General features: G+C 42.8%; 27 protein-coding genes, 1 long non-coding RNA gene and 1 pseudogene across 55 annotated transcripts in view; 15 read left to right on the top strand and 14 right to left on the bottom strand.

Moving 5' to 3' along the window:
• The first annotated feature begins 20,159 nt into the window (after positions 1-20,159).
• Positions 20,160-41,538, top strand: LOC106593515 (snake venom vascular endothelial growth factor toxin). Its single transcript, XM_014184890.3, has 7 exons — positions 20,160-20,759; positions 36,274-36,310; positions 38,076-38,272; positions 38,388-38,467; positions 38,607-38,636; positions 38,828-38,890; positions 39,018-41,538. Exons 1-7 carry the CDS (start codon positions 20,691-20,693, stop codon positions 39,037-39,039), a joined length of 498 nt encoding a protein of 165 aa, XP_014040365.2. The 5' UTR covers positions 20,160-20,690; the 3' UTR covers positions 39,040-41,538.
• A 25,800-nt stretch (positions 41,539-67,338) lies between these two features.
• Positions 67,339-86,238, bottom strand: LOC106593433 (protein NLRC3). Its single transcript, XM_014184801.3, has 11 exons — positions 85,846-86,238; positions 79,877-80,040; positions 79,620-79,736; positions 79,395-79,502; positions 73,672-73,756; positions 72,935-73,163; positions 69,293-71,105; positions 68,899-69,072; positions 68,592-68,765; positions 68,360-68,406; positions 67,339-68,205 (listed from the first exon to the last, which is right to left on the bottom strand). Exons 2-11 carry the CDS (start codon positions 80,005-80,007, stop codon positions 67,667-67,669), a joined length of 3,417 nt encoding a protein of 1,138 aa, XP_014040276.3. The 5' UTR covers positions 80,008-80,040; positions 85,846-86,238; the 3' UTR covers positions 67,339-67,666.
• A 1,205-nt stretch (positions 86,239-87,443) lies between these two features.
• Positions 87,444-123,376, top strand: LOC106593351 (osmosensitive cation channel TMEM63C). Its single transcript, XM_014184710.3, has 23 exons — positions 87,444-87,572; positions 102,744-103,004; positions 106,586-106,665; positions 110,088-110,175; positions 110,697-110,734; positions 112,516-112,658; positions 113,546-113,597; positions 113,712-113,820; positions 114,540-114,613; positions 114,711-114,791; positions 114,897-115,017; positions 115,232-115,365; positions 115,543-115,665; positions 116,486-116,639; positions 116,748-116,854; positions 117,443-117,529; positions 117,646-117,711; positions 117,828-117,990; positions 118,079-118,184; positions 118,676-118,843; positions 118,995-119,107; positions 119,571-119,660; positions 119,786-123,376. The coding sequence occupies exons 2-23, from the start codon at positions 102,792-102,794 to the stop codon at positions 119,975-119,977; spliced, it is 2,502 nt and encodes an 833-aa protein (XP_014040185.2). The 5' UTR covers positions 87,444-87,572; positions 102,744-102,791; the 3' UTR covers positions 119,978-123,376.
• A 3,478-nt stretch (positions 123,377-126,854) lies between these two features.
• Positions 126,855-131,225, bottom strand: LOC100380379 (neuroglobin). 3 transcript variants are annotated; one of them, XM_014170612.3, is made up of 5 exons: positions 130,934-131,225; positions 130,596-130,840; positions 129,935-130,043; positions 129,629-129,748; positions 126,855-129,472 (listed from the first exon to the last, which is right to left on the bottom strand). In XM_014170612.3, exons 2-5 carry the CDS (start codon positions 130,691-130,693, stop codon positions 129,320-129,322), a joined length of 480 nt encoding a protein of 159 aa, XP_014026087.1. In that variant the 5' UTR covers positions 130,694-130,840; positions 130,934-131,225; the 3' UTR covers positions 126,855-129,319.
• A 2,100-nt stretch (positions 131,226-133,325) lies between these two features.
• Positions 133,326-136,915, bottom strand: LOC123723797 (protein FAM161B). Of its 2 annotated transcripts, none has more exons than XM_082973285.1 (7): positions 136,766-136,915; positions 135,369-136,404; positions 134,722-135,247; positions 134,454-134,621; positions 134,265-134,364; positions 134,011-134,142; positions 133,326-133,741 (listed from the first exon to the last, which is right to left on the bottom strand). In XM_082973285.1, exons 2-3 carry the CDS (start codon positions 135,529-135,531, stop codon positions 134,934-134,936), a joined length of 477 nt encoding a protein of 158 aa, XP_082829411.1. In that variant the 5' UTR covers positions 135,532-136,404; positions 136,766-136,915; the 3' UTR covers positions 133,326-133,741; positions 134,011-134,142; positions 134,265-134,364; positions 134,454-134,621; positions 134,722-134,933. Both variants share the same exon structure in this region, with proteins under 2 accessions (XP_082829411.1, XP_082829413.1).
• On the top strand, positions 136,341-142,286 carry LOC106593202 (ubiquinone biosynthesis monooxygenase COQ6, mitochondrial). The gene is given in 6 exon segments (XM_045716193.2): positions 136,341-136,370; positions 137,484-137,544; positions 138,047-138,154; positions 138,157-138,180; positions 138,887-138,945; positions 140,711-142,286. Coding segments are annotated over 6 exon segments (462 nt in total). The 3' UTR covers positions 140,891-142,286.
• On the top strand, positions 142,285-146,885 carry LOC145858603 (ubiquinone biosynthesis monooxygenase COQ6, mitochondrial-like; annotated as a pseudogene).
• Position 146,886: 1 nt separating this feature from the next.
• LOC106592979 (ectonucleoside triphosphate diphosphohydrolase 5 (inactive)) lies at positions 146,887-159,765 on the bottom strand. The gene is made up of 13 exons (XM_014184360.3): positions 159,079-159,765; positions 158,579-158,658; positions 158,078-158,221; positions 157,619-157,694; positions 156,970-157,005; positions 153,190-153,278; positions 152,999-153,078; positions 151,319-151,380; positions 151,029-151,130; positions 150,104-150,247; positions 149,829-149,885; positions 148,739-148,854; positions 146,887-148,616 (listed from the first exon to the last, which is right to left on the bottom strand). Exons 1-13 carry the CDS (start codon positions 159,356-159,358, stop codon positions 148,533-148,535), a joined length of 1,350 nt encoding a protein of 449 aa, XP_014039835.1. The 5' UTR covers positions 159,359-159,765; the 3' UTR covers positions 146,887-148,532.
• A 5,062-nt stretch (positions 159,766-164,827) lies between these two features.
• Positions 164,828-175,003, top strand: LOC106592803 (basal body-orientation factor 1). 3 transcript variants are annotated; one of them, XM_014184267.3, is made up of 11 exons: positions 164,828-165,157; positions 165,296-165,548; positions 165,654-165,719; positions 169,617-169,760; positions 169,867-169,947; positions 170,159-170,229; positions 172,415-172,559; positions 173,161-173,654; positions 173,764-173,863; positions 174,681-174,749; positions 174,830-175,003. In XM_014184267.3, exons 1-10 carry the CDS (start codon positions 165,117-165,119, stop codon positions 174,741-174,743), a joined length of 1,458 nt encoding a protein of 485 aa, XP_014039742.1. In that variant the 5' UTR covers positions 164,828-165,116; the 3' UTR covers positions 174,744-174,749; positions 174,830-175,003. The 3 variants fall into 3 exon arrangements, with proteins under 3 accessions (XP_014039742.1, XP_014039696.1, XP_014039646.1); XM_014184221.3 differs by having other exon boundaries at positions 164,833-165,157; positions 173,764-173,868; positions 174,684-174,749; XM_014184171.3 differs by having other exon boundaries at positions 164,838-165,157; positions 173,764-173,868.
• An 88-nt stretch (positions 175,004-175,091) lies between these two features.
• Positions 175,092-188,118, bottom strand: LOC106592678 (aldehyde dehydrogenase 6 family, member A1). 2 transcript variants are annotated; one of them, XM_014184040.3, is made up of 12 exons: positions 187,950-188,118; positions 187,202-187,246; positions 186,987-187,061; positions 186,013-186,174; positions 182,450-182,528; positions 181,905-182,207; positions 181,578-181,699; positions 180,637-180,826; positions 179,999-180,180; positions 179,708-179,887; positions 176,050-176,148; positions 175,092-175,750 (listed from the first exon to the last, which is right to left on the bottom strand). In XM_014184040.3, exons 1-12 carry the CDS (start codon positions 187,986-187,988, stop codon positions 175,646-175,648), a joined length of 1,581 nt encoding a protein of 526 aa, XP_014039515.1. In that variant the 5' UTR covers positions 187,989-188,118; the 3' UTR covers positions 175,092-175,645. The 2 variants fall into 2 exon arrangements, with proteins under 2 accessions (XP_014039515.1, XP_014039574.1); XM_014184099.3 differs by having other exon boundaries at positions 187,202-187,243; positions 187,950-188,105.
• A 190-nt stretch (positions 188,119-188,308) lies between these two features.
• Positions 188,309-193,725, top strand: gstz1 (glutathione S-transferase zeta 1). Of its 2 annotated transcripts, XM_014184489.3 has the most exons (10): positions 188,311-188,619; positions 188,799-188,861; positions 188,944-188,995; positions 189,098-189,165; positions 189,271-189,351; positions 189,508-189,633; positions 189,884-189,959; positions 190,056-190,108; positions 193,300-193,349; positions 193,466-193,725. In XM_014184489.3, exons 2-10 carry the CDS (start codon positions 188,844-188,846, stop codon positions 193,590-193,592), a joined length of 651 nt encoding a protein of 216 aa, XP_014039964.1. In that variant the 5' UTR covers positions 188,311-188,619; positions 188,799-188,843; the 3' UTR covers positions 193,593-193,725. The 2 variants fall into 2 exon arrangements, with proteins under 2 accessions (XP_014039908.1, XP_014039964.1); XM_014184433.3 differs by lacking the exon at positions 188,799-188,861 and having other exon boundaries at positions 188,309-188,619.
• Positions 193,726-193,913: 188 nt separating this feature from the next.
• LOC106593296 (uncharacterized) lies at positions 193,914-195,549 on the bottom strand. Of its 2 annotated transcripts, none has more exons than XR_006769494.2 (4): positions 195,315-195,549; positions 195,164-195,221; positions 194,779-194,876; positions 193,914-194,674 (listed from the first exon to the last, which is right to left on the bottom strand). It is a non-coding gene; the product is annotated as an uncharacterized LOC106593296 (long non-coding RNA). The 2 variants fall into 2 exon arrangements; XR_001325841.3 differs by having other exon boundaries at positions 195,164-195,224; positions 195,315-195,547.
• Positions 195,550-206,402: 10,853 nt separating this feature from the next.
• On the bottom strand, positions 206,403-210,195 carry tmed8 (transmembrane p24 trafficking protein 8). Its single transcript, XM_014183957.3, has 6 exons — positions 210,031-210,195; positions 209,041-209,152; positions 208,707-208,806; positions 208,503-208,590; positions 207,971-208,264; positions 206,403-207,851 (listed from the first exon to the last, which is right to left on the bottom strand). Exons 2-6 carry the CDS (start codon positions 209,148-209,150, stop codon positions 207,634-207,636), a joined length of 810 nt encoding a protein of 269 aa, XP_014039432.1. The 5' UTR covers positions 209,151-209,152; positions 210,031-210,195; the 3' UTR covers positions 206,403-207,633.
• Positions 210,196-210,454: 259 nt separating this feature from the next.
• Positions 210,455-218,293, bottom strand: noxred1 (NADP-dependent oxidoreductase domain containing 1). The gene is made up of 7 exons (XM_014183830.3): positions 218,256-218,293; positions 217,970-218,134; positions 211,819-212,015; positions 211,545-211,725; positions 211,227-211,381; positions 210,916-211,114; positions 210,455-210,722 (listed from the first exon to the last, which is right to left on the bottom strand). Exons 2-7 carry the CDS (start codon positions 218,122-218,124, stop codon positions 210,506-210,508), a joined length of 1,104 nt encoding a protein of 367 aa, XP_014039305.1. The 5' UTR covers positions 218,125-218,134; positions 218,256-218,293; the 3' UTR covers positions 210,455-210,505.
• A 93-nt stretch (positions 218,294-218,386) lies between these two features.
• LOC106591759 (autophagy-related protein 2 homolog B) lies at positions 218,387-249,221 on the bottom strand. Of its 13 annotated transcripts, none has more exons than XM_045716172.2 (43): positions 249,126-249,221; positions 248,103-248,493; positions 247,832-247,994; positions 247,518-247,670; positions 247,320-247,422; positions 247,002-247,164; positions 246,737-246,916; positions 246,509-246,620; positions 245,738-245,887; positions 245,462-245,604; positions 245,242-245,353; positions 244,594-244,837; positions 242,166-242,328; positions 238,232-238,324; positions 237,797-237,985; positions 237,343-237,616; positions 237,135-237,243; positions 236,825-237,029; positions 232,829-232,971; positions 232,534-232,697; positions 232,130-232,305; positions 231,862-232,012; positions 229,708-229,907; positions 227,833-227,913; positions 227,585-227,691; positions 225,873-225,965; positions 225,716-225,786; positions 225,552-225,628; positions 225,267-225,458; positions 224,863-224,995; positions 224,557-224,762; positions 224,230-224,459; positions 223,927-224,044; positions 223,611-223,802; positions 223,241-223,342; positions 222,990-223,068; positions 222,636-222,855; positions 222,409-222,478; positions 222,078-222,160; positions 221,791-221,912; positions 220,380-220,534; positions 220,096-220,245; positions 218,387-219,954 (listed from the first exon to the last, which is right to left on the bottom strand). In XM_045716172.2, exons 2-43 carry the CDS (start codon positions 248,262-248,264, stop codon positions 219,724-219,726), a joined length of 6,264 nt encoding a protein of 2,087 aa, XP_045572128.2. In that variant the 5' UTR covers positions 248,265-248,493; positions 249,126-249,221; the 3' UTR covers positions 218,387-219,723. The 13 variants fall into 13 exon arrangements, 10 of the variants coding, with proteins under 10 accessions (XP_045572128.2, XP_045572135.2, XP_045572131.2 ...); XM_045716179.2 differs by having other exon boundaries at positions 220,395-220,534; XM_045716175.2 differs by having other exon boundaries at positions 224,563-224,762.
• Positions 249,222-249,291: 70 nt separating this feature from the next.
• Positions 249,292-252,978, top strand: gskip (gsk3b interacting protein). 3 transcript variants are annotated; one of them, XM_014183756.3, is made up of 3 exons: positions 249,292-249,441; positions 250,347-250,586; positions 250,701-252,978. In XM_014183756.3, exons 2-3 carry the CDS (start codon positions 250,350-250,352, stop codon positions 250,857-250,859), a joined length of 396 nt encoding a protein of 131 aa, XP_014039231.1. In that variant the 5' UTR covers positions 249,292-249,441; positions 250,347-250,349; the 3' UTR covers positions 250,860-252,978. The 3 variants fall into 3 exon arrangements, with proteins under 3 accessions (XP_014039231.1, XP_014039103.1, XP_014039167.1); XM_014183628.3 differs by having other exon boundaries at positions 249,298-249,656; XM_014183692.3 differs by lacking the exon at positions 249,292-249,441 and adding an exon at positions 249,474-249,656 and having other exon boundaries at positions 250,350-250,586.
• Positions 252,979-260,238: 7,260 nt separating this feature from the next.
• On the bottom strand, positions 260,239-262,679 carry npc2.1 (NPC intracellular cholesterol transporter 2, tandem duplicate 1). Its single transcript, NM_001140590.1, is given in 5 exon segments — positions 260,239-261,163; positions 261,373-261,545; positions 261,631-261,738; positions 261,922-262,021; positions 262,633-262,679. Coding segments are annotated over 4 exon segments (453 nt in total). The 5' UTR covers positions 262,007-262,021; positions 262,633-262,679; the 3' UTR covers positions 260,239-261,076.
• A 125-nt stretch (positions 262,680-262,804) lies between these two features.
• On the top strand, positions 262,805-264,866 carry LOC106591720 (iron-sulfur cluster assembly 2 homolog, mitochondrial). Its single transcript, XM_014182946.3, has 4 exons — positions 262,805-262,962; positions 263,528-263,702; positions 263,921-264,036; positions 264,249-264,866. Exons 1-4 carry the CDS (start codon positions 262,883-262,885, stop codon positions 264,421-264,423), a joined length of 546 nt encoding a protein of 181 aa, XP_014038421.1. The 5' UTR covers positions 262,805-262,882; the 3' UTR covers positions 264,424-264,866.
• A 386-nt stretch (positions 264,867-265,252) lies between these two features.
• LOC106591625 (echinoderm microtubule-associated protein-like 5) lies at positions 265,253-334,829 on the bottom strand. The gene is made up of 44 exons (XM_014182907.3): positions 334,330-334,829; positions 318,523-318,682; positions 312,052-312,150; positions 311,563-311,631; positions 292,436-292,621; positions 291,414-291,549; positions 290,576-290,777; positions 289,868-290,005; positions 289,399-289,655; positions 288,920-289,132; positions 288,638-288,805; positions 287,869-287,975; positions 287,608-287,726; positions 287,198-287,384; positions 285,386-285,491; positions 284,865-284,958; positions 281,542-281,642; positions 281,249-281,442; positions 280,856-280,967; positions 280,545-280,672; positions 279,643-279,784; positions 279,360-279,512; positions 278,623-278,754; positions 276,441-276,529; positions 275,888-276,064; positions 275,557-275,758; positions 275,253-275,379; positions 274,871-274,885; positions 274,368-274,376; positions 274,072-274,150; positions 273,579-273,708; positions 271,712-271,810; positions 271,241-271,261; positions 270,500-270,673; positions 270,161-270,369; positions 269,606-269,763; positions 269,303-269,417; positions 269,013-269,201; positions 268,672-268,844; positions 268,372-268,534; positions 268,141-268,244; positions 267,437-267,590; positions 266,789-266,889; positions 265,253-266,591 (listed from the first exon to the last, which is right to left on the bottom strand). Exons 1-44 carry the CDS (start codon positions 334,524-334,526, stop codon positions 266,555-266,557), a joined length of 5,925 nt encoding a protein of 1,974 aa, XP_014038382.1. The 5' UTR covers positions 334,527-334,829; the 3' UTR covers positions 265,253-266,554.
• Positions 334,830-337,535: 2,706 nt separating this feature from the next.
• On the top strand, positions 337,536-346,636 carry LOC106591546 (tetratricopeptide repeat protein 8). The gene is made up of 13 exons (XM_014182805.3): positions 337,536-337,776; positions 338,462-338,582; positions 338,801-338,864; positions 339,047-339,296; positions 339,433-339,477; positions 339,588-339,673; positions 339,778-339,865; positions 340,128-340,238; positions 340,485-340,624; positions 340,826-341,000; positions 341,196-341,318; positions 344,578-344,661; positions 344,789-346,636. Exons 1-13 carry the CDS (start codon positions 337,663-337,665, stop codon positions 344,903-344,905), a joined length of 1,518 nt encoding a protein of 505 aa, XP_014038280.1. The 5' UTR covers positions 337,536-337,662; the 3' UTR covers positions 344,906-346,636.
• Positions 346,637-350,339: 3,703 nt separating this feature from the next.
• nek9 (NIMA related kinase 9) lies at positions 350,340-361,449 on the top strand. The gene is made up of 23 exons (XM_014182743.3): positions 350,340-350,977; positions 351,672-351,849; positions 352,064-352,119; positions 352,274-352,344; positions 352,508-352,613; positions 353,365-353,496; positions 353,655-353,765; positions 353,970-354,034; positions 354,171-354,221; positions 354,312-354,504; positions 354,616-354,760; positions 354,949-355,149; positions 355,303-355,349; positions 355,531-355,692; positions 355,811-355,919; positions 356,116-356,277; positions 358,009-358,176; positions 358,269-358,328; positions 358,463-358,647; positions 358,748-358,909; positions 358,996-359,100; positions 359,282-359,335; positions 359,487-361,449. Exons 1-23 carry the CDS (start codon positions 350,795-350,797, stop codon positions 359,658-359,660), a joined length of 2,880 nt encoding a protein of 959 aa, XP_014038218.1. The 5' UTR covers positions 350,340-350,794; the 3' UTR covers positions 359,661-361,449.
• Positions 361,450-367,906: 6,457 nt separating this feature from the next.
• LOC106591465 (transmembrane emp24 domain-containing protein 10) lies at positions 367,907-370,967 on the bottom strand. The gene is made up of 5 exons (XM_014182702.3): positions 370,674-370,967; positions 370,096-370,216; positions 369,424-369,497; positions 368,645-368,771; positions 367,907-368,463 (listed from the first exon to the last, which is right to left on the bottom strand). Exons 1-5 carry the CDS (start codon positions 370,851-370,853, stop codon positions 368,342-368,344), a joined length of 624 nt encoding a protein of 207 aa, XP_014038177.1. The 5' UTR covers positions 370,854-370,967; the 3' UTR covers positions 367,907-368,341.
• Positions 370,968-385,344: 14,377 nt separating this feature from the next.
• On the top strand, positions 385,345-387,747 carry LOC106591288 (protein c-Fos). Its single transcript, XM_014182519.2, has 4 exons — positions 385,345-385,573; positions 386,262-386,489; positions 386,806-386,913; positions 387,022-387,747. The coding sequence occupies exons 1-4, from the start codon at positions 385,433-385,435 to the stop codon at positions 387,688-387,690; spliced, it is 1,146 nt and encodes a 381-aa protein (XP_014037994.1). The 5' UTR covers positions 385,345-385,432; the 3' UTR covers positions 387,691-387,747.
• A 1,737-nt stretch (positions 387,748-389,484) lies between these two features.
• Positions 389,485-397,178, top strand: LOC100286734 (activating transcription factor 3). Its single transcript, NM_001146674.1, is given in 4 exon segments — positions 389,485-389,659; positions 395,945-396,162; positions 396,501-396,605; positions 396,706-397,178. Coding segments are annotated over 4 exon segments (597 nt in total). The 5' UTR covers positions 389,485-389,571; the 3' UTR covers positions 396,892-397,178.
• Positions 397,179-407,346: 10,168 nt separating this feature from the next.
• flvcr2a (FLVCR choline and putative heme transporter 2a) lies at positions 407,347-458,359 on the top strand. 4 transcript variants are annotated; one of them, XM_014182463.3, is made up of 11 exons: positions 407,347-408,344; positions 423,058-423,199; positions 425,877-426,017; positions 442,086-442,153; positions 442,275-442,378; positions 444,743-444,853; positions 445,376-445,481; positions 445,611-445,722; positions 446,118-446,176; positions 447,215-447,327; positions 451,897-458,359. In XM_014182463.3, exons 1-10 carry the CDS (start codon positions 407,754-407,756, stop codon positions 447,287-447,289), a joined length of 1,509 nt encoding a protein of 502 aa, XP_014037938.1. In that variant the 5' UTR covers positions 407,347-407,753; the 3' UTR covers positions 447,290-447,327; positions 451,897-458,359. The 4 variants fall into 4 exon arrangements, with proteins under 4 accessions (XP_014037938.1, XP_014037869.1, XP_014037922.1 ...); XM_014182394.3 differs by having other exon boundaries at positions 446,118-446,182; XM_014182447.3 differs by lacking the exon at positions 447,215-447,327.
• A 189-nt stretch (positions 458,360-458,548) lies between these two features.
• erg28 (ergosterol biosynthesis 28 homolog) lies at positions 458,549-460,950 on the bottom strand. 2 transcript variants are annotated; one of them, XM_014182206.3, is made up of 5 exons: positions 460,749-460,950; positions 460,367-460,521; positions 460,029-460,119; positions 459,791-459,913; positions 458,549-459,585 (listed from the first exon to the last, which is right to left on the bottom strand). In XM_014182206.3, exons 2-5 carry the CDS (start codon positions 460,497-460,499, stop codon positions 459,471-459,473), a joined length of 462 nt encoding a protein of 153 aa, XP_014037681.1. In that variant the 5' UTR covers positions 460,500-460,521; positions 460,749-460,950; the 3' UTR covers positions 458,549-459,470. The 2 variants fall into 2 exon arrangements, with proteins under 2 accessions (XP_014037681.1, XP_014037734.1); XM_014182259.3 differs by having other exon boundaries at positions 459,795-459,913.
• A 491-nt stretch (positions 460,951-461,441) lies between these two features.
• ttll5 (tubulin tyrosine ligase-like family, member 5) lies at positions 461,442-550,188 on the top strand. Its single transcript, XM_082973153.1, has 33 exons — positions 461,442-461,571; positions 462,021-462,177; positions 464,225-464,331; positions 464,454-464,536; positions 466,747-466,853; positions 467,119-467,249; positions 467,375-467,457; positions 471,277-471,346; positions 471,452-471,536; positions 472,753-472,854; positions 473,112-473,203; positions 473,545-473,652; positions 484,416-484,497; positions 485,064-485,125; positions 488,961-489,052; positions 491,289-491,330; positions 492,354-492,455; positions 492,578-492,669; positions 493,264-493,326; positions 493,797-493,829; positions 496,392-496,540; positions 496,848-497,106; positions 498,298-498,415; positions 498,756-498,902; positions 499,621-499,715; positions 499,829-499,977; positions 500,289-500,888; positions 501,581-501,768; positions 509,075-509,226; positions 521,653-521,851; positions 526,735-526,955; positions 530,762-530,847; positions 547,172-550,188. The coding sequence occupies exons 2-33, from the start codon at positions 462,119-462,121 to the stop codon at positions 547,222-547,224; spliced, it is 4,011 nt and encodes a 1,336-aa protein (XP_082829279.1). The 5' UTR covers positions 461,442-461,571; positions 462,021-462,118; the 3' UTR covers positions 547,225-550,188.
• Positions 549,472-567,113, bottom strand: LOC106590795 (transforming growth factor beta-3 proprotein). Its single transcript, XM_014181986.2, has 7 exons — positions 566,295-567,113; positions 557,335-557,498; positions 555,675-555,804; positions 555,404-555,511; positions 552,076-552,244; positions 551,307-551,460; positions 549,472-550,594 (listed from the first exon to the last, which is right to left on the bottom strand). Exons 1-7 carry the CDS (start codon positions 566,638-566,640, stop codon positions 550,436-550,438), a joined length of 1,230 nt encoding a protein of 409 aa, XP_014037461.1. The 5' UTR covers positions 566,641-567,113; the 3' UTR covers positions 549,472-550,435.
• A 7,573-nt stretch (positions 567,114-574,686) lies between these two features.
• LOC106590872 (intraflagellar transport protein 43 homolog B-like) overlaps positions 574,687-576,716 on the top strand; it is a 19,162-nt gene continuing 17,132 nt past the window's right edge. The window contains exons 1-3 of one of the 2 annotated variants that reach the window (XM_014182132.3): positions 574,768-574,824; positions 575,653-575,701; positions 576,327-576,437. In XM_014182132.3, the coding sequence (XP_014037607.1) occupies positions 575,663-575,701; positions 576,327-576,437 (150 nt within the window). In that variant the 5' untranslated portion in view covers positions 574,768-574,824; positions 575,653-575,662. Of the gene's footprint in view, positions 574,825-575,652; positions 575,702-576,326; positions 576,438-576,716 lie in introns of both variants that reach the window. The other variant, XM_014182079.2, reaches the window with a different exon arrangement.

The following is a 576,716-nucleotide window of genomic DNA, read 5'->3' as shown; positions in this document are numbered from 1 at the left end:
TCAGATATAGAGTTGAAATGTATTCAATTTTGAGTTTGCATCCCAATATTACACTTTATATACATCACAGAAGACTGAAATATAACAAACTGTTTGACATACTGTAGAAACACTGGATTTTCTGCAGGTTTTTTGAAATGATGTTTATAAAAATATGAATAACATTCCACCCATGAGGCCATTAGGTCATTTGACAGCAAGAAAGGGCTACTGGCACACATACACAATCCATGTCTAAAATTGTCTCAAGGCTTAAAAATCCTTCTTTAACCTGTCTCCTCCCCTTCATCTACACTGATTGAAGTGGATTTAACAAGTGACATCAATAAGAAATCATAGCTTTCACCTGGATTCACCTGGTCAGTCTACGTCATGAAAAAAAACAGGTGCTCCTAATGTTTTGTACACTCAGTGTAAATGTTAAGGCACAATTTAGCTTGGCTTCAGTTTGTGTAAACACTGGTTCAGGGATGGATTTCACCTCACACTTGCTCAGGCCATATCCTACTTTCTTCTCTCTCTCTCTCTCTCTCACTCCCTCTCTCTCTCTCTCTCTCTCTCTCTCCCATCTCTCTCTCTCTCCATCTCTCTTGACGTCTCTCTCCCCGTCTCTCTCTCTCCTCTCAGTTTTCCGGTTGGAGACAGTCCATCTCCCATTTCAGCACCTCTCGCCCTAGAGTTTATGTCATCAATAAACACACAGAGTGTTACAGTAATGGAAGAATTAAGGACACCCCTTCCTTAGAGACGGGGTAAGAGGCCTCGTCTACATAGATTTTCATCATGATACTGTAAGCGCTTGACACATTCACTGATCACGTCCCAAGTCATCTGACCATTACCACTTATCTTGATGATGATCCTAATCTGTTATGTGAAAATTGGAATTTAGAACAGGGTAAGTTCATCCTGTTGTAACCACGAAGAGAGGGAAGCATGATTAGTCAACATGCCCTAGTTTCAGTGCACATGTGAGCACAGAAGTTAGAGGTATCAATCCACATATCATGATTTATATCTTTGATTTATGTCTTTGTATATCTTTGAAAATATAAATTTAAAGTAAACGATACTATGAACAATTTTAATCGTTACAAATATTACAAGCAGGGTTGGGTAGTAACGGATTACATGTAATGGGATTACGTAATCCAATCAACCCGGATTACTTAAAAAAAAAACATCTGATCAGATTACGGTTACATTCTTAAAAACAGCTGATTACATTTGGGATTACTTCATCTGATCTCAAAAGGGAATTTTGATAAAAAAGTTGTCATCATTGCTGTCATTTAACGCACCATCAAAACTTCTCTCAGAGATTATATTGTGAAGGTGGTAAATTACCTTTTAATGACGTCAGACCGAGGCTCTGCATCTGTCCTCGTGCTCCTAGATCTTAGTGCTGCTTTTGATACCATCGATCACCACATTCTTTTGGAGAGATTGGAAACCCAAATTGGTCTACATGGACAAGTTCTGGCCTGGTTTAGATCTTATCTGTCGGAAAGATATCAGTTTGTCTCTGTGAATGGTTTGTCCTCTGACAAATCAACTGTAAATTTTGGTGTTCCTCAAGGTTCCGTTTTAGGACCACTATTGTTTTCACTATATATTTTACCTCTTGGGGATGTCATTCGAAAACATAATGTTAAAATTCACTGCTATGCGGATGACACACAGCTGTACATTTCAATGAAACATGGTGAAGCCCCAAAATTGCCCTCGCTAGAAGCCTGTGTCTCAGACATAAGGAAGTGGATGGCTGCAAACGTTCTACTTTTAAACTCGGACAAAACAGAGATGCTTGTTCTAGGTCCCAAGAAACAAAGAGATCTTCTGTTGAATCTGACAATTAATGTGGATGGTTGTACAGTCGTCTGAAATAAAACTGTGAAGGACCTTGGCGTTACTTTGGACCCTGATCTCTCGTTTGAAGAACATATCAAGACTGTTTCAAGGACAGCTTTTTTCCATCTACGTAACATTGCAAAAATCAGAAACTTTCTGTCCAAAAATTACGCAGAAAAATTAATCCATGCCTTTGTTACTTCTAGGTTGGACTACTGCTATGCTCTACTTTCCGGCTACCCGGATAAAGCACTAAATAAACTTCAGTTAGTGCTAAATACGGCTGCTAGAATCCTGACTAGAACCAAAAAAAATGTGATCATATTACTCCAGTGCTAGCCTCCCTACACTGGCTTCCTGTTAAGGCAAGGGCTGATTTCAAGGTGTTACTGCTAACCTACAAAGCATTACATGGGCTTGCTCCTACCTATCTTTCCGATTTGGTCCTGCCGTACATACCTACACGTACGCTACGGTCACAAGACGCGGGCCTCCTAATTGTTCCTAGAATTTCTAAGCAAACAGCTGGAGGCAGGGCTTTCTCCTATAGAGCTCCATTTTTATGGAATAGTCTGCCTAACCATGTGAGAGACGCAGACTCAGTCTCAACCTTTAAGTCTTTACTGAAGACACATCTCTTCAGTAGGTCCTATGATTAAGTGTAGTCTGGCCCAGGGGTGTGAAGGTGAATGGAAAGGCTGGAGCAACGAACTGCCCTTGCTGTCTCTGCCTGGCCGGTTTCCCCTCTTTCCACTGGGATTCTCTGCCTCTACCCCTATTACAGGGGCTGAGTCACTGGCTTACTGGTGTTCTTCCATGCCGTCCCTGGGAGGGGTGCGTCACTTGAGTGGGTTGAGTCACTGACGTGGTCTTCCTGTCTGGGTTGGCGCCCCCCCCCTTGGGTTGTGCCGTGGCGGAGATCTTTGTGGGCTATACTCAGCCTTGTCCCGGGATGGTATGTTGGTGGTTGGAGATTTCCCTCCAGTGGTGTGGGGGCTGTGCTTTGGCAAAGTGGGTGGGGTTATATCCTACCTGTTTGGCCCTGTCCAGGGGTTTCATCGGATGGGGCCACAGTGTCTCCTGACCCCTCCTGTCTCAGCCTCCAGTATTTATGCTGCAGTAGTTTATGTGTCGGGGGGCTAGGGTCAGTCTGTCACATCTGGGGTATTTCTCTTGTCTTTTCCGGTGTCCTGTGTGAATTTAAATATGCTGTCTCTAATTCTCTCTTCCTCTCTTTCTTTCTTTCTCTCTCTCGGAGGACCTGAGCCCTAGGACCATGCCTCAGGACTACCTGGCTTGATGACTCCTTGCTGTCCCCAGTTCACCTGGCCGTGCTGCTGCTCCAGTTCCAACTGTTCTGCCTGCAGCTATGGAACCCTGACCTGTTCACCGGACGTGCTACCTGTCCCAGACCTGCTGTGCCAGACCTGCTGGAACCCTGACCTGTTCACCGGACGTGCTACCTGTCCCAGACCTGCTGTTTTCAACTCTCTAGAGACAGCAGGAGCGGTAGCGATACTCTCAAAGATCGGCTATGAAAAAGACAACTGACACTTACTCTTGTGTTACTGACTTGTTGCACCCTCGACAACTACTATGATTATTATTATTTGACCATGCTGGTCATTTATGAACATTTGAACATCTTGGCCATGTGCTGTTATAATCTCCACCCGGCACAGCCAGAAGATGACTGGCCACCCCTCATAGCCTGGTTCCTCTCTAGGTTTCTTCCTAGGTTTTTGGCCTTTCTAGGGAGTTTTTCCTAGCCACCGTGCTTCTACACCTGCATTGCTTGCTGTTTGGGGTTTTAGGCTGGGTTTCTGTACAGCACTTTGAGATATCAGCTGATGTAAGAAGGGCTATATAAATACATTTGATTTGATTTGATTCTGCTGATCGCCTATCAAGAGTGGATGCCTTCTTTTATGGATGAATGAATACAGTGGTTGCTCCACTAAAAGTTTTGCGATTATACTGCGGGATTTAGAGGTAATTTGTGGTTTAGTACTGTACCCTGCTTCACCACTCATTGCTCCAGACCAGCGCAAGGGGGAGTAAGAGCACTGATTATGCTTTTGGGTCCTATAATGTGTCTCTAAATGACAATGAATGGGTGACATAAACCTAAATAGAAACTGATAATTGTGCACGACTTCAGTATTACTTACTGAAACTGTTGTTACACTAAGGTTCTTATTATTTTATTTTGTTAGGATTATTTTGCTCTTTCTGTAGTACCGTAGCCCACTCCCGACCGCCTGAGTGGAGCAACGGTCTAAGACACTACATAGCAGTGCAATCTGCATTGTTACAGATGCTGGTTCAATACCCGTACTGGCCTCGACTAAGAGACCCATGAGATGACTGTAGGTTTTTGGTTTCTCTCCCTGTAAACACAGAAATAAATCATTCTAAATAACAAACTGGCTGTCATAAGATAGTTCTGCAGGAAGGGGTGAAGTCAGGCATAGGAGACTCAGGTACGTGAAACACGTAGTATTTTAATAAAGGGAAAAAACTGTCCAATATATCAAGCCGAAAAAGCAGGGAAAATTCCAATAAAGGAAGACTAACATAGTCTTCTAAAATAATTTGGGACGCAGCCCAGCAACCCTAACGCCTAAACGTTAAGATATAAAAATGACAGGAATAAATTCCCAACCTACAACAGCAGACACGAAACAATCCCGCACAACCCCAAACAAGAAACTGACAAACTAAATACCCTCCCACTAATTACAAACACAAAACAGGTGTGCACAAAACAGACATAACTAACAAACACATGAAACATGGATCGGTGGCAGCTAGTAGGCCGGCGACGACGACCGCCGAGTGCCGCCCGACCGGGGAGTGGCGCCACCTTCTGTGGACGTTGTGACACTGGCTTTATTTACAAATTAGTAACAATGTCACCCCATGTTCAAGAATGGCCTTATCTCGCACATTTTACGTTATTTGAAAACAAAATCATCTCCAAAATATTGAAATGTTTTAAAGAAAGCGATTATTATTATTAATTTTGAATTATATGAAAGCCCCTTGGATATTCTCACAGATATATTATTAACCCTGTTATTAGCAGGACAATATATATTGGTCATGTTGGTCATGGCTCCCGAGTGGTGCACAATGGGATTGCCTTGCAGTTCTTCAGCTGTATTCACTGAAAGCGCATGAGGTTCAAGGCACGAGGGCAGGGGGCACAGGATGGGCAGCAGAGCCGCGCTCAGAAAATGGACCTGGCCCATGGGGAAGGGAGGAGGAGGAAGAGGGAGGGTGAGTGGACCCCCACCCCGCCACACTGGGTAGTAAAGAGCAACACTTTAAGGGGCCTTTGCACTAATCATGGCGCTGACTAGGGAAACTTTCCCGCTGTTCTTAGTGCCAGTCTGCATGTTTAAGCTAAAACAATGTAACTAATAATGGCATCTTTATGCTTTCGTTAATAAAATAATGAGAAAAATACTCCTTCGAAATTCCGATGTTTATTTAGTTACAGCTCCATAACGAATTACTATGGGAATAAATATCACTAAATTACAGAAATATTGGAACTAAATTGTCTAATGAAGGTAAACAAATTGTTGCTTACTGGAAAATACTCTTTCAAACACACACGGTCACGTTGTACAGCGCCATTATGTCTATTAGCAGGTAGCTGGACAACAGACTTGCCTAGAAGGAGGGTAGGGGGAGAATTCTATCATCAAATGTATATCTTAGTTAGATTGGCTGTATCACAACCAGCTGTGATTGGTTGCAATTTCAGTTTAATCCACCAGAAAAGACAAAACAAATAATACAGCAAAAAGTATTATTATTATTATTATGTATCACATCAGACCGTGATTGGGAGTCCCATAGGGCGGTGCACAATTGGTCCTGCGTTTCTCTCCCTCTAAAAACAGAAATAAATGTTTTGGCCTTGACAAATATTATTTTGGCCTTTATTCAGATTACATTCACTCACTTTCATTTTTGTGAAAATGAAATAACCTCCAATATATCGTTGTATATTATCAAGTCATTTGGCGGCACCTACATAAAGCTGAGTGACTCACTCATTCATGGCTTTGGATCAAAATAAGTACCAACATTCTTTCTGATAGTCTTAAATAAATAAATGTTTTGGTTATCCTGACCTGGACACCATGTACAGTATTATAATAGCCCATTATGGGCTATTAGCAGTACAATACACCTTTACCAACACCTCTCTGTATTTTGATACTTCGTGGATAGGGCCTCCCTAGTGGTGCAGCTGTCTAAGTCAAAAATGGCAATACATACAATACTGTACCGTTGCTACAGATGCAGGTTCGATACCCCGTGCTGGTGTTGTGTGGAAAATCTCCCCCCTGCCAGAATTCTCCCTTCGTGTGAATGCGCACACATAATTCTTCATTGCTGCAACTTGCTTGCTAGTTGAGCTTTCTGCTTTTAACTCCGTTGTCAGTTTAGCCTACATTTCACTGATCTTAGTAGCAGAAAGCATTTTTTATTTGTGTTCTTCAAGGCAGCTGTCAATGATCAGGTTAGGCTGCGTTTATTTTTATTTTTATGGTGGTTTGATTGCGGGGGAGGCACTAGTAACGTCTGCAGTTTTTGGTTTGGCTACTTGTTTCAAGTGTATTAGCCTACAAATAAATATCTTTGCCAAAATTCGTCATCTTTCCCATGTCTTATTCGACTATTTGACTCTATTGACAAAATTAAGGAAATTAGAAGGGAGGGGGGGATTTCAGCAGGCAAGAAAATGGCCTTGCTGAAATCCCCCCTCCCCCCTTCTAATTTCCTTAATTTTGTCAATAGAGTCAAATACTTTCTGTGGCACACATCAGAGTCAAATACTTTCTATAGAACATACTTCCGTCAGGATAGGTAACCAAAATTAATAATGAATGTATGTGTGTTATATTAAACATAAAGGAGGGAGTAGAATGTAATTTTGGGGCTAGAGTCAAATACTTTCTTAACCAGCACGGCTACCACAGCATTCTGCAGCGATACGCCATCCCATCTGGTTTGGGCTTAGTGGGACTATCCTTTGTTTTTCAACAGGACAATGACCCAACACACCTCCAGGCTGTGTAAGGGCTATTTGACCAAGAAGGAGAGTGATGGAGTGCTGCATCAGATGACCTGGCCTCCACAATCCCCCATCCTCAACCAAATTGAGATGGTTTGGGATGAATTTCTATTGAACTCAAAAATATGAAAATTCTGGAACCCTATTTTGATAGTAAAATAATGACAACAATTTCCTAGTTGTCAAACCCAAAACTCATGAAAATCACTGGTTTAGGTTGCACATAAAAATATCTGGAAACATTTGTGCTTGAACATGATGTTTGAAAAAACATTTATTTCTTGAATGATGCCATTTTAGTAGTCTAGTACACTTTTTAATTAAACACTTTGAATGACTTTATAAGACAATGACGCTAAGCATGTTTTCTATTGCGTAAAACCACAGCAATTGTGGTGCAACCAAAACTTGGTCTTTATTCAGATTACAGCTGCTCACTTTCGGTTATTTGAAAACAAAATCATCTCCAAAATATCGTAATTTTTTAAATAAGCCTCAGAAAGTTGGTTGCAATTTCAGGTTAATCCACCTGAAAAGACAGAACAAATAATACAGCAAATATTGTGGTTAAACTCAAATATGCTAATTGATTCAAAAAACATATTTTTTGATGATTGTTTTTTTAAAAGGTATAATTTTCGTAAACAATTTCATAAATAGGACTTGTGGAGTTATGTCACACATGCAGCTAACACAGACATATGGAAATGTATGCTCTACCCAAAATTACAACTAACAAATTGCAGCATTACCACAAAATTGGAAGAGGCAAGTAGAAAGGGGAAAAAGTAAAGAACTTGTTTGTCGGCCCTGCATTAAAGACCATAAATGGTAAAAGAAAATTGTGATAAATAAAAACATATACCAATTTCAATTAAGAACCAATGCTAGTCATCCGGTTTGGAGCGAGCAGTCGCACTACGCTTCGCTCCACAGGTAATATTACACTTCACTACATTACAACGGCTTGATTTGTTTGATCTGAGCAATTCTTAGCTAGCTACATAGCCGTCTTTGTATCGAAGATAATTGTGTAGTTTAGAGTAGTTTAGAGTAATTAGAGTAATTATCGAGGCTAGCTATCTTCGTCCTCCTAACGTAGTCAACACTGCTAGCTGCTAGCTAGCTAGTCATCACTGCTAGCTAGCCAACTTCTACCGACTAGCAGCACTGTAGAAACTATTACATTACAACGTAACGACTTGATTAGTGTACTGTTAGTGTTAGTTAGCCAGCTACATAGTTGTCTTTGCTGTCTCTGTATCTAAGATAATTGTGTAGTTTGAGTAATTATCGAGGTGAGCTAGCCAGCCGCGACGCGACGCCAGACTTAGTCAACACACCTAGTCATCATTAACCCACTGCTAGCTAGCCAACCGTTACCGACTAGCAGCGCTGTAGATACTAATACTTTACAACGGAACGATTTGACTAGTGCAGTGTTAGCTAGCTAGCTACTTAGTTGTCTTTGTCATAGCTTGATAATTGTGTAGTTTAGTAATTATCGAGGTTAGCTAGCCAGCCATCGAGGTTAGCTAGCCAGCTATTTCCGTCCCCCGCGACGCCATTTTTCCTAACCCAGCCAACTATTACCGACGAGCAGCATTGTAGAAACTAAATACATTACAAGGAACGTCTTGATTAGTGTTATGTTAGCTAGCTAGCTACAAAGTTGCTTTGTATCATGACAAGGTGTAGTACTGAAACTATCGAGGTTACCTAGCCAGCTACACGTTCAAAGTCAACAACGCAGCCACTGCTAGCTAGCCTACTCCACCAGCCAGCAGTACTGTATCATTTTCGTCATTTTAGTCAATAAGATTTTTGCAACGTAAGCTTAACTTTCTGAACATTCGAGACGTGTAGTCCACTTGTCATTCCAATCTCCTTTGCATTAGCGTAGCCTCTTCTGTAGCTTGTCTACTATGTGTCTGTCTATCCCTGTTCTCTCCCCTCTGCACAGGCCATACAAACGCTCCACACCGCTTGGCCGCTGCCACTCTAACCTGGTGGTCCCAGCGCGCACGACCCACGTGGAGTTCCAGGTCTCCGGCAGCCTCTGGAACTGCCGGTCTGCGGCCAACAAGGCTGAGTTCATCTCAGCCTATGCTACCCTCCAGTCCCTAGACTTCCTGGCGCTGACGGAAACATGGATTACCACAGATAACACTGCTCTCCTACTGCTCTCTCCTCGTCTGCCCACGTGTTCTCGCATACCCCTAGAGCATCAAGCCAGCGGGGTGGTGGCACTGGAATCCTCATCTCTCCCAAGTGGACATTCTCTCTTTCTCCCCTGACCCATCTGTCTATCTCCTCATTTGAATTCCATGCTGTCACAGTTACCAGCCCTTTCAAGCTTAACATCCTTATCATTTATCGCCCTCCAGGTTCCCTTGGAGAGTTCATCAATGAGCTTGACGCCTTGATACGTTCCTTTCCTGAGGATGGCTCACCTCTCACAGTTCTGGGTGACTTTAACCTCCCCACGTCTACCTTTGACTCATTCCTCTCTGCCTCCTTCTTTCCACTCCTCTCCTCTTTTGACCTCACCCTCTCACCTTCCCCCCCCTACTCACAAGGCAGGCAATACACTTGACCTCATCTTTACTAGATGCTGTTCTTCCACTAATCTCATTGCAACTCCCCTCCAAGTCTCCGACCACTACCTTGTATCCTTTTCCCTCTCGCTCTCATCCAACACTTCTCACTCTGCCCCTACTCGGATGGTATTGCGCCGTCCCAACCTTCGCTCTCTCTCTCCCGCTACTCTCTCCTCTTCCATCCTATCATCTCTTCCCTCTGCTCAAACCTTCTCCAACCTATCTCCTGATTCTGCCTCCTCAACCCTCCTCTCCTCCCTCTCTGCATCCTTTATTTCCTCTGTTCCCTATCCTCCAGGCCGGCTCGGTCCTCCCCTCCTGCTCCGTGGCTCGACGACTCACTGCGAGCTCACAGAACAGGGCTCCGGGCAGCCGAGCGGAAATGGAGGAAAACTCGCCTCCCTGCGGACCTGGCATCCTTTCACTCCCTCCTCTCTACATTTTCCTCTTCTGTCTCTGCTGCTAAAGCCACTTTCTACCACTCTAAACTCCAAGCATCTGCCTCTAACCCTAGGAAACTCTTTGCTACCTTCTCCTCCCTCCTGAATCCTCCTCCACCTCCCCCCCCCTCCTCCCTCTCTGCGGATGACTTCGTCAATCATTTTGAAAAGAAAGTTGACGACATCCGATCCTCGTTTGCTAAGTCAAACGACACCGCTGGTCCTGCTCACACTGCCCTACCCTGTGCTTTGACCTCTTTCTCCCCTCTCTCTCCAGATGAAATCTCGCGTCTTGTGACGGCCGGCCGCCCAACAACCTGCCCACTTGACCCTATCCCCTCCTCTCTTCTCCAGACCATTTCCGGAGACCTTCTCCCTTACCTCACCTCGCTCATCAACTCATCCTTGACCGCTGGCTACGTCCCTTCCGTCTTCAAGAGAGCGAGAGTTGCACCCCTTCTGAAAAAACCTACACTCGATCCCTCCGATGTCAACAACTACAGACCAGTATCCCTTCTTTCTTTTCTCTCCAAAACTCTTGAATGTGCCGTCCTTGGCCAGCTCTCTTGCTATCTCTCTCAGAATTACCTTCTTGATCCTAATCAGTCAGGTTTCAAGACTGGGCATTCAACTGAGACTGCTCTTCTCTGTGGCACGGAGGCCCTCCGCACTGCTAAAGCTAACTCTCTCTCCTCTGCTCTCATCCTTCTAGACCTATCTGCTGCCTTTGATACTGTGAACCATCAGATCCTCCTCTCCACCCTCTCCGAGCTGGGCATCTCCGGCGCGGCCCACGCTTGGATTGCGTCCTACCTGACAGGTCGCTCCTACCAGGTGGCGTGGCGAGAATCTGTCTCCGCACCACGTGCTCTCACCACTGGTGTCCCCCAGGGCTCTGTTCTAGGCCCTCTCCTATTCTCGCTATACACCAAGTCACTTGGCTCTGTCATATCCTCACATGGTCTCTCATATCATTGCTATGCAGATGACACACAATTAATCTTCTCCTTTCCCCCTTCTGACAACCAGGTGGCGAATCGCATCTCTGCATGTCTGGCAGACATATCAGTGTGGATGACGGATCACCACCTCAAGCTGAACCTCGGCAAGACGGAGCTGCTCTTCCTCCCGGGGAAGGACTGCCCGTTCCATGATCTCGCCATCACGGTTGACAACTCCCTTGTGTCCTCCTCCCAGAGTGCTAAGAGCCTCGGCGTGACCCTGGACCACACCCTGTCGTTCTCCACTAACATCAAGGCGGTGACCCGATCCTGTAGGTTCATGCTCTACAACATTCGCAGAGTACGACCCTGCCTCACACAGGAAGCGGCACAGGTCCTAATCCAGGCACTTGTCATCTCCCGTCTGGATTACTGCAACTCGTTGTTGGCTGGGCTCCCTGCCTGTGCCATTAAACCCCTACAACTCATCCAGAACGCCGCAGCCCGTCTGGTGTTCAACCTTCCCAAGTTCTCTCACGTCACCCCGCTCCTCCGCTCTCTCCACTGGCTTCCAGTCGAAGCTCGCATCCGCTACAAGACCATGGTGCTTGCCTACGGAGCTGTGAGGGGAACGGCACCTCCGTACCTTCAGGCTCTGATCAGGCTCTACACCCAAACAAGGGCACTGCGTTCATCCACCTCTGGCCTGCTCGCCTCCCTACCTCTGAGGAAGCACAGTTCCCGCTCAGCCCAGTCAAAACTGTTCGCTGCTCTGGCACCCCAATGGTGGAACAAGCTCCCTCACGACGCCAGGACAGCGGAGTCAATCACCACCTTCCGGAGGCACCTGAAACCCCACCTCTTTAAGGAATACCTGGGATAGGATAAAGTAATCCTTCTAACCCCCCCTTAAAAGATTTAGATGCACTATTGTAAAGTAGTTGTTCCACTGGATATTATAAGGTGAATGCACCAATTTGTAAGTCGCTCTGGATAAGAGCGTCTGCTAAATGACTTAAATGTAAATGTAAATGTAACCAACAAATTGACAGATGTGCCATATAAAATGCAAAATAGTTGGGAAGAGATTTTCGATGTACTTATTCCATGGCACATGGTTTATGAATTGACACGCAAAACAACGCTGGATTCAAAACTTCTACATTTTTCAATTTCAATTATTAGACAAAATTCTTGCAACCAATAGAATGTTATATATCTGTGGGATACAATCTTCCCGGCTCTGCAGATTTTGCTGTGAGGAAGCAGAGTCATTAGATCATTTGTTTTGGTACTGTCGATATGTAGCTTGTTTTTGGTCACAAGTCCAGGAATGGCTGAAGAACTGCAACATTTACCTAGAACTAACGCTGCAGAGAGCAATACTGGTTGATTTGAAAAGTCATAGTCAATCAATCAATAATATAGTAATTATTTAGCAAAAATGTTTATCTTTAATTTAACAATCTGTAGAAGCTATGAGAATAGAAAGGTTCAGTACTTTTGTGAAGCACAGTTGAAAAAAATATGGTAAATAGAAATCCAAAATGGATGGTGTTAAGAGATAGATGGGAGGGATTGAATGGAGCTGAAGGGTGGGACAAATAACAACAATATAACCAATGCAAAATGTATATAGGTTCAGAAAAGTTGTGAAATAGCACAGTTATAAATATAAATCAAACTGTGTGGACATCAGAAATAGAGGAAGGACTGAAAACAAACAAAATATAACTATTGTAAAATAGATTGTGTCTGTAAAATGTGTATAATATGTATATACTGAAGGTAGATGCTTAAGTGTTATTGTTTATCAGTTTACGCCAATTGGTGGAGGGGTGGTAGGGTTTGCAGGAAAAGTAAAGGTATATTCAAAAAAAAAGTGTGAACAGCTGAAATTGGAAGTTTACATACACCTTAGCCAAATACATTTAAATTCAGTTTTTCACAATTCCTGACATTTAATCCTAGTAAAGATTCCATGTTTTAGGTCAGTTAGGATCACCACTTTATTTTAAGAATGTGAAATGTCAGAATAATAGTAGAGAGAATGATTTATTTCAGCTTTTATTTCTTTCAACACATTCCCAGTGGGTCAGAACATTACATACACTCAATTAGTATTTGGTAGCATTGCCTTTAAATCGTTTAACTTGGGTCAAATGTTTTGGGTTGCCTTCCACAAGCTTCTCACAATAAGTTGGGTGAATTTTGGCCCATTCCTCCTGACAGAGCTGGTGTAATTGAGTCAGGTTTGTAAGGCCTCCTTGCTCGCACACGCTTTTTCATTTCTGCCCACATATTTTCTAAAAGATTGAGGGGCCTGGTGATGGCCCCTCAGGGCCTGGTGATGGCCACTCCAATACCTTGACTTTGTTGTTCTTAAGCCATTTCGCCACAACTTTGGAAGTATGCTTGGGGTCATTGAAGACCCATTTGCGACCAAGCTTTAACTTCCTGACTGATGTCTTGAGATGTTGCTTCAATATATCCACATAATTTTCTACCTCATGATGCCATCTATTTTGTGAAGTGCACCAGTCCCTCCTGCAGCAAAGCACCCCCACAACATGATGCTGCCACCCCCGTGCTTCACGGTTGGGATGGTGTTCTTCGGGCTTGCAAGCCTCCCCCTTTCTCCTCCAAACATAACGATGGTCATTATGGCCAAACAGTTCTATTTTTGTTTCATCAGACCAGAGGGTCTTCTCCAAAAAGTACGATCTTTGACCCCATGTGCAGTTGCAAACCGTAGTCTGGCTTTTTTATGGCGGTTTTGGAGCAGTGGCTTCTTCCTTGCTGAGCGGTCTTTCAGGTTATGTCGATATAGGACTCGTTTTACTGTGGACATAGATACTTTTGTACCTGTTTCCTCCAGCATCTTCACAAGGTCCTTTGCTGTTGTTCTGGGATTGATGTGCACTTTTCGCACCAAAGTACGTTCATCTCTAGGAGACAGAACACTTCTCCTTCCTGAGCAGGTTTAAATTTAACCCCAGGGGAGGATAAACTAATTTGAGGTAAACCCAATTGCTGCCCAGGAAAAATAAACATCAGTGGTCTAGTGGGGCTGTGGTCTACTAAATCTAACTGCTCCTTGATTCCATGTTTTTTTTAAGTGTCTCTCACATTTAGAAATAAATCTAATCTCATAGACAATCAATCCAAATATAATCACCCGTACCAAAAGTTTACTCCCTCATATCTTTTTATTATATGTCAACACTTTCAAAAGCTACTGACGAAAAAACATACCTCCATTTAAGTTATAGAGCTCATATTCTATATTCCTCAGTACACCTGCTGTTGTACAAACAACACTGTATATACAGTTGAAGTCGGAAGTTTACATACACTTAGGTTGGAGTCATTAAAACTTGTTTTTCAACCTCTACACAAATATCTTCCTAACAAACTATAGTTTTGGCAAGTCGGTTAGGACATCTACTTTGTGCATGACACAAGTCATTTTTCCAACAATTGTTTACAGACAGATTTATTCACTTATAATTCACTGTATCACAATTCCAGTGGGTCAGAAGTTTACATATACTACGTTGACTGTGCCTTTAAACAGCTTGGAAAATTACAGAAAATTATGGCATGGCTTTAGAAGCTTCTGATAGGCTAATTGACATAATTTGAGTCAATTGGAGGTGTATTTGAAGGCCTACCTTCAAACTCAGTGCCTCTTTTCTTGACATCATGGGAAAATCAAAAGAAATCTGCCAAGACCTCAGAAAAAAAATTGTAGACCTCCACAAGTCTGGTTCATCCTTGGGAGCAATTTCCAAATGCCTGAAGGTAGCACGTTCATCTGTACAAACAATAGTACGCAAGTATAAACACCATGGGACCACGCAGCCGTCATACCGCTCAGGAAGGAGATGAGTTCTGTCTCCCAGAGATGAATGTACTTTCGTGCAAAAAGTGCAAATCAAATCAAATGTATTTGTCACATACACATGGTTAGCAGATGTTAATGTGAGTGTAGCGAAATGATTGTGCTTCTAGTTCCGACAATGCAGTAATAGCCAACGAGTAATCTAACCTAACAATTTCACAACAATTACCTTATACACACAAGTGTAAAGGAATGAATAAGAATATGTACATTAAAATATATGAATGAGTGATGGTAAAGAACGGCATAGGCAAGATGCAGTGGATGGTATAGAGTACAGTATATACATATGAGATGAGCAATGTAGGATATGTAAACATATAAAAGTGTCATTGTTTAAAGTGGCTAGTGATACATTACATCAAGATGGCAAGATGCAGTAGATGGTATAGAGTACAGTATATACATATGAGATGAGTAATGTAGGGTATGTAAACATATAAAAGTGTCATTGTTTAAAGTGGCTAGTGATTCATTACATCAAGATGGCAAGATGCAGTAGATGGTATAGAGTACAGTATATACATATCAGATTAGTAATGTAGGGTATGTAAACATTATATGAAGTGGCATTGTTTAAAGTGGCTAGTGATACATTTATTACATCAATTTTTCCATTATTAAAGTGGCTGGAGTTGAGTCAGTATGTTGGCAGCAGCCACTCAATGTTAGTGACGGCTGTTTAACAGTCTGATGGCCTTGAGATAGAAGCTGTATTTCAGTCTCTCGTTCCCCGCTTTGATGCACCTGTACTGACCTCGCCTTCTGGATGATAGCGGGGTGAACAGGCAGTGGCTCGGTGGTGGTTGTTGTCCTTGATGATCTTTTTGGCCTTCCTGTGACATTGGGTGGTGTAGGTGTCCTGGAGGGCAGGTAGTTTGCCCCCGGTGATGCGTTGTGCAGACCTCACTACCCTCTGAAGAGCCTTACGGTTATGGGCGGAGCAGTTGCCGTACCAGTCGGTGATACAGCCCGACATTGTTAATTCGACGTATCTGCATCTGTGTCTTACCTTGATTCCTGATAATTACATGGTTTGATAAGGATGTTAAACAGAAGAATGATGTTAAGAACATCTCATTTACTCAGCAGCGGCCCCTGCCGAGTCTGTCCTGGACATGTGTTACCTCTTAATGGAGTTTAGCATATCATCATGGCCGTGATGAGTTATAAGCTGCTTTTTGACTGTGGGAGACTAGGATTGCTTCCACAACTATTCACCACTGGCTCCTCATTTATAAACCTAACGACTTTTACCACTCGCATCAACACAATCCATGATAACTCACTCTTAATGCTGTTTTTCCTACTCTGGCTGACCAACCGCATGCTGCTTCCTTCCCCATGGCTGGCTGGTGCAGGTCATGAAACTATATCTTAGAAAAACACTTGGGATTCCCTCTGAAAGTGCCTCTGCTACGCTGCAGGTCCTCGTCAAGCTTAGCTTGAGAGAACAGCCTTGTGAGGAGAGAAGGGCCTGCTGGAGAGGAGAGGGCTATCTGAGGAAATGCTCATAGATGCTAGCAAGCACATATTGGACTATATGATTGTTGCCAGCCTCCCCCACCAGTAGTGGTAGTTCAGAAAATACATTTTCCCCTCTTGGCTTGTGTGGACTGTGGATGATTGGATCAGTGTTGTCCAAGTCAGAGCTAACAATCCTCATGTTAAAGTTGATCCCGGTTTTTATTTTTCTATTCGGATATAACAATAACACTGTATAACACCTTATGACTAAAATAACTTCCTACTGACTGTACAAGTGTTGTGCCGGACTTCCTTATGAAGGCAACAATGCTCAGACAGAACAGACCACGCATGAAAACAGGATGACACCTGACGACCTTGAAGACGTGACAATGTCGCTCTCTGCTGAGACAAAAGTGTGACAATGTGTGGCGCGGAAGTGTAAAGAGGATTTGACGTGGTTCAAATGAAAGAGCTAATTGTGATATAATGGTAATCACATTAAGCAACAATAAGCAGCTTTTTACTCAGGACTGGAGCATTTCCCTCCTGCCACTATTTATCATGGTTTACCAACAGTGTGTGGGGGACAAAATATGTCAAGAGTGTCTGGGCCAATTAATGACAGGATGATGGCGTCTGGTGATGGCATGATGTCACATCCTGTTGAGGTGCTGTTTGCCCGTTCAGGTAACTCAGGCCATACAAATATGATACAACTCTGAATCATCACAGTCTTGTGTAACCATTCCCCTGATTGTGCTTCTCTTTATAATTCATAATTTGTACTGAGGAACACATTTACCCAGAACTTCAGTGCACCATACTATAATATGGGATTCCTCAGCCTTTTGTTGTTGATGGGCCATATCATCAACAAAAGGCCACAATCTACCATAGAAGTTACTGTAATGACTTACCAATAATTGATCCCATATCTCAGGAACGGAGGAGCTCTCTGTACTCTTAATCAATCCCCTGAAATGGCAGTAGGGGTTTCTCTGGCTACCTCCCCCCTAAAGGGCCCACCGTGAAGAAACCAGATCTGCCCACAATGATGAATAGACATCATTAATGTTGTTCATCTGTTTACCTTTTTCTCTGCAATCTGGGAAAATGAGAGGTCACCAGCGAGAGGGAAATGTGCTTACTTTGGCACCCCAGTTCCTGCGAGCCACCCATTTGGTCCTCAGAACATCAATAGCCACTGTGGAGTGTGCTGGGGACTCATTTACTACACGTTGACCTGATGACCTTCCGCACTACTTTCTACTGGAGCACTCCTCACAACGGCCATTGTTTTGGCGTTTTGGTTAGGATTGTTTTGTATCCCAAATTCCTTCACAAAATAAACATGGACTTATTACATTGGCTTTCTGCTCTTAATGGTCTCCTAGATGATCTATCACTCATCCACACAGTATGGAGGAACCAGCTCATTTTCCACTCACTACTCCGCTTAAATGTCATGTGATGGAAAGGGTCATTGTGACAGTGTTCTTAATGAAGGAATAATGTAACATTAAGCCAAGGGCACTTACCAGTACTGGCACATATTAGGTAATGAGCAAAATAATTATAAAACGGTTTGGATGGTTATTGATTCAGTAAGATGTTTTAGGTCCATTGTGGCAGTTTTACAGGTTTATCACCGAAATCTAATATTTGAATGTTTATTACTTGAAATGTAAACTTGGCTTAATATATGTTTTGTCCTAACAGACAATCCTTGAATTCTATTAATTCTTTGAATAGTTTTTGCAAAAGAAACCCCAGTTCCATCTTACTTAAACGAAACATGTGATCAGAGCAGGAATTAGACTTCCTCTTTTCTAAACACATGGACAAGCGTCAGAATGTTTGACATGGGACTAGAGAGCACAAGGATAACATTGAACCTTCAGCACTATGTTTTGAGCAAAATCACTGCAGGACCCAGGATTGTTTCAGGGGACGACAGACAGTGTAAAGATTCATCTGCCTTTAGAGCCCAGTCACTCTCACCAGGTTTGCTTGTCCTGTTAGCATATATTTATACTGCAAACAGATTGAGGGAGCTAATTAGCTCTTATCAGACAGCGCACCTTTAAAAACAGACATAAATCACTGGACAGATGGTGAGGCAGCAGAGGCATAGCTCTGTACTGAGTGTCTGCGTCTGTCCTCTGAACAAACACAGTCCATGGCCACTGTTGTTGTAGTAGGGGATGACCACTGTTGGTTTTAGCCCTCCATTTTCACAAGTTTTTACTTATTTTTCTTTCCGTTTATGCAAAACTGTGAAAACACACAAAGTCTACAGTCATGGCTGAAGATGCTGATATGTGTCAGTGTGATTGCATTGAATGACTTTAGGACGTTGATGAGTTATATATTTGTTCCCATCCCTCCAAATCATCTACACGTTGTCTGGAATACACTTTATCAAATTTGTCACCAATGTGACATTCATGCTTCAGATTTTGAATGTATGAATAATAGAGAAGCACAAAGGATCTTTGAGTTAAAGTGTTCCATAATCGTGTTTTGGCTGAAGTGTACGTGTGATATAGGACACTGGGGATATATCCTGTCCAGTGTGCTGTTTGGGTAAAAAAGTGAGGATATATGGATGACTAGATATAAAGATGAATATTGCTATGAAGAAAGAATCTGACAGCCCAAACAGGAGTGGCTCGTGGTGGTCCTTAGGGTGGAAGGTATAGACATGATTATATACATCTGTGTTGTAATTCTATGGCATTCTTTGAGGAGGAGTTCTTTATCATCCATGTCCATTTGCACTGACCCATGGTCCGTTGAGCTGGGGTGGGTGTGTAGGTAGGTGGTGGTAGGGTGGGATTGCTGGGTCTCCTCAGAGTGTCTAAAATGTTTACAAACACCATCATCCTAAGTGTGGTCTGTACAATAGCGGAGGGCGGTGGAATCATTCAGCGCTGCTGGAGGAATGTGTGGAAGACAAGTGAAGAATCTTTGCATTCCTGTGCTACTGCAAACACAGGAGTCCCATACAGAAGATTAACTCTTTGTGTCAACAGTCAAGGAATCTCCGTCTCTCAGACCCAACTAAATATAAAAGGCCATCTCTCTTAAAGAGAAAATCTCCATGCATCCTGGATCCTGAACCCATGGAGAAGGGTATTAAATGTTCCTGTTAAAAGGGAATATAAATGTTTGCTTTGCTCCAATGACTCTGTACATCCTGAGTACTTTCAGTGACACTTTCTCAGCCAGAGGATGTCATGGTTGGAGACAAGAACCTTCTGTATCTCACAGAAGTACCAGGATTCTCATACCCAAGAGGCTGAAAATGGATCGACTGTGCAACATCAACAATAACATACTCTCAGCAAAGCTGCCTTGGTGGTGAACTATTTCTTTTTTTGTTGCATTGTGGGACTAATCAGTCTCACTGAAATCAGACTATGGAGTCGGTTGGGGTGGGGAGATTGGAGAGGATTTATAGTTTGACAGTGACTGCCAAAGAACATAGTGTCCTTTCTAATGAAAATGTCATCAGTGACACTCATTCTGTATGTTGGCAAATTTGTAATGTCTACATCCTAACAGCCTGACAATTAGGGACCATTTTAGTCTCCCTAAACAGTGACATATGGTTGAGAAGAGCCTGAACTGTCCAACAAATGTCAAAGGTTTCATACAATTATCAAGAAGCTGGGGCTATGAATGGAAAACTCTACCCCATAAGGAAACAGCATATACTGTACCTCCACGAGTTCTATTAAGTATTTCCAAGGAGGAGAGAAGGAGGAGTGTATCAAGGCTAAAGGGAGATGGAGGGAAACCAGAGGGGAGGGGATTTAAATGGGCAACATGTTGAGAGGCAGTGAGAGGCAATTAATAGCAAGTATGTCACTTTACCGAGGAAATGAACAGAGCAAGAAGACCATTCAGATTATCCAGGTTACAAAGTGTGACAGCTGGCTCCTCGTGCACTTTTTGAATGTATATATAATTACAACTTTTGGAAAGATATTTATAGATTTATGGACTTGCTGATTTGGTAGACACGTTCTTCTTAACATATATTTTGTTTTTGTAAGCTACTTTAAAAAGGAAAAAATATTACTGTATTTTTTTTGTGTCTATTTGTTTTTTGCATATTAAATTACACAAATGCATATCAACGTACTTTCTGAGAGCATTGTTCTGTAGCCTGATCAACTCGTCAGGTTACACTTATCCCGCATGACGATGCGCTCATTGCCTCACGATTGTTGAAGAAGGAACGAGCGAGAAGCGTCTCCTCTGCAATTTATTCTGTGGACTGGAGGGTTATTACCAGAATCTCCACGCCGCTTATCTGCACGTTGGTGGATTTCGCTTGCATTGTAAAACTTCATCATCTGGCCTTCTGACAAGAAACACGAAATGAAACCCTTTGCCTCGTTTGTCATCCAGATTGCGGTGACGCTCCAACTTCAGCTTTCACCTGCTCAGGTATGTTATGCTTCAATATGCTATACAGAACTCAGTACAAATGTTCTAATCATTTTCATTTTTATTCAAGATACGATTCATAGCCCAGGCTATCCAGTTTATTGCGATATACCAATACGGCATATGATTGGCCCATATATTTGAGGATAGGCCTAATAAATTATTATTTGTGTGATTATAATGACAATTATGATTATAGTTATTCATATTATTAATAGGCTAATATTAATAATATCTATATATGTTTTATTACACTGGTATTGACATATCAGATTAGCCTATCTATGAACTTTACGAACACTTCTTTCTAACAGGCTCAGCAGAAGCCTTTCAGACCACTATGTGTGATGGCTCATTGTGTCTTGATACTATGATCCCTTTTTGAACTCGTGCCATGCTGAAACAGTTGAGTCATGAGGTGGAACGTGACAAACTGCATCCCTCTCTGACTCAGACATGAGAGGTTTTCACAGGGTTTCCAGGCTAATTGAAAAACTTTATGAATGATATGCAGTAATGGATATCTTCAGCATGTTCATTGATTTCTTTATGAACTGTTCAGATGAAACTCTGCCTGTCTCTGACTACTCTCTCTGTCCCTCAGCCTAATTAATTTCATTTGCCAATTTCAGAGTTAGAAAAGAAAACCATTGTCTTCAAATGTCCACCTCCAGGAAGGCAGGGGAGGTATGAGTATCAGAGCCTGGTATTTCTGTTAGATGTTTAGAGACTTGGCAATGTCACTCTGGTCAAAATGGCAGGAAAGTGCAGTAACACGAAATTCACCTCTGCACTTTTCACCTCACCTGCTACAAGCTGTAATTGTCTCTCCATCTTTCCTCTCAGCTTGACAACTGGAGAATGCACAATAATGATTGTGTGTGCGTGTATTCGTGTGTGTCCTCTGTGACTATACAGTATACTTATTATCACAAAGCTCGTCTGTGTTTTCTGCCTTGGCGTTGCCAGACTTTAGCCTTAGTCCCAAAATGTATGGCAATACATTTTCCCAGAACTGATAGTGAGGCCCCATTCAAAGTCTTGTACCATGCTGCAATAACACTTGTAAGTGGACGTGCCACCGGACATTGGCATATGTGTTCCTGCATCAGAGAACCCATTCAGTCTCTCTCTTCCTCTTAAGGTGAGCAATTGCTGGCTCTGTCTAAACTGCAGCTAAGTCCCTGGCCTCTCATGTTTAATGCAGAGCAGGTCGCCTCCCAGGGCCCATTCACAACCATTGTCTCACTGTTCATAGACTGACTCTGCCTATTGGTCTGAATGGCATTGCAGTGGCTACCCTGTGCCAGCAGGCGTTGTGTGAATGAGGAGACTTGAGTTTCACTGCACTGAGACTCAGCTGTGCTTGAAGCATGGGGCGACCAGAGCTGCACGTCCCTCTGGGTTTTCCATGCAGAACAGAGCCCTGGGTCAGAACTCAGAGGGAGAGACTGGCTGGCTGGCTACTACAGGAACAGGAGTCAGTAGGAGAGTGGGAGTCTGGGAGGCCAGAAGAGAGGCAGAGGCAGGGGCAGCTGAGAGGCAGGGGCAGAGGAGAGGCAGAGGAAAGGCAGAGGAGAGGCAGTGGCATAGGAGAGGCAGGGGCAGAGGAGAGACAGGGGCAGAGGAGAGGCAGAGGAGAGGCAGGGGCACAGGCAGAGGAGAGGCAGGGACAGAGGAGAGGCAGAGGCAGGTGCACCGGAGAGACAGGGGAGAAGCAGAGGCAGGGGCAGTGGAGAGGCAGGGGCAGAGGAGAGGCAAGGGCAGGGGAAGAGGAGAAGCAGGGGCAGCGGAGAGGTAGAGGCAGGGGAAGCGGAGAGGCAGGGGCAGAGGCAAAGGCAGGGACCGCCACATCATAAATACTAATCCACATGGTCAGCTCATGGCCTGCTTAGTCAAAACATGAGGGGTGAGAAAATCCAGCTCTCACGTATCAGGTTAAGCTGGTGTCCGCATTTTGGAGACAGATGGGGAATGTAAACTACACAAGCATGAGATACATCATACAGTAAACGAAACCTTTAGAATAAACACTGAACAAATATATAAATGCAACATGTAAGGTGTTGGTCCCATGTTTCATGAGCTGAAATAAAAGATCCCAGAAATGTTCCATACGCACAAAAATATTATTTCTCTAAAATTTTGCGAACAAATTTGTTTACATCCCTGTTCGTGAGCATTTATACTTTGCCAAGATAATCCATCCACCTGTCAGATGTGGCATATCAAGAAGCTGATTAAACTACATGATCATTACACAGGTATACCTTGTTCTGGGGACAATAAAAGGACACTCTAAAAGGTGCAGTTTTGTCACACAGCACAATGCAACAGATATCTAAAGTTTTGAGGGAGTGTGGAATTGGCATGCTGACTGCAGAAATGTCCACCAGAGCTGTTGCCAGAGAATTGAATGTTAATTTCTCTACCATAAGCCGCCTCAAACAGCGTTTTAGAGAATTTGGCAGTACGTCCAACCGGCCTCACAACCGCAGACCACGTGTATGGTGTTGTGGGGGCGAGCAGTTTGCTGATATCAACGTAGTGAACAGAGTGCCCCATGGTGGCGGTGGAGTTATAGTGTGGGCAGGCATAAGCTCTGGACAACGAACACAATTGGATTTTATCTATGGCAATTTGAATGCAAAGAGATAGCGTGACGAGATCCTGAGGCCCATTGTCGTGCCATTCATCCGCCACCATCACCTCATGTTTCAGTATGATTCATTATGTTGCGTGTTGCGTTTATATTTTTGTTCAGTGTATACTTTATCTCACTTCTCAATGTCACCTTGCTATACTGTACTACATTAAAACAATGCTCTTCTGGGAGAGGGCCTGGATGGAATTCTGTTAAACTTCTGCCCTGCTAATGCTGAATACAGTCAATGCTGTTATAGGGGCTGCCGGGGAAATCCTGAGTGTTTATCCACAGTGATGTAGTGTTGGTCCAGTTTATGTTTCCAGATCACCGCAAAATTGTCAGATGAGTATAAAACCATCTTCCTGCAGTTATTCCAATATAAGGCATTTTACTTACCCTTTTAGGAGTCGCGATATGCTGCTTTGACATGCAGCAATAAATTATTTCCAGACGTCTCACACAGTAGCCAAAGTAGGATTATCAGCATTTTCTCCTTCTTCCCCATCCCACACACTTCATGATGAATTCATCATATGCAGCATTCCTAGGGAACTCCCTGCGTTAGCTCTGAGGATAACAATCAGATCATAATGTGTCTTTTTGCACGTCTTCATCTAACCAGAAACATTCAATCTTACTGAATGTGACGTGTCACTTGAGTACCATATCTGGATGGACTCTGGGTAATGGCCTATTTGAGCAAGCTTAAACAAGGTACCAAAACTTAAACAAAGTGTTTATGCTTTGGACACAGTATGCTGTTTGAGGTCATCCTCAATAGGGTTAGCTAGGATACACTGAGTGGAGAGAGTCATTCTGCTTATGTGAAGAGGAGGACTGGGATGTAGGTATCTACCCTGCTGGGCCCACAGTAAACCATTCTTCAGGCAGGCCAACCAGAATGGAAAAGCAAACATTAGCCATGTGGTTGGGGAGACCATTTATAAATGTCCCTCTCCTGCTCTGGCTCTTTCAGGCTGGAGTGTTTCTCCTCTCTGAAATATACACTCTTAATTGATGATGATGGTTTCTCGTCAGTGTCGTGGCTGCCACTGTTGACAAAGTTTTTTTTTATGACTCTCACTGTGACTCCTGTCCAATATGAGAGTTGAGGCTGACTGGGCCATGAAGAGAAGTGTTTACAAACCTGGGCCAATTACTCATCCTGCTCCTTTCGTATGAACAAAGGCGCATTAAAAAGGAACTTGTGCCGTGCTTGACTGTGTAACCGGTATGAAATGGCTAACTAGTTAGTAGTACTTGCTAGTAGCGTTCAATCGGTGACGTCACTCGATCTGAGAGCTTGTAGTCATTTTTTCCTTGCTCTGCTTTTGTGGAGTTATCATTAATGATGCTTCGTGGATGACCGTTGTTAATGTGTTCAGTGTGCCTGGTTTAATCCCAGGTTGGGGCAAGGACAGGGACAGAAGCCAACCTGTCACAAGTGCTGGTGTGAGTGAATGTGTGTCTGACTGTCTGTGCTTCTCTGTGTGTGCATATGTTTAAGTGTGTACTTTTGTCAGCGATCCATTTATTAGAGCCAGTCAGAGTTGTAGATGGGTTATCTCAATACAGTCAGGGTGGGTTTCCCTTTTGAACAGTGGTGGCCTGGCTGTCTCACTGTCTGATGATCATCCCGTCATCAACCCCCTCTTTCATAAGGTACACATTCCCCATGTTTGCTATCCACCAGTTGTGTTGCTCACATTCCATATATTTTCTGCTCTGTCTTTCCTGTTGTATGCATTATTAGCACTTACTGCCCTGGGCACAGAGATGGAGGGTACTGACGGTGGTGAGTGTAAAATAACAACAGCAGCGCTGTGTGTGTACCAGCACTGACATCCTGTCTGCACTAGCTGCATTCACACTAAGGACCAATGACTGCACTTCAATCGGCCTGCTGCCCTGACAGTAAGACAGTTTTCAACACCTACTAACAAAACCATGGGAATGGTCTCAATGATGTTGCTTTCCTTATAACAGATTCTCTATGAGGATGGTTGGATGTGGATGAGGAAGTAAGAATTTCACAACAGTGGTGGCTTTTTCATAATGTTCTCCTCTATAGTTGATTATCTGTGCATTAAAAGCCTCTATGATGAAGGAACGGGTGCAAGACTGTTCCACTGTCTCCATTCCAAGAAGAGGGTTTGTGTTAGATGATAATTTCCCTCCTTGTTTACCTCATTTGACTCTGTGAGAGAGTGCAATCCTCTGATTTGGGGGAAGATCTTTATCATAACATTTCACAGTTGATTCATTTCCCGAGCGTCCCTGAGCTGGAGCACAGAGGAAAGCATGGCCTCCAGTGCCCGGTGCTGTTAGTGTGAGTGAGTGAGTGAGTGAGTGAGTGAGTGAGTGAGTGAGTGAGTGAGTGAGTGAGTGAGTGAGTGAGTGAGTGAGTGAGTGAGTGAGTGAGTGAGTGAGTGAGTGAGTGAGTGAGTGAGTGAGTGAGTGAGTGAGTGAGTGAGTGAGTGAGTGAGTGAGTGAGTGAGTGAGTGAGTGAGTGAGTGAGTGAGTGAGTGAGTGAGTGAGAGTGAGGAGATTATTCTGTACAGGTGTCTCCTTTACATCAACACTCGGAGCAAAACAATATTTGAGTCTGACCATCTGTGTCACATACAGCCAATTACCCCGGCCGATACTGAAGAGATGCAGCTATTTATACACTGGCACTGTGGTAGCCGACACAGCCAGGCCACAAAGTAAACACCTGAGACTTCAGATGACACAGCAGACAACTGGTCACACTCTCTCTCTAGGATCACAAACTCAAAATCATGCACACAGGCATGCACATACACACACACACGCACGCAGATCAATTCCACCTTTCTCTAACTCCCTCCTCATGTGAGCTCATGTGATCCAGACTAAGTGAATGAGCATACCAGACTGTTTGGACATACAATGGCAGGGAGCTGCTGCCTGTCATGGCTGTTGTAGTTGCTACGTTGTTATAGTGACAAAGAGCCCCCTTTTACTCCTCTTTAGTTATAAATACCCATCCCAGGGGAGAAGTGCAATCACAATCAGGAAATATGGATTTCTCCTTCCTCCTACGGAGGGGGGTGGGGGGGAGCGGTGGCGCTCAGGGCAGCAGTCCACTCACCAGACTTTAATCTCCCATCTGGCTGTAATTTACTATGGTTTACACAGGGTGTACACCATTTACTGTAATAAGGACCACAATTACCGCTGGTCAGCCTTATCTGAAGATGTGTGTGTGTGTGTGTGTGTGTGTGTGTGTGTGTGTGTGTGTGTGTGTGTGTGTGTGTGTGTGTGTGTGTGTGTGTGTGTGTGTGTGTGTGTGTGTGTGTGTGTGTGTTCTAGCGTAAATATGGAATGTATGGGGGAAATGAGCTCTAAAACATCATTTAATACGTTTAAATAGGCCTTTACAGCATTTAACACATTTAAATAGGCATTTACAGATGTAGGATCTTAATGTTAGCCAGTTTGCTACAGTAAGAAAAACAATCCTGCAGCAACAGGAAATGTGAATTATATTATTATTATATAATTAATGGACAATTTTCTAGAGGTTGATACATTTTTCAAGGGAAAATGAAGTCTGAAATTTCAAAGTGGAAATTACAAACTTCAGAAGCCTCTTTAAACCTCAAATACTTTGCAAAACCTCCCTCCTGCAACAGGGTGATCAAATTAAGATCCTACCCTGTACCTATAGAGCTAATTTTCTTGTAGGTTGCACCCAGTAAACTACTGTACTACCAGTAGATTCCATTTTAAAGGTTTTGGTTTTCAGAGCAGTGTTTTTCCAGACAGTAATCCCACCCTTCATCAAATTAATACATCACAACCCATTAGCAAAACATACAGTAGGGTTTTAGGTTTCTCCCTACAGATGTTGGATCTTAATTTGAGCCCGTTTGCCACAGCAGAAAAATAATCCAGCAGCAACAGGAAATGTTAATTATGTGGATGTGCATCATTTTTGTATGGGTTGATACATTTTACGTTCAAGTCTGGAAAGAGGAAATTACAAACTTTAGAATACTTTTTCAATCTTGAATACACTACAAGTTTACATTTACATTTTAGTCATTTAGCAGACGCTCTTATCCAGAGCGACTTACAGTAGAGTGCATACATTTTGATTACATTTTTACTGGCCCCCCGTGGGAATCGAACCCACAACCCTGGCGTTGCAAGCGCCATGCTCTACCAACTGAGCTACAGTGGAAGTATGCATTTCCTGCTTTGCAGGAAAGATCTCATCAACAAAAGAGTGATCAAATTAACATCCTACATCTGTAACTGGATGTTTATGTTCCTAAAACACACCATAAACCAGCTGCTCTCCCCCTCCTCCCCCTCCTCCATTAATACTTTTCCATTATGACAAGCCCAAGAAGCACTACTCCTTAATGAGTTGATTTTTGGCTCTCCAGTTTTTTTAATGATCTTACAATGTTTATATTTCACCTGTATCCTAAAATGTATCCTGAATATGCTGCATATACTGCTGAGATATTTCCATGTGTGTTCAGTCGGTGTTGGTTTAGTGGGGTTTGGGGAATGCTCTCTGATCATGGAGTTATGATCTGACCATCCTAGAGCTCCAGCTGGACAGTGTCAGACCCACAGGGGGGCTGCTGTCATTGGGGCTATGTTCACCTAATATATACAAAACAGAGTGCTACTCTCCCTTTCAGCCAGTGGCGATGGATACGGCCTTACACCGACTCATTGATGAGCCTCGTAATTCATTTTATAGTCATGGATTTGTGGAATCCAATGTTTAAGAGGAAATGCTCATAAGGAAAAAATACCCGCTTAATAAGGGAATTAATACTCAAAAGTAAAAAAAATGGTTTATCTGTTTCTTGTTTTGCTAGTGTGGTCTCAAGTTTAGAGGCAGGCTCACCATTCAGCAGGAGACCTACAACATGACACAGTTCCAGGAGGGTAGTTTCTGAGCTCCACTGGACTGGGTCCTGAGGTGGGCGTGGGATGTTGGCTGGTTTTTCCCTAGCCCCCTAACCCCTACACTCACTGACCTGCAACACATCCAAGGCCTGTCAACCCACAATGGCATTGCCACAGATTCAGAGCAACTTCAATTGTGCCTGGCCTTTCCCCCTTCCCTGTCCCTTTCCTTGAAAAAGCTTAGGTGAAAGACATAGAAGGAATATGATCCCTTCTGTCCTGTGTCTTTTCTGCACTGTAATGAGACATACTATCACTGTGATATTTTGGGGCTGGTGTGTGTCTGTTGAATATCAACTGCCATTTTTGCTTTCACTCCCCTATCAAGACTGACATGGGTGAAGATGTCCTGATTGTCCCAAGCGGGCCTGTTACTATACTATCTCTTTCTAGTTTCTAAGTCTGGCTCTTCTGTCCTGTGATGTCTGGCCAGCTCACACTGTACTGTAGCAGTTTGACAGTCCAACAGGAGATGAGACAGACAGACAATGTAATCAAGTTCAGTGTAACCTCCACCATTACAATCACTCTCAGGGGAGGAAGAGGTCTTGTCTATTTGGACATGCTGCTATGCTATTAAGTCTTTGATGTGTGTTATGAACAGGAATGTGATTTGATTTGGCGAAACCGCTTGCAGGGCTCATAAGAGGTTATACACAGGGCTGTTCCTAAGCAATATTATCCCATTTCATGGGACTTTTCATCTTAAAATTTTTCAAATGTCATAGTTATTGCCACAGTCTCCCATTAACTCCTGGACCTCTCAGTGCAAGGAATCAAAATAAGTAGTGTTTGTCTGTAGTTCAGTCATTATGTACCAAGTTGTTGCGATTCATGTGGTTGTAATCATCAGTTCAGTCATTGCAATAAACTAACAGGGCATCTCCGCATCTCATCTGAGACTCACATCTAAAAGTCATTAATGACAATTTTTGTTTAGTCTCCATTTAATTTTATTTTTGCTCCTTAAACTTCCTCTCTGCCTCCCACATATGGCTTGGAGAGAGGAGGTTAACAATGACACGTCTCAGCTGTGTGGGAGTCAGGACAGAGAAGAGTTATGTAGTGTGTGGAGCATGCGCCACCAGCACAGGGCACGGAGCGTGCAGCCCAGGCAGGCCCTCATGTCTGACCCAGGGAGGGAGGGAACACACAGCAGCTAGAGTTGTTTCATAACGCAGGAGAGAGGGCGAATCAGATGCAGGAGAGAGAGTGAATCATTTCAAAGTATTTGTGTGTACTCTAAAGTTGGGTATCAGGCCTGTTCTGAACAATACCTAAGAGAAACCTTTCCGGACACATTACATTAGCAGTTACAGATACCCCTTACAGTGAAGTGCACCAGTGTCCTGTCAGAGGGAGCAGTTTAGTATAGAGTACAGTAGCACTTAGCACTTGATAAACGGATGTGAAGAGATTACCATGCAAACCTCTCCAGCAAATACAGGGCAAGGCATAGAAGGGCTGAGATGGGCTGGAGGAGCTTGAACCCTGCTACACCTTCAGCATGTAGTCAGACAGTGAGAATGGCCTTTCTCTGGGAGCCCTCTGGCCCAACACCAGCCCATTGACAGACAGACAGACCCCCTCCAGCATCCAGCCCATTGACCGACTCCATTGGCAAGTTTCCATCTGAGATTTACCCCAGTGTTTTACGCAAAATACTGACTTTTCTGTTTCCATCTACGTGTCTCACTGGGCCATGGCTCTGGCGGACTTGCTCACACTTGGGGCTAAAGCCAAGCCACTGTACTTTTCAGCTGTCATTTACATAACAATGGCTAACTGTGAACTTTAACATCTTCTAACAAAATAATTGTCTTGATGATGCAGAGATTGTTGATTCGGCTCGCCCCAAGTCTTTAGTGTCACACTCCTGTTGAAAACATAAAAACACTAGAGCTTACATTAACATAAAACACTGGCGACCCACTGGTGCTGGGTAAGTCTTAGGTGGAAGTGCAGCACATGAGTGCTGTATTAGGCCTACTGCTTCTAAAATCTCCATGGAATTGATATAGAATTCTCTTCTGATATCCCTATGGGACACAGGTCAGCTGTTCAATACCTATTACTACAGCACATAAAAATGTAGGCTATGGTCTTATTCTACGTGTCACATCTGCTCCTGCAACGCCCTCTACTGCTCATCCTGTGAGTCCTTGACCTGCCGCCACTACCCCTGTACTCTCTCCCTCTCCCTCTCCCTCTCCCTCTCCCTCTCTCTCTCTCCCTCTCTCTCTGTGTGTGTGTGTGATTGTGTGGGTGGAGACAGGTGTGCTGGAGTAAGAGCAGATCCCCACCAGCTGCAACCTGTTCCATAATCAAGACCTCTACAAATACTCAGCTCTGCCACTTCTATGCCGCCAGATCGTAATCTCTGCTCAGTCAGTCTGTGTTTCGAGCCGATTGTTACTATTCAGATCCTGTTATCCTGTTGTGCCTGTTTCCCTGCCTGGCGCTGTTTTCCTCTCTGCTACAGTTCTGCCCGCTCTGACTCTGGTCCCTGTCTCCTGTCCCACGTCTCGTCATCCTGCTACTCTGTCCTGGATTCCCCACTCTACTACTCCCTTGGATTCCCCCCGGACCTGCTTACCCTGTCTCAACCCCTCTCGCTCCAGCCTCAGCCTCTGAATCTAGTTTCCAGCAACCCACCTGAGCTTCCCCTGACCTGCACTCCATCTTCCCCGTGTTCCAATAAATACCTTGGTTACTTCATCCCCGTCTTCTCGTCTGAGTCTACTCTTGGGTTCTTCTGTTTCACTCCGCGTAACACTACGCCAAGGGGGTCAATTTATATGCCTCAGACAAGCTGTGGGAATGAGACATACAGTAGATATTTAGAAGCTGTGGTAATCCCAGAGTGAGAGAAGACTAAGAACAGTTTCCCAGTTTATACTAAGTAATTTTGCAATCAGACAAGGGCCAGTATTTTTTGAACCTGAATCATCTACCAAACTCTTCTCACATCCTCAGACACACACACACACACGAAGTAAGGAGTTGTTACGTAAGGATCCTCATGCAGCCCTGCTAATCTGCCAAACATTTGTGGGCAGCTTGCTCTCCTGCTCACAGCCACAGATGGTGCTGAGAGGCACTGGTGGACTTACCATAAGGCAGAAGATGCAATTGCATCAGGTCTCACATAATCACATTTTATTGGTCACATACACATACAGTGGGGCAAAAAAGTATTTAGTCAGCCACCAATTGTGCAAGTTCTCCCACTTAAAAAGATGAGAGAGGCCTGTAATTTTCATCATAGGTACACTTCAAGTATGACAGACAAAATTAGAAGAAAAAAAATCCAGAAAATCACATTGTAGGATTTTTAATGAATTTATTTGCAAATTATGGTGGAAAATAAGTATTTGGTGAATAACAAAAGTTTATCTCAATACTTTGTTATATACCCTTTGTTGGCAATGACACAGGTCAAAAGCTTTCTGTAAGTCTTCACAAGGTTTTCACACACTGTTGCTGGTATTTTGGCCTATTCCTCCATGCAGATCTCCTCTAGAGCAGTGATGTTTTGGGGCTGTCGCTGGGCAACACGGACTTTCAACTCCCTCCAAAGATTTTCTATGGGGTTGAGATCTGGAGACAGGCTAGGCCACTCCAGGACCTTGAAATGCTTCTTACGAAGCCACTCCTTCGTTGCCCGGGCGGTGTGTTTGGGATCATTGTCATGCTGAAAGACCCAGCCACGTTTCATCTTCAATGCCCTTGCTGATGGAAGGAGGTTTTCACTCAAAATCTCACGATACATGGCCCCATTCATTCTTTCCTTTACACGGATCAGTCATCCTGGACCCTTTGCAGAAAAACAGCCCCAAAGCATGATGTTTCCACCCCCATGCTTCACAGTAGGTATGGTGTTCTTTGGATGCAACTCAGCATTCTTTGTCCTCCAAACACGACGAGTTGAGTTTTTACCAAAAAGTTGTATTTTGGTTTCATCTGACCATATGACATTCTCCCAATCCTCTTCTGGATCACCTAAATGCTCTCTAGCAAACTTCAGATGGGCCTGGACATGTACTGGCTTAAGCAGGGGGACACGTCTGGCACTGCAGGATTTGAGTCCCTGGCGGCGTAGTGTGTTACTGATGGTAGGCTTTGTTACTTTGGTCCCAGCTCTCTGCAGGTCATTCACTAGGTCCCCCCGTGTGGTTCTGGGATTTTTGCTCACCGTTCTTGTGATCATTTTGACCCCACGGGGTAAGATCTTGTGTGGAGCCCCAGATCAAGGTAGATTATCAGTGGTCTTGTATGTCTTCCATTTCCTAATAATTGCTCCCACAGTTGATTTCTTCAAACCAAGCTGCTTACCTATTGCAGATTCAGTCTTCCCAGCCTGGTGCAGGTCTACAATTTTGTGTCTGGTGTCCTTTGACAGCTCTTTGGTCTTGGCCATAGTGGAGTTTGGAGTGTGACTGTTTGAGGTTGTGGACAGGTGTCTTTTATACTGATAACAAGTTCAAACAGGTGCCATTAATACAGGTAACGAGTGGAGGACAGAGGAGCCTCTTAAAGAAGAAGTTACAGGTCTGTGAGAGACAGAAATCTTGCTTGTTTGTAGGTGACCAAATACTTATTTTCCACCATAATTTGCAAATAAATTCATTAAAAATCCTACAATGTGAATTTCTGGATTTTATTTCTCATTTTGTCTGTCTTAGTTGACGTGTACCTATGATGAAAATTACAGGCCTCTCTCATCTTTGTAAGTGGGAGAACTTGCACAATTGGTGGCTGACTAAATACTTTTTTGCCCCACTGTATTTAGCAGATGATATTGCGGGTGTAGTAAAATGCTTGTGTTCCTAGCTCCAACAGTGCAGTAGTATCTCACAGTTCACAACAATACACACACATCTAAAAGTAAAAGAATGGGGCCTCATGAGCTGGGCGTACATAGCGTCCGAACGGTTTGTGCTACACACTAATATGATGACCCCTCTATGGAAAGATGAGACTCTCACAAACACGATGGTGCTCTATGACACTCGTGTCACGGGACTCGTCTGAAGGTAATCCAGTACCGTGCCAAATTTTTTGTGGAAGTGAATAGGGCGTTTCCATGTAAAAGTTAGACAGGTATTTCCACTTTTAAATTTCTTTCTGAGCTTTCTTATACTATATCTCTCAGATATAGAACACTTCTAGAGACCCCTCTTGAGGCCCCTGTGCCTGGGGCCTCCAAATCTCCAAGTATGCCCCTGCCAAGAGGCTGCCTTATTGTGTCCAGACTCAAGGCTTACCCCAGGCTCGGAAAATCCACAGCAAATCCTCCCAGCCCCACCACACACCAAAAGGCAAGCCAGTCCTGGGCCAAAAAGCCCTTGTGATGTGGTGGAGTGGAACCCCTCCCAAACCACATGAAAACCCAAGCAAAAGAAAGGCCCAAATCATATGCCAATTAACTCTGGGAAAGGATTTATAGAATGACCTCCGCATTTGGTGGACAGGGTATAAAGACATTAACTTCTATGTGCTAGGTGGGACGCTATCCAGTGAAATATCAGGGCGGCAAATTCAAAAACAACAAAATGTCATAATTCAACTTTCTCAAACATACAACTATTTTACACCATTTTAAAAATACACTTCTCCTTGATGTAACCACATTGTCTGATTTCAAAAAGGCTTTACAGCGAAAACAAAACATTAGATTATGTTAGGAGAGTACATAGACAAAAATAATCACACAGCCATTTTCCAAGCAAGGACATGTGTCAATAAAACCCAAAACACAGCTAAATGAAGCACTAACCTTTGACGATCTTCATCAGATGACACTCCTAGGACATTATGTTACACAATACATGTATGTTTTGTTCGATAAAGTTCATATTTATATCCAAAAACAGCATTTTACATTGGTGCGTGATGTTCAGAAAATGTATTCCCACCAAAACGTCCGGTGAATGTACACATCAATTTACAAAAATACTCATCATAAACGTTGACAAAATATATAACAATTATTTAAAGAATTATAGATAGACTACCCCTGGATGCAACCGCTGTGTCAGATTTTAAAATAGCTTTACGGAGAAAGCACATTTTTCAATATTCTGAGTACATAGCTCAGCCATCACGGTGAGCTATTCAGACACCCGCCAAGTTCAGGGCAACCTTAACTCAGTATTAGTATTAGAAATATTCTCTTACCTTTGCTGATCTTCGTCAGAATGCACTCCCAGGACTGCTACTTCCACAAGAAATGTTGTTTTTGTTTGAAATAATCCATATTTATGTACAAATACCTCAGTTTTGTTCGTGCGTACAGATCACATATCCAAAGGCATAACGCGCAAGCGCGGAATGAGAGACGAAAAGTCAAAAAGTTCCATTAGCGTACTTAGAAGCATGTCAAACGCTGTTTAAAATCAATCTTTATGGTATTTTTAACATAGAATTGCGATAATATTCCAACTGGACAATAGCATATTCATTCAAGAAGAAAAAGAAGAAACGGCGTGCTCGCATGACCGCGCATATCCAATCCCTTTGTTGCCAGGCAGACCACTCAATAACTGAGCTCCTATTATCTGCCCAGTGACAGGAGAATGCTCAAACCACTTTCTGAAGGCTTTAGACAGCCTTAGGAAGTGCAACGTCACCCCACAGACACTGTAGCTTCGATAGAGAATCAAAAGAAGAACTACAATTCTCAGACTTGTGTGCAGAATATCAGGAGATACTGGGAGAACTACCAGGTTTGAGGGTTTCTGTGCTCCCTGCTTGTGACTTTGTAATATCTCTTGTATCTCTGTAATGTCTCCTGATGTTGAGCAGAGATCCTGAACCCTCCACCTCTTCACCTACAGCTCAGGCCTGGCTGCCACAGGAAACTGAGAGGCACTTAGGAGGAAGTGTGCATGTCAGGCATCTGCTGTCACGATAACAGATGGATTATCATTATGAAAGCTGGACAGGCATTCCTTTTCCTTCACATTGTTTGGACATATTTGGCTGACGGCAGCAAACCCCTGACAGCTACTATCCTCACTATCTGACTTATTCTGGTCCACAGCAAGAAGGAAGGCATTTCTGTGATGATCAGTAGGTGTCAAAAACAGACCTCAATGCATTATTCCATCTGAGTGTGTGTCTTTGCTTGTGTGCTGTTTTTTTCCATTGTAGGCTATGGTAACTGTTGGACCAGCATTGTAACACACACAGTAGTTGGGTGGATACTCAGACAGTGTATCAAAAATAATTGTCATCGGGTACTCATCACAGAAACTCAAAACGGGTGTAGATGACAAATTGAGGAAGCATGTTGTTGGTCGCCTGTCTGTCCAGTGGTCCTGCTGGAGGATATTTGACCAAATGGAGATTTCTCTTCCTGAGCTCATAAGATGGAGTCACCCAGAGGTTTTGTGTTATTGCAGCTCTATGAGAAATGCATACTGTTTATCATTGGATGATGGGAAAAATGAAGACAGAGGGGGAAGCAGAGGGGGAAGCCGCCAATGGGAAAATAAATAGAGAGCTGAATCTTACACCACAGGAAACACGTTTTTAACTTGAACAGTTGGATGTGCTGTATAAGAGACTGGATCTGGTGCTTGCCAAACAGAGTTTCCCGTTGAAGGATTCATGAAAAAGCTGCTCCATCCCCGTCTCCTTGTATTTCCAATCTTAACCACTAGAGGACATAGCTGTATTACAGTAAAGTCAGGCCAATACATTGGGGTGTTACTGTATGAAACTCTTTCCAGAACTGTAACTATCAAAGACAAGCATAATGTTTATGTGTAGCTTCTGGCAGCGCAGTAGATCTTCCAAGTCCCTATATATTATCTGTGATGGCTGGAAAGTTTTATTTGTCAAATAAATTATAGTGTCCAGGTGCTTTTTTAAAACCCTTAAGTCGTTGTCTGTTTTGTTTTACAGATTACGCCCTCATCCAGCTCAAACAGCACAACTGGAGGTAAGAATTTTCTCTGCATTTCTACTACACAAATGAGATAATGGTGATCATATATTTCAAAGCAACATATATTTCATGATTGATGTGTGAGAGTCTTCTGCATTAAAGAGTAGCCTACAGGTGTTCCCGAATATCCATTTTTGGTTTACAGACATTGTATTCCTACAAGCTGTGGTTATTAGTTCTGGGATCCCCATACCACCGCTCCGTGTTGTTCTGTATGGCAAAAGAGACCTTAGGTAATCAAGGACACCCATCCATGCAGCTTGTCTAGCTGACAGACAGATGAAAGAGAAGCTGACGCTCACTATTTTTACAGCCCACATCCTCCTGCCCTAAACCATGGGGTGCTTTCCCCTTATCGTCTTCCCTTGCTGCATAGCCATTTAGTACAGTGAGAGATGTCAATGATGAAAGACACAAAGTACCACAGCACTCTCTGTAGCTTGTTTTCTCTCAAACCCCTGAATCAGAATCGATTCACCTATTAGCAGTGTAAATATAGGTATTGTTGAACGGCTTTAAGGAATGCACCTTGATTACGGTGGAGGAAGTCAGGTCACTTAATCAGCTCTGAGGGTTGAGAGTTCAGGGTTGAGGGGGTAAGTGAGGACAAGCAGCTAGGGTTTACCTAAGGTCACTGTGTTCCCCCAGCTGTCAGAAGAGGTAATGCAGGGGCTGATGAATGAGGTACCGGGGACACCCCTTTCACACGCTTCCTCACTCCCTCTCTCCCCACTATACTGTAAATCGTTGCACTTATAGTCTGTTAGGAGGATAGAGAAAAACAGCAGGAAAAAAGCAAGACAAGACACTGACAGAGAAGTGTGGGGAAGTTATGGTTAGACCAATGATGGGCCTTTAGAGCTGTATGATGCCGCCATAACCCTGTCTCTCTCCCCACCTCCTCACCACATCTCCTTCACCCCTCCCTGGCCTGTCTGCTTTTATAAACAGCTGTTGTGGTGCCGGGCTCCATGCGGTGACCCCAGGGTCAGCCAAATCCCAGAGGTGCCTGGGGGGCAGCTCAGCTCTTCTCCAGGCAGGTTCTGTTCATAGACATTTTTCCACCGTTTGTTTTCTCTTTCCTCTCTGTTTGTTCTGGCAGAGTTGGGCCCTGTTTTTCTTTCCTGACGATGCTATGGGGACACTTTCACACATATGCTCCCACAGGAAAGCTTGTATTACACAAACAATTTTTCTTAAAAATGATAACAGGATACACACCAGGCACATGACATTTTTTTTTTATGTTTCAGCAGCAATATTTGATGAGTGTCCTGAATCTATTTTAAACGATTTGCAGATGGCTCTGTTTTTGCCCTAGTGGTTGCAATAACGTAGACAGTGAGTAGAGTACATTACGGCCAAAAAAACTGTAAAGCAGACAGGGAAATATAAAGGAAGCTGAAAACACACACACATAACTCAGCCAGCTGGTGTGAAAACTCTGCTCGTTGAATTGCACAGTGTTATATGAGACCGGGCTAATGAGGCACACTGTAATTGTGCAAGTGTGCGTCTGTCCCGCCTGAAGAGTGTTGAAACTGGTAATCCCCTCTACGTGCAGGTTCAGCACCAGCCATCTCTTCTCTGGTCCAGATCCATCCGGCTGGGGAGCTGCCAGGAGGCAGGAGTGGATGTGGTTGGGGCATCCAGGACTCTGTACAATGGCTTTATGAGCTCATCACCTCTATTCATATGACCTGTGATGGACAGCTGTCTCACCATCTCTCCTCTGTCCTCTCTCTCTCCTCTCCCCCAGTGTTAACGTTCAAGGAGGTGTGGGGTCGTAGTTTCTGCCGGACCATAGAGAAGCTGGTGGAGGTGGTCCAGGAGTACCCCGGGGAGGTGGAGCACATCTATAGTCCCTCCTGTGTGCCCCTGGTGCGCTGCGCTGGTTGCTGTGGCGATGAGAATCTGGAGTGCCATCCTACTCAGACCTCTAATGTCACCATGCAGGTAATAGGGCTCGTCCCTTCTGAGGATGGCTGCCATGTTGTGAGATCATCAGTGTATTATATTTGCATGCCAGGACAAAACTTTTTTTTTTTCAACAATTTGTCTTAATTCTCAGCTGTTGAAAATCAAGCCAGGGGAACAGGGTCAAGAATACGTTGAGATGTCTTTTGTGGAGCACCAGACATGTGAATGTAGGTAAGAGACAAAAAGACTTCCTGCTTTGGTAATAATAATTTTGGTCATGTAAATCAGTTGCATTGTAATATGATCTTATGTGAAATGATATGACTGAGTTTTATATAATTAATCTGTGTTGTTCATATTTCATTCTCAGAATCAGGAAGGCTGTGGTGAAAAGTGAAAGGTGAGCATAGCAATTGTCATAATGTCCATTGTAAAGTTTGAGAGTGGGACAGAAATCTTGCTGTCTCTATAACAGTTGATACAAGCATTTCGCTACACTCGCAATAACACCTGCTAACCATGTGTATGTGACCAATAAAATTTGATTTGATGTGATTTAGTTGAGCTCATATTGCTGATGTCTTTCTGCAGCAGGAGACAAAGAGGAAGAGGAAGAAAAAGAAAGGAGAGACAGAGAGTGAAAGATTGTGACAGGTGAGTAATGATGTCTGGAAAATGAAGAAAAAAATCTGTCCATCGACCACACATTACCCCTTCTACTTCCATGTACATTAATAATGCCCAACATTTTAATGTGTCATCTATCTTGTTTGTGTCCAAGGTGTCAGCCCCCTCGCAGGTAACTGCAGTAGCAGCCCTACACCTGTTGCAACCGGCATCTCTATTTATTCTCTGCCCAGCGTTAACAGTATCAAGAGTCTTCTAAACACAATACTGTGTCTTTCTGCACCTAGAGACTCAATCAGCTGGGTTGTTATGGTGACTGACAGGCCCTCCAGCCTAGGGGAGTTTTTCTGACTTAAGTTCTACAGGAAGCACATGTTGTTGGGTGAAAAAAACACCTTGGTGACAACTGACCTGACAGATGTTTCTGTGAAGCGGTGCAATGGAGGACCAAACATTTTAAGGTTTTAGACTAACAATCATGATGGATATGATTGGCATTATTACATGATTATTATTGTTTAGTGTTGTTTTTTATTGCTGTGGTTGTTTTTGCTGGTGATCCCATTTAAAAATAATAGGTCTACTTATGAATAAATGTTCTATTCATGAAATTGCAATGTTGTTTTAATAAATCTTTAGGACTAACTGACTAACCAAATACTTGTGGTCCTCTCATGGCACGTAGGTTCCTAAGTAGACTAGCAACTCGTTTTCCCAACTGAATGAGTCATATTTAACTTTTTGTCTTGGGGTATAAATCTTTGTACAATCATACATGGACTATGGATTAGTACAGTTAGTGCAAGCCTTCAGGGTTGGGTAAATTACTTTCTCATTGTAATCTGTTACAGTTACTAGTTACTGGTCCAAATTTGTAATCAGTAACGTAACTTTTGGATTACCCAAACTCAGTAACGTAATCTGCGTCCCATTAAAAGGCATTAGAAGAAGACAAAAATGATCCATCAAACGCATTTGGTGTGTCATCATAGTGGTCTCTGACTTGTAGACAGACTCTCTAAGGAACAAACTTAAACTTCCACCTTGTTTCAATTTTGAATTGAATGTCATTGAGAAAACAGAAAGGTATAATTTACATATCCTTTCTGAATTTAAAGTAATCCAAGAAGTAATCATCTAGTTTTTCAAAAGTATCTGTAATCGGATTACAATATTTTTGCTGGTAGCTGATTACAAGTAAAAAAAAATGTAATTGGATTGTGTGTAATCAGTTACTCCCCAACCCTGCAAGCCTTAGGTGGAGACCAGGATGTACTGAGCGCTCAGTAGACACTGCAGCAGTAACAGGACTATACTAGTAGAATATCTCCCTCCAGTGGTTACAGAGGGAATTTTCAGAGTAATGTATTTACATAAAAGGCAAAGGTTTGTTTAGTATTAAGTCACAGGAGGCTGCTGAGGGGAGGACGGCTCATATGGCTGGAATGGAGTGAATGGAATGGTATCAAACACATGGAAAACGTGTTTGATGTGTCTGATACCATTCCATTTATTCCTTCCCAATTAAGGTGCCACCGACCGCCTGTGGATTAAGTATATAATGATATTATTGATATAATAGGTACATTTATATGTCTATGGTCTTTTTTTCCATATGACAATGTGTTGGTATGCCTCTGTGAGTTTGTACTTTTAGGGAATTAAATAGTGACATCATAAAAGGACTACGAAATCGACGTACATGTAAGGTTATGCAATATACTGTAACATACACATCGTATCATTCATCTTAGTGCTAAAAAACCTGGCACCAAGTCATTGACCATGTAGCATAATAATGAATAACTCCAAAGCAAGTAGACCTACCCTCCAGTATCAATGTAAGGAGCTGCGTTAGAACGAGCTGCGTTAAACCAACTTAAGCAACTTACTGGTTGCTGTGAAAAGGACCATATCAACTCTGTTAATATTTTAACCTGCTGATCAAGACCCTCAGACTAGGTGGGCTCCTTGTTTCTCTATTTCATTTATAGGCCTGTAACTTCTGCTGTCGTTGTTATTCCTTGACTTATGGCGTCATTGTGCCTTTCAGACTTGTTTGTCATTAAGAAATGCAGTATGTCAAAATACAATGGATGTTTCTGATTGTCTCACAACTGAACCAAAGAATAAAATGAGTTGCTGCTCTTGGGGTTTCAATGTTTTCTATTCCCCTCTCATCCTCTCACCTATCTATCAAATATTGCAAATCATTTTACAGTCTACACACTAATCCAGTACACTATCACATCGCCCTCCACTGTGGTAGGTCTGTCTTTAACATGACTTTCATTCTGGCCTTTTTGTGTATTGTTCGTTGAAATAAAGAAGTGGCACGTGTGTGGGTTGATGTGTACATGTGCAGGACTATGAATGACGTTGAACACTTGGGAGAGGACAATTGTTTCATCGTTTATGCTTGTTGTGTATTTTTTTAAACCACTTGAGGACTAAGATCTCAAATGTCATGAAATATGACCAAGAACAAATTTGCTCCGGAGAAGTGTACTGCACGCCTATCCTTTTTATCTCAAAATAAAATCTGTGATGTTGTAATCAATCATGAAAAAGAATATGCCCAAACATCTGAGTGAATATTATATATTGTAAATAGATATGGATATATTATAACTGTGAAGCGTGTGCAACAGTTAATAAAGAAATATATAATTGTCTTATGTGGCTAAAATATCATTTTTTGGGGTTGTTGTGATAAACCCTTTGTTGGGAGGGTGGAGCGTGTGCGTGCGTGTGTGTGTGCGTGTGTGCATGCGTGCGTGTGTTTGAGAGAGAGAGATGGAGATATAGAGAGATGTTGATCACAGCTCAATCTGTTTTGAATTATAGTACCAGTCAAAAGTTTAGACACCTACTCATTCAAGGGTTCTTGTTTATTTTGACTATTTTCTACATTGCTGAATAATAGTGAAGACATCAAAACTATAAAATAACACATATGGAGTCATGTAGTAACCAAAAAAGTATTAAACAAATCAAACTATATTTTATATTTGAGATTCTTCAAAGTAGCCACCCTTTGCAAAGTGTATTTGTATTTGTATTTATTAAGGATCCCCCCCATTGCCAAGGCAGCAGCTACTCTTCCTGGGGTCCAGCAACATTAAGACAGATATATACACAATTTGCAATATGACATGACGCTACATTTCATAACACTTTTCACAACACATTGTGTTCCCTCAGGCCACTACTTTACTACCACATATCTACAATACAAAAATCCATGTGTACAGGTGTGTAGAGTGCTTGTCTTATCATGTGTATGTGTGTCTGTGCCTGTGTGTGTCTCTTCATTTACATTTTAGTCATTTAGCAGACGCTCTTATCCAGAGCGACTTACAGTAGTGAGTGCATACATTTCATACATTTTTTTCCCGTACTGGTCCCCCGTGCAAATCGAACCCACAACAGTGGTGTTGCAAACACCATGCTCTACCAACTGAGCCACACAGGACCACAATTGAGCCACAATATCTTCACAGTCCCCACTGTTCTATAAGGTGTATTTTTATCAGTTTAAAAAAAATCTGATTCTACTACTTGCATCAGTTATCTGATGTGGAATAGAGTTCCTTGTAGCCATGGCTAAATGTAGTACTGTGCGCCTCCCATAGTCTGTTTTTGATTTGAGGACTGTGAAGAGACCTTTGGTGGCATGTCTTGTGGGGTATGCATGGGTGTCCGAGCTGTCTGCTAGTAGTTTAAACAGACACCTCGGTGCATTCAGCATGTTAACACTTCTTACAAAAACAAGTAGTGATAAAGTCCATCTCTCCTCCACTTTGAGCCACGAGAGACTTACATGCATATTATTCATGTTAAATGTACACGGTGAGCTAAGTCCCCTTTGTGGCACCTGACCACACGACTGAACAGTAGTCCAGGTGTGACAAAACTAGGGTCTGTAGGACCTGCCTTGTTGATAGTGTTGTTAAAAAGGCAGAGCTACGCTCCCCATTTTAGCTACTGTTGTGTCAACATGTTTTGACAATGACCTCAACTTGCTCAATTTCCACATTATTTATTGCAAGATTTAGTCGAGGATAAGGGTTTAGTGAATGATTTTTCCCAAATACAACGCTTTTAGTTTTTGAAATATTTAGGACTAACTTATTCCATGCCACCCATTCTGAAACTAACTGTAGCTCTTTGTTAAGTGTTGCAGTGATTTCACTCGCTGTAGTAGCTGACGGGTATAGTGTTGAGTCATCTGCATACACAGACACTCAAAGCCAGTGGCATGTTGTAAGTAAAGATTGAAAAAAGTAAGGGGCCTAGACAGCTGCCCTAGGGAATTCCTGATTCTACCTGGATTATGTTGGAAAGGCTTCCATTAAAGAACACCCTCTGTGTTCTGTTAGACAAGTAACTCTTTTCCACAATATAGCAGGGGGAGTAAAGTCCAACAAAACAGCTCCCACAATATGTTTTAAAATCAATTTCTCTCAGCCAATCATCAGTAATTTGTGTAAGTGTCGTGCTTGTTGAATGTCCTTCCATATAAGTGTGCTGAAAGTCTGTTGTCAATTTATTTACCATAAAATAGCATTGTATCTGGTCAAACACAATTTTCTCCAAAAGTTTACTAAGGGTTGGTAACAGGCTGATTGGTCAGCTATTTGAGCCAGTAAAGGGGGCGTTACTATTCTTGGGTAGCGGAATTACTTTTGCTTCCCTTTCTAGTAGGCTTAAATTGAAGATATGGCAAATAGGAGTGCAATATCGTCCGCTATTATCCACAGAAAAAAGCATTTAAGTAATTGGCAATATTAGTTGGTTTTGTGATGAATGAGCCATCTGATTCAATGAATGATGGAGCTGTTTGCCTTTTTGCCAAAAATTTAATTTAAGGTGCTCCAAAGCTTTTTACTATCATTCTTTATATCATTTATCTTTGCTTCATAGTATAGTTTATTCTTCCTTTTATTCAGTTTAGTCACATGATTTCTCAATTTGCAGTACGTTTGCCAATCGGTTGTGCAGCCAGACTTGTTTACCATTCCTTTTGCCTCATCCCTCTCAACTATACAATCTTTCAATTCCTCATCAATCCATGGGGATTTATCAGTTTTTACAGTCATTTTCTTAATGGGTGCATGCTTATTAGTAACTGGAATAAGCAATTTCATAAATGTCTCAAGTGCAGCGTCTGGTTGCTCCTCATTACACACCACAGATCAACAAATATTACTTACATCAACAACATAGGAATCACCACAAAACTTATTGTATGACCTCTTATAAACTATGTTAGACCCAGCCTTTGGAATTTTGGTTTTCCTAGATGTGGCTACTATATTGTGATCACTACATCAATGGATTTGGATACTGCTTTAAAGAAAATGTCTGCAGCATTAGTAAAGATGTGATCAATACATGTTGATGATTTAATTCCTGTGCTTGTTGTAACTACCCTGGTAGGTTGACTGATAACCTGAACCAGATTGCAGGCACTGGTTACAGTTTGAAGCTTTTTCTTGAGTGGGCAGCTTGTAACTGATAACTAACTTGCAACTAACTAGTAACTAAAGAAAATGTAACTTTATGGCAATGATAATCATTTTTGGGACCAAATTATAAAGATTGTCTAAGTACACCAGACATTAGAGTTGTGTATATTTTAAATTGTTTTAAATACATTAACCAATGAGAAGCGATTGGGAAGAACTCTTAGATTTCATTGGTGATCTTATTTAATCAGACAATATTTTAGCTAGCCTAGCATTATGTCCTCTTCAGTATTTGTCGGTCTACTAGAGCAGCGTTAGATTGTATATTACTCACTGTGATACTTCAGAGGGCTGTACATAAAGCTTTTGTATTATTATTATTATTATTATTATGTAGATCTAGTGAAATAAGGCTTCGTTGATGATGCTATTTATTTTTAACCTAACTTTGAATTTTGACAACATCAAGAACTGAATCGAGTAAAGTTAATCACATACATTTGAAGTCAGAAGTTTATATATACCTTAGCCAAATACATTTAAACTCAGTTTTTCACAATTCCTGACATTTAGTCCTAGTAAAAATGCCCTGTCTTAGGTCGGTTAGGATCACCACTTTATTTTAAGAATGTGAAATGTCAGAATAATAGCAGAGAGAATGATTTATTTCAGCTTTTATTTATTTCATCACAATTCCAGTGGGTCAGAAGTTTACCAACACTCAATTAGTATTTGGTAGCATTGCCTTTACATTGTTTAACTTCGGTCAAACATTTTGGGTAGCCTTCCACAAGCTTCCCACAATAAGTTGGGTGAATTTTGGCCCATTCCTCCTGACAGAGCTGAGGTTTGTAAGGCCTCCTTGCTCGCACACGCTTTTTCAGTTCTGCCCACACATTTTCTATAGGATTTAGGTCAGGGCCTGGTGATGGCCACTCCAATACTGTCACGTCCTGACCAGTATAAGGGTTAATTGTTATTGTAGTTTGGTCAGGACGTGGCAGAGGGTATTTGTTTTATGTGGTTCGGGGTGGTGGTTGATTTAGTAGGGCATTTGATTTATGTATTCCGGGGGTTTTGGGCACTGTGTTATGTTTATGTATTTCTATGTTTAGTCTAGTGAATCTGTTTCTATGTTTAGTTAATTGGGGTAGGGACTCTCAATTGAAGGCAGGTGTTGTCTATTTTCCTTTGATTGAGAGTCCTATATATTAGGGTGTGTTTGTAGTTGTGGGAGATTGTTTCTTGTTTAGTGTGTGTGAGCCTGACAAGACTGTTTTGTTGATCGTGAGTTCGTTGTGTTTATTATTTTGGTGTTCACTTTTGAGTTAAAATAAACTTCAAGATGAGCATCCACAATTCTGCTGCATTTTGGTCCTCCTTTCCCGATGACAACCGTGACAGAATCTCCCACCACAAACGGACCAAGCAGCAGAGGAAGGAGCAACAGGTGGACTGGAAGGAGCAGAGGGAATTTGAGTTGGAGAAATGGACATGGGAACAGGTTATGGCCGGAGAGGGCCCATGGAAAAAATGGAGCAAAGACCGGGAACGCTACCGAGGAACACGACTGGCGATTAAGCCAGAGAGGCAGCCCCAATACATTTTTTTGGGGGGGATATGGGTAGTTTGGCGGGGCAAGTTTGGAGCCCCAGGCCAAATCCCCGTACTTTTTCTGGGAAGCCAGTTAATGGACAGGTCTCGTGCTTCGGGGTAATGGGTTCTATGGCGAGGCCAAGTATTTAGGCCGGTACGTGTTATACCAGCGCCCCGCATTTACCAGGGGGTAGTGGGCATCCAGCCAGAAAAGGCGATGCCAGGTTTGAGCTCGAGACCGCCAGTAAGCCTCCACGGTCCAATATATCCTGTTCCCGCTCCACGCACTAGCCTGGAGGTGCGTGTTCCCAGTCTGGCACGTCCAGTACCAGCACCACGCACCAGGCTTCCAGTGCGTCAGCCCAGTCCGACTCGTCCTGTTCCCGCTCCCCGCACTAGCCTGGAGGTGTGTGTTCCCAGGCTGATAGCCCCAGTACCAGCACCACGCACCAGGCTTCCAGTGCGTCAGCCCAGTCTGACTCGTCCTGTTCCCGCTCCCCGCACTAGCCTGGAGGTGTGTGTTCCCAGGCTGATAGCCCCAGTACCAGCACCACGCACCAGGCTTCCAGTGCGTCGGCTCAGTCAGGAGTCGCCAGAGCTGCCCGTCAGTCAGGAGTCGCCGGAGCTGCCCGTCAGTCAGGAGTCGCCGGAGCTGCCCGTCAGTCAGGAGTCGCCGGAGCTGCCCGTCAGTCAGGAGTCGCCGGAGCTGCCCGTCAGTCAGGAGTCGCCGGAGCGGCCCGTCAGTCAGGAGTCGCCGGAGCGGCCCATCAGTCAGGAGTCGCCGGAGCGGCCCGTCAGTCAGGAGTCGCCGGAGCGGCCCGTCAGTCAGGAGTCGCCGGAGCGGCCCGTCAGTCAGGAGTCGCCGGAGCGGCCCGTCAGTCAGGAGTCGCCGGAGCGGCCCGTCAGTCAGGAGTCGCCGGAGCGGCCCGTCAGTCAGGAGTCGCCGGAGCGGCCCGTCTGCCAGGATCTGCCGGAGCGGCCCGCCACGCTGGCTCTGCCAGAGTGGCCCGTCTGCCCAGAGTCTGCCGATGACCCGAAACCAAGGGAGTCTAGCAGCAACCCTGAACTAAGTAAGCCTGACAATTTAAAACGAATTAAGATTAGCTGTATAACTAATAAGTCTGCCTATAGTGTGGAGTGGAGGAGGTCTACGTACGATCCGGAGCAAGGGGAGTCTGCCTACGGCCCGAGGCTGATCGGGTCGGTCTGCATTCTGGAGGACAGTAGGCTGGAGCCTGAACCACCACCTGCATAGGTGGGTTGGGGAGGGGGGGTGTAGCACTAGTGCCGTCGGTGACGGCAGCCACCCTCCCTTCCCTCCCTTTAGTTTAGGGGATTTTTTTATTTTATTTTTTTTTGGGGGGGGGGGGGGTTGTTTATTTAGGAGGTGCGTCCGGGGTCTGCACCTTTGGGGGGGGGGGGGGGTACTGTCACGTCCTGACCAGTATAAGGGTTAATTGTTATTGTAGTTTGGTCAGGACGTGGCAGGGGGGATTGTTTTATGTGGTTCGGGGTGGTGGTTGATTTAGTAGGGCATTTGATTTATGTATTCCGGGGGTTTTGGGCACTGTGTTATGTTTATGTATTTCTATGTTTAGTCTAGTGAATCTGTTTCTATGTTTAGTTAATTGGGGTAGGGACTCTCAATTGAAGGCAGGTGTTGTCTATTTGCCTTTGATTGAGAGTCCTATATATTAGGGTGTGTTTGTAGTTGTGGGAGATTGTTTCTTGTTTAGCGTGTGTGAGCCTGACAAGACTGTTTTGTTGATCGTGAGTTCGTTGTGTTTATTATTTTGGTGTTCACTTTTGAGTTAAAATAAACTTCAAGATGAGCATCCACAATTCTGCTGCATTTTGGTCCTCCTTTCCCGACGACAACCGTGACAAATACCTTGACTTTGTTGTCCTTAAGCCATTTTGCCACAACTTTGGAAGTATGCTTGGGGTCATTGTCCATTTGCGACCAAGCTTTAACTTCCTGACTGATGTCTTGAGATGTTGCTTCATTATATCTACATAATTTTCTACCTCATGATGCCATCTATTTTGTGAAGTGCATCAGTCCCTCCTGCAGCAAAGCACCCCCACAACATGATGCTGCCACCTCCGTGCTTCACGGTTGGGATGGTGTTCTTTGGCTTGCAAGCTTCCCCCTTTTTCCTCCAAACATAACAATGGTCATTATGGCCAAACAGTTCTAATTTTGTTTAATCAGATCAGAGGACATTCCTCCAAAAAGTACGATCTTTGTCCCCATGTGCAGTTGCAAACCGTAGTCTGGCTTTTTTATGGCGGTTTTGGAGCAGTGGCTTTTTCCTTGATAAGCGGCCTTTCAGGTTATGTTGATATAGGACTCGTTTTACTGTGGATATAGATACTTTTGCACCTGTTTCCTCCAGCATCTTCACAAGATCCTTTGCTGTTGTTCTGGGATTGATTTGCACTTTTCACAACAAAGTATGTTCATCTCTAGGAGACAGAACGCGTCTCCTTCCTGAGCGGTATGATGGCTGCGTGGTCCCATGGTGTTTATACTTGCGTACTATTGTTTGTACAGATGAACGTGGTACCTTCAGGCGTTTGGAAATTGCTCCCAAGGATGAACCAGACTTGTGGAGGTCTACAATTTTTTTCTGAGGTCTTGGCTGATTTCTTTTGATTTTCCCATGATGTCAAGCAAAGAGACACAGTTTGAAGGTAGGCCTTCAAATACATCCACAGGTACACCAAATGATGTCAATTAGCCTATCAGAAGCTTCTAAAGCCATGACATAATTTTCTGGAATTGTCCAAGCTGTTTAAAGGCAGTCAACATAGTGTGTGTAAACTTCTGACCCACTGGAATTGTGATACAGTGAATTGTAAGTGAATAAATCTGTCTGTAACAAATTGTTGGAAAAATAACTTGTGTCATACACAAAGTAGATGTCCTAACCGACTTGCCAAAACTATAGTTTGTTAACAAGAAATTTGTGGAGTGGATGAAAAACTAGTTTTAATGACTCCAACCTAAGTGTATGTAAATGTTCGACTTCAACTGTAGTTACAATGCACCTTCTATTAATTAAAGACATAAAATGTAGTTCTTGTTAAATGCAATAAATGATAGCTACTGAAGTACCGGCACCCATTCTTATGTTTAGTTTTTGAAATAACTGCTTGCATAATAGTTTGTACTATATATGACATGATATTTAATTGAACATTTGAGGTGAAAAACCCACCAATGGTCGCTGGCTAATTAATTTTTTCATACTGTTTTTCACTCAAATCTGACTGGAGCCAGATGGCTGATGAAAAGTAGCATTGTGTTGATTAGTATCTCTCTCTTAATAAAACTAGTCCTTCACATATTATGCTTAACACAGAGAAAGATATTTTGAATATTTGAAGTTTTTACCAGTCAGCTCATTTGTTATTTACTAGAATCAGACTCTTTGTGCGAAAGTGTCTTCAGCAAAAGCAGCATGCTTGTTTTGGTTGACTTTACTCTAATATGAATATAGGGGGAGGGGGATGCTATGCATTTAGGGCCTTTGTGCTTGATACAATCAAAGTAAAAAAAAGAAGATATTTTGAAATGCTATTAGAAACAGCTCCTTATTCTAAGATTATATGATTTTTCTTAATGCTTGAATGAAAGTTTCATGTATGATTTTCATTGTTTTTCTTTCTTTGTGTATTGGCCAATTATTTTATATTGCCTGTAAAATGCCAAATGTCAGTCATACATGTGTTGTCACGTCCTGACCATAGTAAGATGTTATTTTCTATGGTGGAGTAGGTCAGGGCGTGACGGGGTGTTTTGTGTTTTTCCATGTTTTGTATATCTATGTTTAGGTTCTAGTGTTTCTATTTCTATGTTGTTTTTTGGGATGATCTCCAATTAAAGGCAGCTGGTCCTCGTTGTCTCTAATTGGAGATCATGCTTAAGTAGGGTTTTTCTCCACCTGTGTTTGTGGGTAGTTGTTTTTTGTTTTGTATTCGTTACCTGACGGAACTGTTGGCTTTTCGTTTTGTTTCTTTTGTTCTAGTGTTTCATTGTTTAATAAATTCATCATGAGCATTCAACACGCTGCGCTTTGGTCCCCTCTCTATGACAGCCGTTACATGTGTATGTCCCTGGAATTACAAAATCCTGAAATGTAAATGCTCTTATGGGTTTGTCCAGAGTGATTAGTGAAATGTTACAGTAGCTCTCAGTATTTACTTGACTGTACATCTATTTACTAGAATGTAGCATTTGATATGGGCACAGATAATGAATTAATCAATGTTACAATGAGTCTCAAAGGTACAAGAACAACTTTGATTGGCTCTTTAGTAGTAATACAGTAACTAGCTTTGTGTTGTGTGTTTTTTACATCAACGATTTGGAAGTATTGATACGTTATCAAAATTGGTACGATAAAATATGGCAATTAGCAGTACAAAGTAAACTTAATTTTTGCTACATTAGCATTCAAGTTATAGCATTGGAGAACTGCACAGAGACATGCTGTTGTTTTACCCATCATTTGCTGAAGTGCACTTTTGCATTGACATGGTTGCTTAATACTCTAAAGGGTTTTGAAATTCATTTACACTCTGTTGGCGTAGTGTTTTTGTGAGCTGAGCCAGGAAAGACCACTGCCATATCAAACAATATTATTGGTATAACAGGAATAGAAAATTGACAATAGTTCTACAAAAGCAGGTTTTTTTTACTAAGAGAAATACTTTGGTCTAGTTCAAATGGAACTTAATACCAGAAATATTCATGACAGTTAGTGATGGGCTGTAAAATGTTACGTGTTGCTCAAAAAATGTGCAAACAAGGGTCCGTGTCAAGACTTCCGCCGAAGTCGGCTCCTGTCCTTGTTCGGGCGGCGTTCGGCGATCTCAGTCACTGGCTTTCTAGCCATTGCCGCTCTATTTTTCATATGTCCATTTGTTTTGTCTTGTTCCACACCTGGTTTTCATTCCCCAATCCATCTACATGTATTTAGTCCTCTGGTTCCCATCATGTCTTTGTGTTTAATTGCTCATTGTTAATGGTGTATGTACACGCGCGATACTTTTATAGTTTATGTTCCGTGGTTTTGGGCATTTATGTCATTTTTTGTGCCTATTTGTTGAACGGAATAAAAGTGTGCCTGTTTACTCTACTCATTCCCAGCATAAGGTGCTCGTCGATTCAGGCGCAGCTGGGAATTTTATCGACAGAGCGTTAGCCCTTAGTTTAGGGATCCCTATTATTCCTGTAGTTAGACCTTTCCTGGTTCACGCTCTGGATAGTCAACCATTAGGTTCCGGGCTAATCAGGGAAGCCACCATCTCCCTGACCTTGGAGACACAAAGGGTTCACGAGGAGAAAATCAGTCTCTTTCTCATTGACTGTCCTGCGTTTCCCGTGGTACTAGGCCTTCCCTGGTTAGCTCTTCATAACCTCACTATTTCCAGGCAACAGAGGGCTCTCACGGGGTGGTCGCGAGAGTGCTCGGGGAGGTGTGTAGGGGTTTCCGTTGGTGCTACCACGGTGGAAAGTCCAGACTAGGTCTCCACCGTGCGCATCCCCCCAGAATATGCCGATTTGGCTCTCGCCTTTTGTAAAAATTACCACCTCATCGACGGGGGATTGTGCGATAAATCTCCTGGCAGACGCTGCGCTTCCCAGGAGTCACGTGTATCCCCTGTCGCAAGCTGAGACGGTGGCTATGGAGACATATGTTTCTGAATCCCTGCGTCAGGGGTACATTCGGTCCTCCACTTCACCCGTGTGAAGAAGGATGGAGGTCTATGCCCGTGCATTGACTATAGAGGTCTCAATCAAATCACGGTGAGGTACATATACCCGCTACCTCTTATCGCCACGGCGATTGAGTCAATTCATGAGACACGCTTCTTCACGAAACTGGATCTCAGAAGAGCGTATAACCTGGTGCGTATCCAGGAGGGAGACGAGTGGAAGATAGTGTTTAGTACCACCTCAGGGCATTATGAGCACTTAGTCATGCAGTACGGGTTGATGAATGCTCCATCAGTTTTCCAATCCTTTGTAGACAAGATTTTCAGGGACCTGCACGGGCAGGGTGTAGTGGTGTATATCAATGACATTCTGATATACTCCGCTACACACACCGAGCATGTGTCCTTGGTACGCAGGGTACTTGGACGACTGTTGGAGCATGACCTGTATGTCAAGGCTGAGAAATGCCTGTTCTTTCAGCAGGCTGTCTCCTTCCTAGGGTATCGCATTTCCACATCAGGGGTGGAGATGGAGAGTGACCGCATTGCAGCCGTGTGTAATTGGCCAACTCCCACCACGGTAAAGGAGGTGCAGCGATTTTTAGGGTTTGCCAATTACTACCGGATATTTATCTGGGGTTTTGGCCAGGTGGCTGCTCCCATTACCTCACTGCTGAAGGGGGGTCCCATACGGTTGCAGTGGTCAGCTGAGGCGGACAGGGCTTTTGGGCAGCTAAGAGCTCTGTTTACTTTCGGCTCCCGTGCTGGCCCATCCGGATCCCTCTCTGGTGTTCATAGTGGAGGTGGATGCATCCGAGGCTGGGATTGGAGCCGTGATCTCACAGCGCTCGGGTACGCCACCAAAACTCCGCCCCTGTGCTTTCTTCTCGAAGAAGCTCAGCCCAGCGGAGTGTAACTATGATGTGGGGGACCGGGAGCTGTTGGCTGTGGTTAAAGCGTTGAAGGCGTGGAGACATTGGCTTGAGGGGGCTAAACACCCTTTCCTCATCTGGACTGACCACCGCAACCTGGAGTACATCCGGGCAGCGAGGAGACTGAATCCTCGTCAGGCAATCTGGGCAATGTTCTTTACCCGTTTTGTATTTACCCTGTCCTACAGACCAGGTTCCCAGAATACTATGGCAGACGCACTGTCCCGGCTGTATGACACAGAGGAGTGGCCCATGGATCAGACTTCCATACTCCCGGCCTCTTGCCTGATAGCATCGGTCATGTGGGAGTTGGACGCGGACATTGAGCAGGCATTGCGTACAGAACCCGCTCCCCTCAAGTGTCCGGTCGGGAGTATGTCCGTTCCGTCTGCTGTCCGTGACCAGTTGATCTATTGGGCCCACACGTCACCCTCCTCTGGTCATCCGGGGATCGGTCGGACGGTGTGCTGTCTGACTGGGAAGTACTGGTGGCCCACCTTGGCTAAGGACGTGAGGATCTATGTTTCCTCCTGCTCGGTGTGTGCCCAGAGTAAGACTCCGGGACACCTGCCCAGAGGTAAGCTACACACCTTACCCGTTCCACAACGACCTTTGTCACACCTGTCTGTCAATTTTTTTAACTGATCTACCTCTTTCACAGGGAAACACTATGATCCTGGTCGTTGTGGATTTTTTCTCTAAGTCCTGTCGTCTCCTCCCTCTACCCGGTGTTCCTACGGCCCTACGGACTGCGGAAGCCCTGTTTACTCACGTCTTCCGGCACTACGGTGTGCCTGAGGATATAGTGTCTGATCGGGGTCCCCAGTTCACGTCATGGAACGTCTGGGGGTCAAGATCAGCCTTACCTCGGGTTTTCACCCCGAGAGTAACGGGCAGGTTGAGCGAGTCAACCAGGATGTGGGCAGGTTTCTGCGGTCCTATTGCCAGGACCGGCCGGGGGAGTGGGCGACGTTCGTGCCCTGGGCCGAGATGGCACAGAACTCGTTTCACCATTCCTCCACTAACCTCTCACCCTTTCAGTGTGTATTGGGGTACCAGCTGGTTCTGGCACCGTGGCATCAGGGTCAGACCGAGGCTCCTGCGGTGGACGGCTGGTTCAGGCGCGCGGAGGAGACATGGGAGGCCACACGTGTACACCTCCAGCAAGCCGCGCTTTGCCAGAAAACCAGCACGGACCGTCACCGCAGTGAGACCCCGGTGTTCGCACCGGGGGACCGGGTCTGGCTCTCGACCCGAAACCTGCCCCTCCGCCTGCCCTGCCGGAAGCTGGGTCCGCGGTTTGTGGGGCCCTTCAAAGTCCTGAGGAGGGTGAACGAGGTATGTTATATATTACAGCTTCCCTCTGATTATCGTATCAACCCCTCGTTCCATGTGTCTCTCCTCAGGCCGGTGGTGGCTGGTCCGCTCCAGGAATCTGAGGTGCGGGAGGTCCCTCCGTCCCCTTTGGACATCAAGGGGGCCCCGGCGTACATCGTTCGTTCCATCCTGGATTCGAGGCGTTGGGCGGGTGTCCTTCAGTACCTCGTGGAGTGGGAGGGGTACTGTCCAGAGGCGAGGTGCTGGGTTCCGGTTGCGGATGTTTTGGATCCCGAACTGCTGCGGTAGTTTCATCATCGCCGCTGGAGCCGCGCGGGGGGGGGGGGGTTACTGTCAAAGGGGGGGGGGTACTGTCACGACTTCCGCTGAAGTCGGCTCCTCTCCTTGTTCTGGAGGCATTCGGCGATTGACGTCACCGGCTTTCTAGCCATTGCTGCTCTATTTTTCATATGTCCATTTGTTTTGTCTTGTTCCATACACACCTGGTTTTCATTCCCCAATCAATCTACATGTATTTAGTCCTCTGTTCCCCATCATGTCTTTGTGTGTAATTGTTCATTGTTAATGGTGTATGTTCACGCGCGATACTTTTATATTTTATGTTCTGTGGTTTTGGGCACTTATGTCATTTTTTGTGCCTATTTGTTGAACGGAATAAAAGTGCGCCTGTTTACTCTACTCTGCTCTCCTGCACCTGACTTCGCCTCCCTTACACAGCCTTAACAGTCCAGTTTTTATTGTAGGATCCACTCATGAACTAATCCTTACTGTGAATGGTTCATCATCGTTGGGGTCATTTGTAGGTATAGGACAATAATATACAGAATAGTTTGGCACGTCAGGATCAGCAACCTACATTTTTAGCCTGTTTCCTTTGCTGTAGAAAAAAAATTGTTTCTCCTTGTATGTGTAACTACAAATTGCCAACACATTTTCCCTGCTTTCAGAGTAACCTTATCAGCAACAAAAAACTTGATTTAAATTGATGTTTTTTCCCAACATATTTGTGAGTTACATTTGTAAAAGACGTCAATTCCGATTTCATTTCAAACTTCGTGTTGTACAGTAGAATGTTACATTTTAGTCATTGATTTCTGAAACAAGCTCATGACATGCAATACTTTGGTGTGGACACCTACCTGTCTCACTTAATGAGTGAAGATTTGAAATAAACATTATGGCAGCGTACACATTGTTGGATTACTTCTTGGAGCAAAAACATATTTATTCTAATAACGGAGCATTTTCTAAATTCCAACGTTCCACCTGCAACTAGCCATGGAAGTTTAGAGAACAGCGGTGGTTTCTCCTGTCTGATAAATAACAAAATAACAGTAAATGATCAAATAGCCTCACCAGTCTTACATTAAAATGTCTGTCAGTCTTGCCTTAGAATAATGAGGATAAACTTACTCTGCCCTTTTATTTAACCGTTATTTTACCAGGTAAGTTGACTGAGAACACAGCAACGACCTGGGGAATAGTTTCAGGGGAGAGGAGGGGGATGAATGAGCCAATTGTAAGCTGGGGATGATTAGGTGGCCGTGATGGTATGAGGGCCAGATTGGGAATTTAGCCAGGACATCAGGGTTAACACCCCTACTCTTACAATAAGTGCAATGGGATCTTTAATGACCTCAGAGAGTCAGGACACCCGTTTAACGTCCCATCCAAAAGACAGCACCCTACACAGGGCAGTCACTGCCCTGGGGCATTGGGATATTTTTTAGACCAGAGAAAAGAGTGCATCCTACTGACCCTCCAACACCACTTCCAGCAGCATCTGGTCTCCCATCCAGGGACTGACCAGGACCAACCCTGCTTAGCTTCAGAAGCAAGCCAGCAGTGGGATGCAGGGTGGTATGATGCTGGCATCCGCTGGTCAAGCAATGTCAAAAATGCTTTAAGTGACATGTCTGGTGCAGCCATCTTCATCTCTTCATATGAAGATAACACGTCTGTTGAGAAGACGGTGCAAAAGTTGATGGTGACAGGCTAGTAGCCACACCTTTGCAGGTATTTAATGCCTGTAGTACCGGTCTCCTTGCAGGTCTTGCAATGTAGCTCTGGCAATTCCAGATTTGAACGACCTAAAGAGAGGGGTCAGTAAAGATAATCAATTTAAATGTCAAACTTATTGGAATAGGACCAAAAAAATATATATACTGCATCCTTAGTATTACAATTGCAACAGATCTGCCAGGGTAAACCCTAAATGCCGGTTGTGGACACAGGCGAAAACGTTGCAGGATCTCAACAGACAGAATAGGAGCTAACTAAAAACATCAGAATACAGCTAATTCATTGCCATTTCCACTGTTCTCCAGGAATTGAGTAGCTTCTTTTGCTGATTTCAGTGTGATGTCTCTTTCCTTCCATTTGACCCGTAGTTGTGCAGGGTACACCAGAGAGAACAGGATTTGTTTTTCCCATAGCTTTTTCTTTATGGCTGCAACCTGGTCTCAGAGCATTTTGTATTATTCTGTACGCAATTCACAGACACTCCATTTAGTATATGTTACGTTCGTATGGTATGTATACATTTGTGGATGTCCATCACCCATTTTGTATGATATGTTATGAATTACAATTTGTATTATATGTTATGAATTTGCAAAACGTATGATATGTTATGAATTCTAGCTAGGTGGCAAAGTGGCTGGTTAGGGTTATGCCTTGATCACATCAATAGCATCAATGCATTTTGGTACACCAGAAGTACATTCATTCCAATGGACTGCTGCGTTTGCCTTGCAGCCTTGTGTTGCAGAGGCAGTTGCAGTGCGTTCTGTGTGGTACATACGTTTGGATTTATCGAACTTGTGCATCAAACTGTATGTATAGATGGCTTGACAGAAATGGTAGCAGAAGGTGAATGTTGAACTTTTGTTGCACACATATCCAGATGATGCTGCATACCATTTTGCGCAACTACACTGTCAGTGTGATCGAGGTGCAGGGGCGTACGTTGAACCTCCTCCAAGGATTAACTATTTTTTAAACTAATTTACTGCATTTCCAACACAAAAATTATAATCTTCAATGTAATTAGGAGAACAGCAAAAACAAGCAAAATCAGTGTTGCTGTACTTCATTCACCTCAGTCAATAGGGGACTTAACATTCTACAAACGTGTCATACAAGAATTAGCTGCCTGCTACACACTAGCTCAGCACCGGGATTAAAACTCTAGTTTAGTTTCATGTCAAGCCAAACAGCAGTTACCCAGCCAAAGCCATCTACTACAGCTATCTTTACCTCTGCAATGTGTTGAGGAAAAAAGTCCCGCTGGTCCCTGCAGCTGTGTCAATGAGCTCTCCACAGAGAGGAAGAGGCGAAGTGAGAGGTTTCACTCTCGCCAATATCTGTCCAAAATAAGCCCAATGCGTTTCTATGGGCTTATTTTGGACCTAATCTTGTCGCCTGCCTTCCCACCTTTGGGACATTGAATCCAATTGTTAGGGCGGAGACATGTGCATCTCGTCATTATATACAGATCTCTGCTCTCCATGAAGCCAGCCAGCCATACAAACAGCCTTTCCTCCCACTCCCATAGTGCTAAACTGTATTTGCCTAATAATCAGGATTGGAATGATTATAGAAGCCTATTTTAAATTGTTGTTGGTAAGCTAGCATACTCAATTAACGCCCCTGGTTAGGGTTTAAGGTTAGGGGAAGGGTTAGCTAAAAGGGTTAAGGTTGGGAGAAGGGTTAGCTAACATGCTATGTAGTTGTAAAGTAGCTAATTAGCTAAAATGCTGAAGTTGTCCATGATGAGATTCGAACTCGCAACCTTAGAGTTGCTAGATCTTCGTGTTTTGTTTTAAGTAACCATCTGTCTTATGTAACCATACCAAACTTAACATCTCATACTAATTTGAGTGTCCCGGATACATTTACTATGTTACGTCTAGTCTATGACACCAGGATGGTCTAAATGAATAACACTTTAATGACTATTGGCTATGCAGCCTAAATGACAACTCATTAATTGTTAGGCTATAGCCATGATCTATTTGTTTAAGTAACTAACTGACAAGGGAACAAGACAGCATGATGATTGCTATGATCTGGACAATTATTTTTGAATGCTCCCCAGCCAATAAGCAACAAAGACCTGAGTGGGTGAGAAGACTTTAAATGGCCCATATGTGGAAAAAGACTGGGAGAGATCAAATGTCACGCAGCGATTGTAAATAAAGAAGTGCCTGCTTTAGTCCTAGTTGGGCAATATATGTTGGACTTACTAATGAAATCATAAGTTGTATTATTATATATACCTTTTTTATTTATACATGATCCTTTTTCAAACCACACCTTACATAAAATAGGACATTTATGGTTGACTAAAGTGCATTTTAGTCTGGCCAGGACTATATATTTTTTTATTTGTATTGCATAGAGATATACTGTAGTCACTGACCAATCAATAACCTGCATGAATGACCACGGGTTGTGGATAATACTTAAGATATGACTCCATTAACAATGTCATTAACAACGTCAAATTATACCAACATCTGTTTTTCACAAGAATTTCACCTATCAGCAATATTCCTCAAGATCCAGAGGAGTATCAATTCTCATTGATAAAAAAAAAGTCCCATTTAAGTCTACAGAAATGACTAAAGACCCAATTTACATTTTATAATGGTAAAAGGAAACCTGGCACAAGAAAAAGTCACTTTAATGAATTGTCATTTCCCAATTGAAGATGACCCAGTCCATGAATTGCCTTATACTAAAACTATCTCAATGTAACAGGAATATTATATGGCGGGGTGATTTTAACTGTCTGCAGGGATTCAACTCTAGACAAGTCATCAACTAAACTATAACCTCTTCCTAACATGTCTAAGGTATTAAACCACAACATCCAAGAGCTGGGTCTATGTGAACTGTGGAGATAGAAACATCCAACTGAAATACAATACTCCTATTTATCTCACGTCCACAACTTATATTCAGAAATGTACTTTTTTATTGTAAACTTTTCTTTAATTGATCGTGTTTCTGAATGTAAATACCTTCCTAGAATAATTAAGGACCATAGCCCATTGTCCTTCATGTTTAAGCTTAAACCTCCTATGCCAATAGCAAAGACATGGCGATTCAACACTATGTTACTTGGAGATAAGGAGTTTACCTGATATCTCAACACATAGATAGACATGTTTTTGTAAATAAATGTAGACAATGAATTATACCCAACTGTTCTCTGGGAAGCTCTTAAAGTATATATGAGAGGTTGTATCATGTCTTACTCTTCACATAAGAAAAAGATCCATAAAGATTTTAAATACTAAAACAGAAATCTATGACTTAGAAAGAAAATACAGTTTAGATAGAAATGTTGACACTTTGAAGCTTGAATATAACACAAACTTTCGATCTGCAGAGATTGCTGCCATGAAATCCAAGAAACAATATGTTGAGCAAGGTGAAAGTGCAGGGAAAATGCTTGCTTGGCAAATTAAGAAAGAGGAACGTACCATCCATAGCATTCAAACCCCAGATGGTAGCATAACAATGGATCCTTGCACACATTATTAACTCAGTCTTAAAACATTTCATCATAAACTGTATCAATCCGAAAACAAAAGTTCATAGGAAGTTAGACATGTTCTTAATAATGCAATTCTACCAATTATAAGTGAACCAGAGAACATTTATATAGATAGAAACCTTACCCCAGGTGAAGTGTTAGAGGCCATCAATAATCTACAAAATGGGAAATCTCCTGGTAATGATGGATTCCCAGTGGAATTTTATAGATACCCAAATTACTAAAGCCTATGTTACTTATGCTCACAGCAGCCCTAGAGAAAAATGTACTTCCCCAGTTACTACGTTTGGCTATAATCCCCCAACTTAAAAACAAAGATAGGATCCATTGTCATGAGGATCCTTCCGCAAATTATCACATTTGAACGCCAAGAGTGTGCAAAGCTTTCATCAAGGCAAAGGGTGGCTACTTTGCAGAATCTCAAATACAAAATATATTTTGATTTGTTTAACACTTTTTTTGGTTACTACATGATTCCATGTGCTATTTCATAGTTTTGATGTCTTCACTATTATTCTACAATGTAGAAAATAGTAAATTAATAAAGAGGAACGTACCATCCAGTAGGTGTGTCCAAACTTTTGACTGGTACTGTATATATATAAAAGTGCCCCTTCAAATGAGTGGATTTGGCTAGTTCAGCCACACCGATTGCTGTCAGGTGTATAAAATCGAGCACACAGCCATGCAATCTCAATAGACAAACATTGGCAGTAGAATGGCCTTACTGAAGAGCTCACTGACATTCAACGTGGCACTATCATAGGATGCCACCTTTCCAGCAAGTCAGTTCGTCAAATTTCTGCCCAGCTAGAGCTGCCCCGGTCAGTGCTGTTATTGTGAAGTGGAAACGTCTAGGAGCAACAACGGCTCAGCCGCAAAGTGGTAGACCACACAAGCTCACAGAACAGGACCGCCGAGTGCTTAAGCGTGTAAAATGTGTCTATCCTCGGTTGCAACACACTACCGAGTTCCAAACTGCCTCTGGAAGCAACGTCAGCACAAGAACTGTTCGTTGGGAGCTTCATGAAGTGGGTTTCCATGGCCGAGCAGCCGCACACAAGTCTAAGATCACCAAGCGCAATGCCAAGCGTCGGCTGGAGGGGTGTAATGCTCGCAGCTATTGGACTCTGGAGGAGTGGAAACGCGTGGTAGACATCTGGCAGTCCGACAGACGAATCTGGGTTTGGCAGATGCCAGGAGAACGCTACCTGCCCCAATGCATAGTGCCAACTGTAAGGTTTGGTGGAGGAGGGATAATAGTCTGGGGCTGATTTTTATGGTTCGGGCTAGGACCCTTAGTTCCAGTGAAGGGAAATCTTAGCGCTACAACATTCAATGACATTCTAGACCTCTCAAACTAAACCCTGGACCTCAAAACATTTCTTCATTGTTCCCCTCTAGTCAGGGACTGATTTAGACCTGTGACACCAAGTGTGTGCAATTCATTATCAGGTAGAACAGAAAACCAGCAGGCTCCAGACCTCGTAGGGTAAGAGTTAAGTACCCCTGTTCTAGAAGATTCTGTCCTTTCAATTTCGTGGCAACAGTTTGGGGAAGGCCCTTTCCTGTTTCAGCATTACAATGCCCCAATGCACAAAGCGAGGTCCATACAGAAATGGTTTCTTGAGATTGGTGTGGAAGAACTTGACTGGCCTGCACAGAGCCCCGACCTCAATCCCATCGAACACCTTTGGGATGAATTGGAACGCCGACTGCGTGCCAGGCCTAATCGCGCAACATCAGTGCCTGACCTCACAAATGCTCTTGGTTGAATGGAAGCAAGTCCCCACAGCAATGTTTCAACATCTAGTGGAAAGCCTTCCCAGAAGAGTGGAGGCTGTTATAGCAGCAAGGGGGGACCAACTCCATATTAATGCCCATGATTTTGGAATGAGATATTTGACGAGCAGGTGTCCACATACTTTTGGTCATGTAGTGTATTTATTTTCTTTAGCCACATAACCCTTAGTATCCATAATTAGAATTTATGGCTTAATCTGGGGCATAGAGATTGGTGGAGATCAACATGCAATATCATTGTATGCAGATTACATTTTATTTTACCAGAACATTCTCTCTCATTTCTTTTACTACTGTTGGACACATATGGTGCTGTATCAGGACTCAACATGAATTGGGAGAAAACTGAAATCATGCCCATTTCTAATCATGACCGTGAGTTTTGTAATGATCTTAGAGGGCACTATGGTATTGAAGGCTGACCTGTAGTTGATGAACAGCATCCTCACATATGCATTTATTTTGTCCAGATAGGTGGGGGCAGTTATGGGATCAACATCATGCCAAATGTATTCTCGCAAATGTAAATCACCAATCCACAAATATAAATCACCAATCCACAAATGTAAATCACCAATCCACAAAGGTAAATCACTTTCCACAAAAGTAAATCACCAATCCACAAATGTAAATCACCAATCCACAAATGTAAATCACCAATCCACAAATATAAATCACCAATCCACAAATGCAATTCACTATCCACAAATGCAATTCACTATCCCCAAATGCAATTCACTATCCCCAAACAAACACCTTTTGATTTATATTTGTAAATGGAGGGCCTTAAGTAAAATGACTGCCATAAAGATTTGCACATACAGTAGGAGAGATATGTGCAAACATGACAGATATGGCAAACCTGCAACTCCATATTTGGAAGCGCTTAGGTCACCTGACTTTTGAAAGCGATTTCGATAAATCGCTGGCAGCCTCTCGTTCAGCCATGTTGATGCCTTCCTTTCAAGGCTGCAGAAATTATAGTATGGTAACCATAATAACCATAACCATAAATAAAAGGTTAAATTAAAAAATTACATGTTAACTATATGTATAACCATAGTATATCCAACGTAAATAATTGAAACCCTAGCCCTAAATGTCTAAGACTTCACTCTCTTTAATCAGATATCAAAAGTCAACTGGGTTAAAAACAACAGGGTTTGTGACCCAAAAGTCACAAACCCTGTTGGTGATAACATATTTTTATCTTACGTGGCTTGTTTTTCCATATAAAGCTGTACAATAGCCTATCTAAGGTACAACAAGTGGATTTGGTAATGTCAATAGATGAAAAAAATAGGATGCACAAGATAGTTTTGGATAAAAGCACCCTTCCTTGAAGACTTAAATCCCTCACTGACCATGAGGATATTTTTTTTTGACAGATTCAGTTACAGTGTTCAAATTAAGATAATTTACTGCCTTAAGATTTTTGCTGAACTTTACACTGAGGTAGGTTACAGTATATTTTTCAGAGATGTTACAATCTGCTGGATTGACAGCTCCTTTCAGAACAAACATCTCACATTTGGAAAGATTTAATACCAAACCTGAGAATTTGGAGAACTGTTTCACAATATCCAATGCTAATCTTGCTTGTGACACATTTAAAAAAAAAGTGAGGTGTCATCTACCAGTTGGGATATCTTGATCTCTCTGGAATGTAATGCCTTCAAATTGACTTTGATAAACTAATGAGCATAAGATTTAAGATACTAACAAAAATAAAAAAGGTGAGATTGGACAACCTTGTCATATTCCTTTGTAAATGTTAAACCTTGATGTTCCATGACAGTTTGATACAGCTATTGCCACCATTATGCAGAGTTCTAATAGCATCAACAACAAAAATGACCAAACTTCAAATGCTTAAGACAATCAAAGATAAAATTGTGACTTACAATATCAAATGCTTTCTGAAAATCCAAAAATAAGAAAACAGGGAAGTCATCCAACAGATCACAATACTCAACCAAGTCTAACACCAGTCTCAGATTATTAGATATATGTCGCCCTTTCATAAACCCTGATTGACATTCATCAATCAGATCATTCAAGCAAGACTTTAACCTTTTCGCAAAGATTGAGGCTATAATTTTGTAGTCGTTATTTAGGAGTGTGATAGCACACCAATTATCAATATTTAAGAGATCCTTGTGTGGTTTTGGTATAAGAGTAATAACCCCTTGCTTCAGAGAGGCAGGTAGTTCTCCCTTCTTTAAAGCCTTCTTAAAGGTTTCAAGTAAAAATTGTGCTATTTCTTCTGAGAAGGTTTTTTAAAATTCAGAGGTTATTCCATCACAAACTGGAGATTTGTTATTTGTTAATTGAGCAACCCCATATTGGATGTCCATAATGGATAAATCTTGACAACAAGACCGATTGAATTCTTCACTAACCGAATGAACGTTCTCTATAGAATCAAGGAGATCCTTAGAGTCACTCAAAGTGTTATCTAAGGAGTAAATATTCTCATAAACCTTAGTGGTAAAGTCTGATAACAACTCTCTATCCTCAGTCGTAACCCCGTTCATCTTAAGTTTCCAAAGTGTGTTGAGTTCTCCTCTCCTCTTTTCCAAATAAAAAAAGTGTCTACTTTTTGCCTTTTTCTAGCCTGGCATGTGTGCTCCCTCTCCGGCCTGCTTTCTGGATCTTATCCTTTTCCTTATAAAATGTATCTAGTTGATTCTGTAAATAATTACATTTTTAGCTTTTTCATTAAGATCAAGATGCTCAATCTCTGTGATATTCACATTTGTCTTAAGAGTTCAGCTACCTCACATCTCCTCCTTAAAGCAAGCCGTTTTTCGTAAGTAATACAGGCTGAGCGAATTTTAAATTTCAGCAGTTCCCAATATTTCCCATATTCTGCATTAGATGTAGCTAAATTCCAGTAAAAACAGAAATTAGATTCTTAATCACATTTAAATCATGCAATAACAATGAGTTATTTAATTTCCAATAACCACCAGAGTATTTATCATCATTACTGCACATTTTTACAGTCAGCCATATGACTTTATGATCGTCAGGTCTGCAGGCAGTATTTTTACCTCTACAGTGTTGGGCTCAAGACTAGAGGTTATCACCCACAAGTCAATTCTTGATTGTAGTGAATGATCTCTATTACTCCATATGTATTGTTTCTCTACAGGGGTTTTAACTCTCCATATGTCAATTACGTCCAGGCTTTGGCAGAAATTCATCAATTTGTTCACACCAATGTTAGGCCTATGGGGCAATCTATCAGTCTCATTATTATAAACCATATTAAAATCTCCACCAACTATAATCTGACTGGATGGATATTTTCTCAGAAGACATTTAAGAATTTCCTAAATTTCCTCTATCAGTAAGTTATTTGGAGGACTAGAGCAGTATCCATATACATTACACAACACAAATAATCTGTCCATGTGAGTGAAGTGGATTGGACTCCTGTTTGATTTGTGCTTATTTCACAGTTACTTTCATTCTATTACATTACTGTGCATACATTGCCATTTATCTATTTTGTGTAAATGTTGAACAAAGACTAACATTTTATTCTTATCGCTGTGATTAGGTCTTAAATTATAAACCAATTGCTATAGTTAGTGTGTGAATGTTTGTTGTACAAAGGATTGTGCTCCAACACTATCATAAATATGCCTTTGATTTCATCTCTTAAGTAAACCATTCTTTTTTTATGTTGTCTTTATAAGATGGACATATATACATTACGATTGTGCTCCAACAATATAAATACACCTTTGATTTCAGTAAAGTAAATCTCAACGATTTGAGAGAAACATGGTAATGTTTCACTGATTGCACATTAAGGAAGAAAGTTCCTACATGATAGTGCTCGCTTTGTTACCCAACTGATCTGGTGTCCTTTCTGTCATCCTGTGAACCCTGTTCATTGCTGCTCGCAGCTATATTTCGATTCATTATATTTCTGTGGTTACTATTATGACTGAGGCATCAGAACAAACACAGCGAAGTCAGAATCCTGAAAAGCTAGTTTTACTTACAGCAGAATATAGTGTACATGAGAACAGGACTTTACATGACAAAGACAGGACATAGAATGAAACAATACACACTTTATTGCCCGTAAAATAAATGATATTTAAGTACAATGTAAGATAAATTCATATGTATGCTGTTAGATACAGTATTTATTTTTCAAGTTGCAGACTGTATTGCCGACATACATCACATTACTTAGTACAGATGACATGCTTCAATGAATAACACACACAGTATGTAGACTACTTACATTAAAATAAACATTTACAGAGTATTGATTCTGAACATGAGAAAGAATAATAAATAGATACATGTATAACTTTTAAGTGGATCTCCCTGAAGACGTGGCTGTTACTCTGACTTGTAGGAACAGGAGGTTATTCTACATGGCACAGACACAGAGCCATGACGCCAGACCTAAACCCTGCATAGAGGGGCTCAGCGAATTGTACATCTCCATTTAAGCATTTAGCAGACGCTCTTATCCAGAGCGACTTACAGTTTGTGCATTCATCTTAAGGTAGTGTCGTGTCTTTGGCTATGCCGGATTAAGTGATATGACATGCTATTCTATAAAATCCTTTCTCTGTAATTAATATCACCTGATTCGCTAATCATGTAAATGTAATTAACTAGAAAGTCGGGACACCACGGAAGAATGTTTATAGAGCCGTTATCTTCCGAATAAACTCTTAAAGACTTTAATATTTTACATCGATAGCCGTCAATATTAATCCTCATTTTATTTTCAGTCTCATTATGAAAGTTGTAAATTCTTGGTTATCTTCACGAACCCTGGCTAACAAGTTCAATCAGCAATACAAAATTGTGTTTAATTATTTATTTACTAAATACCTAACTAATCACACAGAATTACATATACACAGAATACAAATGATGTCATGCAGAAAACGGCCCTGGTGGATGGAGCCGACATGGCGGCTTGTTGCACAAAGAAAGGGGATTGGGCTTGAATGAAAGAGCGGGAAGACTGAGGAACACAGAAACAGCTATGCTATCGTAAATACAGAATCTTATGCATTCTAAATTACCGCCCATTTGGAAAAGGAAAATGCAATAAATATTTACTCTGAGCTGCGCTTCGGTAGATTGGTCGTAGATAGTAGGCCGGGTTGGCCAAGAGAGATCTTCCTGTCCTCGGAAGAATGTCTCTGGTGGTAAATTGGATACGTTGTGGTATCTTCGTCTGTGTTAGACTGGATCCGCCGTCCATCCTTTCCTAGCCCACGTCTACAGCGGCCGCTGCTAACTCAACAGCTAGGAAGTATCACTTCTGTAGTGAATAAGTTCAAAGTTCATACCATTCACAACCAAAGCTCACACCGAGGTTGGCTTAGTTCTGTACTTGACATGTGTGTCCTTGTAACGCAGAGGCTGCAGACCTCACGTGGTGGAACTTCCGGTGACATTGTGTCATTGTCTTATATAGTGGCGAGGGGAGGAGGATGTGTTTCATCGTTTATGACCCGTCTCTTCACAGGGGCGGGCCACTGATCAAGCAGGGCACTTTCCTTATGAAAACCCAATTCTCTCAATTAGAAGCTAAAATTACATTTAATCTCCTAACAAACAATTTCAATATCAAACATTTCAATTGCATAACAATTCCATGTGACTCTGATAACTAGAGGGTGTATACTTTCCCAGGTACAGTTTATGTCATCCTGTCATCAGTCATAATGTCTCAGATGACAACCGAACTGACATCCATACTCATTAAGTTCCAAAGCATATTTCCAACTGGTTTTATTATCAAAATATGGTTCCTTTTCCCCATTTGTTTGATGTTCCCAGACTCTATATTTAATAAAGGCTATTCAACAGTCCTTCAGTAGGGTCAGAAAGAGAGGGGAAGGGAGAAAGGTATTTATGGGGGGGTCATAAACCTTACCCACAGGCCAACATCATGACAGTAGCTAAGACAACCACATATCACAGTCATAGTAAGTAAAACTTTTAAAAACAGCTATCAGCAAAGTCAGTGCTAGTAAGAAAAGACAAGTGTTTTATTTATTTTTTACCTTTATTTAACAGGGCAAGTCAGTTAAGAACAAATTCTTATTTTCAATGACTGCCTAGGAACAGTGCCTTGTTCGGGGCAGAACGACAGATTTTTACCTTGTTAGCTCGGGGATTCGAACTTGCAACCTTTCGGTTACTAGTCCAATGCTCTAACCACTAGGCTACGCTGCCGCCCCATGTGAGTGTTAGTGCAAGAAAGGCAAGGTAGATGTTTGTTTTTTATTTTCAAGGGGGAGGTGTGCTGGAGGCTTACTGGGCAGGGACTCTAAATATGGGCAGGGAGAGGACTCAGATGAATTGTAGGAACAGGCTATTCTATCTGGCACAGGGACACTGCGGAATCATGACACCAAAGCCGAATTCCTAGGTAGAGTGGCTCAATGAATGTGGTGTGGAATGTGTGCAGGTGGGTCAGTGTGTCAGAGGAGACACTATAGAAGGACAGAGTGCCGGCCGACCAGTCCAGATACACTCCTACTCTGTTGGTGCTGGAAGGAGGGATAGGAATGGTAGTGGGAGTCTTATCATGCCTGGTAGTGAAGTAGTTTTTATAACAACTGAGAGCCCAGGACTTGTCATTGTATCCAAGCCCACACTCATCACCCCGTCCTTGCCTGTCAAGTCCATGGTAAGCCACTCCTATGTGAGCCTCTAGGCCTCTCCATTCCACCTCCCAGTAACAGCGCCCAGTCAGACGCTCTCTGCACAGCACTTGTTTCCAGAACAGAAACCTCTCTGGGTGATAAGGATACGACTGCTCATCTTCAAGCCGTGTCACTTTCCTGTTCTTCTCAGATAGAGTCATGTCGTTGTGTGCTGTGTTGGGGTCCAGGGTCAACTCACAGGCATCTGATAGAGACACAAATACACATTTAACGTAAGACAACAGATTTGCACCTCAAATCTGAATAGGTAGAATAAAAACTGGATGAAGTAAGGTTAAGAGTTTTGTCCAAATTTCAAGACTTAAATATAGTCATTCTTCACTGCAACCAAGACTTACATTTCTTGAGTGCTGATTTCAAATAACACTCTTCATTATGTTCCACACTGTGACAAAACAGAACACCACCATATTTTAGGGTGTGAGACACCATTAGAATCATAGGGTATGTTTTGTCTATTCAAAAATACAAAAGATATCTTTCAATATCATACAATTGTTCACAGTAGTTGTGTCAAAAAAGTACATTCATCAACTTTAGTTCTACGATTAACATCAATTACATTTCTACCTGAGTTTCTTCAGTCTGCAGTTTGGATCCCCTCGTACAGCAGTGAGCAGTTTCACTCCAAAATCACCTGGGTGATTGTAGCTCAGGTCCAGCTCTTTCAGATGGGAGGGGTTTGTTCTCAGAGCTGAAGCCAATGACGAACAGCCTTCCTCTGTGACCACACAGAATGACAACCTGCAAAAAGACTGGTCTCGCTTAGAAATAGACCTATTGGTTCTGTGACATCCCAAGTATTATCCATACCATGTGAAAGGCTGCTACAGCTCAAGGTTATGTTCATTTATGCACAAATGGGAGAAGTACTGACCTCAGTTTCTCTAGTTTACAGTGTGGACTCTCCAGTCCAGCAGAGAGCAGCTTCACTCCAGAATCCTTCAGGTTGTTGTCTGTCAAGTCAAGCACTCTCAGCTGTGAAGAGGTTGAGCTGAGAAGTGAGGCTAATGGTTCACAGCATCGCTCTGTAAGATTGCATCCATTCAGCCTATACAATGGGAATATGAATACAACACAATATCACGCTTTGTACTACCCTACCTACTCCTCTTGAGATCAAATGTGGTATTCCACAGGGATCGATTATTGGACCTCTACTCTTCCTAGTTTACATTAAAATATCTGCCAAACAAAACTACTTTCTCAGATACCTTATGAAATCTGTTTCTATTTTCAAACAAAATATTGTTTCATATATGTATACTTACAGAGCTGTACTGGAGGCTTTGACCACTGGCAGCAGCCTAAGAAGACCTTCCTCTGATTTTGAGTATTTTTTCAGGTCAAACACCTCCAGCTCCTCTTCTGAAGTCAGTAACACAAAAACCAGAGCTGACCACTGTGCAGGTGAGAGTTCGGCTTCTGAGAGACTTCCTGAGCTAAGGTAGCTTTGGATCTCTTCCACTAGAGAATGGTCATTCAGTTCGTTCAGACAGTGGAACAGATTGATGCACCTCTCTGGAGAGAGATTTTGCCTGATCTTCTCCTTGATGTACTTGACTGTTTCCTCATTATTCTGTGAGCGGTTTCTTGTCTGTATCAATAGGTCTAGTAAGTGAGTGTGATTGGACTCCATTGAGAGGCCGAGAAGGAAGCGGAGGAACAGGTCCAGGTGTCCATTCTCACTCTGTAAGGCCTTGTCAACAGCACTCTTGTGGAGGATGGTTGCAGACGTGTCTTCAGACATCTGAAGTTTTCTGGTAGTGGTTTCAGGTTCTGCCATTAGATTTACATTGTCATTGTTGAATGTGACAAACACATACAGAGCAGCAAGAAATTCTTGGAGGCTGAGATGCACAAAGCAGTACACCTTCTCCTGGTACAGCCCACTCTCCTCTCTGAAGATCTGTGTGCACACTCCCGAGTACACTGAAGCTTCTGTGACATCGATGCTACACTCTCTCAGGTCTTCCTCATAGAAGATCAGATTGCCTTTCTCCAGCTGTTGAAAGGCTAGTTTCCCCAGTTTTAGAATCATCTCTGCATCTGCTTTCATCTGTGAATCCGTCTCAGCTTTCTCTGGTCCCTCTGGATATTTCTGTGTTTTACGCAGTATGTTGCAGATCAGGAAGTGGTTGTACATTTCAGTCAGAGTCTTGGGCATCTCTCCACTCTGTGCTTCTCCCAACAGTTTCTCTAGAACTGTGGCAGAGATCCAACTGAAGACTGGGATGTGGCACATGATGTAGAGGCTCCTTGATGTCTTCATGTGTGTGATGATTCTGCTGGCCAGGTTCTCATCACTGAATCTCTTCTTGAAGTACTCCTCCTTCTGTGGGTCATTGAACCCTCGTACCTCTGTCACCTGGTCAACATACTCAGGTGGGATCTGATTGGCAGCTGCAGGTCTGGAGGTTATCCAGAGGAGAGCAGAGGGAAGCAGATTGCCCTTGATTAGGTTTGTCAGCAGCACGTCCACTGAGGTTGATTCTGTGACATCACAACAGCCCTCATTGTTGTTGAAGTCTAGAGGAAGTCGACACTCATCCAGACCATCAAAGGCAAACAGAACCTTGCATTTGTCAAAGTTAGAGATTTCAGATTCCGCGGTTTCATTGAAAAAGTGATGAAGAAGTCCCATCAAGCTGTATTTCTTATCTTTCATCAAATTCAGCTCCCGAAAAGGTAGAGGAAAGATTAATTGGATATTGTGATTTGCTCTTCCTTCAGCCCAGTCCAGAATGAACTTTTGCACAGAGATCGTTTTCCCGATGCCAGCGACTCCCTTCGTCAACACAGTTCTGATAGGTTTGTCTTGTCCAGGTAAGGATTCAAAGATGTCGTTGCATTTGATTGCTTTTTCTTGTGCTGCTGGTCTCTTGGATGTTGTCTCAATCTGTCTCACCTCGTGTTCTTTATTGACCTCTCCACTTCCACCCTCTGTGATGTAGAGCTCTGTGTAGATCTTGTTGAGAAGAGTTGGGTTTCCTTGTTTAGCTATCCCCTCAAACACACATTCACATTTCCTCTTCAGATTGGATTTTAGTTTATTTTTACACACAGCAAGCTCACCTAGAAGACCTGAAAATGCAGACATCACTCATGTGTTACCTTAGTAAAGGGTTGAGAATCAAGTGGACATTTATGATAACCTATTCTCTTCATTGACAATAACATGTAAAAAGAAAATGGAGTATTAAAAGGGGAAGTTCACCCAAAAACACTTCTGGGCCCTTTACCCAAACATGGGTTAATTTAATAACCTCTTAAGGATCAGACACTTTTTTAAAATTTTCATCAGTTGGTTTATTTTTAACCATCAGCTGTAATCCTTAGGTTCTTTTCAGGAGGCGTGGCAGCTTTCAGATCATTATTTTTGGCCACCAGTTAAAGTAAATGTCATTCCTGTTCATCATGTTAAGTATATACACTGCAAATTTCTATTTTCTTTGAATATTTTTTGCACATTACATAAAATTCATAACCTGAATATTTCCATATCCCAACATACTTTTTAAGCTTTAATGAGGCTTACACAAGTTTATCAGTGTTCAACCTTAACATGGGATAACAATACAACAGAACAGATGAACTGGAATGACATCTACTCTCACGGGTGGTGAAAAATAACTATACGATCCATATCTCAATAACCCAGCATCAATAGCCAAGCAGTTAAAAAAATAAATATAATAATAATAAATGACCCAATGCCTGCAACCCAGCTGTTGGATCAACCAAACAACTCAGCATTTTTTTTGTGTGTGAACAGAACCCGGTTTCAACCAGTCCCAAAATAATCAATCAATCTTTTTACATTAAAAAACATACTTATTTGGCAATTCAATCCCGAGACACCAATCGTTGTTTATGCAACAATAAATACACATAGCTTTTAATGCATTTTAGGTCATTTCGGAAATGTACCATTTTGTTATAAAAACACAGAAAACTAAATACCAAAGCAATGGACCTGTGGTGGGGGGTAAGTTGAGCCAAAGGGGTATGTTGAGACTCCCTTGTTTCTACGAAACCATAAGCAAAAATGAATCATTTGACCAAATATTTAGGAAGATTTCATGGAGACTGTGATCATTTCAGTCTGTGAAGGAAGAAACCACATGGAAAAAGTGGTAAGCAAGTTAGGTGATTTTTTTTAAATCACCAAGTCAAATGAATTTATTGCGTTAGAGGTTTCATGATGCTTGCATCTAAACCAAAGTAGATCATTTTACGATCGTTATTACATCAGTTAGAGTATCTATAAGCTTTAATATGCAGTCTTCAACCTAACATGAAAGTGCATCGTTGTAGCTGTATGGGGCTAATATAGTCAAAATGTATGCCTTAGGGTAAGTTGAGCCAATGGCCATGCAATGTATTATCACTGGGATCTGAGGTAACAACAGGACCTGGCCTATGTTAAGTGTTTTTAAAAAAGTACCAAATGTTTGTGAGGTGTTAAACCTGTGTTAAAAGATGCTTAGAATTATTAAAAAGACAAAAAAGCAATTGTGTTTGGGAAATAAAGATACACATGGTTTAAAAAAGGTAGTGGTAATATTCCATTCAGTACAGAAATGTGTAGGAGCTTAACTTACCCTGTCCCGTGGATCTACTTACCCCATACCCAGAGAGATCACTTTTTTGGACAAGCTATGTTTTCAAAACTGTAATGTTTAAATGAATTCTGATTATTTCTAGGGATATACAAAATCCTGAAATATATGTAGATCTCTTTATTAGAAATAATACTATATTTCCCTCGACAGAGTGATGTTGAATAAATAAAAAAAAAGGCTCAACTCCACTCTCCCCTACTGACAAACAGCCAGGCAAGCGTTATAAATGGTCCAGAAGTATTTTGGGGTGAACTTCCCCTTTAAGGAATGAAGCCAGAATCCCCTTACTGTTCTCCAGTGTGTCAGCAAGCTCCTTCTGGTTAATTTTCCTCAGAATGTGCAGTGTGATCTTCAGCGCCCCCTCTCTGGGAATGCTCTCCTGCTCCACATCTTCAGCATCCACCAATTCCTTATCCTTCGTCTGACTCTCAAAGCATTCTGGGAGATCTGGACACAGAATCTTCTTGAACTTCTTCAGCTCCCGTTTTACCAAAGCAATGGCATTTTTTTCAACCAACTGAAATGGATCAAAGGGTGTGAAAACCAATACAGTATGTATATGAATACAAAGATAAAATACAAAATACTGAGGTTGGGAAAGTAAGGGAAAATGTAAGTAAGCATTTCACGGTAAGGTGTTGTTTTCGGCACATGTGACAAATAAAATTTGATCTGATATGTAACCAAAAATACATTATATGTTAATGAAATACTTTGGGATTTTGGCAATGAAGCCCTTTTATGTGTCTGCATCCAGTATGAAGGAAGTTAGAGGTAGCTTTGCGAGCCAATGCTAACTAGTATTAGCGCAATGACTGGAAGTCTAGGGTATCTACTAGCATGCTTGCAGTTACCACAGACTTCCAGCCATTGCGCTAACACTAGTTAGCAATTGCACAAACGTTAGTTAGCAACTTCCTTCAAACTGCATGCCGAGACATAAAAATGGTATCCACGAGTTCATCTGACTGGGGAAGTAGATTAAACACTGCCGAATAACACATGTGAGACATAAACCAGCCCACCCTGAATATGGAAGACAGGTCTGTTTGATGACTCGGGGCAGACTGACCACTGGGAACTTCTGACTCTGATCTCTCCTTTTGGTCTCTGTGGACAAAACATGAGATTTCACTTTACTACAACTGAAGGAAGGCCAGCTACAGGGGGTGGCACAGAGACGCCCCTGGCACTGCTCCGCCACCAATAGATGTACAAGGAGAAAAGCATTGAGCAGTGTTGGTTCCCTGGCTGATGACCATAGATGTCCAGAAGGAAATCACCCGCCCTGTACAAATCATTTTTTTGTGTTACATAAATAGTCCACCCACCAAAAAAGGCTACAGAAAAGGTGTTTTGTAGTCCAGGAAGCGAAACATGTCAACATCATTATGTAGATAATTTTATTAAGATGAAGAGTTCGATCTTCAACTTGTAAAAGTTGCACATTAATTCAAATGTACATATTTGAAATTGTTTTGGGTGATTTCCCATAGCAACCTTAATTAGCTTGCCATGTTACATCTTGGTTACAATTGTTACACATGTTCCGATGTCCATGCTTGCAGAAAGCAGCGCATGTACAATCTGTCCAATCCAAGATGGCGTAGCAGTGCAGACGTGGTTTGTCGTCCTCTCGTGTACTTTTTGTATATATTTCAATTTATTTTCAATCTCTTTTCCATTTTTAAATTAAATATACCTTCTGGTAACCCGCCTCACCCAATGTGACACGGATCCGCTAATTTTTAGACCTTATAGCCAGAACCTCCATCAGAAGCTAACCAGCTAATTAGCTACTAACTATTTAGTCATTGTTAGCCACTGCTAGCGGCCTTTACCTTCTGCACAGACATAATACTTGCCAGGCTGCCAGTATCGGACTGTTTTCTCCACAACAATGCAGGATTCCTGCCGTAAACCCTGGACCATTACTCCTGATCATTACAGCTAGCTAGCTGCCACCGAGTGACCCAGCCCCGAAGCTAGCCCTGAGCCAGGCCCTCCTCCCGGCCTACTCTGTGATCACTTGGCTACACAGCCGATGCCTCCCGGACTCTACCCCAACACGGCTAGAATCCACTACTCCACCGGAAACTTGCCGTAGGCTCTGGACCTTTGCATCGGATCATCGCTGTTAGCTAACTGCTACCAAGTGGCTATAGTGGCTAATTCCCCTGCCCCGAAGCTAGCACCAGTTAGCCGCGACCCAACTGCATCTCCCGGCTAGCAAACGAAATTACTACAACTACAATACCTCTTTTGTCATCTGTCCTGGACCCTTTGTCGACACGGCGCCCCGCCGTACCACCACGACTGGTCCGCCGACTTAACTCCATCCGCTGTGCCCTCAACCGGCCTTTGTCGGACGTCGGAGCAGACGCTTCTACTAACCCCGGCCTGCTAACTTTAAGCGCCGTGTCTCCCGCGTGCTAGCGTAGTAACGACTACCCCGCAGCTTCCCTATTCCATCTATTGCTGTTCACTGGACCCTATGATCACTTGGCTACATAGCTGATGCCTGCTGGACTGTTCATTAATCTCGGTACTCCATTTTGTTTATCTGTTGGCTCAGGCCTTGTGTGTAGTTAACCGACCCTCTCTGCCCATTCATCGCCATTTTACCTGTTGTTGTTGTTGTCTTAGCTGATTAGCTGTTGTTGTCTTAGCTAGCTCTCCCAATCAACACCTGTGATTGCTTTATACCTCGCTTTATGTCTCCCTCAAATGTCAATATGCCTTGTACACTTTAGTTTAGTTTACTGCGGAGCCCCTAGTCCCACTCAACATGCCTCAGATACCTCCTTTGTCCCACCTCCCACATGCGGTGACCTCACCCAGCATAACTAGCACGTCCAGAGATGCAACCTCTCTTATCATCAATCGGTGCCTGGGCTTACCTCCACTGTACCCGCACCCCACCATACCCGTCTGTACATTATGCCCTGAATCTATTCTACCATGCCCAGAAATCTGCTTCTTTGATTCTCTGTCCCCAACTCACTAGACGACCAGTTTTGATAGCCATTAGCCGTACCCTCATCCTACTCCTCCTCTGTTCCTCAGGTGATGTGGAGGTTAACCCAGGCCCTGCGTGTCCCCAGGCACTCTCATTTGTTGACTTCTGTAACCGAAAAAGCCTTGGTTTCATGCATGTTAACATCAGAAGCATCCTCCCCAAGTTTGTTTTAATCACTGCTTTAGCACACTCCACCAACCCTGATGTCCTTGCCGTGTCTGAATCCTGGCTTAGGAAGGCCACCAAAAATTCTGAGATTTCCATTCCCAACTACAACATTTTCCGTCAAGATAGAACTGACAAAGGGGGAGGAGTTGCAATCTACTCCAGAGATAGCCTGCAAAGTTCTGTCATACTTTCCAGGTCTATGCCCAAAGAGTTCGAGCTTCTAATTCTAAAAATGAATCTCTCCAGAAATAAGTCTCTCACTGTTGCCGCCTGTTATAGACCCCCCTCAGCTCCCAGCTGTGCCTTGGACCCTATGTGAATTGATTGCCCCCCATCTATCTTCAGAGTTCGTTCTGGTAGGTGACCTAAACTGGGATATGCTTAACACCCCGGCAGTCCTACAATCTAAGCTAGATGCCCTCAATCTCACACAAATTATCAAGGAACCCACCAGGTACAACCCTAAATCCATAAACATGGGCACCCTCATAGATATTATCCTGACCAACCTGCCCTCCAAATACACCTCTGCTGTGTTCAATCAGGATCTCAGCGATCACTGCCTCATTGCCTGCATCCGCTATGGGTCCGCGGTCAAACGACCACCCCTCATCACTGTCAAACGCTCCCTAAAACTCTTCTGCGAGCAGGCCTTTCTAATCGACCTGGCCCAGGTATCCTGGAAGGATATTGACCTCATCCCGTCAGTCGAGGATGCCTGGGCTTTCTTTAAAAGTAATTTCCTCACCATCTTAAATAAGCATGCCCCTTTCCAAAAATGTAGAACTAAGAACAGATATAGCCCTTGGTTTACTCCAGACCTGACTTCCCTCGACCAGCAGAAAAACGGACTGCACAAGCATCGAATAGTCCCCGCGATATGCAACTTTTCAGGGAAGTCAGCAACCAATACACGTAGTCAGTCAGGAAAGCAAAGGTTAGCTTTTCAAACAGAAATTTGCATCCTGTAGCTCTAACTCCAAAAATGTTTGGGACACTGTAAAGTCCATGGAGAATAAGAGCACCTCCTCCAAGCTGCCCGCTGCACTGAGGCTAGGTAACACTGTCACCACCGATAAATCCACGATAATCGAGAATTTCAATAAGCATTTCTCTACGGCTGGCCATGCTTTCCTCCTGGATACCCCAACCCCAGCCAACAGCCCCGCAACCCCTGCAGCTACTTGCCCAAGACTCCCCAGATTCTCCTTCACCAAAATCCAGATAGCAGATGTTTTGAAAGAGCTGCAAAACCTGGACCCGTTCAAATCAGCTGGCCTAGACAATCTGGACCCTCTCTTTCTAAAATTATCCGCCGCCATTGTTGCAACCCCTATAACCAGTCTGTTCAACCTCTCTTTCGTATCGTCTGAGATCTCTAAAGATTGGAAAGCTGCCGCGGTCATCCCCCTCTTCACAGGGGGTGACACTCTAGACCCAAACTGTTATAGACCTATATCCATCCTGCCCTGCCTTTCTAACATCTTCAAAAGCCAAGTTAATAAACAGATCACTGACCATTTCGAATCCCACCGTACCCTCTCCGCTGTGCAATCTGGTTTCCGAGCTGGTCACGGGTGCACCTCAGCCTCAAGGTCCTAAACGACATCATAAACACCAGCGATAAAAGACAGTACTGTGCAGCCATCTTCATCAACCTGGCCAAGGCTTTCGACTCTGTCAATCACCGTATTCTTATCGGCAGACTCAACAGCATTGGATTCTCAAATGACTGCCTCGGCTGGTTCACCAACTACTTCTCAGACAGAGTTCAGTGTGTCAACTCGGAGGGCCTGTTGTCCGGACCTCTGGCAGTCTATGGGGGTACCACAAGGTTCAATTCTCGGGCCGACTCTTTTCTCTGTATATATCAATGATGTCGCTCTTGCTGCGGGTGATTCCCTGATCCACCTCTACGCAGACGACACCATTCTGTATACATCTGGCCCTTCTTTATGTGTAAACTAACCTACAAACAATCTTCAATGCCATACAACACTCCTTCCGTGGCCTCCAACTGCTCTTAAACACTAGTAAAACCAAATGCATGCTTTTCAACTGCTCGCTGCCCACACCCGTCCGCCTGACTAGCATCACTACTCTGGACGGTTCTGACTTAGAATATGTGGACAACTACAAATACCTAGGTGTCTGGCTAGACTGCAAACTCTCCTTCCAGACTCATATTAAGCATCTCCAATCCAAAATTAAATCTAGAATCAGCTTCCTATTTCGCAACAAAGCCTCCTTCACTCACACCCGCCAAACATACCCTCATAAATCTGACTATCCTACCGATCCTCGACTTCGGCGATGTCATTTACAAAATAGCTTCCAACACTCTACTCAGCAAACTGGATGCAGTCTATCACAGTGCCATCCGTTTTGTCACCAAAGCCCCTTATACCACCCACCACTGCGATCTGTATGCTCTAGCCGGCTGGCCCTCGCTACATATTCGTCGCCAGACCAGCTGGCTCCAGGTCATCTATAAGTCTATGCTAGGTAAAGTTCCGCCTTATCTTAGCTCACTGGTCACGATAACAACATCCACCCGTAGCATGCGCTCCAGCAGGTATATTGCACTGGTCATCCCCAAAGCCAACACCTCATTTGGCCGCCTTTCCTTCCAGTTCTCTGCTGCCAATGACTGGAACGAATTGCAAAAATTGCTGAAGCTGGTGACTTATATTTCCCTCACTAACTTTAAACATCAGCTATCTGAGCAGCTAACCGATCGCTGCAGCTGTACATAGCCCATCTGTAAACAGCCCACTCAATCTACCTACCTCATCCCCATATTGTTTGCATTTACTTTTATGCTACTACAACAGTATTTCTACTTGCACATCATCATCTGCTCATCTATCCCTCCAGTGTTAATTTGCTAAATTGTAATTACTTCGCTACTATGGTCTATTTATTGCCTTACCTCACACCATTTGCACACACTGTATATAGACTTTTTTTTCTATTGTTTTATTGACTGTACGCTTGTTTATTCCATGTGTAACTCTGTGTTGTTGTTTGTGTCGCACTGCTTTGCTTTACCTTGGCCAGGTCGCAGTTGTAAATGAGAACTTGTTCTCAACTAGCTTACCTGGTTAATTAAAGGTGAAATAAAAAAAATTATTTAAAAAAATGTGACCGTAGGAATCCTGAAATAATACAAGATAAGAAGATGTTGAAACATGCTAAATAGATTTTTTCTCTGATGCCAATACAGCGCTTTATTTAGCTTGCCAGGACCTTGATTGTTTTGAGAGCTGGTCTAGCAAACGTTGTGCTGTCATTATACAAAAGTAGGCAAAAGCAATATGGCCCTTAAAGGCTAAATACAGTTGCAAAAACATATTATATTAACAAATAGTTCTGTGCACCAGTGTGAAACAAAAGTAACCAAGGTAAAACACGGGAAATTACCCAAGATGTGCAACTTTTACATGTTTTGAATCACATAGTGTTCATGTTAATAAAATTATCTACATAATGATGTTGACATTTTTCAGTTTACGCTTCCTGGACCACCGAACACCACAACAGGTCTCTCAGATCACTTACCGTTGTCTTATGGTGATGTCTCTGAACTCTATTGGATGCCCGATCGACTTGACACTCTGCATGGACACACAGCTGGGTGTAGAGGAGTCTGGTCTCTCCATCTGGATCCTGTTGAAAGTACACAGTAATCAGAGCTGTTAAAACGATGTTCAGAATAAGTACATTTTCTGCTCGTTTCACAACATGGTAATACGGAGAGGGTTGAGGAAATCATCAAACACAAACTTGTGATCAGTAGAAACATCTCTCCTCTGGAACTCTATTGGATGCCCCATTGACTTGTCACTCTTCAGGGACAGACAGCTGGGTACAGGTGAGACTGGTCTCTCCTTCTGGATTGGGCTTTAACACAACAGAGACAGATCTTCAGACAAGCTAGTTCAGCACACTCTGAACAGTACAGGCTAATTTAATTTCCATATTATCACTGCTGAGCTTTGAGATGGATACACAAGATAACACCATCTTTTTTTTAAACTCACCTTTCTGTTACATTGGTGGAGTCAAGTTCTCCACAGAGACTCATTTTAGAGGCAGTGCCCCCCTCCTCTCTGTCCCCAGAAAGACTCCTTTTAGTAGTGCCACTCTTCTCTTTCTCCCCAGAGAGACTCATTTTACAGGCAGTGCTACCCTGCTCTCTGTTTTACTGTGGAAGAAGAAAGGGAACAAGTAATATGAGATTCAGGGCAGCCTTGAAAATAAATCAAGAAAACAGTACAGCGTTTACATTGATAGTAAGCCATACCAGATGCAGTAAATAGCAGCAACGCCTATACATTCAGCTTCTTAGTAAATTGGGTCTGGACAGTCAAACACTTGTGCTGAGAGTGTTCTGACTCGGTGCATTAGAGTATGTTGGTGATAGAGGGGAGGTACGTGCCGTGACACTGGCTCCCTCTGCTAGGAGTACACGGGCTGGGCACCCCGACGCTGATGGCTCCAAGTAGAGGTAATTAGGGGAGTGTGAAGGCCACATAAAGGGACACCGTGGCACACCGCGAGGAAAAACAGAGAGACAGACACGGAGCAGACACTGATAAGAACGACCGAGCCAAACCTACGTTATTTTGTTGTTATGTTTATTTTGTTGCCTAGTCAAGTCGTGTTTTCTGACTAGAACCTCCCTGTCTATGTTAATCTTTACACGCTCAAACCAACACCCCACGGTTTACCACATATGGTGGAGAATGCAGGCATCTCAGTAGCTTTGGGTGCCGTGCGGTCGAGCGTACAGAGATTACCATGGAGGAACTGGTGGCTCAGTTTATCCTCAGCCAGCAGAAGCAACAGGCTCTCCAGGAGCAAGCACTCGAGGAACAGCACCAACAAAACCTCAGACTGGTAGCAGATGTAGCCCAGTTGAAGAACGGGATGGCTTAGGAGTCTAGCCCGAATCAGTTCCTGGTTAAGAGGACAGCGCAGAGGGAAGCATGGCCCGAGCCCAAGTGGGCCAGCCTTTTGGCACCCTATCTCTCCGGGAAGGCCCAGAAGGCCTACTTCGACTTGAACGCCGACCAGGCAACAAATGAGGAATTCAAATGTGAAATCCTGAGCCGTTATGGATTCAGCCTCGCACGCCATGCACAACTGGTCCACGACTGGGCCTTTGACTCCACCGTCTCCCCGCGCGCTCAGATGAGCGAACTGGTGCCCCTGACCAAGGGCTGGCTACGGACCGACGTAATGTCCCTCCCAATAATTGATAAGGTTGTCCTGTATCGATACCGTCGGGCCCTCCCATACGAGATGAAGGCGGAGAGCATGCAGAACCCCCAGAGTCTGGAGGAATTGCTGACAGTGGTGGAAACCCACCAGAACACCCAGGACCTGCTTAAAGGGGCCCAGGATGAGAGAGTGGACACGGGGAGGGGGAAGAAAAGCACAGAGAGAGGCGAGGGGCTGAAGGGGGCCCGGACGGAACCAGCCGAGGCTGTGAAGTGGGAGGGCGACCCGAACTGACGCCGACATCCGCTGCTGGACCTAGATCAGAGGCGCTGCTATGAGTGTGCCGTGCCGGGACACCTCGCGTGGAGCTTCCCCGGGCCGGGAGGAGTCCATGCCCTCTGCATCCCCCCAGCTCCGGGGTAACCCGAAAGGCAAGTTAAGTCACCTCCTGTTGGGCACACACAGACAGCCCCTCCGGTGGTTCCTGTACGAATCAATGGCGTCGATGCCAGCGCTCTGCTGGACTCTAGCAGCATGGTGACCCTGGCCCAACCGCAGTGGCTCACACAAGAGGGGAAAGACAAACCGGCGGACGAGGAGATGACAGTGTCCTGTGTACACGAAGAGGTACCCAGCTGTGCCAGTGCGGATAACTGCTCCAAGGGGGGAGTGCCAGATACGCGCAGGGGCTGTTCTTAATCTGCCCATGCCCATTCTCTGCGGTAGAGATTGCCCTCTCTTCCAGGCACTGTGGAGGCACGCGCATGAGGTGGGAAGGAGAGGAAAAAAGATGGTCGCCTGCACAATCCCCGACCTGCCGCAGGAGGTGTATACTGGGCCCGAGTCGGACCAGGAGGAGGGAGACAACCCCGTGCCGGGAAGTGAGCCATCGTCCGAGGAGGACCTCAGGCTCCCCTTTATGGAGTTGGAGGAACCACAAGGACTGCCCGACACAGGAATCCTCACGGGCCAGTTTGGGATGGCCCAGTTAGAAGACCCCAACCTCCAGAACACAAGGGGCCAGGTGATTGCGGTGGATGGCGTGCTATTACCTGGGTAAGTGAGTGGCGCTACCACCACTTCGCAATCAAGCATAATTTATTGTATCAGGTAGTAAAGCACAATGGAGAGATCAAAGACTTGTTACTCATACCCACCCAGTATGTTAGGACTGACTTGCAGCTCACCCTCACCAACCTGTTTGGGGCACAGCTGGGATGGAGAAAACCAGGGAGCGGATCAGAAATCAGTTCCACTAGCCCAGAGTCAAGCACGCCGTGGAGGACTACTGCCGTACCTGCCCGGAGTGCCAGATCACAGCTCCGAGGGCACATTATAGAAACCATTTGGTTCCCTTGCCCATTATAGGGGTGCTGTTTAAGCGGTTGGCGATGGATCTGGTGGGTCTGTTGGTGAAGACTGCGAGGGGACACCAATACATCCTGGTAGTCGTGGATTACGCCACTCGATATCCTGAAGCTATCCCGTTACGCACGGTGGAAGCGAAAGGTATCGCACGGGAGCTCTTCCATTTATGAGGGAGCACATGGCCCAGGCGCAACGTACCCAGGAGCACGTATACAACCGGGGGGCCCAACCACGAGAGTTCCACCTGGGTGTGAAGGTGTTGGTGCTGATCCCCACAATGGAGAGCAAATTCCTGGCAACGTTGCATGGGCCCTACGACATCGTCGAGCTGGTAGGTGACGTCAATTATAATGTCCGCCAACCGGGGCGCAGAAAACCCCTCCAGCTCTACCATGCGAACTTATTGTAGAAGTGGCATGCACAAGAAGTGCTGTGTGCAACGTGGACCCGGCCACAGCAGAGCCCGCCCTCTGTTGAAGTTGCCATGGGGGAAGACCCCAGCCCGCCCCAACGACAAGAGCTCCGAGAGTTGGTCCAGCAGAATATGGCCGTGTTCTCCAAGGTGCCGGGGCGCACGGATCTCATGGGACATCATATCCACACACGTTGGGGTCTGAATAAAAACCGAAGCCAGACTGCAACATTTTAGTAGCCTAGCTAGGTCTGTGGCATGTGTCTGTACACTTTCCCTCCGCTGCAGCGCAATTGAATTCACCGATGTGAGCACATCGCGCTGTAATTTCATAAAGTAAATGACTCAAACGTTAGCTCCTTTAGGCTTGCAGGCCTTGTTTGACAGGTGCGCTAGCGTATTAGCCACGTAAAGACTGACTTGTGATCATTGCCCTTGCTAGTTTGATTGTATTGACATTCCCAGCCTTAGTTACAGTCGTCTGTTTTTGTTCAAAATATTGAGTTATTTAATAACTCAATATTTTGAACAATGAAACGGTGCATCCAGAATGGGTGGAGGCAGCAAACAATGTACCAGGCCTGCTGTGATTTTTAACCTGATGGCAATGTTTTTTGGAGTACCAAGAAATGTATTGGTGAATTACATTAACCATGCATTGAACTGCTTCCATCTTTTCTGCCAATTTTGCCTTGCTGCATGTCATGGAATTTTTTGTCAAATATAACCTATTTTTAAACCTCTTAAAGTTGGTTTTGAAGCATAAACTGGGAATTTGATATGACTGATGATTGTTTCTTATCTGCAAAGTAGTTAAAACGCTGTCAGTTCCACTTTAAGAACTGGCTGCATAGAAATAGTGCACATAGAACATATCTACTGCTTCTTAGACTTGCTTTCAATGATAATGACAGATCTACAGTGGCGACCCGTCATTCAGGGTTTGAGACCCACATTCTTAGCAAAAAATAAATTAATAAAAAATGGGGGTGGGGTGGGGGGGCTTACCTGTTTTGCATGTTATTTTGGCATTAATACTGGTCACATATCAGTTAGCAAACAATGTAAAAATAACATATCATTGAGTTAATGAAGCCATACAAACATGGTATCTTTTTTGTTTTCTTGAGTAAGGCAGCTTGAAAATGCAGGTGTTTCAGCCTAGCTCAGTGCTTTCTGAGGTGGTGGGGCAAACCAGCAGAAAATATGGAGCGTTGCGTCGTGATTGGCTCAGTGTTCTGTCACTCATGGGGACTTTGTCACTGTCAAGTGTAAGAGGAGACATAAGGAATTTCTATCCCTTCGGATGCTGACATAGTTACATTAGAAGTGCCCAGCCAAAGGCTCAAGGTCATTGGCCACAGATAAAATGACGTCAAATGTACAGTAGCTTTGATTAGACTTATGTCAACATCATACTTTCACAATCTCAGCTAGCAGTCAGCATCATGAATCAAGTCGACAATCTACTGGCAAATCCTTTTTAATCCTTGTCACATGAAGAGAAATAATGAAGAGAATTGATACATAAAACGTATCGGTGCTCATCGGCCATTGGATATAAACATTACACAACAAGTTGGAAATCGCAAATTCAACAATGAGTTTGGAAGGAATCAGTGACAGTGGCTGTGTGGTCCCAAATCTGGGATTAAGGGTCTCTTTTCCAAGTTTAAAATGATAAACATTCAACATTGGCCATGCTGTCAATGAAGCATGATTTGTGCCGCGCTCAAAACAACTGTTAACTCGGAACTGCGAAACTTGATTTCAGTGAGTTCAAGACAACTGGGAAGTAAGGAATAAACGTTTTGAACGGTCATCCAACTCGGAATTGTAAATCCGGCCTCCAGAGAATGCCAGACTTGGATGACCTATTTTGCCCACGAAGGACCGCTGTTCCACCTTCCTGTTCAAGTGAGCACAGCACAAGAGGAGTCCAAAAATGTATTGTATGCTGCTGCATAATTTATGTAATATACCAGGGAGATATGTATACTGTAGCTAAGAAAGTAATACTAAGTGTATGTTGTGTAGTAAGATGTTAGTAGCCCATGTGCCTCACCCTAATAATTTGGTCTATTTACCCTTCTTAATTTCGCCTTCTGTTCTGACGTTCTACTGTAGCCTATAACCTGTTTTAGAGAAATGTAATCATTGAATATTGTAAGAGCTTTCATTGTCTGATTATATGCCCCCTTTATTTATCCTACGGTTCTGACTTGGTGTACAGGGAGAACACTGTAATTACGGCCCATGTTCGGAATTATGTCACTGTACATTTCAAAAGGGCTAAACAAATAGTTATTGACTAACGTTACATCCATCCTAGCTCGCTCATTAATGTCTTAATCGAAATTACGGATGCCTCTTATCCGCTAGTCGTCCCCTTATGCCATAGTTTGTACATCTCAATTGTCATTAGAAACCACATTTGTTTAGGCAAGTCAACCATATCAGCTGTGTTTTTTTTTTAAAGGCAGTAAATGAGGCTGAATGAACCGTTTCGCTGCCAGACAAGGCTCCACTTATAGCCAGGTGTTGCAGTGCTAAGATGTTGGGACAGCTTTATGTAGGCCCTAACAGTTTGTGGGCACCGTTTGTCACCGTTATAGTGCAATTAATGTGTTGTGTAGTGGCTTTGCTGGCATGCATCCCACTATTATTTTACATGCTAAAATCGCAACTGCAGATGTATAACTCCCATTTCTATGTGAATTTGGTCATTGTCCAAAACGTTCTTGCAGCTTTAAGACAATTGAAGACCAAGTGATATTTGCTGTTATTTTCGAAATTGACATCTACAAAATGACTTCGACAAGTCTATATTAGCCATATCTATAACTCAAAAGAGAAGTCGTTTTACAATCGGAGTTATTTGTATCTCTTCTTATGTCAAACACTGAAGGTAAATTATCTGTCCATATAAACCCCACACCCCTAGAGTGCAATTCTGCAGCAACAAACATTGACGGTTTTAATATTAAAATGTATTTTAAAGCCTACCTTTCATCGATCTAATGCGTGTTCGAGTGAAGTTTCACTTTCCAGATGAATGTGTTTCTATGGGCGCACGTCATCAAACATAGGCGCTAGTGGAATGTAAAAGAAAATAAATTGTCAGAGGCTGCGGACACACATTTTTTCTCGAGGCCAGCGGAAGATCATGAGTCTACGCCCCTTCGTCAGCGATTGGTCAACTGTAGGAATTCTTCAATAAAGTGTTTATCGTTCAACGAGAGACGACTCGTTTTCGACGACTCGTTAGAAATACTGTACCAAACATCATAGTTTGATTTAAAATTGCGCGACTAAGATCTCCTAGCCAAAAACGTCAAAATGAATAACAGATGTCTTGAGTTATCTTAGATTAATGCTGACTATTTGAGGAAGCGTATACTGGCTACGGCTTCTCAAAATGGACAAACAGAACTGAAGCATGCTGACGTCGTTAGGCTATGCTACTATATTCGGTTATGTTATGTAGAATACTAATATTATGATTGTACCAGTAAAATTAAATTGCGTTCGTTCTAGCTTGTGGTGTGGATAATTTTGATGTTCATGACAAAACGTAATGTTGTTAATGTAGTAATGGCTATATATATGCAGTGGTAGAGCCAGGGTGAACTTTTCCTTTCTATCTATCCATAGTCACTTTACAAATGACCTCGACTAACCTGTACCCCCGCACATTGACTCGACACATTGACCCTGTATATAGCCTCGCTGTTGTTATGTACTTTTCTTGTTACTTTTTGATTTTATAAAAAAAAATAATACTTGAGTTTATTTAGTAAATATTTTCTTAACTCTATTTATTGAACTGCATTGTTGGTTAAGGGCTTGTAAGTAAGCATTTCACGGTAAGGTCTACTACACCTGTTGTATTCGGGGCATGTGACAAATACAATTTGATTTTATTTAGTTTGACAAAAATTGTATCCCATCTAGCCATGGGCATCTTCTCTAGGCTACACATCGTTTTTTGTCTGCACAAGTCGCAAAGCGCATGTTTGTCAAAATTATTATCCAACAGGTGGCGATGATGCTTCTTCAAACTCCCTGGGTGTGGCAGTGGTCTAAGCATTAACAGATGCATCTACTTGTAAAACTTCAACTTTCCAAACAAACATACATTGTAGCTTTAGCTTACAATGATAGGCTACACGAATATGATATTGCTCCATATTAATTAAAACCGACTTCTTAATCGCAGCTCAATGTCATATATCAAATAAAACATGTGTAGGCTAATAGACCCGCCATTGCACAATTTCATATTAAGTGTGAAAAAAGTGAACTGTCCTAGCCGATCCAGATCAGATCATAGCCTATAACGGGGCGGCATGTAGCCTAGTGGTTAAACCGAAAGTTTGCTAGATCGAATCCCCGCGCTGACAAGGTAAGAATCTGTCGTTAACCCACTGTTCCTACTGTAAATAAGAATGTGTTCTTAACTGACTTGCCTAATTAAATAAAGGATAAATAAAAAATAATAATACTCAATATAGAAATGCAGTCAAAACAATAACATATGGTCAATGATCTATGCTAAACCACGTTTGTTCCCTTATCTTGGACTGGTGTATAATTTACAGGCGGCCCGTTAGCCAACCCCTGAGCAGGTGGGAGTTCCTGCTCTTGTTTATTGGAACTGATGCAAAATGAGTAGCAGCAATGCAGCATCCATCCATCCCGACTGGACGCTAGCGATAAGGAGCATTTGAGAGGTAAGCAACATATTCATTGGGCGTTTAAGTCAATTTTTGCTTTTGTGCAATCTAATTCTATTTGGCGAGCGGTGGCTGGTTTTGGTTAAGTTATACAGCTTTAAAAAAGTGGGCGGATATACTGTTTTGATTGTAGCCTGAGAGTAGCCTACAGCAGTGAACAGCTAATAAAACCAACGGAATCACAGGGAAAATCGAAAACCCTGTCTCCTCATGCATGCCAGGATAATCCACATTTCCCTAAAAGGTTTGATGTGCAGCATTGGAGAATTGATGAAGACATCAATCAATATGTAGGCTATCGGTTCATTTGAAGAACTTGTTGTAGTCTCTCGGTCTGTTAGGAAACAACTCTTTTTTTTTTTTCTTTCATAAAGGACCTATTTAGTTATGATGCGTGTCTGTAGATCAGGATAATGTAATATTGTGCAGGATTCAGTCGGTTAGTGCGACACTGAAGGTACATTGCAGAGATTTACACCACTGACAGACACACCCCTCACTATATCGTCGCCGGCATTGTGTTGATTAGTGCCCATGCACAGCCTGTTACTCTCGGCTCACTTTGAATACATTTAGGTTGAAGGCTATAACCTAATTAAATAAAACCAGTAACGGTTACATCAGCTTCTTCTTCTAAGATGTCTGATAAATGTGGTTTAGATTAGATTGCCATATCAGTGTGTTACTGCAATCACCAGTGGGATGTAAACTCAAACATTACCCATCCCCAAAGCAACATGCTAATTGCTACTCCACCTTAAATTGTTTTTATGCTTGCAGTTACACACGAGGCATTGAGAAGCCATTATTGGCCCCTTTCTTAATTTACTGTTATTTTTATTTAACCAGGCAAGTCGGTTAAGAACAAATTGTTTACAATGACAGCCTAGGAACAACTGCCTTGTTCAGGGGCAGAACAACAGATTTCAACCTTGTCAGCTCAGGGATTCGATCTAGCAACCGTTCAGGTACTGGCCCAATGCGCTAACCACTAGGCTACCTGCCACCCCCTGCATTCGGAAAGTATTCTAACCCCTTGACTTTTTCCACATTTTGTTACGTTACAGCCTTATTCTAAAATGGATTTAAAAATAAATCCTCAATCTACACACAATGCCCCATAATGACAAAGCAAAAACAGGTTTTTAGAAATGTTTGCAGATGTAATAAAAACAGATACTTTATTTACATAAGTATTCAGACCCTTTGCTATGAGACTTGAAATTGAGCTCAGGTGCATTCTGTTTCCATTGACCATCCTTGAGATGTTTCTACAACTTGATTGGAGTCCACCTGTGGTAAATTCAATTGATTGGACATAATTTGGAAAGGCACACACGTGTCTATAAGGTCCCACAGTTGACAGTGCACGTCAGAGCAGAAACCAAGCCATGAGGTTGAAGGAATAGAGCTCCAAGAAATGGTTGTGTCGAGGCACAGATCTGGGGGAAGGGTACCAAAAAATGTTTGCAGCATTGAATGTCCCCAAGAACACAGTGGCCTCCATCATTCTTAAATGAAAGAAGTTTGGAACCACATAGGCTCTCAGAGAGGTGACCAAGAACCCGATGGTCACTCTAACAGAGCTCTAGAGTTCCTCTGTGGAGACAGACATTTCTGCAGCACTCCACCAATCAGGCAATTATAGTAGAGTGGCCAGACGAAAACCCATCCTCAGTTAAAGGCACATGACAGCCCGCTTGGAGTTTGCCAAAAGGCACCTAAAGGACTCTGACCATGAGAAACCAGGATCGAACACTTTGGCCTGAATGCCAAGCGTCACGTCTGGAGGAAACCTGGCACCATCCCTACGGTGAAGCATGATGGTGGCAGCATCAGAGACTGCGAGACTAGTCAGGATCGAGGGAAAGATGAACGGAGATAAGTACAGAGATCCTTGATGACAACCTGCTCCAGAGCACTCAGTACCTCAGACTGGGACCAAGGTTCACCTTCCAACAGGACAACGACCCTAAGCACACAGCCAAGACAACGCAGGAGTGGCTTCGGGACAAGTCCTTGAGTGGCCCAGCCAGAGCCCAGACTTGAACCCAAACAAACATCTCTGGAGAGACCTGAAAATAGCTGTGCAGCAATGCTCCCCATCCAACGTGACAACTTGAGAGGATCTGCAGAGAAGAATGGGAGAAACTCCCCAAATACAGGTGTGCCAGGCTTGTAGTGTCATACCCAAGGAAGACTCGAGGCTGTAATCGCTGCCAAAAGTGCTTCAACAAAGTACTGAGTAAAGGGTCTGAATACTTATGTAAATGTGATATTTCAGTTTATTTGTAATCAATTAGCAAGAACTTATAAAAAGCTGTTTTTGTTTTGTCATTGGAGTATTTTTGGGTATTGTGTATGTGGGGTATTGTGTGTAGCTTGATTGGGAGGGGGGGGGGGGGCAATTTTAGAATAAGGCTGTAACTTTCAAAATGTGGAAAAAGTGAAGCAGTCTGAATACTTTCCGAATGCACTGTATATAGGCCCATATATAGAGAGAAACAGGGTGTACTAGAATGCATCAAATGTGAGATGCTGAGATGTAAACTCAGAAAAAAAATAAACGTCCTCTCACTGTCAATTGGGTTTATTTTCAGTGAACTTAACATGTGTAAATATTTGTATGAATATAAGATTCAACAACTGAGACATGAACTGAACAAGTTCCACAGACATGTGACTAACATAAATGGAATAATGTGTCCCTGAACAAAGGGGGGGTCAAAATCAAAAGTAACAGTCATTATCTGGTGTGGCCACCAGCTGCGTTAAGTACTGCAGTGCTTCCCCTCATGGACTGCATCAGATTTGCCAGTTCTTGCTGTGAGATGTTACCCCACTCTTCCACCAAGGCACCTGCAAGTTCCCGGACATTTCTGGGGGGAATGGCACTCACCCTCCGATCCAACAGGTACCAGACGTGCTCAATGGGATTGAGATCGACTCTTCGCTGGCCATGGCAGAACACTGACATTCCTGTCTTACAGGAAATCACGCACAGAACAAGCAGTATGGCTGGTGGCATTGTCATACTGGAGGGTCATGTCAGGATGAGCCTGCAGGAAGGGTACCACATGAGGGAGGAGGATGTCTTCCCTGTAACACACAGTGTTGAGATTGCCTGCAATGACAACAAGCTCAGTCCAATGACACACCGCCCCAGACCGTGATGGACCCTCCACCTCCAAATCGATCCCGCTCCAGAGTACAGGCCTTGGTGTAACGCTCATTCCTTCGACGATAAACGCGAATCTGACATCACCCCTGGTGAGACAAACCCGCGAGTCGTCAGTGAAGAGCACTTTTGCCAGTCCTGTCTGGTCCAGCGACGGTGTGGTGTTCGGATGTACCGATCCTGCGCAGGTGTTACACGTGGTCTGCCACTGCGAGGACGATGAGATGTCCGTCTTGTCTCCCTGTAGTGCTGTCTTAGGCGTCTCACAGAATGGACATTGCAATTTATTGCCCTGGCCAAATCTGCAGTCCTCATGCCTCCTTGCAGCATGCCTAAGGCATGTTCACGCAGATGAGCAGGGACCCTGGGCATCCTTTATTTTGGTGTTTTTCAGAGTCAGTAAAAAGGCTTCTTTAGTGTCCTAAGTTTTCATAACTGTGACCTTAATTGCCTACCGTCTGTAAGATGTTTGTGTCTTAAAGACCTTTCCACAGGTCCGTGTTCATTAATTGTTTATGGCTCATTGAACAAGCATGGGAAACAGTGTTTAAACCCTTTACAATGAAGATCTGTGAAGTTCTTATCTTTGAAAGACAGGGTCCTGAAAAAGGGACGTTTTTTTTGTTGTTGTTGTGTTTATTACTGTGACTCGTCTCTTCCAGTCATATTTTGAAAGCACGCAAACCGTCCCCCATTACCTATTTTAATCTGTGGAAATCAAATATTTTTCAAACATCGTGTGATATTGCTGCTTTTAGATTGTGAAACGTCCACCTCTGCTCCCATTTTTTTTATTTAAAAAAATTAAAAAATATTTTTTGTATCGCCGTTAGGGTTGCAAAGGGTCGAAACTTTCCAGGAAAATTCCCCGAATTGTTCCAGAGATTTTCCATGGGAAGTTAAGCCTGGAAATTTTGCTTAAATTCATCAAAAAAGTTAGCTTATAACAGTGAAACCTTTTTGTGGGATACACATAAGGCAATTCTAGGTCTTGTGGCATATTTTGGTTTAACTATCCCCAATTCAATGGAATTGCAACCCTCTGCATGCGCAGTGCATTCTTCCATCATATTTACAGCTGATTCTCAAGATCTTGCACACTGAGATGCTATTGAGCCCACACTACTACACTCTGAGCCAAGGACTACATGCTTTCTGGTAAGTTTTGATTATTTTACTGGGTGGGGTGAATATATTTTATATGACATGCATTATTTTTGTTAACTAGTAAATAGTAGCCTACAGCAAAGAGTTTAAATCATTTCTAACTTGTTAACAATTTCTGCTAGTTAGATTTTGCTACCTTGTGGGATTTAGCTTGCTTGAGCCTGCTAACTGAGGAGTGTTAATTCAACTGTTTCCATACATGTTTAATTTTAAAACATTTATCTTACAAAGGAATTGTTTAATCTAACTGCTTAACTATTTATCTGTACATGGAATTGTATTTGTTATTTTTTGTACACTTTTTTTTCTAATCTTTTACAGGAAAATGCCACGGCCGCTATCTGATGTGTGGAGACATTTCACTGCAGCTAATGTAGAAGGAAAAGCTGTGTACATTTGCAAATACTGTGCCAAATCATATGTGAAGAATGCAACAAAGATGCAGAATCATCTGGTGAAGTGCATAAAGTTCCCTCAGCGCTCACAATAAGCAACCTCTGACAAAAGTCCCTCTACTTCTATTCGAGGTGAACATGATGAATCAAACACCTTATCAATAGCAACAGCTCATTGTCCTCCTGGAATCAGAAGTTTTTTTGACTCAATGGAGGAACGTAGTCAGAGAAATGCTGATGAATGTCTTGCTCGAGCTGTGTATGCAACTGGTTCACCTCTGATGCTCACAGGCAATGTGTATTGGAAGAGATTTCTGAATGTTCTTCGCCCAGCATACACCCCTCCAACCAGACATGCTTTATCTACTAATTTGCTGGATGCAGAGTTCAACAGAGTTCAAGTGAAAGTCAAGCAAATCATAGAGATAGCCGACTGTATTGCAATCATCTCTGATGGGTGGTCGAATGTTCGTGGGCAAGGAATAATTAACTACATCTCTACCCCTCAACCAGTGTTCTACAAGAGCACAGACACAAGAGAAAACAGACACACTGGTCTCTACATTGCAGATGAGCTGAAGGCAGTCATCAATGACCTTAGACCACAGAAGGTATTTGCACTGGTGACAGACAGTGCTGCAAACATGAAGTCTGCTTGATGTAAAGTGGAGGAGTCCTACCCTGACATCACACCCGCTGGCTGTGCTGCTCATGCATTGAATCTGCTCCTCAAGGACATGGCACTGAAAACAATGGATACACTCTACAAGAGAGCCATGGAAATGGTTAGGTATGTGAAGGGTCATCAAGTTATAGCAGCAATCTACCTCACCAAGCAAAGTGAGAAGAACAAGAGCGCCACATTGAAGCTGCCCAGCAACACCTGTTGGGGTGGTGTTGTCATCATGTTTGACAGTCTCCTGGAGGGGAGGGAGTCTCTCCAAGAAATGGCCATATCACAGTCTGCCGATATGGACAGTCCCATCAAGAGGATCCTCCTGGATGATGTATTTTGGGAGAGAGTGATAAGCAGCCTGAAACCTATAGCAGTAGCCATTGCACGGATTGAGGGAGACAGTGCCATCCTATCTGATGTTCAGACTCTGCTTGCAGATGTAAGAGAAGAAATCCGTACTGCCCTGCCCACTTCACTGTTGCTCCAGGCAGAGGAAACTGCAGTTCTGAAATACATAAAAAAGCGTGAAGACTTCTGCTTGAAGCCTATACACGCCGCAGCGTACATGTTTGACCCCAAGTATGCTGGCAAGAGCATCCTGTCTGGTGCAGAGATCAACAAGACCTATGGTGTCATCACTACCGTGTCTCACCACCTTGGCCTGGATGAGGGTAAGGTTCTTGGCAGTCTGGCGAAGTACACTTCCAAGCAAGGGCTTTGGGATGGAGATGCAATATGGCAGTCGTGCCAACATATCTCATCAGCCATCTGGTGGAAGGGACTTTGTGGATCTGAGGTTCTTTCCCCTGTTGCCTCAATCATCCTCCAAATCCCACCAACATCAGCTACCTTAGAGCGCAACTGGTCCTTGTTTGGGAACACACACATACACCAAAGCACGCAACAGGCTGACCAATACAAGGGTTGAAAAATTGGTGGCCATCCGGGCAAATTTGAGGCTTTTTGAGCCTGACAACGAGCCATCCTCAACAAGGTTGGAAAGTGACAGTGAAGATGAGGCCTTAGCATCTGATATTCAAGAGGTGGACATTGAGGAGGAGGTCCAGGGAGAAGACATGGAAGCCTGAGAGGAAGACAACCAAAGCTTTAGTTTCTAGACTATCATGTATGTTGGAAACATTTCTGGGAGATGCGATGGGTCATTGGGATCATTCAATATTCCCATTTGTTGTTCGAGTCAACTCATTTAATTAAAGTTCAATTTGTAACTAAAAAAATTATTATATTGGAAGGAAGGATTTAATAATTTGCAATTATGTCTACTTATAAGGTAAAAGGTTTATGTTTCCATCTCCATATATGGTATATATATCAAATGAAAAAAAAAATCTACATTTAAGTGGTATTAATATTAATTTGCATATTCCTGTTAATTCCCATGGAAAGTTTCCACCTCTGAATATTCCCCAAAATGTGCAACCCTAATTACCATATAGCTTCCCTGTAACGTTTCATGCTATTCAATAGGAATGCACAATATATCGGTGAGCATATTGGAATCGGCTGATATTAGCTAAAAATGCCAAGATCGGCATCGGCCCGATGTCTAGTTTAACGGCGATGTCAAAACTGACGTGCATACCTAATGTAAGTAGATGACGTAATGACGCCATGAATAATACAGTGCTACACAGAATAAAAGCAGAAAAATACTAAGTGCACACTTCCAACAACTTAACAAGTTCAAGTCGAGCAGTCATTTGAAAGAGTAAGAAAATTCCAGCGAGAAAACTCAAAGGCAAAATCCATTAACGCCGAGATAATGGAATTCATTGCCCTTGACAATCAACCTTCCTCTGTTGTGGATGATGTTGGTTTTCGCCAACTGGTCAAGCCCCGGTACACACTATTTTTCAGATGTTGCCCTACTTGATTTACACAGTATTGTTGAAACGTACATCTATGAGCTACTTGCTATGGGTGTCACTGCTATTAGCTTCACGACTGACATTTGGACCAGCAATGTCAGCCCCATGAGCATGCTGAGTCTGACTGCAGTGGGTCGACGAGGATTTCGTACTGAGGAAAGCCGTATTGCATGCTCATGAATGTGCTAGTTCTCATACCGCTGCTGCCATTTTAATGGCATTTGAGAACATGTTTGAAACATGAACACACTCCTAGTGCCATTCGAACAATTGACTCGAGAGATAAGCTAATCAACTGCTTCTGCAGCAGACGTGAACAGACGCTGGGCCAATTGTGCGCTACCTTATGGGACTCCCAATCACGGCCAGATGTGATACAGCCTGGATTCAAACCAGGGACTGTAGTGATGCCTCTTGCACTGGGATGCAGTGCCTTAGACCACTGTGTGTTAACTATTTAACTGTACTAGAATGCGTAAAATGTTTAATATCGGTTTTGTTTTTTGGCAAGGAAAATATTGGGTATCGGCCGAAAAAGTAATATCGGTGCATCCATACTATTCATTGTGGGTCCTCAGGGAGTCCTTCCAACTCACAGTTAGCATGATTACTGACAGAGGGGAGGTACAAACACCTATAGTATAAGCCTACAAACCAGAAATGTGTTTTTCTCGTAAATCCCCTATTTTTACTCAAACTTCCTCTCACATCAAATATATCCCTTTTCCTCATAGACATGTACCAACAGTGTCATGTATCTACCTCACATTTGCCTTTAGAATGATACTTATATTACCCTCTCACAGGTGCCATGACTCCCTACTGCCCAGGGTTATGCTGTCTGTATTGGACTGACCCCTCTGCCTCAGACTGGTTTAGGCCTCATATTGGGGCCTGGTCTAGTTCTGAACTGTGGGACTCGGAGAGAAGCCTGTGATTTGTGGGTTTTACTCAGTGCCTCTAATTGGCTTCATCCATGTAATTCATCTGTCTGCCTGTTTACATGGGTGATATGTGAGTTGTGTTGATTAAAAACATTAATGAGATTGTTTGCCAGTGCCCTTTTTTAAATATGTCATTTGTTTGATCATAATCTCTTGATGTCTGGCAGATTTGATTTAGACATCACTGACTAGGAACAGAACTCTCAACAGAAATGTGTTATGAGGTTCTATCGCCACTGTTTCTTATTCCAATCTAAGACAGTATATCTAGATGTTTATATAAGTAGCCTCTAGTTTTTATAGTAGCGTGAATGATCTTCCTTTGTAGCCTACAAAATGAGAGCTACTTAAACTGCCAGCCTGGCCATAATTATCAATGGCATAGTCTATACAGCAGGCTGGGTATACACACAGTGACAGTGCTCCTTAGGGAGCCTACTGAGCATGTTCAGTGCAAACAGGAAACAGGTGTTCAGTTTGAGCAAGGCCAGTGTGTGCAGTCATCACCCCAGTCACGTTATGGATCACCCAGCCTTCAGTAAGAGGCTGCCTTGGCCAGAAAAGTCAGTTCAGCAGCCATTCTGAGTGTGTGTGCATTTGTGTATGAGAGAACGAGTGAGAAGGTAGTAAATAAGGAGAAAGCCCCCCTCCACCCCCACTTTAGAACAGGCGGAACAGCAGATTGTATCCCATTCGCCTCCTCCAGGCTGGGACTCTTAAGGACTCCCCGTCTTCCCCCTGTCTCTATGGACAGATGGACGTTCCTTAGTAGCCTGTGGTCTGCAGACAACCAGAACTGCTCAGGCCTAAACCAACTGTGATACAGACATAACTAGCTTTATAACAGCTTTTTGCCTTTTCCAATAGAACCTACAGTATTAGTCTTATGGCTTTAAATTAAATTGCATAACTAATGACCATTAACATAATGGGAGCTATTAGGGCTAGATTCAGTCTTTATCACTAGCTGTGTGATGCTGGTCATGGTATATCACATCCTTCTGTTATCAGAGCTCTGCTGCTCCATTGCTTTGATATGGCAAATTCACTCATCTCAATTCTTTAATTTGAGAGGATTATCGGAGGGCTTTACTCTGACCTGTGAAAAGGGAGCGATGTCAGAAACCACCCCCAGAAGTCTTGGTGTGTGCTTCAAAATTACTCTTTCATTTCAATTAGGGGGCTTCGGAACATTTCTGTAGCCTGTGGGGAGGATGGGAGTGGTGAGTCCTATGGTCTGACGGCATGCCCTGCTTTCATGTCAGCAGGGTGTCACTGGCTGGTTGATAGTTCAATGGACTAGAAATACAGTGAATTGAGAGGGGCTTTTTAAGAGTGGCTATTTGAAGGGCTTTTTTTACATGATAGAAAATGCTGAGGCAATTTATCAGAATCGTAAATTTGAGGTTTATAACCAAATTCTGAACATTCCTCATCTTTCTCTTTTTGTTAATTCTAGTGTATTCATGGCACCAAAGACTCATCCCATTTTGACTTCACCTCAGTGATTGTAGCTTATCGACCATGAGAATGGGAGGTGTGTGTATATGTATGTGTGTGTGTGTATATATATATATATATATATATCTCGATCGATCTCTTTTCCCAGCTGTAGTCTTTTCCATGAAAAGGAAACAACTCCCCCCAACACAAACAGTGGCAGGGCGAGACGGCACAGCATCTCTGGACCTGCTATTGTTTTATTTATGCTAATTGCAAGCCCTCGGAGAGGGTCCTTTTATCCCAGAGTGACAGACAGCTGTCGAGGTGACGAAGGTGGTTGAGTCAATTTGAGTTCACACATTCTTTGTTTAATTTCTCTGCCATGACAGGACTCTCTTCCCCTGGTGACATCTGCTCGCTGAAGCAGGTCTGACAGAAGGTTTTACTGTCCATGAATCCTTGTCTCTTTATTTAGATTTTTTTACCTGCATTTAATACGGTAGGCAATGTCAGATACTGCATGGAGTCAGGTGAGGAGAATTAGTTTATTCTTTGGCGCAGTATGTCTTTGATCTGCCGCCAAAATGTTTCAGCACTGTTGTTACCCATGGGCTGACCCTTTGCAACATGTACAGCATTTGTCATTGTCATCACTGTCATGTGCAGCTATATTTTTGTTTATCTCTTTAGAAGTGAGATATGCCTGTTCATAACTCCCACTGTATATCAGAGCCTTACTTATAAGAGGAATATTGATTGAGCACACCTCAGAAGCGTTGGCTGCTTTGTGAGAATTCTTCAACATCACTCTCTGCTCCTTGTTATACTTCATTTAATGATTGAATCAGATTGATGGCATGCCTACTAATAATTCGATATTAAACTGATTATTGCAGAAGGCCGAGTGTGGCATTAGTCATGTAAACACCTTACTCTTTTTTTTTTTTTTTTTTTTTTTTTTTTTAGCAATGTTTCCATTTATTAGGACATATGAACAGCTTAATCGGTATTCCAGTTGTGTATTTGATCTGCGCATGTGCCAGCACCGGATAGCGCAAGCTTCCCTCTCATGTGCGACTGAAAGTATTCGTCTTATAAATAGTTTCCAACCACAATCAAATAGCATCTCAAAAATAACATGGTCACTGTGGTAGAACGTTTATTTTGATTGGCAAATTTCTGCATTTATCAAAAGTCCCATCAGTAGACAAGATTATTAGGGAAATTGTACTTCTTACAAAGCATGTAAACGTTTTAAACAAACTATTATATTAACCTAAATATTCGCATCATTGTGTGTATGTAACCATTAGTGTGTTCCTCTCATGCACTGGCAGAAACATTGATCAGAAAACCAGCCATGATTACACCCACTCCAACTGAAAATTGCTTTCAATCAGTATCCTGAGGTACAAACATGGACTAGGCCTACCTCAGTTGGCCTTTGTAACATAATGTGCTGTTTGCTGGCTTGATTGTGTTTCACAATAACCTATTGAAGGGGTACTCTAATTGGGATGACACAGCTGTGGGTCAGAGATGCAGATAATGGTTTTCAGAGAATGATTTGACTGACCTGGTTGTGAATAATGGGTAGAAGCAGACCCATTGAACTGTTTGCATTGCAGGTTTAGTGTTACCCAGATTGACCTTTTCATGGTTTGTTTGTATAAAGTATTTTTCTGAGCATCATGGCAGCAAAACCTCAGTCGAGCGAGCGTGCGTATGCACGCGCATGCACGCGCATGCACGCACACACACATCCACTTCTGCTGTTTTTCTGGTGCATTGAGCAGATTAGCCGGTCTGAGCTAGCATTGCTCTTCATTAAATTGCCTCCTCGCCTGAAACTGAAGTTTCAGGATCAGCTCTTTGCCCATCCACTGTTTGATGATCTGGCCAGTGGAGCCTCTGTTCCTAGTACTGCCTGCCAGCCAGTCATGGGAGAGAGGCACTTTAAGAGCCAGAGCCAAAATCCAGATTGTAATCTGCTGCATTGGCTCATTGTTCTTATTCAGGAATGAGGATCAGAGGAACGATCAGAACACCCAAGGCTCTAATATTCCCACAGCAGGCAACAGAATCGGAAGGACTTTTAGGAAAATGTTTGTACATTTTTACTTGATTGCCTTTTTTTTAAAGTGAGTGTGTGGGTGTTTGTTTGTTTGTGAGGAAACGTGTGTGTGTGTGTGTGTGTGTGTGTGTGTGCATACGTGAGTGAGTGTGTGTGTGAGAGAGAAATAGAGAGACTTTGAGGGGTGGGGTGTAGTACTGTACAAAACAGTGTAGCGTATTCTGCTGAGTCGCATTGCTTGAGACCGAAGTTGGTTGTAGTGCCCCATGACCTGACACAGTGGGTAACCCACAGCATCCTGCCCTGCAGTGTGGAGCTTCTGTACAGTACAGTAGAGGAGTCACACTTCACATCAGGAGCAGGATCCAGACCTCTGATGACTCAGGGGCGGGGGGGGCATGGGTGCTATAGCTAGCAAGAAGTGGCTATGGGGGAAGGGGAGGAACGTCTCAGTGAGCCGATGCAGATCTTCCTGAACTACAGCATGTTACGCTCTTATTTGTTGGAGAGTGAGTAACTCGACCTTAGATTGTCGGGCTGTTTCCCTGTGTATTGTATATCTCGCCCTGTGCATGGGCGTTCAGATTTGTGGTCTACACTTGCTCACCAAGTGATGCAGTCACATTGCTGTCTTTTTAGTGAATGCTTATTGGTTATATTTAATTTCTGTAATATTCACCAGCCTCTCTATCCTTATCATTTCATCTATAACTAGTATGATAGAGCATCACCATTATACACTAAAGTAATAGAAAATATCATTTTAATACATGTCATGCAAGTCTCTCTTGTGCTTTTGGTTACTGATAGGTTGGGCCACAGTGGGGCTTTTGTGTGTTATTCCATCATCTTGTTTGTGTTTGCATAAACAGCAGTGTTCATTGTTGGATAGCCCTTTCTGATATCACATTACTGTGTCTCTGGTAGTATTGCTTGTTGGAAGAGAGCTTTTGCTTCAAGTCTGTAGTAAGCTTATTTTTTACTGTGCACGGCTGTACTGTAGTTAAGTGGTTAGGACTCTTATTGGAAGTGAACACTCATTTAACAGCCTTCCCTGTAGCTCAGTTGGTAGAGCATGGTGTTTGCAACGCCAGGGTTGTGGGTTCGATTCCCACGGGGGGCCAGCAAAAAAATTTATGAAATGTATGCATTCACTACTGTAAGTCGCTCTGGATAAGAGCGTCTGCTAAATGACTAAAATGTAAAATGTAACAGATAATGAATATGGCATGCTGGGACAGTGAGGAGGGCAAACTCGATCACTAGTGTACAAACGCATCTCCTCAGAGACACCGTGTTGGGTCTGATTTGGTCCTGTATCCATGGGAACTTCCCTCCCAGTGTTGTCCTCAGCGAAACCCAGATGCTCTGGGCGGAAGGCAGATGCTGCACAATGTTCTGAAACCAGTCTCTTCACAGATAGCTCTCTACATGAGTGCGCCCAGTGTGAAGTATATGCCTAGTGGTTTTATAGCTTTTAATGTAATTTTCAAATCTCATCAATCTCTGATTTCTGCATCTGCTAGCAGTTCATCAGCTCGCCCGCTGACGCTTGCAGGAAATATCTGCTTGTTGCTCCAGCTCTCCATCTGCACAGCGAGCGCCCCATGGTGTACTCTGACATCACATACTGTAAAGTGCCCTAGATTCACAGGAAGTGATGTCATTGACGCAGTCAAATCACATAAGTGTAGTCCATTAATGTTTGGATGCCTAATAGCGTTTTCTTGCTCTGTCTGCAGTTTTGGCTGCCTTTTTACTGCAGCAAATAACTGACTCAAGGGCTGAGGAACCTTAAAATGAAAGCATAACCTTGTTAAAAATGTCTCCTACTCATGTCTAAGTATGAGTTTGCAGTACAGCAAGGTTCAGATGGGGCTCAGATGATGATGATATTGACTTTACTGTGGCCATTTGTAGAGTGAAAAGTATATAGAAATACTGTAGAGCTAAGAGATGGTCTTGTATTGATTGGTCAGAGAGCTTGGGAGTGTACGTAGCTGCAGTTGGCTTGCTCAGACCCTGACCGAGGCCACAGCAGCGTGAGTGATGTGCTTATCCGTGTTCTCATCCATACCCAGGGAAATCCACAGATGCCGTCAATAAACTCTACCTCAGCAAGCTGCTCATGGATCAGTTGAGTACACAGTGAAAAGCCTCTAAGCTACGTAGTATCATGAATTGCTTCATTTTTACAATACCAGTTTAGTGTACATCACCTCATGTATTGGAAGCAGTGTTGTGGTGCATACTCTAATCAATATTTTTTTGCTCCTGTGGTCAAACGGTTCATCTCCTGATTTGTGGTTCTTTAACACGTCTTTCTGCTGAGAATGAAGCTGTATCTGTAGGCTACCCCACTCGATTGTTCACAGCAGCCAGGCTATGTGACCTGTCCACTTCCTGTCTGTCTGTGGGCCAGTGAAGATTGACGGCCGCTCGTTATCTCCACATGGCGCTCCAGTCCACTGCTGCTCTGCGTTCACACGGCTTTATAGAGGCCATGCATGGCTTTTTAATAGACCTTCATGACTTCGTCATACTCAGCTCATGGTGAAAGCCACACGCTTGTGATACTAGGACTGGCATCACTCTGCCATGGCCTGCTGACAAGACCAGGGAATATCATTACAGCTTGATAACCACTCGGTGGGTGTTTCACCATTCATAAATGCCATGATTGACTGTTGATGGGGTGAAAAATAGCGTAGGCACACGTTAAACCTATCCTAGTTTTTAAGATCAACTATAACCAGAATGTTTGATTTACGGCTTAGTTTTCTCTGAGAGAGGAACAATAATGAGCTTCGGTATGATGACAGCCTACGGCGTTTTGACAGGTTGTCTGTTTTTATCACTGGGAAGATACTTCAGATGATGGCTGTGCTGTTTAGTAAGACATCCAGCCTATTGGATATGCACACTTACTGCAATATCCCCAAGGATAGAAATTACTCTACACAGGGTGTTGGGTTACAGTTTCAGGAGTCACTTCTTGTTTAATATGTGTAGGGGGGGGGGGGGGGGGCTCTGGAATCAGACTAACAAATAGGCCTTTTTATTGGGGTGAATGGAAAGGACAAACTACTATGGCGACAAGCGACATGAAGGAAGCACATGCCAAACATTATCTCATTGGATTGATGGAAGCTATTAGTTTTCACCGGGTCCTTGTGACCTCCAGATAAAATGTGTTGTGTGTAGGCACACAGACCAAGGTCAATGCCATGTCACGTGGGCCTGAAGGCATTGGAGGGATCCTCTTTGTGCAGTATTTTTATTAGTTGTATGTACAGGATACACATGGTGTTCACCGTCCAACTAAAAGCTTATTTGTTGTTTCCTTCTTTAAAATTGCATACCTTTTCAATACTAATCACTTTACTGTTTCTCTCTTCTCAGTTGTGGTTGTATGACTTCAGCCCCTGAGACATAGGCCGAGGCTCACTCATGGCGGACTCTAAGCTGTTTGTGACGGGGGCGCCTCCTCTGGATGAGAGGGATATGGAGCTGGATGTGCTGGGCTTCCTGGACTCTCTAGGGGAGGACAACATCACTGCAGCAGAGAGGTGCTACCGCTCCCATTCCCGCAGCAGTGTCCTGCAAGGCCTGCCCTTTGGAGGGGTGCCCACGGTCCTCGCCATTAATGTTGTCATGTGGATGGTATGTTGCTGACACAGAAATATATATATATATATATTTTACACACACACACACACAGGGATACATGTATGTTCGCGCACGCACACTACAGTGCTACGACAATCTCAACCTTTAATTTTTATCTCTGATGCCATGATAGTAAACATTGTTTAGTATCACGTTTTAGTACACTTTCTTATCCTTCCCAAATAGAGGAAGTTGTATGATATGAAAAGAAAGCCAAAAAAAGCTAAGCCTCTATCTTGACAACTCCACTTACTCTACCTACAAGCCTTCACATTCATATGCACATGATGCATAGACTTTACTCGTTCTCCTCTCTCTAGCACAGTATGTCGCCATGCTCATACTGCTTATAAATATGCAGAAGGATTACCCTCCCCACTCCAGGATAGTAATAGATATAAAATGAGTGAATGGACACCACCTCTGTTCCACTGTCAGTTCTTGTCAAACTAGATTTCCTCTCTGTTTATCAGTCTGTCTAGCAGTCCTGTTTAATTGACTCACTGTGATTGTTCCCTGGTTGTCAGGACAACACAGAAGGTTAATAGCAGTGTCTTAACGACGGGTCCAAATGAAGTCAACTTGATTACCCCCATGTGACGGCAGCATGCCTCTGCACCAATCAGAACTTCACACAGAATAATAATCTGTGGGGCATCAGCAGAACATGGACACCCACGCAGGAACAAGAAATAGAAGACAGTAGAGAGAGGCGGCGAGAAACAAAGGGATATCATCTATGCAGAGAGCTTGCGAATTGCATTTGGCTATGAAAGTAAAAGCAGAATTTATTATTAATCTCATCACAGCTTCGTCCAATACCTTGTTAAACATTGTCCTGATTACCCATGTATGGCTTTAGACCATTAGGAAATGTATTATTCAACCTCTTTAATGAGAGAGCTTGCTTTTCTTTTAACATTATACTCATCCTTACCCAGTACCCAATATCTCATCTAAGCAGCAGATGATTTACAGTGCATTCAGAAAGTATTCAGACCTCTTGACTTTTTTCCCACATTTTGTTACGTTAAATAAAGCCTAATTTTAAAATGTATTAAAATCTACACACAATACCCCATAATGACAAAGCAAAAATAGTTTTTTAGAAATGTACCACAACCCAGAAAGGTTTCCTCCAGACGTGTTCAATCTTGGTTTCATCAGACCATATCATTTTTTTACCGGTTTTTGCTTTGTCATTATGGGGTATTGTGTGTAGATTGATGAGGGGGGAAATAACAACAATTTAATCGATTTTAAAATAAGGCTGTGACCTACAGTGTAACAAAATGTGGATAAGGTCAACGGGTCTGAATACGCTATTCATTTTATAGATCTATTCCACAGGATATTGTGTAAAATGAGAGATCATGTTTTTTCCATACAGTGTATTATGTGCTCTCCAACACATTCTCTCTCTCCTTCGTAATGATTCCCTGGTTCTCTCTTCCTGTGTGTTTTGAGCGCAGGGCACAGGGGTCTATTCACAGTTGTCATGCTATTGACCAGTGGGCCCAGATGTTTTTGTTCCAGGCCCAAACCTTTATTTAAATGTTTTGTCTGATATGAAAAGAAAATGTTTTACTGACACATTTTAATGACAGAAATAAACAATACAATGTGCTGCGCTAGTCGGTAGCAGGCACTGCAAGAAGCCTCTGTAGTGACGTAGCTACTGACTGGTTGGCTAGCTGAGACCGAAGAGACGAGAGCGTTTTTCTAACTGAAGTATATCTTCTGACAGTGACACAGTGCCCTCCTGTGGACTGAAGCAGAACTTTACTACAACATATTTAACCCTGTTTAAAATTAGCAATGTTGAGGTGGTAGAACTGGCTAAATGAAGTGAATCATAGAGGTCTTATAACCTATTCCATTCTACAGGTAAACATGCATGGCTCATGTCTGTTATTTCCAAATAGGCTATGTAACTATTTGTAAAAAAAAAAAAAAAAAAATCTTATTAAATTGAAATTATTTAATTGAGCATTTATTTTTGTTACTATTTTATTCACTTAGCTACTTACTTTTTCAAGTGTTGCATTGTTGAGAGGTTAACCTGCAAGTAAGCATTTCATTGCACTGAGTATTTCATGTGTATATGAAAAATAAACAAACTTGAACTTTGAAGGGATGGGGGAGGGCAGCCAGAAAGAGGAGAAAAGATGGCCATTTTAGTGTTTTAGATTGTAAGTGAACAGAATATTGAAAATACATAGGCCCTTAAGTTATGTGACCTCAAATGTTGTGTCATTTGAAAACCTCACACTAGCTGGTAGAACTGACGAGGTCTTATAACTTATCCATTCTACAGGTACATTTTTGGGGGGGCTTATGTTTCTTTGTATTCATATAGCCTAGGTGCTATGTTGCTTCTTCTCTGTCGTGTTCAGAGTTGTGTTATGCGCACACTTGAATTTGTCTTTACAGTTGAGATGCCCTGGTCATGTCAGTATACAGTAACTTTAAAGAGCAACTGGCCCTAAAAAATCAACTTCTCCTTTAGAAAACAGCATGTGGCTTCGATATGAGTCAGGATAATTTTGGTCATGAAATCAGTCTCATCCAAAACAGTTTTGTGAGACTTGTGGTCATGACTGCATCACAACGTAAATTAAGGTTGGTTTTGTTTCAATCCTGCCCACAGCTGGCAGCACACAAGTAATCATCAAACTTAAAGGTGTGCAACATGAACATATTGTCTCATTTACATTTGTAAGTTATTGACCATCTCTAACTAGCCCTGGAGATAGGCTTTCCAAAGTCAGTCAGGTCGCACGCAAGCCGGCTGAAGCGATCAGGCGAAATAATTTGTCTAACTCTTCCCACCTGCGAACACACGAGACACCCACATCAAGCCACACCCCGAAACTTACTCACGTTTGAATTCAGACGTGACCGCCAACATTTCTTAATGAGTCAAATCTAAAACGAGGCCAAAGTGCATTTGCCCTTTCAAACTAGACACACCAGACAAGACACAGAGACAACAACAGAAGAATAGGTGATGGAGAAAAACCCCAGACGACACAGACCGCACAGAGACCTATATTTGAAGTTGTCGAGTACTTTTTGACAATACACTATAGATATGTGTTCCAGAGTACAGAGACCCACAATAGCAGCTAATTGAGCACCTGCAGTGTCTGCTGTGAGAAGGTGCAAGTTACCTGAAAAATATCTAATCTTTCAATGATCTAATCTCTCAATGTTCATCTCAAAGTGCACCAAATTCATGCATTTTGCTGTTGAACTTCCATTCTGTCTTTGCGCTAAGCTCCCAATGTCTTCAAATCGTAGAAACGCCCCTGCTATTGACTACACTAGCCTTAGTATACATGCTGACCTCTCCTTGGTAGTTTCCAAGACAACCAACCACATACAACTCTTAGGAAAATAGATCGTTATTGCTGCTGAATATTATTTGTGCATTCCTCATGAGATTTATTTCCATCTGCAAATCCATGATGTACATGCAAGTCAAAATATATTTTTTGTTTTAAGACTTAAAAGAGATGGGTGAGTGTTCTGAGGAGCTCCTTATGTCCTATAACTCATTCTTTATATTGCAGTTTCTTTTGCTGATCTTCTCCTGTTTGAGGAAGGCTGCGTGGGACTATGGCCGTCTGGCTTTATTGATGGAGAATGACAGGTACAGTAAAGCCTTTGCTCTCATCCTCCATTCATACTCAGTATGTTATAAGTCTGGTATATGAGTTGAGGCAACACTCAAGATCTCCATACCAGACCTATAATATACTGAATATATTGAAAGCATAATTCATGACCACTTGACACTGCTCCTTGACATTAGCTCCACCTCCTGAGAAGGCATGGTACTGCTCAGGCATTCTCATACTAATGATAACCATATCTGCAAATAGTCATATGTAGGAAAACCAAAGTTCCAAAGGCTGGGCCTAATATAGTATATAGGAGGTCATACAATAAGTTTTGTAGTGATTCATATGTTGATGATGTAAAGAATATTTGCTGGTCTGAAGTGTGTAATGAGGAGCAACCAGACGCTGCACTTGATGCATTTATGAAACAACTTATTCCAGTTACTAATAAGCATGAAGCATGCACCCATTAAGAAAATGTCTGTAAAAACTGATAAATCCCTTTGGATTGATGAGGAATTGAAAAATTGTATGGTTGAGAGGTATGAGGCAAAAGGTATGGCAATTAAATCTGGCAGCCCAACTGATTGGCAAACGTACTGCAAATTAAGAAATCATGTGACTAAACTAAAAAGAAAATATACTATGAAACAAAGATAAATTATATAAAGAATGATAGTAAAAAGCTTTGGAGCACCTTAAAGGACATTTTAGGACATTTTTGGCTCCTTCATTCATTGAATCAGATAGCTAATTCATCACAAAGCCCACTGATATTGGCAAGATTAGCAAATTTAGGGATGACATGCCAGCAACAAACGCTGACACTACACATCCAAGTATATCGGACCAAATTATGAAAAACAATAATTGTACTTTTGAATTCCGCAAGGTCAGTGTGGAAGAGGTGAAAGAATTGTTGTCTTTCAACAATGACAAGCCACTGGGGTCTGACAATCTGGAAGTGAAAATGACTAAGGATAATAGCAGACGATATTGCCACTCCTATTTGCCATGTCTTCAATTTAAGCGTATTAGAGTGCGTGTGCCCTCAGGCATGGAGAGAAGCGAAAGTCATTCCGCTACCCAAGAATAGTGAATTCCCCTTTACTGGCTCAAATAGCCGACCAATCAGCCTCTTACCAACCCTTAGTAAACTTCTGGTGATACAATGATTGTGGGGGCTGTCTTGTTAGACTTCAGTGCAGCTTTTGACATTATCGATCATCGTCTGCTGCTGGAAAAATGTATGTGTTATGGTTTTACACCCCCTGCTATAATGTGGATAAAGAGTTACTTGTCTAACAACTGAGGGTGTTCTTTAATGGAAGCCTCTCAAATATAATCCAGTTAGAATCAGGAATTCCCCAGGGTAGCTGTTTAGGCCCCTTGCTTTAATTTTTTTTTTTTTACTAACGACATGCCACTGACTTTGAGTAAAGCCAGAGTGTCTATGTATGCGGACGACTCAACACTATACACATCAGCTACTACAGCGACTGAAATGACTGCAACACTCAACAAAGAGCTGCTATTAGTTTCAGAATGGGTGGCAAGGAATAAGTTGGCTCTAAATATTTCTAAAAGCATTGTATTTGGAACAAAACACTCACTAAACCCTAAACCTCAACTAAATCTTGTAATAAATAATGTGGAAATTAAACAAGTTGAGATGACTAAACTGCTTGGAGTAACCCTAGATTGTAAACTGTCATGGTCAAAACATTATTGATGCAGTAGTAGCTAAGATGGGGAGAAGTCTGTCTATAATAAAGCGATGCTCTGCCTTCTTAACAACACTATCAACAAGGCAGGTCCTACAGGCCCTAGTTTTGTCGCACCTTGACTACTGTTCAGTCGTGTGGTCAGGTGCCACAAAGGACAGGAAAATTGCCCAAAAAAATGCTAATTGCAATTGGCTCAGAACAGGGCAGCACGGCCCTTGGATGTACACAGAGAGCTAATATTAATAATATGCATGTCAATCTCTCCTGGCTGGAAATGGAGGAGAGATTGACTTCATCACTACTTTTATTTATGAGAGGTATTGACATGTTGAATGCACCGAGCTGTCTGTCTAAACTACTGGCACACAGTTCGGACACCCATGCATACCCCACAAGACATGCCTCAAGTCCAGAACAAACTACGGGAGGCACACAGTACTACATAGAGCCATGACTACATGGAACTCTATTCCACATCAGGTAACTAACGCAAGCAGTAAAATTAGATTTAAAAAACAGATAAACACCTTATGGAACAGCGGGGACTGTGAAGCAACACAAACATTGGCACCGACACCTGCATACATACGATAACATGCGCACTATACATACACATGGATTAAGTACTGTAGATATGTGGTATTGGTGAAGTAGGGGCCTGAGGACAAACGGTGTGTGAAATCTATGCATGTATTGTAATGTTTTTAAAATTGTATAAACTGCCTCAATTTTTCTGGACCCCAGGAAGAGTAGCTGCTGCTGGGGATCCATAGTAAATACTCACAAAATACTTTGTTTTCCCTGGCTTTCTTGCTTTGAATGAGCCATTACAGTATTGCATTGCTTTACTATAATTCGTTTTTAATCACTTTTTACACACATCACAATCTGAGTATCTCTATTTTTGTTCCACGATCTCCAATGTTGATACCATAATATTCATAAAGCATTCATGGCACAGGCAGACACACAGTAGCTCTGTAGGAGGATTCTGATTTTTAGAACCTTTTTTGGTTTGAGGTCCAGTCAGTAGTCTGTGTGGGTTTGCAGATTGAGGCTCTGCAACAGCTTACTTCTGCCTGACCTGGAGCCACTCTAGTGAGCGTGGGGTTGATTAGTTCTGCCTGACCAGCAGCGGCTCTCTGCCACCCCCGAGTCAGCGACATCTGCCGAGCGGGCTGCCGTCGCTCTAATTCAATTATGCCGCTTAAAGTGTCACGCTGTAGAGCTGTCAGCGACATCGCCACGAGAGAAACATCACCAAACTTAATCATCACAATGCTTCATTGGATTCCAGGAACACTGTCTATCTCCTTTATTTACCCTCCTATCATTGATATGATCTCAGCTGTGCTGGAGAACCCTCTGTTTCAATTTGACTTGAGTTCTAAGAGGAGTACAGGGGCCTGCATGGAAAAGCTATTAGAACCAGCCAACATTATTAGCACTCATGCTGTCTGCAGGCTCTGTGCCCACCTGTCTATGGGAAGGAAAGGATATTAACTTCCCACAGTCACTCAACGCTGTCCATGTGACTGTCTAGAAATCATCCTTCCAAGATTGTGTTTAATGGCTGTAGTCTCATATTGCGCTGACTTGTTGCAGTACAGTATCTTCCCTCATGGGATGGCAATCTACATGATAAGCTTCCTTCCCTCCTATTCTGTAGGAAGGAACACATTGTCCATCAATATGATAATCCTGGTATTTCTTCTGTTTCTCAGCCTCACGTCCCTGTTCTACGGAGAGCAGAGTGAGAAGGAGAAGTCCCCGTCAGAGTCCAGCCCGTCAGACTCCGAGACCAAGGACTTGGTGAGTCCAACTGTTATTATGGATCCAACTCCAGACCGTAGGATAGGTCTAGGGGTATAACTTATGAAGGGTGACCTTTTTGAGTGTGAATAAAAGTGGGGCACACCATTTTCTGACACTGACCAAAGCACTTGTCCTAAATTGAGTTGATAAAATGTCCAACTGCACAAACAAAAACAAAATAAGAAAAGGCGGACTGTTCAGACAATGACTTCATAGACACCTGCGTGACTGGTTAGGGTCACCACCACCATCGATGTGACACACCATGTTTATGATGGCGTAGGACTGACTCAGACATGAGGTCTTCTCCAAGAGTTTGACAGCAGTAAAGTCGTTTATGCCTCAGACTAGACCTATTAAAGCCCCATTACCCTCTCAGCTCGTAGGCCTTAATGTTATGCAAATGACAGATGCGTGGCAAGCCAGGCATACTGTGCAATGCCTACCACAGAGTCTGTCATCAATTTGTATTTAATAAGCGATCCACTGAATGTTTTATGTCTTTGCTCCATCTCTAGGGCTTCTGCTCTTGGCTTACGACAATCTATCATATGAAGTAAGTGTAAAACTCTTGACCCTTTAACACTCAACCCCATCCTCGCTTCTATCATGTTTTATTGCTCTTCAATGTTGATGTAATCCCAAAACGCAAACTCGTGTTATATCTCATTAAGCAGCAAAAACAAACGAGTGTGTGCTCATGGGATCATTTGTGCCATGATTTACCATAGAGTATTTGCACTTGCTCGAGTCTGACTCACTTTCACTCAACAAATTTAGGCCCGTAAAACAGTGACTTCCTCTGTGTCCATGGTTTCCAGAGTATTATGGTGGAGTTTGGGTGCATCTGGGTGCTGTTTTTAGTCCTTGTGTTAGTAGCTGACTGTATACCTCACCCTGGGATCCCTGGAAAAGTGCTAACCCACCCTGATAGCTCTATGTGTGGCCTGGCCTGCCTCCCTGCCGTGGGACCAGCAGGCACCTCCTGTTTTTTCAGAGACAAGTGGGTTTTCAGACCCTCCTGCTTGGGCTCCCCTTAGCCACCACAGGTTTGGCAGGAATGGAGTGGCATAGTTACACTGAGGCATGAGGAGCAGGCCCCACAATATCACTACCGTGGAGAACCGATGAGACTGAATCTGTCTCGGCACGGAAGACGATTCGACCCTTCCCTCCACAATCCCACACTCTTAAGAAAAAAAAGGTGCTATCTAGAACCTAAAAGGGTTCTTCGGCTGTCCCTGTAGGATAACCTTTTGAAGAACCCTTTTGGGTTTCAGGTATAACCAAAAAGGGTTATCTTATGGGGACAGCCGACGAACCCTTTTGGAACCCTTTTTTCAAAGTGTGTTTTTTACATTTATTTTTAATTTCACCTTTATTTAACCAGGTAGGCCAGTTGAGAACAAGTTCTCATTTACAACTGCGACCTGGCCAAGATAAAGCAAAGCAGTGCGACACAAACAACAACACAGAGTTACACATGGAATAAACAAACCTACAGTCAATAACAGAATAGAAAAAATCTATATACAGTTTGTGCAACTGAGGTAAGATTAGGGAGGTAAGGCAATAAATAGGCCGTAGTGGCGAAGTAATTACAATTTAGCAATTAAACACTGGAGTGATAGATGTGCAGAAGATGAATGTGCAAGTAGAGATACTGGGGTGCAAAGGAGCAAAAAATAACTATGGGGATGAGGTAGTTGGATGGGCTATTTACAGATGGACTATGTACAGGTGCAGTGATCTGTGAGCTGCTCTGACCGCTGATGCTTAAAGTTAGTGAGGGAGATATAAGTCTCCAGCTTCAGTGATTTTTGAAATTCGTTCCAGTCATTGGCAGCAGAGAACTAGAAGGAAAGGCGGCCAAAGGAGGAATAGGCTTTGGGGATGACCAGTGCAATATACCTGCTGGAGCGCGTGCTAGGGGTGGGTGCTGCTATGGTAACCAGTGAGCTGAGATAAGGCAGGGCTTTACCTAGCAAAGACTTATAGATGACCTGGAGCCAGTGGGTTTGGCGACGAATATGAAGCGAGGGCCAGCCAACGACAGCATCCAATTTGCTGAGTGTTGGAGACGATTTTGTAAATGACATCGTCGAAGTCAAGGATTGTTAAGATAGTCAGTCAGTTTGACGGGGGTATGTTTGGCAGCAAGTACATGCTGTCCCCTGTAGTCCCCTTCTCAACAACACACTGCTTCTTCCTAACTCTGGGTTTAGTCTCTTTAGGATGAGTTTAAATCCCAGCCTGCTGATTCTGCCACCCTGGGAAGATCCTCTCTCTCCCTCCCTACCCAGTTTTGGATCATCTCTCTCTGTGTTGTCTCTCTAGGGATGATGAGATCAGGAGTAAATGTGGCATCGACGCTACGACCTACCTGTCCTTCCAGCGCCACATCATCCTGCTCATGACCGTGGTCTGCCTGCTGTCTTTGGCCATCATCCTGCCTGTCAACTTTTCCGGGAACCTCCTAGGTAATTTAGAGGGAGGCCTTGGCCCGTGTTGGGAGGCCCAGGGATATCCTAAACGGCAGGGGAGGTAGAGGGGCACCTCGCAAGGAGAGACCAGGCCACACATGCATATGCAAACACACAGATGCACGCGTGTACACACACACACACACACACACGTGGGTGGGCTTGCACTCACACACACACACACATATATACACCACAGTTATAAACACAAACTGACGAAGTCTGCCCAGGGATATCTGAAACGTAGGCCACACAGTCAAACGCGCGCGCACACACACACACACACCACAGATACAAACACAGACAGACATTGTCTGCAATTTGACTTACTGCTCAATTGAGTTACATTAGTGGTATTTAACTTAGGCCTTCCCCAAGCAGAAGAGTATGAATATGAAAACTTTAATTTCCTCCCGACATGCACTTTGGTGTCAGCAGTTGTTAGCTGTAATGGATAGTAGAATAAATGACAGTTGGCAGTTAAATGTTGAGTAAGCTCCCATATAGAATGTAAAGCAAACACGTTTGGGGGGACCAGGGTTCTCCATAGCCACTTTATTACTGTTGGCTGTCATCTATATGGACCATTGTGTCACCCCCGTCGTTAAATTAACCAACACCCTTATATCGGTCACCATAGAAACAGTAAATAAATGGAGCGAAACTAAAATAGAGGGTGGAGACGTGACTAATCTCGCAATTCTGTCTTAAACTTTTCACTGAGTTTTTACTAAATTGGATGAGACAATCCTCTGTTTGATCCTATTGCCATCTTAACCATATAAAGATGGGGGTATTCCTCTTAAAGTCCATTTAAAGTATGAAGTCTCTTTCTTTAAAAAAAATGACTTACACACAACTGTCATATGTTGTCTTTTCTGTAGGGGATAATCCTGAAAATTTTGGAAGAACGACTGTGGCTAATCTTCCTGCAAAGTAGGTCAAAGGGCTGGGTCTTCTCTTTTTGCCAACTTCAAGAAATGTTCATGAATATCTTGAGACCACCATGGTTTTTCAATAGTCATGTGAAATGCCTTTATCTTCTCTTAGGGACAGCTTCCTGTGGCTCCACAGTATCTTTGCTCTGCTCTACGTCATCATCACAGTGCTGTGTATGGCCCACCACTCCTCACGCCTGGAGTACAGAGAGGACGAGAAGGTGTGTGAGGGCTCCTCAAACCTGGCCAAATGCAGTGATTTAAAGTACTTAAGAAAAAATACTTTAAATTACTACTTAAGTAGTTTTTTGGGGTATCTATACTTTACTATTTATATTTTTGACAACTTTTACTTTGCTACATTCCTAAAGAAAATAATGTTATTTTTACTCCATATATTTTCCCTGACACCTAAAATGCTTAGCAGGACAGGAAAATGGTCCAATTCACTCACTTATCCAGAGAACATCCCTGGTCATCCCTACTGCCTCTGATCTGGTGGACTAAATAAACACACATGCTTCGTTTGTAAATTATGTCTTAGTGTTGGAGTGTGCCCCTGGCTATCTGTAACTAAAACAATCAAGAAAATCGTGCCATCTGGTTTGCTTAACATAAGGAATTTGAAATTATTTATACTTTTACTTCTGATACTTAAGTATATTTAAAACCAAATACCTTTTATACTTTTACTGAAGTAGTATTTTACTGGGTGACGTTCACTTTTACTTGAGTCATTTTCTATTAAGGTATCTTTACTTTTACTCAAGTATGACAATTGGGTACTTTTTCCACCACTGGCCAAATGTATATTGATTACTAGGCAACATGGTCAGGTTTCTGTCTCTGAAAACTGAAAGAGACACCTTTTGATGTGTGTAATGCATGGTTACCATCTTACTTTTATTATTGGCAAACTTATTGTTGTTTTTTTTGTCAGGTGGCCAGGACTCTCATGATCACCTGCATCCCCAGAGAGATCTCAGACCCAGGCCTCATCACCAAACACTTCCAGTAATCTTATGTTTACTTCGCACTTCTTTACGCACTCAAAATAATGCTGATAGTAATAAAGCTGGTTTAACTCTGTTCCCTCTTCCCTCCGCTCTAGTGAGGCATACCCCAGCTGTACTGTCACTGACGTCCGCTTCTGCTTCAATGTACACAAACTGATGATGCTGGACTCTGAGCGGTACAGTAACTATGACAATATAAAGAAATTAGTCAGTAATCCAATACAATCATTGTTTTGTTGTTTTTTACCTCTGTGCAGATTTGAGTTGTTGTGTTGTTTCAGACGGAAGGCGATGAAAGGAAGGCTGTATTTCGCCACTATGTCCCAGAAGGAGGGGAAGATCATGATTAAGACCCACCCCTGTGCTACCATCTTCTGCTGTGACGTGTGCGGCTTTGAGCAGGTACTTTTATTACAGAAATGTTAGTGAACCTTGGTCATAGTAATTATGTTGCATTGATTGCGTTTTGCCACTGGATGGCACTAAAAAACTACATTTGATTTGAGCGGCAATGTGTAGTTTCGTCTGTCTGAATAGAAATTCAATAAGGGACATGATTAGACTTGATGAATAATACTGGTATGTCGCTAATCTATATTTTCAACTATTTCTGCAGGTGGATGCAGAGCAGTACTACAGTGAGTTAGAGGAGAAACTGACTGATGAGTTTAATGCAGAGAAGCATCGCATCTCCCTCAAGAGGCTGGGCATCGCCTTCGTGACTTTTCGGGATGAGAGGATGACTGCTGTGTGAGTGAACTATGACCCCTGACCTCTGACAAATGAACGCACTGTTCTGCAGTCTCCCGCAGTGCATGCATGGCACACCAATATAATGATATGTTACAGGGTTTGATTGAATGTGTTCATGTGTGTGTCTCTGCCTGTTTTGTGTGATGACTTTGTGTGTTGTGTTTCTCCCTACAGTATTGTCAAGGACTACAGCCGGGTCCGTTGCCATCGGAGACCCAAGCAGTCTAGCATCACCACGGTAGTTCAGTCTCACAGGTGGGGTGTAGGCTACGCCCCAGCTCCAAGCGACATCATCTGGTGAGTGAGGAGGTTATCTGAAAGCACATCATGGCTAGAAATTCCCTCCCATTTGGTTATCTAACTGTACTTAGGCCGGAATTCAACCTGACGCATATTGACGAGCTGTGCCCTGCCACAGCCTTTTTAAAGCTGTTTGCAGAGGTTGTTAATCTGTTACTTTCTCTTACAAGAGATCTGTCTCTAGTAACTGCCAAGTGGCCGTTCCACTCAACCATTTAACCATCTTAATTAGATGGATTTTAGAATTGTATTTGTGTGGGTTATCTTAGATGGTGTGTTTTTATTTTTTACAATTAAATTGTTCATTGGTAGTTTAGTGTATTTGAGATCAGTTATAAAATGAAGGGTTTAGATGATAACCATCAGCCCCTCTGAGGTTACATGATGTGAGTGTTACATATGTATTGTGGGATTAGTCGATGAGGTTCCCCGCCACACGGTGCTCGCTGTTTGTGCTTCATGCCTCATTGGCTGTGTATATGGCAGTGTGTGTTTGTGTGGAGGGAGTAATACTGCTTCCTGGTGCAGGTAGACAATTGTGGGGCACCCGGTCATGGCCGGATGTGACACATTGCCTCTGCATGTCGCTCTGGGTAACCGACTGTTTCCCTTCTTTAAAAAGGAGTGTGATGTGTCCAACCTGTTATCCACTCCAGAGTAGTCAGTGCGCTGCAGCATACTCCCTCTCACGTTAGGGGTTGCTTTTGTTGTATTCATACTTTGTGGGTTTACACAGTAGTACAGATTAGTGGCGATATGACGTAAAGGCTTTTGGATAGATGAGTATCTGACTTCTTGTTTACTTCTCTGTCTCCAGGGAGAACCTGTCGGTGTGTGGCTCCCGCTGGTGGCTGCGCTTTGTCCTGCTCAACATCCTCCTCTTCCTCCTCCTCTTCTTCCTCACCACGCCCGCCATCATTGTCAACACCATGGACAAACTCAACGTCACCCGGCCTGTGGACAGCCTGAGGGTCAGAATTCATTTCAGAATTAGTGTTTGTGGTGCTGTACCAAAGCAAATAAACTCCAGAATGAACTATATTAAAATGAACTCATGATGTTTTGGTTTCTCCCCATAGAGCCCGATCATCACACAGTTCTTCCCTACCCTCCTGCTCTGGGCGTTCTCTGTCCTGTTACCCTTCATAGTCTACTACTCTGCCTTCTTCGAGTCTCACTGGACCAGGTAGAGTACTGGACTGCTGCAGGCCCCAGCAGACACTGTCTGACACTCAACCTATGGCCTAGTTCTGTCCCTGAAAACACCTTCTTCTTCAACAGCTCTCGCTCGCTCTCTCGCTCTCTCTCTCTCTCTCGCTCTCTCTCTCTCTCTCTCTCTAGCTCTCTCTCTCTGCACTACTTCTCTAGTCAGGTTGTCATAGTGATCTCTGTGGAGATAATGATATGCACAATGGTCACTATGCACTGAGGAGCAGAATAGCTCTGCATCCGGAGGAGACAACCTCACACAGCACCTATGCGCACCGTCTCTTTACATAACCGCCCCCACCACCCACCCATGTGTTGTGAAGGCGTGGTGTGTGAACGACTTAATGCAAATCAAATGTTTACAGTTATTGGTGTGAAAAGCTCTGCTCGTGGTAATGAGCCCACTATGAAGTCCCTTTACATTTGAAATAGAGTAATACAATATTTTAATGTTGCTTATTGAATGTGAGGGAGTGCAATTGTAACATATACTGCATGTTCCAAACATGTGTTTTGTAACTGCATGTCCTCTGTTGTAATGTGGTCCATGTTGTGGTGTCCTCAGATCCAGTGAGAACCAGATCACCATGCATAAGTGCTTTGTGCTGCTGGTGTTCATGGTGATCATCCTGCCCTCGCTGGGTCTCTCCAGGTATGGATATAGAAACATACATTTTATAGTTTCCTGCTATGATCATTACAGAGATTACACATGATCCAAGATCCTATACTTACACTCTAATGTACCTGTGGTTCTTTCATCTCTAGTCTGGACCTGTTCTTCAGGTGGCTGTTTGATGTCAATTTCCTGGAAGACAAGAATATAAAATTTGAGTATGTTTAATTGTTCTGCCCTCTAATGCCATGGTACCATGCTTAGCTGGCACTGAAATAACTGCCATATACAGCGAACACGCTCCTAGGCTTTGCTTCCTCTCCTCTGTGTGCAGGTGTGTGTTCCTGCCTGATAACGGAGCGTTCTTCGTGAACTACGTGATCACGTCCAGCCTGATCGGCACGGCCATGGAGCTGCTGCGTATCCCAGCTCTGATGGTGTATGCTCTGCGTCTCTGTTTGGCCAAGCCCGGGGCCGAGCGCATCCACGTCAAACGGGTGACAGGAGCAGCATTTGACTGTATTATTTGTGTGAATTATTGATGTAACTTTTCTTTTCAAGTGTGTGTTTTGTCGGTCTCTCCAGAGCCAGGCCTATGAGTTCCAGTTTGGTCTGCAGTACGCCTGGACCATGTGCATCTATGCTGTTAGCATGACCTACAGTATCACCTGTCCCATCATCATGCCCTTTGGTGAGTGTGTGTTTGTGCGTGCCTCCTCCTCCCTGTGTGTGTGTGTCCGCTCAGTGTGGAGTGGAAGCCTCTCTCCTGCTACTGTAACGTTGGTCACCTCTGCTGCCAGCCTGGTGCAGACTGTGTGAAGTGAATGTGCTGTAGTCCCAGACACTCAGACACAGCGAGCTGGGAGCCAGACGCCCACTTTACTCCTGTCTCTGCCCAGAGCCGCAACAATCCTTTATTTACTACTACTCTCCAGGCCTTGACGCATGCCTTCCACATTGTATCAGTCCTGGGCTCAACTGCATGCTGTCTTTAACCTGTGATTCACACTGTAGCCCAGAGTTGGGGTCAGTTCCATCTAAATTCCAGTAAATTCCGAAGTCAACTGACAGGAATGGGAGTTGAATTGACCTCAACTATGCTTTAGACGGAAGTTAACAATATTATAATAGGTGATTGGCTGCATGTCCTCATCAGTCAGCTCTGTAATGTCTGTCTCTCAGGGCTGCTCTACCTGATCCTGAAACACATGGTGGACCGCTACAACATCTACTATGCCTACGTGCCCACCAAGCTCAACCAGCGCATCCACACTGCAGCCATCAGCCAGGTCATCGTGGCGCCCATCCTCTGCATGTTCTGGCTCCTGTTCTTCTCTGTGCTCAGACTGGGTGCGTACTTCCTGGCTCCTGTTACCGTAGTCTATCAAACGGGCCAATACATGTGGGCTAGCTGTTAATCAGATATAGCTTAGTGGCTGCTAGAGTGGTCATATGGTGGTGAAGTCTTGATTGTGGTTCTTCTCTTTCCATTGTGCTCCAGGCCCAGTGCATCCCATCACCCTCTTCACCTTTGTGTCCCTGCTCTCCTGCCTTGCTTTCTCCCTCCTTGGCCTATGCCTTAGGAAACAGCCTGACAAGTCATCAAGCTACCAGGTCAGCTACAGTATTAACAATGGGACATAGTGGTGTTTTTTAATTTTAATTTTACCTTTATTTAACTAGGCAAGTCAGTTAAGAACAAATTCTTATTTACAATGACGGCCAAACCCAGACAACGCTGGGCCAATTGTGCGCCGCCCTATGGGACTCCCAATCACGGCCGGTTGTGAGACAGCCAGGAATCTAACCAGGGTCTGTAGTGACGCCTCTAGGCTTGCAGAGCCTTAATAGCTTTTTTACGATAAACTCTAATGTCATTGATTAGGCCTAAGTGCTTCAACCATAGGCAATGTCTTTATGGGAAGTGGTGTTTAAGCATCTGCTGTGGCTGTGCTGGTGAGATTGAATCCCTATCATTTTTTAAGTGAGAGATTATTCTTGACCCCTCCTGGACTTCTGGTGGGTATGGAGCACAGGCCCTCAAAGGCTAAATGACTTCTGTGCGATTGTGTTTCAGATGTCTGACCAGGTGTCTGCTGACCAGCCAGCAGAAGGAGTCTTCGCTAATGCAGAGAGAAGCTCCACCCCCTCCACCACCCCATCTAATGTAGCTGCCTCCCTTCAATCACACCACTCTCTCAATTCCTCACAGAGTTGTACAATATTCTCATAACATCTGTATGGGTAAAATCTCAGTTGTAGTCATTAGTAACTTGTCTCTGTGTCCCTCAGCTGTTTGTGGCATCTGTGTTGCTGGAGCTGGAGCTAGGCCTGACCCCAATGCCCTCCCCAGCCCACCAGGGCTACGGGACCATGGCCAGCTCCCAGGACCGGGAGGAGGAGGAGGAGGACCAGGTTGAAACCGTTGAGACAGAGCCCCCAGACCCCTACTACGCCATGGACAGCCCAGTGTGTAACCAGTGACCCCCCCCCCCCCACCTCCATGCCTACGCCTGTGATATAAGGGAGCGAAAGATGCCACAATGCTGCATATTTACCTTTTAACCTCAGAATCACATCCAACTGCCTCAGCCCCTCTGACTGGACCATGTTTGTGAGACCATTTGGATTGTGTCTTTGGAGGTTCTTTGGAACCCAAGGCTGAAATAATTTCTTCCTCAGCCCTGTGGCGGGGATGTGGAGAAAGGATGCAAGTGGCCTTCTCTCCCTTGGTGTACAGAAGTCAAAGTGACCACACCACAACATCTCTCAAAGCTGTCATCATAAATGAACCATACGGAGGATACTTCAAACAAAAGTGCTGTCGTTTTCTGACTTACTGCTTCATAGTTTTCTCCCTTTCTCCCCTCTATAATTTGCGTGGAATGAATAACTAGCGAGGAAGAACACTGGGACAGGAGTAGGGATGAATTTCATCAACTCAGTGGGTTTTAACCGACTGACCCTACTAGACAGAGTGGTTTTGGCTCTGGTGTGGTAGAGCTCCGTGAGGCAGAGGGTTAGGGTTGCGGGTTGTAATCAAGCCATCTGCAGTGAGAGAACAGGACAGACGGATGGAGGGCAGAGTGGATCTCAGAGCTCTAACACTCCCTATGGAGGAGACGGCACAAGGAACCCAATGGGACCTGACACTATTGTATTTTTTTGTCAAGGTTGTTATTTTTGCTATTCTGTAGTTGCCCGTTTGTATGTGATATTATTGTGCTGAAGGGCGAGGGGCAGGCTGTTTGTTTAATAACAATGTATTTATGGTGCCATCCCTTTATTGTTTATAAATATTACTGTGAAAAAGGTGTCTTCTTGTTGGACAAGTCCAGGTAGTCAACCATTTCAAAACATGATCTCCAATTTACTTTGGTTTTATGATTTGCATAAATGTCCGGCAGCAAAAAAATTGTCAAGAAAAAATACTAATCGTAGTCTATTGCATCATGGTTTCAGTAGTCCAAAGCAGTCCTCTCCACTGCCTGTTGACAATGCTTTAGAAGAGAAAGGATGTGTCTGTTTACTGAGTATAACAAACTCAACAGCTTTCTCTAATGCTGCATAAGACTCAGCTGACACAGTCTTACAGTAACCTTTGCTAGTGTTGTATTGCGCGTGTTTTGCTGCTCAAAGGAGAGGTTTCCTTGCCAAACTGAATGTAAACTGATTGTGGTTAGTAATCGTGCTCTCTTGCTGTGCCTTGAAGAAAATCACCCTTTCGTCTAGCAATCCAGCATGGCCTGAAATATGCTGCATGGACTGAACTAAAGACCAGGGAAAAGATGAAGACAGACTTAAATGAACAAACACACACAGAGTAGTGTATGACCATAGTTCTATCAAACGCCACCCATAACCAGCTATTATCTTACTCCCATCATTTGTGTGAGCAGCCATCTTCCTATGAATAGTTCCCTCAACCAATAAATAAGCAGGGTTTAAATAAGTATTATGCAAAATACTTCTTTTCTGTGTAATTTGAGTATTTTCAAATAATGTGGCCAAAGTCAGCTTCTATTTAAAGTATTTTCAAATAATTTCCTATGAATTGCTTTTTATTTGAAACTATTAAACATTTAAAATTAAAATAATACCCCTAGGACCAGGTTCTGGTAAAATATTTGTATTTGAAAATACAATTGTCTGTATTTGAGTATTTTCAAATACTTTACAAATGTCTTTCCAAAATACATTCTAATATTCAACTGCTAACATCTAAATACCTACTTCAAAGTGCATTTGAAAGTAATTTAAATACCCAGATCTGACAAGCAGTGTGCTCTAACAGTCCACTGAGCTAATGATGTTGACTCGTTATGTGCTGACTGGATTTGCTAGTCTCAGATGTCTTTAGAATATTGTTTTCCCCCCCAATGGAATCATTTGGATTGTGGCTTAAGGTGTCTTGTTGTGGGTGTCACTCTCTCTGTCTGCAGTTTCTAACTGCTGTATTCTGTGATCATATAGCCAAGCTCTTTGTAGATGAATTTGAAACGTGTTTCTCTGGTGTCTTGGCCCTTCCTACAATGTTATTATGTTAGTTATGTTTGTCATCATGCAGATATTGTGGTTCCTGGTTTTTCCTGAACCCAAAGAAAGCTACAGAATATATAGAATAGTACTCCAAAATTAGAACTGTAAAATTGTTCGCTTAAGAAATGTCACCCAAAGATTCAGGTCCAGTGTACTTTTTACTGCATCCCTGGGAAGGTTGTCATTTTATAGTCAGTGAAGTATATTCTTGATATACCCTGATGTCTTTATTTTGTATAATTTTTGTTGTTATTATAAATAGTGTTTGTTAGAAGTGGTTTTGTGAAACGGACAGAATATTATAGGATACATCTAGTGTGTCTTATAAAAATATAAGTTATTTGTTTAATTTCAGGGGGAAATAGAATTGTTTTATGAACAAATGTCCAGCATAAAAACAGAAACGGATCATCCCAAAACGAGTCACTATGTTATGTTCACAGTGTAGGCCTACGCTACCATCTGAGATGTTAACTGTGGAGAGCAACACAGTAAAATCAGTTTGAACAGCACATCAGAGAAACCCTAAACAAAAAAAAGTGCTTCAGCTCACCAAATGTGTACTCTGGATTTCAGCTTTACCGTGTCGTTTCACCGGCCATGAAGTTCATATATAGGCGCTACTTGGTCAATCCGACGTCTGCATTGGCCGTGCAGCATTTACAGCAGTACGGCCTCTTCAGAAGTCAGGGCATTCATACTTCTTGCGCTTCGTGGAGCAGCGCAGAGCTGTTGTCAAGGAAGTGAGTTTGTGTTTATACAGGACCTCCCGCCCCCACCTACCGTCAAACAATCATGTAAATGCGGAGCTATATGGAGCTCTCCATTGCTACAAAATTTGAGAGGCTACAGCGATGCAGTACAGAGCTCAATTTGGCCTCTTCATTCCTCCGTAGGCTCTGCAATTGCGTCACATCATCCATACGGTGTCTGCTACCACATTTTCAGATCAAGCATAAATTGTCTCTTCCTATTAAAACATGTTAATCAATCATTTTTTTAATGGTGGTCACAACGGTTGAGTAAACATCAAAAAGAAAGCTTGGTTCTTTATGTTCCGATAACAATGAGTGGGGGGAATGTACTTGTAAAACTCACTGAGATTTGATTCCAAATTAGCTGTGTTGTACCTCTTTTTGTCATTTGTGCTCATACATCAAATGCTCTTCACATGGGTGCCCTGGCTCTATTTTGGGCATACAGTGGTTTTCCACTTAGGCCAAGCTCTTATTTTCATCCTTTAGAGGAAACTGGCGTGTCCTTACTGAAGTACTACTTATAGATTTCTTTGAATCATTTACTTTTGCAGGGAAATAAAGTAAAACAAACATTCTGTCATCTTGATGTAAATGTGTGGCTTGTTTTTCTTTTTGACCTGAGGTTGAGGAACAGTGGGAGAGTGTGTAGCGCTGTCCTCTGACCGGACAGGCCTGAGCTGTTCTGTGTCAAATGTCTTTGAAGTGCTGTGAGTGCAATTCAAGTTGAATCCATGGCCGCTAGTGCCTCACATCTTGTGTTACAGGGAACAGGCTCCCTTTTCTCCTCTGTCTCCTGTGGTCTGTAGGGAAGGGGATAGAGTCACAAGTTCAGCAGAAGGCGCGGCGCTTCCGGTCAAGGAAAAAGCCAAGGCGGTCCTGCTGAGAGTTGACCAGGCTTTTATAGTGTTTTTTTTTTATATATGGTGTGGTTTCTCATGCTGGCCATGAGAAAATGTAGCCTACAATTGACAGAGGCTCGTTGTCCAAACATGTTTGGATATTCAGCAATGAGTGCAAGTTTCTCACACAGGGTCCAAGAGAGAAGGTTAATCTATAGTACATTGGTTAATTTGCCATCATTTAGAAACATTTTCATAAATGGGTATTGTTCTCAAACTATTGTCCTCAAATGTTCTGATTTGTAATAATTTATGTGCCATACTAAACATTTTTGCATCAAAAATTATATTTTACACTTCCTTTTCAAAATCCCCAGTTTTGTCAAAAGGCATTTTAATGGTCAGCCTGTTGGTGCTGAATCAAGGTTGTGTGGGGAATTAGTTTCTGTGCTGATCAGGTTTGTTCACAATGACCATGAATTTGCCTGGCAGCACTATGTTCCATTGTTAATAGGAAAGACTGCGCCCCGGTCAGAGCTGCAGAGACAGGGTTAATGCATGCAGGTGCTCACCTCCCTGATGACCCACTGTTTGGAGAAGTGCTTCTGCATACAAACTAGCCCTGGGACAAGCCTGTGTGCATACTGGAGACCTCATTGGTCCTGTAAGCTTCATGTGGGGATTGTAGGTCGAATAGGGGCAACTCATTGAATGAGGCTGCCTGTCGCCAGAGCAGGGTAGAGGAGAAAGCTGAGTCTCCAATACCACTGAATAACATTGCCCTTAGTGCTGTTTAGGACAAATGTGCATCAGCATCCCTAAAATCTACGCTTGGTGCGTTTATCAATGATAATTCATTTACAGAGACTTTAATAGGGGGAAGATAAACCTATTATTCTGATAAGTTTCTGTGTGGGATAAATCACTGCCATTATGACCCTCATCGAGAGAGGGAGAGATGTATAAAACGCCTGACATTTTCCCCTGTCACCACAGGCAACTGCTTGGAGCACGCTTCTTAGTGAAAGGTGAATTCCTTTGGGTGTGTGGCACAGAGCTTTTCCCCTCATCTCAGATGCTCAGAATAGAATGTCTCTACCTCCTGCAGCCCACCATATTGTCATTTCCCCCACGGCTTATGCTGCCTCCTTATTTCCACATGCAAATTCCGCTTAATCAGTTGCTGCTGTTTTCTATTTACATATCTTTAGTTAAAAATTATGTAAAGAAAATATAAGCTGTGCTTTGTTTTTCACCCCCAGATTGCATAAGTTTACAGTAGACTTGTAGATGCAGGCTATAGTTGTGAGTGTACTCAGACAGATGATCAGTGTGTTCCAGGCCAGGCAGGGCTTTGAAGGCCAGAGAGGGGGGACAGTGCTTGCTCTCAGATCTTGGAGGAGATCGATGTGAGATCCAGTGTGGAGCTGTGAAGGTCTTGGCAGGCAGCGTGTCACAGAAGGTGGAGCTCATTAGAGGAACGTTGTCCTGATGAAATGCCACTGTCTCCATCTCCCAGAAGAGGTGTCAAGACCTGTTATCTAATGCAGGAGAACAGTGCCATTAGAGGGTGGCTTCATCTGAGTGTTACCATGGCTTCATACTTCAGTTAGAATATAACCTTTCTAATGTTTAGACTGCAAGTCAGTCAAGAGAGATCCTACCTTACTGGAACAATGTTCTGTATCCCTGCCTGTACTTTTTAGTGGAGCAATCTGTACCAACAGAGAGAAACATAAGCGCTCTAGCCATTTGAGACACCTCAAGTTAACTGGGAAGTTGGTTGTAAACTCTAAGCTTTCAACTGAAAATATTCACCTGTTTATGACATGTTAACAACACTGTAATACAACTGTCATGAAACAGCAGACAGAAGTGCTTTTCCTCTGGTTGCTAAGGTAAGTGTTGCCGTGCAGCAGTGGTGGAGCCATCAGTGCTCAGCTGCCTCCAGGCTGGATGATCTTAGAGTGCTAACCTGATTAGCCCCAGTCTACTAGCCCCCTCCATCTCTCTACAGCCCCCTTCTCCTCTGTATCATATATCAGCCGCCCGCCAGCCAGCACCACTTGAGGAGAGTGTCTGTCTTCCTTCCACTTTGGACCAACAGTTTCCATGACAACATCCAATCCCCCTTCATTCCAAAACACATTGCGTGGCTGTTGTCTTTTCTGTCTGCTTTTCTCCCTCAAAGTCTCAGGACTGATCCTCCAGCAGCTGTCAGGTATGGTACTGTACAATGTCCTCAAGTGGCCTCATGGGACAACTGTTGATCACTCTGGTGTACAGATACTTACCTCAATTATTCTGTATCCACCCATCTCTTGTGTATACTTTACTATGGCAAGTGGCCAAACCGTCTCTATACCCCTACATATGCCACTGGGTTGTACAGATGCTGCCTCACAAGACCTTTATACCTATAGTGGAGGTGAATGCGCCATAGCAATCCTCAGCACAGCAGATCAGCTCCATGTTATGTGATGAATCATGTGTTAAACTAAATGTTTTTCTCAGCTCAATCCCCTGAATTTACACCCCAGCCTAAGTGTTACTCCCTTTGAGTCACAGTAGGACAGGCAGTGACTAGCATCAATCAACCAAAACCTCAGACAGAGAAGATGGAGAGCGCTGCAGAGAGACAGATTTGGGACATGTCAGTTACTGCTTTATCACCAGAGCAGACAGCCAGCTCATTGATGTGACTTTTACAATAATGCAAGCAAATTGAATATGCGAATGCTTTGTGGGATAAATTAAAATGGAGTTCGGGCAATCTGATACAGTACATAACAACTTAGTCCCCATCTCACTGTCTCTCATCTCTCTCCCGTTGCCGCACGCGCGCACACACACACACACACACAAAGCTTCTCTTAATACTTAAAAAAATGTATACGTCTGCATTTTAAGGGCAAGAAAGCACATTAGCCATGTAGCGGCTAAGAGTTCTTGGAACCCTGGAGATGTGATGTATGTGACATTTGCATGATTAAGTGGGATGATATTCACTCTGCTCTCTGGTTTTCAGATGAAGTCCCTCTCATCTCTATAGCCACAGGGAAGGGGCCAGCCAGAACACTGATGTTACATAATCCCAAGGAATAGCCAACCAGAGCGAGAGAAATTGTGCATAGTGTGATTGATTACAGACCCTGAACTCAGCATTACTACCATCGCACTGACAAACAAACCAACATAGTGGAAGAAAAACAATAAACATTGTCGTCTTTTTTCAGTAGCATGTCCACAAAAGATCACCTTTATTTACTATTAATTGAGTAAGCACACAACACATTACATAAGTATAGGATGGGGTCCATTTTACGAGCTGTTTGGTTGAGGGAGTATGTATTTGCATTAAGTGTCACGTGTTTTTGGTTAAAGGATAGTTGAAATCATTGCTGTTCACAGCTGAGTTGATGAGGTAGACATTGAGACACTCATAAACAGAATATCATGTTATTTAAATGTACCAATGCAATTCACACATACACACAAAACAGGCCTACTCTCAAATTGTTGAAATAGAGACAATACACATAGCAATCTGCCTAGTGCCATGTATAGACATATTAGAAAATGTGTTAAACTCATAGGTCTAGTTTCCTAGATTCAGATTAAGCTTTTTCTTGAACTAAAAAGCACGTTCAATGTAGATTCTCTATTGATAATGCTTTTTGATTCAGGGGAAGGGTTAATCTGGTAAGGGAAACTCATAATGCTAGTTGGAAAGTGGGAGAGAGAAACAAATCTGAATTAGTAGTGCTGCCATGGCCTGAAAATAAACCTCACAGGTGATTGAACGGAAAGATAAAGTGAGATCTCCTTTAGAAATGGTTGTGTATTTAATGCCAACAGACATCCTTTTAGGGATCGGATCACACATTGATAATATGGCAATTATACCGATTGAGGAGAAATGTCTCTCTTACATTTATCATGACTTAAGGATAAAAGCTCACTCATCAAGACTTAAAATGCTTAAGAGCCTTGTCCTGCAAATTAAAAGGAAAATACATGGATTTTACATAAATGTTGTGGTTAACGTAACAGTTTGAAAAAACTGTGTTCGCAATGGCATATAGTCATTCACATACGTAAAACACGTAAATACAAAAATACATTGTATAAAAGTAATCTCAGACTGAAGCAATATTCACCACATATCAGCAGATTAGATATACTGTAGTGTAGTGTTATTATCAAATACTTGGTGTATTATAGCTAACTTGGCATTGTGACTTTCAATGTACAGGAAGATAACGACTGATACACACTGTATAGAAACATATAGGTAAATGTGTTCATAGCAGCAAAAAGGACGTACACATCTCTAACTATCATCTCTAACTATCATTGCTTACTATTTCAGGTAGGATGTAGTGAAACTTGTTTATCAATAAATGCTTTAAGGTTGTCCACAGAAAGATACTCCAAGCTCCAAAAGCACTTAACATTGCAGTACTATGAGCTTAATAGGGAAGAAAAAAATGTATGAATAAATCCTGGCTTTGTCAATTACCTACTGGGTCCAAAAAGCCAAAATAGACTACTACTATATTTCTGGCCTGTTTACAACTTATGATAGCAGTATTTACAATATATAGATACAGTATGTGGTTCAACACCACTTTACATTTACAATTAGTGAAAACTGAATGAGCTTAAACTAAGTCAAGCCCAAAGACCCTCAAGCAGATAATCTACTGTTGAGTTCCATTACATCAATTAGCTAGAACTCAAGAGAGGAGAATAACCATTTATTTTAGAATAAGTAACAGTCAGTTGAAGCCTATTGAAATATTATGGTAATACACATATGGCAACGTGAACTGTACAACCTCTACTGTCAGAGGAGAGGAGAGTGCCACATACACATTTCAGACAAAGGTGCACATGGACACCCTAACAGTCATAGAGATCACATAGAAAAGCTTTAGAATACATGAACAGTTCTTGTCATTTTCTACTGAGCATCATCAAAAGTAATGTGTTTGTTAATAATACCAAGGACTTTAAGAATCAAGTTCACCTCTAAGGATTGTTACACTCCAGGTCATGGACACACACAAAGAAAGGAGAGCATTAGTATGTGCCATTATCAGGTCCCTAGCCTAACTCAAAGATATAACGATAGAATCATGACAATCACTCTAAACAATAATCTTGGACGTACTGTACTTTTGTGATCAATGTTTCTATATCACTGGTTTGATTTGGGAGAGAGCCCATATCGTAGCTGCCCATTCCAGCCAAGTAATACAGCCAATATAGCCAGTGTTTGACAATTGTGTGACTCTAAGATACATCACAAAAACCACCACAATCATTGTAATTATTTGAGTAGATATATCAATGCATTATTTACAAAGCAATTTCAGTTATTACCTTAATTTAACCCTATGCTTCCTCTAATTTGAGGAACTCAAACTGCAGACCAAAGATGGTTGACCCATAACATCCCCACAACGTTATAGCAGCACTCTCTGGCAGCTACAACATCCACAGCAAAAACAGTTAACTCTGAACACCAGGTGATCCGACCATTATTTGTTGTGTCAAGTGTGATAACGCCATTCGTTCACCATATACAGCAATCAAACCTTTATGCTGTGAGTTATACAACCTTACTCCATAGCAACCATGAGGGTGATTAGACAGCAACTGGTAGCAGACCCCAAGTGTATGTTTCAGTCAGTCTTGTGTTCTCCGTTCTTGGCCCATCCTCTGCTCATGGCCGCCACTACGATGGTGTACATGTTGAGCCAGGCCTGACGCAGAGGGGCTGTGTACCCCTGACCCAGACTGCACTGCAACATGTAGAGAAGGGACTCCCCCACCACCTGCAACATACACACACATGCATGCAAATATTATCAATATTGGCATAGATTGATAAATTGTTGCAAGTTTTGTTTCTTAAAAGTTGTATAGTGTACAGTACACACAGTATGACAGTAATGTATTACAGTGAGTGATCAGAGTGACAGTAGTCTTACAGCGAAGGACTGGGTGTTAACCCCGACTGCCTGGTGCTTCTTGCCCAGGTTGAGCAGAAAATCCTCCAAGGTATGGAGGTTGTCCAGGTGACTGACTGCTGCATCGATCACCAACATTACCTGGACACACAAGCACACACACACAAACACGCACAAGAATGTACGCACATACACACACACACACAAAACAAAGAAACGTGAACATACACCAACATGCAGCAAGAAGTTAGACATTTCCGTGGATTTGTTTCCATGAATTAGCCATTTAACTGTCAGTTTTAACAGTGATGGTCAGTGCAGAGTTACCTTTGTGACATGGTCCAGGAACTCAGGGCTGGAGAGGCAGTCTTGTGTGGTGCCACAGTTTGTGTTGTAGTGAAAGAGGTTGAGGAGTGCAGGCTCTAGTTCAAACAGTCTGCACAGACACAAAACACAATGCAGTACTGTAGGTGCAGATACTGTAGATACACGTAGTCGTAAGTCACACAATAGTTATGATTTTAATGTCTGGTGTAAGGAAATAGGACTGTCGGCGACAGTTCTTCTCTAGCGTCTGTTTTAGTAGCAGCAGTTCCAAAATAAAGACTATTGCAGCCAGTCGCCAAGCAACAAGTCAAGCCTCCAGTCCCGGTATAGGGAGTGTACGATGCAGTATCTGTGTTGGTTAAGTGTATTTCTCTCTCCAAGTACTGTTTACTATGGCGACTACATTATTTACACTATATTTGCACTATGCCGGCATATTTTCAGTGTATACAACTGCAAATTGTAGTGAATGGTTAGGTTTCAGTAAACTTTCTTACAAAACAAAATGCTGCAGATATTAACAAACACTCTGTTTTGGTACACATACAGTAAAGACTGATATACGAATCACCATGAAATCTTCATGGAGGAACACATGCAACTTCTCCTAACTCCTCCATTCCTAACTGCTCAAATAAAAAGCTTTAGCTCAGAACTATACCTGGAGAACATGATGACTCCGTGTGGAACTTTGTTCTTGCCAAGACTCTCCCAGCTGACTCGGATCAGCTCCTTCTCTTTCTCTGTCAGCTTCTCCATGCCCAGGGTCGCTCAATGTGAGGACTAGTTCTCGTTGCAGGAATACGCCAACCTCTTTGCCGGATCAGAGGAAAAGCCTCTGGTCTGGGCAACCCATTACACTGTTGTAGACTCGGCTTGGGAAACCTCTGACGACCCACCTGGAAACTAAGTGTAAGTACAAGAGGGAAGACATAACAGGAAAACCAAAACAATAGAAAGAGGAACTTATGATCGTTGTATGTGCAAATCCCAGCATACCTTGGTTGTGAGACTCTTTTCTCCTCACACGCTACCTGTCTGTGCCAGGCTGTGGAGTCTGTGTGTGTGTGTGTGTGTGTGTGTGTGTGTGTGTATTTGTGTGTGTGTGTGCAGAGCTGCTTTGGCAGGCACCCTTGTGCACTTACTTGCTCTCTTGCTCACGGTGCATTCAGAGAGAGACAAGTCATCCGCCGCTCTTATCTGTCACACTGACTGCTGTCTCTGTCCCTCCCCCTTTCTCTCTCCCGCTATGCTCTCTCTCCAGCGATGTGGATTTGTTCACCCCACTAAAGAAGGAAAGATTTCTCTCTTTTTATCCGTTGAGTATGTGATGAGCTACAGCTCCTCCTGCAGGTGAACCAAGGGCTGTCAATAACATCAACCTCCCCACAAATAAACAAACACATATAGGGCGCACCTTGACTTGAACTGTCACCTCCAGAGGAGGCTGGTGAGAGGAGCTATAGGAGAACAGGCTCATTGTAGTGGGATGGAATGGAGTTAAACATGTGGTTTCCATATGTTTGATGTGATTGATACCATTACATTCATTCCATTCCAGCCATCACAATGAGCACATCCTCCTATAGCTCCTCCCACTGGTCATCTCATATAAGGTTAGAGGGCAATGAACTAATGCGGGATAAGTAAACAGTTAATCATAAGCATGATTTTGCGTAATGGGAAATGTCAGACCCCAATTGGGGGCCAAAATGAACATTTTAGAGTTGCTCTTTAACCTTGCTATGAATCTTTCTACCATCAGATAGTTTTATGCCCAAAAACTACACTGAATGAAACTCTGTAGTGCTTCAACCACAGACACTTAATCTGGAGCACTTGAATAATGAAATGTGTGGGAATTTTTATATTGTAGCTGAAGTAATAACAGACTTGAGGGCTCCACCTTTGCAAAAGTATATGGTTATTGTTTAACTGCTTGGAGAGGCGTCTTCTCAGACACTCAGATGACCAAGTCTGGTGGCCAAACTTACAGCATGTCATTACTCCACATAAGAGATGGGTTTTTTCTCAGCCATGCTATTGCCTGTTTTATTGGAATGCTTGCTCAACCGTTTCATTACATAGGTTTTTGCCCACACCTTTAAAGTCGGGATGTAATTAAACAGCCTTGCCCTACTATTCTCTGGGCCAGAGAGGTGATAGTGTTGTATTCCATATGATCTTACGCTGTTAGCCATGGCATTCTCTGTGTTTATAGTAACTTCTGTATGGAATACCCAAGATGGTACAAAGCAGTCTCCTGCTGGACCACTGGGGGGTGTAAAGAGGGGAAACATGGTTTCCATGACAACCTCACTGGAGCCCTTGAACCTCTGTCATGTGATGTTTGAGCTCTCTTGGAGGTGACTGTATCTGTCATTCAAGCATCTCCAAACGATGTGAACCTTACAGCTGGTTTGATTGATGGGATTTCAGGCCTACTGTACAGTGTAAAATACCATTTAAGGTCACTCAATGACTTCCATAGCCATCTTTATCCGAATACAGCCAAACATTTGAGGTGGGACTTCACATCACGGTTCTGTGATGGTACCCTCCAAATGACCATATAAGCTGGTCTCCATGGAGACAACAAGGTATGGCTCTGGAATGGGTCCTTGCTATCCGGGATCCTTGGGACGTCACTACCCCATTGAAGTTGAAATGTAAAATGGTTATGGTAAGGGTTAAGGTTAGGGTAGGGGTTAAGGTTTTGGTTAGGGTTAGGGTAGGGTTGTCCCTAGGATTCCGGATAGCTGTTAGCCTTTGGAATGGTGGTCGACTGCCAGCTACAGTGTGTCTGTCTGCTGTCAGCTTCTTTGAGTGTGTTTCATCAGCCAACTTAAAAATTATATCCAGTAATGTACACACATATTCAGATGTTTCCATCTGGTTAGCAAAATCCCATAAATACTTTGCTGTAACCTGCTTCAGCTCACAGTGGAGGCCAGTATTAAACCCCATTTGATGTGGAAATGGGCAGAGAGCAGTGCACTGACATGCCTTTTGTGATGGCCGATGAATGGCTAGACCTATTTACTTAACTGGTACTGTGGCTGTTGAAATAGCCAGAGACCTTAACCAAAGCATCAGAGAAATGTCAATTTATGACATTTCCTGTCCTTATAGGACCTGTCCATTGGCAAAATATTTATGGCCTTGCATGACAGATTTAATATCGTACTATAATATCCCTTAGATCACTGTCAGCACTTTGATTTACCAGTGAGGGATGACATACTAACTACACCAGGACCATTCAGAATCTGTTGTATTATACTGTAGGCCTATGTTTTGTTTTTAAACTCTTTTTTCCATCTGGTTACTAAGTATCTGTTCTCCTTTGTAATGCCACGCGTATCCCGGCAAAATTGTATAAAACCAAATAAGCCTTTGATAGTCAGTTTTAATAAGGATGAAATATTATGCAGCCATACATTTAATATTCCATAATACCCTGCCATTGTAAAATTCAAAATGACTTATAAATACATAGTTACATAAACCTTTATTCATTTTCTCACATTTGCTCCAGTTAATATCAATTTGAAAGCTCCAGAGGCCACATGTCCCTGTTTAGAAAGGTCATAATCCATAACAAACATGTCAGACAGTCAAAGACTGGGTCAACATAGTTAAATTAGACTAGAATTACTTTAGAACATAGTGCTCTTTGAAACAAAATGGCTATATGGAGTTCCATGCCGGGTCGACCTTTTTGATCATACATTTATTTCCACTCTGGTTTTCACGCTCTCTTCCTCTACCTCTTCAATTTTCTCCCAGACGTCTATGTTTCCATCCCTAAATCAGACATGTCGGGTTAGAAAAGGTCTATATTGTAATTACATCAACGTTTTGCTTGGCTGCAGTATTTGTCATCTCTTCACTAAATACTTTATGACAGTCTCCCTGTATTATGTAATGCAACATTGTATAAATGACCAAACCACATGGCGTCCTTGGAGTTCCAGCTGCAGTGGTATTCCTAGTGGTATTACATATTGTATGAATACAACTAACAGTTAGTGGGTAGACACTCTACTACACACCCTTGTTGTCATTGTAGGTACCTTTTCTCCATGTTACTCTCAATACTTCGGTCATCACAATCGTCATCAGATTTGAAGATCGGTGTCGTTTCAAACTCTCATTCAAACCAGCTTCCCTCTGCATAGTCGCTCTGCGTCAGCCTTGGCGTTTTTCTAGAGCAATTACATCAAAAGCAATGGAATAGAAAAGGGGCAGTTAACAGTTCAAAGGCTCTTCTCAAGTGTTTGCAATTCCATAAATGTAGTTTCCAGGTCATTGCAAGCCCATAGTTTACCTGTGACACCTGTTCAAACAGGTAAGGATGGTCAGTGACTCTGGTCTTCATATCCTGTAGCTCCTTCTTATACTCTTTCATCCTTTGTTGCTCAGACTCCCTACAAGTACAGAGCCACAGACACATTAGGTAAATAAATACAGTACAACTCTTTAATCAGTCTGTTCTTTTCAGTTTTCATCTACTCACCGGTGCTGTTTCAGCTTCTCATGGTACACCTCTTTCAGGCTGCTGTGAGGGTCCATGACCTTGGCACGGAGAGCCACTGTCTTCTTCATGGCCTGAGACCTCATCCTGTGTTTCCTCATCAGCTCTGCACTCTCCTGCTACGTGCTCTCCCTCTGCTCCACAGACCTTCTGATGGACCATAGGACAGAGAGAGTAATCCTCATCTTTACTGTGATCTGTGCGAATGAAAGAGACACATCTGATAGTGAAGTTCACAGTTCCCGCTTACCTAATTGCCATACAGCGTTTCCTTGCTGCATCTGTAATGTAGGTGGGAAGCATATCTGTAGACAGCGATGTTAAACCGCCAAAGGAATTGCTTCTCTTCAAAAAGGCACTGACTGTGGATTCCTGAGAACAAAAATAACACGAGGAAACAGACCAAAGCCAAAGTAACAAAGATATAATTTCTATACTGAACTAAGTTATATTTGCAGAGTGCTACAGTAAGCTCACTTGTTCTTTTTCAGAGCTGCTCCTGCTTGTTCTTGAGGGCAGGGTTGACGTCCGCAGGTGGAAGGGCTGACACTTGGTCACATCTTTCCTCTGGGCCCTCCTCAAGTCTTCCCTGTGGAAAGCCTTGTGCAGCCTATCAAAGTCAGGGATCTGGGAGGTGGTCTGATCCAGGAAGGCCAGGACCTCCTTCTTAGTATGCTGGGAGCTGTGTATGAGGTGTGAGGTGTGAGGTGCTGTGGACTTCCTCAAGTTCTCCTGGGCCCTCGGCTGGATGCATATCGTCCTGCGCAGCTCCTCCTCTACAGAGCATGCAGAATTCAGTGAGAAAAAAAATAGATTTAGAGAGGATAATAATACATTTATAACACCATTTCCTGTACCTTAGCAACATCTCAAGAGATATTTTTTTAGGCAACGCACCTTTCAAATGCTCAGAGACTGCAGGGTCTTTGATTGCTTTAGGTATTGGTTTCCTGACATTGGTGGCCTTGGGTTTTTGAGTCTGTGCCACCATGCTTATCATTTCCATCAGCTTCTCTCTCTTCTTCTCATCTCTCTCCAGGAAGCTGAAGGGCTTCTGCATGGAGAGCAGGAAGTCCTTCCTCTGTTCATGGCCTTCCTTCCTCTCAGTGGCGGTTCTAGACCATTTCAACTGGGGGGGCCAAGCTGGGGCCAGTTGTACTGTTAGAGGGGCAAGTTACATTAGACGTTATTGTTGTCATATCATTTTCTTCACTGCATTGCAGGCATTAGCAGGCAAAAGACCATGTTCATGATCATCATCGTTGCCACTGTCTAATAACGGATGTAAAAAAAGAACGATAGCAAACATTTGTTATGTAAAAATTATTTCATACTCCACATTTAGGGGGGCCACAAGGGGGTCCAAAATTGTTGCCCCCCCCCCCAGAACCGCTAGTGCTTCCTCTCCCTCTGTCGCACCTGCATCATCTCATCATAGAGGTGCAAAAACACATGGACAAGCACAGGAACAGCACGGAACTTCCTCGGACACTCCGCCTCCTCTTTCTCCTCTTTATTTAGTTGGTGCTGCTCTGTTTCTGTTGATCTTGATGCTGAAGTTGCTGTGATCCTCTCTGTGTAACAGTTGTGACGGATGCCCAGGCTGCAGAGGATGTGATAGACCTCTCCGATTGTCTGACCTGTTGGGAGGTCCTGGAGTACTAGACCACCTGTCGACGCCTGCTGACAGCATAGAGTTCTGCTGGACCCTTCTTTCCAGGCCCTGTCTCTGTCTCCTCTCTGTCTCCTCTCTGTCTCCTCTCTGTCTCCTGCATCTGCTGCTTGTGGGCCTCCTTCATTGCTTGCAGCTGGTGTTGGAGCAGCACCTCTGATCTCAGGCCATCCTCCATGAAAGCCTGATGGTCTACCATGTTCCTCTGCTCCTGCATCCTAGCAGCAGTGTGTCCTCCTGAACCCAACACTCACCAGACAGCTATAGAAAGAAGAAAAAGGAATACATTTTGATTGTATTCCAAAAACACCTCTTCAAGAAACACCTCTCACAGTGAGAAAAACACAGCTATTTTTATTTTCCACAGAACTGACAAATATCAGGAAAAGTTATCTAAACTCCAGCAGCACACGATGTGAGCTTGCGCAAGGGTTGCCCTAGCAACCAAACTGCTTCTCCTAACATTAGCAGAGAGGTATTCTTATGTCTTTGGTGTTAACATAGTACATGCTAAATTGCTGTTTTAGGGCAGAAAAATAGTATTGTTTCACAATGCATAACTACAATCAATTATGAGATGAAAATATAGTGGAATGTTGAAAAATAGATATTAGAAAATAACCTGATGCTCGTGCACGATAGAACTACCGCAGACTTATTCCAGCGCAACATTCTTATCCCCCTCTTCCTGCTTCACAATAAAGACAGTCATATATCGACGTCATACATCCACACACACTGTTACAATGTTATACATTTAGAATTACTGGATAATGTTCAGCAAAACCAATATTTGACTCCACCCCCTGCAGCCCTCTAACGTTTGATTGGCTGAAGTAAAAGCTCGAGGTATCATGTTCATACATTTTAGGAACACATTTTTAATTCAAGCGGCGTGTTAACTGTATCTCTTGTACATTGTCCTTCTGAATTTGGTTTTGAATTATTTGTTAATATAAATAGCACCAAAAATAACTTGTGAATAAAACTAGTGCGGTTCCTTGTTGTGATTGGTTAAGCAGTACAGGGAGTACCTGCCTCTGTTACATATGTATAAATATACAACATGGCTGGATTATAGAATGGCCAACGCTGCGATTAGGACATATGCAAGGCGAGTTTAGTCCTGATTAAAAACATCCCAACAATACAGTTGGAGGTGTTTTAGGGTTCGACGAGTCCCACGTTACGTTGTTTTAAAGATGCATAGTCTCACTAAAGCAACGCTGGTTTTAAATGGAATTGGGCAGCGGTGTGTTGCTGTGAATCGTTTTTCAGGAGCAAGAATCATTTGCAGGGGACTCGCGTGTGCAGCAGAACATGGGGAACATGAAAATTAGCTTTATGATGTCATTATATCTGGAGGAGGAATGGTTGGGACCACTATGGCTTGGTCTTTAGGTGAGTCGAGGTGATCTCCTGAAGCTGCCAAGAGAGACAGCTCAATCTGCCCCTATAGTTGCCCCGTCTAAACTTCTTTCTATAGCCACAACATCATAAACCCCGCCCATGTCTATAATTTATCTACATAAAATACCATTTTAAACTAAATCTTATTTTGTGGCTGTGTAATCTTATTTTGTGGCTGTGTAATCTGATTTTGTGGCTGTGTAATCTGATTTTGTGGCTATAGAATTTAGTGGAAACCCCTCTAAAGGAGGAGCCATCATTTTGCTGCTGATTTACAGCATACCGTATTTGTCTTAGTTCTATGTTGCTTAAGTAAGGTATAATTAAAACAAACATATAGAGGAACTTTTTTATTTCTTGTTCTCTTTAAAACCAAGATGTAGGCTATAACAATGCTTCACTGCTCTGAACATCATATCATTAGATAGTCTGTCTGTTTATCATTTTGGACGCAGCATCAATCAGTTTCATAGATCCTCATTATTTTTGACAGGCACGGATCCAAACTTGGAGGGGAAGAAGATTCTGCTGCTTGAGGCAGGCAACAAAAAAGTGATGGACAAGGTCCCAGATGCCTATAGTAGCAGAGTCAGCTCCATCAGCCTGGCTCTGCCACCCTCCTCAGTGGTACACAACCATATTACCAAACACTATTATCATGTTCCCTGAGAAAGTCATCTCTCTAATGGCATTAGCAGCTCTGTTTTCCATTGACAGCTAATAGCATCACAAAAATGGAGGAAACCTCTCTGCCAGCAGATACACATGGCTACAATAGTATGAGGTTCATAAAGAACAGTAGGAGTGAATAGTTGTTTATATCCAGTTTGGTAGTCAATATTATTGTCAGGGTTGGTTTATCCAGTTAATATGGACAGTATATCTTATCCAATGACAACAGAGCTCTTGTTTAGGTTGCCAGCCTGCTGTCTGATTAAGCCTATTTGTGGTGTGGCTCAGTAGAAAAGGTTGTCAGGAGGTCGGTTAGGAATCAGACCCATTCTGTCTAGTCGCACATGCTTAGCAGGGATCATATCTGGCCTCTAGTCTACATCAGTCATTGATGGGATCCTCTAAACTATTATTCATGTCTCCTTGGGTTTTACTTGACACACTGATGATGAACTGCATGTCAATAAGGAAGTGAAAGTAGTGATTCGGATACCCATTGCTATGTCATGCCCAGTTAAATTGACTTTGCCCACTTCATATCTCATTTGATCAAATTCCTTTAACAAGTCATTATGGGGCTTGTATGCCTCATACATAACATTCCTACATTTTATAGATGAGCATCTTGTATTATATAAAATAGTGTGTGTGTGCCTTTCAGGTGTTGGAGCATGGGATCACATTATGAACATGAGATGTAAGCGCTATCAGAAGATGCAGGTCAGTTTTTGGAAACTCCACTCTACCACAAGCTCTAAAGGTATTTTTTGTCTTTGAAAAACCCTTTTATGTAGATCGTTAGAGTTACACCACTATATACTTACTTTCCTTCTCCTTGCATCAGTAACTTGTTTGGCTATAGAGTTTCAGGAAACTGTCATCTCCACTGCCATTTACCTCCACTCAATCATATACTTTGCTGAACGTGCTGTACAATGCCATTTTCCTCAGGAATGTAGTTGTTCACAACAAAAAGGCAAACGCAATAGTGGTTTAAAACACGCATTTCCTTCATTCCTCTGCCTAATTTATACATCCTCATAGGCCATGCAAATGCAAGGGTGCCCGCAAACCCAAAAGACAGGAGGAGGTACATTTTAAAAAGATGACCAAAACTCCCTGGCTTGGTGAAAGGTTTGGCTTTTCTTCTGGCCTCAGTGGCAGAGTGTTTATTTATTAGGAACACAGTTAATAGGAAGAATAAATCTATTTGGCAGTTTTGACTAGGCATTCATTCTCTGTGTCTACTAATTATAAAGATTCATGTGACAAACAGGAGGCAGGAGATGAAAGATGATGGGATGTATGGATGTCAGCAGCAAAGTGACCCTGTTTTACAGCTGTGGGCGCAGGCTGAGTCCCTTCTGTAAGATGTGGTCAGTTTGTATCAAAGACCAAACCACAGGGTTTCACTCATGGCCAAGGATGTCATCATAAAATGCCATATGGTGATTGTGGTGATATACCTCTCCCATAATACCTTAACTGCTCTGCTCCTTTTTCTGCTTGTTTGTTTGCTGATGCATATTACAAGGATAGAGGAGCAGTGCGTTGAGGTCAACCTAAAAAAAGATCCTCACTATCCCAAAAAGTTAACTACTGCCTTAAAAAGGACATATAACCTGAAATAAGGTTTTGAGCAAGGAAAGGTTTCCCTATGAGTCATTAGTAAGCCATTTCCAATGGTCTCTCCCTTGTCTGAGTGTTAGGATGGAAAGATAAACAGGTTTTAAAGCTCCCGTTTGGGGATTTCTCCTAGCAAAGAGGACAATAAGTACATGGCAACAAATGTCTTATCAACAGAAGTATTATTTTTCTCCAACTTAAAAACTACTTGCGGTTTGGTTTCATTAAATCTTTCAAGCAGCCAACCACTTGTCACAAGTTGCAAACCCACCACCATTAGTGGTTTTCTGTAGAGTAAAACCCACTACTTTATGTTGGAAAAAAGTAGTTTAGCTGTGTTACTTCTGAAAGATGAGGTCTGTCACCTTGGTAGCAAGCTATCGGTCCTACATAAGCATAATCACTTTTCTGCGTTGCATGAACCGTTTCAGAAACCGTCTCAGACAGTCTCAAACTTGATATGAGCCACAATTATGTGTTCTGTTCTGACTCTCAACTGTTTTGGGATACATGAACAAATATTTACTTGCTCAGTAATGTTAACTAATGTGTTACTGTAGCCTACTTATTTGTTGGGGCAAAAATATTGCCATAAATCGACATCACTAATGGCCTTTCATCGTGCTTCAGTAAACTTCCATAGAACCAAGTCAACCATAGAACCAGAAGGGTGTTGGTGACCTTCCTAGAACTTAGTTTGGTACTTGAAGTAGTGGCTGCCAAGTTCTGGCTGCAGATGAACAACTTTGATGTGTTCAGTTCAATGAGGCTGTGCTTCTTTGGCCGGCTAAATATAGGGAAAGGGGGTGCATTTAAAGATAGAGTTGTAGACCACAGGGATAATTGGTCTCTCATTTAGGTTTGGGATGCCTGCTCAGATGCCCTGATTACATTCGATAAGGAGAACCTGCAGGACGAGATGGCATACATTGTGGAGAACGACATCATTGTGGCAGTCCTAACTAAACAGCTGGATAATCTCTCTGGTAAGAAAAGCAGCTTCATGTACAGTCCAGTTGCATTGATGATTTTCACATGAATCCCTCTCTATGCACCAGCAGTGATGTGACTCTCTCCTTAGAGGACCTCTTGATTCCATTGACATCCTGTTAATGAGCACTGGGTCTGGCAGCTCATGTAATGTCACCACATTTGTTCCATCCTGTCTCTGTGTTTTATTTATTTGTACTTTCCCCAGTGTCTGTTTTTAAAGACCAGTGCAGCTCTTGGACACATCCAGGTTTTTCCTGCTATTTCAATCAAGTGCCATATTCCCTGTGTGCCAGTTAAAGCACTCCATAGACCCAGTGCCATGGGAAGACACGTGCAGTGGTCCAGTGACCTATTTAATATTGACATGTGCTTCCACACCATGAGTGCTGATGTTGTATTGTTGCTGAAATTAGACAGACTTTTTTGAGGTTCACAAATGAAACTTGAGCACTGCCGTGTGATCGACTGTAAAACTACATATTTATAAACAGCCTTTTTAACATTTTGCACTAAACAGATTTTCCTTACGTGCATCATGTTGGTCCTCTACTTTCTTTTTTCTTCCTTTGTTCATGATGTTTCTCTGCTTCTGAGGAAGTACATGAAAAGCATGCACTGAGCCAGCTGGTTTTGTAGTAACTCTGCTCTCCAATCACTGCAAGCCAATATTTGTCACTCGTGTTCAGGACTAGTAGTCAATCTGCGGATGGGAACCTCTTCAAGTGGGCAAAGCCAAGCGTAATTCCAGATCCTTTCTTGTTCGGGATGACTGGCTACTGATATTCCAAGAAAGTGGGAGTTTTTAGTGCAACCCCAACATGCTGGCAGCAAGTGGAAAGTGTGGCATGGTCTGCTTGTAGATAAACACTATTAGTCAATCCTATGCGGCAAGCCAAGACCATTTAGAAGATTGTCAATGTGAGCTTCGGCAACTGGTCCCTGCCAGAGAGGGAAACCAGTGGTGTTTTACGAGGTGGTTTGTAGATCCTCCACTGCTTTAGTCACTTACAGCCAAACCTTACTCTCTTTTTTTTCCTTTTTGGAGGAAACAAGTAGCAAAGCCTTAATTAGTGTGACCAATGCTGGTCCCTTTCTTGTTTAGTGAAAATAGGGGTACCCATTTGACCTAAAACAATTCTCTGTGGCGAACCCAGGCTCTGCTTTTGACCAGCTTTTTCTCAGTGTTTTGTCTGTCAGATCAGGTGAAGATCCAGTACAAAACCAAGGTGGTGATGTAGACTTGGCCCAAGTCCCACCAGGTAGCTGAATCCATCCCCTGGGTTCAGGTCACCCTGGCCAATGGACAGACGTTTCAAACCAAACTACTGGGCCGTCCAACAGCTGAGTAGTAACTCTTTTGTTTTATGGATGTTGTGAATGTTATTGTTTTTTAGCATTTGACCATGATTCTCTAGGCTATAACCACTGTGATTGGCTGTTTTTCAGATTGGAGCAGATGGGCCAAATTCGATGGTGAGGCAGGAGGCGGGGATACCCACGATCAAGTGGAATTACGACCAATCAGCTGTTGTGGCTGTCCTGCATCTGTCCGAAGTCAGATGTACATCTTACAACCTGTCAATTTCACCAACACACCTTGTATTACCATATAATAACACCTAGAAGGGATACTCATTATTTTCATGTTTTACAGTATATACCCTTCTTATACAGCCAACAGAGAACAATGTTGCGTGGCAGAGGTTCCTTCCAACAGGACCCATAGCAATGTTACCGGTAAGTGTGTATGTTCAAAATGCAAATGAGCTTTTTGCTGTTCCTACGTTTTATTTGACATCCCCCCTTCTCTCCTTTGGCTGTAGTTGTCGGGACACAGAGAGCTCTTTGGTGTAGTCGACCAGCCACCGCCGTGCTGAGGAGCTACTGCAGCTAGATGAGGAGAGCTTTGTGGACACCATCAACTCTGCCTTTTGTGAGTCAGGCCTGACCCTACCAAATCAGCTAATGACAATGAGGAACAAGTACCAAAATACAGCAGAGAAAGAAATGGATATCTGATACATCCATATGTGATATGAAATAACATTTATGAATGGACATGCTCTTGTTAAAATACCAACAAAAGCACACTGTAAGTGCACCAATGAACCAGTTAGCCAATACCAATGGTTGCACTTGTCACTGTTCTGTCTACACTACATCATACATGTAGACAATGCCAACGTTGCCGTCCTAAAGTTGCTTTCCCAAGCCGGCTATTTTTACTGGTCCTGCCATTGGGGTCACCACGGTTCAGTCATGCTTGCTTTCAGGCCTGGTTCGCTAATTAAACCTGTGGTCTGCCAGTGTTGGTCATTGCTGCATGGAATGGTTTTCAAACTAAGCTAATTCAACAGCACGGCCTGACCAGCTTCTTCTTTTAATTAGCAAGGCTCCTGTAATGCCGCCAAACCATTTTGTTAGAAAGGAAAAGTACACCACTCTGCATTTCTGCACTAGTTTGCATCTTTGTTAACTTCTTCTCTCTAATTGTCTACCACACCCCTCTCTATCTTTTCTGTGCCGCCCCCTTCTTTGTCGGTCTATTCCTCTACCCTCTGTTTCTGCTTCTGTCTTTCTCTGTCTCTTCCTTTCTGCCTTGATCTCTCCCTCCGTCTCTCTCTCCCTCTCTCTTCCTCTCTCCCTTTGTGTCTTCCTGTCTCTCTCTGTCTCTTCCTCTCTGTCTCCCTCTATCTGTGTCGTCTCTGTCTGCCAGTGGCGTGGCCCGGATCGGCCCAAAAAGCCGGGTCATGTTCCACCTGGGCATGGGCCACGCATCAGAGTACATCAGGCACAGGGTGGCCCTCATTGGGTAAGTCAACACTCATCCCGGTGGGACACTGAGTTATAGAACTTCACATCGGTTTGCCTTGGAAAACCGTGACTTGTATTTCACTTGGCATTTCGTAAATAGAAGGTTTATATGCCCTTATTTACATAAGTATTCACACCCCTTTGCTATGAGCTCCAAATTGGAGTCAGGTGCATTCGATTTCCTTTGATCATCATTGAGATGTCGCTACTACTTGATTGGGTTCTTGGTCACCTGTCCGTGTATTTTCTTTCTAAGGAACTACCCAGACTCTGCCTAGAGCTGGTTTTCAGACCAAACTGATCAACCAGACAAGAAAGACCTTGGTCAGGTAGGTGACCAAGAACCCAATGAACACTGACCAAACTACAGAGTTCCTTAGCTGAGATGGGAGAGCCTGCCAGAAGGACAATATCTACAGCACTTCACCAATCTGGGCTTTAAGGGAGAGAGCCAGACGGAAGCCACTCTTGAAAAAAAGAGCACATGACAGCATGCCTGGAGTTTGCAAAAAGGCACATGAAAGACAGAGCACAAGGCAAAAGATTCTCTGGTCTGATGAGAATTTGTACTATTTGTCTGGAGAAAACCAGGCAGTTCATCCCCCAACTAACACCTTTCCTACCGTGAAACATGGTGGTGGCAGCATCATGCTATAGGGATGCTTTTCAGTGGCAGGGACTGGGAGACTGGTTAGGATAGAGGGAACAATGAATGGAGCCAAATACAAGCAAGTCCTTGATGAGAACCTGCATGAGAGTGCAAACAACAGACTGGGGGTGAAGACTTACATTCCAACAGGACAATGACCCCAAGCATACAGCCAATGCAACGCTGGAATGGCTTCTGAACAAGAATGTGAAAGTCCTTGAGTGGCCCAGCCAAAGCTCAGACTTGAATCCCATTGAAAATCTGTGGAAAGACTTGAAGATTGCTGTTCACCGCCGCTCCCCATTTAACTTAACAGAACTTGAGAAAATCAGCAAGAAAGAATGGGAGAAAAATCCCCAAATCCAGAACTGCAAAGTTGATACAGACATACCCAAGACGACTCAAAGATGTAATCACCGCCAAAGGTGCTTCTACAAAGTATTGACTCAGGGGTGTGAATACTTAAGTAAATGAGATATTTATGCATTTCATTCTCAATACATTTGCAAAAAAATGTAAATACATGTTTTCGCTTTGTCATTATGGGGTATTGTGTGTAGATGGGTGATGGAAAAAAATATTAATTTAATCCATTTTGAATTCAGGCTGTAACAAAATGTGGAATAAGTCAAGGGATATGAATACTTTGTTTTATGAAACAAATTTTCTATCATAAATATTCCAATAGATTGTGAAACTGTGATACAGAATGATGCTTGGAAGCTCCCAAAATCATCAACACACAGAGAAAGAAAGACATGCAGGTATAGCGATGTTCATGTAATAACAGAGCATAATATATAACTTTATTAATTTACACTTTTACATTCCATTCACAAAGTCACAGTGGCATATCATCTTTGGAGTCCCGTCAAACTGCCACTGCAGGACCAGTGTACGTGTCACTCGCTTGCAAACGCCATGTTCTGCTCCTGGAGAGAAAAAGAACGAGATCAACAGATCAAATCTAAAACATCCATTTCCATCCATCCATACTTATCCATCTGCGTATAGCACTAGCAAGTGTTACTAAATCCAATGACTAGCATCTTTCCTGTCTGCATAAAAAGTGGCACAACAAACCTCTGTATGCGATATCTGTAAACTGGGAAACTAAACATTTAATATGGAAAAATGTCAAGCATAACTTTGGGTCTCCAGGGGGGAAATGCCTTTACAACCAGTTACGGTTGCTTTGGTCTGAATCACTTAGTATGAAATAAAGCCAGTTCACATGAGCGGTCTGTAATAAAAGGGGTGTGAAAACACAAGTCAATACCGCCGTAACGCAGCCCCGGGGCCAGCCTTGCACCCCACCCACACACTTTCGGGTAACGCTAAATTTGGGGCTAAACTTAGCTGCCGTAGTAGTAGGTTCTCGACCATGGAAATTATAGGCAGTGCTGGAGTAAAAAGCCATGTAATCAGAAGAGGGTGGGGTGGGGTCATGGGCAAAGCCAAGGTGGGGATTACTGCTGAGAGATGACCCAACCTTGGGTTTTCAAGAAGAAATCAATTCTACTTGAACAAGTGTTGTGTGATCGAAGAGTTGGGGGTTCACTTTAGTAAAGAGAGAGACGGCATACTTTTATGGCTGGTAGTGTGTTGGTGGCTTGTAGACCGAAGGTGCATAAGAGAACCACATGGGCAGCGTTAGTTGAGTAGAGTTGTTTCATCAGGTCGATGGCGGCCATCATGGGCAAGTTGGGTCGCTGCCGTTCCGCCTCATATTCCAACAGATGCTGCATGGCCCCTGCACAACACAACACAGAGTTGTGCAAAACAACAGGGGTTACATATCATGGAGCAAAGACTTTCATATTCTGGACCTGTGAACATTTTATTTCAATTTTTGTTGCATTCAGTCAAAACATTGGAGCTATTCTGACTTCAAAATAAAACAAATAAAAGATTCACATAACAGGATTTCCATTTCTATGAAAGCGATGTACATACAGTCCTTGCCAGAATGGGAGGGGAAAAAAATGAATAAACTTCAGGAAAGCCGGTTCTTTTTATAATCAAGAGCAGCAAGCGTCCTAGCCTGGATTATGGGAAAAAGCTTATGAAAACCACTGGCTATGTCTGCTGTGTTTTGTGTCCATTTAGTATAGTCACTAACCCAGATCCTTCCCGTTAAAGTCCGCCTGGCTCAGGACCTGAGTGAGACAGGCCACATCCCCAAAGCCCAGGTTGGCTCCTTGGCCAGCTAGGTGGATGCGGTGTGCTGCATCCCTGCAAAGAAAACTAAAGACCCCCCGTCATGTAAACCTAGTCACTACATCTACGGGGTAGGACCAGAGCAAGCATTCCCTTCAAATAGACAGAAATACCAATAATTGAGCACAGGAATTAACCAACTATTTATTTAGATGCAGTCGACAATGATTTTTATATGACCCTTTTTATACCTTTACAAAATTAGATATTTCTGTATTTAATTTTCAATAAATTTGCTAACATTTCTAAAAATAAGTCTTCATGTTTCAGCCTTTCGTGTGTAGATAGGTAAGATTATTATTTTTATTTATTTTTATTCAGGCTATAACAACATGTGGAATAATTCAAGGTATGAATACTTTCTTAAGGCACTGTACCTGTACACCAAGTACACTTTTAATATTGTATTGAAACATACATGTATAATGTATACATGCATTTTACTTGCACCAGGTTTTCATAAAAAGTGATTTACATGATCAGTTATCAAGCAGTTCACCTTAAAACTTTGTGAACATTATGCAGCAGAAATAAAGTTTTCTTTTGCAAAGTCAAAGCAGTTACAGTCTGGAAAGTATTTAACTTATACAGGTTTACTTTGTAGTATTATATACAGCAGTAGTTATTGTACACATTTGCTACTGAACATAGCGGCTATTGTTGAATAGGCTAATGCATTGCACGAAGAGCAGTTATACAGCGAAGTTCATTTTGTACAAATTGCACCAGAATTCAAAATAATCAGGATCTGAGATTTAAATATTTGTACAGTTCACAAGAAAATAACAAACCGTATTAATAAGCAGTATGTGTGCCTTGCACCTAGAGCTATATCCGCACAACTGAAAGATTTATGGGTTTAATGTCTTTGATATACCTGACATGCTTCTTAGGCTGTATGTATCAGTCTATGGGTGATATAGTACTAGAGGGATATTGAAATGATGACTGATTGCTGAATACAGCAACAAGCCAAAGCCACATTTTAATTTGGAGAGGGTCATGTAGTCTTGTCACGGTTGATCGAACAATGACCATTTAGTGCTCCACTGTAGACAACACAAATAATGCAGACTTTACCAACAGTCAGAAAAACAAAACACTCACTTTTCTGATTCAATTCAACTGGCTATTCTACACAAGGCCACATCTACTAAGGCTGCACTTTCAAAACATAGGCATCAACGTCATACATACAATAGTATTCATATATCAAATGCAAGACATACTCAGTGAGAACACTACCGTCTCATCCTCTGTGCTTTACTTGCCCCCTGAGTTGTGGCAAATTGGTCACCTCCTTTAACATTGATGAATATGTACAACTCTGTAGACAACATCCAAGCAACAGTTCTCAGCTACAGCATCGACAGTTAAAGTGTTATGTGCAAAGTATGAGGGGAAACTTTTCTATTTACTTAACTTCAATGATATATTGCTTAAGTCTTGTGAGGGAAAATATCTTGTTCACCTGTCCTACAGTATGATGTACTGGAAATATATTTCCAGATAGAATGAGTTGCAGGCATTCAGAGCTATGACTGAAGGTTGCATTCCTGAAACTTATTTTTTCTCTCCAAATATTCCTCTGTACTTTACAGTGCACTCCAGGACCACAGTAAGCACCAAAGTTCTCTAAATACCTGACTAGTTGCAGTGCTTCTAACTACTCTACATGCTCAAAGGTAGCCAAATAAGACTGCATTTCAGGTCAGACACCCCGAAGGAAGCGTATATATAAACGCTTGCTTTACAAAAATATAGTCAACTCACTAATTATGGATGAAACATACAGTAGAAATAGCTGTCCTTCATTATAAAAAATATAGTGATTTCTTTGTCAACAGTTCTTGGATTATTTGCAGGAGGGTGCTGGGAATGGAGGGGAGGGGTTGGCTGGAGAAGCTTGGCAGTGCTGCTGAGCAGGTGGGAGGGATGGGCGGGGGGGTGCCCCCATTAACAGGCTGTCCCTCTCAGTGCCTGCAGGCAGGTAGAATAGCTGCCCTTAGTGGATGTTGAGGTTGTTGAAGTGATCGAATGTGGCTCCCAAGGCCCAACTTGTCTCAACATTGTTCACCTTCTTGGCGAGCTGTGGATCAGAACAAGAAAAAAAACATACAAAATAAACCATCATGTTAAGTTTTGACCTATTAACCTCTTGGTGCCTGTCCCCTCCCTGTGTGCCCAGTGACCTGTTCCTGACTGTCTCACCTGCAGCACTGTGTTGTCCTTGAAGCCAAAGCCCTCCTTCAACAGGCATGTGATATATGTCATATCCATGCAGAGGAAGGGGCTGATGGGACGGTACTTGGTCATCTTGTTGCACACTTAAACAAAAACAAGACGGCACTACATTAACAACAACTCACATACCACTGACAGAAAGCTGAGAGCACGGGTGGGCGTATTTAGAGATATCTTGTGTCATGTTCAAAGTGGGGTCAAGCAGCAGACAACCATTAACCTGTATGCCACATTATAGAAAGCTGGTCATCTTGTTTTGTTTATTTAGTTTGTTTAGCTGACTGAGCAAGGGGGTGTGAGAAGAGTCAAGGGTCTACACATGTTGGTGAATCTGGGGGTGGGAGGCTGAGCCAAACAGACTAGCTGTACACAGCGTGTCTCTCTCAATCTCAGCCCCCGAGTCGGGTTGGGTGTTGTGTGGCTGTCAGGTACAAGAGACAGAGCTCAGAGCTGCCCGGGTCAACTGCCTGCCAACCTGTCCAATGCCAGACGTGTTCATCGAGACCATGTGAAAGTGTTCTCACAATGCAAATAGACTTTACATAACACACCAACTCACTTCTGCTAGCTGTAAATCTAGCACAACACGGGCATTTATTTTGCCACATACTCTAATGGATTAACCAAGGCTATATGTCCATCTAACGTGTGAGGACACTTTTCACATCACATTACAGTCAATTATGTGTAAATGTCTTAAGTAAATGTCCAAGTGTATATAGAATATTAATGTATTTGTGTATGCTCCAAGAATAGTTAAGAATCAGACATTTCATCTAATGGTCCTTGGTTATATTGGAAATGGCAGAAAAATGTGCCAATGTTAGGTTAGCTGTGTCAAGATGAAGTTTGGCCACAAACAAGGTTGAATATTTGTGTGAGTTCAAACAGCGTGTATTTTTGCAGGCAAACTTTGTGGGGTAAGGAACTGATATTTTGTGAGGCCTTGTGAGATTGTTGGAGTCTAAAATAAACACCAACATTTCTTGATTGTACACTGTGTACTGTATCAATATAGTCAACATGTGTCTAAGAGAAAAGCCTAGGACTCTCTCACCTTCTTTGGCTCTCTTCTTGAAGTCCCTGACTTCTACCATACCACCCCGACTGCCATCTGGAAAACAAAAACAAGACTAGCCTACTTTTAGTGATCTGCTACAACAGTTGTCATTTCAATTTTCTAAGCATAATCATGAAAAATGCAGTAAATGTATTTGAGTAGAAAACAATTAAACCATTTATTTTTAATTAAACACTTCATATCATTGAGATTTTACTGGATGCAGACTGAATGTTGATTTTGCAGCTGTCTTGCTCTGTGTGTCTTCTCACCAATGAGGCCTGACTCTACAGCTCTGTCGAAGTAGTAGGAGAAGGCGTAGAAGATGCTGCTGCCCTTTATCTCGTACGGCTGGTGCACGATGCCTTTCACCACCCTCATCACCTCATAGTAGCACAGCTTGTACCCTGCATAGCCTGAAGAGAGATCACATCATTAGTATCTAACACAAGCTGTACTCAATCTTCAAGGTAGGTATCATATTTAGATTACAGAGTTATGTCAGCTTTATGACAACAAAACACCCAATTCAATTGTTAACAATTCAAAATCAGCACCAACAATAAAATATTTATTTTCAAATGAGAGTGAAATAACTGAGTTCGCTGCATGCTTGTGGTGGAATGCACTGGGAGACCCTGGAGCCTCTTTATGATGTCAAAATGGGGTTGAGGCTATGGGCTCTCAAGAGCGCGACACTCGAAAAACCTTAAAAGTACACTCACAGCACCCTGGGATTGGTTGGTTACAACCAGGGAAACCAAGTGCTGACAAGAGTAGCACTTAGCATAGGCCTGTTGGGTGATCTATTTTTACCACATAACTGTGAGCGGTCAACATCAAGCCTTTCGTTACACAGAGAAATAACATCTCTGGGACTAACCCAGTATCTTTTGGCTACATGACTGTGGTATGGGAGTGTTGCATTATTTGCGGAGTTAACTGACAATTTTCCTCTCATTTAAATACAAGGTTTGCTGTATTATAACTGTTGAAAGTCTGAGTGCAGAGAGAAAGAATGACAAAACATGCATTTTGCACCACAGTGCAGCTGGCTCCAGTGGAAAAATGTTCCCAACTCTTACTCAACTAAACTCTTACATTGAGCTATCTGAGACAGAATAATTGATTTCTAGATTAGAGGATTATTTTTTTTAAATGATGTTATCGAAATGGTATGTTTTATTTTGCGCTTACCATCAGGAATTCCGCTAACTTTGTAAGTGATTCCACCAAAAGTCCAGTCCTCTCTGAACTTCTTGGGTAGACAGGAGCTTGTGAAAACTTTCCACTCCAGACCTGAAAGAATAAACCAGATTGGTTATAGGATTGTCCCCCCGAGGATGACATTTAAATAGTGTGTCTGATTTATAGAAATCTTAAGTGTGTCTTGCAGCATTATACAAATCTATTCATCTGTCATGAACAGATGAATGACTTTGCAGTTAAGCTTGCATATCTAAGTAAATATGCCCATTTTAAATTACCATCAGCTCCCAAAGCCCCAAGAGTTGCCAATCGAGCAGCTACAAGTCCATTTCCAAGGTAGCTGAATGAGGAAAGAAATTCAGAATACATTCATGACAATCAGGGGCGGAAATCCCGGGGGGGACACGACCCCCCCACCCTGGGAAAAATATGATTTGTCCCGCCCAATACATCACTGAAACATAACTATGTAATTTAAATAATATTAATAATACGCAATGAAAGCAATTGTGCTGATTATAGACACTTAATAGCTCGTTTTTAAGTTTCAAAAGATTGCGACCCCCCCACCCTTTGCCTCACAATGGTTTGATCCACTGCCAGTTCCTTAGCTTGCGAGGTAACGAACGTAACTGACGTGAGGTTAATCCAGTCAATCGCGCACACACACTAGCTGAATATGCAGAGCTAGCGCGCAAATATTAACTATTAAGCTAGCTAGTACCTATTCCATTTATGTGGCGTCGTCAAAGATGGAATCTTTGCTATCGTCAATTTATTCCAAGATCAGCATGCATGTAAGTTAGTGCTTCAAAGTCCCTGTGATAAGGTTAGCGATAAACTGAACAGAACTACACTCTCTTCTACCATTGTTTTAAATATATTTAATGGTCTCGTTGCAAAAGCTAAATTGTCGCAAGGGAACTTTTATTTATATATTTTATTTCACCTTTATTTAACCCGGGTAGCAAAGATTATAGCAAACACCACTGAATTGGTGCTCGCTAGCTTTGCAAATTCAGCTATTGTTAGAAGCCAGCCAATATGAAACAAACGATTAAAATTGCAAAAGGTTGCAGCATATGTTGTGTAAATGGTGAACTCATACAGCTGTCAACTCTTGTCACTGCAATCCGTTTCACATTTGCTAGCTACCTTTTAGATCGAAGCCCATATAGAATGATAGAAGATAAGATGATAGAAGCCCATCTCCTACTGTAAATAACCTACATACTGTGTGTGTGTAGCCAACCAGGTAGAAAAATGGCAGAAAAATGGCAGAAAAAAGACGGACATCAGAGTATTTTTCAGTAGACCAAAACGCAAAGTAAGAACCCTAGTAGCCTAATATCTCAAAGACTAGTTGATAAAATGTTCATAAGAAAGAAATGAAATTCTAATGGGAATGTTTCACAATGATGTCATTAGGCAGAGCAGGCAACAGATGGCACACAGACAGCAGAGTTGGGGACAGATATGCAGGGCCGGACTGGCAGAGACAGGGAGTCTCAGGTAAGTTTGTTGAGTCTTTGTTTGGCAACATTATGAAAGGTTCTAAAAATGTTTTACTTGTAAAATAGGAACATAATTGGAAAATGCCATGGATACCCCCACAACTTAAACTGGTGACTGAACTAAGATTTGTTAAAGGCAATGGTATTGCTGTTGTGATTAGTTGTGTAGTTTTGGGTACCGGTAGTTAGGAGTACGGCAAACACCTTATTTCTTTGGTTCCTCAATATACATTTACCATATTAAACGTAGGCTATGTGTTACAGCACTACTTTTGGTGTCCCCCTCAAGAATTGCTCTTGAGAAAATGTAATGTAATTGTCCCCTCCAAAGTTGATATCAGATTTTCGCCCCTGATGACAATGCCAAAGTAATGTGAGTATACTGTTTTGCATTGTATGCCATGACATATAAAGTAACTGCTGTACCAATGGTTGATTACTCACCTGTGAGTGTAGAGCTGTAGAGTGTTATTGAACATGTTGATGTTGGCAATGTAACTGGCTGGGGCGGTGAACACTGTTTTCTATGGGAACAGAGAGAGGTGTTCAGTAATATGTCATTAAATAGCAATAGTTATTAGCAATAGCAATCTTTGCAAAACGTCACTAACAGTGGAGTTCAGTTGAACATTTACCTTTGATTTTGGAAGGAAAGTGATCTGGGTAGATCCTCCACCCAAGTCCAGGATACCCACTGTCTTCCTGGTCTTGGCATACAAGTGCCCTAAAGCAAACAGACGGAAAGTCAAACACACAGAATTGGAAATAGAAAACTATAGACAGGATGCTATCCATCATCAACATTATAAACAGAAAGTAGAACATACACATACTGTACATTGACCACATACTGCATTTAGCATTCATTCATATTCTAACCACCCGCCTGAGACAAAGACTGGCATTCTAACAGATGTACAGGGCCTTCAGAGTATTCAGACCCCTTCACTTTTTCCACATTTTGTTACATTACAACCGTATTCCAAAATGGACTAAATCGTTTTTTTCTACATCAATCTACACACAATACCCCATATTGACAATGCAAATGTATTAAAAATAAAAAAACTGAAATATCACATTTACATAAGTATTCAGACCTTTTACTCAGTACTTTGTTGAAGCACCTTTTTAAGCAGCGATTACAGCCTTGAGTCTTCAAATCAAATGTTATTGGTCACATACACATGGTTAGCAGATGTTTTTTGCGAGTGTAGCGAAATGCTTGTGCTTCTAGTTCCAACAGTGCAGCAATATCTAACAAGTAATCTAACAATTCCACAACAACTACCTAATACACACAAATCTAAGTAAAGGAATGGAATAAGAATATATACATTTTAATATATGGATGAGCAGTGACCGAGCGGCATAGGCAAGTTGCAATAGATGGTATAAAATACAGTGTATATATATATATATATGATCGTGGACTTATTCCTGAAGTCCACGATCATCTCCTTTGTTTTGTTGACGTTGCGTTAGAGGTTGTTTTCCTGACACCACACTCCGAGTGCCCTCACCTCCTCCCTATAGGCTGTCTCGTCATTGTTGGTAATCAAGCCTACTACTGTTGGGTCGTCTGCAAATTTGATGATTGAGTTGGAGGCGTGCATGGCCACGCAATCATGGGTGAACATGGAGTACAGGAGGGGGCTGAGCATGCACCCTTGTGGGGCACCAGTGCTGAGATTCAGCAAAGTGGAGGTGTTGTTTCCTACCTTCACCACCTGGGGGCGGCCCGTCAGGAAGTCTAGGACCCAATTGCACAGGGCGGGGTTGAGACCCAGGGCCTCAAGCTTAATGATGAGCTTGGAGGGTACTATGGTGTTGAATGCTGAACTGTAGGCAATGAACAGCATGCTTACGTAGGTATTCCTCTCGTCCAGATAGGATAGGGCAGTGTGATGGCGACCTATTGGGGCAGTACACAAATTGAAGTGGGGTGACAGGGTGACAGGTAAGGTGGAGGTGATATGATCCTTCACTAGTCTCTCAAAGCACTTCATGATGACAGAAGTGAGTGCTACGGGGCGATAGTCATTCAGTTCAATTACCTTTGCCTTCTTGGGTACAGGAACAATGCTGGCCATCTTGAAGCATGTGGGGACAGCAGACTGGGATAGGGGGAGATTGAATATGTCCGTAAAGACACCCGCCAGCTTGTCTGCGCATGCTCTAAGGATGCGGCTAGGGATGCCGTCTGGGCTGGCAGCCTTGCGAGGGTTAACACGTTTAAATGGCTTACTCACGTCGGCCACGGAGAAGGTGAGCCCACAGTCCTTGGTAGCGGGCCACGTCGGTAGTACTGTATTATCCTCAAAGTGGGCAAAGAAGGTGTTTAGTTTGTCTAGAAGCAAGACGTCAGTGTCCGTGACGTGGCTGATTTTCTTTTTGTAGTCTGATTGTCTGTTGACCCTGCCACATACGTCTCGTGTCTGAGCCATTGAATTGCGACTCCACTTTGTCCCAGTATTGACATTTCGCTTGTTTGATTGCCATGCGGAGGGAATAACTACACAGTTTGTATTCAGCCATATTGGTCCGCGCTTTCAGTTTTGCGTGAATGCCGCCATCTTTCCACAGTTTCTGGTTAGGGTAGGTTTTAATAGTCACAGTGGGTACAACATCTCCTATGCACTTCCTTATAAACTCACTCCCTGAATCAGCGTGAATAGTCCTTATCACGGGTACATCCTGTTTGAGTTTCTGCCTATAGGAAGGGGGAAGCAAAATGGAGTCGTGGTCAGATTTGCCGAAAGGAGGGCGGGGGAGGGCTGTGTATGCATTGCGGAAGTTAGAGTAGCAGTCTTCTTGAGTATGACGCTACAAACTTGGCATACCTGTATTTGGGGATTTTCTCTCATTCTTCTCTGCAGATGCTCTCAAGCTCTTGTCAGGTTGGATGGGGAGCGTCACTGCACAGCTATTTTCAGGTCTCTCCAGAGATGTTCAATCAGGTTCAAGTCCGGGCTCTGGCTGGGCTACTCAAGGACATTCAGAGACTTGTCCCGAAACCACTCCTGTGTTGTCTTGGCTGTGTGCTTAGGGTGGTTGCCCTGTTGGAAGGTGAACTTTCACCCCCAGTCTGAGAACAGGTTTTCATCAAGGATCTCTCTGTACTCTGTACTGATGCTCCCTTCATCTTTCTCTTGATCCTGACTAGTCTCCCACTCCCTGCAGCTGAAAAACATCCAAACAACATGATGCTGCCACCACCATGCTTCACCGTAGGGATGGGGCCAGGTTTCCTCCAGACGTGACGCTTGGCATTCAGGCCAAAGAGTTCAATCTTGGTTTCATCAGACCAGATAATCTTGTTTCTCATGGTCTGAGAGTCCTTTAGGTGCCTTTTGGCAAACTTCAAGCAGGCTGTCATGTGCCTTTTACTGAGGAGTGGCTTCCGTCTGGCCACTCTACTATAAATACCTGATTGGTGGAGTGCTGCAGAGATGGTTGTCCTTCTGGAAAGTTATCCGATCTCCACAGAGGAACTCTGGAGCTCTGTCAGAGTGACCATCGGGTTTTTGGTCACCTCCGTGACCAAGGCCCTTCTCCCCCGACTGCTCAGTTAGGCCGGGCGACCAGCTCTAGGACGAGTCCTGGTAGTTCCAAACCTCTACCACTTAAAAATGATTGAGGCCACTGTGTTCTTGGGGACCTTAAATGCTGCAGACATTTTTTGGTACCCTGCCCCAGATCTGTGCCTCAACACAACCCTGTTTCAGAGCTCTGCAGACAATTCCTTTGACCTCATGGCTTTGTTTTTGCCCTGACATTCACTGTCAACTGTGGGACCAGACAGGTGCGTGCTTTTCCAAATCATGTCTAATTAATTGAATTTACCACAGGTGGACTCCAATCAAGTTGTAGAAACATCTCAAGGATGATCAATGGAAACAGGAAGCACCTGAGCTCAATTTCGAGTAACATAGCAAAGGGTCTGAATACTTATGTAAATAAGGTACTTCTGTTTTTTATTTTCAATACATTTGCAAGCAAGTCTAAAAACCTGTTTTTGCTTTGTCACGGTGAGGTATTGTGTAGATTGATGGGGAAATATATGTATTTAAACCATTTTAGAATAAGGTTGTAACGTAACAAAATGTGAAAAAATGGAGGGGATCTGAATACTTTCTGAATGCACTATAGGTCTGTGGCCACCGAGACGAAGAAGAAGGCTATTGTTTGGGCCATAGGATAGGTTTGAAAAGAAATCTCCTCTTATTACTGCGTAAAAATTGAGGGAATTTTACATCCCATCGTGACCAGATGGTGGCCAACATGACTCAATACAAGACAGTCAGACAAAGACAGGAGTCTTTCACTGCCCGGCAACTGTGTACAGTGTAAACCTCAGAAATGACCCCCCTGACCATTAACACCACCTTAGCAAAACATGAGCAATGCCTTACCTGTCAAAAAGTTCACCGTTACCCAGGCCAGGACTCCTACGAGAGAGAGTCGATGGAGAGTGTAAACATTCACTTGAACAAAATCATGTGCAATTGTTGCCTTTGTAGTCTTGTAGTTGGAAGTTACCATACATATTGCCATTTGAACACATGCATGGAGGACAGACTGAACTGTCAGTTCAGAGATTGGAGTTTTTTTTATATAATTTAGCAGCTGTGTTACATTAGTAATATTTGTCTGACATGGATAGACCAACCCAGGTAATTACTACTGTCTCAGATCTCATGTTATGGCTCTCATAAAGTGAGTCTAATGAATTGCACATCTGATGAAACAGGAGTTAGTGTGGGTATCTTAATGAGTGATGTGGAGGATCACTTAATATTGGGCGTGGGAAGGGAACTCAGACAAGATTATTTAGTTGCTCTATGAGGTAGCAATAGAGCTCTTATAAAAACATGTTATGAGGGCAGAGTTGGTATATACTAACTACCTTGTTTGACAATACTGCAGTGTTTTGCTAATCTAACCAATGTCTGCAATTAAATGATTGAATGAGTTTCACTCTTTACCAACATAACCAAAATACCACAATAGCGTAAAATAAAATTAGAGAGATGTTGGTGACATACCAACAAAATGGCATACCTTCATTTGTTCCATTCATTATGGAGACACTGTTGTTTGGTACAAAGAATGGGGACTCGCCAAAGACTTCCCGAACCTACATAGACAATTTATGATGACAGTGCATATTAACAAAGAACATCCTGAATAAAGACAATAAGAACAAAACATGAAGCTAAAATACCATTATATCTCTTATATCTAGACTCAGGAATCATTCTGAGGCACATTTGTCTGAGAATGACGGAATTTAAAAACCACAAGCATAGCTAGAGTATCCACATTAATTTAATAATTCAATTTAATAATTCAAATGACATATTCCACTACATTTTGCAGTGATGGCCACCAAAAAGTCGGAAGACTTTCCCCCGTTCTTTCAAGGACACTTGTAAGCACTTAGCGGTTTCTCGTCCCTATCCTTGGAAGGACGCGTCATCCCTGTGCCAAACTGTCTGAGGGGAGAGAAAACGTGCATACCTCATCCAGCAGAGCGTTAGCCTTCTCCTCGGGTAGGAGGCGGAGCCCGGCTGTGGCTTTCAGGACCACCGGGGTCTGCTTCCACTCATGCTCTGGCACCGTCTTCTTGGCCACCTTCAGCAGCGCTCTGATCGTGTTCCCACCCTGAATGGGATAACAGGCATTAACAGATGAGCATGGTCGCCACTGGAACACTCTCAGCATATCCGTGACCAAACTAGGCTGATATGGATATTTCAACAGTGAATGAAGTATATAACGGCATTAACATATTCAGTTGATTAAAGGGTTGATATGTTTTTCCACATATGCTGTTCACATCATCAGGTTTGTAAAATGTAGATCCCAAGAAAGTAAAGATCAGACGTAGTGATAGCATCAGCAGAATCAGTTCATGTAATTATATGGTCTACATCACATTGCAGACTGTAATGTGGACTGTGGACAAACCTCCTAATTCCCCCAATCCCTAAATGAGAAAATGATAGACATGATACATACCTCTTCAGGCTTATCTTTATATGCAGACAGACCAGGCTTCACTGCATGATACATCTCATTGTCCAGAACTGGCAGCTCAACTAAAAAGAGAAACAGTGGATGCATTCAAATGTCAAACAAGATATGAACGTGAAATAACAGAACTCGGTTGCATTTATGTCTGCTTTTAAATTAGCTTTGATGCCTCAATCACTCCATTACTTTACAATCGCTGATGTTTAGACAGAGTAAATACAAAAACAACAAATTCCCTTCTAGAGTCCATTGGAGGTCTGTTTTTAGGGATTTCAGTCACACTAACTACAACTCAGCTGCCTCTGGGTTCCGTTTTGTCCATGCTTGCTCTCTCCCCATGCTGACGGCACATGCTTGTGTTTACACCACTGAGCGAATGACCCAACAGCAAACAGACTCTCTGGGAGACCGCTGATTGTAACGCCCTATTGGCTCCTGAGGTAGAGTGAATGAGATACACAGAAAGAGAGAGAGAAAACACTCACCAGGGTCTTTCTGAATAAACTTGTAGATGTGGATCCGGGTGCCTGTGCTCCCAGCATCGAACATGATCCCATAGAAAGTGCGGCTGTTGACAGGTTGGGAGACCTCAGGCAAGACTTCAGGCACAACTTCAGGCAGGAGGTTTTCGGGCAGGAGGTTTTCCATGTTAGCAGAGTGTTCGTGGTGGACTGTCTGGCGGTGATAGTAGGTTGCCTCCGCTTGGAAGTTCCAAGCCAGAACCCACATGCACATTACTGTAAGGATTAGCATCTGAAGAGGCATTGTTTAAAACCCGAAGAAACACTGATGTTTTTGTAAAAGCTAAGCAAAACACGCTACAGTGCCTTTTTAGTCTTCTTCAGAGGAGCAGCACAAAATGCAGTGGCAGCAGCTTGCAGAGGTGATGAGAGGGAGGCAACCGGAGAGGCAGAGGCAGAGTGGGTAGCAATGCACACTCAGGACTGTCTGGTCATCTGTTTACAGTATATAAAGACATAAGGGCTTGGTGTGGGGCCACACCATCACAGGCCATCCACCAATCCTGTTGCGTTACATCTCAATTCCTTCAAGAGTCCCCCCTTCTGAAAGAGCTGGATACTGAATACCTGCTTATCAGAAGATTTTATTCCTAAACTGGGTAACACTAAACCATTTTTTTCTTAATCTTTAGTGTGCAAACTGGAGCCAAAAATCCCCCTAAAAGAAGAAAGAGGATATATCAAGACATCAAAACGACTGGCTTGCAGAAACTTGCAGCAATGTTCTTAAAATACATTTTATTGGTCTATTTAATTAAGACTTACATGCAAACTTGCCGATTACAAAAAATCCTTCCCTGTATCTTGACTTTTACATGCACACTTCAGTTACTTAAATTTGCCTGAATTTGCTTAATTAGCATGATGTCAGAAATAAGTTATTTTAGAGTAGATTACTTATTTTAAACTCATGTTGCTTGCACTCATTAGTATTTTGAAACAAAACTTTATAACTAAATAAAATATAATAGTTATTTCATAACTGATTAAAATGTTTGTTTTTCTAGTCTTAGTTATAAAAAGGGGTATAAAGAAAAGTAGATATAGTATAATATACTTTGGGACTTTATGGTGAGGATATAAAATGGCATTAAAATCATTAAAATTAGAAAACCCCAAATGCTTCAGCAGAATTTTGAAATTCAGACAGAAAATATTAGTCATTGCGGGGTAGAGGAGTTGCAAGATGGATTGTGCATTACCACCTGACAGCCAAAGTTGCGACAGGGAAGATCATTTTCTCTGGGTATGCACAAGTCATTTTTTGTGTGTATTACATTCCGAACCTATCATGACATGTGTGAAAATTACCACATTAAAACATATGCTGCAGCCCTTTAAACCCCAACCAACCTTTCACAAGAGATGTGCAGATGCAACTTGCACTCCAACTTGCATAAATGCTGAAAGAATGTAAGCAATAATCTCACTCCTACTCATCCCTGTGCTAACCACAAGGTTTCCTAGGAAAGAAATGTAAAGCTTCACAGGAGAGACCATGAAAAGCATGAGTGGCTGCTCTCAGTTTTAGGAATGTGGTTGCCTGGTTGGCAGGCGTCTTTAACCAGTCTATCAGCAAAAGTATTCTAATGTACTGTAATGTTCAAAGTTTCCAGGTGGGAGAGAGGCAATAACGATGTGCTACTGTAGCTCAGCAAAGAGGCCCTTCTATCTCAGAGACCTCATATGAACTGAGCTTTGCACCAGAGTGAGATTTCCTTCACTCAGTCCCCACGAGAAGCTGCAGCAACAGTGAACAAAGACTGGGCTGAAACATGTAGAATTTGTATATTTCTAGATGCAGGCTTGCTGAACTGGTCTCACCCAACTCTGCTTCTGCTACTAATGAAACTGGTTCACCACCCAGTCAAACAGAGGGTGAGTGAAGCATAAACTGTGGAGGCATGTGTCAGCTAGCTCAGCTGGCAGGGTGAAATTGAGCGGGAATGGAGGCGGCCAGTGGTCCTGCAGCAGGACTTGAGGAGGGCAGATAGGAGGTCCACGGAGAGGACATTCCAATCCCGGGACACTCCGCTGTGCAATGCACTGTTCCAACATTGTAATTTGGACTAAAAATATTGCACTTTTCTCCTTCCTTTTTTTCTAAATACTGTGGGTTCTTTTTTCCAATCCTGTGGCTCACCAATATGGTCCGTTCCCCCTATCAAAGCATGCATGTGCTGGACCTCTCATTAACTTTGTGTCAATTTAAGAATATTCTGATCTGGCATGCCATGACAACATTGTAATGCTTTATGAGCCAATTTAACAGGTTGCTGGCTGCTCACACTCAAAAACACAAGATGTCATATTAGAGTTACTTACTCTAGTCCTTACGAAAGCCACGCGTGTCTGCTGTCCCCCCATGCTGCTATCTCCAAAGTCCTTTATGGGAAGACGTATCTTGCCCTGACAAAGACAAAAGTATTCTACTTTATAATTAAGTTTGGCATTCAGACATACAGTAACCTACAGTAAGTACTACTATAGAAAATTATGTACAGTATTTTGATCATTTGCAGTGTTTTGATGGATCTGACACTTGGGAGCTTACTACTTGTACTTATCACACACTATGTTTACAGCATGAGTCAAAACATACGCCATACCTTCATGATCCAATTACAATGATTTCAGAGGACAGCCATGGTCTGACAAGTTCTAACCAATGGAGGTCAAATAACTAATGTGAGCTGAGCTGCAAAAAGCGAAACTAGAACTGTTCAGTGGTTGTGGTTGAAAACCATGATAATAATTATATTTTGTTTCATTGACATCTGTTTATTTTTTGTTGTTGTTGAAATAGTTGAGAAAAACAGTAACTTGTAAAGCAAGGTAATTGGTAAATAATATAACAATCTATATGAGAAGTTTTGTTAGCCTATAGGGCTTTAGGGAGGGAGGCATAGACCTACAGAAATGAGGCGGCACTATGACACAGCACATACTAGTCAAAGGTCCAATAAGAAATCCTCAGTGGTGGCCTATCTTAAATACAACTTTTGATGTTTTGTTGCAACTTCCACAAATGCTTTAAAGCATGAGAGGTGACCCGGGCTTTGTAATCCAAGCCTTGCAATCTATTATTAATATACCGCAATGTTACCCTCAGGAATTTCATGTTTGTGGGTGTCCTACCCCAAAACTCTATTGAAGAGACCTAAACCTTGTCATTACAATTCCAATGATAATGACAGCTTCGAAATGCTCAGGGTTATTTCAGTTCTCTACTCCCTGTCATAGCAATTAGCTTTAAATTTAGTCCCCAAACTCTGCGCATGATGCCAGTGCAAAAAGATATATTCTTAAATTTACAGTAACTACACCCTGAGATTTTATGATTTACTTTTTTGTTCAATGTTTGGTTAAATATTGTTCCTTGGGCACCCTCCAGTTTCTCCAGAAAGCAGAATTTGGAAGCCAGTTCAGCAATGTGGGCTTTGGATTCAAATGACTAACTTTACATTGTTTATTTCAGTTGGTTGAGGTTCTCAAAATCTGCATAGTCAACTGCAATTTGTTGAATTTTTGTGGATTCTCTGCAATTTATGTAATCCAACAAAACAGCTGTGTGATCCTGATGGCTGTGTAACCTGTCAGAGGTCCAAGGTTCTTCCCAGGACACACAGAACAAAATTCCTCTAAGAAGGGGTGCAAATGTCATTCCATACCAGGGGGTGCACCTCATTCCACATAGACATATGAACAGATCCTTGTGTCATTCGGAAAGTATTCAAACCCCTTGACTTTTTCCACATTTTGTGGAATACCCCATAATGACAAAGCAAAAACAGGTTTAGAAAATGTTGCACATGTATACAAATAAAAAAAACTGAAATATCACATTTACATAAGTATTCAGACATTTTACTCACTACTTTATTGAAGCATCTTTGGAAGCAATTACAGTCTTCTTGGATATGATGCTACAAGCTTGGCACACCTGTATTTGGGGAGTTTCTCCCATTCTTCTCTGCAGATCCTCTCAAGCTCTGTCAGGTTGGATGGGGAGAGTCACTGCACAGCTATTTTCAGGTCTCTTCAGAGATGTTCGATCGGGTTCAAGTCCGGGCTCTGGCTTGGCCACTCAAGGACATTCAGAGACTTGCCCCGAAGCCACTCCTGCATTGTCTTGGCTGTGTGCTTGGTCGTTGTCCTATTGGAAGGTGAACTTTCGCCCCAGTCAAGGTCCTGAGCGCTATGGAGCAGGTTTTCATTAAGGATCTCTCTGTAATTTGCTCCGTTCATCTTTCCCTCGATCCTGACTTGTCTCCCAGTTCCTGCCGCTGAAAAACATCCCAACAGCATGATGCTGCCACCACCATGCTTCACCATAGGGATGGAGCCAGGTTTCCTCCAGACGTGACGCCTGGCATTCAGGCCAAAGAGTTCAATCTTGGTTTCATCAGACCAGAGAATCTTGTTTCTCATGGTTTGAGTCCTTTAGGTGCATTTTGGCAAACTCCTAGCGGGCTATCATTTGCCTTTTACTGAGGAGTGGCTTCCATCTAGCCACTCTACTATAAAGGCCTGATTGGTGGTGTGCTGCAGAGATGGTTGTCCTTCTGGAAGATTCTTCCATCTCCACAGAGGAACTCTGGAGCTCTGTCAGCATTACCATCGGGTTCTTGGTCACCTCCCTGTGCTAATTAACTATCTGCTTCTCCAAACATCTGTGTGTAAATGGAAGACAGATGCCACAAAAATACAGTTGGCTCCAACTGTGTTTAAACCAGTTAAAACAGTGTGTATTTTACATTTGTGAAATTACTTTGATGTGATATGAAATTAGAGGAATTTATGTTTCTAGATCCATAGCGCAATTGAGAATCAATTCGCGATTAGATGGAGAATTTGGCTGTTTTGGCTTCCACAACCAATTCGCCTTTAAACGGAACAAGGCCCTTGGACTATAAGGAGTATCGGTAGGCTCCCTTTTGTTAGTCCATTGTAGAGCTCGCCAGTTTGTAGTCCTGAAAAACAGAAATTAGTTACCTCGGGTTGGTTCAGCCATTCCTATGCAGAAAATGAATAGGGAAAGATAGGGCTTTGGGATAAACACCAAAAATAAGGTCCGAGGTTAACACAGGTTTAGGAGATCTTACACGTTCTATGTTCTATGAGATAACATCAGTCAGTTAACATGACCTTTGTGAATTATGAAGCCTTCAGGTGATTTAGGCTATGTGCGGCAGGTAGCCTAGTGGTTAGAGCGTTGGACCAAAAGGTTCCAAGATCGAATCCCGGAGCTGACAAGGTAAAAATCTGTCGTTCTGCCCCTGAACAAGGCAGTTAAAACCCACTGTTCCGTCATTGAAAATAAGAATTTGTTCTTAACCGGCTAGCCTAGTTAAATAAATGTGCGTTTTCTGATTACATACATGCTTCAAAATTCACAAAAGGTTATGTTAGCTGATAAAGATTATCGCATAGAACAAAAGCATTAGAGCTCCTATCCCTGTGTTTACCACATTACTTCTTTTCAGCATTTATCAAAAAACCTTAAACATTAATAGTGCTCTCTATAGATGGGTTGCCTGACAACGGTACGAAAAAAGCTTCCATGTGGTAGATGGTGCGTTCAAGACAACTGGGAACTCGGGAAAATACGAAGCCAAATCATGCCGTCAGTGATCTTAAAAACTATTTTTCCCAGTCGGAGCTCGTTTTCTTCCCGAGTTCCCAGTTGTCTTGAACGCACTGATTTCGGATATGTTTTAGTGTGATTGCATGCTCAGTCAGATTTAGCTAGAATAGTTGTGTATACTGTGCACATATGACATTACTTGTTTTTTGTTGTTGCATATAACATTACAGACCTGTTGCAGGTGATTGTGACGTAGGCTGTGAGCATGTCCACACACAGCCAGTGCCATATGACAGCGTTTCTATGGTAACAAAGTTGTAAACACGATTTCCCCAGTGCCTTGAAGTGAAGCTAACCTAGTTAGCCTATACGTATCCCATTCATTCTTAACAGTTAAATTGTAGTATTCTAAACAATGCCCAAGAAGAAAGGAAAAAATGGAAAGAAAAGTAAAGGGTAAGACAATTTTTTCTTTGCGTCGTTATCGCTTGAATTGGCTAACGTTAGCCATGTTAGCTACATGTAGCTAGTTTTACGCACTGTTTGTGTAGCTATCTAATTTACTACAATTCTTTGTCCAAATTGTATGTCTAGAAAAGGAAAGAAAGAAGGCAAACACGAGTCAAAAGTCGATAAAGAGTCTGACATTGAGAAGGCAAAGGCCAATGCTGCTCTTTGGGAAGCCAGGCTGGATGTCACCGAACACTCGCGCGTGGAGTACCGTGAAGCTACCCGCAGGTTGGCACGAGCCAATGAAGAGCTCACTAACCAGCAGTATCGTGCAGAGAAAGACACAGTTGACATAATTGCCTTCTTGAAGAGGAAAGATGCTGAGAAAGAAGAAAAGGTTAACTTTTATCCCCAGATATTTATAATACCCATAATTTATTTTCTTTGGGGGGTTTACTAACATTGTATCTTTTTATTATTATTATTATTTATTTTTTTACAGATTACAAGGCTAGAGGGACAACTTAAAAGTAAAAAAAAACAAGCCCTTGAAGAAAATGAACAACTGGTAAGTATTTAGTCTTTGTGAAGGAACAAACTTAGGTAGCCTTCCAAGTAAGTCTTCCATCATTTCAAAGAACAGGGAGTGACTAGACAGTTTACAAAAACAGGTCAGAAATGGACCAGGAACATTAGCATGTTTTAGTAAACATGCTGACATCCCTGCCCAGCATTGTAGTCTATCTAAATCATATTCGTTGTCCTGCAAGCCTCAAGGGTATACATTGTTTGTCTGATGTCATGTACAGCATCTAAAAAATGGTCTGTGTTGTGTCTGAACAACAGTGTTGTTTTTAATCAGGCAGTCCCTATGCTAATTTATAGAAAAAAGAAAACAAACTAAGAAACAAACCCCTACATTTCCAGCCATATAGTCTAAAATTATGGTATATGGTAATGCCATGCAGCTACAGAAAAAAGCGTAATTAAAATGTGCATGGTCTCGAACATACAAACTAGTTTTGATATACTGTAGCCTAAGTTATCCATCCCTCATGTGTCATATGGATTGTTTGTGGTGGTGTGCAACTTTATTTACGTGTTAATTTTGACAGTTGATCTCCACAGACAAAAATACATCACATTGATTGGAGTAAAGATCATAAAAATATCTGTTGCAATGGTTTAACAACAAGGAAATGTGCAGAAATGTGCCACTTTGGTTAACAGCTGTTTTCCATCTCCATTTCTTACTTCACTGTGGTAAAAATAGGACCCAATAAGCTTTTGAGAAATAAAAGAAGCTCGGTCTGGACCAACTAAAAAAATCCCTATTTTACATGGTACTGTCACATATGCCTATGTAGTACTAATTCTGGAAATAAATATTGTTGTGGTTGAGCTAAAGACGTGATTTCAAGACATGCTCCTCAACTCCCTTTGCTCATTGTGAAGTGATAAAATGGTTCATCTTGAAAATTGACTTAGCTAATGGAAACCATTGCATTAAAAGCACTCAAAGAACGTGAGCGCAGTGGCTTTTGTCTCAAAGTAGTCTGACATGTGACTCTGAATGTTGGAAAAAGCTAACAACTACACTGAGTGTACAAGACATTAAGGACACCTGCTATTTCCATGACAAGGACTGACCATGTGATTCCAGGTGAAATCTATGATCCCTTAATTATGTCACTTTTTAAATCCACTTCAATCAGTGTAGGTGAATGGGGTAGACAGCTTAAAGAAGGATTTTTGAGCCCTGAGACAATTGAAACATGGACTGTGTATGTGTGCCATTCGTAGGGTGATTTAAGTGCCTTTGAATGGGATTTTGTAGGAGGTGCCAGGCGCAACAGTTTGTGTCAAGGACTGCAATGCTGCTGGGTTTCTCATGCTCATCAGTTTCCCATGTGTATCAAGAGTAGTCCACCACCCAAAGGACATCCAGACAACTTGTCGCAACTGTGGGAAGGAAGCATTGGAGTCAACATGGACCAGCATCCATGTGGAATGCTTTCAACACCTTTTAGAGTCCATGCCCTGACGAATTGAAGCTGTTCTGAGGGCAACGTCAATATTAGGAAGGTGTTCTTAATGTTTTGTACACTCAGTGTATATCATCAAGAGTTTCACTGGATCAGTGCCATATTTTCATTGCAATTTAAACACTGCATTAGGCAAAGAAAAGACAGACGCATCCATAAGCAAAACTTATGCACAAATCTGGCCATTTGATGATGGAATGGGAGCTTTCTAAAGAAAGCTATTGATAATTTAATTTATCCCTGTCGTAATTTTATAGAATGGCATTTATAGAGTTATCTAAAGAATATCAATTAGGCATAACATTATAATCAAATGGTTGGTAACCTATAATTATGTCATTATATACATGATTGTGGGTGCATGTTTTGCTTGCCTTCAATAACTTGTGTACATAGCAGCAGTTACATAGCAGCACTTAAACTCTGATTTAAGCCTCTCTGACTGATCTGTTCCCGAAGTTGGGTTGGGTTGCAAAGGCCATACTTCATCTGAACTTTTTGATTTTCTTCCCAACTATTATAAGTGGTTGTTTTCCTCCTATTCCTGGAAGCTATGGTAATTTTTTTCAGAAAATCTGAATCGATTCTATTTCTGAAATGGCAAATGCCATGTTACGTACAAATATGAAGTGGATACACACTTAGATGGTGTACATTCTCAAAATGTTCATTGTATACGTAGCTAATAATATTGGTGTATACACTATTTACACCTGCTGTATAAAGTTACATTATTTTCTATGTCTCCAAAATCCAATATGTAACTACAGTTGAAGTCAGAAGTTTACATACACTTACGTTGGAGTCATTAAAACTTGTTTTTCAACCACTGCACAAATTTCTTGTTAACAAACTATAGTTTTGGCAAGTCGGTTAGGACATCTACTTTGTGCATGACATAATTTTTCCAACAATTACAGACAGATTATTTCACTCATAATTCACTATATCACAATTCCAGTGGGTCAGAAGTTTACATACACTAAGTTGAATGTGCTTTGAAACAGCTTGGAACATTCCCAAAAATGATGTCATGGCTTTAGAAGCTTCTGATAGGCTAATTGACATAATTTGAGTCAATTGGAGGTGTACCTGTGGATGTATTTCAAGGCCTACCTTCAAACTCAGTGCCTCTTTGCTTGACATCACGGGAAAATCAAAAGAAATCAGCCAAGACCTCAGAAAAAGAATTGTAGACCTCCACAAGTCTGGCTCATCCTTGGGAGCAATTTCCAAACACCTGAAGGTACCACGTTCATCTGTACAAACAATAGTACGCAAGTATAAACACCATGGGACCACGCAGCCGTCATACCGCTCAGGAAGGAGACGCGTTCTGTCTCCTAGAGATGAACGTACTTTTGTGTGAAAAGTGCAAATCAATCCCAGAACAACAGCAAAGGACCTTGTGAAGATGCTGGAGGAAACAGGTAGAAAAGTATCTATATCCACAGTAAAACGAGTCCTATATCGACATAACCTGAAAAGCCGCTCAGCAAGGAAGAAGCCACTGCTCCAAAACCGCCATAAAAAAAGCCAGACTGGTTTGCAACTGCACATGGGGACAAAGATTGTACTTTTTGGAGAAATGTCCTCTGGTCTGATGAAACAAAAATAGAACTGTTTGGCCATAATGACCATCATTATGTTTGGAGGAAAAAGGGGGAGGCTTGCAAGCCAAAGAACACCATCCCAACCGTGAAGCACGGGGGTGACAGCATCATGTTGTGGGGGTGCTTTGCTGCAGGAGGGACTGGTGCGCTTCCCAAAATAGATGGCTCATGAGGTAGGAAAGTTTTGTGGATATATTGAAGCAACATCTCAAGACATCAGTCAGGAAGTTAAAGCTTGGTCGCAAATGGGTCTTCCAAATGGACAATGACCCCAAGCATACTTCCAAAGTTATGTCAAAATGGCTTAAGGACAACAAAGTCAAGGTATTGGAGTGGCCATCACAAAGCCCTGACCTTAGTCCTATAGAAAATTTGTGGGCAGAACTGAAAAAGCATGTGCGAGCAAGTAGACCTACAAACCTGACTCAGTTACACCAGCTCTGTCATGGAGGAATGGGCCAAAATTCACCCAATTTATTGTGGGAAGCTTGTGGGAAGCTTGATGAAGGCTACCCGAAACGTTTGACCCAAGTTAAACAATTTAAAGGCAATGCTACCAAATACTAATTGAGTGTATGTAAACTTCTGACCCACTGGGAATGTGATGAAGGAAATAAAAGCTGAAATAAATCATTCTCTCTACTATTATTCTGACATTTCACATTCTTAAAATAAAGTGGTGATCCTAACTGACCTAAGACGGAATTTTTACTAGGATTAAATGTCAGGAATTGTGAAAAACGGAGTTTAACTGTATTTGGCGTATGTAAACTTCCGACTTCAACTGTATATGATTGGTTGTTGCAGGTTGCAGAATACACTCTTAAAATCAATGAGCTGGAGGAGAAGTTTGAGAAGAGATCCAATGAGTTCAGGATGATCCAGGGTGAACTGAAGACTATCAAGGAGTTTCGGAAAAAGAAAGCCCAGATGGAGCAGGAGCTCAATAGTGTGAGAACAACATAGGCAGAAATCTTGCTTGACACCCTGAAGTACCACTCGTGATTGTGTAGGAGTTCACAGTTCTATCAATGATCATCAACTCTCTACCCTCTAGATTAAAGAAAGCATGTACATTGCAGACAGAGAGCACAAGGAAAGCCTAGCTAGAATGGAGCACAAATTCTTCAGTGAAAAGGTATGATGATAGCTTCAAATTGACACATTATTTTGTACATGCACTTACAGTTCCAAGGAGGTGTTGCCAGTGCAAAATAAACTTGGGGAGAACTAGGATTGCGCTAATAAAAAAGCATTGGATTAAATGGGTAAAGATGTTCAGGTGTAAAAGGCCTAACTGAGCAATAGAGAGGTGGGAGAGAAACAGTGAGTACTGTGTTCCCTTGCAGGTTCGCCTAGAGAAAGAGGCCGAGCAGAGGATCGCCCAGCTGGCTGAGAGGGCCCACAATGAAGCCATAGTGTGAGTGTCTCTGCTGACCAATTACATGCTAATTTTATTCTTCAAACTGCACCTTCAGGTCAAGGAAAAAAAGAGGCAAAATCCATCATTTGTGAGGGAAAACAAGGTTATTATCTTGACCACACCAGTTTGTCTTCTTCAAGATAGTAGTGTATATCACCTAAGCCAATGATGACATCCCCAGCAGTTCCAGAATGCCTTGCAGGATGGGTGTTCTGGTTTGGAACAGAGTGTGGGGAAGACCTCTGTGCTATATAAACTCAGCAAAAAAAGAAACGTCCCTTTTTCAGAACCCTGTCTTTCAAAGATAATCATTGTAAAGGGTTTAAACACTGTTTTCCATGCTTGTTCAATGTACCATAAACAACTAATGAACATGCACCTGTGGAACGGTCGTTAAGACACTAACAGCTTACAGACGGTAGGCAATTAAGGTCACTGTTATGAAAACTTAGGACACTAAAGAAGCCTTTCTACTGACTCTGAAAAACACCAAAAGAAAGATGCCAAGGGTCCCTGCTCGTCTGCGTGAACAAGCCTTAAGCATGCTGCAATGAGGCATGAGGACTGCAATAAATTGCAATGTCCGTACAGTGAGACGTCTAAGACAGTGCTACAGGGAGACAGGACGGACAGCTGATCGTCCTCACAGTGGCACACCACATGTAAAAACACCTGCACAGGATCGGTACATCCGAACATCACACCTGCGGGACAGGTACAGGATGGCAACAACAACTGCCCGAGTTACACCAGGAATGCACAATCCCTCCATCAGTGCTCAGACTGTCCGCAATAGGCTGAGAGAGGCTGGACTGAGGGCTTGTAGGCCTGTTGTAAGGCAGGGCCTCACCAGACATCACCGGCAACAACATTGCCTATGGGAACAAACCCACCGTCGCTGGACCAGACAGGACTGGCAAAAAGTGCTCTTCACTGACGAGTCGCGGTTTTATCTCACCAGGGGTGATGGTCGGATTCGCGTTTATCGACGAAGGAATGAGCGTTACACTGAAGCCTGTACTCTGGAGCGGGATCGATTTGGAGGTGGAGGGTCTGTCATGGTCTGAGGCGGTGTGTCACAGCATCATCAGACTGAGCTTGTTGTCATTGCAGGCAATCTCAACGCTGTGCGTTACAGGGAAGACATCCTCCTCCCTCATTTGGTACACTTCCTACAGGCTCATCCTAACATGACCCTCCAGCATGACAATGCCACCAACCATACTGCTCGTTCTGTGCATGATTTCCTGCAAGACAGGAATGTCAGTGTTCTGCTATGGCCAGCGAAGAGCCCAGATCTCAATCCCATTGAGCACATCTGGGACCTGTTGGATCGGAGGGTGAGGGCTAGGGCCATTCCACCCAGAAATGTCCGGGAACTTGCAGGTGCCTTGGTGGAAGAGTGGGGTAACATCTCACAGCAAGAACTGGCAAATCTGGTGCAATCCATGAGGAGGAGATGCACTGCAGTACTTAATGCAGCTGGTGGCCACACCAGATACTGACTGTTACTTTTGATTTTGACCCCCCCTTTGTTCAGGGACACATTATTCCATTTCTGTTAGTCACATGTCTGTGGAACTTGTTGAGTTTATGTCTCAGTTGTTGAATCTTGTTATGTTCATACAAATATTTACACGTTAAGTTTGCTGAAAATAAACACAGTTGACAGTGAGAGGATGTTTCTTTTTTTGTTGAGTTTAGTTCTAAAGCCATATGAGGACAGACTAGGGATATACTTTGAATTCTGTGTTTTTTTGTGGTCTATAAACTCTTTTTAACATTGACACTGAATGTGGCATTTATCATCGATTACATTGCCAATTGTAGACCTAAATCTTGGCCATGTATAAAGTTGAAATGCACGTAACCTGTGTTTTCAGACAGAGCTGACATTGACCCAGTTTGTCTCAATTTGGTGACTAAGAGAGAGTGACTCAAAGGAAAATTAAAACCAGATCCTTCCCAGCATTATAAGCTTGGAATTTAATGTCACTTATAATTTTCTCTAGTCTACTACATCACCAGACCGCTCCCTATCCCGCCACCAAACCCAATGCACCACCTTTATGTTGTCTAAGTTACTTTAGACTGACAGATAACAGATGTGGAAGTGCCAGTTATACCTCAGTTTGGCACCTAACATGAAAAACTGTGCATTCCTTGTTTCCTAAACTAACAGTCAGTTGGATGATGCATCACGTTCAGTGTTCAAGGAGAACGTTCGTCTCAGCGAGGCTCTCAGCTGCCATATGAAGGAGGTAGATGACCTGAGGAAGATGACTGTGTCATTGGCTGAGGAAAACACCTCGCTGGCACTGCATAAGGTATACTGGTACCATGGCACGTCAAACAGAGCAGTGGGCATTTTCATGCACTGGCAGCGCCTGGACAAAAACAATAAATTGTATTTATTTATGTGGCAAATCTCCAGTGGACATACAGTATTTTAGATGGTATTTCCCCTGTTTTATTTATTTTTGATGACCCCATGTTTGTTTTGCTTGCGGCCCCTCTTTCCCCTCACCTCCACAGTACGAGCCAGTATCTCGTGGTTGGTAGGTGTGGTGAGTTTCCACTGGCTTCTGGGTTCCAAGTCATTGGCTTCCCCCCCAAGCATTTTTTGCACTGTTTCTCTAAGGCAAATAAATACAGTGTACCATAATCTCATCCCTGATTATGTTAGAGCAAGGATACTATGAAGTATTTCTTCCAATCATTCTTCCATTCGGCAATCATTCTTTCATTCTCAATCCTTCTTCCATTTGACAGTTAAGCCCCGCAAAACATAATCCATTTATCAACATGCCATTTAGTGGCTTTAATGAATTACATTACTTTGGAGAATGCCTTATGTATATTTTCATTATAATCTCAACCCAATTTTAAGACTAACCCCTCAATTCTTCCTATATTTTCCACCCTTAGGAGACCAGTGAGCTGATGATGAAGGAGAATGTGTCCCAGGTAAGGGCCCAGAATGAGGAGATAGCAGAGCTTAGGGGGAAGGTGGGGACCTTGGAGCAGGCCCTGGGGCTCATGGTGGGGGAGTTTGAGAGAGACAAGGTGGAGACGCAGAACCGAGCCCTGGTCAGCACCCAGGCCGGCCAGGTGGAGCTGGATAAGCTGCAGAAGCTGCTGGCCATGAGGGAGAAGGAGATGGGGCGAGTGAAGCGGCTGGCACGCAGCATCGTGGAGCAGCGCACAGAGCTGGAGTGCTTCTTTCAGGAGGCTTTGAGCCAGGTGAGGCAAAAGATCCAGGCTAGCCGGTTGCAGTACAGGCAGGAGGCCCTGGAGGCCTACCGCAGGAGGATGAGTGAGGCTCGGTCAGGCAAACAGGAGTACCCCCGCATCCGCACCTTCCACAAAACCCCTCACAGCACCAACAGTGTCTATACCGACCTGGAAGAGGCAGAGAAGTGGTAAGGCCTGCCTGCGGTCTTTACCACCACTTACCGTACATTTCCCCATTGCTATGGTAGAAACCGTTCCTACTTGGAAATCTATTTTTCCACTACACTTGTGTTTCAGGAACAATCTCCAGAGCAACAAGGTTGACATCTCTGAACTCACATGGGAGCAGAAGGAGAAAGTTCTTAGACTGCTGTTTGCCAAAATGAACGGACAGAAAGTAAGGTAACAGCTAGCTACTACATTGTGTGGGTCCTGTGTTGTCTGCCAGCAGACATGCTCATTGTTAGCTTCCCTATTATCTCATTTCTATTTCTACTGCGTTCTGTTTAGAATGATACCATCAAATTGGAATCATTAAACATGAAAACGAAACCCCTAGCACAATAAAGTGTTGAGAACAAAACACAGTGACACCATAAGAAGCATGAGCTGTGCTGCAGTCTGGGAGAGGGCCTTTATTTGTGACTCCTTTTTAATGTCTTAAACAGCTCTTTTCTCAGCAAAAGAGGATACCATAAAACATCAGTTAGGTTTAAACCAATTTTCTTTTCCGTCCAGCGGCTTAAAAAGAATGAAGAAAGAGTCTGGGCACAATAGTAAAAATAGGGCCGGCCACAGAGTCGTGTGCTTGAAAACAAACATCTGGCCACGCAGATTTGCCTTCAGCCTCTTGGCCCCACTTTACGCACACAAGGGGTTTATTTCGTTTTTGAACGCCTGTGGTCAGGGAACCACCGGTAACATGATTTTCAAGTTGAGGGCAGGGGATCTGAATGTATAAGGGGGTATTGGAGGGCAGAGATGTACATTCATGGCAATGTCAACATTACCCTGGCATCTAGCCTTGCAAACATACATCATTTGGCAACGTAGGATGAATTTACAGCAACCCAGTAGAGTATGAATCATGACCTGATGTAACCCTTACAGGGCCTTTCTGCAGTCAACAGCTAGAGAGAACAGGTGCCACAGTATGGTAAAACATGCCTTTTTAAAATGTACAGCATTTCAATGCAACTCTGCACCTTATTTAGCAGGAAACTGAGTCAACCTTTGGCGTTGTCTGCGTCCCCAGAGAGGAACCAGAACGACATTGATCCCGGGTAAGACACAAAAAGATTCCTGATTGTGATTTATCAGACCTTAATGATTTTTTTTTGTTACATAATGACATGTCTTGCAGAATTACAGAGGAGCCGTCCCATGTGACCTTCATCACCCAGGCGCCTGTGTCCAACCTGCCCTCGAACCCCAGCGCCCTGCCGGATATCCAGACCACATGACCTATCCCTGCAGTGTTAATCGGTCTGAGAAATGTGCTGGTCCAAATGAAGTGTCTCCAGAATTATGTGAAAAATGTTTCTATGGTATTTTCTCATTGTCATGAATTTAAAGCTTACTTGAACTTAGATAGACAGGGTACAAACAGGAGACAGAGACAGATGGACGATAAAGGGTTCAATTTAAACTGATGGCTTTTTATTCAAACGCAACCTGTTCAGGTCTAAATTAAGTACATGAATAACTGCACCACAGCAAGTGTGCATCTCAAATATTCAGATGCACTGAATGTATGATTAATAGTGGCATCACATTTGGCAGCAACACATTCATCAACATCATAATGGTGGTGAGGCAGTATATTTTGAACACAGATGTTGCATACATAGAAAATATATGTGAGTACTTTACACTGTTTTAACTGCTCCACAGTTATTTGCATTGTTTCCAAAATCGTAACATAGATACCCAGACACATAATTAGTAGAAACGTTCATATAACAAAGGAACTATCATTCAATGATGAAGCCAAACTATTGATCCACAGTGAGTGAATGAATCTTGAGATACCAGTGAAAAAACATCCTCTGGGACATTCACAGGCTTGTAAAATGACTATGGGTAATTATCAACTCATGGCGACAGGACTGCACAGTAGTTTTAAAATTTAGCTTCACAAAAGACATGGGGATGTGGGAACGTTCTTTCTCCAGACCCTTTAGCGTCCCATGGTTGGCATGGAAACTGCAGGAGTTTTCACGGTTGAGTCTTCGGCCTTCCATTGTGAAGTAACAGTTTTGATCTGTGTGTAAAACTGGATGCCCTTTAGAAAGCAGAGAAGACATCTATAATAGGATGCTCTGTAACTATGGCATCATGACCATATTACATAACATGAAATTAAGCTGAAAATCTGGACTCAAGACAATTGGCTTTGATCAGCCATCACTAGTTAAGAGGACTGAGTGTTTTACATTGTTAGTCAGCCACATAAACTCACTGTATAGAGGCCTCAACCTTCATGTGGACTTTACCCAGCAGTATAACCCCTTATTAGGACCAGTCATACTAACTACTGTATGTCTTCAAACACCTTGTTACCTTATGTCAACTGATACTCACTTGTTTGCCGTAGAAGTTGGTGTCTCCTCTGAAGGAGCCTCGTGAGCCAGTGAAGGAGAACATGGGCAGAGGAACAGGGATGGGAACATTCACCCCAATCTACAAAACACAAACTTCCATTACCGCATTGGAAACAAATACCCCTTCAGAGCAACTGAATGAGTAACTCTGGGAGAAGAAGGTGTACTAAATGCTAGTTCGAAGAACAAACAATGCATGAAAAATGAGTCACAACAAACCGAAAACCATTGCTTGTGTTCACAGTGTTGAAAGCATTGCATGCAAGAGGGACAGAAGAACTAAACAAAACATTTTGTTTTTGAGGCCACTTTTGTTTGTTTTTAAGTCCACTGGAAACTCATGGTTGGTTGAGAATGTTTGAAAATGCAGGAGTAATTTTGGACACGGGAGTCAAGCCTTTTGGCTGAGGGATGGAAAAAACAGCAAACACAGGGCATAGCGGAGGCACGCAGACAAGGTAAAGTATTCACACCCTCTTGACTTTATCCACATTTTGATGTGTTACAGCCTGAATTTAAAATGGATTAAACTGAGATATGTGTCACTGGCCTACACACAATACCCCATAATGTCAAAGAGGAAGGAAACAGCTTAGGGATTTCATCATGAGGCCAATGGTGACTTTAAAACAGTTACAGAGTTTAATGGCCGTGATAGGAGAAAACTGAGGAGGGATCAACAACAAAGTAGTTACTTCACAATAGCCTGTACAGAATAAAAAATATTCCAAAACTGAGGAGGGATCAACAACAAAGTAGTTACTTCACAATAGCCTGTACAGAATAAAAAATATTCCAAAACATGCTGTTTACAATGAGGCACTAGAGTAATACTGCAAAAATGTGGCAAATAAATTAACTTTATACAGTGGTAAGTATTTGATCCCCTGCTGATTTTGTACGTTTGCCCACTTACAAAGAAATGATCTGTCTATAATTTTAATAGTAGGTTTATTTGAACAGTGAGAGACAGAATAACAACAACAAAAAAACAGAAAAACGCATGTCAAAAATTTTATAAAATGATTTGCATTTTATTGAGGGAAATAAGTATTTGACCCCTCTGCAAAACATGACTTAGTACTTGGTGGCAAAACCCTTGTTGGCAATCACAGAGGTCAGACGTTTCTTGGAGTTGGCCACCAGGTTTGCACACATCTCAGGAGGGATTTTGTCCCACTCCTCTTTGCAGATCTTCTCCAAGTCATTAAGGTTTCGAGGCTGACGTTTGACAACTCGAAGCTTCAGCTCCCTCCACAGATTTTCTATGGGATTAAGGTCTGGAGACTGGCTAGGCCACTCCAGGACCTTAATGTGCTTCTTCTTGAGCCACTCCTTTGTTGCCTTGGTCGTGTGTTTTGGGTCATTATCATGCAGGAATACCCATCCACGACCCATTTTCAATGCCCTGGCTGAGGGAAGGAGGTTTTCACCCAAGATTTGACGGTACATGGCCCCGTCCATCGTCCCTTTGATGCGGTGAAGTTGTCCTGTCCCCTTAGCAGAAAAACACCTCCAGAGCATAATGTTTCCACCTCCATGTTTGACGGTGGAGATGGTGTTCTTGGGGTCATAGGCAGCATTCCTCCTCCTCCAAACACGGCGAGTTGAGTTGATGTCAAAGAGCTCCATTTTGGTCTCATCTGACCACAACACTTTCACCAGTTGTCCTCTGAGTCATTCAGATGTTCATTGGCAGACTTCAGACGGACCTGTATATGTATTCTTGAGCAGGGGGACCTTGCGGGCGCTGCAGGATTTCAGTCCTTCACGGCGTAATGTGTTACCAATTGTTTTCTTGGTGACTATGGTCCCAGCTGCCTTGAGATCATTGACAAGATCCTCCCGTGTAGTTCTGGGCTGATTCCTCACCGTTCTCATGATCATTGCAACTCCACGAGGTGAGATCTTGCATGGAGCCCCAGGCCGAGGGATATTGTCAGTTCTTTTGTGTTTCTTCCATTTGCGAATAATCGCACCAAATGTTGTCACCTTCTCACCAAGCTGCTTGGCGATGGTCTTGTAGCCCATTCCAGCCTTGTGTAGGTCTACAATCTTGTCCCTGACATCCTTGGAGAGCTCTTTGGTCTTGGCCATGGTGGAGAGTTTGGAATCTGATTGATTGATTGCTTCTGTGGACAGATGTCTTTTTTACAGGTAACAAGCTGCGGTTAGGAGCACTCCCTTTAAGAGTGTGCTCCTAATCTCAGCTCGTTACCTGAATAAAAGACACCTGGGAGCCAGAAATCTTTCTGATTGAGAGGGGGTCAAATACTTATTTCCCTCATTAAAATGCAAATCAATTTATAACATTTTTGACATGCGTTTTTCTGGATATTTTTGTTGTTATTCTGTCTCTCACTGTTCAAATAAACCTACCATTAAAATGATAGACTGATCCTTTCTTTGTCAGTGGGCAAACTTACAAAATCAGCAGGGGATCAAATACTTTTTCCCCCCACTGTAGGTCGTCATTGTAAATAAGAATTTGTTCTTAACTGACTTGCCTAGTTAAAAAAAGTTCAATAAAAAATAAAATAAATGTATGTCCTGAATACAAAACGTTATGTTAGGGGCAAATCCAACACATCACTGTGTACCACTCTTCATATTTTCAAGCATGGTGGCTGCATCATGTTATGGGTATGCTTGTCATCGGCAAGGACTAGGGAGTTTTTTAGGACACAAATAAATGGAACAGAGCATAGCACAGGCAGAAACCTAGAGGAAAACCTGGTTCAGTCTGCTTTCCAACAGACACTGGGAGACAAATGCACCTTTCAGCAGGACAATAACCTAAAATACAAGGTCAAATACACACTGGAGTTGCTTACTAAGATGACATTGAATGTTCCGGAGTGGCCTAGTTACAGTTTTGACCTAAATTGGCTTATAAATCTATGGCAAGACTTGAAAATGGCTGTCTATCAATGATCAACAACCAACTTGACAGAGCTTGAAGAATTTTTAAATAATGTGCAAATATTGTGCAATCCAGGTGTGCAAAGCTCTTAGAGACTTACCCAGAATTGCTGCCAAATGTGATTCTAACAAGTATTGACTCGGGGGTGTAAATACTTATGTAAATGAGATATTTCTGTATTTAATTTAATACATTTGCAAACATTTCTAAAAACATGTTTTCACATTGTCATTATGGGGTATTGTTTGTAAACAGGTGAATTTTAAAAACATTTTGAATTCAGGCTGTAACAACAAAATTTGGAATACTTCAATGGGTATGAAACTTTCTGAAGGCATTGTATTTAAGCTTTAAACATTTAACAGGTCCAAAGGAATCCCTTTTGCGTTTAATTTAAGATTTCCCCTACTGTAATCCTACTAGTAAAATGTATTTCTATGTCCCCCTGTTTTGATAAAAAAGGCACATATTTGCTATTTGCTATTTAAAGTCCACATGGGGCGGGGTGGTGAAGGGAAGAGGGGGTCAGAAGTGTTCGGTTTAGAGCAGAAGCAAATAAGGCTATACTTGCCATGGAAAATAATGGTTGTTGAGTGCATGTTTTAGAATAGAGCTGCAATGTCCTCCTTGTTTAAGGTATAGACATGGTAGAGGGTATGAATGCCTCCATTCTCCCAGGAAAAAGGGACACACACATTGGTCCACAGACACTCACCTGGCCTACATCCACCTTGTGAGTGTATTTGCGTGCTGTGGCTCCGTTGGTGGTGAAGATAGCTGTGCCGTTGCCATAAGGGTTATTGTTAACAAGGCTGATGGCGTCATCCAAGGATTCAGCCTCCAGTACAACCAGAACAGGCCCAAAGATCTCCTCAGTATAGCACTTCATCTGGGGCTAGGAGACAAAAAGGAAATTACATAATTTCAGGATATGGTCAGAAAATAAGATCAGCATACTTTTTGGAAGTACAACCAGAAGATTTGCCATTTGCATGAACACACTTACTGTGACATTGCCAATGATGGTGGGCCCCACAAAGTTGCCATTCTCATAGCCCTGGACTTTGACGTTCCTGCCGTCGAGCAGCAGCTGAGCTCCCTCGTCCACCCCACTTTGAATCAGTCTGTTGACCCTTTCCTTGGCCTGAGGGGAGATCAGGGGCCCCACGTCCACACCTGCCTGGTCCCCTGAGAGGGTTCCCGAAAAACAACCTGCATTGAGAATTCTCCCTCACAGCCACACACACAAACACACATGTACACACAAATACCCCTTCACCCGCAGACACACACAACTCAAAAGCCCAGCCATGGCGAGGGGCCCCCAAAGGCACTCCCTCTAAAATGGCTGTTTAGGTGTTTCCTGTGCAGCCACACAAATTAGTGTTTATGACTGCAAATAAGGGGAATCATTCATTCTTCTCCTCCCCATCAACTTCCCTTCTCAAAGACTTGATGCTGTGAGCTACTCTTAAGCTTTGGCCGTAAATGTTGCCGCAAATTTGCAGCATGAGTGACTCAACAAGCCCTCTCCCAGTTCAGCCCCATCTGTAGTTATGGTACAGCAAGAGGCGAGAGGTGTGGTTAGGGCTCGTGCGTGGCCTCAAGAGAGTGAGCAGAGGGCTGGGTGAGAGGTTGCGATACCTGCATTAACTCGCAGAGCTTTTGCACGTTCCACCAGTTCAGGCAGCCAGCTGCAGGCCTCGCCCACAAGGATGGCCGTGGAGAGGGCCATGCAGCGCTGCCCTGCTGCCCCGAAAGCTGCACCCACCAGCTGGTTCAGAGTGGTCTCCTTATTTGCATCAGGCATCACCACACCATGGTTCTTTGCTCCCTACAGCAGAGCATAAGGGTGGGAATCGTTTAGCCTTCTGTCCCTTGATCCGAATACCCATGATCTGAATACCAGGGAAAAGTGATCCAATTCACATTACGTCTCGATCAAGCTGACAACTTCATTTTGTTTTGGTACACCAAAGTACATTAATTTCCAATGGAACGCTGCATTGCAGAGGCAGTTGCAGTGAGTTCTGTGTGGTGCATACGTTGGATATATCCAACGTATGCATCAAATTGTATGCATAGACATGACAGAAATAATAGCAAAAGGTGAATGTTTTTTTGTTGCACACATATCCAGTTAAAATGTTGGATTACATAATGGAAAAAGTTTGACTGCAAAATGTATTACGCAAAATTGATGCAACGACGCTGTCGGTCTGATCGAGGCTTTACACCATGCCTTCAATGTAGTTGCATGCAAATTAGATCAGAGATGGTCTCGAAAGTTCATCCTCTTAAAGAACTTTAGTGAACAAACAATAAAAGTACAATATTGTAAGTGCTTTATATTACGTCAATGCACTTAATTTGTAGATCATTATTGTGGGTATGTGTCAAATAAGATAAATGACACATTTCCACTCAATATTTTCCACAAGTGTCTGGGCTCTCTGGATCTGAATCCCTGTTTCATCTGTACAGCTAATCAGCCAAGGTAGAAAAGAGAAGCAAAGAGGATAAAGTTCAACAATAGTTTTTAAGCCAACACCGCCACCCTCTGTTCATTAATGGCACAAACTCACCATGTTGGACTGTACTCTCTTGCCATTTTTAGATCCCCTCTCATAGATGTACTCTCCGGCTTGGTTAGAGCCCACAAAGCTGATCGCCTTGATGGCCGGATGATCACAGATGAAGTTGACAGCTGGGAAAGAGCAGGGCAGGGATTCATTTTGCATACGGCACTGACAGGCCAGCCATAATCTCGCCATTATCTCATCACACTGTAAATGAATGTGAATCATAGCATAGAGACACAATGATAATTCAATGACTCACATCACAGCACCAATGTCTCCAGATATAGCTTAGAGATCAGCAGGTGATGGGACATTTAGCTTTTATCTTACCGTCGTGCTGGCCATGGATGATGTTCAGGGTCCCGTCTGGCATCCCAGCATCCTGCAGCATCTTGGCCAACAGCATGGTGCAGGCTGGCACCCGCTCTGAGGGCTTCAGCAGGTAGGTGTTGCCACACACCATGCCCATGGGGAACATCCACAGAGGGATCATGGCGGGGAAGTTGAAGGGGGCGATGCCAGCACACACCCCGATGGGCAGGCGGTAGGTGTAGGTGTCCATGTCTTTTGTGATGGAGGGCAGAGTCTCCCCCAGCATCAGGGAGGTGATGCTGCATGTGTGCTCCACCACCTCTGGAGAGGAGACAGTAGGTGTCATTCAGGTACAGAGAACACTGGGTCAGTCACAGAATGTGTGTGACTATCCCTCATATGGAGACTGAGTCACATAAGACCAAAGAGCTCTTTATACTAGTGACCTAGACACTGAAATTATGCTCTGATTAACCATTTCCTTGGCTGCAACAAGTATTAACAGGCTAATAAAGCCTCTCTAAATATTGCCCTTTGGAAAAGCCAGTGCACGTGAGACTTACGCAATCCTCTGAACACATCCCCCTCTGCATCTGCCAGGGTCTTGCCCTGCTCCAGAGTAATGCTCCTGGCAAGCTCTTTCTGGAACACAAGACACACACACCATGAGCCAACACACACTTCAAATCAGTTTAATTTAAAATGAGTAACTCTAGCTAAGCAAAAGCTGCTGTAAACAAATAGTATTTTGTATTTATCGGTATTTGTATTTATTATGGATACCCATCCCCTACTCTTCCTGGGGTCCAGCAAAATTAAGGCAGTTATACAATTTTAAAAACATTACAATACATTCATAACAGATTTCACAATACACTAAGTGTGTGGCCTCAGTCCCCTACGCCACTACCACATATCTACAACACAAAATCCATGTGGATATATAGTGCGTATGTTATCGTGTGTGTGTATGCATGTGTCTGCGCCTATGTTTGTGTTGCTTAACAGTCCTCACTGTTAAATAAAGTGTTGTTTTATCTGTTATTTAAATCTGATTCCACTGCTTGCATCAGTTACCTGATGTGGAATAGAGTTCCGTGTAGTCATGGCTCTATGTAGTACTGTGCGCCTCCCATAGTCTGTTCTGGACTTGAGGACTGTGAAGAGATCTCTGGTGGCATGTCTTGTGGGGTATGCATGGGTGTCTGAGCTGTGTACTAGTCATTTAAACAGACAGCTCTGTGCTTTCAACATGTCAATACCTGTCACAAATACAAGTAGTGATGAAGTCAATCTCTCCTCCACTTTGAGCCAGGAGAGATTGACATGCATATTATTAATGTTTGCTCTCTGTGTACATCCAAGGGCCAGCCGTGCTGCCCTGTTCTGTGCCAATTGCAATTTTGTGGGACCTGACCACACAACTGAACAGTAGTCCAGTTGTGACAAAACTAGAGTCTGTAGGACCTGCCTTGTTGATAGTGTTGTTAAGGCAGAGAAGCGCTTTATTATGGACAGACTTCTCCCCATCTTAGCTACTTTTTTGTTGATGTACTTTTCACCCCTTTTTCTCCCCAATTGGTAGTTACAGTCTTGTCCCATCGCTGTAACTCCCGTACGGACCCGGGAGAGGCCATGCATCCTCCAAAACATGACCCTGCCAATCCGCACTGCTTCTTGACACACTACTTAACCCGGAAGCCAGCCACACCAATGTTTTAGAGAAAACACCGTACAGCTGGCAACCGAAGGCAGCGTGCATGCGCCCGGCCGTCACAAGGAGTCAATGGAGCGCAATGGGACAAGGACATCCCAGCTGGCCAAAACTTCCCCATGCATCCTCCGAAACACCACCCTGACAATTCGCACTGCTTCTTGACACACAACTTAACCCGGAAGCCAGCCACACCAATGTTTTAGAGAAAACACCGTACAGCTGGCAACTGAAGTCAGCGTGCATGCACCCGGCCGTCACAAGGAGTCAATGGAGTGCGATGGGACAAGGACGTCCCAGCCCGGCAAACCTTCCCCTTACCCGAACGATGCTGGGCCAATTGTGCGCTGCCTCATGGGTCTCCCGGACGCGGCAAGCTGCGACACAGCCCGGGATCAAACACGGATCTGTACTGACGCCTCTAGCACTGCGATGCAGTGCTTTAGACCGCTGCGCCACTCGGGAGGCCCCGTATCAATATGAGTTGACTATGACTGTTTACAATCCAGGGTTACTCCAAGCAGTTTAGTCACCTCAACTTGCTCAATTTTCACATTATTTATTACAAGATTTAGTTGATGTCTAGGGTTTAGTGAATGATTTGCTCAATTTCCACATTATTTATTACATGATTTAGTTAAGGTTTAGGGTTTAGTGAATGATTTGTCCCAAATATAATGCTTTTAGTTTTTGAAATATTTAGGACTAACTTATTCCTTGCCACCCATTCTGAAACTAACTGCAGCTCTTTGTTAAGTGTTGCAGTCATTTCAGTCGCTGTAGTAGATGACATGTATAGTGTTGAGTCATCCTTATATATAGACACACTGGCTTTACTTAAAGCCAGTGACATATCGTTTGTAAAGATTGAAAAAAGTTAAGGGCATAGACAGCTGCCCTGGGGAATTTCTGATTCTACCTGGATTATGTTGGAGAAGCTTCCATTAAAGAACATCCTCTGTGTTCTGTTAGACAGGTAACTCTTTATCCACAATATAGCAGGGGATGTAAAGCCATAACACATATGTTTTTCCAGCAGCAGACTATGATCGATAATGTCAAAAGCCACACTGAAGTCTAACAAAACAGGCCCCAATCTTTTCATTATCAATTTCCCTCAGCCTATCATCAGTCATTTGTGTAAGTGCTGTGCTTGTTGAATGTCCTTCCCTATAAGTATGCTGAAAGTCTGTTGTCAATTTGTTTGCTTTAAAATAGCATTGTATCTGGTCAAACACAATTCTTTCCTAAACTTTACTAAGGGTTGGTAAATGACTGATTGGTCGGCTATATGAGCCAGTAAAGGGGGCTTTACTATTCTTAGGTAGCGGAATGACTTTCGCTTCCCTCCAGACCTGAGGGCACACACTTTCTAGCAGGCTTAAATTGAAGATATGGCAAATAGGAGTGGCAATATCGTCCACTATTATCCTCAGTAATTTTCCATCCAAGTTGTCAGACCCCGGTGGCTTGTCATTGTTGATAGACAACAATAATGTTTTCACCTCTTCCACACTCACATTACGGAATTCAAAATGACAATGCCTTTCTTTCATAATTTGGTCAGATATACTTGGATGTGTAGTGACATCGTCTGTTGCTGGCATGTCATGCCTAAGATTGCTAATCTTGCCAATAAAAAAAATTATTAAAGTAGTTGGCAATATCAGTTGGTTTTGTGATGAATGAGCCATCTGATTCAATGAATGATGGAGCTGAGTTTGCCTTTATTTCCCAAAATTTCATTTAAGGTGCTCCAAAGCTTTTTACTATGATTCTTTATGTCATTTATCTTTGTTTCATAGTGTAGGTTTTTCTTATTTTTATTCAGTTTAGTCACATGATTGCTCAATTTGCAGTACGTTTGCTAATCGGTTGTGCAGCCAGACTTACTTGCCATTCCTTTTGCCTCATCGCTCTCAACCATACCATTTTTCAATTCCTTATCAATTCATGGGGATTTAACAGTTTTTACAGTCATTTTCTTAATGGGTGCATGCTTCATGCTTATTAGTAACTGGGATAAGCAATTTCATAAATGTATCACGTTCAAAGTCTGTTTGCACACCACAGACCAACAAATATTCTTTACAACATAGGAATAGTATGGAGGCATTGTGGTCTTTCTTCTTTCTTGTCACCTAAGGAACTAGTATCTATCATGCCTAAAAGTGTGCCATTGAGATTAGGGTTCATATTAATCAAATCCATGCTGAATTTGTATGGCACAAAATAATACAATTATAGGGCATACAGAGGCGGTCTTTGAACCCCAAAACATGACAGAAAAGCAATGTGCAACCAAAAGTGCATGACGTTAAACGTGCAACGGAGAATTATGAGATTTGACCTTTGCTTCTAGCGGTATTGTTCCATATGTACAACAAGTTCTTGTCCCTGCTACAGACTTACAATGTTGTCCTTGATAAGCTGCTGATAGCGCAGAAAGATCTGTTGGCGTGCCAAGATGGAGGTTTCAGACCAGGAGTGGTAGGACTGTGAGCAGGAGTCCACAGCAGCCAGCATCTCTTCCTGTGTAGCCTTGGGGACACGGGCTATCACCTCGTTGGTGGCCTGTAATAGTCAGAGGGAAGAACACATTAGTGGGTGAACTGTAACCTGATTATAAAAAACATTTTTGATTGGTATGAACTGTGCTCAGCTTGAGCAGATAACTTCAACACATTATGATCTGACACACTGACAAAACCATCAGATGGGGCCATTTCACCAAGAATATTGCAATTTCTTTGACTCTTGAGAGAGCATTAATCTCATTCTAAATCCCTATGATATGAGTAAACTGAAAGCAAAGGAAGGCCGAAGGAGCAAAGTGCCAGCTAACCGACCTTTGAACTTTCATGCAAAAGCATTCTTGAGAATTATAACAACTTGAGATAGATCTCAAGAAAACAGCACACAAATTTATTGCACACCTACAGTACCAGTCAAAAGTTCACAAACCTACTCATTCAAGGGTTTTTCTTTATTTTTACTATTTTCTACATTGTAGAATAACACATATGGAATCATGTAGTAATCAAGAAAGTGTTAAATCATGTAGTAATCAAGAAAGTGTTTTATTTGAGACTCTTCAAAGTATATGTATACTCATAAAAGTCTAGCTCTTTTTCTTTTACATAATAGTAATGGACCTTTAACCTATAACCTTGGCATTGCTGAAAATTTGGACAATTTTGTGCAGAAACCGGATAAACTGGTCAAAACTCAGGTAACTGATTAACCAGCTAAGTAGACCTTAATGTAGCAGTGCATGCCCATCCAAGGTGTTGTTTGTGCATTATTCTGTGCATCAACTAATAAAATACGATGGGTAATACAATTTAGCAGACTATATTTGAGCTCTTTAAGGCCTAGTTACTTACCGGATTGTGAATATCTAACCATTCTGAAGTCTTGGATTCAACGAACTTCCCATCAATAAACAACTTTGTGGTGGGCTGCGGGGAGACATTTTTAACATGTTCAATTTCTATAAGAAATACAGATGTGTGTGACAGTTAATCCTCTAGTGGTAATCTGTTTGTAGTCATATACAACCACCATAATTCAACTCTGTTATTAAACTGTTATTACTAACCACTGAGGAGGAGTAACACATGTGCCTGACCTGAAGAGGTACCTGCTGAGAGGAAGCAAGTGGTTAGCTGTAAAGAATAATTAATCCATGAGTTCATGCATTTATTGTGAATAGTATCATATCAAATGTCAGCTATATAGCATTAGAAGCAAAGGCCCACTACCTACTTCCAGGCCTTCTGTTAGGACGGAAGATTAATGTACAACTATGGCAATCCCAAATATCATTGAAGTGCAACTGGGCCATGAAGGTGTACCTGGGGATCAATTTTACAGTGATTGTTGTAGGGATTACTAAAAGCCCAAAATGTATCAATTAAACAATGTAGCTGGAGAGCACACATGGGAGTCTTAGAGCTGCACAAAGCTTGACAGGCAGCTGCATATGATAAGCACATACTTTTTCCCCATACAAAGAGCAGGAGTCTAAGAAGGAATGGTTCCTTAAACTTAGTGACCTGGAGAATAGTTGAGAACAAGACAAGAGCCAAGCCATATGGCATCTATTACTTTGTAAACAATGTGAAATATTTTGAACACAGGAGGTTGGTGGCACTTTAATTGGGTAGGTCAGGGTTGTGGTAATGGCTGGAACAGAATCGGTGGAATGGTATCAAATACATCAAACACATGGTTTCCATTCCGGCCATTATTATGAGCTGTCCTCCCCTCAGCAGCCTCCTGTGCTTTCGAAAGCTGTTAGTGTCTTCATTAACTCTTGGGTAAAGCATTATAACATTAGTTCTTACCCCTTTCTTCAACAGTGATCTCATTACAGTCGTTGCCATGATGAAAATGTGTTTATTGCTTGATTTATCCCAAAAGAATGTCCCAAACCCCCTTCCAGGACCGTGGCCAGGAGACGCACTTTAAACTTACTCCCTCACCTACATGGATTTAAAAGAAGGAAGGGTCTAGAAATATCTGGTCAGTTATTGGCTTAAAATAAGACCGCCCACAAAAATATACATCTTATTGGCTGAAACTACAACGGTATTAGCCAATCTCTATGTACAATTTAAGACAAACCGCCTTTATTAGAATACGCGATCTCAACGCAAGTATTTCATTGGATACAACGCGGATCAGTCTTTTTGACAACTCAACTGGTTCATTTACGTAATGTCTGTCACAGAGTTTATCACCAAATTGTATAATATAGCTACATTGTTACAATGAGTTGGCGCTACATTTATGAAACACGGTGGAATTTATAATACGCGTAATGCAGGAAACGATTGCCAGTTTGTATCATTGCGCATAGGCAAAATCGCATAACTGCCAGCCGTGATCGAAGAATCAGAGTGGATTCTGTGACATGTCATTGTCAAAGTAGTTTATTTGCACAACAGTAATAGTTTATTGTCTCTAGCCTACTTACAACCTGCAATGCGGCTCTCACTCGCATGCCTCACAAAGGTATGCCTATTCTACCAATTCTTGCTTGCAAGTAGACACGTGTGCGATACTAAAATGTGGAAATATTTGCAGAAAGATACTGGGAGAGTGCTTAGTCATAGACCAAAAAAAACAAGGAGGAGGGGTATTTGGGAAAGCATTCTATTGGCCGCTAGAAACTGAGATTTTTTTTTTATTAGCATTAGGAACTTGTAATCGTTGAACGCCAGATCTGTCTGAATACTATGGCAACTCAAACAAAGGTGAATCAATGAGCAAAGTTCAGTAAGATATGATAATATTGTATTGTTATCACGTGAACTGATTTATTTTTCTCCCCTTTAGCCCATTCTTCATGGATATTTCAGGAGTTCATGTTCTTGGAGGGTTCGAATTGGTAAGTTCCTATGTAGTCTTCTACGTCTCTCCCTACTTTACAGCATTAGAAAATTGTCTGACTTTGACCCTGGAAAGAAATAACCTACTTTGCTTCTTCCAGCTTTTGCTCTGAAAGGTATTGAATTTGACCAAGTCCCAGTCAATCTTATCAAAGATGGGGGTCAGCAGGTAACTTCCTCATACATCATGCTTTTTCATCAGGTAGAGGTAATTAACCTCTATAATGGTATATCAGATATAATGTCCTCACACTGTACCTATTGTATATTTCAGCTTACAGACCAATACAAGGCATTAAACCCTATGCAACAAGTGCCTGCTGTCCAAATTGATGGCATCACCCTGTCACAGTCGGTGAGTCCAATAATGTTATTGGTTTGTCACTGTTAACAGTTATGTACTTTTTGAGTTACTGATAAAAGTCAAAATTACCTCAAATCTACCTCCATATTCCCAAAATATAACATTGACTACTGACAGTAATGATAAGACCTATCCATTCACACTCAGCTGGCAGTGATCCAGTACATTGAGGAGACCAGACCAGGACCCAGGCTTCTCCCTGCAGACCCAAAGAAGCGTGCCCAGGTGCGCATGATCTCTGACCTCATCGCCTCCGGGATCCAGCCTGTGCAGGTGAGGGAATTACAGCACAAAGAATGTGGGTAAATGAGAGAAAAGAATGCAACAAATTGAAAGCACACCAGTCCACTGCAGATCTCTGACCTTGTTTGCAATACAAACTAGGTTTACTGTATGGAAGGAAAGAAAAATCAAATGGCAGAACCTCAGACATGCTGATATCATGGTTGAATGACCATTGCAACAATTATGATGGTGATGACTGTAGAGGTACTCAGTCATGTCTGATCATTTTGTATTTCAGAATTTGTACGTGCTACAGAAGATTGGAGCAGAGAAGTTGCAGTGGGCGCAGCATTTCATCCAAAGAGGTTTTGAAGGTGGCTAGAATAGCCTTACATTCAACATGCCACTATAGCTCATCTCCAGACAGCCATTACAGGCCTGACTCCATGTCACTGTCTGTTTCTCCTCAGCCTTGGAGCCCATTCTGAAAGAGACGGCTAGCAAGTACTGCGTAGGGGACGAGGTGAGGGGACACTCGTTCATCACATAAAAACACAGTGGCAGTGTTAAGCTAAGTTTCTCAAGTTAGGTTTTTTTATTTTCACACGCACAAGTAGAGTGAAATGCCTTTCTTGCTTGCTCATTCCCAACAATGCAGTAATCAATATCAGTAGTACAAAAAAATAGAACAAAAACACACGAGAAATAGAAATAAGAACACAAGAAAGTAAGCTATATACAGGGTCAGTGCCAATAACATATTTACAATGTGCAGGGATACTGGAGTGATATGGTTAGATTTGTATAGGAGTAAGGTGACAAGGCATCATGGATATGATAAACAAGAGTAGCAGCAGCATACAGTGCCTTCAGAAAGTATTCATACCCCCTTGACTTATTCCACATTTTGTTGTTACAGCCTGAATTCAAAATGGATTAAGTAGATATTTTTCTCACCCATGTACACACAATACCCAATAATGACAATTAAAATGTTTAGCCATTTTAGCAAATTTATTGAAAATTAAGTACAGAAATATCTAATTTACTTAACTCTTACATCTAGACGTTCCGCTAGCGGAACACCTGCTCCAATATCCAATGATAGGCGTGGCGCGAATTACAAATTCCTCAAAAATCCAAACACTTCCATTTTTCAAACATATGACTATTTTACACCATTCTAAAGACAAGACTCTCCTTTATCTAACCACACTGTCCGATTTCAAAAAGGCTTTACAGCGAAAGCAAAACATTAGATTATGTCAGCAGAGTACCCAGCCAGAAATAATCAGACACCCATTTTTCAAGCTAGCATATAATGTCACAAAAAACAAAACCACAGCTAAATGCAGCACTAACCTTTGATGATCTTCATCAGATGACACGCCTAGGACATTATGTTATACAATGCATACATGTTTTGTTCAATCAAGTTCCTATTTATATCAAAAAACTGCTTTTTACCTTAGCATGTGACGTTCAGAACTAGCATTCCCACCGAACACTTCCGGTGAATTTACTAAATTACTCACGATAAACTTTCACAAAAAACATAATTATTTTAAGAATTATAGATACAGAACTCCTTTATGCAATCGAGGTGTCCGATTTTAAAATAGCTTTTCGGTGAAAGCACATTTTGCAATATTCTGAGTAGATAGCACGCCATCACAGGCTAGCTATTTTGACACCCACCAAGTTTGACCCTCACCAAACTCAGATTTACTATAAGAAAAATTTGATTACCTTTGCTGTTCTTCGTCAGAATGCACTCCCAGGACTTCTACTTCAATAACAAATGTTGGTTTGGTTCAAACTAATCCATAGTTATATCCAAATAGCGGCATTTTGTTCGTACGTTCAAGACACTATCCGAGGGTGACGAAGGGTTACGCGCCCGACGCGTTTCGTGACAAAAAAATTCGAAATATTCCATTACAGTACTTCAAAGCATGTCAACCGCTGTTTAAAATCAATTTTTATGCTATTATTCTCGTAAAAAAGCGATAATATTCCGACCGGGAGTCGTTGTATTCGTTCAAAGACGAAATAATAAAAACATGGGGTCGCCTCGTGCACGCGCCTCCAGTCTCTGTTCTCTGATCGACCACTATCAAAATGCGCTAATGTTTTTCAGCCAGGGCCTGCAAAGCCACCATTCAGCTTTTTGCAGCCTTCTGAGAGCCTATGGGAGCCATAGGAAGTGTCACGTAACAGCAGAGATCCCCTGTTTTGGATAGAGATGATCAAGAAGGCCAAGAAATGGTCAGACAGGGTACTTCCTGTACAGAATCTTCTCAGGTTTTGGCCTGCCAAATGAGTTATGTTATACTCACAGACACCATTCAAACCGTTTTAGAAACTTTGGAGTGTTTTCTATCAAAAGCTAATAATTATATGCATATTCTAGTTTCTGGGCAGGAGTAATAATCAGATTAAATCGGGTACGTTTTTTATCCGGCCGTAAAAATACTGCCCCCTATCCATAACAGGTTAAGTCAATACATGTTATAATCACTTTTGTCAGCGTTTACAGCTGGGAGTCTTTCTGGTTAAGTCTAAGAGCTTTGCGAACCTGGATTGTACAATATTTGTACATTTTTTATTTTTATTCTTCAAGCTTTGTAAAGTTGGTTCTTGATCATTGCTAGATAGCCATTTTCAAGTCTTGCCGTAGATGTTCAAGCCAATTTAAGTCAAAACTGTAACTAGGCAACTCAGGAACATTCAATGTCATCTTAGTAAGCAACTCCAGTGTATATTTGGCCTTGTGTTTTAGGTTATTGTCCTGCTGAAAGGTGAATTTGTCTGTTGGAAAGCAGACTGAACCAGGTTTTCCTCAGGGATTTTGCCTGTGCTTAACTCTATTCTGTTTTTCTTATCCTAAAAAACTCCCTTGTCCTTGCCGGTGACAAGCATACCCATAACATGATGCAGCCAACACCATGGTTGAAATATGAATATGGGGTGTGTTGTTGTATTTGCCCCAAACATAACACTTTGTATTTAGTACATAAAGTTCATTAATTTGACTTTTTTTTGTTGCAGTTTTACTTTTAGTGCCTTATTGTAAACAGGATGCATGTTTTGGAATATTTTTATTCTGTACAGGCTTCCTTTTTACTTAGTATTGTGGAGTAACTAGAATGTTGTTGATCCATCCTCAGTTCTCCCATCACAGCCATTAAACTCTGTAACTGTTTTTAAAATCACCAATGGCCTCATGGTGAAATCCCTGAGCGGTTTTCTTCCTCTCCAGCAACTGAGTTAGGAAACACACCTGTGTCTGTGTAGTGACTGGGTGTATTGATACACCATCCAAAGTGTAATTAATAACTTCACCATGCTCAAAGGGATATTCATTGTTTACTGCTGAACTTATTTATGCTTGCCGTAACAAAGGGGTTGAATACTTATTGACTAGACATTTCATCTTTTAATGAATTTCTAAAAATGTCTAAAAACATAATTCCACTTTATATTATGGGGTATTGCGTGTAGGACAGTGACACAATCTCAATTTAATCCATTTTAAATTCAGACTAACTACAAAATGTGGAAAAAGTGAAGGGGTGTGAATACTTTCTGAAGGCACTGTATATGATGATTGAATGTGTGTAAAGTCAGTATGGATGTGTGACGTTGTTCTACAGTAGACCTCACTTTAAGTTGAGGAATTCTTGATTGAACTAAATAATGTTTACCTTTTAGATCTCCATGGCAGACATCTGTCTCGTCCCTCAAGTCTATAATGCTGAACGGTAAGGCACCCTCCATCATTCAGTTAGAACTGGAACAGAACAACACCACAGCATGAGACACATTTTACACTGAACATACAACCCAAATGAAGAGACTTTTTACATTTGCCAAACAGGTTCAAAGTGGACGTTGATCAGTTCCCAACTATCAAAAGGCTAAACCAAACCTTAATGAAGGTAGACGCTTTCAAAGTGAGTCATCCATCTTGCCAACCAGACACACCTGCTGAATTGTGTACATGAGAACCCCTCTGACATCTACAGGAGCCAGTAGTGCCATCATCATTGGATACTTCAATACAATTCTTTGATATGAATCATTTGGTTTCAATCTCGTGACTTGAAATAAGACTAAAATAAAGAATGTTTGGGTTAAGACCATGTATTACTTATATGATGAGAAGTTGAGTTTGAATATGTACATTGTAACCTCTGATACAGCACGTTCCCCCATCTTGACATATGCCCAACATGACACTGGAACATAGTGGATTTGTGAAGATAAATACAATAGAAAACATGAAAGTGCCCAATACCAGCCCACTGGTATACACATGAGGAAAGTGGAAGTGGAAATTTGTTTAATAATTGGTTTAGTAAAATAGCTGAAGTTCAACTAATATCATGCAGCAGTTAATTAACCCATGCTTAAAAAATGTAAATTAAATAGAAAGTTCTTTGCTTTCAACACACATTGGTGAGAAAATATCTAGAACACAGGAGAGATGTTTGTTAGATCTGGTGCCTATACCATTTCTCAGATGGGGAGAATGCCACTTGAACATCAATATAAAAAAGTTAACAACCCATAATGTAATGTCAGACACCTGACAACAGTGTGATTAAAAAGGCATAACTTGCACCATAACTGACAATCAACATCCCCCTCCAGGAAAATAGCAAATCAGGCTAGACTACAGCCTTCAGTGGCCACAATAAAACTGTTACTGAAGACTTAATTACATCCAAGCCTAATGTAACAGAGCCATTACACAGAAGAGCAAATACAAAGGACTCAACAGTCCCTGTATGAGTTCTGCCCATGATACATTCACTCATATCATTCAGAATTTGTAAGCCAGACACAGGGATAAAAAGTCACATTTTTCCCCCTTATTCCCCATAAGGCTGTTTTAGTTTCTCCTTAAGGTCCAGTCTCTTATCTCCAGGTTTCTCCACTATGCACTTCACTGTGTCATTGAAGAAGTTTGACAGTGTCTGGAAGGACAGAACCTCCCAGGTTGATCATGCTGTGTCCGGCACGAGGCTTGGCGCAGTGCAGAGGGGATACCACTGAACTCCACATACTGGTGTCTGAAAAGAACCTAAAACAGAGGATTTTTATTCAGAGAATTTGAAAATGAATGATGCTGGATTACCATTTTAACTTTCTTGAAAACAAGATAGGGCTGGTTGAGGGTGGACTCACCCACGTTGAAGATTTGGATGTCCTGCAAGACTCCAATAGCACTACAACCTCCACTGACCAGCATCCTGTTGCCTGATACTGGCAGTGATGCATGATATCTGATCACACAGACGAGATAGGGCAACGTTATCACAGTAAAAAGGCATTTCTACATCAATCCATACATCATTGTGTGGATTACAGTAATAAATATAAGATTAACAAATGGCATAGAATTAAATCAGTAATTTAAAAAAGAATGGTCACAATATTGGTCTGTGTGGCAATAGAAACATTGTTTTTCATCATAGTAAATACTTTTTGATGTCCTAGATATCCAAAAGATGAAAAATATCAGATAGGCATTGCGTTTACATATTACAAGGTTGAATAAATATGTTCTCACCCTCGAGGCAGTGATGGCATGATCTCATATTTCACAGCTGTGTACTCCATAAAGCCTTCTGCTAAAAATAAAGAAAGTTGCATTTGAAGATGAAGTTGTAACTAGCTTTGTGTAGCGTAATCCAAATCACCACTCTTTGTCACAGCCTTACCGAGATGCAAAATGTTGACGTTGTTCAGGTAGGTTGCAATCTTCCTGCCACCAAAAATGAGCAACCGGTTGGACAAAAAAGTGCTTAAGAGCCTGTTTTATGTAAACATAAAATGTGTTTGTTAAATAAACACTGTCGTCCTGTAACGATTAAATACATTAAGCAAAGTATTGTAATAGCACAATGCCTCTACAGAAATATAATCAAGGAACATTGACCCAGATCCCTCCACAATGGGTTGGTACCAGAGCTCAAACTCTGGGTAAAAATGTACGGAGCATTACTGTAGGCCTTGTCTCCAGGACAGCAGCTTGGATGGCACAGGACAATATGGCGCATTTTAATAAGATGGCACAGGACAAAATCTCTCCCAATTGTTTTTACACAAGTTATCAATATTAGTAAACAGTCGACTCCATTTTCCATAGGGAGTCCTCACAGCGGGTTTGGTCATACGGACCTCCAATGACAATGACCATCTCGGGATCACTCAGACACATGTTATGGCTCCAGCGCTTTGATGGACAAACTGAAAATAAAATATCCTTAATGTTTTATATACAACAGAATATCTGGCATTTGAAATAAATTGCTTACTTAATTGAGAATTCTGACCGGCTCTGCAATTTGTCTTCATCTTTCCAGTCTTCTCCACAACACTGTTCTCTCTAGATAGCTTTCTTTTATTGGGACTAGATGCTTAAGCAGTGTCCTTCTGAGGGGTAATAACAGCTTCAGGGGTCCATGCGAAGCGACCCCTTCCCAATCCCTATCCGTCTGGGGGTCTTATCCTTCAAATACCATGAAGATAAACACACAGGTGCAATTTATCTCTCCCCTACTTCACATGGCCGTGGGAAGATGTTTTGGGTGCTGTCGACAGTTGATTAGTATTTTTCTCGACACATACAGGAGTAATAAAGGCCTAGTGCACTAATTTGGTGTGATTGGTTTAATTGTATTATTTATTTGTTATATACAGTACCAGTCAAAAGATTGGACACCTACTTATTCACAGGTTTTTCTTTATTTTTACTATTTTCTACATTGTAGAATAACACATATGGAATCATGTAGTAACCAAAAAAGTGTTAAACAAATAAAAATAGATTTTATATTTTAGAATCTTCAAAGTAGCCACCCTTTGCCATGATGACAGCTTTGCATACTCTTGGAATTCTCTCAACCAGCTTCACCTGGAATGCTTTACCAACAGTCTTGAAGGAGTTCCCACATATGCTGAGCAAACCAGATAGGATGGTGTATCGCTGCAGAATGCTGTGGTAGACATGCTGGTTAAGTGTGCCTTGAATTCTAAATAAATCACAGACAGTGTCACCAGCAAAGCACCCCCACACCATCACACCTCTTCCTCCATGCATCACAGTGGGATCCACACATGTTGAGTTCATCCATTCACCTACTCTGTGTCTAACAAAGACACGGTGGATGGAACCAAAAATCTCCAACTTGGACTCATCAGACCAAAGGACAGATTTCCACCGGTCTAATGTAAATTGCTCGTGTTTCTTGGCCCAAGCAAGTCTCTTCTTATTTTTGGTGTCCTTTAGTAGTGATTTCTTTGCAACAATTCGACCATGAAGACCTGATTGATGCAGTCTCTGAACAGTTGATGTTGAGATGTGTCTGTTACTTGAACTCTATGAAGCATTTATTTGGGCTGCAATTTCTTCCCTTCCAGTGGTGGTCCTCATGAGAGCCTGTTTCATCATAGCGCTAGATGGTTTTTGTGACTGCACTTTCAAAGTTCTTGAAATTGTCCGGATTGACTGACCTTAATGTCTTAAAGTAATGATGGACTGTTGTTTCTCTTTGCTTATTTGAGCTGTTCTTGCCATGATATGGACTTGTTCTTTTACCAAATAGGCCTATCTTCTGTATACCACCCCTACCTTGTCACAACACAACTGATTGGCTCAAACACATTAAGAAGGAAAGAAATTCCACAAATTAACTTTTAAGAAGGCACACCTGTTTACTGAAATGAATTCCAGGTGACTACCTCATGAAGCTGGTTGAGAGAATGCCAAGAGTGTGCAAAGCTGTCATCAAGGCAAAGGGTGGCTACTTTGAAGAATCTCAAATATAAAATATATTTTGATTTGTTTAACACTTTTTTGGTTACTACATGATTCCATGTGTTATTTCAGAGTTTTGATGTCTTTACTATTATTCTACAATGTAGAAAATAGTAAAATAAAGAAAAACCCTGGAATGAGTAGGTGTGTCCAAACTTTTGACTGGTACTGTATATTAATTATATTTTAATTGTAATTTATCAGGGGGTGCTGCAGTAACCTCAGGTAAATAGATTGATTTCTGACTTGTCAGCTTTGAGCAAGGTTTAGCAAAATGCTGTCTCCTAGATGTGAGGAGTTGGGGGTTGTAATCTGCAAAGAATGAATCAAACATACACTTTAGTTTCCTGTTTTGTTTATTTACCATGCTGTCCCTAGGAGGGGTGCGTCACTTGAGTGGGTTGAGTCACTGACATGATCTTCCTGTCTGGGTTGGCGCCCCCCTCGGGTTCGTGCCGTGGTGGAGATCTTTGTGGGCTATACTCGGCCTTGTCTCAGGGTAGTAAGTTGGTGGTTTGAAGATATCCCTCTAGTGGTGTGGGGACTGTGCTTTGGCAAAGTGGGTGGGGTTATATCATGCCTGGTTGGCCCTGTCCGGGGGTATCGTCGGACGGGGCCAAAGTGTCTCCCGACCCCTCCTGTCTCAGCCTTCAGTATTATGCTGCAATAGTTTATGTGTCGGGGGGCTAGGGTCTATGTTTATGTGTTGGGGGGCTAGGGTCTATGTTTATGTGTCGGGGGGCTAGGGTCTATGTTTATGTGTTGGGGGGCTAGGGTCTATGTTTATGTGTTGGGGGCTAGGGTCTATGTTTATGTGTCGGGGGCTAGGGTCTATGTTTATGTGTTGGGGGCTAGGGTCTATGTTTATGTGTCGGGGGCTAGGGTCTATGTTTATGTGTTGGGGGCTAGGGTCTATGTTTATGTGTCGGGGTTCTAGGGTCTATGTTTGTGTTGGGGGGCAAGGGTTTATGTTTATGTGTCGGGGGGCTAGGGTCTATGTTTATGTGTCGGGAGGCTAGGGTTTATGTTTATGTGTCGGGGGGCTAGGGTTTATGTTTATGTGTTGGGGGCTAGGGTCTATGTTTATGTGTCGGGGGGCTAGGGTCAATCTGTTATATCTGTATTTCTCCTGTCTTATCCGGTGTCCTGTGTGAATTTAAGTATGCTCCCTCTGATTCTCTCTCTTTCTCTCTTTCTCTCTTCTCTCAGAGGACCTGAGCCCTAGGACCATGCCTCAGGACTACCTGACCTGATGACTCCTTGCTGTCCCCAGTCCACCTGGTCGTGCTGCTGCTCCAGTTTCAACTGTTCTGACTGCAGCTATGGAACTCTGACCTGTTCAACAGATGTGCTACCTTGTCCCGGACCTGTTGTTTTCGACTCTCTCTCTCTACCGCACCTGCTGTCTCTAACTCTGAATGATCGGCTATGAAAAGCCAACTGAAATATACTCCTGAGGTGCTGAACTGTTACACCCTCTACAACCACTGTGAGTAGTATTATTTGACCCTGCTGGCCATCTATGACAATTTGAACATCTTGGCCATGTTCTGTTATAATCTCCACCCGGCACAGCCAGAAGAGAACTGGCCACCCCTCAGAGCCTGGTTCCTCTCTAGGTTTCTTCCTAGGTTTCTGCCTTTCTAGGGAGTTTTTCCTAGCCACCGTGCTTCTACATCTGCATTGCTTACTGTTTGGGGTTTTAGGCTGGGTTTCTGTATAGCACTTTGTGACATCGGCTGATGTAAAAAGGGCTTTATAAATACATTTGATTGATTGATTGATTGATTGATTGATTGATTGATTGATTGATTGACAATATAGACCACTATATGGATAAATGCCTCAGAAAAACAAAAGTAGTGACAGGTCTAGATAAATCCATAGCAAACTAGTAGAAACCCCTGCCTTTGGAACCCCTGTAACTCACCCTCTGACTCCCAGAGGTGTTGAGTAGAGTATGGGAGAGATGGCTGTTGTGCTCGACTGGGCTGGAGTGTTTTCTTGGGACAAGCTGAGTATTGCTGATGAAACTGGCTTCATTCTTTTTGAGGAAAGAGTTGAATAACAATTGAAGATACTGGTACATTATGTAGGTACTGTTTTTATCATTACACATACCTGCCAAGAGGAATGGAGTATCTGTTCAGTGTTTAATTCATAATGTCACGGATGTCACAATAACTACACTGAACAAAAATATAAATGCAACATGTTTTATGAGCAGAAATAAAAGATCCCAGAAATGTTCCATATGCACAAAAAGCTTATTTCTCTCAAATGTTGTGCAAAAATGTGTTTACATCCCTGTTAGTGAGCATTTCTCCTTTGCCAAGATAATCCATCCAGCTGACAGGTGTGGCATTAAACAGCATCATCATTACAGGTGCACCTTGTGCTGGGGACAATAAAAGGCCACTCTAAAATGTGCAGTTTTGTCACACAACACAATGCCACAGATGTGTCAAGTTGAGGGACCATTCAATTGGAATGCTGACTACAGAATGTCCATCAGAGGTGTAGCCAGAGAATTTGGCCTGGTACAATTGGGACAATCTGCCGTTTTTTTGTGGATAAAAGATGGGATGCCGAACCTTTTTTGTCCTCTGGTCCTTTTGCGAGTCACCCCTTCAGTTTTTCAGGTAGCTATCAGGTTTTTGAATTGTTTTTTTGTGGGCATGCAGCAAACCCCCAATTTGAGCTAGCATTATTCCCAATCTTTATCCTTGCAGTTCACAGCAGAAATGTTTTGTCGGTGTCTTACCTAATATTAGACCTCTGAATTAATCCGAGGTCCTATATTGGGCTATCCCATCTGGACAAGAGGAATATCTATGTAAGAATGCTGTTTATTGACTATAGCCCAGCATTCAACACCATAGTACCCTCCAAGCTCATCATTAAGCTCGAAGCCCTGGGTCTGAACCCCACCCTGTGCAACTGGGTCCTGGACTTCCTGATGGGCTGCCCCCAGGTGGTGAAGGTAGGAAACATCACCCACTCCGCTGATCCTCAACACTGGGGCCCCACAAGGGTGTGTGCTCAGCCCCCTCCTGTACTCCCTGTTCACCCATGACTTCGTGGTCAAGCATGCCTCCAACTCAATCATCAAGTTTGCAGACAACACAACAGTAGTAGGCTTGATTACCAATGATGACAAGACAGCCTACAGGGAGGAGGTGAGGGCTCTGGGAGTGTGGTGCCTGCAAAACAACCTCTCACTCAACGTCAACAAAATAAAAGAGATGATCGTGGACTTCAGGAAACAGCAGAGGGTGCACCCCCCTATCTACATCGATGGGACCGCAGTGGAGAAGGTGGAAAGCTTCAAGTTCCTTGGCGTACACATCACTGACAAACTGAAATGGACCACCCACACAGACAGTGTGGTGAAGAAGGTGCAACAGAGCCTCTTCAACCTCAGGAGGCTAAAGACATTTGGCTTGTCACCTAAAACCCTCACAAACTTTTACAGATGCACAATTGAAAGCATCCTGTCGGGCTGTATCACCGCCTGGTACGGCATCTGCACCGCCCGCAACCGCAATGCTCTCCAGAGGGTAGTGCACAACGCATTACCAGGGGCAAACTACCCGCCCTCCAGGATACCTACAGCACCCGATGTCACAGGAAGGCCAAAAGGATCATCAAGGGCATCAACCACCCGAGCCACTGCCTGTTCACCCTGCTATCATCCAGAAGGCGAGGTCAATACAGGTGCATCAAAGCTGGGATCGATAGACTGAAAAACAGCTTCTATATCAAGGCCATCAGACTGTTAAATAACTAGTACACTAGAGGCTGCTGCCTATAGGCATAGACTAGAAATAACTGGCCACTTTAAGGAATGGAACACTAGTCACTTTAATAATGTTTGCATATCTTGCATTACTCATCTCATATGTATATACTGTATTCTATACTATTCTAAGGTATCTTAGTCACTTAACGTTTACATATCTGGCATTACTCATCTCATATTTATATACTGTTTTCTGTACTATTCTACGGTATCTCATTCACTTAATGTTTACATATCTTGCATTACTCATCTCATATGTATATACTGTATTCTATACTATTCTACTGTATCTTAGTCCGTTCCGCTCTGACATCGCTCATCCATATGTATATAGTCTTAATTCATTCGTACATAGATTTGTGAATATTGGGTATATGTTGTGTAATTTGTTAGATATTACTTGTTAGATATTACTGCATTGTCGGAGTTAGAAGCACAAGAACTTCGCCACACCCGCAATAACATCTGCTAATCACGTGTATGTGACCAATAAAATAACATTTGATTTGATTTTATTTGTATCTCTTGTAGCAGGTCCAATCGCCATTGCCACCTAGTGCATGTTCCATTGCCACTGCCAACAACTCACGGTATTCGGTCTTGGGGGAATGGACGTTCTTATCAAGCAAGACAACCATCTCAGATGATGTTCTGGTTAGCCAGGACGTGAAGCCACAGAGGATTGGTACTCTGTCTGCCCAAACAATGTACATTAGACCTACATTCATTCGAATTAATAACAATTGCAAAAATGCCCATATAGTGCCTTGCAAAAGTATTCATCCCCTTGGCATTTTTCCTATTTTGTTGTATTACAACCTGTATTTTTAATTTATTTTTATTTGGATTTCATATAATGGGCATACACAAAATAGTCCAAATTGGTGAAGTGAAATCGAAAAAATAACTTAATAAAAAACAGACAAGTGGTGCGTACATATGTATTCACCCCCTTAAATAAGATCTGGTGCAACCAATTACCTTCAGAAGTCACATAATCAGTTAAATAAAGTCCACCTGTGAGCAATGTAAGTGTCACATTATCTCAGTATATATACACCTGTTCTGAAAGGCCCCAGAGTCTGCAACACCACTAAGCAAGCGGCACCATGAAGACCAAGGAGCGCTCCAAACAGGTCAGGGACAAAGTTGTGGAGAAGTACAGATCAGGGTTGGGTTATAAAAAAATATCCGAAACTTTGAACATCCCACGGAGCACCATTAAATCCATTATTACATTTTTTAAAGAATATGGCACCACAACAAACCTGTCCATAGGACCACTTTAAGCCGTACACTCCACAGAGCGGTGCTTATGGAAGAGTGGCCAGAAAAAAGCCATTGCTTAAAGAAAAAAATAAGCAAACAAGTTTGGTGTTCGCCCAAAGGCAGAGACCCCCCAAACATATGGAAGAGGGTACTCTGATCAGATGAGACTAAAAAACATTTTGATCATCAAGGAAAATGCTATGTCTGGCGCAAACCCAACACCTCTCATCAGCCCGAGAACACCATCCCCACAATGAAGCATGGTGGTGGCAACATCATGCTGTGGCGATGTTTTTCATCGGCAGGGACTGGGAAACTGGTCAGAATTGAAGGAATGATGGATGGCGCTAAATACAGGGAAGTTCTTGAGGGAAACCTGTTTCAGTCTTCCAGACATTTGAGACTGGGACGGAGGTTCACCTTCCAGCAAGACAATGACCCTAAGCATACTGCTAAAGCAACACTCGAGTGGTTTAAGGGGAAACATTTAAATGTCTTGGAATGGCCTAGTCAAAGCCCAGACCTCAATCAAGCTCCATTTTTATGGAATGGTCTGCCTACCAATGTGAGAGACGCAGACTCAGTCTCAACCTTTAAGTCTTTACTGAAGACTTATCTCTTCAGTAGGTCCTATGATTAAGTATAGTCTGGCCCGGGAGTGTGAAGGTGAACGGAAAGGCTGGAGCAACGAACCGCCCTTGCTGTCTCTGCCTTGCCGGTTCCCCTCTTTCCACTGGGATTCTCTGCCTCTAACCCTTTTACAGGGGCTGAGTCACTGGCTTACTGGTGTTCTTCCATGCCGTCCATGGGAGGGGTGCGTCACTTGAGTGGGTTGAGTCACTGACGTGGTCTTCCTGTCTGAGTTGGCGCCCCCCCCTTGGGTTGTGCCATGGCGGAGATCGCTGTGGGCTATACTCGGCCTTGTCTTAGGACGGTAAGTTGGTGGTTGGAGACATCCCTCTAGTGGTGTGGGGGCTGTGCTTTGGCAAAGTGGGTGGGGTTATATCCTGCCTGTTTGGCCCTGTCCGGGGGTATCATCGGATGGGGCCACAGTGTCTTCTGATCCCTCCTGTCTCAGCCTCCAGTATTTATGCTGCAGTAGTTTATGTGTCGGGGGGGCTAGGGTCAGTCTGTTACATCTGGAGTATTTCTCTTGTCTTATCCGGTGTCCTGTGTGAATTTAAATATGCTCTCTCTAATTCTCTCTTCTCTCTTTCTGTCTTTCTCTCGGAGGACCTGAGCCCTAGGACCATGCCTCAGGACTACCTGGTATGATGACTCCTTGCTGTCCCCAGTCCACCTGGCCGTGCTGCTGCTCCAGTTTCAACTGTTCTGCCTGCGGCTATGGAACCCTGACCTGTTCACCGGACGTGCTTGTTGCACCCGCGACAACTACTATGATTATTATTATTTGACCATGCTGGTCATTTATGAACATTTTAACATCTTGACCATGTTCTGTTATAATATCCACCCTGCACAGCCAGAAGAGGACTGGCCACCCCTCATAGCCTGGTTCCTCTCTAGGTTTCTTCCTAGGTTTTTGGCTTTTCTAGGGAGTTTTTCCTAGGGAGTTTTTCCTAGCCACCGTGCTTCTTTCACATGCTTTGCTTGCTGTTTGGGGTTTTAGGCTGGGTTTCTGTACAGCACTTTGAGATATCAGCTGATGTACGAAGGGCTATATAAAAATAAATTTGATTTGATTTGAATCCAATTGAGAATCTGTGGTATGACTTAAAGATTGCTGTACACCAGCGGAACCCATCCAACTTGAAGGAGCTGTAGCAGTTTTAACTTGAAGGAGCTAGGGCAGTTTTGCCTTGAAGAATGGGTAAAAATCCCAGTGGCTAGATGTGCCAAGCTTATAGAGACATACCCCAAGAGACTTGCAGCTGTAATTGTTGCAAAAGGTGGCTCTACAAAGTATTGACTTTGGGGAGGGATGAATAGTTATGCATGCTCAAGTTCTCAGTTTTTTTGTCTTATTCCTTGTTTGTTTCACAATAAAACATATTTTGCATCTTCAAAGTGGTAGGCATGTTGTGTAAATCAAATGATACAAACCCCCCAAAAATCAATTTTAATTCCGGGTTGTAAGGCAACAAAATAGGAAAAATTCCAAGGGGGGTGAATACTTTTGCAAGCCACTGAATATAAGGTCTATATTGCCTGTTTTGAAGGTGCATTACTTGGGAGGGAGATTGGAATGCTGACCTTTTCCAAGAGGCAACAGAGAAATGGAGGAGAGGAGTGTATGGGAAGATTTTGCTCACTGTTTGTGAGGTATGGTCTCCAGCTTGTCATTCTATACATTTTCAATATATACTGAACAAAATAAAAGTAACATGCAACAATTTCAAAGATTTTACTGAGTCACAGTTCCTATGAGGAAAACAGAGAATTTAAATAAATTCATTAGGCCCTAATCTATGGATTTTGCATGACTGGGAATACAGATATGCATCCGTTGGTCACAGATACCTTTAAAAAAAATGGTCCTCACAATGGGCCTCAGGATCTCACCATGGTATTTCTGTGTATTCAAATTGCCTTTGATAAAATGCAATTGTGTTTATCTGTAGCTTATGCCTGCATGCTGACCATACCGCTCGCGTCGCAAAATAAATTTACACATAAATCATTGCACCCATACTGCTTGCGCGTTTCAATGAGGGTCTGGGTAGCCAGGTTCTAAAATAGAACTTGGGTCTATTTGTGACACATGATGTGCTGCAAGTCCTGCCTCTCCCATCTCCTCGTTGGTTTTGAAGAGCATATACCCATGTGGGTGATTGAAAGATGAACTGAGGTCCACACTCCACTCCAGTTGGCAGTGGTAATGCACCTTAACGTTAGTTGCCAACCTCCATATAAAGTCCAAAGAAGAAGCCTGAAGGTGAGGTTACTAGAAAGAAACTCAGTTTACACTTTTATCTGTGGATTAATTGTCAGAGTAGAGGACCTTGTGCATTTCAGGTAAAATAACAACCCAATGTTTATATCCCAGGACAAATTAGCTAGCAGCAGCAAGCTAGCTAGCAAAATTGCCATAAATGTTTAATGCTTTTCGACCTGTCCCCAAATGAATACAGTTGGTTCAGAGTTTGTTTTGATATTTCAACCTGCGTGTCCTGATCAAGTCTGGTGTGGGTGGACAAAATCAACATGCGCACGGTCTGGTCAGCATGTACACCGCTCGCGTCGCGTGCACGAGCGTTGCAAAATAAATGTACACATACATGTTATTCAATCATTGTACCCACACTGCTCGCACGCGTCAACGAGCATCTGCGTAGCCAGGCGCTAAAATAGAACTTTGTTCTATTTGTGATGCTCTCCCATCTCCTCGTTGGTTTTTAGGAGCGAGGTCCATACAGAAAGGGTTTGTCGAGATTGGTATGGAAGAACTTGACTGGCCTGCACAGAGCTATGACCTCAACCCAATCGAACACCTTTGGGATGAATTGGAACGCCGACTGCAAGCAAGGCCTAATCACCCAAAAATCAGTGCCCAACCTCACTAATGCTCTTGTGGCTGAATGGAAGCAAGTTCCCGCAGCAATGTTCCAACATCTAGTGGAAAGCCTTCACAGAAGAGTGGAGGTTGTTATAGCAGCAAAGGGGGGGGGGGGGGGGGGGGGGGGACCAACTCCATATTAATGCCGATATTTTTGGAATGAGATGTCCGAAGAGTGGCCACATACTTTTGGTCATGTAGTGTATATGCTTTCAGTTCAGAGGGTTATGTTGCACTTAGGTTAACACCAATGCTTTCACATAGAGCCAGCCATTACTCTAACAAGCATATGCACCGCAAAAGCTTTGATCAAGATATTAATTGGCTGAGACCAAGCTCTCTATACTTGGCTACTTCATAGTACCATGACACAAATGAGGCAGAGCTGTAGAAATGTAACATACCGTAACGCAAATGAGACTCTTTATTGTGAAAACTTTTCAGGAAAGCTTATAACAAACAGAAATACATACTGTATAGTACAAAGCTGAAACTTATTTTCAGTTGCCTTATATTTTAGCAGCACAATTCATGATCTTTGGAAACATGCACAACACAGACGGATGAGGTACAAACATTTTTGGGAAATTACGTGTGGGCGGCTATAACCAAATATAGAACATGATTAGGTGCATATAGAGCTACAGAACACAGAAACGACACACACTCAAAATGATTTTCTCTCTCTTCTTTACAGAGATTGGTGCATAACATTTTACTTTAAAAAGGGACAATCCAAGTCACACATACTAACAGATTCAAAATATTTCTGTATCTACAATAGTCTCATGTGATTGTCCACCAAGGTCAACCCATCGCCTGACAACTAAATAGGGATTTGGAAATGTAAATATTGAACCGAATTTAAGATAATAAAGAGCTTTTTGTGCTAGGGATGGCTTTTATTTGTCAATAAGACAGGCGGTGACCATTTGCTTTAGGATTGGACTGAGAAACATCCAATACACTTTCATCAACATAATTACTCATTCCAATCACAATATGGAGAAAAATAATGGAGTTGTTGTACGGGAATATTGTTTAAGATACTGCATTGGGATCATCATAGAATTCAAGTTGACGTTTCCAAAAAAATATTTGGCAAAATAATTGACATACATGAAGTACACACAAACATTATATGATATCAAACAATGTGAAGACACAAAAAGAAAATCTCCCAGTTCTATGGAGCACCTCTCCTGTTTAAGCTTTTGACCAAGCAAATCATCTTTCTATCAGTGTTCCCTGATTGCTGCCACCACTGAAATTGTGTCTGAATACAATCTATACTATATATAGAATTATATATCTTGAAAATATGGGCAATTTGCCTTAACTCACTGCACAGAACTTTTAAACACACCAAAACATGGCACAAACACAAAGCTTCGTAAAATCTTGCTCTATAAACACAGTAAAACACATGAAAAAAAAAATAAAGAATTCGCTCCATAATTCTCTGGTCCTCTCACATTTTAAATGGAGCCTCAGAGCGAGTAACACCAGCTGATTGTGATAAAAAATATATGCACCTATAATTAACCCTAAATTATTCTATGGAATCAAAAATAGATATCATAATTATTTGAAGCGAAGTCATACATTCATTTGAAATAGTGGACTGGATCCTCAGGCACTGTAATACACCCTGTAGTACAGAGTCTTATTTCGCCATAGTGAGTAGGAGTTATCAAACTTCAGAAGGTAAGTGCCCTCGCCTGGATACTCATGACTGCCACCTTGCACTGCCATGTGACTGTCCTGACGATACACAGGTAAGATTTCTCCTAGGTTGGAGTTGGCCAATGATTTGGACCCCTTCTCAACATCCCCTGTGTTGACAGGTCCTGCAGGAGACAACAAATAGTCTTCAAGACAACAACCTCAACTAGATGAATACCAGATCTGAGATCAGTTATCAAAGACATTCCAAGCTTTAATCAAACCAAAAGAGATGCTTACTGACCTTCTAGCTCATCTTCCTCATCTTCATCATCACTGGATTCGCTGATGTGGACCGTGATGGCCCGGCTGGTAACAGGGGTCCAGTCAAAGTAGATTCCAAAGCCTATGTCATAGCTATCTGTGGCAAACTCCCAGCACACCCGCTTTCCCTCAGGCACAGTGGGCACATGTACTGTCATAATGTCTCCTCTGTACACAGCCACCACACTGTCCTTCTCCAGTCGCAGCTTGGCCTTGAGCTCCTTCATTGCCATGGACGTCCATGTGGAAGGAGGCTTTAGTGGGGGCATTTGGACTAGAGCACAACCATAGACTATATGTGAGGACAACATGGGAACCAAAACCTGAGCAGAGTGTTCAAAATGTGTGTGATAGTGGAGTATCACACAATTAGAGATGCTTTGTCAAATGTACATTTTCAGCATGAGCATTATTTTATCAGTAAGTTGCGATACAAACATCAGACTCCAGAACATGGATGAAAGATATGAGTTATCTTAAGTGTCAGGAGTTGTGAAACACTAGTCTGTCACCTTTTCTCTCTCCAGGGTTTTGACTATTCCCACTTCGGCTGTTCTCCTCAACATCTCCCCCCATGGCCTGCTGCCCACCAGGAGCCTCCTGATTAACATGAAAACACACACATGCAACAAGTCTATAGGTGCTTGCAGTATATTCATTATTGCCAATTAATTTTATTGCCATATAAAAAAAAATTAGGCAGACATGATGTTTACCTCAGCTGGCTGGTTGGACCCCTCTGTGTCATTCCTTACATCCATATCAGGGTTGCTTATTGGGTGGTTGGAGTTATTTGAGAGATCTGTGCTCTGGAGCCTGTACACAGACAGATGACCATTCTAATCAAACTTTTAATCACAATTCAACATACAATGAAATTGTGCTTTGTGAGGCATACATTAAAAAAATAAACTGGCAATGCATTACAAATATTCAACATTTTTGTAATGTATTTAAATTGTATTTAGTTATATCACATGTTTTAGGAATGAAGTACAGTAGCTAAAAAGCTAAATATCAGAGTAGGTATATCAGCAACAGGTGAGTTACCTGTCTAGAGGATTGGTCTCCCAGTTTTTCGACGTTATCCCAGGGAAGGAGGAAACCGACAACGCTGTCAATCTGGATTGAAGCTCCGATGTAGCCTCTAATTTCTCCATCGCTAAAATGAATGCATAAACACTTTTCAGTCTCGCTCTAGGGGTGCATTCGTAAATTCACTCTGGCTATCTTCACTTTTCAGAGCACTCTCGTCTGTGTGCCAGAGCGCAGAATAACTGACGAATTTACGAATGCTCAACATCCGTTGAATATGTCCGGTGTCAGTAAACATTGGCAAAACATTTTTTTTAAATTTTTTTTTTATTACATAGAATTTAGGAACGCACCCTAAATCGCGTACTGTATTCCCTCCTCCCTATTGCACATACCCGTCTTCGGCACTAAAATGCAGGTTACCATCATATTAAAGGAGAATGTCTGGAAGGCATTCAGATCATGCATCAAAGAAAAACAAATACAGAAGGATTTTTTTTTTTTAAATGCTGTATAGCATTGGAAACCAAGACTGTTCTCTGGGCGTGTCTGCCGGTTTTGACCAGCAGAAGTGACTTTTCATAACAGGATAGGATAACATACACAGCAGGTTATGATAATTAGGTTAAGGTTAGGAAAAGCGTTAGCTAAAATTGTCCCCGACGCGACTCGGAACATATAGCTACAACCAGCTCTGCCCTGAGAACGGGTTCCACTAATACGATGCTGCCTAGCTAACGTCAAAATCCGACTGATGCGCGCGCGGTTACAAAGTTACATTGCTAGCTATCTTTTTGGTCACATAATTTCAACATTTGTAACCAATTTGGTTGCTAGTAGCAAACTGCGGAGCAATGACTGCACCCTGCTGAGCTGGACGTATGCTAGCTAGCTAGTATAGCTTTCGTGAAAATTGCTAGCTAGCTGGTCGGATGATCTTCTGACATTCTTTGACACATTGTCACTTGTCAACAAGTTGTAAATGAAAAAAAATAAAAAACCTACCTCAGATAATCATGTGATAATGATTTGTTGGATTCCTGCTTGGCTAGTTTCAAGTTTTTCTCCGGAAATGTAGCTAACGTTATCTGTCAACTCCGTTCAGACTGCGCAGAAAAATCCCCGTAGGAAAAATAACAGATTTTGGTACTTCCGTAATTTAACGAGTGTGGGCGGAATTTGACGATGTTAATCACGTGATTAACATCATGTGATTAACATCGCACCTAAGGCTACAGTAATATTACCGTGACTGACACGTCAAAATGTTCATTACTGAATGAACACTGAATAAAGCAGTGGCGAAATGATTGCCTGGTGTTGGTTGATGATGGATGGATGGATGGTCCCCATCCTTATTCCTATGCCCTGATGATAACCTGAGATTGTTATACATTTTGAAGGGTACATTAATTTCTCTGATAAAAAATATACTCAATCCCTTTATTTTATTCTGTTACAGTTTGAGAGTAAATCAACATCACACAAAATCAGATTTTTTACAATGACTTGGTGTTATGACAGACAGAGTTCCGTCTTTGGGTTTTCCAGTCTCTTTCTTTCCTTTCAGTGGATCCACCATTACTGAATTGTATAGAGCAGAGAGACAACCCTGCATACTGTTATTTCTTGATATGAAGCATGATAATGGTGTCTCCTTAGCCTGAACATCAACTAAATTAATCCAGGGGAAAGACCTTGACATGGGAGACAAATTAAAAAGTATGGTTAGTTAGCCTAATCATTCATTTGTGTTTTTTTTTTAAAGTATATGTTTGTCTTTCTATTCCTGTGTGTTTGAGTTTCAACACAGGTTACATTAAATATGCAAGTTAACTTTTCTCATAAGAAAAACCCTTTGTACAAAATGTGTGCAAAATGAAAACTCACTCATCTGGTGTCAGGGAAGATGCATAGGAGGAATTGACAAAATTATTCAGGATGAATGCCACAGTGCCTGGACCTTTTAACTGGAACAGCTCATTGATCAGCCCAAGAGCTTCAGTGGATCCCACATTTGCCGCGGTGCACATGTTCAAGAGACTGTACAACAACCCAAACAGCCACTTTGGATCCAGACAGAGGCCACCTAAATATGAAAATGTATCAGATATCCTATCTTGTATGTCTCAATATACCATCAGACATTTACATTTCATACAGTAAATATGCAGTAAGTGTTCACACCAATAATTATCTACCTCTCATGGCAAGAGGACAGGATGCATCTATAACTTTTGGGTCTTTCAAAGCCACGGTCACATGACCTCGGGAAAGCCACATGTTGACAGAGTCACAAGCCACAAACTCATACTGTGGTTTGAGAATGAAGCTGTGACCAAGGAGCTGTGCCAATCTTTAAAAAAACACAACATAATATAGAATCCAGCAGGTGTGGATGAAGTAATACAAAGATATGAGTTTTTGAGGACATTTTTTGGGGACAATGATTTGAACAGCAGGTAATATTTCTTGCCAATAACACAAGGGTTTTGGGGATTTTTAAAATGTGTTTTTACCTGTTTAAAGGTACGGCAGAGAGGAAGCTGTACACCAGGCAGTGCTTTGGTATGTGGGATTGGAGCTCTGCACACACCTTGGGTAGGTGAGAGGGAAGGCAACAGAGGAACAGCACATCTGCCCAGGCAACCAATCGCTGGTTGTCAAAGTAACACATGATACCCCTCTTCACAAATTCCTCTGTTATTTACAAAATGAAAATATATTACATTCACTACATTGTTATATTTGTAGTTCATGCCATTTGTTCCTTTCATTTTATTTTTCAATTACCTAGAGTTTCAGGCCTCCTTGAGGAAATGTTGATTTGTGACGGTTTTAGGCCATTCTTTTCAAGAAGCACTTGGACCAACTGTTTTCCAATGTGTCCCCCTCCAAGCACACCAACAGTCAGACCTTTTCCTTTTTTAGATACATTTGATGGCAGTAAAACCATATCTATATCTTCAATTTGTCTTGGTAGGCCAATGCTTTCTCAACAAAAAAGAAATTGTGTTTTACTGTTAGAATTTTTCATATATACAGTACCAGACAAAAGTTTGGACACACCTACTCATTCAAAGGTTTTTCTTCATTTTTACTATTTTCTACATTTAGAATAATAGTGAAGACATCAAAACTATGAAATTACACATATGGAATCAAGTAGTAACCAAAAAAGTGTTAAACTGATTTTTAGAAGTAGCCACCCTTTGTCTTGATGACAGCTTTACAAACTCTTCGCATTCTCTCAACCAGCTTCATGAGGAATGCTTTTCCAACAGTCTTGAAGGAATTCCCACATATGCTGAGCACTTGTTGGCTGCTTTTCCTTCACTCTGCGGTCCAACTCATCCCAAACCATCTCAATTGGGTTGAGGTCGGGTGATTGTGTATGCCAGCTCATCTGATGCAGCACTTCATCGCTCTCCTTCTTGGACAAATATCCCTTACATAGCCTGGGGGTGTGTTGGGTCATTATCCTGTTGAAAAACTAAAGATAGTCCCACTAAACGCAAAGCAGATGGGATGGCGTATTGCTGCAGAATTCTGTGGTAGCCATGCTGATTAAGTGTACCTTGAATTCTAAATAAATCACTGACAGTGTCACCAACAAAGCACCACCACAACATCACACCTCTTCCTCTATGCTTCATGGTGGGAACGACATATGTGGAGATCATCCGTTCACCTGCTCTGTCTCTCACGAAGACACAGCGGTTGGAATAAAAAATGTCCAATTTGGACTCATCAGAGCAAAGGACAGATTTCCACTGGTCTAATGTCCATTGCTTGGGTTTCTTGGCCCAAGCAAGTCTCTTCTTATTATTGGTGTCCTTTAGTAGTGATTTCTTTGCAGCAATTCGACCATGAAGGCCTGATTCACGCAGTCTCCTCTGAACAGTTGATGTTGAGGTGTGTCTATTACCTGAACTCTGTGAAGCATTTATTTGGGCTGCAATTTCTGAGGCTGGTAACTCTAATGAACTTATCCTCTGCAGTAGAGGTAACTCTGGGTCTTCCTTTCCTGTAGCGGTCTTCATGAGAGCCAGTTTCATCATTGCGCTTGATGGTTTTTGTGACTGCACTTGAAGAAACTTTAAAAGTTCTTGAAATTTTCCAGATTGACTGACCTTCATGTGTTAAAGTAATGATGGACTGTCATTTCGTTTTAATTATTTGAGGTTTTCTTGCCATAATATGGACTTGGTCTTTTACCAAATAGGGCTATCTTCTGTATACCACACATACCTTGTCACAATTCAACTGACTGGCTCAAAATACATTAAGGAAATAAATTCCACAAAATGAACTTTTAACAATGCACACTTGTTAATTGAAATGCATTCCAAGTGACTACCTCATGAAGCTGGTTGAGAATGCCAAGAGTGTGCAAAGCTGTCATCAAGGCAAAGGCTGGCTATTTGAAGAATCTCAAATATAAATATTTAGAATTGTTTAACACTTTTGCAGGTTTTCCTACTTACAAAGCATGTAGAGGTCTGTAATTTTTTATCATAGGTACACTTCAACTGTGAGAGACGGAATCTAAAACAAAAATCCAGAAAATCACATTGAATGATTTTTAAGTAATTAATTTGCATTGTATTGCATGACATAAGTATTTGATACATCAGAAAAGCAGAACTTAATATTTGGTACAGAAACCTTTGTTTGCAATTACAGAGATCATACGTTTCCTGTAGTTCTTGACCAGATTTGCACACACTGCAGCAGGGATTTTGGCCCACTCCTCCATACAGACCTTCTCCAGATCCTTCAGGTTTCGGGGCTGTCGCTGGGCAATACGGACTTTCAGCTCCCTCCAAAGATTTTCAACTGGGTTCAGGTCTGGAGACTGGCTAGGCCACTCCAGGACCTTGAGATGCTTCTTACGGAGCCACTCCTTAGTTGCCCTGGTTGTGTGTTTCGGGTTGTTGTCATGCTGGAAGACCCAGCCACGACCCATCTTCAATGCTCTTACTGAGGGAAGGAGGTTGTTGACCAAGATCTCGCGATACATGGCCCCATCCATCCTCCCCTCAATATGGTGCAGTCGTCCTATCCCCTTTGCAGAAAAGCATCCCCAAAGAATGATGATGTTTCCACCTCCATGCTTGACGGTTGGGATGGTAATTCTTGGGGTTGTACTCATCCTTCTTCTTCCTGAAAACACGGCGAGTGGAGTTTAGACCAAAAAGCTCTATTTTTGTCTCATCAGACCACATGACCTTCTCCCATTTCTCCTCTGGATCATCCAGATGGTCATTGGCAAACTTCAGACGGGCCTGGACATGCGCTGGCTTGAGCAGGGGGACCTTGCGTGCACTGCAGGATTTTAATCCATGACGGCATAGTGTGTTACTAATGGTTTTCTTTGAGACTGTGGTCCCAGCTCTCTTCAGGTCATTGACCAGGTCCTGCCGTGTAGTTCTGGGCTGATCCCTCACCTTCCTCATGATCATTGATGCCCCACGAGGTGCGATCTTGCATGGAGCCCCAGACCGAGGGTGATTGACCGTCATCTTGAACTTCTTCCATTTTCTAATAATTGCGCCAACAGTTGTTGCCTTCTCACCAAGCTGCTTGCCTATTGTCCTGTAGCCCATCCCAGCCTTGTGCAGGTCTACAATTTTATCCCTGATGTCCTTACACAGCTCTCTGGTCTTGGCCATTGTGGGGAGGTTGGCGTCTGTTTGATTGAGTGTGTGGACAGGTGTCTTTTATACAGGTAACGAGTTCAAACAGGTGCAGTTAATGCAGGTAATGAGTGGAGAACAGGAGGGCTTCTTAAAGAAAAACTAACAGGTCTGTGAGAGCCGGAATTCTTACTGGTTGGTAGGTGATCAAATACTTATGTCATGCAATAAAATACAAATTAATTACTTAAAAATCATACAATGTGATTTTCTGGATTTCTGTTTTAGATTCCGTCTCTCACAGTTGAAGTGTACCTATGATAAAAATTACAGACCTCTACATGCTTTGTAAGTAGTAAAACCTGAAAAATCGGCAGTGTATCAAATACTTGTTCTCCCCACTGTATATATACTGTTGAAGTCGGAAGTTTACATACACCTTAGCCAAATACATTTAAACTCAGTTTTTCACAATTCCTGACATTTAATCCATGTAAAAATGTCCTGTCTTAGGTCAGTTAGAATCACCACTTTATTTTAAGAATGTGAAATGTCAGAATAATAGTAGAGAGAATGATTTATTTCAGCTTTTATTTCTGTCATCACATTCCCAGTGGGTCAGAAGTTTACATACACTCATTTAATATTTGGTAGTATTGCCTTTAAATTGTTTAACTTGGGTCAAACATTTCGGGTAGCCTTCCACAACCTTCCCACAGTAAGTTGGATAAATGTTGGCATATTCCTCCTGACAGAGCTGGTGTAACTGAGTCAGGTTTGTAGGCCTCCTTGCTTGCACACACTTTTTCAGTTCTGCCCACACATTTTCTATAGGATTGAGGTCAGGGCTTTGTGATAGCCACTCCGATACCTTGACTTTGTTGTCCTTAAGCCATTTTGCCACAACTTTGAAAGTATGCTTGGGGTCATTGTCCATTTGGAAGACCCATTTGGGACCAAGCTTTAACTTCCTGACTGATGTCTTGAGATGTTGCTTCAATATATCCACATAATTTTCCACCCTCATGATGCCATCTATTTTGTGAAGTGCACCAGTCCCTCCTGCAGCAAAGCACCCCCAAAACATGATGCTGCCACCCCTGTGCTTCACGGTTGGGATGGTGTTCTTCGGCTAGCAAGCCTCCCCCTCTTTCCTCCAAACATAACGATGGTCATTATGGCCAAACAGTTCTATTTTTGTTTCATCAGACCAGAGGACATTTCTCCAAAATGTACAATTTTTGTCCCCATGTGCAGTTGCAAACCATAGCCTGGCTTTTTTATGGTGGTTTTGGAGCAGTGGCTTCTTCCTTGCTGAGCGGCCTTTCAGGTTATGTCGATATAGGACTCGTTTTACTGTTGATATAGATACTTTTATGCCTGTTTCCTCCAGCAGCTTCACAAGGTCCTTTGCTGTTGTTCTGGGATTGATTTGCACTTTTCACACCAAAGTATGTTCATCTCTAGGAGACAGAATGCATCTCCTTCCTGAGCGGTATGACGGCTGCGTGGTCCCATGGTGTTTATACTTGCGTACTATTGTTTGTACAGATGAACGTGGTACCTTCAGGCATTTGGAAATTGCTCCCAAGGATGAACCAGACTTGGTCTTGGCTGATTTCTTTTGATTTTCCCATGATGTCAAGCAAAGAGGCACTGAGTTTGAAGGTAGGCCTTGAAATACATCCACAGGTTCACCTCCAATTGACTCAGATGATGTCAATTAGCCTATCAGAAGCTTCTAAAGCCATGACATCATTTTCTGTAATTTTCCAAGCTGTTTAAAGGCACAGTCAACTTAATGTATGTAAACTTCTGACCCACTGGAATTGTGATACAGTGAATTATAAGTGATATAATCTGTCTGCAAACAATTGTTGGAAAAATGACTTGTGTCATGCACAAAGTAGATGTCCTAACCAACTTGCCAAAAATATAGTTTGTTAACAAGAAATTTGTGGAGTGGTAGAAAAACTAGTTTTAATGACTCCAACCTAAGTGTATGTAAACTTCCGACTTCAACTGTGTATATATATATATTTATATATATATATTATTATTATTTTTTAAGTAGGCCTAACAAAATGATTGCCTAGACATAGTGGTCGCCAACTTGTCGATCTTCAAGGCATTCATAGTCAATCGCCAAATATTTCTGTAGAAAAGCCAACGAACGATAAAGGCTTGCGCTCCTTTTTTTAAATCGTGCTGAGCTGTTGTGGTAGGTGCACTTGATTCAAAAGTCCTGCGCACCGGGTAGAAAAGTGTTCCCATGAAACAAACTCCACCTACCCGACAGACTAAATCGAGTGCACCTATGCACTGCCCAATCGGATAGCTCAAATCACAGTGGCCACAGAGCTTCCATGGCCCTGGCCACAGCGAAGTTTAATAGGCTACTAACCTACGTAAGATTGAATAACTTTTAAAACCATGACCACAGAGCGACTGTCAACGAATACAGCAAAGAGCTGCCGTTTTTATGAGTGAGTTCATATTCAGCACTGTCACTGTTTTTATTCAACACTATTACAAAACGCCATTCTCCGTACTTCCGCTCGGGCTGCAATGAATGAGTAGCCAAGTTTCTATAGCCCAGCGTTTTATTATTATTAGCAGCTCGTCGTGTCGATTTTAATATTAAGGAATATTTAACTTTCTCTGGTCATATGAACAACATGAATTTGTGCATGAGGCAGATGCGGTGTGACTCGAGTTTCACCATCAGGTGGAAGACGGTGTCCTCTCTCTCTGGTCAGTCTCACCGGAGGAAAGGAGAGAGCAGGGACGGTGAGAGGCGGTTGGGAAAAAAACGTTTTGAACGGTCATCCAACTCGGAATTCCAACTCGGACACCTTTCTAGAGCTCTGACTTTTCGACCTGAAGATCACTGACCTCGTGATTTGATGTCGTTGACTATCAGATGCAGGTACCATAAGTCCAGTAAAATTATAAAAGCTAATAATTTACATTCACGCTTCACAGTGCCTCACTGTGCTAAACTTATATATTTTGTTATCAAAGCTCGAGTTTTGAAATATAATATGGTCTGAATAACAATATTGGCAGGCCAATCATATAGCCAATATGCTGTGTTAATGTATTAGGCCTACTACCCAAACCTCATTCTTACAAAACTGTTTGTGTGAGGTTAATGTAAAAACAAAAATTAAAATCTGAGCAGTAGAGCTCAGTTTGCTTTTTGACTGCGAAGGTGATCTTGACTCAGACAAGGTTGGTGACCACTGGCCTAGAGTGTTGTACTGTATTGTGTGGGATATTGTGTTGTGAGTTTCCAAGCATACCTCAATGAATATGCAAGTTTGCATAAGAATGCTGCATGTACACATCCACATACAGTCAATCCAGTAGCGCGTGCACGAAGGAATATGAATTCTTTTTCATATTCACTTAATCCACACTCGAAGCCAAGGCTGTTAAGATTTACAGTGAAGTCCATCTGAAAAGTTCTGCAGAGTGGAGGATAAAATCAATGTTTCAGTGTTTACTTGACACATTGTATGACAGTGCAATGTTACAATATTGTATCATTATTTACATAAGAATGGTATGCGAGTGCAACAAACTTACCAACTCTGTCCCGTTTGTTGCTTCCCCACTGTTTCTATGGTAACCAACCTGTGGGTGTGTCCTATTTTTTTGCCTCCACTGATGACCATTATTATGAAGGGAATAACTTTGGCTTCTCAAGAGGCAAGATATTTCAGTGGACATTAAATAGTTTATTTCCCTTTTAAAGAATATATGATTTTAATACAACTTGTGAAGATCAACTGTACAATAAACAATATTATCTTATCACATACATTACAATTCCCATTACATTAACAGTTATTTACATTTTTGTATTGAACCGTTGTCCAAAACAACTCAGGGATGTAGAGCATATTTAAAGGCTGCATCACAATTATCATATCAGCCATCTCCAAAATAAGCATAGATGCCTACAAACAATATTGCAAACATGGGCATGATATTTAAGACTAAGTGGCAGACAGCACAAGACTAAGTAGCAGACAGCACAAAACTAAGTACCAGACAGCACAAGCGGATTTAGGGAAAAGTATAGTGACATTTAAGTGAAATGTGTAATCTAGATGGACACAGACTGCTTCTCAATTTCATATTTATAAAATGTCAATTTAAACATGACCACAAAAAAAAAATGCTACATAGACAATTGTACCACAAGACTGTAGCCTGCAATGCTCTTATAATGTATTTCAGAGTCACTAAACAGCCATAATCAGAAAAACATCTAGCACCCCCATTTTACTGGTCACAGTTACAACATCAGTTGTAATTGACAATGCTGATCTATACAACACACTACACAATGCTGAGAATGTCTTTTAGGATGCTGTCTGCAAGAAATGTTACATAGAATAGTTAGTTATAAAGCCCACACATATACATGGTACACAGCTTACAGCATCTCGTTGAGATATTAGTGTTATTTGACACAAATTAGGATAAGCGAATATTGAATATGACAAACTACAGACGTGCTGTACTCATCTCTTTCTGACACCACTCCTCATCTCTGTCCCATGTTAGGATATGATGCACTACTGTTACCATTATGGAAAGATTCTCAACATTCAAAACAAGCCAGTCCTATCCTATAGCAATCCTATAGCCAAGGTGATCAATTATGATCTACAGTATGGCACAGTGACCTCTGACTCTGCACACTAGCTGCTCTTCCAAGTCCCTCTGTCTAACATATGGTAGTACAACAGCATAATATTACCATGAAGGCACTGCAAGAGAAAATGTGATATAAAAGGTAACACAAGCTGATTCACACTAGTCCAACCGCCACAAGTCTAATTGTGTTTCATTTACACCGGTGCTGACTTTTCAGCGACACTCCATTTTACCTCAAAAAGTAATTACATCTGCAGAGCCAGATCCTTCCAGCTTGTAATACTCATCAGGCCTTGCAACAGTTGAGGGAGTGTTTTCTTTGAGGGAAAATACACTTCCCTCTGATTCTGAACAACCATCAGTTCAGTCATTGGAAAGCGGTCGGCCATCACTCCTCCCCTTGCCGCCATTTCTGGGATTCTTCCTGGCGTGCGTCTGGGTGAATCTGGTTCCTCATGCCCCCCAGCACGTTGGAGGTAGCCTCGGTGGCCATGATGAGAGGCTTGACCACAGATGGGGGGAGCTGTCGAACGACCCCACCCACTGCCCCGGTCATCCCACGCTGCTCGTGCTCACGCGTGGCCGTGTCATAGATGGTCAGAGCAGTGTCCGTGATTCCCTGTGGGGAATACGAATATTGAGCATGATTTATTACAGTCCTGACAGGTAACTTCATCCTGTATTCAATCTTGTAGTGTGTAACACTTTAAGCAGCACTACAAGCAGATGAGATGCAAAATGTTAGCATCATGGAAGTTACCTCTTTTACAACACTGTAAGCATTGGCTACACCTTCCCGGAGATCAACTGGCTGATGAGACAATCTGTAATGAGAGAACCGTTTTATTCTCTTTGTCTCCCTCTCATCGGATCCTGTAGATACCATGTCATAGGCCGTTTCTGCTGCTGCCTGAAGAGCACAAATCAAACAAATAGTTTTGCATTACATGGAGCCTGATAAACTTGTAACACAGAAGTTGAAAAGAGATGCAGGACAGTTACAACCTATATATGTATTTCTGGACTGGGGTGATTTTTCTTTACTTGGATAGTCCGCACCATGCGGTTGGTAAGTTCCAGAGCAGCCATAGCTGTGGAGGTTCCAAAGGAGGCAGTACCACGCTGCAATCCCCGTACAACCCGACCATCCTTCCGGTACTGCTCTATCGGGAGCCACACCAGGTCCCTAAATCCCTGGACTGAACACAAGGAGGAGGAAAAGGAAACGTGTTATTTGGTTAATGCAAAAAAGGCTGATTAGATCAGGATTTCTGATTTGACTTTGGTTTATTAAGACATCTACACATTAACATACTCTGATATACACTGAGTGTACAAAACATTCGACCAATGGTCGAAAATGGGTCATTGATGAAAGAGTACTAAGGAGACTGCCACGAATTGTGCAGAGCAACTGATGGACTACAGTTAGTCAACTGACAGGCCAGTACAAAATTGTTGCTTAAAGACCCATAAAAGAATGCACAACTCGTCATACCTTGACACGAATGGGGTATGGCAGCCGACGACCTTACAGAGTTCCACTTCTTTCAGCAAAAAACAAGAAACTGCAGTTGGAGTGGGCTAAGGAACGAAAACACTGGACACTGGAGAATGTGAAAAACATTGCCTGGTCTGATGAATCCTGGTTCCTGCTGGTTCACGCTGATGGGAGGACTAGGGTATGGAGAATGAGTACATGCATCCTTCATGCCACATGTGAACATTGCAGGCTGATGGTAATGGTGTGAGGTTTGTTTTCATGGCACACATTGGGCCCCGTGATAAAAGTGGAGCAACGTTTGAATGCCACGGGATATTTGAACATCATTGCCAATCAGGTGCATCCCTTCATGGCAGCAGTGTATCCACCTGCAAATTGATTTTATCAGAAGAATAATGCCCCATGCCACAAGGCTAGGATTGTCAAGGAATGGTTCCACAAACATGTCAGTGAATTCAGCTTACTGCAGTGGCCTTCCCAGTCACCAGATCTCAATCCAGTTGAGCTGTGGGATGAGACAGAACAAGCAAGTCGGAGTGGAGATCCGCTACCAGCCAACTTGACAACTGTGGGAAGCATTGGAGTCAACATGGGCCAGCATCCCTGTGGAACTCTTTCAACACCTTGTAGAGTCCATGTCCCAACAAATTGAGGCTGTTCTGAGGGCAAAAGGTGGTGCAACTCAATATCAGGAAGGTGTTCCTAATATTCTGTACACTCAGTGCATGTATAACAATAGTCTTTAGGTTGAACCAAAAGCTTAGACTCATTTCCATTGTGGACAAAATGACCTTAGTCATAATATATTGTGTGGTTCTGAGAGGCTTAGACAGAATCTTCTTACAAAAAAACAGTTAGTAGTTTCAGGAACAAGCAAAATACTGTCTGATTAATAGGTAAATACATTAGTGCTTCAACACCAGTTTATCAACTTACACATGTCCTACTTACCCAACTGTACCAGCGAGTGGATCGGTCCCACTCCACCCAACAGTCCTGGCAGCTGGTTCTTCTTGATGTCGTTCAGCCATTCATTTATTGCATAGGAAAATAGCTTATCCACTCCCAACAGTCTGGAAGAAAACCAAGAATGTTCTTATGGTTTCTGCATACTGTATTTTTTATACTAGACATAATAGATTGTGTGTCATCATTTAACATCAGGAATAACCCAATTAAGTGTTGGTACATCCTGTCATAACAAATCATACAAATATGAAGGTACTGATTAAACCTACCCTTGTCTGTAGCATAATCGCCTTAGTTTCAGCTCAGAGCAATTCAGCTGTGTCAACCCAATCACAATCCCAGCAAACGTTCCCTGAAACAGAGGAGCAGTGCAAGAAACATGTGCAAAATGTGCTACTGTGAGTAAGAAATGCTCCATTTATAAATAATGTGCTTCTGCATTTGAATACTGTCCATCATCAGCGCTTGTTAACCAAAATATTGCACAATATGTAGGCTGCACAACACAAGTTGTCAAGTCTGTCAACACTGGAATCCCTGATCACAAAACTGAATGTGTTTGTATACAGTATGTTTTTAGAGATTGTTAAAACAACATACTTGCTCCATTGAAACGTGTTTTCCATGGTAATCCAGACGAATAGGAACTTCAGAGGTAAACCAAAACTCTCTGAGGGAAATCAAACAAATATTTCATAATTTGCTAGCAAAGCTCAAACACTTCATTATTTGTGTGTAGAACACATATAGTAAGATGAAGATAAGTTATGCCTTAACCCAAATGACATCAGGTGCCTGTCCACCTCTACAGAGTAAGGGACACCTACCTGAAGAAGATGGGCTGGTCAGTGAAGGATGATGCAGTGGCAGCCTCAGCCTCCCCAGTGTCGCTGTTACTGGATAAGGTGAGGCCGTTGATGCTGCAGCTGGAGCGGCTCTGGGCAGGCACAGAGATGATGGGGCCAGGGTCCTGGCTCCCACCTCCATGCTTAGTGAAGCTGCAGGACACCTCTGGGGCAGATGGCTTCTTCATTGAAACACACAGGGCTGCAGACCAACAAATGCATCATTGAGGGTCAACATTTTGCTCGGAGACAAATCATGAAATAACCTATGCCTAAAATCTACTCAATAGGCTACATTGTTCATAATGTACAAGCCTCTAGCCAAGGATATTTTACCTTCTTGATCAGGTGGAGAAAATATTTCAACTTCAGCAGCAAGGTTGGAAAAGAAGTCTTTCAAGAAAAACAATGCATCCTACAAGAAAATAAAAAAGCCAGGGTAATTTCAACGGGATCAATAGTATAACTGAAAATGTGTTAAATGAGAGCATGTGAAAGCATTACATTTCCATGGCTTGACATTTTTGGAAACCTCAGAAGGAGGTATGATTAACTGGATAAAACCAGCACGTTTATCTCTGGCTCACCTGATCGATGTTGAGACGAAGGGGCATGAGTGAGACTCGCAGACAGCATTCCAGGGGTGCTTGACCTGTCTCTGCACACATGTGCAGAGCCCGAACTGTTAGCTGCAAGAAAACAAACAAACAAAAATGTAATATTTAGCAAACGTTTTTATCCAAAGTGACTTACAGTCACGCGGGCATACATTTTAAAGTATGAGTGGTTCTGGGATTAAAACCCACTATCCTGGCGTTGCTGGCACCATGCTCTACCAACTGAGCTACAGAGAACCACAAACAAACACATTCAGCATAAACATGCCTTAACCACTATCATGTCTTTAATGTGACCACAATCACATGGACATTACTGTACATGCACAATGTCTCTCACCATGTTGGAGTGGGCAGTGCGGGGCATCTCCTTGCTGGAGTAGAGGTACAGGAACTTGTTCATATGGGAGGAGGCCAGTCTGTCTCTGATCTCCAGGTCCTGGACGATGAACACCTGCCGGGACTTAGGCTGGTCCGCCGCCGACCCAGAGGCCATTGGGGCCTGGGGGTAGACTTCATGCTGGAACCTCACCTGGAAAAAGAGCAAGAGGTCCTCAACTCTAGCTTCATACTAAAGGATGCACTTATCATCCCATTTGGCATACATAGCCTACATGTTGTATTGTTACAGGAGAGGGCTTGTGAAGTCCTCTTACCTTGCTGAGCTGGATCTCCATCAGGACGTCAAGGTTCCTGCCCCGCCCTCCTCCGGCCCATCCTCCACCCCTGCTCTGTCTGACTGGGGTCTGGGAGGGGGAGCTGTGTGGGGTACACCTTCAACATAACCCAAACATTAACAGAGGACACTTGATCATCTTATGCACCTTTCACCATTACTCTACATCCTTTTCTTTCTTTATCCATCCTGTCATTTGACACAATCTCAGTTCAATCACATCTCCTAGTATTGTTGTTGTAATAAAGAACAGTTGAACAGTCCAAAGCACAAACACACTCACCCCCGACTTCTAGCAGGAGAGGAGGTGAATGTGGCGCTCCCAAAGTCCTTCCCTCCGTAGAGGTGCCAGATGACAGAGATCTCCCTGATGAGGTAGCGCACCTCTGGGACAGGGAAGTTCAGGGCTCCCCTGCTGGAGTCGCTGCTGTCCAGGGGCTGGCCAAAGTGGTTGTCTTTGATCTCAATGGAGTCTGGGATCAACTTATTCACCACTGGCTCCTCATCCCGATCCTGAGACAATAAACACACCCTTCACACCAATGCAATAGACAGACTAAATGTACTAGTTATCCAACATGCTGAGTAAATAACTGTATAAGATGCATACTCTTACGTCTGTTCTGGAGCCCGGGGTCTCTAGAATACAGAAGTCGTCGTTCTCTGAGGCCAGGTTAGGGGCAGCGGTGATGAGGGGGGAGCGGAGGGTGAGGTATGTGGGGCTCGGCTCCTGTGGCAGATTCCCACTCTCGTCTGGGAAAAGGAAGAGGTCAGAGCGAGGCAGGTCGAGGTCCTGATTCTGCTCCTCGTGTATTCCTGTAGCGGTTGAGGAGGGAGTGGGACCAGTTGAGTCAAGTCAAATTAACTTCTATGCATTAAGGGAATGTTATATAGTTGTGGTTGTATGTAGTCTCACCGTTGCGCTGCAGTGCCAGGATGTGCTGACTGTCTGCCTCCTCCATGGCCTCACTCATCAGGTCCTGCAGCATCTGCTGCTCAGCCTCAGGGAGAAGAGGAGCCTGGGAAGGGGGCCGGCTTGGAGCCTCCGGCTGGCCAGACATGAACAACATTTTAACTCAGCAGACAGCAGAGTCCATATCCTCACTACAGAATTTAGAATCACACTTGTATCTATCTACACAGTCCAGACTGTTCTACTCTCTCAGCAAAATAGTTTGATATACTGTAATTGTAATGGCTTTGTTGTGTTATAAATGTGCCTCACAATATACAGATAAACCAAATTCTCCACTGACCATTCACTGCTCATCACTCTCAAGGCAACAGTTTGATATAGTGTAATGGCTATGATAAATGTACCTGAGGGGTATAAAAGCTGACCTTTGCGCTCTGCTTGGAGCTGGTGCTCTTGGCCTCCGGCCCAGGAGGGGGCAGTAGGTCTCCATAGCTGGCCACGTACTGGATGAGGTTCATCAGAGCAGCACAGGAGTCTGAACACGTTCTGATGTGGATGACATCACTGGAACAGCGCAGCTCAAATCTGGGCTCAGTCTGTCAAAAGACAGTGAGAAGATTGGCTCAACGGTGCCGTCTTGTTGTTGGAAACAGGTTTCTCATAGATCAACAGAGTTTGTCAGCTCTTACCAATTCTCTGTCCACTCCAGGTTTGACCGCAGTGATCCTCAGCTCTAATGTTCCCATGTCTACCACCTGCACATAGTCTGGGCGATAACGCAAATGGGTTACTGGTCAGAGCGTCTAAAGGATCTTTGACATTCAAATTGAAAATGTAACAGAAATCAGCTCACCTCGCAATAGATTTACAGAGACGGCATTGCTCTTGTCAGAGAGGAACAAAGCTGCTTCATCCAAAATAATCCTAGAAACAACACAAAATACAGAAACATCCAGTGATACGCCCCTGCTGATTTTATTTCAATGACATGACCAGTGCTGCAACAGTACCTGAGAGAGGAGGATGAGTGGTCTAAGGACACACTGCTGGAGATGCTGAATGTCTCCACTACCATCAGAGACCTCAGTGGTAGATACAGGGGTCTGCAGAGGGAATACAGCATGTTAAAATACAAACACTGAATACACAGAAAATACAGATGAATTAGGTCATGAACATGACACAGTACATTCGGTAAGTATTTCAGACCCCTTGACTTTTTCCACATTGTTACATTACAGCCTTATTCTAAAAATAATAAAATTGTTTTCCGCCTCAATCTACACACAATACCCCATAACAACAAAGCAAAAACAGACTTGTTTTAAATATTAGCACATTTATTAGAAATAAAAAACTGAAATATGACAATCCCATAAGGATTCAGACCCTTTACTCAGTATTTTGTTGAAGCACCTTTGGCAGTGATTATTGCCGCGAGTCTTCTTGGGTATGACACTACAAGCTTGGCACACCTGTATTTGGGCAGTTTCTCCCATTCTTCTCTGCAGATCCTCTCAAGCTCTGTCAGGTTGGATGGGGAGCGTCGTTGCACAAATATTTTCAGGTCGTTCCAGAGATGTTTGATCAGGTTCAAGTCCGGGCTCTGGCTGGGCCACTCAAGGACATTCAGAGACTTGTCCCGAAGCCACTCCTGCGTTGTCTTGGTTGTGTGCGTAGGGTCGTTGTCCTGTTGGAAGGTGCTCTGGAGCAGGTTTTCATCAAGGATCTCTTTGTACTTTGCTCCATTCATCTTTCCCTTGATCCTGACTAGTGTCCCAGTCCCTAACGCTGACAAACATCCCCACAGCATGATGCTGCCACCACCATGCTTCACCGTAGGGATGGTGCCTGGTTTCCTCGAGACGTGACGCTTGGCACTCAGGCCAAAGAGTTCAATCTTGGTTTCATCAGACCAGAGAATCTTGTTCCTCAGGGTCTGAGAGTCCTTTAGGTGACTTTTGGCAAACTCAAGCAGGCTGTCATGTGCTTTTTACTGAAGAGAAAGGCCTGATTGGAAGAATGCTGCAGAGATGGTTGTCCTTATGGAAAGTTCTCCCATTTCCACAGAGGAACTCTGGAGCTCCGTCAGAATGACCATTGGGTTCTTGGTCACCTCCCTGACCAAGGCCCTTCTCCCCAGATTGCTCAGTTCAGTCCGGCGGCCAGCTCTAGGAAGAGTCTTGGTGGTTCCAAACTTCTCACATTTAAGAATGACGGAGGCCACTGTGTTGTTGGGGACATTCAATGCTGCAGAAATATTTTGCTACCCATCCCCAGATCTGTACCGACACAATCCTGTATTGGAACTCTACGGACAATACCTTCGACCTCGTGGCTTGGTTTTTGCTCTGACATGCACTGTCAACTGTGGGACCTTATATAGACAGGTGTGTGCCTTTCCAAACCATGTCCAATCAATTGAATTTACCACAGGTGGACTCCAATCAAGTTGTAGAAACATCTCAAGGATGATAAATGGAAACAGGATGCACCTGAGCTCATTTTGAGTGTTAAAGCAAAGTGTCTTAATACTTATATAAATAAAGTATTTCTGCTTTTTATTGTTAATATATTTACAACTTTTTTTACTTTCGCTTTGTCATTATGGGGTACTGTATGTAGATTGATGAGGAAAAAATATGGCTGTAACGTAACAAAACTAGGAAAAAGTCAAGGGTTCTGAATACTTTCCGAATTTACTGTAGTCAGTCAACAGCACCTGTAGTCTAGTGAGCAGCTCCACAGGTGGAGATGAAGGGTGGTGACTGAGGCAGGGGGGTTGTAACCCAACACAGGCTCATCAGACACATTCAGGAAGTCTACGATCTGTTACACACAACCAAGAAACACTGATCAGTCAGGAGTATGGTTCATCTGTTCCAAGGGATGCTTAAGATATGATTAAGATAAGTTGTGGCGTTGAACTGTACACAAACAACACCTTGGATTAACAGGTGCTGAGTTTACCTGGTCATACCAGCCCAGTTTGAGGGGAACCACTCGGTGCTGGAGTGTGGCCCCTTTCATTCCCACTGCAATCAGGAACTCCTGCAGAGGAAACCCAGACAGTGAGCAAATACAGTTGAAGTCGGAAGTTTACATACACTTAGGTTGGAGTCATTAAAACTAGTTTTTCTACCACTCCACAAATTTCTTGTTAACAAACTATAGTTTTGGCAAGTCGGTTAGGACATCTGCTTTGTGCATGACACAAGTAATTTTTCCAACAATTGTTTACAGACAGATTATTTCACTTATAATTCACTGTATCACAATTCCAGTGGGTCAGAAGTCGACATACAATAAGTTGACTGCACCTTTAAAGAGCTTGGAAAATTCCCGAAAATGATGTAATGGCTTTAGAAGCTTCTGATAGGCTAATTGACATAATTTGAGTCAATTGGAGGTGTACCTGTGGATGTATTTCAAGGCCTACCTTCAAACTCAGTGCCTCTTTGCTTGACATCACTGGAAAATCAAAAGAAATCAGCCAAGACCTCAGAAAAAAAAATTGTAGACCTACACAAGTCTGGTTCATCCTTGGGAGCAATTTCCAAATGCCTGAAGGTACCACGTTCATCTGTACAAACAATAGTACGCAAGTATAAACACCATGGTACCACGCAGCCATCATACCGCTCAGGAAGGAGACGTGTTCTGTCTCCTAGAGATGAACATACTTTGTTCCAAAAAGTGCAAATCAATCCCAGAACAACAGCAAAGGACCTTGTGAAGATGCTGGAGGAAACAGGTACAAAAGTATCTATATCCACAGTAAAACGAGTCCTATATGGACATAACCTGAAAGGCCGCTCAGCAAGGAAGAAGCCACTGCTCCAAAACCGCCATAAAAAAGCCAGACTACAGTTTGCAACTGCACATGGGGACAAAGATCGTACTTTTTGGAGAAATGTCCTCTGGTCTGATGAAACAAATATAGAACTGTTTGGCCATATTGACCATCGTTATGTTTGGAGGAAAAAGGGGGAGGCTTGCAAGCCGAAGAACACCATCCCAACCATGAAGCACGGGGTGGAAGCATCATGTTTGCTGCAGGAGGGACTGGTGCACTTCATAAAATAGATGGCATCATGAGGATGGAAAATTATGTGAATATATTGAAGCAACATCTCAAGACATCAGTCAGGAAGTTAAAGCTTGGCCGCAAATTGGTCTTCCAAATGGACAATGACCCCAGGCATACTTCCAAAGTTGTGGCAAAATGGCTTAAGGACAACAAAGTCAAGGTATTGGAGTGGCCATCACAAAGCCCCGACCTCAATCCTATAGAAAATTTGTTAGGCAGAACTGTAGAACTGAAAAAGCGTGTGCGAGCAAGGAGGCCTACAAACCTGACTCAGTTACACCAGCTCTGTCAGGAGGAATGGGCCAAAATTCACCCAACTTATTGTGGGAAGGTTGTGGAAGGCTTCACGAAACGTTTGACCCAAGTTAAACAATTTAAAGGCAATACTACCAAATACTAATTGAGTGTATGTAAACTTCTGACCCACTGGGAATGTGATGAAAGAATTAAAAGCTGAAATAAATCAATCAATCATTCTCTCTACTATTATTCTGACATTTCACATTCTTAAAATAAAGTGCTCATCCTAACTGACCTAAGACAGGAATTTTTACTAGGATTAAATGTCAGGAATTGTGAAAAACTGAGTATAAATGTATTTGGCTAAGGTGTATGTAAACTTCCGACATCAACTGCATCCCCGTGTCTGTTCAAAAACAACCTGGCTTTTCTTTCTCAAGCAACTGACTAGTGTTAGAAAACCTGGCACAAGTTATTGTACACTAATAGTAGAATTGTAAGCGGGTTGTACCTACCTTGACATTGCGCTCCATGTTCTGGGAGGAGATCTTAACGGCGACAGACAGCATGCTGTGGTCATCCAGGCTGATGCCCTCCGAGGGGGACGGCCTATCAGGAGCTGCCTCAGAGAGGTAGATGGCCGGCTCCAGCCAATGAGGACGCGTCCTGCAGGGCAGCTTGATGTCGGACACTGGGGTGTCTCCCTCCACCATACCTGGATATAAACCCACAACATGTAACATACACACAGTGGCATCACCATGAACAATGGCATATTTACTCATTTGGAGAGGGGATCTATGAAGTTCCACCTAAAATTTTGATAAAAACGTCAGTGTGACCTGGCATAGCCCTTCACTATCGTACCCGTATACAGGTTGAAAATGGCAGATTTGGACACTGATAAGCGCCTAAATTGGAACACAGTGGTTGTACAGTAACATGCTATACATGACGTCATATCTTACGGTCGGTCTCAGCTTCACGGCTCTGTATGGGGTTTTGACTGACAGCCGTTCTGAACTTGACACCTGCGCCTGACAAGAAGTTGCCCCAAATCCTTCCCGCTAATTGGGCAACGTTTGCAAATGATTTGTTGTCCGAGTGAGGGAAATTATGTAAATTACGAGGACTCTGTATTTTCAAAGATGAGATGTTGAGGATTATAATAAATAGTGCTTTGATGTCATACAAGCAAGCTAAACACTATAAGATCATATTTTATAATTTACCTAGACATGTTGGCAATAGAACAAGCTTTCAAATTATGCCCACTTTACCAGATTGCAATTTATAATGGACTGTTTTTTGGATTGCGTAAACAACAGTAATTGTGTAAAGGCAAGATGGAGGGCTGTGTTTAATATTATTATTTTTTTAAATAACTACAAGTGTGCTTGCTCTAGTTCCTTAACGGCACAGCTAGGAGACCTCAAAAAAAGCACCTTATAGTAGAAGACTAAACTTAGAGTGCATTGAAATTACTTAGGAACTGGGCACACTTGAGAACCAGTTAGACCTCTCACTCAAACCAATGTCATTTTTTTGTCTTATGTTGCACCTACCCCAAATTTTCCAGGAATATTCTGTCGTGGATGAATCAGAATTAGTTGGGTAACATAGATAATTAAGATGTTTTATTAGTATAATATGCTTATGTGAGATACTTGTCATTAGAAAGTGTCCTTTGGACTCTGGTGTCTTTCATTTGCACGTTTCCCTTAGCTGGGGCTCAGACACTTGGGGCCCAGAGAGGGGAGAGGTCAGACTTGTCTTCATATGTGAATGTCTCTTTACCTATTCTTAAACCATGTGAAGGGATGGTGTGATTAATGGGGAACCAATTATTTGTCTCCACAATGTCTGTGCGCCGGTCACCCCCCTCAGTGAGCTTGTCCAGGAGTGGGAACAAGAGGTGTTTTACTGAGGATGGGCCACTATGAGATAGCACTGACAAAGGAGATTTATGATGTATTTTGATATGAACGCCTAAAAAGCATTCCAGAGGACATGAGCTAATGGTTCGGTTCAATACCGTACCAGGGAGGGACAGTTCTAAGGGGACCAGATACTGGTCTATATAATGAACCCTGTTGACATAGCAGTTACTGCCTGCTGTGTTTTATGGATATCTGTCACACAAAACTTAACCTTTGTGACCCATTCTATGTATCTGTGGTTTGTCAATGTACGTTGAAGGGGGTGTATCTTTGCTATAAAATATCTCTGTAGCCATTGTGTAATCACCTTCCTGGTTCATTCGAGAGAGTGCATTATTGAAGGTCAAAGAGGCTTTTGCAAAAGTATCTTAAGTATTAAAGATGTAGTTAACTCGGACTGGTGTGTTTAACTCTCCTCATTTGGTAATGCAGAAATTAGCCACCACAATTCTTACCATGTTACTGAATGTATCCAGAGTATTTTCAGATTTTGTTATCAACCAACGCAGAGAAAAGTACAGTTTGTTTGATTCAGTCTTGTCAGGTGAGCTGTTGTGTCCTCAACTTCAGTCTAATAATTTTCCCATAATCTCCAAACTATTCCCTTTTAATTACTACCATGGTTATGCATATGCTTTCCATATTTCTCCTGTAAGCAACATTTACATTTAGCATGATCCATATAGGCCAATTTCCACACGTGTAAAGGGTTAATGTCTCCATTCTTACCTTGGTGATAGAGACAAATGTTACTGTTGTGGAAGCAGATGTAGTGCTGGTCTTTGTAGCCTTCATACTGTGTCACACTGAACAGGACACCATTCTTCACCTCCAACCAGAACTCTCCATGTTGGTTATTCAAAACTGTCCCATCCTGCTGCTGGAAAGAAAAACTAAGATTATTTTCTCATACCAGTTAGCTGGGTATTCTCTGAGGCTGTTTAAATGCAATGTAATTGAGAAATGACAGATCATTGTGACTGTAACTCAGTGTTACCTTTGCATTGGTCTGCAGGGACACTAGGCCAAGGTTGACAGTGAGGATTACAGAGAACAGGCTCTGGGAGGTCTTGCTCTGGGCCTTGGGCTTCTTCTTCCTGCGAGATCTGAAGCACTGCTCAGAGGCAGGGGAGTAGTAGTGCATGGTCTCCTCCTCCGATCCACTGTCCTCCTCTACAGGCACAAAGCACAGGACACCACAGCCATACGAGTAGGCAAGTTGTGGTTTGTTTGAAATGACAGAATAACATTTTACAATGAATATTAGTTATAGGTAAGTGCATCTATATAATACTATTGTACTGAAGAGTGTCCTGCAGACTTGCAGCAGCAGCATATGAAAACCATGAATGAGGTTGAGATGTAGCAGATGTTGGTTGTACTATGTGGAGACAGTCTCACCCTCAGGGCCAGTGGAGCAGAATGTGCTGAAGCTGTCTTTGGTGTAGTGTGCAGTGTTGATCAGCTGGCTGGCTACAGACAGCCCTACTCCATACGGAATGTTCTCCACTGTCTCCACAGGCAAGGGAGCGTTGGGCTCCCATAACAGCAGGTCATTGTTTATCCTGCCAGAAGGGGATGGGAGGGTGATTAGTGATATAATAAAATGAATACCATTCACTACAACATTGTAAAGATTTCATTTAGAACATCATCCCAGCCACTGCCAATCACTCATGTTCCCTGTGCACATTACCTATTGTGCAGTTTCTCATAAAAGGCCTTGTTGGGTAATGATAATTGCACATTTGGCAAGCACAGCTCTAGGATGAAGCGGGAATTGCTCATGGTTTTCTCTTGGAACTCTGTCATCTCAGCCACATCACCAGGAATGACCATCTGAGGAGAGGGGAAGAAATGTTGATCATTAATGTTGCCTTAATTGACCATCATTCCATCCTCCTGATTACAAGCAAAAACTAAAGCAGGAAGTACCAGTGACTCGCTCAATACAGAAGTGGTCAGATGACACGGATGCTACGCTACAGGACTGTTTTGCTAGCACAGACTGGAATATGTTCCGGGATTCATTCAATGGTACTCCCACACATTTACTCGGTATCGGTACCCCCTGTATACAGTTGAAGTCGGAGGTTTACATACACTTAGGTTGGAGTCATTAAAACTCGTTTTTCAACCACTCCACAAATTTCTTGTTAACAAACTATAGTTTTGGCAAGTCGGTTAGGACATCTACTTTGTGCATGACACAAGTCATTTTTCCAACAACTGTTTACAGACAGATTATTTCACTTATAATTCACTGTATCACAATTTCAGTGGGTCAGAAGTTTACATACACTAAGTTGACTGTGCCTTTAAACAGCTTGGAAAACTCCAGAAAATGTTATGGCTTTAGAAGCTTCTGATAGGCTAATTGACATAATTTGAGTCAATTGGAGGTGTACCTGTGTGTCATGACCTTGGCCTCTTTGAGTACAGGGAGGACAGTTGACCCCCTCCCCCCTTGCACCATCCCCCAACCTACCTTCCCCCACCCAGTCCCTGTGTGAAGGAGTGGTAACATTCCAGGAGAATCTCTTGCCACATGGCCCATAGAGAGACACAGGAAATTCTTCCAACTCACAGAATTGGGGAGCCAAGCGACATTTGTGTTCTGGAGAAGGTATGAAAGATTGGTGAAGAATCCAGCTACGAACTGGTCCGCTTGGTACAATTTTGTGATACTCAGAAGAGACAATATAGCCATATTACCATAAAACGGTTTATATAATAGCCTCAGCCTTGAGACTTGCATCCACATGGTTGTATAAAATGTATTAATAAGGATAAAGCTATTTGTAATACATTGAGATGCTATGTACTGATGTTAATGTGATAGAATTGTATTTCTGTACCAAGCTTAACTCAGTCATCGGCACGCCCCCAGGGACACAGACAGGACCAGGCGTCATGTGACATGTTCACTATAAAACTATACCCTGATCTACTTTCTTCAGACCCGGCCTCCACTCCATTGCGAGTTGGCCAATAGGTTTGACCATCCAAGTACTCTACTGAAAGTGAACTATACCACGTGGTTAACTTTTAGACTATCGATACCGACAGAATAAGAACAAGTCTTTGATATTAATTATTAGTCTGCAGCTAAGTAAATTATATCATTGAACGCGAAGACCAACGAAACATCCATTCTATGACGACATTAATGAATGTCGCTTTGAAAGATCCATTCTAACCGAGAGAGAGAGAGAGAGAGAGAGAGAGAGAGAGAGAGAGAGAGAGAGAGAGAGAGAGAGAGAGAACTCTCCAACAGAACGACGCTCCAACAAGGATCCCGACGACACACTGAGCGTAAATATATATTGATTGCAATTGTTCTCGAATGAGTGAGCGTTCATGTGCAAAGGATTAGCATATCAATTGTTAATATTAATGAACTCTGTAGGGTCTTCTCAGCTGCCCTTTATGACCCATTGTTCAACAAGACACCAGCCATGCCTGTTAGCCACTAGGGCACATTACTCTACCAATTCTTTGTGATGATAATTACTGTTTGTATACTTTCTGTGAATTACTTAGTTTAGTAAATAAATGATTTTAAGACAATTGATGTATGGATGACTCTTAGTAAAGGCTGGGTTCCTGCAGATACAACAATTTACGATGTTTGGAATGAGACTGGACGCGAGGTAAAATACACCATTTAAACCAGAAGATAAATCGGCCTATACTATAATAGAATATAATATATAATGTTATAATATAGGAAAGTTATATTAGGAAAATTATAACTTTGTAATCTGAATATTTTCCTTGGTGCCCCGATCTCCTAGTTAATTACAATTAAACGATTAATCAGTTTAATCGCGTGATAATAATTACAGGGAGTTAATTGATAAACATGTCTTCAGTTTAATGGTACCCCAAAGACACGACATGTGGATGTATTTCAAGGCTGGCCTTCAAACTCAGTGCCTCTTTGCTTGACATAATGGGAAAATCAAAAGAAATCAGCCAAGATCTCAGAAAAGAAAATGTAGACCTCCACAAGTCTGGTTCATTCAAGATGCTGGAAGAAAGAGGTACAAAAGTATCTATAGCCACAGTAAAACGAGTCCTATATTGACATAATCTGAAAGGCCGCTCAACAAGGAAGAAGCCACTGCTCCAAAACCGCCATAAAAAAGACAGACTACGGTTTGCAACTGCACATGGGGACAAAGATCGTACTTTTTGGAGAAATGTCCTCTGGTCTGATGAAACAAAAATAGAACTGTTTGGCCATATTGACCATCGTTATGTTTGGAGGAAAGAGGGGGAGGCTTGCAAGTTGAAGAACACCATCCCAACCAGGAAGCAGGGGGTGGCAGCATCATGTTGTGGGGGTGCTTTGCTGCAGGAGGGACTGGTGCACTTCACAAAATAGATGGCATCATGAGGATGGAAAATTATGTGGATATATTGACGCAACATCTCAAGACATCAGTCAGGAAGTTAAAGCTTGGTCACAAATGGGTCTTCCAAATGGACAATGACCCCAAGCATACTTCCAAAGTTGTGGAAAAATGGCTTAAGGACAACAAAGTCAAGGTATTGGAATGGCCATCACAAAGACCTGACCTCAATCCTATAGAAAGTTTGTCGGCAGAACTGAAAAAGCGTGTGCGAGCAAGTAGGCCTACAAACCTGACTCAGTTACACCAGCTCTGTCAGGAGGAATGGGCCAAAATGCACCCAACTTATTGTGGGAAGGTTGTGGAAGGCTTCACGAAACGTTTGACCCAAGTTAAACAATTTAAAGACAATGCTACCAAATATTAATTGAGTATATGTACATTTCTGACCCACTGGGAATGTGATGAAAGAAATAAAAGCTGAAATAAATCATTCTCTCTACTATTATTCTGACATTTCACATTCTTAAAATAAAGTGGTGATCCTAACTGACCTAAGACTGGGATTTTTACTAGGATTAAATGTCAGGAATTGTGAAAAACTGAGTTCATCTATACACCTTTTCACGTTTTTCACAATTCCTGACATTTTTTTTCTCTGAGGTCTTGGCTGATTTCTTTTGATTTTCCCATGATGTCAAGCAAAGAGGCACTGAGTTTGAAGGTAGGCCTTGAAATCTTAAAATACATCCACAGGTACACCTCCAATTGACGTTAATTAGCCTATCAGAAGCTTCTAATGCAATGACATAATTTTCGGGAATTTTCCAAGCTGTTTAGAAGCACAGTCAACTTAGTGTATGTAAACTTCTGACCCACTGGAATTGTGATACAGCGAATTATAAGTGAAATAATCTGTCTGTAAACAATTGTTGGAAAAATGACTTGTGTCATGCACAAAGTAGATGTCCTAACTGACTTGCCAAAACTATAGTTTGTTAACAAGAAATTTGTGGACTGGTTGAAAAACAAGTTAATGACTCCAACCTAAGTGTATGTAAACTTCCGACTTCAACTGTATATCCTCATTATTGTTATTTTATTGTGTTACAATATATATTTTTTTACTTTAGTTTATTTAGTAAATATTTTCTTTACTCCATTTTCTTAAAACTGCATTGTTGGTTACGGGCCTGTAAGTAAGCCTTTCACGGTAAGGTCTACACCGGATTTATTCAGCGCATGTGACAAATTTGATTTGAATTGTCAGTCCTAGCTAAATGTTGATCAATAATTATGTTAAAATTAGTGTTTCAATAATGACGTGTTCCTACCTCCTCATTCTCATACATGACCCGGCGTGAGGAAAAGGGGGAGGGTTCAGCCTTCCCAAAGTCACAGACATCCTTCAGTGAGTGGGCTCCCCCTCCCACCTCCTCTTCCTCACCTGGGGATTGGTCTTCAGCCCCCTCGTCCTCCTCAGCAGTCACATGCTCCAGGATGGAGTGGACAGCGGTGGGGTTGACTTTCAGCACCACTCTGGAGTGGCAGGGGAGGGTTAGTAAGGAGTTTAACAACATCTAAGGAATAAAATGTAGGTATGACATGAAGCAGTACAGTACTACATGGACAGATGTACAGTACCTGGGCCAGTCAAACTTCCCACTGTCAGAGATGGTCATGTTTCCATCCATAGTGTGGGAGACCCTGAGGAACCTGCCTGCAGGCTGGTCCTCCTTTTCCTGAAACTTCCCTGTGAAAATGGATGAAAAATGTGTACATGAATGATGTGTATCAAAAATGGTTCTGGTTTTGAGGCTACTCTGTCCTTTAGCAGCTGGATGACACATACCGACTAGCTCCCTGAAGGTGAGCTCCATCTTGGTCTGCTCAGGGGAGCTTCCCCCTGTGAACTCTGTCTTCACCTCCAGGTCCTCCAGCTCCAGGTACAGAACCTCCTTCTGCAGGGACTTCTTAAACCAGGGGCCCCTCTCCTGGTCCGAGCGCAGGTCTGGGATAGGGAAGCGCACCACCAGGCTCAACACAGGGGCGTTGACTGTTATCGACAAGGGGGTGTTGGCCGGAGTACGGCTGTCATCAAGGAAGACCTCTGTAAAGGCCTTGTGCTGTGGGGTGGAAGCAGAAACCAGTATTTGATGTGATGTTTTTTTTCATATTTACTGCAACAACAGTCAGCTCCTTCACACACAAGTTTACAAAAATCTTTACAATGTAGAAATGATGATATGACTGCTAAAAAGCACTAAAAGAGCCTTGAGACAAAGTAGTGTGAAGACAGTCCTCACCAAGCTGATGTGTTTATTATAGGAGGTGTACATATGAGAAGCCATCATCTCCGTGGTGACCAGTTTCTGTGGCTGCAGCAGAGAGTTGAGGCGGTCCACGATGCTGATATCCACTTCAGAGCGGACCGCCCCCAACTCCACCTGAAAGTCAGCCTTCCTGGGTATGGTACTCAGACGCACCTGTCCACCCTGGACATAGGAGTGTAAGGGAGTACTGTATCAGGCACTGTACAGAATTAGTTACATACATTGTGGGCCGAATCCTAACTTGAGATGTAATTTCAATTCCCACACAAATCTCCCTTTGACATTAATACATAAGTGATGCAAAATTAAGTTTCAGTTACTTGAGGGTCGCAAATTGGGTTGCGGAACTGGGAATCCAATCACAGTGCATTCATTTCAGCTTCTAATCTCACTAAGATGTGCTCTTACCTGCGGCCCTCTGCGTTCAGACAGTTTGTAGTGCAGGTGGAGGCAGGTGGCAGATGGTGCCTCAGCGGTGACAGGGGTGTCAAATGTCAGGAGCTGAGGTAGGACAGACAGAGCGAACATAAATGCATCTCTATAAGCACTGTGGGAGAAAAACTCATGACTCTGATTCCATTTCCATTATTAGCAGCATTTAGGCTGTCCACTTTGAAGAGCTGAGACAGAATGGCTATATAAGGAATGGAACATATAGGACCAGGGCCTGCTACCATTATAACCTATACAGCTGTCAGATGTGGGCGTTAACAAGCAAGAACTGAGATGGAGAGATAATGGTGAAGAACAAGGGAAGCTATTTTCATATAGCGGGAGGGGACTCTATACGTTAAGCAAAGACAGAATCCTATTAAGATAGGACTCTGTAATATGAGAATTTAGTCTTTTTCATGGAAGGGCTCGGCTCTGTTGCGTGTGTAATAGGGTCCTTCCATGGAAGGGCTCGACTTTGCTACTCTGTATTAAAGTCTATACTGAATTCAAAAGTTCTTGTAAGAGTGTTATATTTTTGAAGCAATATCCCACGACAGCACATGTATGCCTAGATCCCAAAATTGATTTGAACATCAGTTACGATATCAAATCCAATCAAATTGTATGTCACATGCTCTGAATACAACAGTGAAATGCTTACTTACAAGCCCTTAACCAACAACACAGTTTTAAGAAAATACCAACAACAAACAAAGTAAGAGATAAGAATAACTAATTATTAAAGAGCAGGAGTAAATAACAATAGCGGGGCTATATACAGGGTGTAACGGTACAGAGTCAATGTGTGGGGGCACCGGTGCCAAGGTAATATGTACATGTGGGTAGAGTTATTAAAGTGACTATGCATAGATAATAGCAGAGAGTAGCAGCAGCGTTCTGGGGGGGGGGCAAGGCAAATAGTCTGGGTAGCCATTTGATTAGCTGTTCAGGAGTCTTATGGCTTGGGGGTAGAAGCTATTTAGGAGCCTCTTACACCTAGACTTGGCGCTCCGGTACCGCTTGCCGTGCGGTAGCAGAAACAAGTCTATGACTAGGGTGGCAGGAGTCTTTGACAATTTTTAGGGCCTTCCCCTGACACCTCCTGGTATAGAGGTCCTGGATGACAGGAAGCTTGGCCCCGGTGATGTACTGGGCCGAACGCACTACCCTCTGTAGTGCTTTGCGGTCAGAGGCCGAGCAGTTGCCATACCAGGCAGTGATGCAACCCATCAGGATGCTCTCGATGGTTCAGCTGTAAAACCTTCTGAGAATCTGAGGACCTATGCCAAATCTTTTCAGTCTCCTGAGGCGGAATAGATATTTTGTTGTACCCTCTTCACGACTGTCTTGGTGTGCTTGGACCATGTCAGTTTGTTGGTGATGTGGACACCAAGGAACTTGAAACTCTCAATCTGCTCCACTGCAGCCCCGAGAATGGGGGTGTGCTCGGTCCTCCTTTTCCTATAGTCCACGATCATCTTCTTTGTCTTGATCACGTTGAGGGAGAGGTTGTTGTCCTTGCACCACATGGTCAGGTCTCTGACCTCCTCCCTATAGGCTGTCTCATCGTTGTCGGTGATCAGGCCTACCACTGTTGTGTCATCAGCAAACTTAATGATGGTGTTGGAGTCGTGCCTGGCCGTGCAGTCATGAGTGAACAGGGAGTACAGGAGGGGACTGAGCACGCACCCCTGAGGGGCCCCCGTGTTGAGGATCAGCGTGGCGGATGTGTTGTTACCTACCCTTACCACCTGGGGGCAGCCCGTCAGGAAGTCCAAGATCCAGTTGCAGAGGGAGGTGTTTATTCCCAGGGTCCATAGCTTAGTGATGAGCTTTGAGGGCACTATGATGTTGAATGCTGAGCTGTAGTCAATGAATAGCCTTCTCCTCTTGTCCAGGTGTGAAAGGGCAGTGTGGAGTGCAATAGAGATTGCATTATCTGTGGATCTGTTGATGCGGTATGCAAATTGGAGTGGGTCTAGGGTTTCTGGGATAATGGTGATGATGTGAGCCATGACCAGCCTTTCAAAGCATTTCATGGCTACAGACGTGAGTTCTACGGGTCGGTAGTCATTTAGGCAGGTTACCTTAGTGTTCTTGGGCACAGGGACTATGGTGGTCTGCTTGAAACATGTTGGTATTACAGACTCGGACAGGGAGAGGTTGAAAATGTCAGTGAATACACTTGCCAGTTGGTCAGCACATGCTCGGAGTACACGTCCAAGTAATTATTCTGGCCCTGCGGCCTTCTGAATGTTGACCTGTTTAAAGGTCTTACTCACATCGGCTGCGGAGAGAGCGATCACAGTGGTCTGGAACAGCTGATGCTCTCATGCATGTTTCAGCGTTACTTGCCTCAAAGCGTGCATAGAAGTAGTTTTGCTCATCTGGTAGGCTCATGTCCCTGGGCAGCTCTCGGCTGTGCTTCCCTTTGTAGTCTGTAATAGTTTGCAGGCCCTGCCACATCCAACGAGCGTTGGAGCCGGTGTAGTACGATTCGATATTAGTCCTGTATTGACGCTTTGCCCGTTTGATGGTTCGTCAGAAGGCATAGCGGGATTGCTTATAAGCTTCCGGGTTAGAGTCCCGCTCCTTGAAAGCGGGACTCTAGCTCAGTGCCAATGTTGCCTGGTTGGGGTATGTACGTACAGTCACTGCGGGGGTGACGTCCTCGATGCACTTATTGATAAAACCAGTGACTGATGTGGTGTACTCCTTAATGCCATCGGAAGAATCCCAGAACATATTCCAGTCTGTGCTAGCAAAACAGTCCTGTAGTTTAGAATCTGCTTCATCTGACCACTTTTTTATAGACTGAGTCACTGGTGCTTCCTGCTTTACATTTTGGCTTGTAAGCAGGAATCAGGAGGATAGAATTATGGTCAGATTTGCTAAATGGAGGGCAAAGGAGAGCTTTGTATGCATCTTTGTGTGTGGAGTAAAGGTGGTCTAGCTAGATTTTTTCCCCCCTCTGGTTGCACATTTAACATGCTGATAGAAATGAGGTAAAACGGATTAAAGTTTCCCTGCATTAACGTCCCCGGCCACTAGGAGCGCCGCCTCTGGATGAGCGTTTTCCTGTTTGCTTATGGCGGTATACAGCTCATTGAGTGCGGTTTTAGTGCCAGCATCGGTCTGTGGTGGTATGTAGACAGCTACGAAAAATACAGAAATTCTCTAGCTAGATAGAGTATCTCATGATAAGCTGTAGACCACACTACCTCAGGCGAGCAAAACCTTGAGACTTCCTTAGATATCGTACACCAGCTGTTGTTTACAGAAATGCATAGGCCCCCGCCCCGTGTCTTACCAGAGGCTGCTGTTCTATCCTGCCGATAGAGTGTATAACCCGCCAGCTGTATGTTCTTAATGTCGTTGTTCAGCCACGACTCAGTGAATCATAAGATATTACAGTTTTTAATGTCCCGTTGGTAGGATATACGTACTTTCAGTTCATCCCATTTATTTTCCAGCGATTGAACGTTATCTAGCAGGACGGAAGGCATGGGCAGATTAGTCACTCGTCGCCTGATCCTCACAAGGCACCCTGATCTCTTTCCATGAAAACTGTGTTTCCTTCTCTAGCGAATAACGGGAATCTGGGCCTGGTCGGGTGTCTGAATTATATCCCTCCCGTCCGACTCATTGAAGAAAAACTCTTCGTCCAGTTTGAGATGAGCAATCGCAGTTCTGATGTCCAGAAGCTATTTTCGGTCATAAGAGATGGTAGCAGCAACATCATGTACAAAACAATTTACGAACAACGCAAAAAAAGAACAGCATGGTTAGCTAAGAGCCGATAAGACGGCAGCCTTCCCACCCAGGGCCATCATGGTCATGTGTTGTAATCGGAGTGCTTGGACACTCTGTGGATGTGAATGGGTGTTGTTGGTGCGGAGGCCTTTACCTCTGTGTACTGGACTCCTCTCGGAGACGCACCGCTTTGAGACTCAGAGGGGAAGAGACACTCCAGCAGCTCCATATGACGGAGAGACATGTCTGTGCTGAAGGTGCGCAGGCTGGAGCTCTGACAGTGCTCATAGGTCACCTTCATCCCCTGAGCCACACACCTGGAGAGATAGAGGACACATATGAGATCGAGAGCATCTTGACTGGTTGCATCACCGCCTGGTAGGGCAACTGCTTGGCCTCCGACCGCAAGGCACTACAGAGGGTAGTGCGAACGGCCCAGTACATCACTGGGGCCAAGCTTCTTGCCATCCAGGACCTCTATACCAGGCAGTGACAGGGGAAGGCCCCCCTTCAAAGACTCCAACCACCCTAGTCATAGACTGTTCTCTCTGCTACTGCACGGCAAGCAGTACCGGAGTAACAAGTCTAGATCAAAGAGGCTTCTAAACAGCTTCTACCCCCAAGCCATAAGACTCCTGAACATCTAGTCAAATGGCTACCCAGACTATTTGCATTGCCCCCACCCCCTCTTTACACCACTGCTACTCTCTGTTGTCATCTATGCATAGTCACTTTAATAACTCTACCTACATGTACACACTACCTCAAATAACCGGTGCCCCCGCACATTGACTCTGTATCGGTACCCCCCCCCCCCCCCCCCCCCCCGTATATAGTCTCGCTATTGTTACAGTGCCATGCGAAAGTATTCGGCCCCCTTGAACTTTGACCGTTTGCCACATTTCAGGCTTCAAACATAAAGATATAAAACTGTATTTTTTTGTGAAGAATCAACAACAAGTGGGACACAATTATGAAGTGGAACGAAATTTATTGGATATTTCAATTTTTTTTAACAAATAAAAAAGTGAAAAATTGGCCGTGCAAAATTATTCAGCCCCTTTACTTTCAGTGCAGCAAACTCTCTCCAGAAGTTCAGTGAGGATCTCTGAATGATCCAATGTTGACCTAAATGACTAATGATGATAAATAGAATCCACCTGTGTGTAATCAAGTCTCCGTATAAATGCACCTGCTCTGTGATAGTCTCAGAGGTCCGTTTAAAGCGCAGAGAGCATCATGAAGAACAAGGAACACACCAGGCAGGTCCGAGATACTGTAAGCGATAATATTGAAATGGAAGGAGTATCAGACCACTGCAAATCTACGAAGACCCGGCCGTCCCTCTAAACTTTCAGCTCATTCAAGGAGAAGACTGATCAGAGATGCAGCCATGATCACTCTGGATGAACTGCAGAGATCTACAGCTGAGGTGGGAGACTCTGTCCATAGGACAACAATCAGTCGTATACTGCACAAATCTGGCCTTTATGGAAGAGTGGCAAGAAGAAAGCCATTTCTTAAAGATATCCATAAAAAGTGTCGTTTAAAGTTTGCCACTAGCCACCTGGGAGACACACCAAACATGTGGAAGAAGGTGCTCTGGTCAGATGAAACCAAAATCGAACTTTTTGGCAACAATGCAAAACGTTATGTTTGGCGTAAAAGCAACACAGCTCATCACCCTGAACACACCACTGTCAAACATGGTGGTGGCAGCATCATGGTTTGGGCCTGCTTTTCTTCAGCAGGGGCAGGGAAGATGGTTAAAATTGATGGGAAGATGGATGGAGCCAAATACAGGACCATTCTGGAAGAAAACCTGATGGAGTCTGCAAAAGACCTGAGACTGGGACGGAGATTTGTCTTCCAACAAGACAATGATCCAAAACATAAAGCAAAATCTACAATGGAATGGTTCACAAATAAACATATCCAGGTGTTAGAATGGCCAAGTCAAAGTCCAGACCTGAATCCAATCGAGAATCTGTGGAAAGAACTGAAAACTGCTGTTCACAAACGCTCTCCATCCAACCTCACTGAGCTCGAGCTGTTTTGCAAGGAGGAATGGGCAAAAATTTCAGTCTCTCGATGTGCAAAACTGATAGAGACATACCCCAAGCGACTTACAGCTGTAATCGCAGCAAAAGGTGGCGCTACAAAGTATTAACAATTTTTCAGCTTTTTATTTGTTAAAAAAGTTTGAAATATCCAATAAATTTCGTTCCACTTCATGATTGTGTCCCACTTGTTGTTGATTCTTCACAAAAAAATTACAGTTTTATATCTTTATGTTTGAAGCCTGAAATGTGGCAAAAGGTCGAAAAGTTCAAGGGGGCCGAATACTTTCGCAAGGCACTGTATTTCACTGCTGCTCTTTAATTACTTGTTACTTTTTTTAAACTGCATTGTTGGTTAGGGGCTCGTAAGTAAGCATTTCACTAAGGTCTACACCTGTTGTATTCAGCGCACGTGACTAATAACATTTGATTTGACATATGCAAAATGGAGTTGAGTCAGTCAAGTTACTAAGGAGGTAAAGGAGATTCAAAAATATTAACAGACAATGTCAATAAGATCACCTGAGGTGGTCGTAGGGGCAGGCTTCATCAAAAGCTGCCCTAAACTGGATGAATCCATCTGCGGGGAGCTGGTGAGAGCAGACCATCCTAAAGAAGTCAGCAGCCATGGGGGCCAGGGGGCTGGGGGCAGCATCCGGCAGGGGCAGGGGGTCAATGTGGAGAACACACACAGCTAGGTTCCCCAGTGTCAGCCTGAAGACCAGCTCTGGCCTGGACTCATCACTGTGGGCTTTGGTTGGGTGGGCTGACACACAGGACAAAATGTGTGAATTAATGACTTGTAAACATAAACACTACCATGACATTTCTGTTTTCTCCGGTGTCAAACAATGTTAGATTAAGAAGTTACTGTCTTAAGAACTGAATAGGAATACTGACTCAAACAGCTTTCTTCCTTTAAAAAATAATGTTTATCCATCTGCTGAATTTATTCTAAATGGTAGTGAGTGAGAGTGCATGATGCTGGTTCTTAGGCTACGTTCACACAGGCAGCCCAATTCTGATCTTTTTTCCACCGATTTTTCTTTTGACCAATCACATCAGATCTTTTCACATCAGCTCTTTTTCAGAGCTGATCTGATTGGTCAAAACACCAATTAGCGAGGAAAAAATATCACAATTGGGCTGCCTGTGTGAATGCAGTATTACAGGTCTGTCTCAGCAGTTTGTGTTGGAGTTGTGAGTCCCGTGTCAGGAATGGGCTTTCCTGGGACTGCTTCTCCCTCTGTCTGGGCACATCCAGGTAATCGTCCCAGAGGATCTTAGAGGACAAAAGAACAAAGAAATGTACTATGTTACAATCCCCATACCGTTAGGTTAAGCTGCTAAACAATACAATGGACAATAAATACTGTATATTGAGGCATACCGTGGTATTGCCAGTAGACTCTCCTAGGGAGGGGGAGTAGTTACTGTTGAGTGACAGATCCACAGTGGGCGGTTCCCCCAGGGGAGGGAGGGATGACAGGCTATGAGACATGTCCATGTCAGCCATGGAGAAGAAGACATCCTCTGTGCCAACAACAAAGAAGCTAGATCAAACAATTGTTAATGATATCAAGATATGGGCCTACAAAAACAAAAAGCTCAATCCAAATCACCAGGTTATTAAATATAGTAGGTGCGGGTAACAGTTCATCCGAACCTCGGCTGGACACAGTTCTGGTGGTCTGGCTCACGAAGAGGTCAGGGTCGGACTCCTTCTTCAGGCAGCGGTTTAGCTCCATATGGAGCCGATACTCATCCTCATGCTGCATGGGACGGTTCCTCTTGTCCTTCCCCCACTCCGGCCCAGCTTCGCACACAAAAGCAGAGGATTTTAGTGTTTCACTCACCAACGTCTGACACAGCTCCTTTTAAGAAGCCTCTCCTTCCAGTTCTCTTTTCAGTTCTCTGCTGCCAATGACTGGAACGAACCACAAAAATCTCTGAAACTGGAAACACTTATCTCCCTCACTAGCTTTAAGCACCAGCTGTCAGAGCAGCTCACAGATCACTGCACCTGTACATAGCCCATCTATAAATAGCCCCAACAACTACCGCTTCCCCTACTGTATTTATTTATTTTGCTCCTTTGCACCCCAGTATTTCAACTTTGCACACTCATCTACCATTCCAGTGTTTTAATTGCGATATTGTATTTACCTCGTCACCATGGCCTATTTATTGCCTTTACCTCCCTTATCTCACCTCATTTGCTGACATTGTATATAGACTTATTTTTCTACTGTATTTTTGACTGTATGTTTGTTTTACTCCATGTGTAACTCTGTGTTGTTATATGTGTCGAACTGCTTTGCTTTATCTTGGCCAGGTCGTAGTTGTAAATGAGAACTTGTTCTCAACTTGCCTACCTGGTTAAATAAAGTTGAAATGTAAAATTAAAAAATATATATATATATATATATTCAATTACCATAATTAAACCAACCTGAGCCTGAAAAAACTCCAAACATGTCCAAGAGTAGGTGAACGTGCCGTGGAGATAGCAGCACGATCATTGTGCTAATCTGTCCATCAACATCCAACTGAAAAACAAAAATACTGTTGTAAAGACCAAGACAATAGACATTTTGTGCATTTCAGCGTGTCCAAGTTTCACAGTTGCTGTGCCATTTCAATCATGTGAGAATGCTGTACCAACCTTTGCTCCAGGCATGGTTTGATTCTGTTTCAGGACAAGGGACAGTTCAATTCTGCCGCTAAGGTGACCAATCTGCATGGGTTCAAAGAGTGTTGCTGAGGAAACAGGCTCTGTGAACTGGGGGTGTGGCTCACAGATGATTCTAGGGTTCCAGCTGGGGGATAGCTTGGCCTCTGTCTCCTGGGGGGGTGCAAAAAGGGGGTGCATTAGTATATGTTCTCTATACTTACAAAGTACACAGAGGATTATTTTAATGTAGACTCACTGTTGGGGTGGGTGAGGACTTGAAGCCGGCTCTGGCCGCCTCTGAGAACTCGTCCCAGAAGACGGTGACTCCCTCCAGCTGCAAGTTTTTATGTGCAAATGTGGTGGGTTGGTGCACATTTACGCTGGAGCTCTCCTCACCAGTCTCATCACAGTAAACAATCCTGAACAACACAACACAGATAAGGATGTAAGAGCTCATGTAGAGTGTAAATGTATCGAAAATGCTAAATAAAATCAGAAATACCTAAGTTAAAGGTATTGGGCACTACTTGAAGATAAATGTGCAAGTAGTTCCCTACTTGTAACCTCAACTTACTTGTTGATGCGCAACTCAAGAGCGATTCCTGTTTTGGAATTTTCCGTAAAATGTTCGATTCTGAGAACAGTGTCCAAAAAAGTCACCTTGACCCTTCTCAGAACTAAAGAAATGACAAAGAAGACATTGTTATCAATCCTCTGATGCTTGGAAAGAAAGCCCACTCAAGTGTTGTTGTATGGTAATGATCTACCACACCCGTCTCTATGGTCTCTGCAAACTTCTCCAATCCCTCCAATGGCTGGAAGCTCTCCCCCAAGTCATCTGTTAGTCTCTGGCTCAGACACTCTTTGGCAAGCTGCATGCTACTCGTCATGAAGCTGGACCAATACATGGGTTCCATACCTGAGGCTAGAGGCACACAAGGGTCAACATTGTCAACATGGTTTATTTATCTGTAGTTGATGTGGAATCGCTAGCTAGTTAGATGTGTGTGCACTAGTAGCAGCCATAATGCAATGATGATGATGAAGAGACAAACAGAGATGGAGGTGATTGAGGTGTCCCCTCACCCATACGTGGTATGGGTCTGAACACCATCTCCAACCCCTTGACCTCCAGGGCACAGTTCTCCTGCAGCAGGGACGCCCATGGTACGGTCAGAGAGATGGTCTGGATGAAGCCCTCTATTACCTCGAAGGGGGCATCCACTGACTCAAGGATCTCATTTAAAGACTGAGGGGGGAGAAAAAGCTCTCAGGCAAAGGTACACTGTCAGTATGTATGTCAATACAAATCCCATTATTAATATTTGCTTAGCTACATTACAAAGGTTGAACTTACCCACTTGTCCAACGGCACTTGTGCCAGTGATCCAGTGCCTTGATAGAGGTCTAAGCTAAGCTGATCTAAGCTCAGCTTCTCTTGTAGGAAATTGCCCAAATACCGATGCAAAAGGTATCTGCATGCCCGCTTCTTTAAAGATTCAGAAAATGGCCAAGGCATGTTGGTCTGATAATTGTGGTGGCTTCCAAATGGCTGTTGAATTCAGTATTCAACAAATATGTTGTATGGAGAAAAAGGATGTTGGATAACTATATATTTATCTTCAAATAATTTAGCATTGGTAGTATCAGACTTGTCATTCTGATGACTTCCAAAAGACAGGAAAACATCCTTTACACCCAGGGAGAAGGAGATCTGTAGTAATAATTTCAACTTCAGTTTGCCGTACCTGCCAATGAGATGGAACATAACATTGAAACTCTCAACTATACATTTGATCACCACATTAGATGACAAGTTACTCAGTACCAGTACCATGTACAGAAGCAATATTATTGTCACTCCCAGGAGGAGAGGTAGACAGCATTACTGTTAGTAGCTGCATGTTATTTACACCACCCTCACCCTTAATTCTAAGCTTCGGGCTAAAATCTAAACCGAATGGGTGGCATTATCAGCTAGCTTGCCAAAACTGACTCTGGCATCACGTCATTACTTACTAACGCCGGGTGTCTGCTCATTTGATAATCCTGTCCATAACGCTAACTGAAAAAATCCGACATCTAGGGTTCTTTTAATGGTTTGACAATACTGCTAGCCCCAAAATAATCTTACAGTTTGATATCAAGGATGTAGTTAGTACGACAAGTTTGGAGGGTATGTCGATGGCTATCAAATTAAATCCCCACAGCATCGACTTGTTGTTTCTCGTCTGGGATTGTTTATTAGTTAGCACCGAGCTAGCATGAACCTCTTTAACGTCTTGAATATAGCTCAACTGACATGGTAAGGCAGTATGTTACATGTCATATAATGGGTTCTATATAGCAATTTAATCACAGAATAGCTTTCATTTCTCACCTTCTGTATGAATTGTTTACAAACAGTTTCATGACTCCGCACCGTTGACGCTTTCCACGTTCCGCTCTACGTAAAAATACAGGCGGAAGTACACATTCAAACTCCACCCCCTTTCTGCGTAAATCAACTAAAAGTGTTTACTGCGCATATGCTTTTAGCAAAGCCTTTTCATGCACAAGCCATTCCACTTTAACTTTTTCGCATGACTTCTGAATAATTGCAATGTTGAAAGAGAAGGTATTATCACAATGTTTAACTACGGTGGTGTTAAAACAGAACAACTGGCATTGATCAGAAGATTTTGATATCTGAAATTGTGAGTCGTTATTGATTTTCCTGTTTGTGACAATCTTGATTATTATTATTTTAAATTATTTGGTTATTGATATTGTTAATTAATAATTTACAAAGTACGCTTTGGCAATATCTACATTGTTACGTCATGCTGATAAAGCAATAGAAATCAAAATCTTCATGAACAAAAATCTTTGTTGATCACCCGGAAGTACAGTAAAAACAACCACGGAGGAGGTGAGTAACGCAGCTAGAAAAACTAATTTGACAAAAAGGACAATATTTCCTGATACTGTTGAAGTTTACATATATTCATGATTATATCATTGTAAAAACAATTCCTACTATAAAGAGAACCCATAGCCACGGATATTGGCTGCTATTGGCCGTAAGCTAGCTAGCAAGCTAACATGGTGATGATGGTGGACTGTCTTGTCACTGAATGATAAGTGGTAAACAGTAATAACTATGTTATTGGATACTAGCGCTAGTCATACTCTAACTCGTCACAATAGTTTTCACATTATTAATTAATTAATTAATTCAAAACCATCACAACACACCAGCCTTTAAAGCCCTACTAATATTTGTTAGCCATCACAGACTGGGCCCAGCCACCAAAAAAAGTAAACCCTTGAGCTAACGTTAGGTGGATTCCATGATGGTGGAACTTGCTTGTGTCATCTACCTCCTTGGATATAGTGCGAGGAACGTTCATTTAAAGCTTTACATCTTAGTTTACAATGTATCCGATGACCACAAAAACACATGTATTATTGTATGGTAAAACACTTGTAGTTAAAACAGTTGTACTTAGCTAGGATAAATAAAGGTGGGAAAAAAAGGATTTAGCTACTATACTTCATTTTCTGATTGTACCTTTAACCTCACAATTGTGTCTGGTGTTTTTGTGTGTGTCTGGTGAAGAAGATGGAGATAGACTACCAACCAGAGGACTCACCTGTCTCCTTATTCGATGAAGACTGTATTGATCACGTGAAGGACATGAGGTTGGAAGCAGAGGCAGTGGTCAACGATGTGTTATTCGCCGTGGCCAAAATGTATGTGTCCTCAAATTTGGACAGTGCTTTGGCTGTGGCCTACATAAACGTGGAAACAAGAGAGGGCAATCGCTATTGCCTTGAGCTCAATGAAGCTGGACTAAGGGTGAGGGATATCAACAGTATTTAATTTGTGCCATTATTTAATTTGTGATGTTCAGCTGTTATTCTATGTAGGCCTACTGGTATATGATTGACCACTCTCTATTTTACCTTACAGGTGGTTGGCTACGCCTTTGACCAGGTGGATGAGAGCTTGAGCACCCAATACTTTGAGACTATTTATTCACTGCTGGATACCCTCAGCCCAGGCTACAGAGAAGCCTTTGGGAATGCCCTGCTACAGCGATTGGAGAGGCTGCAGCAAAATGGACAATGAAAGACAAAATGGAGCTAATGATGTGGAAGTAAAACAAGGGTTGTAGGGACATCAATTGTACTATGTGAATACAAACATAGCAACCTTTCTCATCAGGTTATTGACCAGACATCTAGCTACTACTACAGAACTAATGTACTACTAAAAGGCTCTGTAAGGTCAATCCGACGTCTGCAGTGACCATACTGCATTTATTGCGATACGGCCTCTGCAGAAGTCAGGGCATTTATACTTCTTGCGCTTAGCGGAGTAAAGCAGAGCTGTTATGAAGGAAGTGAGTTTGTGTATACACAGTACCTCCCGCCCCCACCTACCATCAACCAATTATGTCAATGTGGAGCTATACGGAGCCCTCCGCATTGGGTTTCATATTCATGTTATTCACAACAATGATTTAGACCTGCTGTGTCAGTCTGTGACCAGGATTATCTTCTGTCATCATTCACATTCAGGTTTCGTGGCCTTTGTAAAGAACTGTCTGTCAAGTTTGACAATATGTCGCAGTGTTTAACCCCCCCCCCCCCCCCGGAACTCTCACACTTCATTAACCCTGCTTTACCTCTACATAGGTAGATTATAATTTAACTATGTTACTTAAGGGCCTCCTGAGTGGCGCAAATGTCTAAGGCACTTCATCACAGTGCTAGAGGCGTCACTATAGACCCGGGTTCGATCCCAGGCTGTGACGCAGCCGGCCAGGCACATGCACGCTGACTTCCATCGCCAGTTGTACGGTGCGGCTGGCTTCCAGGTTAAGCGAGCAGTCCGGCTTGGCAGGTTCGTGTTTTGGAGGATGCATGCTCTCGGCCTTTGCCTCTCCTGAGTCCTCATGGGAGTTGCAGCGATGGGACAAGACTGTAACTACCAATTGGATATCACAAAATTGGGGAGAAAAAGTACCTAAAATATATTCAAATTCAAAATGTATGTTACTTAATGAAGTTGTCCTCTGCCATCCACTGAAATAAGTATATTTGGCCTTCTATGTACATCAGCGAGTGCATGTCTCATTGAAACAGCCAAAGAGAGAGAAGATGTGGGGATTGTTTTCAAAATCCATCAACTCTGATGTTATGACTCATAAACTGCCTTAACGATTGACCACGGTATGCTCTTTGGCAAAATAATGTAAAGTACAAAAATGTACATAACCCATGTCTTAGTTACTGAAGTGTTCATTGTTGTCATGGTAGTTAAACATTTATTGTTTGGCACTTTTCATTTAACACTCCTGAGTTTTGAATAACATTGAGAAGGGTCAAATATTATTCAAAACAGTCAAGTGGCCATTATTAGAAGGATTTTAAGGTCTGCTTTTGTTATTTGGGCAAATATAATTTATGCATTTCAAACAAGGAAATGCATTTTCATTTACTATTCACATTATTTTTATGAATACTAAATACAGATGTTGGTATTGACCTGATAGTTTGAGAAGAGGTCAGATGAGGGAGACATTTTTATGAAAAATATGTGAGCTACAGTTTCGTGTGGTTGAATTGAGGACTTCCTGGTGTCTGTCATATTATAGTATATTCTCATTTATGTTTCTCTGTTAAGTACCCCAAGCTATCATACTTTTTAGGCAAACAATTAAAGCACCTGAAGATGAGTTGAAGAGGATGTATCATTGATAAACAAACTGCTTTTAGTTCCTCAGTAAAAAGCACAGAAGATATGAGCGTTTACTACTGATTCCACAACTGAGAGTCAACAGTATTTTAATTCATTCAGATTTTGTGAAGACGCTTGATGATGTTGGCTTCAAGTCCTATCAGTTTTACAGTTCTGGTAATTTTCCACAGTTATTGTAATTTGTGTTGAGAATTTAGTTGTGTGTGAAATAAATGATTGTCCACTGTAGTGTCATTTAAATTGACTTAGTATCAAATCAGTTTACCCTGTAAAGGTAATTAGAATTTTTACTGTCATTGTTTGATGCTTACATTTGTGCAGACCAACAAAAGCTAGTTAAATACGTTTAATTTCCTTGTAATCTGCAATTTTGTTGCACTTATTGCTTTTGAAATGAGTGGTGTGTGTGCATCGGTTTTACCAAGGTGAATGAGTAAACCCTGTTATCCCATGTAATAAATTCTTAGGATCTTGAAAATGCTGAGGCATGTGTTATGTTCTTTTATTTGGTTATGGGCTTTGAAAGTTCAACAGCACACAACAGCATTTTATTTTGAGACATCTGCTTGTCCTTAATGTTAATCAGATGCGAAGGCAAATTACCAAAAAGGTAAAACTATAATACTACAAAATGTACGATTAAATAAAGACTATAAGATGTAACTATTAAGACATCTTGATTTTAATATCTAACCATTGCTGTTTGACAGTACAGAAGAATAAAAAATCCCCTCCCAAATTACTGAGTTACAACATATTTAGCAGTCAAAAGGAAATACAGTACATGCCAAATAGCTTTTCAGACCACACAGCAGCCTGTAAAAAATAAGCAAATATCTAGAAAGTTGCACTGCAATGTAAATAAAGTCTAGGAATTGATTGTTCACAGGAACATTAACAGACTCATTCTGATCAATCATTGACACTATTTGGCAGATGACTGAGTAGAATTTAGCAATACTTGGGTCATTCCATCAAATCAGTACCTTTTGGGTAGCGTAACTTGGTCAATATTTTTTATTTTATTTCACCTAATTTTAACATTCTGTCATGAAGAGCACATGTTCAACTTAATAAAACAAGTTTTTCCCCATCTCAAAAGGTTAAATAAAGTATATGACTATAGTAAGTACCTAATAAGTGTCAAATAAATTAACAGGGTTGACGATTTCATCTTAAATCAGCCATAAATCCGGTTGTAACGGGGAATGGAAGCTTGTGTGCAACAGGGAGGAAATTGTCAAAGACTCCAGCCACCCAAGTCATAGACTGTTCTCTCTGCTACTGCACGGTAAGCTGTATCGGAGTGCCAAAGACTGAAGAGCTCCTTAACAGCTTCTACCCCCAAGCCATAAGACTGCTGATCAGTTCTCAAATGGCTACCCAGACTATTTACATTGACCCCCTTATCTTATTCTAATCTATTCTTATTTTTTTGCACTGACTCTCTTGCACAAGCTCCATGTACACTCACTGGACTCTAACCACATACTCACACATACTACACTGACACTCCAACAACACACACACAGACACAAAACACGCACACACACACACACACACACACACACATATATTGACGCCACACACACATACATTCACATTCCTTCACATATGTTGCTGCTACTCTCTGTTTATTATCTATGCATAGTCAATTTTCCCCTACCTACATGTACACATTAACTCGACTAACCTGTACCCCAGCACATTGAGTCGGTAGCAGTACCCCTTGTGTATAGCCTCGTTATTTTGATCTTATTGTGTTACTATCTTTCCTTTAGTTTATTTAGCAACATTTTGAATCTTTTTCTCTTTTTTTACTCTGCATTGTTGGTTAAGGGCTCGTAAAGTAAGCATTTCATGTTAAGGTCTACTACACCTGTTTTTATTGGGCACATGTAATACAATTTGATTTGATACATTTGAATGCAAGCTTCACAAGAAAAGTAATTGTTAAAACATTTCTAGCCTGTCTATCTATGGGCAACAGGGTTGATGTGTTATGCCCGACCTGCTCTGTTTTCCACCACAAAACACCAGAAAAATGTCCAGAAAGAGTAGAACCAGCTCTGGTTTTGCGCACACTCGGGCTTGTGCGGTGGAGGAGATCTTCGTGGGCTATACTCAGCCATGTCTCAGGGTAGTAAGTTGGTGGTCTGTTGATATCCCTCTAGTGGTGTGGGGGCTGTGCTTTGGCAAAGTGGGTGGGGTTATATCCTGCCTGGTTAGCCCTGTCCAGGGGTATTGTCGGACAGGGCCAAAGTGTCCCCCGACCCACCCCTGTCTCAGTCTCCAGTATCTATGCTGCAATAGTCTATGTGCTGGGGGCTAGGGTCAGTCTGTCCTATCTGGTGTAATTGTCCTGTCTTATCTTGTTTCCTGTGTGAATTTAAGTATATACGGCAACAAAAATTGGCAAAGAAATTAATACTGAATACAAAGCTTTATGTTTGGGACAAATCGAACAACACATCACTGAGTACCACTTCATATTTTCAAGCATGGTGGTGGCTGCATCATGTTATGGGTATGCTATCGGCAAGGACTAGGGTATATTATTTTTCTTAAATAAAAAAATGAATACAGCTAAGCACAGGCAGGCAAAATCCTAGAAGAAAACCTGCTTCAGTGTTCTTTCCAACAGACACTGAGAGAGGAATTCACCTTTCAGCAGGACAATAATCTAAAACACAAGGCCAAATCTACACAAGTTGCATCAAGACGGCATTGAATGTTCGAGTGGCCTAGTTAGTTTTAACTTGAAAATGGCTTTCTAGCAATAATCAACAACCAACCAGACAGAGCTTGAAGAATTTTTATAATAACTAGATGGTAATTTTCCATGAACAAAAATTGGTGGGACTTGCTTCAACTCTACAAGTATTTTTGTAGTAGTGGAAGCCAAGCACTTAAATATAGTCAAAGTTCAATTTAGTAAAATAATTGGTCTGATTACTTTGATAGACTACACTATCAATCTTATTACTTTGGATTATGGGGTAGTTAGATCACATATTTCATCACAAATAACTACACTCAGACTAGCCTACTACACTTTTATACACTCTCCTAGTAGAATACCACAGTATATGCAAACTGTAATAATAGAGTACAGAAGACAAGGAGGCGTTGTTGAAGTACAGTATATGTAAACTGTAATAAGTGTACAAAAAGCTAGCGTTGTTTAAAATAAATTAAAATCTTTAATTGTATCCCGAGGGGGGAAGGTAGTGATTGGTAGTAGTTATTACTATTCTGATTTCAGATTTGAATATCAGAGAAGTAGACCAAGGTGCCATGCCCTTTATGTTATCTACGATGCGTTGTTGGGAAAAGTCACATGTGACAAAAGTCACAATGTTTACTCATTATCTCATGCTTAGAATGTGCTCCCCCATTGTTATAATTAGAACGTTCTGAAAAGTTCCATGGTGGGAAGTTAGCTAAATGAGTTGATGTGGTTACAAAAACTGCTATACCTTGTTATTGGTAGTAGATATCTGTTCTTATTACCAGATTTGAAAAGCAGAGAAGTAGACCAAGATGTCATACCCTCTAGCTGTTTGTCTAACTTGTCTAACTCAAAATCTGAGACCCTAAGCTGCAAATATAGAAAACGTGCTGTAGCCTACCTTCAGAGATGGTGTAATTATTTTTGGACAGGGGGTAGAGGATTTTTCTTTCCTAATTTAAATATGTTTTTGCTTGTAATTTTCTAAACGTTTATAGGCTATTTGTTAGTCATCTTGTCTATTATTAGACACACGCAGACTCTATTCTGTCATTATATGTTGCCCTAGAAGACTAAATAAACCCTTACTCACCAGAATGTCAAATTATAGTTGACATCGTTAAAGTTCTCTGTCATATCTGCTTCTTTCCCGGAGCAAAGACGTTTAGAGACCAGGGAGAAAATGCAATAACAACCAAAACTGGGAATGATTTTCTGTGCAGTCTGAACTGTCTGAACTGTTGAAAGAAAATGTGAAAATGACCCAACATGTTTCGGGTAAGATTTCAGTTCAGCTTGGTTGCGCAGATAATGTGGTTGAAATACTATAATCTTTTATGATAAAGATAGCACCTCTAGTCCCTAACTGAGCATTCGTATTCTCTCAAGGAAAAAAATAAATCATATTTCTCCACTCCTGTTCTCTCAGCCTGGTCTCAGACTAGACATAACATTGTAAACATAAATTCGGGACACTCAAATTAGAATGATATGTTACCTTTGGTATGGTTACATTAGACAGAAGGTTACTTGAGGTGAACGTCTAGCAACCTTAAGGTTGCGTGTTTGAATCTCATCATCTCCAGCATTTTAGAATCTCATCAACTTTAGCAACTACTTACTACCTTTTAGCGACTTTGCATGTTAGCCAGTGGCGACCCATCATTCAGGGCAGGTGGGGCTGAGCCCCGCCTGTTTTGAGCACCACCTGTTTAGCTAAAAAATATATATCAATATTTGTTGTTGTTTTTGTTGCCTGTATTGCATGTTATTTTGGCATTAATACGTGTCACATATCAGTTTGCATACAATGTAAAAATATATAAATAATGTAGTTAATAAAACACGGTCTGTTTTTTGCTTTCTTGAGTAAGGCAGCTCCAAAATGCAGGTGTTTCAGCCAAGCTCAGTGCTTTCTGTGGTGGTGGGGCAGCCAGCAGAAAACATGGAGCGTAGAGGTTGGTAATGTTCTCTAGTTGCACTGTGATTGGCTCAGTGTTCTGTCACTCATGGGGACACTGCGTCACCGCAACATCTACGGGGAGAGCTCGAAAATTCAAGCCCCTTGGGTACTGCCATAGAGTTACAGTACATTAGAAGTGCCCATCCAAGAAGACTCAAGGTCATTGCCACAGATATAATGACGTCAAATCACGTTATATCTACCGTAGCTTTGATTGGACTGATCATGTCAACATCATACTTTCAAAATATTAGCTAGCAAGCTAGACAAGTAGTCATCATCATGAATCACATCGACAATCTACTGGCAAATCCTTTTCAAGCCTTGTCATATGAGGAGAAGTTATAGATAAAAATCTATCGGTGCTCATCGGTCATTGGGCATAAACATTACACAACAAGTTGGATATTGCAAATTCAACAATGAGTGGTTTGGAAGGAATCAGTGGCTAACTGCAAGCCTTGCAAAGGCACTCACTAGCCTACTATTCAGTGGAGTGGGTGTGTGGTCCAAGTCTGGGTTTAAGGGTCTCTTTTCCAAGCTTAAAAGGATAAACATTCAACACCAAGAGCCAGAGAAGGTTGAATACATTGGCCATGCTGTCAATCCAGCATGCCTTCTGCCGCATTCAAAACAGTGAGTTCAAGACAACTGAGAACTTGGGAAAAAAAGAGGGTCTCTTTCTAGAGCTCTGACCTGAAAATCACTGACGTCATGATTCAACATTGTTTATTTCAGTGTTCCCAGTTGTCTTGAAAGCACCATAAATCCAGAGAATGCCACATTTTGATTACAAAGTTTGATGACAAAATTTGCCCACAAGGACCGTCGCGCCACCTTCCTGTTCAAGTGAGCACAGAATAACAAGGTGAGTCCAAAAATGTCTTGTATGCTGCTGTATAAATTATGTAATATGCCAGGGAAATATGTACATTGTAGCTAAGAAAGTAATAGTAAGGGTATGTTGTGTAGTAAGCTGTTAGTAGCCCATGTGCCTCACCCTAATAATTTGGTCCCTTTCCCCCTCATAACTTAGCCTACTGTTCTGACTTGTTGGTGCACAAGTAGCGTATAGCCTGTTTTAGGGAAATGTAATCATCGAATATTGTAAGCGCTTTCATTGTCTGCTTATATCCCCTTTTATTTATCCTATGGTTCTGACTTTGTGTACAGGGAGAATACTGTAAGAATGGCCAATTTTTTTAAATTCTGTTGCTGTACAGCAAAAGTGCTGAACAAATAGTTATATTGACTATGTCCATCCTATCTCGCTCATTAATGTCTTAATTGAAATTACGGATTGCCTCTTATCTGCTCGTCATTCGCTTACATGCTGATGACACCGCTTGCATCACGTGCGCTCGCGTTGCAAAATAAATGTACACATACATGTTATTCCATTGTTGCACCCACACTGCTTGTGCGCATCTGCGTAGTCAGACGCTAAAATAGAACTTGATTCTATTTGTGACACTTGACGCACTGCAAGTCCTGCCTCTCCCATCTCCTCATTGGTTTTTAGGAGCATATATGATTGAAAGATTAACTGAGGTCCACACTCCAGTCCAGTTGGTTGTGGTAATGCACCTTAAAGTTGGTTGCCAATCATCATATAAAGTCTAAAGAAGAAGAAGCCTGGAGGAGAGATTACTAGAAACAAACTCAGTTTACCGTTTTATCTGTGGATTAATTGTCAGAGTAGAGGACCTTGTGCATTTCAGGTAAAATAACAACCCAATATTTATATCCCAGGACAAATTAGCTAGCAATCCGTAATTTCAAGCTAACGAGCTAAATTGCCATAAATGTTTAATGCTTTTCGCCTGTCTCCAAATTAATATAATTGGTTCAGAGTTTGTTTTGATATTTCAACCTGCGTGTCCTGGTCACGTCTGGTGTGGGTGGACAAAATCAACTTGCGCTTGATGGCGCGTGCGGTCTGGTCAGCATGTTATGCCATAGTTTGTACTTCTCAATTTTCAGTAGAAACCCCATTTGTTTAAGCAAGTCAGCCATATCAGCTATGCTTTTTTAAAAGGCAGTAAATGAGTCTGAATTAACTGTTTCGCTGCCAGACAAGGCTCCGCCAGGTGTAGCAGTGGTAGGGATTCACTCTATGATTCTGAAAAGAAAGCCCTGCTGTTAGGACAGCTTTATGTAGGCCCTAACAGTTTGTGGGCACCGTTTGTCACCGTTATAGTGCAACTAATGTATCGTTTAGTGTTGTGTAGTGGGTTTGCTGGCATGCATCTAAAAATGTTTTGGGGAGTTTGCTCCACCAAGACTGGCATGCTAAAATCGCCACTGATGTTAGCTAACCCTTCCCCTAATCATAACCCTTTTAGCTAACCATTCCCTTAACCTTAATCCTTTAACCTAACCTTAACACTAGCTAATGTTATCATTAGCCAACTAGCCACCTTTCGCAACAACAAATTGGAATACTTAACATTTTGTATGTATTTCAATTAACATGTTGTATGAAATGTATGAAATGTATGCATTCACTACTGTAAGTCGCTCTGGATAAGAGCGTCTGCTAAATGACTAAAATGTAAATGTAAATGTAAATGAAATGGATGATGGACATCCACCAATTAATACATACCATACGAAATATAAAATGTAGTGTATCAGATTTACGTACAGGATAATCTGAAATGCGCTGAGATCAGGTTGGTTCCCCAGTCAAAATTTACATTTGGTGTATCATTTTACAGCAAGAAATGCTTAATTCAAAATGTGGAAAAAGTCAAAAGGGGTGTGAATACTTTCTGAAAGCACTGTATACACACACACACACCCACTGCTGCTTCTGTGCTTTATTTTTTACTCTTATTATCTATCCTGATGCCTAGTCAGTTTACCCTGCCTTTATGTAAATATCTACCTCAAATATCTTGTACTCCCTGTATATAGCTTAATTATGGTGTATTTTATTCCTCGTGTTACTATTTAACTCTGCATCGCTGGGAAAGGCTTGTAAGCAGGCATTTCTACACCTGTTGTAGTCGGTGCATGTGACAAATAAAATGTTCAATGTTTCTTTTGAAAACATTTTTTAAAGGAATAGTTTCACAATATTAAAAATGAGAGTTCAGTTCAAGTATGATGAATCACAAATCACATTAAATAATCATCTTCAGAAATTACTTTGTCAAAGCAACAAAATAGCAAGAGCTTTACAATGATGGTGAAAACTTGGAGAAATGTTGGGTTTAAGTGGGTTAAAATCTTCCTAAAAGTCACAGATGGTACACAGAGGGACATGACAAATGCTGAATTGTCACTTTAGCAACTCTTTATTCATATTAAAAATCAGATTTATTGAATTTTCAATTTAGTTTATTTTAAAAAGGGCACTTCATTTATAACAGGCTTTCACAAATCAACATTGGTGCACAATTTCTACTTAAAATATATAAAGGGATGCAAAAGGTAGGCAGGTAGCCTAGTGGTTAGAGAGTTGGGTTGCTAGTTTGAATCCCTTAGCTGACAAGGTGAAAAAAACTCAGGAGGAGTTTGGATATGCAAAAAACACATTTCCAATTCACACATGCGTATAATACACACGTGTACATGTATGGAATTGGAAAAATATAAGCACCCACAGTTATTAGGTACTCATTTGGTGGAATGACCCACTTATGCAGTTATGAGTAAACAGTTGGCCACAACATTTCAAAATGCCTGTATGAGAAGTTAAGTTTTAAAACGACTGAAAAAGCTACAGTATACATTTAAAACCTACAGAATCAATACTTAAAATCAGAATTCTTAAATTATAGAATAATTCATGAAATGTGTATGTGGGTTATTCTCAGTTTAAGCAGTTCACATTAGAATCCCTTTTTTTAAATTCCCTTCAGCTGGTACTGCAGACAAATCTCAGCTTACGATCTGGACTGGGAACTTTATGCAGAACAAGTCTTTGCCAGTGTCATCTCTCAGCTCCCATTCAACAACCAGCTTGATCTAGAAATTAAGACAAATTGAGATTTTGTCCAGTATTGGGAGACATTGGATCAGTAATGCACACAAATGCTTCCCTTTTAAATCGACATCTTTGAGGCTATCTTTTTATACTTTAGGGTCACATTGAGGAAATGAAAAGAGGAACATCTTGTTTTCAGCATTCTCAAGAGCATTAAAATGGTGTGTTCAATTATTTCAGGCATACTTACAGAGGGGTACTCAGACTTCACTGGAAGCTGAGTCACATAGTGATAGCTCTGTGCCTTCTGAATGGGGCACTCAATCCCAGACTTGCAGCCGTCTTCAATGGGGATGGGGAATGGAATGGGAACGCCAGCGATCACACCGTGGACAATTGCTTTACTCGTCTGGCTCTCAACCGCTAAAAAAAAAAGAGGCACAGGAGGGATTAACAAAAATGGCACATTTACTTTCAATGAACAAACATCTGTTGATGATATACTTACCACTGTTGAATGTCACATTGACAGCATAGGCCTGTCCTTTATGGAGCTCACATGGTTGTTTAGGACAAGGTTGGATGTCAACAATCACCACCTTACCAACATCAGAGCCTGGAGAGAACAGAAGACAGATTCCATTGTCACTCATTCTAGTAATGAAACCAAGCCAAAGATTCACACATTATAAAATCTGTAATTTTGGTACACTACCCTTGTAACTAATAGGTTATACATCATCACCTGACAAGATGACCAATTTTTTATCAAAGCGCCAACACCTCAATCAAAACTTACCACAATCTACAAATTTCACAGGTTCTGCACAGGTGAGAGCAATAAGGGAGAACAGAACAATGATGGAAGCAGCGTGAAAATCCATAACTGCAATCTGGCCCTGAAAGATGTTAGAGAAAGATTCTTACAGCTGCGGTTTCAAAAACTTCAATGACTACAAGTTAGGAAAGCACAGAGACCAGAGCTATATATAGCCATACAGACTGTCTCAACAAGCAAATTCAGTGAGCAAAAGTATTCTCAGTTCATTCAATCATATGACTCGTGTGACTAGTACTAGATGTCTACTTAGCTAGCTAACTCCTCCCAGGAAAAACAGCCCGGATTAGTACATTGTGTAGTCCAGAGGGATATACTACAAAGCAGGATTAATGAGTTAACCAATTTACTTTGATAAACAACCAGAAATAACTATTCATTTTCTGGTATATTAAGAAAGCAACGTTTAGATATGCGTTTTTGGTTGTTGAGTCAATTAGAGCGTGCCCATTTTTATGCTCATCTTCCTAAAAAAGAAAGTTATTTCAGAATATTTTGGCAAAATTAGTTGGCTAAATCATTGATCTTGCTTTTTAGTGTTGTTGTGATGTCTACAGTAACAAATAAACATTCACTAGCTAACTACCTTTCCATCTTCGTATGGTGAATATACACCGATCTAATATTTAGTGATAAATATATATTAGGCGAACAAAACTTTTAGATACAGACCTCTCTTCTATGCTTCAGGTGCGAGCTCACAGACACTCCTTACTTCCTTGTCACGAGAAAATGACGTGTATTTACAGTGGCGGAATATTCAAGATCCGCTGACTGGCATGGAAAGTAACGAATCAGATGTTTTATATATTTCAAAAGTAGGCGATTCTTATGACGTTATAAGACACACGATTTTCCTAACCAATCGTTTTGCGTCTCTTGATCTGACACCGCAGTTTCCATTGGGGGCGGCTTTTGTAGAATGTTATGGAAGATGTTATTCGTACTACGACGAGGAGCAATGTTGAGTGCAACAAAGACAATGTCATGGACCCTTACTAGGTATACAATGGGTATTGGAATATAAAGTAATTGCTTAAGAAGGCATATAAACAACTTAATTGTATCGACAAGACCACTGTCTTCATATTGCAAAGAAGAACAGCGTAGCTAGCTAACGTTAACGATTAGCTTTACATTGGCTATCACTGTGGGGTCAAGCTTAGCTTACGTCAGCTAGTTGAATATAATTTTGATTTCTGTTTTTAATAAATTATGTCATATTATCTAATCAGACAAATTTGTTGGACTTAAGTCAACACTGTATGTATATTGCTCTAACGTTAGTTACAATTGGGTCTATTCAGCTGCCATGGATCGCTGAGCCTTTACATGACCCATTCCTTCTACCAAAGTAGTAGTAGCCAATAACGTTACCTGTCAGTGTGAAGTTAGGCCTTTATAAATCAATATTGTAGGCATAGAGTTGCATTACTTTGTTATTAGCTGGTTAACATTAACTAGTTGATTCGTTTTTATTTAAATGAAGAAATTGTAAGTGTGAAAGTGATGTGAATGCCTTGAGGCTCTTTGGTGTTGTGTTTTGACAAGGCTTTTTTTCTTTCAGGGCCTCATTTCCCCTTTTCACCAATGGGGTCCAACCAATATTGCTGAGATGTCCCCAAAGGTCTCAACCCCTCTACACAAGTCTCTCACGCTTGAGCAGCAAATCAGCCCAGGAGAAAACAGCAGAGTCCAGTCCAGTTGAAGAGAAAGTATACCTCAGTGCATCATGTGTTAAGGTTAGGGTAATTATTCACACACAAAATTATAATATTGTACTCTATAAACAGTATAATGTAACTTATTTAAATCCATCCCCATATGTGTGGGCTATAAAGCTCTAGTGTCTTTCTCTCAGCATTCACTTCCTCAACAGTGGTGGATGATCAAGGGATACTTGGATACTCCACATGTCAAGTACTGACCTAATTACCCTTTTCTCTGTCTGTGTCTTCAGAGGCTAAGAGAGATCATGGATAAGGGACAGTACCTGAGAATACAGGTGGAAGGGGGAGGCTGCTCTGGGTTCCAGTACAAGTTTATCATTGACAGTACCAGGAACGAGGAGGACAGGTAGTTGTCATTGATTAATCTGTCGCTCTGTTGTCATTCAAGAGTGAACTCATTATTGATGAACTGAATGAATGGCATGCAGCAGTAACACAATTATTTGTAGTAACACAATCATTGTTATCTGATCATATCTGTTTATCTCTTTGTCCTCGATCCCTTCCAACACCCTTTTTTTATCCATTCTAAACTCTTTCTCTCCCTCTCTCTCTCAGCGTGTTTGAGCAGGGAGGGGTAGGGGTCATTGTGGACGAAGACAGCCTGGAGTTTGTGAAAGGCTCTACACTGGACTATACTCAGGAGCTGATTCGCTCCTCCTTCCAGATGCTGAAAAACCCTCAGGCAGACCATGGCTGCTCCTGCGGAACCTCCTTCTCAGTCAAGTTATGAGACTGTGGGTCTGAGACTTGCAGCTTTCAACCCCTCCATCCCTCACTAAGTCATAATGTAGGCATTTTATTTGAAATTATATATTCAGAAACCGTGTGTTCACAGGTGCATAAGTTATTCCACAATTCACAGATGATCCTCATAACAACTCTGCAACTGACAACATTTAAAGAATGCTGTAGCCTATTTTTTGGGAAAGTATGCTTGGTTACAAATTTAACAAAGTGGATGAGAATCAGACGTGCTTGGATGTATTTACAAATTGATGCATTGGTTTTCAGCGTTCTGTTTCACTACGATATTAAAAACGATGTTATATTGATTATATATTTATACTGAATGAAGATTATGCTTTGGAGTAGTTTGAATGTAAAAGAGTGCATCCCATAAAGAATGTAGGTCATGTCTCTATGAATAAAAGTGTCAAAATGACAGCAAATGTATTTGTCTTGGAATCAAATTAATACAGTTCAAAATTTAGGTCATGATGTATTTACCAAGTAAATTGGGAGCTTTCTGATTACATCATAATGATGAAAGAGCAGCTACTGTGGGAAGTGTGGCCAGTCACAGATAGTTGGTACCTATCATAAGGCATTACCATTTCAAAATAGTTTTGGAACATCAAAATGTTAGTGAATGATTAGTGAATTTCTCATTCTTAATAGGTGTGTCCAGTGTAGACGGGCTATCATGTCAACATAGTTTGATTATCAAGCTCATTAAACACTCAAATTCACAGAGCTTAGATCGCTGGCTGTATGCAAATAGGATTGATATAGGTTGTTGACTGAGTTAGTACCCCATGAGTGATAAAGAACTTATGTTGTCAATCTTTTTTATTTTTTATTAAAATTTCATTTAAGAAACATTTCACAAAAAAATATACAAAACAATATCTTTACAAATTATATTTACATTGATGTAATGTAAATCAAAATATGCTGTAAACACATTTAATCAATTTAACAGAATTATCATAAAACGAGGGAAAACATTTTGCATGTTTCATATTTTCTATTTACCTAGTTACATTCCAGTTGAACAATATCATATCTGGTTACGAGAAACATAAACCTATATCCTTGTAAAAATAGCCACTCCCTTTTAAACGTATATCAATATGTATGCTCTTAATAATGTTACGCCATAGCAGCACACTGAAAAGTGATCAAAAGGAGAAATGCAACAGTGCATTGAAACATTTTCAGCTTTTTTCCTTTGTTTTTTTTTGAGGAATTTGGTTGGACAGGGAATCAGGGATTGTCTTTTGATAAGCCATGCATTCCCATTACACACATACACAAAACCTCAAACAAGTATACACACACATTGTATGTTACGGAGGGTTACTGCACAAGCTAAAATATCACTACATTTGAATCAATATGGTCACACACTGCTAGGGGTTTGAGGTTCAACCAGTGGACAACACGTTCACATACACAAACCATCAGGGTAACACAGTGACCAGGTCGGGTATACAGTGCATAGTATGCTTTGGCATGCTGACATCCAGAACATAACTGCGGATGTTACATTCATGAGGAAGGCCACAGGAGTTTAAATCATTTGTAAAAAATTATTAAGAAAACAAAAACTTGTATTAGTCAAAAGAAAAAACAATGGAATTATATAAAACAAACATCAAACCACTCCAAACCTCATCAGTCACTCAGAAGGAGATTAAGGCTAAATTAGTTCGCTACAAGTTTTAAAAATGGCATTTTCATCAGTCACACTAACTCCTGCCAACTGGCAAAACTGCCATTTAGAACATTGACACAAACACTCATACTAAAAATAATCACCATCAAAATCATGTGCAGATGATATGAAAGGAAGTTTTACAACTGTGATGTGATGTTTTGGAGGGATATTTTGCAACGGTAGTGGTATGACGTCTTCCACCTCGTGGACGAACAATCGGGGCTTATGCTGTAGTGTAGATGAGGCTCACGCTGATGCCCCGAGTGTTGAGGCAGTGAGTCATGTTTACTAGCTGTGTAGTTATCCCACAGCGGAGTGGAGCGGGTTCTTCTCTCTGAATAGGCATGCTGGGAAAAGCCCATGCAGACCCCTGGACTGGACACAGTGGTGGATGGATGATGTGTCACTCCAGGTGTGCCTCTCAGTGAGGGGCATGGACGCACCTCCAGACAAATAGGCTGCAGAGGACACAGAAAAGGGAGAGGAAAGACATTTATTAACAGTCAGCGGTGTAACACTAAGGCATTTCATACAATATTCAAATGTTTATTTAATTGTCAATTGCTACAATGAACTTAAAACACCACTAATGACAATGTTGTAAAATTGAGACAGTTTCAGAGGAATACTGTACTAATAGAAACTGGAGTTCTACCTTCTATCGTCCCCACCAGCACTAATGACGAAGCGATCCCCACTTGTGAAGCGAATATTAGTCAAGTGGGCTGAGTGGCCCAGAAAGCGTTTGTGTTTGGCCTGCAGAGAACAATAAGTGTGTTATTAAAATGAAAATGAATATGTAGGCTACCCCAAAATAACTGTAGCTGAGCATAATTTAGACAGATAATAGATGCATAGGTTAGGTGGAACTGTAGTTACAGTATATCATCATGGTCAATAACATACACACCAACATTACAGAGACACATGAATGGTACACATGAAACCACAAACATAAGCCTGAATCACATTAGTGAAAGTTCACCAATATAATAAATATCTCCATTCATGTCAATGCTGAATGCTACTATAAGTCAAAATGAATATGTAGGCTATTGTACAATATGATACAATTCGTGAGTCATATTTAACATGCTATAATCAATCCAACAAGTATTAGCAGTTATAAACAATTAACAGTATTTCATTTTTGTAAGTATTGTTAATAAATAGAGCTCACTATTCTATGGCAGCAATGTATGAATTTATAGTTATCTTGGATTGATGAGGTACAATTATCAAACAGAATTCAATATTCACACAGAGACACAGATCAGCATCATAGAACACAGATTATACTTACAAACTTTTCTGGACATGGAAAGTCAAACAGCTTTACCATTCCAAAGTCATCGCCTGTGACGATGTTCAGGCCAGAGTGGGAAACACAGGCACAGGTGACGTCTGCTTTGTCAGTGTTACGGGACCAGATCCCCACAACCTCATCCCCCAGGACACTTGCCAGACAGTGAGACATCACATGTTAGTTAGACAGGAAGTAACTCCAATGATCATGTGGTGCTTTGACTTGGTGTAACCTAGGGGTTCCCCAATTTTTGTTGAGTTCAGGCAATAATTTTGTATGATCTTCTGTGTAGAAAAGAACATCATAATTAATTACGTTATTTCCCCCCAGTCTGATTTAGTGTCTGGTCAGCTTCACTCTGTTCTAATTAGTCCTGCGCGGCTTGTAGGCATTGAGAGGGACACATGCGTGTTCCTGAGAGTCATATCTTTCCGTGATGGGGTAATAATATTTTGTAGCTTAAACCGTTCAAAACATAGAGCTACATTTGTAGGAAGAAAAGAGAAACTGCTTTGTTTACTGACGTAACCCTGGTTCTAAGAACCAAGTGCGATTTTTAAAATGTAATTTCAGAGTTTCTCTTGTGACCCCATTTTCAAATCAGGCGACCCCACTAACCCCTGTGTCCCCAGTATTGATTTCATATGGCCCTGTCAGTAGTGAGATTACTATGGAGAACCCAACATAAAACACACACTCACCTTGTCCATGTGGCCCAGGTTATCCTGTCTATGACTGACTGCTCTGTGACATGCTTTCCAGATGGCACCTCGTACACCAGCCGCTTGTAAGCACCAGTCGATATCTGTTGGAGTAATAGTAAATAATAGTCAAATAATACAATAAAACATGATTATTGTGAGTCTTGATTTCATATTGGAGAGTTAATATGCATTTACACAATCATAGATACACAGATCTCGTGCCTCTACCTGAACATAGCAGCTGTCTGCAGAGAAGTCCATCTGCATGACAAAGCTGGGGATGTCCCTGCAGCAGTTAATGCGGTTGAGTTGTGGTCCAAGCGTCAGGTCGTAGAAGTCAACCGCACTCTCACTGGAGCCCACTGCCAAGTAGCGTGAATCTGGACTGAACCTGAGGAAGAAACAGGTTCAGTTCAAAATGTGTCCTCTGAGACTTATTACAACAAAGATAAGAACACTCAGTACACTCATGATGGATGAGTTTCCCCCATAAAAGGCTCTGGGTGATTTTGATAGGGATTCCCCCACCTGATATCTTGGATGGGAGAGCGGCGATCCCTCTTCTTGCCCCAGATCTTGAGTGAGGTGACCAGCAGGATAATGAACTCTCCATTCTTCATGCCAATGGCCACCATGTCCCCCTCGGGGCTGTAGGCCACCGTACGAGCTGGGTGTCCCAGGTTCACCTTGTTTAGCATCTTCTGTTACCCCCAAAAAGATTCAACATAGAGAAAGTCAACACACAAGGTTCTTCTAGTGCCTCACATACAGCACATTAGCAGTAAGAAAGATTCCATCAAATTCAGTTAGCTCTTTATAAACTGAGACTAGCTGGCTGGCTAACAAGTCATAGTAAAGGGGCTCCTGACCTTCTCTGGGATGTCCCACAGCCTCACAGTGCCATCCTCTGCAGCAGAAAGGAACACGTCCCGTGTGGGATGGGTGCCAACACCCCAGATCGGACCATCCATGTGGCCGTTCACCAGGATGTTGCACGCTGCATTCTTTTCCCCCACCTCAATGATCTCAGCATTCCGGGTTCCTACCAGAATTTTACCCTAGAACAGCAACAAGGGAAATGTGGATGAGGAATACAAATATAGACTTGCATGGCTCGTTACCCTATTCTTTATACCCACTGGATGGTGGAATGTCCCACCTTTCCTCTGCATACGGAGCGCACACAGTCTATGATCTGTCCCGTCTCCAGGCGAAAGGCTCTGCAGCGCTTCAGCTCCTGGTCCCACAGCTTCAGAGCACCTCCTTCCTTTGACCTGTAGGGGTCACCAAACACAACACTGTTGCAGTATACTGAAATCTGAGTTTCCATTCAAGTTTCATACTCTCAGTCCTAAATATGTTTATGTAGAAAACTTTGATTAATTAATCCAAGTCGGTTCATTGATTTCACACGACAAACAGCAGTGGTAGCTGGTACAGTGAGGAGAGGAGCAATACTTACGGTCTTTCCTTGCCTCCCGTAACGATGAGGCCATCTCTTAGTGTGGTGTACATGGTGAATACAGGCCCTGTGTGGGCTTTAGCCACTACTCTCACTAGAATGTGCTCCTTCCACACACACACATCCCCACTAATGGTACCTGTAAATGTCAAGTTATTCTGAAACAAAAAAAACAAACCTGCACTAATCTAGTGACCTCAAAGAGCAGAGGAGCATAGCACAGACAATCAAGCAGTATAAGAATCAATTAAATTGCATCGTTAACCCTATTCAATAGGCTTTATACATATAATTACAACATGTATCATATCTGTACACTGTTGTCATACCATTGAAATTAAAGGTAGATTATATTTAAAAAAGTTTTCAACATTAATTCAAGTTAACATTCATAAGATAATACATAAAATAAAGTATAAGTACATCTTAACAATAAGTACAATGTCAAATACATTCTAAGTATACATGTTCCATAGGGAAACTGCAAATGTAGTAACTGGACTGTCCGATTGGGTATCATATGGCAATAACATAGAGAGTGGGGAATGGACTTACAGCTCCAAATGCTACAGAGAGCATGGTCTGCATGCGGGCGTCCTCTATGGAACTCATCACACCCTTCTTGCACAGCAGAGCCCGGCCCGCGAGTGTCCAGAACCTCACATGTTTTATCCCAACAGAAACAAACTGGGTGTCCGAGTCCGGACGGAACTCTGCCACAAAGATCCGTTGAGTGTGTCCCGACCGGCTGGCCACTTTGGCACCTTGAAAATAATGGTGCATTGATAGGTCCCCTACAGAGCTTCTATCTCCCTGTACTCATTGCAGCTGGGCACTAACAGGTGCACCGTGATAAGGTGAATAGCCTGTAATGAGTTGGTGTGAGGTGTTTACCTTCTTGCCACCTCCAGATGGTGATGGTGTGTTCTGGGTCCAGACCCACAGAGAGCAGCAGCTTCCCAGTGGCACTGAAGCTGACCGAGCATACGCCCCGGGAGTGGAAACAGCGCAGCACAGACAGCGTCTGCTTGTTCATGGCATCCCACACGTGGATGGAGGGCGACGTGGCTGAGGGAGGGAACAACAGCAGTGTAGATTCAAGCTTCATGTATGCTGGATGAAAAGAGGCCAGAAACTTTAGGTCCCAACTAAATCCACAAATGATGAAATTCAATGACTGTGACTTCTTTTAAATATGAGGTTTTTACATTTGCCGGACCATACGACATGTTATAATGGATACTGAATATCAATGGTACATCCATATAAAAAAACTTGTCTTGAATAGAGTACCAATGTAAGTGTGGGTCAAACAAGAGCTACAGGGCTACAAGCAACTGAAGCAATCAAGCAAGTTTGTGTGAGGTGCACACCTGCCCTTCCCATCTAACCCACTAGGTCACAGTCTATCAATATAACACACTGTGGATGTAGTAGAAGGTACCTGGAAAGCTGTCAATCAATATTATCTATGAAGAAGAGAAAGCTATTCTCAATCTACCATAAGAAAAACATAATCAAGGAACGTTTCAAAATGTTATATTTCTTTCCACTAGTGCACCGAAACACTCTGTCAGAACAACATCCTCTGCTGTCTGGGACAAACCAAAACTATTGAAATGGCGAAGTTCTTACCTGACATATCACCAGTATCACCTGTATGCAACAAATGTAAAGATGAATTAAATAATAGGAAGATCAATGGCACAAGTAAAACTCTAAAACACTATTTTCCGCAGTCCAAGTGTTAATAAGAATATTGTCAGAATACTGTATTGTAGTAGTTTTCCTCATAAAGAGCTAACATGTGCATGGGAACTGTACAAGGACCTCCCACATGCAGCTTTCGATTCTCTCTTTAGAGACTGTTTACATAGCACGTGTTTTTGGTAGGTTTCTGTGGTTTGCAAGGCACACAGCAAGCATGCATGATAATTACTCTTTTATTCAACTGTGTGGAGTTTGCGATTATGCAGGTAAGTTGCATCAGAGCACAGATAAGGGGTGTGGGGGGGGGGGGGGGGGGGGGTACAGTAATTCCCCAGTAGAATACACAGTTACAGCACATAGGGAAGAAAACATGAGGTCAACCTCTCACAAACATACCTACTTGGCCAGTTGCTACCACGTTGGGGAATTTGGGGTGTTGATTGATAGTCAGGCACAGAATGTCATCACTATGTTCTATATAGAAGCTTTGGCAGGCTGCAAGAAAACACATACACACGCACGGCACGCGCAACCACGTGCACACGCCATGCGCACACACACACAAATATGTAAATTGACATCCCTCGTAAGAACAGTAAAGGACAATCAACATATTTAGGATTTCAAAGAACAGCATTAAGGCTCATTCAACAATACTGTAAAACCCTCTTCAGATGAACACAACTCGGCTCATCCCTTCTGTCATGACGTTGCCCTCTTTGGGTACAGCGAGCACAGTTGACCCCCCTCCCTCTGCACCAGCCCTTTTCTATGCACCATCCCCCGACCTCTATACTCCTGACACCAGGCTCTGTAAGAAGAGGTCGTAAATTCCTATGAGGAGATTCTCTCCTCATGGCCACAGTATAGAGACAGTGAGTTTTCATAGACCACACAAAGGAATTCTTCTACCTCACAGAACTTGACAACCGAACAATATTCAGGTTCTGGAGAAGGTATAAAAGATCAGTGAAGAATCCAGCTATGAACTGGTCCGTTTGGTACAATTTTGTGAAACTCATGAGAGACAATACGGCCACATTACCATAATCATGTTTATAGAAGAGTCTCAGGTATGAGACTTACATCGAAATGGTTGTATAAAATGAATGAATAAGGATGGAACTGTTTGTGAAATTGTGTAATGTGATTTTGGACTGTTTAATGAAGAAGGAAACTCCAATTCCCTTTGGAGTCTTAACTAAATCAGAGGACCGCCCATGAGCACAGTTATGGTCTGGCGTCATGGGACAGGCCCTTTTCTGCTCTTCCGAATAAAACCCCCACCTAGGTTTTCTATCACCAGACCGAGCTTACCTCAATTACGAGATGGCTAAAGGTTGGAGACCAGCTTACCTTGATAACGAGAGGGCCAAGGTTTGAGAGAAGACCATGCATTTCTCTTGATGAACTTTTAACCATACCACGTGGTTAAACTCTTAGACTATCGATACCGACAGAATAAGAACAAGTCTTTGATATTAATTACTAGTCTGCAGCTCGGAATTCGGAATCATTTAACGCGAAGACCGACAACCGCCGAAACAACTGTCCTATAACGACATTAATGAATGTCACTCTGAACTACCCATTCTAACCACGACAGAGAGAGAGAGAGAGAGGGCGGACAGACTCTCCAACAGAAACAAACTTTTCAACAGAGATCCCGACGACACACTGAGCGTAAATATATATATTGATTGCAATTGTTCCCGAATGAATGAGTGTTCATGTGCAAAGGATTAGTATTTCAATTGTTATAATTATCAACTCTGTAGTGCCTTCTCAGCTGACCCACACTCCCCTTTTGTCTAACAAGCCGCCATGCCGGTTTAGCCCACTAGGGCACATTCCTCTGATTTCCTTGTAACCATATCTACTGTTTGTTATGCATTTCTGTGAATTACTTAGTTAGTAAATAAATGATTTTAAGACAATTGATGTATGGATGACTCATAGTGAAGACTGGGTTCGTGCAGATAACCAACAATTTACGACGTTTGGAATGAGACTGACGTGAGGTAAATAAGTCATTAATTCGAAGACTAATTGATCAGATATTAAAATATCTGAAAGTTATATTAGGAAAATTATAACTTTGTAATCTGAATATTTTCCTTGGCGCCCCGACTTCCTAGTTAATTACAGTTACATGATTAATCAGGTTAATCGCGTAATAATAATTACAGAGTTATTTGATAAATATGTCTTCAGTTTTAATGATGCCAAAGACACAACACTTCTCTACTCCAACCCCTCCCACCTGTGGTTAAGTTGAGGACGATGCCGACAGAAGCTGTGTGGTAGATGATATCCGTCCCCTCATTCAGGTAGTGAACGTTGTTGCGGCAGTCATTGCCCCGGTAACCAAAAACCAGATCCAGCACCAGGTCCTGCGTAAAAGTAATGAAAGGGTCAGGATCAAAATCATCTCTATGACAACTGAGGGAGATGAGACCAATTTATTTTTGAAGGTACAGCAGGGACATCAGGAGCATGTGCTTCCTCAAGATGTGATTATGGTTAAATTAGGGTCCCTGAAGAGGATGTCTGGAGTGGACAAAGCAGAACACAGTTCTTGACTCTAAATTATTGCATTACCAAAACAATGACCAACCCATTTGCTGCATGACAAATACTAATGCAAAAATTGAATTTGATGAGATATGTGGGTTAATATAGGTTGCATCGATAGCTAACATCCATAAAATATTATTTGGATGGGTGTGTTTGTCCTAAGGTAACACCAGTCTCACCTCAATGGGCCGCTTCTTCTTGCCCACATTGTTGGTCTGCAGCTTCTCAGGCTGTGGCAGCGCCCTGCTAACAGGAGGTCTGAAACAGACAGCTAGAATAATAGGAGCTACTGTGTACGACCCCATCGACCCCTCAATCTTTCTCAAGTCAAAGATCCAAAATACAAGTCAAGACTTTTATGAATCATGTACTTGGAGAAGACGTTTCTTGAGCTATAAGTGCTCAATAAGTGAAATGTGGGTCTGAAATATTCAATCAGAAGAACTTAATATGGAACATAGGGGATGTGTCTTACCTTGACCCTCTTCCATGGCAGCAATAAAAAGGAAAAATGAAACATTAGAACAGGGGTTCTGACAGCACAGCGTTCACAGCTGCCCCACCGACACAGAAGCATAGCACAACACTGACAAGGCAGCCACTGAGGACATAAAATACACCCCATTCAGCACCACGGAGTATCTATAACAAACAGCACCTTTAGCATCTCCATGATAGTCACTAACCGGCACCCACAGATGCTGCATGGGTTGTCAAACCATAGTGTGAAGCAGACATACTTACTTTTATAAACTCTTACACACAGTTCACCAAACAGAAAAACATTTCCAAAACCCAAGTAAAGACGTTCTGTACGGCTTATTTGGACCATAGTTTCTGTAAAATACCCTATATTAACATGCTTTATCAATTGAGATTTGAGATATTTGATATTGAGATATCTCAGGGTTTATATTGTGCCTAGCAAGAGGTACATTTCCCTAAAGTAATGTGGATATCTTGTGTAAAGTCTCTTACCTGATTACCCCCTGCCTTCAAGTAGAATGAAAGAGGAGAGCAGGACAGACAGAGACAGGGGGACAGCCATTGAAGAGAGAAGAAGAGAGAGGTGAGGTTATCCTCTAAGGGACAGTATGAATTCACGTAAAGGCAAAAAAAGAAACGTGATTGAGGAAATCTGGATTTACACAAATTGGGTTGGTGGACCCTTTGGTGTCACTTTGACATATTATGAGATTCCAATTGGATTTGCTTTCACTACACCTCGTTTCAGTTTAAACTGATTGTCTTAAATATTTTGTGTCCATCATGTGCCCAATAAAGAAAGCCTCAAATGAAAAATACATGAAAAATAGATTTGAACACTTGGGTGTCTCTCCAGAGTCCTGTGTTCTGTTACCTCTCATCCACAGATGGCTCCTTCAGCTGCAAGTGGGGTTTGACTCCAGTCATGGGTCGCACGTTGGTGGATAAGGCCTTGATGGTGTAGTTCATCTCATTCTCCCTCGTCACATCACTGTCATAACCTGGCCAATGACAGAAAAGATTAAGATACTAGATCAGAACACATGCTGCCTTTTGCACCATCTATGAGAGGCTAAACATAATAAATATTAGAGGGAGGATATCTATATCAGTAGAAATGGACTATATGATGACTTCAGACGGAGACCCAGGTTTGGTTTGGGGTGTGTATTTCTCACCCCCATCATCCTCGCTCTCGATGTCCGACTCCTCACTGTCACAATGTCTGGCTTCCCGGTGCCCCTCGGCCTCGTGGGTCCAGATCATGAGGCATGTGTCACCCCCACCAACCGTCACCAGGAGACCATCGTCATGCGTCCACCGCACGTTAGTCACATGGGTGCTATGGGCCACATAACGCTTGAACTTTGCATACTTTCCCTGTGGGCAGAAGTAACATTAAGTTAAAATAACATTGTTTTAACATTAGCATTAACATAACAGTGTAAATGTAATACATTCTAGTAAGGGCAATGAGAAGACATAAATACATCATTATAAGTGTCTTACCTTGACAGGATACCTGAATAGCTTGACGTATCCCAGATCATCCCCCGTTGCTAGCACATTTCTGTTGTTGCTAAGGCAGGCAGTGGTCACCTCGGTAATCTCACTGACCACAGGCCAGATCCCCTCACAGGACGTCCCTAGAACACAGGTCCATGTGCTCCAGTCTATCTTTTCTACCTGAAGGAGAGGATCAGGAGAGAGGAGAGGAAGGAGGGTGGTGAGGTGGACAACAGTGGTTCCTATGAGATTTGACACAGCACCAGCCTGACAGCATCTATGATATCTAACCCCTATCTCTTTAATGACCCCCCCCCCCCCCCCGCCTCAAAAGATGTCTGAACGTCACACAGTATAAGAGGCCTTAAAAACACTATCCCATTTCCACTGCCAGAATTAGAATGATGCTGGAGAAAAATGGGCTGTGTTAATGCTTGAGTGCCCTTACCACGCTGTCCTGTAACATCTCGGGGGAAAAAGTAGGCCAGCCCCACTATAGCCACGACAACGCCATGGGCCATGGCAGGCAGCAGTGTATGTGATGTGCTGTGCTTACCTCTGTAGCAGGAATGGTCTGCTTCTTTCCCCGTGGAGCTTCGAAAAATAACTGTTCTTTAGCACCAGTGTTCACTTGCAGTAGTTTTCCTGTGAATGTGAGAACACAGTTAAGACTGAATCTGATATCAAATTAAACCCTTTTGTGGTTTATAGTAGGGTCGTTCCACAAAATGAGTGCCTTTTGCGTCCCTTTGATATTTTAAGTAGAAATTGTGCACAAATATAACATTTTAAAAGCCTGTTATATTAAATTAATTGCACTCATGAAAAATTCAATCAATCACATTTTTTATATGAATAAAGGCTTGCTAAAGTGCCAAAATTATGCATTTTGACTTGTCCCTCTGTCATCCCTGTGTCACTTCTAGGAAGATTTCAACCCACTTAATCCAAAAACGTCTCCAAGTTTTCACCATCATTGTAAAGCCCTCGTTATTTTGTTTTCTTAAAATTATGATTAATTTCATGTTATTAGGAATTCATTTACATCTGTCTCTCATTTTAAGATCAACCCTTTTACTTGAACTGAACTCTCATTTTAATATGGTGAAACTATTCATTTAAAAAAATGTTTTTCAAAAGAAACATTTCCGGACTATTAAGCACACCTGAATATAAGCCTCACCCACTGAATTTTTTTTATTTTTATTTTGAACATAAATAAGCCGCAGGTGCCTACCGGTACATTGAAACAAATGAACTTTACACAGGCTTTAACGAAACACGGCTTGTAACAAAAATAAATAGGCTTTAACGAAACACGGCTTGTAACAAAAATAAATACGCTTTAACGAAACACGGCTTGTAACAAAAAATAAAAAATTAGCAGTAAACTTTAGTTGTCTTTTTGCACTGAGTCAATTCCTCACGCTGCTGTTTCCAACGTCTTATCGACTCATTAAGACCAAGCTCCCATGCAGCAGCTCTATTTCCTTTTCCAACAGCCAGATCAATCGCCTTCAACTTGAAAGCTGCATCATATGCATTTCTCCGTGTCTTTGCCATGATGAGGGTGACAAAATGACTACCGTAATCAGAATGATGGGAAGTTTGAGAGCGCTCGATTTAATCTAAACAGTAAACTAAAAAGTTGTTTGACCTTAACCCGTTTTGCAATTTCATTGGTCTAATGAAAGCTTCATGCCGCCAAAAAACTGAGCACATCACAGAATGTGTTTTTTTTGGAAAAAAAAAATTGAAAGCGGGAAAAATCCATATATTAGCCGCGTCATTGTTTAAGCCGCGAGGTTCAAAGCCTGGGAAAAAAGTAGCGGCTTATAGTCCAGAATTTACGGTAATAGTCAAATCATAATGTAAAAGCAGGTGAACTGGTCCTATTCTTTTTGACCATTATCTAGCCACTGGGCACAGACTTCAGTTCAACATCTAGTTTTGATTTACATTTGGTTGAGTTGTCAACTAACTTGAATTCAACATGAGATCAACAAAAAATGTAATGTCACCATGTCATTGGATTAAGGTTAAAAGTAGGGTAAAAAAAATAAATGAAATGTCCTTAAGGCTTTTCCCAAATCCAATCAGTTTTCCACATAGATTCAATGTCATTTTGCCCACTGGGTGGTGTTTTGTGCTAGAAAACTTAGCGGATCGAGCGTTGCACTTCAACTCTGTTACCCATAGATAGAAAGGCTAGAAATATTTTAGCAATTACATTTTTGGGGTGAAGCTTGCATTCAATTGCCGCTCCCTGTTGCACACAAAAAGCTTCCATTCCCCCTCTCAAGAGGGGATTTATATCTGATTTAAGATTAAATCATCAACCCTCTTACGGTCAACCCCATTACTTTATTTGGCACTTGATAGACACTTATATAGTCATTTTTTTATTTAACCTCTTCAGATGGTAAAACTAGATTTTTATGAGGTTGAACATGTGCTCTTTATGACAGAAAGTTCAAATGAGGTGAAATCAAACGTTTTTACACTTCTCAAAAGGCACTGAATTGGTGGAACAACCCAGTAGCATTATCATTCAGTTATCATACTTGGAATAACAAAAATTACTATTCCTTTACCTAGAGGTTTAAAATGGATTCCCACACATTGTGAATGAGCCAACAATAAGAATAGCCTGAAATACAATGGCATTGGTCCAGGTCAACTGTCAACTGCAAAGGTCACTGCCACAATCAGTGTAGTTGTTAGACCAACATGTTTACCTCTCTTGTCCCAGTCCAGATGGGTGATGTAGTTGAGGGACCCCTTACACACCCCCACCCTCTTGCTGCTCATCACATTATAGATGTCCACAAAGCTGTCACCCGACGCCACCGCCAGGTACTTCCCTGCACCTGTGTAAACACAGCAGCCATCTTTCAAAAGGGTTGTTACAAGTCTGTCAGGCCTTCTGGTCAGCAGCCAAGATAACAACACAAATAAAATAAACTCTGACAACAAACAGTACTCCATATCTACAGTATGTATACGGTCGTCACAATTCTTTCGAATAATAAAACTACTATCTGCCAACACATTGAACAGTGTATAAGAGTGCAGACGTCTATATTGTATAGAGAAGCAATTAGAAGCACTATCAGTGATGTGTTGGGAAACTGGATCCTTTGCATTGTAGATTAAGGTTAACTGGCCATGAGATAGAGAGTTTAGTTTCTAGCTCTCACTTTATCCTCCCCCACGACTCTCTTCCCACTCAGACAGACTGTGTCTCTCCCTGCCTGGCCTTGTTACATACATCAATGTATTTGGGTCAAGCCTGCAGCAATACCTCTTCTCCTCACAGCAGGGGGAAAATATGAATACCTGGCCATATCTCATATATTTTTTCTCTTTCTTTTTAAGACAAAGTCATTTTTTACACTTTGTCTTTCTTTCTGCAGGAAAGAATATGTGGAGGGAATTTGTAGGGATGAGGGAGGGATGGAGGGCAACGTCTGACCTGGTGAGAAGCGTATGTCTGAGATGATGTCCTTGCGGTGGTGGAAAGACACTAGGTCCTCCAGGGTGTCTGCGTTGACGATGAGGAAGCTTCCGTCGTTCAGGCCCACCGCCAGGGCCTTGCCCTCAGGGGAGAAGCAGCAACAACGCCCCCCTATGGAGGAGGTCAGTTAGTATCTCAGAGAGCAATGCACCTAATGACTATAAGAATGCACCACAGAAAGGAAAAAAGGAAGTGAATGAATGTAGCATAGACCTTTCTATTTGAGGGTTGAGTGACTCACCTTTCTTGAGCTTGCGTACAGCCAGCATACAGTGGCTGGGGGACAGGTCCCATATGCGCAGGGTTTTGTCATCGCTGACAGTGGCACAGAGAGGGAGATGGGGATGAGTGGCCAGACCACATACCTCACCCTCCATGTGACCCTGTGGACCCATCAAATAGACAATACCATTCACTCAGTGCAGCTCAATTCAATCTAATCAAGGTATGACAGAGAGGGGTTAGGAACCACATTTTATATCTTCAAGCATAACATATTTGATACACTTAGTAAAATAAATACATGGACTACATGCCTAGCATTTTGCGAACAGGCATCCACATATTTGTTCTGAGAATTCTTAAGTGCACAATGAAAATCAATGGAGAAGCCTCTCAGAGCTCATTCCATATGTTTCTGTTGCTCGGCTTCACCCATAAGAAATTGCTCATTTGCTCAAGATCATTTCACAAGAAAATCAATAACATTAGCTCTGGATTTCCTATGGGTCAAATGAGGCCTGGGGAGATAGTAGAAGCACTTGTCTTTGCAAAATGAATTGACAAATTAAAAAGACTGCAGGGCTCATTCATCAGTATTATAAACAGTTTCTGCAACGTTATTCCAGGTACTGTACAGTATTACACCGTTCTACAATGGTTTCCAAAGTGAAGAGACAGTTCCCCTACTGCCAATCTCTCAGTACAACCTTCAACCCAAAATAATGTACCCCCAGCTGACCCCTTCATTACTGACACCTCATTGGCTCCCACCTAACCAAGCTACAAAAACCAGGCTGCCACATCCCCGCCGTCCTGAGTTAAGCACAGCTGGTGCCTGTCGTGTGTGCTGTTCATTGTGACATTTGTGACAGACTGTTGACTTTATAATTACACTGTATGTAACTCTGTGTAACCGCTCACCTGGACCAGCAAGGTGATGGGTCCACTCTTATCCACCTCCAGAATCTCTCCGTTCTTTGTCCCCACCAGTATATAACCATGACCAAGTGATATGGCACGTATAGAAGGGTTGTCCTCCAACAGCAACCCTATAGAGTGAATTATAGGATAAGGACTTTAATTTAACCAGGGGCAGAGGAAGCAATCTTCATTAAAGCTAAATGGATTGAGTGTTTAAATGGATTTCCACTGAATGATTCCTTTGGCGTTGGAACTATGAGCCCAGTATGTAATGTGATTGGCTTTACAGCAGTGGTAGGGTGACCTTTTACCTTTGGAGCCTGGAGCGAGGACTGCTCTCTTGATGGCGTACGTCTTGAGGCATCTCTCAAAGGTGTCATCCCACAGAGCCACTATGCCGTCCTTCCCTCCTGTCACAAATCCCTACAGAGTGGGACATAAACGAGAGAACAGGAGATAGATTAGAATATCTCTTCTTTAATCACTCACACAGCATCATTGTATAAAACTGACATCTGAAATAATACAATCCTACTCTATTCACTGACAATACTACACCATCAGAATAGTAATGGCACAAACAGAGAGCAAAACAGCGAGAGGGGAAGAAAGAAAGAGAGACACAGAGACAGAGAGAGAGGTGTCATCTCTATTTGACATTTCAAATGGCCAACGTGTTAACCCCTTCCTTTCCCTTCCAGTACCTTCTCCAGGGCGTGCATACTGAAGACTGGGCCATCATGGGCTTTGACTGTCTTTACCAGGAACATGTCTCTCCAGATACAGATGTCTCCTGTGCACGTCCCAGAGAACACCATCTCCTCTGTCCAGCCATACACAGCACACATCATTGTCTCGGTCTTCCCCATATTGCCCTTACGCCCGATCAGACCACCACCTGAAAGAGAGGTTGTGTCATTAACTCACATGACAACACATCACATCATTCTTTGAGACATTGCTGAGTCAACTCTTGTTTAACTTTGGGGTCTCTTACCTGCTTTATGCCAGAACTTCATATGCTTTACCCCTGCTGTGATGAGCTTGTCTGAACAGTATGGATTCATTTTTATGACAAAAATCTTATCCTTGCTTCCCCTAAAAAATGATTGCAAACATTGCATTAATTCCATTGCACAAAGATACATGGATCTGAAATAGAAGTGGAATAAACTTAGAAGACAGTTAGTGTACAGGGAATCATATTACACCCAATGCGCCTGCAGTTTGGCTGCCTCCCTCCCATGTGAACAATAAGGATCAGTGGCCTTTCCTGTCTGATCCAATGGAGCGTAGTGCGCACTGGGCTGGGTCCCTAATCACTGGCCTTTGTGCTGCTGCATCACTACATGGCACTCACTGAGGCCAGAGCTGTACTGATACCTACTTCATCTCTCTATCCCTTTCAAGCTTTCTCACTCTCCTTCTCTCACTTCCATCCCTCTCCCCCCCTCTCCCACTATTTTCCCTCCCCGTCTCCCATCGTTTTCCTCCCCCGCTCATCTTTCTTCCTCCCCCGTTCATCTCCATCTTTCTCTCCTGCCCCCTCTACTCTATCTCTCTGCCTCACCATGCTCCTCTCCCAGCTGAGGACTAGGCAGTGCAGTGCACAAGGCAGGCTCTGTCAGGCCCCATTTCCCTCTGCCCGCCTCACTGCACTGTCCACCAGGGCCTGCAAAGGAGATTAGTGCAGCTCCAAGCTGTCTCTGAGCTGCCACGGGAGCACAGTACACAACAGCTACAGCACACAGGCAGGAGATGAGCAAGCCTCCACTGCTCTAACTAGCTTGATGGAATTCCAAAGGACTATTTTACCGCTATGAATATTAAGTGCAAAGCCATAGAGAAATAAGACCAGCATTGGGAGAAATCGGAGTGTCCATATAGATGCTAGACAACCATATTTGAATTCCTGGATATTTGATATTTGCTAGTTTGAATTGCCATTCGATTTTACATCATTTTATTTTTTTAAATGGTCACTTTTAATTTGACATTATACTCACAGTGAATGTAGCCTAAACCCAGGTTGAGATGGATGGACCAGAGTTCTGCACCAGACATACACTTTAATCATTCAGCTGTGAGTTGGCAGGGCCAAGTGTTCTCTATTAAGAAAGGAACAGCTTTAAGAGTCTGCAGGGTGGTTCCCCTCCCTCCTCTCTTCACGAGAACCCAGGACAGTGCAACTATATCAATGTTGCTCTCATATATAAATGTCCACATTTAAAGTGGAGGTGCTCAAGCTGTCTAGGGAATTAAAGGGAAGGTTTAGATCAGGAGCAATGAAGTACTTCTTGTTATTCTCTTGGCTCCAGAGCTTGTACAATGGCCAAGGGATGGTTGTGATGCTGGACATTGCATGACTGAACATGTATCTTTGGGAATCAGTGTGGGGGTGGATAACTGATTTATCCTGCAGGAACTACTGACCGGATGATAGCTTGTGGACAAAGACCTCACATTTACATGAATAATACCAAACTAAATCTGGACAAAAACTAGTATTATGAGGTCAATCTACAGTAACAGTCAAAAGTTTGGACACACCAACTCATTCAAGGGTTTTTCTTTATTTTTACTATTTTCTACATTGTAGAATAATAGTGAAGACATCAAAACTATGAAATAACACATGTGGAATCACTTAGTAATCAAAAAAGTTTAAACAAATCAAAATATATTTTATATTTGAGATTCTTCAAACTAGCCACCCTTTGCCTTGACGACAGCTTTGGACACTCTTGGCATTCTCTCAACCAGCTTCATGAGGTTGTCACCTGGAATGCATTTCAATTAACAGGTGTGCCTTCTTAAAAGTTAATTTGTGGAATTTCTTTCCTTCTTAATGCATTTAAGCCAATCAGTTGTGTTGTGACAATGTAGGGGTGGTATACAGAAGATAACCCTATTTGGTAAAAGACCAAGTCCATATTATGGCAAGAACAGCTCAAATAAGCAAAGAGAAACGCCAGTCCATTATTACTTTAAGACATGAAGGTCAGTCGATCTGGAAAATTACAAGAACTTTGAACGTTTCTTCAAGTGCAGTCGCACAAATCATCGAGCGCAATGATGAAACTGGCTCTCATGAGGACCGCCACAGGAATGGAAGACCCAGAGTTACCTCTGCTGCAGAGGATTACTTCATTAGAGTTACCAGCCTCAGAAATTACAGCCCAAATAAATGCTTCACAGAGTTCAAGTAACAGACACATCTCAACATCAACTGTTCAGAAGAGACTGCATGAATCAGGCCTTCATGGTTGAATTGCTGCAAAGAAACCACTACTAAAGGACACCAATAAGAAGAAGAGACTTGCTTGGGCCAAGAAACCCGAGCAATGGACATTAGACCGGTGGAAATCTGTCCTTTGGTCTAATGAGTCCAAATTTTAGATTTTTGGTTCCAACCGTCATGTCTTTGTGAGATGCAGAGCAGGTGAACGAATCATCTCCACATGTGTGGTTCCCACCGTGAAGCATGGAGGAGGAGGTGTGATGGTGTGTGGGTGCTTTGCTGGTGACACTGTCAGTGATTTATTTTGAATTCAAGGCACACTTAACCAGCATTGCTACCACAGCATTCTGCAGCAATACGCCATCCCATCTGGTTTACACTCAGTGAGACTATCATTTGTTTTCAACAGGACAATGACCCACCATACCTCCAGGCTGTGTAACGGATATTTGACCAAGAAGGAGAGTGATGCAGTGCTGCATCAGATGACCTGGCCTCCACAATCACCCGACCTCAACCCAATTGAGATGGTTTGGGATGAGTTGGACCGCAGAGTGAAAGAAAAGCAGCCAACAAGTGCTCAGCATATCTGGGAACTCCTTCAAGACTGTTGTTAAAGCATTCCAGGTGAAGCTCGTTGAGAGAATGCCAAGAGTGTGCAAAGCTGTCATCAAGGCAAAGGGTGGCTACTTTGAATAATCTAAAATCTAAAATATATTTTGATTTGGTTAACACTTTGTTACTTACCTCATGATTCCATATGTGTTATTTCATAATGTTGATGTATTCACTATTATTCTACAATGTAGAAAATAGTAAAAATAAAGAAAAACCCTTGAATGAATGGGTGTGTCCAAACGTTTGACTGGTACTGTATTTATATCATGAGGTAACTCACTGAGAAAACAGAAACATTTTCTAATCTTGTTTTTCATCAGTAAGTGGAGCGTTCCTGAAGTATGCCAACCCTTAGGACTTATCTTGACCTTTGATGTCTCTAATCTGCCTATTGAGGAGACACCTGCTGAGATCTGAATGGATCATCTGAGATGCCATAACAGCTACTGTACTGTACTAACCTGATGGCTGAGAGCTTCTCCCCCTTCCTCCAGTCCCAAAGGACAATGCTGTGGTTGTCATCCAACCCGACCGAGGCCAGTCTCTTGCCATCCGCTGAGGAAGAACAACAAAACACAACCTCATTCAATTCAAAATTCACACAGAGAGCCTCTCTATTTACTCTTGTTTTGTGAGGAACAGTAAACTAGCCTGGTATAGGTTTGATCCATGGCAGGTAATGGCAGCTACGCCTCTGTCTGTGGCCAATTATCAGGAGAGAGATGAGAGCCTTTGCCTTGATGCTGCCAGCCTGCCACAGTACACAGACTATCTCCATAAAAGGGTTGTTCAGCACGATGCTTCTAAATTGGAACACATTTCAACTCGCCCATTTCCTGTGTGAAGGAAGAGTTATTTTTCTCCATGGCTGACCGAGAATGTCAGGCTAGGTTAAAGCAATAATGAGTTGTTGTTGTGTTCAATGTGTTACATTATCTGGAGAGTGTATGGAAAGCATCTGTAAACAACCCTGGGGTACTACCTGAGAAGTCTAGGGCACACACTCCCAGCTGGTGGAATCCTTTCAACACAGACATGGGTTTCAGCATCTCTGTGTCCCATATATGGATGGAAGAGTCTCGCCCCACCTGGACAGACAGAAGAAACAATTAGCTTCCACTCATCCACAGCAACGTCCACACCCACACAGGGCAATGCAACAGTTCCAGCACAGTGTTAGCAGTAGGACATTATCTTGAGTTCCTTTGCACCAAAAGCATATACAAAAGACGCTCCAGCTTCCAAAGGCATCCTTAGAGGTCAGCCTCTATACCCTTAGGGCCTAGCTACTCTATCCCAGTCTCTGAATATATATAACAAAATGTAATCTACCCCCTAAAAGAGGAAAAATGTATGTATGTATGTATGTATATATATATATATATATATATATATATATATATATATATTATAACAAAATGTAATCTACCCCCTAAAAGAGGAAAAATGTATGTATATATATATATATGTATGTATATATATATATATATATATATATATATATATATATATATATATATATATATATATATATATATATACATACATACATACATACATATATATACATACATACATACATACATACATACATACATACATACATACATTTTTCCTCTTTTAGGGGGTAGATTACATTTTGTTATAATATATATATATATATATATATATATATATATATATATATATATATATACATACATACATACATACATACATACATACATACATACATACATTTTTCCTCTTTTAGGGGGTAGATTACATTTTGTTATAATATATATATATGTATGTATGTATGTATGTATGTATGTATGTATGTATGTATGTATGTATGTATGTATGTATGTATGTATGTATGTATATATATATATATATATATATACACACACACACACACACACACACACACACACACACACACACACTACCTTTAAAAAGTTTGGGGTCAAATTGATCAGAAATACAGTTTAGACATTGTTAATGTTGTAAATGACTATTGTAGCTGAAAACGGCTGATTTTTAATGGAATATCTACATAGACGTACAGAGGCCCATTATCAGCAACCATGACTCTTGTGTTCCAATGGCACGTTATTTTAGCTAATCCAAGTTTATCATTTTAAAAGGCTAATTGATCATTAGAAAACCCTTTTGTAATTATGTTAGCAAAGCTGAAAACTGTTGTTCTGATTAAAGAAGCAATAAAACTGGCCTTCTTTAGACTAGTTGAGAAACTGGAGCATCAGCATTTGTGGGCTTGATTACAGGCTCAAAATGTCCAGAAACAAATAACTTTCTTCTGAAAGTCGTCAGTCTATTCTTGTTCTGAGAAATGAAGGCTATTCCATGCAAGAAATTGCCAAGAAACTGAAGATCTCGTACAACGCTGTGTACTACTCCCCTCACAGAACAGCGCAAACTGTCTCTAACCAGAATAGAAAAAGGAGTGGGAGGCCCCGGTGCACAACTGACCAAGAGAACAAGTACATTCGAGTGTCTAGTTTGAAAAACAGACGCCTCACAAGTCCTCAACTGGCAGCTTCATTAAATAGTACCCGCAAAACCCCAGTCTCAACATCAACAGTGAAGAGGCGAATCCGGGATGCTGGCCTTCTAGGCAGCTACAATAGTATTTTTCAACATGAACAATGTCTACACTGTATTTCTGATCAATTTCATGTTATTTTAATTGACAAAAAATGTGCTTTTCTTTAAAAAACAAGGACATTTCTAAGTGACCCCAAGCTTTTAACGGTAGTGTATATATTTCATTGTTAGCAGTGCTACCTACCTGGCCTGTTGCTACGTAGTCCTTGAGGGGGTGTATGGCCAGGCACAGGATGTCATCGTCATGGCCCATGTAGAAGCGCTGGGTGTTCTGCTGTCGGTTGTACACCACCCCCACAGCTGCCACGTGGTACACTATCTCCCCTGTCTGGGTGTAGAACAGGTTGCTCCTGCAGTCGAAGCCTCTGTAGCTGGAGCACAACAACACAGGAAACAATGAGGAAGAACACAGTGTTCACATTTTGGACCTTTTGGCTGTGGGGTTTTATTGGTAGAAAAGATGGTTAGATAAAGACTATACAGATTTTGAAATATTGTGTGTGCTTTTCCGGTTTGCTTAGTGTTTTGCACAGGTTGTGATTTGTTTGTGTTATGTTTGGTGGTGGTATGTGGTGCTGCCTGAGGTCTCCTAACCCGTGGATGAAGTGTAGCTTCACCCCGCTCCCTGGTGTTCTCTCTCTTTTCTTCATGGCCATCGCACGGTGCTTCTCCTTGGACTGCTCTTTGAGCTGAGGTAGATCTTCTTTGTAAACCTGGACATGGAAATACAATATAAAGCATTTAACTCTCTGACATCTGTTAAGGTTTTTACTCAATCTAATATCGGTTGTTTTTCATATGTAACGTTCATAATGTGTCATTTTCAAAGAGGAGAGCAGGTGTTGTGTCGCTAACCTGCCGCCGATATGTGAGCTGTGTCTCCTGCTCGATCTCTGAGTCCATCTCAGGCACGTCTGACTGGTCCGAGTCCGACTCCTCACTGTTGGAGTCGCCCAACGTCTCTGCAGGAGAGAAGAAGACGACTTCATCAGATCTATTCTACCATCCAGATGCTCCCACAACAGTCTGTTTAATAAGGTTAAACACACTAATCCAGAACTAGTAGACAACCAGTATTGAGTCCCATTTCAGCCAAGACTAAGATCACAAATGGGTGAAGATGACAGCTCATATTCATCAAGCAAGCCTTTGAAAAGTCTTAAGTGGTGGACTGCTTGCCCCGTTCCACAGCCCTATTACTCAGACTGATGCAGTGAAACTCGGTTGGCCGTGCCAAGACCAGGCAGTGAGTACCCCTGGCACCGCTAGGCTTTGACTTGCTGGGTCCATTAGGAAAATGAAATGGAATGGCAGTTAGTATGTGGTTTAATTTCACAAAGCGCAGCACAGCCCTGTCTGACCATTTAGTTGAGAAACATGACTTACAAATGAGGACAAGGTTGTAGGAGCTGAATACAAACACAAAAGTGCTCTTCCAGCTAGTATCACTTCAAATGTATATTTGTGGATCTATGACCTTGTGTAGAAAGCTTTTAGCTGGGATAAGGAACATCATTCAAGGGGAAGGGTCACAGAGTCTACCAGATTTGTCTGCACATCAGAGTCATATTCACATTGGGGTAGAATAGAATGAGGCAGTCATCGAAATGGGACAGTCATGTACCTTGAGGTGCTATGTGAAGAGCTTCTTTCGACTTTCTGTCTGAGACAAACTTCCACTGGAACACTGAGTGGTCAGCTCCACCAATAGTTATCACCCACTGGTAGTCATGTGACCACCTGGCATTGGTTATATGGGCAGAGTGACCTAAATACTTTTTAAACTTTGCCCCTGGGATAGAGAGAAGAGTAGTTTTTGGTTAATTTGTAAATGCATAAACATCACATCAACGAATAAATTGACAACATCACATCAACGAACAAAGGAACCAATGGAAATCCTTACCTTTTCTTACACACGGGTACCGTAAAAGCTTCACTAATCCATAATCATCTGCTGTTACTAAAACTTGATTATTAAAGTTGGCGTCAACAGAGTTGATGTCATTGATCTCTGAGTATTTGGGCCATATTCCGTTGACCTCGGGGCCCAACACACACGTCCACGAGGACCACTGCACCAGCTTCAACTCTTCCCTGTTGGTGACCTCTTTACCGCCTGAGTAGAAAGACAATAATAACTCCATCATGTGCAACTAAAACATCAAATGAGCAGCACATTAGTCATCATGACATCTTGTCTCATGGCCATACGTCACTGTTGTCACAACAAAGCATAAAGTACATGACACACATAGCAGCAAAATATAATTCATATCAGTGAGGTAATGATACAAGAGAAATCCTAACTTCCTTCCCATAGACAGCAAGACTCTTCACAGTGTCATTTATCTACATGCCGAGACGTCTCATTGACAGACTTACTTGGCATCCTGTAGAAGAGCCTCTTTCCGTTGCCGTCATTGGTCTGCAGATACTTGCTGTCTGTGGACCAGTCCATGTGTGTGATGAAGCTAGTGGAGCCAATGCACTCTCCCACCTTCTTGTACCTCTGCACCACGCTGTAGATGTCCACAGAGTTATCATTGGAGCCCACGGCCAGGTGAGCTCCGTCAGGAGAGTACTTCAGCTCATGGATGGCCTCCTTCCTGTCCTTGATGTGGACCACCTCTGTCATGTCTCTGTGGAGCGGGAGAGCGTTATTAGAAAGGTCATTCAATACATTCTTTAAATAACCCTCCTTGAATTAAATTGAATATCCATGCATTCACTAACTGGCATATTGTTAATGAGTAATGAAATTGCAAACAAAAAAGGAAGTTAACATGAAGTTCATATACCAAGCTAATCAGAAAGAACTAGAAGTGCCCTTTGACCTCTGCCCTGTACTCACCTGACCCGTAGGACAGTAAAGGAGCCGTCCTTCATGCCCAGCGCCAGGTGAATGCCGTCTGTGCTCACAGCTGCACAGCGAATAGGCTCCTCCATATTACAGCGAGCTATCAGCGCATGATCTATAAGGCTCCATATTCTACAGAGGGGGAGACAGAGACAGAGGGAGACACAGAGGGAGAGACAGAGGGAGAGACAGAGACACAGAGGGAGAGACAGAGGGAGAGACAGAGGGAGAGACAGAGGGAGAGAGGGAGAGAGAGACAGAGGGAGAGACAGAGGGAGAGACAGAGGGAGAGACAGAGGGAGAGAGGGAGAGAGAGACAGAGGGAGAGACAAAGGGAGAGACAAAGACAGAGGGAGAGACAGAGGGTGAGACAGAGACAGAGGGAGAGATAGAGGGAGAAACTGAGACAGAGGGAGAGGGATAGACAAAGGGATAGACAAAGGGAGAGACAGAGGGAGAGACAGAGACAGAGGGAGAGACAGAGGGTGAGACAGAGGGATAGACAACTTTGTTAGCAGTCACGTGGGTCCAATTCCCTCATGAACCACATAAGTACCTGAAGTGAATGCGTGTACCTATATGTAAACATTGCTTTGGATATACCAGATCATTTCAGTGGCTGCATTTGTGTAAGGGACACTGTGGATATAATAAGCATAGACTAGTCCTGGGGTATGACAGTGGTTGTGCTTGGTCACCCACCTGACAGAGCGGTCATCACTGCCGGTCATGGCCAGGGGCTTGGTGGGGTGCACAGCCAGCGCCCACAGCTCCCCCTCACAGTGACCCTGCATGATGAGGAAGGGCTTGGTGCGATCGTGGACCACCACCTCAAATATCTCACTGTCCTGGGTGCCCACCAAGATATGATCCCCCCGCCAACACACGCTGCGCACTGACAACCCTGTCAACACACACATGCATGCACAAACAGTTAAATGGATAACAACATGTAGACAGACACCCACACACAGAATAGCTGTAACAAACAGAACAAGACATAGAAGGAATACAAGAGGATTACACAATATGGTGGTTGTTATGGAGACAGTATAGTTTGCTGTCTCTTTGGTAAGTAAATGTAAGAAGGAATGAAGGTATACATATATTCATACATGTATACATATTAACATACGTACATACAGTAAATATGTAGGCAACACTTTGGGCTGAAAAACCAACAAGGGGAATGGAACAATATAATACAGGGACTTCTATGCACATAAGGACAGGGGTAGGACTCTGATTGTCCAGTGCCCTGCACACTGTTACCCACCTCTGCTATTTTCACCTCTAGCTACTGTTAGGCCCAAGACCACAAATCAAACAAAAGAAAGAAGAAAGGAAACATCTATTAGTGACCTAGAATACATCCTCTAGATGTAATAGAAAAGAGTCTAGTGGTATACAAAAGGCCTGTACTAAAGAACAACATGAGAAGAACACCCTGGTTCATTTATCCATTCAGTGCACATTCACATCCTGTGGACTGGCTCTGTGTGGGAAAAGAAGATGAGAAGAGGGGGGAGTTGTATGTCACCTTTATATCCCTGGTCTGTTTCCCTGAGATCGATGACAGTAATTGGTTTGAAGTTGAGATCCCATAGCCGGACGCAGCCGTCCCGGCCCCCGGTGGCAAAGCCCTCCTCACAGGCATTCATGCTGAAAATCCCTGACTGGAGGAAATGACAGTCTGTCAGTGGGGATGTGCACAATAAATGAGCAAGACAGACTTGTGGTACAGCAACTAGCAACAGCTCTGCTGCAGCAGACACATGTCTAACAAGGCTTTCACAATTATACCGTTGCTGCTGCGTGAAGAGATAACACAACGGTGCATTACATAAAGCGTTTGAACCATTGTTTTTTTTCTTCTCATATCTTTTTTATTGGCAGGCTCCGGGAGCCGCCTGCTGTGGAACACAGTGATTGGTGGGAAGGATTCCTGTGGTTGAGCCAGCCAGAAGTCTCTTTGGAGTTCAAAGCACAGACATGGACCACAGTAGAGTCCCCTCCCCCACCCGTCCAACCCTGCATTCAGCTGTTGAGCTCACAGATATAATTTAATCCCCAGTAGTAAACTGCTGATCCTTTCCACTGAGCAAAATAAAAGAGAGCCACAGGGGCTACATGGCACACCGTCACCTTGCTAAACATGTCCTCTTGTATGTTTTCATCAATCGAAATAAACAAAGCTCTATGGATGGAGGAGTTGTTCAGTCGCAGGTCTGTGAGTTGAACATGGATGATGACCTGTTAAATCATCCACTGGATGGATCTAACGATAGCACTAAGGTGGGTGTAGGCAGGCAGGCAGTGTGACTGAGTGAGTTTTGTGTCTGAATGTGAAAGCAGGTCTGTTGCAGATGCGTGGGGGCTGGCTGTAGGGGAATGAAAACCAGCCTGAGCATGAGCCGCAGAGCATGACATCTCTTGATCTGAGAGAGCCTGCTGCCTAGCATTCCCTAAGCTACAGCCCACTACTGACGCATAAACAAGAGACGCCACCAGGAAGTGTGGCAGAACTAAGGCTGGTTGGAACCAGCTACCACACACACTTACCCCGTGGGCTCCTTGAACTGTCCGGATCAGGTTGATGCCCTTCCAGACGTAGATGTCCCCGTTCAAGGCACCTGAATATGTGACCTCGTCTCTGGCACAGGCCAGACAGAGGATGGTTTGGAGATCTCCCGTTTTGCCAAAAACTCCTCGCTTAGGGGTCAGGGCGTTGCCGCATAAGCTCCAAAACTGAACCCAGAAACATACATGGGAAACAGGAGAGAATAATGAGTTTAATGTGGTGGTTAATAAATAAATCAACCAACACATCAGTCACTGAGAGTCTTACATTAATAATATCATTCAATACTAGATATGTTGGATTCACATCTCCATCTCAACAAAAAATACAAGTTAAAGCAGTGGTCACTTCCACTCAAGCTACAACCAGCACTGCAGCTGTAATGAATGAGTACAGCAAAGTGTTTCCATAAGCTTGTGTTGTTATTATTAGCGGCTTGTGTATTTTTCAATATCAGGGAATATTTCAATTTCTCTGGTCCCAGGAGTAACAACATGAATTGGTGCATGAGGCAGAAATAATGCAGTGCGACTTAAGTTTCGCCATCAACTGGAAGACTGTGTCCCCTTTTCTCAGCGGAGGGAGGGAGAGAGGAGGGACAGTGAGTTGGGTGAGAGGCAGCCTCATCACTGCTCTCTCCCTCCCCTCAGGCTGACCATCAGATGCAGGCCAGTAAAAAAAATAGGCAAATTATTACTCAGCTGTGCCTCACAAGTAATACATCAAATGATCTATACTGAACAAAACTATAAACGCAATAAGCAACAATTTCAAATATTTTTACTGAGTTACAGTTCATAAAAGGAAATCAGTCATTTGAAATGAATAAATTAGTCCCTAATCTATGGATTTCACATGACTGGGAATACATATATGCATCTGTTGGTCACAGATACAGTACCTTTAAAAAAAAGGTAGAGGCACGGATCAGAAAACCAGTCAGTATCTGGTGTGACCAACATTTGCCTAATGCAGTGCGTCTCATCTCCTTCACATAGAGTTGATCAGGCTGTTGATTGTGGCCTGTGGAATGTTGTCCCACTCCTCTTTAAAAGCTGTACAAATTTGCTGTCTATTGGGAACTGGAACACTCTGTCGTACACGTTGATCCAGAGCATCCCAAACAAGCTCAATGGGTGACATGTCTAGTGAGCATGCAGGCCATGGAAGAACTGGGACATTTTCAGCTTCCAGGAATTGTGTACAGATCCTTGCGACATGGGGCTGTGCATTATCATGCTGAAACATGATAATGGCGGATGAATGGCACGACAATGGTCCTCAGGATCTCATCACTGCATCTCTGTGCATTCAAATTGCCATCGATAAAGTGCAGTTGTGTTTGTTGTCCGTAGCTTATGCCTGCCCATACCATAACCCCACCACCACCATGGGGCACTCTGTACACATCAGCAAATCGTTCGTCCACAGAGTGGTGTGCAGTCCAAATAACTGCACACCACAGGTAATGTCCTACAAGTGGCTAATACACCTAGAACTGAGACTCGCATGACATCGCTACGAGAAACAGGATGAACCGCACGTGGTCTGTGGTTGTGAGGCCAGTTGGACGTACTGACAAATTCTCTAAAACGACGTTGGCGATGGCTTATGGTAGAGAAATTAACATTAAATTCTCTGGCAACAGATTTGGTGAACATTCTTGCAGTCTGCAAGCCAATCGCACGCTCCCTCAAAACTTGAGACATCTATGACATTGTGTTGTGTGCCAAAATTGCACATTTTAGAGTGGCATTTTATTGTCCCCAGCACAAGCTGCTCAAGGTGGATCTTTGTAATGATCATGCTGTTTAATCGGCTTCTTGATATGACATACCTGTCAGGTGGACGGATTATCTTGGCTAAGGAGAAATGCTCACTAACAGGGATGTAAACACATTTGTGCACAATATTTTAGAGAAATAAGATTCTTGTAAGTACAAAACTTGCAGGGATCTTTTATTTCAGCTTATGAAACATGGGACAGTGCACAGTGGCATTGCCATGCTGAAGCAGGAAAGGGCCTTCCCCAAACTGTTCCCACAAAGTTGGAAGCACAGAATCGCCTCGAATGTCATTATATGCTGTAGCCTTAAGATTTCCGTTCACTAAGGTGCCTAGCCCAAACCATGAAAAACAGCCCCAGAACATTATTTGTCCTCCATCAAACTTTACAGTTGGCACTATGCATTCGGGCAGGTAGCGTTCTTCTGGCATCAGCGAAACCCAGATTTGTCCGTCGGACTGCCAGATGGTGAAGTGTGATTCATCACTCCAGAGAACGCTGCTCGAAAGTCCAATGGCGGTGAGCTTTACACCACTTCAGCCGACGCTTGGCATTGCACATTGTGATCTTAGGCATGCATGCGGCTGCTCGGCCATGGAAATCCATTTCATGAAGTTCCCAACGAACAGTTATTGTACTGACTTTGCTTCCAGAGGCAGTTTGGAACTCAGTAGTGAGTGTTGCAAAAGAGGACAGACAATTTTTACGCGCTATGTGCTTCAGCACTCGGCGGTGCCGTTCTGTGAGCTTGTGTGGCCTACCACTTCACGGCTGAGCCGTTGTTGCTCCTAGACATTTCAACTTCACAATAACAGCACTTACAGTTGACCGAGGCAGTTCTGGCAGGGCAGAAATTTGACGAACTGACTTGTTGGAAAGGTGGCATCCTATGACGGTGCCACGTTAAAAGTCACAGAGCTTTTCAGTACAGGCCATTCTACTGCCAATGTTTGTCTATGGAGATTGCATAGCTGTGTGCTCAATTTTATACCCCTGTTAGCAACGGGTGTGGATGAAATAGGCAAATCCACTAATTTGAAGGAGTGTCCACATGCTTTGTAGCATGCATAGTTTGTCACAGGTCTGTGGAGATCTTCACAATTGCTGTAATAATCTGTGCAGAATCTCGAACGGCATTGGTCTCTTGTACCATATCCTGTTAATGTAATCTCAACTGCAATCCAGGTAATTTGGTTCTGCTAATAGATGAAGAAAAGTGATAACACTTTCTGTTGTATAAATAAACATAATATCTGACATTGTATTCCCATTTGAATGTTGCTGTGCTTTTAAATGTTTGAAAGCAAAGTGACAGACATTTGGGTGACAACTAAACCAAAAACCAAACATTGTTTTTCCATTGGAATTTGGTTGTGCTTTTAGATGGTTCAAAGCATACTGATAACCCACTGGAAATTCAACTAACTTTTGGCTGTCTTTTTAAGTGGGTGAATATAGGTTGTAAACTCATTGATCAAATAGTCAATTATCCATGTGTCATGACGTTGGCCTCTTTTGGTACAGGGAGGACAGTTGACCCCCTCCCTGTTGCACCCCCCCCCCCCCTACCTTCCCCCCAATCCACCCTGTGTGTAAAGGGTCGTAAAAACTCTAAAATTCCAGGAGAGTCTCTGGCCACATGGCCCATAGAGAGACACAGGAAATTCTTCCAACTTATAGAATTGGAGAGCCAAGCGACATTTTGTGTTCTGGAGAAGGTATGGAAGATTGGTGAGGAATCCAGCTACGAACTGATCCGCTTGGTACAATTTTGTGATACTCAGAAGAGACAATATAGCCATATTACCATAAAACTGTTTATATAATAGACTCAGCTTAAGACTTGCATCATATGGGTGTATGGAATGTATTAATAAGGATAAAGCTTTGTAAGACATTGAGATTCTATTGTACTGATGTAATGTGATAGAATTGTATTTCTGTAACCAAATCTAACTCAGTCATAGGCACGCCCCCAGGGACCCATACAGGACCAGGCGTCATTTGACAAGCTGTTCTATGGGCACTATAAAACACCCCCTGATTTACATTTCTACAGACCAGGCCTACACTCCGTTGGCTAATAGGTTTTACCTTCCAATTCCTCTACTGAAAGTGAACCATACCACGTGGTTAACTTTTAGACTATTGATACTGACAGAATAAGAACAAGTCTTTGATATTAATTATTAGTCTGCAGCTAAGTAAATTATATCATTGAACGCGAAGACCAACGAAACAACCATTCGATGACGACATTAATGAATGTCGCTTTGAAAGATCCATTCTAACCGAGAGAGAGACTCTCCATCAGAACTACTCTCCAACAAGAATCAGAACGACACACTGAGCGTAAATATATATTGATTGCAATTGTTCCCGAATGAGTGAGCCTTCAATTGTCAATTGTTAATATTAATGAACTCTGTGTGCCACAGCTGACCTTTTATGATCCATTGTTCAACAGGCCGACCTGCCTGTTTAGCCCACAAGGGCACATTCCTCTACCAATCCTCTGTGACGATAGTTGCTGTTTGTATGTTTTTCTGTTAATTACTTAGTGTAGTAAATAAATGATTTTAAGACAATTGATGTATGGATGATTTTAGTAAAGACTGGGTTCGTGCAGATACAACAATTTACGACGTTTGGAATGAGACTGGACTAGAGGTAAAATACACCATTGAAACTAGAAGATAATCGGCCTATACTATAATAGAATATAATATTATAGTACAGGAAAGTTATATTAGGAAAATTATAGCTTTGTAATCTGAATATTCTCCTTGGTGCCCCGATCTCCTAGTTAATTACAATTAAACGATTAATCAGTTTAATCGCGTGATAATAATTACAGGGAGCTAATTGATAAACATATCTTCCGTTTAATGGTACCCCAAAGACACGACAGATGTTGAAATTACGTAGAGTTCCTGCATATAACATCTCAATTGTAACACCCCCCCACCACACACACACAGATACATCTCCGTACACAAGCTAAAATCTAAATCCTTCACCATTTCCACAGTCGTGAACCCATGCTGGAGGTCAGAGCTGTAGTCAGCTGATCAGCATGCAGACACACACCCTGCCTCTGGACAGATATCACCATCATCACAAAGTCTCCACCACCGCCGGTCACTATCAAGCCCCACAATGGTTTATGAACAAGGTCATTGGGATGCATGGGCACATTCCAGACTGTGGACAACGTCCATAAACCAGAGAGCCGTTCTGTCTGCATGACGATAAGATCACAGAAGAGATGAGTGTGTGCCGTGTTTCCCATGTCAAGACACTGGCACCACTGGCACCACTGGCACCGGTGGCACGTAACAGAGCACACCGAGAGATTAATGTTTTCATTTCTTGCCTATGGAGGATGTCTCCCTTGGCAATATTTATTCCTCTAGCTTTAGCTAGAGCCTGGATCTCTGTTAAATTGGAAAACGCCTACAGGTGTAATCATACTGCACTATACAGTTGAAGTCGGAAATTTACATACACCATAGCCAAATAAATTTAAACTCAGTTTTTCACAATTCCTGACATTTAATCCTAGTAAAAAAATTCCCTGTTTTATGTCAGTTAGGATCACCACTTTATTTTAAGAATGTGAAATGTCAGAATAATAGTAGAGAGAAGGATTTATTTCAGCTTCTATTTCTTTCATCACATTCCCAGTGGGTCAGAAGTTTACATACACTCAATTAGTATTTGGTAGCATTGCCTTTAAACTGTTTAACTTGGATCAAACTTTTCGGGTAGCCTTCCACAAGCTTCCCACAATAAGTTGGGTGAATTTTGGCCCATTCCTCCTGACAGGGCTGGTGAACTGAGTCAGGTTTGTAGGCCTCTTTGCTCGCACATGTTTTTTCAGTTCTGCCCACACATTTTCTATAGGCTTGAGGTCAGGGCTTTGTGATGGCCTCTCCTTGACTTTTTTGTCCTTGCAATTTTGACACAACTTTGGAAGTATGCTTGGGGTCATTGTTCATTTGGAAGACCCATTTGAGACCAAGCTTTAACGTCCTGACTGATGTCTTGAGATGTTGCTTCAATATATCCACATAATTTTCCTTCCTTATGATGCCAGCTATTTTGGGAAGTGCACCAGTCCCTCCTGCAGCAAAGCACCCCCACAACATGATGCTGCCACCCCGAGCTTCACGGTTGGGATGGTGTTCTTCGGCTTGCAAGCATCCCCCTTTTTCCTCCAAACATAACGATGGTCATTATGGCCAAACAGGTCTAGTTTTGTTTCATCAGACCAGAGGACATTTCTCCAAAAAGTATGATCTTTGTCCCCATGTGCAGTTGCAAACCGTTGTCTGGCTTTTTTTATGGCGGTTTTGGAGCAGTGGCTTCTTCCTTGCTGAGCGGCCTTTCAGGTTATGTCGATATAGGACTCGTTTTACTATGGATATATATACTTTAGTACCTGTTTCCTCCAGCATCTTCACAATGTCCTTTGCTGTTGTTCTGGGATTGATGTGCACTTTTCGCATCAAAGTATGTTCATCTCTAGGAGACAGAACGTGTCTCCTTCCTGAGCGGTATGACGGCTGTGTGGTCCCATGGTGTTTATACTTGTGTACTATTGTTTGTACAGATGAACGTGGTACCTTCAGGCATTTGGAAATTGCTCCCAAGGATGAACAATTTTTTTCCTGAGGTCTTGGCTGATTTCTTTTGATTTTCCCATTTTGTCAAGCAAAGAGGCACTGAGTTTGAAGGTAGGCCTTGAAATACATCCACAGGTACACCTTCAATTGACTCAAATGATGTCCATTAGCCTATCAGAAGCTTCTAAATCCATGACATAATTTTCTGGAACTTTCCAAGCTGTTAAAAGGCACAGTCAACTTAGTGTATGTAAACTTCTGAACAACTGGAATCGTGATACAGTGAATTATAAGTGAAATAATCTGTCTGTAAACAATTGTTGGAAAAATGACTTGTGTCATGCACAAAGTAGATGTCCTAACCGACTTGCCAAAACTATAGTTTGTTAACAAGAACTTTGTGGAGTGGTTGAAAAAAGAATTTTAATGTCTCCAACCTAAGTGTATGTAAACTTCTGACTTCAACTGACCTCATTTAAGATTTTTTCTTTATTTTTAATATTTTCTACATTGTTGAATAATAGTGAAGACATCAAAACTATGAAATAACACATATGGAAACATCTGACTTCAACTGTTCATGCAGGTTTTAAGTAAAGTGTTATCCAAAATCCAAACAACTTTTGAGTCTGTAGATAGTAGAAATATCTCAACAGTGAGGGCACTGAGTATAGCATAGTGTGTCCGTCGTATCAGAGAGCTGTACGTCTGCAGAGGTAAGATAGGAGCCAAGGATGGGCTCCAATATCAAACCAGTCAGCACAGTGCTTTGGTGCTACAAGGGCCAGTGTGTTAACAGGAGGGATCGATTATCACAAGCCAGCATCATCTCAGCCTGTGTTGGAGCCAGGCAGTGGGGATGGATGCGGCATGACTGGGTGCCTTCGGTGCTGGGTCTGATAAGACAGGGAGACGCGGTATCCAGCTAATCCCCGAAATGCTCTGAATTACTACTGAGAGGAGACGAGAGGCTGGAGGGTTTATGATGAGGCCAGAGGGAGAGAGAGGAAGTGAGAGAGAAAGAGAGGGTGTGTGTGTGTGTGTGTGTGTGTGCGTGTGTGTGTGTGTGTGCGTGTGTGTGTGTGTGTATATGAGAGAGAGTGACAGAGAGCTGTAGTGACAGTTCAGTGGAACACTTAAATTCTGCTATAGAATAATAAGTAAAACCACTGTCTTTTAAAGTAGAGAGAGCAGCAAGACCAGCCGATGCTCCCCAGCCAAGACTTGAGTTGAGTCACATACAAGACGAAGGTAAAATAAAGACTCACCAAGCTGTCCCTTCACTTTCTAATCTGTTCCACTCATTCAACTTATTCAGCTAAAAAAATGCAATTCATTTGCTGCGTTTTTTATTAGTCATGGTCAGAAATTGCTTAGGGCATCATGTCTTGTTTGCTATTTGAAGAATTAGAAACATTTGGTCTTAAAAGAAAAACGCCTCTGGCAGGGGAAATGTTTATTTCCTCTGTTCCTTGGTGAATGTGATTTGAAGCAATGCTAAACAGGTGGGAATTATTAAAGTAAGGCTGCTAATGCCACTAAAGACCATGGCAGAGCTGTCTGATTGAATAGAACAGAGGGCCAAAGTGTGTCCAGAGGAAAGAGTGGAAGCGGAAGCTCTACCACACTATGTGCCTAGCCATGGATCTGCAGAATGTCAGTCAATCAGTAACATGTACCACAGCACTTCCCTGCACCACTACTCAAGGGAAAACCTTGTAATGTGAACAACGTGGAAAGGGTGTAATTCATCATCCAGGCAGGCAGGCACCAACTCCCCCTCCTCACCGCACCATTCCCCCTCTCTGCCTGCCACTCATAACCACCACAGTGACTCTCAATGTCATGGCACTGACGGCTTCACTGAGCATTATGGAAATTAATGACTTATTCTCAATTTTACAGCAATGACTGAATCTCAGTGTAAAGATACTTGCTGACGGACTGGTGCCAGGGTACTATCAGAGGAGGCTTTGAAAGCATCCCTGTTTGCATGCCTCTCGTCTGCCTGTCTAAATCCTCCAAATATAAAGTTCTCCGTAAAAGCTCAGCACAGAATGTGTGTGTGAATGTGCTTGAGTCTATAAGAATGTGTGTATGTGTGCCACCTATATGACCTGATGTGTCTATCCAGCTAACACATTTGGTTCCTTGGAAGTTGTGGAAACATACGTGTTTGGTTTCCCATTGGTTCTGGGAACAAATCCATACATTTCTGACATGTAAAACAGAACGTTTTTTAAACATTCTGTGGATGGAATTGAACATTTAGTCTGTTTTGGGAATGTTCATTTTTAGTTGCAGGGAGGTTCTGAGAATGTTTTACTATGGTTCCCTGAAATTTTTCCTGGGAGGTTTAATTAACGTTCTGAGAAAGGAAATTGTAGGTTATTTTGAGTTTTTTTAATAACTTCCTTAAAACTTTCACTGAAAGGGCCCCCTGAGTGGCACAGCGGTCTAAGGCACTGCATCGCAGTGCTAGCTGTGCCACTAGAGATTCTGAGTTCGAGTCCAGGCTCTGTCGCAGCCGTCCATGACCGGGAAACCCATGGGGCGGCACACAATTGGCCCAGCATCGTCCGGGTTAGAGGAGGTTTTGGTCGACAGGGATGTCCTTGTCCCATCGCGCACTTGCGACTCCTGTGGCGGGCCGGGCGCAGTGTACACTGACACGGTCGCCAGGTGTACGGTGTTTCCTCCAACACATTGGTGCAGCTGGCTTCCGGGTTAAGTGGGCATTGTGTCAAGAAGCAGTGTGGCTTGGTTGGGTTGTGTTTCGGAGGACGCATGGCTCTCGACCTTCGCCTCTCCCAAGTCCGTACGGGAGTTGCAGCTATGAGACAAGACTGTAACTACCAATTAGATACCATGAAATTGGGGAGAAAAAAATTAAATAAAAAACTTACACTGAATGTTTCAATAAGACTTTTATTAACACTGCTAGCTTAGTTTGGGTTAACTGTTTTGAATTATAACCACCGATAGGACACATGGAAATTCATTTGCTAAGGCATTAATCATACAAACAATGTGGCACGATGTCAATGAGATTTGACCCTATGATCTTCTGTTCTTTGTTCATGGAATTAGTCTACTGCACCACCAGGATGGAGCTAGCTTGCCCTGTTTAAAAAAAACTCATACAAAGCTGTTTATATTAGTCTATTCAAACAGACCCCATTTCAATGGAAACAAGCACTCATTAAGATCAGGTGTGGCCAATTAGTGGACGTGGCAAACACACCTGATCACACTTAACAAGATAGACGATAAGAGAGTTTTGTTGATTCTGAGAACGGAATGTATATGTTTTCAATAACATTCTTAGAACGTTCTTTGAACGTTAGTAATGTTTTGTCTTTTTTATGGAAAGTTTTCTTAATGTTCTGAAAACATGACTTTAAATAGAACCACGAGGAAACCTGGTGGAAATATTATGCTGAAGTATTGAAATTCCCACAGGAGGATGTTAAATGTTCTCTGAGCTATTTGAGAACATTCACAATGCCAAGCCTGTTGGAGAACATTCCTAGAACATGAACAAAAACACAATTAAATGTAACCATGTTTGAACTTTTAGGAAACGTTCTGTTAATGTAATGAAATACCCAACAAAAACTATGTTCTTTTGTCAAATTCCTTAAATGTGCTGAGAATTTTCCAAAGCCAAGCAACTATCCTGCACCATTCCCAGAAAGTTGTGGACAACCACGACCTCACCAAGCTCTAAGAAACATATGGTTTTCAGAATGTTATGTGTTAGCTGGGTATCACCTAATGGTGATAGACATACGTGAAGGAGCTGCTTAATCAGCTATAGAGGCAAACTAATCATCTATCAACCAGACGTGTGCGTGTCTGCAAGTCCCAGGCACAGGGCTGCCAAGCAAGATCACAGTCAAAGCCAAATCAAATGACCTACTGATCGCAAAATGATTTTAGCTAATGGTGGATCCTCTTGCTTTCCTCTTGTTTTTTTGTGTTGAGGTGGGAGCGGCAGACGTAGTCCCAGAAACTATGTTTTCCTGGGACTGTAGTGAGGGGATTATTGGGGCTAAATCTCCTGGATGCATTGAGTGCTATAATCGCTGAGTGAGCACAGGGCTGCAGAGCAGATGTCACACGGTCCGCAGGGTAAAGGCTTGGGAATTATGTGGGATGATTGCTGGATTGCCTTGGCATCAGGAGATAGAGCGGGAGACAGACAAAGAGAGAGACTTAGAGAGAGAGGATTTCTTTGCTGCATAGGGGTTCTGTGCGCAGGGTTGTGGGAGAGGGGTATATTATCATCAGGGATGGGGGTGGGAGCACCTTCACAATACAGATAAGGTAGACAAATGCATATTCCAATGATAAACACACAATCACACACAGAAGCACACCCAATTAAATGGAAAAGATATCATGAAAGCAGAAGTTCCCTGTAATATGATACTTATCTAAAGACAACAATTTGGTCTAAATTCCGTTTGGGGAATAAACATCCTCTGTGGTATAGTGTTTAATTACCATTTAAGTGGAACACCATGAATCTAATACAGAGCACCAAGGCTTTGCAGAGATATGGGTGCTTTTTTTATATAAGATCTCCTTGATGACAAAAGTAGAAAAATAAGTATTCTTTAAACAGGATTGAGTGCAGCAGGAACACTAACCACGTTTTCATTGACAGTTTTTATGAGAGTAAAGATATATCGTCAATTTGTTTTTATCACGACAGGTGTAATGGAAACAGGAAATTTCAGTACAATTTTATAAATCTCGACCAATCATTTGTTCCTTCAACATGGTGGGATCTTTTAGTGCTGGTAAAATTAATAATGCAAGAAATGGCGGTGGAAACATTGTCGTGACTTTACTTTCATTAATCTGATGACTGTTATTTATCGAATCAACTAACTATGTTTAATTGTTACCCTTTTAAATTAATAATGTAACAATTAACTCATTAGGAATTTGGGGCACCACGAGTGCGGTTGTTTAAAGAGTTACCATCTCACGAATTAAACACTAAAAGGTCTTTACCTATTACATCCATAAAACAGTCAACGTATTAATCATAGCCTCTTATCATATCATCATTCTGAACAGTCTTAACCTCCTATATCCACAAAAAAAACAGCCTTACTCATGATTCAGTACTACAGAAATTGGTTTAATTATTGATTTATTAGCTAACTAAATGATAACACAGGATAAACATACACACTTAATACATTAGGAAAAGGTCCCTAGCGGACTGAAACAACATAGGGAGGCTTGTTACAAAGAAGACGAAGAGGGAAGGAGAGAGAGAAAGAGACACTTATTGTTGATACATTTTAGGAACTACTCTCACAGTAATTATATACTTTGCACATGAACCTCCACCCGTTTGGAGTAAGAAATCATGAATGTATTTACGCATGAATGCCTTCGTTCGCCGATTTTTCTCTGTCGGAACCAGGCCATCTTAGGAAGGGTGTTGGGCCTTTTCGCGGGACGCTTGTGAGGCTCTGATTGTCCCAAAAGGGGTCCCCCCCACCCTCCCTGGTTTAAATGTGAATGTATTTATTTGCCAATCCTTTTATGCACTCTGGTCGAAAGGGATGGTTCCGTCAGGCTGACACGCTCTCTGACCTAACTCAGAGCGCGGCTACTTACTATGCACAATTTATAAGAGATAAATTATCTCATGGCTCCTAAAATCACATTCCAATCTTAACAGAATTACTTTCATAATTTGTATATTCATATACAATACTTCGTACAGGTAGTGTATATACTTTTCAAGTTACAGTGTTTCCCTTATAACACTTTTAATGCCATCACAAAATAACAACCCATATGAAAGCATTATTCTTTAGCTCACCTCTGACCCTTCCCCACATTCTCTGTTAGGAATATTTTTCCAGTATTCGCTTTAGAACGTGTTAAGAGTTTCGGCGGAAAAAGTCTCTGGAGATAAAGCAACATTGCTGTGTTAATTTGGAGAGGGTTGTTCTCTGAATCTCCTCTCCTTTAATTTATGACAGGGTGTGAGCTGTCAACCCCCACCAGCTCCGTCCTCCCCTCCCCTCTATGGGTGAGAGATGGTCTGGTTACTGTCATCCATTGTCAAGCTGATCTGACCCATTCGGATCCTCACAGGACAGTCATGAGAACGCCTTTATGCGCAAATGTCAATATAATAACCATCATATCAAAGTAAAATTGGAGTCACACGATGATATGGTGTGTGGTCCTCCCACTACTACTCAGAAAACCATGCAGTTTATTAGGCTATATGAAATAAGTTATGATGAACTTCACAGGGTGCTGAAAGTGCACGGTGATAAGCTTGATGCTCCATTCCAATAAATATCGAGGGTCTTATTCTGGTGACCGATGTTTAACTACCGTTTGACCTTATCATGTAAACTAGCCTACCCGCACAGACTATACCCACACTGTATCTACCAGCTGTTGGCTAGAACGCACGTGCCAAGTCTAGAGTATGCACATTTGCTATTTAACGCAACAACCTTTGTGACAAAACTATCGGTAGAGTTGAAAATGAGAAGGAAAAACTTTGAACATTACATTTTTATTCGGAACATGAAAACTTAAGCAAAAAGCTACATTTTGTGTTCACTACATCATCACGCACTGATTTTTATCCACAACAAGTCTGTTTGGTGGAAACACACCACTAGTGGGAAAATGCACATATTATCTTTATGCAGATTTTTTTATATTCACATGAAAATCTCGCCAGTTGGATGGAAACCTAGTTACTGAAAGGGTATGTCCATACAGCGGAGTATAAGAGACACTGCTGAATTCTCCTTTAAAAATACAAACATTTTCCTCCTCTGCTGTCACAGAATATGTCGTACTCGTTGCTGAAAATGTCATACTGGATAGAGAAGGACCAAGGCACAGCGGGATTGTGGATACTCATTTTCTTTTAATGGTAAAAGGCAAAGCATCCACCGGAAAACAAAACAATAAATGATACTCACAACATGGACAGTCTTACAGGCTATGCAAACGCAGTGCAAGAACAATTCCCCACAACCCCAAAGACAAACACACACACCTATATAGGACTTCCAATCAAAGGCAACTATACACACCTGCCTTCAATTGGAAGTCCCAATCACCAACACAACATTAAACAAACAAACCACCTGCCACATCCTGACCAAGACTATGCAATACGCCCTCTGCTGGTCAGGACGTGACAGTACCCCCCCCCCCTCAAGGTGCAGACTCCGGGATGCACCTAAAAAAGAAAAACACAAGAAAATCCCCAATACCCCAACAAAACCAACAAACAATAACCCCTAAACAAAAAGGGAGGGAAGGGAGGGTGGCTGCCGTCACCGACGGCACTGTGCTACACCCCCCCTCCCCAACCCACCTATATCTGGAGGTGGCTCCGGTTCTGGCAGCTCCGGGCAGTCTGGCCACTCTGGCAGCTCCGGGCAGTCTGGCCACTCTGGCAGCTCCGGGCAGTCTGGCCACTCTGGCGGCTCCAGGCAGTCTGGCCACTCTGGCGGCTTCTGACTAGCGGGCGGCTCTGGCGGCTCCTGACTAGCGGGCGGCTCTGGCGGCTCCTGACTAGCGGGCGGCTCTGGCGGCTCCTGACTAGCGGGCGGCTCTGGCGGCTCCTGACTAGCGGGCGGCTCTGGCGGCTCCTGACTAGCGGGCGGCTCTGGCGGCTCCTGACTAGCGGGCGGCTCTGGCGGCTCCTGACTAGCGGGCGGCTCTGGCGGCTCCTGACTAGCGGGCGGCTCTGGCGGCGTACGACTGGCGGGCAGCTCTGGTGACTGTTGACTGGCGGGCAGCTCTGGTGACTGTTGACTGGCGGGCAAGCTCTGGTGACTGTTGACTGGCGGGCAGCTCTTGCCCCGTCAAACAACCCTTGTGCCCCCCCCTAAAAAAATCTTGGGGGTGCCTCTCGGTCTCCCTTACCCGTCGTGTTCCCCAGTCCTCGCCAGACTTCTTCCGCTGCTTGGTCCTGGTTTGGTGGGTAATTCTGTCACAGAATATGTCGTACTCGTTGCTGAAAATGTCATACTGGATAGAGAAGGACCAAGGCGCAGCGGGATTGTGGATACTCATTTTCTTTTAATGGTAAAAGGCAAAGCATCCACCGGAAAACAAAACAATAAATGATACTCACAACATGGACAGTCTTACAGGCTATGCAAACGCAGTGCAAGAACAATTCCCCACAACCCCAAAGACAAACACACACACCTATATAGGACTTCCAATCAAAGGCAACTATACACACCTGCCTTCAATTGGAAGTCCCAATCACCAACACAACATTAAACAAACAAACCACCTGCCACATCCTGACCAAGACTAGGCAATACGCCCTCTGCTGGTCAGGACGTGACATCTGCAAACAACATCCAGGACATCAATATCTGGAGGTGTGGTAGGAAGGCCCGGAAAATCGTTGAAGACTCCAACCACCCAAGCCACAGACTATTCTTTCTGCTTCCGTACGGCAAGCGGTACCGGTGCATCATGTCTGGCACCAACAGTCTCTTGAACAGATTCTATTCCCAAGCAATAAGACTCATAAATAGCTAACGACATAGCTACACGGACTGAGTTAACCTTGTATCCTCATTGACCTTTTTTGTCTCTATGCACACTCACATGGCCCTAGTAGGCCCCACACACACACACACTCACTCACTTCATCCATAATCTTCTCACTCACACATAACATGCACATACATTTATACTGACTCTACACACCCACTCACTTACAAGCTTACTCTGTTTATCTTATATCCTGATGTCTAGTCATCTTACCCCTATAAATATCTACCTCCATCACTCCAGTAAAAAAAAGAATTTACATACAGTACCAGTCAAAAGTTTGGACACACCTACAGTTGAAGTCAGAAGTTTACATACAACTTAGCCAAATACATCTAGTTTTTCACAATTCCTGACATTTAATCCTAGTAAAAAAATCTCTGGTTTAGGTCAGTTAGGATCACCACTTTATTTTAAGAATGTGAAATGTGTCACGGCTGTCGAAAGGATCGGACCAAAGTGCAGCGTGGTTGTAGTTCCACATATTATTTATTCCGTGAAATGTTGCGATACACAAATAACTTGAATAACAAAAACAACAAACCGTGACGCAGAGAGAAATCACCCACCAAAAAAAGGTGGGACAAACATCAGCTTAAATATGACCTCCAATTAGAGACAACGACAAACAGCTGCCTCTAATTGGAGATCATACCAAACAAAACCAACAGAGATATACAAAACTAGAAACTGAACATAGAAATACAAAACATAGACAAACACCCCCTGTCACGCCTTGACCTACTCTACCATAGAAAATAACAACTTACTATGGTCAGGACGTGACAAAATGTCAGAATAATAGTAGAGAGATTGATGTATTTCAGCTTCTATTTCTTTCATCACATTCCCAGTGGGTCAGATGTTTACATACACTCAATTAGTATTTGGTAGCATTGCCTTTAAATTGTTTAACTTGGGTCAAACATTTCGGGTAGCCTTCCACAACCTTCCCACAATAAGTTGGGTGAATTTTGGCCCATTCCTCCTGATAGAGCTGGTGTAACTGAGTCAGGTTTGTAGGCCTCCTTGCACGTACATGCTTTTTCAGTTCTGCCCACACATTTTCTATAGGATTGAGGTCAGGGCTTTGTGATGGCCACTCCAATACCTTGACTTTGTTGTACTTAAGCCATTTTGACACAACTTTAGAAGTATGCTTGGGGTCATTGTCCATTTGGAAGACCCATTTGCGACCAAGCTTTAACTTTCTGACTGATGTCTTGAGATGGTGCTCCAATATATCCACAACATTTTCCATCCTCATGATGAAATCTATTTTATGAAGTGCACCAGTCCCTCCTGCAGCAAAGCACCCCCACAACATGATGCTGCCACCCCCGTGCTTCACGGTTGGGATGGTGTTCTTCGGCTTGCAAGGCTCCCACTTTTTCCTCCAAACATAACGATGGTCATTATGGCCAAACAGGTCTATTTTGTTTCATCAGACCAGAGGACATTTCTCCAAAAAGAACGATCTTTGGCCCCATGTGCAGTTGCAAACCGTAGTCTGGCTTTTTTATGGCGGTTTTGGAGCAGTGGCTTCTTCCTTGCTGAGCGGACTTTCAGGTTATATCGATATAGGACTCGTTTTACTGTGGATATAGATACTTTTGTACCTGTTTCCTCCAGCATCTTCACAATGTCCTTTGCTGTTGTTCTGGGATTGATGTGCACTTTTCACACCAAAGTATGTTCATCTCTAGGAGACAGAATGCGTCTCCTTCCTGAGCGGTATGATGGCTGCATGGTCCCATGGTGTTTATACTTGCGTACTATTGTTTGTACAGATGAACGTGGTACCTTCAGAAATTTCTCCCAAGGATGAACCAGACTTGTGGAGGTCTACAATTTTGTTTCTGAGGTCTTGGCTGATTTATTTTGATTTTCCCATGATGTCAAGCAAAGAGGCACTGAGTTTGAAGGTAGGCCTTGAAATACCTCCACAGGTACACCTCCAATTGACTCAAATTATGTCAATTAGCCTATCCTAAACTTCTAAAGCCATGACATCATTTTCTGGAATTTTCCAAGCTGTTTAAAGGCACAGTCAACTTAATGTATGTAAACTTCTGACCCACTGGAATTGTGATACAGTGAATTATAAGTGAAATAATCTCTCTGTAAACAATTGTTGGAAAAATTACTTGTGTCATGCACAAAGTAGATGCCCTAACCAACTTGCCAAAACTATAGTTTGTTAACAAGAAATTTGTGGAGTGGTTGAAAAAAAAGTTTGAATGTCTCCAACCTAAGTGTATGTAAACTTCTGACTTCAACTGTACTCATTTACGTTTTTTTCTTTATTTTTACTATTTTCTACATTGTTGAATAATAGTGAAGACATCAAAACTATGAAATAATACACATGGAATCATGTAGTAACCAGAAAAGTGTTAAACAAATTAAAAAATATTTTATATTTTAGATACTGCAAAGTAGTCACCCTTTGCCTCGATGGCACGTTTGCACACTCTTGGCATTCTCTCAACCAGCTTCATGAGGAACTATTTTCCAACAGTGTTGAAAGAGTTCCCAGATATGCTGAGTACTTATTGGTTGCTTTTCCTTCACTCTGCGGTTCAACTCCTCCCAAACAATTTCAATTGGGTTGAGGTTGGGTGATTGTGGAGGCCAGGTCATCTGATGCAGCACTCCATCACTCTCTTTCTTGGTCAAATATCCCTTACACAGCCTGAAGGTGTGTTAGGTCATTGTCCTGTTGAAAAACAAATGATAGTCCCACTAAGCGCAAACCAGATGGGATGGCGTATTGCTGCAGAATGCTGTGGTAGCCATGCTGGTTAAGTGTGCCTTGAATTCTAAATAAATCACTGACAGTGTCACCAGCAAATCACCCCCACAACATCACACCTCCTCCTCCATGCTTCACGTGGGAACCACACATGCAGAGATCATCCGTTCATGTACTCTGCGTCTCACAAAGACACAGCGTTTGGAACCAAAAATCTCAAATTTGGCTCATCAGACCAAAGCACAGATTTCCACCGATCTAATGTCCATTGCTCGTGTTTCTTGGCCCAAGCAAGTCTCTTCTTATTATTGGTGTCCTTTAGTAATGGTTTCTTTGCAGCAATTCCACCATGAAGGCATGATTCACACGGTCTCCTCTAAACAGTTGATGCTGAGATGTGTCTGTTCTTTGAACTCTGTGAGGCATTTATTTGGGCTGCAATTGCTGAGGCTGGTAACTCTAATGAAGTAACCCTCTGCAGCAGAGGTAACTCTGGGTCTTCCTTTCCTGTGGCGGTCCTCATGAGAGCCAGTTTCATCATAGCGCTTGTTGGTTTTTGCAACTGCATTTGAAGAAACTTTAAAAGTTATTGAAATTTTCCGCATTGACTGACCTTCATGTCTTAAAGTATTGATGGACTGTCATTTCTCTTTGCTTATTTGAGCTGTTTTTGCCATAATATGGACATGGTCTTTAACCAAATAGGGCTATCTTCTGTATACCACCCCTACTTTGTCACAACACAACTGATTGGCTCTAACACATTATGAATGAAAGAAATTCCACAAATTAACATTTCAGAAGGCGCACCTGTTAATTAAAATGCATTCCAGGCAACTACCTCATGAAGCTAGTTGAGCGAATGCCAAGAGTGTCCAAAGCTGTCATCAAGGCAAAGGGTAGCTACTTTGAAGAGTCTTAAATATAAAATAAAACTTTTTTGTTAACTACATGATTCCATATGTGTTATTTCATAGTTTTGATGTCTTCACCATTATTTTACAATGTAGAAAATAGTAAAAATAAAGAAAAACCCCTTAATGAGTAGCTGTGTCCAAACTTTTGACTGGTACTGCATATCTCTTGTAAGGCTTTGATATGATCACTGCGATAAAGCAAAAAAGGCCAAGAGGAAAGGAGCGCATTACCGTTAAGTTCTCTACAGAACTTTCTGAAACATTATGGTAATCAGACACAAGACATCATACCTTTTCAAAAGAAGAATAGTCTACGATGGACACCATATCTGTGCGTGCTAAACATCCAACATATTCTAGATTCTAACACACTTTGATAGCTTGAGGGCCTTCAGTAAGCTAGTTTTGTAAGGTATGAACTTGATTTAAACAGTACCTTGATATGTTTGACACCACAGCTAACAAGCTTGCTTGGCTGGTACAAGTCCCACGATATGTCAAATATCTGTGGAAAAGATCACATAGTAAGTTTAACTTTGTACAATTAAATGCATAACATACTGTGCAACAAATACTTTACAATATTTGAATGTCATCTTCAATTAGCATCATTGTACAAGATCTAACACAAACACTTCAGGTGCGTTAGTGTGTGTATGTATGTGTCTGTGCGTATTTTGGTTGAATAAAAAGACAGCTGCATACATTTAATCTTTTGAACATTTCATTTCATTAGCTTAGTGTCTCCTCAGCCATTGTCGGGAATGCTAATGATCAATCAGGCCTAACTTGTTTATGTGCGTCTCCTTTGGGCCCATGCTCCTTCCTGCTCCATCCTTGCGGCATTTCTAACTACAGTAATTGAGGAGATCGATCTGGGCTTGGTGCCTGAGACAGAGAGAGGAGGATGGTGTTGTATAGTTACCCTGTCAGTGTGGCCAGGAGCTGCTGCCAGCACCTTGCCCCTCCTCCAGTCCCACACACAGATTGTGTTTTTGGAGTCCAGACCCACTGAGACCAAACACTGCAAAGGAAAAAGCATTTTATGAAACAGAATGTATGGTACAGACCACAGCCTACTCTAAATAACACTATTTTACTTGACACTCATATGACTCATGACTACAATAAAAGAAAATATAACATTGGCTGTATACAGTAAAAGTTTCCATGCCTCTGGCTCTGGATGGGAGCCCATCTGTATGATTCTGCTGGAAGAGGCTCCTATAGCCCAGTGAGTAGGCAGCAGCAGCAGGAGAGGGGATGCTTATGGAAATCCAATCCATCTCTACTCTGCTGCACCTTGCACTGTTTGGTGGTGGGAGGAAACGTTGATCTGCCATTGAATCAACGTTTGGGCAAATCCACGTGAGGGGATGAGAAGTGTTTGAGAATACTTTATTTTAATGAAGGGTAAAGCTTCACCCCATGATGAAACATTGTGAAACTGTGGGTATTCATTCAGCAAAGAAGGGTGAGATTATCTGGATCAAAAAGTTTGCATGTGTCACACCCTAATCTATTTCACCTGTCTTGTGTTTGTCTCCACCCCCCACCAAGTGTCTCCTATTTTCACCATTATCCCGTGTATTTATACCTGCGCTTTGTGTCTGTCTGTCGCCAGTTTGTCTTGTTTTGTCAGGTCTTACCAGCGTGTTTCTTCATTTCTCTAGGTCTTGTTTTCTAGTCTTCCCGGTTACGACCTTTCTGCCTGCCCTGACCCTGAGCCTGCCTGACGTTCTGTCCTTTTTTTGACTCTGCCTTCGGACTACTGCATCTGGGTCATAACCTGAGTTGTGATGGTATGAACTGGCCATGACTAACCCAGCAGACACCGACTAGCTCCGCAACACTGTCTGCCTGCAAGGAGCCACCATTGGAAGACACGAGGAGCTACTTCAGAACCTTATGGAAGGACTCCATGCCTTGGCGGAACGCCATAACCAGGGTTTCAACTCATTACTGGAGCAATTCCGCGGACTATCTATCGGGCAGCAAGCCACAACGGAAACCTCCCGGATGCTCAGTGACCCTGCCTACCAGCGGTGCTTTTCCCCAGCCTACCCCAGCTTCCTGAAGAACCCTGCATACCACCTCCGAAGCGCTATGTTGGGGATCCTGGGACCTGCCGGGTGCATCTCTCCCAGCGCTCCCTCATCTTTGAGCTGCAGCCCTCTTAATTTCCTTCAGACCGTTCAAAGATAGAGTATCTCATAATGCTGATGTCTGGAAGGGCGCTCGCCTGGGCTATGGTGGTGTGGGAGCAACAATCCGCCATTTGCATTCGTCTGGAGGATTTCGTAGCGGAGGTGAGAAAGGTGTTCGATTCTCCGGTGTCTGGGATAGAGGCGGCTCGGAAGCTACTTCAACTACGTCAAGACTTCCGTAGTGTGGCAGACTACGCAGTAGACTTTTGCACGTTGGCAGCCAAGAGTGCCTGGAACCCGGAGTCCCTGGTCGACACCTTCCTTCATGTATTATCGGAGGAAATTAAAGACGAGCTCGCAGTTCTGGAGTTATGCATGGACCCCGACTCCCTCATAGCCTTGACCATGAGGATCGATGGGCGCCTACGGGAACACAGGAGGGAGAAGAGGTCTGTTCTCGGTCACACTCGCTTGTCCACGGTTTCTCCCTTGCCTCCGAACAATCCTGGAAGTCCTCGACTCCTGCATTCCTGAGAGAATCTGAAGTCACCTGTGTTTCCTCGGGAATCATTGGGGACTGGTGACTCGTCTCTTCCAGAGCCCATGCAGCTGGGCAGGGCTAGATTGTCTCCCAATGAACATTTACGCAGGCTGAGCTCCAACAGTTGCTTGTATTGTGGTATTACAACACATTATATATATATCCACCTGTCCAGTAAAAGACCAGGCTCATCAGTAGATACGAGTACGCTGGTGGACAATACTGGGAGTCTCCAAACTCCTATTACTCATACTTCATGCTATCCTGCTAAATCTCTCCGGGTGCACATTGACTCTGGGGCTGACGAGAGCTTCATGGACGCTACCCTGGTATCTGAGCTGGGTATCTCCACATAACCCCTCTCTATTCCCATGGACGCCAGAGCATTGGACGGACGCTCCATTGGCAGGGGCACTCACAGTACGGTTCCCATTAACCTGTGAGTGTCGGTCAATCACAGTGAGTCCATATAGTTTCTACTAATTGAATCTCCTCATGTTCCTGTGGTTTTGGGATTTTCATGGCTCCAGAGGCACAACCCCCTGATCGACTGGGCTACTAGTTCTATCCTGGGTTGGAGCCCGTTCTGCCACGCACATTGCCTTAAGGCAGCACAGCTTGCCCAGGGACGTCCTCCTGCAGGCTTGGGAAAAGCCTTGGATCGCTACGCTGTTCCCGCGGAGTACCAGGACCGGTTTTCAACAAGACTCGCGCCACATCACTTCAGCTGCATCGTCCCTATGATTGCGCCATTGATCTCCTCCTGGGCACCACACTGCCTCGGGGGCGGCTTTATTCCCTGTCTGGGAATAAGGCCATAGAGGACTACATTTGAGGACTCTCTGGCTGCAGGGAGCATTCGTCCTTCTGCCTCCCCAGCGGAGCAGGGTTCTTCATTGTGGAAAAAAAGGACTAAACCCTGTATCGACTACCGGGGCCTCAATGACATCACAGTAAAAAAATCAACCACTCCTCTCCTCAGCATTCGAGCCTCTCCAGGGGGTGAACATCTTTTCAAAGTTGGACCTTCGGAACGCCTACCACCTAGTTTGGACAGCCTTCAACACTACGTGAATCTGGTTATGTTGTTCGGACTGACCAACGCTCCCGCAGTGTTCGATACCCTGGTCAACGATGTGCTCCATGACATGTTAAACCGGTTGTGTTTGTCTACCTCGACAACATCCTTTTCTTTTCCTGTTCAGCTCAATAACATGTCCTCCACATCCAACAAGTCCTCCAGCACTTCCTGGGGGAACCAGCTGTTTGTCAAAGCAGAGAAATGTGAATTCCATTGCTCCATCATCTCCTTTTTGGGATACGTCATCGCTGCAGGGAACGTTCAGATGGATCCTGACAAAGGTGAGAGCGGTGGTAGATTGGCTGAGTCGTGATTGCATGAAGCAATTGACAAATGATTCAGAAGGGCTGTTTAAGCATTGTGGATACAGCAGGGATCTTACTTATGTTTGTTATCAAATAAATGGTTGGCCGCACAGCCCATGAGTAGTTTACGGCCCGCAAAATAGTTTACAAAGTTGATATATATTTTTTTTAAAGGTAGCTCCGGTAATATGAGTCCTAACTTTCTAATGGTTTGACCTGGAGGCAATCTTTTTGCATGGTGCAACGATGACACGATCACAAAGCTGTGCTCTCTTCAGAGGCTACTCCGCGATACAGCAAAGCATGTTCTAACAGGTGAGGTGCAAAGGGAAGTGAACACTAACGCGCTCTCCAGTGAAGAGGAAGTTCAGTAAATATTGTAGGACAGTGGAATGTTGATAAAACTGCTTCTTTATTGTTGACAGTAAAAATGCGTTATGGCCCTTATCAGGGGTTTACAGCTTGGTCTTGGTGGGGTAGCTCAAAGGGTTTATTGCTTGGTCTTGGTGGGTTAGCTCAAAGGGTTTACAGATTGACAAATGAAGGAGGCTTTTATACACTGAGTATACAAAAAAATTAGGAACACCTGCTCTTTCCATGACATCAAGTCAAATTGTATGTCACATACGCCAACAGACACCTTTCAGTGAAATGCTTACTTACAAGCCCTTAACCAACAATGCAGTTTTAAGAAAAATACATGTTAAGTACAAAATAGATAAGTATAAAATAATAAATAGTTAAAGAGCAGCAGTGAATTAACCGTAGCGGGCTATATACAGGGGGTACCGGTACAGAGTCAATGTGCGTGGGCACAGGTTAGTCGAGGTAATTGAGGTAATATGTACATGTAGGTAGAGTTAAAGTGACTATGCATAGATAATAACCAGAGAGTACGCAAATAGTCTGGGTAGCCATTTGATTAGCTGTTCAGGAGTCTCATGGCTTGGGGGTAGAAGCTGTTAAGAAGCCTTTTGGACCTAGACTTGGCGCTCTGGTACCGGCTGCCGTGCGGTAGCAGACAGAATAGTCTATGACTATGGTGGCTGGAGTCTTTTTGACAATTTTTAGAGCCTTCCCCTGACACCGCCTGGTATATAGGTCCTGGAGGGGCGTATATCTAGGATTAACCTAGACTGACCAGGTGAATCCTTTTGAAAGCTATGGTCCCTTATTGATGTCACTTGTTAAATCCACTTCAATCAGTGTAGATGAAGGGGAGAAGACAAGTTAAAGGCCATGTTCTGTTATAATCTCCACCCAGCACAGCCAGAAGAGGACTGGCCACCCCTCATAGCCTGGTTCCTCTCTAGGTTTCTTCCTAGTTTTTGGCCTTTCTAGGGAGTTTTTCCTAGCCACCGTGCTTCTACACCTGCATTACTTGCTGTTTGGGGGTTTAGGCTGGGTTTCTGTACAGCACTTTGAGATATCAGCTGATGTAAGAAGGGCTATATAAATACATTTGATTTGATTTTTAATCCTTGAGACATGGATTGTGTGTGTGTGCCATTCAGAGGGTGAAGGGGCAAGACAAAATATTTAAGTGCCTTTGAACAGGTATGGTAGTAGGTGCCAGGCGCACCGGTTTGAGTGTGTCAAGAACTGCAACGCTGATGGGGATTTCACTCGCAACAGTTTCCTGTGTGTATCAAGAATGGGCCACCACTCTAAGGACATCCAGCAAACTTGACACAACTGTGGAAAGCATTGGAGTCAACATGGTCCAGTATCCCTGTGGAACGCTTTCGACACCTTGTAGAATCCATAACCCGATGAATTGAGGCTGTTCTGAGTTCAAAAGGGGGTGCAACTGAATATTAGGTAGGTGGTGTCCCTAATGTTTTGTACACTCAGTGTATATTCCTACTGTGATTAATCACTGAACCCATAGAGACCATTTTGAAACAAATCCTTAAAATGTAAATGTGGAACTTTTTATTTGCATTGAATGACAAAAAAGTGCTTTTAACAATGTCAACTGTCCTCAGAAGTTTCTTCACTGTCATCTGGAAGTGGCAATTTTTATTTTTTTTAACCTTTATTTAACTAAGCAAGTCAGTAAAGAACAAATTCTTATTTACAATGACAGCCTACCCCAGCCAAACCCAGATGATGCTGGGCCAATTGTGTGCCGCTCTATGGGACTCCCAATCACAGCTGGATGTGATAAGGCCTGGAATCGAACCAGGGACTATAATGACACCTCTTGCACTGAGATGCAGTGCCTTAGACCGCTAAGCCACTTAGACCGCTGGAACATAACACAGTCCAGACAATGTTGACATGACCAGATCCGTAGAGAGGACAGAAAGAGATCAGGAGACTCAGTGAACACAGAGGCATTCAGAGCCAGACCCTGTTATAGTTTTAGACTGTCACATCCTATCTCAATCCCCAGACGACTCTAACCAACCAGGAAAATGCATGGGCTAATTTTCATGGTGTAGCTCTGTAAACAGTGGAGGTAGAACTGCTCTGAGGGGCCCTATGGGAGACTCAGAGGGGCTTACCAAGATAAAACTGAGTGCTTGATCCATGAAATATAGATTTTTGAATTTCCAGCAAATACTAGACAGCAAACGACTGTAAATAAACCCTGAAAAGTATTCCTCTGTGGAGAGTTGGCAACAAGCTAACATTTCAGTGGAAGGAGTATACATGAAGTTGTTATAACACCTATCAATAATGCCTAATGCAAATTATACTAGTTCCTCCTATACTGTAAGTAACTTATATGAAAACGCAACGGCCGAGGGGGTGGGGGTTGCAGAATGTTAAATATGGCATGAAGAGCTGAAATACATTAGCAATAGTTTGCACAGAGAAAACAACACCATAAGTAACTATACACTCTTCTACTGTAGTACATTGCTACTCCAGTCATCAAAGCTCTGGCCCCTGTACTGTTTGTGTTGCTCACCTTAACTACACAACGTGCTGCCAAACTCTGTGAGTCAGTGGATGAAAGAGATTCCAGCTGACTCTTAACGTTAAACCTCTCTCTCACACTCTCTCTGTCTCTGTATAGCCTTCCTGCTAAAACCACTGGAGTAATCACAGATGTGTCATTTAGAAACGCAACCCAGTGGGCGAGCCGAGCAGGAGCGCCACTGCCATGCCAGAGCAGAGGAGGCGCTAACAGTCATTGAGCTGATATATTCATTTCTTACTGAACTATTCATGTTAATCTAATCATCTGCAATTATCCTGAGTCTTTTCCCCTACATCTGTCACTTGATGTAGTACAATAATACGAAAATCCGTATTTTGTATGAGCACACAGCATGGATACGCATAAGGAAGTGTTGTCTCATAACTGTACCTGTCCATCGAGGTCGAAGGCCAGGCAGGCGATGCCGTGTGTGTGTGTGTCCTTGAGGATGGACACGGTCTGTACAGTGTAGGAATCCCACACACAGATGTAAGGCTCCTTGCCCACCTGTCCTGTGGCTACCAGCACACGCTCCGGATGCAGAGCTAAACTGTAAGGAGAGAGAGAGATAGTCAGAAAAATAAAGAGGCAGAGAGAGAGAGAGAAGGGGGAAGAGAGAGACAGAACCCAGAGAACCCAGCTGCAAATTCTAAAAGAGACCAGTGAGTCTATAGTCTATAGACCTAATGATCAGTGATTATCCCTTTCACGGCAAGCCTGGGTGTGGACAGAGCAGAGGAAGGCCCGCCGTTATCAGAGAGGGGAAGCTATTAGGCTGAGCTGCCATGTTGGATCTGTGACAGGCCAAGGCAGGAACATGGTGAATCAGAGGGGCAGCTTTACCCCCCGGAGGTGCAAGTGTTCTAATTAACCCCTTCATGCTCAGATACACTCACAATGTCATCCTTAATCTTTGGATGTTTTACACTCCAGGGCATGGCAGGAAATAGCCTACCCACTGCCCTATTTCAGGATTTATCATCCTCTGACCCCAGCCGTTTGCCCCTTCACCTGTAAGTCGCTCTGGATAAGAGTGTCTGCCAAATTACTAAAATGTAATACTCACCTGCCCAACTGCTCCTTACCTCTCCCTCCCCTTGCCCCTCTCTGCTCCCTCTACTTTCCCCCTCCATCAGGGCACGCTCCACATCTGAGCAACAGCCTGCCGTCTGATGTATGTAGCATCCCCCTGCCAGCAGCCGCCAGTCACGTTCCAGGCAGGGCTGAATGATTCACTGGGCAATTCTTCCCCTTGCCTTGTCCTGTTATATATTTCATGGTGCGACGTAGCTCCCTACATTATAATCAGGGCTCCTGTTTTGCCAACTGCACTCAACAACTTCTAATCCTGTATCTTTGTATTCAGATAGCAGGCCAGAGATCTACCGCACCAGCATGCTGCTGACTCCCGTCAGCTCAGAGGGGGGAGGCGCCAGGCAGTTCTCGGTTTCCTCGGGTTTCTCTGGGAAACCAGGCTTCTCTGTGTCAGGAGATTATTTTTCATATTTTATTGTGACACTCAATATGCATTTGAAATGGGCTCCCGTGACTATTCTGCTCGCTCTGTCACAGCTCTGGAAATCAGTGACGGTCGGTACCTTTTTTTCATGAGCCTGGCCTTATTTCTATTACAGCACATTGGATGACTGTCATTCATATTCCATTCACCCACTTCAATGTAACAGCGACAGGTTTAGGCTACTACATGATACTCAATTTTCCCTATACCTATCATGAGGTTGCTACATCCTAGCCTATGAATGAACGTTTACAATGTAGGTGCACACAGGTCGAGAGAAAATGTTGTGTGACACATTCAATACCCCCTTGCACACTCTTGCCTGCATCTAGCTGATCTAGGGTGTAATCATTAGTCCAACAGTTGCAAACGAGAGTTTCTATTGGATCCCGAGGAGCGCAGCAGTCTAAGCCACTGCATCTCAGTGCTAGAGGGATCATTTCAGACTCTGGTTCGATTCCAGGCTGTATCACAACCGGCCGTGATTGGGCGGCGCACAATTGGCCCAGCGTCATCTCGGTTAGGGTTTGGCCAGGGTAAGCCTTCATTGTAAATAAGAATTTGTTCTTAATAACTGATTTGCGTAGGTAAATAAAATAAAATAAAATAAATGTTTATCCCCGTTCCGTTTGCTTCCGTTTAAGACATTTTTTTCAACAGAATCGGCGGAATGAATAAACCCCTGATCAACCGTAAACACAGTTCACTTTCATATCAGCTACATTGTATTCCTTCTTGCATCTACGCACTCTCCTCCTCTCACCTTTTCCCTTCCCTTGTGAATTTCATTGCACAACACATCAGCTGTATGTGACCAGGCAAAAAACCTTTCCAAGCCAAACCATATCATAACCGCTACACACAGCCTACATCGTTGTCACCATATTAGCTACAGTAACTTTCTAGTCAACATTGCTAATAGAACTAACATGTTAGTAAACCTGCTACAACCATGCAGTAACGTTACAATTTACAGTCAGTAAGCAGTATAGCACTTACACCGACGGGCCCGTGGCAATAAATTATTAAAACCAAAAGCTTACCTTCACTTGGAAGAGTTCTAGTAGTGTTGTGTTGGATAGTCATAGCCAGATAGCTAAGATAGCATCCCTCTGTTTGAGCGGAGTAGGCTAAATTAGCTATCTGCATTTGCTAGCTAAGTAAGTGAAACTGAAAGTGAAGAAAAACTATTGTCTTTCTCTCCCTGAGTCAACTACTCACCACATTTTATGCACTGCAGTGCTAGCTAGCTGTAGCTTATGCTTTTAGTACTAGATTCGTTCTCTGATCCTTTGATTAGGTGGACAACATGTCAATTCATTCTGCAAGAGCTCTGATAGGTTGGAGGACGTCCTTCGGAAGCTGTCATAATTACTGTGTAAGTCTATGGAAGGGGGTGAGAACCATGAGCCTCCTAGGTTTTGTATTGAAGTCAATGTACCCAGAGGAGGACGGAAGCTAGCTGTCCTCCGGCTACACCATGGTACTACCGTAAAGAGTGATGTTGAGGCTACTGTAGACCTTCATTGCAAAACTGTGTGTTTAATCAATTATTTGGTGATGTGAATATATTTTGTATAGTTTTATCTAAAACGGATAACTGTTTTAGTGTTATTCCTCTATTCAGCCGTGGTGCTGTGTTAGTGATAGGCCAGCGATGGGCTTAGAGTCTTGAGGAACAGGGCAGTGTTTAATGTTTTTCTCACCCCTCACCCTCTCATCTCCCCTTCCTCCCCTCCCAATTCTGGGAACACAATCCAGCCTGGCATCACTTTTCAACTCCTCTTGTATGAATTACATAATCATATCCAAGCAGCTAGAAATAGTAGTCAGAGGAAGATAATATGATAGGTGCTCTTTGAGATACAGGAGAACAGCACATGAAAATGCTTTTGAAACTGTATGTGTGATGTAGTCATCAGATAAACAGCACACTGATATCAATACCATACATTCAGCAGCTTTATTCAGTACACAAATTAAACAAAGAGAAGGACATTGGATCCCAAAGCCTAGGACACAGAGGCATGGAGAGGCAGCCTTTAGTTATCATGCCCCCAGCCTCTGGAATAGCCTGCCAGAGAACTTCAGGGGGGCCGAAACTGTGGAGATATTTAAAAGAGATCTTAAAACATATTTTTAGCTTTGCTTTTCCTTTTAAGTTGTTCAGTTTGTGTCATTCTTTAGTTTATCTTGTTTGTTGTGTAGTAAATATTTCAGCTTTTATTTGAATTGTTTTTTATTAGATGTTTCCTGTAAAGCACATTGCGTTGCATTCCATGTCTGAAATGTGCTGTATAAATAAAGCTTGATTTGATTTGAATTAGCCTTTGTACATTGTACCTTACATTTCTGAATGCAAACATTGCACTTTGCATCGCTGATTACAAACTGTGCTCTGAATATTCCTGAATACTCAAGGTCAGGGACAGAAAAAAAACAATTGTGATTCAGAAATTCTACATTTCCTACAGGGAGGTTGCATTACTCTAGCCAAATAGCACTATGACTCACTGTCTTTCTACACAACAGACTCGGAGAACCTCAGCTGCAGGGACAGGGGACTTTCATTCTACATCTGAGGGTGGAGAAATGTCCTTATTAAGGAAATCCCAAGCAGAGGTCTGTGTTTTCCTCAGAGCAGCTGGAGAGTGTGTGGGGAGACGGGGGACCCAACACCAGTGAAGGCTGTCCCACACGGCCTTTTCATTACCAGTGACAGTGAGGGTTGAGACAGGTGCATTAATCTCTCCTCCTCCCAACTCTATCCACATAGCTGTGGACAGATGGGACAGGCCAAATTGCAACCCACCCTGTAAAGGCAGAGGTTAGCTGGGGCACACCACATCAATCAAGACTCAGCCCCTAGGGCTGTTCTACTAGTTTATAAAGATAGGGCATCTCTTGACTCATAGATTGTTTTATTCCTTAGTTCGATTTACAGTCAAACCTCTCAGAGTTTTCCTTCTCCTGTACTGACATAGTGTGACAAACAACTACAGACAGTACAATAGAAAAACTGATCCCAGTCCTTACGGCAAAATAACGTCACCGCTTCAATTGCATTTCTATCAACTAATGAGATAATGGACAGAGCTGGATGGTAGTGCAGCGCTGCAGTGCTCTGGGTTGACAAATGGCTGTTTGATGTTGCTGGCTTCCACTTGCCAAGACACTCTGAGTGGAGGAAGGCAGGCGGGCGTGTTGGGCTGGATAACTGCAGTCATTGAGGTGGGTGCTGGGTGCCACTGCTACACTGTTGGGATGGAGGAAGTGAATAGGGCATGTTGAGAGGAAGCAATGTAAACCCCAGGGATAGTGACAATGGTTTAGGGACTTGGTATGGATGATGGCCCATCATCATGGTGACATAGAGCTACGGCATGGGAGGAGTCAAAGATAATTCAGGGCCAGACAAGGGATCATTTATCTTAAGCGTTTGATCAGTGGAGGCTCGGCATTCATTAGGAAAAAGGGTTTCACTGAAGCACGGTGTGCATACTTGTGTGCGTGTGTTTTGTTTCGTTACACAGCAAGTCTGCTAATTGTATAAATCTTCATTCATTCCTCTCAAATAAGTATTGTTGCTTAGGGACAACTCAATTATCTTGACATGGCTAATAAATTAACAAATTATGCTGTCAAATCAGCAACTACATCAACCTATCTTTCTTGAATCCAGGCCCCTACATTAGTAGTTTACTTCAAGCAAATTCTATTTATCAAATAAAACATTTGTCTCTTGACTGATAAGAGTACAAAATGATTATTAAGGTATATTAAAACGGCAGATATGATGCTTCACAGCCACCCACACATGCACCACTAATCACGACTTGTTTAGTTTCCAAGTCAGGTTTGATCCACACTGAAGGAGCAGTCACCTTGCCTGCTCTTGTCCAGGATTATAAGGAAGTGGAGGATTAGCACATTTTTAAAAGTCAGTATTTATCTTCCTTGGCTTCTACAAAGCATGTTTAATCCGTCCACCAATAACACACCATGTACTGCACCTGTCTGTCTGTGGCGAGGCTGCTCTAAACTATAAATAAAAAAAAGAGGCAAAATTACGTATTTCCTGTTGATTGAGATCACAGCTTGTGGCACAAACGGCAAGACAACACCTCAAAACACAGTTTATCTTTTTCTACAGCTTGGTGTAGTTTGGGGAAGATGCTGGATCATGCTATTTTCTAAATAAACAGTCCAGCATTCTGGAGGATCTTATTTGGACTAGACAGATATGCTCTTTAGAGTGCACAATGGCATTGTCCCACCAACAGCCTCAGACCTGTCAATCCACACAAAGCACCTGAAAATAACACTCAACTTCAGAAGCTTTTCTCTTGTGCAGTCATGCATCAAAATCACATACTATGATGACAAGGATTTAATTATGTATGTATGCGCGTGTGTGCGTAGGGGAAGGGGGTTCAGGATGTGCTCGAAGAGGGATGCCGGTATGGGGGGGGTTGAAAATACTTGAGCTTTACAGCAGCACTAGCTAAGATAAGCAGCTTTGGATAATAAACAAATGGATGACTGTAGTACTAGCGTAGGCTTTGGGATTTTGAACAGGGGTGCACCAACCAGGATACAGAAATGGATAGCCAACCTGATGAGTGTGTGCTGGAAAACCAGTAAGAGAAAATGGCTTGTCCCCAGCTAATAGCATCACCGTAATAGGCTCAAGCACATACGCATGACTTCACCCACATCGTGTGTGTACCATATGTGCTGAAGCTGTAATGAACGCGAGGGGAGACAGAGAGATGGTTTCAAGCGCAGGGCGCAGCAGGTGATTGTTGAAAAGGACCACAGGAGGAGGCAGGTAGCTGGGTCCAGGGGCAGGCAGAAGGTCATACACAGGGGGTCCAAAAGGTCAACAGTACAGGCAGGGAAAAGGCTAGAAACGTAGTCCGGGAGATCAGGCAATAGGTAGATAACAGGAAATCCGATACGCTAAAGTACAGGCAGGGAATAGGCAAAAGGCACCATTAGTGAAGCAGGCAAAAACTATCATACACAGGAGGCGTAAATCACAGGAAACCATCGCTCTGAAAGCTGTGTGTCACAAAACAAACAATATCTCACAGTGATGGGGTGCAAAGAACTGAACTAAATAGTGTGTGATAATGACATACAGGTGTGTGAACAGGTGATTATAATTCAGGTGATTGGGATCTGGAGAGTGGGCTGCGTTCAGGGGATCTAGGTGTTTGAGTGTGAGCTGGAAAGTGGGCTGCGTTCAGGGGATCTAGGTGTTTGAGAGTGTGAGCTGGAAAGTGGGCTGCGTTCAGGGGATCTAGGTGTTTGAGAGTGTGAGTTGGAAAGTGGGCTGCGTTCAGGGGATCTAGGTGTTTGAGAGTGTGAGCTGGAGAGTGGGCTGCGTTCAGGGGATCTAGGTGTTTGAGAGTGTGAGTTGGAAAGTGGGCTGCGTTCAGGGGATCTAGGTGTTTGAGAGTGTGAGCTGGAGAGTGGGCTGCGTTCAGGGGATCTAGGTGTTTGAGAGTGTGAGTTGGAAAGTGGGCTGCGTTCAGGGGATCTAGGTGTTTGAGAGTGTGAGCTGGAAAGTGAGCTGCGTTCAGGGGATCTAGGTGTTTGAGAGTGTGAGTTGGAAAGTGGGCTGCGTTCAGGGGATCTAGGTGTTTGAGAGTGTGAGTTGGAAAGTGGGCTGCGTTCAGGGGATCTAGGTGTTTGAGAGTGTGAGTTGGAAAGTGGACTGCGTTCAGGGGATCTAGGTGTTTGAGAGTGTGAGCTGGAAAGTGGGCTGCGTTCAGGGGATCTAGGTGTTTGAGAGTGTGAGCTGGAAAGTGGGCTGCGTTCAGGGGATCTAGGTGTTTGAGAGTGTGAGCTGGAAAGTGGGCTGCGTTCAGGGGATCTAGGTGTTTGAGAGTGTGAGCTGGAAAGTGGGCTGCGTTCAGGGGATCTAGGTGTTTGAGAGTGTGAGCTGGAAAGTGGGCTGCGTTCAGGGGATCTAGGTGTTTGAGAGTGTGAGCAGGAGACTGGGCTGCGTTCAGGGGATCTAGGTGTTTGAGAGTGTGAGCTGGAAAGTGGGCTGCGTTCAGGGGATCTAGGTGTTTGAGAGTGTGAGTTGGAAGCAGACGTTACGGAACCTATGTGTTGTTTTATATACACACTGTATGCATAGCACACCCATCCTGATAAAGAATGACACATTACATTTGTACTGCACAACTACTTCTCTATAACCTCAACTATTACTGTGTGAGCATAATCACTTCAATCTCACCACATCCATCACAAGGACAACACATCTGAAGTCAGGGAGAAGTGTCAGACAGATGTGTCAGGCATTCCTGCTTTCAAGCTAACGCTTGCTCCAAAAAAGGCAGCAGCCTCACCCGAAGTTGAGAGTTGCAAGCTCCTGCTAATAAGATAATGGGTTCAAGAAGAGCTGAAATGCAGTAGATCCTATTGTTGGTGGAACAGAGAAATGAGGCAAGATGAGAGTGAGTAGCTAGTCATTGCTCAGAATGACTATAAATCCTACACATCCTCAGAAAGAGCCAAGTAGTACTGCAGCACCTTCTCATCAGAATAAAGAGCATCACGAATCCACACAGATTAACCCTTACACCCGTGCGAATTGGCCTATATGAATAGGGCTAAATTGAAAGGTTTCTTACAGAAGAAATGCATAACCACGGCAGCAATTAAAAGGGAAGAGTTTGGAGATTATGGGAAAATTATTAGACTAAAGGTGTGGACACAAGAGTTCAGCTGACACAAGACTGAATCCAAACATTTACTGTACTTTTCCCAGCATTTGTTGATAACGAAATCTTGAAAACACTCTGGATACATTCAGTAACATGATAAGAATATTCTTGGACATTTTGAGGTAGGTGTAACATAAGACAAAAAAATGACAAGGGTTTGAGTGAAACGTCTATCTCGTGTTTCCAAACTATGTCATTTCAATGCACTTTTTTTTGACTCAAAGAGTCTTCAAGTATAAGGTGCCGTTGAGCTCTCCTAGTTGTGCTGTTGAGGAACTAGAGCAAGCAAACTTGTATTTGTTTTGATTGGAACACAGCCCTGCATCCCTGCCTTTACACAATTACTGTTGTTGCTTACGCAATCCAAATACAGTCCATTATAAATCGCAATCTGGGTCAGGTAGGCATCATTTGAAAGGTTGTTCTATTGCCAATATGAATAGCTACATTACAAAATACGATCTTACAGTATTAGGCTTTCACAAGGCAATTCAGAGAAGCAGATGATAATTTTGGTGCTCATAGAATGGAGTTATGAGTGCATTCAGATGTGTGGTCCACAGAAAATGTTCCTCACAATACAACAAAGTAGGCTCATTCTGTTCAGGACAACCCTGGGTATAACGTCATGTCATCTTGTAACTGTACATCAAACATAGTGATCATAAACATTGACCCTGTATATGACATGAGTTTTATGACATGCGAAGTGCACATTTGGATTCAGGAGTGTTTGGCTTGCATGACATCAAATCGGCATTTATTATAATTATCAAAGTATCGTCTTTCAAAATACATCAAGCCCTCGTAATTTCCAGAATTTCCCTCACTCAGACAACAAAAAAAGCTGACCAATTGATGGTGGTAAGTTCAGAACGTCTGTCAGTCGAAACAGAGCTGTGAAGCGGAGACCCTGACCTCTGATGTCAGGTATAGCATGTTACTGTACAGCTACTGCGTTCTAATTTAGGAGCTTATCAGTGTCCAAATCTGCCAATTTCAACCCGTATAAGGGCAAGATTTCAACCCGTATAAGGGCAAGATTTCAACCCGTATAAGGGCACGAGCTACGGATAACATTAGAAATGAGTGCATACACATGGTAGATGGCCACACAGAGCACACATAAAGTATGAATGAAGAGGAAGGTAGAGAGAAAGAGAGAGGAAGAATGACAGCAAGACAGACAGACAGAGAGAGAGAGCGCAAGTAAGAGTGAGTGATGAAGTGGAGTGGGATAGTGAGAAAGGGGTAGAATAATGGAGAGAGGAGAGCTTGTCTCTGATAAATATTGTGTGGCTAACCGAGACACAATGCTTGCCCACCCCTCCCCCACCCTGCTCTATGCTAACATGTCACTCACAGCTGATGTAATCTAATCCTGCCAACACCGTGACACCGTTCCTTTACATTCCTCTCCTTCTCTCTGAAAGAGATCCTACTCTAGTGTGTTTAGTATTTCAGTGACTGCAACCGGTGCTCTGATGAACCCCAGAAAAATCCATTCCTGACTTGAAATTCCTCTCCATGCCTTGTGCTATAGTTCACCATCTTCAAGAATCACTTTAGGGTATTACACCACCAACCTGTCTTTATCTTTGAACACATCTGCTTGTAATTCAGTTTAGCGTGTGTGTGTCCATGGGAGATGTATTTAGGTATGATTCCCTAATAATTTATAGTTGAATAAACATATTAAACATTTTAAGTTTAGTGAATTTTTGCCTACGCTTTCTCAAGTTGGAGCTAAGTTTGAGCCAACAATTTTTTTTTTGCTCAGGTAACACTGAAAGGTGAAAAACTATACTGAAAAAATATATAAACCCAACATGCAACAATTTCAAAGATTTTACTGAGTTACAGTTCATGTAAGGAAATCAGTCAATTGAAATATATTCATTGGGCCCTTACCTATGGATTTCACATGACTGGGCAGGGGCACAGCCATGGGTGGGCTTGGGATGGCATAGGCCCAACTACTGGAGAGCCAGGCCCAGCCAATCAGAATGAGTTTTTCCCCACAAAGGGCTTTATTACAGACAGAAATACTTCTCAGTTTCATCAGCTGTCTGGGCGGCTGGGCCATGAAACATGGTATCAACACTTTACATGTGCGTTTATATTTTTGTTCAGTATAGCAAAAGTCTGTGGATCCAGCTAATTAGTCAAAATGTTTTGAAACAACTAGATTTTTCTTTACGGTCTAATTATGTTAGAGAAGGTATTCGCAAACTGGGGTAAGCATAATAAAAATGTGATTCACATTTTTTTTTAAATATTAAAGATATATATATATATTTGGTTGAAGTCGGAAGTTTACATACACCTTAGCCAAATACATTTAAACTCAGTTTTTCACAATTCCTGACATTTAATCCGAGGAAATATTCCCTCTCTTAGGTCAGTTAGGATCATCACTTTATTTTAAGAATGTGAAATGTCAGAATAATAGTAGAGAGAAGGATTTATTTCAGCTTTTATTTCTTTCATCACATTCCCAGTGGGTCAGAAGTTTACATACAGTCAATTAGTATTTGGTAGCATTGCCTTTAAATTGTTTAACTTGGGTCAAACATTTTGGATAGCCTTCCACAAGCTTCCCACAATAAGTTGGGTGTATTTTGGCCCATTCCTCCTGACAGAGCTGGTGTAACTGAGTCAGGTACGTAGGCCTCCTTGCTCCCTCATGCTTTTTCAGTTCTGCCCACAAATTTTCTATAGGATTGAGGTCAGGGCTTTGTGATGGCCACTCCAATACCTTGACTTTGTTGTACTTAAGCCAATTTGCCACAACTTTGGAAGTATGCTTGGTGTCATTGTCCATTTGGAAGACCCATTTGCAACCAAGCTTTAACTTCCTGACTGATATCCACATCATTTTCCATCCTCATGAAGCCATCTATTTTGTGAAGTGCACCAGTCCCTCCTGCAGCAAAGCACCCCCACAACATGATGATGCCAACCCCGTGCTTAATTCTTCCTGCTGCCGCAGATACGGCTGGGACAATGCTGGGGGAAAAGGCAAACAAAACTATACAGACAATCTCTTCATCAAACAACACTGTTTCACAATGCATCAGTGACATGGCAGAAGATGTTTTGAAACAATTACTGCTTCGCATACAAGCCAGTGAATTCTATGCATTACAGCTGGATGAGTCAACAGACGTGGCGGGCCTGGCACAGTTCCTGGTATATGTCCGTTACATTTATGGGGGACAACATGAGAGGATATTTTTAAAGTACTGGACAGCTTTGTGACATCAAATGGACTTTGGTGGTCAAGATGTGTTGGTATCTGTACTGATGGCGCAAAGGCCATGACAGGGAGACATAGTGGAGTGATAACGCGCGTGCAAGCAGTTGCTCCTGCTGCCAAGGGAATGCCTGACAGCTTGAAAGACGTTTTGGACACTACAGTGAAAATGGTTAACTTCGATAAAGCAAGGCCCCTGAACTGTCGTGTATTTTTTGCATTATGCAATGATATGGGCAGTGACCATGTAATGCTGGTTATCAAGGGGCAAAGTATTGGCACGTTTTTTTTAAATTGAGAGACGAGCTTCAAGTTTTCTTTACTGACCATCATTTTCACTTGTCTGACCGCTTCATTGATGACGACTTTCTCATACGACTGGCCTATCTGGGTGATGTTTTATCTCTCCTGAATGATCTGAACCTAGGATTACAGGGAATCTCCACAACTATATTCAATGTGTGGGACAAAATTGAGGCTATGATTAAGAAGTTGGAGCTCTTTTCTGTCTGCATTAACAAGGACAACACACAGGTCTTTCCATCATTGTATAATTTTGTTTTGTGCAAATTAACTCAAAGTTATGGACAATGTCAAATGTGATATAGCGAAGCACCTGAGTCAGATGGGTGCGCAATTACGCAGGTACTTTCCCGAAAATGGATGACACAAACAAATGCCCTGCCTCCAGTCCACTTACCGATATCTGAACAAGAGCGCCTCATCGAAATTGCAACAAGTGATTCTGTGAAAATTTTATTTAATCAGAAGCCACTGCCAGATTTCTGGATTGGGCTGCGCTCAGAGTTTCTTGCCTTGGCAAATCGCGCTGTTAAGACACTGATGCCCTTTGCAACCACGTACCTATCTGAGAGTGGATTCTCGGCCCTCACTAGCATGAGAACTAAATACAGGCACAGACTGTGTGTGGAAACTGATGTAAGACTGAGACTCTCTCCAATACAACCCAACACTGCAGAGTTATGTGCATCCTTTCAAGCACACCCTTCTCATTAACCTGTGGTTAGTTATTCACCATTTTTGATGACCAACTAAGGTTTTATATGTAAGATGGCTAAATAAAAAGCAAAATGATTGATTATTATATTATTTGTGCCCTGGTCCTATAAGAGCTCTTTGTCACTTCCCACGAGCCTGCTGGTTACAAAAACTAACACTCATTCTTATGTTTAATAAATGTATTGTATAGTGTCTATGTGGCAGGCTTACAATGATGGCAAAACATTTTGTTTGAAAGTGCGCTGACACTGGTGCTAGAGGGGGTACGCAGCTGGAGGTTGAATGTTTGAAGGGGTATGGGACTATAAAAAGTTTGAGAACCACTGCGTTAGAGGATAGATAACACTTACACTGGAGTGGATAGACAAGACGGTACCACAAAGTACTATGCTGGGTGCGACTCAGTGAGAGTGAACAGGGTCACAGTCAGTCCAATGAAATGGCCTGTCATTCATGTTTCAAAACATTAGCTAGCTCTCCTCAGTCAGTCAGTCAGACTGGGAAACCGGCAGACAGAGGACGCCACAAGGCAAGATAACATCAGGAGGGTGAGCAATTAATTCATCCAGCACACAAAACACTAACAAATCTAAACATACAGTAGTTACAACACAAACAAACAGAAGAACTGAATCAAGTCTGAATCTGTCTCAATTAAACACAGACTGACTTCAAGTAATGAAAGTTAGACTCCCTTCACTGTAGAGAGACCTGTCTCTCTTGTGGCTGTTTCTTCTGGAGAAAATGAAAACACAGCACAGTGAGGAAGGAGATGACTCCCAATGCTATTTGAGTAGTCTGCATCTTTACCACATGGCTTCGTGCAATGTTAGAGAGAGCCGCCCGCCAACAGCTGCAGTTCTGTCTTCTGTGTCTGCTCAACATTGCTTCCCCTGAGCCCTCACCTCTGAGGCAACCAAAACACAGTCATCTGCACACCCCACGACTGTATTAGCTCATCAAGCTAAAGTCTAAATATTAGCATGGCGAGCCAACACAAGTCTTCAGGTCTCAGACAAGGCCACTCATGGCATGAGCTTATTTCACTGAATTACCTCCAATACACATATGCTTCTGATATGTGATATGAGATGGCTCAACTCCTCTGTAGCTCAGTTGGTAGGGTATGGTGCTTGCAATTTCAGGATAGTGGGTCCAATTCCCGGGACCATCCATATGTAAAATGTATGCATGCATGACTGTAAGTAGCTTTGGATAAAAGTGTGTGCTAAATGGCTTATATTATATTATTATATTACTCCTCGCGGCATTTGAACTGAAGCACTTCACACAGAAGGCAAGGCAATGCAAGGTCTGACCAATGAATAATGGAGCAGCAGAACAGCTGACTAACGACACTACAGTATATAATCCTAGTCATCTCCAGGCCAACCCACACAATGACAACACAGCCACTGGAGCAGTGGACACAGGTCATTCAGTATACGGTCATTCATTGTATGGAGCAAGATGCTGCAGTTTTTCCCCTAGAAGTGAAAGAGGGTCATTCTAAAATTATAATAAAGAATCTTTCCTCAAGAGGTTGGCTGAGTTCCTCCTCGTTGACGTGACTGATTGGAACGATCATAGGGATGTGGGTCTCTGTGTCCATTCAAGTTAACCTGACTCACCATCAAAAATATCTATTTGCGAATCGCAGACTACAGACAACATTCCCTGAAAGACCTTCAAGTCCATCCATTCCCATTCATCCTGAGAGTTATGATGGGTCGCTGAGCAGTAATCATGGGTTTTAAGGGTGGAATAGTGAATGCAGAGTGGAGTTACTGTATTTCACGTTCCACTGTGACTAGCAAGAAATGCACTATATAAACAAAAGTATGTGGACACCCATTCAAATTAGTGGATTCAGCTATTTCAACCACACCCATTGCTGACAGGTGTATAACATCGAGCACACAGCCATGCAATCTCCATAGACAAACATTGATAGTAGAATGGCCTTACTGAAAAGCTCAGTGGCTTTCAACGTGGCACCGTCATAGGATGCAACCTTTCCCACTTGTCAGTTGGTCAAATTTCTGCCCTGCTAGAGCTGCCATGGTCAACTGTGTGCTGTTATTGTGAAGTGGAAACATCTAGGAGCAACAGCGGCTCGGCCGCAATGTGGTAGACCACACAAGCTTACAGAACAGGATCTCCGAGTGCATAAAAATTGTCTGTCCTTGGTCATAACACTCGCTACCAAGTTCCAAACTGCCTCTGGAAGCAACATCAGTACAACAACTGTTCGTAGGGAGCTTCATGAAATAGGTTTCCATGACCAAGCAGCCCAGACACAAGCCTAAGATCACCATGCGCAATGCCAAGCGCCGGCTGGAGTGGTGTAAAGCTCGTCACTATTGGACTCTTAAGCAGTGGAAACGCGTTCTCTGGAGTGATAAATCACGCTTCACCATCTGGCAGTCTGATGGACGAATCCGGGTTTGGCGAATGCCAGGAGAATGCTACCTGCCGGAATGCATAGTGCCAACTGTAAAGTTTGATGGAGGAGGAATAATGGTCTGGGGCTGTTTTTCATGGTTCAGACTAGGCCCCTTAGTTCCAGTGAAGGGAAATCTTAACGCTACAGCATTCAATGACATTCTAGACGATTCTGTGCTTCCGACTTTGTGGCAACAGTTTGGGGAAGACCCTTTCCTATTTTAGCACGACAATGCCGCCATGTAAGAATTTGTTCTTAACTGACTTGCCTAGTTAAATAAAGGTTTAAAAAAACAAAATGCAGAGGTCCATACAGAAATGGTTTGTCGAGATTGGTGTGGAAGAACTTGACTGGCCTGCTCTGAGCCCTGACCTCAACCCCATCGAACACCTTTGGGATGAAATGGAACGCCGCCTGCGAGCCAGGCCTAATCGTCCAACATCAGTGCCCGACCTCGCTAATGCTCTTGTGGCTGAATGGAAGCAAGTCCCCGCAGCAATGTTCCAACATCTAGTCGAAAGCCTTCCCAGAAGAGTGGAGGATGTTATAGCAGCAAAGGAGGAACCAACTCCATATTAATGCCCCTGATTTTTGAATGAGATGTTCGATGAACAGGTGTCCACATACAGCAAATAACTTACCTCAAATGCCATAAGTTATGTAAAATAAATCCAGTTTAGAATCATGAGATAAAATGTCTCACCTCCCCATAGGAGGACCCTTTGAAGAACCCATTTTGGTTCTACAGAGGGTTCTACATGGAACCCAAAAGAGTTCTACCTGGAACCAAAAAGGGTTCTCCTATGGGGACTGCCGCAGAACCCTTTTGGAACCCTTTTTTCTAAGAGTGTATTGTATCAGATATGATACAGTAACTGCATCTTTTCAAAACAAAATTATTACATCATTACTCCCACCCAAGCCTCTACTTTTAATGAAGTTGCTGTCCATCCAGTAGGTGCTGAAAGGCAGTTAGCTCACAAGTTGAGCTCAGTGTGATGTTTTCACAAACTACATCATTTTGACTCGTTGAAACTGTATAGTTATATATTACAACTCATAACCTCGATTCAATATAGACTTGTAGGCAAAGTATCTCCTCGCCAGAAATAGAAACTTGATCAGTTTGGTGTTTTTATTGGTGCCACCTCCTCGTGTTTTATTTTTGTATCTCGGCATATCTGAATGAATGAGTTTATGCAAGTGCGAGTACCTGATTATGTCATCGTTGTGGCCCAAGTAAAATTTTTGCTTGTGTTCCCGTGTGTTATACACTACTCCCACACCGGCGACAAAGTAGACAATTTCCTTGGCAGCTGTGTAGTACAGGTTGTTGCGGCACTGATGTCCCCGATACCCGTAAACCCATTCTAGTCGCAGGTGACAATTCGGAGCGGTCCTGTCAGCCATGTCCGTACTTCTTCTCTGTCTCGAGTATTTGATATTTCTTCATTCACCGAGAATGATTTCATTCAATCCCATATCTCTTAGTTCCACTGGAAATGCATTGTATCCGGTACAAGCGGTTATAGCCGGCATTTGTGTTCCATGTGCATAATAGTCTTACTAAATCTAGTTTTACTTTGAGATAATATGCTTATCTTTAATTCAAAATAGTTAACTATGCAGTTCTGTTCATAGTAAAAAGCAAATATCTACCTCTACTTCAGCCTTTGGCTAGTTGCCCCGCTCGACACAGGTCGAAGCTCTAGTCAAATCCATATAAGATGGAGTTTTCGCGTTTATTTACAAGCACCGCCCCAAAATGTGATCTACATTTGTGATAGATCAACTATCTGTCCAATCACATCCCGAAATATCTATTTATCGTTTGAAGGGATGTTCACGGACCAATGGCAATCATTAGAAAGGGACAAACGTCAGCCCCTAAAGAATGCACTTTAACCAATGGCTCTAACTCTGGCTAACCAATGGTGTGTTGACAATACCAGGATGCTTTTGACAGCTGTCAATCCAAGTAGGCGCCGTTTAATATTTTACCCTTTTGCACATTTCTTTAATATTCTAATAGTAGTTCCTCTATCCATACATAGGCTTTAACCAATAGAAAGAAGGTCTACATACGTGTTTAGGAGACTATAAATGATGTTGTTGTCATAAAAATTGAGATTTAAAAAATGAACTGTATTACATATTCACCAACTGCATGTTTTTGTTCCAGATAACACATGCGTTCAGGTATGTTACTTTTGCTTGCAATCCTCTCAGCTTCTACTTTTTATAAAGTCGCTGTCCACTCTGTGGGTGCTGAAGTGAAGGTCACAGAATGTAGTGCTCTCAGAGCATTTTGTATTATTCTGTGTAAATTCTGCCAAACAAATGTAATATATGTTACGTTTCGTATGGTGTGGATTAATATATGTTACGCTTCGTATGTTATGGATTCATTTCTAGGTGTCCATCGCCCATTTTGTATGATATGTTATGAATTACAATTCGTATTATATGTTGTGAATTTTCAAAACGTACCATATATTACGAATTCGCAAATGAATGATATGTTACGAATTCTATCTTGGTGGCTGCAAGTTCCCGGACATTTCTGTGGGGAATGGCCCTAGCCCTCTGATCCAACAGGTCCCAGACGTGCTCAATGGGATTGAGATCCAAGCTCTTCACTGGCCATGGCAGAACACTGACATTCCTGTCTTGCAGGAAATCATGCACAGAACGAGCATATGGCTGGTGGCATTGTCATGCTGGAGGGTCATGTCAGGATGAGCCTGCAGGAAGGGTACCACATGAGGGAGGAGAATGTCTTCCCTGTAACGCACAGCGTTGAGATTGCCTGCGAATCCGACCATCACCCCGGTGAGACAAACCCGTGACTCGTCAGTGAAGAGCACTTTTTGCCAGTCCTGTCTGGTCCAGCGACGGTGGGTTTGTGGCCATAGGTGACGTTGTTGCCAGTAATGTCTGGTGAGGACCTGCCTTACAACAGGCCTACAAGCCCTCAGTCCAGCCTCTCTCAGCCTATTGCGCACAGTCTGAGCACTGATGGAGGGATTGTGCATTCCTGGTGTAACTCGGGCAGTTATTGTTGCCATCCTGTACCTGTCCCGCATGTGTGATGTTCGGATGTACCGATCCTGTGCAGGTGTTGTTACACGTGGTCTACCACTGCGAGGACGATCAGCTGTCCGTCCTGTCTCCCTGTAGCGCTGTCTTAGGCGTCTCACAGTAAGGACATCGCAATTTATTGCCCTGGCCACATCTGCAGTCCTCATGCCTCCTTGCAGCATGCCTAAGGCACGTTCACGCAGATGAGCAGGGACCCTGGGTATCTTTCTTTTGGTGTTTATCAGAGTCAGTGGAAAGGTCTCTTTAGTGTCCTAAGTTTTCACAACTGTGACCTTCATTGCCTACTGTCTATAAGCTGTTAGGCCTCTGGCCTGCTGGCCCCCCCACCTCTGCGGAAGCACAGTTCCCGCTCAGCCCAGTCAAAACTGTTCGCTGCTCTGGCACCCCAATGGTGGAACAAGCTCCCTCACGACGCCAGGACAGCGGAGTCAATCACCACCTTCCGGAGACACCTGAAACCCCACCTCTTTAAGGAATACCTGGGATAGGATAAAGTAATCCTTCTAACCCCCCCCCCCCAAAAAAAAAATATATAGATGTACTATTGTAAAGTGGTTGTTCCACTGGATATCATAAGGTGAATGTACCAATTTGTAAGTCGCTCTGGATAAGAGCGTCTGCTAAATGACGTAAATGTAAATGTAAATGTTAACGACCGTTCCAGAGGTGCATGTTCATTAATTGTTTATGGTTCATTGAACAAGCATGGGAAACAGTGTTTAAACCCTTTACAATGAAGATCTGTGAAGTTATTTTGATTTTTACGAATTATCTTTGAAAGACAGGGTCGTGAAAAAGGGACGTTTCTTTTTTTGCTGAGTTTAGTTGCAAAGTAGCTAAAAAGTAGTAAATAGTTGAAAAGTTGCTAATTAGCTAAAATGCTAAAGTTGTCCATGATGAGATTTGAACTCACAACCTTCTGTTGTTATACGTCCAACCACCCATCCACCCGACCAACCACCCTGCCTTAAGTAACCATCTGTTTTATATAGCGATACCAACCGTAACATATCATAGTAGTTAAAGCATCCCAGATATACGTTTACTATGTTACATCTAGTCTATGAGACCAAGCTGAGTGCATACCCCTTGAAAACAAAGACAGGCAGTACACAAAAGTTATTGAGTAAACGCACTGATCTTGCTTCACTTCAAATAATAATATTTTTCTCACGGTAAATACCAAATAAATCAATGCAGCATTGGGTGAATGCGACGGGTGGGCAGAGTTCGCATTGTAGAATGGATGGAATGGTAATACAAATTGCAAACGCCCGCCCGGCGTGCCGAGGGGGCTCAATCAAGTGCACCTACAAGAGGACCTTCACTGTCCTACGTTGCGGTGAGTGACAGGACGCTTGCTGCTTAAGCAACAAGCTTAGCGCTGATAGCTAAACGTACCTACCTCTTAAATTATTTTAGCACCACTGACAAAGAAGACGAAATGGAGGTGCCGATGGATCCCTTGTTTCTTGCATGGAGCTACTTTAGAAGACGGAAGTTCCAACCATGTTCAGATATTTGTTCGAAGATATTAGAGGACAGTCCATACGACCAGGTTAGAAATAGCTAAACTAGTATTTTAGCTCTGCTAGCCAACTCCAGGCATGAATCCAATTTAGCTAATGGTAATAGCTATCAGTAGCATGCTTGCAAAGTATTCTTAGACATTTTCTGAATCATTGCCTATTCCTCATTACTGTATTGCCAGAGATACTCTGCCATTGCTTGCTAGCACATTGTTAGCTAGCTAGCTGTTGGTGGCATAAAAAACAATAACTTATTAGCTAGAGGGCTATCGTCATATCTGGCAAGTTTTTTAATGTGACCCACTTTCGATTTGCGCTATCACTATTTAATCTCACCTTTAGTTAATCTAGCTACTCTTAACTCCAATTGTCTTGAAATGTGCTTGCTATAGCCTAGCATAATTTTTGCATCAAATCTGTCTTCACCTCTTTTCTCATAATTTCACTCACTGCTGTCTTAAAAGGAACCTGACTCCTCATCACATATTTCTGAGGTAACCTCTTCCTGCTGTGCTCCTTTTATTCTGTGTCTCTTGACATGCTCCTTCTAAACCTGGCATGTTTCGAACATGTTGAAGTACAAATACAACGGGTAGAGAAATGTATTAAATATCACAGTAGCACATCGGTGTTGGAGTTCCCTACCTTGTAACATCAATATAAACATAATTTTCACATTGTAAAATCAAATCTACTACCTTTGATCTTGGGCAGGCTGCATGGAGTCTGAAGACCCGTGCTCTGACAGAGATGGTGTACATTGATGAGGTGGAGGTGGACCAGGAGGGGATCGCTGAGATGATGCTGGATGAAAGCTCCATTGCCCAGGTTGCTCGTAAGTCTGAACTCTAAACATTCCCAGAGGGACACGAGTTCTTCCTGGGCAGGAAAAACTCCTGAGCATGACTATAGTCATCTGCAGAACAGCCTACTGAGCCTACCAGCTCAGAAAATCAATATCAATAATATATTACTATTCTGAATCTGTTCTGGTAAAATCTCTCCAAAATGTTCTCAGCTCTTTGAGTGTCCTGTAATGAAGCTGTCTTTCAGGCCCTGGTACATCACTGAGGCGTCCTGAAACAAGTCATGGAGGTGGACCTACTCCAGCTATCAGGTATGTGACCTTTTATATTTACAACTATCTTGTATAAGTTAGGTAAGTATTCCAAGCATTTCCCCTACTGGAATTGTGTTATTACTGTAACAATATTTCTGACAATGAGTCGTGAGGAGCATTATGTACCCTGGAAAAGCATCAGGTTAGTTCTGAACTGAGCTTTTTTGTCCTGAATCTAGGCCCATGACCCAATCGGGACGTCCAATTACAGGGTTTGTGAGGCCCAGTACCCAGTCTGGCAGACCAGGGACAATGGAACAGGCCATTAAGACCCCACGCACGGCACACACTGCCCGCCCTGTCACTGGTGCATCTGGGAGATTTGTCCGGCTGGGAACAGCCTCCATGTTAACCAATCCTGAGGGGCCATTTATAAATTTGTCAAGACTCAACTTGGCTAAATATGCCCAGAAGCCCAATTTATCCAAGGTAAGACTGATGTAACTAATGTACTATAAGGAAATGAACAATGTCTCTTAAAACATACGTGTCGTAAATGTATTTATTGTGGTTATTCGCCTTCAATACGTGTTATGACTGCTCTGTTGTTTTTTTCTGCCCCCAGACCTTGTTTGAGTACATCTTCCATCATGAAAATGATGTAAAAAATGTGAGTTATAAATACAGATATACAGTATGGCTTTGGCTTTTCTTGCAGTTTTTGTTTGTAAGTTTCAGTCTAAAGCGATTTATACCTCCCCTGTCATGTTTTGTGAACAGGCTTTAGACCTGGCTGCTCTGGCCACTGAGAATGCTCAGTTCAAAGACTGGTGGTGGAAAGTCCAGCTGGGGAAGTGCTACTACAGGTCAATTTTTAGCTGATTACTTAGATCTCAAACAACTGTTAGTATACAATGCATACTATACTACCACTACAGTTCTACTACATTGTAACTGTTTGTATTAACAGACTTGGTTTACACCGGGAATCAGAAAAACAGTTCCGATCTGCTCTCAATCATCAGGAGGTGGTGGACACATACCTCTATCTGGCCAAGGTAACGACATACAACTTACAATGTCCCTAATACTCTTTTAACACTGTAAATACTGTGTAACTACACTGTATACAGTATAGATTAATCATCACACAAGGCTTCTCTGTAGCAGATAAATCCTGGTGGTGTGTCACTCAATGACGAATTGTTTCTATAAGTTCAACTAGGTTTATGTTTTTTTATATCAACCAAGTGACCTATTTGTCTTCATTACTACACAAATGGCAAAAATACTTATTGTTCTGTTATACCACTAAAACAGGTGTATCAGCGGCTTGATCAACCTATAACTGCACTGAACCTCTTCAAGCAAGGTCTGGACCACTTCCCTGGGGAGGTCACTCTCTTAACGGGAATTGCTCGCATTCATGAGGCACGTAACATAATTCCTTTGTTGTTTGTTTGTAAAGCGTTCTCTTGCTTAAAGAAACCACAGGTTGAAATCATCATGTCAAATGTGTAACCTGAAATGAGCAGCTGATTGCCTAGGAATTTAGAGCCTAATTGTTTTGCAGCTCTAGTAGCTATTGAATTACTCTACTGTAAAATGAGAGAACAGATGCAGGTTGATCAGGAGGTCCAAAATCAGTCTTTATAGTTATCTGTGTCTCTCTCACAGGAGATGAATAACATCACCTCAGCCACAGAGTACTACAAAGACGTGCTGAAGCAGGACAACACTCACGTTGAGGCTATCGCCTGCATAGGCAGCAATCACTTTTACACGGACCAGCCTGAGATCGCCTTGCGCTTTTACCGGTTAGTCACGCGCGCGCGCACACACACACACCACCCCCTTCAAATCCCTCATCTAACTTTGATTAGTATGTGTGTGCCTTAATGTGTGTGATTTAGTATGTGTGTGATTTAATAATTCTGACAATTTCAGTGGATACACATGCCTTGCATGGTTGCATTATTTCAGAGTTGTCTTTTCCCTCTAACCCTCCTTCCCTGTAGACGGCTGCTGCAGATGGGGGTATATAATTGCCAGCTGTACAACAACCTGGGATTGTGCTGCTTTTATGCCCAGCAGTATGATATGACCCTCTCCTCCTTCGAGAGGGCTCTGGCCCTGGTGGCCAATGATGAGGAGCAGGCTGACGTCTGGTACAACATTGGACACGTGGCCGTGGTGGGTTAGTGTTAACTTAGCACACACAGATGTTAGTTACTGCATCAAGTTACTCTACAGCACCCTCTTCTGTATGCCAACTGGTTTCTCTTGGACAGGATCCACATCTGGCTGAATACTTGAACAAATAGCATGCTATCACTTATTCTTTGCATTTCTGTTTATGCTACGTGCATCTTATGTTTCTCTCCACAGGGAATAGGAGACCTGACTCTGGCATACCAGTGTTTTAAACTGGCCTTGGCCTTCAACAACGACCATGCTGAGGCCTATAATAACCTGGCTGTGCTGGAGCTACGCAAGGGACACATTGAGCAGGTGAATGAACTGGGGTTTTTAGATCTTCAAATATATCATTTTGATCAAATGATAGTTCTGATAAGAGTATTGAGTATGAATCTGTTTTAAATGATATGCTTTCTTTCCAACTGGAAGAAACTTCTTCTAAATCAAATCAAAGTTTATTTGTCACGTGCGCCGAATACAACAGGTGTAGACCTTAGAGTGAAATGCTTACTTACAGGCTCTAACCAATAGTGCAAAAAAGGTGTTAGGTGAACAATGGGTAAGTAAAGAAATAAAACAACAGTAAAAAGACAGGCTATATACAGTAGCGAGGCTATAAAAGTAGCGAGGCTTCATACAGACACCGGTTAGTCAGACTGATTGAGGTAGTATGTACATGTAGATATGGTTAAAGTGACTATGCTTATATGATGAACAGAGAGTAGCAGTAGCGTAAAAGAGGGGTTGGCGGGTGGTGGGTGGCGGGTGGCGGGTGGCGGACACAATGCAGATAGCCCGGTTAGCCAATGTGCGGGAGCATTGGTTGGTCAGCCCAATTGAGGTAGTATGTACATGAATGTATAGTTAAAGTGACTATGCATATATGATAAACGGAGAGTAGCAGCAGTGTAAAAAGAGGGTTTGGGGGGGCACACAAATAGTCCGGGTAGCCATTTGATTACATGTTCAGGAGTCTTATGTCTTGGGGGTAAAAACTGTTGAGAAGCCTTTTTGTCCTAGACTTGGCACTCCGGTACCGCTTGCCATGCGGTAGTAGAGAGAACAGTCTATGACTGGGGTGGCTGGGGTCTTCGACAATTTTTAGGGCCTTCCTCTGACACCGCCTGGTGTAGAGGTCCTGGATGGCAGGCAGCTTAGCCCCAGTGATGTACTGGGCCGTACGCACTACCCTCTGTAGTGCCTTGCGGTCAGAGGCCGAGCAATTCCCGTACCAGGCCGTGATGCAACCAGTCAGGATGCTCTCGATGTTGCAGCTGTAGAACCTTTTGAGGATCTTAGGACCCATGCCAAATCTTTTTAGTTTCCTGAGGGGGAATAGGCTTTGTCGTGCCCTCTTCACAACTGTCTTGGTGTGTTTGGACCATTCTAGTTTGTTGTTGATGTGGACACCGAGGATCTTGAAGCTCTCAACCTGCTCCACTGCAGCCCTGTCGATGAGAATGGGGGCGTGCTCGGTCCTCCTTTTCCTATAGTCCACAATCATCTCCTTAGTCTTGGATAGGTTGTTATTCTGGCACCACACGGCCAGGTCTCTGACCTCCTCCCTATAGGCTGTCTCGTCGTTGTCTGTGATCAGGCCTACCACTGTTGTGTCGTCTGCAAACTTTATGATGGTGTTGGAGTCGTCCCTGGCCATGCAGTCATGGGTGAACAAGGAGTACAGGAGGGGACTGAGCACGCACCCCTGTGGAGCTCCAGTGTTGAGGATCAGCGTGGCAATGTGTTGCAACCTACCCTCACCACCTGGGGGCGGTCCATCAGGAAGTCCAGGATCCAGTTGCAGAGGGAGGTATTTAGTCCCAGGGTCCTTAGCTTAGTGATGAGCTTTGAGGGTACTATGGTGTTGAACACTGAGCTGTAGTCAATGAATAGCATTCTCACATAAGTGTTCCTTTTGTCCAGGTGGGAAAGGACAGTGTGGAGTGCAATAGAGATTGCATCATCCGTGGATCTGTTTGGGTGGTATACAAATTGGAGTGGGTCTAGGGTTTCTGGGATAATGGTGTTGATGTGAGCCATGACCAACCTTTCAAAGCACTTCACGGCTACGGACGTGAGTGCTACGGGTCTGTAGTCATTTAGGCAGGTTTCCTTTGTGTTCTTGGGCACAGGGACTATGGTGGTCTGCTTGAAACATGTTGGTATTACAGACTAAATCAGGGTCATGTTGAAAATGTCAGTGAAGACGCCTGCCAGTTGGTCAGCACCTTGAAAGCGGCAGCTCTACCCTTTAGCTCAGTGCGAATGTTGCCTGTAATCCATGGCTTCTGGTTGGGGTATGTACGTACAGTCACTGTGGGGACAACGTCCTCGATGCACATATTGATAAAGCCAGTGACTGATGTGGTGTACTCCTCAATGCCATCGGAAGAATCCCGGAACATGTTCCAGTCTGTGATAGCAAAACAGTCCTGTAGTTTAGCATCTGCTTTAATTTTTGCTTGTAAGCAGGAATCAGGAGGATAGAATTGTGGTCGGATTTACAAAATGGAGGGCGAGGGAGAGCTTTGTACGCGTCTCTGTGTGTGGGGTACAGGTGATCTAGATTTTTTTCCCTCTGGTTGCACATTTAACATGTTGATAGAAATTTGGTAGAACTGATTTAAGTTTCCCTGCATTAAAGTCTCCGGCCACTAGGAATGCCGCCTCTGGGTGAGTGGTTTCCTGTTTGCTTATTTCCTTATACAGCTGGCTGAGTGCGGTCTTAGTGCCAGCATCTGTCTGTGGTGGTAAATAAACAGCCACGAAAAGTATAGCTGAAAACTCTCTAGGCAATTAGTGTGGCCTGCAATTTATCACAATATACTCTACTTCAGGCGAGCAAAATCTAGAGTTCCTTAAATTTTGTGCACCAGCTGTTGTTTACAAATATGCACAGACCGCCCCCCCTCGTCTTACCGGAGTGTGCTGTTCTATCTTGCCGGTGCACCGTATATCCATGTCGTCATTCAGCCACGATTCCGTGAAACATAGGATATTACAGTTTTTGATGTCCCGTTGGTAGGATATTCGTGATCGTACCTCGTCTAATTTATTGTCCAATGATTGCACGTTGGCGAGTAGTATTGACGGTAACGGCAGCTTTCCCAGTCGCCTTCGCCGGGTCCTGACCAGGCATCCGGCTCTTTGTCCTCTGTACCTGTGTCGCTTCCTCTTGCAAATAATGGGGATGTCGGTCCTGTGGGGTGTTTGGAGAATGTCTTGTGCGTCGTCTTTGTTGTGGAAAAAATCTTTGTCTAATTCGAGGTGAGTGATCGCTGTCCTGATATCCAGAAGCAATTTTTTGCCGTAAGATACGGTGGCAGAAACATTATGTACAAAATAAGTTACAAATAACGTGAAAAAAACACATAGTAGCACAATTGGTTGGGCGCCCGTAAAACTGCTGCCATTTCTTCCGGCTTGCTCTTCTGAAGTATTTTCCACGGTGGTTCTTTTCCATATGATACAACACATTATTTAAAGTCTTTAGTGTACTGCTTATGATGTTTTTGGTATTGAGTCTAATTCAGGTTGTTTTTGTTTTGATGTCCTTTCTTTTTTTTCACAGTCCAAAGCTTTCCTCCAGACCGCTGCATCAATTGCCCCTCACATGTATGAGCCACACTTTAACTACTCCACTCTGTCAGACAAGGTAACCAGGCACTTCATCTGCACTTTTATTTCAATTTCAATAAAAACACATTGCCTGGTATAAAACACTGTTTTTAGTCATGAGTGATTATATGAATTGATATGCTGTTGTCTTTTGCTGTGTCCAGATTGGAGATCTGCAGAGTAGCTACACGGCAGCCCAGAGGTCAGAGGATGCCTTCCCTGAGCATGTAGATACCCAACAGATCCTGAAACACCTGCGCCAGCACTTTGCTGTGCTGTGACCTACTGACCGACACACCTGACTTGACAGTCCAAACTTCCTGTGTGATAATTGACTTAGTTGTCGTAGAGTGCTGCTATTGAACAACAGTGACTGGCCTCCTCATGTTCTGGTTAGACATCATCACAATCTACAGAAAAACATTCTTCTGTTAGATGATGGTATCCAGGCTAAATGATACAAAGGGCAATTTGGCTTGGGCAACTCACTGCACAGCAATTATTATTAAACAGTCATTTACAACTGCCTGGCCTAATGCAGGTCTTATTAGTTGTAATTGAAGTGTTTTATTTGCAGCCAAGATTGTTTCAACTGTTGGTTCACATACATGTGTAATAGTATTTAAGGTACTTTTAAGCACCGATAGTGAATGTACATAATAATGTATGAACATGGAAGAAACACATATTTACTATAGTACATATATTTATACTGCTATATTTTTTATAGTGTATTCAGATGTAAACCTGGGATGTATTTTGGTATTAACATTACTCTTGTCATCATTTGTAGTCTGTCTTGTTTGCAAGGAGTAAACTATAGAAAACATTTTTTTTTAAGATGCAGAACTAATTAAGTTGTGTTTAACTTTACAGTATGACAATTTCTTTTATCAGATAAAATGTTATGTAAAACGTAGTTACATTTGATTCCAATGCTTATTATTTTGAATGTATGTATTTACTTATTCAAATTATGGAAATTTTACTGTAATTTCTAAGCTTTCCTTTGATTTTATTTCACATATCCATTTCAATGGATGTGTACACAGCATCATTCCAGGACTTTATGGGATTTAATTTGGGATGGATGGCCGCACAGTCCTCCATTCCATAGTGGTCATTGGGCTGTTTCATGCCAGTACCTTTTAAACCAAATGAAATGTTACTTCCTCGACATTCTGGTCTTATCCGGAATGATAATGGTACAGTGGAAACATTAACCAAGTACCGCTTGACATGTTGGTCTACACAAATACATAGAAGATCATGCATGATTATACCTGTATCCAGTCCATTGACTTGTGCAGCTCTTACCCCTGAGTCAGCTCACTCCCTTTAACCCATGTCCAGGTGCCCTCTGTATCCTCTTCCTCCTTCAGTCCTATCCATAACCCTTTCATGTGCATGGGTTCGGCGTTAAACTGCACTTTGTGTATCATCTTACTTATGAATGCCTGAGCAAACAAACACAACAAGCCAGGAAAGAAGCTGAATGAATCATTGATAACTACGGCTTTAGGACAATCTTTCTCTTGTACGGTGCTCTCAAACCATTACAATGTAGAGGGGCCTACTCCATGGAGTGGGGTCCTTTACAGCGTTCTACAAAGACACATTGCATAAAACTTATGAAAATGATAGTTCTTCTTGTATGCTGACCTGGTATGTACAGTTGAAGTCGGAAGTTTACATACACCTTAGCCAACTACATTTAAACTCAGTTTTTCACAATTCCTGACACTTAATCCCAGAAAAATTCCCGTTCTAAGGTCAGTTAGAATCACAACTTTATTTTAAGAATATGAAATGTCAGAATAATAGTATAGAGAATTATTTATTTCTGCTTTTATTTCTTTCATCACATTCCCAGTGGGTCAGAAGTTTACATACACTCAATTAGTATTTGGTGCATTGCCTTTAAATTGTTTAACTTGGGTCAAATGTTTCGGGTAGCCTTCCACATGCTTCCCACAATAAATTGGGTGAATTTTGACCCATTCCTCCTGACAGAGCTGGTGTAACTGAGTCAGGTTTGCACGCACAAGTTTTATCGGTTCAGCCCACAAATTTTCTATAGGATTGAGGTCAGGTCTTTGTGATGGCCACTCCAATACCTTGACTTTGTTGTCCTTAAGCCATTTTGCCACAACTTCGGAACTATGCTTGGGGTCATTGCCTATTTGGAAGACCCATTTGCGACCAAGCTTTAACTTCCTGACTGATGTCTTGAGATGTTGCTTCAATATATCCACATAATTTTCCATCCACATGATTTTCCATCCTCATGATGCCATCTATTTTGTGATGTGCACCAGTCCCTCCTAGAGCAAAGCACCCCTACAACATGATGCTGCCACCCCCGTGCTTCACGGTTGGGATGGTGTTTTTCGGCTTGCAAGCGTCCTTTTTTCCTCCAAACATAACGATGGTCATTATGGCCAAACAGTTCTATTTTTGTTTCATCAGACCAGAGGACATTTCTCCAAAATGTATGATCTGAGGTGCTAAATAGAATAAGTACATTCAAGTTACCAGTCTCAGAAATCGGCAATTAACTGCAACCCAGATTGCACCTCACAGAGTTCAAGTAACAGACATATCTCAACATCAACTGTTCAGAGGAGACTGCGTGAATCATGCCTTCATGGTCGAATTGCTGCAAAGAAACTACTACTAAAGGACACAAATAATAAGAAGAGACTTGCTTGGGCCAAGAAACATGAGCAATGAACATTAGACCGGTGGAAATCTGTCCTTTGATCTGATTTTTGGTTCCAACCGCACTTAGTGGGACTATCATTTGTTTTTCAACAGGACAATGACCCAAAACACACCTCCAGGCTGTGTAAGGGCTATTTGACAAAGAAGGAGAGTGATGGAGTGCTGCATCAGATGACCTGGCCTCCACAATCACTTGACCTCAAACCAATTGAGGCAAAGGGTGGCTATGAAGAATCTAAAATATATTTTGATTTGTTTAACACTTTTTTGTTTACTACATGGTTCCATTTGTCAAGAAAATCCCTTGAATAAGTAGGTGTATCCAAACTGTTGACTGGTACTGTACTTAGAGAGAGAGATGCAGAAACAAGCTGTTGAACAAGGTTGGTTAAATTATGAATAATGCCAGTTTGGAACTGTACTCACTTCTACAATGCACAAAATATGACAATAAACGTCACGCTTCCAGATACAGCAACACTTCAACCCCCCACCCCTCAACCTCTCTCTCACGCTCACCTGGTCTTTCACCTCAGTTTTAAATGATGGCCCATGTCTTACCTTCTTCTCCCAGCTAGCTACCAGAACCAGGTGAGCTCCATGACTTAAACAGTCTTTTCTCGCCTCTCCCCAGCTTCTAGGCTCAATGGTGACAGAAATTGCAAAGTAGTAACACATTGAGTTTAGCAGATCCCATCTTGGCAAACATAGGCCAGAGCTTTCCTCTGTGAAGACAATGTTTGTTTACTAGTCAATAGATCAAATCCTAAGTAGGGTGTCTCACACAAAGTTATCTCACCAGGTGAAGATATTTGGGACTGCAGTTGTGTCTTCTCCTTGCGAAGGCTCTTAATCTGCTTCTGAAAGTTATCGTTGCTGGTTGTCTGTTGCTTGAATTCTATCTCTTGTTGGTGAAGGCTATTGAGCACTCTGTGTAACTTTCTCTGGGCCTACTCTTTAGAATGAATCACATTTTGTGCACTGGCAGCACCATTGAGGCCATCTCCATTTTGAAGTAGTCCATTTTCTTCTACTACTACTTTGGTGAGTTGGCAAATAAACTGAAAGGGTGCACACTGCCACCTAGATGATAGACATATTTCCCATTATAGTAATGTGTTGGAGGGGCTTTCAAGTGGATTTTTCCAGTCATATTTGGTAGATACTACCTTCCTACTTGGTTATGAACGCAGCATACATTTTGTGTAATGATGCATTCATAACTGAGTGGAAAGGTGGTATTTATCACATTCAGGGGTTAAAGTAGATTGAATTTCTTACCGGTACTGGACACCCAAGTGCCCGCACGCATTTTTTTTATACTACCAAAAATACAGGGTAGCCTACTCTGTTGACAACAAACAGATCAATAAAAACGATGTTGTCTGATCCATGTATAATTGGCCTACGAAAAGTGGAGACACAAATACAATATGAAGTCCATCACCTGGAAGAGGAAATTATTATTGTGGCATTGACCCAATGACAAAGTGAATATGCACATTCACCGGGGATATGGCCGACGTTCTCCGCTGGTGCCCATACTGTTCCCTCAATTAAATTAATAATTTTGAAAACTAAAAGACAGATTGGAATCTTTTCATTGTCATCTCTTAGTCTTTTTTTGTAAAATTTTAGCCATTTGCTTTCCAAACAGTTTTCCCGCGATTGTGTTTTTAATATTTTGCAATATGCCTTGCTGGGTCTCTTTGCTTTTCACTGACAGTCGCAACTAAACAATCATCTATTATTTGGTATTTGCAGCTATGCGATTTGTAAAAAATCCCGTTTTTTTTTGTTTATGAAGCTAATGATCCTCTGTGGCCAAATCATACTTTCTGGTGCAGTAGCCTATTTTTAAGGATTGTATTTATTTATCTATAGACAGGAGTAAGCCAGTTAGGCTATTATACTTTTGGCAATTTAATTACATTTACTTTAGGGAAAGCTTCCCTTAGCCTTATGGACACACCGCCTATGCCTTTTAATGTGGCATAAACACAACCAGTCATTATGTTTATATCTGATTGTCAAACAATCACTTAACAAATGCGCTCCTATAGGCCCCCCGCGCAAATTCGTCCACTCACAAAGTAATATCAGCATCCAAACCCCAACAGTGCACTGATGAATGGAAAGACACATCTGTTACAAAAGACCTACGTGTATTGTAATAACATTCTATGATTGTCATTAGGCCTACTCTTGTAGCCTGAATTGATGCATCCTCTGTTGTCCACGCACTCATCTCCGCCTTGTCCGCGAGCGTCTCAGCCAAATATCTCTGCCTTGTCAAAATATAAGTGTGCTCCTCAAACCACAACACAATTTGTTGCGTATACCACCACCTGGTTTCGAGTCAATTCGCACATTTTTAATGGGCCTGAAATGTCGTAATGTGAAATAATGGTGTAGCCTATAGATTTTTGGGCATGTTGTGATAGGCTCGATTTACCGTAACCGCGTACCCCCACTATTTATTTTGCTGGGACGCCATACAGGACCGTCCCGCCTTACTTTCACCCATTACCATATTATGAACGCAGCATAACTAACTTGAGTGTTTCCGGGTACTAGCCTATGTCAAAGAGAACATATCATATTGTCAAGAGAGTCAACTAACCGCTCTGACAATACAAATACATGTTCGCAAAGGCGGACGGCAGGCGGAAGGGGGTTAGCTCAAGCGTGAACATTCTAGCCAATGAGAGGGGAGATACGCACGTGAACGACAGAGACAACACCGATATAAAATATATTTTTATCAAAGTTACTGGATGGCACGTGCGTCCACTTATATCAGTACATTTGTAACAACCTAAACATTACGAAACGTATATTCGATCAAATAAGACTCTCGTAGTAAATTAGCAATTACATTTTTTTTAAATATAAATTCGACACTCTCATAGACTTCCATTCAAAAAATCCCGACTTGGTCTGCTTATCGCTGTATTCTTGTGCGGACAGATTTTGTGCGGAGTTGAGCCTCTCGATTCGCCTCTCCATCTTTGCCTATGCATGGACATGGAAAAGATGGACTCCTTATTGCGCTGTGGCACAGTCTAGTGTGCGGTACTGTCAGCTTCCTAAATGTAAAGTTAGTAAAGTGGGTAAACTGCAGATAGTAGACAACTTAGTAACGAGTATCAGATCAGGAGAGATGGTTATTGAAATACTGCGCATTAACGTTAACGTCCAAAGGTTTCGAAGGAGACTAGGCCAAAAGATTTCCTGGTAACTTGGTAACTGTAGCTAGCAAATCAACAACACTATTGCAACTCTGTTGCACGCTATATTGCTGCAGTTTAATATTCTGTGCAACAGCCTAGCCTATTCCTAGCTGGAATTCTACTCCCCCAAATTTGATTTTAAGGAAATATATTTTACGAGTTTGTTTACGAAATTAATTTGTAGATAGTTGACGAGCTTTACATATACTCAAAATGTCACTTGAAGACTACGAAAGGCATTACGCCTCGCTATATTCAGATTCTGGGAGTGAATCTGTCGCCAGTGGGCGATCAACGTCAGTATACAGCGGCGAGGAAGAAAAGTTACATTACATTCCGATCCGTATCCTTGGAAGAGGGGCATTTGGCGAAGCAACCTTATACAGACGAACAGAGGTAAGCAGGTCAAGATCTATTTCTACAATTCTTGGCGAGATCACAGGAATATGCTAGTGTATGTCACTGCCACACACACACAGTTTTGTTAAGACCAAGAAGGCCTGTTTATTAGTGATCTACAATAGCTTCCCCTGCATGCTGTGTGAATCTCTCACCAAACATGGCCAGTAGCCTCTGAGACAGTCTACTTTAGTTTTCATACCCCAGTGGGAAATGCTTGCATGAGAGCAAGATTTATTACATTTTCAAGCCATTTGACAAAACTCCTATTATCCCCATAACTTTGCACAACTAGAGCAATGTTTAAGTACAAAGCATGGTTTGTATTTATATGAAAACAGCAGGAAATCGACAACCTTTTGTAAAGGTTAAACCTTTTAGTTTACTTGCTGAAATAATAGTTTGTTTGATTAGAGCCTACATCATGTATAGTACATTATTAGGGATATACCCTGTTTTAGCATCTGTTATTATTATCTTATTATTATCCTATTACATTTTCTATTAGCAGTAGCACAATAGAAAAATAAAAGGAATACAGTTCATTTTGTTTAACTTTGAGGAGGCCATTGCAGTAAAGTTGTGCTGCCTGAGGTCTCTCAGAGCGCTGTTTGTTTTAGCCTTCACAGTGAAAGTCTTTCTGATCTCGTACTGACCGTTCTCTGTCTGTTCCCTGTCTATCGATCTACAGGATAACTCTCTGGTGGTGTGGAAGGAGGTGGACTTGAACTGCCTCTCAGATAAAGAGCGTAAGGATGTCACAAACGAGATCAGCATCCTCTCCATCCTACAGCACAACAACATCATAGCCTACTTCAACCATTTCATGGACAAGGACACTCTGCTCATTGAGCTTGAATACTGCAATGGTGAGATATGGCAGCATCTTATCACTTGGAGTTAGTGTATTTGTATGAAATACTTTTGGGATATTAAAGATGTATTATTAAGTGTCTTTATTCAACATAATACTTTGTGTGATAGGACAAGGATATTGATATTGGCTCAACTGAAATATGATTGCTCCAATTGTCTGGCATTTACAGTAACAATAGAAAAAAACAACTGTCTTTTCAATTTCAGGAGGAAATCTTTATGATAAAATCAACCAACAGAAGGGGAAACTCTTCACTGAGGAGGTATGAAAATGAAACCCAACATGTCGTAAGAATGTATTGTACCTAAGGACACATAATGGCTCTGACTTGGCCCTAGTTAGGAACAATGGTGAACATTTAACTCAATCTTTTCCCCACCAGTTTTTAATATCTTAAACATCTTAAATACTCCCAGGTTGTCATATGGTACCTGTACCAAGTCGCTTCTGCAGTGGCTCACATTCATAAGGCTGGTATCCTGCACCGGTAAATACCAGGGTTGGGTCCGGGCTTTACTCGTTTATTGTGCTACAATATGCTTTGATTATGTGTATTGTATGTAAGCTGTGTTGGTTATTAATACAACAGTCCTCATTGTTTGATCTGGTCACTATTTTATTTTCTGACCTATTTTATTCTTCTCCTGAAGGGATATCAAGACGCTGAATATCTTCCTAACTAAAACCAACCTTATTAAGTTGGGTGATTACGGGCTGGCTAAGAAGCTTGACTCACAGTTTGCCATGGCTGAGACTGTAAGTTACATTGAAGTATTAACCTGGAAAGCTGCGCTTTTCTGGTCTGTTTTACGTTGACCAAGCAGATCTCAGTTACATAGAGCTGCAGAAAACGAACTCACAGCCATTATAGTTACTACAGAGTGTATTACAGAGCTATTACAGAGTGTATGCTGATCAAATTCAGTTAACAGATTTGGTGGGCAGACTGAGCACTCAACCAAATCAAGTCCTGAGAGCAGTGTGGTTGTTCTGTCCCTTTGTGGGCATGGTCTACATGTCTCTCCCTGAGTGTACCGAAGCCTGCTGTATCTGTAGACAGCTTCATCCATGGACGTTCACTCTGCCACAGGGACATGACTTCTGTGTGATGGAGGCGGTCGTCAGAATTGGCAGCAGCGAGTGTGCATCTAATTGTCTGTTGTGACCTTGAGCAGTGCCATTATTTTCTGACGACGGCCCATATGGATAGCTGGAGCATGTGTCATAGAGTGTATTATGAGGCTGCGCATGTCTGCTGCTTTGACTATAAATAGCTTTCGTTACAATACCCTTTTAGAATCCATGGGAATGTGAAATATTTTGTCAGAACAATTGAATATGTTTTACTGTGCATATTTTTCATAGCCATAGTTTTGTCATTCTTTGATTAGGACTCACTCAAGCTATTTTTATTTGCAAGTGTTTTGTGCATATTCACATTTAATTTTGTGTAAGGTATAGATAACATCTAAGTTACTTTTTTGTGCATTTTCCTGTATAAATCTAGTGTGTAGGAACACCATACTACATGTCTCCTGAACTGTGTCAAGGCGTGAAGTACAACTTCAAATCAGACATCTGGGCTATGGGCTGTGTCATTTTTGAAGTCTTAACTCTGACCAGAACATTTGATGCTACGGTATGTGCCCTGCTTATCCTTTACCCCCATTGTCTGATACACATTTGCCTGCTATTATCATTTGTTCTAATGTTAAATACATGGCATTGACTGATTATGCTCTGTTGATGTCACTTTAATGCATTTCCGGTTGTCTGTTGCTGCTTGTGTCCATGTAGAATCCGCTGAACCTGTGTGTGAAGATAGTGCAGGGAAACTGGACCATGGAGGTCAACTCTGATGTGTATTCTTCGGCGCTGATCAAGCTGGTGTACGAATGCTTAGATCAGGTGAGGAACCCATCAGCAATGTGTACAGTATACTGTCATTTCAGTCTTTCATGGCTGTCATCGTCAGTGCGATAGAATTTAGCATCAGCCAAAGCATACACTGTATGTAGGGAATCAGTTGATGTAAGATATTACCACACATTTTCTACATGCAGAAAGATGTGTGATGGATGGTAATGTAATGTAAGATACATTGATTTGCAGGATCCAGAAAAGAGACCCACGGCCGAGGAGATTCTGGACCAGCCAATCATCTCCTGCCACAAGCAGTGAGTCTGGTGAACGGGGGAGAGAATGTGGTGGGACGCCTGAAAGATTGAGAAGATGGTGTGATTGTTCAAATAGGTGTAGAGACATCATCAAAACTGCTGTTTTCATTGTGTAAACAACCTCGTTTTGTTTCAGGGAGCTTGAGGACAGAGTTGCCTTGCTGAACTCAGCAATGAAAAAACCAAAGTATGTTGAACACATTCTCACCTAATCATGTAAATGTGGTATTTGTTAGATGATTTTGTTTAATGAAGTTATTTTGTGACTTGTCTATAGGTTGAGCACAGTGACTGAGAGCCCTGTTGCTGTAGTGACAACACGCTCTAGGGAGGTGTATTTCTGGGGAGGGGGAAAGTTCACACCCCAGAAACTGGATGCCTTTAAAGGAGGCAGTGGTGCCCAGCATGTTTGTGCAGGGGAGACCCACTTTGCTGTGGTTACCGTGGAGAAAGAGCTGTACACTTGGGCTGTGAGTACCATGCTGTTCCTTTAAGTCCAAGGCAGAAAATACATTACAAGAACTTTAAAGTTGTTTTTGTTGATGAAACATGTGATCTTTGATGTCCTGCTTCCATTTTAGAGTGTCCAAGGTGGGGCCAAGATGGTGGGCCAGCTGGGCCATGGAGACCAGGCCTCGTACCGGCAGCCACGCAAGGTGGAGAGGCTCCAGGGAAAGGCCATCCGTCAGGTCGCGTGTGGAGCAGATTTCACCGCCTGTGTCACTGGTGAGTTGTGTGTCTGTGTGGAGCACTACTTCTGTGGCAGTAGAATAGGATGTTTACAATGGGAGGGCTCTGTTGTTGTTGTTGTTTTACAACAGAGTCAAACAATTCAGACAGCAATTTGCAACCCTGTGCCATACAATACGATTTGGTCTTGTTTGAGGACATGCTGTTGATGTGTTTGGTTTCAGATGAGGACCAGATGTACATGTTTGGTTCTGACTACTACGGCTGTATTGGAGTGGAGAACGAGCAGGGCATGGAGGTGCTAGAGCCCGTGCTGTTGGACTTCTTTGAGGAGCGACCTGTCAGGCAGGTGTCCTGTGGGGACAACCATGTGGTTGTGCTGACCCACAGTGGAGATATCTACTCCTGGGGCTGTGGAGAGCATGGTATGTACCAGAGCGTTGATACTGAGCGACAAGGTAGTACTGCATGTCTACCACCATGCCTCTCTCAAGCTCCATATCCGTCCCCCCTTATCTTGGCCAGTAGATGGCGCTATGATGATGTGGAACATAATTCATTTCAGTTATTTTCCTCAGGGCGTCTTGGCCTGGACTGTGAGGATGACTTTAACTCACCCATGCAAGTAAGATCCTGCCCTTTCTTTTTCAGCAGAGAGCTTGAACACATATCCTGTAAATATGCTTATGGAGAAAGGGGCAATGACGTCTCAATTTTATTGTCGAGACAAATGAATGGAAATGTGTTTGAGTCCACCATTTAAATCAGTAGGCAGCATAATGTTGTGTATTGTCTGGCATTCACAGGTGGAGATCCCCAAAGGAGCCATTATCTCATCTGTGTCCTGTGGCCTTGACGGAACCTTTTTCCTGACAGAGTCTGGCAAAGTCCTGGCCTGTGGGAACAACGATCTGAACAAGCTGGGTCTGAACCTGGGAGTCTCTGGCCTCAAAAACCTTCCTGGAGAGGTACAGCACCACATTCCTCATCCCAAGATCCACTCACAGGCTCTTCTCATTCCTTTAAAATAAGGAATAACACCAGTAATGGTGGAGAATTTAAGTTTTCCTCCTCTTCCAATGTCAGGCCTACCAGGGGATACCATACACCACCACACTCACTCTGGTCAAGCAGCTGGCCAGGTATAAGATCCAAGTCATTTCAGCTGGGAAGACTCACACTGCTGCCATTGACGGTACAGCGACCAGACTCTCTCCTGTCTCTTTCTTTGAGCCCCCAATTATTATATATATTTTTTTACATTTTAGTCATTTAGCTGACGCTCTTATCCAGAGTGACTTACAGTTAGTGCATTCATCTTCAGATAGCTAGGTGGGAAGAAATTGATTTTTATATCAAAACATGGTTCTGACTGAACTCTGACATTGCAGAACGTGGGCGGCTGATGACCTTTGGGTGCAACAAGTACGGTCAGCTGGGTGTAAAGGACTTCAAGAAGCACCAGGGTGTCCAGCTGCTGTTGGGGTCTTTCGGGGGGAAGGTGGTCAGCAAAGTGTCTTGTGGAGATGGCTTCACCATCGCAGCCACGAAGGGTCAGAAACACAACTAAACTTGAACATTCTCTGTTGCAGCATGTTGTTGTCATATACTGTTCACTGTGTACAGTGCATTGACTTTTTCCACATTTTGTTACTTTACAGCCTTATTCTAAAATGGATCAAATAGTTTTTCCCCTCATCAATCTACACACAATACCCCATAATGACAAAGACATTTTAGCAAATGTATACAAATAATGTAAGTATTCAGACCCTTTACTCTGTACATTGTTGAAGTACCTTTGGCAGCGATTACAGCCTTGAGTCTTCTTGGGTATGACCCTACAAGTTTGGCACACCTGTATTTGGGGAGTTTCTCCCATTCTTCTTTGCATTCTTCTCTTCTCAAGCTCTGTCAGGTTGGCTGGGGAGCGTCGCTGCACAACTATTTTCAGGTCTCCAGAGATTTTGGATCGGGTTCAAGTCCGTGCTCTGGCTGGGCCACTCAAGGACATTGAGAGACATGTCCCGAAGCCACTCCTGCGTTGTCTTGGATGTGTGGTTAGGGTCGTTGTCCTGTTTGAAGGTGAACCTCCGTCCCAGTCTGAGGTTCTGAGCACTCTGGAGCAAGTTTTCATCAAGGATCTCTCTGTACTTTGCTCCGTTCATCTTTCCCTCGATCCTGATTAGTCTCCCAGTTCCTGCAGCTGAAAAACATCCAAACAGCATGATGTTGCCACCACCATGCTTCACCATAGGGATGGTGCCAGAGTTCCATTTAGGTTTCATCAGACCAGAGAATCTTTAGGTGCCTTTTGGCAAACTCCAAGCGGGCTGTCATGTGCCTTTTACTGAGGAGTGGCTTCCGTCTGGCCTCTCTACCATAAAGGCCTCATTGGTAGTGCTGCAGAGATGGTTGTCCTTCTGGAAGGTTCTCCCATCTCCACAGAGGAACTCTAGAGGTCTGTCGGAGTGACCATCGGATTCTTGGTCACCTCCCTGACCAAGGCCCTTCTCCCCCGATTGCTCAGTTTTGCCGGGCTGCCAGCTCTAGGAAGAGTCTTGGTTGTTCCAAACTTCTTCCTTTTAAGAATTATGGAGGCCACTGTGTTCTTGGGACCTTCAATGCTGCAGAATTATTTTGTACCCTTCTCAAGATCTGTGCCTCGACACAATCTTGTCTCGGAGCTCTGCGGACAATTCCTTCGACCTCATGTCTTGGTTTTCGCTCTGACATGCACTGTCAACTGTGGGACCTTATATAGACAGGTGTGTACATTTTCAACTCATGTCCAATCAATTAAATTTACCACAGATGGACTCCAATCAAGTTGTAGAAACATCACAAGGATGATCAATGGGAACAGGATGCACCTGAGCTCAATTTTCGAGTCTCATAGCAAAGGGTCTAAATACTTATGTAAATAAGGTATCTGTTTTTTAGTTTTTTTTAATACATTTGAAAAAATGTCTAAAAACCTGTTTTTGCTTTGTCATTTTGGGGTATTGTGTGTAGATTGATTTGGGAAAAAAATACTTTTATCCATTTTAGAATAAGGCTGTAACAAAATGTGGAAAAAGTCAAGTGGTCTGAATACTTTCCGAATGCACATCATTTTCTTGCTTTATTCTGTTAGCTGGGAGTCCTCTGACCGACATGAGTAGGACTCAAAATGATGGAGAATACTGGTAGCACCTCAGGAACAGGATTCCTGTTTCAGGTGCTGGAAGGATATTGGCAAATTATCTGTGGACCAATAGATTATTTCTCTCTGATCCTTTCAGACAATCAGATCTTTGCCTGGGGAAATGCAGGAAACGGACGCCTGGGAATGCCCGCTGACAAGGGCTTTGGATCGGAGGTTTGCCCTGCTTTACCACGACCCATTTTCGGCTCCCTCCACCATGTGCCAGACCTCTCCTGTCGCGGCTGGCACACCATTCTCATCATGGGTTAGCCACTAGCCACTTACTTCTGTTCTAACACCAGCTAACCATTTGTTGAAAATACTGTTGAGATTGATTGATTCTGTTCTCTGTTTCAGAAAAGGTTCTCAACTCTAAAACTATACGCTCAAACAGCAGTGGACTTTCAATTGGCTGTGGTAAGTAAGATGGCCATGGTCTCTCTGGTTACATTATCATTACATTCACAATCTTAACATGTACAAAGTTTGATACCAGTGTGGTAATGTACTGACCATGTGGTGTGTCCTGGTGTTTGTCGGTGCACACTAAGGGCTAGGCCAAGCCTCTACCACAACTGTGGATCTGGAGAGTGAGCCAGGCTCAGAGACAGGGCTGCGTGAAGGGGGCCTGGGGGGCACTAAGGAGGCCGACACAGACGAGCGACGCATCGAGACCTCCATGATGTCTTTAACCAACCAGACCGGCGACAGCTCCTGCCCCTTCTGGCTGCGCAAGGTTTGGAATCAAAACCACAAAGCATAGTGAAAGCCAAAACAGAGAGGGTTATGGCCACTGAATGTTGTTTATGTCCCTCCCTGTCCATCCTCCCTAACAGGAGCTACAGGATGCAGAGTTCATCCCGATGCCAGAGGATTTCAGAGGCTCCATGCCTGGCCCAGTGGCTCCTTCTTTCCCCGAGAGCATCACACTGCCTTACGAGGAGCTGCAGGAGCTGAAGGCTGCAGCCGCTGCTGCCGCCACTGAGAAAGAGCTCCCGGTAATGACCACCGCATGTCTGGATCCTCGATACTTGACTACATCCCCATGCCAATGCCTCAACCTAACCAAGTGTTGTTTCTTTAGACTGCTCGTATGGGCTGTGACAGGGTCAACGGGTTTGAGGAGGCAGGAGCCTGTAAGAAAGGGGAGGCGCCAACTTGCTGCAGAGGAAGCAGTGAGGTAGCACAGGTATGTGCAAGATAAGCCCTTACACACATTGTAACAGCACAAGACTGCACCAGACAGTAGTCTGTGAACATATCGCAACAACTACAGAGAAACACAGAACAAACACGAGCAGCTGCGATATGTTCACAGACTACTGTCTGGTGCAGTCTTGTGCTGTTACAGTTGCTATTTTCTTTTACAGTTGCGAGAGACAGTCAATCGTCAAGAGGCAACCATCCAGTTGTTACAGAAGCAGGTAAGCATTACTCACTACAGACTGTCTGTCTAGCACCTGTGAGCAAAGTTGTGTAGTAACACCGAGTCGAGTCCCTTTTCTGTAAAACCGCTCAACTCCATTGCTATGCAGACAGATACGTGTTATCAAGTGTTGTTCTCCATGATAACAGTTCAGTGATCAGCTCAAAGAGAACGAGAGACTCTGGACAGCAATCAACCGTCTGACCCTGCGAGAGGCAGGAACTGAAAATAACTGCAACCACCAATCCGGTCACAGGCCTGTGGAGGGACAGGGAGGAGCCTCCAATCATGACGGGGACAGATCTGATGGGGCAAATCCGTGAGAAAAAAATCCTGAATCTGTGCTATACTATGCAATGAGTGGTGGTGGCTCTGTGCAGTTAAGTCCATCCAAACAGGTCCTGTAGATGGAGTGGCTAGGCCATATTGAGAAGAGGAATATGTTAGCAAGCCAGTTCCATTGGTGAACGGCAGGGAGAAGTAGGTTTAAGAAATTACAAAAGGGATGAATAGTCTGAGAGTCAATTGTGTTCTCCTTAACTAGGAACAGCTAGCTGATTAATGGATGCCCACTGACCTCATCCACTTGCAAGAGAGGTCTCGCTTCTTTTCACATTGCGTTACATCATATTTCTTCGATATAATCCAATCTGCATGATAACGTTGTATAAATATACATGAGAGATACCCTGTATGAACACTTCCATGTTGTAAGCTATAATTAAGTGACGGTGACAGGAAAAGGCCTACAGAAACTGATCTGCAGTGATCTGGACACAGACAGATTGACATCTTGGCTTTATTCAACATTAAGCAACCAACTTCTTGCAGTGTTATGTAGGCTAATGTGAAATATGAGTAAATACTTTGGTAGTAATGATGATGTTGTCACTGACTGACTACTGTCAACTGAGGTCTAGGATTGCGTTTTGTCCCACATTTTAATTGATGATCACAAGTGGGCACAGCTTACTGTAGAGAGAAGATTGTTTTGGTGTTCTTCCATTGTTTTTGATATATATATATATCCTCCTGTTTTATCTTGCAGTTATTTCTTGTGGTTATTAAAACCAATGTGAATTTAAAGTACTGCTTTTTTGCTCATTCCTCTGGAAAGCCCTGAGCCCTATTTTTGATAACCTACCAATGTTCTTCATATGTGATGCTGTTCTAAACAAAATACTAAATACTAACTAAAAGGCATATCAAATAGAGCCTAAGAAAGCTATACCAGATATAGTATATTTTATATTACATTTACCAAAGATGTGTTTAGTTTTAACATTTAAGTATTTACAATGTTGTGTCTTTCATGAACAGCTTGCTATACTGTATCTGCAAAAATGGCATGTGAAATGTGAGGTTCACTTTTCAAACTACTGATTCATTATATACAATCACTTGTCTTTTTGTTGCCTTAAGATGATAACCTTGAATTTGTTTGAACTAGTATTTAAAGTGGAGGAAATGAACCATCAAATTGCAATCTTCCTTCTGTAATACTTAATGTCATGAGAACAGTTCAAGTCCAAGAATTTGAGAAAAGCTTGTTTTCGTAAACTTCATGGTAATACTGTGTTTTTTTCTATTACATTTTTTTCTGTTTTTGAGTATTCATTTAATCATTATTTTTACACTATTTGTGAAAAGTGTAATATTCAGATTTGGTGTATTTCTTTACTCTGGGTGGTGTGTGTGTACGTTTTTAAGTGTCCTTTACCAACGGCTTATAAGCTTGCAACTCTTTTGGTTAGTGTGCAGTTAATTGATACAGTACAACACTGGTGGAATTTTCTTTGTCCATGCAAGAGAAAAAGATGTCCCTATTCCCTAGTGCTTTTGCATACTCTTTAAACCAAAGATTGTGTTGTGATGAATTGTGCACAAAATATAAAAAAAATGTGCCTTTAGAATAGGATATGCATTTTATACATTTTGTTTGATGTTGATATTATGCCTATACTGTGTTTATTTTTGCAATCCATTTTTTCAATGGCTTATCTGACCCTATGCAATTGAGTGGGTGTAAGATGTTACAGTTGTCTGACTTTCCACCATTCACAGAGGAACCTTTGTTTTATGCTTCATGTAAAAATAAAACACACAAACCATTTTGGTCTAATGAATTCAATGTTGAACCGAACACTGCAGACAAAGCTAAAAAAAATGTTTTTATTAATTTAATTTGAACCCTTTTTGCATACTGTCATTAATTTTGTTAGGCAGTATCAGACACTGTATTTCTAGTATTTACAATTAGGCATGACATTTAAATCGTTACAAGTTTACTGTAGTTCCCCCCACTTTCAAAAGCAGTGTGAAAAAGAATGTATGCAAACTAAAAACATGGGGCGCAACTTGGGATGGGGGGGGAAATGTCTTCGTCCCCACATTCTGAAGTTGCATTTTTGTCCCCCCCAGTGTTAGCATTGGAATGTGATACAGGACCATGCGGACGCCTCTGAGCGGTCGGATAGGCTGTTTGGAGTGTTTGTCCGACTGGATAAACAAAATATACATATATATATATATATATATATATATTGCAGTTTTATATATATATATATATATATAATTATGCCCCCCCCCCACTTCTAAAACGAAAAGTTGCGCCCCTGCTAAAAACTACTCCAAAAGCCAAAATTCTTGATGTTCTTTCAAACAAACATGTTATTTTGCTCTATGAAAATGTATTTAGTTTTGCATGCTTTTTATAAACATCAAAAATATGAAGCATTGCAAATGATTTGGCTTTTGTTAGTGGCAGAGGGCGGTGAGTTGCTTTTGCCAGCTGCGGTGGCGGGAGGTGGAGGGTGGCTCTTGATGTTCTTCTGACACTTGGGGATATGTTGCTCTGCTGGACCTGGGGCAAACTGGCAAGCACAGTGAGGGCAGGTCAAGTGTTCATCATTGTCTTGGATAGGTGGTTGGCCCTGCACAGCACCTGTTGCATGAACATGGACATGGCACAGATTGCGAATTAATGCCTCATTTATGCCTCCAGTTGTTCTTCTTTAGCTGTAAATCAAGGCCAAAACCATATTTACCAGAGGTGCATGAATAAGAAATTAGAAAAATACCATTATTTCTTCAGTAAGATAAACACGTTTTGGGAAAACTCCAGATAGGTAGGCCGGTCGAATCTAGCTTTCTGGTCGGCTGGAACTACCTACCAAGCAGATAGCTAGGTCCAGCTGGCCGGTTAGACAGCTAGGTGCGTCTGGCTGGCCAGCCAGATACCTGGGTCCTAGCTATCTGGGGGGAATTTGGCCCCCATAAGAGTATAGTTGAAAATCCCTGTCATAGCCCTTCTAAGGATAGTCTTTCCACTCCCTATTTAATCTTACTCTTGTGATTGACTGGTTCAAACCAGGTTTGCTGCATGTCACAATAATGTGTTAACCCACTTAGCTAAAAACCTATAGGGATAACACCCTTGGGGGTGCGCCCCACAGTTTGGGAACCACTGATGTAAAGGACGGCATGGTGCTTGCCCGAGTAATGGTTTCCCTTGATTCAGCTCATATGGAGACTCGAACTCAGGACCTCTGCCTCGAAAACATGTGACGGCCCTCCTGAAGTGTTCCAACCCATGTGCTATTATAAAAGGCCTTCTTCAATTGCACAAGGAGCGACACTTCAGGCTGAGGAGTGAGTTTCACAGATCTCCATCTGCTACACTAATACAAGTCTTCCTGATCCAGCAAGGTTACTCATCAAAGGAGTGTGATTATGTGATCCATGCCTATGTGATGAGAACCTTTCCTGAGACCTGAATACATGTTTTAGTTTGTGTTACACATGGCCACGAGTGTGTGTCCATCCATGTGTGTGTGCGTTGACACGCAGGTTTAAATACCAAGTTCAAATGTAAACCGACTGTATAAATTTGGGGGCATGTCAAGCACACATGAAACATTCATGGGCATTTAGCTAGCTTGCTGTTGACTAGTTCGACCTGAGAGATAAACATTTGGTTGTTATTTTACTTTACACGTATATTATCCTTTTTTTTTAATGGATATTTGTATTTTTTGTATTTTGTGTGACCCGGTGTAACGACTGCCATGAGAGAGAGTGGACCAAAACGCAGCGGAGTTAGTGTTCATCATATTTAAACGGAACACTATACAAAACAAACAAGAAAACCGACAGCCAAACAGTCCTGTCAGGTGAAACACAATGACAGAAACAATTACCCACAAAACCCCAACGGAAAAACATGCACTTATGTGTGACTCCCAATCAACAACAACGAACTTCAGCTGTGCCTGACTGGGAGCCACACACGGCCCAAAACAAAGAAATACAAAAACATAGAAAAAGAACATAGAACGCCCACCCAATGTAACACCCTGGCCTAACCAAAATAAAGAACAACAAACCCCTCTCTATGGCCAGGGCGTTACACCCGGAGTCATACACAATTGTGTGTTTCTCTACAATGATTAATCCACAGATAAAATTGGAATCCTAGTTAGTTTTTAGTTCATCTTTGAAAAATCTCTATTTGTTTGTCTTTCAAGCACCCACGTTGGTTTGTATGCTTGTGAAAACCAATGAGCAGATGGGAGAGCCGGGACGTACAGCGCGTCAAATGTCTCAAATAGAACAAAGTTCTATTTCAGCATCCGGCAGCATTGACAAGCACAAGCAGTGTGGATAAAATTATATATATATGAATAAAATGTACACACATGTATTTTGCAATGCTTGTGCATACAACGCGGCCAGTTTGGTTTCCCTGTTAGATGTGTTCGTTTCAAGTCTGCAGCAAGGGTATTCATTATAAGGGTAACGTGACTGACTGGCATAAGACTTTGTTAGCCTGCTTAGCTAAAGCCTAGGTATTGGTCCTGTTACTTGGATGTGTCTCTTCAAGGAGGAGGTCAAATAAGCTAGTGGCAAGGCCTCCAATGTTTTGGAGATACCTCTACCTGAGGTAGAACAAAACACAACCATGTTTTTTCACACCTCTAATATCTCCCATTTATGAAACGGATGCTAGTGTAAAAATGGTTTACTGCAAAAGTGGTAGAATGTATAGATATTGTGAGACACCCCCTAAACTAAAAAATATCTGAATAATGCCTGGCTAAAGGGGGATGGGCCACATAAACTCATGTCACTAGAGCCAGACCCATTTGTTTTCTTGGGTCCATTACCGATTCGGATTTTTTGGGGGGACAAAACTTACAGATACCAAAATATCTGCTGATATACTGTCTTACAGCGGGGAAATGAAAAAGTGTAAATATTGGTTATCTGTTGAATTATCTTCCGATACCGATATAGCAGTAAAAGGCCAATATCAGCCGATAATACATACAGTTGAAGTCGGAAGTACATACACCTTAGCCAAATACATTTAAACTCAGTTTTTCACAATTCCTGACATTTAATCCTTGTAAAAATTCCCTGTCTTAGGTCAGTTAGGATCACCACTTTATTTTAAGAATGTGAAATGTCAGAATAATAGTAGACAGAATGATTTATTTCAGCTTTTATTTTTCATCACATTCCCAGTGGGTCAGAAGTTTACATGCACTCAATTAGTATTTGGTAGCATTGCCTTTAAATGTTTTAACATGGGTCAGACGTTTCGGGTAGCCTTCCACAACCTTTCCACAATAAGTTGGGGGAATTTTGGCCCATTCCTCCTGACAGAGCTGGTGTAACTGAGTCAGGTTTGTAGGCCTCCTTGCTCGCACATGCTTTTTCAGTTCTGCCCACAAATGTTCTATGGGATTGAGGTCAGGGCTTTGTGATGGCCACTCCAATACCTTGACTGTTTTGTCCTTAAGCCATTTTGCCACAACTTTGGAAGTATGCTTGGGGTCATTGTCCATTTGGAAGACCAATTTGCAACCAAGCTTTAACTTCCTGACTGATGTCAATATATCCACATCATTTTCCACCCTCATGATGCCATCTATTTTGTGAAGTGCATCAGTCCCTCCTGCAGCAAAGCACCCCACAACATGATGCTGCCACCCCCATGCTTCACGGTTGGGATGGTGTTATTTGGCTTGCAAGCCTCCCCCTTTTTCCTCCAAACATAACGATGGTCATTATGGCCAAACAGTTCTATTTTTGTTTCATCAGACCAGAGGACATTTCTCCAAAAATTACGACCTTTGTCCCCATGTGCAGTTGCAAACCGTAGTCTGGCTTTTTTATGGTGGTTTTGGAGCAGTGGCTTCTCCTTGCTGAGCGGCCTTTCAGGTTATGTCGATATAGGACTCGTTTTACTGTGGATATAGAGACTTTTGTACCTGTTTCCTCCAGCATCTTCACAAGGTCTTTTGCTGTTGTTCTGGGATTAATTTGCACTTTTCGCACCAAAGTATGTTCATCTCTTGGAGACAGAACGCGTCTCCTTCCTGAGCGGTATGATGGCTGCGTGGTCCCATGGTGTTTATACTTGCGTACTATTGTTTGTACAGATTAACGTAGTACCTTCATGCGTTTGGAAATTGCTCCCAAGGATGAACCAGACTTGTGGAGGTCTACCATTTTTTTCTGAGGTCTTGGCTGATTTCATTTGATTTTCCCATGATGTCAAGCAAAGAGGCACTGAGTTTGAAGGTAGGCCTTGAAATACGTCCACAGGTACACCTCCAGTTGACTCAAATTATGTCAATTATCCTCTCAGAAGCTTCTAAAGCCATGACATCATTTTCTGGAATTTTCCACAGGCACAGTCAACTTATTGTATGTCGACTTCTGACCCACTGGAATTGTGATACAGTGAATTATAAGTGAAATAATCTGTCTGTAAACAATTGTTGGAAAAATGACTTGTGTCATGCACAAGGTATATGTCCTAACCGACTTGCCAAAACTATAGATTGTTAACAAGAAATTTGTGGAGTGGTTGAAAAACAAGTTTTAATGACTCCAACCTAAGTGTATGTAAACTTCAACTGTATAAAACTTTGATCAACTTGTAATGATAGATTGTAAACTTGATACACATACAATGAATGCAATTTTTACCATATTGAAACGGAATATGTAAATATTGAATTTGAATGTCAAATCAAATTTAAATTGAATTTCAAAACTGAATGCTATACTCATTCAATTCAGTTTCAAATCATGAAATACAAGATCAATTAATGTATTCAATTATTCAATTTGTGCATTACAAATTCCAAAATATTTAATTCAATTTCAATATCCTAATACAAATGAAAAAGTATGGAATTTAAATACAATTTCTGTTGGCATGGAAATAGCTCCATTAATTTAGAGTGAGGGTCTATTTTGGCTCATTATTGGTGGTGTCACAGCTTCTCCTCTGTTGACAATGGATTATGGAATGTTCCTTCCTACAGGTTCTGCCAGCTGTTCTTCAGGGGGCCTGGATATGCAGTTCTCGCAGACAGGAGATCCCCAGGTACTGATGGAGAACGTGCCAATGTGTTTCACAGAGAAGGAGAGCAAGGAACTTTGCAATGGGAGGCAGTCCATCATCAAGCCCAAAGTAGAGGTGAGAAGTATACCACCTCTCGTAAGCAAAATTATTGTACCCTTCAATATTTCCTTAATTTAAATTATCAACTCATTCCTATTTATTTCCCACCTTAGTTTTTCTCCTCACGCAACTTCCCACCAGGAGTACCTTCAAGAGCAGATTGAGGTGAGCATGAATAGTCTGTACTCTTGCACTATCTTTAAAAGACAATGGTTTTCCTGTTGCCTTCTTTGAAAGAACAATCAATAGGAAGGATCAATATCGCCAAATAAGTTGTGTATGGATATGAGAGGTAATTCCTCTTGGTCGGTATGTGTTTTATTGATGTTTTTTTTTATTCCCTTCATCTCAGTTATTGCGTTCAACTGGCATGGAGGGACATGGCCTCTTAATGTACTTAAAGTCCTCGCCTCCTTTGCATGTCGTGGTGAGTGTCATTCCTCAATCTCATTTCAATTCATTTTTTATTCAGTAGTCATACTTTCTATAAGTTGCTCATTAGTTCCTTATGGTATAATTAGTGTCATGGTCAAGTATAATTGGTGTTAAGTCGCCAACAGTTGCAAGCAAATTCAGTGACAGCCTCCGTAAGCTCCATCTTCATTCCAGCTGTACTTCCAGTGTGCCCACGGCCACCCATCCATTGCCCAGATGGTAAATGTACATCACTTGAATGACCAAGAGGTACCGCAATAGACATACACTGAATAACAATTAGCTAAACTGTTTAATGATGCTGTCATTGCAGACTTATGTAAAACAGTACTTTGCTCCACTAAATATTCCTCTTAACAAAATACCAATGAGTCTTGCTCCACAATCAGAATTTGCTCTATGCCAAACTTAATTTTACTTGGAAACAATTTTTTCACAGGAACCACCCAAACCAAACTTAAGAAAACCGAAAAGAATGTACAAAGCATGGGAACTATATGTCTACACTGTCAAATAATCAAATAGTAATTTCAATATTATTTCTGCCAAGAGATTTCCCTCATTAAATGAGAAATGTATTGTCATCGCTGATATTTTCCTAATTTTTTTTAATGCCTTTATAGCTACAGAAAAATACAAAATAGACACCCAAAATGGGATCAAAGTGAAAACGTTTTTTAATAAAAAACAACCATGTACCTGACATACTGGGGAAATGTTATTTTCACATAACAATATCTGAATGTTTGAAGGGGAGTTTTTGTGCACTCACTAAACATGTTATGTTTATTTTCATACAGTATTAGTCATTTACTACAACAACAAAAATAGTAACAAGAATATTGCATGAGACAATATCAGACCAATATGTATCGAAGTACATTCGGTTGTATTTCTAATAAAAACAAATAGTGCCAGAGATGAGGTGCTGGTAAAAAAACTGAAGCTGAAAGACAAATTATTTTACATTTAAATTGTAAAGAGAGCCCCCTCCCCACCCCCCCAAAAAAACTGTTGTTTCACAAATTGTACAGCAAACACCATTTCCCAAAAGTCCTCAGCATGATGGTCCTTGTTTCATTGATGGGTTTACTCAATCAGCTTCTTCGCCTTGAAGAAACGCCGCAGGTAGAAGACCTGCCATGTTGCCAGCCCAATTAGACAGCACATAGAGAAGATACTGAAGTACAGGACACGCGTGTTGGTGGATTCTGCAATGTGAGGGAAAATATATTTAACTGAATAACAGGTGTGAGTTCATTTAAACCAAGGTTTTACTCCTTTCACAAGACCAGCCAAAGAAAGATTGTGAATCATATGAAACACTGAACATTTTCTGGTAGAGTGGAAACTTGGACCACAAGTTGGACTTTTCTTTCATACATCACTTACCATTTGTGTCCCTCATTTCCTCTTCACGCTTCTTCATGTAGGCAAAATCATTCACAATGGACTCCGATAAGTCCTCGAGGCGTCTTAGTTCAACTTCTAGGGGCTTCAGCTTCTCAACTTTTGCAATCTGAAAAGAGCACCATACATAATAAACCCATGATTATGCACTGGTTGGTTTGAGCCTTGAATGCTGATTTTTTTTATTTAACCTTTATTTAACCAGCTGATTGGCTGACAGTCGTGGTATATCAGACCCTATACAAAACATATTTACTGCTCTAATTACATTGGTAACCAATTTATAATAGCAATAAGGCACCTCTGGGTTTGTGGTATATGGCCAATCTACCACAGCTAAGGGCTGTATCCAGAATAGCCCTTAGCTGTGGTATATTGGCCATATACCACACCTCTTCGTGCTTTATTGCTTAATTAACCACTGGATAAACTTAATCACATTAATAGGGTTGGACATAGAATTAGTGTATGACATTTGCATTGTGGACTGGATAAAGATCTGTGTGAGCATGCAAGGATTTTCTGCAGCATGTTTAAGTCTTCATAATGCACAGCAGCTACAATGCTTTCAGAAGTTGACAGTTAAGAGAAAGTTAGTCTTTCTTAATTTCCAATACAAACAAGAAATGGAGAAAGCTTAGCCATCTTTTTCACATTGTTTGTATTTTCTAATATTGAGACCTCATGCTGACTCATGGCAAGCCACAACAAATCTGACCCAGATGGACCTGGAGAAAGGCGGATGGGCAGTTGGCACTTACCTCTTCGTAATTCTTTGCCTCCACACCATGCTTCATGTCTAAATTGACTAGCTGGTCTTGGACCCTTCCAGTACCTAGACCACAGAATGAAAATAGTTATTGTACAGGGACCAAACATTCCAGGAAATGCAACCTGCTCTCAGAGCATTTCATAATATGTATGTAAATTCCCCACAATTATTTTTGTATGATATGGTACGATTTACAAATCGTACCATATGCCACAAATTTGCTAAATGTATGTTATGAATTCCAATTTGTTGTTGCTAACGTTAGCTAGGTAACTAAGGCAAACGTTTGCTAGCTTGCTAACGATAGCTAGCTGGCTAAAATGAGTTGGGTTAAGGTTAGGTTAAAGGGTTAGCTAGTAGTTGCAAAGTAGCGAAAAAGTAGTTGCAAAAAGTAGTCTGCGTTATACGCCCTCTCATCCACCATCCCTTCCTCCTTTTGTTCTTGCTTTAAGTTGCCTTCTGTAACCATACCGAACACAGCACATCATACTAACTTCAGTGTTACGTCTAGTCTATGAGACCAGGCTGGGAAATGACTATTTCCCACCTCCAAATCTGGGCCAGTCTGCAAATTTTGTTTAATCATATATACTCCAAGCTTTTAACTTAAACAACCCAGGCCCATTGCTACATTAGACCACATCTGGTTAAAAACACTCACCTAGGGGGGATTTGCTTTCAAAGCAAACCTCAAACATATCATAGTCCTCTGTTGTAAAGGCAAACTTTCCCTTTGAAGCATCCTCCTTGGAGTACAAGGTGTGACCTGATGAATCTGTGATCTGAAATGGAAATAATTAAACATGTGGTAGGTACATTACACATGTTTGACCCATATAGACACATGCATGAATCAAAGTCAACTAGCTAACGCGTTTACATTTTTAAACATTAGGTACATCATGTTTAATACTTGCATCTAGATAGTGATGGCTATTGAAGTCCTTTGCAGTATTCAGTTAAACCAACCTGACAGCATTTTATTTTGCTAGCTAACTAACTACATTAGCCAGTGGCTGTTCTATACTGGTTAGCCGTACCGGTTAGCCGCTAGTAGCTACTTAACCCAGACCTGCCCAGTGAAAATCTAACTATTGGCATTGTTTGATACTAGCTAGGTGGTGTAAGTTACATATTCGAGGCTTCCATGTCAAAAAGTTACGCTAACACTGATTTGATTGCAATGATTTGATACAGTCTAGCTAACGTTAGCAAGCTAGCTAGCGTTCTACGTGTTACCTTGAGATTGGTTTTCGCATTTGGTTGGTCGCTAACTTCGTATTCGCCTGTAACCAGCACGTCTTTGTGGATCTCTTCCCGCAAACATTTTCTAAGATTAACCGGTAAATAGAACGTAATAGAAAAGGTCGAATCAAAAATTACAGAAACAAGTATTAGTAATACACAAAATCTAGACATGCTGTAGCTGGCTCTGTACGCTACAGTCAATCACCACCAAGCTAGCTCGATACTAAATGATACAAAAACGAAAAATAAATGAAGCTCAGTTCCGGGTTACGTCACGTGATCTCCTTCCCCGCAGCCCTTTTTTACAAGCGTAAAGTGCGCACCATCGTCAACATTATCAAAAAACCGTCATACTGTTGCTGCTTTCTATCCATTGTATTTTCAGTTACTTGACTTGCACCGTTTTCTAGTAATAACTACTAAATAAATGCAAATACTAATAATGTTATTTAATGGTTATTTACTGGTAGATCGAGCTGGGGGCGGCACCGGGCGCCTGCACAATTTTGGGGGGAATGGTGACATTTGCGCGATCGGTTTTATATCGCTCATTTGCACGTCACGTCAATGATATCATGTCACGGTGTGGGACTGTGGGTGAATTAACCTTTTCGGAGTGGGCGCCCTGATTCTAGTTTGTGAGCTAGGCAGGCTACTGCCTGGGAAGGTCTCCCACTCAGAAGTAAAAGATGGGGAGGGGATGCCCGAGGTAGGGGAGCGGGGGAAGTTATCAAATAGCGCACCTCTAACTTTGTACAGTACTAATGCAATTAGTAAAAGCAGTCACAATACGATATGCTACCGAATAAACCACAATGTATTCATAATACTGAGAATATATAGTTTCCTCCTGGCTACCCCAACCCTGGTCAACAGCTCCGCACCTCCGCAGCTAACTTCCAAGTCTCCCAGCTTCTCCACCCAAATCCAGATAGCAGATGTTCTGAAAGAGCTGCAAAACCTGGACCCGTACAAATCAGCTGGGCTATAGAATCTGGAACCTCTCTTTCTAAAATTATCCGCCGCCATTGTTGCACCCCTATTATTAGTCTGTTCAACCTCTCTTTCGTGTCGTCCGAGATTCCTAAAGATTGGAAAGCTGCAGCGGTCATCCCCCTCTTCAAAGGTTGGTGACACTCTAGACACAAACTGTTACAGACCTATATCCATCCTGCCCTGTCTTTCTAAGCCAAGTTAACAAACAGATCACTGACCATTTTGAATCTCACCGTACCTTCTCCGCTGTGCAATCCGGTTTCCGAGCTGGTCACGGGTGCACCTTAGCCACGCTCAAGGTACTAAACGATATCATAACCACCATCGATAAAAGACAGTACTGTGCAGCCGTCTTTATCGACCCGGCCAAGGTTTTCGACTCTGTCAATCACCGTATTCTTATCGGCAGACTCAACAACCTTGATTTCTCAAATGACTGCCTCGCCTGGTTCACCAACTACTTCTCAGATAAAGTTCAATGTGTCAAATCGGAGGGCCTGTTGTCCGGACCTCTGGCAGTCTCTATGGGGGTACCACAGGGTTCAATTCTCGGCCGACTCTTTTATCTGTTATATATCAATGATGTCGCTCTTGCTGCAGGTGATTCCTGGATCCATCTCTATGCAGACGACACCATTCTGTATACATCTGGCCCTTCTTTGGACACTGGGTTATCAAACCTCCAAACAATCTTCAATGACATACAACATTCCTTCCGTGGCCTCCAACTGCTCTTAAATGCTAGTAAATCTAAATGCATGCTCTTCAACCGATCGCTGCCCGCATCCGCCCGCCCGACTAGCATCACTACATTGGACGGTTCTGACATAGAATATGTGGACAACTACAAATACCTAGGTGTCTGGCTAGACTATAAACTCCCCTTCTAGACTCACATTAAGCATCTCCAATCCAAAAATAAATCTAGAATCGGCTTCCTATTTCGCAACAAAGCCTCCTTCACTCACGCTGCCAAACATACCCTCGTAAAACTGACCATCCTACCGATCCTCGACTTCGGCGATGTCATTTACAAAATAGCTTCCAACACTCTACTCAGCAAACTAGATGCAGTCTATTACAGTGCCATCCGTTTTGTCACCAAAGCCCCTTATACCGCCCACCACTGCGACCTGTATGCTCTAGTCAGCTGGCCCTCGCTACATATTCGTCGCCAGACTCACTGGCTCCAGGTCATCTATAAGTCTTTGCTAGGTAAAGCTCCGCCTTATCTCAGCTCACTGGTCACCATCACACCCACCCGCAGCACGCGCTCCAGCAGATATATCTCACTGGTCATCCCCAAAGCCAACACCTACTTTGGCCTCCTTTCCTTACAGTTCTCTGCTGCCAGTGACTGGAATGAATTGCAAAAAATCGCTGAAATTGCAGACTTATATCTCCCTCACTAACTTTAAGCATCAGCAATCTGAGCAGTTTACCGATCGCTGCAGCTGTACAGAGCCCATCTGTAAATAGCCCATCCAACTACCTACCTCATCCCCATATTGTTTTTATTTACTTTTTATTTTGCTCTTTTGCACACCAGTATTTCTACTTGCACATCATCATCTGCACATCTATCACTCCACTGTTAATTTGCTAAATTGTAATTACTTCGCTACTATGGCCTATTTATTGCCTTACCTCCCTAATCTTACTACATTTGCACACACTGTGTATATATTTTTCTATTGTGTTATTGACTATAAGTTTGTCTATCTTATGTGTAACTCTGTGTTGTTGTTGTTTTTGTCACACTGCTTTGCTTTATCTTAGCCAGGTCGCAGTTGTAAATGAGAACTTGTTCTCAACTGGCCTACCTGGTTAAATAAAGGTGAAATAAAAAAATAGCCTATGTTGCTTGTAATGCTATTACACATAGGGCGACAATATTCTGTTTTCTGTCAAACTAGCTTACATAACATTGGATATAATTTCACACAGTTTCATCATGATGATGTGTGTAGCCTGCAGCAAAAAGATTACAACCTAACTAGCACATTATTGATTTGGTGACATCATAAAAGTTTTCTTTGATTTTATTGACTAGGTCCTGAGCTCAGTAAGGTGATTTTCCAATGCTGTAGACTAACTTAAAAGACGTCTATATTATGCTGATATTTTGTATCTTTTGTGATATATTGAGTCTTTTGGGGTGTCTTTTGCCTTGAATTAGCCAAACAGGTTGTATGGTTCGTTTGGTTACTATTCTGAAAGTTTGATAAATTGTGCATAATGACAGGTATATTTAATTGTGCAGCAAATGTATTTAGGGTGTCAGACTCATGTACTGTATTTCAATACAAATTCAGGGGAACTTCTGAAATATTTTGGCGCACCCTCTGGCAATGGCCAGGATGAGGAGCCATGTACCTCCTCAGTCAAACAGACCTCTTCAGAAATTATCTCTGATCCTCAGGTTGAGAAGCCATCCACCTCCTCAGCCACACAGGTGTCTTCACAAATGTTGTCTGAGCCTGAGGATGAGGATGAAGACCCATTTGCTTCTTCAGGTGTGTTTGTGCGCACACGTGTGTGTGTGTGTGTGTGTGTGTGTGTGTGTGTGTGTGTGTGTGTGTGTGTGTGTGTGTGTGTGTGTGTGTGTGTGTGTGTGTGTGTGTGTATGGGTACACGCACATGTGTTCATGTGTGCATCCCTGCATAACATAAACAAAAAAACGAATTTTCCTTTTGAAAAGTTTTAAGTTTCCATATTGTAGGTAGCAATGATGACTTTATTATTACTGGGTATGTACAGTTGAAGTCGGAAGTTTACATACACCTTAGCCAAATACATTTAAACGTTTTTCACAATTCCTGACATTTAATCCTTGTAAAAATTCCCTGTCTTAGGTCAGTTAGGATCACCACTTTATTTTAAGAATGTGAAATGTCAGAATAATAGTAGACAGAATTATTTATTTCAGCTTTTATTTCTTTCATCACATTCCCATTGGGTCAGAAGTTTACATGCACTCAATTAGTATTTGGTAGCATTGCCTTTAAATTGTTTAATTTGGGTCAAACATTTCGGGTAGCCTTCCACAACCTTCCCACAATAAATTGGGTGAATTTTGTCCCATTCCTCCTGACAGAGCTGGTGTAACTGAGTCAGGTTTGAAGGCCTCCTTGCTCGCAAGCGCTTTTTCAGTTCTGCCCATACATTTTCTATAGGATTGAGGACAGGGATTTGTGATGGCCACTCCAATACCTTGACTTTGTTGTCCTTAAGCCATTTTGCCACAACTTTGTAAGTATGCTTGGGGTCATTGTCCATTTGGAAGACCCATTTGTGAACAAGCTTTAACTTCTTGACTGATGTCTTGAGATGTTACTTCAATATATCCACATCATTTTCCACCCTCATGATGCCATCTATTTTGTGAAGTGCACCAGTCCCTCCTGCAGCACAGCACCCCCACAACATGATGCTGCCACCCCTGTGCTTCACGGTTGGGATGGTGTTCTTCGGCTTGCAAGCCTGCCCCTTTTTCCTCCAAACATAACGATGGTCATTATGGCCAAACAGTTCTATTTTTGTTTCATCAGACCAGAGGACATTTCTCCAAAAATTACGATCTTTGTCCCCATTTGCTGTTGCAAACCATAGTCTGGCTTTTTTATGCCGTTTTTGGAGCAGTGGCTTCTTCCTTGCTGAGCGGCCTTTCAGGTTATGTCGATATAGGACTTGTTTTACTGTGGATATAGAAACCTTTGTGCCTGTTTCCTCCAGCATCTTCACAACGTCCTTTGCTGTTGTTCTGAGATTGATTTCCACTTTTCACACCAAAGTACGTTCATCTCTTGGAGACAGAACGCGTCTCCTTCCTGAGCAGTATGACGGCTGCGTGGTCCCATGGTGTTTATACTTGCGTACTATTGTTTGTACAGATGGACGTGGTACCTTCAGGCGCTTGGAAATTGCTCCCAAGGATGAACCAGACTTGTGGAGGTCTACAATTTTTTTTCTGAGGTCTTGGCTGATTTCTTTTGATTTTCCCATGATGACAAGCAAAGAGGCACTGAGTTTGAAGGTATGCTTTGAAATACATCCACAGGTACACCTCCAATTGACTCAAATTATGTCAATTAGCCTATCAGAAGCTTCTAAAGCCGACATCATTTTCTGAAATTTTCCAAGCTGTTTAAAGGCACAGTCAACTTAGTGGATGTACACTTCTGACCCACTGGAATTGTGATACAGGGAGTTATAAGTGAAATAATCTGTCTGTAAACAATTGTTGGAAAAAAAGACTTGTGTCATGCACAATGTAGATGTCCTAACCAACTTGCCAAAACTATAGTTTGTTAACAAGAAATTTGTGGAGTGGTTGAATAACGAGTTTTAATGACTCCAATCTTAGTGTATGTAAACTTCCGACTTCAAATGTACGTGGGACGTTCCACCAATATAAATGCTGTGAATAACGTGTGTAAACTAATGCCCATGTGCTCTCCATTAGAAATTCCTGTAACAGCATCCCCACCAAATCCTGCTGCTGAGGATGAACCACTGTCTTCAGACCCTGCTGACTGGCCTTCAGTTCTGACTAACAGAATTCAGACACAACTAGTTTTCAGAGAACCACGTAAGGTACCACCTAACTTTGTTTTCCCAAGGAATGAGAGTAATGGAAGAAGTTGCCACCACCAGTATTTCAGGATGACCTTGGTGAGTGGTGAAAAAATTCCTAGAACTTGGTTGGTGTATTCTGAAAGAAACAACAGCCTCTTCTGTTTCTGCTACAAAATATTTTCTAAGAATAAAATTAATTTAGAAAACTCAGGACTAACAGACTGGAAACATTTGCTGACTTCACACGACAGCAGTCCAGAACACCAAAACTGCATGACAACATGGAAAGAACTGGCAATGAGGATCTAAAAAGGGGAAACAATTGATAAGCACGAGATGGCACTTATGGAAACTGAGAGGATAAGATGGAGAGAGGTGTTGACACGTCTGACTGCTATTGTGCAGTCTCTGGCAATTAGAAATCTGGCGTTAAGGGGACACACAGAAACACTGTACTCTCCATCAAATGGAAATTTCCTGAAAGAGGTTGAACTGATGGCACAATTTGATCCAGTCATGAAAGCGCACCTTAACCGTGTACAAAAAGGGACCTCGAGACACACTACCAGCTACCTGGGCCACCAGATGCAGAATGAACTCATTGATTTGTTAAGCAGCAAGGTCATTTCAATAATGGTGAGTGACATCAAGCTGGCAAAATTCTTCTCTATCATTCTAGATTGCACCTCAGATGTCAGCCACACTGGACAGTTGTCAGTTGTGATTAGAATTGTGTCACTGAAGGAGAAGTCCCACATAAAGGAACCTTTTATGGGGTTTTTGGAGGCAGAGGAGTCCACGGGCCAACATTTAGCATCCCTGATTTTCAAAAGATTAGAGGAGCTAAAAATTCCTTTTGAGGACTGCAGAGGACAGTCTTATGATAATGGGGCCAACATGAGAGGCAAAAACAAAGGTGTCCAAGCCAGACTCATGGAAATGAATCCAAGAGCTATTTTTGTGCCATGTGGGGCTCACACATTGAACCTAGTTGTGGCTGATGCTGCTAAAAGTTCTGTCGATGCCACAGGTTACTTTGGCATCTTACACAAACTGTACACCTTGTTCTCAGCCGCCTCACAGCGATGGACCATCCTGAAAAAACATGTGGACATGACTTTGAAGATGTGGACTGAGACAAGCTGGGAGAAGCGATGAGCGAGGCACTGATTGAGGTGAAGGATCAAACCAAAGACCTTGTGATAAAGATTGAGGACCAGTCCTTGTCAGAGGAGGTGGGATCATACCGCTTCAGCATCTGTACAGTGGTGTGGTATGACATCCTGAGCCAGATCCAACATGTGAGCAAGCTGATGCAGTCTCCCAGTATGCATGTGGATGTTGCAGTCAGTCTTCTCAGAAAGACAGAGAGAGGTCTCAGCGACTACAGGGCAACAGGCTTTATGACTGCACAAACGTCAGCCAAGGATATTTGCAAGGGTATGAATGTAGAGGCCGTTCTACAATAAAAAAAGGCTGAGGTCTACAAGCGGCACTTTTCATACAAATAATTGAGTGATGCCCTGAAGAAGCTGGAGGTGCCATTTTTCAATGTCGTTGTTGATTCTGCAACCTCAGCCCTTCAGGAAAGATTTTCCACATTGGAAACTGTAGGACAGAAGTTTGGAATGCTGTCAACCTTCCAAAGTCTCTCAAATGAGGAGCTGACAGAACAATGTGAGGCCCTTAGTATGACACTGCACTATAAAGAACACTCAGACTTAGATGGCAGAGAGCTTGCACAGGAACTGAAGAACTTGGCTGACTTGCCATCGAAGACCATGACCCTGCTTGAGCTGCTGATATTTATACATGAAAGGGAGCTCTCAGAAATGTATCCATATTTGTGGACTGCTCTCAGACTTTGTCTTACTCTTCCAGTGACCGTAGCTGAAGCATTGTCACGACTTCCCCCGAAGTCGGTCCCTCTCCTTGTTTCGGGCAGCGTTCGGCGGTCGACGTCACCGGTCTTCTAGCCATTGCAGATCCACTTTTCATTTTCCTTTTGTTTGTCTTTGTTTTACACACCTGGTTTCAATTCCCCAATTACATGTTCATTATTTAACCCTCTGTTTTCCCCATGGTTTTTGTGCGTGTTTTTCGTTGTTTAGTGGTCGAGATTTCTGTGAGCTGGTGTGTTTCTCTGCACGGAATGATTTTGTTGTTTTATTCGAGTAAAGGAAGTTTTTTACTCAGTTTTGTGTCCTGCGCCTGACTCCGTCCTACCCGCTGCACACTGACACTTGACAAGCAGAGAGGAGCTTTTCAGTGCTGAAGCTCATCAAATCCTACCTGAGGTCCACCATGTCACAGGAAAACCTTAGTGGCCTTTCTGTCATCAGTATTAACCATGCAATTGTTGGACAGATTTCTTATGATGATGTAATTGATGACTGTGCATCAAGGAAGGCAAGAAAGGTCAGGGTTAAGATGGCAGTTGTGTAATTTAGTTTGTGTGTTTCTTGTTTGAAGTGCAAAAGTGTAATAATCAGGTTCTCTTCTTTATAAGTATGTTATTCTCTTTGTGTATTTGTGTGATATAGGATTTGTGCAGTTTAGTTTTATTTGTGTGTTTTTTGTTAGCAATAGGGTAAAAGTGTAATAATTTGATTCTCTTTTTTATTCGTATTTATATACTACAATTTGTTTCTATTTGTCTTTGTTACTTCTTTTTGATATTTATGAGTCTTATTTTTGTATATAGAAGCTGTTTAGAAGCCTTTTGGATCTAGACTTGGCGCTCCGTTACCGCTTGCCGTGTGGTAGCAGAGAAAACAGTCTATGACTAGGGTGGCTGGAGTCTGTGACAATTTTAGGGCCTTCCTCTGACACCGCCTGGTATAGAGTTCCTGGATGGCAGGAAGCTTGGCCCCAGTGATGTACTTGGCCATACGCACTACCCTCTGTAATGCCTTGCGGTCGGAGGCCGAGCAGTTGCCATACCAGGCAGTGATGCAACCCGTCAGGAAGCTCTCAATGGTGCAGCTGTAGAACCTTTATAGGATCTGAGGACCCATACCAAATCTTTTCAGTCTCCTGAGGGGGAATAGGTTTTGTCGTGCCCTCATCACGACTGTCTTGGTGTGCTTGGACCATGTTAGTTTGTTGGCGATGTGGACGCCAAGGAACTTGAAGCTCTTAACCTGCTCTGCTACAGCCCCGTCGATGAGAATGGGGTCAGGCTCGGTCCTCCTTTTCCTGTAGTCCACAATCATCTCCTTTGTCTTGATCCCGTTGAGGGAGAGGTTGTTGTCCTTGCACCACACGGTCAGAACTCTGACCCCCTGCCTTAGGCTGCCTCGTCGTTGTCGGTGATCAGGCCTACCACTGTTGTGTCATCGGCAAACTTAGTGATGGTGTTGGAGTCGTGCCTGGTTGTGCAGTCATGAGTGAACAGGGAGTACAGGAGGAGACTGAGCACACACCCCTGAGGGGCCCCCGTATTGAGGATCAGTGTGGCGGATGTGTTGTTACCTACCCTTACCACCTGGGGGCAGCCCGTCAGGAAGTCCAGGATCCAGATGCAGAGGGAGGTGTTTAGTCCCAGGGTCCTTAGCTTAGCGATGAGTTTTGAGGGCACTATGGTGTTGAACGCTGACCTGTAGTCAATGAATAGCATTCTCACATAGGTGTTCCTTTTGTCCAGGTGGGAAAGGGCAGTGTGGAGTACAATAGAGATCGCATCATCTGTGGATCTGTTGGGGCGGTATGCAAATTGAAGTGGGTCTAGGGTTTCTGGGATAATGGTGTTGATGTGAGCCATGACCAGCCTTTCAAAGCACTTCATGGCTACAGACGTGAGTGCTACAGGTCGGTAGTCATTTAGGCAGGGTACCTTAGTGTTCCTGGGCATAGTGGCTATGGTGGTCTGCTTGGAACATGTTGGTATTACAGACTCAGACAGGGAAAGGTTGAAAATGTCATTGAAGACACTTGCCAGTTGGTCAGCGCAGTACATGTCCTGGTAATCTGTCTGGCCCTGTGGCCTTGTGAATGTTGAATATTTTAAAGGTCATACTCACATCGTCTGAGGAGAGCGTGATCACACAGCTTTCCGGAACAGCTGATTCCCTCATGCATGTTTCAGTGTTACTTGCCTCGAAGTGAGCATAGAAGTTATTTAGCTCGTCTTGTAGGCTTGTGTCATTGGGCAGCTCTCGGCTGTGCTTCCCTTTGTAGTCTGTAATAGTTTGCATGCCCTGCCACATCCGACGAGCATCGGAGCTGGTGTAGTACGATTCAATCTTAGTCCTGTATTGATGCTTTGCCAGTTTGATGGTTCGTCGGAGGGCATTGCTGGATTTCTTATAAGCTTCCTGGTTAGAGTCCCGCTCCTTGAAAGCAGCAGCTCTACCCTTTAGCTCAGTGCGGATGTTGCCTGTAATCTTTGGCTTCTGGTTGGAGTATGTATGTACAGTCGTGGCCAAAAGTTTTGAGAATGACACAAATATTAATTTTCACAAAGTCTGCTGCCTCAGTATCTTTAGATATTTTTGTCAGATGTTACTATGGAATACTGAATTATAATTATAAAGGCTTCTATTGACAATTACATGAAGTTGATGCAAAGAGTCAATATTTGCAGTGTTGACCCTTCTTTTTCAAGACCTTTGCAATCTGCCCTGGCATGGTGTCAATTAACTTCTGGGCCACATCCTGACTGATGGCAGCCCATTCTTGCATAATCAATGCTGGGAGTTTGTCAGAATTTGTGGGTTTTTGTTTGTCCACCCGCCTCTTGAGGATTGACCACAAGTTCTCAATGGGATTAAGGTCTGGGGAGTTTCCTGGCCATGGACCCAAAATATCGATGTTTTGTTCCCCAAGCCACTTAGTTATCACTTTTTCCTTATGGCAAGGTGCTCCATCATGCTGGAAAAGGCATTGTTCGTCACCAAACTGTTCCTGGATGGTTGGGAGAAGTTGCTCTCTGAAGATGTGTTGGTAGCATTCTTTACTCATGGCTGTGTTCTTAGGCGAAATTGTGTGAGCTCACTCCCTTGACTGAGAAGTAACCGCACACATGAATGGTCTCAGGATGCTTTACTGTTGGCATGCCACAGGACTGATGGTAGCGTTCACCATGTCTTCTCCCGACAAGCTTTTTTCCGGAAGCCACAAACATTCGGAAAGGGGATTCATCAGAGATAATTACTTTACCCCAGTCCTCAGCAGTCCAATCCATGTAACTTTTGCAGAATATCAGTCTGTCCTTGATGTTTTTCCTGGAGAGAAGTGGCTTCTTTGCTGCCCTTCTTGACACCAGGCCATCCTCCAAAAGTCTTCGCCTCACTGTGCATGCAGATGCACTCACACCTGCCTGCTGCCATTCCTGAGCAAGCTCTGTACTGGTGGTGCCATGATCCCACAGCTGAATCAACTTTAGGAGACGGTTCTGGCGCTTGCTGGACTTTCTTGGGAGCCCTGAAGCCTTCTTCACAACAATAGAACCGCTCTCCTTGAAGTTCTTGATGATCCAATAAATGGTTGATTTAGGTGCAATCTTACTGGCTGCAATATCCTTGCCTGTGAAGCCCTTTCTGTGCAAAGCAATGATGACGGCACGTGTTTCCTTGCAGGTAACCATGGTAGACAGAGGAAGAACAATGATTCCAAGCAGCACCCTCCTTTTGAAGCTTCCAGTCTGTTATTCAAACTCAATCAGCATGACAGAGTGATCTCCAGCCTTGTCCTCGTCAACACTCACACCTGTGTTAACGAGAGAATCACTGACATGATGTCAGCTGGTCCTTTTGTGGCAGGGCTGAAATGCAGTGGAAATGTTTTTTGGGGATTCAGTTCATTTGCATGGCAAAGAGGGACTTTGCAATTAATTCTTAATTCAACATTCTAGTGTATATGCAAATTGCCATCATACAAACTGAGGCAGCAGACTTTGTGAAAATTAATATGTGTGTCATTCTCAAAGCGTTTGGCTACAACTGTACAGTCACTGCGGGGACGACATCATCGATACACTTATTGATGAAGCCAGTGACTGGTATACTCCTCAATAATCCTGGAACATATTCCAATCTGTGCTAGCAAAAAAGTCCTGTAGCTTAGCATCTGCTTCATCTGACCACTTTTTTTGACCGAGTCACTGGTGCTTCCTACTTTAATTATGCTTGTAAGCACGAATCAGGAGGATAGAATTATGGTCAGATTTGCCAAATGGAGGGCGACGGAGAGCTTTGTACACGTCTCTGTGTGTGGTTGCACATTTAACATGCTGGTAGAAATGAGGTAAAACGGATTTAAGTTTCCCTGCATTAAAGTCCCCGGCCACTAGGAGCTACGTATCTGGATGAGCGTTTTCCAGTTTGCTTATGGTCGTATACAGCTCATTGAGTGTGGTCTTAGTGCCAGCATCGGTGTGTGGTGGTAAATAGATAGCCATGACGAATATAGATGAAAACTCTCTTGGCACATAGTGTGGTCTACAGCTTATCATGAGATACTCTATCTCAGGCGAGCAAAACCTTGAGACTTCCTTAGATATAGTGCACCAGCTGTTGTTTACAAATATACATAGACCATTGTCTTACCAGAGGCTGCTGTTCTATCCTGCCAATATCCTTATATGGAATTCCTCCTGTGCGAGATTAAGAAAGCATGAGAACTCTAGTGTAGACTATAACTGTCATTATACTAATGGCGTAGGCTAATATTATACTGCCATGCTGTATGATGTAATTCAAATCATATACAAATCAGCTACAGTTGAAGTCGGAAGTTTACATACACTTAGGTTGGAGTCATTAAAACTCGTTTTTCAACCACTCCACAAATTTCTTGTTAAAAACTATAGTTTTGGCAAGTCGGTTGTGACATCTACTTTGTGCATGACACAAGTCATTTTTCCAACAATTGTTTACAGACAGATTATTTCACTTATAATTCAATGTATAACAATTCCAGTGGGTCAGAAGTTTACATACATTAAGTTGACTGTGCCTTTAAACATCTTGGAAAATTCCAGAAAATTGGAATATCAAAAGAAATCAGCCAAGACCTCAGAAAAAACATTGTAGACCTCCACAAGTCTGGTTCATCCTTGGGAGCAATTTCCAAACGCCTGAAGGTACCACGTTCATCTGTACAAACAATAGTACGCAAGTATAAGCACCATGGGACCACAAAGCCGTCATACTGCTCAGGAAGGAGACGCATTCTGTCTCCTAGAGATGAATGTACTTTGGTGTGAAAAGTGCAAATCAATCCCAGCATCAGCAAAGGACCTTGTGAAGATGCTGGAGGAAACAGGTACAAAAGTATCTATATCCACAGTAAAACGAGTCCTATATCGACATAACCTGAAAGGCCGCTCAGTAAGGAGAAGCCACTGCTCCAAAACCGCCATAAAAAAGCCAGACTACGGTTTACAAATCCACATGGGGACAAAGATCGTACATTTTGGAGAAATGTCCTCTGGTCTGATGAAACCAAAATAGAACTGTTTGGCCATAATGACCATCGTTACATTTGGAGGAAAAAGGGGGAGACTTGCAAGCCAAAGAACACCATCCCAACCATGAAGCACCGGGGTGGCAGCATCATGTTTTGGGGTGCTTTGCTGCAGGAGGGACTGGTGCACTTCACAAAGTAGATGGCATTATGAGGGAAGAAAATTATGTGGATATATTGAAGCAACATCTCAAGACATTAGTCAGGAAGTTAAAGCTTGGTTGCAAATGGGTCTTCCAAATGAACAATGACCCCAAGCATCCTTCCAAAGTTGTGGCAAAATGGCTAAAGTTGTCACGTCCTGACCATTGTAAGAGGTCATTTGCCATAGTGGAGTGGTCAGGGCGTGACAGGTGGTTGTTTTGGGTGGTTTTGGGGTTTTCTGTTTCTAGGTGGGATCGTGCTAGAATTCTATTTCTATGTTTTGTTTTCCATGTTTTGGCCGGGTATGGTTTCCAATCAGAGGCAGGTGTCTTTCGTTGTCTCTGATTGGAAGCCATACTTAGGCAGCCTGTTTTCCTTTGGGGTTTGTGGGTAGTTGTTTCCGTTTAGTCTAGTGTACCTGAAGGGACTGTTGTTGGTCGTTTGTTGTTTTGTTGTTAAAGTGTATTCATTAAAGACAAAGAATGAGCACTATACACGCTGTGCCTTGGTCTCCATTCAACGACCCCTATGACATAAGTACAAAAAAGTCAAGGTATTGGAGTGGCCATCACAAAGCCCTGACCTCAATACTATAGAAAATGTGTGTGCAGAACTGAAAAAGCATCTGTGAGCAAGGAGGCCTACAAACCTGATTCAGTTACACCAGCTCTGTCAGGAGGAATGGGCCAAAATTCACCCAGCTTATTGTGGGAAGGTTGTGGAAGGCTCCCTGAAACGTTTTTTGACCCAAGTTAACAATTTAAAGGCAATGCTACCAAATACTAATTGAGTGTATGCAAACTTCTGACCCACTGGGAATGTGATGAAAGAAGTAAAACCTGAAATAAATCATTCTCTCTGCTATTATTCTGACATTTCACATTCTTAAAATAAAGTGGTGATCCTAATAGACGTAAGACAGGGATTTTTTACTAGGATTAAATGTCAGGAATTGTGAAAAACTGAGTTTGACTTACCAACCAGATTTGTCAGTTCTTAGAATGCTTTAGCAGCCTATAATTATCCTATAATAAAACATATAGACATTTTTTGAAGTAATTCTAAGCAGGAAGCCTATTGTGTAATGATATGCCAAATGTCATGTATACTGAGCTGTAAATCATATGGAGACAACTGCATTATAGGGAAATTGAAGTGTGCTGTTATTTGCACCAAAGAAATAGCACAGTCCGTGTGTCTGAATGTATGAATGGGCATGCTACACATGACACTTTCCTCTGGTATTTGTTGAATAAATACATTTAAAAAAATGCAATATAATTACCTGGGGGTAAATGACAATAATGAGCAACTCGGCGATGATATTGAGTATTTGGCAAATGTTTATCTAAAATATGCTAAATGTGTGTTTCATTGTCCAGTGGCTCCCCTCCATAGAGATGGTACAGCCTCCGTTCATTCATAAAAGTCTGTCAGAATATAAAAGGAGGGGCTTGCACACGAGTCTATCAGTTACCAGGTATAAACCTGGAATAGAAGCTGCTGAAAAAAATCAATTTGACGAGAAGGGTGATTAATCTATTAGCTAAGGATATTTTAAGACATGTTTCTCAACCCTGACTTCGATTCAATGTCTCGCTGTAGCACTGAATCTCCTGTTGGGGACACCCTGACGTACTATCAGAAGAGGCAAGACGACTCTATCTCCAGCTCCTCAGCTTCGCCATCAGAGCGTAATGCACAGGTATGAATCAATCAAGTGGTGATGCCTGTGATGCAATGATGTATAATATTCAGACGCAACGATGTCAGCGATTATTAATTGAAATATGGTTGACTTTCATCATTTATCAGTGTTAATCTCTATTAACATTAATGTGTGTGAAATATTAATAGGAAATCATTGATATTGATGTATTTGTCTAAAATGCTGGGTGGGTAAATGATTCTACCATATTATTCCTATTGATATGATAAATACTCGTCTTCCTATTCCAGAAGAGTGTGATATTGAAAATGCAACACCCCACAGTGAGAGAGGATGAAAATTGTGTATATTATGATTTACACGTCCTCAGACCAAATATGTAGCATGTCGATGCAGCAGTTCATTGAGAAAAATAAATCCATTCAGGAGCCTCCACAACATCTCTGCGTCAGTGTTGACGTCAGTAACAGTGATAAAGTCAAATATCGATTCAGAGGAGACTATTTTTAGATGGCTAGATATATTTTAAGAGAACCCATACGTAGTACATGCCATGACAATACAGCATAGAGTCACAGACATCCCCAATCCGAATGTGGTAATTGCCTTATGTCTCTGTTATTAGAATAAAATGTGTTTAATGACACATTTTGCATTAAAATAATTAAGCTAATTGTGATTTTTTTAAATCATCAGTGGTAAATGAACTTGTATCACTTTGCAGGAGCTCTGCCCAGACATGGATATACCAGCCACTCCATTTGTTCCAACAGTGACTGCAATTTCCACAACCCCGGATTTGCAGTGGATGGTCCAGCCGACCATTATAACGTCTCTCTCCCCATCTCTGAGTAGCAAACAAACCAATGAAGCAAAGAGCTCTCACCAGTCAACACCCAAAGCGGGCGAGAGCAGGGGGAAAAACACTGGCAGAAAGGGGAAAACCGAGCAGGTTAGAGCACTTTTCTGATTGCAAATCAAACAAAAAACATTCACTTGTGTAAACATCTAAATCAACATGAACAGTGCAGCAGCAGCAGCAGTGCATGCTCTCCAAAAGCAGTGTATTTGACTGCGTGCTGAGCTCAGGCAGTCCATTTGTATTCAGGTCACAGTGAGTCTGCAACAATGGTCTATTTTTAGACGCATTGCAGAGAAAGATGCTTTTGCTACACTCCAGAAGGGGATTTGGCAACGGAATGTATGATATTAGGAGATGAAATAGACTGATTCTTCAAGGTGCAAGTGTTTTTCTCTGAACCCCACAGTTATCTCCAGAGGAAGAAGAGAAGAAGAGGGTGAGGAGAGAGAGAAATAAAATGGCTGCAGCCAAGTGTCGCAACAGACGGAGGGAACTCACAGATTCACTGCAAACTGTAAGTTAACCCTTGGAAATCATCTTAATCACAGTACCATCATTTTAAACAGTAATCTATGGTTATGATTTAGATTTCCTGTGTTATTTTTGGGGGATATTTTCGAAGGAGACCGATCAGCTGGAGGAAGACAAAGCAGCTCTGCAGACCGAGATAGCCAACCTCCTCAAAGAGAAAGAGAGGCTGGAATTTGTCCTCGCTACTCATAAACCTGTATGCCAAATTACAGAAGAATTGGATTCCATCTTCCAGGAGCCCAGTAGGTCTCCAGATCTCCCCCCCAGCCCAGAGGGGGGTAAACTCCCTGAGGACAGTGCTCAGGAAGCCCCCTCGCTCCAGGACATGGACATCCTCAATGACACGTCCACAGCCATCTCTGGAAACTCCAACATCCTACTCTGTGCCAGTATTGAAGTGAACATCTGCGACCTTGAGCCCTCTTTGGACATGAAGGAGGGTCTCCTGGACAATCTGCTGCCCAGCATGGAGGAGGAAGTCCCCACAGAGACTGCCCACTCTGTCCCAGATATTGACCTGAGTGGCTCCCTTGGGGTTACGGACTGGGAAACCCTGTACAAATCTGTGTCTAATGACCTAGAGCCCCTGAGCACTCCTGTTGTGACCTCCACCCCAACATGTAGCAGCTACCTGTCCGTTTTCACATTCTCCTGTCCCGATCTCGACTCCCTTGGAGTGGGTTTTGAAGGTCGCAAAAGTGGAGGGGGCAAGGCTGAATCTGTTGATATCCTCAACTCTCCAACCCTGTTGGCCTTATAATGTAAGCAGAGGGAGTTGATTGGTTTATCACTTTAGTTGGTTTTCCTGACTGTGATAGGATATCAGAGACTTGCTGTGGTTTCAGCACTTCAGTTTTATTATTACACTCATGAAATGTTTTTGACTAAGCAAGTATAAACTTCTTCCAGATACAATTGATATAGCTAAGAGCATGGCTATACACTTTACTGATAGGGATTAAGTATGTTCTGGTTTTAAACGCATGCAGAGGAATTCCAAATAATTGTCATATTTCATATATGTTTGATCTGGTACTAGATCTATGCTGTATTGTGGAAATGACTGTAAGGTTTTGTGCTTCAATGGGAATAGTATATCAATAGCTATGAATGTTGTGTTAAAGTATACATCCATGTTAGTAGGTACATACCTCAACGTCATCAACTGTGATTTGACCTCATTGTTACAATGTTTAGAGTTTTCAATGAAAACATCCAGTGCTAAATTTATCAAGATGTAAATTATGATAATTTATTTTTTTACCTTCGATTTTGACTTGTTTGTCAAATTAAAAAAGTAAAATGAGCATCGATTGCTGATTGATACATTTTCAAATTAAATATTAATTCAAAGTGATGTTGGGTGCTTTATTGATTGCTAAATATTAAATCACTCATACCAGCTAGTGTCGCTCCATTGAGTTTTACAATTAATGTATATATTTTTTCAGATAAGAGAAATTGTATGGTCACCAGAAAATCTACTGAACAAAAATATAAACGCAACATGTAAACCGTAGATCCCCATGTTTCATGAGCTGAAATAAAAGATCCCAGACATTTTCCATACGCACAAAATGCTTATTTTTCTAAAATGTTGTGCACAAATTAGTTTGCATCCCTGTTAGTAAGCATTTCTCATTTGCCTTGATAATCCATCCACCTGACAGGTGTGGCATATCAAGAAGCTGATTAAACAGCAAGATCATGACACAGATGCACCTTGTGCTGGGCACAATAAAATGCCACTCAGAAATTAGCAGTTTTGTCAAACAACACAATGCCACCGATGTCTCAAGTTTTGAGGGAGCATGCAATTGGCATGCTGACTGCAGGAATGTCCACAAGAGCTGTTGCCAGATAATTGAATGTTCATTTCTCTACCATAAGCCGCCTCCAACATAGTTTGAGAGAATTTGGCAGTACGTCCAACCAGCCTCACAACCGCAGACCACATGTAACCACGCTCGCCCAGGACATCCACATCTGGCTTCTTCACCTGCTGGATTGTATGAGACCAATACTGAGGAGTATTTCTGTCTGTAATTAAAGCCCTTTCGTGGGGAAAAACTCATTCTGATTGGTTGCCCTCCCAGGCCCACCCATGGCTGAGCCCCTGCCCAGTCATCTGAAATCCATAGACTAGGGCCTAAATAATTTATTTCAATTGACTGATTTCCTTCTATGAACTGTAACTCAGTAAAATCGTTGAAATTGTTGCAAGTTGCGTTTATATTTTTTCATTATGGAAACAACTTGCATTGAATTTGATTTGGATGTTCCTCTTGTTAGTAGGTCCTCTTGTTAATTATTGTAGAAAAGTGGATAAAAGTCTCTCCTCTCTGTGTGTCCTTTTTCTGTGTGTGGAATAGAGAGTGTGAGTGAATTAAACAAGAATGGTGTTTATAAAAGGCAATATTGTCAGGTATTAAGAGCGAATCCCAATTGAGGTATGTGGGCTGACAACATGGTCTATCCTGCTCTGCACTGGGTCAGTGGGGTGGTTTGTTTTCTGGTTTCTAGGGGAGGAGCGGATAGGATTTCCCCACTTCTTCCCCCCACTTTAACGTCTAGTTGGCATAACTGATAATTTCCGCATTCCCAAATCCTCCCAGATAGAGCTAACTATTTAAACGGGCCGATGCAACGATTTCCACTTTTTAAAATCTACTGTCGACCTTCAGCTGACCAGAAGAAAGGACAACTGTTGCACTCGGAATCAAAGTCAGGTAATAGACAGCTTCGTAGTCGAGAAACATTGATTACACTGGGGCTCCACGCTGGATGAGTTGCCAGTGTGAGCAGAGCAGCCCATTAACTTTTCAGTGGATCATTGTGCACAATCCTTGCATTTGTGCAATCCCGTTCTTTCGTTCTCTTTGGTTTGGGCAGCACTGTACTGTAAAAATGTATGGATATTATAAACGTTATTCGTGAGACATAACTTTTACACTCAATGCTTTTCTTTTGTTTAGGATGCACGCTTGCAAGGTTGCAGTCCTACACGTTTATTCAACCCAATAAACAAGTCGTTCTCTACAACTTTATTGGTCCTGAACGAATATGACTTATTAAGAACATCCTTCATAACATGTAGTATAACATTGATCTAGCACTTGTCTTAGATGCATTTGCTCGACTGTCTTCGTTTCATCACTGCAAAAGTCAGTTACGTAACATGCATGCCTTACTGAAGAATAACTTCCGCTTTAAAAATGAGTCATGATGACTCAGAAGTGTATCATTATTAACCGAGGTTCACTTTTCCTGTTTCTTTGTAACTACGGGCTTTCAAGAGTGTTACAATAACGTGATGGAATTTTGACAATGTATCAATGTAGTATTACAATGTTACTGACATTTGATTTCACACTGTTACACAAAATATTTTTCTTACTTCGATTTATCACGTAGCCTAGTCCAAAAAAATGGCTTCTAATAAACAGTTTAATTTAGCAACAATTCAGTGACTTTTAGGTTACTGAATGTACTTTTACCCAGATTTTAGCAGAGATGCAGAGAAGTATGTTTAGTTTTTTTAAAGAACCATCAGTCAGTAGGATACAGTGCCTTCAGAAAGTATTCTTGCCCCTTGACTACAGCATACATTCTAAATGGATTAAATTAAATAGATTTTTTTTTAAATGTTTGCACATTAACTGAAACTTAAATACAGAAATATCTAATTTACTTAAGTATTCACACCCCTGAGTCAATACATGTTAGAATCACTTTTGGCAGTATTTTGGGGTAAGTCTCTAAGAGCTTTGCACACCTGGATTGTACAATATTTACATTACGTTTTGTATTCAGGACAAAAAGTTAATTTCTTTGCCTTTTTTTTGTTGCAGTTTTACTTTAGTGTCTTATTGCAAACAGGATGCCTGTTTTGGAATATTTTTTATTCTGTACAGGCTTCCTTCTTTTCACTCTGTCATTTAGGTTAGTATTGTGGAGTAACTACAATGTTGTTGATCCATCCTCAGTTTTCTCCTATCACAGCCATTAAACTCTAACTGTTTTAAAATCACCATTGGCCTCATGGTGAAATCCGAGGTTTCCTTCCTCTCTGGAAACTCAATTAGGAAGGACACCTGTATCTTTGTAGTTACTCAGTGTATTGATACACCATCCAAAATGTAATTAATAACTTCACCATGCCCAAAGGTACACTACCGTTCAAAAGTTTGGGGTCACTTAGAAATGTCCTTGTTTTTGAAAGAAAGCACATTTTTTTGTCCATTAAAATAACATCAAATTGATCAGAAATACAGTGTAGACATTGTTAATGTTGTAAATGACTATTGCTGGAAATGGCAGATTCTTTTATGGAATATCTACATAGGCGTACAGAGGTCCATTATCAGCAACCATCACTCCTGTGTTCCAATGGCACATTGTGTTAGCTAATTCAAGTTTATCATTTTAAAAGGCTAATTGATCATTAGAAAACTCTTTTGCAATTATGTTAGCACAGCTGAAAACTGTTGTCCTGATTAAAGAAGCAATAAAACTGGCCTTCTTTAGACTAGTTGAGTATCTGGAGCATCAGCATTTGTGGGTTCGATTACAGGCTCAAAATGGCCAGAAACAAGTAACTTTCTTCTGAAACTCGTCAATCTATTCTTGTTCTGAGAAATGAAGGCTATTCCATGCGAGAAATTGCCATGAAACTGAAGATCTCGTACAACGCTGTATACTACTCCCTTCACAGAACAGCGCAAACTGGCTCTAACCAGAATAGAAAGAGGAGATGGAGGCCCCGGTGCACAACTGAGCAAGAGGACAAGTACATTGGAGTGTCTAGTTTGAGAAACAGACGCCTCACAAGTCCTCAACTGGCAGCTTCATTAAATAGTACCCGCAAAACACCAGTCTCAACATCATCAGTGAAGAGGCGACTCCGGGATGCTGGCCTTCTAGGCAGAGTTGCAAAGAAAAAGCCATATCTCAGACTGGCCAATAAAAAGAAAAGATTAAGATGGGCAAAAGAACAGACACTGGACAGAGGAAGATTGGAAAAAAGTGTTATGGACAGACGAATCTAAGTTGGGTGAGGTGTTCGGATCACAAAGAAGTATATTTGTGAGACGCAGAAAAAATGAAAACTGCTGGAGGAGTGCTTGACGTCATCTGTCAAGCATGGTGGAGGCAATGTGATGGTCTGGGGGGTGCTTTGGTGGTGGTAAAGTGGGAGATTTGTACAGGGTAAAAGGGATCTTGAAGAAGGAAGGCTATCACTCCATTTTTGCAACGCCATGCCATACCCTGTGGACAGCATGTAATTGGAGCCAATTTCCTCCTACAACAGGACAATGACCCAAAGCACTGCTCCAAACTATGCAATAACTATTTAGGGAAGAAGCAGTCAGCTGGTATTCTGTCTATAATGGAGTGGCCAGCACAGTCACCAGATCTCAACCCTATTGAGCTGTTGTGGGAGCAGCTTGACCGTATGGTACGTAAGAAGTGCACATCAAGCCAATCCAATTTGTGGGAGGTGCTTCAGGAAGCATGGGGTGAAATCTCTTCAGATTACCTCAACAACTTGACAACTAGAATGCCAAAGGTCTGCAAGGCTGTAATTGCTGCAAATGGAGGATTCTTTGACGAAAGCAAAGTTTGAAGGACACAATTATTATTTCAATTAAAAATCATTATTTATAACCTTGTCAATGTCTTGACTATATTTCCTATTCATTTTGCGACTAATTTCATGTATGTTTTCATGGAAAACAAGGAAACTTCTAAGTGACCCCAAACTTTTGAACTGTAGTGTATATTCAATGTCTGCTTTTTTCCCCATCTACCAATAGGTGCCCTTCTTTGTGAACCATTGGAAAACATCCCTAGTCTTAGTGGTTGAATTTGTGCTTGAAATTCACTGCTCAACTGAGGGACCTTACAGATAATTGTATGTGTGGGGGTTGAATGCTTATTGACTCAAGACATTTCTGCTTTTAATTTTTTATTAATTTGTAAACATTTCTGAAAACATAATTACACATTGACAGTATTGTGCATAGATTAGTGACACAAAATCTCAATTTAATATATATTAAATTCAGCCTTCAACACAACAAAATGTAGAAAAAGTCAAGGGGTGTGAGTACTTTCTGAAGGCACTGTATACTGTGCTCTGAAGATATTTGCATATTATTCATTTTACATTTTTTACACAAAGCACATTCTTATGTCTTTGTTTTTTCAGATTCAGAGTGTTTAATAGTCACATGTACAGGGGTTGCAGATGTGATTGCAGGGTACAGTGAAAATCTAAGTCTCCAAGCTCCAACATGCAGGACTAAGTGAAATAAAACCTTCAAGCAACACACTCACCTTAAATGTTACTGCTTTATTAAAAATTAAACAAGTGGATTATTTATCTTTATGGCGGGGTTACCCTACTAACGCCACCACAAAGGTCTTTGTCATCATGTAGCTTCAAAACTAAAGTCATAACAGCACTGTTATCTTATAATAGCAGAGGAGTTCCACATGCTACTTTCATTACATTTTACATTTTAGTCATTTAGCAGACGCTCTTATCCAGAGCGACTTACAGTAGTGAATGCATACATTTCAATTCATTTCATACATTTTTTTCCCCATACTGGCCCCCCGTGGGAATCGAACCCACAACCCTGGCGTTGCAAACACCATGCTCTACCAACTGAGCCACAATACTTTTGTTTGAGGAACTTTGGAACTGTAACTCATTTTACACAGAAACAAAATTATGGATATTTGCTTGTGTTTATAGATTTTAAAAAGGGTTTCAGTCCAGTACAATCAAAATGTGCACCACACAGCAAACATGGAATCACATTTTGCACATAAGGTAAAGCAGCGGTTTTGCTGAGACATACCAATATTTATTATGTTATGTAAACTGAGAGGACCAGATTGGGTTGTATCTGTGCAGTAGTAATGATTTAGGAGTGACTTTGTTGAACATAATTAGCTGCAAAAGGAGGCCAAATGGCAGCTGTTGGTAGATTTAATGCTGCACATTGGAGCAGTTAGGAGGGGGTTGAGGAAGGGGTCAGGTAGATAGGGATGGAGTATTGTGGAGTGAAACAGGCTACACACTTGCATGCAAACATGCAAAAACCTCAAATCACTTGTCTTGGTACCGTGCCCAGAATAAGGTTATTGGCCTACTTTGCTTGGGTCCCATTTGTTGGAACTCAACATTGTACAACTAGACAGCATAGGTCCTGACTGTATAGACATTGAAGGAAACCTTCAGTATTTACATTTTCTGGGGGTAAAGTCAGAGATCAGTGTAGGTGATCCTGTATCAATGTATCCTGGGGTGTAGTTGGTATCTGTATTACACTCTTGCTAGCTTTCAAACAATGGGAACACTGTTTCTGTTCTGTTTATTTTTCCTCATCATTCACTCTGCCTATCCTTCTGGGCCCATAAGTCATTTATTTTTTTGAGATTGTGGAAGAATACTGTGCATTCAGCGCAAATGGGTAAACTATTATGATTCTTTATTAATATTGTATCCCAGTGGTGACCTGGTGGGGTTGTGAGTGAGTATTTATTTGCTCACGTGCCTCTGAATCTAATTCCATCTATAATGTGGTGGGAAATGTGAATGAGTGTGGGCAAATGAAATCAGACAGCCGTCTTGTCTGTAGCGTTCTTTGGCTCGGATATTCTTGGGAGAGTTGATGTAGCTAGCTGTTGTTCCTGGCTACCTCTCTCCAGGCACCTTCTCTTTGATTTTAGCGCTTGCTGATTTTCATGCCAACCTCTGCATTGAATATTTGGCTGATGTAAGCTTATAAATGAGTGAGGCAAAAATTAGTAGAATCAAGAAAAGTGTTCTCAAACAGTTATAGATGTAAAAATGTACAATGCTTCTGTTTAAACAGACTTTTGAGACTCTGTTTAGTGAGCTATGGTGTAATATACGGTATCCGTCATCCTACCAAATGAATTACTTGCTACTCACCTGGGAATAAAGGCAGATGACTTTGCATAATGTATATTACTACAGTTATAAACAAAACAGATTTACAGGGAAGACTCAATGTAGTGTTGATGTAGATATTGTATAGTGTCAGTTTAGTCAGACAAAATAGAAGGAGAAGGGTTTGACGAAGAACCTTTATCAGGGGACCAGGGTTGGCTACATTGTCCTGAGCTCCCGTAGCCACATTCCACTTCCCTGATATGGAGAAAATAACTCATATGGAGGAAACATGGGCAACGGGTGTTTCTTGGCAAGGGCTGGCTGCAGCTCTTCTTGGGATAAAGGGGAATGTGTCTGAGTCTACTTTTGTGCAGGGCTATGTGCTTCTCTCTTGGCCTCCTCGGGAATGAAAAAGAAAAACATAGATCCTTGCCAAGACCTATGTAAATGGGAGTATACATACATTCCAGAAAAAAAGAGATGAAATAATAAAATGTCCTAATGGGAGACAGCCTCGGCCTCCTGCTCTGCAACAGGCCAACAATTCATTAGAGAGGGCTGCCAGGGAGACCAGGTGCACCCTGGGAAATGCCTCCTTCAAGCCTTTTAGCAGACTTAAATGGAAGTAGAGCAATTAATGATCTGTCTTCTAGACCAAAACCACAAGCAGGTTTGAGATGTGAATGCTTGAGGTAAAATGTATTCAGATCTTTAACTCTGGTATAGCTATTGCCTGAAGCCAACGGAAGTTTCTTCTCCACGATGAATCTGTGAACACATTCTGACCATTATGATTGGTCCCAGAAACCGATGGGTTGGGACAGAGCTGGTGTTCATGATGACATTATCAACTTTGATACTCTGGTTAGATTTGTTAGAGACGATCCAATCGCTGATAATTTTATTTTGTACATCGCCCCTCATTTTCAAGTCACACAAACGACTTGTAGGATGGTAGTTTCAGACTGAATGTATGTAGCGATCGATAGAGCAGCGGAATTCAATTCAGAGTGAGTCGTCAGGCATGTGTTGTTTATTTTCTTCTCAATGTATTTTCCTATCCATTTGTCCCTTTCCCTATAAGCTGTGGTCACAGCCGGGTCTAACATGATGCCGGGACCAATCCCAGATCCCCTGGTGACAGCGGGCTCCCTGCCCAGCCTGGGTCCCCTGGCAGGGATCCCCTCCACCACGCTGACTGACCAGCTCAAATACGCCGACCTCCGGGAACTGGGGTCCATGCTCTCTCCACTGCACTTCCTGGGCAAGCTAGGGAAGAGGCCCCTAAACATCAAAACAGAGGTGAGAATGAGTTGTTTTAGTTCTTGAAAATGTTGTGAGAAGTTCAAATTCAGACATCTTTCAGGTCGTTTTACTGTTTAAGACTCACTCTTTTTGATGCTTTGACTTTTCTAACCATCACAGAAATGTGTAGAAAACATAGGCAATGTTATTCCCCAGAGCACAGAGGGACTTCAGTATCTACTTAATGTTGACCAAGGGCATCACCTAGTGGACAGAATTATCATTAAAACAAACAATCTGCTTTTAGATGGTTTCCCACACAAACCATAATTGCTGAGTCCATTTTCCACCTTAAGTTCTATTTTAAAGCATGTTTGCATTTCCCCTCAATGTAGAGAGATGAGGAAGAGGACAGGAGGAAACGAAGGAGAGAGAAAAACAAAGTTGCAGCAGCACGCTGTAGAAACAAAAAGAAGGAGAGGACAGACTATCTACAAAGGGTGAGAGGGAGGTTTTTCTTTAATGAAATGTATAGATCTCCAGTCTTCTAAGAATAAGTAATGATCTTATCCTTCCTTCCTCATGCACCCTATGTCTCAGGAATCAGAGAGACTAGAGGTGATGAACTCTGACCTCAAAGCCCAGATCGAGGAGCTGAAGCATGAGCGGCAACAGCTGATCATCATGTTGAATCACCACCGCCCAACGTGCATCGTAAGAACAGACAGCGTCAAGACCCCTGAAAGCGAAGCCAACCCCTTGCTGGAGCACCTGGAGGGAAAGTGATGTCACAGGGCTCAGAGCAGCAGTGTCACAGTTACAGTTTACAGTGAAGCTCCACTCCGGCCAGCTAGCAGCACTTCAATACCTCTGGGTTCTTTGCTTAGAGGAGAACCAGCTAAGCACTCCTGCCTGGAGCCAGAGAGCCTTTAAACACAAAGGTGACCCAATGTGATTGGACTTTGTGCTGGCAGTTAAATGCATTGTTTAGATTTTTTGTTTTGTTGTTGTTATTAAGGGCCCCATAGTCCCAGCCACTATCACTATAAATAAATGGAATTGAATAAATGGCTAAATGCAGCTTGGTGAGCAATACTCCACCATTCCAAGGCAACATGGCAGATCTCTCAAGCCCCTAGGCACAGTCAGAGCTGTATTTTCTGTTTATACATATGTGTACTGGTTAAGATGAACACGGATGTTTTTTTTGAATATAATTTTTTCTTTGTATTATGCCTTCGATGGCAGACCGGTTGAACCGTTTTCTTTTTTTTGGCGCAGGCGTCATATATGCACATAGCCTACAGTATATATTGACTGTTTACATTGTAGTTGGTCTGTTATTGTTACTTTCAAATATGGTTCTGATTTGTATACTCGCTGTACATTATATGTATCATTTGACATACTGAACAAAAATATAAACACAACATGCAACAATTTCAAATAATTTACAAAGTTACAGCTCAGATGAGGAAATCAGTCAATTGATATAAATTATTTAGGTCCTAATCTATGGATTTCACATGAGTGGAAATACAGATATGCATCTGTTGGTCACAGATACCTTAAAAAAAAATGGGGCCTCACAATGGGCCTCAGGATCTCGTCACGCTATTTCTGTGAATTAAAATTGCCATTGATAAAATCGTGTTCGTTGGCCGTAGCTTATGCCTGCCTGCCCATACCTTAACCCCACCGCCACCATCGGGCACTCTATTCACAACGTTGACATCAGCAAACCGCTCGCCCACACAATGCCATACACGTGGTCTGTGGTTGTGAGGCCAGCTGGACATACTGCCAAATTCTACTACGTTGGAGGCGGCTTATGGAAGAGAAATTAACATTCAATTCTCTGGCAACAACTTTGGTGGACATACCTGCAATCAGCATGCCAATTGCATGCTCCTTCAAAACTTGAGACATCGGTGGCATTCTGTTGTGTGACAAAACAGCACATTTTAGAGTGGACTTTTATTGTCCCCAACACAAGGGGCACCTGTGTAATGTTTAATCAGAGATGTAAACAAATTTGTGCACAACATTTTTGAGAAATAAGTTTTTTGTGCATATGGAACATTTCTGGAAAATTTTATTTCAGCTCAGGACCAACATGTTACATGTTGAGTTTATATTTTTGTTCAGTGGTATAAGCTATCACGAGGTGATACATTTTGTATTTATATTACAAATAAATACAGTTTCTTTTCTCCTTGGCTTTTGTTATGATTTAGAACTGTGAACAGCATTTCAAATGGTAATTTCTTTATTCATCATACTATTTGACCTGTGATATTAATAATGCCATTACAAAAATCCTAGTTGGAAGCGATATCGTACCCTGACATCACAACATTACTATAAGCTAATTTAAATACAACTGAGGATTTGTCTATGAGGTAATTTAAATCAGCTGCTTGATTTGATCACTTGACTCTTTTTCATGAATTTATTAACAGGGTACATTTAGTGTAATAACACTCATCTGGTGGTGAATATTCATACAGGTGCACGTGTCTTGGCATTCAATGGTCCGCCTGATCTGTATGTGTGGTACGCCACAGCAATACTACCCCTTGAACTATTCCAATCCAAAACTTGCATTTCACATACCAACATATTGGACTAGTTATTCAAGGTACTCATTTCTATCCTATTTTAGACCTAATCTAGATTAAAAATGATGTCATATATTTAATATTAAATGCACCATCTCAGACAGTAGAAGTTATGAACCCTTCCTTACCATGTAGATAACATTTAAAGGCTGGTCTTGATAATGCACACAGAAAACAGTGGTACAGATGAAGTTGGAAGTTTACATACACCTCAGCCAAATACATTTAAACTCAGTTTTTCACCATTCCTGACATTTAATCCTAGTAAAATTACCTGTTTTAGGTCAGTTAGAATCACCATTTTATATTAAGAATGTGAAATGTCAGAATAATAGTAGAGAGAATGATTTATTTCAGTTTTTATTTCTTTCATCACATTCCCAGTGGGTCAGAAGTTTACATGCCCTCAATTAGTATTTGGTAGCATTGCCTTTAAATTGTTTAACTTGGGTCAAACGTTTTGGGTAGCCTTCCACAAGCTTCCCACAATAAGTTGTGTGAATTTTGGCCCATTCCTCCTGACAGAGCTGGTGTAACTGAGTCAGGATGTAGGCCTCCTTGCTCGCACACTTTTTCAGTTCTGCCCACAAATTTTCTATAGGATTAAGGTCAGGGCTTTGTGATGGCCTCTCCAATACCTTGACTGTTGTTGTTCTTTAGCCATTTTGCCATAACTTTGGAAGTATTCTTGGGGTCATTGTTCATTTGGAAGACCCATTTGCGACCAAGCTTTAAGTTCCTGACTGATGTCTTGAGATGTTGGTTCAATATATCCACATAATTTTCCTGCTTCATGATGCCATCTATTTTGTGAAGTGCACCAGTCCCTCCTGCAGCAAAGCACCCCACAACATGATGTTGCCACCCCTGTGCTTCACGGTTGGGATGGTATTCTTCGGCTTGCAAGCCTCCCTCTTTTTCCTCCAAACGTAACGATGGTCATTATGGCCAAACTGGTCTAATTTTGTTTCATCAGACCAGAGGACATTTCTCCAAAAAGTACGATCTTTGTCCCCATGTGCAATTGCAAACCGTAGTCTGGCTTTTTTATGGCGGTTTCGGAGCATTTACTTCTTCCTTGCTGAGTGGCCTTTCAGGTTATGTCGATATAGGACTCGTTTTACTGTGGATATAGATACGTTTTTATCTGTTTCCTCCAGCATCTTCACAAGGTCCCTTTGCTGTTCTTCTGGGATTTATTTGCATTTGCATTTTCCCATGATGTCAAGCAAAGAGGCACTGAGTTTGAAGGTATGCCTTAAAATACATTCACAGGTACACCTCCAATTGACTCAAATTATGTCAATTAGCCCATCAGAAGCTTCTAAAGCCATGACAAAAGCTTTTTAAAGGCACAGTCAACTAAGTGTATGTAAACTTCTGGCCCACTGGAATTGTGATACAGTGAATTATAAGTGAAACATCTGTCTGTAAACAATTGTTGGAAAAATTACTTGTGTCATGCACAAAGTAGATGTCCTAACCGACTTGCCAAAACTATAGTTGTTAACAACAATATTTTATTACCTTTTAATTTGGCATGAACACACCAGTGATTGTGTTTTCATCTTATTGTCAAACAAATCAATTAAAAAAGTAGGCTACCTGTTCATGTTTGTCCACTCTAAAATAATACCAGCATCCAAATATTGCACTGTGCACTCGTGCCATTTGATGAATTGAAAGAGACATTTACAAAACACCAAATTGCCTGAATTAATTGATGCATCTTGCTGACAAAATGTTTATTTTTTTAGGAAGAATATGTGGTACACCTGAAAAGGGGCTGAAATACGAGACTGTCCCGGATGACAAATGTAGCCATATGGAAAAAATTGTTCAGTGATTTTTAAAGTCATAGTCAATACTATAATAAAACTATTAGCAAAGGTGTTCATCTTTAATTTATAATCTGTAGAAATTATGAGAATAGAAAGGTTCAGAAATGTTATGAAACATCACAGCACAGTAGAAAAACGTATGGCAGCTAGAAACTGAATGGTCTTCAGAGATAGATGGGAGGGGTTGAGGGTAGCTGAAGACTTGGACTTAAAACATACACAAGATAACTAATGTAAAATATACTGTCCGTGAAATGTATGCAATTGTCACGGTTGTCGTCTGGAATGGAGGACCAAAACGCAGCAGGAATGTGGATGCTCATCTTGTATATTTATTTAAATAACAAGAACACCAAAAAACAACAAAACAAAACAAAACGAACTCACGAACAACGAAACAGTCTTGTCAGGCACACTCAGCAAAACAAGAAACAATCTCCCACAAACACTAAACCAAACACATACCCATATATAGGACTCTCAATCAGAGGCAACGAGAAAGCACCTGCCTCCAATTGAGAGTCCAACCCCCCATTAACCTAAACATAGAAATACAACCAACTAGACTAAACATAGAAATACATAAACAAGGAACAGTGCCCAAAAACCCCGGAATACATAAATCAAATACCCTTCTACAAAAACACCACCCCGAACCACATAAAACAAATACCCTCTGCCACGTCCTGACCAAACTACAATAACAAATAACCCTTATACTGGTCAGGACGTGACAGTACCCCCCCCCCTAAAGGTGCAGACCCCGGATGCACCTCATAAATAAACAAAACCCAAAACAACAACAAAAAAATCCCCCTAAACTAAAGGGAGGGAAGGGAGGGTGGCTGCCGTCACCGACGGCACTTGTGCTACACCCCCCCTCCCCAACCCACCTATACAGGTGGTGGTTCAGGCTCCGGCCTACTGTCCTCCAGAATGCAGACAGACTTAATCCGTTTCAGGCCGTAGGCAGACTCCCCTCGTTCCGGATCGTAGGCAGACCTCTTCCATTCCACACTGTCGGCAGACTCATTTGAAACACAGTTACTTATATTTAGTTCTGGATCATTAATAGACTTACTCAGTTCCGGGTTGCTGCTAGACTCCTTTGGTTCCGGGTCATAGGCAGACTCACCCGGTTCTGGGTCACAGGCAGACCCCTTCGGTTCTGGGTCACAGGCAGACCCCTTCGGTTCCGGGTCACAGGCAGACCCCTCGGTTCCGGGTCACAGGCAGACCCCCTTGGTTCCGGGTCACAGGCAGACCCCCTCGGTTCCGGCGCGGCGGGCCACTCTGGCAGATCCGGGCAGACGGGCCACTCTGGCTGATCCGGGCAGACGGGCAACTCTGGCTGATCCGGGCAGACGGGCCACTCTGGCTGATCCGGGCAGACGGGCCACTCTGGCAGATCCGGCGCGGCGGGCCACTCTGGCGACTCCTGACTGGCGGGCAGCTCTGGCGACTCCTGACTGGCAGGTGGCTGACGCACTAGATGCCTGATGCGTGGTACTGGTACTGTAGGTGTCAGCCTGGGAACACGCACCTCAGGGCTAGTGCGGGGAGCGGGAACAGGACGAGTCGGACTGGGCTGACGCACTGGAAACCTGGTGCGTGGTGCTGGTACTGGACGTGCCAGACTGGGAACACGCACCTCAGGGCTAGTGCGGGGAGCGGGAACAGGACGAGTCGGACTGGGCTGACGCACTGGAAGCCTGGTGCATGGTGCTGGTACTGGACGTGCCAGACTGGGAACACGCACCTCAGGGCTAGTGCGGGGAGCGGGAACAGGACGAGTCGGACTGGGCTGACGCACTGGAAGCCTGGTGCGTGGTGCTGGTACTGGACGTGCCAGACTGGGAACACGCACCTCAGGGCTAGTGCGGGGAGCGGGAACAGGACGAGTCGGACTGGGCTGACGCACTGGAAGCCTGATGCGTGGTGCTGGTACTGGAGGTATCAGCCTGGGAACACGCACCTCCGGGCTAGTGCGGGGAGCGGGAACAGGACGAGTCGGACTGGGCTGACGCACTGGAAGCCTGGTGCGTGGTGCTGGTACTGGACGTGCCAGACTGGGGTTTCGCACTTCCGGGTCCGCACGAGAGACAGGAACTGGAAACACCGGGCCATGGAGGCGCACAGGCGGTCTTGATCTCACCTCCTGCACAACCCGTCCTGGCTGGATGGAACTAGTAGCCCTGTACGAGCGGGGTGCTAGTACAGGGCGAACTGGGCTGTGCAGGGGCCTGATGGTTGCCGTGGGTAGAGCGGGCATAGGGTAGCCTGGTCCTAGGAGGCGCACCGGTGACCAGACGCGCTGCGTAGGCATCCTCCTACCAGGCTGGATGCCCACTCTAGCACGGCATTTGCGAGGGGCTGGAATAACTCGCACTGGACTGCGCGTGCGTATGGGCGAGATTGTGCGCACTTCAGCAAAACACAGCGCCCTCCACTCCATACGGTCCTCCATATAAACACGGGGAGCTGGCTTAGGGCTCACCCTTGGCCCAGCCAAACTACCCGTGTGCCCCCCCCAAAAAAAATATTGGGGATGCCTCTCGTGCTTCAACGCCAGTCGTGTTCCTCGGTAGCGTTCCCGGTCTTCGCTCCATTTTCTCCATGGGCCCTCCCCGGCCATAATCTGTTCCCATGTCCATTTCTCCCGTTGGTCCAACTTAAATTCCCCTTGCTCCTCAAAGTCCACCTGTTGCTCCTTCCTCCGCTGCTTGGTCCGTTTGTGGTGGGAGATTCTGTCACGGTTGTCGTCTGGAATGGAGGACCAAAACGCAACAGGAATGTGGATGCTCATCTTGTATATTTATTTAAATAACAAGAACACCAAAAAACAACAAAACAAAACAAAACGAACTCACGAACAATGAAACAGTCTTGTCAGGCACACTCAGCAAAACAAGAAACAATCTCCCACAAACACTAAACCAAACACATACCCATATATAGGACTCTCAATCAGAGGCAACGAGAAAGCACCTGCCTCCAATTGAGAGTCCAACCCCCCATTAACCTAAACATAGAAATACAACCAACTAGACTAAACATAGAAATACATAAACAAGGAACAGTGCCCAAAACCCCCGGAATACATAGATCAAATACCCTTCTACAAAAACACCACCCCGAACCACATAAAACAAATACCCTCTGCCACGTCCTGACCAAACTACAATAACAAATAACCCTTATACTGGTCAGGACGTGACAGCAATATGTATAAATTAACTGGAAGTAGAAGCCAAAGTATTGTTGTCCATTAGTTTACTCAAATTAGGGGAGGGGTGGTAGGGTTAGGGTTAGAATAATGAAGTAGGAAAATATATTTCATTTGTTTACTCGAATTAGGGGAGGGGTGGCATTCGGAAAATATTCAGACCCCTTGACTTTTTATACATTTTGTTACTTTACAGCCTTATTCTAAAATTGATAAAATTGTTTTTTCTCTCATCAATCTACACACAAAACCACATAATGACCAAAAAAACAGGTTTAGATTTTTTTGCAAATTTATAAATGGAAATTACATTTACATAGGTATTCAGACCCTTTACTCAGTACTTTGTTGAAGTACCACTGGCAGCGATTACAGCCTCGAGTCTTCTTGGGTATGACCCTACAAGTTTGGCACACCTGTATTTGTGGAGTTTCTCCCATTCTTCTCTGCAGATCCTCTCAAGCTCTGTCAGGTTGGATGGGGAGCGTCGCTACACAGCTATTTTCAGGTCTCTCCAGACATGTTCCATCGTGTTCAATTCCGGGCTCTGGCTGGGCCACTCAAACATATTCAGAGACTTGTCCCGAAGCCACTCCTGCGTTGTCTTGGGTCGTTGTCCTGTAGGAAGGTGAACCTTCACCCCAGTCTGAGGTCCTGAGCAGGTTATCATCAAGAATCTCTTTGTACTTTGCTCCGTTCATCTTTCCCTAAATGCTGACTAGTCTCCCAGTCTCTGCCGCTGAAAAACATCTCCACAGCATGATGCTGCACCATAGGGATGGTGCCAGGTTTCCTCCAGATGTGACGCTTGGCACTCAGGCCAAAGAGTTCAATCTTTGTTTCATCAGACTAGAGAATGTTGTTTCTCATGGTCAGAGTCTTTAAGTGCCTTTTTGGCAAACTCCAAGTGGGCTGTCATGTGCCTTTTACTGAGGAGTGGCTTCTGTCTGGCCACTCTACCATAAAGGCCTGATTGGTGTCCTTCTGGAAGGTTCTCCCATCTCTACATAGGAACTCTGGAGCTCCGTCAGAGTGACAATCGAGTTCTTGATCACCTCCCTGACCAAGGCCCTTCTCCCTCGATTGCTCAGTTTGTCAGGGCGGCCAGCAAGAGCCTTTGGTGTTTCTAAATTTCTTTCATTCCATTTAAGAATGGAGGAGGCCACTGTGTTCTTGGGAACCTTCAATGCTGCAGACATTTTTTGGTACCCTTCCCCAGATCTGTGCCACGACACAATCCTGTCTCGGAGCTCTATGGACAATTCCTTCGACTTCATGGCTTGGTTTTTGTTCTGACATGCACTGTCAACTGTGGGACCTTATATAGACGGGTGTGTGCCTTTCCAAATCATGTCCTACAATTGAATTTACCACAGGTGGACTCCAATCAAGTTGTAGAAACATCACAAGGATGATCAATTGAAACAGAATGCACCTGAGCTTAATTTCGAGTCTCATAGCAAAGGGTCTGAATACTTATGTAAATAAGGTATTTCTGTTTTTAACAAATTGCAAACATTTCTAAAAACCTGTTTTCACTTTGTCGGTATGGAGTATTGTGTGAGGAGGAAAAACAATTAATTCCAGTTCAGAATGATGCTGTAATGTAACAAAATGTGGAAAAAGTCAAGTGGTCTGAATACTTCCCGAATGCACTGTATATTTACAAAAACAATATATGGGGGATTGGAAATTATGCAGACAATTACACTGATAGAAACCACAATATATCTGCAATATTAAATCTACCCCTCCTCCCAAATAATAAATAATGTCAGGTTGGTATAAGGGATCCGGAGGCAGGGCAGGAATGCCTAATAGGGTTTTTTATTTCCCAAATTACAGCGTGCTGTATAAAGGCACCGGGATGAAGACCAAACAAACACGTATTTATTTATTTTATTTATTTTTATTTCACCTTTATTTAACCAGGTAGGCTAGTTGAGAACAAGATCTCATTTACAACGGCGACCTGGCCAAGATAAAGCAAAGCAGCACGACACAAACAACAACACAGTGTTACACATGGAATAAACAAACTTACAGTCAATAACACAATAGAACTAAAAGAAAGTCTATATACTGTACAGTGTGTGCTAATGGCGTGAGGAGGTAAGGAAATAAATAGGCCATAGTAGTGGAGTAATTGCAATTTAACAAATTAACACTGGAGTAATAGATGAGCAGATGGTGATGTGCAAGTAGAAATACTAGTGGGCAAAAGAGCAGAAAAGTAAATAAAAACAATATGGGGATGAGGTAGATATATTGGGTGGGCTATTTACAGATGGGCTATGTTCAGCTGCAGCAATCGGTTAACTGCTCAGATAGCTGATGTTTAAAGTTAGTGAGGGAAATATAAGACTCCAGCTTCAGCGATTCATTCCAGTCATTGGCAGCAGAGAACTGGAAGGAAAGGCGGCCAAATGAGGTGTTGGCTTTGGGGATGACCAGTGAGATATACCTGCTGGAGCATGTGCTACTGTTATCGTGACCAGTGAGCTGAGATAAGGGGCTTTACATAGCAAAGACTTATAGATGACCTGGAGCCAGTGGGTCTGGCTACGAATATGTAGCGAGGGCCAGCTGACTAGAGCATACAGGTGGCAGTGGTGGGTGGTATAAGGTGATTTGGTGACAAAACGGCTGGCACTGTGATAGACTGCATCCAGTTTGCTGAGTAGAGTATTGGAAGCTATTTTGTAAAGGACATCGCCGAAGTCAAGGATCGGTAGGATAGTCAGTTTTACTAGGGTATGTTTGGCGGCGTGAATGAAGGAGGCTTTGTTGCGAAATAGGAAGCCGATTCGAGATTTAATTTTGGATTGGAGATGTTTAATATGAGTCTGGAAGGGCCCTATACAAGACACAGGGTAGAAACCCAAAAAGAGCGAGGAGTACCTCGAATAAATACACAATCACACAATGATTATCACACGGGACGAGACCCGTAATCATCTGCACAATACACGTGGTACGAAAGCCAAAACAACATAGCACAGGTAGTCACACGTCTAACGGACATTGGAACAATAATCGACAGGACAATGGTAAACAAAGGACACACTTATACAATTACTAATCAGTGGGAATAGGGACCAGGTGTGCAAAATGACAGTTCCGAGGGATCCGAGACAAATAATAATAATACAATACATTTGTTTAAACACAGAGGTGGGGGTGTTCGTTTATTTAAGATTTTTAATAAGATTTTAAATATATTTACCAATGTAGCACTACAAATAGCATTTTAAGCAAATAGGAGAATGGTTAAATTAGCATTATTTAGAGACCTCCCCCCAAACTGTGCGTCAACAGTTCCAATATTTGTGCACAATGTTTGGGTATCCATTGTATTCATTGTCACATTTAACAAGAAACATGCTTGTAAGAAGGGCCATTAACATAGTACCCATATGCTCAGGTTACTGTAATAATATTGTCCCGTCATTCACGTCGCATGCCGAAGTCTTCCTTATCATTGTTTCAACTTACATCAGAGTGGAGTTGGAGTTTGGACACCACGTGGTGTTATAATAAAGGGATTGGAATTTCTCTCAGAGCAGGAGCGCTATTACGGACATATTTGGGACATTGTTATGTTAAGAGAAACATAGGCTTTGTGTATGGTTTCCTATTTCAAGTTATTTATCACTTGTTTTTATATCATTATTTAATAATGATAGCAATTTAACAAGATATTATATATATATATATATATATATATACTGGTTTTCTGTTAGTTTTTTAATAGTTAGTTAGTTAGACTAAGATATTTTTCACCCTGCATTTTGACGTTCGTTTAACATTTAAAACGTTTTAATTAAGTTCTTGCGTATTAGCCTACACTGCGTTCTCATTTTGAATAATACATATTTGTTTAAGTTGCAGTTTCTGCGTAGACTAAACTAACAGTGCGCACAGGTACCCAAGGGCAGGTAACAGAAAAATTGTCTCAATATGGGCGACAACCCTGACTTTGATGAGGAAGAAATTAAAGAAGAGAAAAATTGTCTGGATCTGGGAAAAACGAACCCTTCCAAATCCGTGTACTTGGAGGAACATATCGAATGCACGAGCATCCCGAATGTGAACAAAGACAATACAACTACTACGCATGTATACAAAAGGAGATGGGTGATGGTGTTACTTTTCAGCTCTTATTCCCTGTGCAACGCATTTCAATGGATCCAATACGGAATAATTAACAATATTTTTATGAAATTCTACAATGTGGACTCTTTTGCCATCGACTGGATGTCAATGATCTATATGCTGACCTATATTCCCTTTATATGGCCTGTATCCTGGCTTTTGGACAAAAAGGGACTGCGGCTCATAGCACTGTTGGCCACCGCCATTAATTGTCTTGGGACATGGATCAAGGTGGCCAGCGTCAAGCAAAACCTATTTTGGGTGACCATGCTCGGACAATTCGCAGGCTCCCTATCACAGGTCTTCATCCTTGGGATGCCTTCCCGCCTAGCATCGGTTTGGTTTGGCTCTGAAGAGGTGTCCACCGCCTGTTCCATCGGCGTATTTGGGAATCAGGTCAGTTTATTCCACACCACACAAAGGTACCCTATTAAGTAAAATCTGTGGCGATTTATGATTAATTATTTTGATTGTAATTCGCAACAGATATTGATTTGCTGATCCAAAGAAAGAGTGCCCATAACATAAACGGCATTGCCGTTTAGAGAGATATTACGCATTACGCACATGGGTAACCCGATTACTATATGTGATGTTTTCAGAAAGGTTGGTCTTGGACAGTTTATTTATCTGACGTTTATAGATTTGAGATCTTAGATAGTTAAAATGACATAGGTCGACAGTATGGCATGACCAATGGCTATCAAGAGATTATTCTTACTTATTGTGGTATTTTAGATTCAGAAGTTGTTTTGATGATACATTGATAATGGTTAAAGAAGTTAGGATTTAGCCTACAGCAATTCATATGCATTCAGAAATGGAGATACTGTAGTTCTGAAATGGACACCTTTTGGTGAGGATGCATCCTCTTTTAATAAAGATCTGACACAGTGGTCAACATCTGAAAGTGAGTATGTACAACCTCTCTTACTGGACGAGATTTCTCTTCTTTTCTCCCTCAAAATTCCCCATTATTAATCTATTTAGGCATTGGGTAGTCGACCCCTAAATGCAATAGGTAATGTGTATGATTATACTACTGCAATACGCCTGTATTCAGTATCCAGCTATGTTGAAGCCAAGCCACGAATTGGAGGCCAGTTGGGATTTACAATGTTGGGATTTATTATAATCCCTAATAATCAATTTATGTTGAGGCACATCGATTCTAATCCCTAATAATCAATTTATTAAAAATAATGGTCATAATTCCTCTGAGCATGGGGTTGAGCAATTAATAAACAAACCGGGACACGTGTCTGAGTGATTGTCCTCCATTTATCAGCCCTTGGATGCACAATTTCCACACCACTGATATAGCCCAAGGAAAATATACACTGCTCAAAAAAATAAAGGGAACACTTAAACAACACAATGTAACTCCAAGTCAATCACACTTCTGTCAAATCAAACTGTCCACTTAGGAAGCAACACTGATTGACAATACATTTCACATGCTGTTGTGCAAATGGAATAGACAACAGGTGGAAATTATAGGCAATTAGCAAGACACCCCCAATAAAGGAGTGGTTCTGCAGGTGGGGACCACAGACCACTTCTCAGTTCCTATGCTTCCTGGCTGATGTTTTGGTCACTTTTGAATGCTGGCGGTGCTTTCACTCTAGTGGTAGCATGAGATGGAGTCTACAACCCACACAAGTGGCTCAGGTAGTGCAGCTCATCCAGGATGGCACATCAATGCGAGCTGTGGCAAGAAGGTTTGCTGTGTCTGTCAGCGTAGTGTCCAGAGCATGGAGGCGCTAACAGGAGACAGGCCAGTACATCAGGAGACGTGGAGGAGGCCGTAGGAGAGCAACAACCCAGCAGCAGGACCGCTACCTCCGCCTTTGTGCAAGGAGGAGCAGGAGAAGCACTGCCAGAGCCCTGCAAAATGACCTCCAGCAGGCCACAAATGTGCATGTGTCTGTTCAAACGGTCAGAAACAGACTCCATGAGGGTGGTATGAGGGCCCGACGTCCACAGGTGGGGGTTGTGCTTACAGCCCAACACCGTGCAGGACGTTTGGCATTTGCCAGAGAACACCAAGATTGGCAAATTCGCCACTGGCGCCCTGTGCTCTTCACAGATGAAAGCAGGTTCACACTGAGCACGTGACAGACGTGACAGAGTCTGGAGACGCCGTGGAGAACGTTCTGCTGCCTGCAACATCCTCCAGCATGACCGGTTTGGCGGTGGGTCAGTCATGGTGTGGGGTGGCATTTCTTTGGGGGGCCGCACAGCCCTCCATGTGCTCGCCAGAGGTAACCTGACTGCCATTAGGTACCGAGATGAGATTCGCAGACCCCTTGTGAGACCATATGCTGGTGCGGTTGGCCCTGGGTTCCTCCTAATGCAAGACAATGCTAGACCTCATGTGGCTGGAGTGTGTCAGCAGTTCCTGCAAGAGGAAGGCATTGATGCTATGGACTGGCTTGCCCGTTCCCCAGACCTGAATCCAATTGAGCACATCTGGGACATCATGTCTCGCTCCATCCACCAACGCCACGTTGCACCACAGACTGTCCAGGAGTTGGCGGATGCTTTAGTCCAGGTCTGGGAGGAGATCCCTCAGGAGACCATCCGCCACCTCATCAGGAGCATGCCCAGGCGTTGTAGGGAGGTCATACAGGCACGTGGAGGCCACACACACTACTGAGCCTCATTTTGACTTGTTTTAAGGACATTACATCAAAGTTGGATCAGGCTGTAGTGTGGTTTTCCACTTTAATTTTGAGTGTGACTCCAAATCCAGACCTCCATGGGTTGATAAATTGGATTTCCATTGATTATTTTTGTGTGATTTTGTTGTCAGCACATTCAACTATGTAAAGAAAAAAGTATTTAATAAGATTATTTCTTTCATTCAGATCTAGGATGTGTTGTTTAAGTGTTCCCTTTATTTTTTTGAGCAGTATATTTAGAGATCCGATTTAGTGCGATTTGATGAGATGCGCTGCATAGTATTCTCGTTTAGAGCTTGATATTGCTGGTCCTTTTATAGATTCATTAATCGAGCCGTATAGTGAGTTACATGCATAGTGACAAGCATGTCCTAAAATCTGAATTGAGATGATTTTCATTGGCGGTTTCACATGGCAGGGAGGAGCACTGCTCCTACAAAGTAGATTTCCAATTTGCAAGCAATCACAGTTTTGGTCAGCCTCTTTGCTGGATTACCTCCTTTCAGAGCTCACTTTTGTATGGAATCATTTTTATTTTCTTTCTGACTAGCCTACTTTGTTATGACTAAAGTAGCCCTTTGTGATTAAGTGTTTGAGTTCATGAAAATGAAATACTGAACATGCTGTTTGAGCTTAGTTACTTAGCCAGTAAAGCTTTGCGCTCGGATTAACATGTTTGAAGTATTTTTTGAGGTGTGTGTGTGTGTGTGTAGTGCATTGAGCAGGATGATACGTTTTTTCTCCTGGAAAGTCAACTCTACATCTCGCCAACCCCCTCCTTTCCAACCTATGCAAAAAGACTCCTTGGGATGTAGCCTTTTCTGTAAGGATGATCTCTTTGAATATGTACACTTAGTACAAAAAACTCCACTCTCAAATTTGAAATGTATTCAGACTGAAACTGAAATTAGAGGCTATACCCTAATGCTAACATGAATATTGCAACATACACATACGAAACTCAAACCACAGGAACATGTAATTTCTTCTCAAATTGCAGCATGTTTCAATATGCCATCACAATAGCCTAACAATCAAATATACAACACTGAGCATCTCTATAGCTGAATGATGCACAAGCATTTTCAGAAGGATTTCTGTTATGTTTCTAATATAACTCGATGGACCTTCCAGGATTGGCGAGGTTTCGTGAGAAAGCTGTCACTACAGTAATTTATGGAAATGAAAGAAAAACAGATGAAAAAAACAGAAAAATATAAAGACATGTAAGGAGGAAATTACGTGGTACAATTCCGCGATCTTTTGCTAGTACGGTGTATGCATCTGTACAGTAGGCTACACTTAATCACGCACTTAATGCATTGATCAAAGTATGCTAAATCATCCAGGGGCGGAAATCTCGGGGGGGACGGGGGGGACACGACCCCCCCATCCTGGGAAAAATATGATTTCCCCCCCCCAATATATCACTGAAACATAACTATGTAATTTAAATAATATAAATAATACGCAATGAAAGCAATTGTGCTGATTATAGACACTTAATAGCGCGTTTTGAAGTTTAAAAAGATTGCAACCCCCCCACCCTTTGCCTCACAATGGTTTGATCCACTGCCAGTTCCTTAGCTTGCTACGTAACTGACGTGAGGTTAATCCAGTCAATCTCGCACACACACTAGCTGAATATGCAGAGCTAGCGCGCAAATATTAACTATTAAGCTAGCTAGTACCTATTCCATTTATGTGGCGTCGTCAAAGATGGAATCAGCATGCAGATGATGTAAATTAGTGCTTCAAAGTCCCTGTGATAAGGTTAGCAATAAACTGAAATCCAAACTGAACAGAACTACACTCTCTTCTACCATTGTCTTAAATATATTTAATGGTCTCGTTGCAAAAGCTAAATTGTCGCAAGTGAACTTTTATTTATTTATTTTATTTCACCTTTATTTAACCCGGGTAGCAAAGATTATAGCAAACACCACTGAAACTGAATTGGTGCTCGCTAGCTTTGCAAATTCAGCTATTGTTGTAAGCCAGCCAATATGAAACAAACTATTAAAATTACAAAAGGTTGCAGCATATGTTGTGTAAATGGTGAACTCATACAGCTGTCAACTCTTGTCATTTTAATCCGTTTCACATTTGCCAGCTACCTTTTAGATCGAAGCCCAAATAGAATGATTGAAGATGATAGAAGCCCATCTCCTACTGTAAATAACCTACACACTGTGTGTGTAGCCAGCCAGCCAGCCAGGTAGAAAAATGGCAGAAAAATAAAAGACGGACATCAGAGTATTTTTCAATACACCAAAACGCATAGTAAGAACCCTAGTAGCCTAATATCTCAAAGACTAGTTGATAAAATGTTCATAAGAAAGAAATGAAATTCTAATGGAAATGTTTCACAATGATGTCATTAGGCAGAGCAGGCAACAGATGGCACACAGACAGCAGAGTTGGGGACAGATATGCAGGGACAGACTGGCAGAGACAGGGAGTCTCAGGTAAGTTTGTTGAGTCTTTGTTTGGCAACATTATGAAAGGTTCTCAATTTTTTTGACTTGTAAAATAGGAACATAATTGGAAAATGCCGGAGGAAACACCGTACAACTGATGACCGCAGTCAGCTTGCAAGCACCCAGCCCGCCACAGATGGGACAAGAACATCCCGGCCAGCCAAACCCTCCCCTAACCCGGACGACGCTGGGTAAATTTTGCGCCTCCTCATGGATCTCCCGGTCACGACACAGGCTGGGATCGGACCTCAAGCGCTGCAATGCAGTGCCTTAGACTACCCCTCTTACTGTGTATATGGAAATCCACTCAAATATTTTATGAAATAAATACTTTTTGATCAAATCGAAATATAGGCTTAGACTTATATTAATTTGATGTAATAAATATGTCAATGGCTAGATATCGAAATAGACTTGATGATATCGAAATACACTTTGCAAAATAAGACAGAAATATTTCCAAATATTCAAATTCGAAGTCCTATTTCAAATGGAAGAAAGGAAAAAAATGTCTTAAGCTTAATGGTAGCATTACTTTAAGAACAATCTTTAAATGGCCTATTTGGAATGCATTTGTAGTTTTGGTTTGAGTTTACATAAAGAGGACGGTGTTAGTCGGGCTTGCTTTGTTCATTCCTGGTCCATTAAATGTTTGCAATCAGCAGAGGTGTAGGACTTCGGGACCTGGGAAACACTCTTCATGCACTTTGATACCGGTGACTTTTTCGTAGAAGGTTAGGGGAATTTATGCAGCAGGTTAGGAGAATTCACATAGTAGGTTCGGAGAATTCATGTAGCAGGTTAGGAGAATTCACGTAACAGGTTAAGAGGTTAAGGTTAGGAAAAGGGTTAGGGTTAGGGTTAGCAACAGTGGTGGGTCGGTGACATTTAAGATGAGGGAGGACAATATTATTTAAAAAAGTTATGAGCATAGCCTTATTTCTATTACGCACATTGGATGACTGTCATTCATATTCCATTCACCCACTTCAATGTAACAGCGACAGGTTTAGGCTACTACATGATACTCAAATTTTGCCTATACCCATTATGAGGTTGCTACAACCTAGCCTATGAATGAAAACTTACAACATATGTGCACAGGTTGAGAGAAAAGGTGACAGATAGTGACACATTCAATATCGCCTTGCATACTCTTGCCTGTATCTAGCTGATCTAGGGTGTGATCATTAGTCCTAGTCCAACAGTTGCAAACAAGAGTTTCTATTAGACAAATTCAGGTGTGTTAATGCCTGTTTGCTTCCATTTAAGAAAAGTTTTTCAACAGAATGAATACACCCCTGATCACACGCAAACACAGTTCACATTCATAGCGGCGACATACAAACCGCATGATCACTTGCTCGCATAATTCCTTCTCGCATCTACGTGCTCTTCTCCTCTCACCTTTTCGCTTCGCTTGTAGACTTCAGTGCACAACACATCAGCTTTCTGTGACCAGGCTAAAAAAACTTTCCAAGCCAAACCTTCATATCATAACCGCTACACACAGCCTACATCATTGTCACCAACATAGCTAGTAGAACTAACGAGTTAGTAAACCAGCTACAATCATGCAGTACAGTGTACAGTCAACAAGCAGTTTAGCAGTTACACCGGCGGGCCCCAATGGCAATAAATGAATAAAATCAAAAGCTTGCCTTGACTTGGAAAAGTTCCAGTGTTAGATAGCCATAGCCAGCTAGCTAACATTGCATCCCTCTCTTTGAGCTGGGTGTTTGAGTAGGCTAAACTAGCTAACTGCATTCTTGTGGCAGGTAGCCTAGCGGTTAGAGTGTTGAGCCAGTAACTGAAAAATTGCTGGTTCAAATCCCAGAGCTGACAAGGTGAAAACATCTGTCAATGTGCCCTTGAGCAAGGTACTTAACCATAATTGCTCCAGTCAGTGTCACGTCCTGACCAGTAAAGGGGTTATTTGTATTTGCAGTTTGGTCAGGACGTGGCAGGGGGGTGTTTGTTTTATGTGGTTCGGGGTTTGTTGATATATGTGTTTATGTAGAGGGGTGTTTGTTTAGAGTATTCCGGGGTTTTGGTTATGTTCTATGTTGTGTATTTCTATGCTCTATCTATGTTGTGTATTTCTTTGTGTTGGCCTGGTATGGCTCTCAATCAGGAACAGCTGTACATCGTTGTTGGTGATTGAGAGTCATACTTAGGTAGCCCTGTTTTCACCTGTCCCTTGTGGGAAGTTGTTGTTGCATAGCTGTGTGTGTAGCCTGCAATACTGTTCATTCGATCGTTTTCTTGTTTTGTTTCGTATGTGTTCAAATAAAGTTAAGATGAGCACTCACCCCGCTGCGCCTTGGTCCATTACGTACGATGACCGTTACAGTCCGTCTCTCTGGATAAGAGTGTCTGCTAAATTACTGAAATGTAATTAGCTAGTTAAGTAAAAGAATATACAACTAAATATAGCTCTCTCTCGCGTCGCAACACAATTTTAAGAAATTAATTTGTTCAAAACTGTTAAACTATTGTCTTTCTCTTTGAGTCAACTACTCACCACATTTTATGCACTGCAGTGTTAGCTAGCTGTAGCGTATGCTTTCAGTACTAGATTAATTGTCTGATCCTTTGATTGGGGGACATGTCAGTTCATGCTGCAAGAGCTCTGATAGGTTGGAGGACGTCCTCCAGATGTTGTCATACTTACTGTGTAAGTCTATGGAAGGGAGTGAGAACCAAGAGCCTCCTAGGTTTTGTATTGAAGTCAATGTACTCAGAGGAGGACGGAAACTAGTTGTCCTCCGGCTACACCATGGTGCTACCCTACAGAGTGCTGCCGAGGCTACTGTAGACCTTCATTGCAAAACAGTGTGTTTAGTGCTCCCAAGTGGCGCAGCGGTCTAAGGTCCTGCATGCCAGTGTTAGAGGCATCACTACAGACCCTGGTTCGATCCCGGGCTTTATCACAACCGGCCGTGATTGAGAGTCCCATAGGGTGGCACACAATTGGCCCAGCGTCGTCTGGGTTAGGGGAGGGTTTGGCCGGGGTAGGCCGTCATTGTAAAATAAGAATCTGTTCTTAACTGAAATTTTTTTTTGAATCAATTATTTGGTGACATGACTATTTTTAGTATAGTTTTACATAAAAAGGATAACTTTTTTAATGTTTCACTGTTTTTATTTTTATGAAATTCACTGAGTAGGATGGTCCTCCCCTTCCTCCTCTGAAGAGCATCCACTGGTTAGCAAAAATACTCTCCTAACCTGCTAAGAAAATCACTTTGTATTGAGGTGGAGTGAAAAAAGTGTGTCCCTGTAGGACATAGCAGAGACTGTAGGGGCAGTATACCATTGTAATTTTCCACTGTGCTCCATCCCATGTTGATGCTTCCCACAGTTGTGTCAAGTTAGCTGGATGTCCTTCGGGTGGTGGACCATTCTTGATACACACGGGAAACTGTGCATGAAAAACACACTAGCGTTGCAGTTCTTGACACAAACCGGTGCACCTGTCACCTACTACCATACCCTGTTCAAAGTTACTTACATCTTTTGTCTTGCAGAAACACCCTCTGAATGGCATACACATAGTCCATGTCTCAATTATCTCAAGGCTTAAAAATCCTTATTTGACCTGTCTCCTCCCCTTCATCTACATTGATTGAAGTGGATTTAACAAGTGACATCAATAAGGGATCATAGCTTTCACCTGGATTTACCAGGTCAGTCTATGTCATGGAAAGAGCAGGTGTTCTTAATTTTTTTCAATGATTAGTATATACCCCACATTAAGCAGAACTTGTTGTTTTATTATATGATTTTTTCCCCCTGAGATATTAGTTATTACATGTTAATTACATGTCATTTAGTGTGGGTAAAGTTTTTTTTTGCTGTTCTAGGACAGTCATTTATTCTCATCTTCTTTGTGGTGAAGTTATTCTGCCTCTGAGGTAGTCATATATTTAATGTGATATCCAATGCTTCACTGTGGCGTCTGAGACTGAGACATAAAGAACATACGGCATGGCAATGCTACAGGTATGAGCCCTAGTGGAATTCTGCCTCTTTAGGATCATGTTGTGTGAATTTTGCCATTATTTATGTAACCCATTGACTGTAACCCACAGAATGTGGACCCTTCCAACCTAAAGTCACTTTGAAGGAGAGTAATTTCAGAAGTTACCTCAAGACCTTTTGAGACATTTTGAGTTGGATAGTTCCTGTGAAGTTGCCTGTACTTAATATGCACTCAAACGATCATATTTTGTCACTGGAACATGATGTAGGCCAAGTTTGTTTTTCTGTATCTCTATATCTGATTTGAAATGATGTAGCTTGTGAAATACCTGTCTCCTGGGTTATTCCACCACAGCCATGGTTGGGTTGAATAGGTTTTAGGAGGACCATATCACTGGCATATCCGTTTTACCCACCTCTATCTGTATTTCTCAAAGTGCTGTGCAGAATATACAAAGCGGGGGCAAAGGGGGGATCATGCTTTTAACTGGCGCTCTGACTCTCAGCGCATTTCTTGTCTGTGAACATCCTGCGAACATGTTGGTTCTGCTTTTGTTGTCAAGGTTTCATGGTTGAATTTATTATGCTTATTCTTTGCTAATTCTGTCAGTACATGCTCTACCATTTGAGGTCAGGACACCAGGGAGTCATTGGCTGATAATAACCCAGATTGAAAATAAACTGGCTGAGGTGTGAGTTTATGCCCTGTCGAGTTGGTCTGCCTGGTAATGCTCAAGACAGATGATGTAATGTGATCTGGCATTAGAAGACCCTATAGAAGAGGCCTCTGCCCCAATTACTATGACTCTGACCTCACTGAGAGTCGTAGCTATTGGGGCAGAGGCTTCTTCTATAGGATATCATAAAAAGGTCATATGAGTAGCAGTTGCGTCTTTTTTATTAGGTCTAAAGTAGAATATTTGGTTCCTGTGTGCTTATTCACCACGGTTGAGTTGGTAGTATTGTATTGTCATTTGTTGTCTACTGAATTTTAACACCTCTTTAAATGTGTACATGTTACTGCAGCAAAACTTCACCATGGGGGCAATAAAGTCAGCAAAGTAAAGATAGGGCAGGTCACATAGTACAGTAAAAACATAAAAGGTCTAGTGTAAGTGCACTGTGAGTTTCACATGGTCAAGAATGTGGTTAGAAGTTTGCATCATCTCCAATGTTGTTCAAGTTTAAATCCCTGACGTTTGAGCTTGACTCAAGTATGGTTTGAGTGTGACGCAAGGGCGGATTGGCAGAAGCCAGATGGGCTGGATAATATTTTTGTAGTGTGGGCTGGTCGAAATGTACACACACAAAAATTATTGTTATAAAAATACCCCCCCCCCCAAAAAGGGAAATGGCCGGCGGCCCATGGGCCTGTTAAGATATATACACTGCTCAAAAAAATAAAGGGGTGACCACTTCTCAGTTCCTATGCTTCCTGGCTGATGTTTTGGTCACTTTTGAATGCTGGCGGTGCTTTCACTCTAGTGGTAGCATGAGACGGAGTCTACAACCCACACAAGTGGCTCAGGTAGTGCAGCTCATCCAGGATGGCACATCAATGCGAGCTGTGGCAAGAAGGTTTGCTGTGTCTGTCAGCGTAGTGTCCAGAGCATGGAGGCGCTACCAGGAGACAGGCCAGTACATCAGAAGACATGGAGGAGGCCGTAGGAGGGCAACAACCCAGCAGCAGGACCGCTACCTCCGCCTTTGTGCAAGGAGGAGCAGGAGGAGCACTGCCAGAGCCCTGCAAAATGACCTCCAGCAGGCCACAAATGTGCATGTGTCTGCTCAAACGGTCAGAAACAGACTCCATGAGGGTGGTATGAGGGCCTGACGTCCACATGTGGGGGTTGTGCTTACAGCCCAACACCGAGCAGGACGTTTGGCATTTGCCAGAGAACACCAAGATTGGCAAATTCGCCACTGGCGCTCTGTGCTCTTCACAGATGAAAGCAGATTCACACTGAGCACATGTGACAGACGTGACAGAGTCTGGAGACACCGTGGAGAACGTTCTGATGCCTGCAACATCCTCCAGCATGACCGGTTTGGCGGTGGGTCAGTCATGGTGTGGGGTGGCATTTCTTTGGGGGGCCGCACAGCCCTCCATGTGCTCGCCAGAGGTAGCCTGACTGCCATTAGGTACCGAGATGAGATCCTCAGACCCCTTGTGAGACCATATGCTGGTGCGGTTGGCCCTGGGTTCCTCCTAATGCAAGACAATGCTAGACCTCATGTGGCTGGAGTGTGTCAGCAGTTCCTGCAAGAGGAAGGCATTGATGCTATAGACTGGCCCGCCCGTTCCCCAGACCTGAATCCAATTGAGCACATCTGGGACATCATGTCTCGCTCCATCCACCAACGCCATGTTGCACCACAGACTGTCCAGGAGTTGGCGGATGCTTTAGTCCAGGTCTGGGAGGAGATCCCTCAGGAGACCATCCGCCACCTCATCAGGAGCATGCCCAGGCGTTGTAGGGAGGTCATACAGGCACATGGAGGCCACACACACTACTGAGCCTCATTTTGACTTGTTTTAAGGACATTACATCAAAATTGGATCAGCCTGTAGTGTGGTTTTCCACTTTCATTTTGAGTGTGACTCCAAATCCAGACCTCCATGGGTTGATAAATTGGATTTCCATTGATTATTTTTGTGTGATTTTGTTGTCAGCACATTCAACTATGTAAAGAAAAAAGTATTTAATAAGATTATTTCATTCATTCAGATCTAAGATGTGTTATTTTAGTGTTCCCTTTATTTTTTTGAGCAGTGTATTTGTAAAATATTTTTGAATCATTTTTCTGTTATACTAATCTGTAATGAGCTGATCAGCGTTCTGATTGTACAACATTTCAAAATGCAATTGCGGGAAAAACTGCTTTGGAAACTTTGTCCCCTTGTCCCTGTCGAAGAGAGGGGGGTCTCAGCTTTCTGTAGTTATAATTTGTATTTATCAACTCTTGAGCTGGTGGCGCGCACAGCGATGTGGGCTGGTGTGAATAAAATGCCAGGGCTGAATTCTGGGCAGGGGGGCAATAAATCTGGGTCACAAAACATTTGTGTGAGTTCATGAGATCCATTCCTGTTAACATCGACGGGGCTGAAGAGGAGCGGGTCGAGAGTTTCAAGTTCCTTGGTGTCCACATCACTAACGAACTATCAGGGTCCAAACACACCAAGACAGTTGTGAAGAGGGCACGACCACCTTTTCCCCCTCAGGAGACTGAAAAGATTTGGCATGGGTGCCCAGATCCTCAAAAAGTTCTACAGCTGCACCATTGAGAGCATCCTGACCGGTTGCATCAAAGGAAGGCCCCAAAAATTGTCAAAGACTCCAGTCACCCAAGTCATAGACTGTTCTCTCTGCTACCGCACAGCAAGCGGCACCGGAGCGCCAAGTCTAGGACCAAAAGGCTCCTTAACAGCTTCTACCCCCAATCCATAAGACTGCTGAACAGCTAATCAAATGACCACCAGGACTGTTTACATGTACATTTGTTTTTACACTGCTGAGGAATGTATCAAACAATATACCAGTTAAAGGTCAATGGTGTCAACCTGTTGGCCATGGTGGGCAGGCTCTAGGTATGATGTTGATCTCCACTGAAATATTCTACAGTAGACAGTGTTAATGCAGTTGGTTTGTAACTTGATTGCTGCAACGTCTTTCTTTTTCTGACTCATCATCCACCATCGTTATGACTGCTCAAACTGTCAAGGACAGACAGGTCGTTATTTTTCGCCAATGTTTTGTCGAGTCGTGGTGAGTACATTTTTGCATGTGTGTGTGTCAAGAAGTAGTGCGGCAGGGTCGTGTTTCGGGGGACACATGGCTCTCGACCTTCGCCTCTCCCGAGTCCGTACAGGAGTTGCAGCGATGGGACAAGACTGTAACTACCAATTGGATATCACAAAAAAGTAAATTCACTTATATTATATATAAAAAAAAGAAATACAAATACATTTACCTGTGGGCCGGATTTGGCCCGCTGCCCACCTATTGGGGAACCTTGCACTAGAACTATCTCTCAGCACATTCTAAGTTGCTTTGACAATTCTTGTGGTCTTGCAGATACAGCATCTGTAGGTGGCCTAGAATACCTTTTGGCCCTCGGTACTCTTGGGGAAAGCTTTGGATATGGATAGTGTTGACCAGCCTGAAGCCCCTGTCATCATTCATGGGAAGTATAATGGTCTGACACATTCAGATGGATTGAATATCCTACTATGGAGTACCACACAAATGCCCTCCAAACTCTGAAGCCAAACAGTTAATTTTTCTTTCAATAGAGTCTCACGCAGTCAGAGCTTACTGTAAATACTTCCTACCGTTCATTGTTAAGCATGTTTATTGTTCTTTGACTCAGTCCCACCTTCAGTTCCTTCGCTTTTATGTAGATCAAAGGCCACTTTGTTTTGTTCTTAATATTAACAATGACCTATTTTTCGCATAGTTATTTTAACCTCTGGCTCTGATACCATTCCTACTGCTTTAAAGTTTGACATAATTTTAATTCAAACTAACGTTTCATGTAAAAGCTGATAGAATCAGGACTTCTATTTAAGTTATAATGCCCGAGCAGCCGGTGTTAGGAGGATATATTGGCACGGGTGTTGTTTATTCATACTATTTCATCCTTCCACAAGATGTAGTACCAACACAAATCTAGGGTTGCTAGAGACACGACCAGAGTCATTCAGTCTTTTTGTTCTGTTTCGTCATGCCTAAGAACAGCCCGTATGACAAAACATTTATTTTTACTGCTCTAATATGTTGGTAACCAGTTTATAATAGCAACAAGGCCCGTTGGGGGTTTGTGATATATTTCCAATATACCACGGCTAAAGGCTGTGTCCAGGCACTCCGCGCTGCGTCGTGCTAAGGACAGCCCTTAGCCGTGGTATATTGGCCATATACATCACCCCTTCGGGCCATCTTGCTTAAACATAGCGTGGAAATTGAATGGTATTTCAGAAGTTGTTTTGAAAAGGTTAGTTTGGGGAACATGTTAAAAGGTCCATTGTAATGCATTAAGATGGACTGGTACCAACCTTTTCTTTTAGAAAGTATGAAATCTATGAAAGTTATGTTCTTGAACCAAATGATGGAGATTGAACAAAGATCACATATTCTGTTGTAGGAATGCTGATCTTTAAAATGCTCCTGTGAGTCTGTTACTAAGCTATCCCTCAGGTAAGTTCATCAAAGTTATAGTGATGTAGTGGTAAACAACGTCAACACCAGTATTGACATTTTGTGCAGTGAATTCCCTTGAGGGTAGTTTCAGGGTAAGTGTCCCCAGCAACTACGAGGAAGCAGCATGCTGGGAGGGTGATGGGGAGATGTCACACTCTGGTCCTCCTTCGAGGAGCATGCCTCTGTCACCTCTTGACCTTGTCTCACTTTCACCTTTCCCCTAGAGTCATGGGACCTTGTCTGATGTCCTTTCTGTAATGTTGAGGCTCTAGGAAGATGAGGACATGGGCACATGTGGTATTCAAATTTGGAAGGTTTAGCAACCCTCAATGTCCAAAAACCACCACAATTGTTGCCAGACAGTGGGGAGAGGGGGAATATAGGCCAGTTGACAAGGGGTTGTGAAAGACGCAAAGACACTTTATCCTCATTTCTGGACTACCAAGAAATATGGCCCTGCCATTAAAATATGGCCCTGACATTAACTTTACGACTTGCCACACTCTTTTTTCTGTACTTTGTATGCACTCATGTCAACACCTAATCAAGCATGCGTTTCTGCCATAGCTGATTTATTTACTGTCACTCTAACAACTATCAAGCAGTATAGCCATATAGGACTGTTTAAACATTTCACGCTTTACCTAACGTTATAGTTTGTCTTTATGTTTCCGCTTAAAAGCATTGCTTTATATGTGTGTGGAGGTGTGATGGGAGGAGTCATTGACTGATCGTGTATTTTTGTCTCCCTCGCTTACAGTTGGGCATTGCCATTGGCTTCCTGGTGCCACCCATCCTCGTGCCAAATGTTGACGATATGGACGAGCTGGCATACCACATCAGCATCATGTTCTACATCACTGCTGGAATGGCCACCGTGATCTTCATCCTCGTAGTCTTCAGTAAGTCCTGAGGGAAAAGGCCATTCTAATACATACAGAATGGCCTATGGCTAACACACAGAGCTGGTTAGTAGTTACTCCTTCCTAAACTCATTCCCATTATAACATATAACTCTTTCAATCATTATGAGCCTTAGGTGTTGAATTCATTCTAATGCCAGTATGAGGTGTTGAATACATTACATTTTAATGTCAGTATTTCCTTTCCCCTGGCATTGTCTATGTATCAACAACTCATAATAAACTCTTGGTAGATGGCAAACGGAGCCACGGCCCCTAACCTTGTGACCTTGTTTCGACTTGTATCAGTGGAAGACTATTTTTAAACGGGGACACTGAGAGCTCTGCTGTGGAAGTTTGAATATGATTACATTGCAGCATTGCATCTCCGGGGCTCATCATTGGTCTGCAGTTCTGTAGTCCTGGATGTCTACTTGTTCCTGGCAGTCATGTTCTCCTGGCAGTGTTGGTGGATAGTTTAGCATTCTCAGGGATTAGTGCATATTGAGATGTGCTCTGAACAGACCAGTCAATGTCTCTTCATTCACTTGCTGTGGGGATACCACATGGCTGCAATCACTGTAATTGACCGTGGTTTGACGACCTCGTTGAACTGCCTTTGAAAGTATTTTTCTTTCAACACACAGACCAGGTCATCCCGCTTCTGTTTTGCGGCCTCCCATGTTTCGTTGAAGGAGTCACATTGGGCAAGTTTAGACATGGAACCTGGCCTTAGAAGAAGAACTGGAGCCATGGTGTGAGGCGTGGGCAAATAGAGGCCTGGCCAGCAACATTATTGCACTTAGGGGATAGGATGCATATTTTATTTATATCCTATCTTTGGGCTATAGTTATTGGATTTCTCAGTCAGATGAGGTTTGCTGCTGAGTGGTTGATCCCACCTCAAACTGCTACTATATATCCCTTGTGAATCTGTATTAAAAAATATATATTCTGAGAATGAAACTGATACACATTGTATGTTCAGTCTGTAAGTCTTTAAACAAACACGAACCTGTTTCTCAAAGGCCCTGAGATCAACCAATATTTGATGTCAGTTATTATCAATTGTGCCTTTATAAATGTGTGTTTAAACAAACAGACAATGTAGGTTGCAGTGTGCTGATGTGGTGGCTGTACTGTATGTGTCACTCATCTGTGGCTATGGCTGTGAGCTGGATGCTGTAAGATATCTGATTCCTATTGAAGCCCTCTGTTAGCTTGGTACTGTAAGATATCTGATGCTTATTGAAGCCCTCTGTTAGCTTGGTGCTGTAAGATATCTGATGCCTATTGAAGCCCTCTGTTAGCTTGGAGCTTGTAAGATAGCTGACGCTATATTGAAGCCCTCTGTTAGCTTGGTGCTTTTAGATATCTGACGCCTGTTGAAGACCTCTGTTAGCTTGGTGCTGTAAGATATCCAGGATTTGGAAGGTTACTTTCTAAATGTAATCAATTACAGTTACTTACAGAGAGAGAACAAGAGAATGCATGGGATGGCCATTGGCCAAGCTTTCACTATTTTGTTGCTATCACCTGTCCAAAATTGTAATCATTAAGGTAATTACCCAAACTCAGTTACATAATCGGATTACTTTCAATTACTTTTGGATTACTTTCCCCTTAAGAGGCATTAGAAGAAGACCAAAAGGATCCATCAAATGCATTTGGTGTGTCATCATAGTGGTCTCTGACTTGTGGTCAGACTCGCTCAGGTGGAACAAACTTAAATTTGTGTTATTTTTTTTTCTCCAATGGTACATTGAATGTCATTGAGAAAACAGAAAGGTGTCATAACGTATTTTTACATTTAAAAGTACTCTAAGAAGTAATCATCTAATTTTTCAAAAGTATCTGTAATCTGATTACAGTTACAGCTTTTTTGTAATCAGTTACTCCCCAACCCTGAAGATATCTGACGCCTTTATGAACTTCTGCCCCAGTGAGCTGATCTCTCCTCCCCTCCCTCTCAGACTGAACGTTGGAGCTGGCCTCTCCAGCGTGGCTATTGTTGACTGACTGACACATTCTGGAAAGCACCAGGGGCGTGGAGGAAGCAAACAGTTACTGGTGCATCTCATCTCTCCAACTCCTTATCTCCTCAGGCGAAGTCCCAGACATGCATCATCTCTCCTTCGTTCTCTCGTTCTCTCTCTCTCTCTGTCTCTCAGAGATAGGCCCTGTTTCTTGCCTTGTGTGTGCAGTACCACCCTGGCTGTAACTTTGGACCTTCCTATCCCACAGTCCCCCAGAGCTCTTTGACTGCCTGTGACTGCCTTGACTCCTACTGTGCTTATGTGTCTGTGTTGATTTATATGAGCACAGATGGTGGGATTTTAGCCACATGGGATGGCCATTGGCCAAGCTTGCACTATTCTGTTGCTATCATCAGATTATTTGGGTGACTGCTGCTTGTTTTTCTTAGGGGAACAGACAAGGAGGAGGATTGGCTTGTGGTTGGATCCATTTCAAACATTCTCTTTTAAAGGGCTCTGTCAGGCAGGAGCACAGTTGTGCAACTTCAGATTCTACATTATACTCTTTTCTAATATATTTTGGGTGTTTCTAGATAATGTATGAATGGTCCAGTGTCAGGGGAATTGCATACAAACCTCGACACTACAGTATATCAGAATATTTACATGATTTTTCTCGGTTCTCTATCTGTGTCCAACAGTGTTCCAAGAGAAGCCGGAAATCCCTCCCACCCTGGCTCAGGTCCAGGCCAGGAGCACCCCTCCAGAAGAGTACTCCTACATGGCCTCTATCCTGAGACTGCTGCGTAACCTACCCTTCATGCTCCTTGTCATCAGCTATGGTGGGTCCTACTCACCCTCAATCACTCTCAAACCACACCCATGTCTACCATCATGTTTGGACTCCTATTATTTGAGAAAACACAAAGAGCCAGGATACCTATGGCTGGTCAGATCAATAGAGGGTCATTATCAGTTTGTGCAGAGATATGTGAATATATCTCTCACTATGTTTTTGTATCCAGCGCGCTGTACATGTGTACATCTGAAGGTCTCTTGAAACAGTGAGGTTTGAGGATTTGAAGTTTACCATCAGATTCTTATGGTTGAAAGGTCACAGTCCTGTAGTTGATGATTAACTAATTGAAGGTGTAATGGTAGCGTTACCCGTCCATTAAAGTGTGATTACGTTTTTACAAAATTGTTGGCTGCTGCGGCTGTGTCATCTTAATATCAACGATGACTTAAATGCTAGACCTGGCCTTCACATTCCCCTGACCTCAACCAAATTGAGATGGTTTGGGATGAATCAGACCGCAGAGGAAAAGCAGCCAACAAGTGCTCAGCATATGTGGGAACTCCTTCAAGACCATTAGAAAAGCATTGCAGGGGAATCTGGTTGAGAGAATGCCAAGAGTGTGCAAAGCTGTCATCAAGTCAAAGGGTGGCTATTTGAAGAATCTCAAATATATTTTGATTTGTTTAACACTTTTTTGGTTACTACATGATTCCATAGTTTTGATGTCTTCACTAATATTCTAGAATGTAGAAAATAGTACAAATAAGAAACCCTTGAATGAGTAGGTATTCTAAAACTTTTGACAGGTTGTGTATTGTGTTTTTGTTCATTTTTACATTGTTTACCCTTTGATGTTGTCAACATCGGGTGTATGAGAGGCGAAGTCAGGTGCAGGAGAGAAGCAAAATGTAACCAAGCGCACTTTATTATAGTTCCAAAATACGAGAGCACTACATAAATAAAAATCCGCTCAAAACCACGGAACATACCAAAGTAAAGCGCATAAATCAAACACCACGAAAAACATGAAACAATTACACACAAAACATGATGGGAAACAGAGGGTTAAATACAAGTAGATTGATTGGGGAAATGATAACCAAGTGTGTATGGAAACAAGACAAAACAAATGGATAATAGAAAAATGGAGCGGCGATGGCTAGAAAGCCGGTGACGTCGATCGCCCAACGCCGCCTGAACAAGGAGAGGAGCCGACTTCGGCGGAAGTCATGACAGTACCCCCCCTTGACGCGTGGCTCCAGCGGCGCACTGACACTGGCCTTGAGGACGACCCGGAGGACGAGGCGCAGGGCGATCCGGCCGGCGACGGTGAAACTCCCGCAGCAGTTCAGGATCCAAAACATCTGCAACCGGAACCCAGCACCTCTCCTCCGGCCCATACCCCTCCCACTCCACGAGGTACTGAAGGCCCCCCACCCAATGCCTCGAATCCAGGATGGAACGAACGATATATGCCGGGGCCCCCTCGATGTCCAAAGGGGGCGGAGGGACCTCCCGCACCTTAGATTCCTGGAGTGGACCAGCCACCACCGGCCTGAGGAGAGACACATGGAACGAGGGGTTAATACGATAATCAGAGGGAAGCTGTAATCTATAACATACCTCGTTCACCCTCCTCAGGACTTTAAATGGCCCCACAAACCATGGACCCAGCTTCCGGCAGGGCAGGCGGAGGAGCAGGTTACGGGTCAAGAGCCAGACCCGGTCCCGGGTGCGAACATCGGGGTCTCACTGCGGTGACGGTCTGCGCTGGTTTTCTGGCAACGCGCGGCTCGCTGCAGATGGACACGGACAGCCTCCCATGTCTCCTCCACACGCCTAAAGAGGTTAGTGGAGGAGTGGAGGAGTGGCGAAGCGAGTTCTGTGCCATCTCGGCCCAGGGCACAAACACTGCCCACTCCCCCGGCTGGTCCTGGCAATATGACCGCAGAAACCTGCCCACATCCTGGTTGACTCTCTCTACCTGCCCATTACTCTTGGGGTGAAAACCTGAGGTAAGGCTAATCGAGACCCTCAGACGGTCCATGAACGCCTTCCAAACTCTCGACGTGAACTGGGGACCCCGATCCGACACTATATCCTCAGGCACCCCGTAGTGCCAGAAGACGTGTGTCAACAGGGCCTCCGCAGTCTGTAGGACCGTAGGGAGACCAGGCAGAGGGAGGAGACGACAGGACTTAGAAAAACGATCCACAACGACCAGGATCGTGGTATTTCCCTGTGAGGGAGGAAGATCCGTTAGGAAATCCACGGACAGATGTGACCAAGGTTGTTGTGGAATGGGTAAGGGATGTAGCTTACCTCTGGGCAGGTGTCTCGGAGCCTTACACTGGGCACACACCGAGCAGGAGGAGACATAAACCCTCACGTCCTTAGCCAAAGTGGGCCACCAGTACTTCCCAGTCAGACAGCGCACCGTCCGACCAATCCCCGGATGACCAGAGGAGGGAGATGTGTGGGCCCAAGAGACAGGTCACGGACAGCAGACGGAACATACCTACGCCCAACGGGACACTGGAGGGGTGCGGGCTCTGTACGCAACGCCTGCTCAATGTCCGCATCCAGATCCCACATGACTGGCGCTACCAGGCAGGAAGCCGGGAGTATGATCCATGGGTCGCTCCTCTGTGTCATACAGCCGGGACAGTGCGTCTGCCTTCTTATTCTGGGAACCTGGTCTGTAGGATAGGGTAAACACAAAACCGGTAAAGAACATGGCCCACCTTGCGTGATGAGGATTCAGTCTCCTCGCTGCCCGGATGTACTCTAGGTTGCGGTGGTCAGTCCAGATGGAAAAGAGTGTTTAGCCCCCTCAAGCCAATGTTTCCACGCTTTCAACGCTTTAACCACAGCCAACAACTCCCGGTCCTCCACATCATAGTTACGCTCCGCTGGGCTGAGCTTCTTCGAGAAGAAAGCACAGGAGCGGAGTTTCGGTGGCGTGCCCAAGTGCTGTGAAAGCACGGCTCCTATCCCAGCCTTGGACGCGTCCACCTCCACTATGAATGCCAAAGAGGGATCCGGATGGGCCAGCACTGGAGCCGAAGTAAACTGAGCTCTTAGTTGCCCAAAAGCCCTGTCCGCCTCAGCCGTCCACCGCAACCTTACAGGACCCCCCTTCAGCAGTGAGGTAATGGGCGCAGCAACCTGACCAAAACCCCGGATAAATCTCCGGTAGTAATTGACAAACCCAAAAAATCACTGCACCTCCTTTACCGTGGTGGGAGTCGGCCAATTACGCACGGCTGCAACGTGGTCCCTCTCCATCTCCACACCTGATGTGGAAATGTGATACCCTAGGAAGGAGACGGCCTGCTGAAAGAACAGGCATTTCTCAGCCTTGACCTACAGGTCATGCTCCAACAGTCGTCCAAGTACCTTGCGCACCAAAGACACATGCTCGGCGCGTGTAGCAGAGTAAATCAGAATGTCATTGATATACACCACTACACCCTGCCCGTGCAGGTCCCTAAAAATCTCATCTACAAAGGATTGGAAAACTGATGGAGCATTCATCAACCCGTACGGCATGACGAGGTACTCATAATGCCCTGTGGTGGTACTGAACGCTGTCTTCCACTCGTCTCCCTCCCGGATACGCACCAGGTTATACGCACTCCTGAGATCCAGTTTCGTGAAGAAGCGCGCCCCATGCATTGACTCAATCGCCGTGGCCATAAGAGGTAGCGGGTAACCGTACCTCACCGTAATTTGATTGAGACCTCTGTAGTCAATGCACGGGCGTAAACCTCCATCCTTCTTCTTCACGAAAAAGAAATTTGAGGCGGGTGAAGTAGAGGGCCGAATTGGGATTCAAAGACATATGTATCCATAGCCACTGTCTACGCTTGCGACAGGGGATACACGTGACTCCTGGGAAGCGCAGAGTCTGCCAGGAGATTTATCGCACAATCCCCCTGTCGATGAGGTGGTAATTGAGTCGCCTTCTTTTTACAGAAGGCGAGAGCCAAATCGGCATATTCTGGGGGGGATGTGCACGGTGGAGACCTGGTCTGGACTTCCACCATGGTAGCACCAACAGAAACCCCTATACACCTCCCTGAGCACACTCGCGACCACCCGTGAGAGCCCTCTGTTGCCAGGAAATAGTGGTGTTATGCAGAGCCAACCAAGGAAGGCCTAGTACCACAGGAAACGCAGGAGAGTCAATGAGAAAGAGACTGATTCTCTCCTCATGACTCCCCCGCATAACCATAGCCAAGGAGATGGTGGCCTCCTTGATTAGCCCGGACCCTAATGGTCGACTATCTAGATCGTGTACCGGGAAGGGTCTAACTATAGGAAAAATGGGGATCCCTAACCTAATGGCTAATGCTCTGTCTATAAAATTCCCAGCTGCGCCTGAATCGACGAGCGCCTTATGCTGGGAATGTGGGGAAAACTCAGGGAAAAGAACAGGCAGAAACAGTTGATCAACAGAGGACTCTGGATGAGTGTGGTGCAAACTCACTTGGGGTGACGCCACAGTGCCCTGCCTGTTGCCTCGACTCCCAGCGTAACCAACACGGCACCGACCGGCAGTGTGTCCTCTGCGGCCACAGATGGCGCACGTGATGGATCCTCCTCCAGTCTCCCTATGCGCAGCCCCTCCAAGCTCCATGGGCACCGGAGCGGGGGTGCTGGATGATGGAACCGACAGAGCCCCCTCTGGACGTCCGCGGGTGACCAGCAGGTTATCCAACCGGATGGACAAATCCACCAGTTGGTCAAAGGAAATGGTGGCATCCCTGCAGGCCAGCTCACGTCGGACGTCCTCTCGTATGCTGCATCGATAGTGGTCGATGAGGGCCCTGTCGTTCCAGCCTGCTCCGGCTGCCAAGGTCCGGAATTCCAGAGCGAAGTCCTGGGCGCTCCTCGTCCCCTGTCTCAAATGGAAGAGCCTCTCCCCCGCCGCTCTGCCCTCAGGTGGATGGTCGAAGACGGCCCTGAAGCGACGGGTGAACTCCTCGAAGTGGTCTGGCGCCGTGTCTCCTTCTCTCCACACGGCGTTTGCCCACTCCAGGGAACATTTCGGCATTTGCTGAATGGTTGATGAGAAAGTCCATATTGCAAATGTACGGTCCCTTACTAGACGTCCCCGAACGTTTGTAAAATTCGCGGACGGCGTCGGGCCGTGCACCGGGGCCAGATCTTCCGGGAAGTCATCGAACGGAGTCTCTCGGACATTCGGTTTCCGTTTTATAAAATGTTCACATTTTTGTCATTTTTCACCTGTCCCGGATTATATCACAAGAGGGCGAATGGAATCATATTGCAAATGTAACAAACATCACCAATCACGACGTGGCCTTTTCTCCTAAACGGAAAAGACTTCGAAGACGAAACTTGGTGAGCATTGGTTTGGCATAATGGGCAGTTGGCCCCGAACAAGACGGAGTCGAGGCCTCAACGCTTTTTGAGTTAAGGCCATTTTTCTGGGATTAAAGGTCAAAAATTAAAATAGAGCGCTAATTTGACCACTTCACGTCAAAGTACATGAGCCTACGGTGTCAGGAAAAAAAGAACCAGACATTTATCTATCGTCATTTAAGAGAAATCGTACAATGTACAATTGGTGATATTCACATTTTTTTTTTCAAATTCTCAAAAAAGTTACAGATCCAGTTGCAGCGTGTTCAGATGAATCCGTTAAGGCGGGTTTCGGAGATCTGTGAGATTTCTGTGATTTTCTGTGATTTTCTGAAATAACACACACTCGTTCAACCCTTTGTAAATAAGTCAGTTCTTAACGTAAAGACTTAAAACTCAATATTCTATAAGAGCCTAACCCAAGGAGGATATGTGTTCACTTTCAGCTTCCTGCGTCAACCAGAAGTGCCTTAAAATGGTGTCATAGGGGCTGTTTCGAAGGGTTAAAAAGGTCAGATCTTTCCACAACTTCATATGTGTGATTAGGCAACCCTCATGAACTGTAAATCAGTCATTTCTCCCAACAGATGTCAAAGAAAAGCTCTCACACACACGCACACATACACACACAGCAAGGATGGAGTGACAGAGTGCGGTGCTTAAAGACACACAGAGCCTGCAATGGCATTACCATTATCTCTAGGCTGTGCCGAGTTCAACGAGATGCCCCGCTTGACCGTAGCTCGCTCTGAGAGCAGCAGCTGTGAAAAAAGTAGGCCCAAAATTAAGCCTGCCCCTAAATTCCAGGTGCTTTTGGGGGACAACGGCGGAACCGTTAGGGTTAGAAGGACAATTTAACCACAGGAATGTTCCTAAGGTCCTCCCGATCTGTGCAAGCATAACCTTGACCATGTGGCATTAACCCTTAACAGTGAAAAAAAGGTGTTAACATCAAAAAGTTTGCAATGACTTTTCTCCCCATAGGAATACATTGCCAATTCCCCTTAATTCAACCTCAAGCCTATGTGGGTTATGAATGTCTTGTGAAGCTGTCTTTGATGACTATCCATCAGGCCACTATGAGGTCTACCTGTGTCGATTCTAAGCTTCCTGGAGCAACCAGAAGTTGTAAAAAACACCCTAAAGGTGTTTTGATTTAACCAGCCTGCAGATTGTGAAAATCACTGTATTCAACTCTGTGTAAATCAGTCAATTCTTAACCTCTATGGGCTAGGTCCCACCTACTCAACAGCCAGTTGAATCCTGTGGCGCGTTATTCAAATACTTAGATACAATTTTTCACAAATATGACTATTTTACACCATTTTAAAGATAAGACTCTCGTTAATCTAACCACACTGTCCGATTTCAAAAAGGCTTTACAACGAAAGCAAAACATTAGATTATGCCAGCAGAGTACTAAGCCAGAAATAATCAGACACCCATTTTCAAGCTAGCATATAATGTCACATAAACCCAAACCACAGCTAAATGTAGCACTAACCTTTGATGGTCTTCATCAGATGACAACCCTAGGACATTATGTTATACAATACATGCATGTTTTGTTCAATCAAGTTCATATTTATATCAAAAACCAGCTTTTTACATTAGCATGTGACTAGCATGTGACTAGCATTCCCACCGAACACTGCCGGTGAATTTACTAAATGACTCACGATAAACAAAAAGCATAACAATTATTTTAAGAATTATAGATACAGAACTCCTCTATGCACTCGATATGTCCGATTTTAAAATAGCTTTTCGGTGAAAGCACATTTTGCAATATTCTCAGTAGATAGCCCGGCATCACAGGGCTAGCTATTTAGACACCCAGCAGGTTTAGCACTCATCAAAGTCAGATTTACTATAAGAAAAATGTTATTACCTTTGTTGTCTTCGTCAGAATGCACTCCCAGGACTTCTACTTCAATAACAAATGTTGGTTTGGTCCAAAATAATCCATCGTTATATCCAAACAGCGGCGTTTTGTTCGTGCGTTCTAGACACTATCCTAAAGGCTAAATAAGGGTGACGAGCATGGCGCAATTCGTGACAAAAGAATTCTAAATATTCCATTACCGTACTTCGAAGCATGTCAACCACTGTTTAAAATCAATTTTTATGCCATTTTTCTCATAAAAAAGCGATAATATTCCGACCGGGAATCTGCGTTTAGATAAACAGACAAAGGAAAAGAAAGCATTCGGTCGAAGCGGGCACGCGCCTAAGCCCATAGTACTCTGAGTGGCCACTTGCCAAAAGCGATAAAGTGTTTCAGCCAGAGCCTGCCTCGATATCGTTCAACTTTTTCCCGGGCTCTGAGACCCTATGGAAGACGTAGGAAGTGTCACGTTATTGCACAGATCCTGAGTCTTCAATAAAAAGAGCCAAGATGAAACACTACTTCTCAGACAGGCCACTTCCTGCTTGAAATCTTCTCAGGTTTTGGCCTGCCATAGGAGTTCTGTTATACTCACAGACACCATTCAAACAGTTTTAGAAACTTTAGGGTGTTTTCTATCCAAAGCCAATAATTATATGCATATTCTAGTTACTGGGCAGGAGTAGTAACCAGATTAAATCGGGTACGTTTTTTATCCAGCCGTGTCAATACTGCCCCCTAGCCCTAACAGGTTAACATAAAGACTTAAAACTCAGGATTCTGTAAAGGCTTACCCCAATGAGGATATGTGTTTACTTTTAGCTTCCTGTGCCAACCGGAAGTGCCTTAAATATGGGTCACAGTAGCTGTTTTGAAGGGTTAAAAAAGTCAGATCATTTTGAAACGTCATATGTGTGACTAGGTAACCCTCATGAACTGTAAATCAGTCATTTATCCCATCAGATTTGCAAGAAAAAATTATACACACACAGCAAGGATGGAGTGACACAGTGTGGGGCCTAGAGACACACAGAGTCTGCAATAGTTACCTTTGTTTGAACTGTCAAAGAACCCTCAGACCTAGAGCTCTGAAACTTTAGAAACCTGTTCTAGAGCTCAAGTCGATAGTGCACGGTGAGTTATGTGGCTCTAGACGGTTCTCAGACCGAGAAACAGCCTCGTACAGTTGCAATAACTTCAATTAATTTTGACATCACGAAAATTGCGACATTTAGAAATGTCCCAGAGTCACAAGACTAGGTGCATTGAAACCGCCTCGGCCCATCGAGACGGACCCCAACGTTTCTGTCCGATAGCTCATTCAAGGACCCCGTAGCAACGCCCGGAAAAAGTGGATTTTCAGCACCAATTAAGGTCGTTGCTCGGGCACAGAATGACCTATCGAGCCAAAACTTGGGATTTGGGGTCGCCTCACATAGACCTACACATAATGTCAAAGCTGGACCCGCAGCTAGAACGTAACTACGTGTTTTATGTTTTTTTATGGTTTAAACTGAAGGCGCTGTGAATTATGGGCCTGCTCTGAAATATGTGATTGTTGGCTTCTAAACGAGTTGGAAAAAGTGGATTTGGTGTCAGATGGTATCAGTTTGGTGTCAGAATGACAATATGTTTAAACAGTGATGTACAATCACCAAAATGACATTCTGAAATCAACACCAACGAGCGATGACAAATTCGTGATGCTAAATGCCCATTGAAACATATTGCAAATGTAACGCACATTTGCAATGTGATTCAACAGTGAAAAAACATCACCAAATGGACATGATGAAATCAACACAATGAGCGATGGAGTGGAACCACAGTCACTGCCCGGCCATCCCGAGTTCATCGGGCCAGTCAATTTTGCATTTCTGCAGTATTTTTGAGCATGTCAAATTCGTGATGGTAAATGCCCATTGAAACATATTGCAAATGTACTGTGCATTTGCAATATGATTCAATAGTGAAAAAATATCACCAAATGGACATGATGAAAACACCACAACGAGCAATGGAGAGGAACCACAGTCACTGCCCGGCCATCCCGAGTTCATCGGGCCAGTCAATTTTGCATTTCTGCAGTATTTTTGAGCATGGCAAATTCGTGATGGTAAATGCCTTATGAACCTGTCTTCGATGACAATCCATCAGGCTACTGTGAGGTCTACCTGTGTCGATTCTAAGCTTCCTGTAGCAACCGGAAGTTGTTAAAAACACCCTAAAGGTGTTTTGATATAACCAACCTGCAGATTGTGAAAATCACTCAATTCAACCCTGTGTAAATCAGTCAATTCTTAACGTAAAGACTTAAAACTCAGGATTGTGTAAAAGCCTACCCCAATGACAACGTGTCGATTCTAAGCTTCCTGTGCCAACCGGAAGTGCCTTAAATTGGGGCCACAGTACCTGTTTTGAAGGGCCGCAGTGGTGGGTAGTATATGGGACTTTGGTGACAAAACGGATGGCACTGTGATAGACTGCATCCAATTTATTGAGGAGGGTATTGGAGGCTATTTTGTAAATGACATCGCTGAAGTCGAGGATCGGTAGGATGGTCAGTTTTACGAGGGTATGTTTGGCAGCATGAGTGAAGGATGCTTTGTTGTGAAATAGGAAGACAATTCTAGATTTAACTTTGGATTGGAGATGTTTGATGTGAGTCTGGACGGAGAGTTTACAGTCTAGCCAGACACCTAGGTATTTGTAGTTGTCCACATATTCTAAGTCAGAACCGTCCAGAGTAGTGATACTGGATGGGCGGGCAGGTGCAGGCAGCGATCGGTTGAAGAGCATGCATTTAGTTTTACTTGTATTTAAGAGCAGTTGGAGGCCACAGAAGGAGAGTTGTATGGCATTGAAACTCGTCTAGAGGGTTGTTAACACAGTGTCCAAAGAAGGGCCAGAGGTATACAGAATGGTGTTGTTTGCGTAGAGGTGGATCAGAGAATCACCAGCAGCAAGAGTAACATCATTGATGTATACAGAGAAGAGAGTCGGCCCAAGAATTGAACCCTGTGGCACCCCCATAGAGACTGCCAGAGGCCCGGACAACAGACCCTCCGATTTGACACACTGAACTCTATCAGAGAAGTAGTTGGTGAACCAGGCGAGGCAATCATTTGAGAAACCAAGGCTGTTGAGTCTGCCGATGAGGATGTGGTGATTGACGGAGTCGAAAGTCTTGGCCAGGTCAATGAATACGGCTGCACAGTATTGTTTCTTATCGATGGTGGTTAAGACATAGTTTCGGACCTTGAGCGTGGCTGAGGTGCACCCATGACCAGCTCTGAAACCAGATTGCATAGCGGAGAAGGTACGGTGGGATTCGAAATGGTCGGTAATCTGTTTGTTAACTTGGCTTTCGAAGACCTTAGAAAGGCAGGGTAGTATAGATATAGGTCTGTTGCAGTTTGGGAAGAGTGTCCCCCCCCCCTTTGATGACCGCAGCTGCTTTCCAATCTTTGGGAATCTCAGGCGACACGAAAGAGAGGTTGAACAGGCTAGTATGGGTTCCATGTGTGTGTCTGCTAGGCTTCCTTTAGGACAGGGCCAGTGAAACCCAAACACAGTGTCCCATGTGGATCCGCCTGCTCTCCCTGCAGGCCTCCTCGCTCAAACTAAATAAAGACCTGCTTCTCTGCAGACTACAGATCCTGCAAAATACTCAGAGTGCAGAAACAAAACGTACATGTGTCACGACTTCCACTGAAGGTGGCTCTTCTCCCTGTTCGGGTGGTGCTCGGCGGTCATCATCGCTGGTCTACTAGTTGCCACTGATCCTTTTTTCTTTTTCGTTTGGTCTTGTCTGTTTTGATTGTGCACCTGTTCCTTGTTTAGGATGATTATTGTGGGTATTTATTTTCTCCCTACCTGCTTTGTTTCGTGCGGGTTTATTTTCGTTTCCCTGTTTTTATGTTGGGTGATGTGATTTTGTTCATTACTTCATTCAGGTGTTTTCCCTAGATTTTGTTCTAGTGGTGTTTTTGGACTGTGTATTTAGGTCCTGTGCCTGTATGTTTTGGATGGACTTTATTAAACACTTTTGATTGCATTTACTCCTCTCCTGCGCCTGACTCCTACACCCACCTCTCGTAGAGAGCCGTGACAGAAACCCGCACCACAATTATGGAGTCAGCAGGAGCAGATGCGCCCTCCCCCTCCATGGAGGAGCGTGTACACCAACATACAGCCGTTCTCCACCAGTTGGGAACGGCTATGGATCAGGTACTGGCGAGAATGGAGAGATGGGAGAGGAGTGGTATCCCTACACCATCATCAGCCACTCTTCAGCCTGCACCACCACCCACTCCAACGGTATCCAGCTCCAGCGGGATTCGACTCGCGCTCCTGAGGGAGTACAATGGAGCGGCTGCCGGGTGCAAGGGGTTCCTGCTCCAATTAAAGCTTTACCTGGCAACCGTTGGCCCAACTCCCTCGGGAGAGGAGAGTGTTAACGCCCTCATCTCCTGCCTTTCGGTGAAAGCCCTGGAGTGGGCCAACGCAGTTTGGGAAGGCCCAGACTCAGCGAGGGAGGATTACCCGAGTTCACCCGCCTCCAGGCTGTGTTCGACCATCCACCTGAAGGTAGAGCGGCGGGTGAACGTCTGTTTCATCTAAGGCAGGAGACGAGGAGCGCACAGGACTTCGCGCTGGATTTCCGGACCCTGGCCCCAGGCGCAGGGTGGAATGAGAGGGCCCTGAAAGACCATTATAGGTGTAGCCTATGAGAGGACGTCCGCAGGGAGCTAGCTTGTCGGGACACCTCCCTTACCTTGGACCAGTTAATAGACATGTCCATTCGACTGAACATCTTGCTGGCTGCCCGTGGGCGTCCTGATCGGGTCCTGCTCGTTCCACCCCCCAGCCCACCTGCTCCGATCCCCATGGAATCGGGAAGTGATGCCGCTAGGCCGACTGGAGGAAGAGCCTCCTCCTGCACCAGTTGTGGTCATAGAGGACACACTGCTGACTGGTGCTGGAGGAGCTCGTCTGGGAGTCAAGAGGGCAGGCAGAGCGCTGCTCGAACATCCCAGGTGAGTCCGCACCAGACTCACCCAGAGCTCCCTGTTGGTAAAATGTATGTGTATGTTTCCTTTCCTGAGTTTTCCCCTCACTCCCAGCATAAGGCGCTAGTAGATTCAGGCGCAGCGGGGAGCTTTATTGATTGTGGGTTCGCTAATAAGTTAGGGATTCCCTTGGTTCAGTTGGACCAACCCTTCTCCGTGCACGCCTTAGATAGTCGACCACTAGGGTCAGGGCTGGTCAGGGAGGCCACGGTTCCACTGGACATGGTGCCGCGAGGGGGGCGTGAGGAGCGGATTAGTCTCTTCCTCATTGACTCTCCTGCGTTTCCGGTGGTGCTGGGGTTTCCCTGGTTGGCTGATCACAATCCTAAAATTTAGTGGAGACAGGGGGCTCTAGAGGGATGGTCAGAGGAGTGCTCAGGTAGGTGTTTAGGTGTTTCCATCGGTGCGACGACGGTGGAGAGTCCAGACCAAGTCTCCACCGTGCGCATCCCCCCCGAATATGCCGATTTGGCTATCGCTTTCTGTAAAAAGAGGGCGACCCAATTACCACCTCATCGACAAGGGGATTGTGCGATAGACCTCCAGGTTAACGCTGCACTTCCTAGGAGTCACGTGTATCCCTTGTCACAGGAGGAGACAGTGGCTATGGAGACATATATCACTGAATCTCTGAGACAGGGATACATTCGGCAATCCATGTCACCCGTCTCCTCGAGTTTCTTTTTTGTGAAGAAGGATGGAGGTCTGCCTCCGTTTATTGACTATCGAGGTCTAAATTCCATTACAGTGGGGTTCAGTTACCCACTACCTCTCATCGCCACGGCGGTGGAGTCATTCCACGGAGCACGCTTCTTCACAAAACTGGATCTCAGGAGCGCGTATAACTTGGTGCGTATCCGAGATGGAGATGAGTGGAAAACCGCGTTTCGTACCACATCTGGCCATTTTGAGTACCTTGTCATGCCGTATGGGTTGAAGAATGCTCCAGCAGTTTTCCAATCCTTTGTAGACACGATTCTCAGGGACCTGCACGGGCAGGGTGTGGTGGTCTACATCGATGACATTCTGATCTATTCCGCTACACGCGCCGCGCATGTGTCCCTGGTGCGCAAGGTACTTGAACGATTGTTGGAGCGTGACCTATACGTCAAGGCCGAGAAATGTGTGTTTTCCAAACAATCCATCTCCTTTCTGGGGTATCACATTTCCACATCTGGGGTGGTGATGGAGTGTGACCGCATTGTGGCCGTGCGTAATTGGCCGACTCCGACCACGGTCAAAGAAGTGCAGTGGTTTTTAGGGTTTGCCAATTACTACCGGAGGTTTATCCGGGGTTTTGGACAGGTGGATGCTCCCATTACCTCACTGTTGAAGGGGGGGCCGGTGCGTTTGAGGTGGTCGGCGGAGGCGGACAAAGCTTTTGGTCGTCTGAAGGCTCTGTTCACCGATGCTCCCGTCTTGGCACATCCAGACCCCTCTTTACCATTCATAGTGGAGGTGGATGCGTCTGAGGCTGGGGTTGGAGCTGTGCTTTCACAGCGCTTGGGCACACCCCCCAAGCTTCTTCCCTGCGCTTTCTTCTCTAGGAAGCTCAGTCAGGCGGAGCGAAACTATGATGTGGGGGACCGGGAGTTGTTGGCTGTGGTCAGAGCCCTGAAGATGTGGAGACATTGGCTTGAGGGAGCGAAACACTCTTTTCTCATCTGGACTGACCACCGTAGTCTGGAGTACATCCGGGCGGTGAGGAGACTGAATCCCCGTCAAGCTAGGTGGGCGATGTTTTTCACCAGATTCCGCTTCACCATCTCGTATAGACCAGGTTCCCAAAACACTAAGGCTGACGCACTGTCCCGTCTCTATGATACCGAGGAGCGGTCGATCAATCCCACTCCCATACTTCCGGCCTCTTGCCTGGTGGCACCGGTGGTGTGGGAGGTGGACACGGACATCGAGCGGGTATCACGATCAGATCCCCCTCCACCAGGTTGTCCAGCTGGTCAGAAGTACGTTCCGCTTGGTGTTCACGATAGATTGATCAGATAGGCTCACACACTACCCTCCTCTGGTCATCCAGGTATTGATTGGAAGGTGCGGGGTCTTAGAGGGAGGTACTGGTAGCCCAGTTTAGCTAAGGACGTGAGGATGTACGTCTCCTCCTGTTCAGTGTGTGCTCAGTGTAAGGCTCCTAGACACCTGCCTAGAGGGGAGTTACAGACCCTTCCCATTCCACAGCGGCCTTGGTCCCACCTGTCGGTGGATTTCCTCACCGATCTTCCTCCATCACAGGGGAACACTACGATCCTGGTCGTTGTGGATAGGTTTTCTAAGTCCTGCCATCTCCTCCCTTTGCCCGGTCTGCCTATGGCCCTGCAGACCGCAGAGGCCCTGTTTACACACGTCTTCCGGCCTGAGGACATTCGTTTCTGATCGGGGTCCCCAGTTTACATCCCGGGTGTGGAGGGCGTTTATGGAGTGTCTGGGGGTCTCGATCAGCCTGACCTCTGGTTTTCACCCCGAGAGTAATGGGCAGGTGGAAAGAGTTAATCAGGATGTGGGCAGGTTTTTGCGGTCATATTGCCAGGACCGGCCAGGAGAGTGGGCAAGGTTCGTCCCATGGGCCGAGATGGCCCAGAATTCACTCCGCCACTCTTCCACGAACATATCACCATTTCAGTGTGTGTTGGGCTATCAGCCGGTCCTGGTACCATAGCATCAGGGCCAGACCGAGGTTCCTGCGGTGGAGGATTGGGTGCAGCGCTCAAAGGAGACCTGGAGAGCCATCCAGGAGTCTCTTAAACGGGCTGGTGGATGGCAGAAGGTGAGCGCTGACCGCCACCGCAGTAAGGCTCCAGTGTTCGCGCCGGGGGACCGGGTCTGGCTCTCGACCCGAAACCTGTCCCTCCGCCTGCCCTGCCGGGAGCTGGGCCCACGGTTTGTATGGCCATTTAAAGTCCTGAGGAGAATAAACGAGGTATGTTATAGGTTAAGGCTCCCCCTCACTATCGTATTAACCCCTCGTTTCATGTGTCTCTCCTCAGGCCGGTGGTAGCTGGTCCACTGCAGGACGCTGGAGTGCGGGAGGTCCCTCCGCCCCCCCCCCGGACACCGAGGGGGCACCGGAGTACACTGTACGGTCCATCCTGGACTCTAGGCGCCGGATGTGGGGCCTGCAGTACCTTGTGGATTGGGAGGGGTATGGCCCGGAGGAGTGGTGCTGGGTAAGGAGGGGGGACATCTTGGACCCATCATTGCTGAGTGAATTCCACAACCGCCGTCCGGATCGCCCTGCGCCTCATCCTCCGGGTCGTCCTCAAAGGCCGGCGTCGACGCGCTGTGTCGGGGGGGGGGGGGGTGTACTATCACGACTTCTACCGAAGGTGGCTCCTCTCCCTGTTCGGGTGGTGCTCGGCGGTCGTCGTCGCCGGTCTACTAGCTGCCACCGATCCTTTTTTTATTTTTCGTTTGGTCTTGTCTGTTTTGATTGTGCACCTTTTCCTTGTTTAGGTTGATTATTGTGGGTATTTATTTTCTCCCTACCCGCTTTGTTTCGTGCGGGTTTATTTTAGTTTCCCTGTTTTTATGTTGGGTGATGTGATTTTGTTCATTACTTCATTCAGGTGTTTTCCCTAGATTTTGTTCTAGTGGTGTTTTTGGACTGTGTATTTAGGTCCTGTGCCTGTATGTTTTGGATGGACTTTATTAAAAACTTTTGTTTGCATTTACTCCTCTCCTGCACCTGACTCCTACACTCACCTCTCGTAGAGAGCCGTGACAACATGTTTCTTTATGTTTTCTGCAGGGCTGAATGTCGGTTGTTTCTATGCTGTTTCCACACTGCTGAACCGGATGATAATTGAGCATTATCCAGTAAGTCTCACCCCAAATCTTAACCCAACTGGCCATGACCTGCAGTTATAGCCACACTTATTCAAAGGAAAATATTGAGTTGTTCCCTCCCCAAATAAGTAAAATATTTATTTCCCCGAAGGGTGAAGAGGTGAATGCTGGGAGAATTGGCCTCACCATTGTCATTGCCGGGATGGTGGGGTCCCTCATATGTGGGATCTGGTTGGACAAGACCAAAACCTACAAGTAAGACACTCTTATCCCTCCTAGGACTGAACATTTGAGAGTACCCAAGAAAGACTTAACTGAAATTAAACACACATTATTACATCAGAATTATGCTCCTAGATACAACTCTTTTTTTGTGACTTTGATATCTCAGTGGGTCTTTCTTAGAACTAAGTAACTAAATAAGGTAACATACACAAGGTCCCCAGTCCCCACCTAAGACACATTTCATACGATTATAATAGTGTGGCTGTAGCTGATTGCTGACAAGGCTGCTGACTCTAATCTTTAATCTGATGACACAAGAAGATTCCCAGGAAATGTCATGATCCTCTGAAGCTTTTTGGTCAAGCTCTGTAATCAAGTCAGTCAACCGAACACTTTATTTAGATAACATTATCTTCGTTTTCTGACACCATCAGACTCCATCTAGTGGTTATTATGTAAATATTAAACATGAAGGAAACAAGAATGTGGTTAATGTAAGTCATGTCAGTCACCAAAACTCTATTTGTTTGCAATGTTGTAATTTGTCCATGTTAGAAAAGGTTTAGTAACTGCTGATGAGTCATCTTTGAGACCTTTTGCCCTGTTAATTACTGATTAAAAGGTGATTCGTGGAAACTATTGTGTATAGTCTAGTTAATTCTGCTTTCATGCTCAAGCAGTAACCAGATTCACTGTATCTACCTAAGCTTACTCGTAAGTCGTATATATTGTATCCCAATAACTTATTCCTTGTCAAACATACCATAGCTTGAAAAGGTAACAATCAGTAATGTTGTGATACTTTCTTGAGCTCCGGGTTACAAAACAGTAAACCCAATATGATATTGGATGGGCTGGGCTCTTGCACACAACAGCCTCTCTCATTAGCCACTCTAAATGAAGCACTTTCTGCATGAAAGTCTTTTAAATCTCCTATTCAAAGGCAGGCTTCTAGGTGGATGAAGTATTTGTGTTGGAAGTGGGAACCACTGAGGTTCTGGAGGAACTGAGTGTGGAATCTGATGCGTCTCCCTGCATATCTAAGCTGACAGGCTTTGTCCAAGCATCCTATCAGCTGAAGTACTGGCCTGTTGGAATGGAAGCTCCGGGGACATTCATGCAGTCATTCAGACATCTGCACAGACAATGTCTAATTCCGTTTTACCTTTCTATTTGTTTTAGTCAAATAAAACAGGCTGTTGTTTCTCACCACAGAGCAGCCATTCATCAAACACCTTCTGACCTGATCTTGAACAAACAATGATTCATCTATGTGGTTCAGTAGCAGCTGACACCCAGTTTTACACATTTATGAATAACAACTACAGTACCAAAACCAAGTGTTTACCTGCCAACCTAGCCCCCTAACCCTCACTTCACCCAGCAGTCTAAAACAGAACAATTCTTCACATGCCATTTTAATATATTCAGCCAAAGCAGTCAACCCATATTTCTGTTGTTGACATACATCCATGTGAGAGAGTCACAGGACTAAGTTGTATTAACAACAACAGCTGAGTGGAGCAATGTTTCACTTGTGGTTGTACAGGAAGAGCTTCACCATAGTAAGCATGTTGATCTAGGCCAGAATATGCCAGAGTTATGCTAAGGGGGTCTTAGGAATCTTGTTTTTCTTCTCATAAAGAATGGGATGGGAGGTGTTGACAGTGAAGCCACAGCCAGCCTCATCCAACAGTTCTGCATGCCAATTGAGAACTGGAACTTGTTGCTGGTGCTGTGTGTAGGTCTCACAGGCAGTGTTGCCCCTGGGAAGTTTCAGGACTGGGACTTTTCTTAAGTGCTTTGTGGCCATGTTATGTAAAAGCAATATCCAGATGAGATAAAAACATTGCAGACTCATTCAAATCCTATATGGGTTATACAATATTGAGCAAGGCTGTCACAGGCGTCGAAAGGATTAGACCAAGGCGCAGCGTGTATAGTGGTCATCTTTTACTTTTAATGAAAAGCACTTCACAACAAAATAATAAACGCTCAACAGTTCCGTCAGGTACAATCACTAAACGGAAAATAAACACCCACAAGACCCAAAGAAAAACAGGCTGCCTAAGTATGGCTTCCAATCAGAGACAACAAAAGACACCTGCCTCTGATTGGAAACCATACTCGGCCACACATGGAAAATGAAACATAGAAACAGAAAACTAGAACACATTCCCCTAGAAACAAACCAACCCCAAAACACCCAAAACAACCCCCCTGCCACGCCCTGATCATTCTACTATGGCAAGATGACCATTCTCACTGGTCAGGATGTGAAAAAGGCACCAAATAAAGTTAGACATTTTTTGTTTATACATACATACATACAGTAGATTTCATACAGGCAAAAGCAGGATAAAACAAACTAATATTATTTACCTCTCTCCCCAGACAGACTACCCTGGCTGTGTATCTCATGTCCTTCATGGGAATGGTGGTCTATGCCTTCACCCTGAACTTAGGCCACATATGGGTGGTGTTTGTGACATCAGGGGCTCTAGGGTAAGAGTGAACAAACACTGTGAGCAAACACAATGATGTTTGTGAATGATTTGCATTTCTCAGCTATTCCCACCCCTAACATGTCAGTTGTAAGAGAGGGTAGACTAGGCCTTCTTTTCTGGTCGCACTCCAAGAACACTGTATGCTATTTACATTACAAACTGTCTCCTTGCTCTTTAAACAGCCACTCTGTGAGAAGAGACAGACAACATCTTGAGACACTGATTAGTTGTGTTAAAAGAACATTTTTTGTAAAGTGTTGTGGCAGACAAGCTAATTTTAATGATTCTGTGCAACATTCATTATTTTACCTTGGCATTGAATAAGTATGTTATCATTTGTTAATTGATGTGTAAAGGAGATGACCAAGAGCTGAAGGTTTAAAGGGTATGCTAGGTAATGGCCTCAGAGGGTTTTTGATTGTGGAGTTGATTTTCTCTCAGCATAGTCAGCAGGCATGAAATGTAAAAGTGCTCTTTAGCTCAAGTACCAACAACACCGATAAACCTCCTATGTCTTTAGGTTCTTCATGACTGGATACCTGCCACTTGGCTTTGAGTTTGCTGTGGAGCTGACCTTCCCAGAGGGTGAGGGCACCTCCTCAGGCCTGCTCAACTGTTCAGCTCAGGTAACAGGGACCATACTAATGACAGCATCGAAAGGTTTGTTGTATGCATGAGGTCTACTGTATGTATGAATGTGTTTAGAGATGATCAACTCTCATGCTGACTCCGCTCATTTGCCCTCCATCTTCCAGATATTTGGGATCATATTCACCATCGGTCAAGGGAAGATCATAGACCACTTTGGCACATTCGCTGGGAACATCTTTTTATGTGTCTTCCTCCTCATAGGGACCATCATGACAGGTAGAGTTTGCCCCCCCCCCCCCCACCCCAGAGTAGCTTTACAGTTGATTGAACATTGGACTCCTCTGCCTGCAGTTGTTATAGTTAAGCACAGTGACATGTTATGTGATCCACATTATATGGGGCTCTAGTAGTGCATGACTCATTGTGTCAGTCAAGCAGACATTGCATAACAGCTGTGTCTAACATTCATCATGGAGTAATAATGCCCTCTAGTGACTTATAATGATCATGATGAAAATGAACACATTTTCTATATACAGTAGGACATTTCTCATATTGTTTCAAAGGCTATACATGTCCTGTGTATTCCTAAATATGTATGCTATGTATGACCCATGCATTCCTGAATATATGTTTCTGAGAAGTGCCTTTCCTCTCTCTAAATCTTACAGCATTCATCAAGTCTGACCTCCGACGGCAAAAGGCCAACCATCTGGCTGAGAATCAGGTGGTGAGTGTAAGTGTGTCTGTTTCTGCTATTTGGTGTCCAGTTAAAGGGGATGTGTCGGATACTGCCCCTGGCTGATGCTCCATTCAATGGACTATTCTGGCTGGCTGCTTCTCTGGGAATGGGTTCCCCTTGCTTGCTGTGGAGTGGACGCAGGGGTTACAGGCAGGTGTTACACACCACCATGCTTTTCTTCAGCTTTCTGAAAACATCCCAGGTGTTTCTGAAAGCATGACTCTGCACCTGCTGTCAGTTCTCCAACTCGCTGTATTTGATTGTATGCCTTGCGGGTGTTTGATACAGAATTTATGCTTGAGAAGTTTCTGTTTCATTCGACACAATCACCTGTTTTACAAAGATGCCTTTTGTCACAGATTATGACTACAGTTTGCAGAACTATAGAAAGCTATCACACAATATCAGGGTGAATTATCATTCTCGTTTATCTGGAGTATAAAACTACAATAATATTACACTGATTCATACTGTTTCATCACACTGTAGTTTACAGTAGGCAATTACACTCATTTGGTAGCAAAATAAATCAGATAAAAATGGCAAGCTCACTCAATATAAAATGGAATTTTCACAAACTAAATGAGCTTTAATCATATAATAGATTCATAATAAACTTCAGGCTCAACTCACCAGTGGTCAGGGATGATGAGATGTTCAAGATCAACTTTAAATCATTAACAATACTTTCATACCTAACAAATCCATTCTGCTCAGTGCTTGTATTCTTTCTGTTATGAGAATATCGCTATCACTTCTTTTATCTCAACGCAGGTTGGGAGCTTTACTCACTTAATTTATGCAAAATTACGATAATCCCATTAATCCAGTTTTATGCCATATCATTTCCACCCCCAGTCCTCATTAAGAGGAGGCTCTCTCTAGAAGCAGGTGGAGTGCTGGAATTAGAAGCCAGTGTTATGGGAGGGCCTGGTAAGGGCAGAGGGATTATGGTGATGGGGATGATGGCGGTGGTGGAGGAGCCCTTGGCCCCTCTTGTGCGTGATTCCCTAGCTGTTGTTCCAGGCTGCAGGCTCCCCATCTCGGGTACAGGACTACGGGGCCACAGCACCCAGCAGCCCACAGGAGCAGCAGTCCTGACACTAACCTCACTAAAACCCAAACACACACCTGCCAAGGTAGGGGCATCAAGTCTTTGAGGTTATATCACACAAGAAAAATGCTGCAGCTGCAGCTGCACAGTACTGTACAAAATGCAATCATAAAGAGCACTGGTATTGGTGATGTGTTGAGAACTGCCATTGGAAGATAAACACATCAAACACTTAATTTACTTATAATCTTTTCAAAATACTGTAGTCTATAACCCACCTCAATATGGTGAAAAGGTCTTAAACAAAGACATGGCACTTGCTATTTCTGCTAAGTGAAAATATCAATAATGTGGATTGAGATGCCTTGTGGGATTAGCCAAAATCGATTACAGGGATTGGTAAAGCATTAGGGTCCAAGCAGGTTTGGGAGTTAATATCTGGACAGTGTACTGCACTTTAATTATAAGTATCAGTAAAACTAATTTTCTGTCAGCTAAGCAGTGAGTGAGGCACTAAAGTACTGTAAAACCTTGGTGGAAATAAAGTGTTCATGCAAAATCTTTTGTTGAAGGATGCCGCTTGCTGCTTGAGTGCAATATTAGTGCTTTGAACTATTTGTGCTTCGGTTGATCATCCTTCTCAAAGCAAAGCCCTACTATATGAGCTCATTGGAAAAATAATCACCCTTTTGTTTATTGTGTAGCACAGACCTTTTCACTTCCAGTTCAGTTTTTTAAGTGAAGCTAATAAACCCCAGAGGAAATGTTTTGGTACCTTACAAAAACGGTTAGCAGATCAATCAGCTGTTTCTGTCTTCCAGAGAAAGATGATCATTACCTATAAATTGTATACATTACCTGTAAATTGTGGATTGATGTGCTTCTTGCATGAAACATATATTGTTTTGATGACAGCAATACTCGTATATTCTGGTACAGGTATTCCCAAACGGGCAATGCCGTCGGGGGTACGCCAAATAAAATGTGAATCACATTTAAAAGTATTTTTTCTCTCGCCTGAGTAGCCTCGTTTCACTGCCAAAAATGTAATTAAACCTAGTGTTCAGTGAAATAACAACACAATGTAAAATACAGGTAGCCTGGTCTAATAATTAACATCCAGTCGCATTAACCGTTACTCTCTTGCGGGAAACCTTCACTCTTGCGCAGACATTTAGAAACAAAACATGACAATTAGAAAAATAAGCCACTGGAGTTTTTTAAATGAGAATAAAGATGACTTTCGAGTAGTAATACGTATAAAAGCAACAGATACTATTAATAAAAGGGGTTAGAAGTGTCTTATATGGTGAGCTACAGAGTGGCTAGGACAGGCAAGCCCCATGCTATTGTGGAGGACTTAATTCTTCCTGCTGCCGCAGATACGGCTGGGACAATGCTGGGGGAAAAGGCAAACAAAACTATACAGACAATGCCTTCATCAAACAACACTGTTTCATGACACATCAGTGACATGGCAAGAGATGCGTTGAAACAATTACTGTTTCGCATACAAGCCAGTGAATTATATACGTTACAGCTGGATGAGTCAACAGATGTGCCGGGCCTGGCACAGCTGCTGGTATATGTCCGTTACATTTATGAGGGGGTCAATTAAGGAAGACATCCTCTTCTGCAAACCACTGGAAATTAGGACAACATGAGAGGATATTTTTAAAGTACTGGACAGCTTTGTGACATCAAATGGACTTTGGTGGTCAAGATGTGTTGGTATCTGTACTGATGGCGCAAAAGCCATGACAGGAAGACATAGTGGAGTGGTAACGCACGTGCAAGCAGTTGCTCCCGACGCAACGTATGTACACTGCAGCATCCACCGAGAGGCTCTTGCTGCCAAGGGAATGTCTGACAGCTTGAAAGACGTTTTGGACACGACAATAAAAATGGTTAACTTTGTTAAAGCAAGGCCCCTGAACTCTCGTGTATTTTCTGCATTATGCAATGATATGGGCAGCGACCATGTAATGCTTTTACAACATGCGGAAGTGGGCTGGTTATCAAGGGGAAAAGTATTGACACTTTTTTTTTAAATTGAGAGACAAGCTTGAAGTTTTCTTTTGTGACCATAATTTTCACTTGTCTGACCGCTTGCATGATGCCGAGTTTCTCACAGGACTGGCCTATCTGGCTGATGTTTTTTCTCGCCTGAATGATCTGAATCTAGGATTACTGGGACTCTCTCCAACTATATTCAACGTGTGGGACAAAATTCAGGCTATGATTAAGAAGTTGGAGCTCTTCTCTGTCTGCATTAACAAGGACAACACACAGGTCTTTCCATCATTGTTTGATTTTTTGTGTGCAAATTAACTAAAGCTTACGGACAATGTCAAATGTGATATAGCGAAGCACCTGAGTGAGCTGGGTGCGCAATTACGCAGGTACTTTCCCGAAACGTACGACACAAATAACTGGATTTGTTATCCCTTCATGCCCTGCCTCCAGTTCACTTACCGATATCTGAACAAGAGAGCTTCATTGAAATTGCAACAAGCGATTCTGTGAAAATTTAAGTTAATCAGATTTCTGGATAGGGCTGCGCTCAGTTTCTTGCCTTGGCAAATCGGGCTGTTAAGACACTGACGTACTTTGCAACCACGTACCTATGTGAGAGTGGATTCTCAGCCCTCACTAGCATGAAAACTAAATACAGGCACAGACTGTGTGTGGAAAATTATTTAAGACTGAGACTCTCTCCAATACAACCCAACATTGCAGAGTTATGTGTATCCTTTCAAGCACACCCTTCTCATTAACCTGTGGTGAGTTGTTCACAATTTTTGATGAGCAAATAAGGTTTTATATGTAAAATGGCTAAATAAAGAGCAAAATTATTGATTATTATTATATTATTATTTGTGCCCTGGTCCTATAAGAGCTCTTTGTCACTTCCCACGAGCCTGGTTTGACAAAAACTCACACTCATTCTTATGTTTAATAAATATATTGTTTAGTGTGTGTGTGTGGCAGGCTTACAATGATCAAAAAACAACATTTGAGAGTGCGCTGACCCTGGTGCTAGAGGGGGTACGCAGCTGGAGGTTGAATATTTAAGGGGTACGGGACTATAACATGTTTGGGAACCAAACGCAAACGCCTGTTTGTGTCTTATTTATGCTTAATTTACGAATATGTATTGTTTTCCAGATAATGCATAGAGCCCTGAGTTTATTATCCCCTTGATACCATGGCTATAATTTAACACATTTGCCACTAGCAATGTGTTCATTTGCAAGTAGAAATGTGTTCAACATCCACTGAAGTAGCTTGCAAGTTTACAAGATAGCTACAGTAGTTGCCATGGTAACCAAACAAAGAGACTTGCTAGTTTATTTCTGTTTTTATTTTATTCAAGTAAAAGTGAAAGTCACCCAGTAAAATACTGCTTGAGTAAAAGTCTTAAAATATTTGGTTCTAAACATACTTAAGTATCACAAGTAAATGTAATTGCTAAAATATACTTAAAAATCAAAAGTAAAAGTATAAATCAATTCAAATTCCTTATATTAAGCAAAGCAGATGGCACCATTTTCTTGTTTAGAAAATTTACAGATAGTCAGGGGCACACTCCAACACTCAGAAATCATTTACAAATTATGCATGTGTTAGTGAGTCCACCAGATCAGAGGCAGTAGGGATGACCACGTGTTCTCTTGATAAGTGCATGAATTGGACCATTTTCCTGTCCTGCCAAGCATTCAAAATGTAAGAAGTACTTTTGGGTGTCAAAGAAAATGTATGGAGTAAAAAGTACATAATTTTCTATAGGAATGTAGTGAAGTAAAAGTAAAAGTTGTCAAAAATATAAATAGTAAAGTACAGATACCCATAAAAACTACTTATAGTACTTTAAGTATTTTTACTTAAGTCCTTTACACCACTGAAGATTTTTACATTTACATTTTAGTCATTTAGCAGACGCTCTTATCCAGAGCGACTTACAGTAGTGAATGCATACATTTCATACATTTATTTTCCCCGTACTGGTCCCCCGTGGGAATCGAACCCACAACCCTGGCGTTGCAAACACCATGCTCTACCAACCAATACTGTTTTCAATTCAACTTTTGCTTTCAAAAACATGTAAAAATGAACTATAGCCATTGAATTCTACCATGCAAACATACAGTGTGTTATTTAAGCAACAAGGCCCGTGGGGGTGTGGTATATGGCCAATATACCATGGCTAATGCTGTTCTTATGCGCGACGCAACACGGAGTGCTTGGATACAGCCCTTAGCCTAGGTATGTTGGCCATATACTACAAACCCCAAAGGTACCTTATTGCTATTATAAACTGGTTACAAAAGTAATTAGAACAGTCAAAATAAATGTTTTGTCATACCCGTGGTATATGGTCTCATATACCACGGCTTTCAGACAATCAGCATTCAGGGCTCGACCATAAAGGGAAATAATGCACACTCTAGAATGTCCTTCAAGCCAATCAGAAAGGAGTATTCAACAATGTTATGGTATAATGAGACCCGATAAGATGTTCTGTTGTTTGCAAGCTTCACCTCAATTGAAATAACACAATTTAAAGTTTTAACATGTAGTACCAATACATAATATAATATTGGAACATCATTAGGAAAATCTGATTTCTAATAGTAATGTTTTGATTTGACAGAAACAGGCAAGTCACCCACAGGAAGGCCTCTCAGCCAGCTACACTGAAGGAGGTCAAAGTATAAGGAGGAAATCAAGTTGAACGGGTGTGAAAAGAAAGAAATCCCATCATACACTTGGAATCACACAGGTTCTCCCTCTACAGCAAATTACTTGTCAGAAGATAATGGTTTGATTATCAAGCACAACCAAGGGTATTTCAATTTTTTTTGTGCTGATAATTCATATTTAACTGTCACTTTTTGAGAGTTCACTATGAATTGTTTATATTTACATTTGGTTTCTCTAGCTTTAAATGTCTCCAATCTAAATATTATAAATGTTGATGTCTGTGCATTTTGATAAGAGCAATATTCAAACTGTGCTTTTTGTTTCCTGACATTTGACCAATACCATACTGGAGGAGAAAGTATTAATGTAACTGTTCTATTTTTGGAATTTGTTAAGTTTAGTTAAAATTAGACTACAGATTCAGTGGTTTCAGTTGAATGGCAGTCTGTTCAGAGGGCCGATCCAGTCAAGCCAACTCACCTAGTGGCTTAACAGGATTTTGAGATTGTTATCTGCCATATAGGATTACAAGGAGATAATTATGAGTAAATCAAATCAAATCAAATTGTATTTGTCACATGCGCCGAATACAACAGGTGTAGACCTTACAGTGAAATGCTAACATACAAGACCTTAACCAACAATGCAATTTTAAGAAAAATACATGTTAAGTAAAAAATAGATAAGTAAAAAATAATAAATAAAAGTAACAAGTACTGCTGATAATGGTGAATATGGTTGATACTGTGCATCTGAGTATGTCTCGTAAGGACTCAACCTCTTTAACCACATTCTTAGAACTTTGGGACGATTCTATTTCATATTTCTCTGCATTGACTTGTTAAATAGCCTTTAAAGGAACCCAATGATAACAGAATGTGAGCAAAAAATCATTAGCGTGGCGAGAGACAATCCAATGGACTTTTTGGAAGTAGGCTAGTGTTGTATTTTCTAAAGTATATGATTTCTTTGACCTGTAGTTTTGTTACTGAGAAACCTTTTTCATCTGCTTATTTGACTTGATGTGTTGCGGTTAGAAGTTGTCCAGTGATTTTTATTTTTTAATGATTGTGTAATCTTATAAGAAGTGTTTTTCACTCAAATGATACAGTATATTGTTTTGTATAATCATTGTATATACAGTACCAGTCAAACGTTTGGACACACCAACTCATTCAAGGGATTCTCTTTATTGTTACTATTTTCTAAATTGTAGAATAATTGTGAAGACATCAAAGCTATGAAATAACACATATGGAATCATGTAGTAACCAAAAAAGTGTTAAACAAATCAAAATATATTTCATATTTGAGATTCTTCAAAGGAGCCACCCTTTGCCTCGATGACAGCTTTGCACATTCTTGGCATTCTCTGAACCAGCTTCATGAGGTAGTCACCTGGATTGCATTTCAATTAACAGGTGTGCCTACTTAAAAGTGAATTTGTGGAATTTCTTCCATTCTTAATGCATTTGAGCCAATCAGTTGTGTTGTGAAAAGGTAGGGGGGTATACAGAAGATAGCCCTATTTGGTAAAAAACCAAGTCCATATTATGGCAAGAACAGCTCAAATAAGCAAAGAGAAATGACAGTCCATGATTACTTTAAGACATGAATGTCAGTCAATGCGGAACATTTCAAGAACTTTGAAAGTTTCTTTAAGTGCAGTCGCAAAAACCATCAAGCTTTATGATGAAATTGGTTCTCATGAGGACCGCCACAGGAAAGGAAGGCCCAGAGTTACCTCTGCTGCAGAGGATAAGTTCATTAGAGTTACCAGCCTCAGAAATTGCAGCCTAAATAAATGCTTCACAGAGTTCAAGTAACAGACACGTCTCAACATCAACTGTTCAGAGGAGACTGTGTGAATCAGGCCTTCGTGGTTGAATTGCTGCAAAGAAATCACTACTAAAGGACACCAATAATAAGAAGAGACTTGCTTGGGCCAAGAAACACGAGCAATGGACATTAGACTGGTGGAATCTGTCCTTTGGTCTGATGAGTCCAAATTTGAGATTTTTCGTTCCAACCGACGTGTCTTTGTGAGATGCAGAGTAGGTGAATGGATGATCTCCACATGAGGTTCCCACCGTGAAGCATGGAGGTGGTGGTGTGATGGTGCTTTGCTGGTGTCACTGTCAGTGATTTATTTTGAATTCAAGGCACACTTAACCAGCATGGCTATCACAGCATTCTGCAGCGATACGCTATCCCATCTAGTTTGCGCTGAGTGGGACTATCCTTTGTTTTTCAACAGGACAATGACCCAACACACCTCCAGGCTGTGTAAGGGCTATTTGACCAAGAAGGAGAGTGATGGAGTGCTGCATCAGATGACCTGGCCTCCACAATCACCTGACCTCAACCCAATTGAGATGGTTTGGGATGAGTTGGACCACAGAGTGAAGGAAAAGCAGCCAACAAATGCTCAGCATGTGGGAAGTCCTTTAAGACTGTTGGAAAAGCATTCCAGGTGAAGCTGTTTAAGAGCATGCCAAGAGTGTGCAAAGCTGTCAAGGCAAAGGGTGGGAATCTAAAATCTATTTTGATTTGTTTAACACTTTTTTTGTTACTACATGATTTCATGTGTTCTTTCATAGTTTTGATGTATTCACTATTATTGTAAAATGCAGAAAAATAGTAAAAATAAATAAAAACCCTGTCTAGAGTGTGCAATGCTGTCATCAATGCAAACGGTGACTCTAAAATATATTTTGATTTGTTTAAATTTTTGTTGTGTTACTACATGATTCCATATGTGTTATTTCATAGTGTTGATGTCTTCACTATTATTCAGCAATGTAGAAAATAGTACAAATAAACAAGAACCCTTGAATGAGTAGGTGTCTAAACTTTTGACTGGTACTGTATATGTACAGTACATAGCTTGTACCCATACACATCGACTTGGTACTGGTACTCCCTTTTTATATAGCCATGTTATTTTCTACTCCCTTTATATAGCTATGTTACGTTACAGCCTTCTAAAATTGATTAAATTGTTTTCCCCCTCAATCTACAGACAATACCCCATAATGACCACTCAAAAACTGTTTTATTTTTGCAAATTAATAAAAATAAAAATAAATCACATTTACATAAATATTCAGATCCTTTACTCAGTACTTTGTTGAAGCACCTTTGGCAGCGATTACAGCCTCGACTCTTCTTGGGTATGACGCTGCAAGCTTGGCACACCTGTATTTGGGGCGTTTCTCCCATTCTCTGCAGATCCTCTCAAGCTCTGTCAGGTTGGATGGGGAGCGTCGCTGCACAGCTATTTTCAGGTCTCTCCAGAGATGTTCGATCGGGTTCAAGTCTGGGCTCTGGCTGGGCCACTCAAGGACATTCAGAGACTTGTCCCGAAGCTACTCCTGCGTTGTCTTGGCTGTGTGCTTAGGGTCATTGTCCTGATGGAAGGTGAACCTTCACCCCAGTCTGAGGTCCTGAGTGCTCTGGAGCAGGTTTTCATCAAGGATCTCTCTGTACTTTGCTCCGTTCATCCTTCCCTTGATCCTGACTAGTCTCCCAGTCCCTGCCACTGAAAAACAGTCTCATAGCAAAGGGTCTGTATATTTATGTAAATAAGGTATTTCTGTTTTTTTATTTCTAGTAAATGTGCCAATTTCTCAACCGGTTTTCACTTTGTGTGTGTGGATGAGGAAAAACATTTATTTAATTCATTTATAGTAAGGTTGTAACGTAACAAAATGTGGAAAATGTCAAGGGGTCTGAATACTTTCCGAATGCACTGTATAGCCATGTTATTTTTATTCGTTATTCACTGTCACCATTTTTTTTTTAATTAAATTGATCTTTAATTTTGCATTGTTGGACAGGACCTGTAAGTAAGCGTGTGACGACAAATTATTTCATTTCAAAGCGGATTTGATGATGCGCAATTTATAGACTATAATGAAATGTTTAAATGCTGAGCGCTATATGTCCCTAACAGCCTATTGTGTCGCACTCGCACATGCTTCAGTGTATTTCTTTATAGGCTTCAAATAATTGAAATAATATAGCCTAGGTAATTCATTTTCGTTCCTTCTTAGGCTCCCTGTCTGGCTCCTGACGTATCTAGAGTGTTTATATGCTGTTTAATATGACATGTAGCCTATTTGAAATTATGTGCGCTTCTTACATTCACAAAATAGTCTAACAAGCAAAATGATGAACGCGATCTGCTTTATCTTTTACCTAGTGCACAAGTTGACTGCAGGTATTTATTTAAAAAGTACTAATATTCAAATGTGTATTAAAAAATGTAATATTGGGTATTGATCTTATTGGAAAGTCATACTGATGGTATTTTGAAATACCCCAGGATACCGCATATATGGTGTACCGCCCAACCCTACCCACCTGTTTATTTTAAACCATAACCTCTATATACTTTCTTGTTTTAAAGCCTAGTTTGTCAGAAAGGTCCAGTTTTTAGGAATCCACAAATTGCCATGCCAAGACAACAACCTTTCCCTCATCTTCAGTAAGACAATGGAGCTGATCATGGACTACAGGAAACGGAGGGCCGAGCATGCCCCCATTCACATCGACGGTGCTGTAGTGGAGCAGGTCGAGAGCTTCAAAGTCCTCGGTGTCCATATCACTAAGGATTTATCATGGTCCAAACACCAACACGGTCGTGAAGAGGGCACGACAACGCCTCTTCCCCCTCATGAGGCTGAAAAGATTTGGCATCGGTCCTCAGATCCTCAAAGTTCTACAGCTGCACCATTGAGAGAATCTTGCCTGGCTGCATCACCGCTTGGTATATCAACTGCTTGGCATCCAACCTCAAGGCGCTACAGAGGGTAATGCATACGGCCCAGTACATCACTGGTGTCGAAAGTACAAGGTGTCGAAAGTGTTCCGCAGGGATGCTGGCCCATATTGCCTCCAATGCTTCCCACAGTTTTGTCAATTTGGCTGGATGTCCTTTGCGTGGTGGACCACTCTTGATACCCACAGGAAACGATTTAGTGTGAAAAACCAGTTCTTTACACAAACCGGTGCTCCTACTACCATACCCTGTTCAAAGGCACTTAAATCTTTTGTCTTGCCTATTCACTCTCTGAATGGCACACGTGCGTGCGTCCGTGCACACACACACACACAATCCATGTTTCAATTGTCTCAAGGCTTAAAAATCATTCTTTAACCTGTCTCCTCCCCTTCATCTACACTGATTTCAAGTGGATTTAACAAGTGACATTCATAAGTGATCATAGACTGACCAGGTGAAAGCTGTCATTGTAATGTTTTGTATATGCAGTGTACTTCCACTGACACCCCAACACACACAGACACATACGCCCACACGCACAAACATGCATACTGACGCCACACACATACGCTCCTGCTAGTCACTTTACCTCTACCTATACTACCAGTCAAAACAGCTCATTTGTGGAATTTCTTTCCTTATTGCGTTTGAGCCAATCAGTTGTGTTGTGACAAGGTACAGTAGGGCCTTCTTCTGTATACCACCCCATCTGGTAAAAGTCCATATTATGGCAAGAACAGCTGAATTAAGCAAAGAGAAACGACAGTCCATCATTACTTTAAGACATGAAGGTCAGTTATTCCGGACATCTCAACATCAACTGTTCAGAGGAGACTGCGTAAATCAGGCCTTCATGGTCGAATTACTGCAAAGACACCACTACTAAACGACACCAAAATAAAGAAGAGACTTGCTTGGGCCAAGAAACATGAGTAATGAATATTAGACCAGTGGAAATCTGTCCTTTAGTCTGAGTCCAATTTTGTGATTTTTGGTTCCAACCGCCGTGTCTTTGTGAGATGCAGACTAGGTGAACGGATGATCTCCGCATGTGTGGTTTCCACCGTGAAGCATGGAGTAGGAGGTGTGGGGGTGTTTTGCTGGTGACACTGTCTTTGATTTATTTATAATTCAAGGCATACTTAACCAGCATGGCTACCTCAGCATTCTTCAGTGATACGCCATCCCATCTGGTTTGCGCTTAGTGGGATTATGAATTGTTGTTCAACAGGACAATGATCCAACACACCTCCAGGCTGGTCAAATAGCCCTTACACAATGAGCGTGGTGGAGTGCTGCATCAGATGACCTGGCTTCCACAATCACCCAACCTCAACCCAATTGAGATGGTTTGGACCACAGAGTGAAGGAAAAGCAGCATATGTGGGAACTCCTTCAAGACTGTTGGAAAAGCATTTCTCATGAAGCTGGTTGAGAGAATGTCTAGTGTGCAATGCTGTCATCAAGGCAAAGGGTGACTCTAAGAATCTAAAATATATTTTGATTTGTTTAAATTTTTGGGGGGTTACTACCTGATTCCATATGTGTTATTTCATAGTGTTGATGTCTTCACTATTATTCAGCAATGTAGAAAATAGTACAAATAAACAAGAACCCTTGAATGAGTAGGTGTCTAAACTTTTGACTGGTACTGTACAAATGGTGATGCAATTTTAAAACGCTTGTCATACTCTGTAATGAAGAACATAATTATAGTATTGTAAAACTGTTTGGACAAATTCTCAGATACTGTGAACAATTGCACCTGGTAATCTGGTGAACTAAAAGTTTTTTGTTTTTTTTTAATTGAGAAAAATGCTCTCTGTTATTTTATTCATGGACATGTTACACCACAGACACAATCCAGTAACATACAGAAATCACTCACTATCACTCAGAGCAGTTTAGAAAGCAAGACAAAAGGCCCAATGTTGAGATCCTCCATTAAAGTACTGTGAATGACAGATGTCAAAATCCACAGTCACAAGCCCTATCACACAATCAAACTATAATTAATACATAAATCATCTCTACATTATTATTGTACATCATGAAACATTGATAGACAATCACTGTTCAATTTTCAGTGTAAGAGTGAAACAGCTGTAGCCATAAAAACCATAGTATAGTATTGTAAAACTGTTTGGACAAATTCTCAGATACTGTGAACAATTGCACCTGGTAATCTGGTGAACTAAAAGTTTTTGTTTTTTTTTTAATTGAGAAAAATGCTCTCTGTTATTTTATTCATGGACATGTTACACCACAGACACAATCCAGTAACATACAGAAATCACTCACTATCACTCAGAGCAGTTTAGAAAGCAAGACAAAAGGCCCAATGTTGAGATCCTCCATTAAAGTACTGTGAATGACAGATGTCAAAATCCACAGTCACAAGCCCTATCACACAATCAAACTATAATTAATACATAAATCATCTCTACATTATTATTGTACATCATGAAACATTGATAGACAATCACTGTTCAATTTTCAGTGTAAGAGTGAAACAGCTGTAGCCATAAAAACCATAGTATATTGTAGCACATGTACATTTCACGAAGCACAGGAACGAGTCACCTGCAAAATAAATCCCCCTTATTGCATAGCCCGTCTTAAAAAAAGTTTACACATATTGGACTCTTGTCTTTGTGTACATACAGTATAATAAATATACCACTCATTCTTCAAGGCAAGAAGCAGTAGACTATCCCACAGCTTTCTCTAGAGGTGGGCTAAAACAGTTTTCTGCTGCTCGGAATCAGTTCCGCTTCTTCTGCCGTGCACCCACCTCTTCCTGATGCTCTGGAACACACTGGTACCCAATCAGCATTCCCACAATAGAGAAACCTGGAGAGGTGAGAGGATGCAATGGGTTTACTCTGCAATAACAGACACCAGCTGCACAAGCTCTGAGCAAGTTCCATCAGACGAAACATTTAGTTGAGCGATGCACCTTATGTACCTGGTAGTTTGATGATTTGTTAATACTGTTGTTACTGGTTACCAAAACAAGCTCACTATTTGATCAGATGGGATTATAGAGCTGCAGTACCTACTCGCCACAATGAGAGGTGCCATAACGCCAATGGTCAGAGGTGCCGTTTTGTAGATGAAGGCTTCAGACAGGAAGTGTCCCAGAGCCAGTAGAAATGTCCACAGGGTGATGTGATAGAGCCTACATGAAGAGGAGACAATAACTATTTAAGATAACTCCCACAGAACACAAATCACAGTTTATGCACTCACTGTTGCATGAACAGACAACCGTGCAGGGATGCAGGACATCTTACGTTTTGTTCTGAATGTCTATGGCGCACGCGCAGCGGATAATTGACGACAACAATGTCCAGATTCCAAATGTTCTTGCTTGGAGGCCATTTACTGTAAAAAGGATGCAGAACCTACATGAAGTTCTCTGAATTCCTTGCACCTTGGAGGAGACTGAGCATACTGCTGTTGTAAAGCTCCTGTGATGTAGACAAATCAATGTGTAACCCAGTCTTCTACACAGGCATAATAACATCCTACAGGTTGGAACAAAATCCTGCACCCACACCCACCCTTGCACGGTAAGATCTATCATGGCCTGCTTTAGAGAGTGTTGCAATCCCGTGTAGAAACTACTCACCAAACTCTGGTGTCCCTGTGTAGAGTTTCTCAGAGAGGAAGCTGTGATCTCTGAAACTCTGGACGGTGTTTCCCATGGCAATGACAGACACCATGACCAACCAACTCCGCAGAACATTCAGAAAACGACTCATCCTTGCCTTCTGTGGGATGCACCTGCCAGACACATTGGCTGAGAGTAAGGGGCAGACAGCACAGCACTTTGCAAAAACGAACAAGAAAATAACAGCTTCATTCTGCTTGTTGCAGCTCAGATGAATGCTACAGTACCTGTCAGGTTGCAAGAACCACCATGATCGTAGGTACTATAGCTAACGTTAGCTACAACAGCAACCATCATTGCTAGCTCGATACAAACGAAATTATGTATGTGTCTAACTTACCTTCTAATATGTAGTTTATACCTGGGGCATACCCTGATACGACAGTGATCGGCGAGTCGAAATCAATAGGCATATAATGTCAACATGTCTGTAAAAACATTGCTAATGTTTGGAGATTGAGACTACCGTGTGAATCTCGCTATTGTACTGTCGCTCAATAACTAGCTGATATGGACATTCAATTTGGCCAATTATAGAGCTCAAAAGATGGCTTCATCATCGTCCCATTCATCACAATGGGTCGTTCGACTGGTAACGTGCTTTTAGGTTCCGCCTTATTTCGCTCATTCCACCAATCATTACAACACAAACCTTAGTTGAGACTGTGGGCGCGATTGATTTAGCTCTCGTGGTGCTCCCGGTCACAGGAGACTGAGTGGCGACGATTTACATTCCTACTATACAAATTAAAACACCAAAAATCTGTTATATTACTTTATCAATTGTTTTAATACTATGCTAGACAATGTAATTCGTCTTGAATATTCCAAAGCATTCCCTGCGTGACATTCTCTGACCAAATGCACCGATTCAGTAGTACATTGCAGGCATTGGAATGCCCAAGTCCGTTTTTATCCCTCAATAAAAACATTGGAATTCTTATTTATGATGCATATTTGGAATTATAGAAATTCATCACAAATTGGAAGTTGTGTGGCCAAAAAGGTCACGTGCTTGAGGACAGTGCGCATGCTCTCGCCATTGGTTGCCAGTCAGTTGTTGTAGTTACAAATAGGCTAGCTACAGGAAGACTTTTTATTATGGCTAGCTAGCTAACTGTGGTTCTTCGAATACAGAAGTTTATCCTATGCTAAAGAGTTGGGTATGTTTATATGGTAGTTTGACGGCTGTCATGATTTATAACCTGAATGTTAGCTTGCTCTCTCAATGAAACATATAGTTTGTATTACAAAACACAGTAAAGCTAGGTAGCTAATGTGCCAACCTTATTACCTAATTTAGCTATCTAGCTAAGTAGCTAACCAATCTCAGATGTTGCAGAAAGTTCCTAGCTGGCTGGTATCATGAGCTAGTAATATCTTTATAACATAGCTAGCTTTAGCTGTAATAGCAACACAAAATATTTTACATTGTTAGGGCTAGGTGTTTCACGGTCTATGATTCAGCTTGTTTCTGGGCAGTGCTAATATGGACTCATAATATTAATTTATGCATGGTTATTAATGATATATAACTTAACTCAATTGCAGACAGCAGTGAATTTCTTCAGTATGAAAATGCTGTGTTTTAACTGGACTGATATTTCAACAGTAGACGGTGAGAGCTGGAGATGCCCACAGTCATAACCCCAGATACCTGACTCAAAGCAGATTTAATCAGGAGGTACTTCCCCCTTCACTGTGGTGGAAATGCCAACTGTGATCCGGGATAAAGAGGATTCAGAGTCCTCCTCAGAGGACGAGCAAGAGTAAGTGGCTGTTCTGATTAAGTGTTTCTAATGGTTTTGTTACATTTCCTTCTAGTTGTAGAAAGCAACATTAGTGTGCTAAGTAACACAGAAAAATACACAGATCAATGTTTAAACTCATTGCCACCACAGAGATTCAATTCAAAGAGTTCTAGTATGTAATTCTATGCAACAATAATAAACACTGAAAGAACAGATCCCTGTATGATCTAAATATACTGTATAAAGTGTCAATATGTGGTTAAACTTAACTAGAGCTTACCGTGCAATCTAAATTAAGCCTGGCTTATTTGGTGTCTATAAATGTGATCAATTTGGCACGTAAATAGCCTGGCACCTCAAGTATGTCCTTAAATAGAACATGTACTACCACAGCAGAAGAGTCCAAGATGTTCACGGTCTTGTCTTCATCTAGTCCTGAATTCAAATTTCATTAGGCTACTAAACTCTTTGGCAACTAATTAATCTGCAAATGCACCTTAGCTCATTCTCATACAGCTGTAATGTAATCTGTAAAAAATGTATAGAATAGTCCTATCTCAGACCTGGTCATCAGAGACTAAAATGTATTATTTAAGTAAAGTGTCTTGAGTCCCAGACAAATCTCCCTCAAGACATGCAATAGGCCTACATAATTAGGCACTGCTTGCTTAATATTGGACTGAGTTTGACATCTATGACCTGAGCCTATATTAGGTAGATACTGGTTTATTACTGGTGGTGATGCTGCAGGGCACAAGCCTAACTATTACATCTCATTAAAGCTCACTATAGTGGCACAGTTTTGTCTGACATGCCTAAATACCTGAGCCAGGAGCAGGTATTGTTTACTACCGCGCCCAACCTTATCTAGAATGGTCAAGTCTGATAGTTCTTCTCCAGCAGCAGGCCATCTTAAGTGTGGATTTACATTAGTAAAATATGTGTAGTAAGATTTATCGCTCTTCAACATCAGATTTGCAACTTTTCTGTTTACCCTATCCTTACTTTATCCTTGGATATAGTGTGGCCGAAGCCAAATTCCTGCTTTGTGTGTACCTATTAGCATACCATAATAAAATAGTATATAGACAAACAAAATAAAGATAGCAATTCAAACTGATATACAGGAGGTTCTCATCTAAATCATATTGCACATAATGTTGCGCACTTGATTAATGCAACGATTCAGAAATGTGTGGATGTTTTAAAAGCCTTTTACTGTAAAAAGGAAGCAGAACCTAAATGAATTCCTGAATTCCTTGCACCTTGGAGGAGACTGAGCATACTGCTGTTGTAAAGCTCCTGTGATGTAGACAAATCAATGTGTAACCCAGTCTTCTACACAGGCATAATAACATCCTACAGGTTTTGGCAAACAGACCAAAAATACTGTACTGGTATTAAGGTAATTTTTGCAGGGACATGTGTTGTGGGACAGCAATTTTCGTTACACTATAGCACTCAGTGGTGTAGATGTGTCCCACACTATCTCCGGTGGTAGTGGGAGAAACGTCTCTCAGAGAGATTTGAATCTAGATCCGACTCTTTACACTACAAAAATATATTTCCTGGGACTAGTATGTGTCATGTAAAGAGGCCCTTATCTCCACCATGGTCACTGATAGAACCAGACACAACCAACCTATCAGATATTTTCAGTGCAATGTTACCAGAGTGTTTGTTACTTGACAGGTTTGTTATTGTTCAGTATCCATGAGCCTGTGTGTGGCTCGACCACTCTCTGCTCCGCTAATGTAAACACCTTGTCAGATTGCATTCCACCACACTAAGGGTAGCATCATCAGGACTCTAAACTCAACATAAAGAGACATTAAAGACATGTTGGAAAGGGTTTACAGCTTTAGGCTAATGGTATGCTGTGTTTTAGATACTCTTCCCTCTCATTTAGGTTCTTGTTTTATTGGACTTTATATGGGTATTTTGTCACCCATATTTTATTTTTTGAGCTTAAAGTATAAACTCTACTCTTGAGTAGCTTGACCCTGCATGACCCTCTCAATGTAAGAATAATACTTTATTGATCTGTTTTTCTCTGTCTCATCAGGGACCATCCTTGCATTGCCTGGAGTGGCCTCAGCAGGAAGATCCCAGTCCTGGTGTTCTTTGCTGAAGCCATCGTCTCTAAAGATGGAAACATCCGTTCTGTTGGAGGTACGATGTCCATAAGAAACATTCTAAAGATATGAGAGTATAGAATTCTGTTGAATTCATATCCTGGCCCAATCCTTTAATTTCTGTTGAATGATAATGTTATGTTCATATTTTGTCTTTAGAACGGTACAACCTGGCCTTCAAGATTGTGCGCACGGAGAGCCGGCTGGTTCGTGGCTTACTGACCACTCATGGATTCCATGAGGTATTACATGAAATCGCATTCTGATTCACTTGCACATACAGTACCAGTCAAAAGTTTGAACACACCTACATTTTCTTTATTTTGACTATTTTTCTACATAAAAAAAGTGTTACACAAATCAAAATATATTTGATATTCTTCAAAGCAGCCACCCTTTGCCTTGATGACAGCTTTGCACACTCTTGGAATTCTCTCATCTTTCTTCACCTGGAATGCTTTTCCAACAGTCTTGAAGTAGTTCCCACATATGCTGAGCACTGCTTTTCCTTCACTCTGCGGTCTAACTCATCCCAAACCATCTCAATATGGTTGAGGTTAGGTGATTGTGGAGGCCAGGTCATCTGATGCAGCACACATCACTCTCCTTCTTGGTCAAATAGCCCTTACACAGCCTGGAGGTGTGTTGGGTCATTGTGCTGTTGAAAAATAAATGATAGTCCCACTAAGCGCAAACCAGATGGGATGGTGTATTGCTGCAGAATGCTGTGATAGCCATGCTGGTTAAGTGTGCCTTGAATTCAAAATAAATCACCGACAGTGTCACCAGCAAAGCACCCCGACACCACCGCACCTCCTCCATGCTTCACGGTGGGAACCACACATGCGGAGATAATTCGTTCACCTACTCTGCGTCTCACAAAGACACGTCGGTTGGAACCAAAATTCTTGCATCCGACCAAAGGACAGATTTCCACCTGTCTAATGTCCATTGCTTGTGTTTCTTGGCCCAAACAAGTCTCTTCTTATTGGTATCCTTTAGGAGTGGTTTCTTTGCAGCAATTTGACCATGAAGGCCTGATTCACGCAGTCTCCTCTGAACAGCATTTTTTTGGGCTGCAATTTCTGAGGCTGGTAACTCTAATGACCTTATCCTCTGCAGCAGAGCTAACTCTGGGTCTTTCATTCCTGTGGCGGTCCTCATGCGAGCCAGTTTCATCAAAGCGCTGGATGGTTTTTGCGACTGCACTTGAAGAACCTTTCAAAGTTCTTGACATTTTCCGAATTGACTGACCTTAAAGTATTGATGGACTGTCGTTTCTCTTTGCTTATTTGAGCTGTTCTTGCCATAATATGGACTTGTTTTTTTTACCAAATAGGGCTATCTTCTGTATACCACCCCTACCTTTTCACAACATTTACATTTACGTCATTTAGCAGATTCTCTTATCCAGAGCGACTTACAAATTGGTGCATTCACAACACAACTGATTGGCTCAAAGGAAAGAAATTCCACTATTTAACTTTTAACAAGGCACACCTGTTAATTGAAATGCATTCCAGGTGTCTACCTCATGAAGCTGGTCAAGATTGTGCAAAACTGTCATCAAGGCTACTTTGAAGAATCTCAAATATAAAATATTTTGATTTGTTTAACACCTTTGGTTACTACATGATTCAATATGTTTTATTTCGTTAGTTTGTATGTCTTTTCTATTATTCTACAATGTAGAAAATAGTAAAAATAAAGAAAAACCCTTGAATGAGTTGGTGTGTCCAAACTTTTGACTGGTACTGTATGTTCCTCTCTGTCATGTGTTGTAAGGGGATAGGTCTGTTTTTTCCTGACTGACAGTCTATGTCGAAGCCTGGAAATGCACGCACAGACAAAGTTGGCCCAGTATAGCGTTAATCCTGTTTCACAAGAGAGCACACTCCCCATTATTGCTTCATCCAAGCACTTACTATTAATTTTTTATTTTTTTTCACTTCAATGCCACTTGACTCCCACTAAACCCATCATCAAAGACATGCTAGTGTCTGCCACATCATCCCAGAGCCAAAGTTTAATAACCCTCTATTGCAAACATCTGTCTTTCTCATAGCAGTTAGTGCTGGCCCATGTCAAACCTGCCTCTTCACAAAGGAGCGCAGAAGGGTACGAATAAAACAAAACAGATATAAATTAATATGATTGTGATTAAAATAGCTGGTGAGCTGGCTTCCCTTTGAGATGATCTGAAGGTAGAGATTAGTGGCTGTATATCGTCAGATGTGATGTATATAAAACAGTAACTGTGGTTATCAACAGTAACTGTGCAAACCTTGTGTTTGCACCAAGGCTATATTTTTCCTGTTATGATGTCCTTTAATTTTCCTAACGATTTCCCCTGCCGTTGCGTATAGTTTGGTCTTACTGTGAGTACTGCCTCTGAATCGTCTGAAGTACATAACGTTGAGATCTGAGCTTGACTGGAAGGTCTGTTTTTCAGATCCATCCAAACAGTAATGACTTCAACCTCATGTGGACGGGGTCTCACCTCAAGCCTTACCTCCTACGCAGCCTTCAAGACTTCCAGAAGGTCAACCACTTTCCCAGGTATGACTGTGTGTCCAACTGTATGACTGTGTGTCCAACGTCTTTGTTTAAGCCCCTTGAAATCGACCTTGTGTTTATTGGCTTTCACAGGAAATAACATTTTGTTTGAACCAGTGCCTTTCTAAAACATGAAATGAAACAAACTGTCATGTAGAGTAGTCTTGTTGCCATTGTGTTTGTACAAGCTCTTATTTCTATCAGCATCCAAGCAGCAGAGAACTCAAGCATTTCGAGCTGAAAGGTCAATGGCCCTGTTCATTTCCAGGTCATATGAACTGACGCGCAAAGATCGGCTGTATAAAAACATCCAGCGGATGCAGCAGTCTCACGGCTTTAAAAACTTCCACATCGTCCCTCAGACCTTTGTGCTTCCCTCAGAGTACCAGGAGTTCTGTAGTAAGTCCTGCTTGTTGTTAACATCTATTGACTGTCATTACTGTAAACACAATAAGCCACCATGTTTCTCCGCTAGTCTTTCTCACAGCACGCCACTCTTCCCTGTCTTCTCTGCCTCATCCCAGGTTCTTTCGTCAAGGACCAGGGCCCCTGGATCATTAAACCAGTCGCATCTTCAAGAGGAAGAGGGATCTACCTGGTCAGCAATGTAAGGGATACACCATAGGAAGAACAATGCACTGTTAAAGTGTTACTTTTGGTCATTTAGTGTATAACACAGTATGTGGATACAGCCACGAGCATTAGTGAGGTTGGCACTGATGTTGGGCGATTAGGTCTGGCTTGCAGTCGGCGTTCCAATTCATCCCAAAGGTGTTCGATGGGGTTGAAGTCAGGGCTCTGTGCAGGCAAGTGAAGTTCTTCCACACCGATCTCGTCAAACCATTTCTGTGTGGACCTCGGCTTTGTGCACGGGGGCATTGTCATGCTGAAACCGGAAAGGGCCTTCCCCAAACTGTTGCCACAAAGTTGGAAGCACAGAATCGTCTAGAATGTTATTATATGCTGTAGCGTTAAGATTCACATTCACTAAAACTAAGGGGCCTAGCCCTAACCATGAAAAACAGCCCCAGACCATTATTCCTCTTCCACTAAACTTTACAGTTGGCACTATGCATTGGGGCAGGTAGTGTTCTCCTGGCCACCGTCCAAGCCCCGATTCGTCCGTTGGACTGCCAGATGGTGAAGCGTGACTCATCACTCCAGAGAACGCGTTTTCACTGAGTCCAATGGCGGCTGGCTTTACACCACTCCAGCTGACGCTTGGCATTGTGCATGGTGATCTTAGGCTTGTGTGCGGCTGCTCGGCCATGGAAACCCATTTCATGAAGCTCTATGAGGGCAGAAATTTGACGAACTTACTTTTTGGAAAGGTGGCATCCTATGACGGTGCCACGTTAAGTCACTGAGCTCTTCAGTAAGGCCATTCTACTGTCAATGTTTGTCTATGGAGATTGCATGACTGTGTGCTCTATTTTATACACCTGTCAGCAACGGGTGTGGCTGAAGGGGTGTCCACATGCTTTTGTGTATATACAGTGCCTTCGGAATGTATTCAGACCCCTTGACTTTTTCCACATTTTGTTACTTTACAGCCTTATTCCAAAATTGATTAAATCGTTTTTTTCCCCTCATCAATCTACATAATGTCAAAGCAAAAACAGGTTTTTAGAAATGTTTGCTAATTTATTAAAACTAAAAACGGAAATATAATATTTACATAAGTATTCAGACCCTTTACTCAGTACATTACATTACATTTAAGTCATTTAGCAGACGCTCTTATCCAGAGCGACTTACAAATTGGTGCATTCACCTTATGATATCCAGTGGAACAACCACTTTACAATAGTGCATCTAAATCTTTTAAGGGGGGGGGGGGGTTAGAAGGATTACTTTATCCTATCCTAGGTATTCCTTAAAGAGGTGGGGTTTCAGGTGTCTCCGGAAGGTGGTGATTGACTCCGTTGTCCTGGCGTCGTGAGGGAGCTTGTTCCACCATTGGGGTGCCAGAGCAGTACTTTGTTGAAGCACCTTTGGCAGCGATTACAGCATCAAGTCTTCTTTGGGATGATGCTTACAATCTTGGCACCCCTGTATTTGGGGAGTTTTCCCCATTATTCTCTGCAGATCCTTTCAAGCTCTGTCAGGTTGGATGGGGAGAATCGCTGTACAGCTATTTTCAGGTCTCTCCAGAGGTATTCGTTCAAGTCCGGGCTCTGGCTGGGACACTCAAGGACATTCAGAGACTTGTCTCCCAGTCCCTGCTGCTGAAAAACATCCCCCCACAGTATGATGTTGCCACCACCATGCTTCACCTTAGGGATGGTGCCAGGTTTCCTCCAGACGTGACGCTTGGCATTCAGGCCAAAGAGTTCAATCTTGGTTTCATCAGACCAGAGAATCTTGTTGCTCATGGTCTGAGAGTCATTCGGTGCCTTTTGGCGAACTCAAAGCGGGCTGTCATGTGCCTTTTTGCTGAGGAGTGTCTTCCGTCTGGCCACTCTACCATAAAGGCCTGATTGGTGGAGTGCTGCAGCGATGGTTGTCTTTCTGGAAGGTTCTCCCATCTCCACAGAGGAACTCTAGAGCTCTGTCAGAGTGACCATCAGGTTCTTGGTCACCTCCCTGACCAAGGCCCTTCTCCCCCGATTTCTCAGTTTGGCTGGGCGGCCCGCTCTAGGAAGAGTCTTGGTGGTTCCAGACATCTTCCATTAAAGAATGATGGAGGCCACTGTGTCTGTGGGGAACTTCAATGCTGCAGAAATATTTTGGTACCCTTCCCCAGATCTGTGCCACGACACAATCCTGTCTTGGCGCTTTACAGACAATTCCTTGCACCTCATGGCTTGGTTTTTGCTCTGACATGCACTGTCAACTGTGGGACCTTATAGACAGGTGTGTGCCTTTCCAAAAAATGTCCAATCAATTGAATTTACCACAGGTGGACTCCAATCAAGTTGTAGAAACATCTCAAGGATGATCAAGGGAAACAGGAGCTCAATTTCGAGTCTGATAGCAAAGGGTCTGAATACCTATGTAAATAAGGTATTTCTGTTTTTTCTTTTTAATAGATTTGCAAAAAAATGTATGAACCTTATTTCACTTTGTCATTATGGGTTATTGTGTGTAGAATGTGGAGGATTTTTTATTTATTTAATACATTTTAGAATAAGGCTGTAACGTGACAAAGTAAAGGGTTCTGAATAGTGTCTGAATGCACTGTACAGTGTAGATACACTCACCTTAAGGCTACTCGGGGATAATGGCCTGAGGGATCTCTGGTTGTAAATGAAACAATATGGCAGTTACTTGTGGGAGGGGGTGGATTCTGTTGAAAAATTAAGTATAAAACAATGTGTGTCATAGACATTAAGCACTGAGTAAATCACACACTTCAAGGCTTTGGAAGAGCTCCAGAAGGTTCTCTGACTTGGACAACCTATAAACATGCTTTTTCTTCTGGGGTATTTTTATGAAACAGTGGAAAGAATGTCAGGGTGATATTTAGAAAGAAGGATGTTCATTTTGGGGGTTTTCTCTGAACTGTAGCCAGCCCGACGGATAGTAGCTCTCCACCTCCCTCAACCCTCTCAGTTTCACCACCTGCAACACATTTCATACTCATAAATGACCCCGCTCCTCTGATAGACTGCTGTACAGGATGGGTTTTCTCTTTGGATGGCCAATTTCATGTCTGACTTGATCATACTGGACCTGGTGCATTATACAGTGAGCTCCAAAAGTATTGGAACAGTGACAAATGTTTTTGTTTTGGTTCTGTACTTTGGCTCTGTACTCCTGAATGAATTGTGAATGATGAGTGAGAAAGCTACAGCCGCACAAATATCATACCCCCCCAAAAATGCTAACCTCTGTATTGGTGAGCGGTTAGCATGTCTTGGCGGTATGATGTTTGTGCATCTTTGTCTAACTTTCTCTCTCATCATTATTCATGATTCATTCAGGACTCTCAGGAGTCATGGCAGCATGTTTAGAAACATATTCTATTCTTATTTACGATAAAACTGACTCCAAAATGACACAATACATTATTTACCCTTCATTTCTATTGGGCACAAAATAATCTGAAACACAACCAAAACAAAGAGCAATGCATCCAACAAGTTTGTAGAGTCACAAGCTTGATGTAATCATTGCGTGCTAGGAATATGGGACCAAATACTAAACTTTTGACTACTTTAATACACATATAAGGGAATTTGTCCCTATACCTTTGGTCCCCTAAAATGGGGGGGACTTATGTACAAAAAGTGCTGTAATTTCTAAACGGTTCACCCTATATGGATGAAAATACCCTCATTAAAGCTGACAGTCTGCACTTTAACCTCCATAGTCATTTTTTATAATTTCAGTGTGTCACTGTCAAATGCTTTGAGCTCACTGTATGTGTAATCTAATGATTGACGTGTTATTTAGCCTAACATATGATCCTTATCCTACAAAGCCCACCCAGATTCCAATGGATGAGAACATCTTAGTTTCTCGTTACATCAATAACCCGTTACTGATTGATGGTGAGTTTTTGCCCTTCTTGTGTTGTCAAATCAGTTACTTATGCAGGTGAAGACAGTAGTTAGAAAAGCAGTAATTTTGATCTATGTTTAATACATTTTTTGCAGACTTCAAGTTTGATGTGCGGTTGTATGTGCTGGTGACATCATATGATCCACTCACTATCTATCTCTATGAGGAGGGCCTGGCCAGGTGAGCTGTGTACTGGATCTTTCCTTTGTGTTATGCAAATAATGTCCAGTTACATATGAATCATTTAGCAGAAGCTCTTATCCAGGAACAGTTAGGGTTAAAAGCGTTGCTCAAGGGCATATCGACATATTTTTCACCTAGTCGGCTTGGGGATTCGAAACAGCGACCTTTTGGTTACTGGCCCAACGCCCTTAACTGCTAGGCTACCTGCCACCAATGATTATGTATGGGATATCTAATCTCCATTAGCTAGGGCGTTGAAGTGTGTATTGGGTCAAAAGGGTCCATGTTGGATAGTGCCTTTGGAATTATTTCCTGTCTTCATGAAAGTAGTGAAGAAAAGTATCTGTAGTTAGGAAGTTACTACACAATGACCAGTAGAGGGCGGTCTAAACGTTTCTATCTGCCACTGATGAGTAGTACGGTTTGGTGGGGCTTTCAAACAAAGCTCTCCATTGTCTCCATGGTCCAATGAAATAATCAAATGCTCTTTGCTCAGACTTGGACCCAGATAAGCAGGAGACAGAACTCTGTTTCAAATTGTTTTACAGATTTATTAAACATGAATGATATTGTGCTGTAATTATCTTATGAGTCTCAGATGTAAATCTGCAGTGACAGACTAAAAATGAGTGTCCCACAGCCGCAATGCTATTTGCAATATTTAGTTATTTTCTTATTATCATATTAGATCAACAATTTTCCTGTTTCTTTACATGGAGCCAGCTGTAATATTGTATTCATTCATCATTAAGATCGTCTGGGCTCAGGTGGGGTTGGGGGCAGTGATGGGTGGATGATGCATAATGATTGGCTCATCTCGGCTAGGCTTGACAGAGATGTGCTGCACAGCGTGAGGCACGCAAACACAAACGCACACTGCTGTTTAGCGCAGACCGTGCTTGATTATTAACGGTGGGCAATTAATCCTGGCTGAATCGCGAATACCACTTTAATCTTTGACATTCCATTTGGTTTGACTGGATTCGGGTACTCACTGTATGCCAAGGAATTCTCAATATTCCACATGTGGTGTCCAAACCTCTTTAATACATAGTACAGTATGGGGAACATCTCTCCTTTACTAATAGACCCTCTAATGCTGTCAAAGGTCAATCATATGAATTGCTGTAAGTACTGTATAGTAACTCTTTGTGCATCCTCTGTAAGTTGTGGTTTTGGAAATTGTTTAATTGAACCACAACTCTGCCTACAGGTTTGCCACCGTGAAGTATGACTGTGGCACAAAGAACATCAAGAACCAGTTCATGCATCTCACCAACTACAGCGTGAACAAGAAGAGCAGCGACTATGTCAGGTAACCTGGGATCTGCAGGGAACAACCACTTTTCTATTCTCCTTCAGGAATCTCTAAGTTAATATGTAGCTCATTGATGGTGCATAGAATTGTGAAAACAGCAAATCATACACCTTTTGTGTTTTGGGCTTTTGAATGGTATTTTCAGATGCTAGATAGATTCCCACTTTGGTTTTCTAATGACTATCTTTTCAACGTTGTAGCATGAATTGTTTTGGAAAAAGCCAGACCATTATATTTATTTTCTTCCTTTTCAGTTGTGATGACCCTGAAGTGGAGGATTATGGGAACAAATGGAGCATGAGTGCAATGCTGCGGTATTTGAAGCAGGAGGGAAAAGACACCACATGTGAGTAGTCTGAACTCTTCACTCTCCTTTGAACCTCCTCCCCTCCACCCTCTCCTGGCTCAGAACGTCCGTGCTATTGTCCATGAACAGTCAAAGAAATGTTACTGTAGTTGAACCGGATTCAGTCTTACACCCAGATCCCCACCCTTCTCTGTCAAAATGCTCAGTAGGGCAGAATCTACACGTCAACCTGTAACCACAGATTGTGTTAAAGATGCTGAGATATTCTAGCCACTTTGTGTCCAGTGTAAAGTTCTTTAGGGTCCTGTGTGTAAAGTAGACTAACCCATGGCAGGTCTCAGACTGAGTGTCACCCTGCTGTCTGTTTCTGTGTTTTCCAGTGCTGATGAGTCAGGTGGAGGACCTGGTGATCAAGGCTGTATTGAGCGCTGAGCTGCAGATAGCCACTGCCTGCAAGATGTTTGTGCCCCACAGGAACAACTGCTTCGGTAAGATTGTCTGCCACACTCTTGCCTTGTTGATGCTCGATCTTTGAATATGTAGCATTCCATAGCGTTTCATTTTCTCCTTCATTTCTTCGGTGCAGACTACAGACATTCCCAAATCCGTCCTGCTCTCTGCCAGTCCGGATGGTTTTGGAGTCAGCCTGTTGACCGAAGCAGGAATTTGTTTCCTTTTTTCTGTTGCCATTCAGGTCTGTCTGATTTAGGGTGTCTGTTTTCTTGGCTGCTCCTGTGTAGCACCAGGCTCGCGTGAACTCCATTTTGGAGCCATTACTGATGTTAGTGTTGGCACTAATTGTCTTCCCTCTCTCGCTGGCGTTCTCTCCGAGACCTGGGGTTTGACTGTAGCCAGGTCTGCTGAGCATCCTCTGCCTTCTGTCTCCTTTTCGTTCTTGCACGCTGTCTCTCTCTGTCTCTCGTTCTCTTCCTGTTCTTGTCTGTAACTCTGTCTCTCTTTGCTTTGTGCTCTCACTGGTTAGAAAAGTCGAGAGCCCTGGCTGCACTTTTGACAAGCCACTGTAGACATAATAGGCCCTGACTTGTGATTGTTTGGGCTGTAGGGGCTGTGTACCAAGGCAAAAAGCATGTTATCTGAGCATCGCTTGTGTAGAGATAATATCTGTGCCCCGATCGGCAGGCATCACCACAGTGCTTAACAGGCAGACGGGCCCAGGGTGTGAAATGTTCAGATGAAGGTGTTTGTGGGATGAGGTGGGGCCGGGGCGGCATGCCTTAATCCTGCCTTTGTACTTGCCTGATGGAAATGAGTCATTTTAGGGAAAGATGACAGTAGAGTGAGAGAACAGGACATGAATGGATGTTGACACACCAATGAACTTACACACATCCTTGTGAGCATACACACACTGTTCACAGGCAGTTAGGCCCATCTATTTTGTTCTACACACAAGACAGTTGACTAATAAACATGCCCATTACCCTTTGTGATATCAGTTTACCGTCTGTGGTGTAATTTTGTTGTCTTCAGATCGCCTCAAGCTAGTTAATTATAAAATTCAGTGTGTCTGCTGGAGACAATTTCCAAAGGAAAACAGTGACAACTCTAGTCCTGACAATTCCAGAGGACCACCCTTGTCCTGCTACCTCTGTTCTCATCCTCCTCTCAAGGTGGGCCTGTTGCTTTTTAACTGAGTGTCTGTGGAGACATGTACTGTAGGAGCCAGTATAAAACATGAGTGCTGGGAGGCCAGGCCTGCCTCTGCTTCAGGGAGTCCAGTATCACTGTGTGCTTTATCTTCTCCCGTAAATAATTTCAACCCAAACCACAGCTCTCTCAGCTCCTGTCGACGTCCTTCTCTCTCTGCCTTCCTCTCCTCCACCCACAATCTCCCAAACATGAATTCAATGTTAATTCATGCTCTGAAATGATCCAGCAATATTGCCATGCACCAATTAAAAGGAAAACATTAGTAGGCTGTGATGTATCCTTTTAAATAATTGTGGGTAATGAGGGCGGTGTATGCGTCCCTAAAATAGGGCCTATTGTTCAGAGTTAACAGGCAATCTCTGCCACTTCTGGACCATAGCCACACATGGCCATAAAGCGGGTTGTAATCTTAATTTGCAGCAAACTATTCCAAGCCTTTTTAGTGTCTTTAATACAATGTTTATTGTTTTCAAATGGGATTTGCACTTTTTGCACAAATTGCTCTGCCTATCTTAACGAGCCTACTGTAACAAAATCCTTTAATACTCTCTGTGATGTGGGAAAGAGTAAAAACAACAATTTTTTTCCCTTCTAACTTGCCTTGGTGAGTTGTGTGTTGGGGGGAGGATGCCACCCATGCTGCTCTCTTTACCACTATGCCTTATGATTAATGGATAGGCTTTTTACTGAGAGATGCTGATTAAGACATGTTTTGACTGAGATCTGATCTAGCCAAGCCAAAGGCTTATTTTGTTCAACACAAAACATTCCACTAACTGCTCATGTATTCCACAGAACATCTCTCATTTAATCTACTACATAGTGTGGAATCAGCAATATTTTTATAAACAACTTTTAGTCCTACATTTGTCCGTAAATCAAACACTTTACTGTCCCAAAAATAGGGGTTTTACGATGAGGATGATATATGGTTATTATGAAATTCTTTGCAAATCACTGGATTTAGCCTATGTTTTGAGCTGCTCATTTTTATCGTAGTGCTTTTTTGTGTTATCCATGGAGATACAGCAGTTTTTATTTTATTGCATTCAGGGCGTCTTCATGCCTTTGGCATCAAACTTGTTGCTCCTCTCTGTTTCTCAGGATTTACAACGTCAACATAAGTGATTTATTTGAAAATGCTGCAATAATCCAATTTGTGATAAGTAACAATGAAACCCACTTCAAGAAGATTCTTTATGTTGTTGTTGTTATTGTGGGGCCCATGAACTGCATGGCCGGGGTGGGGAGATCATTGTTCTGGCGCTGTCGCTTGTGATGGAGTTTCCAACTGCGCCCATCCAATAGTAAAAAACGCTCCTCTTGATCATCACTTCTTCTTTATTTATTTCCCTCCCTCTTTTAATGGGTGTTGTGGATGTTCTCCTCTCTCGCTGTGTTATGTCTGTTGTGGCTTCTCTGTGGCTGCGTTAACGGCACTCCCCAGGCAGCGGTCGAGCAACAGAACAAACGCGTCTCGGCGCGAGCGGCTGCCGGCTCCAGGGGCTCATGGGGCAGCAGCGGCGTCTGCTCCTAATTGGGGGAAAATGCGCGGCACATGGAGTCTGCTTGTTGGGGGCTGGCGAGGTGGAGAGGCTTTGTTTGTTTTCTCTCTTTCTCCCGTTGTTGTGGTGCCACTGAGGCACTCCAGGCTCAAACAATTTATGCTCTGTTCCCTGATACTTGTTTTATGGTGCTCTCTCTCTCTCTCTCTCTCTCTCTCTCTCTCTCTCTCTCTCTCTCTCTCTCTGTCTCTCTCTCTCTCTCTGTCTCTGTCTCTCTCTCTCTCTCTCTCTCTCTCTCTGTCTCTCTCTCTGTGTCAGTGAATGGAAAAGAAAATCCCTGCATTCTGCTTAGCAACTACTGTTTGGCTTTTAGTGTCCAATCCTTACCCAAAGACAGATTGGTTCTGCTACTAATGTTACAGGCCTTGGCTAAGGACTGCATTGTCACATTTTGGATCAATTCCACTTTAACATGAGTTTAGCAAGGCCCTTGACCCCTAGTAATGACATGATGAATGACTTTTCTCAAATTTAAAAAGAATATGGATGAGTTGGAATAATTTAGATCTTTCGTAAGTGTCATATTTAGGGGCGGCAGGTAGCCTAGTGGTTAGAGCGTTGGGCCAGTAATCGAAAGGTTGCTGGATTAAATCCCCGAGCTGACAAGGTAAAAATCTGTCATTCTGCCCCTGAACAAAGCAGTTAACCCACTGTTCCCTGAATTTGTTCTTCACCTTTATTTAACTAGTCAAGTCAGTTAAATAAATATTTTACAAGCAAAGATAAATTTGCCTACTCTTGAAGAAGTTCGAATCTCAGAGACTTTGGAAGTCTCATGCTGCCATTTACTATTGTCAGAAAACCATGAAGAAGAGGATAGGGAGGCCCTTGTTGAAAATCGATAAATAAACAAACAATGAATGACTGAATATAGATATGTTTATTATAAAACTTGCCTTGCACTGTAATATCACTCATCCACCAACAACTGTGTGAACATAACATAGCATGGGTTCTCTGTATTAACACTGATGTTGACCTCTAACACTAGAATAAACAACTTGTGCTATGACCGCTTTGAAAACAACAACCTCTGGCCTCTTCTCAAAACTGACTCTTTTCTTTTGAAGAGCCTTTAAGCAGATTTTCCCCTGGCATTATGGCCAGAGCTTTGCCCAGTGCCCTGTCCCTGTAAAAGACTGTGGCTTTTCTCTGGGGGCAGTGGGCTGAGCTAATGGACTCTCCCCAGGCCGAGCGGTGCAGTGTGAGGGAGTGGTGGTGAGGAGGGCTTCCACAGGGCTCCTAGCCCCGTCGCGCTGTGGTGAAATTCCTGTTTTATAACCGTGAAGGAAGGAGAGAGGGAGTGGGAGAGAATGGATGAGTTTGTACACAGGGAACTCCCTGACCACTCAGTAAAAGGTCTTTATTGTGTTGCTCTCTGCCAAGCTGACGATGGAGTGGAATATGTCTGTCTGTCTGTCTGTCTGTCTGTCTGTCTGTCTGTCTGTCTGTCTGTCTGTCTGTCTGTCTGTCTGTCTGTCTGTCTGTCTGTCTGTCTGTCTGTCTGTCTGTCTGTCTGTCTGTCTGTCTGTCTGTCTGTCTGTCTGTCTCGCCAGGTCCCTCGCACTTGGAAAATACTTTCCAAACTTAGCTTGGTTGGCGTTCAGGGTCTATCAATAATCTGCTCCGTCATAATCATTTGCTTCTCTTCAGCTAGGCCTAGAGGGTGACCGTTTGGGACTGAGGTGTGGTTTAAACTGAGATCACCATGTAGGCAAATTTTGTGCTACAATATTGACTGAGCAACACCAGCCCAATGTGGAAGGATTTATAGTGTGTATATAATGGCATGAACATTTTATATTGTATATAATGGCCTCCTGACCAATTATGCTATTTTGTTTGTGCTGATCTTAATTGTTTTTTTTGTACATAATGTTTCCGCCATCGTTTCCTATGACCGAAAAGAGCTTCTGGACATCAAAACAGCAGTCACTAACCTCAATTTAGCTGAAGAATTCAGGACACAATGCTCACCCGGACCAGGCCCAAATCCTTGACACTCGCAAGAGGAAAATATGACGATGTAGATGCCGACGTGGGGGCACCCTGATGAAACTACAGCGGCGAGTGAATATACCACCTCTACCCTTTTGTTCTATTGGTGAATGTACAATCACTGGAGAATAAACTGGACAAGCTCTGTTCGAGATTATCATATCAACGGGTCCTGAAGAACAGTAATGTCCTATGCTTCACGGAGTCCTGGGTGAACGAGAACACGGTTAATATAAATATAACTGGGCTTTCTATGCATCGGCAGGACAGAACGGCAGCGTCTCGTAAACTCAAGGGCGGGGGTGTGTGTCTTTTAACAGCTGGTGTGCAATCTCTAATATTAAGGAAGTCTCCAAGGTTCTACTCGCCTGAATTAGAATACCTCATGATAAGCTGTAAACCATGCTATTTACCAAGAGTTAATCTATATTTTTCGGAGCTGTCTATTTACCACCACAAACCTATGCTGGTACTAAGACCGCACTCAACAAGCTATATAGGGCCATAAGCCAATAAGAAAATACTCATCCAGAGGCAGCACTCCTAGTGGCCGGTGATTTTAATGCAGGAAAATTTAAATCTGTTTTACCTAATTTCTACCAGCATGTCACCTGTGCAATTAGAGGGGGAAAAAAACTCAAGACCACCTTTACTCCACACACAGAGATGTGTACAAAGCTCTCCCTCACCCTCCATTTGGCAAATCTGACCATAACTCTATCCTCCTAATTCCTGTTTACAAGCAGAAACAGGAAGTACCATTAAAACGCTTAATTCGGAAGTGGCCCGATGAAACGAATGCTAAGCTACAGGACTGCTTTGCTAGCACAGACGTGAATATGTTCCGGGATTCATCCGCTGGCATCGGAGTTTACGACATCAGTCACCGGCTTCATTAATAAGTGCATTGATGACGTAGTCCCCACAGTTACCGTACGTACTGTACATATCCCAACCAGAAGCCATGGATTACAGGCAACATCCGCACTGAGCTAAAGGCTAGAGCTGCCGCTTTCAAGGAGCGGGACACTAACCCGGACGCTTTTAAGAAATCCAGCTATGCCCTCCGACGAACCATCAAACAGGCAAAGCATCAATACAGGACTAAGATTGAATCCTACTACACCGGCTCTGACGCTCGTCGGATGTTGCAGGGTTTGCAAACTATTACAGACTACAAAGGGAAGCACAGCCGAGAGCTGCCCAACGACACGAGCCTACCAGACGAGCTAAATTACTTCTATGCGCGCTTCGAGGCAAGCAACACTGAATCACGCGTGAGAGCATGAGCTGTTCCGGACAACTGTGTGACTACGCTCTCTGTAGCCAATGTGAGTAACACCTTTTAAATAGGTTATCAGGATGCATACTTGGAGCATGCACTGAACAGCTGGCAAGTGTCTTCACTGACATTTTCAACCTCTCCCTGACCCAGTCTGTAAAACCTACATGTTTCATGCAGACCTCCATTGTCCCTGTGCCCACGAACACCAAGGTAACCTGTCTAAATGACTATAGTACTCACATCTGTAGCCATGAAATACATTGAAAGTCACGGCTCACATCAAGACCATCATCCCAGACACCCTGGACCCACTTCAGTTTGCATACCGCCCCAACAGATCCACAGATGATGCAAATTATATTCCACTCCACACTGCCCTTTCCTGTTTGGACAAAATGAACACCTACATTAGAATGCTGTTCATTGACTACATCTCAGTGTTCAACACCATCGAGCCCTCAGCTCATTACTAAGCTAAGGTCCTTGGGAATGAATACCTCCCTCTGCAACTTGTTCCTGGACTTCCTGACGGGCTGCCCCAAGGTGTTGAGGGTATGCAACAACACATCCGCCACACTGACCCTTAACACAGGGGCCCCCCAGGTGTGCGTGCTTAGTCCCCTCCTGTACTCCCTGTTCACCCACGACTGCGCACGACTCCAACACCACCATTAAGTTTGCTGATGACACAACGGTGGTAAACCTGATCACCGAGGAGGTCAAAGACCTGGCAGTGTGGTGCCAAGACAACAACCTTTCCCTCATCTTCAGTAAGACAATGGAGCTGATCATGGACTACAGGAAACGGAGGGCCGAGCATGCCCCCATTCACATCGACGGTGCTGTAGTGGAGCAGGTCGAGAGCTTCAAGGTCCTCGGTGTCCATATCACTAAGGATTTATCATGGTCCAAACACCAACACGGTCGTGAAGAGGGCACGACAACGCCTCTTCCCCCTCATGAGGCTGAAAAGATTTGGCATCGGTCCTCAGATCCTCAAAGTTCTACAGCTGCACCATCGAGAGAATCTTGCCTGGCTGCATCACCGCTTGGTATATCAACTGCTTGGCATCCAACCTCAAGGCGCTACAGAGGGTAATGCATACGGCCCAGTACATCACTGGTGTCGAAAGTACAAGGTGTCGAAAGTGTTCCGCAGGGATGCTGGCCCATATTGCCTCCAATGCTTCCCACAGTTTTGTCAATTTGGCTGGATGTCCTTTGCGTGGTGGACCACTCTTGATACCCACAGGAAACCATTTAGTGTGAAAAACCAGTTCTTTACACAAACCGGTGCTCCTACTACCATACCCTGTTCAAAGGCACTTAAATCTTTTGTCTTGCCTATTCACTCTCTGAATGGCACACGTGCGTGCGTGCGTGCACACACACACACACAATCCATGTTTCAATTGTCTCAAGGCTTAAAAATCATTCTTTAACCTGTCTCCTCCCCTTCATCTACACTGATTTCAAGTGGATTTAACAAGTGACATTCATAAGTGATCATAGACTGACCAGGTGAAAGCTGTCATTGTAATGTTTTGTATATGCAGTGTACTTCCACTGACACCCCAACACACACAGACACATACGCCCACACGCACAAACATGCATACTGACGCCACACACATACGCTCCTGCTAGTCACTTTACCTCTACCTATACTACCAGTCAAAACAGCTCATTTGTGGAATTTCTTTCCTTATTGCGTTTGAGCCAATCAGTTGTGTTGTGACAAGGTACAGTAGGGCCTTCTTCTGTATACCACCCCATCTGGTAAAAGTCCATATTATGGCAAGAACAGCTGAATTAAGCAAAGAGAAACGACAGTCCATCATTACTTTAAGACATGAAGGTCAGTTATTCCGGACATCTCAACATCAACTGTTCAGAGGAGACTGCGTAAATCAGGCCTTCATGGTCGAATTACTGCAAAGACACCACTACTAAACGACACCAAAATAAAGAAGAGACTTGCTTGGGCCAAGAAACATGAGTAATGAATATTAGACCAGTGGAAATCTGTCCTTTAGTCTGAGTCCAATTTTGTGATTTTTGGTTCCAACCGCCGTGTCTTTGTGAGATGCAGACTAGGTGAACGGATGATCTCCGCATGTGTGGTTTCCACCGTGAAGCATGGAGTAGGAGGTGTGGGGGTGTTTTGCTGGTGACACTGTCTTTGATTTATTTATAATTCAAGGCATACTTAACCAGCATGGCTACCTCAGCATTCTTCAGTGATACGCCATCCCATCTGGTTTGCGCTTAGTGGGATTATGAATTGTTGTTCAACAGGACAATGATCCAACACACCTCCAGGCTGGTCAAATAGCCCTTACACAATGAGCGTGGTGGAGTGCTGCATCAGATGACCTGGCTTCCACAATCACCCAACCTCAACCCAATTGAGATGGTTTGGACCACAGAGTGAAGGAAAAGCAGCATATGTGGGAACTCCTTCAAGACTGTTGGAAAAGCATTTCTCATGAAGCTGGTTGAGAGAATGTCTAGAGTGTGCAATGCTGTCATCAAGGCAAAGGGTGACTCTAAGAATCTAAAATATATTTTGATTTGTTTAAATTTTTGGGGGGTTACTACCTGATTCCATATGTGTTATTTCATAGTGTTGATGTCTTCACTATTATTCAGCAATGTAGAAAATAGTACAAATAAACAAGAACCCTTGAATGAGTAGGTGTCTAAACTTTTGACTGGTACTGTATATGTACAGTACATAGCTTGTACCCATACACATCGACTTGGTACTGGTACTCCCTTTTTATATAGCCATGTTATTTTCTACTCCCTTTATATAGCTATGTTACGTTACAGCCTTCTAAAATTGATTAAATTGTTTTCCCCCTCAATCTACAGACAATACCCCATAATGACCACTCAAAAACTGTTTTATTTTTGCAAATTAATAAAAATAAAAATAAATCACATTTACATAAATATTCAGATCCTTTACTCAGTACTTTGTTGAAGCACCTTTGGCAGCGATTACAGCCTCGACTCTTCTTGGGTATGACGCTGCAAGCTTGGCACACCTGTATTTGGGGCGTTTCTCCCATTCTCTGCAGATCCTCTCAAGCTCTGTCAGGTTGGATGGGGAGCGTCGCTGCACAGCTATTTTCAGGTCTCTCCAGAGATGTTCGATCGGGTTCAAGTCTGGGCTCTGGCTGGGCCACTCAAGGACATTCAGAGACTTGTCCCGAAGCTACTCCTGCGTTGCCTTGGCTGTGTGCTTAGGGTCATTGTCCTGATGGAAGGTGAACCTTCACCCCAGTCTGAGGTCCTGAGTGCTCTGGAGCAGGTTTTCATCAAGGATCTCTCTGTACTTTGCTCCGTTCATCCTTCCCTTGATCCTGACTAGTCTCCCAGTCCCTGCCACTGAAAAACAGTCTCATAGCAAAGGGTCTGTATATTTATGTAAATAAGGTATTTCTGTTTTTTTATTTCTAGTAAATGTGCCAATTTCTCAACCGGTTTTCACTTTGTGTGTGTGGATGAGGAAAAACATTTATTTAATTCATTTATAGTAAGGTTGTAACGTAACAAAATGTGGAAAATGTCAAGGGGTCTGAATACTTTCCGAATGCACTGTATAGCCATGTTATTTTTATTCGTTATTCACTGTCACCATTTTTTTTTAAATTAAATTGATCTTTAATTTTGCATTGTTGGACAGGACCTGTAAGTAAGCGTGTGACGACAAATTATTTCATTTCAAAGCGGATTTGATGATGCGCAATTTATAGACTATAATGAAATGTTTAAATGCTGAGCGCTATATGTCCCTAACAGCCTATTGTGTCGCACTCGCACATGCTTCAGTGTATTTCTTTATAGGCTTCAAATAATTGAAATAATATAGCCTAGGTAATTCATTTTCGTTCCTTCTTAGGCTCCCTGTCTGGCTCCTGACGTATCTAGAGTGTTTATATGCTGTTTAATATGACATGTAGCCTATTTGAAATTATGTGCGCTTCTTACATTCACATTTTCATGTTTATTCAAATACTTTTCTTTCAATTCATATGGTTTGGTTTTAATACTTCAAAACCAAATGGTGGTCACAAAAATAGATGGGTGTTGGTTACATTGATTTTAACGAATGGAGCGAATTTGGAGTAGCATTGTTGTTTTTTTTCCTTTTAGAGGAGTGGTTGGAAAGGACATGAAGCACCGGAGCGGAGAACTGCTCGATGAGCGGGATTTCCAACTGCTCTACTCCGCTCACATGCTCTGTTCTCATCTCAGCTCTTATGAAAGCAGCTCAGTGGAGCTGAAATGTGAATATACTTAGCTAATGTAATGCAGCCAGCCAATCCTCAGTAGCAGCAGTCGTTTGATGTAGTTTCTCTCTCTGAGAGATTGGATATTTAATATCCATATAATCAGTAGCCCGAACACCAGCCATGTTGTCAACTGCCAGTTTGTGGGAACCAAGATAAGACGCTTGAAGTCTTCTGTGTTATATTGTGGCTTATTATTGTTTATAAGACAACAGGCTCTTCCATCACTAGGATCAGAAGGTTTTCCTCCCCACGTGACCTGACCAGGAAAAACGCTAGGCCCTAGCCTATTACTTAGCCTAATATGTGGTTGGGAAAAGATTCCTAGTCATCCCAAATGGGGTCAGCGGAAGCCAGAATAGAGCCAGACTCTGCTGACCTCCCATGTCCTCTGGTAACTCCATTATTCATGTGTGTGTATTTATCTACAGAACTGTATGGCTTTGATGTGCTCATCGACTCCAATCTCAAACCATGGCTCCTGGAGGTCAACCTCTCTCCCTCCCTGGCCTGGTGAGTGACTGTGACTGACTGCATGTCATCTCACGGTTCACAGGAACAAATACATGCTTATGCCAGATCTTTGACCTTACAGCAGTTGCTCTCTGAACATCATTCTGAGAGCATTACTCTGCTCTGGAAAAAAAACCTGTGTAAATTGCTGAAGGGACTTTAGGGTAAGTCAAACAAGTGTTCTTCTTGTCCTTCTTTGAGATGAAACACACTTCTGTTTTCCTCCCATAAACCCTTAAACATCCTCTGGTGAGCTCTAGTAATAGACATGTTAATATAACACATAATGAAATGGCATGTTTGAGGATTTACACTTCATTTGTTGATAAATACCCAGTGGCTAAATGTAAGCTTTTATGTCCTCATCCTCTTGAAATACATCTGAGCAGTTCTTTCCAGCCCAGTAAATTCTGTGAGTTGACTGTGATTGAGACGTTTGTGTCCTCTACAACTTTGGGATTGCACTTGTTTGTGAGAGGGCATATTGTGTTATTTTACTGTATGGACTTTGATGTCTTTCTAATGTCTTTTGTTAATTTTTATATGATTTGAATCTTTCATTCCAGCGATGCTCCTCTGGATCTGAAGATAAAGGCCAGCATGATATCAGACATGTTTTCTATTGTGGGTGAGTCTCTTTCTCCTTCTCTCTTTGCACATAAAAAAAGTGTTAATGCATGGGTTTTGGGGAAGGAGGAATGCCAAGGGTTTGGTCTGGCGACTACACCTGAATGAATGCTCTAGGCCAAAATGTTTCTGTTTATTACATACCCACCTGTAGGGTTGGACGGTATCCAGATGTCCATACTTTCATACCGTGCCTGTGTCATCCTGGGGATATACGGAATTACCAGTAGTGCACACAAGGGGTGCTATATATATTTTTATCAAATGTAAAACCCCCTTTTAAAAAAAAGTTACTTACCAGAATGCTAACTAGTACTATTGAATCCTCATAGTGGATGCTAGGTAAATGCTAACGCGCAAATGCGAACATTTACTACTAAGACTGATAACCCAGCTCATAAAGTTATGTAAGTATACTGAACAAAAATATAAACGCAGCATACAACAATTTCAAAGATTTTACTGAGTTAAAGTTCATATGAGGAAATCAGTCAATTTAAATACAGTAAATTTCATTAGGCCCTAATCTATGGATTTCACATGACAGGGAATACGCATGACAGGGATATGCATCTGGACTCAGATACCTTAAAATAAATTGTATTTTGTCACGGTATTTATGTGCATTCAAATTACCATCAATAAAATGCGATTGTGTTCTTTGTCTGTAGCTTATGCCTGCCCATACCATAACCCCACCGCCACCATGTTCACAACATTGACATCAGCAAACCGCTCGCCCGCACGACGCCATACACGTGGTCTGCGATTATGAGGCCAGTTGGCCGTACTGCCAAATTCTCTAAAAGGACATTGGATGCGGCATATGGCAGCGAAATTATCTGGCAACTGCTCTGGTGGACATTCCTGCAGTCTGCATGTCAATTGCACACTCCCTCAACTTGAGACATCTGTGGCATTGTGTTGTGACAAAACTGCACATTTTAGAGTGGCCTTTTATTGTCCACTGCACAAGGTGCACCTGTGTAATGATCATGCTGTTTAATCAGCTTCTTGATATACCACACCTGTCAGGTGGATGGATTATGATGGCAAAGGAGAAATGTTCACTAACAGGGATTTGTGCCCAACATTTTAGAGAAATAAGCTTTTTGAATATGTAACATTTCTGGGATCTTTTATTTCAGCTCATGAAACATGGGACCAACACTTGACATGTTGCATTTTATATTTGTTCAGTACATATCAAAATGCAGTTTGCAGCACGAACAAAACAAACATTAGACAGCAGGGAACTTAATCCAGGAGGGGATTGTCTCTGCTCCTGTTATCAAGAAGCTTGATCTTGCAAGCTAACTTTAGCCACTTAGCTAACATTAGCAAGATAGTAAAACCCAGCTCGAGAGAATAACATTTGGCAAATCCTATATAGTTAACTTAATCATTATAAGGTGTGTATATAGCTGGCAAACAACATAGTCTAACAAGCAAAATGATGAACGCGATCTGCTTTATCTTTTACCTAGTGCACAAGTTGACTGCAGGTATTTATTTAAAAAGTACTAATATTCAAATGTGTATTAAAAAATGTCATATTGGGTATTGATCTTATTGGAAAGTCATACTGATGGTATTTTGAAATACCCCAGGATACCACATATATGGTGTACCGCCCAACCCTACCCACCTGTTTATTTTAAACCATAACCTCTATATACTTTCTTGTTTTAAAGCCTAGTTTGTCAGAAAGGTCCAGTTTTTAGGAATCCACAAATTGCCATGCAGGCTCTTTATCTCATTATAACCACTCTTGCTAAGATACCTATTTCCATTTTGACAATATAATGAATTGTAAGGACCTTTTCTCAGGCAGGCATCTGTCTAATCATGCACACAAACATTTTCCAAGCCATCTCAATAGCTTTGCATAGTAAGTCAGTTCAGAACAGGCCCGATTCTCAACACTTCATTTAGGACATGTCATGGGCAGGCTGCTTAATGAGTTGCCCTTTGATCACTTTGCTCATGCCTTTAACACCCGTTTCCATGTCTCCTCCAAGGCCTCTCTTTACCTGTGAACTGGGCTGCGGCCTAGCTGGGGAGTGCCAGCGTAGATGGAAACTTTGTTGGCCCTGGCTCCTGCCATCCTCAGCATTTAGCCTGCAGCAGGTTCCACTACGTTTATTTTTCAGCCCGGTGTCTCTTGTTATTAGGGCTTTCTTCAGCAAATCCTCACAGCGAAGGAAGAAAGCCGCTAATTGGCCATTCAGCTGCCTGACGCTTGGTTTCAGCCTGTGGAGATAGTCAGGCATTGTTTTACACTTTAACTTTTGCCCCACACTTAGTTTAACGTTGTATATTAGAGAATATGCCTAGTAGGATTGCTCCATAATGGGGCCTCAGAATTGTGGAGAAACCACAGGCATCATTGTAATTGACATTCAATGACTGGCAGGGGAAATTGTCAACAGATGACTTGGTTGTTTTGGAGTCATTAAGCTCTCTTGAGAAATGCGATCTCACATTATTAAGCCAAATAAATCCTTAGCTTGCAAACAAAAAATTGGTTAGCCCTAGGTGCAGATTAACACTGTTTATACAACAGACTCTTAATGCAGAGAATAACATGTCTTTATTATGTCACCTTCCTTCACAATTAATGCATTCTCAGGTAGCCAGGTTGCCGCTGTGGAGAATATTTGATAGAAATTCAAGTCCACATCTGAAATAAATATTCTTATTACACTTTCAATCTCAGCCAATTTTTTCCAAAGCAAGTTGAGCATTGACAATGACACTTGTACTACAAGTACAGCTCATTTGGGGTGGCAGGAAGCCTAGTGGTTCGAGCATTGGGCCAGTAACTGAAAGGTTGCTGGATCGAATCCCCAAGCTGAGAAGGTAAAAATCTGTCGTTTTGCCTCTGAACAAGGCAGTTAACCCATTGTTCCCTGGTATACCGTCATTGTAAATAAGAATTTGTTCTTAACAGACTTGCCTAGTTAAATAAAGGTTACATTTAATCTCCCCGTATGTTCATATCAGTACTTTTGTCATCATCTTGTTTGTACTTCCCTGTCATGATCCGTTGACGATATAAAATGACACTGAGCCCCAGAGCCTGGAGGCCATATCTAATGGCGCTGTGTGAGGGACTGTGATGTGTATGTCTGTACCAGGGCCAGCTTGCGGCTGGATCTCCCTCCACTCCCTCCCGCTCATTAAGTGAGAGGAGGGAATCATAAATATCCAGTTATCTTTGGACTGATGCATGAGTGCAGGCCTGGGGAAAATGAGCAGTGACATGTAAAACATACCCCATCTATTATTCACCAAACAAACCCCGGCGCTTTTGGCAGATAACACTTGGGCTGCATACCAGCTCTGTAAATAATGACAGCATGCCATTAGCATTCATTTTCCCCTTGTGTGTAGCTGTCAGTAACGCGTCAGCCGTGCTTGTAATAATTGCTGCATTTAGACAAGAACGTGGCAAGAGCCCGATTCTTACCTGACGGCTTGGATGAGGCAGTACAAATAACCTCAGGACCTGAGCTGTCGATTTGATCCAAAATAAGTTTTCCTATCACTCTGTATGAGAAAGTATGAAGGGAAAGTATAAAGTAGTTTTTCTGTCTTCACTTTTTGGATCAGTTAGCTCATAGTGAGTTTTAGAGAGAGCATATGTCAATTATTGGGAGTCGGTGTGAGAAGAACTGTGGATAAAGATTAGGACTACAGCTGCCGTATTGATGTCACAAATGGTAGTGTCAGATTGATATTTTATTCATGTGGCTTTACTGCTATAGATAACACATGCTCTCTAGAATATTTGGCCTCTGTCATTTACTCATTGTAGTGTCATGTCCCTGCAGGTTTTGTTTGTCAGGACCCCCTGCTACGACAACCCCGCTCTGAACGGGTGGCTCTGGACCCGGGCCTGAAGTACCCAGCCCACAAAGCACAGGTATGGGACACCACCCTTCTAATTGTTTCACAAAAAAGTGATTTAGTTTAGACATCTGAAGGAACCGTCTTTCCATGCCATATACAGTTGAAGTCGGAAGTTTACATACACCTTAGCCAAATACAGTTTTTCACAATTCCTGACATTTAATCCTAGTAAAAATTCTCTGCCTTGGGTCAGTTAGGATCACCACTTTATTTTAAGAATGTGAAATGTCAGAATAATAAGTGGGATTTATTTGATTTCTTTCATCATATTCCCAGTGGGTCAGAAGTTTACATACATTCAATTCGTATTTGGTAGCATTGCCTTTAAATTGTTTAACTTGGGTCAAACGTTTCGGGTAGCCTTCCACAAGCTTCCCAAAATAAGTTGGGTGAATTTTGGCCCATTCCTCCTGACAGAGCTGGTGTAACTGAGTCAGGTTTGTAGGCCTCCTTGCTTGCACACACTTTTTCAGTTCTGCCCACAAATTGTCTGTAGGATTGATGTTAGGGCTTTATGATGGCCACTCCAATACCTTGACGTTGTTGTCCTTAAGCTATTTTGCCACAACTTTGGAAGTATGCTTGGGGTCGTTGTCCATTTGGAAGACCCATTGGCAACCAAGCTTTAACTTCCTGACTGATGTCTTGATGTTGCTTCAATATATCCACATAATTTTCCATCCTCATGATGCCACCTATTTTGTGAAGTGCACCAGTCCCTCCTGCAGCAAAGCACCCCCACAACATGATGCTGCCACCCCCGTGCTTCACGGTTGGGATGGTATTCTTTGGGCTTTTTCCTCCAAACATAACGATGGTCATTGTGGCCAAACAGTTCTATTTTTGTTTCATCAGACCAGAGGACATTTCTCCAAAAAGTATAATCTTTGTCCCCATGTGCAGTTGCAAACCGTAGTCTGGCTTTTTTATGGCGGTTTTGGAGCAGTGGCTTCTTCCTTGCTGAGTGGCCTTTCAGGTTATGTCGATATAGAACTTGTTTTACTGTGGATCTAGATACTTTTGTACCTGTTTCCTCCAGCATCTTCACAATGTCCTTTGCTGCTGTTCTGGGATTGATTTGCACTTTTCGCACCAAAGTATGTTCATCTCTAGGAGACAGAATGCGTCTCCTTCATGAGCGGTATGACAGCTGCGTGTTCCCGTGGTGTTTATACTTGCGTACTATTGTTTGTACAGATGAACTTGGTACCTTCAGGCATTTGGAATTTGCTCCCAAGGATGAACCAGACTTGTGGAGGTCTACAATTTTTTTTCCTGATGTATTGGATGATTTCTTTAGATTTTCCCATGATGTGAAGCAAAGAGGCACTGAGTTTGAAGGTAGGCCTTGAAATACATCCACAGGTACATCTCCAATTGACTCAAATTATGTCAATTAGCCAATTAATCAGAAGCTTCTATAGCCATGACATCATTTTCTGGAATTTTCCAAGCTGTTTAAAGGCACAGTCAACTTAGTGTACGTAAACTTCTGACCCACTGGAATTGTGATACAGTGAAATAATCTGTCTTTAAATAATTGTTGGAAAATGTACTTGTCATGCACAAAGTAGATGTCCTAACCGACTTGTCAAAACTATAGTTGTTAACAAGAAATTAGTGGAGTGGTTGAAAAAGGAGTTTTAAATTCTCCAACCTAAGTGTGTTTAAACTTCCAACTTCAATTGTAACTTGACTTCATGGAACGTCTTTCTCAGCATCTCATCATGTCTCTTACTGTGCTGTACTGTACTTGTTTTGCTGTTAGAGCTGAGCCCTTTTTGCCCTCATGGAAAATCATTCTCATGAAAAACAACTGTTAATGTAATTGCAGTGTTGGGGTGACATCATCAGCACTGCGAGTGCAGCGCTCTGTGGATTATAATTTATCATTTTTTATCAAGTGACTAATCCTCTCACTAGGCCCTTTTGCTTAATGATGCCACAGCAGCTAATACACTTGGCTCCGTGCAGTCAACTACTGCACCCGGTCTGGGCTGGGATCTGCTGGTGGGACATCAAATCAGACATTTTTCTACTCCACCTTATAGCTATCGTGCAATGAGCACAGATAGAGTTTCTCTACAGTAAGAAGGCTGGAAGTTTGTTCATATGTGTACTCTATGCATGTGTGTCTTTCGATGTGCTTGTCTAAGTGTGCTTCTTTGCATGTGTGTATGTTTACAGTGAGGTGTAGTTAGCGGCTGATGTTCATCTCACTGTCACTTACACTCCATTGCCTCTCTTAGCGTCCTTTATCTGCTCAGTCAGCCATTGCACCCTCCAGAGTGGTAAGTTGTCCTGCCTTCTCATATCCTCTAACCCAACCACATTAACCTGCTGCACCTTTTCCCTCTCCCTCACCACCGTGACGTCTTTACATTTAACTGGTAAGAAAGCCACTTTTTCAACCACTTTTACTTTTTAGACTCTCTTTTTGAGTCCAAACTATTCTGCTATTTTCCCTACTTGCGTCTTCCAAAAAGTACACTCTATCGATTTATGCATCAAGGTCTTAAAGTGGTGCTTTAAATCGAATAGTCTTTAGTAGATTGGTCTGGGCAAGACTATGATTTATAAGCACCGCAATGCAGCTCTTAGAATCCATCACATTAGTACAAGTGTGCAATGCCTCAACCCCTCTGCCGGTTACAGACACAGCAAAACAATCTTGCCATTAAAGCAGTCCTGTTAGATAGGCAGTTACACAATCCTGGGCTCCTAGGGACAACCTGTCCTTTTCCCCTATACTGTGATTAGGAGCAACATTTGAGGTTATTTAATATTTCCCCCAACCAGTCAGACAAATTAAAAGTAATCTCCCCCCACTATTTAGATGACAAATGCTGTATGTGATCCTGTGGGGTTATGCCCCTGCTGTCTGACCGGGTTCAAACCTGCGCTCCAGTCGTCAATCAGCCCTGGTAATGCATGCCGAGTAAGAGGGAGTCAGGAATGCCAGCTAGCCAAGATGGAATATGTGCCATTTATTTAACCCAGGGAGGGAGGAAAGGGGATGATTTTTTAAATATATTTTTTTACATTTTCAATATAGTTGGTGCTTTTCTGTATGTAAAGATAAGCAGATTGTTACATTTTAAGATGTTTTATCAGTGTGTGAGATGATTTCTTAGGTGCAAATGAAAGAATTAAACAGAGCTAGCCAACTTGCATTAACACCCTATTCATTACACTTACTAAACCAGTATCAGGGTGGATTTATATATTAAACCAGTAGTAGGGTGGATTTATGTGGGAAGTACGTGGATGGTACAGTATCAATATAACAATGTGTTCACTCCCCTCTCCTGCAGCGGCAGAGACCCCTGTCAGCCAACAACACTGACACAGACGGGCCTAAGGAGAAGCCAGGAAGTAAACAGGGGGACAGCACCCTGGGCCTGACTGCTGAGGAGGTAAATATACATAGCTGAAGTTAGTTTCCCTCTCATGCAGATCTATCATATTATCTATCACTAATATAGAATTGTTGTTAAGGGTTCTCTTTTTTTTTCTTCTTTTTTTTTCTCCATGGCAGTTGAAAGTCCTGAGGAGGATAAGAGAGGAGCACGAGAGACGAGGGGGGTTCATCCGAATCTTCCCCACCCCAGAGACATGGGAACTGTATAGGTGAGAGGGGTTCAGACACTTTGGGTAATGTTGCACACTAATTCAAGTGTCTAGATACATTTTAGAATAAGGGAAGAAAAGCGATGTCCATACTGCTGCCTCCCTACATTTAACCACTGCTATTACTACTTAATACATCTATTACTACTGTAGTTAGGAGTAAGGTGAGAAGCTGATGCACATTAGAGAATTGGCTGGTTACTGTACATTACATCTCAGAGTATTTATACACTTTACATTATTATATTTTCCCCAAACATGGCTGAAATCCCATGATGACTTCTAGTTGAAACAGCATTAAACCCCCTATTTAGGGGGAAATCCAGTTTTGTGCTTACAGTCCATATTCCTGTATGAGAGATTTGCTGCTTGATTAGCTTTATGGGCCTGTTAATACTGGGGATTTTGTGGCTTTTTACACAGTATGTTTCGAAGTGGTCTTGAAATTACTGGGGCCTATGACATTGAGTATCACAATATCCCTGTTATAACACATTCATCTCCCCACAAATTCAATAGAAGATGCTGAAGCCCAGTGCAGCCTGTGATGTTGATGGTTGTCATTTTGTCATTAACTGTGTCTCTGTTTCTCAGTGGTTATCTGGAGTATAAGACATCGATGAACTCCATGTTGGCTAACAGACTTTTCCATGGAAGGTAAGCATTTTCTTCGTGGTTGGGAAAGGGAACAGCTTCTCCATCAATTTGTGGAAACGGTTGGACCCTGACTGTTTGTTTTGTCTTCAGATGAATAGGTGAGGACAACAGCTAATAAGATCTGTATGGTAATAGTAAACTGTAAAGTTTTCCAGAGCGAGCACAGTGTCTATGTGGCAGTGTGGCTTTGGTAGTCTAGTCCTCAAACAGCGTTTGGGGCTGGGGAGAGTTTATAGAGCAGGGAAAATGTTACAGAATAAACAAAACTATAAAGAATTTTGTTACACAATTCAACATTTATTTATTCTGTTGCATGGGTTCAGACTTCAGATGCATATTGTGCTTATGAGTTTTAGGTTTTTGTACAGTATTTCATTTACTCAGTTTCACTATAGCATAATATTATCTGGGGAGCTGGCATCTCCTCTGGCCCTTTATGATTTTTCCATGTCGCTTGCTTTGGTCCTCAGATTGGGGAAAGCGGTGGTGACGTCAAGATCACGGTGGGTGTTATTGCCGCCATTTTCCCTCACTATCAAATAAAATGTTATTTGTCGCATGCGCCGAATACAACAGGTGTAGACCTTACCGTGAAATGCTTACTTACGAGCCCTTAACCAACAATGCAGTTCAAGAAATAGAGTTAAGAAAATATTTACTAAATAAACTAAAAAATCGAATTAAAAGTAACACAATAAAATAACAATAACGAAGCTATATATAGCGGGTACCGGTACCAAGTCAATGTGCGGGGATACAGGTTAGTCGAGGTCATTTGTAAATGTAGGTAGGGGGTATAGATAATAATAATGACTGTATAGATAATAAACAGCGAGTAGCAGCAGCGTAAAAACAATGGGGGGGAGGTCAATGTAAATAGTCTTGGTGGCCATTTGATTAATTGTTCAGCAGTCTTATGGCTTGGGGTTAGAAGCTGTTAAGGAGCCTTTTGGACCTAGACTTGATGCTCCGGTACCGCTTGCTGTGCGGTAGCAGAGAGAACAGTCTATGACTTTGGTGACTGGAGTCTTTGACACCGGTTAGTATATAGGTCCTGGATGGCAGGAAGCTTGGCCCCAGTGATGTACTGGGCCGTACGCACTACCGTCTGTAGCGCCTTACGGTCGGATGCTGAGCAGTTGCCATACCAGGCAGTGATGCAACCGGTCAGGATGCTCTCGATGGTGCAGCTGTAGAACATTTTGAGGATCTGGGGACCCATGCCAAATCTTTTCAGTCTCCTGAGGGAGAAAAGGCATTGTCGTGCCCTCTTCACGACTGTCTTGGTGTGCTTGGACCATGATAGTTTGTTGGTGATGTGGACACCAAGGATCTTGAAACTCTCGACCTGCTCCACTGCAGCTCTGTCAATGTGAATGGGGGTGTGTTCGCCCCTCCTTTTCCTGTAGTCCACTATCAGCTCCTTTGTCTTGTGCACGCTGAAGGGGAGGTTGTTGTCCTAGCACCACACTGCCAGGTTTCTGACCTCCTCCCTATAAGCTGTCTTATCGTTGTCGGTGATCAGGCCTACCATTGTTGTTTTGTCAGCAAACGTAATGATAGTGTTGGAGTCGTGCTTGGCCATGCAGTCGTGGGTGAACAGGGAGTACAGAGGGGACTAAGCACTCACCCCTGAGGGGCCCACGTGTTGAGGATCAGCATGGCAGATGTGTTGTTGCCTACCCTTACCACCTGGGGGCGGCCTGTCAGGAAATCCAGGATCCAGTTGCAGAGGGATGTGTTTAGTCCCAGGGTCCTTAGCTTAGTGATGCGCTTTGAGGGCACTATGGTGTTGAATGCTGAGCTAAATGTATCAATGAACAGCATTCTCACATAGGTGTTCCTTTTGTCCAGGTGGGAAAGGCATTGTGGAGTGCGATTGAGATTGCGTCATCTGTGGATCTGTTGGGGCGGTATACGAATTGGAGTGGGTCTAGGGTTTCTGAGATGATGGTGTTAGCTATGACCAGCCTTTCAATGCACTTCATGGCTACCGACATGAGTGCTACGGGGCGGTGGCAGGTTACCTACCCTTTCTTGGGCACAAGGACTATGGTGGTCTGCTTAAAACGTGTAGGTATTACAGACTCGGTCAGGGAGAGGTTGAAAATGTTAGTGAAGAAACACTTGCCAGTTGGTCAGCCCGTGCTCTGAATACACGTCCTGGTAATCCGTCTGGCCCGCGGCCTTGTGAATGTTGACTTATTTAAAGGTCTTGCTCACATCGGCTACGGAGAGTGTGATCACACAGTCGTCCGGAACAGCTCGTGCTCTCATGCATGCTTCAGTGTTGCTTGCCTCAAAGCAAGAATAAAAGGCATTTAGCTCGTCTGGTAGGCTCGCGTCACTGGGCAGCTCGCGGCTGGATTTTCCTTTGTAGTCCGTAATAGTTTGCAAGCCCTACCACATCTGACGAGTGTCCAAGCTGATGTCGTAGGATTCAATCTTCAGTCCTGTATTGACGCTTTGACTGTTTGGTTGTTTGTCTGAGGGCATAGCAGGATTTCCCGCTCCTTGAAAGCGGCAGCTCTAGCCTTTAGCTTGGTGCAGATATTGCCTGTAATCCATGGCTTCTGGTTGGGATATGTACGTACGGTCACTATGGGGATGACGTCGTCGATGCACTTATTGATGAAGCCGGTGACTGAGGTGGTATACTCCTAAATGCCATTGGATGAATCCTGGAACATATTCCAGTTTGTGCTTGCAAAACTGTCTTGTAGCGTAGCATAGCATCTGCGTCATCTGACCACTTCCATGTCTTCCAACTTTCCATATCTTACCACAATGTCTCGGAAAATAATAATCGGATACATTTATCTTCTCAGGGACTTATTCAGCCAGACTTGTCTTAGCAATGTCTAATGTACCTGTATATTATTACAGTTCCTTAAATCATTCTGATGTATTATTTGACATTGGGAATAAAGCAACACTTGAATGCTATAGCAGAAATATTGCAATGCAGGCTGTATGAATCGAACTGATCCCTCAGTTTTATCATACTGAATGGGAATCTGTGGTTAAGGAATCATATTAAAGCCCTTCCTCTCGTCCCCCATCAGGAAGCTGAATGGTAATGTGCAGCTGCAGGTGGATGTGGTCCACGCGTGTCACGTGATCCAGTACGAGAGGAAGCTGTTGTCGCTGGAGGCGCGGAGGCGGAGGCTGCGCCACCTGGCAGAGCACTCCGCCATGGGGAGGAAAAGAGCAGGTAGGCCTCAGGGAGTCTGTCCTCTTCCAGCTGACACAGCATAGCAACACTCTGTCTAGTCTCAGACCGAGACCACGGCCTGTCTGGCCAAGCCAAGGGGGAGACAATCAGATGCGTTCATTCCTTTACTTTCTATGAAGAACTCCCCACTACCAGAATGAATATGACAGTGAGAGTTTATATAACAACTACCATAAGTTCTCTTTGCAAAGTGTTGAAGTGTGTCTGCATTTGATCCAGTAAAGAGACAATGATATAATTGACATTCTGAGGTTTGACTTTTTTTCTGTAATGCTTTGTACTTAAGCGAGGGGTCGCAAGGCCTCCCCTACTGGGACCAGTGACGAAGAGGATGTTGAAGAGGGGGAGGAGAGGGTTCAGGAGGAAGAGGAGAAGGAGAAGAAAGCCCTGGGTTCGTTAGCGGTGCAGACCGACACTATGCCCACCTCACTGAAGCGGTTCCACAATGAGGCCCTGTCCTCAGCAGAACCGGCCCGATGCACCACCGCCATTACCAAACCCAAAGTCAACCTGCTCCACATCCTCCAGCAGGGCTGGGACCTCAGGTCAGTGCACACCGCAGGCTTCTGCTCCTGTTGGCAGCCCTCTCCGAATTCTCCTCCCTCCCTTTTCATCCATCCCACCACCCCTCTCTTTGCTTCTCTCAGCAGCAGAAGGAGAAATATGAGGCTCCCAGAGCACGGGCCAAAAAAGCAAAGGAGAAAATCTGGGCCTCTTTTCTTACCCCAGCATGTTGTGATCAGTCCCTTCCATGGGTACCTAATTCACAACATAGAGAAAACACTGAGGAAGCGAATCCTGGGTATCAGCCTTGAATTCAATCTAGAGACACTCCCTGTGATTGGACTGTTAATTGTAAGAGTCAAACTGTCCTTTCTTTGTTTTAATTTGGAAGGACTTGAAAGGCAGTTTGTAATACGCATGCAAAAATATTTAGACCTCGTTTAGTTTTTACAATAACATTAATGAATATTACATACTTCTGTCTAAACGGCAACAAAGGCTCCAGTCTCCTATAGATTTTTTAAGTGTGTCTGAAATTGTAATTTGAGGGGGAATTACAATAACAAGTCTACGTTTGTCGAAATTCCTCTGAGCTTGCCAGGACTGTGAAGGGACCTGGGAAATTATAGTACAGTATATCATTGTTTGTGTTTGACAGCTTTTTACAAAACATTTTTCCACTACATTGTACTGGCAGTACCCTTTTCAGGTTAATTTGGGCCATGAAAACAATTATTCACTCTTGGTGCTGGCCGAGAGGGCAAGTCACACTGTGCGCCAACACTCTGGCTGAAAATGATACATACCTGTATTTGTTTTGTCTCTTGCATGATGCCTAAAATAACAAACAGAATATGCGTCAGTGCTTTTGCTTGCTGTTGTAACACATGTATCTGAGATTCCTGAAAGGCAGTAAACCTTTGTTCCCATTTAAATTGTCTGGAGACCGGGTGGAGATTATTCATTATTTACTGTCAGGGAATGACAAAGTTGGAGATGAGATCTGTGTTGCAGTGTGTGTGTTCCTGCGTGGGCAATTCCTTTCTCTACTGTCATTCTCTCCATCCCATTTGTCTTTTTTAACCGTGCTTATCTTTGCAATTTTTTTATCTTTACAAAATGTTCTTTCCTCTTCCTGTCTCTGCCATATTTTTTTATCTTCCTCCTTAGTTTCCTCTCCTCAGCCTCTCATGTCCTCCTAAATCAAGCCTCTCTCTCCCCCTGTGCTGCAGTAAGGTCCAGGCTCGGATGGCCTTCTCCTCCTATCTCCTTCGGGTGCAGATGAGGCTACTCGCAGAGAGCAGGACTATCGCTAACTCCGCCTGGCCAGAGAAGGACAATGAGCAAATGGTAATACAACTGTCTGATACCATTGCCCCGGGGAATGACTGTATGGAAAAGAGAACCTGGACCCTTGTGTTATGTTTATCTGCATTATGTTACTCATCGGAGCCACTTGGGTCATAATGTGCTGAGGTGTTTGTGGCCACATAGAGAGGAAAACCGTGTGAGTACGTGACTGCGTCAAAGTTGATTTTATCAGAAAGCCTCTGGAGAAAATAAACGTGAACATGTGTCCATCATGAAAAGTCCATCCATTTTTTTGTTGCTGCAATAAATGAAATAATAATACAACGTAAAAGTGAGTGTAATGATGATGAAGTGCAGTGACAGCAGGTCTCATCTCCAGGAGCTGGTGATCCGCTTCCTGAAGCGTGCGGCCAGTAACCTTCAGCAGGACATGAGGATGGTCCTGCCCAGTCGCCAGCTCCCCCTCCAGGATCGCCGACGCATCCTGTCCCACCAGCTAGGAGAGTTCATCCACTGCTACAACAAGGTGTCCACTGCCAGCCACACAGCAAGAGACTCTTCAGCCTCTAGTGTCTGCTACTGTTCTAGGACCTGTTTATAGTTATTACACTAGTCAGGGAGTCTCCATTTTATTTTCATTATTCGTTTTTCCTTTGAGTTCTTATCCAATTAGAAATGTTTGGTTCGAGGGCCTCCCGAGTGGTGCAGCACTAGCTGTGCCTCTAGAGATTCTGGGTTCGAGTCCAGGCTCTGTCACAGCCGGCCGCGACCGGGAGACCCATGGGGCGGCACACAATTGGCCCAGCGTCGTCCGGGTTAGGGGAGGGTTTGGCCGGCAGGGATGTCCTTGTCCCATCGCGCAATAGCAACTCCTGTGACGGGCCGGGCTCAGTGCACGCTGACACAGTCGCCAGGTGTACGGTGTTTCCTCCGACGCGTTGATGCGGCTGGCTTCCGGGTTAAGTGGGCATTGTATCAAGAAGCAGTGCGGCTTGGTTGGGTTGTGTTTTGGAGGACACACGGCTCTCGACCTTCGCCTCTCCCGAGTCCATACGGGAGTTGCAGCTATGAGACAAGACTGTAACTACCAATTGGATACCCTGAAATTGTGGAGAAAAAGTGGTAAAAATATAAATAAATTGGTTGAGTTGTTCATTTTATGAGGAAGCAACAAATAACTGTTAATACTGACTTGCTCAGACAGGCCAGTGTACTTGGTCTCTGACTGGTCTCTTTCCTCACAGGAGACAGAGCATATGGTGAAGAAACTGGAGAAGGTCAAAGACCAGGAACATTGTATCAACCCCAGTGTGTTTCAGGAGTTTATAGCTGAGGCAAGGTAAGTGAGCTGGCACCTACTCGCTCCTGACTGTTTCACTTACTTCTGCTACTTAACACTGGTCTTACTCTTGGTATCATGGCGAATGTTCACACTGCTCTCTTCTCTTCCAGTGAAAGTGATCTGGAGGAGGTCCTGACATTCTACACACACAAAAACAAATCAGCCAGTGTCTTTTTGGGAACCAAATGTCGGAGCACTAAACCTGACAATAGCAACAGCCTAGGTTCAAGAGAGCCAGCTACCACAGAGAACCAGAAAAGTGAGTAGAAATTGTCAGATGAATTACATCTGTTCAGTAGGGACTTTTGTATTCCAGTGTGCCACAGATTCCACATATTTCTACAATTAGTAGAATTGTATTTTTTTTATTTCATCCTTTGTTGACAAATCCTTTAATGTATTTGGGAATTTTGCTGTTTTGATTTTGAAAAGTCACATTAAGGGAAAAAAGGCTGAGTCATACAAAGTCAAGTACAGGTCAGCTTCTAATTATTAACCCACGTGTGTCAGAGCCATGGAATGGCCGGCTGGATGATAACAGGGATCTGTCTTATTTTGTGCTCTGAACAGCTTTGCCCGTGGCAAAAGACGGCTCCAGCGCCTCAGCCTCTGAGTCCTCAACGTCTGAAGTCAGAAACAGCACAGACCAGGCCAGTGTAGTCCCACCCACTGCTGACCAACCCACTGTAGAGCAACCGGCTGCAGCCCTCAGAAGTAGTAAACAACCCGAGGTCCAGGCCTCCCAGCACTGCTCCAGCTTTCCAGCTGCCTTAGACTGTGGCCACATCCACCTGCAGCACTACTCTCACCCCCAGAATCCACCCCAGTCTCTGCCCCTGCACTGCCCCCCACCACCGCCCCCATCTCAGCCCCTATCCTACGACCAGTCCCACTTTCGCCTCCACTTCCCTCGCCAGCCAGAAACCCCTCCACAGCCCCAGGCCTCTGTGTTCTCCTCAGCCTCGACCCTTGTCCCCCAGCCCCCTGGGGTAATATGGGCAGCTGCCCGCCCTGGTCCCACCACAGTCTCAGCACCACCAGTCTCCCAGGTGCTAAGGCAGGTCCAGTCCTTTACCTCCACCTCCTCTGCGGCTGCAGCCTCGTCCTCCATGCCTGGTGCCATCCACATCTACAGCCAGAAGCTCTCCAGGCCCATCTCTGCAGGTCAAGGTAAACCCTTGATGAATAACATCCTGATAGATGTTTGGTGTGTTCTCAGCTCCCAGGCTTTCTATGGCCTAAGATGGTGGTCTTCCACCTCTTCTTGCCCAGGGACCCCCTCCCGGGCAAACGGGCGACCCATGGATCCCCATCATATTTTAGCAAAAAATTATAATTCCTTATCAGGTGACTGATAATGGCAAGGAAAAGTAATCAACTTTTTAAAATGAATAGATTTGGTTGGTAGTTTTTCATTATTTTGTGTAAACTCTAACATAGCCTATTAGCTAGAAAAGTAACTCCAAACACATTTTCGCTATGAGTAGCTGATTATACAATAATAATATAAAATAAGGGTAAAAAAAATATATATTATAAATATACAAATGTTAGCCATGTGTTGGCAAAAATGTATAACTAAGTCAAGAAAGGTTACCAGCAGCAACTTGCCGCATTGGTAGCCTATTCGCAGGTGCTTTTTAAAAGCCTATGTCAGACATGCCAGTGAGTATAATTTGCTCATTATTAGGAGTTGAGAAATAAAGTTGACATCATTGGAAAGAAGATATTCTCCTCTTTTCTACTGTAGGTATGTAATTCAGAATCCACATTTCTGTATATATATATTTTTTCCATGGACCCCCTGCAGTACCTCTGGACCCCTACACCCGTCATTCATTTCATGTTTCTCTCTGCTTCAGCAATCAGAAGGACTGCCTCCAGCCGGCCCAGACCAGATCCAAATGGGGTCTTTAAGGACCTGGACTCACTGCCTGCTCGGGCGCAGTCCAACCAACAAGCCATAGTCTCAGCCCTGCATAAACTGGCAGAGAAGCAGGCTGCCCGCCAGTACAACAGCTCCAGCCACATCAGTCTCCTAACACAACACGTGAGTCTCCTGTCACCTTATCCAACTCCTCTACCTTCTTTCCTGCTCAACAACTAGATACAGTCATCTGATGCACAGGTAGGGTGATCATGTCAGGAAACAGAACTACTACAATTGTATGATACACTGTACTGTAAAGTGATCTGTCTTGCACAGTGGTTTTACTGAGAGTGTTTTAATATTCCGCTGTGTTGTTAGTGTGTAAACCTCTCTGTGACCCCATGGGGAGTGATGGCTCAGAGCTCAGTGCTGCTCGCTCATCCAGCAGGCAGAGAGGGTTCCTGGAGCCTACAGCCTGTGGGCTGGAGCTGGCTGATCTGAGCGGTGGGGCGGTGAGCTGAGGCTCTGTGTGAGGTCTCATTATCAGATGCACCACAGGGAGTGCTTTCTGTTGATATTTAACAGGCAGTCACTTTTTTGTGGTAATTGATGCTTATAAATGGAAGAATGTGGCAAATTGGCACCGAGTGGGGGAGCAAGGGCTCTGCTTCCTCCACCACCTCTCTGTTTCCTCTCTTCCCTGAGGGTTTGTCGTTCTCAGTGGGTAAGCCCACAAGCCTCCCGCTCTACCTCGCTCCCTCCCACTTGCTCTCCCTCCCTGGGAGTTTTTTGTGATGGCACTAGACCACACAGACTGCAGTTTTATGGCTTCCTCTTCTCTGTACACTATTCTATTCCTCTGAAAGATGTTTTCTGTAATTCCCATGCATAGTTAATCCTGGTAATGGCAAAAGCTTATTTTGCAGGGCAAAATAGTTTAATGGTTTGCACTTAAAGGGTCTGAATATACTTGGCCTTTCTCTCAACTCAGATTAGAAGTCATTAAATCACTTATAAATAGTGTTCTGTATAGAGAAGCAACACCATGTCCCTCCCACCCTTTGTCATAGTGGTGTTAGTGTGGGCAGGGTGGTAGCCTAATGGTTAAGAGGTTGGGCCAGTAACCGAAAGGTTGCTGGTTTGTTCCACTGATTGACCTTTGAAGATTCAGCAATTACTCCTTTTCACATGCCAGGCCTCATCTTTTGGGAATAACCTTAACTAGTTTCACAATGTAATAATTTTGAATGGGGTAAATGTAAGTATTTCTTATCATGTGAAATCAAATAAATATGTGCTGGATTGTCAGTCCTCCCTCTATGTAACTTGTACCTTGAGGGCGTGAAACATGATTACACTTTCATAACATTCTGTTTTAGACAGGCCCATGTACACCCCGACATGATTCAACATGATTTAGTATTTAAGTAATTACAATTTGGTTTGGAGATGTGTGTTCTTTACTTCCATTGTGGTGAAACGTGATAATATTAATGTCATATCTCTTATGTTTCGGGTATATCAAACATATCCACCCAAAAGTAATTTCCTCCCTCTCCCAGTCCCACCCAGGAGAGCAGCAGCAGGCACACGTCAAGTGTAATCCTAGTTGGATGCAGTAATGATAGGAATGTACATATTAAGGTAGCCTGGAGTTGAGAAACACCTTAGTTCTGATGAACAACATGGGGCGGCAGGGTAGCCCAGTGGTTAGAGTGTTGGGCTAGTAACTGAAAGGTTGCAAGTTCAAATCCCCGAGCTGACAAGGTACAAATCTGTCGTTCTGCCCCTGAACAAGGCAGTAAACCCACTGTTCCTAGGCTGTCATTGAAAATAAGAATTTGTTCTTAACTGACTTGCCTAGTTAAATAAAGAGAAAATTAAATGGGGAGTTCCTTTTGGGGAACTGTTGATTGTGAAATGTTGGAATTTCCGATTTCATGGATTCGAACTTACATTCAAATGTAATTATGGATTTACTGAAGATAACTGGCATCCCAGCACTTCTAGGTCAGCATGGTTGAAGAACCTTCACCATTGAGATCTGTTGACAGTGTATTATAGATTCCTTCCAAATCCTTGAGGAATGAAAATAAACTCTGTATTGGGCCCTGAAAAGCTCCCCGACCTGGCTGTGTTCTGTCAGCTCTTGCATTAATTTAAACACCTGTCGTTTAGGAATGTTTGACATTTCCCTTTCTCTGGCATGACTACTAGCCAAACAATTCATTCACCTGCCCAGAACTTGGCTTTTAAAGCGCAGAAAAAATAAACAGCCCTCCCAGCTAACAATTCTATGGAGAGAGAACCTTCTTTTTGTAATGTTCCCCTAATGTTTGAGTTTCCAGTTCCTTTAGTTAGGGGAACATTCTATTATGTTAGCAAAAACCTTCTGGAACCTTTTTTAGCATGTTCTGGTGTTAAATTTGGGAGGCCATTCCCTTAAGTTCTGTTTGACATCATCTAGAACATGGTTACAATGTTCTCAGAATATACAACATTAATGTTCGAGCTGAGATTTACTTCAAAGTGTATTCATCCTTTTGCTTACACCTATCAAGTTGTTTCAGATCTACCCAAATGCCTAGGGAAGAAGGGGTTAGGGTTTGTTCTGGACAGGGCCTAACTATAATGTCCCAATAAGCACATGCCCTAGAGATATCCCTTATTGGAACACTGGCTAGGGTGTTTGTCATTGGTGCTGATGGTCTCCGTTTGAGACCCGCTAGGGTAGTTACCCTACTCACATTCTTGTTATTAATGTCATTATTTGGCAACAGATACAACACACCTATCTGGTCTAATTAAAATTAGTTTCTCATTGGAAGATGGGTTTCAGTAGAATTCTAGATAGAGTTCTCAGATGCTCAGCTATCGTCTTTTTTATTCACACCACGTATACCATGTATAACAAACATGCCTCTGATAAGGAATAACGTCTGTAACATTCCTAATTCATTTCTGACACATGGCCCAGGCGGTAGTGTTGCTTCTGATCGAAACATACCCAGAACATGGTTGCCATAGTCTCAGAATATCAGAAATGTGTATATTTACAGTAGCATGTCTGTACTTTCTCACATTTGCCATTTAAGCAATGATGATGCCAGTTATACCAAAACAATACACAACACAGAGTTCCATCTCCAAGTTTTAATGTGGAAAAATAGACAAATTCCAACAGAATCGCATAGGACCAGTGTTGGGGGTAATACAATAATTTTAGTAACACATTAATATAACGAGTTACTGTCTTCAAATATTGTAATATTATTAGTTACTTTTTCAAGTAACCTATATATATTACACTCAGAAACATACACTACATGGCCAAAGTGGTTGACTGAGATATCAAGAAAACAAACGCCTTATGGACGGTTACCCATTCTAAAACTGACTGGAATTCTATGTTAAGAGTGTTAGTTATTTATTTTACTGTTGAGTTGTCAGCGTACATGCACACACAGGATTTATTCAAGGTCAATTTAAGGTCATTATTAAACACATAAAACAATAATGGTCCAAGACGGCTGCCCTGCGGTACACCACACTGTGTTAACTAACCTCCAAACGAGCTTCAATGCCATACAACACTCCTTCCGTGGCCTCCAACTGCTCTTAAACGCTAGTAAAACCAAATGCATGCTTTTCAACCGTTCGCTGCCCGCACCCGCCCACCCGACTAGCATCACTACCCTGGACGGTTCTGACCTAGAATATGTGGACAACTACAAATACCTAGGTGTCTGGCTAGACTGTAAATTCTCCTTCCAGACTCATATTAAACATCTCCAATCCGAAATCAAATCTAGAATCGGCTTTCTATTTCGCAACAAAGCCTCCTTCACTCACGCCGCCAAACTTACCCTAGTAAAACTGACCATCCTACCGATCCTCGACTTCCACGATGTCATCTACAAAATAACTTCCAATACTCTACTCAGCAAACTGGATGCAGTCTATCATAGTGCCATCCGGTTTGTTACCAAAGCCCCTTATACCACCCACCACTGCGACCTGTATGCTCTAGTCGGCTGGCCCTCGCTACATATTCGTCGCCAGACCCACTGGCTCCAGGTCCTCTATAAGTCTATGCTAGGTAAAGCGCCGCCTTATCTCAGCTCACTGGTCACGATAACACCCACCCGTAGCACGCGCTCCAGCAGGTATATCTATCTCACTGGTCATCCCCAAAGCCAACACCTCATTTGGCCGCCTTTCCTTCCAGTTCTCTGCTGCCAGTGACTGGAACGAATTGCAAAAATTGCTGGAGATTTATATTTCTCTCACTAACTTTAAACATCAGCTATCTGAGCAGCTAACCGATCACTGCAGCTGTACATAGTCCATCTGTAAATAGCCCACCCAATCTACCTACCTCATCCCCATATTGTTTTTATTTACTTTTCTGCTCTTTTGCACACCAGTATCTCCACTTGCACATCATCTGCTCATTTATCACTCCAGTGTTAATCTGCTGAAATTGTAATTACTTTGCTACTATGGCCTATTTATTGCCTACTTCCTCACGCTATTTGCACACACTGTATAGACTTTTTTTCCCCTATTGTGTTATTGACTGTACGCTTGTTTATTCCATGTGTAACTATGTGTTTGTGTCGCTTTGCTTTATCTTGGCCAGGTCGCAGTTGTAAATGAGAACTTGTTCTCAACTAGCTTACCTGGTTAAATAAAGGTGAAATAAAAAAAAACTCAACCGAATTTGCATTAGAGAGGCTTCCATTAAATAAAACCCTCTGTGTTCTATTTGCATAGCCGCAGGAAGTAGGGGTGCTGAGGTTGCTCCTGAACCCCTCTACCTTTTTTTGTTTTGTTTATTTTCTCACAAAAGTAATGGGTCTTTACTTGTCCTGTATTAGCGGACCGATATAGCCTTCTGTAGCACAGACAAAAACAATATATTTTTTTAAAGATCGCCATACCATGAACCAGGAGGTTGTGAGTTCAAATTACAAGTGAAGACATGTTGAATAACAATTACTGTATACATGAACATGCACAATGTAATCATGTGTGTCAAATATGTAAGTTGAAAACACTATGTTAAAAGCACTGTTGTCACGACACCGACGGATGGTGGCGCCCCTCCTCGACCGGGCGGCGCTCGGCGGTCGTCGTCGCCGGCCTACTAGCTCCCATCGATCCTTTTTGTTTCACTTTCTGTTGGTTAGGTCTAGGTAGGCACGCACCTGTTTTGGTTTAGTTATTAGTAGGGGGGGTTATTTAGTTTAGCGAGGTATGTCTGTGTTTGTGCGTGATTATGTTCCTTGTCAGGTTTGTGGAATCTTGAGGAACGTGTGTTTTTTTCCCCTCTGCCTGTGGTTGTTTTGTGTTTTATCACCGCAGGGGTATTTATGGGCTGCGTCCCTATTTTGGACGTCTAATAAGGGTTTTGGAGCGTGATATTTGTTTGGCGCCCTGCCCTGCCGTGTTTGGACTGTCTTGATTTTTTGTGCATGCGGATTAAAGTGTGTTCAAGAATTTACTGTCTCCTGCGCTTGACTCTACCTCTCCTGCTTCCTTGAGCCAGCCCTGACAACTGTGTGAGTATTCCCTAACATTGCCAACAGACAAAGAGCTATGAATGGCACCATTTCTTTTCATAAATGTTTTTGCAAAGTTCCCATGAAATGTGTCTAAAATACTCATATCTTAAGTTCTGAGAACATGGTAGCCCCATTCTGGGTAAGTTTTATTTGACATTTTAAACCGGTTGTTTGGATGCTGATTGGAGGAGCAGTGTTCCAAGCCGTGCTTTATTGGCCTCTGCTCTCACGTCGGGTCGAACAATGCCTTTTACCTGTGACTGCATTCATGATGCAACACTGCCTCTTGTGCCGTATTGCTTAATTAAGGGAATGGTCTCTTGGAAACATTCCTTGCACATCACAGGAACATTCACGGGAACATTCCTATGAACACAATAATTAATGAGCAGTGGTGTAAAGTACTTAAGTAAAAATACTTTGAAGTACTACTTAATTTGTTTTTTTGGGGTATCTGTACTTCACTTTACTATTTATATTTATGGAAACTTTTACTTCACTACATTCCTAAAGAAAATAATGTACTTTTTACTCCATACATTTTCCCTGACACCCAAAAGTACTACATTGTGACAGGAAAATGGTCCAGTTCACACACTTATCAAGAGAACATCCCTGGCCATCTCTACTGTCTCTGATCTGGCGGACTCACTAAACACAAATGCTTTAAAAAAAAAATATGTTGGAGTGTGGCCCTGGTTATCTGTACATTTTAAAAACAAGAAAATTGTGCTGTCTGGTTTGATTAATATAAGGAATTTTCAATTATTTTTACTTTAGATACTTAAGTACGTTTTAGCAATTAAATTTACTTTGATACTTAAGTATATTTAAAACCAAATACTTTTGTACTTTTACTCAAGTAGTATTTTACTAGGTGACTTTCACTTTTACTTGAGTCATTATCTATTAAGGTGTCTTTTTACTTTTACTCAAGTACGACAATTGAGTACTTTTTCCACCACTGCTAATGAGCCTCTTAAGGGAACGTTCTCAAAAATTGTGCGAACGTTTGTTAGCTGGGCTGTCATTTCTAAAAATAACTGTAAACAAAAGTACTTTTTCCCGCTTTGCAGAATCACATAATTGTGCATGAGAATATATAATTCTTAATATCAACTGTCACTCTTAACTGAACTCATTAGGAAACAGATTCTACATTTTTTTGAAATTTGTGATTTTCTCCGGTCTTTTTCCCCCCAGTCCACTGCTTTTAATGAGTCCCTCTGTTTGGTTCTGCACTGTATGCTGGAGGGCAGGAGACAGAGAAGGGCCACAGAAAATCTGTATAAGTATTAATTTCCACCAAACTCCCAGGGCAGTATAGACCGTACAGTATGTAGGGGAGTGCAGCAGCCCAATGCAGTCAGATGATGCTGTAGCATGTACTGTAGTAATGGGGAGGGATACTGTAGCACCTCACTGCTAATTGTGCTGTTATGGTGGTAAACTGATTTTGGCTGGTGAGTAATGACCAGAGTCCCTCTCAGGGGGGTGGGGAGTTACGGGGAGGGGGGACCACCTGGCTGCAGAGCGGAGTGGAGACTGGAGACTAGCTCTGAGATGCACTGTGTACATTTCACACAGCTGGGGAGGGAGAAATGAGACTGCTGCTGCAGCACACAGGGCGGCCGCCAGTGGGTATGAGTCCAATAAGAAGAAATCGAAAGCCCTGGTATCTGCAGTACCATAGTGGGAGGACAAGTAACTCAAGCAGATTATACTTGTTTAATATCACTATTTGCTTGCTTACTCAATAAGACCATGTATTGACAGTTCAGGTTTAACCATTTTTCTCTGGAGAGATGATTGCAGACATTTTTCACCACAAATTCTCACGATTTAGCAGTTAGCGTGCCAATTATGAACACAGTTGCGTTTCTGATGCATTGTCGCTGTGTGTTCTGTTGTCCCTGCAGTTGACCAACCTGAACCTGACTAGCAGGGTGCTGAGCAGAGGGGCCATCACTCTGACCCCAGGAGTGCGGCATGGTCATGGGACTGGAGCTGTGACCCAGCGGCCTGTCAGGGCTGTCCACTCTGACACAGGCCCCATCCACAGCACTACTGGGTGAGTCAAACACAGGTGTAGTGCATGACAACAGACACCTTCCTAAAGAGTTGCACGATGCTCACATGCAACAACGTAATGCATTTATACTGACCCACATGCAGGAAATTCCCTTAACCATCACCTATGTCCATTGGTTCATTGCGCTACTCTGTTCATGTACTGATAACGACTGTTTATGAGATGGAGTCAAGGGTCTGTTTGGAATGAGATGATTCATTATATACAGTACCACTGATACTACATTGGTTGTACAATGAGAAATTATGTGGGATTAAATGCAGTCTTGAATCAAGAAAGACGGGGTGACTGTCTGCAATACCCCTTGATCTCCCCTTGATTGTCACCAGTATACCATCCATTTGTCATGCACTACACCTCAGTTCCCTTATAAGACCTCTCGTGTTGCTTTGGGCAAAATATTACCATTGTGCTTCTCCAGTGGTATTTGCCCTCCCCAAAGGCTGTGGAGAGGGAATGGCGCGTTGCAATCTCAACGAGGTTCACTGCCAAAGTAAACAGCAATTCCTCTCCTCAGAGAGACTGGAGTCTGAGATGCTGGGCAGTTGTATACAGTCATTCAGAGCAGCAGGTTGAGTGTGGCGCTGGGGCAGTGGAGGCCTCATAAAGAATAATCAGAACTGTTTTTACAGACCTCCTCCTGTGGTCTAGTCTGTTCTGCATCCACTGGACTACATAGTCACAATTTGATGTCTCTCTGATGGTCAAAGGTAACTTGTATTACCAACTTTTGGAGCATTAGAAATGGTGTGCTCTCTTTTTCTCTACCAGTTTAAGCCCTTAAAGTGATGGATGTTGCAACCCCTCCAGTACTTGGAACATCTCTGATCAGTGGCTTGAACAGTAATTTTGATTAAATGCATCACTGCCATGAATATAATGCACAGGTCTGGCACTTTTTTTTTTAACCCCTGTTTTTACAGGGGTTAAATGGATCCCATTCGTCAATTTGGAGAGAGTGTGTATCTTGAGTGTGCATTTCAAAGGTCTATCCTCAATGCGGATGCCTTTCTCTTGGTCTCCCTTCTAAAGCTTGCCGGTGAGAGGTTCACATGAGCTGTGCTCAACCTCATGAGAGGCTTTTAGTGGGACTATGCTAAGAGCCTCATTCACATCGGGGCAAATTAACATTTTGAGGATTTTCTGTATAATCAACATTAGACAATTTTATAGGTGCTTTAGTTTGTGGTAGCCTATTTGGTCACAGTCAATAAAACCTCAAGCCAGGTTTAATGGTCTCTGAAGAATCTTTAAATTCAAGACTGAGTTTTTGGAAAATAATTTTCAACTTCTGGGCTTAATGGGGTATTTCAATGTAGGCCTTTGACTAACAAAATGCTTATTTTGAAGCATTTTAATTGTGCTTTGTGAGGCTAGCTGTGGAGTTTGCTGATAGCTGCCTGGAGTGTGTGAAGCATGCTGGCAGCCTAATACATTGCATTGGATAAGTGGGGGCAGAGTCAACAGTAAGTCTGCCACATAGCCAGTCTGCTCCAACCCTCTTCTCTGCAACCATGCTCTCTCCCTCACATGGGCCAATGCAGACTGCAGAGAAGGAGAGGGGAAGAGAGAAGTGAGCACATGGACACTGTGAATATGTGTGCCAGACTGAGTCACTTGAGTTAAGGGGGGGTTCAACCTCTGCTGGATGCTGCTTCTGGAAGAGGTGGCCGAGCAGGGTTTAAGCATACATGGTTGCTCTCTCTATTTTTACAGTGATATGTGAGTGACAATGTCTCAGACAGTTTGGCCCTGATCTCCCGTTCTCTGTTTTTCCAGTCCAGCCCTTCCTTATGTATGGAACTGTGTGGGAATTCCTGGAATGTCTGGCCTTTTCCCTTTTTAAAATGTTTTTATTTCCACAAATGGAGGAAGACACGTTTAATAGAATGTATCATCTCAAAGAGTAGTTGTATGGAGGGAGACAGAAGTTAACTTTTACATTTCACATTTTAAATGTAGCCTAATTGTTATGACCTTGATGGATTATCCTCCTTTCTATTTTAAGTCCAAAACAGAAGATGGCACCGTACTGTATTGCAGCCATTTTGCGAGCTCCAACCCAAATTTGCTATTTTGTAATCTTTTAGCGTTTATTTTTTACTTAATTTCCACAAAATCTATCTGCTATCATTTCTTATAACAGACAAACTTTTGAACATCAAATCTGCAGTTACTTGCATCAATTCTGGCTTCAACTTTGACTCATCTGCCCTGGGCTCTTTCTGTAACTGACCCAATTTTCGGTGTAACCAAGAGGAAATACCGGCGTTAGAGACAAGAATAGGGGAGTCCAGGCGAGATTAAGGTGAGGGGAAAACCAGCCACCTCTTCCCTTCATTCTATTGGCCAATGCCATCCTATAATTAAATGGTTGACCTCTGTTCGTGGATTTGCTACCAATGGGACTCTCGTAACTGCAATATTCACTGCTTTTCTGAAACATGGCTTTAGACAAGATACTACCCATGGCTATCCAATTCGATAGATTCTCCATTCACAGAGCAGACAGAACAGTAGAGTCAGGGAAATTGAAGGTGAGGGTTTTGCCTCTTCACCAAAAACAAATGGTGTGTTGACTTGAGCACAGTGGAAGTCTCGACCCATTGTTCACCCGTCTTGGAATACCTGATGGTCAAATGCTGACCCTTCTACATCCTAAGGGACTTTTCAGCTATTATTGCAACTGTTGTATACATTACACTCAGGATAAGAAAAATAACAAGTTGGCACTGTACGAGGCTATAAACAAGCAGGAAAACTTGCACCTGGAGGCTGCTTTTCTTGTTGCCGGCGATTTTAATTCCACATCATTGAGACACTTAAAATAAACATACATTTTACCTTTATTTAACTAGGCAAGTCAGTTAAGAACATTCTTATTTACAATGACGGCCTAGGAACAGTGGGTTAACTGACTTGTTCAGGGGCAGAACAACAGATTTTTACCTTGTCAGCTCGGGATTCGATCTAGCAACCTTTCAGTTACTGGCCCAATGCTCTAACCACAATGCTACCTGCCACCACATGATGTCAAACTTCCATCAACACGTCTCCTTCGCAATAAAGTCCCAGACCACTGTTACTCTACCCACAAGCAAGCATACAAGGCCCTCCCTTGTCCCCATTTGGCAAATCAGATCATGACTCTGTACTCCTGCTTCCGGTTTACAAGCTGAAGCTCAAACAGGAAGTACCGGTGACTCTCTCCGGTTGAGAAATGGTCATCAGAATCAGAGATTATGCTACAAGACTGCTTTGCTAGTGCTAAATGAAATATGTTCAGACACTCCGCCAATAACATCGAGTTAACCACCTCTGTCACTGGCTTCATTAGGAAATACATCTGCGACGTTGTCCAGTTAATTTTTGAAATTTTATTTCACCTTTATTTAGCCAGGTAGGCAAGTTGAGAACAAGTTCTCATTTACAACTGTGACCTGGCCAAGAATAAAGCAAAGCAGTTTGACACATATAACACAGAGTTACACATGGAATAAACAAAACATACAGTCAATAATACAGTTGAAGAAAATCTAAATACAGTGTGTGCAAATGAGGTAAGAAAAGGGAGGTAAGACAATAAATAGGCCATGGCGGCGAAGTAATTACAATATACCAATTAGACACTAGAGTGATCGATATGCAGAAATGAATGTGCAAGTAGAGATACAGGGGTGCAAAGGAGCAAGATAAATAAATAAATACAGTATGGGGATGAGATAGTTGGATGGGCTATGTACAGGTGCAGTGATCTGTGAGCTGCTCAGACAGCTGGTGCTTACAGCTAGTGAGGGAGGTAAGAGTCTCCACCTTCAGTGTTTTTTTGCAATTCATTCCAGCCATTGGCAGCAGAGAACTGGAAGTAAAGGCGAGGGTGACTAGAGAGATATACCTGCTGGAGCGCGTGCTACGGGTGGGTGCTGCTATGGTGATCAGTGAGCTGAGATAAGGCGGGGCCTTACCTATCAGAGACTTGTAGATGACCTGAAGCCAGTGGGTTTGGCGACGAGTATGAAGCGAGGGCCAGCCAATGAGAGCGTACAGGTCGCAGTGGTGGGTAGTATATGGGGCTTTGGTGACAAAACGGATGGCACTGTGATAGACTGCATCCAATTTGTTGAGTAGTGTTGGGGCTATTTTGTAAATGACATCGTCGAGGTTCGGTAGGATGGTCAGTTTTAGAGGGTATGTTTGGCAGCATGAGTGAAGGATGATTAACCACAGTGAAGGTTAACACAGAGGTTTGCGCTAAAGGACAGGGCTACCGCACACACAGCTATCAAATACAACCCTGAGATTATAGCTGAGGACAAGTACTAGAAGTCCCACTATGACCTCCGCACAGTCATCAAACGAGCAAAAGGACAATATAGGAATAAGGTGGAATCATATTACCAGCTCCGCCGCCTCGCCGCATGTGGCAGGATCTACAGTCCATCACAGATTACAAAGGAAGACCAAGTCTGCCAAGACCAAGACCATCTGCCTAACTTTTCCTCTCTACCAGACGAACTCGATGCATTTAATACAGGCTTCATCAACACCGTGCCGTGCGTGAGGGCCCTCACTGACCCAGTGAACTGGGTGATCTCGCTCTCTGAGGCCGAAGTGACTAAGGTCTTTAATCAGATCAACACTCGCTAGGCCGCTGGGCCGGACGGTATCCCAGGGTGCGTTCTCAGAGCATGCGCAGAACAGCATATTCATGATCATTTTCAACTTCTCCTTGTCCCAGTTTGTAATCCCTACATGTCTTAAGCTGACCACCATCATTCCTGTTCCCAAGAACTGTAAGGCTTCATGCCACAATGACTACCGTCCTGTAGCACTCACATCTGTAATCATGAAGTGCTTTGAAAGGTTTGCTATGGCACACATCAACTCCATCCTAGACCCACTTCAATTTGCACACCGCCCCAAAAGATCCATAGACGACGCAATCTGAATTCCATTCAACATTGCCCTCACTCACCTAGATAAGAGGAATGCCTATGTGAGAATGCTGTTCATTGACTACAGCTCAGCGTTCACGCCCCAATCCACATTGACTGGGTTGCAGTGGAGCGGGTCGAGAGCTTCAAGGTCCTCAGTGTCCAAATCACTAAAGATTTAAAATGGTCCACACACACGTGGACAGTTGTTAACAAGTTCCACAGTTGCGCCTATTCTCCCTCAAGAGGTTAAACGTTTGGCATGGGCCCTCAAATCCTCAAAGTTCTACAGCTGCACCTTTGAGAGCATCTTGACTGGCTGCAAAACTGCTTGGTATGGCAACAGCACCGCCCTTGATCGCATGGCGCTACAGAGGGTGATGCAGACAGCCCAGTCCATCACTGGGGCCGAACTTCCTGCCTTCCAGGACCTCTATATCAGGTGATGCAAAAGGATGGTCCCGGAAAATTGTTAGACTCCAGCCACCCATGCCATAGACTGTTCTCTCCGCTTCCCCACAGCAAGCGGTACCGGTGCATCAAGTCTGACACCAACAGGCTCCTGAACAGCTTCTCTTCCCAAGACTGCTAATAGCTAACCAAGTAGCTACACAGACTGAGTTGACCCTTGTATTTTATTTATGCACACTCACTTGTACTTGTGCATGTGACATTTAAACTTTAAGTACTTTTATCTTATCTACAGTACTTTTTCCTTTTTGATCCCAGTTCATGTGAGGACTATTATTCTACTTTTTAACTGGAAATGATCTGAGGTAAACTCATAAAATACTGTTCTTGAGTGCACTAAAGTATGTTGCCACTTAGGAGCTCTGCGGTTAATACTTCATAACAGAGATTTTGATGAGATCCTTCACCTTGTCACAGGACAGCTCAGGTAAAAAGGATCCCTTTGTCAGAAAGTTCTCCTGTTAAGAACGTGCCATCCATCACTTTCTCTCTGTTACTTTCCGCAACAACACAAACCCCAATTTTTTTTCCACCCCATTACCCGCAACCGTAAATTTGGCGTAGGGATCTTAGAAAGCGTTGTACCATCGTTGATGAGATATTAGGATAAATTATCTTGATTTCGTCTTCGAGTGCTGTTTCTTTCATGTAGGATTTCCTGAGCCCCCTACAACTGGGGCCGGTGGTCTGTGCCAAACATACTGAAACAGTTAAGCACGCTGGCTCTTTAAGCAGCAACCACAGGGGTGAAGCATGATGGGTTTCAAAGAGTAGCTTGGCCCTTTGATGTGCCGACATGCTGCCAGGATCTGCCAGGTATGCTGCCTCAGCACTCTGAAACACAGAGAAGCTGCTACCCCACTCCTCTCCACTCCAGTCTGCTGTCAACCTGGAGCAGGGGGCTGCTGGCTACACTCACTTTCATAAACACCATTATACTATTACTATATAGACACCTCACCATTCACAACTCTGTCAGGAGTAACGCTTGACTTCCCAATACTTTGACATTTTTTGAATTGTCCCAAACTGCATCATTGATGTGAAATTATGTTTGATTTCTCATAGAGACTTTTAGAAGGTCAAATTAATGCCTAACATTTATTTATTTATTTAACCTTTATTTAACTAGGCAAATTTAGTTAAGAACAAAATCTTATTTACAATGACGGCCAAACCCGGGCCAATTGTGCGCCACCCTATGGGACTCCCAATCACAGCCGAATGTGATGCAGCCTGGATTTGAACCAGGTACTGCAGTGAAGCCTCTTGCACTGAGATGTAGTGTCTTAGACCACTGTGCCACTCGGGAGCCCAAAACATCAGGGTGCATGACCAATGGGTGCATGGTGTTTTATCATTAGCTCTCTTTTGCTAGTTTAAGACAAGCATATAAAAGAAGGTCAGATTGTTTACAGTCTCTGATGTATTTGACTAATTTTACCTGATCCTGGATTGAACAACTGGCTCAGGTAAGAATTAATGTCCAGTACGTTTTTGGGTAACAATAGCTGTGGTTTGAAATTGTGATTGAGCACCACAATTGTGTATTTAGGGTTGTAATACGTCATGGTTGGCGCATTCTACTCCCCTCAGTGAGGAGAACACTAATGTGTCTCTCTACCTTGGCACCCAAACTCTCTCTCCACTGTTACCTCCATCTCTGTCTTCATATCCAAATAGCCACAGGGCCACCATTTCTGGTTCTGCAGTACTCAAGAACTGCTCAGACCCTGGTCACCGCAAGACACATACTGGTATTTTTGGTTTTGTTCAATATTTTGTCAGACTGTTGTTTTACTTGGTCGGATGTTGTCGCAGCATTTAATTCCAGTAAATTTTGTGACTGTCCATTTGCAGAGCCTCTTTGGCTCCCCAGAAAACTCAAGGAAACTTAAAAATGAATGGGGAAAAAACGGTTTGATGTCTTCCTCCTTTCAATAAAAAGCTTTTTTTCCCACCTCAATTGGACCCAGATGTAGTGCTGGGAGTAAGGTATCCCCTGAGGTAGGGGAGAGAGAAATTCCAACCTGGGATAAGGGGGCCATGTTAATGAGTTGACATCGACACCCTAGTAACAGCCCTTCCCCCCTCAGCAGGCAGTATGGACTAAAACCCTCTCCCCCCATTTCAGTCACACACATGAGAGATGGACTTACAGTGGGGGGAAAAAGTATTTGATCCCCTGCTGATTTTGTACGTTTGCCCACTTACAAAGAAATGATCAGTCTATAATTTTAATGGTAGGTTTATATGAACAGTGAGAGACAGAATAACAACAAAAAAATCCAGAAAAACGCATGTCAAAAATGTTATAAATTGATTAGCATTTTAATGAGGGAAATAAGTATTTGACCCCTCTGCAAAACATGACTTAGTACTTGGTGGCAAAACCCTTGTTGGCAATCACAGAGGTCAGACGTTTCTTGTAGTTGGCCACCAGGTTTGCACACATCTCAGGAGGGATTTTGTCCCACCCCTCTTTGCAGATCTTCTCCAAGTCATTAAGGTTTCGAGGCTGACGTTTGGCAACTCGAACCTTCAGCTCCCTCCACAGATTTTCTATGGGATTAAGGTCTGGAGACTGGCTAGGCCACTCCAGGACCTTAATGTGTGTGTTTTGGGTCATTGTCATGCTGGAATACCTATCCACGACCCATTTTCAATGCCCTGGCTGAGGGAAGGAGGTTCTCACCCAAGATTTGACAGTACATGGCCCCGTCAAATGATGCGGTGAAGTTGTCCTGTCCCCTTAGCAGAAAAACACCCCCGAAGCATAATGTTTCCACCTCCATGTTTGACGGTGGAGATGGTGTTCTTGGGGTCATAGGCAGCATTCCTCCTCCTCCAAACACGGCGAGTTGAGTTGATGCCAAAGAGCTCCATTTTGGTCTCATCTGACCACAACACTTTCACCAGTTGTCCTCTGAATCATTCAGATGTTCATTGGCAAACTTCAGACGGGCATGTATATGTATTCTTGAGCAGGGGGACCTTGCGGGCGCTGCAGGATTTCAGTCCTTCACGGCGTAGTGTGTTACCAATTGTTTTCTTGGTGACTATAGTCCCAGCTGCCTTGAGATCATTGACAAGATCCTCCCGTGTAGTTCTGGGCTGATTCCTCACCGTTCTCATGCTCATTGCAACTCCACGAGGTGAGATCTTGCATGGAGCCCCAGGCCGAGGGATATTGACAGTTCTTTTGTGTTTCTTCGATTTGTGAATAATCGCACCAAATGTTGTCACCTTCTCACCAAGCTGCTTGGCGACGGTCTTGTAGTCTTGTGTAGGTCTACAATCTTGTCCCTGACATCCTTGGAGAGCTCTTTGGTCTTGGCCATGGTGGAGAGTTTGTAATCTGATTGATTGATTGCTTCTGTGGACAGGTGTCTTTTATACATGTAACAAGCTGCGGTTAGGAGCACACCCTTTAAGAGTGTGCTCCTAATCTCAGCTCGTTACCTGTATAAAAGACACCTGGGAGCCAGAAATCTTTCTGATTGAGAGGGGGTCAAATACTTATTTCCCTCATTAAAATGCTAATCAATTTATAACATTTTTGACATGCATTTTTCTGGTTATTTTTGTTGTTATTCTGTCTCTCACTGTTCAAATAAACCTACCATTCAAATTATAGACTGATCATTTATTTGTCAGTGGGCAAACGTACAAAATCAGCAGGGGATCAAATAGTTTTTCCCCCACTGTATGCACTGCACTCACACTGGCACTTTGAACCCATCCACCAGCTCTCTGCTTCTCAACATTGTAGGCTCCAGTACTCTGTGTTTCATAGTTATCATATCAATGCCCCTCTAGATGGAGGACAAGGGGGAGAAAATACAGTACCAGTCAAGTTTGGACACCTACCCAGGGTTTTTTCTTTATTTTTACTATGTTCTACATTGTAGAATAGTGAAGACATCAAAACTATGAAATAAGTATGGAATCATGTAGTAAGCAAAAAAGTGTTAAACAAGTATTTTACCTATTTGGTAAAAGACCAAGTCCATATTATGGAAAGAACAGCTCAAATAAGCAAAGAGAAACGACCGTCTGTCATTACTTTAAGACATGAAGGTCAGTCAATCTGGAAAATGTCAAGAACTTTGAAAGTTTCTTCAAGTGCAGTCGCAAAAACCATCAAGTGCTTTGATGAAACTGTCTCTCATGAGGACCACCACAGGAATGGAAGACCCAGAGTTACCTCTGCTGCGGAGGATAAGTTCATTAGAGTTAACGGCACCTCAGAAATTGAAGCCCAAATAAATGCTTCAGAGTTCAAGTAACAGACACATCTCAACATCAACTGTTCAGAGGAGACTGTGTGAATCAGGCCTTCATTGTAGAATTGCTGCAAAGAAACCACTACTAAAGGAACACGAGCAATGGAAATTCAAATTTGAGATTTTTGGTTCCAGCCGCCGTGTTTTTGTGAGACACAGAGTAGGTGAACGGATCTCCGCATGTGTGGTTCCCACCGTGAAGCATGGAGGAGGAGGTGTGATGGTGTGGGGGTGCTTTGCTGGTGACACTGTAGGTGATTTATTTAGAATTCAAGGCACACTTAACCAGCATGGCTACCCCAGCATTCTGCAGCGATACGCTATCCCATCTGGTTTGCGCTTAGTGGGACCATCATTTGTTTTTCAACAGGACAATGAGCCAACACACCTCCAGGCTGTGTAAGGGCTATTTGACCAAGGAGGATAGTGATGGAGTGCTGCATCAGATGACCTGGCCTCCACAAATACCCGACCTCAACCCAGTTGATGGTTTGGGATGAGTTGGACTGCGGAGTGAAGGAAAAGCAGCCAACAAGTGCTAAGCATACGTGGGAACTCCTTCAAGACTGTTGGAAAAGCATTCCAGGTGAAGCTGGTTGAGAGAATGCCTAAAGTGTGCAAAGCTGTCATCAAGGGTGGCTAAAAATCTGAAATATATTTCGATTTAACACTTTTTTGGTTACTACATGATTCCATATGTGTTATTTCATAGTTTTGATGTCTTCACTATTATTCTACCATGTAGAAAATAGTAAAAATAAAGAAAAACCCTTGAATGAGTAGGTGTGTCCAACGTTTTGACTGGTGCTGGAAATACCCCTGAACCCCTGAGCCTGATGTCCACATTGACCAGCTAGGCCAGGACTTGGAGGTATGGTGGGCTGAAGCAGCATGATGTCATTTCATAACAGCCTCTTTCCCACATTCGGCTCTGAGTTAGATTGATGCTGCACATGTGCTCAGCTCACACTGCTGTGTTATTGTAAGTCATATCAGCATATTACAGTACAGTGGGTTCAGCAGGGTTCATACTGACACCCACATGCTGCAGGCAGGCAGAGCAGGCCCCAGGCTGCTAAAACTGCACACATGTACTGTACCAGTGATGGGAAACTCAGATGTGCCAGTTTTTTTCCCCTTTCCTATTTGTTATTTATTGTGCTGGAATTGAATGGCCAGGAACTGAGGCCCCTGATGTGGGACTCGGAGGATGTGTGATTTGGCCTCCCATGTAGCTCAAGTGGAGAGATATTGCTAAAGACTAACTGAAGCATACTGTACTTGGAATAGTTTTGGGGAAAAATACTTAAATAATAAAAAATGGAGGCGAAACCATCCATCAGGGTTTTGTTTTGTCTTGTGGTCATTTGGACTCTGTCTTAAAGGGTTCACAGACAGACCTTTGTTAGCAGAAGAGGGTGAAAAAAGTTTGAATGGCTCCGGGTCACACCAGTTGTTTTTGCAATATACATGCCATTACGTGAAATGAGCGGGCGGATAGCTCGTTCACATGACTTTCAGATCCCTTGTGTCTTTGTTTGGCTACGCCGGACGGGAATATTTTTCATGTAGCCTGTGTGAGCGACACTGGATTATTTTCCCGCAGCGTGCATTGTTATTCAAGATTAATTGAATTCTAATTTTAGACCTTATCTCAGTTCTGTTCTAAAAATGTCTTTGGTGAATTGTGTTATTTCAAGTCTGATAATATTTTATTTAACTTTTACTGTATACAAATGTTATTACAATGTTATCTATTTTTCTTATATAAAGAAAATAAGCCTGTCATGAACTAGGACTTGACTATTTCCCCCCTTATTAGCTCTGACTTTGCTGATAGCTAATTGATTGAGGGAAAATGTACTTACTATGACTGATATGTGGTTGTCCCACCTAGCTATTTTAAGATGAATGTACTAATTGTAAGTCACTCTTGATAAGAGTGTCTGTTAAATTACTTAAATGTAAATGTATGGGAGGAATTTCCAGGAGCTCTTCATCCTCAGGGGTTCTATTTCTTTATCTCTCTCTTTCGTTCTTTTCATTTTTTCTCTCAGCACCCTGCTCTTTAGAACATAGGTTTTTGGCAGAAGGGGTGCCTTCCTTTTCAGACTCTGCAGTGAACTTGTGCTGGAGGGGCAAGCCCTGACGCCCCCCATTGCTTTAGATGGGGCCAAAAAGGCTGAAAGGCTTAGTCCTAGTGAAAGATAATCCAGTTACAAATGTGTGGAGCCGTTCAAAGGTTGGCTTTCCAGGTTGTGGCTTTGTGATACGGATGGAACGTGATGCGCTGAGAGCCCTGAGGCGGGAGAGGTTTCAATGTTTTCTATGTGCCCCATGTTTGCCACGGGTCGGCTCTCTGCTTTGATTGGTCAGTTTTGACAGGAGGGCATCTGGGTGCAGCGGCTGGGGTGCCGCACGCTGTCTTGTCCCCTTTACTTGTTGTTCACAGTCTTACTACTCAACATGTGGAGGGAAATAGGCCAGTTAATGAGCTAACACTACATTTCAGTCTTGGTTGCATGGTCAAGTGACTGATGATGAGATGGTAGGCCTAAATACATGGCTCACCACTGCTGTTATTTCTGTTCCACTGCTGTCTGAGCCTAACCTTTTGCATCAGTAAAAGCTAGATGCTCAGTTCTTAATTTATCAAGCATACAATACACGTTAACTTTGGAACTATTTTGATCTCATTTCTTTTGCTCCCATAGCCCCAAGGCGTTGAGAGATGAGGAGGGTCTTTGGGATGGGGAGACCCAGAGTGCCTACAACCTGGTGAGAGGCGTCAGCCCCCAGCAGCGCTACCAGCCCATCCCAGGCAGCTACCAGCTCCAGTTCGCCATCCAGCAGCTGCAGCAGCAGAAGTTCCAGTCCCGCCAACTGCTTGACCAGAGCCGCACCCGCCACCAGGTTAGTGAGCTACAGACCACAATACCACGGACCGAACAGTAGGGTAAATGTGGTTGTGGAGTTTAGAGAAAAAGATCACTGCTATGTAGTTCTGGTTGTCTTGGAACTATTCAGCCCAACGAAATGAGAACCATGCATTCCTGTAAACCACAGGCTGAATGTGGAGAACCTCATGTTCAGGTAGACCCAGACTAGAAACCCTGCTATACTGTATATACAGTGTGGTGAGTGTATTAGAAACGCTCCTTCTCTCACTGGGCTGAAAGTTGCACACAATCCAATCCTTGGAACCAGTGTTCAGCTTTGTGTCAAAACCGTTTTACAGACTTCTTGTGATTTTCTCTGATTGGGGTTCAGAGAAACACTAGAAGTTGCAATTCTCCCTTTCCATCCCTTGATGTTTCCCTCTTACTCAAATAAAGCATAGATGTAAACACTTAGTAGGGTATTTGAGTGCTATTGAATTATAAATCAGGAAAACCCTCATCTCTTTTTGTCTGGGCTATATCAACTGCTTGTTTTTGTTAAGCAATGGGGATACTCTCCAAAAGTTGTGTAAAAAGCTCCCCCATCACCCGTAGAGGAAAGCCTTGATGTTAGTGCTTGCAAAGTTATTCTGGGAATTTCTCCTCCAACCGCTGAACAAAATGGTGTCCAGTGGGAACATCCTCACAGGGAGCTCGTTTCTTGAAAGCAAACATGAATTCTCACACCAAGCGAACTCTTTGTTCTACTGAGTCTACTGCTGGCTGTGCTTATATTGGAAGGTAAGTAATCAAGGCTGGCTGCCCACAAGGGCTCCGGTGTGGCAATGCCACTGATTCTACACTGAATAAGAAGCCTAATCCCATCATTCACAGCTCATATCAGATTCTACATTCATTTTGTTCCCATTACAATGCTGAAACTGATTTCTGAGGCATAACTTTTCTAAACCATTATAGTTACAAAACCTTTTAGTCATGCTTGACTAGTCATGACATATGCGATTTCTGCCATTGCTGAATGAGATTAAACTGAATGCCTTGGGTTACTTGACACTATATCATTTTGAAACTGGAAAAAAAACCCGCATTGGTTCTTGGTTTGCTTTGAAAGGAGATCTGGACAGGAAATCTGTGTTTATTCTTCTTGCAGCATTTGTTGTAGAGTCGTTCTATGAATGGCGGCATGGAGGCTGGGGAGAGACTAGAGGTATATTTTCTGGGTGATTTAAATATTGACTGGCTTTCATCAAGCTGCCCACTCTAGAAAAAGCTTCAAACTGTAACCAGTGCCTGCAACCTGGTTCAGGTTATCAGTCAGCCTACCAGGGTAGTTACAAACAGTACAGGAATTAAATCATCAACATGTATTGATCACATCTTTACTAATGCTGCAGACATTTGCTTGAAAGCAATATCCAGACCCATTGGATGTAGTGTTCACAATATAGTAGCCATATCTAGGAAAACCAAAGTTCCAAAGGCTGGGCCTAATATAATGTATAAGAGTCGTACAATAAGTTTTGTAGTGATTCCTATGTTGATATAAAGAATATTTGTTGGTCCGTGGTGTGTAATTGGGAGCAAACAGACCCTTAACTTGACACATTAATGAAATTGCTTATTCCAGTTATTAATAACCATGCACCCATTAAGAAAATTACTCTAAAAGCGGTTAAATCCCAGTGGCTTGATGAGGAATTGAAAAATTGTATGGTTGAGAGGGATGAGGCAAAAGCAATGGCAAATAAATGACATAAAAAAACATGAGCTGGCGCACACCCAGAAAAATGTATTTGTGTGGAGGTGCTGACTAACGGCGAATAAACTATCAAAATACAGTCGCTCACTCATATATAAACTCCCAGTAATTTACTATTTTTATTTTGATAGTATAAAGAATGATAGTAAAAAGCTTTGGAGCACCTTAAATTACATTTAGAGAAAAAAGGCAAACTCAGCTCCATCATTCATTGAATCAGATGGCTCATTCATCACAAAACCAACTGATATTGCCAACTACATTTTAATATTTTTTTATTGGCAAGATTAGCAAACTTAGGCATGACATGCCAGCAACAAATGCTGACACTACACCAAGTATATCTGACCAAATTATGAAAGAAAGGCATTGGAATTTTGAATTCCGTAAAGTGAGTGTGGAAGAGGTGAGAAAATGATTGTCTATCAACAATGACAAGCCACCTGGGTCTGACAACTCGATTGCAAAATTACTGAGGATAATAGCGGACGATATTGCCACTCCTATTTGCCATATTTAAAATTTAAGCCTACTAGAAAGTGTGTGCCCCCAGGCTTGGAGTGAAGCAAAAGTCATTCCGCTACCTAAGAATAGTATATAGCCCCCTTGGTCGGCTATTTGAGCCAGTAAATCAGCCTGTTACTAACCTTTTTAGTAAAAATTGTTTGACCAGATACAATGCTATTTTACAGTAAACAAATTGACAACAGACTTTCAGCACGCATATAGGGAAGGACATTCAACAAATGATTGAGGACTGTTTTGGGGGCTGTTTTGTCAGACTTCAGTGCAGCTTTTGACATTATCGATCATAGTCTGCTGCTGGAAAAACTTGTTATGGCTTTACACCCCCTGCTATATTGTGGATAAAGAGTTACCGGTCTAACAAAACAGAGGATGTTATTTAATGGAAACCTCTCCAACATAATCCAGGTAGAATCAGGAATTCCCCAGGACAGCTGTCTAGGCCCCTTACGTTTTTCAATCTTTACTAACGACATGCCACCGGCTTTAAGTGTCTATGTATGCGGATGACTCCACACTATACATGTAAACTACTACAGCGACTGAAATGACTGCAACACTTAACAAAGAGCTGCAGTTACTTTCAGAGTGGGTGGAAGGAATAAGTTGGTCCTAAATAGTTCTAAAACTAAAAGCATTGTATTTGGGACAAATCATGCACTAAACCATTAACCTCAACTAAATCTTACAATAAATAATGTGGAAATTGAGCAGGTTGAGGTGACTAAACTGTGACTAAGGCCAAGAGGGCACACAGTGTGTTGTGAAATCTGTGCTGTGAATGTATTGTAATGTTTTTAAAATTGTATAAACTGCCTTAATTTTGCTGGACGCCAGAAAGAGTAGCTGCTGCCTTGGCAGGAACTAATGGGGATCCATAATAAATACAAATACACCTTTCGGGGTGGGATGATGGGAGGCACAGGTTATTATTATTTTTTTGTTGAGTAATGCAGTTGCTCTCACATCATCCTTTTTACGTCTAGGTTGAGTCTAATTAATGCAATTGAGGGGATGTTTTTCTTGGCCCGGACTGGCCGGGTTACGCAAGACTCTCTTTGAAAGTGATCCCCCCAGCTCCTGTCCACTCCGCTCCCATCGCCAGTTCGCTGATTGAGCATAGTTCACGAGTTCACCAAGCCACAACCACTCTCAGCCAGCCACTCACAGCATCCATCCACGATTACCAGGTAGGGTTGAGCAGGGACCATCTCTCCCCCTGATTGCGAAATTGCAGGAAATGGTTTGCAGCATTAGTTGGTGTGTGTGTGTAATCATATGCCATAAAGGGAACAGCGTTAAGAGAGCAAGAGAGCCAACCTGTTGTTCTCCCCTTAACAAACAGCCCTTTTACTGAGCTCATGGGAGGGCTGACTGTGCGCCTTGAGTCACCACCCAATCAGGGAACCGTCCCTTAAATATCCTCTCCCTCTGCTCTGCCCCTCAGTCTCTCTCGCCAGCTTGACTTGAATGGGAGTCTATACTAACAGACGCCCTGCAATTGTGTAGCGTTTCCATGTGTTCCATGGCCTTAAGGCTCATTCACTTTGGCTCAGAGTAGAATTGCCCAGTAAACCCTCCTTCTAAGTCTGTCCTTCCATTGGTCAGAGAATTAGTCAATGCCTTGACCCTACTCTGTAATGACACGTGAAAAACCATTGTGGGTTTTGGTCTTATTGAAATAAGCGCCCTCTCCATTCCGGCACTCACCTCCCCTGCCTTGTGGCAGAATTTATTGAAGTATTTGGCTTAACTGAATATAAAACTGTGTCCAGGGGAGCATAGGTAAGTGTGTGTGTGTGTGTGTGTGAGAAAGAGAGAGTGCTGTTCCGGTGCTCTACTCTATGTTCCAGTTACTGGGTGCAGACTGCACGGCTCCTCCACAGGCTTGGCCTGGGGCCACCTGGCAGCCAAATAAAGGTGCCCTCCCTGGCCCTGCTCAACTGCTCCACAACCACAGACCCTCCAACCTGGAAATTCAGCTTCTCATTTATCAACACAGAAATTACATCAAAATATTCTCTGTCACGCTGCCGGCCCTTTGAAATCATGCGCTGGGAAGCTGGAAAACCATTAGCTTGTTAGATAGATATATAAAGTGGCAGAGAAAATAGCATAGACATGAGATCTGGAAGGAATGTCTGTGAAGCATTCCCCAGCAACACAGGCAACCGGTGAACGGTAGTTCTTAAATATTATGTCAGGATGAACATGTTGTTTACCAGGTTTCTAGAAGTCATTAAAGAGATCTTGTCTAAACAAGTATGAAATGTGAAGAATTTGTGTTGCACTGCTTCCAACCTCAAAATATGTAGAGCATGTTTTGATAAAGGATAGCACTTTTTTCAAAGCTAATTGATGTAGTTGTCTTTTAGATCGATGACGTTTGACCTTAGATGACCTGGAAGGCAGAACTTTTTTTTTGCTAAAATCAAAGTCTGATCTTTTTTATGTTTGTACTGAGCACATTTACAATTTGATAGCCTTTCCCATCCCTGATGTAGGTAGGGGATTAGGTACATGATGCCCTATTGTATAAATCCTCTTACGTGTAATGTCATAACTTACTTGATTGTGAATCTGAAGCTAAATGTGTGGTTGTTGCTCCTTAGGCCATGTTGGCTGCTAAGGCCATGATGCCATCCTATCCTGTGACGGCTCCTTGGCCCCAGGCTCCCACCGGCCCATCCTCCTCCAGTCTACCAGTGATCCACCCAGGCCGCCAGAACCACAGCCACGCCTGCACAGGCCCAGGACACATCCTCAACCCCAAACCACCCAGCAGTGCCAGGGAGGGTCTGGTCAGGAAGACAGCCACCCAGCGCCTCAACAAGTAAGACCTGGGGCTAGAGCTGCCTTTGGGATGCTGCTGTTCATTAGCTTCTTACTACAATGTTCATTATTACCACTGTAATGTGGAAACGTTGACTGGACCATGACATGAATATGCAGTATATGTGATGGCAAGCTAGTGGGTCTAGAGGACTATGGCTGTGCTGGAGGGGTGAACCAGGGTCCAGCAGCAGCAGAGAGTTCAAAAGGAACTGAGAGTTAGACTAGCCTACATGAAGCGTGGAGCGAACAGTACCAGTCCCTTGGCTTCAGGCTGTATCTGCCTGTTCAGTAAACAACCTCATCACAGGCCTGATTTCTGCCTTCTCAGTAAACACAATGCGGTTCAACTGCAGGGCCCTATTTATGAGCGCTGTTTAAACCCTGTTTTGTTTGGAGATTAACAGAAGAAGAGAGGAGGAAAAATGGAGAAAGAAAGAAAAGTTGGGGAGAGTGCAAACGGAGCGAAGCCTGAAACTGCCATCACTTTCCCATGCTGCAGTATGACTTTATTACCCAACATCTGGCTAAATTACACAGCAATGGCAAAACTCAGTGATACGGTTGCTTGTTTGTTTAAAGCACATGGCTTCGATGGAGGGCTCCTCTCCCCCAGCGTGAGGCGCAGTGGTCCCAGCTCTGTCATTCTCCTCTCCTCAACCTCCACCCCCTCTGGCCATGATGTGTGCTTCTGTAGTATTACATCAGAGATTTATATGGACCTGGCCGTTTGAATTTGTTGTATTTTTTGCTAAGTAGGGATATTTATAGAACTGTATGGTAAAGCCGTTGCTCTACCTGTCTGCTCCTACTGTATCTCTGTCTGTGTGTGCGCATGTCACTTGTCTTTCTGTCTGTATCAGAGGGTCCGTGTTGGTGCCTTTCATCAGGGGTACAAGGATTTGGCTAATGACACAAAGCCTTAGTGGCCGCCTCAGCAGATAGCAGCTTTGTTGTGGTGGCTGAGGCCAGCCAGGGAGCAGGAGAGGCTAGAGGGATGTGGTTGTGTTATGTTGCTGATGTGTGAGGAGCGCTCTCCTGGACAAGCGACACGGTCAGAGGGGAGGGAAGGCAGTGAATAGTTAAGGGTCGGTTATGGCAAGGTCGGTTAGGGCAGGGTAGGTGCAATGTTTGCTCCTCTCTGTGTGTCTTCCTGGCAGTTACTGTGTTTACCCTCTGCATGCGGAATTCCAGAACCTCCTCACACTCTCCACTGTCCTGCATTTTTGTGGTCGGCCTGTGTGACAGGGGAGAGTGTGGGAAAAACGGAAGCTTCTAGACCAAAAATGCACTGATGGAAAAAAGGAAGAAAAGAAAGAAGAGAGGGAAATAAAGAATGACGGATAGAAAGCAAACCTCTGTCTGAAAGAGATGAGATGATTGTTCACAGAAAATGGATAATAAGTTGTTTCCCTTTATGTTAACCAAGGTATTGCGTTGCCCTTGAAATGAGTTTAAGTAGTCTTAGCTCGTCCACCCCAACATGAAATCACTGTACTGTAGATATTAGAAATGTTCAAGGTTATTTAATCTTCAAAACACATTACATTTGATACTTATCTCAAAATGTTGCCCCTGCTGCCTGTTTTCCTACAGGACAATACATCATTGATGAACACAGAGTAAATCTTTGTTATTGAATCTAGGATCTGAATGACATGCAGTTTGGGTTTGTTGGAGAACGGTAAGTGAGTAATAAGGATCAAGATTAGCAGTTGTGTTTGGGAGTCAAATAAAGAGGGGAGTGGATTTATATGTTGGAGCAGCCAAACTGTCTCCTCTCTCTCGCCGAGGGCTGGGATGTAGAAAGAAGAGCCAATTCACTGGACCCACCACCAAGCTGCCCTGTCAGCCAATCAGAGCGGAACATCATGAGGAAATGCCAAGTCTGTTCAGCCACTGATTGGACAGACTTGTCAGTACATTTGTCAGAATTAGTTTCTGTCTCATTATATGTTAATTGATGAGAGAGATGACCGAAAGAATGTGAATGGACCACAATGAAGCTTAGTTTCGCAACAATGACTGCTTCTGAGATATCCTAAGATGAAACCAAAGCATCAAGGCTTGTCTATGGCTATGGACAACGTCAATCAAATTCTAAACTTCACCCATACCCCAATTGTCATGCTTTTCTGCATAACCAAATTGCTACTGTATCTGTGGCATACAGTTGGGCAGGACCCTAGAGTGTCGATTGGCCTAACATGGTTGCAAACTGGGAATGACTTCAGTTACAAATTTGAAAGCAATTTGTAACACAAATAAATTGTGTTTGGTGTTTGTGAGGCTTGGCGGGTTTTGCAGCTGTAGCTACGGAAACCCAGGCTGTCATGTGGCATTCTTAATAGGGTGACAATTACAGCAGAACCATTACTGTCAAACTGGCTGCTGCCTTCGCTGCCTATTAGTCAGCTGTAGGAACGACTTGATACTATAAACACATCACGCTGCCAAAACTCTGTTTATAAATGAACACTAATCCCCTGCCACCCCCCGGTTAGACGTCCAGATAGCATAAAGAAACGCTCGCTTCCACCATACACAAAGAAACACACAACCATAGACTATGAAATCTAGGAACATGGTTGCCTATCTGGGAAAATCCACTCAAGCCCCCTCTGAAAGAAAAAGCTTCTTACAAGGCTTTACATTTATTTCCTAAACGTCTAACTGTGGGTGCATACTCCATGCAGAGATACGTGTTCAATATATTAAGCCCTTCCATACTGCGGTGTTTGCCGGTCTACACCTTATGACGTGTAGAAGTGAGAGACGGTTGACAAAGTGATATGAAGAACTCAGAGGTCAAGCTTTCTCCAAATATTAAAGGGTTGCTTCCTGTATAGTTATGCCGCACTTTAAGTGAGCCAGTCCTATTTGTGGTTGTGTAATGGTGTGAAGGAACAACTGTGCAGTCCCTACAAGGAAGCAGTGTGTGCCCTCATTACCTTCTTAATGCTGCTTTGTCAACCCACTGTTATGGGGCGAGAGGTTAATACCAGCTAAGCTTTATTTATTGTTCCCCCAAAAATGCTTAACACATTTAATGTATAGAGTTACAGGCTTGTTGGCCCCTGCTTTATGTCCTTCTTCCACCCATAATGATTTATTCTGAGAAGCTGTTTACACACATTGTCCCTGTGTAGTCTGTTTCTGTGAGAGCCAGTGTTGTGTGTTCTATTAAGAGGCAGTGCCCTATACACGTTGGTAGTACTTGCTGGAAAGAATTGGTCACCCATTTCATGAAACATTATGAAACAGTATCAGTCACAATGGGACCTGTTCTCATGACTTTTCTATTTAAAAACACACCGGTAATTCCACAAATGACCCAGCCGGCACCACAACCGTATCAGCTAACCCTACAACGTACTTGTTCTTTTGGAGCGTCAGTGTTGAGGAAAACGTCATCCAGGACAGCTACCATGGTAGAGGAATGTGTCCCAGCACTCAGTAAACACTTAACCTCTTGGAGTGTCAAGAGACCCCCACCAGACCCTATGGACAGCACATAGCAAACCACCACGCTTTACATTTTTCCTGCCTGGTGATGTCACAGTACACACACAATGTATCCATAGTCGTAATAGGAGCCAGTAATCCCTATGCCTCTACTGTAACTCTAAGAGAATTGGCCTTCACAGTGCTCTTACAATAAGAGTGAAGGGCACTACAGTATATCAGTGGAACCCTCCACAACAATGAATGTGGAACAGCATTGGTTTGTTTTTGCCCTATCTCTGGATCTCTCTGGGTAATGTACTGTACAGGAGTTGATCACTCTTATCTTGTCTCTGCCCACAGACAGACCTCATCAGAACGCCCAGCCAATGGAGCTCTGACGTCCAACTCGCAGCATGTGGTCTACGAGGCCGTGTGCGGGAAAGCAGGTGGGTCTGACAGTCCACAGTCCACACACACGCTCCCCTCCCTGTCTGTCGCTTGCCCACTGGTGCTGTAGTCCTTGGGCAGATGGTATGCCCTCTCCATGCCAGTGTCAGTGATCACAGCCAGGCATAGTGACCATTCTTCCATCGAGGACTGATCAACACCATTTGGATATTTTTGTCCTGTTTGGCCTGACTGCTTCAGACCGGATCTGCAAGCAATGACAAGAGTATAGCTATTGCAAGGCTCTTCTCATTGTGCACAAATCCAGGCCTGATGGGTCTGTTTCAAAAGATTTAGGGGCCATCTCTGACTGTGTAAATACTTAATTAGGTTTCCACTACAATGGTGATCTGCTGTTTGATCAGATAGGCTCCAAGTGTCTAACTATAGAGGTCAGATGACTGCTAGCGGGTGAGTGTGATTGCCATCGCTCTTTTGTAATGGGATCCAGTGGTGGGATATAGACACAGTTTGGGCATTCCCAGCTGTTGGCTGTGCTTCCCATCCTAATTGCTGCCCAGCCACCTAAATCCCTGGCCAGTTGTGCCCCAGAAATCACACATGACTGAGCAGGTCTTTCATAGGAAACACAGTATGTGCATTTTGGTCTCATTGTGGTATTGCATTTTGTTATTTTATTGCTGTTATATTAACATTATTCAATTTAGTTTGATGTCTGCAAATCGTACATTTTGTTACTTATACCTTTTAGAGTGTGTGCGCGTCTACCGCCTTCTCATCCTGCAGTTGCACAACTCTTTCCACCCTGGAGCCTGAGAAAGGGACTGGTGGAACTGTTGAGTTTATTGCAGTAACAGTGATATTAAGCAGTTTTAGCGGATGCACATCTGTTTGTCTGATCAGGGCTTTTTTCCATAGTCCTTCTATACGTTAGCATTAGTGTATCACACCATTCATCATGTGAGCGTCACACTTGAGCCGACCAAGAGAAACCCAGATCAGCCTGCATCTGTCCAAACGGAGCTGGAAAAAGACAGCAGCTATGCACCAACCCAAAAATGTGTGCCACCAGAACATTTCTTTTTTTTCTCCAATTTTCTCTCTTCAAAGTATGAAGGTTGGCGTAGGTTAACAAACATCTTATAAAGTAATCAATAACTGTAACTGGATCCGTGGGGAGCTGCTCCTGAATTTCATGAATGCATTTTTTCCATAATTTAGGGCACCAGGTTGGGGGAGATGCCTGGTGACTCCAATACAACGCGAAGCAGTTAGCTTGGGAGAGAAAGAACAAAAAAAAGTCAGTACCAAACCTTTTAACAAGCCAGCCCTGGACCAGGTTTAGCCATGCATTGAGATTGGAGCAGTCCTGAAGCCAGCGCTGGTATCGCTGGTGTTATGCCCCTTGTTTTTCGAGTGGACATAGCTTGGTGGGGCTTAGGAACGCTGCCTGCCCAGTGTCCCTTTGTAGTGAGGTGACTGGCCTCCTCTGATCCACTCTGACAGGGAGTTAGAATGGGTCCGAACAGACAGCATTCTCTCTGATCAGCTGTCAGCCAATATTAATCACACACTCGCTCTCACTCTCTTTCCTCTTTCTCTCTCTCTCGCTCACTTTCTCCTCCCTCGTTCTCTCTCTCTCGCACTCACTCTCTCAACTCCCACTCTCTCTCGTGCTTTCTCCCCAAATGAGGACCTATCAAAGCTTATGAAAATATTTATACCTATTGGTCCCAAATGGTCTTTCTCTCATGAAGTGGGTGGTGCTACACAGAAGGCAGCTGAGGAGAGATTTATTGTATTCTGTTTGAGAAGGAAATGAATGCTGCACTTGTGTCGTTTTAGTAGGAGACCGGTACAGAGTAATAGTTCTGCCATTTTGTTTTTGCTTTGCTAGCCGGGTTTTTCCAGTTTTCCTTTGCTGACACTTTGCTGTTGAAGACAATTCTAAGTGAACCAAGTAAAGACGCATCACTCTCATTCTTCTTTTGTCCAATTCAGAAAAATCCTGTTTTTCCACAGGTATCTAGTGTTCTTTATCAGTCTGTATCTGTTTGGTGGCTTTGTTTCATTAGTGTTTGTTTATGATTTTGATTTCTGCATTACTGTTGGGGATAAAGGAAGGAGAATATTGGCCTTTCTCTCTTTCTTTTGCTGAGCTAGAAAAAGCTGCTTCCAACGGTCATGTCATCGGATTGGAAGTCTGGGAGATGTTTTCGTTTTCCAGCTCCATCAGGCCCCACGGTGTAAAAGAGCACCAAAATAAACAGTCTGCCGAGAGGGAATGAAAGGGAATACTGTTTGGAAGCACAAATACAGCAGCTCGACCTGCACTTGGAATTCCTTTTCTACTGGATGCCTGGCGCTGGGCCAGGCGATATGCAAGGGGTGAGGGGACAGCAGGAAAAGGGCTGCTGCCCAGTGGCTGCCTGGGCGGCTCCACTCATACCTGCATTGGCCATGAAAAGTAACACAGCCATACCATGACATTTTGCCAGCGGATTCCTTTTTTTCTCCATTGGTTTTGCACGTTCCTCCGAAACGTTTTAAAGTTCAGGAAATATTTCTACATCCAATACCTCATCTGATTTTATTTTCAGAATTGTCCTTAGACTAATTCTTCTCCCTATAACAATTCAAACATCTAGCAAACTGGCAACCCAGGGACCCCACCCAAGCAAACTGCCGACCCAGGGATCCCCATCATATGTTACCAAAAAAAAAAAATGGTCTTATCAGATGAATGGCAAGTAGAAGTAATCAACATTTTAAAATGAATAGATTTGGTGGACAGTTTCATTCTTTTGACCTCCCCACAATTCATTGGAAGAGGAAGTGTAAACTCTAACAAACAGTGCCCTCAGAAAGTATTCATACCACTTGACTTATTCCACATTTTGTTGTTACAGCCTGAAAAATATATATATCACCCATCTACACACTACCCCATAATGACAAAGTGAAAATGTGTTTTTAGAAATGTTTGCAAAGTTATTGAAAATTAAATACCCTAGTCATTACTTTGTAGAAGCACCTTTCGCGGCAATTATAGGTTTCAGCCATTTTGGTTATGTCTTTATGAACTTTGCACATCTGGATTTGGGGATTTTTTCCAATTATTTCTTGCAGATTTTCTCACTCTGTTAAGTTAGATGGCGAGCGGTAGTGAACAGCAATCTTCAAGTCTTTCCACAGATTTTCAATGGGATTCAAGTCTGGGCTTTACCTAGGTGTTGCTTTGGCTGTATGCTTGGGGTTATTGTCCTGTTGGAATGTAAATCTTCACCCCAGTCTAATGTCGTTTGCAATCTGAAGCAGGTTCTCATCAAGGATTTGCCTGTATTTGGCTCCATTCTTTGTTCCCTCTATCCTTACCAGTCTCTGCTGCTAAAAAGCATCCCCATAGCATGATGCTGCCATCATGCTTAGATGACTGGTTTTCTCCAGACATATCGCTTTGCATTCATGCAAAAGAGTAAAATGTTTGTCTCATCAGACCGCAGAATCTTTTCCCTTATGAGCTCTGTCTTTCACATGACTTTTGGCAAATCCCAAGCACGCTGTCATGTGCCATTTTCTCAGGAGTGGCTTTCGTCTGGCCACTCTCCCATAAAGCCCATATTGGTGAAGTGCTGTAGAGACTGTTGTCCTTCTGGCAAGTTTTCCCATCTCAGCCAAGGAAGTCTGTAGTTCTGAGTGGTCTTTGGGTTCTTGGTCACCTCTCTGACCAAGGTCCTTCTTGCTCAGTTTGGTCAGACGTCCAGCTCTAGGCAGAATCTGGGTAGTTTCATTTCCAAGAGCACCACTGTAGAAATGGTTGTATATCCTTCCCAAGACACAGTATATGCCTCATCACAATTCTACCTCGGAGATCTTGTCACTGGTGTCAGTGAATGACAGTTTCGCAGGCTATACTAACAGCAATGCAAAAAATAACTACCCACAAAGGGACAGGTGGAAAACAAGCTCCTTAAGTATGACTCTCAATCAGAAACAACGATGTACAGCTGTTCCTGATTGAGAGCCACACAAGGCCAACAAAGAAATACACAACATAGACAACCTAGAATACAAAAACAAGAACATAAACCAAAAACCCCGGAACACATAAATACAACACCCCTCTAAGTACACACACACACCCCGAACCATAGAAAACAAATACCCCCTGCCACGTCCTGACCAAACTACAATAACCAATAACCCCTATTACTGGTCAGGACGTGACAGATCTACGGACAGTTCCTTGGACTTCATGGTATTGTTTCTGCTCTGACATGCACTGTCAACTGTGGGACCTTATAGACAGGTATGTTTCTTTCTAAATCATGTCCAAACAATTAAATTAGCCATAGGTGGACTCCATCTATTTGTAGTGACATCTCAAGAATGATCAAACGAAATTGGATGCACCTGAGCTCAATTTGGAGTGTCATAGCAAAGGGGTGTGAATACTTTCAGTGCCTTCAGAAAGTATTAACACCCTTTTACTTTCTCCACATTTTGTTGTTACAGCCTGAATTAAAATGTTGATTAAATTGATATTTTGTGTCACTGGCTTGCACACAATACCCCATAATGTCAAAGTGGAATTGTTTCTTTTTTCTTTTTACAAATTAATGAAACATGAAAGCGGAAGTGTGGGTCAGTAAATATTCAAACCCTTAGTTATGGCAAGCCTAAATAGGTTCAGGAGTAAAAATGTTCTTAACAAGTCACATAATAGATTGTATGGCTTACAGCAGTGAGTCTTTCTGTGTAAGTCTCTAAGAGCTTTGCACACCTGGATTGTACAATATTTGCACATTTTATTATTTTTTAAATTATTCAAGCTCTGTCAAGTTGGTTGTTGATCATTGCGAGACAGACATTTTAAAGTCTTACCATAGATTTTCAAGCAGCTTTTAAGTCAAAACTGTAACTAGGCCGGAATATACAATGTCGTCTTGGTAAGCAACCCCAGTGTATATTTGGTGTTTTAGGTTATGGTCCTGTGAAAAGGTGAATTTGTCTCCCAGTGTCTGTTGAATGCAGACTGAACCAGGTTTTCCTCTATGATTTTGCACATGCTTAGCTCTACTCCATTTCTTTATATCCAAAAATGTTCCCTAGTCCTTGCCCATGACAACGATATCATTAAAATGATACAACCACCACCATGCTTGAAAATATGAAGAGTGGTACTCAGTGATGTGTTGGATTTGCCTCAAACATAATGCGTTGTATTCAGGACATAAAGTTAATTTCTTTGCCACATTTTTAGCAGTTTTACTTTAGTGCCTTATTGCAAACAGGATGCATGTTTTGGAATATTTTTATTCGGTACAGGCTTCCTTCTTTTCACTTGATCATTAGGTTAGTATTGGTAGTAACTACAATGTTGTTGATCCAGCCTCAGTTTTCTCCAATCACAGCCATTAAACTCTGTAACGGTTTTAGTCACCATTGGCTTCATGGTCGCAAATCTGTGCGGTTTCTTTCCTCTACGGCAACTGAGTTGATGGCTGACATTTTACGTGTTTGTAACTGATTGTGTTTTTATGTTTTTTTTTTTTGTTGAACTTTTTTATTTTTTTTACTTATTTTGTACATAATGTTGCTGCTACTGTCTCTTATGACCGAAAGAAATAACTCAGTTTTCCTGTTTTCTTATGGCAGAATACATTCATCCAGAGGCAGCGATCCTAGTGGCCGTGGACTTTAATGCAGGGAAACTTAAATCTGTTTTACCAAATGTCTATTAGCATGTTAAATGTGCAACCGGAAGGAAAAAAAAACTCTAGACCACCTTTACTCCACAAACAGAGACACGTACAAAGCTCTCCCTCGCCGTCCATTTGGAAAATCTGACCATAATTCTATCCTCCTGATTCCTACTTACAACCAAAAATTAAAGCAGGAAGCACCAGTGACTCGGTCAATTAAAAAAGGTGGTCAGATGAAGCAGATGCTAAGCTACAGGACTGTTTTGCTAGCACAGGCTGGAATATGTTCCGCGATTCTTCCGATGGCATTGAGGACTACACCATATCAGTCACTGGCTTCATCAATAAGTGCATTGATGACGTCGCCCCCAGAGTGACTGTACATACATACCCAAACCAATAGATTACAGGCAACACTGAGCTAAAGGGTAGAGCTGCCGCTTATAAGAAATCCATCTATGCCCTCAGACGAACAGTCAAACAGGCAAAGTGTCAATACAGGACTGATCCTGATCCTCAACACAGGGGCCCCTCAGGGGTGCGTGCTCAGTCCCCTCCTGTACTCCCTGTTCACTCATGACTGCACGGCCAGGCACGACTCAACCACCATCATTAAGTTTGCCGATGATACAACAGTGGTAGGCCTGATCACCGACAACGACGAGACAGCCTATAAGGAGGAGGTCAGAGACCTGGCCTTGTGGTCCCAGGACAACAACCTCTCAACATGATCAAGACAAAGGAGATGATTGTGGGCTACAGGAAAAAGTGGTGTCAGGCAGTCAGAGGAAGACTCAAAAAATTGTCAAATTCCAGCCCCCCTAGTCATAGATTATTCTCTGCTGCCGCACGGCAAGCGGTACCGGAGCGCCAAGTCTAGGTCCAAGAGGCTCCTAAACAGCTTCTACCTCCACAAGGAACGAGGAAGAGCTCGGTTTTGTTTGGAAAGTTTGTTGTTTAAAAGTATATTGGAATGTTCTTCTTATATTGGATCCCGCGACACAGTTGGCGTCAGTTGCTGGGACTGCTTGTATCTTTCCAGTGATCCTGCCGACCAAGGACAGGTCTGAGGAGCTATTTGGCATTGCAGCTAGCCTAGCTGCTAGTTAGCTGGACATCAAGCTAGCGAGTTGTTCTTGAATGCAGCCAGCACCGCGGTTAGCCATTGTGGCTGGGACCACGGATTGTCCCAGGTTTGTGGCTGTCTAGATCCCTGCCGTTTGTTGTTTTCAATTTTCCCCGTGACCTTCCCTGTCTGGAACTGCGAGGAGTAACAGCCTAACATACGTTGCTAGCTACCATGACAAAGACCAATGCCGGCGGGAGTACTGTTGAGGACCGTGCCAGTGGTGTTCATCACACGTGAAGGATCTTTTAAACTAATAAAAAGAGACCTATAAGCAGTTCCAACAACAAGAAAATAGTTAAAGGGTTTTGTCCAAATATATGTGGATTCTACTAATAAAATAATGGACGACCTGACCAGAGGTCCAGGACCTGAAGAACAGTTTGCAGTTCTCCCAGGGTCAGCTCAACGAGTTGGAACAGGAGCACAGCAAGATGACAGCAATCTGCAAGTCATCTCGAGTGACAATCAAGGCGAAACATGGTTGTGGATGGAATTCCAGAATCTCCACATGAGACCTGGATGGAGTCTGAGGACAAAGTGAGGGAAATGATCTCTGAGAAATTGAAGATGGACCACAGGAAGATTGAGGTGGAGCGCGCCCACAGGACTGGAAAACCCACCACCGGCCCAGGTGATAGGCCTAAGCCAATAGTGGTCAAGTTCCTGAGGTTCAAGGACAAGGTAGCTGTTCTTGAAAGAGCCAAAAACTTGAGAGGAACGTGTATGTTCCTCAATGAGGACTCCTGAAGCTGTGCACCAGAAAAGGAAAGAACTGATCCCAGCCATGAAAGCTGCCAGTGCACGTGGGGACATTGCGTACATCCGCTACGACAGGCTCATTGTCCACCCTCCCTCCCAGAAGCCTGGAAGGGATGAGAGAGCCAAGCCTATGGGTTCGTAGCCTCAACCCCACAGAACACACACCAACTGATTAATGGTCTGCTGAATGTATATATTTTTTTCTCTTGCTTTGTCTGCTCTTTTCAATATTATGTCTATCTCTGATAAGCTACCCAGGAAAGGGCTGAAAATAGCCCATATTATTATATGTAGTCTTAGAAATATGGTTCATGAAATCAGTAACTTGCTAACATCAGAACATTCATATATTAGCCATTTCTGAGACTCACTTAGATAATTCATTTGATGATACATCAGTAGCAATACAAGGATATAACATTTATAGAAGAGACAGAAATGCTTATGGGGGAGGAGTTGCTGTATATATTCAGAGCCAAATCCCTGTATGCTTAGAGAAGATCTTATGTCAAGTGTTATTGAAGTGTTGTGGTTGCACATCTAAACCTTTTCTTTTGGGGTGTTGCTATAGGCCACCAAGTGCTAACAGTCAGTATCTAAATAATATTTGTGAAATGCTTGATAGTGTATGTGATGTAAACAGAGGTCTACTTTCTTGGGGACCTGAATTTTGACTGGTTTTCATCAAGCTGTCCGCTCAAGAGGAAGCTTCTTACTGTAACCAGTGCCAGTAATCTGGTTCAGGTTATTAATCAACCTACCAGGGTGTTTACAAACCAATACAGGAACAAGATCATTCACATATATCGATCACATCTTTACTAATGCTGTAGAACTTTGTTCTAAAGCTATATCCGTATCCATTGGATGCAGTGATCACAATATAGTGGCTATATCCAGGAAAGCCAAAGTTCCAACAGCTGGGCCTAAAATAGTGTATAAGAGATCATACAAAAGATTTTGCTATGACTCTTATGTGGATGATGTTAAAAATATTTGTTGGTCTGATGTGATTAAGGAGGAGCATCCAGACGCTGCACTTGATAAATTTATGGAATTGCTTCTTCCAATTATTGATAAACCTACACCTGTTAAGAAACTGACTGTTAGAACTGTTAAAGCTCAACTCCATCTTTCATCGAATCAGATGGCTTATTCATCATCCATTTAATGTTTCCAATTATTTTAATTATTATTTCATTGGCAAAGTGGGCAAACTTAGGCAGGAAATGCCCACGACAAACACTAAGCAATTATATTCATGCATGAAAAAACAAATAATGAAAGAAAAGCAGTGCATTTTTGTAAAGTTAGTGTGGGAGAGGTGGACAAATTATTGTTAACGATCAATAATGACAAACCTCCTGGCATTGACAACTTAGATGGGAAGCTACTAAGGAGTGGCTATAGTCAGCCACCATCCTATCTGTCATATTTTTTTGATCTGAGCCTAGAGGAAAGTCTTTGTCCTCTGGCCTGGAGGAAAGCCAAAGTAATTCCGCTACCCAAGAGTGGTAAAGCGGCCTTTACTGGTTCTAACAGCAGACCTATAAGCTTGCTGCCAGCTCTTAGCAAACTGTTGGAAAAAGATTGTGTTTGACCAAATACAATGCTATTTCTCTGTAAACAAATGAACAACAGACTTCCAGCATGTTTATAGAGAAGGGCACTCAACATGTACTGCACTGACACAAATGACTGATGATTGGTTGAAAGAAATTGATAATAAGAAGATTGTGGGAGCTGTACTGTTAGATTTCAGTGCAGCCTTTAATATTATTGACCATAACCTGTTGTTGAAAAAATGTAAGTGCAATGGCTTTTCAACCTCAGCTCTGAATCCACGATATGGCAATCTATCTAATAGAACTTAAATGGTTTTCTTTAATGGAAGCGTCTCTAATGTCAAACATGTAAAGTGTGGTGTACCGCAGGGCACCTCTCTAGGTCCTCTACTCTTTTCTATTTTTACCAATGACCTGCCACTGGCATTAAACAAAGCATGTGTGTCCATGTATGCTGATGATTCAACCATATGCACATCAGCAACCACAGCTAATTAAGTCACTGAAACCCTTAATGAAGAGTTGCAGTCTGTTTTGGAATGGGTGGCCAATAATAAACTGGTCCTGAACATCTCTAAAACCTAAGAGCATTGTATTTGGTACAAATCATTCCTTAAGTGCTCGACCTCAGCTGAATCTGGTAATGAATGGTGTGGCGGTTGAACAAGTTGAGGAGACTAAATGACTTGGCGTTACCTTAGATTGTAAACTGTCATGGTCAAAACATATAGATTCAATGGTTGCAAAGATGGGGAGAGGTCTAGCCGTAATAAAGAGATGCTCTGCTTTTTTGACACCACAATCCTAAAAGCAAGTTCTGCAGGCTCTAGTTTAGTGTAATCTTGATTATTGTGTGGTCCAGTGCTGCAAGGAAAGACCTAGTTAAGCGGCAGCTGGCCCAGAACAGAGCGGCACGTTTTGCTCTTAATTGTAATCGGAAGGCTGATATAAATACAATGCATGCCAGTCTCTCTTGGTTAAGAGTTGAGGAGAGGCTAACTGCATCACTACCCCACCATACATGCCACCAGGGGTCTTTTCATAGTCCCCAAATCCAGAACAAATCCAAGGAAATGTACAGCATTATATCGAGCCCTTATTGCATGGAACTTCCTTCCATCTCCTATTGCTCAAATAAACAGCAAACCTGGTTTCAAAAACAGAAAGCAACACCTCGTGGCACAACGCCTCTCCCCTATTTGACCTAGATAGTTTGTGTGTATGCATTGATATGTAGGCTACGTATGCCTTTTTAAAAATGTATATAGTTATGTCCTTGAGCTGTTCTTGTCTAATAATGTTCTGTATTATGTCTCATGTTTTGTGTGGACCCCAGGAAGAGTAGCTGCTGCTTTTGGGATCCTAATAAAATACCAAGCCATAAAACTCCTGAACATCTAATCAAATGGCTACCCAGGCTATTTGCATTGCCCCCCCACCCCTATTTTACACCGCTGCTACTCCGTTATTAACTATGCAGTCACTTTAACTCTACCGACATGTACATATTACCTCGACTATCCGGTGCCTCCGCACATTGACTCTGTACCAGTACCCCCCTGTATATAGTCTTGCTATTGTTATTTTACTGCTGCTTTTTAACCTGTTGGGAATAGGGGGCAGTATTTGCACGGCCGGATAAAAAACGTACCCGATTTAATCTGGTTACTACTCCTGCCCAGTAACTAGAATATGCATATAATTATTGGCTTTGGATAGAAAACACCCTAAAGTTTCTAAAACTGTTTGAATGGTGTCTGTGAGTATAACAGAACTCATATGGCAGGCAAAAACCTGAGAAGATTCCTTACAGGAAGTGGCCTGTCTGACAAGTTCTTGTTCTTCTTGTCTCTGTTTATTGAAAACTGAGGATCTTTGCTGTAACGTGACACTTCCTACGGCTCTCATAGGCTCTCAGAACCCGGGAAAAAGCTGAATGATGTAATTCCAGCCTCTGGCTGAATAACAGTAGCGCGTTTGGATAGTGGCCGGTCAGAGCACCATCAGACTGAGGCTCGTGCACGAGTCGACCCCATGTTTTATTTTCTTTCGTCTTTGAACGTAAACACGCTTTCCCGGTCGGAATATAATCGCTTTTTTTACGAGAAAAATGGCATAAAAATTGATTTTAAACAGCGGTTGACATGCTTCGAAGTACGGTAATGGAATATTTAGAATTTTTTTGTCACGAAATGCGTCGTGCGCGTCACCCTTCTTTACCATTCGGATAGTGTCTTGAACGCACGAACAAAACAGAGGATATTTGAACATAACTATGGATTATTTTGAACCAAACCAACATTTGTTATTGAAGTAGAAGTCCTGGGAGTGCATTCTGACGAAGAACAGCAAAGGTAATAACATTTTTCTTATAGTAAATCTGACTTTGGTCAGGGCTAAACTTGGTGGGTGTCTAAATAGCTAGCCCTGTGATGCCGGGCTATCTACTCAGAATATTGCAAAATGTGCTTTCACCGAAAAGCTATTTTAAAATCGGACATAGCGAGTGCATAGAGGAGTTCTGTATCTATAATTCTTAAAATAATTGTTATGTTTTTTGTGAACGTTTATCGTGAGTAATTTAGTAAATTCACCGGAAGTTTGCAGGGGGTATGCTAGTTCTGAACGTCACATGCTAATGTAAAAAGCTGTTTTTTGATATAAATATGAACTTGATTGAACAAAACATGCATGTATTGTATAACATAATGTCCTAGGGTTGTCATCTGATGAAGATCATCAAAGGTTAGTGCTGCATTTAGCTGTGGTTTGGGTTTATGTGACATTATATGCTAGCTTGAAAAATGGGTGTCTGATTATTTCTGGCTGTGTACTCTGCTGACATAATCTAATGTTTTGCTTTCGTTGTAAAGCCTTTTTGAAATCGGACAGTGTGGTTAGATTAACGAGAGTCTTGTCTTTAAAATGGTGTAAAATAGTAATATGTTTGAGAAATTGAAGTAATAGCATTTCTAAGGTATTTGAATAACGCGCCACGGGATTCAACTGGCTGTTAAGTAGGCGGGACGATTTCGTCCCGCCGACCCTAGAGAGGTTAACTACTTGTAACTTATTTCTTATTCATATTTTTTATACTGCATTGTTGGTTAGGGGCTTGTAATTAAGCATTGCACTGTAAGGTCTACACCTGTTGTATTCGGTGCATGTGACTTATAACATTTGATTTGAGTTAGGAAGGACTGCTTTTTTTATTTTTACCCATCTACCAATAGGTTCCCTTCTTTGCAAGGCATTGGAAATCATATTAAACACTATTATTGCACACAGTGAGTTCATACAACTTTCTTTGTGACTTGTTAAGCAAATTTCTACTCCTGAACATATTTAGGCTTGCCATAACAAAGGGGTTGAATACTTATTTACTCAATACATTTCATATTTTTCATTTGTAAACATTTCTAAAAACATAATTGCACTTTGACATAAAGGGGTGTTGTGTGTATGCCAGTGACACACAATCTAAATGTAATCCATGTTAAATTCAGGCTGTAACACAACAAAATGTAGAAAAGGTCAAGGGGTGTGAATACTTTCTGAAGGCAGTATATACAGTGTATTCAGGAAAGTATTCAGACCATTTGGCTTTTGACACATTTTGTTACATTACAGCCTTATTCTAAAATTAAGGATTTTTATTTATTTAATATATCTACATACACAATAACCCATAATGACAAAGCAAAAACATTCTTTGCAAATTAAACAAACGCCTTATTTACATAAGTATAAAGACCCTTTGCTATTAGACTCAAAATTGAGCTCAGCTGCATCCTGTTTCCATTGATCATCCTTGAGATGTTTCTGCTACTTGGAGTCCACCTGTGGTAAATTCAAGTGATTGGACATGGTTTGGAAAGGCACACACCCGTCTGTATAAGATCCCACAGTTGACAGTGCATTTCAGAGCAAAAACCAAGCCATGAGGCCGAAGGAATTGTACCTAGAGCTCCAAGACAGGATTGTGTCGAGGCACAGAACTTGTGAAGGGTACCAAAACATTTTTGCAGCATTGAAGGTACCCAAGAACACAGTGGCCTCCATCATTCCACCAATCAGGCCTTTATGGTAGACTGGCCAGACGGAAGCCACTCTTTAGTAAAAGGCACATGACAGCCCACTTGGCCAAAAGGCACCTAAAGGACTCTCAGACCATGAGAAACAAGATTCTCTGGTCCGAGGAAATTAAGATGGTACTCTTTGGCCTGAATGCCAAGTGTCACATCTGGAGGAAACTTAGCACCATTCCTTCGGTGAAGCATGGTGGTGGCAGCATCATGCTGTGGGGATGCTTTTCAGCGGCAGGGACTGGGAGACTGGTCACAATTAAGGGAAAGATGAACGGAGCAAAGTACAGCGAGATCCTTGATGAAAACCTGCTCCAGAGCGTTCAGGATCTCAGACTGGGGCGACGGTTCACCTTCCAGAGGACAACGACCATAAGCACACAGTCTAGACAACGCAGGAGTTGCTTCGGGACAAGTCTCTGAATGTCCTTGAGTGGCTCAGCCAGAGCCCGGACTTGAACCCGATCTAACATCTCGGGAGAGACCTGAAAATAGCTGTGCAGCGACGTTCCCCATCCAACCTGACAGTGCTTGAGAGGATCTGCAGGGAAGAATGGGATAATCAGACAGAACAACTAGCCTACATCAGAAAACAGCAGTGGTTTTTTTAAAGATGGATCCCTAATCCTAGTAAAAATTCCCTGTTTTAGGTCAGTTAGGATCACCACTTTATTTTAAGAATGTGAAATGTCAGAATAATAGTAGAGAGAATGATTTACTTCAGCTTTTATTTCTTTCATCACATTCCCTGTGGGTCAGAAGTTTACATACACTCAATTAGTATTTGGTAGCATTGCCTTTAAATTGTTTAACTTGGGTCAAACGTTTTGGGTAGCCTTCCACAACCTTCCCACAATAAGTTGGGTGAATTTTGGCCCATTCCTCCTGACAGAGCTGGTGTAACTGAGTCAGGTTTGTAGGCCTCCTTGCTCGCACAAGCTTTTTCAGTTCTGCCCACAAATTTTCTATAGGCTTGAGGTCAGGGCTTTGTGATGGCCACTCCAATACCTTGACTTTGTCCTTAAGCCATTTTTCCACAACTTTGGAAGTATACTTGGGGTCATTGTCCATTTGGAAGACCTATTTGCGACCAAGCTTTAACTTCCTGACTGATGTCTTGAGATGTTGCTTCAATATATCCACATAATTTTCCATCCTCATGCTGCCATCTATTTTGTGAAGTGCACCAGTCCCTCCTGCAGCAAAGCATCCCCACAACATGATGCTGCCACCCCCGTGCTTCACGGTTGGGATAGTGTTCTTTGGCTTGCAAGCCTCCCCCTTTTTCCTCCAAACATAACGATGGTCATTATGGCCAAACAATTCTATTTTTTGGTTCATCAGACCAGCGGACATTCCTCCAAAAATTATGTTTTTTGTCCCTATTTGCAGTTGCAAACCATAGTCTGGCTTTTTTATGGTGGTTTTGGAGCAGTGGCTTCTTCCTTGCTGAGCAGCCTTTCAGGTTGTCGATATAGGATTCGTTTTACTGTGGACATAAATACTTTTGTACCTGTTTTCTCCAGTATCTTCACAAGGTCCTTTGCTGCTGTTCTGGGATTGATTTGTACTTTTCGCACCAAATACATTAATCTGTAGGAGACAGAACACGTCTCCTTCCTGAGCTGTATGACGGCTGCGTGGTCCCATGGTGTTTATACTTGCGTACTATTGTTCAGAAAGATGAACATGGTACCTTCAGGCGTTTGGAAATTGCTCCCAAGGATGAAGCAGACTTGTGGAGGTCTACAATTTTTTTTGAGGTCTTGGCTGATTTCTTTTGATTTTCCCATGATGTGAAGCAAAGAGGCACTGAGTTTGAAGCTAGGCCTTGAAATATATCCACAGGTACACCTCCAATTGACTCAAATTATGTCAATTAGCCTATCAGAAGCTTGTAAAGCCATGACATAATTTTCTGGAATTTTCCAAGCTGTTTAAAGGCACAGTCAACTGAGTGTATGTAAACTTCTGACCCACTGGAATTGTGATACAGTGAAATAATCTGTCTGTAAACAATTGTTGGAAAAATGACTTGTGTCATGCACAAAGTAGATGTCCTAACCGACTTTGTGGAGTGGTTGAAAAATGAGTTTTAATGACTCCAACCAGCGTACAAACTGTTCCTGTAGACTTCCAGTTTTTTTTATTTTTATTTAAACCAGTAAGTTGACTGGGAACACATTCTCATTTACATCAACAACCTGGGGAATAGTTACAGGGGAGAGGATGAATGAGCCAATTGGAAGCTGGGGATGATTAAGTGATTAAGCCATGATGGTATGAGGGTCAGATTGGAAATTTAGCCAGGACACCAGGGTTAGCACCCCTACTCTTACGACAAGTGCCATGGGATCTTTAGTTACCACAGAGTCAGGGCACCCGTTTAACATCCCATCTGAAAGACGGCACCCTGCACAGGGCAATGACCTCAATCACTGCCCTGGGGCATTGGGATATTGTTTAGACCAGAGGAAAGAGTGCCTCCTACTGGCACTCCAACACTACTTCCAGCAGCATCTGGTCTCCCATCCAGGACCAACCCTGCTTAACTTGAGGCAAGCCAGCAGTGGGATGCAGGGTTGTATGCTGCTGGCAGTTATTACGATAACGCTAGTTAGCATATGCACGTGAAACTACCTCTGACTTCCTTCATACTGGACGCAGGGACATAAAAAGTATTTCCATGATGGTATTCTGTTGCAGCTGGCGATATTCATAAAATTCTTATTTTTCACATAAAAATACCACCGAAATGTCTTTTCCCAAAAGATAATAATACAAAAAATTGCAGACCCCTTGGACTACCTCCGCAGACCCCCAGTTTGAAAACCCCTGATCTAGCATAATTTTTGCAACCATTAGCAAAATAAATTCCATATAGAACTTTTAAGTTTGGCTCAACTCCTCACACTATTTGTATTTGGCATTGACTCTAAATGCTCTTTTGTGTAAGATACACCAGTCAGCACTATGGAGTACTTTCTTCCCCAGCTTCTGCCCTGACCTGCTCCCACAGTAGTACTGCACACTGAAGATTCGGCCTTGAAAGCACAAGATTCGATGTTCACCCCAATGTAGTTATTTTATTCATCTTAGTTATCTTCTTTCCTCTGCAGGTCTTTCTGGGTACAGCAAACTGTTTCAGGGACAGGGGTCCAAGCTCAGATGACAGCGAGATAACCAGAGAAAGGACGGGAGCTATGGCACACCATCTTGCCGACAGAGGTGTCGCTGCATGTGACCACAGGTGCATGCTGGGTAGGAAACAACTTAAGGATCCCACTGCTGTGACTGTATGTCTGACATCACACCAGGCCCTGTTACTGTTTCTATATGAAGGAGACATGCAAGAGGATAGCCTGCCCTTTCAGGAATCCCTGGGCCTGACGCAGGTCGGGATCTGTTGCACAGGCCAAAACTTTCCAGTGGCTTTCTGTATCACCCCACCCCCCCAGCCCCAACTCCATAACCCTATCGCAGCAGTTGTCATCCCTCATTCTCCCCATGCTGTCTGTCTGTCTATGCCATGGAAAGACTTAAGTGACAGACACCCAGCAACAGCTGGTTCCCACCAGAGGCCCCATGGACACTATCACTGGAGCTCACAGTATAGTCTTAATACATTATAGCAATTACTGTACAGCCAGAGAGATGTGCTTTATCACCCCCTTCTGTCTCATTTTAAAGACATGTTTGCGGTGTAGGGAAGTTTGGGTACAAGAGAAACTGCAATTGACCAATATTTTAGAGATTGTCTCAATGATCTTGTTTTACTGAGAAATGAGCAAGTAAAGGAAGTGTTGTCTGGTGAGGCAGGCTTGATGTTGTGCTTGGGAACCAACCATTCCCTCATGAATGAATTTATCAGAGTATCACAAACAGTTGCCAATCCAGTTATTTTTGGTCATTGTTTATGTATACTGAAGGGATTCCTCTCTTTTCATGAAGACTTGTTACATTGGCTAGCAGGACACTTGAATGAGTTGTATTGTTGCCTTTCCAGTTCTCATGTTGGCACTCCCTTGTTTGTCTAGACTCTACAGTAACAGTATATACCAGACTTTTCCCACTATGAACTGTAACGAGGTGTACACCTGTTATACTGCCATTCTTTGTGCGCTCTGGCTTAGTAATGTGCAGTATACTGTTAGACCTGCACAGTAATGTTTTTATCTGGCTTTAACTCAATTGTATGTTACACAATACCTTGCAGTCAGTCGTTTCGGACTGTAATGCAATGACAATGGTGTCCGTTTGTAGTGTGTGTGCTCTTTTACAACCTGAGGGAAAAAGCTATTGAATGTCTGTCTCATGGACCCTGTGCTCAGAGCATGGTGATGAAGGGGCCTACCTATGCAATGCCATCTTTTGTGTAGTAAATGTACTCAACCCTCCTTTCCACAGAGGGTTCTACCTGGAACCCAAAAAGGGTTCTGCTATGGGGACAACCGAATAACCCTTTTTTCTAAGAGTGTATGCCAGCATGCTGTTATCTCGAGTACAAACTGGGGAAGAACATATGCAGCAGTGGGTTGGGTCATGTATTATTGAAAGGGAATACAAAGTTAGTAGGATATTAATAGCGTTTTGCATGTGTCTCCCCAACTGCTGTATTGTGAGGACCAAACAGTGTGGGAACCATCAGTGACCATTTGCAAGCAAGACCATTAATATCAGTAGCAATATGTTTATTATGCCAGTGTCGTCTATATGTACTGTAAATGGTTGCATTGTGTGTGTGTGTGTGTGTGTGTATATATATTTATTTTTTATTTAAAGAAGGTTGTCAATCAAATCAGTTTCCTGCACCTCTGAAAGTGAACTAGGGCCTAGTTCAATCAGATCCAGCGTTAACTGGCGATAGCCGACACCATCATAGCTGATGTTTTGGCAGGCTTGGAGGTGAAACTGCATTGAGCTGTCAAATCGGTGAGCAGCTGCTCTTGTGGTGATTGTCAGAAAGCCAAACCCGTCCCACTCGCGTTAGAAGTTCAGAATGAGAAAGTGTAGGCTATATAGAAATAGTGACGTTCAAATAGAAATCCTAATTTTGTTTAATGATTTTCAAATCAGCCTAATCGAGGTGTAGACTACATCTCACATTCCAGTGTTTGAACTTGTAAACTAGGCTGCATGGGAATCATTTCAATGCGACTCCGTGCAGCCAATGGCAATGTCCACTTTAGGTATAATTACGGGAGCCGTTGTGTATTTGAGCGCTCTAACGTAGTTCCACCTCCGACACGTCAAAACATCATCTATGCGGATTTTGGCTAAAGAGGATCTGATTGAATCTAGCTCTTTGTCACTAGGATCTCAATATGGATAGCTGTTGAGCTGGGCGTAAATACATAATCATCATTTGTGGGTATCAGTATAAATTATCTAAAGATTTTGAAAAAAATATATACATCTGTTCTTCCAAGACCATTTTTAATTTAAAAAAAAGTGTTTAAGAGTAATAGCAATAAAAACTTTTACAGTTTGATCTAGTGAAGTGTTCACCTAGTGACATACATTGTCTTGTACAACAGAAAAGTCAGCTTCATTTAAGAAAAGAAAATCCAGAAAACATGATTCTGTTGCATAACAGAGGTAAACATAACCATAAAGATACTTTGTTGAATAAAGGTTGTTTTCCAGCATTTTGTATTTTTCCTAAGATTATTAGAGTCCATCAGCATCTGTCCTAGATTAACCAGTGTAGGGAGATATGGTGCACGCTGCGCTAGTTTCCAGCATGGACAGTCTGTTTGTCCTGTGCGTCAAGGCTTTGTGTCAGCCCTCCATTAAAAAGGATGGTTCTCTTTAGGAAACAAAAGCCTGACAGAGCTTTTGCTTTAGCCCCTTTGATTAATTTGCACTGTAAATCCAGGTTCTCAGTGGGTCTCTCTTTTTGACTGCAACTACTATATGTCCTTGAGTAGGCAGTGGTCATGGCTAGAACAGCTTTCGTCTGTTCTTTTCCTCTGAGCAGACAGAGGTTGGCTTTGAATGCCCGTGGTCATATGGCACAAAGCTAAAGGCAGTTCAGAAGGCTGAAATATTGACAAAAAAAATAAGGGAAAACACTTGACATTGAGAATAATTGTTGTTGTTGTTGTAAAAGGCCAATAAAAAAGTTCTGTTGAGATTGCTGGGTCTGGAGTGATGTTTGAAAGTAATTTGGGCACACAGCCTGGGAATTGTGGGTAGAGTGGTGGGCTGCGTCTCTCTCTGCAGGGCCTCTGTGGGCTCGACTAAGGAGGGGGGAGAGTGTTGAGGGTGGACAGGTGTACTCTTGGTGGTGGGACAGACAGCATGCCACCCTCCGCTTCCCCTCCCTCGGTGTAGTGCCGTGTGTGGCCCTGTCAGATCCCAGTGTGCTGGGCCCGGGGCCTTTAGCTACACTTGCAGGACTTGACGATCATGTTGGAGAGCTGCTCCACCTTGGGGGTGCGGCCCACATAGTAGAGGATGGTGAGGGGCTCCAGGTCCTGAGGCACACAGCAGGGAGAGGCAGACGCCTCAGGGTTCAGGGTGTTGTACAGACTCAGCATCTACGGAGGGATGGAGGAAGGGAGGGGACGTCAGGCCAGGTACAATCACTACAAAAATAATTGTTATTCCCTTTCATTTCATTTGGATGAAAAACAAGTTTGATTTTGAAGTTAGACCTTCAATCAGATCAAGCGTTAACTGGCGATAGGCGACACCCGCATAGCTGCTGTTTTGGCGGTGTCGGAGGTGTAACAGAGTTGGCACTTTCAAATTGGTGAGCAGCTGCTCTTGATCATTGTTACAAAGCCACACCCGTCACACTCGCATTAGAAGTTCAGAATGAAAAAGTGTAGGCTATATAGAAATAATTAAATCATTCAATGAAAAAAATTCAGATTTCGACTCCGTGCAGCCAATTGTAATGTCCACTTTAGGTATAATGCCTGGAGCCACTTGTGGATTTGACAGCACTAACACAGTTCCACCTCCGACAACACCAAAACAACCGTTATGCGGATGTCAGCTAAAGCAGATCTGATTGAATAGAGCCTTAATACTAAGCAATGTGATGATGGGTTGGTATTTGTTCATATTGGCCTGGGAAACCTCAGGCTATCAGATTGTGAGAGTGTGTAGGTGGGTGTTGTCTGTTTAGGTGTGCCAACATACAGTACATGTTTGTAAGTGCCTGCATTCCATTGTGTCATTTAGTGGTAATAATACTTAACACAGGGTAATGAGTGCATTACTGGTGTACAAGCCGTGTCTCACCGAGCTGTGTGTGGTGTCTGCGCTCCTTAAGTAAGGGCAGGGCCCGGAGCAGAAGTTAGCGTAGTATCCCTTAGGCTCGTGGATCCACCTCCAGCCCAGGTGCTGGCGGAAGTCAATGTAGAGGGGTCGTACACAGCAGTTCTCCTCATAGTTACTACAGTAGGCAGGAGAGAGAGATCTTTATGAAGCAATGAAATACTTCACCTGAAGGAGAAATGCTTTATTTCTAGGTTGTGTACATTTCACTACATGCATGCAGTCTGACTGAGCCCTAAGAAGACCACAAATTCCACAGATGTGTGTGTCCTCATTTCCCTCTTGGAGGCAGCCCAGGTGTCTTACTGTTGTCAGTGAGACTGACAGAGAGATTCCAGAGTGGAGAAGAGGGGACCGCATGTAAGAGAGGGGAGGGAGGTAGCTGTCGTACAGGGACAAATCTTGACTTGTATCAGGTTGCTAATGCCTCTGCCATGCTATCTGACGGCAAATTAACCAGCTTATTCCTACGCTCCTCTGCCAAGTGAATTACAAACGAGAGAAGCCACCATTACCATTTGAGATCCAACTTGACCTACTATGTTGCTTACAGGAGTAACCAGGGGCTATTTATCTATTGCACAAAAATGTGGCTACTCATCCTGCAGTAAGTTTTCATCTAAATATATGACATGCACTCAAATCGTTGTTTTTTTGAGCTATGATTTCACAGGTTGACTTTGCACAGCAACTTAGTGATTGAATAAGAAGAGTGAGGTGGTTAGTTACGAACGAGAAGCAGTAGTTGGTGTCCAGGGCTCTCTTGCGTCTGCGGGATGAGGACTGGGTGTCTATCCTATGAGGGGGCAGCATCATGAGGATGAGATGAGGGAAGAGCTGCTCCTTCTGCTTCTTCAGTCTGCCCAGGTCCCAGCGGCTCTCATCGTAGTCACCCTCCACACCTACAGGAGGAAGACACAGGGACATCAGGCGTTAGTACAGAGGTGTCATTAGCGGATGAAACTACGTAGACCAAGACCATTCCATAGGAAAAAAAAGGCATAGATTTGGTAAATCAAGCTGAAGTGCAGTCCTAGTCCATTAGAAAACAAAGTTCAGGTCAATTCAAATGTAGACCCAAGTATTTCAACAGAAATGTTTTGCTAGCACAGACTGGAATATGTTCCGGGAATCCTCCGATGGCATTGAGGAGAACACCACATCAGTCATTGGCTTCATCAATAAGTGCATCGATGATGTCGTCCCCACAGTGACCGTATGTACATACCACAACCAGAAGCCATGGATTACAGGCAACATCCGCACTGAGCTAAAGGCTAGAGCTGCCGCTTTCAAGGAGCGGGACTCTAACCCGGAAGCGTATAAGAAATCCCTCTATGCCCTCCGACGAACCATCAAATAGGCAAAGCGTCAATACAGGACTAAGATTGAATCGTACTAGACCGGATCTGATGCTCGTCGGATGTGGCAGGGCTTGCACGCCATTACAGACTACAAAGGGAAGCACAGCCGAGAGCTGCCCGGTGACACGAGCCTACCAGACGAGCTAAAGTACTTCTATGCTCGCGTCGAGGCAAATAACACTGAAACATGCGTGAGCGCACCAGCTGTACCGGAAGACTGTGTGATCACGCTCTCCGTAGCCAATGTGAGTAAGACCTTTAAACAGGTCAACATTCAAAAGGCCGCAGGACCAGACGGATTACCAAGACGTGTACTGCGAGCATGCGCTGACCAACTGGCAAGTGTCTTCACTGACATTTTCAATCTCTCCCTGTCTGAGTCTGTAATACCAACATGTTTTAAGCAGACCACCATAGTGCCTGTGCCCAAGAACACTAAGGTAACCTGCCTAAATTACTACCGACCCGTATCACTCACGTCTGTAGCCATGAAGTGTGTTGAAAGGCTGGTCATGGCTCACATCAACACCGTTATCCCAGAAACCCTAGACCCACTCCAATTTGCATACCGCCCCAACAGATCCACAGATGATGCAATCTCTATTGCACTCCACACTGCCCTTTCCCACCTGGACAAAAGGAACACCTATGTGAAAATGCTATTCATTGACTACAGCTCAGCGTTCAACACCATAGTGCCCTCAAAGCTCATCAATAAGCTAAGGACTCTGGGACTAAACACCTGCCTCTGCAACTGGATCTTGGACTTCCTGATGGGCCGCCCCCAGGTGGTAACACATCCGCCACGCTGGTCCTCAACACAAGCCCCTCAGGGGTGCGTGCTCAGTCCCCTCCTGTACTCCCTGTTATGACTGCACGGCCAGGCACAACTCGAACATCATCATTCAGTTTGCCGACTACAGTGGTAGGCCTGATCACAGACAATGACGAGACAGCCTATAGGGAAGAGGTCAGAGACCTGGCCCTGTGGTGCCAGGACAACAACCTGTCCCTCAACGTGATCAAGACAAAGGAGATGATTGTGGACTACAGGAAAAAGAGGACCAAGCATGCTCCCATTCTCATCGATGGGGCTGCAGTGGAGCAGGTTGAGAGCTTCAAGTTCCTTGGTGTCCACTTCACCAACAAACTAACATGGTCCAATCCCATCAAGACAGTCGTGAAGAGGGCAAGATAAAACCTATTCCTCCTCTGGAGACTGCAAAGATTTGGCATGTGTCTTCAGATCCTCAAAAGGTTCTACAGCTGCACCATCGAGAGCATCCTGACTGGTTGCATCACTGCCTGGTATGGCAACTGCTCGGCCTCCGACCGTAAGGCACTACAGAGGGTAGTGCAAACGGCCCAGTACATCACTGGGGCCAAGCTTCCTGCTATCCAGGAACTCTATACCAGGCGGTGTCAGAGGAAGGCCCTAAAAATTGTCAAAGACTCTAGCCACCCTAGTAATACACTTTTCTCTGCTACCGTACGGCAAGCGGTACCGGAGCACCAAGTCTAAGTCCAAGAGGCTTCTAAACAGCTTCTACCCACAAGCCATGCAACTCCTGAACACCTAATCAAATGGCTACCCAGACTATTTGCATTGCCCCCCCCCTCTCTCTTTTACTCCGTTGCTACTCTCTGTCATCATCTATGCATAGTCACTTTAATAACTCTACCTACATGTACATATTATCTCAACTAACCGGTGCCCCCGCACATTGACTCTGTACCAGTACCCCCCGTATATAGTCTCGCTATTGTTATTTTACTGCTGCTCTTTAATTACTTGTTACTTTTATTTCTTATTCTTATGTGATTTTTTAAACTGCATTGTTAGCTAGGGGCGCGTAAGTAAGAATTTCACTGTAAGGTCTACACCTGTTGTATTCGGCGCATGTGACTAATAACATTTGATTTGATTTGAGCACCCTGCCCCTCAGCTCAGGAATGGGGTATGTCTGAGTCAGTTATACAGAATTAGAATTCACCACTGCTGTTTTTGTCATAGTACTTTCTGTAATGTCTTAAAAGCATTGTCTCCACTGGTAAGAGGCTGGACTTTAGGCATCACCTACTCAGCCCCACTCCTCCTCCTCTCTCTGCTCTCACTCTTCCTCGTCCACCAGTCAGAGCTGATCCCTCTGTCGTCCCCCTGGGTTAGTGTCTGCTCATCCAATCTGCCCCTGATAGCAAAAGCAGTAGAGATCTCAGGAGAGACCTTGCCGGTGGATTTGGAGCCCCTCTTTAATTCGGGGCCAAGCGTCTGAGTGCCGTGGTAGCACATTCTTTGTGGCCAAGCCAGTCAGGGGAGCATTCCCAGGACCAGGGACCCGGAGGCCCCAATGCTAAGTGAGATACCAGACCAATTGTATTCCCATGATCTGTCGCTCTCTCCCTCTTTCTCTCCTCTTTCTTTCCTCTCTAGTCCTTTTGTCTCATCTTTTTTCCTTTCTCTCTCTCTCTGCCTTTCTCACTCCCTTTCTCTCACCTCATTCTCTCTCTGAGAGGAAAACCATCATCTTCACAAAAGAAAGCCATATAAGTATCAACCATTGAGGCCCATGTTCACTGGTCTTTTTCTAAATCAGAGCTCATATGGATAGAAAGAGGGGCTGTGTTGAGCAGTGGAAAAGCCAAAAAGGAGGAATCAAATGGTTGGTTTCTTAAATGCAGCACCTCATATCATTTTACCTTTGAACTTGACTTGTAGCACCTCATTGACGTTTTCAATAATGTCACCGTTGGTGTTGAAGGTGTGGCAGGGGCAGTGCACACTGATCTCCAGGCCCAGGTTGGTCTCTGAGGGGAAGAAGAGAGCAAGGCAATATGAGGAAGTGGTATTTTCCTTGAGACCATTTTCCTTTGTCCAAATGAAATTGAGTTTCCAAATACCTTTTGGCTCGTGCTTTGATATGCAACACATGGTATGAGACCGGGAACATTAGGGCTTTGGCCCACTCACCTCGGTACATAAGCCATTCCCTGACTGTGTCTGTGACATCGAAGGAGACCCACTCTGGCGTTCCTTTGGTCAGGACGTTCTTGCCCCCGATGTAGCGCTGCTTAGCTATGTGGTCGTCTGGCCGCAGGATCTGCCAGCCAGAGGTAAGAGAGTGACCCAGCTGCATATACTCTCTCTCCCACACACACCCACACACACCAGACGGCAACCCAGCCAGCGCTGTCTGAGCCAGACGCTCTAGGATGCCCTGGGCCAAACGTCTTCTCCTCATGGAAAATGTGACTCCCTGTGTTGATATCCCCATTTTGCAAGTTAATGCCTGTGTGTAGCCCTACTGCCAATGAAGAACCTGGCTGTCCCTCCATTTGCACTTCAAACTTAAATTGGGCTCTCAACATTTTTGGTTTCCTAACACTGGTCTAGTCAGGATGAGGCACTGCAAATGTTGCTAGAGCCGCCATTGTTTCAGATCTCTGAGTGTCTCTGATTATGTGCTGTATACCAGCATGGACGTATACTTTGTCTCCAATTGCCGGACTAAGGTCTGGATTCAATCCATATCGCCGAAGTATCGCGAAAGATCCGCGTTATAGCTAGATTGAAATGTAAATGCAACATAGCCATGGGAAGTAGGGGTGCTGAGAGTGCTGCAGCACCCCTTGATAATAAATAAATAAATAATAATAGTAATTTAAAAAAACGGTAAACACTACATATGTCCGTTCAATTGGAAATTACTTTTACATTTTAAGCGGCGATCTTTCGCGATACGGATTGAATCCAGCCCTAAGGCATAGGATTTAGGGATCCACACTTTAAATAACGCCTAAGCTTTCTGTGAACGATAAGTGTTATCTCCAGAAAGAGGCCAGTGAAGTGGGGGGCTCAGCACCACAGCAGGCTAGATAAACAGGTTCCTGAACATTGTCAGTTTCTAATCCGGTTTCCTGTGGGAACAGGGGACCCAGCAAGAGAGCACGGCCAGCACCAGGGCCTGCCAATCAGCTCCCGACTAATGTGTGGGGGCGAGCAGCTCTATTTACTCCCCCAGTGCAGCGGCTGACCCTGCCTCTATCTCCTCTGGGCTCCTGGAAACAATCTGGGGACCTGACAGCCAGTCTGAGCTGAGCTTGGCCCTGGCCAGAAAGTAGCCTGCCTCCGAGGCGGTATGCAGGCTGGAGACGCTCGTCTCCCTGGCAGGAAATGTTGGAACCTGATCATAGCTCCCAGTCTCTCACGGGAGATTAATGAGGAAACAAAAATACATCCCATCCACCCCACCCACATACAATCCACGGACACACACACACACACACCACTCAGAAACACATACACACCTCCTAAAATATACAAATACAGGTGCAGATGTCTGAATCTCTTGTTGAAAACATCTAACTGAAAAAAAGGCTGGTTGGACAAAAGCTCTGAGATTGACAGCTGTGAAAGGAGCGATTGCAAAATGGTAATCTAGAGTTTCTCAGAGTCTGCTGTAGCACGCTCTGAATTGTGTGCAAATGTACTTGACTTGAGGCACATGGAATAATGATAATCACTTAAAGACAGGGGGAGTTAGGGGCCCTGATATAAATGTTTTCTTCTTTCCATGTAGACTGACTTCACTGTCCCATGTGTATTGAGACATTTTATTACGTTCACACACCTGGTAGAGCTCAATCCGTTGCTCGTTCCTCTTGGCACTAGAGTTGGGGACACGAAGGGCTCGGAACTCGGCTCTGAAGAGGTTGGTGGAGTTCTTCTCCATGGCGGAAACGTTGAAGCGGAATACCTTGGAAGTGATGCCCTTGGGGCAGTAGGGAAGGTCATCTGCAGGGCAGGACACAGAGACAAAGTGACTCACCTTAAAACACAACTCTAATGATGCCATCCTCACTGCTTCCACACAGCAGGATTATGACAAAAGTCTTCACTCTTGGTACACAGCCTAAGCTGTGTTTATCTCTATATCTTCTGTATTTCATAGTTCGACATTCCAAACGAATGTCCTTTAAAACAGAAAAAATACACTTAACCATTCTCCAACTATTGCCAGTGAATAAAATGAAGCCTTGGGCCATCTGTTTATGCTTTGTGCAGTCCGAGTTAGCAACAAGTTGAAGTCATGAAATGAAAACCAAATGTCCCATGTGTTGGTGGAACTGAACAGGCTGGGCTGAGATGGCAGTGTGCTCCTCCTCCCTGCCTCCTGCTCCAGAGCTCGTTCAGAAGCCTAGCGTTCCCTAGAACAACCAACCAGTTTAGCTCAGTTCAGCTCACAACATGTGCAATCACATGCAGGTAGATACAGAACACTAGCTCAATCAATGTGTTGTTTGTAAAGGAGAGAGTCCTTCAGTGGACTGTTTGTCAGGGGGGCTGATTGTATAACTGAGAGAAACACCTTAAGGTTATTTTAACCATCAATTGGAAGGGGAACCAGTCCTGTCAACCTGTGTGGTGTGGTTGTGTAAGGCACACCGTGAACCCAGCTACAGTAGTACAGTACAGTAGTTATAGTAACAGCCACAGAACACTTCTCGATGGGCCCCTTCTGAAATACTTCCTGTTGCACTGCCCAGTCAAGGAAGCTTTTATTTTTTTCCAACCCTAATACCATTGAATCGTTTATTATTTTAACAGGCCGAGCGCATGCAGCGCTGAGCAAAACAAGCACACGGCAAGCATTTTACGAGCCAAGTGGAAACACTCATTTACAGCCAAGCCATTGCTAATTTATAACCCCAAGCCTGAGCTTTAATAGAGACCCTGTGATTCACTGGTGATGGTTAACAAGGATATCGCACCTTTGGTTGACATGAATCTAGATATGTTTATAACAATGGAGAAGGATGTTTTTGTATAATGCATTGTGAGCTCACACATCTACCTAAACTCCCTATGATCCATAATCCTATTTCACAGCGGTTTAGCCATTCTCTCATATTTCCATGGACTATTTTATTTTTAAGTCCCCCTATTTATATGTGACCTTTTCAGTCTTTAGACTCTTCACCCCTAGTCAAATATCTGTCCTGTGCTTTCTCACAATCTATAAGGGCTCAATAGCCCTGTACTCCCTTGGCCTGTCTCACTACCCCCCTTCTCTCTCTCTCTCTCATCTCTCTTGTCCCTCTGCCTCCCCCACAGAAGGTGGAAAGGCCCACTTCAAGAGCAGATTTGAAATTCTAATCAAGTCTTTGGTTTCCTTTTGGATTACCTCATTTTTCCCATTGCAATGGTTTTAGGTGGATTTCACATTATGGCTTATTATTGCCAAGGGTCTGAAGGTAATTTGTTCCATGGCTGTGAGTGTAAGAGATTGCCAGCATAATTAGAGTGAAATACACAGCAGACTAATTTACAGTCTCTTTTCTCTCCATTATCAGATCTGGTTCTAAGGCCAGCAGCGTGAGCATGCTGACATCAGCGGGATCTTGACCTGAACCTTATCTGAAGCAACCAAAACATGTCCCAAAGAGCTTCTATGGCCCCTCAAAATAGTTTATTTGTCAATGCAACAAACTTTTATTATATTGTAGTCCTTCCCATTTCTCAAGGTTGTTAACCTTTCTTTTGAGATTCATTGTGAATATGCTGAAAATAGTCAGTTTTGTGGTGAAAGAAAGCTGTCCAAATGTGGCTTTGTTTGCAAATATAATACATGTAATAAATCCTGTGTGTAATGGCACAAACAGGTATTGCACACTAAGCACTATGTAAAATTGTGTATCTACACGGTAACTACTATGTAATTACAAGGTTTTCATGGCATTTCATATGAAGTGGTACAAATACCTCTCCCACTTTTCCGAAGGGACTGAAAATGGGGTCCTGCTTTTTGTAACCTTTCTCTTATGTGGCAGTGTGTCTGCAATGACTTCCATGGACTGTGGGGCTGAGGAGTACCCCTGCACATTGAATAAGGTACTGGCACTGACCTGTATATACTTCCATTCTGGTGTTCTTTAATGCTCATCGTAGGTTTTTATTCTTGCTTTTATTTGTTGTGATATTTCCTATTATTATCTATATTATTATTATTATTATTATCTTTATCTATATTTATTATGATCTATATTATTATTGTTATTATCACTGCATTGTTTGGAAAGAGCTCTCAAGGTAAGAATTTCACTGTACTGTTTTACACCTGTTGTATCCTGTGCACGTGGCGAATAAACTTTGAAACTTGAAAGCGGAGTATTTGTAGTCAAAATGTTGAGCAGTTGACCAGATATTCATGTTCTAGATCAATAACCTGCCTGGTCAATAGAAGAATTTTAGGCGAGGGTTACAATAGTAGTGAAATCTTCCACACAGGAGCATCTAGGGACAGAATAGCTCTGTTCTAAAGCTTCTCATAAAGCTTCCACCCTAGACAGACACTGGTCCCCCTCCGCCCCCTTCCCCCTCCGCCCTCACCTCATTACTTCCTGTGTCTGGGATGCCCCACCATGCTAGCTCCTCTCCTCTCCCTGCCCTGGTAGGTGACATCACACAGAAGCTCCCATCAAACACTCCCAGCAATCAGCATGTTCCCAGTGCCCAAAGGGCCGGCCGTGATGTCAGTCTCGCCAAAGCTATGTTAAGGTAAACAAAGGAAATGGGAAGCATAGAAAGCAGGTGCTGGCCAGCTGCTGAGGAGTCTGGACCTCGTTTACCAGTGAAAAATGGCAACGGCGCTGCAAAAGCTGGTATTCTAATGTCTAATAACTAATGTTATTAGACTAATCTGGCTTATCCAGAAGGCCACACATATGGCATTTTTTCAACTTACAGTTTTATCTTTATCTAACATGTCAATAAAATAATATAGCTATCTCCAGATGAATAAACGTTATAATTTGAGCAGTAAATTCTAATCCAATTACAATTCACACTTTTGCGAAACAAATTACTACATATGAATGAATGGTCATTATCAATAAAAACATACCTGCCATGATCACCTGTCTGTGCTACTGTCATTTAAACAACACTCTAGTGTGGACCAAGCCATTCCTCAGACCAAGCCATTCCTCAGACCAAGACATTTCCAGTACTCCTGTCCTGAGTAAGTCTCTACACATGGAGCCCTGTGGCTGACTGTTAAGATGAGATAATGTGATGGAGTTCTCTGCTGAAGTAAGACAGCTTTTTTCCACTTGATCAAGGATGGGGGATGGGGGGGGGGCTGTCTTTCGGAATGGACCAGAGAAGTCTGTTTGCTTGGGATGACGTCACCTTTCTACAATTCCATATATCAGGAACACTGCTGTTCTCAGCTCCGGCACACATCTTTCTTCTTCCCTCCCAATGCTGAATCAATGACTGCCGTATGCCAAAACACTCACTGCATGCTTTTCTTCTAAATAAACCTGGCTCCGCCTAATTTGCAGCAATGAGAGCCAATACGTGGTATTCTTAGATGGTTCAGTGGTAGTCTTTGGACAGACTTACTATGCCAAATGTCAACATAAAGACAGTGAATGAGTGCTAATATATATGGAGGAGTGAGTACAACTGGAGTTCAGTACCCAAACCAAACCTAGGACTGGGTGCTGTGGATTATGGAGAAGCTTGGACCTTGTGGCGTTAGTTTGGCTCCTCTACCAGTGTTCACCAAATGGCTCCCATCTGCACTTGTCTTATCCACAGCTTTACTGGAAAACACTGTTTATATTCAGAGACACCTAACTAATGGTACCATGAGTATTTTGGCAAATTACTCTAGTTATTAAAGCATATGAGTCTGGGAGGAAAAGTCTCTTCGTCTTACACTCAGCCCTGTAACTGAGTAATAAAAAGAGTGAAAAAGCACCAATCTGACAATAATCCAAGACATTCCCACCTTCCAAAAAGAGTGTATGTAAAACCCATTAGACTATGGAAATGGAATGAAAATATGTCTTGCTGTATTACTGTGGTGATAGACATTACGCTCACTGATACTGAAACAGGCCCTACTTCTTATGAAAATTACATAATGGAAATTGAAGGGAAGAGAAAGGTGATTATTCATCAACACTGCAGGCCTTGTTATTGAGGGGACAACACTCTCCCTCCCTCCCTTACAGTCTACTCTAGAGGGTGAATCTGGATGTGAACAAAGAACAGGATTAAACAAAGAAAAAACAACAGGGACAGAAAAGTGCATTGTAGGCTACATTTAGGTAAATGTACGAGATTAATGGAATTAGTCTTGTTCAATGGCCAATGAGTGACAACCAGGGCCAGCTCTAGCCTTTGGGGGCCCTAAACAAGATTAGGTTGGGGGCCATGTTATGCCATGTTAATGATATTGTAATCATGGCTGAATACCGACTGGGCATGCAGGGCATGTGCCCGGGGCCCTGACCTCCAGAGGGCCCTGATTGATTGATTGTTAGTCACTCTGACTACAAGTTTAGATAACTGGCTAGACTAATTTACCAATCTAAAAATCATTAGGTGACATGGCTAATTGAGTGACTCTCAGTAACCAGATTTACATCCAACCTTTTTATGTGAGTAAAGTACATGTCGGATAAACATGTAATGACAGGCCCGATGGAAACAGAAACATTTTCAGTAAACTTTCCAAATGTTGTCAAAACAAAATACACTAGACAAGGTGAGATCTTTTTGGGTCTGTAAAATGAATTATGCGAGAAATGTTGGTTGAAACGCTTTTATGCGCAAATATTTATATAATAGGGTGGCAGGTAGCCTAGTGGTTAGAATGTTGGACTAGTAACCGAAAGGTTACAAGATTGAATCCCTGAGCTAACAAGGTAAAAATCTGTTGTTCTGGCCCTGAACAAGGCAGTTTAACCCACTGTTCCTAGGCCGTCATTGAAAATAAGAATTTGTTCTTAACTGACTTGCCTAGTTAAATAAAGGAAAAATAAAAATGAACCATCATCATATTGATGTAAACTTGGAGTCACGCGATGACATGACATGTTGTGTGGTCCTCCCACTACAACTTGTTGGGAAGGCATGCAGTTTATTAAACTACAGAGTTATGATGAACTTCGCAGGGTGGTGAAAGTGCAATGTGATGAGCTTGATGCTCCTGTCTAATAAAAATCTAGGGTCTTATCCTGGTGACCTGATAATCAATGCTTGGCTGCCGTTTGAAAAATAAAAATAATCTCACTCTTTTGTCAATATAATCTCATCATGTAGGCTATACGTGTACTCTAGCCAGCAGTGTGCAGAAAGCTCTGTTGGCTAGAGCGCACGTGAAAATACCAGAGAGGCACACGCTTTTTGATGTTATTTTTTTAATGTGCACTACGTCATCACGCACAGCCTTTTATCTGCAAAAAGTCAATTTGATGGGAACACATCTCTGGTGGGATACATTGTTTTTATGCAGATCTTAGAATATTTAAAAAATCTGCATTAAAAACAATATATCCCACCAGAGATGTGTTTGCATCAAATTAACTCTCAACTGTTAGTTGAGAACCCGACCCTGACTGAGTCACTAATATATATATATATATATATATATATATATATATATATATATATATTTTTTTTTTTTAATAAATAAAATAAAAGTTGGTCGGGGCCCCCTAGCAGCCGTGGGCCCTAAGCGACCACTTATGTCACTTATGCCTGGAGCCAGCCCTTGTGACAACTGTGGCCACTATGCCCTGTTTATTTACTTTGATCATGACAGTGTCATGACAGAGTGATGTGACTAGGGCTCCTGGCTATAATGCAGCCCAGAGCCCACGCACCAGACCTCTGTTTGTTTTGTGGCCTCTGGATACCTCTGACCAAGATGGTTGTAGTAGTGACTATTTTGAGAGTCAGAAGCACTCAGGAAACAGATTTGACACGGGGGGCTTGAGCTGTTGCCAGAGGAAGCTCTGTTCAATGTCATTGAATAGCTTTAAACACCTGTTGATTATAAAGAAGTAACATGATGCAATGATCCAGCATCTGAACAGTGAATAGACCTCCAAGTCTTCCACTTAGTAAACAATTCCCCTCCAGACAATACACTGCAAAAGAGGGAGATGGTCCAATGAACTTCACTCCGATTAGACTGGAACAATCAATTGTGGTCTATTTATACAGGAAATGACTACTAGGATGAGCAAGGCAATTTTGTTCTAGTGCACAAGCCAATTTGCAGCTGAATTAGCTACGTTTGAACTTCTAAATAGTGCTAATAAAGAAAACAGTGGTGAGGTGAACACAATGCATGATAAAACAATGCTCTTAGAATCCCAAAAGTTTTGGGAACAAATAATATCTGGAGTTGGGAAAAAACTGTAATTGGTGCAGTGGTTGAAGGGATGCTAAAATCGCTAGAGTGCCTGAAGAAAGTGTTCCAATGGAATGTCTCAGACGGTCGTGTGCTGGGTCAGCTATTGGGAGTTCCCATGGCTTTTATGTGAGGTATGAGGGAGGAATGGCGCTCACGCCAATTAGACTGTTTGCTTTGCCCTCTCCGTTTGTCGCGCTCTTTCCACTGCGCAGGGATGCGACCGTGCGTTAACGTTATGTCGGTCAATTCCTCTGTAGGCGGAGCAAGGGTGTTTTTGCGTTATTTCGTGCGTTATTTCATTAGTACAATTTGTTAACGTTGTCTCCACGTTTTTACAGTAGGTATTAGCCTATGCTGCAGATCTACGGGTGCTTTTATAGATCAGTTCAGCTGGAAATGGAACATATGGCAGTTGTATAAATGCCATAAAATAAATCACAGACACTGCTTGCATTGCACACTGACAAACTGGACACAGGGGGCTTAACTCTGCAGGGGAGTCAGAAGAATGACATTTTGAAAAGGGGAGTAATACATATGGGTTTTCTTCAGTTCTCAATGAAAAAGTTGCTTTAGGCTATACTGATCTTTCATACTACATTTTTATTTATTGGAGAGGTATGCTCCTCTATTAGTTTCAATTATTTATATGGAAAACCACCAGAGATTGATATTACATCTGCATGAGATGTTTGAATGAAATCAACTATATGTAGGCTACTTTCCTGATGCTTTAAGCACTGCATTTGTGAACATTAAGACACATAAATTAATAAAGAGGGAGCCAGAGATCAAGATATAGCTTAACCAGAAGAACAAACCTGTTCCAACCCGAACCGACCCTCCTCCTCCTCCCACTGCCCGCTGATGCTGGCCTTCGCAGATTCTGCCATTAAGCTCTTGAAGTTGCCGGTATGAGGCTACACCAGCGGTCAGCAACCTTTTCCATTTGGAGTGCCAAGTTATCGTACCATTTCTACTGATCTGGTGCCAGATTTTCGTGGAACAGTTTCATTTCATTTATAATAGTCTTTATATCTCAAAATCAATGTAATGTGGTTAATCAAAATTATATCAAAATAAAAATGATACAAATCTAAAGTAACTTCTATTGCCATTGCCAATATGTAAAAAATACCCTACATAAAGCCAACAAATAAAAACATTGCAGCCCGCAGGTAGAAAATATCCTGATAAAACTAAACATCCTATCAATCACGTATGCATTGCCTGTCTGCAAGGAACTTGAAACAGTGTATCAAAACGTTTGTGACCAGCCAGAAGCTTGTGCTAGCAAACTTGCAACATTGTATAAAATATTCTGGGCCTTCAAGAGTTTGCTGCGCCAGTGAACTCCAGACAGACACAGCTGTAGGCTATTTGCGCAAGGGATAAGAAGTAATCAGGTAGGCCTTTTTGATGATATTTCCACCGGGCCAGAGCGTGATCCCTTTCATGCTGAGTGGTAATTGAAAGGGAGAGAGCTGGAAAGATGTTTCAAATAGGCTGTGTTGAGGAACTATTGTCATTATCAATGGATGTAAAAACAGGCTTCGTTTACTTGCCTTTTGAGGCGAAGAAAAAAATGACTTTGAGAAGCTCCACAATGATGGTGAGTTAAGACAATCAGAAATAAAGCATCAGGAAAGTAGCCTAGTATCAGATCCCCAAATGGGCACATTTATAAGCCTACATTTGTGTGCAGGCTGCGTAATCAGGTGCGTGTCCTTACTCAAGATTGACAGGAGAGTAACAAACAAAAGACAATGAATAAAATGACAACTCATAAATGGAATGAAATAAACCAAAACGTTTACCCCACAAGTGTAGCCTAGGTTGTGCACTCTGCAAACAACGTGTCCACTCCTACAATGACAACCGTAAGATTGTTATAATTATAATATATTGAATGCATTAACAAAAATGACCGTAACCAAACAAACATTGTAGATTCGAAATGGTCATTAATGGTAAATGGTAATCTGGTGATACTGGTGGGCAATCCCCACAGCCTCTGTCTTTGGATAAGTCTACTCAGACAGGCGTGAATCAGACAGGTGTCTCGTGTGAGATAGAGATATATATATATATGCCACTGCTCGACCCAAAAAAATATCGGTGGAGCAAACAATCGACCAGTTGACTAAATGGGATCATCCCTAATTTGCTACCATTTCACCTATTCCGCCCCAGCCATTACCACGAGCCTGTCCTCCTCAATTAAGGTACCACCAACCTCCTGTGAATAGAAGCCACCGTGGCAACACGATCAGCTGTTGGTAGGATCATGATTTCACAAAACGAACAAAGCGCATGGATAGAAAAGTGGCCTTCATGCGTAAAACGCGTAAAATAGATACATTAACAGCACTTACTGTTTTCTGGTGGTCCATTAATCATATTGAACTTGTAAATCTCTTTGGCGTAATATTCAGTCTCCGTGTTATCCTGTCCACAACTTTGCTGTCTGTCTCTCCCCAACTCCTCGATCAGCTCCTTCGTACTGTTATAGAGCGCCAGCACCTGAAACGGTACCTGATTCGGACCCAATGTTTGCGGCGGGCTGGTCAGTCGAAGTTTACTGAGAATCTGTCCTCGGATTGCCTCTACTCTCTTTTTCTTTATGTGGTCTATGTCCACAGTGGTGCAAGTGGATAGTGACAAAGTCATGGTCACACAGTTCAACAAGAGGAAAAACAGAAGTGCTTTACCCAAATGCATATTTCTATCTGCCCTTGCTTAGCTAATAAACTGATGAAATATAAGGAAGTATGGTAAAGGGGCAACAGAAAAAGACAATTATTTGGACTAAATTCCTGATGAAATGTTATCCTCTCTTTCTTTGCATTCAGGAGGTCAATGAGTCCTTTCCCCCGAGGAAACCCATCTTGTCAATATAGGGCTAGTGTCATCTGGGTGCTATCCGGGTGTCCATTCCAAGAATAGTCCAGATCATTCTTGAAAATTATCTTTATCTTATCTGAGACCCCTTTTCACTCAATCTGTCGTCTTTCTATTCTTCCTTCAAATGTTGTGTCACACCCTTGACATCTTCCGTTTTCCCTCGTCATTCGTTCATCATGACAAAATGTACTTTCTCCATTGCATTTTTTTCTTTTCCATCAACGTTTGCTGGTGTAAGGTCAGTGCCGCTCTCCCTCACGCTCCTGTCCTCTTTGCGCAACAGTCTTGTACTCAATGGGCGCGCTGTGATTTCACTGATACTTTATAGTAAGTGGTAGTTGTGACGTCTGAGAAGGAGGGACTGCAGATTATCATTCCACAGGGACATTTCTGGGAGCGCATTTCACCCTCTATGATGTCTGTCTATTTGGAGCCATGTATTATAGATACATAAACAACTTGTTTGTGATTGTCCTATACAGTATTTAATCAATGTATACAGATAATAGCCTACGTGGGCACGTCAGGTCACAAAATAGTTTGGATCACACAAGAGCAATGGACATTTTTAAGAAGTGACCGTCTGCCTCCTAGTGGATATAGGAAGCTAATGTGGAAGACATGATCTACTGCATATGACTTGATATTCAGAGAATAATTTAGTGATATAATGACCCTACTGTAAAATAAACAACTGCCACCCTTAACATAGAGCTCCAGTCAGTTTTATAATGGGTAACTAGCAATAGGCTGGTGCTAAATATCTCAAAAACTAAAAGCAGATTTTTTTCACTGGCTTAACTGTAAAGGGGTCCTATGTGTGGCTGGTGTAGAGGGTCAGGCACAGGACAGCAGATATGAGTAATCAACGTACTTTTACTCAAAATGTTAAATATACAAAGTAACAAATACACGCAAACCATGACAGACCGAAAATACAATAAACAATCACTCACATAAACCTGTGAGGGAACAGAGGGTTAAATAATGAAACAGTAATTGTGGGATTGAAATCAGGTGTGTAAAACAAAGACAAGAAAAATGGAAAATGAAAAGTGGATCGGCGGTGGCTAGAAGGCCGGTGACGTCGACCGCCGCCCGAACAAGGAGAGGGACCGACTTTGGCGGAAGTCGTGACAGTACCCCCCCCTTGACGCGCGGCTTCAGCAGCACGCCGACAGGAGGACGAGGCGCAGGGCAATCCGGATGGAGACGGTGAAAATCCCGCAGCAATGAAGGGTCCAGGACGTCGACCACCGGCACTCAGCATCTCTCCTCCGGACCGTATCCCTCCCACTCCACGAGGTACTGAAGGCCCCTCGCACGACGCCTCGAGTCCAGGATAGCTCAAACAGCATATACGCTGGGGCCCCCTCGATGTCCAGAGGGGTCGGAGGGACCTCCCGCACCTCAGCTTCCTGGAGTGGACCAGCCACCACCGGCCTGAGGAGAGACACATGAAACGAGGGACTAATATGATAATCTGGGGGAAGCTGTAATCTGTAACCTGTAGCATACCTTGTTCAGTCTCCTCAGGACTTTAAATGGCCCCACAAACCGCGGACCCAGCTTCCGGCAGGGCAGGCGGAGGGGCAGGTTTCAGGTTGAGAGCCAGACCCCGGGGTTGTTCGCACCTGTGACGGTCAGTGCCCTCTTTTTGCCGCCTCACGGCCCGTTGTAGGTGCACATGGGCGGCGTCCCAGGTCTCCTCCGAGCGCTTGAACCATTCGTCCACCGCAGGAGCTTCGATCTAGCTCTGATGCCACGGTGCCAGATCCGGCTGATCTGGCCCCAGTACGCACTGGAAAGGAGAGAGGTTAGTGGAGGAGTGGCGGAGTGAGTTTTGGGGCATCTCTGCCCAGGGGATGAACGCCGCCCACTCCCCCGGCCGGTCCTGGCAATATGACCGCAGAAACCTACCCACATCCTGGTTTACTCTCTCCACCTGCCCGTTACTCTCGGGGTGAAAACCTGAGGTGAGGCTGACCGAGACCCCCAGACGTTCCATGAACGCTCTCCAGACCCTGGACGTAAACTGGGAACCTCTATCAGAGACTATGTCCTCAGGCACCCCGTAGTGCCAGAAGACATGAGTGAACAGGGCCTCCGCAGTCTGTAGGGCCGTAGGGAGACCGGGAAAAGGGAGGAGACGGCAGGACTTAGAAAACCGATCCACAACGACCAGGATCGTGGTGTTGCCCTGTGAGGGAGAAAGATCCGTCAGGAAGTCCACCGATAGGTGCGACCACGGCCGTTGTGGAACGGGTAGGGGTTGTAATTTCCCTCTGGGCAGGTGCCTGGGAGCCTTGCACTGGGTGCACACCGAGCAGGAGGAAACATAAACCCTCACGTCCTTGGCCAAGGTGAGCCACCAGTACTTCCCACTAAGGCAACGCACCGTCTGCCCGATGCCAGGATGACCAGAGGAGGGTGACGTGTGGGCCCAATCAAATGGTCGCGGACAGCAGACGGAACGTACAAGCGCCCAGCTGGACACTGGGGGGGAGTGGGCTCTGTGCGTAACGCCTGCTCGATGTCCGCGTCCAGCTCCCACACCACCGATGCCACCAGGCAAGAGGCTGGAAGTATGGGAGTATGATCCATTGACCGCTCCTCTGTGTCATACATCCGGGACAGTGCGTCTGCCTTAGCGTTCTGGGAACCTGGTCTGTAGGATAGAGTGAAAACAAAACGTGTAAAAAACATGGCCCACCTTGCCTGGCGAGGGTTCAGTCTCCTCGCCGCCCGGATATACTCCAGATTGCGGTGGTCAGTCCAGATGAGAAAAGGGTGTTTAGCCCCCTCAAGCCAATGTCTCCACGCCTTCAGAGCCTTGACAACAGCCAACAGCTCCTGGTCCCCCACATCATAGTTTTGCTCCGCCGGGCTGAGCTTCTTCGAAAAGAAAGCACAGGGGCGGAGCTTTGGTGGTGTGTCCGAGCGCTGATGGAGCACGGCTCCTATCCCAACCTCGGACGCGTCCACCTCCACTATGAACGCCAAAGAGGGATCCGGATGAGCCAGCCCGGGAGCCGAGGTAAACAGAGCCTTCAGGTAACCAAAAGCCCTGTCCGCCTCAGTCGACCACTGCAGCCGCACCGGTCCCCCCTTCAGCAGTGAGGTAATGGGAGCTGCTACCTGACCAAAACCCTGGATAAACCTCCGGTAGTAGTTGGCAAACCCTAGAAACCACTGCACTTCCTTTACTGTGGTGGGAGTTGGCCAATTACACACAGCTGAAATGCGGTCACTCTCCATCTCCACCCCTGAAGTGGAAATGCGGTACCCTAGGAAGGAGATGGACTGTTGGAAGGACATTTCACAGCCTTGACGTACAGGTCATGCTCCAACAGTCGACCAAGCACCCTGCGCACCAGGGACACATGCTCGGCGTGTGTAGCGGAGTATATCAGAATGTCATCGATATACACCACTACACCCTGCCCGTGCAGGTCCCGGAAAATCTTGTCAACAAAGGCCTGAAAGACTGATGGAGCATTCATCAACCCGTACGGCATGACGAGGTACTCATAGTGCCCTGAGGTGGTACTAAATGCCGTCTTCCACTCGTCCCCCTCCCGGATACGCACCAGGTTGTAGGCGCTCCTGAGATCCTATTTTGTGAAGAGGCGCGCCCCGTGCATTGACTCGATCGCACTGGCGATGAGAGGCAGCGGGTAGCTATACCCCACTGTGATCTGATTGATCCCTCGATAGTCAATACACGGCGCAGACCCCCATCCTTCTTCTTCACAAAAAAGAAACTCGAGGAGGCAGGTGAAGTGGAGGGCCGACTGTATCCCTGCCCCAGGGATTCAGAGACATATGTTTCCATAGCCGCCGTCTCCTCCTGTGACAGAGGATACACGTGACTCCTGGGAAGTGCAGCGTCTACCAGGAGATTTATCTCACAATCCCTCAGGAAATGAAATAAACACATATACATGTGAGCAACAGGGGGCTCTGGGTGAGCCTGGTGCTGACTCACCTGGGGTGACACGATAGTGCCCTGCCTGCTGCCTCGACTCCCTGAGGAACCCCCCCAGCACCGACCAGCAGTGTGCCCTCTACGGCCACAGATGGTGCAGGGAATGGCGGGCAGTCAGCAGGTTGTCCAGCCGGATGGGCATGTCCACCAGCTGGTCCAATGTGAGAGTGGTGTCTCGGCAAGCCAACTCCCGACGGACGTCCTCACGCAGACTGCACCTGTAGTGATAGATCAGGGACCTGTCATTCCATCATGCGCTGGCGGCGAGGGTCCGGAAGTCCAAGGCGAAATCCTGCGCACTCCTTGTCCCCTGCCTCAGGTGGAACAGACGTTCACCCTCTGCTCGACCCTCAGGCGGTGGTCGAACACTGCCCGAAAGCGGCGAGTGAACTCTGCGTAATGATCCAATTTCCTGGAGTCTGTGAAGAAAGAAACCACATGGACAAACTGGTAAACAACTTAGTTCCAGAAAAATTATTTGTGTTAGATGTTTCATGATGCTTGTATCTAAACCAAAGTAAATAATTTTAAGATTGTTCTAAACATCAGTTGCGGTCTCTCTAAGTTTCAATATGAGGTCCTAAACTGATAATCAAAGTGCATCCTTGTAGCTGTGTGGGCTAATATACTCAAAATGTTTGCCTTGAGGCAAGTTGAGCAAATGGCCATGGGGTAACTTGAGCCAATGGTTGAGCAAATTGAAGTGTTTTTTCCCCCCCCAGGCATAATGCAAGGAATTATCGCTAGATATGAGGTAACAACAGGGCCTATGTTAAAAGTGCTTGTTAGATGTTAAGCCTGTGTTAAAAGATGCTTAAAATGATTAAAATACAAAATACGATTGTGATTGTGTCAAATTTGGGAAATAAAGATACATTTCAGCACTACCTTTTATAAAACTAATTCAATACAGAAATTTGAAGGCGGCTTAACGTACACTGTCCCGCGGCTCAACTTACCCCATACCCGGGGTAAGTGGTGCCAAGAAACAACTTTTTTTGGACATGCTATGTTTTTCGAAACTGTAATTTTTACATGAATTCTGATTATTTCCATGGATACACAACATCCTGAAATACATGCAGATATCTTTGTTAGAAATAATACTATATTTCCCTTGACAGGGTGATGCTAATGTAAAAAATTGCTCAACTTACCCCACTCTCCCCAACACATCAGCACAACACTGTAGCCCTACACTGAGTATACAAAACATTAAGAACACCTTAGGCCTACTACTGTACACTGAGTTTACAAAACATTAAGAACACCTATTCTTTCCATGACATAGACTTACCATGTGAATCCAAGTGAAAGCTATGATCCTTTATCGATGTCAGTTGTTAAATCCACTTAAATTAGTGTTGATGAAGTGGAGGAGACAGGTTAAAAAATGCTTTTTAAGCTTTGAGACAATTGAGACATGGATTGTTTATGCATGCCATAGCAGCATCCCTCCCTCTGCGTATATATACTGCTCAAAAAAATAAAGGGAACACTTAAACAACACAATGTAACTCCAAGTCAATCACACTTCTGTGAAATCAAACTGTCCACTTAGGAAGCAACACTGATTGACAATACATTTCACATGCTGTTGTGCAAATGGAATAGACAACAGGTGGAAATTATAGGCAATTAGCAAGACACCCCCAATAAAGGAGTGGTTCTGCAGGTGGTAACCACAGACCACTTCTCAGTTCCTATGCTTCCTGGCTGATGTTTTGGTCACTTTTGAATGCTGGCGGTGCGTTCACTCTAGTGGTAGCATGAGCCGGAGTCTACAACCCACACAAGTGACTCAGGTAGTGCAGTTCATCCAGGATGGCACATCAATACGAGCTGTGGCAAGAAGGTTTGCTGTGTCTGTCAGCGTAGTGTCCAGAGCATGGAGGCGCTACCAGGAGACAGGCCAGTACATCAGGAGACGTGGAGGAGGCCGTAGGAGGGCAACAACCCAGCAGCAGGACCGCTACCTCCGCCTTTGTGCAAGGAGGAGCAGGAGAAGCACTGCCAGAGCCCTGCAAAATGACCTCCAGCAGGCCACATATGTGCATGTGTCTGCTCAAACGGTCAGAAACAGACTCCATGAGGGTGGTATGAGGGCCCGACGTCCACAGGTGGGGGTTGTGCTTGCAGCCCAACACCGTGCAGGACGTTTGGCATTTGCCAGAGAACACCAAGATTGGCAAATTCGCCACTGGCGCCCTGTGCTCTTCACAGATGAAAGCAGGTTCACACTGAGCACATGTGACAGACTTGACAGTTTGGAGACGCCGTGGAGAACGTTCTGCTGCCTGCAACATCCTCCAGCATGACCGGTTTGGCGGTGGGTCAGTCATGGTGTGGGGTGGCATTTCTTTGGGGGGCAGCACAGCCCTCCATCTGCTCGCCAGAGGTAGCCTGACTGCCATTAGGTACCGAGATGAGATCCTCAGACCCCTTGTGAGACCATATGCTGGTGCGGTTGGCCCTGGGTTCCTCCTAATGCAAGACAATGCTAAACCTCATGTGGCTGGAGTGTGTCAGCAGTTCCTGCAAGAGGAAGGCATTGATGCTATGGACTGGCCCGCCCGTTCCCCAGACCTGAATCCATCTGGGACATCATGTCTCGCTCCATCCACCAACGCCACGTTGCACCACAGACTGTCCAGGAGTTGGCGGATGCTTTAGTCCAGGTCTGGGAGGAGATCCCTCAGGAGACCATCCGCCACCTCATCAGGAGCATGCCCATGCGTTGTAGGGAGGTCATACAGGCACATGGAGGCCACACACACTACTGAGCCTCATTTTGACTTGTTTTAAGGACATTACATCAAAGTTGGATCAGCCTGTAGTGTGGTTTTCCACTTTAATTTTGAGTGTGACTCCAAATCCAGACCTCCATGGGTTGATAAATTGGATTTCCATTGATTATTTTTGTGTGATTTTGTTGTCAGCACATTCAACTATGTAAAGAAAAAAGTATTTAATAAGATTATTTCATTCATTCAGATCTAGGATGTGTTATTTTAGTGTTCCCTTTATTTTTTTGAGCAGTGTATATCCCCTCTATAAATTGTATATTCCCACTGTAACTAGCCTAGTCTCAAGAGTTTTATGTTTACTGTTCTGATAGGCCTATTGTATATTCTGTATGATGTCTGTTTGTATATTGTCTATTGCTGGCAGCACCTTCTCACTAAGGCAAATTATGGGTATGTGTAAATGTACTTTGCGAATAAAGGTGATTCTGATAAACCTGTATTAGCCTGTATGCTGAGAGTTTGAGTTATTGGGTCTGAGGCATATAGGCATATGTCCAACAAGTTCCTATGTCCTTCAACTTTGTTAAAGTTGTTTCTCCAATGATGTATACAATATCATTTCAGTAATGTCGGTTATTATAAAACTACACCAAGCATGCTTCCCTCGTGACTAGCGAAATCTTTAATTGCAGAAATCGCTACCACTAAAATTGATCAAGATGTAGCATGTTTTAGGTCATGAATGACATGAACATACCGGTATGAAATATTTGGTGTAGTTCCAGGGTGAGGTTCCATATCAGCATCTCTATATACGGCCAGTTCCAGTGGGCTTAAATCAACATCTACCGGCAAGATCCTAGTAAACAATACTGGACCTCCAGTCCAGTTGCTGGCATGCACCCAACTACCCATTGACTAACAAAATAAACTATCAAACGAGCTATACCGAACCTTGACTACAGGGCATGTAAGGCTAATAATAACAGAGTTAAAGCAATCTATTTTGATGACTTTGCGAGCTTTGGCTCAAATGAAGATGATTAATGTTTTTTTGTAATATCTATGTTTAAGGCCAGTTTTGCTATTACCAGACTGCTCTGCCTCTCGAGCATGGACCAAACACCAGCCCCCCCATTTGTTGTCACCATAGAGATGGTTGCTGTGTGACGCTCCGGGTCTCCAGGAAGTAGCTTGCTACATCTGTCAACGCAAGAAAAAATGGACGATCATCTTAAACTCGGAGACAGTGGAGTTGTAAAGAATGTGAGTGATTTACGCTTTCAACTTGTATGCATGCAGAGTATTTACAGAAGTAGCTAGCAATGTTTGGGATGACATGGCAAACCTTGAACTTTCTTGCGATCTCTCTGTTGTCCATGATTATGTGCCTTTGCTTTCCCATGCAGCTAGCTAGTATTAGTAAGCATAAAAAAGTAACGACCATAAAGCTAACCCTACCCTATTCATAGTCAGACGCTAGCTAACTACATTTAGCGCTATTGATGAAGGTACAGTAGCTATCTTCTTCCGGCGAAATTTGGTTAAGAGCCCTGACGCTTGATCTGAACTCGAACACGCATCGCTTGCGCCAGTAGGTTTTGGAAGGATAAGGACCTTATTTTATATATCAGCGATACATAATTTTCAAAAAACCAAAGGTTAAATTGATACACACCATTTATTATGGTTAGGGTTAGTGTGTTTCCACACGACCATATCTCCGCTACTGTACCATCAGTGCTAATGATCTAGCATGCTCAAAGGGACTAAAGGAGCCTAACGTTGCTGTACTCCTTAGTCCAAGGACGACATGTTCTGTTTAAAAGGCGAATTGGCTCTGGAAGCTAAAACACCCAAATACTCCATCTAAACGTGAAATGATTCTCAATTGCGGTTTAGAAACATAAATCCCTCTACTTTCAAATCACATCAAAAGCGTTTCAGAAATGCAAAATACACACTTACTGTACACTGTTTAAACCGGTTTACAGTATTTTTCAGTGACAATACCTGTGTGGTGTTTTTCTTCAGATAGCTAATTAGCACAAGTAGTCAGTCCACTCTGTCTTCTGTCTGTTTTCTGTAAACAAGCGGCTGTAACATGGAAATATGGCCCTGTGGGAACCCTAACTCAATAAAGGTGTGTATCAATAACCTTTTTGTTTTTTGAAAATGATTTCTCAAACATATGAAAGATAAGGTCCTTATGCTTCCAAAACCATAGCTCAAGCAATGCGTGTCAATGTTCAGACCGAACTCCCCACTACAGAAGATGCCTTCGTCCAATGACTCTTATGTGTAATGTAATGGAACTGAGAGTCATAACAATGGGCAACCATTCTCCTTGTAACAGAATATGGCTGCCAAAAATGTGTTAAAACATCATTTTGATGTGATATGAAAGACATTTTAAATGTATTGTTTTTGTAATTTAGCAGAAGTGCTTATCCAGAGCGACTTACAATTAGGGTTACCTTGCTCAAGGGCACATTGACAGATTTTTCACCTAGTAGGCTAGGGGATTTGAACTGCTCTTAACCGCTAGGATACCTGCCGCTGAAAGTAAAGGGCTTTACGTTTCTAGAACCGTATCACAATTGAGAGTGGGTATGTGTAAATCCCTTCTCCTTAAGAGTACATTCTTGGGTTACCATAAAGCCAGCAATATTATCTCAAAAAGTCCATTCCTAGCTAATGCTTGATAGTTTACGACGTGTTTGTGTCATTTTAAGATCATTTTCATCGACTTGAAATATGATTTTCAGGTTGCAAGGTTGGGTCGACGGGGTCAACGGGCTCGACAGGCTGCAGAGCAAACATCTCTGGAGGAGCCTCGACACGTCAGGAAATCCTCTTCTTCTACATCGATGGGAGAGGTAGCTGTGATTTGTGATTGATTATCAGTGCTGCTTGTAATGCATTTATATTTACCTAAAACCAAATATCATATATTACCTGTCATGGCCGTTAACTTCACTGCATACACTCAATCTGAATACGTGTGAATCATTTCTTATGCATGAACCAAGGATGAGGAAGAGGTATTGTATGAGGACACCTAAGTAATGATATGGCATGTCTTGGCAGTATTCCTTTTCAAACCTTGCAGAGTAACTTTATACCCCAATAACATACAGTATACCCTCATAGTGTAC

Source organism: Salmo salar, chromosome 01 (genome assembly GCF_965601325.2).
Source record: "Salmo salar chromosome 01, fSalSal1, whole genome shotgun sequence".
Classification (NCBI taxonomy): Eukaryota; Metazoa; Chordata; class Actinopteri; order Salmoniformes; family Salmonidae; genus Salmo; species Salmo salar.
Note: the sequence above shows the minus strand (reverse complement) of the source record. Positions and strands in the feature narration are given on the sequence as shown.

Excerpts from the sequence above, each read along its gene's own strand:
- LOC106593515 (XM_014184890.3), top strand. The coding sequence starts at position 20,691 with ATGAAACCCTTTGCCTCGTTTGTCATCCAGATTGCGGTGACGCTCCAA. Across the intron at positions 38,273-38,387 it reads CCTCTAATGTCACCATGCAG|CTGTTGAAAATCAAGCCAGG; the intron begins GTAATAGGGCTC and ends CTTAATTCTCAG. Across the intron at positions 38,891-39,017 it reads AGAGTGAAAGATTGTGACAG|GTGTCAGCCCCCTCGCAGGT; the intron begins GTGAGTAATGAT and ends TTTGTGTCCAAG.
- noxred1 (XM_014183830.3), bottom strand. The coding sequence starts at position 218,124 with ATGGACTTCACTGTAAATCTTAACAGCCTTGGCTTCGAGTGTGGATTA. Across the intron at positions 211,115-211,226 it reads CTGTCCTCTTGCCATGAGAG|GTGGCCTCTGTCTGGATCCA; the intron begins GTAGATAATTAT and ends TTTCATATTTAG. Across the intron at positions 210,723-210,915 it reads TCTTCCCTGACACCAGATGA|GTCTTTCCCCTGGATTAATT; the intron begins GTGAGTTTTCAT and ends TCCCATGTCAAG.
- LOC106593351 (XM_014184710.3), top strand. The coding sequence starts at position 102,792 with ATGGCGGACTCTAAGCTGTTTGTGACGGGGGCGCCTCCTCTGGATGAG. Across the intron at positions 103,005-106,585 it reads TTAATGTTGTCATGTGGATG|TTTCTTTTGCTGATCTTCTC; the intron begins GTATGTTGCTGA and ends TTTATATTGCAG. Across the intron at positions 113,821-114,539 it reads AGTACAGAGAGGACGAGAAG|GTGGCCAGGACTCTCATGAT; the intron begins GTGTGTGAGGGC and ends TTTTTTTGTCAG.
- erg28 (XM_014182206.3), bottom strand. The coding sequence starts at position 460,499 with ATGAGTCGTTTTCTGAATGTTCTGCGGAGTTGGTTGGTCATGGTGTCT. Across the intron at positions 460,120-460,366 it reads CACAGGGACACCAGAGTTTG|TAAATGGCCTCCAAGCAAGA; the intron begins GTGAGTAGTTTC and ends TCCTTTTTACAG. Across the intron at positions 459,586-459,790 it reads CCTCTCATTGTGGCGAGTAG|GTTTCTCTATTGTGGGAATG; the intron begins GTACTGCAGCTC and ends TCACCTCTCCAG.
- LOC106591288 (XM_014182519.2), top strand. The coding sequence starts at position 385,433 with ATGTTTCTCAACCCTGACTTCGATTCAATGTCTCGCTGTAGCACTGAA. Across the intron at positions 385,574-386,261 it reads CATCAGAGCGTAATGCACAG|GAGCTCTGCCCAGACATGGA; the intron begins GTATGAATCAAT and ends ATCACTTTGCAG. Across the intron at positions 386,490-386,805 it reads GAAAGGGGAAAACCGAGCAG|TTATCTCCAGAGGAAGAAGA; the intron begins GTTAGAGCACTT and ends TGAACCCCACAG.
- nek9 (XM_014182743.3), top strand. The coding sequence starts at position 350,795 with ATGTCACTTGAAGACTACGAAAGGCATTACGCCTCGCTATATTCAGAT. Across the intron at positions 358,648-358,747 it reads GCCCCTTCTGGCTGCGCAAG|GAGCTACAGGATGCAGAGTT; the intron begins GTTTGGAATCAA and ends CCTCCCTAACAG. Across the intron at positions 359,101-359,281 it reads GAAGCAGTGAGGTAGCACAG|TTGCGAGAGACAGTCAATCG; the intron begins GTATGTGCAAGA and ends TTTCTTTTACAG.
- LOC106592678 (XM_014184040.3), bottom strand. The coding sequence starts at position 187,988 with ATGGCAACGACTGTAATGAGATCACTGTTGAAGAAAGGG. Across the intron at positions 187,062-187,201 it reads TGTGTTACTCCTCCTCAGTG|CCCACCACAAAGTTGTTTAT; the intron begins GTTAGTAATAAC and ends GTCTCCCCGCAG. Across the intron at positions 181,700-181,904 it reads CATCCATGGCCAGCACGACG|CTGTCAACTTCATCTGTGAT; the intron begins GTAAGATAAAAG and ends GCTCTTTCCCAG.
- LOC106591625 (XM_014182907.3), bottom strand. The coding sequence starts at position 334,526 with ATGGCTGACAGGACCGCTCCGAATTGTCACCTGCGACTAGAATGGGTT. Across the intron at positions 270,674-271,240 it reads TGATACTGGTGATATGTCAG|CCACGTCGCCCTCCATCCAC; the intron begins GTAAGAACTTCG and ends TCCCTCCCTCAG. Across the intron at positions 267,591-268,140 it reads ACCTGGGCCACATGGACAAG|TGTCCTGGGGGATGAGGTTG; the intron begins GTGAGTGTGTGT and ends CTGTCTGGCAAG.
- LOC123723797 (XM_082973285.1), bottom strand. The coding sequence starts at position 135,531 with ATGCAGAAGCCCTTCAGCTTCCTGGAGAGAGATGAGAAGAAGAGAGAG. Across the intron at positions 135,248-135,368 it reads AGTCTCTGAGCATTTGAAAG|AGGAGGAGCTGCGCAGGACG; the intron begins GTGCGTTGCCTA and ends CATGCTCTGTAG.
- ttll5 (XM_082973153.1), top strand. The coding sequence starts at position 462,119 with ATGCCAACTGTGATCCGGGATAAAGAGGATTCAGAGTCCTCCTCAGAG. Across the intron at positions 471,347-471,451 it reads TAACCCGTTACTGATTGATG|ACTTCAAGTTTGATGTGCGG; the intron begins GTGAGTTTTTGC and ends CATTTTTTGCAG. Across the intron at positions 499,716-499,828 it reads GAGTTTATAGCTGAGGCAAG|TGAAAGTGATCTGGAGGAGG; the intron begins GTAAGTGAGCTG and ends CTTCTCTTCCAG.
- LOC106591546 (XM_014182805.3), top strand. The coding sequence starts at position 337,663 with ATGGAGGTGCCGATGGATCCCTTGTTTCTTGCATGGAGCTACTTTAGA. Across the intron at positions 340,625-340,825 it reads ATCGCCTTGCGCTTTTACCG|ACGGCTGCTGCAGATGGGGG; the intron begins GTTAGTCACGCG and ends CCTTCCCTGTAG. Across the intron at positions 341,319-344,577 it reads GCAAGGGACACATTGAGCAG|TCCAAAGCTTTCCTCCAGAC; the intron begins GTGAATGAACTG and ends TTTTTTTCACAG.
- LOC100380379 (XM_014170612.3), bottom strand. The coding sequence starts at position 130,693 with ATGGAGAAGCTGACAGAGAAAGAGAAGGAGCTGATCCGAGTCAGCTGG. Across the intron at positions 130,044-130,595 it reads GGAGTCATCATGTTCTCCAG|ACTGTTTGAACTAGAGCCTG; the intron begins GTATAGTTCTGA and ends GTGTCTGTGCAG. Across the intron at positions 129,749-129,934 it reads TCCTGGACCATGTCACAAAG|GTAATGTTGGTGATCGATGC; the intron begins GTAACTCTGCAC and ends TTGTGTGTCCAG.
- LOC106590795 (XM_014181986.2), bottom strand. The coding sequence starts at position 566,640 with ATGCATTTGGGTAAAGCACTTCTGTTTTTCCTCTTGTTGAACTGTGTG. Across the intron at positions 551,461-552,075 it reads GACACCAACTACTGCTTCTC|TAACTATGAGGAGAACTGCT; the intron begins GTTCGTAACTAA and ends TGCCTACTGTAG. Across the intron at positions 550,595-551,306 it reads CAGACACCACACACAGCTCG|ATGCTGAGTCTGTACAACAC; the intron begins GTGAGACACGGC and ends ATCCCTCCGTAG.
- flvcr2a (XM_014182330.3), top strand. The coding sequence starts at position 407,754 with ATGGGCGACAACCCTGACTTTGATGAGGAAGAAATTAAAGAAGAGAAA. Across the intron at positions 423,200-425,876 it reads CTTCATCCTCGTAGTCTTCA|TGTTCCAAGAGAAGCCGGAA; the intron begins GTAAGTCCTGAG and ends TGTGTCCAACAG. Across the intron at positions 442,154-442,274 it reads TGATAATTGAGCATTATCCA|GGTGAAGAGGTGAATGCTGG; the intron begins GTAAGTCTCACC and ends ATTTCCCCGAAG.
- gskip (XM_014183756.3), top strand. The coding sequence starts at position 250,350 with ATGGAGATAGACTACCAACCAGAGGACTCACCTGTCTCCTTATTCGAT. Across the intron at positions 250,587-250,700 it reads TCAATGAAGCTGGACTAAGG|GTGGTTGGCTACGCCTTTGA; the intron begins GTGAGGGATATC and ends TTTACCTTACAG.
- LOC106592979 (XM_014184360.3), bottom strand. The coding sequence starts at position 159,358 with ATGCCTCTTCAGATGCTAATCCTTACAGTAATGTGCATGTGGGTTCTG. Across the intron at positions 151,131-151,318 it reads TGGGGCTTTGGGAGCTGATG|GTCTGGAGTGGAAAGTTTTC; the intron begins GTAATTTAAAAT and ends TTATTCTTTCAG. Across the intron at positions 149,886-150,103 it reads TGTAGAGTCAGGCCTCATTG|ATGGCAGTCGGGGTGGTATG; the intron begins GTGAGAAGACAC and ends TTTGTTTTCCAG.
- LOC106591759 (XM_045716172.2), bottom strand. The coding sequence starts at position 248,264 with ATGCCTTGGCCATTTTCTGAATCTTTAAAGAAGCGGGCATGCAGATAC. Across the intron at positions 237,617-237,796 it reads ATAATAAACACATCAGCTTG|CACAAGGCCTTTACAGAGGT; the intron begins GTGAGGACTGTC and ends TCCACCCCACAG. Across the intron at positions 221,913-222,077 it reads CGATTATGCTACAGACAAGG|ACTGTTGGGAGTGGATAAGC; the intron begins GTAGGTTTAATC and ends GTTTTCTTCCAG.
- LOC106591465 (XM_014182702.3), bottom strand. The coding sequence starts at position 370,853 with ATGTCTAGATTTTGTGTATTACTAATACTTGTTTCTGTAATTTTTGAT. Across the intron at positions 370,217-370,673 it reads ATGCGAAAACCAATCTCAAG|ATCACAGATTCATCAGGTCA; the intron begins GTAACACGTAGA and ends TTTCCATTTCAG. Across the intron at positions 368,772-369,423 it reads AGGCAAAGAATTACGAAGAG|ATTGCAAAAGTTGAGAAGCT; the intron begins GTAAGTGCCAAC and ends TGCTCTTTTCAG.
- LOC106591720 (XM_014182946.3), top strand. The coding sequence starts at position 262,883 with ATGTTATGGAAGATGTTATTCGTACTACGACGAGGAGCAATGTTGAGT. Across the intron at positions 262,963-263,527 it reads ATGTCATGGACCCTTACTAG|GGCCTCATTTCCCCTTTTCA; the intron begins GTATACAATGGG and ends TTTTTCTTTCAG. Across the intron at positions 264,037-264,248 it reads ACCAGGAACGAGGAGGACAG|CGTGTTTGAGCAGGGAGGGG; the intron begins GTAGTTGTCATT and ends TCTCTCTCTCAG.
- tmed8 (XM_014183957.3), bottom strand. The coding sequence starts at position 209,150 with ATGGAGAAATTAGAGGCTACATCGGAGCTTCAATCCAGATTGACAGCG. Across the intron at positions 208,591-208,706 it reads GGTCCAACCAGCCAGCTGAG|GAGGCTCCTGGTGGGCAGCA; the intron begins GTAAACATCATG and ends CATGTTAATCAG. Across the intron at positions 207,852-207,970 it reads TGAGGAAGATGAGCTAGAAG|GACCTGTCAACACAGGGGAT; the intron begins GTCAGTAAGCAT and ends TGTCTCCTGCAG.
- gstz1 (XM_014184433.3), top strand. The coding sequence starts at position 188,590 with ATGCGGCTCTCACTCGCATGCCTCACAAAG. Across the intron at positions 189,352-189,507 it reads GCATCACCCTGTCACAGTCG|CTGGCAGTGATCCAGTACAT; the intron begins GTGAGTCCAATA and ends ATTCACACTCAG. Across the intron at positions 193,350-193,465 it reads CAAGTCTATAATGCTGAACG|GTTCAAAGTGGACGTTGATC; the intron begins GTAAGGCACCCT and ends TTTGCCAAACAG.
- LOC106593433 (XM_014184801.3), bottom strand. The coding sequence starts at position 80,007 with ATGAGTCTCTCTGGGGAGAAAGAGAAGAGTGGCACTACTAAAAGGAGT. Across the intron at positions 79,737-79,876 it reads TCCACCAATGTAACAGAAAG|CCCAATCCAGAAGGAGAGAC; the intron begins GTGAGTTTAAAA and ends GTTGTGTTAAAG. Across the intron at positions 71,106-72,934 it reads TGCTGACACACTGGAGAACA|GTCTTCTAGGTGAGCTTGCT; the intron begins GTAAGGGGATTC and ends CTGCATTTTCAG.
- LOC106592803 (XM_014184171.3), top strand. The coding sequence starts at position 165,117 with ATGCCCAAGAAGAAAGGAAAAAATGGAAAGAAAAGTAAAGG. Across the intron at positions 170,230-172,414 it reads GCCCACAATGAAGCCATAGT|TCAGTTGGATGATGCATCAC; the intron begins GTGAGTGTCTCT and ends CTAAACTAACAG. Across the intron at positions 173,869-174,680 it reads ATGAACGGACAGAAAGTAAG|CAGGAAACTGAGTCAACCTT; the intron begins GTAACAGCTAGC and ends CACCTTATTTAG.